Genomic DNA, 576716 nt, shown 5'->3' with positions numbered 1-576716 from the left:
AACTGGGATTTGGGGTCAGAGGCAAGTGGCCAGCTTGGAAGCCTGTCTTCTTGCTGTAAGAACTTGGGGAGGGAGTTTCAGCCCCCTGAGCCCCAGGTTCTTCGTCTGGGAAGTGGGAAAGTTATCAAACATGCTGTCACACAGGGGGATGAAGAAGGAGGTTATGCTCAGGAAGTATCTTCAGCAATAAAGCTATAGAAAGAGTTATTATCAAACCAGAGCAGAAAAAGAACAAAGGTCACGCAAATAGACATTTCAGTGACTGAAAATCCAACACCAACTCATTACGTTTTCTCTTTAATGATAACACTGAACTTTAAAGAATTGCAAAGATAACAAGATGGCATTACAATGAGTGTGTTATACGTTCAGATGATAGGCACTACTTTGCTGTTTAACTCCAAGTAAATCCTGTTAGCAGATTCCTATCCTATGAGGGGGCCATAGCTGTTACAAAAGGTTCATAAAGCAACAGTGTGTGCTTTGGGCGAGGTATTTTATTTTATTTTATTATTTTTTAAAGATTTTTAAAAATTTATTTACTTGAGAGAGAGAAACAGCGAAAGAGAGCACAAGCGGGGGGGAAGGCAGAAGCGGCCCCCTCCCTGAGCCAGGAACCGATGCGGGGCTCCATCCCAGGACTCTTGGATCGTGACCTGAGCCGAAGGCAGATGCTTAACCGATGGAGCTACTCAGGCACCCCTTGGGGTGGGTATTTTAAAGAGAAGCTCATGCTGAGGGCCAACAATGTCATTTGGGAAGCTCCACACATCCTTGTTTCTTGGCTCCTCTATTTTGATACCCAACCACCTGAATTTAATTTCCTCGGTGTCTTTCTTTCCCCAGATGGCCAGTGTTGAGTTGCCTCCAGGTGAGGCCAACATCACCCTGGTCACATGTCTCACAATCAGTGTGACGCTAGTGTGGGTCTCCTTCCAAGGGCTCTGCTTCTGCAGCCTGCAAGCTCGGTGCCTGGTTTATTAAACATGGAGGTGACCTGCCTGGTGCATGCTCTTTGAAGACTCTTCTAGTTCTTTACAACTTCTCTCCAAGCGGAGCAAAGGAGCATCAGATAAGAAGCAGAGAAGGCAGACATCTGATGGGTGGATGATGGGTGATGATGGAAAACGGGCTCACGTGCAAGCAATTCTGCCCACCCCAATGCCCGCTGACCACAGCTTCCCCAGAGACAGTGAATATTAGCCACAGAACGGAGGTCACGGCCGGTCAGGCAAGCAAATGGGATTTTTCATATGAGCGTTTCTCACCTCATCTCTGCTGGAGACTTTGCTGTTTTCTTTTCTTTTCTTCTGGAGACAAACAAAACAGAAAATGAACTTCAAAGATGTGCAAGTCATTCAGGCAAATAAAGGATCCAATTGAAACATCCTTTGTGTGAAATTCGTTCTCTAATTCATACAGTCAGACCAAATGTTGGAGAACAATTCAGTTTCCGTTGGAAGGATTCTGCCTGTCTGGCCTCCTGAGCCATACTAGGTCTGGAACTATGCTCTTTCCAAAACATCTCAACAGGGACTGTTGGATATCCCCATGAAGTAAGATTACTTACCCCAAAGGATGCCTGGCTTGTCTGAGAACTCTGGAGGTTGCTGAGAATTTGTACAAATTATGCCCAATCTGGCTTTAAAAACCAGAGGGTCTTTTATAACTTTCAGAAGATCCTCAATCAGATTGGGTAGTCTTCTCTACCTCTGAAATGCCGGTTATATTCTAAGTCCTATAGGGTGGTCAAGAAGACAAAATAGGGCCCTTCAAGGATTTGCCATCTTGTTAAAGAATCGACAGGATACTTAACATCAAATCCTCTCAGTATTCTCTTGTATTCTTCAGAGTTGCGAGAATGGAACCCATGTTGGGTAGGTTAAGCAGAAAAGGAATTTATGAGAAGATACTAGGAAACTCATAGACTCTCCCGAGATCAGAGCTTGAAGCGTCCATAGCCAGGAACTCACATGAGCTTTCCCAGCAGAGACCCCGTGTGGTCTCCTCAGGACACAGGCCATGGCTCACACTGTGAACCCACCAGGACCTCAGCCCTGTGGCCTCTGAAATCATGGTATCACTTCCTTAGACTCTACACCCTTGGCCAGCAAATGACATCTCTTCTTTTCTAAACGGGTGCACTGATTAGCCAAGTATCCGAGGCTGGACGTCAGGAGCCAAGGACACTGGGAAAGATCTCACTTGTGTTAAGGTTCCAGCTTCTACCAAGGGAAGGCAGGATTCATTCCCATGCTCCCCAAATACAGTAAACTGCTAAAGATCGTGACATCCACACAATGACAGGTGTTCACCAGTCCACTCCGATTATGCTAACCTATGCTCTCATTAGTTCAAGTCCAGCTGAACACGGTGGGCTTCTAACTGTTCTTATCTCTCTCTCTGACTCTTCTTTCCCGTTTCTTATGCCACACAATTCCTAGATCCATTTTTCTAGCCCTGCCATGCGTCCCCACTAAAATGCCAGTATTCTCAGCAGGGGTTAAGCATTAAACAATTAACACTGATTTAATCGATGTGATTAATCTGGAGAACAGGCACCAGGGCAAGAGAACGGAACACAGCACCAGTAAATTTTGCAAAGGATCCTAAAAGACCCAGAAGAAGGTCAAACCCCTAAAGCAGGGTGCCCAGCACCATGGAGAGAGCAGGGCAGGAGGAGACAGCACTGAGGAATCAGGTATTTTTGTCATCACACCTGTCCTTGGCACTGGGATGGGCTCTGGGAACACAGAGCAATGAGACACAGCCTAGCCCAGAACAGGAGCCTGGAGGGGTCAGTCCCAGTGAAGGGCAATGGATGATGAACGCTTGCTGCTAGACATCCGCTGGGTCCTAGTGCCGCTCCTCCTCAGCCCAGACCCCGAAGCTAGGCTTGGATTGACCTGGTCCATAGCCCAGGAAAAAGGAACCTGATGTTTACCGTCCAGAAAAAGGAGCGCCTGGGTGTAAAGGAAGGAACTTCATCAGGAAGGCAGACCCCACACGATTTAGCCCAGTTTCCAGCTATCTAGGCCAAGCACATTTTTTTTTTCAGGGACGGAGGAGAAACTGGTTATCACTGAGCGAGGAGGTCCTGTGTTTTCCTTTAACGACCATTTAGGGTCTCAGGGATCATCTAAATGACTCTCCAATCGATCTCATCCCTGTTTCAGTCCACCGTTTGCCGGGACCCAAGCTGTAGCTTACTATCACTGGGCTGGTTTGTATGGTTGGTTCCTCATGGCTGACACTGAGACCAGATATGCTTTTTGCCTTCCGTTCCCTTTCTTGGTCCCTCCCTTCTGCTCTCTGGGGGCTGATAGAACAAGTTATCTCGGACACACAAGGGACTCCTGCCGTGTTATTCTTCAGAGGAAGGACCCTGTGGAGAAAACAACATATGGGACATACGGGACATATGCACAGAGAGGGACAGCTGAATTGGTGACCAAACCATGAGCCTCGGGGCACTTCTCGGCCTTGGTAACCAGCACTGCAACTTCCTGTGTCTGCAAGGAAAATGAGAAGACACCCCTTTTGCCCCCCGCTTGGCTGCTCCTAAGTAGGGGCAGGAGAGATAAGAAAGACTTTCCAGAAGTTCAGCCCGTCATCTTCATTTGGGTATTCATCCATTCATTTACTCATTTATTCAGGAAACCTATCTTTACTGAACACCCCTATTTGCCAGGCACTACAGTAAATAAGGGAGTTGCAAAAATGCGTATGTTCACGGAAGAGGGAGGGGAGACTGACCCGTGGGCAAGGTGCTTGGTGGCGATCAAAGGGTGAAGTTGCCTCAGACTTCCAGGTGAATAATAGTAGTAGTAGTAGTAATAATAATAATAATAATGATAATGAACAACCCCAAATGGATATCTCTTTCCTTCCCCCAAGTAATTCTGACTATTCTCCTCCTTCCAAACTCCCAACCCTCACTGATCCACACCTTCCCACATGCACCAGCATATACCTCCTGTCTACCGCTGGGCTCGGGATTTGATGGGGGCAAGAGTCAGGGAGGGAGGGGAGGGAGGGAGGGAGAAAGGCACTCCTCAGCGTGGTGTAGGACTCAGAATGGAGGAGGAGGGGGAGCACCTGGGGCACTCTTCCCTCACATCCTCCCTTCTCATGCTCAGAAGTGACTTCTGACCTGGACGGAATCACAGACCTCCCGCCTTCACCGTGTACTGCTGCGTCTCCATCATACTCCCCGTCCAAGGCTGCAGGCTGGTGAGTCTGGATCTTCTGCTGCCCCGAAGCTGCGATGTCCTTGACTGTGTAGGGGACTGGCAGTGTGATTGGCACAAACACTCATGTATTTGGTGTGCTGCCCTTGCCTCTGTAGGAAACCCTCCCCGCTTTGGAAGAATGTTAGCGTAGTCCGACATGATGTTAGAAGAATGAGCCAGGAAAGAGCATGCACAGGGGATTCTGGAGTCCTCCAGCAACGCCTTCTAGTTTCCCCCCAAATCTTCCTCAGTGCCGAGCACATGAATTCAGGGCTCTCAAAGGAGTTTTCTAAAGCAGATCTGTCCCAAACTTTGGAATCCAGCCTGTGCTCCTGAGGGAAACAGAGCAGGGTTTTGAGCTGCTGACTGCCTGATTCTCAGGGGTGCCTACCTGGCTGGGAGGGGGAGGTAAAGATTGGGAATGTCCCATTTGTATGAAGTGCCCCCACATTCATGATTCTAGATCTTGTCCACCCCTGGCCCCTTCAGCATCCAGAAATCAGCCTCTTTCCCATCTCATCATGGCTGCTAGGAGAGCACCTTCTGGAATCATTCCCCTGCTGGGACTACCCTCCCATCCCTCAGTCTTTGTGCAGGGGAAGCTGGTGTGCTCTCTGTCTCCACCTAAGCCCCTCAGGAGCTGGGCATCCTGCAGTATTCCAGAAGTAAGGGTTATTTGGGGTAGACCAGAAGGACGGGTTATTTGGGGAAAGGCGAGGAGGGGGAAGGAGGAAGAAGTGCTGCTGCATGTGGGCATGGCTGCTCCCATCCAAGGAAGAACCCCCCCGCCTTATGTTCTGGGGTGAAGTCGCAACGAACTAACCCCGCCTCTAAATGTGCTCAGTTCTTTTTTCCTTCACGCTTCCCCTGGACACAGTTTACCTGTGATTCCTAATTTGCGATTCTGTGGATTTCAAAAGACATCTTTTCCACACAAGCCATGTTCTCTGTAGTTCAAAATGCTGATTACACTTAGCTTTCCTCTCATATTTTCTCTCCTAGCCTTGAAGTAAATGTTCATAGCATTAATTTCTATACTATGTAAAAAAAAAAAAAAACAAAACAAAACTGTCCCATAAAAGCAATAGCTACTGATCATTTAAAAAATAAACATATATCTCTCATTCCTTCACTCCAAAATACACATTTTTTTTTTTAAACACTTCAATGTTCGAGGTATTTTCAGCTTTCCTTCATTGTCTTAAACGTCTGTTTGGTTGCTTCCCTGCAGACATTTGCTAAATAATATGGTTTATTTTGGATAACTGTTGATAGGAAACCTTCTCATATATCCACCAAATGACATTTTTAATCACATCGTCTTTTCAACTTTAAAGAACCAAATGATTTCCTTATCTTGACATGATTTATAATTTGAGTATGAGCCAGGGACCTACGAGGGCATTATCTACGGAGCCTTCACATGAAGGGTTCTTATCAAGCAAGCCAAGTTTACAATCACGGCAAGAGAACATAAGGAAAACAAATGATATGGTCAATAGTTCTCCATGTACGATTTTTTCAAAGCATCTTATCTAGTAAACCTCTTTCCCAAAAGCTCACAGACGATGTGATTTTCCATTAACTGCGGAGAGATGGTAATTGATGTGGATAACATTTTGAATGTTTTCTCCTTTTACTGGCTGCCAACGAAGGCTCCATTTTTTTCTTTTTGGACGTCAGTTGGATTTCTCTTCCATGAGATCAAAGCCTTTGTTGATACAGATTTTCTCTCATTACTGAAGGTTTTGATCAGAAGGTAAAAAACTACCACGAAAAGGTCACCTCTGCACATTCTTTCTTGCTCTTAGAATTTAATGACTTGCATGTTTCAGCCAGGGGTGCATCTCAGGACAACTACTTCTACTCTCACTTCACTCCCAAATCCCCACTACCTCCTTCCCAGATCTAATTGTCAGTCGACCTTATTTCCTTCCTCACGTAGCGTGACAAACTCTCCTGGTGTGCCCAGGCCTGAGGGCTTCCTGGGTCACAGAACTTCCACTGCTGGGAAAGTTCCAGGGACGCGGACAGGGTGAGTCACTCCTGTAATTCCACACTTTGTCAACCTTTCAAGGACATCGTTCTAGCAAAACTCCTCCCTATCCTAAAACATCAGTCTCCCCCTTTGCAGTATATCCTTACTTTTAACTCATTGTTCATATTTCTCACATTCAATGATGATGACAAAATTAGCCAAACTCAGTTCTCTGATCAACCATTGGCCGTCCCCCTCCTTCCTGTTGTAGCAGAACACTGGACGGAGTTGTCTGTTTTCACTGTCTCCAGATTCTCCAGCTACTATATCTTCACCAGCAGTTGTCACCTCCACTTTGTCACTGAATCGGCTCTGGTTGAAGCCACCAAAAACCACATGCAGCTAGATCCAAGGTTGTCAGTCTTCTTCCTACTTGGCCATCAGGTTGGCTACTCCCTCCTTCTGGATAGGCTTTCCTCAGCTGGCTTTCGAGACACCACACTCCAATTCTTTCTCCTCCTTGCTCATGCCTTGGCCATGACTTACCAAGGTGCATCCTTATTTCTGCTCATCTCCTTGACATGTAATAGGGGAGGTCCTCAGAGCTCTACCCTTGTTCTTCACCCACGTTATTGACTCCTGGCTTAAGCCATCACTCTTGTATGGACTATTGTGATCTGATCCCATTTGGTCTCCCTGCTTTTATCCTTCTCCCTGCCCGCTGGCCCTGGGCTCAGGTCTGTTCATATTTTTGGCTTAGTGTAATCCAGGCAAGATACCTGAGAACCGAAAGAGTCACAGCCCCTGATTTAAATGAGCCTACAGTTTGAGGAGAGATGCAGAGTGCTCTCATGAAAAGAATAAGTAACAATTCAAGGCCATCTATGATTAGATGGCCTTGAATGGATTTTCCTACCTGTCCATTCACAAGTCACTCTAAAATGCTAAAGGATAACTCATGGAGAAGGCAAGGCTGAATTACAGAATTTTTTCAAAGGAATGCCACTATATTACTCTTACTGTACAAATTCTGACATGTGGGAAGGTAAGCAATGGACTCCATGAAAGACACATGCCCTGTCCTGCAATGGCTCTCATAGAGGTCATTAGGAATCATTTCAAGTGGGTACACTGAACTCAACCAAATCAGAAGTGGTCTTGAAGTAGATGATTGCAACGTATTTGTGAGTTCTCAGGTTGCTAGAAAAAGAAAAAGGGAAGCCTTCTCTCCTGATGTTTCTGGAGCTGCTTCTCACAGTGTACCTTTTACAACAAGAGAAATATTCAAGGGCAGCCAGGGACTTTCTGGGGATCAATAACATTCTGTAAGTATTTCTATCAACAGTTTCTTTTTGCTTTAATTCATTTATTCATTCAACAAATGTTTGCTGAGCACCTTATTTGATCTTGAAATTAATCTAGGTACTAGGTCCACAATGATGAACCAAGCAGAAACAAAATTTCCCCCATGCAACTGACACAGGAACATTACATAAAAGTTCTTTTAATGGAAGCATATTAAAACCTAGGAGCCAGGCTAGCAGAACAGAGTCCACTGAAAGCAGCTTGATTTTCCTTTGCACTGGAAAGTAAATTTGACATAATTTAATGTCTTCCATTTATGGCTTCAATGTCAAGAAACACGGGAGGAGATTTAAGCTTAGTTGCATTCTACATATTAGGAATTTTTATTAACTCCTCAATTGAAGTACAACGACATTTAGAAAAGTACAAAAATCATAAACCCAGAGCTTGATGAAGTATTGCAAGTAAATGGAACCACCTTCCAGTTCAATAAATTGAGTGTTATTGACCCCCCAAAAGCCCGTAGCTGCCCTTCCCCAAATTACCCTACATCCTGTCACTATCCTAACCTCTAACACAATAGATTGTTCAGTTTTGAACTTTATATAAATCTAATTGCATGGTATGCATTTTCTTGTGTCTGATTTCTTTTGCTCGTCATGTTTGCAATTTTTATCCAAATTGTTGCATGAAATAGTTCAGTCATTTTAGTTGCTGGATAGTATTCTATTCTATTAGTACACCTCAGTTCATCCATTCTACTGTTGATCAATGTTTGTGTTGTTTGCGGGTTTCGGTGATTACAAGTAGTGCTGTCATGAATATTCTTGTACATATTTTTTGTGTACATGTGTACATATTTCTTACAGGCCTGTATTTAAGAATGAAATGTCCAGAATACAGGCTATGTGTATAGTAAAATATAGTGTATAAAGTCAAACTTTACTAAAATGGTTGTACCTATAGATAGCCATTATGGTACCCCATACCTATATATACCTAATATATTCCCAGGTTTGTGTGAAAGATCCCATTACTTGACATCCTTGCCAATTCTTAACGTTTTCAGACTTTTAAATCTTGGCCCTTCTAGTAAGTGTGATGGCTATTCATCACGTTTTAAATTTCCCTGATTACTAATAAATCTGGGCACCTTTCATTATGTTTAGTGGCTCTTTAGATATCATTTTTTGAAGTACCTGTCCAAATGTATTGTCCATTTTACTATTGGGTATCTAACTTTTTCTTATTGACTTATATATTCTTTACATACTTAGGGATATGCGTCTTTTCAGAGATGTGTGTTGTCTATATCTCTCACTTATGACTTGATTTTTAAATGGTCTTCGTGGCGTCATTTGATCAACTGTTTATAATTTTCCTCTAGTCTAATTTTTCAGACAAATAGCTGTTAAAGCAAAAATCACTCCTTAAAGTAGATAAGAATGTTTCATAATGAAAAAATGTTCAACAAACAAATAAGACATACCATTTATTGCAACTAATAATATACTCTCAAAATATAAAAAGCAAAATAGACCAAATTGAAGGAAGAAGTAGAAAAATCTAAATCTTTTACCAGTAACTGGATAAAAGCACAAAAACTCACTCTACACTGCTTATAAAAGACACAATTTAAATATAAAGATACTGAAAATTTAAAGATAGAAAGATGAATAACGGTATATGATTCAAACACTTATCCGAAGAGAGCTGGTTTTTGAATGTTGAACCATCCTGGCAACCCCGAGATAAAATCCAGTTTGTCATGCTGCATTGTCTTTTTACAAATTGATGTATTCAACTTGCTAACATTTTGCTAAAATTTTTCACACCGATGTTTATGAGGGATATTTGTCTCTCTTCTTGTAATTATTTGGTTAGGTTTGGGTATCAGGATAACACTGGTCTCATAAAGTGAGACAGGAAGTATTTCTTTTTCTTTAATTTTTTTTCTAGACGAATTTGTGCTAAATTGATATTATTTCTTCCCTAAATGTTTGGTAGAGTTCACAAGTGATGTCATCTGGGTCTGGAGTATTCTTTGTGAAAAGGTTTTAACCAGTAATTTAATTTATTTAGTAGATAAAGAGATACTCAAGTATTTATATTTTTTCTCAAATTAGCTTTGGTAGTTTGTGTCTTTGGTAAAACTTTTAAATTTCATTTAAATCATCAATTTTATTGACACAAAGATTTTAATATTTTTAAACTATCATTGTAGTATCTGTAGGGTCTGTATGATACTCTCTTTTCTTTATGAAATTGGCAATTTTTTCTTCTATCTCTTTCTCTCTCTTCCTCATCAGTCTGTCTAGAAATTCATCAATCTTATTTATGTTTTCAGAGAACCAGATTTTATACTCATAGATTCTTTTCTGTATTGAATGTATTGAACCTGCTTTGTTCAATGTATAACTAGAAATTGAGAATACTGCTACTTTGCTCTTTGTCCAATATAGGAAGCCTAACTCTTCGATTTCTTATAGATCATGAGAGACATGAAGCTTAGTGCAAAGTCGCAACACCATTGATTGGAAAACTCAAGTTTCACTTAGTGAATAAATTAAATAACACTTGATTATAATATATAATTTCTCACTTGATCTGCCCTTGTGACACTCTATAAGTTCAGTGATATAAGGTCTAGTCCATTTAAAACATACATATCACTTTTTAAACTCCTCCAAACATTACGAGTTAATATTACTTTGCCCATTTTATGGTCAAGGAAGCAGAAAATTAGAGAGAGGTTTCTAACATAGCCATGATCAACTGTAGCAGACTGACTTGTGAGACAGTGCTCTTAAACTCTATTTTACCACCTCTAAACCCAAATCGCCTGGGGTCTTGAGTGACCCAAACAACCTATATAGGGACTCTATTCTTTGCAAGTTGTGTTCCAGTGTGAATGCAGACTGTTCTCTTTTCATTCGATCACTAATCATTTCTAATTCCCACTTTGACTTATCTCACTGCTAATTTTGCCCTCACAATCCATTTGAATTGTTTTTTCACGTGATATTTAGAAATTAGAGCCTAAAATCTTTTTACTCTGTATGCCTGTGTGTGTGTCTTTGCTGTTTATATCTGCTCTCTGTAGAAGTATAAAGGCATCTAAATGAGAACCTACCAAATGCAATAGTGTCTGAGCTTTAACAGAACTGAACCCAGCCCTCCGCAAAATCAGCATTTTCCTTTTGGACAAATTTCACTGCTCTAGTCCCACTCTCCCTTCTGTGAGATGGCACAGGAAAGCCCACCAGCACTCCTTAAGGTTGAAATAGAAGAGTCTCTATACATCCTGCTGGAGATATTCTGTAAATATTTGTCCTTGCTTTCAAGAATAGCTGTTGTTATTACAAAGCTATAGTAATCAAAACAGCATTGGATTGGCATAAAAACAGACACATAGATTCACGGAACAGAAGAGAGAGCAGAGAAAGAAACTGTGTGTGTGTGCGCGTGTGCGCGTGTGTGTGTGCGTGCGCACTTACACGTGTGTGTGTGTTTTAGTGACAAAAGGGCCAAGAATATGCAATGGGGAAAGGGCAGTCTCTTCTGTAGACAGTGCTGGGAAAAATGGACCGCCATATGCAAAAGAATGAAACCAGACCACTGTCTTACATAAAATCACAAAATCACTCAAAATGGGTTGAAGAGTTGAATGTAAGACCTGTAGTCAAACAACTCCAAGAAGAAAACATTGGTGGTTAATTCCTTGACGTGGATTTTGGGCAGGATGTTTTGGATTTGACACCAAAAACAAAGATAACAAAAGTAAAAATAAACAAATAGGGATGCAAAACTCAGCATAGCAAAGGAAATCATCATTCTGCTGAATGGGAGAAAAGGGGATTTGCAAGTCATATATGCCATGAAGGCTTCAAACCCAAAACATACAAAGAACTAATATAAATTCATACAAAAACAAATTGATGGAAAAAAATGGGCAGAGGATCTGAACAGACAATTTTCCAAAGAAGACATATAGGTGATCAGCAGGGACGTGAAAAAGTGCTCAATGTCACTCACCATCAGGAAAATACAAATCAAAACCATAGTGAGAGATCGCCTCACACCTGTTAGAATGGCTGTTATCAGAAGGCAAGAAACGACAAGGGTTAGAAAGGGTGTGGAGAAAAGAGAAGGGTTGGTGGGGATTTAAAGTGGTACAGCCACTAGAGAAAACAGTATGGAGAGTCCTCAGATAATTAAAAATAGAACTAACATATGATCCCCAATTCCATTTCTGGGTCTTTATCTTAGGGAAGACGTAAAGTAGAACATGGTGACTATAGCTAGTAACACTGTATTGCATATTGGAAAGTTGCTATGAGATTAGGTCTTAAAAGTTCTCCTAATAAGGAAAGAAAAACTATAACTACGGTGATAGATATTAACTAGATTTATCGTACGGATCATTTCCCAGTATATACAGATATCGAATCATTATGTTGTACACCTGAAAGCAATATAATACTGCATGTCAATTACATCTCAATTAAAAAAAAGAATAGCTTCTCTCTCTTCTATAAACACATCAATCTTTTCCCTTCTCTCAGATACAGTGCTACTTTTCTTTTATATTCTTCTCCTGGTAGCCACCTGACGCCATTTCTAGATAAAATATCTTGGCACATCTTCTTTTTCAAACTATATAAAAATAATCCTGAAATCAGTTTTAAGCAACTTTTGAAAATCCTCTAGGCCAATTAAAACATTACCTATCAACAAATTTCCGTACTGGTTTACTTTTGAATGTTGAATTGAACCAGATTATGATATAAATAAATCTACTAAAAGCGTATTACATTTTTCTATTTTCCAACTTTCTCTATGGACTGTAAATATATATGTGTGTGCCTGTGTGTGTGTGCGCTTGTGTGTGTGTGTGTGTGTGTATATATATATATATATTTCATATATATATATATGAAATCAATTTTGGAATACATGCTGTTAGTAAACTAAGAAAATTTTTGCAGACTTTCATTTGTTTGTTTTTCAATTTTCATATATTAGTGACTCCAGGGCAGAAGATGAAAGATATCTTAGTTATTGGTTATAATTTTATCTGTTCATTCTCTTATATTTTCCTTATATCTGATGAACATGTGGCCTGAAAATCTTTACTTTAAATTAAAGATGATAATAATCTGATTTCTAGGCATTTGGGGGATTTAAACTTTCTGTCCCCATGTGACCATGTGAAATATTTCTCTTAATTATTTTTCTTTGTTGATAGTATTTGTTAGATGGTCTTTCCCTAAATCAAGCCTCGCCTGGGGATGTGGGACTCTAAGGCGGAGGAGAAAGGCATCCTAGGAATGTAGAAGCAGCATGAAATCCAGGGATTTAATCTCTTAAGCTACTAAATACATTCCCAATTCCTCAGAGAGAATTCCATAAGCCTTTTAGCTGCTTGGCCCCAGTTGCCTTGTCCTGGGCTGTCGTCTGTTTGACCCCCATCACCACCTCTCTCACATAAGGGGTTCTGTTAAGGGCTGGCTGGTCAAACACGAAAACGGAAAAGATCTGGTCACTCCTCAGGGAAGAGGCTTCTCATTATGTCAGGCCCGTTTCCTCCCAGAAGCCCTTGTAAACAGCCAAGCCATTTTGTAGTATCAGCTCTGATACTGAGCTCGAGATGCGCCAAGGGTCCCAATCACACGTGACACAATCCAGCGGCTACACTACTTGGTGTGGCGGTTTAAAAAAGGGACTTTCCTGATTAAAACACTCCTTCTCCAGGCACCATCTGAGATGCCACCTACATATTTGGCCCGAAGGAGTCCCTGAGGGTCTGTGTCTCCTCCTTTTCCCTTCCTTTGTTAATTCCATGAAGAAAGAGTTAAGACGAGAGAGTCAGATGTTGAGATAAATTATCACATACATCAGTGTGTGTTCCCATCTGAGAATAAACGAAAGAAAAATTAACCTGTTGTTTTGCTATGCAAGTTATATTATTAATCAGTTCCCTACAATGTGTTTTAGCTGAAAAGTAATAACTCATCATTAGGACTCTGCCTGAGGGAATTAAGTTACCATGGAAATAGCCTGTAAGAAGAGACAATCTTTCATTTTTCCCTCTGAGGTACCATTTTCATCAGATGACTTAACAGAGCATTCAACATTTGGGTAGAAAAGAAATATATGTACTCACAGCTATATTCGCAGGTATGTGTGTGTGTGTGTGTGTAGCATAGTTAACAAACTGTCCCTAATAAGGTATCCATCCTTCAGATGGAATTCTCCAGACGAACTCTTCTGGCTCTTGTCTTCCAACAGCAAAGAAGCCATCATCGAACACCTCACCAAACACTCCAGTGAAGTGATTAAGACTGGTTCCACACCCAGGAAGCCGACAGATGGAGGTTCTCTGTGACTTAAAATGGAAGGGAATTCAGAAGATGCAGCCCCTCCCAGCCCCTGATCCTCTGGTATCCAGCAGCAGGAGCCCCAGACAGGAGGGCAGCTGTCGCCAGAGCCGAGGTCGGGCGGTACAGGGTGAGCAGGGCAGCGTCCTGCTTGGATCCAGGGGAAGGAGAGCGGGAGAAGGAGGTGGAGGTAGTAGGAGCCCCATGATTCCACACAGCCATTGCTTACACGAGCAGGGCCCTCCTTTGAGGCGTTACCATCCTGTTCTTTAACTGGGCAAGAGAGTAAACCTCAGATTTGCCAACTCATTGAGCAAAATCCAACCCCAGGAAGTCTGAGGCATTGTCACAAGAACACCCAAACTGGCAGATTTCCAGCAGCTGTAGGGAAGAGATCTCCCTTTTCTCAAATAGCGCTTTCATCGATCAAATATTGAGCTGGAAAAAAACAAATTGAAAGTCTTCAATCAATGCAGCAATTCCAATGTGACCTCAACTATCAGGTTCTGTGTGTGTGATTGACACCTTGAGGCAGATCTATCTGACTCACCGTTTGGTTTTCCCAAGGGTCAGGCAGGGACCTCAGAATCGAAAGTCTGGAAATTGTCTTCCAGCCCAGTCAAAATGGGGACAGGGTAGTATTCCCATCTCAAGGCTGTAGCTTAATCTAGTTTGGTGAAGGTTTTTTCTTTCTTTCTTCTTAAGATTTTATTTGTTTAGTTAGTTATTTTAGAGAGAGAGTGCAGGGTGGGGGCAGAGGGAGACAGAGAGAGCATCTCAAGCAGACTCCTCACTGAACGCAGAGCTGACACGGGATTCAATCCCATGACACTGGGATCATGACCTGAGTCAAAATCGAGAGACCATCACTCAACCAACTGAGTTAGGCGCCCCAGTGAAGGTCTTTTCTAAGCACCCAATGCAGAGCCCCATCTCGTCCTTTCTTTGTGGTCTTATGAGATTTCCGGTCATTAGCATTCATCTGACTTCATCAGAGGGGCCACCATTTGTCCCTTTTCCCTCCTTGTGTCCTGTTTTTCTTCCTGGGCAGCAAATTCCTTCAGGGCAGGCATAAGAGATAACACAGCACTTACCATGTGCCACGGACCATTCTAAGTGCTTTACTCACACTCATTCTCTAGTCCACAACAACCCATATTTGGCAGCTGGCGAGCCATTATTACTCTACATCTTACAGCTGAGAAAACTAAAGCAGAGAGAAACTAAGGGATATGACCAAAGTCACAGCTAGTAAGTAAAGGAGTCATGATTCAAGCCAGGACAGGAGACTTTTCTGCAGAGGGACTTTCCTGCTGCAGGGGACTGTCCTCCTTCCCACTGTACTGTCTCACATGGATCTCAGAATACCTAGAGCTCTCCCATGCCTACAAAGGACCCCATCTGCCATTATGTCATTGACCGCCAGTCAGAAGGAGAAATGGAGTTGAAGGAACTCATAAGGGTAAACTGGAATGAGTTGCCCATGCAAGAAAACGAGTCAAAGCATGTGCTGCATTCATGGTGATTACAGAGCATCATTGTAAGGTCTGAATCTCAGACATGATTTCCATTATTTCCACTCACTTTAAGAGCCATCCCTAGAATATTTTCTCAAGAGACCTCAAAGGGGAATCCCATTATTATCTAAAATATCAAATTCTGTTGGGTTCTGGGCAATTCCCCTGGTGCTGGGATGCACGAGATGTTGGCCAGATGGATAGACCTTTCAAAGCCTCTCCAGAGGCGTGGACGGAAGGTGGTAAATGAGACCAGCACACGCTTCGGTGGCATCATGAAAACAAGGTTGGTTTAATCCCACGCTTGTAGTGTTACTTGTGGATGTGCCTGTTAATTCAACACATATCTATTGAGCATGTGCTCTGAGCAGGCGTGGCTCCACATTCTGGGCCTTTAAGGGAGCAAAACAAATGAATTCCTTGCCTTCTTTCCAGCAGGAGAAATAAGTATTAGATAAGTAGACGATGTTTAGGGAAGACCCTTTCTGAGTCTCCTTGCCTGTGATGAGGGAAAGGAGGTAAGCAGGGTGTCATGATGCCTTCAGTGGGAGCGAGACCGGAAGAGAGACCTCCCTGTTGGAGATCTCTCTAAAGAGATGATTTTTGAGCTAGCCTGATGTAAGAGAAAGCCAACAACCCAAAAAATAGCCAAAGATGATGCTCTCGGCCGAGGACACAGAAAGAGCAGAGGCTTTGAGGTGGGAATAATCTCGGTTTCCTAGGAAACCAGGAAGCCAACATGGCCAGATAGGGCGTGGGAGGGAGATAGTGAGACAGTGGGGTCTGAAAGTGTGGGTTCCTGTGGTCTGTGGTTTGGGTTTGTTCTGAATGCAATGGGAAGTTATCAGAGAGTACAGAGTAAGAGAAAGACCAATCTGGTTTACTTTTCTGCAAGACCTCATTAAACTCTGGAAGAGACCTGTCGCCAGGACTAAACTTGTACTATCCTCTCTTGGCATCATGCCATGTTTGCCCTGCTTCTGAAGGCCTGGCTATACCAAGTGGTTGGCGTGTTCTAGAGGCAGAAACCAAGGTCAACTCAGCATTAAGAAGCACCCATTAGATCCATGGCTAGTTATGTTGACAAAATAATGAAGCAGTAATACCCAGAGTTTATATCTCACAGGAGGATCCTACCTCAGCTTTTCTTCTCTTAATTTTTTTTTATTTTGTACTTTAAGAAACATTTATGTTACAATTACCCATAGCTTTGTTGTTATCATTGTGCACTTTTTAATTAAGAGAGTATATCAAACATAAAAAGACACTGGGTCAAAACACGCAAGCCATCAGAGCTTACTTGGAATGGAAACAATTTTAATTGATGCAATTTGCTGCCATTTAAATATTTCATATTTGGTTATTAACACCGCAGGGAGAGCGGGCACTTTGCGCTGGCTGACGGGCAGAAAGGAAACTGCTGGTTTTGTCATTTTCACTCACTCAGGTCTAATTTGGTTTGGCGCTCACTGAAACTCATGGAGGTCGATGAATGTTGTTGCGTCCTCAAAGGACAGAGGATACGAAAGTGATATTTCATATTGAAACCCAGCAGTTAGCACCAGGGGGGAGAAGCAGTTGTGTCGACATAAAGCCTGCTTCCCCCTTAAGACCGTGGGGAATGTCTTTCAGCCGGAGTGCCTTGGTTTAGTGCTCAGATTTCACAATGCCCACCGTAGGAGAGGCGGGCAGATGCACTCAATCAGCTGTTTAATTAGACGACCCCGCTAACGGAGGGAGGACCCATGGAGCTGAGCATTTTCTGGTTCCATCTTCTTGTCCCTGGCTCACAGTGGAGTCTGTGTGTGGTGCCTTCTGATTTGCAGCTGTCTGAATTCTGTCTTTGGGGAAGGGAAGAGAAACATAGAAGAGGAAGAAGGAAGGAGGTATAAAAATGAATGGCTTTGTACCTGTTGACATCCACTACCAGTGAAATTTTAAAAAAGAAAGTTTAGGGGCCCCCGGGGTGGCTCAGTCTTTAAATGTCTGCCTTCAGTTCAGGTCATGATCCCAGGGTCCTGGGATGGAGCCCCGATTCAGGATCCCTGCTCGGCAGGGAGCCTGCTTCTCCCTCTCCCACTCCCCCTGCTTGTGTTCCCTCTCTTGCTCTGTCTCTTTCTGTCAAATAAATAAAAGTATTTTAAAAAGAGAAAGTTTAAGACTCACAGATATATGTTGGCTAATTGAATATAATAATTAAAAAAATGAGAAACACACAGGCAAGGACTCATTGATACAGAGAACAAAGTGGTGGTTGCCAATGGGGGAGGTGGGGGGATGGGTGAAATCAGTAAGGCAAAGGGGATTAAGAGATACAAACTCCCAGTTTCGAAATAAATACGTCATGGGGGAATGTAGCCAATATCATAATACTGGTGATGGGTATTAAGGAGGGCACGGACTGCATGGAGCGCTGGGTGTTATATGCAAACAATGAATCATGGAACACTATGTCAAAAACTAATGATGTACTGTATGGTGACTAACAAAACATAATAAAATATAATAACAATAAAAAAACTTCAAAGTGACAGAGCGTAGCTAGACCTTGAGAGGTGATCACATTGAGCTGTATAAAAATATCCGATCATGGCGCCATATACCTGAAACTAATATAATATGGTGCATCAATTACATCTCCATAAAAAAATAATGAAAGATGTCAGACAAGATGAGCTTCTGGTTTAATATGGGGGAGAAGGTGCTGACAGCTCCCATTCACAAGCTAGCCCAGTCCCAGAAGTGGAGTGTCTCTGGGCAACTTTGACATTGATCGCCTCTGCACCCCCTCTATCTGTGCAGAGATGTGAAGGAACAGGAAAATGGACAAGAAGATCCAACAGGCTTCTTTGATGGGGATTTTCAAAAGCACATTGTGTGGAAAGATTCCATCGGGCTTGCGAGAGCATAGCTCGAGCCCTGTGCCCATTTAAGTCTTTCCTAAAGCAGCCATCCTCTCCCTAGGAGGAGGGAGCACAGGCTGCCTGCCTGGAGCCAAGGCAGACAGAAGCTTCCCTATAAACACGGATTCTCATCAAAGCACAAAGGAAACGGAGGGGAGAAGCAGGATGTTGCATTTTTCATTAGACCCCAGGCATGCAAGCGCTGTTTCAGTGCTGTCCCCACTCACTGGATTCTCAAAGGCCTCGCATCGAGTTAGTTCTAACTCCATCTGGTCGGGACAGAGAGAAGTTCCCAGCACAATAAGGGTATGGCTCGTGCCTCCGCGCAGAATCCCGGGGGACTCGGACTTCCGTGTTGCCTCTGTTCCGTGCATTCTGCAGAAATGATTTTCCAAAAGCCTTTCTTCCAAATCCAATGGCTGAAGGCTTCAAGGGAGGGTGGAAATTGGAAGAAAGGCTTCGGGGTTTTGCCACTTTCTAGTAGAGAACAACAGTCCCATCTTGAACGCATATGAAAAGGGCTGCTCTCTAGAAGGTTCAGTTCCTTAACCTGCCCAGGGAGTCCCTTGAGGAATAAGCAGACACTCCCACAACCTGTAAGAAGGTGTTTCAGCTCACTAACCACCCAAAGACCCTTCTGGCTTCTCTCCTGGTGTTCACTCCAGTTTACCCAGTTAAGTAGAGGTTAGGATTTTCACAAACAAACCGCTAGCATGGCCCATCTTTAGTAGTGAACACACATTTGTCAGAACTGTGCCTGGGGGAGGTTTGTCCAAATGGGCTGCTGTATCTAGATTTCTTTTGATGAACACTTGAAGGCTGTAGATTATGGGGCACCTTCTCTTGATATCTTAATCAATTAAAGCCCAAAGAACATTTTTTTCTCTGCTTTTTAATAGCAGACTTTTCCCCACTTGTTTCATACATGCAACTGCCCACATGTGTTTTTTATATCTCTCTTTGGGGAATATATGAGAAGTCTGATTTTTTCCTCAAGTTACAGTTGCTCAACTGGGGTCATTTTCTGGAACTACCTAGAATCATTCCAAACACTTTGGGATCCTCTGACAGGGGAGCCGTCTCGATGCATCAAGTTTGACTTCGAGGGAACGTCTAGCCTCATGAAGCTGACGCACACATCCTTTTTTCAGGAACTAATGCTTACCCTACATAATCTTAAACATGGCATCATGTGGGATACAACTCTGAGTTTTGGCCTTTGGGATTTTAGAAGGTCACTTCTGCAGGACAAATAAAATGAGAACCACAATCATTGGATTATGGCCTGTTATTTAATCCTGAGGGATAAACACTGGGCTAAGACTCTGGCTAAGGTACAGGGACTCATCAAACACTTCCTGACGTACCTCTAGACCAATGCATTGCTCCCAAGTCCTAGTGAGGAAGCAAGCAGATGACAAATGTCATCATCGTTCATCTTAGTGGGTACTGCAGAACCAAAGGGTGGCCATATTGATTCACATCTAGGGTTTGTCGAGGCTGGCGGTTGAGCTGCTCCCAGATCTCCCTCATCTTCCGATTTAATTCAGTTCACTTTAGCTTAATGCAATGAGGTTGGAAGCAGAGGCATAGCACTGTGCTGGTTAGAGATGCAGGGGAGGTCCCTACATTGGGTGACTTTATGAGACGTTAAGGCAGGATAGGCGTGGGAGAGAAAGGGAGAGACTCCGAAATAACAGGAAGCATGCCATGTACGTATTTTCTCACTTTATTTCTGACTCATACAAAGTTAAATGCAATGCAGGGTGCCGGCCCATGGTGATCCAGCTTGTGGTTCCGCCATCTCAACATATAGCCCTGAACCGCGGCTGTGGCGGGAAAGGGAAGGAGCATAGAACATTCACAGCCACGCCCAGCTGCCCCCAACTGGAAATGATTTGCTTCACCTCTGCCCAGTGCATGGGCCTGGCTAGTCACGTGGTCCCAACACAAATGCAAGGAGGGATGGGAAGGTTTCCTATGTGCCCAGGAAGGAGGTAAGAACCGTGATGTGGAGAGCACAGCAAGGTGGTGTTCTTCCTGTCCAGAATGACCCATGGGCTAGGGAACGCTAGAGGTTGCTTCCCTATTCTGGGTCACTGATACATTTAGTTACTGTTGCCAAAAAATATCCTTGCTCTCCAGGTCTTAGGTCAAGTGGATAGCAGTCAAGTGAAATTGAAAGTTGACCTAAAACTCTAAATAATAAAGACCAAGAATTTTATTCTTCCCATGAAAGAGTCAGATTGAGGCAAAGTGGCAAGCATTTTGGTTCTCTGGATTATTACTTAAATTATACACTTCTTTTTAGCGTGTAGATCTGGCCTCTCCGCTTGCCAAATGACAGAGTTCATCTCTTCCACCAGGCGTCCTGGCCCACCTGCCACTGTGCTAACCGCTGGGATATAAGCTGAATCAGACACACGTTCTGTGCTCACGGTCCCTGCTGTCTAGGAGAGAAGATACAGTGAAGACACAAACTGCTATAAACAAAAAGTACGTTCAGAGGTTCTAGGAGGTCAGATTATAAAAGCGTGCGTGTTCTACGCAGGCTAGTCTAGCGTGCACGCTCGCAGGGGGTTGGAGCAGGAGTGGAGACCGGAGCCAAAATCTGCAAGTGTCATCGCACACAGCCCGGGCTGGAAAAGAGGAACGCCGCCAACGGGAAGGTACTCTTGGCAGTTCGGAACGAGAAAACTCAGACAGAGCTAACGGAAGGTCACGTCCAGCGGGAGCTGGAGTGGCCACTGTGGTCTGCGGGCAAGCTGAAGTTAGCAGCCGGGGAGCACAGAAGCTGCGAGAGAGGCAGAAGCCACAGGGTGGAGTGTACTTCTCTCTGCAGCTCAGCAAATGCCTCCCGACCTCGTTCCCACGGGACCAGCTGTTCAAGTTCATGGAAGAGCCTGCCGTACAAGCTAGGAGCGCAGCCGCTGGGATGAGACAGGTGCAAGTTCATCCTGAGGCACGGGCTGTGTGATTGTTTAAATACTTAACCTGTCTGACTCAGCCTCTGTCCCTGCATCTGTGAAATGGAGTAGAGATTTCACAGGTTTGTTCTGAAGGTCAATGGAATAAGACAGGACACACAGAAAGCAATAAACCACTATTATCAGCAGTGTTGTGATTGCCACGAGCTGTTCCCTTAACAATCTGCATGAATCTTTGTAAAAACCTGTCCCCGCCTCTGATGTGCCCTCCCGGGGGACCCGAGGGGGTCTTTTTCCTTCATGAGCCCAAAGATCTCAAATAAGCCCCTCCGTGTGGGTTAAAGTTTCTGAGAAGGCAAGGTCTGAGCTAAATCTGGGTCTAATATTCTGGTTCCTGCTCTACGGCTTATGTGAATTTTTGTCAAGTTCCTTAAACTTTTCATAAGTTAGAACGTGGGTTGCATAGATGATCTAAAGAGTGCTTCCAGGTCCAGTGTTCTACGATGGTAAAGAAACTTCTGTCAGTGTATCATCCCTGTTAAGTATGAAAAATCCTTCTTGGCAGGACCATTAAAAAGACCCCCTCTCCCCCCAGCGCAAGGAGCAAGGAGGCCATTATGCGACACTTGGTAGCTTACGAAATATCTTCTCAGGTCCGTTGGACTGCAGCCCAGCTCCTGACAATGCTACAGAGTCAGCAAGGAAGACATTATCCTCACCCCCACTCTTCAGATAAGAAAATGAGGTTTCACACCATGTCTGACGTTTCAAGAGTCAGAGGTTAAAAAGTGACGCTCCTTCAGCTCCAATCCTGGGTTTCTGATTCCCACACTCCCACTCCTGCTGCTGAATCCTGTTCTCCTGCTTCCCCTCCCCCCACCCAACGTGTGGTAAGCGGCTCTTCAGGCCCTTGGCAGGGCAGGGAGAAAGGGGCAGAGCATATGGGCCTTGGAATGACAATAGGGACACTATTAATGGGAATTCTGTGCGCTGTGAAGGGTCCCCCCCCCTTTTTTTTTTTTTGATTCTTCTTGAGCTGTACCAGGAGAGTCATACTGCAACTGTTCTAGGAAAGATGAGCCAGAGAATGACAGCGAGAGGGAGTTATTTATGGCAGCAAAGTGGGGAGGGGAAGGGGTGAGGAGAGAAGGTGTCAGTTGGGTGGTAACAAAACACCCAGCCTCCAGGGATGGTGGCTGAGAGATGGTTAACAATTGAGATTCCAAAAAATGGAACAAGTGCGTGCGCACACACACACACACACACACACACACACACGATGCCATTGAGTGTTGGCCAATGTCTGCGAACTAAGCCCTCCCACCATGGACAACTCCAAGTCCCACTCCAACGTGGCTGACTTTGGAGTAGGGCAGAGGGGGCATCAGGACACCCAGTGACAGCGTTCCATCGTCGATAAGAGACACCAAAAGAACTGCAGAGCAGAAGGAATTGTGAAATCAGGGAACAAAGACTTTTGAGCATTTATGATCTCTGTTTTTAAATGCATCTCATTTCATTGTAATTCGGTTGACAAGGGCTGCCTGTAACAACAGGCTCACAAAATTCCTGTAAACATAAGGATAAACTCTCGAGACCCCCGGGTCTCCAACACCCCAGCCGTCTGCTTTCATCCCTGCAGTGACAGGCACACAGCGTCACCCATTTCCCCTCGTCCTGTCCAGCCTGTGGGGGCTGGGACTAATGAAAAGGGGATTACAGTGATGTGACCCCTTCTTCCTGCCTGACCGCCCTCCCTCCCTCCACCCTCCTGCTCTCTGACAGGGAAGAATCCTTTTCAACCGGCCTTTTTCTTCTCCTTCAGTGTGGCCTCGGGGACCCAGCACTGAGTTCAGCTTCCGTAAACACGGGTAGTGTATTCATTGTGACACCTGGGGTAGCCCCTATTAGATCCTCGATGCTGGGAATAAATTTCCAGTCTTGCCAGGCTGGAACCATGCAGACCTCGTGAATCTAGGCTTATAAATTTTACAACACCCATGAAATACCGCTCTTGGAGTAAGAACATTACAGAGATGGTTAAACCAGACCCCTCATTCCCTCGAGCACTATTTTTATAGCTATTAATCTCAGTATCAGGCACAATTTATAGCCATAATAGCTATCTCTTTGCCAGCATATACATACATAAACAAAACCGGTATAAAAGAGAAAGTATTTAGACACAATTAAAGCAACAGATTCCTCTGCACACTTATGATGGAGAACATAGATGACTCACTTCTTTCGGAAATAATTAGCTCTTTTTAGTTTTTAGTTTGCTAAATTTTGCAGAGTGTTTTGAAAGCAGCAATCACAAATTCCCCGGAGCCAAAAGGAACGGATTCTACAATGGAGGGAGAGAGCAGTGGGCTGGGAGGGCTACGACGAGTATCTGAGAATCCCTTGAAACAGCCTGGAAGCCGGAGCCCACCCGGGTTCCTCTGCCGAGCCTGGGGGAGTTTATGTACTGCAGCTAAATAAAACATAAAATGTTATAGTGTATATTTTCTAGTATCTACATTGTTTCCCCCATATAAAAGTTTATTGATACCTTCAGGGACTCAGATAAATGTTTCAAACGCTCCCATTCTACTGGCTATGTTGGAAATGGGTTTTATTTGAAAGCTCCTAATTTTTGCAGTATTCGTTACGGGGAAAAAGATTCCCCTATCGCTGTTTGGGGACATAGGAATAATTTCACAAGCTTGTATACGAGTCAGGTTATATTGAGACCATCCTTTTTAAAAAAATAAGATGTTGCAGCGCCTCCAGTCAGTGTTTGCAAGAGCAGAGAATTCGGGAGGGGGACAGACCCACAACAGCCATAGAGAAGGCTGGTTAATTGAGGTCCTTGGTTTCCCCTCTCCTTATCACTCAGAGGCAGGGCTCTGAGATCCTTTTCCGTCTGTTTTGATTTCAAATGTGACAGTCAAGGCGGTGGCCCACAGAGGCTGTGTCTTTGCATGGATACATTTCGGAACAATGTGGCACTCCCAGAAGAAAACCAACCCTTAGCTTGTGAGCCATGCTTGAGCTGTTGTGATTTCGATTTGGACCCAGTGAGCTGAGCAGGAGAAACCTTCTATTTGCAGTCGATCTGTTTGCCTGGTGGCAGCACAAAGTGGAGCGGATGCATTTAGACAGTCCCAGCCTTAAGTGCTCCTCTCCTCTTTCCACCTGTCTTTCAAACAGCTCAGCTCTTACTCAGCCCACAGAGTTCTCCCTCCCTGAAATCTCACACGGCTTCCTCCCCACCCTGCCCAGATATCTAATCCAGGGACTGATTTCACAAAACTGCGGATTGTTCCCCTGCTACCTGTTCATAAAATATCAAGGGAGTAGACTTCCGCTTGTCCACTTACTGGCTGTGTGACTTTGAGCAAGTTTCTTAACCTCTCTGAACCTTGTTCTCACTATTAAACAGGGCTGAGAAACCACCTTGGAATCCTGTGAAGATTAAATGAGACAATGTATATAAAGGGCTCAGCACATGTTTGCCTTTTAGCAAAGGTCATCTGTTATTATGGCCGCTGCAATTTAAAAAAATTAGATGTACTCATAGAAAAGCAAATTCATCTGTGAAATCAGCACCCAGATTAAAAAAATACAGTAATACCAACACCCCCAGGAACGCTGCCTACCTTTCCCAACCACTAACCACCCTCTCCCAAATGAAATCACTCATCTGCTGTCAACATCATGGATTAGTTTTTGAACTTTGTGAACATGGAACCGAACCATATGTTCTTCTTCTCCCGCTCAGCCCCATTTGTGAGCTCTATCCACACATTAGGTGGGGTTGTGTTTTGCCCATTCTCGTTGCCATATCGTATTTTAGAATATGACATACAAAGATGCATTTATCCTCCCAAATCTGTGGATATTTGGATGACTTTCAGTTTTGGGATGTGACTGCACTCTGCCATGCATAAAGATTCCTGTCCCTGCATTTTAGTGAGCACGTGGAGAGCGTCTACTGAGAGCAGAAATGGTGGGGTCACTGGACGTCTTCCACCTCGACAAGTGTGCTGTTAATGTTTGCGGGCAAAAAATGTGCCCCATTTCTCATGCATCTCGCACTTCCAGCAATGATATCGAGCAATTATTTATAAATTGATCCAGATATTGGATAAAATATGTATTGCAGAAACGAAGGAGAGAAGCATTTTTTAAGTAGTGTAACTAAAGGTGGCACAGTTGGTTAAGCATCTGCCTTTGGCTCAGGTCTTGACTGGGAGGGTCCTAGGATCGAACCCCACATCGGGCTCCCTGCTTAGTGGGGAGTCTGCTTCTCCCTCTACCTCTGCCTGTTACCCCCACTCATGCTCTCTCGCATGCACTCGCTTATTTTCTATCAAATAAATGAATAAAACCTTCAAAAAATAGTTTAACCAGAAAAATAAAACTTTTTCTTGATACTTAATGGTAACATTGTGACTCAACTACACTTCAATTTAAAAAATTTAAAAAATTTCCTGGTAATTCATGTTTTACTGCATGAATTTTAGATGAGCCATTTTAGATGAGGAAGTAGAAAGTGGCTGGCAAACTAAGGTCTAGGGTCCCAAAGTAGCATGCTGTCTGTTTTTATAAATAAAGTTTTATTAGAACACAGTCACACCCATCCATCTATGTGGTGTCTATAGGGCTTCTAGGACTATGACAGCTAGAGTGAGTCATTGTAATAGAGATCATGTGACCCACAAAACCTAAATTACTTACTCTTTGGCTATTTAAAGAAAAAGTTTTCTGGATGCTGATGTAAAAAATTATTATATATTGAAGGGTAGGAGGAGGATACTTCTCTCCTAATGCCATGGGCAATGACCTTAATTCTATACATACTCGTTATTCTCCACTCTGCTGCAAGTGGTAGGGAGCTTTGCTTTGTCCAAAGATCTAACAATGAGCATATGCCTTTGTAGGATAAAAAAGTAAACAGAACCAAAATATTGTTATAGGAAACAACCCATGAAACATGGTAGTCCGAAGGAAGGAAGCTGACCAGTCCAAGAAGTCCAGGAAAAGGAAAATGAGAGGTTGGTGCTGACAAGGGACCTCCATCCTCACTCAGGGGAGACAGTTGGGTCCAAGAACACAGGTGGACCCTTTGCAGGTCGCATACCCATGGGGGAGAGAGAGGGTCCTGTCAGGCAGCCCCAGATCCCCCAGCATTTCAAGACATCCAAAATCTCCCTGCGTCTCAGAGTCCACATTTACAATACAAATTTTTTATTTTAATTGGTTTCCCTCTAAATGTGCCCAGAGAGCTGGAACAAAACAAACAGCAAATAGGAGTATCCAGTCGGTTTGATGGTTTTATTTCCATTATGAATGAAGATGTCGAGGCTTTGTTTTCTACAAAATCATTGTATGTTCGAACTGAGAGCTTTCCTCTTGCTCAACATTCAGTGGGCCCAGGGCCAATGAAGGACACGCAAAACATGTGCTCCTTTTCTTCTGGCCTAACCCGTCCTCTTTTATTTGTGTGCGTGTGTGTGTGTTTTTTAAGGATTTTATTTTTTTTATTTGACAGATCACAAGTAGGCAGAGAGGCAGGCAGAGAGAGAGAGGAGGAAGCAGGCTTCCCGCTGAGCAGAGAGCCCGATGCGGGTCTCGATCCAGGACCCTGAGATCATGACCCGAGCTGAAAGCAGAGGCTTTAACCCACTGAGCCACCCAGGCGCCCCCCTCTTTTATTTGTATGTTTGTTGGTGAGCGTGCTTAGGGAATGAAATGTAGACATCATCACCTTTTATTCTTCCACTGTGCCCTTCCTCCTCTTTGTCTACTCGATCTGCATCTTCAACAACCACCACATGAAGGATCTCCCTCTCTACATTCTCTTGTAGCCACTGCTATTTGGACTAAGTAAGTTGGCAGAAGTGACAGCCTCTATCCTGTAGTTAGGTTTGGGTTCCAAGTCTAGGCTGTAGCGACATGGCAGAACTCGTTCAACCTTTGGAATATCTTGGATAGACGTTATGCACAGAAAAGAAAAGAGCGAAAGTTTATTGCCTCTCAAACCTTATTAGTGGAAATGCCTTCTGTACTTTTCCGAGGAGGGTCACGTCAGTCTAGATGTGGGTGTATCACTTCTTGTTTATGCAAATAATTCAGGCCCTTGAGACCGTGTCTTAGGCCAAGTTCCTTAGTAGCAGAAGCTGAGATGGGAATTCAAAGGCCTGTGACTTGGGGAGGGGTGCCCTACCACCAGCCCGATGTCATGGGAGTACTGGAGCAGGAACTGTACCATACGCTTGGTCCCGTGTTGAGCAAGAGGGTTGGCTTTCTGTGTTCTGCTCCTCCATCAATCCATCATCACCTGTGGGATGGGGACGGTGGGGGACAAAGGCAGGGAAGAGGGAGTCTCTTAGGCTGAAGGTTCCCATTTGTCCAAGGGCCATTCTTTGGAGAAGGGACAGCTTTGAGACATTAGCAGGTATGAAAGAGGTTTCAAAATGGAGCAAGCAAGCCTCGCTAAGAGAATCTCTTTGAAAATAGGGTTTGGAAGTCATAAGGGAGGAGGGATTTATGCACAACATCATTGGACGAACCATGACCTTCTGGCCGGCTGTAAGCTCTTGGCCTAGACGTAACTTCCTCCCCATGGAGACACCGCATTGTTCACTTCCAAAGGACCCAACGCAATTTGACAAGTTTCGACCCACCATTTGCATTTTAACCCAACCAATCCCAGTTAACTTAACTTCAATCCCTCTCCTGCATAGAGGACCTAAATGAGAGCTGCATTCATGACCTTTCACCTTTACTTCTACACCCCTCCTTGTCTTCCCTGGAACAGAACTCAGGTTTCTACCTCAGTCAGGGTCTCCCTATTAGCAATCCAAGTTACCCAAATAGGTTTAAATTTTCCATGGATTCTTTCTTGGTTGACAGAGGCCACACTCGTAGCAGCTGAGGGATGAGCACACGGCCCGTAAAGGGGTCTGTGTGGGCAGACACAGGAACCATAATCCATCTGAGTGAATGTGGGTCAGAGTTTCTCTGATAACGTTTCGGGCCTCAATCTTCTATACACCGTCATACAGTACAGAATCAACAACGACAGAAGTCCTTATCTCTGAGAGGCTTTGTCTTTAGAGGAACTGAGGACTCATTGGCCACAATCTGGATCGTATGTTCAGAGTGGAAAGAATTATCTTTCAGGAAAGCAATATAAATGTGGGTATGCATGTCTACAAACATATGCATATGTGTAAAAAGCAAAACTGAAAGCAGGAAAAAAAAAATCTTTCCTTTGCCATATTTACACTTGCCAAAACAAACGTGTTCTTATTTTATTTCCAGTAAGATGTGCCCCTTGTAGACGTGAGAATTGTAGACCAAAGAATTCAATGTAGACAGCAGAATTACAATTGTGTCCCAAGTTGATCTGGATGGTGATGACACACAGAAGCTTGGGAAGAGAAGCAGCCCTCAATGCACAGCAGACATGCCCGTGGACCAGGCTCCCCTGTTTTCTAGAAGTTTCCTTAATGTTATTAAGAAAAAATATCTATGTTGATATTATGCTTACATTAAAATTTTCTCCTCTACTTCATGTCTGTAAGCATTGCAATTATAGATACATTGACGTGTGCTGCCTGCCTTGAAAGAAGACTTCTACCACCTCCATCTGCCCTCTGACTTTCGAATAGACGAAGTCCTAATTTCCAGCTTATCTCTTAATGCAGGCAGGAGAGCTGGCAGGCCAGCATCCCGTGGTGGGAACCAAAATTACCCCTTGAGCAGACAATGATCGACCTGACCTTCACGCCCAGCTGCGTGGACCCACCGACCTCTGTCTCATGTTCTCCTGACAGAAACACAGAATTATTTGCAGAGCTTGGGAGACGGTCTTTGAGGCACTGGTGCGCTGTCTTCCCGGTGTTGGTCTCGCTGGAATAAATCCCTTTCATGTTCCACAACCACTCGTCTCTGTGTGTTTGGATTTGGTCAGCGGGGAGTGGTGGGGCCTGGTCTGTTTGGGGACCCCCAAGCCAGGTGCTCTTGTGCCCAGAGCCCGGGGGACAACCACACCACATGTGGTTATTTAAATGTGTTAAAGAGCAACATTCAACAGTGGAAATGTGAAGATCTCACTGGCGTTATTAGGTGACCCATGAATAAGGCATCATTTCATCTAGCGAGTAGAGGGGAGCTCAGAGGAGCTATACAAAATGGAAGATTTTTATAGGATGGAGCGTGGGGTGAGGAAGTTCCTAGGGAAAGAAAAGGGAAGGATTGTTTCAGCCACGGTCACAAGCTCTTAGGGGAAAGAGCAGAGGTGGCCTCCCTTTGGGGCTGGGGGGCGATGGCAAAGGCCCAGGAGACAAATTACCTCATCATGGTGACCAGAAAACTCCAGACTGCCCAGGGAGGACTTACTTCAGTGACCTTAGGTATTGATTTGGTTGACTTAGCCTAAGTGACGCCATGTTGAACCTGCAGTTTTCTTTGTAACAAATTGAAATTAAAATTAATCAAAATCAAATAAAATTAAGAATTGAGGTCCTCTGTCACACAGGGCTCAAGAATCACATGTGGCCCTTGACCGGGTGTCTTGGGAGCACCCAGGCAGAATTTACCTCACGGCGGGAAACTACTGGATAGTGCCCATGTAGACATTCAAACCCTTTAGTGGATAAAGCATTTTAACGTATAAGATACATGTGGACAATCGTGCTTCCAAAGCTCTGGTCTCAGCTTATTATTATTCTTGTTGCCGCTGGCTAATGAGAGAGCTGAGTTAAGAGGAAAGATGTGTGTTTTGGAGGTGGGCACCCCTAGGTTCAGATCTACTTACCATCCGCTGACTGGGTGAGGGAGTTAACATTTCTGAGCCTCAGTTTTTACATCTCTGAAATGAGGAGAACGATATGTTCTTTGGAAGGGCTTTACGACGACTGAGTAAGTGAGTGCCTTTAAAAAGTCCAGCCTGGTGTTCGGTACACACTTGAGACCCTGTAATAGTTATTATTGTTTTTGGAAAGAAAGAAAGGAAGGAAGGAAAGGAGAGAAGGAGGGAGGTTGGGAGGGGGGGAGGGAGGGAGGGAGGAAGGAGAGGGGGAGGGAGGGAGAGAGGGATAAATAGGGAAAGAGAGAGAGGAAAGAAGGAAAGGAGAGGAGAGGAGAGGAGAGGAGAGGAGAGGAGAGGTGATGAAAGGAAAAGGGAAAGAGGTTTGCACCCTCTGCGTAAATTTTCATAAAATCTCAAGCTGATAATGTCAGAATTTCGCCCATTGATTTCAAGAAACATTTTAATTACCCTATTTGCACATGTCTGAAATTACTTTTAAGATTATTGTTTTGACACAGGCAAAGGAATTGATTTCCTCCTTCATTCTCTTTTTCTTGGTTGTTTCTAAGATGCTGCACTGAAAAGGAATTAGAGGGAATTATACTAAACTTAGTTTTTAGTTTTCGAAATTGGAAGAAACAGAAACAGTTCTAAAAGACGTGGAACGGTTATAAACCTGGACCAAAGCCTACCCCTATTATAGTGAAGAGACTAATTTCTCTCTGAGAAGGTTCTTGAGAATCATTTATAGAAGAGGCTTTTGAGATGTTTTTAAAAAAATCAGAAGAAAACTCATCCAAAAACGTGTTCGCTTAGGAGTGCCAATTAGTACCGTATTTAATCTGTATCAGACGACAAGCATTTCGTGAAGAGCCCCATCGCAGACCACGGGAAAGGACCCCCCCCCCCTCCCCAGGGCTGCCGGAGCCCCACACGAAGGGCTTCGGCTGAGTTCCTGGTTCTGCCTCCCTTGAACGCAAACTCATTAAGAGCCATTTCCTTAACTCTGAAAGGTCCCTTCGTGTAAACTCAATATGGGCAAGAGAGAAAGGCAGGTTCCACAATGCAGCCTGTCTGGAAGTTGGCCAGGAATTTACAGGCTAAGATTTAAAGAACCAAACAAAATTCTCTGGGGACACCAGGAACGCTTCGGAGACCATCCTGACCTCGCTCTCCCTCAGGAACACAGCAAAGGCAGAGCAAGCGACTCATAAGGCCGTTTCAGTCATCTTCTTGTTTTATTTCTTCTTACTATATCAGTCTGGGTTTGCCCGGACAGTGGCCTTAACCTCCGTTCTGAATGAAGAAATGAACCCTCGGAGTCCTCCAACCCACTGTTTGCCACATCCCACCTTTAAAGAGAGGAGGAGACACTCATAGCCATCAAGATTTGATCTTTTATCTTAAAAATTTGTGCCGGAGAGTGAGATGTCAGATTGGGGGGGGGGGGAGTGTATATATACATACATATATATATTCAGATAGAAGTGGGTAGCGCAGTTTTTAGCTCTCATGGACAGTGATTTCCTTTCTGACATTTGTATTTTCAGGTAGAAATCACAGTCACCTTGTCTCCAAAACCGGTCCCTAGAGAAGGAAGAGACCCTGGGCCCTCCCATCTGAGAAGGGGCCTCCCGCCACACGCCGTGGGCACAGAGGTGGCTAAGCCTGACCGGCAGGTGCACCAGGGTCCCAGACTGTGCTGCTGGGGCTGCCTGAGAACACAAGCCCTTGCCCCTGTCACGGAGGCGTGACAGCTTAGGAGAGTAGATGGGCTTCCGCTCACCTGCGGCGCCTCGTCGCAGCAAGGGGCTCTCGTACAGAAGACAGATCCTGGTCCGCTTTCCATCTCTGACCCTTATCACCATCAACTCCCACTCCGCGAATGCAAGTATTTCCACTGGGCGGGGAGCACAACGGGGCAGGGATGTTCCCAGCGGGAACTTTCCCTTCGCCGGGGAGGTCACTGGTGGGGGGCTGTTGGGAACGAGGGGTTGGCTGCAGCCCCAGGACCCTTTCCTGAGTAGCTCCGGAGGGCAGGCTGCCAGCAGGGTCCCTCTGCTCCCGGACCCTGGACCTGGCACCCTGCAGAGGCCCCGAGACGAAGGACTCAGTAAGGACTTCAAGCTGTTAGAAAATTCAAATGACAGAAACGGAGGGAAAGATGTCAAATATGGTTTTTCCCATGAGAAAGCTAACGCGGAACCAAGTGACTGAAATGACAGGTGCGAAGCTCCCAGAGAAGCCGCCTCCCATGGTGGAGTGCAGGAATTTGGGATCGCAGTCCTGGGACTAAGGAAACCATTGGTTTCAGGGACGCATTGGTTTGCAGAATTGGCTGGAGAGGGTCAAGAGAAAAGATCATTATATTCAGAGCAATCGTAGTCCTTTATGACTTAACTGCCTCCGTCTTAGTTCCCATTACTCTCTTATAAATTATTAAAACAGCCTACAAAGGGATTTCCCTGCCTGCAATCCATCTCCCTCCCTCCTTGCTTTCTTCTTTCCTTCCTTCTGTCTTTCTGTCCTTCCTTCCTTCTAATCACGCATAAGTCATTCAACATGTATCACTGAGCTCCCGTGTCAGGCCTTACTCTAGGCCCTGGGGGAAATGGCATTGATTGGAACTCATGGAGTCTGTGTTTTAGTGGGGAAGGTAGATTATAAACACGATCAAGAATATATAGATAGATAGACAGATATCTCTATCTATATGTAGATAGAGATAGAGATAGCCTGTAGCATGATGATAAAAAAGGGAGCAGGCCCGAGTGCAGGAAGAGGTCCCTTTGCACAAATTAATAGAGGTACACTGTCAGGTTCCTAGACAGACCAACGGAAACCCAGTGCCTCCTTTGCATGGGGACACAGCCTGGCCATTGTGCCCGGGGAAAGCTCCCTCCGACCTGGGGGAATCAGCCCGCACAGAACACAAGGCTCGCCTGTGGAGGGAGGGCGGGATTTCAGAACCTGATCGCTCATTCCAGCAGGTGCCCTTGGGCGGCGCAGTTGTAAGCGGGGACCGACCGACTGTGTGTGTACGTGTGCCTGCGTGCGTGCGCCTGATGGCGTGATTTCCTGGAGTGAGGCCAGGGCAGCCCTCCCTGGAGAGATGTCATTTGCATGGGGACCTGCGCGAGTGAGGCCGCATGTGATACAGGAGGGAAGGGCAGGAAGGGTCCAGTGCAGGAGGGACTGGGGGGGGGGGCACGTAGGAACCGGGCTGAGTGCGCTGTCATTAGGAGACCGTGGCGTAGAACCCGACTTCCCTCTACCAGGGTCTCCCTCCCATTTGAGGGTGGGTCCAAGCAGGACAAGGGGGACCCTCCGGAGGAACCATGAAGAAGTTATTCCAATCATCCGAGCCGGGGGTGCCCAACAGGAGGTCTTCTCTACTTCTTCGGCCGCGGCAGCCCAGGTCGTCTTCCTAAAGCTTCCTAATTCCTAATCTTCCTAATTTGATTAGCATCTTCCTGATGAAAAAAACAAAATCCCTCAGTGGCTCGGTGGGACACCGAGAAGGGACTCCCCTGCAGGGACAGTGGACTGATCCTAACAAGGTCCTCATCTCCCCTTTCAGCCCCATATCTTGGACCTTCCCTCCCCAGGGGCTCCCATCTACCAGCCCGCTCTTCCCAAACTCCCGTCAACGCTCTCAAACGGGTGGCCTAAGGACCCCCTCTGGTCTGCAGACCTGTACCTGGGGAGTCTCCGCTGACGGGTCAGGTTCAACAGACCTAGTGCCCAGGGCCACCTTTGGATGCTCTTGGGGAAACGCTTCAGACACAGAAGGAAATGCAGGCCGAGGAGGCGAGCGCTGGCCGACACTGAGAGGGCTGAGCTGACGGGTCAGGGACTCTGGGTGCGTCATGGGGTATCCACTACAGTTGGCCTGAAAAGGTCTTTTTTTTTTTTTTTTTTAGTTGGTTACCAACAACTAAAAATCAGGAAGTTATATTTTACCCACGGATCATGAAATAAAATATTTTCAATTTCACACACACACACACAAGGAATCAGGAAATTCGTTCAAAATCTGAATTGCAGCATCTTCTGAAAGATCAGAGATGAGCTCAGTCTGGGGCTGCTTTCCTGCCTGATGACAACTCACGGGAGCCGAGGGTTGGCTGTCTCCTCCACACAGGCCTTAGCCTGGAGGTTTCCCAGGGCCTCCCTCGGTGGCCCGCTCCACTCCTCCACACCGCCGGTCTGACTCACACGGCACCCACCATCGCCCAGGTGATTGCTTGCCTTTGGGAAGTGCTCCAGTCATCAGGGTGGAGCCTTTACATCAGTGGGACTGATGCCTTATAAAAGAGGGCCCACAGGAACACCCCCCCCCATCCCTTGTGCCGTGTCAGGACACAGAGAGAAGGTGCCAGCCATGACACAGGGAGAGGGGCCTCACCCAACCACTCCGGCCCTTGGTCTTAGACTATCCAGCTCCAGAATTATGAGAAATAAATTTCTGTTGCTTATAAGCTGCCTAGGTGGTGGTGGTTTGTTTTAACAGCGCAAATGGAATAAGATAAGAGGCAAAATCTACATCCTCCTGGTGGAACCTTCTGGAATATTCCAGGGCATTCCTCTTCTGGTCTGTGAGGACCCTGCAGACCAGGCTGTGTCATTCCCATTTGGTGCACAGCTTCTAGCACAATATCTGGCTCACCGTGGGGGAAACCATAAGTATCTGTATAGAGGAAACAAGTTAGTTGAATAAAAACCTTCCAGCGTTACAAAATCTAGAGAATCTCATTGAAAAGAGAGTCAAATTGCTAGACATTTTCAAGGTGTAGAAATAACCAGAAGGGACCTTGGAGCTCATTCTGCATCCATCCTTCTGTTTCTTCTCAGAGCGGGGAGGCGGCGTGTCCCCATCACACAGCTGGTGTGGGAGCAAGTGAGTTCCAACCACACGTGGCACACACAGGTGTCTTGAAAACATTCCCCAGGCAAGCTGCCCGGTTTTGATCAACACGTAAATTTATTTTTGCTACAACTCAACACACATGCTGTTTCTATAATGTCTGTCAGGGAGCTCTTGAGAGGGGAGCATCGAGTGGAAATGGGGTGGACAGTAGTGAGCTTGTTGGGAGGGAGAAGCACGGAGCTCACCGATCCCAGCCAGGGTCACAGCCAGGGAGAGTTCTCTGCCACAGGCAGTCGTGTGGCCTTGAGCCATGGGAGAGGGCTGTCAGGGAAGTCAGTGGAGAGTCTGAGAGGGACTCAGAAGAGGCTGATCCCAGGCATAGCAAGGCCATCCCTGTTTTTACAAAGATTGAGATGATTAATGGTGGCAGTGATTGACCTGTGATTACTACTGACTGTGTCGATGTTGGTTTAGCCTCTCCTCCATTAAAGTGGGACACATTTCCCGTATTTCAAAGAGGAATACCAGGCGCCTGGGGGGCTCCGTGGGTTAAGCCTCTGACTCTTGATTTTGGCTCAGGTCACGGTCTCAGGGTCGTGAGACGGAGCCCCGTGTCAGACTTGTGCTCTGCGTGGAGTCTGCTTGAGATTCTCTGTCTCTCCCTCCCTCCCTCCCTCCTTCCCCCACTCCCTCTCTCTATCTCCCTCAAATAAATAAATCGATCTTTAAAAAAAAAACAAAACAACAACCACACAAGGGGACTACAAACATAGCCAACCCCAGGGTGAATGTGTTAGCTCCTCAGAACAACACAGTATATGTACATTTATAGTCTTTTGTTTGCGAACCCTTTCCATGCATGTAACTTGGTTTGTCCCCACAGCCCCTCCCTGCTCAGAGCATGAAACGTAATGTCACGGCTCAAGGTCACATGACTAGGATGTCATTGGTTTTGAACTCATGTCTTAGGACTGCAGGACTCGTGCTCCTTGTGCGTCATTCACCAGCCAGTCAGCCCCTGACCCGGGGGGAGCTGGGACAGCCACCACACTTCTTGCCTGCACTTGGGCTCCTTGGGCTCTGCTAACAGTTGGCACACGGGCTGGTGCCGGCTGGCTGGCCCTTTGTCCAGCTCTGCTATCTGGCATCATGGCCTGCCACTCACCAACCTCTCTTCTGCACGGGTGGCTATGCCAGCTGCCCCTGTCTGGCAGGACAGAGTGGCAGCTGAGAGGGCTGGCTCTGAAGTCCTGGGCATTGGCTTCCAGTGAGGCTGTGGTGGGTCAGTCCTCCTCGTAGTATCTCCTTCTCAGCCTGTGGCCTGAGGTTGCCACAGCCCTCCTGTTGCCAACTCTACCTGCCGTTGATGAGCGTCTGATGCCAGAGGAAAAGTCTGGAGCTCTGTTCAGCTCCTGATCAGTGTTCTGTCCGGGAAACCCACTGGACCTATACTTTATGCTGCTCTGGAATCCATTTTGGAGAGGGGACTGTGTCAGTAGAAAGAGGGAGAGAGCAGGAAGAGCTGGTCACCGAAAGAAACCCCTGTCCACACACGATTTATCGTTCATGTGTCTGAGTCTCACATACTTGTCCAAAGTGAGGGAAACAGGCTCTGACTCCTGCCCCATGGAAGTCCTATAGCTGGGTCTTTCCTCAGTCTGTTGATGGCTTCATGGCGAAGAGTTGGGGGGGCTGGGAAGGGAGGCTTAGGGCCACTGGGGGCAAAGAGAGATCTTTCTTCTTATGGAGCATATGGTTTCCTGGGAGCAAAGGATGTGTGATCAAATCAGCATCAAGTGGATGCGTAAACTTGGGGGATCCTGCGCCACTTTCTTGACCTTTCTGTGCTTCTGTTTCTTCATCTGTGAAATGGAGAAAATGTGTACTTGACAAAGTTGTGAGGGTTGCATGAGTTATGTAAAATATTTATGCTGGGTGCATAGCAATTCATCAAGGATAGCCTCTTTCTATGCTGCCAGCTTTCCTTCCTAGCCTTTAATTAATTAATCACTATTGCCCTTTTTTTATTTTTCCCCAAATCTTCAACTGACCCAGACAAAAGTCAACTCACTCAATTGTTCCGAGAATTATGAATTTTCTCTGTATTTTTTTCAGACACTTAAAACATTATACTAGGCTAAGATGTTTTCTTCTGCTGATTCATTATTTAGTTAACCACCAAAGAAAGTTTTAATAATTAATTGTTCTCCTACATTGGACCAGAGGCTATCCATGCTTCACCTATCACCGGTGATGAGGTCCTCACTTTGAGCTGACCAGACGGTGATCCAGCTTTAGAATCCCATCTTAACTTTCTTAAACGACTTGTCCTAGATGCAAGCTGGGTTCTTCCTAGAAGTAAGACTCTGAGATAAAGATTAGTATGCAAAATGTTTAGGGGGAAGTGTTCTTAGGATTAATACCTACAGGCAATGTGAAGGCATCAGGACTGGACAGAGGGAGAAATTGCTCTATCATGTATCCTGGGTGTTTAGAAATGCACAACAAATCTTCATCAAGCTCCAGGCAATTTCTGAGGCTGAACGGGCTCTTTAGGAATGTCCTGAGTTGGGAGGAATGGACAGGATCGTTATATTTTTGTAGTAACATATAATTGAATGTAAGCCTCTTCAAGAAGGGAACATGACCTTAGCAAGGTGGCTCCCTTCAGCAGAGGGTCTTTATTTCCAAGGACTCTAAATTTCTAAGGACTCTGAAGAGTTTCAGCCGGTACCACTCTCAGCAGCTGAGAGAGAAATCCTTCACTACGGAACATGGATCTCAGGAGGCTAACAAGCATCCCCTACCACCAATGAGAGATTATTTGCACGAGATTTCAAAAGACGAAGAAAAATACACTATTATTCTTCCCTAACAGCTGCCATGTAGGCAAGTAAGCACTGGAAAATGGTAGATATGGGTTTGTGTCAGTGGCCCTTGGGAATTTCCTGAGAATTGCCTAGTCATTGCCACAGGTATCCGAGATCATCAGGGATGGCATCTTGGGATCGTTCCATTTCTGGATTCACAGAAAGCAAGCATGGACCTTCTTGATCTTCCATCCTCCAATATTCCAGCAGTCAGTTATACGAGCTTCTAAGTCCTTAACACTATTTGCATTCTTCTTGCCTAAAATATCTAGTATTTAAAATATCTAAAAATATTTGGTAAATATCACCTATTTTTCTGACCTAACATGTACTAGTACAGTTGCCTCATCAAGAATTATACCTAAAGTAAGAACACATGAGCATGTCTAAATGACCTCCCCAATAATTAATGAACACAGATCTTTTGAGGACCTAACCTCTTCCCAATACAGTGATGGGTCCTGAGTGCTAGGATCCGATAAGAATGCTTTGGGGAGGTTCAGAAAAGATAATTCAATAGAAGTGTAAACAGAAGGCAAGCAATGTAGGGGGTGGTAGGCTGGGGGTAGAGGTACCAGAGTCAGAGAATTACAGGGTTGGACAGCGATGCCAGCGTTCCTGCAATTGCTGAGATTTCAGATTGGCCCTGAGAGGAAAAACAGCTGACAGAAATAAAAATGTGAACATCTTTTAATGTAGCACATGGAGCATTTGCTGTTGGCCCTTTCTCATTCCTCCACCCTTTTCTTTCCACTCCTTTTCACCAGCTTGATTTTCCACTAAGACCAAGCTGCTTGCAGTTCTCCTGCGTAAGTCAAGTGTGTGTCTCATCTTTTTTTTTCTTTTCCCAAGCTGTCATCTCTGCCATAATCAATTTCCCCCTCTATTCTGTCCTTAAAATGTAGTTTGGATAGCACTGACAATGGCAGAGTACATTCCTCTGAAAATTCTCTCTTCCATAAAATAATTGAAACACTGGCAAAAATTGTAAGAATGACCATTTTCAGAGGTCAAGATTAAGTTCAAGATTAAGATTAAGATTAAATCCAGGAAGATTTTTTTTTCCCAAGAAAAATAGCAGAATCTCAGTAAGAACAGAGAGCTTTATGTTGCTGTAACTTGACCTAATGCCACCACCCCTTCCCAGGTCCACAATAGTCTTCAAACCAAAAGTCACAGTCAAGTGAAAACCAGAAACCTGGCAGCCACTGGTAGGGGAATTTTAGATATCATTAGCTTATCAGCAGATGAGACTGATGATTTAAGCAGAGACCAGATACTAAAGGACTTTATATGCTCCATTATTGATTTGGCATTTACCCTGAAAGTAATGGAGAGTCATGCAAAGATCTTGGTCTTAAAGCTCCATTTCCAGATAATTATTATTATTTGACATGTGAAGAGTTTTATACCAGAGTGGAAGTGGGATGGGAGCATTTGTTGAAAATCATCAGAGGCAATTTTTTAGTATCTTGGCTGCCTGAAGCTGTGAGTAACTATTGGGGTAAACAGTAAGTTAATAATAAGTTAAGAAAGCTTAAAAATAAATCTGGGGAATGAAATATCCATAGGGTTTTTGAGAGCTCAAACATATTCCTGAGAGTCTAATAAGGCCATGCACATGTTTAGGGATGTGTGCATGCCCAGAAAAGACCTGGCAATGTCCTACTCTCTCCCCTATGGCTGCCCTTGAGTCACTCTCCAAACAGGAAGTGAAGGCTAAGGCAGAGCTTTGAGTCACCAGGGTGAGTGTTGAAAGCACATTCCACAATACACAGAGAACTCCCCTGCAGAAAATGGAAGACTTAACAATTCATGTGTTTAAGGAAATCTCTAACCATTTATCTGACCATTAAGCTAACTGAGTAGAGACCTCAGTGGCTGCACATGACAAATACAGACTTTTCTGAATTAGCTCAGAAAAATCACTAACAGACAAAAATAAAACAACAATTCTGAGGAATGGGGAGAATCTTGTTTCCAGAGCTGTCCCCCTTTTTTTAATTTAAATTTTCCAGTTTTCTACAATAACAAAAATGCATGACATCCAGAAAAACAAGATAGTATGACCCATATACAAGTAAAAATGCAATCGATAGAACAGTTCTGAAGAACCCTAGATACTGAAATTATTAGATAAAATTTTTAAAAAGATTTAAATCACCTCTTGTAAATATGTTCAAAACACTAAAGGGACCATGTCTATTAAACTAAAGGAAAGTATGAGAATGATATCTGACCAAAAGAAGAACATTATTAATACAGAGATGGAAATTATAAAAAGGAACCAGATAGAAATTCTGGAGACAAAAATTACAATAACTGGAATGAAAAATTCCCTAGGGAGTTTCAGCAGAAAATTTGAGAAAATGTGAAAGATTCAGGAAACTTGAAGTCAGGACAATTGACATTATCCAGTCTGAAGAACAACAACAACAAAAAGAACGAAGAAAAGTGAACAAGGCATAAGGACCTGTAGGACACCATCAAGGGGACAAACATTGCATTATCACATAGTTTTTGTATGAGATAATTAAAAAAAGAACATGTGGAAATGGATAGTGGTGATGGTTGTACAAGACCATGAATGTACTTAATGTCGCTGAATCATACACTTAAAAAGAGTTAAAATGGTAGATCTCATGTCATGCGTATTTTACCACATTTTTTTAAAGGGTTGAAGTACTGATACATGATATAACATAGATGAACTTCGACAACATGATACTAAGTGAAATCCAAAGAAGACCACACTCGGTATGATTTAATTTCTAGGAAATATTCGAATAGGCAAATTCATAGAGGCAAAAGATGATTGGCAGGGGTTGGTGGGAGGGAAAAATGGGGAGTAACTGCTAATGGGTACAGTGTTTATTTGGGGGTGGTAAAAACGCTCTCAAATTAGATAGTGGTTATACATTTTTTAAGATTTTATTTATTCATTTGACAGCAAAAGAGCACAAGCAGGGGAAGCAGCAGAGGGAGGGAGAAGCAGACTCCCTGCTGAGCAGGGAGCCCGATGCAGGACTCGATCCCAGGACACCAGCATCTCGACCAGAGCTAAAGGCAGCCACTTAACAGACTGAGCCACCCAGGGGGCCTGATAGTGGTCATAGATATACAACATTGTGAATCTACCGAGACCCACTGAATTGTTAATTTTAAAGGTGTTAATATTACGGTATGTGAACTATATCTCAAAAAAATTTTTAAACGAATAAAATACTACATAATCTTATGTCTATCATCACTTTCTCCAGAAATTTTCCCTACCCTTTTCCATTTCTCCAGGATGGGTTTAAGTAACCCTCTTCTGTGATTTCATAATTTCTTATGAATGATTTGATAATTATGCATATTATTTTTTAAAAAATCTTATGCTCCATTAGAATATGACCTCTCTGAAGGCAAGACATAGTCCTTATTCATCTTGTAATTGCCCAGAAGTTAATACAGGATTGAACATTATAGGAGCTCAGTAAATAGTGGCTGCACAAATAAAGAAAATAAACTTATATTTTTAAAAAAAAATTTTAAAAAGACTTTATTTGAGATTTATTATTTGGAGATTTGCATAAAGGAAGTTTATTGGGGAGTGTTCTTAATTTGGGCAGATGTGGGGAAAGCGAAGGAAGGACAATTGTGGAGAGGTGGTTTACACTCGGCACAATCATGACCAAAGTATTAGCCAGTCTTTGGGAAATTTGATGACTTTCAGAGTTGTCTGCCTTTGGACCAGTGGACCAGTTCTTTATATCCTCCTGGTCAAGCAGCCATTGGATGTACAACGTCCTTTGGGAAAAGGCATGACCATGGGCAAAGCAGCTCTGCCTCCAACAATCTAGCAGCTCGGGGAATGAATGAATACCTAAAGAGATATCAAGGCATCATAGTTTTACTACACTGCATAGCTCTGCTATGGTTTGGCCCATGGTGCTGGATTAATACAGGATCACCTGAGGGAGGTATAGTGAGAAGCCATGCATGGGGTCAGATCATTTGATTTCCACCTTGAGTCTTCTTCTTGCTTGGATCAGAGTTTATCTTCCTTAGGTCTGTTTCTCCTTCCAGGGTGAGGCAGTATTCCTACCTAAACACTGAACAAGTTGCTGATGTCCTGGGATAACGTGGAAGTGAGGTCAAAGTTGAGTGGACTATGGTCAGGAAAGAAATCCAGTACCTGTGATTCCCCAGAAGGCCAGCTACACCATGGTTCCTCCACCTAACCCACCCAGAATCTCCCAGATTTCTGCTGAAAGAGAACGGAACAGGTCTAGTTGCCTCTCCAGGGTATGGAGAAATTAATCAACTGTGTTTTGAGTTAGTTGGACCCCAGATAAGGATTTTGCATCAGGTGGACATTTGTTCTGTTGACAATGGTCAATGAGAAATCATGTGGAAGGAAATTATGTCATTCTTCATCCTGGTATCAAATTATACATGAGTTAGTGACTTGTTAGGAAGAAAAAATGAGTCAATATTCTATAGTAAATCATAGGAGTGTTTGTGAGGAAACTCAGCACCAGAGAGGTAAGGCTCTTGAGTGATGTGCTTTCAGTCTCCACATTCAAGCAATTGGCTCTCAAAGGGGACACACTGGAGATGGGAAATTTATCAGAATTGCAGGGGAAGGTGAGGCTCATGTGGTTTGAAAAAGCACCGCATGCTTTCTCCCCATTGACAGGTATCGTACAAAATTTTTGTCTGTTGCAGATGTGCAGAAAAGAGTATGAGGGAGTGTTTGGGGGACAAAGATTGTTTTAAAAAATGGTTTTAGTAGTAGCTTTAGAAGCAAATGTCTGAAGCTAAAGCTATTGGTTATAAGTTTTTATCTCTATCAGCTATATCTGGCACAAAAATGACACACTGGTTCCTTACAAAGCCTTAAGCTAAGGAATGCAGCTACGTCCTGCTGTAAAAGAGAGTTCCAGAACCACTGGTAGACAGCCTCTCAAAACTAAGGATGGGAAAATGCTAACAGACTCTGAAGAATGTCGGAGGTTTCCTCGTAAGTTAAAATCACCTGGATTTTTTGACAAGTCCTGGGGAACTTGGGCATATCACTAAAGGAGACGAGTATCTGTCATCTCAGAGACTCCAATGATGTCCAAACTTACCTGAAATAAATGGTTCTTTCAGGACAGATTTCCCCTCAGGTAGGTAAGGAGATAGCGTTGCTCCTAAGACCATTATCTGAAGTTTCTGTGACTCAGATCCAGTCTCCACGGTGGAGTGACGGCTGTGACTGACAGCCCCCAACATGGCCAGAGCTCACATTCCAAGCTGCACGGTAAAGAGATCTGCAGATGAAAGCACTTTTACTCAAATTTCCAGCAACAGTATTTCACAAGGTTTATCAGCTTAGGAGATGAATGTAGACTATTTCCTTGGTGTCAGCAGCAGTGAGGAGTATGGATTTCAGGAGCAGTTACCAGTGTACAGGTTAACCCTTTACTTATGGACAAGGAACACGGAAACAATTTCCACTGTGGTCTATTTGGTCAACGTGTGTCTGTGGTTATATATATCATCACATACACATATATATGATGTATAGAAAACATATATATGATGTATATAAATCTCTCTTAATGTGTATATTTTCCACATCTACGAAATGTTTCCTTCTAGTTTTTTTGAAAACTACCTAAGTAGATCTCATGCTACCAAATGCACACTGAGATATTTGTAACCAATTTAATTCCTTTTTTCCTTTTTTTTTTTTTTTTTTTTTTGCCTTCTCACGGCCCGGAACAGGGGCCCACCCACACCCACGACCTGGTCTTGCATGGCCTGTGTACATTTTGAAATGGTGGGAGGAAAATCAAAAAAGAGTAATAGTTCATGACACATGAAAATCATATGAAATTCCAAATTCAGTGTCCACCCACCACCCACCACATTTTATTGGACATGCCATTTGTTGCAGCAGCGACCAGAGGGTCCATAAAGCCAATGACAGAAAAAGCTAGCAGACCCCTGGGTTAGAGCATTTCTCTATTTGTTGCTGATCGTTTTAGGGCTTCCTTAAACCCCTGCTCCACTGAAGTTAAGATTATTGCAATCAGACGGACAGCCGGAGGACACCTCTATCACTATAAGCAGACTTCACTACTTCAAGTAAGCCCCACTTTAAGGTAAGGAGCACTTGGTTGGTCGCATCTAACTACACTATTTACTTTATAAGGAGAACTACTGAATGCTCCTGGCAGGTGAATTCTCACCATCTAATTTCTTTTTAGGGACAATCAGATTTGTACACAACAGGTTTGTTTAAAGTAAGATCATAACTACTATCAGCAAAAGAAAGAGAATTTTCTTCTAAATGCTTAAAAAAAAATCCCTTAATTAGTAAGTTAGCTGTAGAAAGCAAAACAAGGAATGATACTGTTGCATTCTGCTTTAACACAAAACACTGTTGGACCCAGCAGACATTGACTGGGAGGAGTAATTAACTTACCAGTTAGCTCAGGAAAGGCACAGAACTCTAAACAACAAAATTGTATCAGATATTATCCTTCGTGTTAACTCTCTGAGATGTTTGGTGGGAGGGAGTTGGTTGCAGAAGGAGGAAAGGCAGAGGCTCTCCACCAGAGCAATGAAATGCCAAAGGCCAAATACAGAGCTCTTTTAATGTTTTGAAAAAAAGATACTCACTTAAATATGGTCAGCTCATCATTTCAATTATCCTTTTTCTTTTGAAACCATTGTAGACTCACATACAGTTGTAAGAAATAATAGAAACAATTTACACATATTATTTGCCCATTTCCCCAGTGGTAACCTCTTATAAAAGCATAGTATAATATCACAATGAGAAGATTGACATTAACATAGGGGCGCCTGGGTGGCTCAGTGGGTTAAGCCTCTGCCTTCGGCTCAGGTCATGATCTCAGAGTCCTGGGATCGAGCCCTGCATCGGGCTCTCTGCTCAACAGGGAGCCTGCTTCCCCCTTCTCTCTGCCTGCTTCTCTGCCTACTTGTGATCTCTCTCTCTGTCACATATAATAAATAAAATCTTTTTTTTTTTTAAAAAGAGAAGATTGACATTAACACAATCTCCACTTTTATTGAGATTTCCACGGTTTGGGTTGTGTGTGTGTGTGTGTCAGTGTTTACTTCTGTGCAATTTTATCATGTGTAGGTTTGTGTATCCGCAGGGCGAAATCCAGAATAGTCCAGTTCCCACAAGGATCCCTCCTCCTGCCCATTAACAATCATACCCATCTTTCTTCCTCTCCATCGCCAACATCCCTAACTCATGACAACCACTAATCTGTTCTCTACTTCTTTTTTCTGTTCTCTACTTCTAAAGCGTTGTTCTTTTTTTTTTTTTCTTTCAAGATTTTATTTATTTATTTGTCATAGAGACATCACAAGTAGGCAGAGAGGCAGGCGGGGTGGGGGGAGCAGTCTCCCCGCTGAGCAGAGAGCCCGATGTGGGGCTCGATCCCAGGACCGTGGGATCATGACCTGAGCCGAAGGCAGAGGCTTTAACCCACTGAGCCACCCAGGAGCCACTTAAAGTGTTGTTCTTTTAAGTGTTACATAAATGGCATCCTACAGTGTGTTATCTTGTGGGACAGTCATTTGTCACTGAACATAATTCTCTGGAGATCCAACTGGGTTGTTGTGTGTTCAGAGCTCATTGTTTGTTTTTGTTTGTTTGTTTGTTTGGTTGGTTGGTTTTTTTAATTGCTGAGTGCCAGTCCATGACATGGGTTTGGGAATGTTGAACCCGCCCTACTTAAATAGAATAAATCTCACTTGGTCATGGTATGATATCTTTGTCTATGTGGTTGGATTCGATTCACTAGTATTTTTTTGCGGATTTTTGCACCTATGTCCATGAGAGCTATCAGTCTGTAGTTTTAATTTTTTGTAATTTCTTTGTCTGGTTTTATTATCAGGGTAGTGCTAGCCTCATAAAACAAGTTAGAAAAATTCTCTCCTTTTCTATTTTTTGAAAGATATTGTGTGAAACGGGCACTAATTCTTCTTGATTCTTCTACCAGAGTCTTTGGAAACCATCTGGACCTGGAGGTTTCTTTTCCAGGAACTTTTTAAGTAAAAGTTGCATTTCTTTAATGGCTAGGTAACTATTCAGATTATTTGATCTCAGTTGAGGTTTGGTGGTATGTGGTTATTGAGGATGTGGAGAGTTTTTCTAAGCAGCTGGATCCATGAGTGTAGAAGGTTTGTTCAGAGCCCCCTCGTGTTTTCAATGGTTATAGGATCTGTAGTGATAGTCCTGTTTCATTCCTGATATTGGTGATGTCTGCCTTCTCTCTTCTCATTTTGTAAGTCTTACTAATGATTTGTTAATGTTATTCCTTTTTTAAAATAAACATTTAATTTCATTGAATTCTGCAACAAAAAAATTGTCATTTTTGTGGTGGTGGTGGTTTGAAATATGTTCATCTCTGCTGTTATCAACATTATTTCCTTCCTTCTGTTTCATTTGAGTTTATTTTGGTTTGCCTTTTCCCAGGTATCTTGAGGTAAGAATTTAGATTATTGATTTGAGACCTTCTTCGTTTCTAACATGAATATTTAATGCTATAAATTTCCCTCTCTGCATTTAGTTGTATCCTACAAACTTAAGCTATTGTATTTTCATTTTCATTTAACTCTCTGTATTTGTTATGTCCTTTGAGATTTCTTGCTTGGCCCATCAATTATGTAGAAATGTGCTGTTTAATTTTCACATATTTACAGATTTTTCTGTTGTCTTTCTTATGCTGATTTCTAGCTTGAATCCATTATGAACAGAGAACAACTCTATGATCTCATGCTTCTAAATGTATTGAAGTTTGTTTTATGGCCCAGATATGGACTATCTTAGTGAATATTCTATAGGCACTTACAAAAACTATGTATTTTGCTATTGTTGGATGGAGTGCTCTATATGTGTTAATGACATTCTGTTGTTTGATTAAGGTGTTCTGGTCTTCTACATTCTTGTTGATTTTCTGACTCATAAATCTATCAATTTCTGAGAGGGCAGTGAAGAACTCCCCAAGTGTAATCGTGATTTGTCTATTTCTCCTTCAGCTTCATCGATTTTTGCTGCACGTATTCTGAGAACTATGTTATTTGGAGCATATACATTTCAAGTCACTATGTCTTCCTAGTGGATTGATCCTTTTTATCATTTTCTTCCTTTTTTTCTCCAGTAACTTCTCTCTGAAATCTAATTTCTCTGGCATTAATATAGTAACACTTGCTTAATTTTTTTTCTAAAGTCAATGTTTGCCTGAGATATCTCTTTCCAGTCTTTTACTTATGACTTACCTGTGTCATTGAAGTTGAAGTAAGTTTCTTAAAAAAAAAAAAAAGGTCACTTTTCCCCCACTCACCTAATCTCTGTTGATTATCTTTTCCCACTCAGGCTGTGATTTCTTGGTTCTTACTATGATGGTTGATTTTTGACTCGACTGTATCCTGATCATTTTGGCTATTATGTTAGGAGACTCAGTCCTATCTAAATATTTCATTTTAGCAAGTGGTTGCCCTCTCTAAGTGTAGCATGCAGTTCCTGGCCTACTTTGTGGGATGGGATTCCAATGACAATTTAGTGTTCAAAGCCCCCGTGATGTTATTTTGGTGAGCTGTAGCTCCTCTTTCTGCCACTGTTGTTGTTTGAGGCTGCAATGGTCCACTTGGTGTCTCTAGGTAGGAGGTGTTTTTTTCTGGCTCATGAGGATAAGGAATTCTGCTGGCAACCCCATATGAGCCCAGTAGCACCAGCAAATAAAACCCACTAGGATCCCTGCTAAAAATAAGCATCCAACAGGTCTCACACTCCCTCACCCTGAGATACCAGACAGTAAGGGGTCAACAGCCAGGGGTTTCAGTTCTGGCACAACTGAAACCTGGCTCAGAAAGTACTTTTTGTCCTGTGAGCTTCAGACTTCCCTCCCAAAGGTACAAGCAAGGGGATCTGGTACACAAGCCCCTGGTCCAGGAAGCACTCTCTTTCCCTAGGAGCTTACACTTCTCTCTATGTACACTTAAAAGCAATTAAAAAAAAATAAATTGTCATCCCTCTGAGATACGTTCCTTCTGATTCTTAGAGAAGCTTAGAAAACATCAAGCTTAGATTTGAATCACTTCCACTTGGCCCGTTGAGCCACCCATATTCTTCCCTTTTCCTCTTTTGGTTTGCCCAAAGACCCTACTATGATCATTTATACATTTCCACATTACCCTCCCCCACAAGTGCTTCCTTCTGCTCACAGTTCTTCCTGATGAATGCCCTCCTACCCTTCACTGCTACTTGCTCCCTTAGAAGCCATTGCTTCCGTAGGCTCTGTTGTTCTTGCTCATTCCTACAGTGCCACCAACTGGAATGCTTCAGCTGTTTCTCCCCCTTCAGACTGGTCTTGCGTGGCATCTACATTCAATCTGCCCATTCTCTCTACAAGCTGCTTTGTACCTCTCACCTTTTCGATCTCTGAGAGGTGGATGACCAAGGAGCTAAGAACACATATTCCAGTGGGATACCGTGTGGTTGGTTTCGAATGCCGACTTTGCCACTTATCACCTGTCGACCCTCAAGCAGGTCACTCAACACCTCTGACCTCAGTTTCCCCATCCAGAAAGGAGGATGCAAATAATACGTTACTTTGTAGGGCTATCATGAGGATTAAATGTATCAGGGATGTGTCTGGCCCCCAGTAGGCACTATGCAAGTGTCAGCTACTATTATGATTACTCTGTCCACTTGAGCTCACTTTCTCCTTCCTCTCCTCTTCCTTCCAGTCTGGTCTGCACACATTCTCATAAGATTTCAATAACCTCTTTTAATCTCTCTTTTCTCACCACAGTATCATCCCTTAATTTCAGTTCAGTTCTGTGTTCACCTCCTGTAAGAAGGAATCCTACACATAGCAAATGGGGAGGGGTCATCCTTGCTATGAGCCTCCACTCCATTTCATATTGACCCAAGAAGTGGTCAGACTTCTGCTTTCTGAGCAGTCAGATTGGCAGGCAAAGGCCATGCCCAGGGTTTCTCTACACTTCTGGGTCTTGTCCCCTGTGGTACCAGCACACTAGCTGAACACATTCACAAGCACTGCCTTCCTCTAGGGCACATTCCACAGTCCTCTTTTGCAGATACCAGCCTAGATGGTCTGACCAATAGTTAGCACCTACCACGTGCGGGGATCTCAGCTCTGTGATCTCCATAAACGCATGATGGAATTGTAAAAAAAAAAAAAAAAAAAAAAAAAAAAAAAAGGCGGGGGGTGGGGTGGGAGGACAATGTCTATAATGAGGAATCCCGTCAAAAGAATCAATCAATCCCAGTAAATGAAACAAATCCACTTTAAGCTGGTTACCAGGGGTCCAAAATTCCAGGCCCTTTGCCAGGCCTCTTTATGGATCAAAGCTAAGTAGGGAAATTTCATAAAACTACAGCCTCGGGTGTGATTACTCTCAAAGTACAGCATTCACATAAGTTCACCAGAATTTCCCCTTTAGGCCACAATGTTTCAGTAATTTGGGTCTTTAGTAGGGGAGATAATATTTTTTGGCAGGCTATAGGTTCTTTTCTTTTTTTAGGTGGATTTTTTTTCTGCAGCCAACACCAAGCCAAGAATGTTAACAGGCCATCAATTTAACTTTGATTTCATAAAGTGTGAGTAAAGTGGTGGCAGGCTGTGGCACTTTTGCCAGGGGGCGGCAATTAAGCAAGTTGAGAAGAGCCTTGAGTAAGGCAGGGACTCGCTCTGAAATGAAATTATGGGAATTTGCTCTGTCGGAGCTCTGATTCATGCCGGGATTTGAGAGGCAAGCCTAAAGATGGCGGAAACTGCCTTCCTTTAAACCTCGGGCAAAGCAGCTAACAAGCCCTCTTTGCCTTGTTGGCAATATCAGAATTTTCCAGCCCTCCTCACAGAAGGTGTCCGTGATAAGTGCGTCTGCAATATTTCATGTTGATGAAGAACCTTCATTTTCTACTTGCCCACATATTGATTGCATACGCATATGTCCCTCAGGAACTCTCCCTGGCAGTAAATAGCAGTGGTTTCCTTAGGTCCTAACCTGGAGGAATTGCCTCAAGACAGTGCTGGACCGTAATTCAGGTGCCCCCGCAGAACTGCAGGCTTGCGGGAGGGATCACCACGTCCCCAGACTTGGGTCTCAGTTCAGAAGATAACAGAATTTAGCAGTCAAGGGGGTCCAACACTTTTTAACTTTTTAGAAAAAAATTCCATTGGGAGATCAACCCAGGAACTGATGCTGGCCATTGACCAGAGACATCACAAGTTCCATGAGACAGATAAAATTATGCACTGGAAGTCGTAGTGTGTGCAGAAAGGTGCAAATACTTGGAATTTGCTGGAGGAATATATGTTCCAACCAATGTTCTCCGAGACACACCGTGCCACAGTTACCCATTTCTGTCTCTGTCCTCCTGTTGTACTGTTACATGTCAGGCTCAAAGCCTGGGTCTCACTCAGTTTTGTGTCCCTTGTGCCTAAACCACAGTGACCATTCATTAAAGCCTTATTGAATAAATGCTGAATTAAGGAAAGAAGGATTTGTTTTTGACCTTAAGAAATAAGTCAGTTTGAGGGCAGTGCAATTATTCTGCGTGATACTGTAATGGCGGATATGTGTCATTATGGCCCATAGAATGTACAACACCACTTAATGTAACTGTGACTTCCGGGCGATCATGATGTTTCAATGTAGTTTCACCCATTGCACAAATGTCCCGCTCTGGTTGGGGAGGCTGAAATGGGGGAGGCTGTCTGGGGAGGGGGGCGGTGCAGAGGAGATACGGAAAATCCCTGCTCTTCACTCAGTTTTGCTTTGAACCTAAAACAGCTCTAAAAAATAAAGTCTGTTAAGGAAGATAAGTCAGGTTTCAACATGGAGTGAAGGTAGGCGACAGTATGTAAGGCAGAGAAAACAGCATGGGGGAGAATATTGAGTCCTGGGTGGGCTGAGGGGTTGGGAACATGGACTGTTTGGAAAATCAGTGATGATCCAGTGTGGCTTGAGGAGTGATATATGCAGGGAAGTCATAAGAGGTTGAGAACAGGAAAACAGTTTAATATACAGTTTAATATACAAAGGGTTTCAACCTAATTGATGGGAGCCATTGAAAATTTCTCAGACTAAGTTGTAGCAAGGACTAAAATTGCAATTCAGTTCTGGGCCAAATGGTCAGATTCCTTTATTCCACCTACATTAGTGATCTCCAAGTGGACCACATCAATTACCTCCTTCAGGTATAAGGAATTTGCCTAGAATCACAATGACTTGAGACCCTACATTCTTTCTCTACATTCAGTAACTTCTCAATGAAATCTTATACTCATACTAGCTCCTTCTCACTTTCTGCCCACTTTCACCTTTTTCTTCTGGCTTAAGTACAATGCCTATCCCAGCTCTCCCCGCGGAGGTGTTCAGTGGAGGAGGAGGAAAGGGGCATGGGTGGGGGGTCTGGGGTAGGGGAGGGGGTAACAGCATGATGTCCAGAAGCTCTACAGCTCTTTAAAGAACAGCAGGAAAAACACTTACCTAAAAATGTCCCCGTGCCCACCTTATAGACCCCACTCCAGGGGCATGCAGAGGGATCGAGAAGCCTCCGTCAGTTTCAAGAGGAGCTCACACTCTTTAGCTAAACTTCACCAGGGAAAACAACTCTGTGACACTTCCGTTGTGCTTAGAAGTTGTCCTTAGAAGAGTAACCCCAGGGGCCCCTGGGTGGCACAGTCGCGTAAGCATCCGACTCTTGATTTCGGCTCAGGTCGTGATCCCAGGGTCGTGCGATTAAGCCCCACGTTGGGCTCTGCAGTCAGCACGGCATCTGCTCAAGGTTCTCTCTCTTCCTCTCCCTCTGCCCCTCCCCCATTCACTCTCTCTCTCTAAAATAAATAAATAAAATCTTTCTTTTTTTTTAAAGGAGAAGAAGAAGAAAGAAAAGGAAAGAGGAAAGAGTGGCCCCTCCATTGCAGGGTCCCTGGCACAGAGCCGTGATGTGGGTGAGATTTCCTGGTGACCTGACCCTCTCACTGGGCTTCTGGAAAAGCCGGACCTATGAGGAACCCCTCCTGAGAGTGGAGCCAGCGCAGAGAATGCGAGGCTGCTACACGAGGTGGCGTATTGGGATGGCGTGGCATACTGAGCGCTAGGAAGAAAGTCGCGTGTAGTGCTGACCCGGAGACTCGGAGGCGAGATGGAGAGAGGAAGCAGGTTTGGGCAGAAAGGGCGAGTAGCTCCCCTCCCTTCTGTCCATGGGATTCTGGGATTCATGGGATGCCTGTGGGGACCAGCAGGGGAGGAGGAGTGTTAGCACACCAGTGACCAGGTCAGGAAGAGTTCTGAGGACACTCACGTTTGAAATGACGTGAACCCAAGGGCGAGAACTTGAGGAGCTCTAAGCGGGAATCCCTGTCCTAAGGGCTTTATCTGGATTACCTCTTTCGGCTTCACCTGCAAGGCAGATCCCATTCCTGGGTCCCCTTCACAGAGAGGGACACGAGACAAAAAGGGGTTATGTACGTCACCGAGGTTGCTAAGATAAGCGAATGGCAGAATCTGTCTGTGGGTTTGCCTAGCTCTCGAAGCGCTGCCAACCACTCCCGCCGAGGGAAGAGGCAGGTGGCACAGAGAGGAAAGTGTAGTGGAAAAACCTAGGCCTTCCTTCCAGACCGTGTTCGGGCAGCACCTTGGTTCCCCTCCAACATGGTTTTTCAAGACCCTTTATAGAAGAAACAAGAACGAAAACAAAAACCAAAAATTAGTCTGTTTCCCACCGGCTCCTGCTCCTGGTTCAAACGGTCCGACCCACACGCGTGTTTGTGTGTGAGGGCGCATTCCTTCCGGGCAGGGGGTACACCCTGCGTGGGTAGGCGATCTGAGCCCCCGGGTCCCAGGGGACTCTCCTGCTTGGCGTTCATTTTCGTTTAGGAAAATGTTACGTTATCTGAACTTGACCCATCATCCCCGATAAAAACCTCATCGACTGTCTTCCTCTGAATGCGGCCGGCATCTGACCGGCCAGCCCCCACCGCGGGGTGTAGAGACCCTTCCCCGGTGCAGGGGTAGGGAGGGGCGGGGCAGCGGTGAGGGGCAGCTGTGCATATGATCACACAGCTATAAATGAGGCCCCCACCTATGAGACCCACGGCATCACCGTCCCTCCTCCAATACCGCCCAGGCTCAAAGGATCTATTATGGTTTCCCTTTTTATTAAACTATCAAGAAAATCCAGTGATTTTTCAAAGGGCAAAGGAGAGAGCTCGTGGGACACGCAGCCCTTTGACCCTCGAGTTAGAGCCTCAGACTGCCCGAGACGTGGCAGAAATAAACGGTATTACTCTTGGAATCAGCCCTAACCTCACCAATAAAGGGGTTTTAAAGAACCACGAGACAAGCGGAAGAGGAAGCTAAAGGAAAACAGGCAGGTGCGTCTCCAGTCCACCGTGGGGAAGGACGGGCCGGGCGCAATGCTTGCCCCAGGACCCCCCAGGGCAGTCCCGAAGAAGACAGAGTTAGAGACCAGGTCTGGAGAAACAGAGCCGTCGGGAAGGCTTTGTCTCCACGGGGCCGCCTGTCCTACAAACACTCCGGCCATGCTGTCCATTTCGCAGTGTGCTTTCCGTGGGGGTCGGGGCGGGGGGGGGGGAGGCGGGGCAGGGGGCGTGGCCCGGGGGCGTGGGAAGCCTGGGGGAGGGAGGATGGAGGCCAGACGGAGCGCTGAGGAGATGCGGTGATACCAGCGCAGGTAGACACGGATTTGCTCAGCTGAAGTCCTGGGACGGCCCGCTCATCACCCCGCCCCCTCCGCCAGGACCGCGTGTCTGCGAGAGAGGCCCAGAACCCAGAAGGTGAGCTGCCGGACAGCTCTCTCCCCAGAACGGGGCATAACTCAGACCATCTAGATGTAAGGAAGTTAATTTATTATATGCTGGGAATGCCTCAGGCTGGGCACTGGGACTTAATTCTTCCCAGGGGAATCCCGGTGGAGAAACTGCCTTCTATTCCGACTGTCAGGAATATAAGGGATATTTATTTAAGGAAAAATCAACATTTCAAAACTCCAGGGGCCCAGCAGGGATGTTGGAGGAGGCCTTTCCAACAAAGGGTGGGGGCAGGCCTGGGGCAATGAAGACTCTTTGCAAGTTTTGTTTTGTTTTGTTTTGTTTTGATTTGATTTAGATTTTATTTCTTTATTGTCAGAGAGAGAGAGAGCACAAGCAGGGGGAGCAGCAGGCTCCCCACTGAGCAAGGGTGCGGGACTCGATCCCAGCACCCGAGGATCATGACCGAAGCCGAAGGCAGACAGTGACCCGACTGAACCACCCAAGTGCCCCTCTTTATACGGTTAGAAGGGACCAGCTCAAAGCCCTCTTCTGGGCCCCACAGAGAACCCATCACCTTTCTAAGATTCTGTGGCTGGGATTTTGCAACCTCAGGTGCCTCTGGTCCTGGGCAGCCGGTCTCAACGGAACACCTGCCATCCGCTTCCTGAAATCTTTTTTTGCGTCAACAGAAATATGTGGTTTTCCTAGATTCTTCCCTTGCATCATTCAAAGACGCTCACCCGATGCTTTTGTACAAGAAGGGAACTTACCTTGGAAGGGTTTCAGTAACAGTGATGTTAGGAACTTAAAATTAAACATTAGGCTTCAGGAATCCTAAACCAGTGCCCTCCCGGCCCCCCCTGACTGTCGGGGCAACCCACGCTCCGACATGACCATCAGGCAAGGACTCCCTTCCCACGCCAGCCACCTCCTTCCTCCTCTGGCTTCGATTAAGAATCCAGAGAAGGGGGGGGGGCACCTGGGTGGCTCAGTCATTAAGCGTCTGCCTTCAGCTCAAGTCATGATTCCAGCCTCCTGGGATCGAGCCCCATATCGACTCCCTGCTCACTGGGGAGCCTGCTTCTCCCTCTCCAGTGCCCCCGTGGTTGAGTTCCCTCTCTCACTATCTCTCTGTCATAAATAAATAAAATCTTTAAAAAAAAAAAAAGAATCCAAAGAAGGAATTTCTTTTCCCAGAACATAAGCTAGAGAACACTGTTTCCGTCTTTATCTGCCTGAAATCCAGTCGAAAATCACTTAATAATTAACAGCGCAGCATAGAAAGAGAACAGGTTGAGATTTGGAATTGTCAATCCAGTCTCTGCACTCCGTTCCAACGAGCTGGGTGACCTTGGACAAGTCACTCCGCCCTTGGTCCCTTACCTGTGGAGTACGGGTCGTGCCACACAATGTGAAGAGTGGCTACGGGGGTGAAGTTATATGTTTAAAATGACCAACACAGATCACATGTCCTAGCAGACAGCAATAAATTCTCAGAATTTTCTATGAATTCTTCAAATATCTAGCACAGAGTAGATGCATATGGAGCGTTAGCTGCCTTCCTGGGTAGATGTTGAGCGCTGAAAGGAATCGTAAACAGCAAACTGAAGTGGTGTAGGATAAAGAGCACCCCTCCTCTCCATTAGAAGCCCTCCAAAATAAAACAAGAACACGTTCCACAGAAGGGCTCAAAGACAAAACAGGTCGCCTGCATCTCCTGGTTCAGCGCAGGACGCTCCCTCGGCGTCCCTCTGACAGGCGGTGACTTCACGGCCCCAGGATCTTACCACACATCAACGTTCATAAATAGTTTGTTCAAAGAAGAGGCATTCCGGAATGCGACGAAAGCCTGGGGGGAGACCGCTGTTCCCTCCACTTCTACTCACCCCTCCCGCTTCTCCACCTCGTGCTTTCTGTCCTTTGCAAGATCTTACTTTTTGCTTAAACAACAGCGGTGCCAGTTCCTGAACCAAGAACACTGACCCTGAAATATCAACCCCATTTGGAAGCTAGATGAGAAACAATAATGTATTCTAAAAACGTGATGTCCCCGACGGGGTTTGGCTCCATCAGATTCAGACCTTAGACAAACCTGGTGAGGAGGGACCGAGACCCGGAAACTCAACACTCACTGAGCGAGACAGACCCGGGGTCAGGGGAGCACAACAGCAAGTGAGACCAGACAGGCAGAGAGCTAGAGACCCGTGGTCCCACGGGGGGCCCACCAGGCGGGCGGTCAGCACTGGGAGGCATCCCACAGGTGGTGTCACTGCACACAAGCAGAGCCTGGTGACAGGGACACCCCGCAGACAGTAGAGCTTAATGCCGAGATCTGTCCACAAGGCGCAGACCCCCCAGCCTCCAGAGAGGAGATCTAGAGGGACAGGAAGGGGTCATCCCAGCTTTGGGGAAACTGAGGAGGGGGCAGATGATCAGGGGAAGCAAAAACAAAAGCAAAACAAAACAAAACAAAAAAACAAGTATAGGAGCTAAAATGGGACCCACTTCCCAAAGCCCTGACCTCAGATGGGGCTCAGTCATAGAAACAAAACCTGAGTCCTATTGGTGAAACTACGACTCAGAACAGAATGACCCTGGACACAACATGAAGACAGGACTGAATCTCCCCCTCCCCCCGCCCCCGGTAGCTGAACCACAGCCCGGGCCCCCACATGCAGCCCGCAAAGGGCTCTGGAGGCCGGGTCCCAGCAAGCAAATCCAGGGACAGTCAGGACACACCCCGCCCAACACAGCCCCTGCCCAAGAATTTAGCAGAAAAGCCTAGACAGTGAGGAACAGGCTGCAAAGCCAAGGCTCTCCCACTCGGGACAAGCCCCCGAGTCGGCATGTGAACCCCCTTGCGTGCCTTCACGGAGGGTGTGGTCACTTCTGTCCGGCGGCTGCTCCTGCGGTCTGAGGACCAGAGAGACCATCAACTTGAACTTCAACGAGTAAACTGAATATTGGAGCTGGCGACTCTTTGGGACCTCGCTCTTGAGGACAGGGAAGACGCAGAATGACTCCCCTTATTTCTCCAAGTGCGGCCACGGGGCACGCCCCCAGCATCAGGAAATGGACATGGAACGTTCTGGGACGTGGACTGAGTTGGAAACTCTGCGGTGAGGACGGGGAGGAACATTCAAACCTGCACTTGCACCGCAAACCCTGCCTTCTGTTCCTTGGTGCAGGGCCACATCAGGGGTCTGAGAGCCACGCGTGGGGGCTGGGCGGGGGGGGGGCGGACCTTCTGTGTTTGCTCGTCCGCTTCAGCTGCCAAGCGTGAGCAGCCCGGGGACCCTGTGACGTTCCCACCTCAAACTCTGCTTCCAAGGAGGCGAAAGGAAGCAAATGATCAAAGCTTGGCTCTGCATTACGGGGCTCAGGTTATTTCCTCCAGATCCACCTGTTTCAGACAGAAGCACATAAATACATACCATTGTTGCCGCTGCCGCCTGGCTCACGTCCCCTTTTGGGGGGCCGCCGTCACAGATGTCAGAGTCGCTAGGGTGTCACCGAAGCACGAACGCGGATGTCAACCGGTTAAAGGGAAATGATTCTGTTTCCCCACTCGCTAGGAACTGAAGGAACTGAAGGGAGCATCGAGAGAAGGCGTGTGGGTGCACGCGTGTGTCGTTCCTGTGTCCTGGTGCTCGGCACCAAGGGGACGGGATGAACGTGTGCTGACGTAGGCAGGAGAGGCGGGTCTGAAACCCCAGAGCTACAACGGCAGGTCAACCTTCTGTCTCAGACCGGGACCACGTGGCCCGAGAAATGCTCCTACGGAAGGTCAGGGGACTTACCCGAGGCTGCGTGGCTGCTCACAGAACCCCAGGGCGGGGCACACAGCAGGACCCATGAGGGGCTGGATCCAGGATCTGGAGACTCCCTTCCTCCAGGGCTGCTGACCTCCCCCCGGCTCAGCTCCCCGTCCCCACTGCCTCTCATTTTCTTCACGTGTCTCTTTCTCTGCGAAGGGAAGGTCTTCATTTCTCTGTGTGTGCGTCCAACGTGGCCGCCCCGGCCTCCATGTTGAATCGCTTCCTATTTCAAGAACCCAGAGAGAATCGGGAGGGTCTCTAGGTCCTAATTCCAAATTGTAAGAAGTAGGTTGTGATACGCCATCTTCGTGAGGGTGTGAGGAGGGCCCCGTCCAATCTGGGTTCGACCAACGGCGGCCTGAGGCAGAGTCTCTTTTCTCTCTGTCCACCCAGTCGAGGTGCCAAAGACTCACTGAGAAGGGTGCGGCAGGTTTTGTGAGAAGGCGACCAGCTGTCAGAGGGGACTGCCTGCCCGGGACAGTGAACAGTGTCTCCACAAAACTCACATAGGACTGGGACTCCCAGCAGAACCTATTCTGGTCCCACCATCAGCAACACCACCCTGCGGGGGAAAGGCAGCCCGAGTCTGCACGCTCGTGTTAGGACCCCTCTTTCCTGCACCGTAGCCCTCCCCACCAGGACTGTTACCACCCTGAAGTCCGGGCATGGCCAGAGGGAAGGTCTGCGCTCATTTTTGTGCCAGTGCTTTCTCAGAGCTCCTAGAAAAACATGTTGAGGACAACGGTTTATCTGCCATTCTCTCCTTGGTTGGGACCTAAGGTCCTAATCGCATATGTCATTGTTTTGGTTTGGTTTGGTTTTTACAAAGATGCATGGAACAACATTCTAAAAATGTGACTTACAAAGTGACCCATCCACGAGCAGTGAATGCTTGCTTCTGCTAATTTCAGAATCATCGGGTCATCTCCCCTGGCTTGAGGCCACACAAACTCGAGCCCAGAAGGTACCGCCCGAGCCAGAGAAGAGTCTGGAATGAATGGGGAATGGGCTGCATCGCACGCTCCCATACACAGAACCTGCCGATGCCATTTGGTGTATGCTCGGCACCCTCGGTGTCTCAATATTTTATGAATGACCCCTTCCAAGATTTGCTGGCCCACACCGGGACCACCTGCCTCACTGACATCCTGATGTGCTCTCGGGAAGGGGCCCCGCCCACTGAGAAGGTCCAGATGGCCCTGGCCGTCCTCCATTTGCACCATTTCTTTGCCAAACTAGACGAATGCAGGTTTTTGACCTCAGGGATGTAGGATTATCGGGTTATTTTATCTCCCGGTGGAACTCTGACCTGGTCTGCCACTCAGTCAGTGTCCTGCTCAGCTCACAGAGGGCTCACTGGAGCTTCTGGGCACTGGTGTTTTCTGGGGTTCACGGGCCTTCACCAACCCCCCCACCTCTCGGCCCTCCCAGGGTGTTTCTGCAGAATAAGCATGCCTTCTAGTGGCCATCGGCGGCTCCCAAGACCTTTGAGGCCACAGAGCGTTAGAATGGCGCTGTCTCTTGCAACGGAGCAGGCACCACGGGCAATCTACAGGGTCAGCGTGTCCATCTGCCTCCCCAAATGCCTGCGTCCTCTCCTGGAGAACTTCGCATGGAAGCAAAGGACCCCGGCGTTGAAGGGTGTGTGGTGGCGATCTAGAGCACGGTCCACAGCACGGCCCCCAGAGGAGCGTGCCCGGCCCCCTAGGGGTGCACAGAACACTCTACCAAAGGGAAGGAAGAAACACAGAAATTTACTCATTTTTTCTATCTTAATATATATATAAAATGAATTATGCTTTACTGATATTGAGGTACATAGGGACCATAGCACCCATATAGAACGTATCGTAAAATGTGCTCATGGTATATTTATTTTTTCTGTTGGGATACAGGATCCATCGCATCTGGAGACTCGTGATCAGAGACAGATGCGGAGCCTGTCTGGACCGGGGAGCGGGAGCCCTCATGGGACTGGAGTGGTCCAGGGGTTCCTGCAGAGTGGGGCACATCGGCATGTGTCCCCGGTCTTCCCTCTCACTGGCTGTGTGACCTGGGCTAAGTTACTCCACCTCTCTGTTCTGGTTGGGATAATGCTAGCTTCCCTCGACCACTTACTGGGCATAATAGAAGTTTACTTTTCTTTTACACTCGCGTCCCACTGCCAGTGTCCCTGATGAGAACACAGCTTCCCTCCAGATCTGGATCTGGGGACCCTGATGTCCTCCGTGATGCTGCCCCCCTGTCCCCTTAGGGCCTCAGAGTTGTCAGCATCCCGTGAACAGATGGGGAGAGTGAGTGGAGAAGGCACACTTGAGAAATGTTGTCCCTGGCCAGGCAGCCACTTCTCAGCAGTAACCGAGAAATCCGTTAGCGAAGGAGGGAGGGCAAGGGGCACATTTTGAGGGACAGTTAGTTACTGTCCCTGCCACACTCTCGGGGCCGGTTTCTTGGGCACTAAACAGAGGAGGAGATCATACCTAGCTCATATGCATGGCGTGAGGTTGGATGGTGATCATGCAATGATTATTAGCTGCTATTGTTAACATTGGGAACTGGACCTTGCTATCATTTTCCCAAGCTGAAAGACTGCACCTTGTGGATGAATCCAGACATGGTGGGGCCTGGGTTCTGGGGTTCCAGAAGCAAGTCAGTTGCAAATTCCCTGGGAAGACACTATTTTTGAATATAGGTCTTTCATCTGGTAAGGGGGAGGACGGTCTGCTCTCCCTCCTCGTCCCCTCTGCCTGCTCAGTCTCTCTTCTGTGGAGTTCGTTCGGGAAGGAAGGATTGGGAAAAGGGCCATGGTCCCTTCCGGGTCTGGCAGGGGCTCCCTCTGGCTGGGACGGCGTGCCTGAGCGACAGGGGACAGGTGTCGCCTTTCCCATGGACACCGGAGAGTGACCCAAACCAGTGACCTGCAGCGACGGCATGGCCCGGGGAGTCCTCACCCTCTTTGCGGGAGCACCGAGGGCCTGATCTACGCCTCCTCCCTCCACCCTGCCCCATGGGCCCCAGCTCCTCTCCACCTGCTCACCTGGCCAGTCGGCTGCCTGCGCGGGCACTTACGGCTAAGGGAAGACCCATCTCCTCTTCTGCCATCCCAGCCCCGCTCACGCACCCCTCCTTTGTTAGGGAGGCAGCAGAGCACCCTGCAAGTCTCGGCTTCACAAGGAACCCGGTTAGATGAGCTCCCCCAGGGCGCGGTCACCTGTGAACTTCCTGGGCCATCCCGGAAAGGTGACGGCAGACAACGGAACTCCCGACATCCCGAGCCTCTGGGAATGCACTTGGGGTCGCCCTGCCCCCAGCTCGGTCCTAGGCTGACCTTTCCTGCCCTTCCCTGCAACCTCCCGGCCAGATTGGTGGGGCCGGCTCCAATTCCTGTCTGAAACCGGGGCCAGACAGACATGTGGACACCCTAGGCAGGCTCATCCCTTGGCACACCTTCAAGACAAAGCACTTTACATATTTGTTCAATAAAAATTCAGTAGGACCGAAGAGAAACTGACGCTCTGTTAACGGTTACAGGAAGATTTTCCCTTTCTCATTCCTCGCCACTGGCCAAAGAACTGACGTGCTAAAACAGAACAAGCCAAAAACCCAGTAAGACGCGTCTCGTCGTTGTCTGTAAATTCTCCCTTTTCAGTCTTTCCTGCAGTTTCTGAAAGGGAGTGATTTCCCGAGAGGCATACACCAGAGTTTCAAATTTAAGTAACAAAACAAAACTCGTTTTTAATTTCACGCTACGCTTTATTTATTTTCCGAATTTCGCCAGACTGTGCCTGTTAGCTTTTAGCTGACCGTGAGCGCGTGGGAATGCCTGGGTGAGCAATGTGTTTACTTCTTTTTTTGTTTTTCTTTTCTCTTTTATCCCATTTTTTTTTTTTTTGGCTGTTTTGTTTGCTTGTTTATTTTGAAATGCCAGTCCAGCTTACCCCGCTAGGGTCACAGTGAGAGCCCTTTCCAGCCACACAGTTAGGTGAGGCGGAGCTCAGAGGACCTCAGTGCGCCTGGATTTTCCTGGAGATGATTTTGTGCTCTTGGGTGCTGCTCAGCGGGTGTGTCCCCTGTTCCGGCTACCCGACGGGGCCACCACCCCCTGCTCCAGGGAGCACCTCTCCACTCTCCTGGCCCCTCTCCCAAACCCTCTCTCTAGTGCTTAGGGGGCTATGCTCAGTCAAGACACCTCACCCACAGTGAGCTACTGAAGCAAATTCTGCCACTTTAATAGCACATGCAGGGGAAAAAATGTTCGCCTGGACGCCAACTTGCCCAGCTGGAATCCAGGCCCAGCCCCTAAATTGGCAAGCAATTTAGCCTCTCAGGATGGCTGGGTGGCTCAGGCAGTGAAGCATCTGCTTTCACCTCAGGTCATGATCCCAGGGTCCTAAGATCGAGTCCCACATAGGGCCCCCTGCTCAGCGGGGAGCCTGCTTCTCCCTCTCCCTCTGCCTCTCCCCTGCTGTGCTCTGTGTGTGTGCGTGTGTGTGTGTCAAATAAATAAATGAAATCTTTTGTTAAAAAAAATTCAGCCTCTCTGAACCCAGGCTCAGTCAACTATAGGGAAGGATAAAGGCCCTGAGTGGATTATCCAGAGGATTCGGGTACCATATGCAGAGTCTGGCAGCAGGAGGCTCACAATACATAGACACTCCTCTTCTTAGGATAACTGGCCTGTGGCTGTCCTCCTGCAAAGCAGTGTCAACGTTCCTTACCCTGCATACACAGATCCCAGGCTGGTCACTTGTGTCAAAAACCGGAGGGCCACCCGCCTGTCCGCTCTGACCTCCCCTTCCATGTGTGATCCCTTTAGGTGGATGGAAGCTAAGCAGTTGTGGGGGTGTTGGTGGGGCCCCGCCCTGCACACGCCCGCCAGACCCCATCTCTTCTCACCAAGGATGATGCAACTGTCACAATCCCAAAGTTCGGATGCATACGTTCCTGGGTCCTAGACAAGGCTTAGCCCCCTACCAGTCTACGGATCTGGGGTGAATTAGAAGAGTACCATCTTTATCACCGAGTTTTGTAGGGATTAAGTGGGGTGGTGGGTCCTCCAGGCTTCTCAGCACTGGCCTGCGGAAAGGGGTGTTACGGGCCCAAGGAGGAGGTTCTGACACCCTGGAGAAAACCACGTGTCTCTCGGGCTTCTGCACTGGGAGAAACAGGAATCTCTTCTTGGGGCTGGTTCTGGGCCCCGAGGACGAGGAGGGGCTGTGAGTGCAGAAGACTGGAGTGTGGGACCCCTCCAAAGGCCTAGAGGGCTGGAGGCCTGTCATAAAGCTGGGGACCAACCCCACTCCCGGGGACAAAGGCAAGGACGACAGGAGTCAATTCTGATTTGTCCGCCGGGCTCTGCAAGGGACATCGTCCTCGGCACCTCTGCTTCCCGCTCTTTCTTTCTCTTTTCCCCATTTCCCTGTGTAATCACTTTTGACCCTTGTACAACACATGGGTTAGGGGTACCAAGCTCCCATGCAGTCAAAAATCCACAAATAACATCTGACCCCCTTAAAACCTAGCGGCTGGTAGCCTGCGGTTGACCAGAAGCCTTACTGAGAACATGAAGAGCCCATGAACATGTGTTTTGTACGTTCTGTGGATGAGACGCTGTTTCTATGATAAAGTAAGCTAGAGGAGACAAAATGTTATTGAGAAAATCATTAAGGATGAGAAAAGACAGTTATAGGACCGTACTGTATGTATGAAAAAAAAAATGTACGCATAAGTGAATCCCGGCAGTCCGAACCCACGTTATTCAAAGGTCAACTGTACTTCAGGGCAGGAATTCTCCTGTCCCTGGTGCCCCACCCAGTCTGGCCTGCTGCTGATGCGGAATTCGTTTCTTTGAACACGTTCTGTTAATCAAGTGAAGAGTCCTCTATCCCACCTCAGTTATCCCGGGACTGGAGACCGAGGCCATTACTCCTCCAAGAAGCATTCAAGGGGGCTCAGAGCCATCAGGCATCCCCATGGGGCTTGTTGATCTCAACTGAGAGGCAACTCCCTCATAACTCCCTATGCCGCCTCGGAATAGGAATGGTGACAGAGTAGAGAGACGGCCCCTGAGGGCGCACATGTTCCTGGGTGGCAGAGCTGGGCATGGTGTGCCTGTGGAAAGTCGTAAGCCACTGGAGGACCAGAACTGGGCACCTGGAAGGGACACACCCTCGAAGACATCAGTCTACATTTCTTTCACTTTGGCCTTAGAGATATCCAAAGCGAAATTGGATCCTTGTAACCAATCAGGGGTTGGAGAACACAAGAGACAAGCATCCGTTATGCTCAGATCTCGTTCATCCCAGAGTTGAAAGGAAGACCTCGCTATAAGGTCAAGGCCACCACTGAACAGGGCAGACTTCCCAGGACAACTGGCTGCCCCCAAGAGTGCAGGCGGCCTGGGGTCTTGCCACGGATTCAGCTCCCTTGCAACAGAAACAGATGAGAAGTGGGCATGTGTGTACCACATTTCTAGCAAGCAAAGAAAGCAGCCAACACCAGTGAGCGAAGACTAAGCTATCTACTGGAATAATCAAGTGTCAGAAAAATCAGTTCTACCAAGGAGATACGATGTAAAGAAGGCTGAAATGCCTGCTGCGTGTTGGGTTGAAATTCTGTACGGGTTTCCCGGTGCAGGAAATCCATGCCGGGAATTGGAGGGAGGCAGAATTATTGGGCAGGTATAATATCATGTGTGACTCGCGAAGAAGTTGTAAAGATAACACTTGTGAAAAGGAAGTAAAGAGCAGCAGGCTTTTTACCAATGCACCAGGGACAAGATACACTGACCGGAAAATGGTCCTCTCCTAACTCGGGCGGGGGGCGTGGAATCAACGAGGGGTCTGAAACGGCCAAGGAAACTGAGCCCATTCTTCAAAACCATCCTTAGCAATCGGAATGAGAAGGGGAATACAAACACCAAAGCCTTCCGGAAATAACTGCCCGCAGAAGCAGAGGCAGCACCCTTGGGGCATCCGAGGACCCCACTGAACAGGTGCAGGCAAGCTCCCGAGGGATTATGGGAATGGATCAACACCCACCAGGTCACCTATAGTGATGCCTGGGAAATGGCGTTGTTACCCTTATTATTACTTTCAGTGAACAAAGTTCGAGACAGTTCTGAAAGAAGACATCCAATATTCTTTCTCTTTAAATTTCTTTTCAGTGCTCCAGAATTCATTGTTTATGCACCACACCCAGTGCTCCACGCAATACGTGCCCTCCTTAATACCCAACCAGCAGGCTCCCCCAACCTCCCACCCCTCGACCCTCCAAAACCCTCAGTTTGTTTCTCAGAGTCCACAGTCTCTCATGGTTCAAGACGTCCAATATTCTTGGTGGAAATAATCACAGGGGAGGAAAGCAGAAGACATTTTGACCCTACATGTCAAGGCAGATGTCAGTTACTGGGGAAACTCATCAAGCACTTGGAGGGTCACAAAACGCTCCAAAGGCTAAATTCCCAGCATGCTGATCTGAATCCAGCTGCATTTAAGAATGTGGTTTCAGGGGCTCCTGGGGGGCTCAGTTGGTTAAGCACCTGACTCTCGATTTCAGCTCAGGTCATGATCTCAGGGTTGTGAGATAGAGCCCCGGTCGGGCTCCTTGCTCAGCAGGGAGCCTGCTTGATTCCCTCTCCCTCTCCCTCTGCCCCTACCCCCTGCCGCTATGTGCGCCCTTGCTCCCTCTCTAAAATAAATAAGTAAATCTTTTTCAAAATGTGGTTTTGTGCCCCCTCTCTCCTACCCAAAATGCCAAACTGGTGAAGAAAAGAGCTGCTAACTGGAGTGGCTTGCATTTTCGGGGGGTTTGTGCCTGCACGATCCACAGACGGTAGAGGAAGACCAACGCCTGCACAGCCCATACCCCCACCCCCCACACGAGCTCTGTGGGCTAGAAGGCCCATCTTGAGGTCCTACCATTACGACAGCCACCCCTGGGCCCTGCACCTGCCCCACGGCCACAGTTCTATAGGTTCTTTTCCATCTCCTTCTTTTGGCTCCCTTTCTTCTCGGACACATTTATTGCTCTCATTTGAGCCCCCCCCCCCCCCGCCCTCTGACCCCACCCCACCCCCTGCCCAGGTCCCCATACCACTCACTGCCTTGGGACATCCTTCGTATCCCTGCAGAGCCCTGGAGGCTGGGGCTTCCTCCAGGCTTATGCTCTTAGGGCCAAGCCTGCTGTGGGATGACAAACTAAATTACATTAAATAGCGAGTGGGCTAACGTATCTGTGTTAGCAAGGTCCTTCGAGAGATAAAGTCTTACTCTAGAGAAATAACTTGCAGTGCTATTCAGGCTCTGGGGTGAGGTAATGGGGATGGTTGAGGGATGACAAGCCCATTGGGAATCTCACATTAGAGATGTTGCCTATGAGTAAGGCATAAGCAGGTGCCACTTACGGTTACACCCAGGGCAAGGGGTGTGGTTCTGAAAGGGGCCACATGTATCTATATGAGGGAGGCAAAAAGGAAGTCTGACTCATCTCTCTACTAAGTCCTATTTAATATCTCAATTATCTCATTACTGGCCTTTCAAAACGGAGAGATGACAGTGAAGTAATCTCATTTGTACGAATCTCCATGTATTATCACCAAAAATGATCATGTTAGGTAATAGATTTATTTGGCTATAAATTATGGAATTAATGTTGCTAAAACATAATTAGGTGTGTGTGTGAAATCGACACATACCCTGGGGCTCACGTACTGATGAAAATTACACGTAATAGATGTACTCTTGAAAACTCATGTATAAATAGAAATACGTACCACTTTTAAACGCATTAAAGAATCTTGCTAGTTAAACAAAACCTATAATTATACCTATTTAAGAATGAGGATCCTCTACATTTAGAATATTTATGCTGTTATTTATAATATGGTCTACTTGAATGTACGTATTTACACACTGTGACTGCGTACACATGCGTGTGGGTATGTGTGCACACAGTACTATGAAATATATGGTAGCTACGTAGCCTTAAGCCAGTGGTAAATTTTCCTCCCCTGGTCTTACTTTCCTTTTTAAATTCCTGCCCTGTAAACCATCCAGGCCCTACTGAAGGCGGGTTTAGTTAGTTCATCAGCCTTCCGTTGGCAGGATGCTCCCTGGGGGTCAGGTCCTGCAAACAAATCAATCTTGCTCCCCATGGTGGGTAGTTATAAAGAAACAGGACCTAGTGGAAACTGAGTCATATTGTTCTAACAACCCCTTCCCTGCAAATTGTTTTTCTCATTTTGCTTCCAAATTTGACTGAGATTGGGGAGCCCTGAGCGGACCATTTCAGATGGAAATGTTGCTGGTTCAGCGTGGTAGGGTAAAGGAGAGCCCATAACCTCATAGATTGGACTTCAATTTCCTGCCCAGCTTCCTGAACAGGGGTTTTCAGATTCTTTTAGCGCACTTATTTATTATCTGGGCTTACTGTATCTGTAGGTCACTGGCTGTTACTTTATTGCTGTTTTTATGAGCCGGTCCAAAAACTTTCAATCTTAAAAAGGTGAAATGATTCCATCTATAATTTCGGGGCTGGCTGTAACTGCCACATAAGAATATGTTTTAGAAACTGTCTTCACAAAGAATTAAGACGTGTACTTTACAGAAAATACTACGTGACAATCACAAAGTCAGTAGAGAAAGGGAGAAAAATGGCCTAGATATTTCATTGTCTGTCTTCTCTGGCTGAGTAATAACATTTTGGCAACCCACTTTGGATTTTCTTTGGACAGGGAGTCCCTGGGTCTTGAAAGATGATCTCTTCCCACTGAATGAAATGTCTCCTGCGTGTTATTCCTTGTTGGTTGCCAGGGAGGCCTCCTTGATGTCGTCTGTTGCTCCAACCATCTTCTTGCTCGTTCTTGTCTACCTACAGATGCCGTCCATATCGGTCTTTATAACTTCGAACAGCCCACATCCTAGCCAGTGCTATGAAATCCAGGAAACTCTTGTATCATATGCCCTGATTGAAGATTTGGAAAATGTGACCACAATATTTGTAAACGAAGACGTTCAAAGACAACATGGAGGCAGAAGAGGCAGAGGCATGCCCAGGGTAGAGAGAGACAGCTACGAGGAATCATGGACAATGATGTCAGCCAGCTCTGCACCCCCATCGGCAGGCTAACCGGGAGGATGGTCCCCAAGGGCAGCTCCGACTAACTCTCTTAACCGGTGCTGGGACTGATCCTGACACCCAGAAAAATTCCCAGGGCTTCTCATATCGCGTTCCAAATACAATGGTAGAAAAGCTCATCAGATTTTTGCTCATAAGGTGTGGAGGTGGTGCATTTATTTGTACAGTAGAGATTAAATGTTAATGATATTCAAAATGGATAGCATGCAATGAATTGATAAATCACCTCATTTATATTTTATAGGCATCGAATTTGGGTCCTTTCTTTCCAGCCATCTCCCCTTGGTCCAAAAGATCTATAATGTCATAACAGTGGAGAATCCCAGCATTGCTACTGTCATTTCCTTTTTTAGACACATTTATTGATTACACTCTAATGCCTATTGCTTCCTTTAGACTACAGGTAATTCAGAAGCAATAAGACCGTTTGGCCACAACAGTGAGATTGCTCCCGCCAGATCAGCTGGGTTCTAGGACCAAAAAAGTAACTCTGCACACAGGATTTGAGAGACTCAGAAAGAAAGCTCAATGAAGAGACTAGAGTCCCGGGTTTGAATCCTGGCCCCACCACTAACTAGCTCCATGACTCTGGACAAAGTGACCTCAGTTCCCTTGTTTGGCAAAGGGAGGGATAGATTGCGTGGTCTCCAAGAGCACTCGAGGCTCTAACATTTTATGTTCCTGTGACAACGGAAGCTCTAACAATCAGACACACGGAGAAATCGGTAGTGGTCCAATGTCTCTGATTTCCTTCGGTGGGATCCGGGAGAGCTGAGGGAGAGAGCCATCTAGGCACCCTGGGAACGTCCTGAGGACATGCCGAATCAGGAAGAGACACAAATGAGGGAAACTGCAGTGATTATCAAAGGGATCCAAGGTTTTGATGAGAAAATCGGCAGAGAGCAGCACACCAGCCCTGGTGACGCCGGGCAACCCTGGGTGATGGTGTGAGCGCGTGACTTCAGGTTGAGGAATGATTCCAGGAGAACGGATCAGAACCGAGACCACGCGTGCTGGGCGTATCCTGGGGCCCCCGTTCTCAGCTGTTCCAGGCTGCTTAGCATGGCATGGACCCCCCCCCCCCGCTTCTTAATAGAACTGCTGGTGCTACACAGTAATATATTCTTTTTTGAAACTCAAAATGACAACAACAACTAGGGCTTCTGGGGACCATTTTCAGAGCGGCATTGAGCATGGGTGGACGGCGGAATCAACCTACTTATGTCACCCAGTTCTCACTGATGAAAGGCACATGGTTAGCAATTAGTCTTTGGAGGGAAAGATGGGTTATTCAATAAATGATGCTAAGATTTTGGAGAGACAAAGCTAAGCACGTAGGGGGAAAATTAGATTACTTACTTCACCTCATATGCCAAAATAAATTCCAAAAGAATTAAATATTTTAGTGGAAAAAAATGGCAAAAGGGAAAACAAATGAGTTATTTCTGGAGACAAAGTCCTTATTATATAAAACCTGCTTGTAAATAACAGAGGAGAAATTCCCTAATAAAAAAAGAAATAAAGTACAGAAACAGGCAACTCCTAAATGAAGACATAAAAATGACCCGTAAACAGATGAAAAATGTCCAACCTCATAAAGAAATCAAAGTAAACACAAATGGAAATATTTGAAATACCACTTTAGTCCAACAGAGATTTTACTTTAGGGGCGCCTGGGTCGCTCAGTCCATTAAGCATCTGTCTTTGCCTCAGGTCATGATCTCGGGGTCCTGGGATCGAGCCCCACAGCAGGCAGCCTGCTTTTCCCTCTCCTCCCCGCCTGTGCTCTCTCTCTTGCTATCTATGTCTCTCTCTAAAAAACGATTTTACTTTTTTTTTATGTTATGTGAGTCATCATTAGTTTTTGATGTAGCGTTCCATGATTCATGATTTGCATATAACCCCCCGTGCTCATTACAACACATCCATCACAGAGCAACCCCACCTTCCCGCTCCCCTCCCCTCTGAAACCCTCAGATTGTTTCCCAGAGTCCATCAACATTCATGGTTCGTCTCCCCCTCTGACCTCCCCCCTTCAGTTTTCCCTCCCTTCCCCTAATGTCCTCCGTGCTATTCCTTATGTTCCACAAGTAAGTGAAACCATATGATAATTGACTTTCTCTGCTTGACTTATCTCACTCAGCATAATCCCCTCCGGTTCCATCCATGTCGATGCAAACGGTGGGTACTCATCCTTTCTGATGGCTGAGTGATATTCCCCTGTATACATGAACCACGTAGAATAAAGAAGATTTGACTTTAAATAGTGCTGAATGTTGGTGAAGCTTTTTATTTATTTACTTATTTTCCCATTTTATTTTATTTTATTTCTTTTCAGTGTTCCAGCATTCATTGTTGATGCACCACACCCAGTGCTCCATGCAATACGTGCCCTCCGTAATACCCACCACCAGCCCCACGCTTTGAGGGAACTGGGTTGTGGCCAGAAGAGAGGCCCACCATTCTAGGCCTGCCCATAGATACCAGACCATAGATGACCCTACCATCTCTCCCTTGTCTGCTGACCAGAAGCAGAGGACGTAGCCGGGCATCCCAAGAGTCTAGGAAGCCACAAGATTAAAAAAGATTAAAAAAAAAAAAAAAGCCCTGAGTAGAACAAGCTCCCTCTCTTGACCCTTGTGCCATTTTGTTCTTCATGGACAAGTAATAAAATTCTTCTGTATTAAACCACTGGGGATGGGAATTTATTATTCTATCAGCTCGTGAGCATTACTGCAGGGACCTTTTTTTTTTTAATGGTGCCTTGAAGGCAGGTGCTTTGAAAAACTTAAATATGTGACAATGATTTAGTGGCTGAGGGACAGGTGGAGAAGATAGACATGGAGGCCAGGTGGTCTGCAAGCCGTGGTAAGTCATGGCAAATATTTGGTAAATGTGTGGCCTGGAATGTCTTGGAAGGGAGACGTCAGGCCTCCTGAGCCCTCAGCTCCAGAGAAAGGGGTGGCAGGCATTAGAGTGACCGCCTAGATCTGCGACCACCTAGATGTAGGTATATAAATACCTTTTATAAGGTATTACAGGAAAGAGATGACCTCCAGCCAGAATCACATGGTTTTCCAGCAGAGAGAGAAGGCGTGAGAAAGTCTACAGATAAAAAGTCCACAAATAAAAATTTAAAGGTAGAAGAGTCAGTGCTTCTGGACCCCAAATAATAAGAGATAAGACTAGAAAATTCTCGTCAAACTTCCCAGTTAAACAACAAAAAGATTTAAAAAAAAAAAGAGATTTGGATGGTGGCAATGATCCAGTCACCCAAGGTTGATTTTAAAGATTACATCCCGGTATTCATGAACTTGAGGAGGAGGGGGCACAGAGATAAGGCAGGCTGGAGGGCTTTGCCTAGGAAAGGCCCTCAGCTGGGCTGCTGGTCCAGGAACGGCCTGGAAAAAGACAAGAAGAAGCTACTAAAGACTTGAGGGAACTCTCCTACCATGGAAATGAGAAGTCTGGACCATAAAGGTCTTTGATTTGGGACTAAAACAGCACTTGGGTCCTCAAATTTGTTGGGTCAGGCACTACACTGGGATGGCTGAGCAGTCTGTTAGACGAAACCTGTCTTGTTCTCTGTGCTGGGATGCTGACCCTGGAAGGATTGCAGGCCCAGGGCTAATTCCTAGAGACCGGGAACAAGGAACGCAGGAGGGTGCCTTTCAAATGTAAACTAACCAGGCCAGCGCCCTCACCTCCAGCCCTGTCCTCGGCCCAGTTCTTGTTTTTTTTTTTTCTTTGTTTCCCCCAGTGTTCCAAGATTCATGGTTCATGCACCACACCTAGTGCTGCATGCAGTAGTTCCCTCCTTAATACCCACCACCAGGCTCACCCATCCCCCCACCTCCCTTCCTTCCAAAACCCTCAGTTTGTTTCTCAGAGTCCACAGTCTCTCATGGTTCATCTCCCCCTCCGATTTCCCCCAACTCCCTTCTCTTCTCCATCTCCTCATGTCCTCCATGTTATTCCTTATGCTCCAGAAGTAAGTGAAACCATATGATAATTGACTCTCTCTGCTTGACTTATTTCACTCAGCCATTGTGGCCATTGCTGCTATGAACATGGGGGTACAGATGGCCCTTCTTTTCACTACATCTGTATCTTTGGGGTGAATACCCAGTAGTGCAATTGCAGGGTCATAGGGTAGCTCTATTTTTAATTTAAGGAATCTCTATCAGGTTTTAACTCTCTAGGACACTGTGCCCCTCCCCTAATCACCCAGGGCCAGGTACCAGACAACTGGAAACAGCCCCACACCCAGAGTCTGCTGAAACCATTCGAGCTGCCCATCCTAAGCCTGCTTGCTGTGCCTCCCCTTCTCCATTTGTTCTCGTGGGAACCACAGTAAATGTCCTTGGCCACATTTCCACCGGCTCCCTCTGCCTCCTGACTGACCCTGGTGCTTCCCTGTCCTCCCCCTGATGGCACGCTCCCCTCCGCTGCGATCTGGGAGTAACTATCTTTTCAATGTCAGCGGTCTCCTGATCCATTGACCCGACTGTACTGCAAATTTTCTATCAATATACTATATTTTAGAACAACAACTAAGCGTTAATACCCATTTTAGATGTTGCCATGGAGAAAGATGCACCAAAGGGTTCCTCCCTGTCCCCACGGTGCCCTTATAATGCCTGTCTGGCCAGATTTCAAAATTGCCACGAGCAGGTAGCCACCCTGTGTTTCTTATTCTTTCCTCCTTTGAATGGGAATGTTATCATGTTACCCTGTCCCTGGTGCACAATTATATACCGGAAATGAGGAGGGGAAGACAACTTGTCTTCTGAATTCTCAGGTTTCTGGATCATGGGGACCTGTACGGGTCCGGCCTGGAGAAGAGAGTTCATGTCCCAGGGACCCTCCACTCCAAGGACTGGCGTGGAGTGGGGTGGGGGGTGTCTTCGAGTTGTTCCCCATGGAGAGGTTAAATCTGTTCCATGTGGAAAAGAAAAAGGAAAGAGATAACAAATAATCGGTCATCAGAAGGGCAGACCGGGGTCGAGACTACCAAGTTCTTTTTAAGATTCTTCCGCTGTTTCCTGGGCTCACTGCTGACCTATATTTGTGTCCCCACTGACAGCAGATACGACCACATGTTTGAGCTCAAGCAAGGCGACAACGGGGTTGAAAAGATGCACATGACTTCCAGCCCTGGCCTGGCCTCCCGTTGTCTTTCCCTCAGCCACAGGTCCGTGCCAAGGCTCTAGGACACCAGTCTATGGCCCTGGAAACACCACCAGGGGACAGAGGGATCCTCCGTCACTATATGATTCCCCTCTCCACCACCTGCCGGCCTCTGTCTTCATGAGAACACAGTTTCCCCTGAAAGTTATGTCATTGGCAGTCTTGGGGAGTACGGTTGGGAAATAGACCACCAAGCTGATCACGTGATAAATCATTTCCGTCACTGCCGAGTGGCTAAGATCACAGGCTCATACTAGCTGTGTGACCTTGACCAAGTTACTCAATCACTATGTCTCTCCTCACTCATAAGATAGGTACTCTGACAGTAACTATTCCATAGGGTTGTGGGGAAGTTTCGGTCAATTAATATTTGTAAAAGCTTTTAGAACAGAGTTGAGCTTCAAGGTACTGTACAAGTTAATTTTTATTTGAATTCGCAATTCCACTTTTAGTATCATCCTAAGGTCATAGTCTTAGATTTTATTTACTTATTCACCAGATGTTTGGGGAATTCTGACCATCTGCCAGACATTCTGATAGGCACTAAGTAAACAGTGGTGAAAAACTGATGTGGCCAAGGATTTGTAAACAAAGATTTTGCTGCTATATTATTCATGCCAAGAAAAAAAAAACAAAACAAGAATAACTTGGATGTCCCTCAATAAGAAATTATTAAAGAAATTATGTTATACCTATGGAGGGGAACAAAATCTTGACACTAAATAAATCAAACAGAAAAGCCTCAAAGTGCTTTGGAAGATATTCACAATGTAAGTACTTGCCTCAGGACCTTTGTATGTGCCCTTCTCTCTGCTTGGAAAGCTTGAAACATAGAAATTGCTCCATAAATAATTGCTGGATGAATTAATGAACTGGAAGAGACAAATTGTAAAATCATACATATCACATATCTCTGCTTTGTAAGTACTGTGCATAGTAGAGAGACTTTAAAGTTTACCAAAATATTACAATGACTAGGGTCAGTTGATAAGATTGTGGGTGATTTTGACTATCTGTATTTGGGGAATTTTCTCTAACAATCTTTTTATTATTATTATTTAAAAAGGCAATTTGTTTTTATTTTTTTTAAGATTTTATTTATTTATTTGGCAGACAGAGATCATAAGTAGGCAGAGAGGCAGGCAGACAGAGAGAGGGGGAAGCAGGCTCCCCGCCAAGCAGAGAGCCCGATGCTGGGCTCGATTGAGATCATGATCTGAGCCGAAGGCAGAGGCTTAACCCACTGAGCCACCCAGGTGCCCCGGCAACTTGTTTTTAAAGGAGAGTCTGCATATGAAGGATCAAATATAGTTCACTTCCTAACGAAAATAAGAATATAGACTTCAGAACAATAATATGAGCCAATTTTATCAAATGCTGACCACGCACCAGCCAGTGTTCTAAATGCTTCACATGCATTACTCCATTTAAACATCACCATGACCTAAGGTGGTGGCCGTGACCCTCACCCAGCAGGGTCTGACAGCAACCACCCCGAGATCCCTAGGCTGGGGTAACTTATCCACCCCAGAATGGCTCTGATCTGATAGCAGTCCTTGGCCCAGACAGTTTTTTTACTCCCTTTCTTAATTGTGGTAAAACACATCGACAGTCTAACCTCTTAGCCATTTTTTCAGTGGCATTCGGTGCTTTCATAGTCTGCGACCACCACCCCCGTCCAGCCCCAGAACGTTTTGTCTCCCCAGACTTAAACTCTGTCCCCACTCACTGCCTGTTTCTCAGTGACCTCCAGCCCCCGGCAACCACCGTTCTGTTTCCCGTCTCCACGAATTTAACTACTCTAGGCACCTCTTGTAAGTGGAATCACACAGCGTTTGTCCTTTTGTGACTGCTGTGTCTCACTTAGCATGTCTGCAATGTTCACCCACGTTGTCTCAGGTGTCAGAATTCCCTTCCTTTTTAAGGCTGAATATTCTATTGTGTGTACACACGGCTTTCTGTGTAGCCACTCATCTGCTGATGGGCACTTGAGTCGACTTCTACCTTTTGGTCACTGTGAATAATGTTGCCGTGAACACGGATGTGGGACTATGTGTCCAAGTCCCTGCTTTCAGTTCTTCTGAGTATATAGACAGAAGTGGGATCGTGGGGTCATAGGGTAATGCTGCTGTGACTGCTTTCCAGAAGGCGCTGCTTCAAAACCCAGGATGTAGAGGAAGCCAATCTGGTACCGCTCTTCTTAATGCTTTTCCTTTTTCTTTCTTTCTTTTTTTTTTTTTAAGATTTTATTTATTTGTCAGAGAGCACAAGCAGGGGGAGCAGCAGGCAGAGGGAGAAGCAGGCTCCCCACTGAGCAAGGATCCCAACGCAGAACTCGATCCCAGGACCCTGGGATCATGACCTGAGCCAAAGGCAGATGCTTAACCAACGGAACCACCAGGCGCCCCTGCACTTCTCCTTTCTGCATTGTTTTCTCAGCACTTTTTGTCTTTCACCCTGGGAGAAGGTCACAGAGGAGAAAAATGATGTAAGTAGTTTCAGGAGCTCCACGCCAGATTTAAGGTAGGACACACTTCTGTGACTCCTTTCTTCCTGCACAAGGGGACTAGGACCTTGTGGGTCCTTGAGTCGGATGAAAACAGCAGCCATGCCCCACAGATGGCTAATAGCACCCCTAAGAAAAGTCAGAAGCTCCGTTTTCCAATCCATAAAATGCCTTTTCTCTCTGGTTCTCAGAACTAGGCTCTGATTGATTACTCTAGATTTACAAAGGCCCAGACAAGAATAAAATGCTAAGCAAACTGTTTCCATTTTGGCGGAACACTGTGCTGAACAAGGAATCTCATGTCACTGGTGAGATGATGCTTTAGAACACAGGCTGCATCCATTAGGTGACAAGCGGTCAGGAACACACCCAAGACTCCTTCCCTCCTACCAGCTTTGGGGACAGGGGACCCAGGGCGCCCCAGACACATTCCCCCTTCTGCGGGAAGGCTGCCTTTCTCTGTTGCCCGTCATCAGATTTTTTATGCTTGAAAGTTAAACCTCCCAGGTGACACTTACAAAGCACCTGAATCAGAAAAACAACAGCAACACCCGAAACAGCAACAACCAAGGAACTGGGAACTGAAAAGGAACGCTGCCTTCTTTGTATCCAGTGCCCCGAAACGGATTTCTTTCTCCCTCCATGTGTCTCTTCTCTCTTCACGTCTGCAAAGAAATGAGGTTACCCGCCACCACCAGGGACAGCCCCTCCCTGTCACATGAGGGGCCCCCCAGCCTTTCTCCGTGGTCAGGGGACTAATGGATTTGGTTGAGGGCAGGGGCGGGCATCCCAAATGACCCCCAAAGGTGGACCCGGGAGATTTCCCTGCTTCTCCCTCTGCCCCAACCCCGGCCGTGAAGGTATAGAGCTTGGTTTATGATTTCTATTACAGATGTTTATTTTTCAGATTTACTCAAATTGATGTTCCCAAGGTGCAAGCCGCCTGAACTGTGAGCGCCTCCAAAGCTGGAAGGAAACCAGACAACGCCTAATCCATCACCTCGGATGTACCCTAAACCCAGACCGATCGCGCCGCAGCGGACGCCCACAGCCTTCTGTGGCAACAACGTTGCTATAATTTGATCCCTTTGCAATAAATAACATGCCCACTCTCCCCCCACCCCAGGCAGCCTTCTTTCTGCTCTAGGAACAGAGAGAGAAAGGTGGGGGGCGGGGGGGGCGGGTCTGCAGAAGATGGAAACCAATGACCTTAAACTTGGCACTTCTGCCCATCTGCCTTTGAAACTTCATCGCTGAAAACGTTTGCTGACTCCTGATTTTTGTAGACGGTGATGTCCTAATGACTGAACCTGGACTTAAGGCACTGTCCCATTTTGGTCTTAGCTTACATATTTAGCACCTCCCAAGCCCCCCACCCCACCCCGCACCGGTTTCCCATTTGACTCCATGATGAGATTCTCCAGGGGAGCGTACTCTTGTCGTACTCATCTTTCTGTTACGTGATCACCTGCCCGACAGACAGTGGTTGGGGAAAGAAGTAAGCCCCCCTCCCCCCATCATGATCTCAAATTGGGTGCACTCTGGTTTGCGGGGAGGGTCGGGAAATAGACACCCCTGTGCTCGTGAGCAGGCATTCAGCTGTACTGTACCCTGTCCAGCTGTACAGCGAGCAAGAGCCATCTCTCAGCAAGGATACTTTCACATTCACCCAGAAGAGAGGGTCTGGCTTACACCTGTTAGTGCTTTCTCCCCGCAAGTTCAGAAGCCTTTGCCAATCTTATTAAACTCAGCCTTAAGCTTCATGGCAATGAAGTCTCCCGTGTAGCAGGTGGTCTTTGCTGCAGGCACAGATGAGATGGTGCATGGAAATCCCCTTTCATTTCCTCCACCTCCTCTCCCCGAGCTCAAGGAAATGAACACTAATGTCGTTGCTATTTATGTTTTACAATGCTAATGCCACGGTATGTCACACACGTTGTAAAACAAATGCGTTTACCTGCGATAATGCATTCGTTTCATTTCGATGCTAAATGCAAAATGAATAATGTGATGAACACGATGCTAAAGGATTAAAATGAATCCATAATTTCTTGCAATTGTTCGAGAAGGAAATTACGGGAAAATACTAATGCTTTTTATAATGATTACTTCGCTTGGGGTAAGCGAAAAGCCACTGTTTCCTCCTGGGATATTATTTGTTCCAATTCAATCTAATAATTTAATTGAAGGCCCTAGTGCCATTAAAAAGAAAAAAAGTTCTTCTACCTGGTTTTAGTACGTGGGGAGTGTTTTTCGCTTTCGTGTAGATCTGTGGAGTTTTCGAATGAGCGATAACATGGAAGTCATGTGGTCAATAATGATTACAGGCAAAGAGGCAGGGGCCCCATCCATTGACTTGTCCACAGCCCTACAGGGAAGTGTCGGGAGAGCAGTGATACGGCAGGTGTTGGAAGGAAATATTAAGAGAATAGATTTCCTTCCCTGGTACGTATGTCACGAAAGGTCTTGGCAATCATAAAAGAAAATGTTTTCTCTGGGTTAATTAATCTCCGGGCAAATGAATGTCTTCAAGCGCTGATACAGAGTGCCTCCCTCTTACCTGCCTCTCCCAGGCTGATTTCTCCACACACGGTTACCAGATCTCTCTTTGATACCCCCGAGGGACTGAGGACTAAGGGTGAACTTGCAGACTCGATGGGGGGATTCATCAGGGAGGAAACCCAGTAGGTACCTAGGAGAGTGCTTCCCACCTCCTTCATGGTATGTACCATAGAAACTGCTTCCTACAGCACTCTGGGTCGTGCTGACCGGCTGCTTCTGGAAGTACACCTGCCCCAAGGTCTCCCTGGTGGCCCCAAGGGCTCAGAGGATGGATACTTCCCCACACCCTACCTCTTTCTGAAACACCACTTGGAGAGCTTGGTATAGGCAGGAAAGGTGTCCCAACAACAGAAGCCCACCTCTGCGGGGTCATCCCAAGACCCGGTTCCTTGCAGCAAACGGTCGGAGCTTACTTCCTGTTCCCTCTGTGTTCACATTTAGTGATCAGAAATTGAATTAAGGCTCAGGCGTAATCTTTACTTAACCAGAGCCGAGCAGCTGAACACCTGTGAGGTCACGTACAGAATATTATTCAGAGGCTGAGTAGATTTAAATACTTCATTATTCACAATGACCTTGGGCATGTCTCAATGACAGCCAGGTGAGAGCGAGGGAAAAAAATATTAACCCTGTAGGGGAAGAGTTGGACAAGGAGCTATCACAGAAATGTTTATTTTATTCCTTTCTTGGTTCCTTTCGGTAAGATACATCTTTAAGCGTTTTCACAGCCAAAAGAGACGTTTGGGAAAACCGACAATGTGATGCACGGCCTCTAGGAGGCGCTCCACAAAGGCAACGTCCCTGGCTTCTTTTCTGCGGTCACCTTTCTATAGTTTGGGGGTTTTTTTCTTTGTTTGTTTGTTTTTGGTTTGGGTTTTGTTTTGTTTTGGTTTGGTTTGGTTTTGGTTTTTCGTGTTTTGCTTTGTTTTTAGAAAAAAGCATCTTTTGTCTTAGAGTCTTCAATGATAGGAGGAAGGAGGTCACAGTGAAACAGGTCAGGTCAGTCAGGTAGGAAAATAGCATGTAAGAAATTCTGGAATTTGTTGCCAGCCACTACTGTAGATACTGTGCATGTTGGGCAAATATTGCAAGTTGCTGTGCTCAATATCCATTCCAACTGCGCTCTGCACGATAGGGGCCGGAAGACTAACTCCGTATTTGCCAAGCTTCCTTGCAGGCAGGGTGCTGTGTGTCACCTGGGTTCTGATTAGTGCATGCGCCAGGGTAGTCTGGGAGGCGGCTGTGAGCAAGCAGGGAAGGGTCTTGTCTGCTGGAGCAAACAGACGACACGGGGAGAACTTTCCGTGTGCCGTACGCATTGTCAAATTAGCTGAAAGGTAGGAGCTGGTGGTAGTTGTTTTCCCCTCGGTCACTCCTAGTGTCACACTGGGCGTTTTCCCTGGGCAAGGGTGGTTCTCCGGCACTCCCAGAAATACTCAGAGCTAATAAATAACTTTAATTTCTCATTTGGTTATGGGAGCTGACACGCATGCTCTTTTTTTTGTTGTTGTTCTGTTAAAAACCCTAAGCAATACCGCAGTTAGTAGCAGAAATGGCGTAAGAGTAGAGCATTGGGAAAATGGGGATCTAGGATTGATTACTCAAGGGTCCCGCTGATGTTAGGAGGTGGAGCACCGGTGGTGCGTGGGATGGAGTGGTGGAACATTTTCCTACATTATTGCCCGTGTTCATCTGAAATGAGCGACCAGTGAAGGTAAGCCTCCTGCTTTAGACCAATAGGAAGGACGGAAAGAATAGGAGAATGTGGGACAGACTGGCTACTTCTAGCTGCTTGAAATTTTAATGAGAGAAAACAGCAAGCTCAAGTTTTGAACTCTCAGTGCGAGGCATAGTGTGGTAGCCTGCCTCAGGAGTGGGCTCACTGACCCCCGTCTCCTAATATTCATATCTTGTGTGATCCCCTCCCCTTGAGTGTGGGCTGGGTTTATGGACTCATTTCTAGAGAGTGGAATATGGTGAAAGCGATGGGATGTCCCTTCTGCGGCTTCCATCTTGGGTCCACTCTTTTGCTCTCTTAGAGGGCTCACCTGGAGGGAGCCAGGTGACATATCGGGGAGGTAATGTGGGATGAGGCCCATGTGATTAGAGACCAAGGCCTGTCAACAACCACGATTAGCTTAGCTTGGACGCAGACTCCTCCCCTGCCCCCAAGCGAGTCTTCGGATGAAAGCGGAGCCCCGGACCACAGCATGACTGAAACATCATGAAAAACCTCGCACCGGAGGCACTTAGCTAAGCCGCGTGGACTCATGACCCACAGAAAATCCACGAGGTCATAAATGTTTGTTGCTCTGTGCCACCAAGTTGTGGATAATTTGTCACACGGCAATAAATAACTGATACAATTTCTTCAAAGACCAAGTCATTCCTTTGGTGGTCCTGAAAGGATCCCTTACCTGTGTTAGCTACTGGAAAGACACAGCCAAAAACTGAGCTGTGGATCTGATTTGTCAAGTGATGGAATATGAAAGTCCTCCCCTGCAGAGGATCCTTTAAAAATCAGGTGCGCAAGAGGAGTATCGGTACGTCTCTTTGCTCAGCCATGTTAGCGTTTGCTCAGTGGGTTCCTGGATGAAGTGGCCATAGAGGCAGGGACAGGGGCTCCCATGGGCTCTCAAACGGAACTTCACTTTAAGGCTTCTCTAGCTACTTCCCAGCAGAAGCCAAATTGAGTACAGCACCATGCCCCTGTGGGGACCTAGCTGACTTAGAGAGAGGTGTTGACTTTTTACCCCTTCTACTTTTGAGGAGAAGGGGGATGGATTCGTTCTAGATTTATATGTACTGTACACATGTATTCTAGATTTAAATTTGCCTGCCACGCTTCTGCAAGAAACACAGTCCCCACAGTTATTACCGATGCTAATAATAGTGTCTTACACGATATTGCTCCTGTCAAGCAACTGACTTTACGGGGAGCGAATGAAGGCAGCAAGCTGATACGGATGGTGTTTCCAAACGTAGTTTTTATTATTATTCGGGTACGGTGAGGCAGACAATTGTCAGGAGACAGTCACTACCAAAAAGATAGCCTGTTTCCTACAGTCCCCAAGAGAAGGGGTTATGCCACACCATGGGGTGGGAGTGAGGCTTGGGAGGAGGTCACGTGGGGAAGCACCAGGGTCAGTTAGGAGACAGCCGGAGCAGGGCAAAAATCATGGTTGAGGGTCTTTCTTGTGGTTTCTGCAAAAAGGAACAGGTGAGGCAGGGTGAGCAGGCTCGCTCATGATTGGCTAGTCTGAATAATTTCAGCAAGCTCTCAGGTATAGGGGTTGTCCTTAGTTGTCTGATACATGGCTCTGGGATGACCAGGGCAGGGGAAGAATGGCCTGTAATTTAAGAGCCAGATAGAGGAGTTGGGGGGAGTGTGGGCTCAAGACAAGGCCGTTTGCATATGAAAAGTACATCACAGGCCTAGTCATTTACTCTCTCCAGGAACTGGCTAATCTGGGAGGGGCAGTCTCTTCAGGGTCAGTAAGGCCTCAAAGGTCAGCCTATTGGAACACCAAAAATAAAAAGGCATGACTGTACAGATAGGAATCTCTGCTCCAGCATGCATCCTTCTCCCTAGACAGCCTTAGAGAACATAAAAATTGATGTATTAAAGATTCAGTTAATTACAATGCGTGGGAGACATCGCATGAAGTTGGAGTGTTGTCCTACAGGATATAGAATATGCTTTTTATCGCTCTATTTTCACAGCCAGAATACAAGAATCCAAAAACCAAGGGGGTAGAAGTGAGGGTGGCTTCTTGCGCTATTACAGATAATGACCCACTTGCTAGATGTTCGCTTCTGATCCCCAGGACATTAGGCACTCCTGGATTCATGTAAAGAGAAGGAATTCATTTTGGGGTCACAACGTTCATTCTGTTGATCTGGAAGTTAAGACCTCCACCAAGTTTTTTGACCTTCCTCGTGCCATGCTTTGAAAGGCAATAAATGGTAGGATAGTGTGGATCCTCATGGTTGAAGGAAAATGAGGTTGCTGCTGACGACATGGGTCAGTATGAGTAGAACCAGGCAGCCCCTAGGAAGCCTCCCTACAGTGCCCTGTTGAGTAATAAAATGTAACAGAAGGCTATAACAACCTACACCACCAAGAAAAACCAAAGGGCAAGACCACGCAGGAAGGCAAGTTTGGGTCAACGACATAAAACTCTCAGCCAATCGAGATAACAGCTGAGGGCAAAGATAAAATGGAATGAATAGTAGAAAAAGCTGTAAATTCCAACCAGAGTCTTGTGACCAGTTGCAGAAATGAGGACTATAAAAACTACCCACATTTTCTTTTCTGCTTTTCCCTCCCACTTCTATTGCCATTTCCTAATGGTATGTCAGTAGTGAATCAGTTGTCAATTTCGCCCATGTGTAAGAGATACCAAGTAGGAATCATGGCAACATTAGAAAACTAATGGATATTATCCAGTTTGGATGCAATGACTGGGAAGATATTGAGCCAGCCCTTTTTTGGCAGGAAAAGTTGGGAGATATTTTCATTCCTATTAGGAATGGCTAAGTAAGTGCCTGTTAGTCTGTAATCTTAAGTATGAGAAAAAGAGTATGAGTATTAATATTAAGAACCCAAAAGTATGGATTGTGGCAAATATTACTCATTTAGCGCTCATTATGGTCCCCTTCTAATTTATCTACATATTCTTTGAAGACAGGAAAGTTTATGAAGCACATTTTCCAGATTCCCCTGTAGCAAAAATTTCATCTGTGACCTAGTCTTCTTAGACTTGCAGGTGGAGTTGAATGATCTAACATGGGGACCGTGCATGGAGGAACTGGATCACGTGACATGCATGGTGTCAGTTATAATGGAGTTTGGGGTATCTGATCCCTAGCATACTAATGGTATTATTGTATGTGGTATGACTGGAATATTCTCTAGATATTCTGTTTTGCACTGTGTAACTTCTAAGCCTGGTTCCCTGGATCGCTCACTGAGAAATTCTTTAGAAAACCTAGTATCTTTTAATAGACCATTTTTGATGCTGCAACTCGTCACAATGGATACTTTTTTTTAAGATTGTATTTATTTGTCAGAGAGAGACAGAGACAGAGACAGAGAGAGCACAAGCAGGGGGGAATGGCAGGCAGAAGGAGAAGCAGGCACCCTGCTGAGCAGGGGGACTCGGTCCTAGGACCAACATGGGACTCGGTCCTAGGACCCTGGAATCATGATCTGAGCCCAAGGCAAATGCTTAACCGACTGAGCAACACAGGTATCCCAGAATGGATACTTTCCACAACAAAACAGCCCCACTCCATTCAAATGAATCCTCATAGTAATTCTTTGAGGAATGTTTTATTGTTATTGCTGTCATTGTATGATGAAGGAATGGAGGCACAGAGTAGCTCAAGGTCCCCGAACTTAAGCAGGAAGGCAGGATCCGAATTTAGATGATTTAACTTTGAAGCCCATATTATGGCCCTTGAAGTTGTGTTACCTCTACAAATCTAGTAGACCTGGAGTAAAAGATGAGAGAGAAGAAGAGAGGGATTAGGAAAAACAGATGCTTAAAAGATTTGTCTAGAGACCAAACTGTAAGTGATAGATACTAGGTTCAAACACAAATTTAGATTCAAATCCTATATGCTTTTCACTGCATCACACTTAAGTTATTAATCATGTTCGTTTGAAGTTCAGAGCTTAACTGAAGGTAAGGCTATGGTATAGACCAGTATAAGGACAGGAGACATCTTAGCATGGTGGGATCATCCAGCTACTTCTGATGGTGCTGGACAGCTTAATGAAAGAAAATAACAAGGTCAAGAAAATTACAAGGTTGTCAAGTCCCCATTCAAGGCAGGTTTGAGAACCAGAGAATCAAAAGAGTATCCATTCTCCATCTGGGCACCAATTTGGTAACTGATTTATTGAAGGTATATTCATCCACCTTAATAATATTAGATGCATTTAAGTTTGGGTATGTTTCTCCTAAGGATTACATAAGACTAGCTTAAATGCTAAGGGAACATTATAATGAAGATTTGTCTAAATATTTTAAGTACTTAACATAGTTTGATCAACTCATACTGCTGTAAGTATAAAATGTAAATGTCATGTCTGTTTCAACTAAATATTCAGAAGATGAGGAACATAATCTGATTTCACTCTCTTCACATCTGCTCTCACATTGCCAGGAATTTCACACAGTTTCTGGCGGACTATTGGGACTTTTTGTGTTTTCTAGAATGGTTATGTTTAATTAAAAAAAAAACCCACTACATTCTGTCATTTATTAAGGTGAACCTTAAAAAGATAGGGATATGGACGAGCTCTATCTGGCATCTTCTGCTAAAGCATCATACGTAGGTTTTTGCTAGTGCCATCAAGAAGATAAATTTCCCCAGAATACAAATATTTTCTTAAAATGCTGTGAGTTCTGAGAATATGAATCAGTGAGATATGTAATTTAAAAGCATATCTAATTACCTTTTAAAATAGAAGTTTGGACTCTTATTATGCATTATAGTCCCTTATGATTCTTTATTTTTCTTAAATGGCCCCAGATTTGACCAGTAAGAGCACCTTTGGGTTGGGTCTATGTCCTTTGGATATGTCCCCAACAGTTTTTTAGATCTTCCTTATTTTCTGTCACCTGAAGATGTTCCAGCCTTCTCTGGTACTTTCCCTCCCCTAGACCTGAATCTGAATGGGATGGAAGCTTGGTGCACTGGATGTCCTCATTGATGTTGGGGTACTATTGCGTCCAGGCCCTCTCAGGGATTGGAACTAAGAATACATGCACGATTCCATGATGATATGAATATGTAGTTGAACAAAGAAACCAATGGAGAAGGGAAAACTCTTTGTTCAGTAGATGTTCAACTAACGAACGTAGAAGAAATAAAGAGTGCAAAATCTCTGTTTGGCAAACATCATGGAGATCATTACTCCAAGCAAGAATCATCAATGGAGACTAAAATTAATGGGCAAAATTTTGAGAAACAGGAAGTTTATATCATCTCATGGTGTCTCCCCATGAGCCATTATTACTTACCACAAGAAAAATAATCTATTTGCAGTGAAGGAAGCTGGCAGACACACCACTTAGCCAAAGTCACCTCACCAGGAGTGGGACAGGCAAACTGATATTGTGTGCTCCCTCACAAGATCACTAAGAACACACATGACTTCTGTGGGGTGCCCAGAGTTCAGAATCTGAGTCTACTCACGAGAGAACAGCAGACAAACCCAAACTGAGGAATATTATCCAAAAGGACCAGCTAGGATTCTTGAAAAGTGTCAAGATCATGACAAGGGGATACCGAAGGACTATTCCAGAATAAAGACAACAGAGGACAAATGACAACAGAATGTGATCCCGATTTGGATCCCGGATGAGAGAAATCTCCAGAGACAGTTGGTGAGATCTGAAGAAGGTTTGTAGATTAGATAACAGTATGAATCAGTCTCAGCCTCCTGCTTTTGAGAATTATCTTGTGGTGAAAGAGAAATCTTAACATTTGGGGAATCAGGGTGAGGGCTATACCAAGCATTCTTTTTCTATTTGGCAACTTTTTTTCTAAATCAGAATCATTTTAAATAAAAACCGAAGAGCATCCAGGAAGAACTATCCATGAGGAACCAAATGCCTGGTAAGGAAGCGTTGCTTGTTGCCAGGTTGTTGGCCCTCCGAGACCTGGGGAGATCCAGGTGTGAACTGTGAATGGCTATGACTGACACTCACAGTTACTCTTACCTGCTACTCTTACCTACAGGTTACACATGTTAGCAGTGAAAGGCCAGACCCTGTATGATCACTACAGAATTTGGGGACTAGACTTTCCAGAAGACCAGGTAGGGGAAGATTTTTACATACCTCCCCCACCCGTCAGGAACCTAGGCGATATTTACATTACAAAAGACAGTTTGAGATGTCTTTCTGTACTCATTTGTTTGACATTTTTTCCAAGTATCATTTTGTTTGAAGGATTTTTTTATACTAAGTTTTATACTAAAAAGTTTTATCTAAAATTTTATGCTAAAAATGTGTTTTATACTAAAAAAGTGTTAATACAATCTCCAGCTACCAGAAAACCGCTCACAATATCATATGTTTTGAGGTCATTGAGATGCACGATCGATGCGACTATTTTGAGCTTTATCCGTTGTTTGTCCTTATTTTATGCAGCTTGACAGCTGTGGTCTGAGTACGGGGTAATATCTGGAGTAAGGGATATCTGCCATAGGTTGGATTTACATTATGAAGAATAAGCTTTTTTTTTTCAGCGTGAAAAAATGTTTTCTGGGTTCAAGCACTTGTATAAAATGCAAAATTAGAGGCACCTGGGTGGCTCAGTCATTAAGCATCTGCTTTCAGCTCAGGTCATGATCCCAGGTCCTGGGATCAAGCCCAGCATCTGGGCTCCCTGCTTCTCTCTCTCCAGTCCCCCTCCCCTCCCGCTGTATCTCAAGTAAATAAATAAATAAATAACAAATGCAAAATTAGTGACCCCCTAATATTTTTATCAATAACATCCCTGAGAGAAGAGACTTTCATGACTCATACTTTACCCATGATATCTTGTACAGAAACAGACTCATAATAGGTTCTCAAGTCAATTTGAAAATTATTTTGTTGCGGAAAATCTGAAGCGACGGAGGAAACTCAAGCACACGGAAATCAGGGAGAACTTAGCTTTATTATGGCCAGCGGGTTCAGCGGTATCGTTTCCCAAAGGCTGAGCACCCAACAGGGTTAGGGGTGAGTTTTTATGTAACAGGTGATGGGGGATGGTAACGGGACGTTTTCACGGTCTCTCAGGAACAACTGGCCCCCTTCATGTGGAAGTATAATCTATTGGAGGCGTCTCAGGAAAGTGCTAAGTCATCCCAGGGACTTGTGTTTTTTTCTTTTCTTAACCAAACAGGCCAGCCATTTGGTCTTTTCTTCTGCCTCAACAGGAGCAATGGAGAGCAGCGGACAGGAAAGGGCTGGGGCCAGGGGTCTTTATCCGCCTCAATTTAATATTTGTTTACCCTCAAAGTTCATTTGTTTGGGAATATATGCCTGTATACGAACTTTTTCTTTTTTTTTCTTTCTTTCTTTCTTTTTTTTTTTTTTTTTTTTTAAACCTGGGCCTTTGTTGCCTCTATGGGAATAAATAGGTAATGTATCACCAGTAGGAGTCAGTCTTCTTTGAACATTAACTTATTTTTCCATCTTAGAGTCCAATCGCGGGCCGGTGGCTTAGTCAGTTAAGAGTCCAACTCTTGATTTCAGCTCAGGTCTTGAGCTCAGAGTGGTGAGATCGAGCCCCATGTCAGGCTCATGCTCAGTGTGGAGGCTGCCTGAGATTCTCTCTCTCCCTTTGCCTCTCCTCCCATCTATGCTCTATAAATAAATAAATAAATAATAAAAGCTTTTTCAAAAAATGAGTCCAATGGTCTTGCTTTAACCCTGTTGATAATTTTCCATGATTGCAACCTCCAGGGAGGGACCCATAGTGAGGTCTTGCTTCTCTGACCTCTCCTCGAACTCTCCTGGATGGGGGCCACTGTTCTTGACATTCCGTCTTTCTCCAGTATGTCCAAACATACTCAGACTGTCTTTTTTTACCTTGTAAAAACGGGGCCCTCCGCCATGCTGGGTATACTACGTAAAGTCTGCAAGCCAGCTGTTAATCTGTAGGACACAGGGTGTTCAAGATACTGTTGCGTATCATAAACCATTACTCACGCCAATGTACACTGTGCATGGAGCTCTGGGTGTTTATATGCATACAACCAGGTATAAAGCGGGTGAAGCTTGCACGGATGGTGTAGACACTTTGCTGAAATAATGGTGTCTTAGCTGGCAATCTGAGTAGTAAAATCCCTGAGACAAAAACTTCCGTTAGAACAAATGCGTGGAACATATTTAAGAGTCTGGCAGGTTTTAACTGTTGGAGGTTGGCTCTGCAGAATAATGGACAGAATATTGCACTTGAATTTAAAATATGCAAATTCAACGCCTAGCTCTATCACGTTTTAAAGAGTCATCTGACTTTTCTGAGGCCCAGTTTTCTTTATTTATAGAATGAAGTAAATATGCCTGTTTTCCAAGTCCAAGTGTTTTGGGTTTTTTTTAAAGATTTTATTTATTTATTTGACACAGAGAGAGAGAGAGGGAACACAAGCAGCAGAGGCAGAAGGAAAGGGAGAAGCAGACTCCCCACTGAGCAGAGAGCCTGAGGCAGAGCTCGATCCCAGGACCCCGGGATCATGACCTGAGCTGAGGGCAGACGCCTAACTGACTGAGCCACCCAGGTGCCCCAGTTCAAGTCATTTAAATAGGAAATGGATGCAGCCACTTTTTGTACATATTAAATTGCTTTATTCAGTCATTCCTCACAAATGTATTAAGTGCCTCTGCATTAATGGCTGAGGACATAGCCGTGAGTAGGTGAGAAATTGTCCTGCCCGGTGGACACCTTCTGGTGGAAGGCTCACATCGAGCAAGAAGCTTTTGCCAGGTGGACCTGTACTGGTCAGGTCCAGGGATTCAGGACAAGATTTCTTGGGTTGTAGGAATAGAGAAGAAGTGGGAGGACAGAGGGGACCATTCCAGGCAAAGGAGGCAGCATGTGTAAGGGCCCAGTGCCTTGCCCTCCCCTGGCAGTGACAATGATCATGCAATAGGAAGCCATTAAGTATTGTATTGTTGCGGTTATTTTAATAGACTTTATTTTGTAAGAGCTGCTTTAGATTTACAGCAAATTTTAGCAAACATTTCAGAGTTTCCAGTTTCTTGGTGTTGTACAATCTGTGGGCTTTGACGAGCATATGGCATGTGTACCTACCATTATAGTACCATCTAGAATAGTTTCACTGTCCTAAGAGTGTTTTAATAAATGGAGAAACATGCTCAAAATTGCATTTTAACAAGATCTTTCTTTTTTTTTTTTTTTAAGATCTATTTATTTATTTGAGATAGAGAGAAAGAGAGCACAAGTAAAGGGAAGGGTAGAGGGAGAGAATCCCCAAGCAGACTCCCCATGGAGCAGGGAGCCTGATGCAGAGCTCAATCTCAGGACCCTGAGATCGTGATCCGAGCTGAATCCAAGAGTCAGATGCTTAACTGACTGAACCACCCAGATGCTCCTTAACAAGACCTTTCTAATGACAGTGTGTAGAATGGATCAAGGAAGGCCAAGAGTCAGTCCAGAAAGTTGACCTGAAATAGAGAAAATGTAGAAATAGATGTTGACAAATTGGGGGATCACCAATGATCAGGACAAATGAGGGAGGTGAGATGAAGGAGAGGAAGACAGGATCAGAGCCCAGCTTGGAGGGCAGGAGTTAGGGCCCAGGAGGAAAGCTGGCAGGAGTCCCATGGAGCTAGGTCTTCTCCTGCCTTCTGGAAAGTTCCAACCACTCTCAGCGAGTACCTTGCGTCTCCACGCCCGGCAGCATTCATGAGTTCATTGTGCCTATCAGGACTCTGTGAAAAAATCATGGCTGCTCACAAACATGCCCTCATTGTTTATTAAGGCATTTGGAAACTTCTCCATTTTCCTTAGGCTTGACTTTTCCATCTCCTCCCCAGGTCAGGAAAACTTTGAGCTTCAGCTTCCACAGAAATCAAGGTGGGATGGCGAAGTCCTACATGGAGGAAGAAGATCACATTTAACCATGGAGGGAGGGAGAGGATACCATCCCAGGATGAGAATCTTTTTCATCTCAAACTTCAGATTTTGTAAGAAAAGCTCTAAGTCAGGCAGATGGGTGTAAAGTCAACAAATATAAACCTTTTGAATAATCAGAAGAATTTCCAAATCACACACCTGCCACAGGTGTTCATTCATCTCCAGAAAAAAACACATTAAATTCGAAATATACAAAATCTGGCTTTCGGAGGAAGTCATTTGTTTGGCAAGTATTTATTGTGTTCCTACGAACGTAAGTGAGACAAACCCTTTCTTCAATTTGCCCTTAATGACATGTCCTAAACAGGAAGGAATGCCCAGGGGTCTTCCTTCTTTCCCCCCTCCCTCCCTCCCTCCCTCACTTCCTTTGGTTTTTCTCTTTTCCCATCATTTTCTCTTCTCTTGTGTCCCCCCCACCCACAAGGGCATACTGTTGTAGTATTTTTCTTACTTGAAAATATTCAACTGCTCTTTTCTTACCCCAAATATTCCAGATAAGGCCTACAAGGGATTACATCGAGAGGCCCAGAGATGAGGTAGAGAAATCGTGAAAGAGTTCCTTGGATGAATATTTCCCAGGGACCTTGACTCTATTTCTGCACTCCGCATTGCCCCACGTCACCACTGAGAGCGCTTTAACCCCACCTTGCTCTTCTTTGGCTGGAGATATTTGGAAGGGAGATGGAATCAAGGAGGTGTGTGTGTCAATTACCCTAAAGAAATCAATAAGATACAGAGGAAGGACAAAATATTTGCTTTAATTGTATGAGATACCAACTACAAAGAGGTTCTGGGGCCCAACTGCTTCATTCAAATCCTGCCTCCTTCAATTATCGATGCTATAATATCAAGTGCATCATAGAACTTCTCTGTGCCTTGTTTCTCAAGATGCTGAAAACAAGCATTTTCTGCCCCCATCTGATTACGGGGAGGGAAGCACAAGGCATGTGATAAGGAGAATTATCATCCCAGTGCCTGGAGGAGGAGACACAGCCTGACCACTTACATGAACTAGCCAAGGTAGCAAAAAGCAGAATCAGATCGAAGCTCTCCGTCCTCTCTCCAAACGCCACATTGTCCACTGCTTCTGCGTGACTGGAAGCCTCTGGGAGGGAGGCTTGGATTCAGGACTCAGTTTTCTCTGTAGCTTTACTCACACACCGGTACACGTCTCTACTTCTCTCCTTTGGACCACCTTTTCCTTATCGTGCTTTACTTTTTTGCTCCCAGAATTGAAATGTGTTCTCAACCAAAGTTCCATTCAATTAAAAATACCACACAGCACATTTTCCTGGCTTGTGAGGAGTAATTTATTCAATTCACAGAGTTAGCGAAATATGTGGTTAAGATCTTTGAATGGCTCTGTAAGCACCACTGTCTGCTCATTAGACAGGCAGATACATCACTTGTCACTCCTTCTTAATAACTCATTCATTAACTGCTAGTTCCAGCAATCTGAAATAATTATTTTTTAGTTTGAGTCTTACAAACAGTATTAGGGGGAAAGGAGAAATCGTGCTGTTGTGCTGGTGACTGTGAACATAATGGAATGCTAGACCGCCATGATGCCATCACCCGAGGTCCGTGTACCAAGGTGAAGGGTGACAAGATGCTCCGAAGAAGCAATTGGTACAATCAATTGAACCCCACATTTATCTTGTCTTGACAATTACTGAGCCATTAATCTTCTCAGTGTCAAGGCATTGCCATCATTGTACCCAATTAAATGAGTATCCATGGCAATAGAGGAGAGTACACGTGGGTGGAAACAACCTTGGCAGCAAGAAGCCCAAGTCACTTAATGAATCCACGAGAAGAGTAGAGTAAAACCTGTCTGTGAGCAGAAGTTATGGTGCCTGACCTCATGAGTTCTCCCCACCTAATCAGCTTTGATCCCTGCCTACTCTCCAGAACTACAGTATGATAAGAAAACCTCTGCTATGTAAACCACTGGGAGACTAAGCAAGTGGACAGTGACTCAAGGACACCAAAAACAGAACCAAAATGCAAGTGAGCCAATATTTTTGGAATAAAACTTGATGCAGCTTATTTAAAAAGAAAAGAAAAAAACCCAAGGTCATCAAATAGAATTACATTCAATTTCTTACACGATACATACTTTTAAAGGTTTTATTTATTTATTCAAGAGTGAAAAAGTATGAGCGAGAGAGAAAGCAAGGGAGGGGAGAGGCAGAGGGAGAAGCGGGCTCCCCGATGAGCAGGGAGCCCAATGAGGGGCTTGATCCCAGGACCCTAAGATCATGACGCTTAACCAGTTGAGCCACCAGGTGTCCCCAATTTCTAAGCAGTATATTTTAAGGACAAGTGGGGGATAGGGTGATTTGTCACCTTATTTTATGCATGTAGAACCTATGAAGACTAACCATGGCCCTAAGGAGAATGAGAAGAATGTCAGAATGAACAAAGGGGCAGAGCAATGATAACCAAGATTTGAGTGAATACTTAGGATTATGATGCCAAAAGGATATTTATGAAGGTACCAAGCAAGCATGCTGCTATGTGTTACTGTGGTGTCACATCTGATGGAAGATCCCCCATCAGATAATATTCTAGGTATCATTATAAGTTGTATCCTCTAAAGACTTAACATCTAGATACAATCATTCCATCCTCCCCTTGTAGACCCCCCCCAAAGCTGCTCATTTACCCATAGGTGTATGACATTCCTCCCTTTCCCTGCCTCCACCCAAAGGATGAATGATCTCAGGGCACACAGTCTAAAGCAGTAGACCCCCAACTTTTCTGATTGTGCAGCTCTTCTAGTAAAAACTCTTTGAGTGTGGGGTCCCTCTGTATTACTATAAATAAAAGCAAATATGTTATGTGATGTATGTTTGCTCAAAAATAGAAAATGTTGGAGATGAGGGGAGGTGGCTGCAAGGGTCCTCCATAGAGCAAGGCCCCAGAGGGGGCTGCCAAACACCTTAAAGCAGATGCATTCAACTGAATCCAGTGTCATCACAGATAATGGGGTCTGAGAAGGAGAGGCACAAAGTTTTTACAAAACTAGATCACCAAACCTATGGGAATATTTGCAGACTATTCTCCTTATACCATGAGGTGCTCCTGAAAAGCAATTTCTTTCTCACTGTTAAATTATCACCTCTATATCTTGTGTGCATGTGTGCTCCACTGTGCATGTTTCATTTTGTTTTAAAAACATCAACATCTGGGGCACCTGGGTGGCTCAGTGGGTTAAGCCTCTGCCTTTGGCTCAGGTCATGATCTCAGGGTCCTGGGATCGAGCCCCGCATCGGGCTCTCTGCTCAGCAGGGAGGCTGCTTCCCCCCCTCTCTCTGCCTAGCTCTCTGCCTACTTGTGATCTCTCTCTCTCTCTCTGTCAAATAAATAAATAAAATCTTTAAAAAAACAAAACATCACCATCTTACTGACAATGATGTCATCACCAAAGAGTCTCCAGATTTGGATCACTGGTCTTTTTGCAAATGAAAAATGTCTAATTCACCATTAAACTTCATACAGCTCCAATCTATATGCCCTGAGATTCCTTGTGAGCCTCTAAGAGGTATAAATTATTTTCACGGTCATTCCCCCATCCCATTTCAAAATCTCACAATGAGTCTCTTTTCTAGGATAATATCTATAGGACTATTGACAAAGATCCTGTCCTTGCCCAAACTCTTGCCAGCTTCCTCTGAGCCCTCTTCTCAATTAGAGCTCAGTCTGGGCCTATAAAGTCTTGAATAATCACTGTTTCTAAGAGCTCAAGGCCACATCTATAGGATGACCCTAGCTTCCCTTACAGCGCCTACGTGGGAAGTCTCAAGGTTGACAGAAAACTTCACTGTGTTCCAGCCAACACATAAGGCTCCTTCCTGTCTTCCATCCTCTGTGGGAGGGTAGGGGTCTAACTGGGTAAGTAACAATTGGCAAACCTTGATGGATTTCAGATGAGCCAACCCCTTCCCTCCAGTTCTTTGTAATCTTTCCTCTCCCTGACTCAGTCCCACTCCCATTCCCTCATTTTCCCTTTAGAACTCCCATTCACCTCTACCCGCATCCAAGTGGAGTTCAGTTCCCTATAATAATAGTATGTTATGGATTAAAATCTGTCCTCACCACTTTACCTTGTGCCCAGCTTTATCTTTGGCACTATTTAAACCAATAAGAAGGTAACTGCAGTAGATCACAATGTAGAAAAAATAAATAAACACAGCAGACATCCAGCGTCAAACCCACTGCCCCGTGGAATTTCCAGGGAAAGATAACTGTCTGATACAGACTACGTCAAGATGCCAATATCGATCTACATATTACAGAGCAGTGAAGCGTGATTTCCTTCTCATTTTCATTAGACCAAACCATACATCAAAACTGACCTGGGATTTTCCTACCGCTCGCCAGTGGACCATCTTGCCCATCCCCCCAGTGCTTTCGGGACCAGTGATCTGAAGACCAAGCTTCTGTGCAGAGAAGCCAAATTAAAATTCATGCCCCACGGGCCACACCTCATAAGAGATGGATTCCATACCGGGTGATTCAGACTTTACCCCAGTTAGCCCTGGCCCAGAAATGCCAAGCTCTTTCATGGGCATGGCATCCTTGGTACAGATGGTATCCCCATCTGACAAGCAGGGCTTTCTTGGACCCACTGGCACTCTGCCAGTAGATGAAAAACGCAAGCAGGACAGATTCAAGCCACTGTTGTCTTCTTAAAATAAGCAATTCATTTTTTAGGGAGCGCAAGCTATTTTTAATAGCATTCGTTACTTGGCAGCTGTTTCCAAAATGGCTCCCACAATTCTAAAAAGCCATGATTCATCCCTTGGCCTGGCAAGGTCCTGGGTACATGGAAATTCCAGCAGGAGTTATAAATGTCACTTTTCATGCTCAGAGCTCACAAAGTCCTCTGCAAAGTGGAGAGTGAGAGTCGGCAAATTCCCCAACAATGGCAAACAAGAGCCAGGATTTAGCTGGGGGTTGGTCAAACACTCTTGTGTTGCCCGGCGTCCTGTGGGAATCACAGACTTGAGGGACAGGAAACCACTGAAGCCTTTGAGGCCTGTCCCTGTGGTCTGGAGAGAACCATTTCCTCGTGGCTCCTCTTCAGGCAGACATTTTTTCTTCTAATTTGCTTGCATTGCTTTTTCTTCTATTTTTATTATGTAAATATATTTTATTTTAAGATTTTATTTATTTGTTTGACAGAGACAGAGAGATCACAAGTAGACAGGCAGAGAGAGAGAAAAGTAGGTTCCCTGCTGAGCAGAGAGCCCGATGTGGGGCTTGATCCCAAGACCCTGATATCACGATCTGAGCTGAAGGCGGAGGCTTAACCCTCTGAGCTACCCAGGTGCCTCCTGTGTAAATATATTTTAGAAAGTAATAAAGCATGTGTAATTGGGAGGGGGGTGGTGTTGAATGGTTTGATTGTTTTTATTTGCTTTTCATATTTAGTATAACAATTTTTAAACAATACAAAATCATGGAAAACAGGAAGTACAAGTCCTCCCACCAACAAAACCTTCCTTACTCACATTTTTCAGTTAATCACTGCTTTGATTTGTCTTTTTCACCTTTTGTGTGCGAGTCTGTTATGCCACATTGAAGAGGGATAAGGTGATCACCGACACCATCTTGCTAGATATTCTTCCAGAAATTTCCAAGCATATATATGCATGCACACATTTACATATTTATTCCATTTACATTTTTCTGTTTTTAATGGGATTATACTGTGCGTATTGACCTGCATTCTCTATTTTTCACATTTAACGTTGCCTTTCTTTCCTCATGGGCACAACCGCCTTTATAAGGATTGCACGGTGTTTCTTTTATGGAAGTGTATCATTCATTTAATGGCCTCATATTAATGGAAATTCAGGTTGTTCCGGGCATTGGCTTCGACCATGGGGGGCAGCAAGCACCCTGACACTTAGGAAGTTGGTGAATTTCGAGTCCCAGGATCATTTGCGTGTGAATGGTGAATTGACTACCACCCAAAGGCATTTGGAGTCCCACCAACCCTCATCCCTGAGAGCACTGAGAATTATGTCTAACTCACCTTTTTAAAAATTGTGGTTCAATACACATGACTTACACTTTACCATCTTAAGCATGTGTAAGTGCACAATTCAGTGACATGAAGTCCATCCAAATTGTTGATCTACCGACACCTACTCCCCATCCACAGAACTGTTTCATCTTGTGAAACTCAAGACTGTACCTGGCTAACTTCCCATCCCCTCTCCCCACAGCCCCGGGCCACCACCATTCTACTTCTGCACCTATGAATATAAGTCCTGTAGGGAGCTGGTATGAGAGGAATCAACAGTATATGTCCTTTTGTCACTGGTTATTTCACTTGGCTCCGTGTCCTCAAGCTTCCTCCATACTGTAGCAGGCATCAGAGTTTCCTTCCTTGTCAAGGCTGAGTAATATTCCGGTGGTATGGCCACGCCATTTGTGTCTCCACGGTCACCTGTTTAATGCATTTTATTTCTTTCTTTATTTTAAATTGTATGTATTTATTGTAAAGAAAGAGAACGAGTGAGCGGGGCAGGGCCGAGAGAGGGAGAAAGAATCCGAAGCAGGCTCCGCACGGCTCATGACTTGAGCCGAAGCCAACCGCTGGACGCTTAACTGACTGAGCTACTCAGAAGCCCCGAAGGCATCTGAATGCTGACTTCACAGACAATTTTCTGGTACATTAGTACTCTAAAATAGATAAATTTGAGAAAACCATACACTACGTAACCACAGGTCTATCACCGCCTCCCCTAAGCCCCGTCCTTTGCCCTTGGAAGTACCAGAGGCAAACTCCTCTCCATCAGAGAGGCCATCAGCACCTCCTCACCGAATCAAAGGATTCTCCCTTCACCCCAGGCCCACATGGTGGGCACAGTCCTTGCCACTGAGCCAAAGGAATTCATCTGGGGTAATTGTTAATACTCAAGAAGTCACTGGACAGTATTGTCTTCTGCATTTCTTTTTAAATTTCCATGAAACTTTGCAGAGAGATTGAAGAAATGTAGTCAAAGCGTCTCCAATTATATGCTAAGCCCATGGCCTGTCTTCAGAGAGATGTTGTGGGTTTAAGCTACCCCACGACTTTGTCAGCTTAGACTTGGGGAACTCATTTTGTCAAAATTCCTGTGGGATTTTGTCTGAATAAATCATATTGAGGGTTTTTTCCCCCTGAAACTTTCTCTCCCAAATAGTGACAGTTACATAACACAGAATCTTGATTCCTTCTTTCTTAGTGCCCCCAAACTCCCAACTCCACCTCACGGTCAGACTAAGAAATGGCAAAATGAGACACAACACAGATTACAAACATTCCAGCTGCTGCGAGACGGAAACAATACATCTGATTTTCAAATAAAGGAAAAAACATTGTATTTTTAGCTATAACTGAAGAGAAAGAGAGTACTAGTTAATTATATTTATTGTCCTGAAAGCTCACACTTTTCTACAGATAGCAGCTCAAAGCCTTTTTAAGAGCACCCTGAAATGGATAAGGTACACTCAGGCCGACAGAACCTTCGAGGCTTTGGACAGCACCTGGTATAGAGCGGGAAGCCACCAGATAACTATTTGCCAAAGATAAAAGTGACATGCATAACGTGTCACATTACAAACTATCGAAATTATTTATTCTGCCATTCGGTAAGAATCTCCATATTTAAAGCCACAGGCTTTCTTTCCTGCATATCCATTTTGCCCGAACAGAAGCCTTCGAAGTAGCTACATGAGTTCATTAGAAACAATATATAAAGAATGTTCCTAGAAGAGAGCCCTCCTGGCACATTAAAACCATGACTTCATATAGTTTACATACAACTGGTTTTCAGAAATGTTTCTAGTGCCCAGAGCAGTACACAATGACACCGCATTTCCTCGCAGATGGTTTCCTGTTCTTGTACAATTTTTTTCTAGTTACCATTTTAATCTCTTATTTAAAGTTTTCTTAGAAAAGCTGATGGTCTTTCTTTCAGGGAAATGAACAAAGTGTAACTTTTTTTTTTTTTTAAAGGGCACAGGACTTTCTGGTGAAATTAGAAGTATTTATTTAAATACCTGAGTAGAAAAGAAATCTGGAAATTACCATGAAAATGGTTTTCAAGGTCCTCAGGGGTTGGCCAATCTGAGTTAGGCAGAAGGCGGATAAAACTGCTGCAGAGGAACCTGCCAAACACCACAAATAAAAAAGGTGTCAACAGACAGGGTCCCCTCCCTCAGCAGGGTCGACCAGCAGGTGTGTGCGTGCGCGCGCGCGCGCGCGCACACACACACACACACACACACACACACAGAGTCCCTCTATGGCTTTGATACTAGGGATGACTTTGCAAAGTAGTTCCAAAGACTTCCACACCGAATGGAGGCAGGTGAGGGAACAGGGGCGGGATAGAGGGAACAGGGCCCGGGGTTTTGCAGAAATGATCCTGCAAGACAAGTGCTGAAGACAAAAGAACTTTGAGGGGCACCCACTTAGTAGAAAGCCCCGCCAGCTGATTTTTGATGGCAGCTGACCCCTCCACAGAGCAGTGAAAGGACAGAGGAATGAGAAGGCGCAGCCCCTTTCTATCTCCCTGTTGCAGCGACTAACATTTGCCCAAGTAAACTGTTCAAGGCCGTTACGAAAATGGACTTGAAGACTTCTGTTCTTGCCTACATCAGGGATGGATCAAGGTATTCTTATCTTAAGAGAGGGAGAGAATCCTCAGTAGGCTCCACACCCAGCATGGGGCCCAACTTGGGGTTCGATCTCACCACCCTGAGATCATGACCTGAACCGGAAATCAAGAGCCAGAAGCTTAACCCCTCGAGCCACCCAGCTGTCCCAAGGCATTCTTTAAAACAAAACGAAGACATCCAGTGAAATTAAACAGACAGGTCCTCTTTATCTCTAGAGGGACAGTCTTTGGGGAACTGTCATACACAAAGAGAACACCTTATATCCTACCAGAGGGGTCAGGCAGAGGGGCTGTCTGTGGTCAGTGGCATCCACGGCAGAGGTCACACAGTGGGTGGCATGCCCTCACCTCCCTATGTCCTCCACTGACATGGCTCTCTCTCCAGTTCTCCCAGAGTGAAGGCTTCTGCTACCTCATCTCCAGAAAGTAGAAGTATTTGTTTTCTTTTTTTTTCTTTTTTTAAAAGATTTTATTTATTTATTTGACAGACAGAGATCACAAGTAGGCAGAGAGGCAGGCAGAGAGAGGAGGAAGCAGGCTCCCTGCTGAGCAGAGAGCCAGATGTGGGGCTCGATCCCAGGACCCTGGGATCATGACCTGAGCTGAAGTCAGAGGCTTTAACCCACTGAGCCACCCAGGTGCCCCAGTATTTGTTTTCTTAAACCCTCGGGCGTCCTGTGTGTGCATGCGCCTGGGTGTGGGTCTTGCTTCCCTCCTTTCATCAGGAGCCTTTGCTTAGGATCTGTGCTCACCAGGAGCCGAGGAACAAAGGTGCTCCCCCTTCCCGGCCAGTGCAAGGACATAAACATGGCGGCACTTCCGTGTGGCCAGTGATGCCCGCCATGATCATACACTAATGGCAATTGCTGGAAGTAGTAGGTTGGGGAGGCAAGACCCGCTCCCACCACAAGTTTGAGAGCCCAGCATGGCCACCCCAGGGACAGTAATTACGGTAGAGCTCCTTGGAGGAAGAATGAGACCCATGTAAGCTGCTGGCCCAGCAAGTCATCTGCCTGCCTCCCCATCCCCCTCTTTCTCCCAGAATAATAGGACGTGATTTCATTCAGCACTGGCGACACAGCTTCCCTCGCTGGGCCTGCAGAACCTGATCTCCCAAGAGCCCTCCACCCAGGGCAGGACTCCATCTGTGGGCCTCCCTGCAGGGACGGAGGCTGTGGGGCCCTGCCACCCCAAGTCCCAGACACCAGTTCTGTGTGACGCTCAGGGGCCAAGCCAGGACAGCAGAGGCCTTCTTAATGGTGGTCACTTTTTCTTAAGAAATTTTTTTTTTTAAGATTTTGTTTATTTAGGGGCGCCTGGCTCAGTGGGTTAAAGCCTCTGCCTTCGGCTCAGGTCATGATCCCAGGGTCCTGGGATCGAGCCCCACATCGGGCTCTCTGCTCTGCAGGGAGCCTGCTTCCTCCTCTCTCTCTGCCTGCCTCTCTGTCTAGTTGTGATTTCTGTCTGTCAAATAAATAAAATATTAAAAAAAAAAGATTTTGTTTATTTATTTATTTGAGAGAGAGAGAGAGAGTGAGAGAGAGCACAAGCAGGGGGAGCAGCAGACAGAGGGAGAGGAAGAAGCAGACTGCCCGCTGAGCAGGGAGCCCGATGTGGGGCTGGATCCCAGCACCCTGAGATCATGACCTGGGCTGAAGACAGAGGCTTAACCGACTGAGCCACCGAGGTGCCCCTTGAGTTTTTATTTCAGGGTTTTATTTGCCTCTCTGGAGAATATTGTATTAACCGTGTTCTTTACTTTCTGTATTCTGATGCTCTGACATCCAGGGCCTTGCTGACCCAGGCAGGACTGTCCCTCCCGAGGTTAGGCAGTTCCTGAGGGTAGCAAACAACTGACAGGGGAGAAAGGGTTTCAAATACAAACTACCAATCCTGGTCTACACCCCATCTCCCTCCTCCACGGGGCTCTGATTTGGGGCATAATCCCCCTGCCCAAATCACCCAGGCCCACGTACCAGGCGGTGAGGGGCGGCCACATACCCAGAGCCTGCCAAAATTATCCAAACCAACCAATCCCGAGCCTGCTCGCCCTCCTGCACCCGTTCCTTCCCATGGAAGCCACAGTACAGACTCTTACCCGGGAGTCCCCCAGCTCCCTCTGCCTTCCTATGGTTCCCCATGTGCAGCGGGACCCCCTCCTCTTGGGAACCGCGGTAAACTATCTTTTCAACGGCAGTCATCTCCTGATGTGTTGGCTTTCTGAACCTCAATTTTTTTTTTATTAATACACTGTATTTTAGAACAAATATTAGCCAAAGTATGTCCCTGAGGATGGCTGACGTGTTTCTCCAAGAGCCGTCTAGTCTTGGTGTGCCCGAGGTTTAAAACCTGGGTCTCCGCACAGATGACAAAGGAAAACCACAAAAACAAAGCCCAGGGCTGAGAATCAAGGCCCAGCACCCAGAAGGGGCCCAGGGCCAGCGGATCTGCTCATCAGTGCCCGGCCCTGTGAAGGCTGCTCCGTCTCTGCGTCAGAAACGGAGAAGGGAGTTGGGGGAAATCGGAGGAGAAGAGGAAGCATGAGAGACTGTGGACTCTGAGAAACAAACTGAGGGTTTTGGAGGGGGGGGGGGTTGGGTGAGCCTGGTGGTGGGTATTACGGAGGGCACGGATTGCATGGAGCACTGGGTGTGGTGCTCAAACAATGAATTCTGGAACACGGAAAAGAAATTAAATAAATAAAGGGACCTTTTTGTTCATGGGGTCCAACCTTCTCTTGATGGTCCTGGGCTCCCAAGCAAAATATTCCAAAGGTCTTTATTATTATTATTAATAAAAAAGTGTATTATCATTATTTTCACATGGGTTTATATGAATTTGTTGCTTGGTTCACTACTGTTGCTTTGGGTGTTTATAAGTCAATTTGGGCATCCCTCTGATGTTTGCCATGGCGCTCTTAGCTTGATTTTCAGATTCCTGACCAGCACCTTAAAGGCTGCCTCCTTTCTTCTTTCTCCGTCCCCTTCTGCTTTGCTTTCTTGAGAACATTTTTCCCATTTTGAAAACCCTAAAAATGTTAGAAAAGTATAGAAAATCCCAAAACAAACTTATGAGTGGCTTCTTCCTAGATTAGCAGTTATTATTTGTCATGTTTGCTTTTTCCTTTTTTGAGATTTATATATTTATTTATTTGAGAGAGAGAGAGGAGAGGGGCAGAAAGGCAGGGAGAGAAAGAAGCTCAAACAGGCTCCACGCTGAGTGTGGGGCTCGATCTCACGACCCCGAGATCACGACCTGAGCCGAAATCAAGAGTCATACCCTTAACCAACTGAGCCACCCAGGCACCCTCGTTTCATCTTAAAAAAAAAAAAAAGAAGAAGAAGAAGAAATGAAACATTTGCCAGCAAAACTACAGATGTCTTCGTCTCCTCTTCCAGACCAGTCACTTCCCTTCTTCCTCAAACTAAGCACTGTTATCAGCTGGATGTGTTTTTCCTAGCCCAGTTTTTATTACTTCATATTGCGTACACGGGAATCCCCGATCAAGATAAGTATTGGACTATCAGCTTTTACATCAATGGTTTCAGGCTGCAAGCAGTGTTCTACAGCTTGTTCGGTTTAAAGATCTAGCCTTCTATACCATCTCTCTCCATAGTTTTGAATGATCAGGTTGTGTTCCGTTAGATGCATTGCCATATTTACTTAGACAGTCCTCCACTGATTCTGCAACAAAAACCCTTCTGCATGTCTCACAGGCAGACATGCTGGGGCTTCTCTGGCACAGTCACAGAATTTTGAGTTTGCCGGATTGGAAGTTGCCCACATTTAAAATTTCTGGGAAGCCTGTCACATTTCTCTCCAAAGGAGTTGTGCTGGTCATTTCTGCGTGCATGACATCTCTTCAAGGTAAATGTCTTTTTGAAGGAGGCTGTTAGGCCTCCAAAGTTTTTAGAAAAGAAAGAGAAAAGCAAATGAGTTTGTTAAACTTCAAAGTTTTATCAAATACTGACACAAAACACGAACAAGTTATTATTACTGGTGTTTGTTATAGAAACCTGTGTCCAGACACAGTGCCCCTAGGGTTCGAAGTTGTTCAAACACGTAGCACACTTGTCGTTCTCTCCAACTCTTACCCACAACCATGTCACTAATGGCTATCTTTCAATACTTTCTGCTTTAAGGAAAAATCCTTCTTTTTCCATTCTCGATGTTCTATGCAACATTTGCACAACCGAGTTTCACAACTATACACAGTATTGGTTGTTTTGACTCTTGGCCACTCAATGAAGTAGGCAAAATATTTGGAGTCAATCAGACAATGACTTTTTTGGCATATATGTCTACATGAATTAGATCCAACCAGAGAGCTCATATTAAAGAACAGGATCTTCATAAGAAGATCGAGAAGCTTTTGATCTATGGATCTCTCTTTCTCTTTTTAATAGTTTTCTTTTAGTGTCTTTACAAGTGGGGGGAGGGGATCAACTTTCCTGTTTTTTTTTCTGGGACTTCTTGAAGAGGTTCCCAGGACACAGGATTTTCAGTTTTAAAACTGTGAAAGTTTCAGGCAAATCAGAATGAGTTGGTTGCTCTATTTATATGATTGTAAATGCAATTAGAAAGTATCCTGCCAAAACCCAAAACAGTTCAACTGGGGGATGATGAAAGAAAGTAGGTAGTCTTAAGGCTCTCATGGGGTACTCGGGTCTGATGAGTACTGTGGTCAGCAGTCTGGTTGTAAGCCCCAAAGCAAGATCAGAAAGTTCGGAGAATGATTAGTCAAGATGGAGAGGGAATGAGAATCAAGACCAGATATGAGCCAGCTGTGCCCAAGATGTCAGCAAGAATCCCAGCATCAAAGATAACATAATACCCTTCCACATATAGGTTTTTCTTTTTCTTCTTTCTTCCCTTACCTGAGGACATGCTCTCAAATAGCTAGAGTGGGTAAGCCAGGTGGGCTCACGGCAAAGGAAGATTGCTGGGTGGGGAGGGGGATGGGTTCAATGGGTAATGGAGGTTAAGGAGGGCACTTGTGATGAGCACTGGATATTGTAATGTAAGTGGTGAAGCACTGAATTCTACACCTGAAACTAATATTACACTGTATGTTAACTAACTGGAATTTAAAGAAAAACTTGAAAAAGAAATAGGAAAAAAAGGAAGATTGCTGGGCAATAATACACCAGAGCTAGGTTGATACAGTGTATTATACTGATTCATTCTTGGAAAATGAGAATTTATTTCTTGTTGTCTCCTGCAAGACTCTGCCAAGTCTTCCAAAATCTTGGACACGTTGAGGTTAGGATGATCGAGGGCTTTAACAATTGGTAATCCTTTACATTTGCCTAATACTTTTAACTTCTCAAGATGGTTTACATCTGTCTTCTTCTATTATTTTCGCTATCACTTCAGGAAGTAGGTAGAGAATTATTAATACCTCCTTTTTGTATATGGAGCAAAAGAAGACAGAGATGATGATAAACATTATCCAAAACTCAGGACTGCAAACAGAAGTGTCATCTCTGTTTCTTAATTCCTAATCTCCTACACTGGACTATGTCTTTGGGAGAAACACAGAAAATAATTTTTTTCACCAGAAAAAAAAACATAGAGATTATTTAATTCAATGGTTTCAAACTTTAAGATTTGCAGGTTAGGTTTCAAACTTCTAAACCAGAATCATATTGTCAAATAAAATCTTACACGGGACTCAAATATGTAAAAACACCTAAAATAGAAGCATCTTAGATTGGCCTAGGCCAACTGGAACTTCCTCCAGTTCTCCTTTTCCCTCCAGGAACTTCTTCCAAACTCTTTGGAAGTCAGTTTGGAAACCACTGATGAGGTCCATCCTATTCATTTGCCAGATGAGGAAACAGCCAGAGAGAAGTCACTGGGTGGGATGTGCCTCAGGTTCCCCAGCCGGGTACGGCAAGAACTCAGATGAAACCCATGGCTCTGGGTTCTCAATCCATGTCTGTTTATTATTGCTTGCATTTTTTCATATACCTCCATACCAAAGCAACTATCACAAGTTGTGTTCTTGTTGTTTAAATTCTTTTATTTTCCTGGCTTCATTTGTGATGGTTTATTTTTCTTGTAGGGCAAAGTTGAGAAGGTAAATAAGCAAATGACTGCACACAGTTCACTCTTTACTTTGTTGATGGAACTCTTCTCAAACATTTAAGCAATCCCATGGCTAAGTTGCCATAGTGACTCAAAACATACTGGGCAATATGAGCGTATCAGTATCAATACATAGAACAGAGAAACATTTTATCAAGAAAACACCATAGAGCGTTGTCAGCAAAACGGGAGAGTAGGTGGTTCCAAGCTTGCATCCCTCTACAGAAACAGAAGAGCAAGCGGAAGTGCCAGAACCAACTTTGCCAGCACTGAACCATGTGAAGGCTGAATCAAGAAAAAGGCAATTTAGGGGCACCCGGGTGGCTCAGTTGGTTAAGTGTCTAGTCCCCCATCAGGCTCCCTGCTCGGTGGGGATCCTACTTCTGCTGCTCCCTCTGCTCGTGCTTGCTCCTTCTCTCACTATCAAATAAGGAAATAAAATCTTAAAAAAGAAAAGAAAAGAAAAAGGCAATTTTAAAATGGTGGGAAAGTTTTGTGGTTTTGTTGTTGTTTTTACCCTTATTCTACCTCCTCCCCAGCTCAGTAAACATTTCAAGTTGAAGGTAGGATGTATGCTCAGAAAAGACCTAAGGTAATCCTAAAATTCAACTTTAGTTAACATCTAGGCTCAGCGCAAGCAGGAAATGAAGGCTGATGCAGAGTTCTAAGAGTGTGGGTAAGTGTCAAAAGACTGTGTTGGCACAGAGCCATTTGCAAGACCAGAAGACGTGGGGTTGGGGGTCTTGGTTTATTTTTTGTTTTGTTAAGTTTTGGTTTGCGTTTGGTTTAGCTCCTGGTATTCAAGAAAATCTCTATAAAAACCCTAGCTGAACTCTAGCTCAAAGAACAGAAATTTCAGGGTCCATACACAACAAAGAATATAGTCTTTGTAAAAACAACTTGAAAGAATCACTAAAGAAACAAATGGCTGAAACCTCCAATAATCAAAAAGACCATATCTTGAGGAAGGGAGAAATTCTGATTTCAAAGGTTACAATATTCTACATTCAAATATTATGGTTTGGGCAAAAAATTATAAAGCATACAAAGAAACAGAAAATGCTGACCCATTTGCAGGAAAAAAACTAACAGATACAATATTTGAGGAAGCACAGTCATTGGACTTACTACACAAAGACTTTAAGTCAAGTGTCTTAATTATTTTCAAGTAGCTGTAGGAAATCATGGACTAAGAACTAGAGGAAATCAGAAAAACAATATACAAACAAAATGAGTATATCAGAAAAGGCATAGAACTTTTTAAAAGGAGCTGACAAGTAAAATGACTTTGATTTGAGAGTCTTTTTTTTTTTATTAGTGGGGGTTCTCTAGAGAAGCAGTACATATGTGTAACAACATAATGGCTCACACAATGATGGAGGCTGAGAAGTCTCGTGATTGGTGGTGTACAAGCTGGAGACTGAGAAAAGCCAGTTGTGTAGTTGAAGGCCTGAGAGCTAGAGAACTGATAGTGTAGATGCCAGGCCTGAGAATCAGGAGCACCAAAGGCAGGAGAAAAATTGACGTCCTAGCTCAACAGCCAAGGACAGGGCAATTCAAACTTTCTCACCTTTTTGTTCTTTTAATGGTGCCAACCCACACAGGGGAGAATCATCTGCTTTAATCAGTTCATCAATTCAAATGCTATTCTCTTCCAGAAACACTCTCACAGATATCTCCAGAAATAATGTCTGGTTGAATATCTGGGCATATCTTGGCCCAGTCAAGATGACACATAAAATTAATGATCACAGATTTCAAGAAGAAATTAGAGCAGGCTAAAGAAAGATTCAGCGAACTTGAAGCCAAGATAATTGAAATTATCCAGTGAAAGAAAAAATGGAGAAGAAAGTAAGCAGAACAAGATCAATGGAGACCCTTTCTATGCCTTAGGAGTGTCTCAAAATAAAAGCAAGACAGAAAGGGGCAGAAAGAATATTTGAAGAAATAATGATGAAACTTTCCTGATGAAAATTTGATGAAAGGCACGAATCTATGTACAAATACAAGAAGCTCAACAGAGTCTAAGTTAAGTAAACTCAAAGAGAACTCCATCAATGTATATTATAATCAATCTGGACCCTAAATATAGAGAGAGAATCTTGACACAAGAAAGAACCAATCTGGGGCGCCTGGGTGGCTCAGTGGGTTAAGCCTCTGCCTTCAGCTCAGGACATGATCTCAGGGTCTTGGGATTGAGTCCTGCATCAAGCTCTCTGCTCAGCAGGGAGCCTGCTTCCCTTCCTCTCTCTCTGCCTGCCTCTCTGCCTACTTGTCCTATCTCTCTCTCTCTCTCTCTCTCTCTGTCAAATAAGTAAATAAAACTTTAAAAAAATTAAAATAAAATACCTGTACTAATGTTAAAAGAGAGAGAGAACCAAACATCATGGACTAGGGACTGTCAATAAGGTCAGCTTATTGGCAGCTGATTTCTCATCAGAAGTCCTGGAGGCCAGAAGGCAGTGGGATGACATGATTAATGTACTGAAAGAACAAAATAACCCTGTCAATCAAGAATTTTATATACAGCAAAACCACCTTTCAGAAATGAAGGAGACATCAGGGCATAGTCAGATAAACAAAAGTTGAGTTTGTTTCCAGTTGACACATCCTATGAGAAAGCCTAAAAAGATTCCTGCAGGTTGAAAGAAAAAACACCAGACAGTAACTCAAAACCACATAAAGAAATGAATATCTACTGTAAGAGTTACTACACAGGTAAACATAAAACAGGTATTACATTTTTTATTTGAAATGGCTTTTTGTTTCCTGTATGACTCAAAAGACAATAGCATAAAATAGCTATAAATCTATATTGTTGGGCACACCATATATAAAGATGTAATTTGTGGCAACAACATAAAGGGAAATTGTGGTACATAGGAATGGAGTTTTTGTTTGCAATTAAAGCTAAGCTGGAATAATTTCAAGGTAGATTGTTATAAATTGAAGATATAAAAGTTGGTCACCATGATAACCATTTATATATCTACAAAAATATACACAAAAGGAAGTGAGAAGGGAGTCAAAATGGTACTTTATGAAAAAATTAGCTATATCCAAGGGAGACAATAATGGAGAAAATGAAGGACATAAAGAGGATAAGACATACAGAAAACATGTATCCAAATGACAAAGGCATATTATATTTTATCAATAACAACTTTCAATGTAAATGGATTAAATTCCTCCATCAAAAGGCAGAGACTGGTAGAATAGACTTAAAAAAATATGATTCAACTATGTTCTGTCTTTAAGAGACTCATTTTATTTTTGTTTAAAGATTTTATTTATTTATTTGACAGACAGAGATCACAACTAGGCAGAGCAGCAGGCAGAGAGAGAGAGGGGAAAGCAGGCTCCATGCTGAGCAGAGAGCCTGATGCGGGGCTCAATCCTAGGACTCTGAGATCATGACTCAAGCCAAAGGCAGAGGCTTAACCCACTGAGCCACCCAGGTGCCCCGATAAGAGACTCATTTTAGATCCCAGGACCCAAATAGGTTGCAAGTAAAGGAATAGAAAAAGATACTCCATGCAAATAGTAACCAAAGGAGAACTGAAATGGAAATTAATTTTTAAATTCTATTTATAATAGCATCAAAAAGAAGAAAATACCGAGGGATAAATTTAACCAAGGAAGTGAAAGACATACACTGAAAAGTGTAAAATACTGTTGAAAATTAAGAAACACTAAATAAAGGGAAAGACATCCTGTGTTCATGGAAGACTTAATATTTTTAAGATGTCTGTATCACCCCGAAGTAATCTGTAGAGTCAATTCAATCTTATCAAAATTTCAACTTCATTTTTTACAGAAATGGAAAAAATAATCCCCCCAATTCATATGGAATTGCAAGGGGCTTGAAATAGTCGAAATGATTTTTGGGGGAAAAAAAAGATCAAATTTAGAAAACTTATACGTCCTGGTTTTCAAACCACTACAAAACTACAGTCATCAAAAAAAGTGTGTCAATGGCATAAGGATAGACATAGAGATCAATTAAATAGGTTTGAGAGTTCAGAAATAAACCCATCTATGCCATCTGACTTTCAACAAGGGTGCCCAAACCATTCTAGGGGGAAACAATAGTCTCTTTAGCAAATGTTGTTTGCGTAAATGTTTATCCATGTGTAAGAGAGTGAATTTGAACTTCTGCCTCAGGCCATATACAAATCTTCAGCTCAAAATGGATCAGTGGCCTGCATGTAAGAGCTAGTACCATAGAACTCTTAGAAGAAGGCGTGGATCTTTGATCTTGATCTCAGGCATTGGATTCTTAAATATGACACCCAACGCACACAAGACAAAGGAAAGACTAGATAAATTGGACGTCATCAAAATAAAAAAACTTTTATGACATCAAGAAAGTGAAAAGACAACCTATAGAATGGGAGAAAATATTCACAAATGGTGTATCTGATACAAGTTTAATGTCCAGAATATCTTAAGAACTCCTACAATTCAGCTGTCAAAAGACAACCCAATTAGAAATCAAGCAATGGACATTTTTCTAAAGAAGATATACAAATACACACAAAACACACTAAAAATCATTAGTTGGATATGTGACTCAAAAACCAGTGCGGTACTACTTCACACCGACCAGGATAGCTGTAATAAATTTAAATAAACAAACAAATAAAAATAAATACACAATAAAAGTAAATACACAAATACACAGATAATGATGAAGATAGATAGATAGGTAGATAGACAGATGATACAAAACAACAAGGTTGGTAAGGGGATGGAGAATTAGAACAGTAATATATTGCTGATGGGAGTGTAAAAACAGTGCAGCTGCTGTGGAAAGAGTCTATAAAAAGAAATTAATAATTTCATGTTTAGCTGGCTAATGTGAACAGCTTGGTGGTTTCTCAAGAAGTTAAACATAGACCGCACCATTCCACTCTTAGGTCTACACCCAAAAGAATTGAAAACGGATGTTCAAGCAAGCAAAGTATCTGTACTTGCATTATCTACTTAGCTAGTGAGGACATTATCTGGTTATTTGGAGAATATATTTTTCCTGATGTTATGTGGGACCCTAGTTGACAATTTTGATGAACCAGATGACTGTGATGGTGGCTGAATCTTGCCAGTAATCAAGCATTCCCATATGTACTGGGTTTTGTGGATGTTCACAGGGATTTCATAGAGTTATTTAGATGGCAGCTGCCTCATCGTGTCTTCTATTTCTCTCACAGTCTGTCAGGTCTGGGTCAGGCTCAAGGTAAGTGTAATCTACATCTCAAAAGAATTATCCAAACCAGGCAAACTCACTAACCGTGTGCCTTTTCATTTCTGGTGAGGTCTTTTGGGAATTTAGCTATTGTTTCCATCTGTCCTCTCTAGACTTTATTGTCTAGAAATATATGTTTGCTACCTGCTATCAACAGAGACATGTCCTAAAAACTGTACTGTAACTGGTGTAACACAAAGCAGAATGACCTTGACACGTAGTTGGACTCTTGTATCTCCGGCATCTGGTCACCCCATTCTGAACCTGCTTTGCTGTGTGTGTTGAGCGTTGAGTTAATGCCATTGCCAAACAAGGCAGAAATTCGATCTTTTATTTTATTTTTTTTAAATTTTTTAAAGATTTTATTTATTTATTTGACAGAGAGAGAGATCACAAGTAGGCAGAGAGGCAGGCAGAGAGAGGGGGAAGCAGGCTCCCTGCTGAGCGGAGAGCCTGATGTGGGGCTCGATCCCAGGACCCTGGGATCATGACCTGAGCTGAGGGCAGAGGCTTAACCCACTGAGCCACCCAGGCGCCCCAGAAATTAAATCTTTTAAAATGATAACCCTTCAATTCCCTTATGAACCAACTGGTCTTCTCTAATTATTTCCCTACGAAATGTCCTAATCACATTCCAAGTAGTGGAAAAACAAAACCAAACCAAACCCTGACCTAGCATCCAAGATGCTAAGTGCAAATTGTATTATTTATGGAATGCAAGTATCATACCAGGAGTCAAGAGGATGACAGTTCGCTCAGGAAGTGGTGATGAATAAAAAATGCTCAGCGAATTACCTGGGCTCATCAACTTGGTTGGGAATATCTGCTAGGAGACGGTAGTAACAAGGATGACCACCACGTATTAAAGTCTTACTGCACGCTGGGTCCTGGGTTAAATGAGTTATTCCACATAATTCCATCTTACAGAGAAAGAAACAGAAAGGTTAAATACTTTACTTTTATGTGGCAGATTCGGGATTTGAACCCAGGTCGGTCTGGCTCCATAGTCTGAATGCTTAACTATCACCAGGTTCCAGAGCCTCCCAAACCATAACATTTCTGTTACCCCCCGAGAGGTCAGGCATGAAATGCAGTGGGATCGTCTCTTTAGCCAATTTCAGTTTCATTTAAGGAAAGATCATTAGCAACTCAAAGGGTACTTTGGGCAACTAGCTAGAACTTTCAAAATTATCTTAGAGACTCCTCACCACACTCCTGACAAGGTATGGGTAAAAGAGGAAACAAAATCTTTAACATGCTGTTAATTGAGTCTCACATTTATCAGGGGTTTGACCTTGAAATGTCCATGGGCTTTTTCAACGGGTCATGGTCTCGGGGTCCTGGGATCAAGCCCCGCATCGGGCTCTCTGCTCGGCAGGGAGCCTGCTTCCTCCTCTCTCTGCCTACTTCTCTGCCTACTTGTGATCTCCATCTGTCAAATAAATAAATAAAATCTTAAATAAATAAATAAATAAATAAATAAATATTTTATTTATTCATTTGACAGAGAGAGAGAGATCACAAGTAGGCAGAGCAGCAGGCCGAGAGAGAGGAGGAAGCAGGCTCCCCGCTGAGCAGAGAGCCCTATGCGGGGCTCGATCCCAGGACCCTGGGATCATGACCTGAGCCGAAGGCAGAGGCTTTAACCCACTGAGCCACCAGCATGCCCCTGCAGTCAATTTTGAACCATCACCTGTCAGTTTGGGGTATATGGGCCTATGATGTCTCAGTTGGTTGAAAGGAGAGAGGTTCACTTTAGTTTAAGGTTTTAGGGATAGCCAGAGGGCATCTCGATCCTTGATCTAGCTCAGGTAAGCACATGTCACTACTCTAGCATTTCCTTTATGAAACCACTGAACGGGGGGATCTAATTCTCAATGCAATTCCAATCCATTCTTATCTAATCCAATTCAGTAAATATTCAGTGTGCTTACAACAGCTTGATGTCATGTGGAACACAGACATAATAAGGAAAAAGGTCTCTGAATTCAAAGAACTCACAAGCAAGTGTTCAAGACAATGAGTCGACATGAATTCCCCTCCAGGGGGCAGAGGCTGAGACAGACGAAGGGGTACCAAGGACAGGCTGGTTGTTGATTCAACTGGAAAAAAGAAGGGATTTCCGGAGAAAGACCTCACAGAGCTGAGTTTTGTGGAATAAGTCAGTCCTCATGGATGGACAACGAGTGTACGGTCCTCGGAGGGGTGGAGGAACCTAGTGCCAAAATACAGCAGGTTGTTCAAGTAGTAGTTCCGGAAAGGATCCTATTCACAGGGTCCTAACCCATCCCTTGACTTTGAACTATACCTTCTACTGCCTCTACATCAGCAACAACCATAGTCCCTTCCTGGCAGAGTTTACCCATGGCCATTCACACCCACTCAGAGTTTAGGAATGAACTGGTAAAGACCCAGAGCTCCCAGTGTGGGGCTGGAGAGACTGGGAAAATCTTTACATTCTATTTTTTTTCTGACTGAGGGCAGATAAAAAGTCTTTCCCAGCAAGATATTATTATTATTCTTGGACAGCTTTCTATTTTTAAAATTTGGGCCAGATCATGCCTTTCGCTTTGGAGTTGGGTCAACTAAGATCATTCTACTTCCCAGACCATGTTATTTTTAAAATCTCCATCTGTACTGAACTTGAACTTGAGCAGGATCTGTTTCTGAGATTGTCTCGTCATGGTTAACGAAGCTCTGGTGCCCTCTTGCTTTATATTGGTTGGCTGATTGGGTGTACTGGCAGGTTGGAAAGCTACCTTTCCGGTCTTCTCATTTCTGCAGGTTCTTATCCCTGAAACTCAGGGCAAAAAGTCTTAAAAGTGTCCTAGAGAGAAAAAAAAATAGTTTATTCATCTCAATATGCTTAGTCTGATAGCAAATAAATATATTTGGTGGGAAGGGGGTGAGAGGAGGATTATACTGTGCACAGAAACATCATAGCCATCTGTCTGAAACTTCCAACATGATTACATCACACTGTGGTCGATGGCTGGTTGTTGATCGAAATATTTAGAGAAGGAGGTGCTACCCTCCTGGGATGTCACAGCCCATCCGCTGCCTCCTGCCTCTTGTGGCTTACTGGTTCTCTATCAACAATCAGGATTAGTAGAGAACCCAAGGCTTTCCCTGGGATAAATAGTTGCTGACTTTGTAAGTTAAATTAGCAATTGAAGAGGTCTCAAACTAGCAATCTGCAGTTTCAAGATTGCCTTCTTAAGGTAGTGGGAAACAAATTCAACCTGAAAAACACAAGGCCCAGGAAAAACTTAGAAGCGTCTTCCATGACCGCAAAGAGCCATCATTAAACGCCAGGGTTTACACGCCGCGAGCCTCAGCCCGTCTCCTCAGTTTGTTAACAATGAAATATCCTTTCCCTGCTGTCTGCCTCAAAGAAGAAAGAGTTTGAGTTTTAATCGGATAAAGTTAGGACAGGAAGAGAGCCAGACCCTCAGCTTCCCCCCTGGAATTAAAGTCACTTTCTCTGTTCACCTTCGAGAGTCTCTGTGATGCCTGCTACCTCCTGTATTGTCTACTGGGCTAAACACCCACCCTCATCGCTACCCCCACACCCCAGGAATGTGAAAGGAAAGCAAACGAGCTAAATACTCCCAGTTCCTCTGCCTCTGTAAGAATCCCCTATCTGGCCTGACCTCCTAACAGCACAGTTCAGCGGATTATCTGATCACCTTCACCTCTTTGTTGACAACTGACCTAATCTGAAATGTTTCTCCCAGGTGAAGGTCCTCGTAGTAAGTCAATGAAAGGCAGGGGGCAGAATTTCAGCCCTTTCCAAAGCTCCACTGCCCAAATCATCAGGTCACCCTGAATATCCCCTCATGCATAAACACAGGTACGGCATGGTGTGGTGTTGATGGTAAAGCATCTTTCTTTTCTCACCCTCCTTCTAGGTCTCTGGCTCTTGACCCGCAGCATTCTGCCGTAGGCTGGAGGGATTCACAGGTAGGACCTGGGGCTGCTCAGATGGCCAGGACGTGAAAAGGGAAGGGTTCCCAGATGTCCCACTGTCCACTCCACTCCTCCTTCTCCACCCCTCTGGGGTATCTTGCCCAGCACACACTCCATGGGTGATGGCAGCAGACGATAGTCACCATCACTGCAGATGGTGACCACACTGGGCGGCCACCACATGCCTGCTTGTGAGAGGGACAGCTGATTGGTGATGGTGAAAAGGATTGGTGTTCTCCCCTTAGAATGGTAGAGGACATGGTCTTGACCCCCGAGGGGAGTGATCGCAGTTATGGGTCCATCCCCTTACTCAAGCCAAGTTAGTGGTGTTGGGACGATAGTGAGTCCAATTCGGTCATGCTGTCATGTTCTTTCTTTGGTTGTGCTTTGTGCTGCTAGGTCTGAGCTGAGTATCATTCCCTTGGTCCATATGGGGTCCAGATGCACATGGTCAGAAGGAATTGTTGTTTTTGGTTTTTTTTTCTAGAGACTTTGGGGGGATCGAGAAATTGCTTCAGATTCCAGTGTATTATTTATATGCATTCTTTAGCGCTCCACAATAATGTGACGGGTGCCCTGGGATTTGTGAGTAGAGTCTGTAAAGGAGTGGAGCTGATTCAAGTCAAAGAGACGAACAGACTGACAAAAATCCTGAAGGCTCGACAGAGGGTAGACAAGGAGGAGTAAGGAAGAACAGACAGCTGAATTTGGTTGGACCCTTGGTTTGGTCAATTGTTTGTAGATCAGTTCAATGAGAAGAAGGGAAGAAAAATATTCTCACTGATTTGAAAGGACTCCATCACTCTGTAAGCTTATCCATCCGTCAGTTCCTCCCCTCCGGGGACAGTGGCAGCAACAGCAACCTACTAGTTAGAGTAAAAACTTATGTTTCCTTAGAACTACTTTCAAAGGGGTCCTTTCTTCTCGTTTCTGTAGACTTTCACCTACATTGTCTCCTTAGCATCTTCCATCCTCCGACTCCCCCACAGAGTTCCTGGAAAGACACAGAAGGGAAGAGCTGAGAATCAGAAAGACCCCAGGACAGATCTTCACTTCGTCACTTGCTACCTGGGTAATTTGGGGGTAATTACTTAATCCTGACTCTCCTGTGTTGCCTCATCTGTAAAACATGGGAGAAACAGTGTGCACTCCATGCTTTGTGGGAAGGTTTTTCTGTGTGTTGTTTTTTTAAGTAGACCCCATGCTGGGCATGGAGGGCTTGATGGCTGGGCACACCCACGGATGGGCATGAATGTGGGGCTTGAACTCACCATCCTGAGATCGAGACTTGAGGTGAGATCAAGAGTAGGATGCTTAGCTGAAGGAGCAACCCAGGTTCCCCCGTTGGGAGGTTTAAGAAGGCAATGTGTGGGCACTCACCAAATGGTAGCTATTAGTTTCTAACCCCATTTTGGGCATGAGGAAGTTTATGTAACACCCCTTATGACTCCATAGTCCAAGCCAACATTGCTCATTGAGATCTGTTGTCCCCAGGCCTGTGAATTAAAGCAAAATGTGCTCAGAGAAACACTGAAGTATAATTGGATGTTTGATGGCGTGTAGTGAGGAGACCCTGATTTGTCCAAGCTCTTGAAGTGTGTAGAGAATTGAGATAATTCACATAAAGAACTTACCAGGGCCTAAGAAGGACCTGAAACACACAGTTTCTGAGTGTTCTTATTGCACATTCTCTTGGGTAGAAATTCTGTTGATTCTACCATCTAGATAATCATATATGTGTGTGTGTATATACATATATTCATATCTCTACATGAACATATATAAAACTATACATAAATATATTCTAATCCCTTTTCACCACCCCCAGTACAATCATCTGGTCTAGATTCTCTCCTTCTCTGCCCTGTATTATTGACTATAGCCTCCTAACTGGGATTCCTCTATGTTCCCTGTCCTCCTCCTGCCTATACTTACTGGCCAGTATAACATTAAAAACATAATTCAGACTATGCCATGCCTTTATGTAGAGAATTCCAAAGGCCCCACTTCATTCAGAGTAAAACCAAAAATCTTTATCATGACCTACAAGGTCCTCCTGCTTTCCTCTCCCCTCCCCACCTGACCCTCCTCTGGTCTCTGATCCACCTCTCCCTACCTTTCCTCCACTCACTCTGCCATGGACCCTGGGCCTCCTGGCTGTTCTTTAGGTCCATTTCCCAACAGGATTCATCACTGACTGGTCCTTCTCCCTGGGTCATCTCCCACTCATATCCCCATGGCTCATTCCCACACATCCTTCATGCTCTTACACAAATGTCATCTTGTCAAGTGACCTACCCTGACCACCCTCTTCAAAATACTATCTGCCCTAGCTCATAGCACTCCTGATGGCCCTTAACCTGCTCTCCTTTCCCCATGGCACTCATCACTACCATGTGAGTGACTTACGTATGTATGTATGTATTCTGTCTCCCTACGAAAATGTCAGCTCCATAAAGGTAAAGGCTATTGTGGTCTATTGTGTTCATTGCTATGAACAGTGAAAGAGTTTCAACACACAGTAGGAGCTTCATAAATGCTTACAGGATAAACTGGTAAGTGGTCATCTTTTGAAAGTCTCAACCCTTTGAGTGTTATGAATTCTTTTTTTTTTTCTTCTGCAAATGTGATGGAGAGGGAAATAAAATGAATGACTTCCAACATTTATTTCAGCTCTGGAAGTCAGTTAAAATTTATTCACGCATTCATGGATTCATTCATTCATTCAACAAACATTTATTAAACATTGACTAAATGCTGGGAATACAAAAATGTTAATGCCATAGATTCTGTTTATCAAGAAATTCTTAGTTGAGGGGCACCTGAGTGAACTGTCTGTAGAGCATCTGACTCTTGGTTTCACCTTGGGTCATGATCTCAGGGCTGTGGCATCAAGCCTTGCATCCAACTCCACACTCCAGGCAGAGTCTGCTTTCTGCTTGGGACTCTCTCTCTCCCTCTCTGTCTGTTCTGCCCCTCCCCCACCACGTGCACACACTCTCTCTCTCTTTCTAAAATAAATAAATAAAATATTTTTTAAAAAAGAAATTCCTAGTTTAATAAGAGGCAAATTTGTAACCCAATAAATGGAGGACATTGAGGCAGGTGTTACAGAAATGGGCGTACATGGATTCAGAGAAATAAGTCCCTAATTCTTTTGGAGTGAGATATGAGAACTGAAATATGGTGGAGGGATGAAGAATCAATTTAGGAAGACTTCACAGTGGGGTGCCTAGGTTGGAGCAGACGCGCCATTGGTGAAGCCTCTGCCTTCGGCTCAGGTCATGATCCCAGGGTCCTGGAATTGAGTCCCGCATTGGGCTCCTTACTCACTAGGGAGCCTGCTTCTCCCTCTCCCTCTGCCTGCTGCTCCCCCTGCTTGTGTTTTTTCTCTCTCCCTCTCTCTGTGTCACATAAATAAAGAAAATCTTAAAAAAAAAAAAAAAGGAAGACGTCACAATGGAAATTTATCAGTGGATATTGGAAAGATGAGTAAGAGTTTGTAAGTTGACCAAGAGGAATAACATCCCAGGCAAAGGTAGAGAAGTTCCTGGAACAATGATGGGGGTGGCTAGAAAGAAGAGACTACGGGTAGAGAGGTTGCTGAGGCCACTCCGCCACTTGCGGGAACTCCTAATTCGTTTTAAGTAGGGCAGTAATGGGATCACACTTAACTTTCTGATAAGCTACCATGTCAAGAGAGGTTGGAGGTGATGGGGGATGAAGACGACAAGCTACTGCAATGTGTGTATGTGAAAGTCTTGAGACTAGTGGCCAAGAATCAGAGGCTAAATATGCTAAATATACTGTCTTTTGCTTTTCTTTCAGTTGGTCTAAGCATCCTTTTCATGTCAATAGATAGAGACAAACACCACTCTCACCCTTGATGGCTGCACTAGAGTCCATCCTCTGGTGTACCTAATACATTTAACAGGTACCCTAAATCACATCAAGATATTTTATGATTATTTAAAACATTTATACCTGTATTTTTTTTTTTTGGTTATAACTGTATTAGAGTACGATCTAAGATAGCTAAGATAGTTGAGCTAATTTTGACATACAGCAACTTGACAATAATTCCTTGAGGTAGGCACCATTTTCTTATTTAATAGACATAGCAACTAAGGTTTAGTGAATAATTCCTTTGCTTAAAGCCATGGAGTTGCAGATGACCCATCCAGATTCCAATCAACCTAACTTTCAAGCTCAGCCCATTGGATTAACATTCAGCAGAAATACTTGTGAAATTCTGTACCTGGAAAATAATTTCTAATCCCATAATTCATTCTCACCCCAACGCTCTTCATAATTATCTAAGGATTCAGACCTTGCGTACGTTGCCTTCCTTTGTGTCTTGTCCTCGTGACCAGCCTGGGGCACCTCACCCGCAGTCCGATGGGAACCCCGGCCTACAAAGTCTTCACAAAAACTCACAAATTTCCTTCAGTTTTCCTCAACGGCTCCTCTGGCGGCACAGAGATGTGCCCAAAAGTAGCACAGACCAGTGTTCTGAAGCAGAAACCAAGAATTCCACGGTATGGAGGCGTCTGGGTGGCTCAGGGTGTTAAGCGTCTGACTCTAGATTTCGGCTCGGGTCATGATCTCAGGGTGGTGGGCTGGAGCCCCGAGTCAGGCTCTGTGCTCCGCAGGAAGTCTGCTGAGATGCTCTCTCTCCCTCTCCCTTCGCCCCTCCCCACCATACACATGCACGCCTGCACATGCGCTTTCTCTCTGACATAAATGCATAAATACATAATCTTTAAGAAAAAAAGAATCAGATGTTATAGTTATAAGGAAAACCTAGTGACCGGTGAGGCCTTGATCCTTGGGCCTGGGAAGATGCCTGGGGAGTGGGGTCTTATCACGCAACCTCGCTCAGCCGGACCACTGTTCTTGCGTGTCCTTTCCAGGCACCGTTCCTGGCACACACCATCGACTCTGAGCTCCACCGTCCAACCCCCGACCACCCGCAAAGTGTCGTCAGATGAATTATTCCATCTGATCTCAGCCGGCATCACGGATTTGAAAACTAGAGCTAGATGACATCATGCCTTGAAATACGAGAGGGAAAAGTCAATTTCCATCCACTAAATGTCAAGCAAGCCGCTTGACTGATTGTTTTCGCTGACTTGACCGATCGACAGGCTGTTAGGTCGTCAGGCCGACGCTGACAGAATCGGCGCCGTTGGATTCGGAGGGAAGCAGGCAGGTAACAGTAGGCAACGTTTAAGCAGGGAACATTCGAGAGCTCGTGTGTGTTCGGCGGTCCTCCCGCCTCTTCAGATCCTCTTCCGGCCACCGCTAACGCTGTGCGGTGGGCACCCTTATCCTGCCCATCCTACACGCGAGGAATCGGAGTTTGAGAAGATACCATCTTGCCCAAGGTCATCCAGGTAGGGATTGTGCCAAATTGGAGCCCAGGGCTTAAGGGTTAGACTCAAGTGCTGTCACTAACTGCTCGGAAAAAGCGGCAGGTCCCGGCGCTTAGTGGAGACACCCGGTTCCATCCCCCCACCTGCCGGCCAGGTAAGAGCGGGGAAGGAGCCGAAGCCTTCCCTGGGTCCTCTAGCGACAAACACTGATTCATGGGTCAGACCACATTGGCTGTGCCTTTTCTTTCGTTACCTAGCGACAAAAGAGTATCCTGGAAGTCCCACACAAGTCGGAGTGGCTTTATTTATTTGGATTTTCGGTGGTTCGATGCTTTGAGGCAGGAGGTGGGGGATAGAAGAGTCGAAGCCTTGCAACACTCACTCTGCTGGACACCTCCTGGGGTGTGTAATGGTAAATACTTATTTCCTTGCCCATGTCAGAATCATTTGAGCCCCTGCGCTTTGTACTTGAAAGGAGCTTCAAAGGGCGACATCGTCTCAGAAGTTCGGACTTCAAGCTTCTTTTCGCCTGCTCTTCCTCTGGTTGCCTAACATCACGGAGGGTTTAGAAGGATCATTTTTTTTCTCTGCCCCCACCCTGTCTGGGCTCCAGCTGCTCTGGGAGACCCGGACGGGCTTTGCACCTGCTCCCGGTCAGACCGTCCCCATGTCCCGCAGGCTTCAGCGGAGGGAGAGGAAAATGATGTTGACATTTTTGAGTGAGCCACTTGAAAACTTTTATTTACCTCTTTCTTGCTCACTGTTTCTATTGCAAAGTGCAGAGACCTAATTCTGTTGACCGGCCAATTGCTCGGGGTCTCTGATGTGCTACTTCTCTCTCTTCCATCCCCTGCAAAGTTACATTCAAGGAAGACGTGAGAAAGGAGATAACCATAAAGAAACTGAGAGGACAACAATTTTTCCAGTAAGAATGGGGTTCTAGTGTTATTTCTGCTAATTAGGAAGTCCAGTGCCAGGGAAAGGGCCACAGTAGGTTACAAAAAGGACACTCCTCTGAAGTCTGGGGGGACTGCCTGGAGGAAACCTGCTTTGTTGTACTGTAATGAAAGAGGGAAAGGCCACCTGTACCAGGAACATGGCAGGATATGAAATTGCTGTCTTGCCAATGTCTTGACTGGGAATAGTGACAGGTGTGACAGCCGGGGAGGGTGAGAGGCAGTGGACTGTGGTAGGAATGGTCATGGACGAGGAGACAAAAATCCTGGATTTTAGCTGGGGCTCAGCAGTTCCTGTGTTAGTTAAATGCGTGTGCAAACAAGATCAAAGACTGTTAAGAGTTTGATAGCTGAAATCTAAATAATAGTCATCATCCCTCCTTCATGATTATTCTGTGGTTTTGCATTGCATTTTATTTGCATTCTGGGGACTCAAGTGTTGGTAGGTGGCAAGCAAACTTTTTGATGCCTAGGACACCTAGAGGTCCATCTTGCCCAAACTTTATCCTGGAATCTGCCACTATCCATGTGATTCTTGGCAACTCCATCCATCTCACCACGGCTCGGTTTTCTTCTTTGTTGTGGACCAAGGTTTCAAGGGGTCCAGGGCATGGGTGGAGGTCAGATAAGTTTGAAACTTCCAAAGTAGGGGACCCCAATTAATTTTGAAGGGGACCCCAATTAATCTCGTATGCTTCCTCCAAGAAAGATGGCTGATACTTGACTGGCTAAAAGAAGAGCCCTGTTCTAGAGGACTTCACTGAAAAAGTTTTCTTCTGAAATCTGTGAACCATTTTAACTTCAGACAGAGGCAGCTTGGTTGGAATTTGGAACCCACCAAGTCTTCAAAAGGGAAGAGAATGGACCTAACCTTAGGAACTAGTCCCAGATATCTCTTAACACCTCCAGCTGGAGAAGTGGGAATGACACTTAAATATTTCCGGTGAGAACTTCCTTGTAGGTTCAGGTCTAGAAAACAAAAGAACACTTGAAAAGAAGACACAGACCCGCAATTGAGTCTGTCAAGTATTGCTGTCCTTGTCAAAAAAAAAAAACGTCAGGGGACCTGGGTCTCCCAACACTTCCTCTAGCAGATGGGAGAGCCGCAGCTCTTGCTTACAAATGAGACAACTGATCTAGAATGTGATGGAAGAAAGTTCTCCTTCTCATGGCCTTATGGTGAAGACTTAAATCTTCATTCCTTTAAAAAATATAATTTCTAGTATCTTATACACAAAAGAAAGAAATTTATGCCAACCCTTTTGGGTTGAACCTTGATATTGAACCTTGGAGAAAAGTGACCCCCCCTCCTTCCATTTGTCAAACTAGTCAAGGAGTCCCCACAACAGTCAAGAACCCACAAAAACGATACTCAGTAAATGTTGGCTCTCCTTTTGTTATTATTTAACAAGTTAGTTGACATGAGGGAAAGCTACAACAGTTACCACGACTTGTCGTGAAATGCTTTTCCCTAAACACGGTGCGCTGTTGCAAGGGTTATAAAACCACGGACTTCCTGGGACTGCTGTCTTTTCTTACTGCCTCTCTTCAAACTGAACGCTCCGTCTTGAACACCCCATTTCCTATTTCCCAAGTATGAATTTGATCATAGCAGGGCAGGACTACCTTCTTGACTCCAGGAAATTTGTCCCCTGACTTTTCCGATCGCCCCAGACACACATGTACAACGCTTGGCAGAGAGTCCTCACAGAGCTCATGGGGAACAATTTTGGTAAATGCTACCGAAGCTAATTAGAACTTAGATACCATTCTCTGCATGATTTCATAGTTGTCTCACGTATTTGATCTTCTCTTCCTTACTGGTTTCTACGTTCCACAAAGGTAGACATTTTTCATCCTGTCTTGGGTCCGTCTTATGAAGTCCATTCTCCATACCTAACAAATGAGATGAAAGCTCTTTATCCCAATGTCCCAGACTTACCATGGAAATGCTCTTGTTCTGTCCTGGCACTTTAGAAGAGATGTCTTCGAATTTACCAGCTCACTGAAAGAATTCAACTGGCCTCGACTTTCGAAAGAAGATCAAAAGCCTTCTACCAAGCCACCCCCACTCCGTAGGTCCGTACCCCAGAAGCTGCATTTCCTTGGGGTCCGGCTTTAGCCACAGCTCCATGTGCAATAATTGTGGGCGTGTCATGGCAAAATATCAAGTGAAGAAATGGGTAAACTGAGGCAAATCAGAAGTCAGAAGCATATGTGACTTCCATCTGCACCAGGCACTTGGACTTATAGCTGTAGCCTGAGCAGAAGACTAAGAGACAGACCCTGTGCTGTAGGGAAACCTTCACTATGAAGTTGTAGGTGAGAAGCTTCTGTCCTCTTTGGAGCTGTCCCCTGCCTACACAGTACTATGAATGTAAGCAGAACTGAGGCCCCTCCATCGTGGAAATACTTACTACTGCACCAGTCCATTCTCAGCAGTTTGTCTTTATCCTTTCAAGAGTCCCACAAAGTAGGTATTGTATTTTTTTAAAGATTTTATTTTTATTTATTTGTCAGAGGGAGAGACAAGAAGGGGGAGGGGGAAGCAGGCTTCCTGCTGAGCAGAGAGCCCAATGTGGGGCTCGATCTCAGGACCCTGGGATCATGACCTGAGCCAAAGGTGGACACTTAGGTCACACTGGACTGCCGGATGCTGTCTAACGGGTTCCAGGTCACAAGGTTAGTACAGGTGGGGATGAGGATCCCACCTGAGCCTCCGTGCTCTTTCTAAAGTCTTTTCTGTCCACCTGTTAGTTATCTTCTCTGCTCAGTCAGGCATCCACTAGGCAGCTTTATGAACGGAAGGTAGAAGAAGGCATGCGTCAGTGTGTGCTCCAGGGTCACACGGGAGGGGACCCAGTCACTGACCTAAACCTTTGTTGAAACATGGTGCAGGAGAAAGGTAGCATTATAATTTAGAGGTGAAGAATGACATTTCAGGAAAGGTGCTGTGATGATTGATTATCCACATGGATTCAATAAATTTTGAATTCTACCTCACACAATGAAGTTGGAGACATATTAAAGACCAAACATGAAATATATAACTTGAGGGGCACCTGGGAGGTTCGGACAGTTAAGTGTCCAACTCTGAGTTTCAGGTCAGGTCATGATCTCAGGGTTGTGAGATCGAGCCCCGCGTTGGGCTCCGTGCTCGGCAGGGAGTCTGTTGAAGACTCTCTTTCTCTATCCCTCCACCTCCCCAAAGAAATAAATCTTTTTTTTTTTTTAAAAGGAAATATATAACTTGAAACTTCTGAAGAAAAGAAATTGGATTACAAAAGTGAGGTATTTGATCAATGCTTCTTTCTTCTTTTCCGGGTATGGTGTTGCAGATTCTGGAAAGGATGATACCTGGAGAACGCTGCCTAACCAGCCACCTCCAGGAAGACAGTAGACACCTGCATTAGGGGCTGGAATACTGAGGCCCCTCTTAACCTGTGAAGTTTGGGGGAATCGATGAGGATGCATTGGCTCCCTTGCAGGAACCCCTTCAGAGTACAGAAGCAGCATGGGAGGCATTGGACCCTCAAGATCACTGCCACATCGCCAGTTTCATGATGCTGACAGTGCTTTCTGCATGCTCCTTCTGGTTTAGTGTGTCCAAGGTCCACCATATAGGACTCAACAGGGACTCAGGGCCCCTTGAGGTGCTGGTAACACTGACTTGAAAATCCCAAGCCTTCCCCAGACATTCTTCATGTTCTCCAGACGCTTTGCTCTCAAGGCTGCGTTAGACTCTCCTTATGGCCTCGGTGAGGCATATTTTCAACTCTGATTTGGAGCCCAAGCTCCCACTCATTTCCCAGAATCAAGGCTTCTCTCTGACACTTCCAGAGTGGTCAGCGGTGAACTAGGCAAACTGAGGTTTGGGGATAAAAGAGGTTGACCTCAGAGCATCAACCCTTCGGAGGAGAAAGTTCTCTGTGCCCTGGGCCACCCATCCCTGCCCAGACTCACTCCCTCTTACTCTGTCTGTTATCCCCGTCCATCCCACAAGCCCCTCGCTCTCCAATTCCCCTCTTCTCCTCCATTTAGTTCCATTTATGTGTGTGTATATATGTATGTATAACATGGGGGGGTAATTTTTTTTTAATTTTTAATTGTTTAATTTTTTAAAAAGCATTTATCCATTTATTTGAAAGAGAGAGAGAGCACGCGCACACAGGGGGAGAGGCCAAGGGAGAGCGAGAATCTCAGGCAGGCTCCCTACTGAGTGTGGAGCCAGACACAGGGTTCGATCTCACAGCCCCGAGACCATGACCTGTGCAAAAATCAAGAATCAGGTGCTCAACTGACTGAGCCCCCCAGGTGCCCCTGAAGGGGTTTTCTTTAGGGGCGTTTTAGGTTCACAGCGAAATTCAGCAGAAAGTATAGTCACCCTATACCTCCTGCCCCACAAATGCACAGCTTCCCCCATTATCCACGTCCCCCGCCAGAGGGGACATTTGTTACCATGGATGAACCTGCACTGACACATTTTTATCACCCGAAGTCCAGAGTTTACAGCAGGGTTCACTCTTGGTGGTGTATTTCTCTGGGTTTCGATAAATAAATAATGGCACCTATCCACCACCATGGTCTCCTACAGAATAGTTCCACGGCCCTAAACATCCTCTGTGTCTTGTCTGTTCATCCCTCCCTCCCCGCAAGCCCCCGGCAACCGCTGAGCTTTTCACTATCTCCGTAGTTTTGCCTTTTCCAGAAGGCCATATCGCTGGGATCACACAGCATGTCGCCTTTTCAGATTGGCTTTTTTTACTCAGTAATACGCATTTAAGGTCCCTCTGTGTCTTTTCATGGCTTGATAGCTCATCTCGCCTTAGCGCTGGATGATATTTCATTGTGTGAATGGACCCATTCCTCTACTAAAGGACATTTTTGTCACTTTCCAAGTTTTGTCAATTATGAACAAACCTGCTCTAAACACCTCTGTTATTCAGTTCTTTGTTAGTAGAAAAACATCAAGTAATTCCCCCCTTTCCTGTGCAGAGCCCCTTCCTTTGTCCTCTGGAGCCTATGGACAGAGGTGTCTCCGGGTCTCATCCCTCTCCTCCCGTGTGGGCTTTTCAATAATCCCCCTGAAGATGCCCGGATGCCCTAGGATCCTCTTCACAGCTACATGCCTCCAAATCCCAGCTCCTGCCTCTCTGCTGGTCCGGGGAACGCCCATCCCTTCGGAGGGTCCTGTTGGCCCTGGGGAGCCTTGCCCTGCAGAGACCCAGAGGCACCTGGGAATTTTATGTCTCCCCTCCCTTCCTCGGGGCGGGGGGGGGGGCACTCAGGACTCCAGGGAAGACCTTGATGAGTTTGCAAACTAAAAGAAAAGAGAACTGACTTACCCGGTAAACGACGTCTATCAAAAACCTATTAAAGACTTCATGTGGATCTTTTGGACTTCAGAGACCAGGAAGACAGAGACCCCCTTATCACCAATTCTAATGAGCATTGTCCTTGGAGATGTGACTGTTACAGAAAAGGAGGGGAAAAATACAAAGTAAGAATAAGAAATAAAAAAGAAAAATACTATCCTTATTTTTGGGGACAATGTCTGTATATGTCATCTAAAGAAACATTAGGGGCGCCTGGGTGGCTCAGTGGGTTAAACCTCTGCCTTTGGCTTGGGTCATGATCTCAGGGTCCTCAGATCGAGCCCCGAGTCAGGCTCTCTGCTCAGCAGGGAGCCTGCTTCTCCCTCTCTCTGCCTGCCTCTCTGCCTACTTGCGATCTCTCTCTCTGTCAAATAAATAAATAAAATCTTTTAAAAAAAACATTAAATAATTCAGCCGAATTAATACAAGAGTCTGGTAACATAGTTAAATACAAAGGGTCAAATGTCACCCGGAGGGGAACCCAGAAAGTGATCTAGACACATACTGAAACACGACATAGCACAAACAACACTGTAACTTCCGGAATGAGTTTTTCTAGAAAGGTGCTGAGACGACCGACTCTCCATGGGGACTAAAATAAATTTAGATCCCCTATCTCACACCATGCAATCCTAAATATATTAAAGGCCAAATATAAAACATACAACTTTCAATTTTTGGAAAAAAAAAGGAACATTTTTGTCACTTCTGAGTAATGAAGTGTTTCTTAAAAACTTTTTTTTAAAATGAGATATTTGATAACCTTTAAAGAGTTTAAATTTATTGATAGCAAAAATCCTCCTAATTAAAATAAAAAGACAAAGTCTGTCAGAAGATATGGCAAGCTATAGAACTGGCAAAGAATTAGTATTTAAGACAAATATATACATATATATGCATGTCTGTACACACATATAACTTGATATATACATAAAATTCAAGCTATATAAGTATTTAAGACATATAAAATTAGTTTAAGATTCATGTATATAAGTGTGTACATAATAAGAAATGAACAAACCTTATTTAAAAAAAAAAAAAGGATAAAAAAAGACTTCACAGAAGAGGAATCCTGAATGCCAATGAGGATGTAGAAAACTAAGAATTGGGACGCTCAGATGGCTCAGTCAGTTAAGCACCTGCCTTCAGCTCAGGTCACAATCCCAGGTCCGGGGATCGAGCCCCACAACCGTCTCCCTCTCAGAGGAGAGCCTGCTTCTCCCTTTGCCTCTGCCTGTCGCTCCCCCTGCTTGTGCTCTCTCTCTGTCAAATAAATAAATAATCTTTAAAAAAAAAAAAAGAAAGAAAGAAAGAAAAAGAAAGGAAACTACGGCGTGTCAGGCACGTACACCAATGAATTGGTACGACGTTGCTCTGGAGAGTAATTAGGCATTCCTCTAGTGTTTCAGTCCTGGTTCTCCATAGAAACAGAACCACCAGGATACATATATGTGGAGACAGAGAAGAAGAGGGAGAGAGACTTACCACAAAGAATCGGCTTATGGGATTATGGAGGCTGGTTCACAAGGCGGACACCCAGGAGAGCGATGGTACAATTCCAGTCCAAGCCTTAAAACCAGCGTAACTGGTGGTGGGGGTTCCATCAGGAGGCAGAAGATCTGTATCTCCGCTTGAGAGAGAGAATTCTCCCTCACTCGACCTATTGGTTCAGTCAGGCCTTTGGTGGATTGGATGAGATTTGCTCACATTGAAGAAGATGAGCTGCTTTACTCTATTACTAATTTAAATGTTAATCTCATCCAGAAACATCCTCGCAGACACACCCAGAATAATGTATAACCAAACATCTGAGCACCTGTGGCCCAATTAAATTACACGCAAAACCGACCACCGCAAGTCAACCCCTTGTCAACCTGGTACCTGCTTGATCTCCAAGTAAATACCGCGACACGGTCATAATTCCATGTCCCATGATGCAACTCTCTGTACAACCGGAAATGCACAAACCCCAGCCTCAGGAGAGGAGGCAAAGTCCTTGAGAGACGTTTACTCGTGTCCCTAATACCCCATAACTTAAATACTCTGATATGAAGTGAATATATCTTAGGTTACATGATAAGGGTATAAGAGAAAGGACAAAACAAAGATAATATATTACATATAGATAATATTATATGTCATAATACAGGATACACATGTGCAAACATGTTCATAACAAAATGACCCAGCCTATATGGGTGGTTATAGAAAATGTTGGCACATATGTGCAAAGAGACATGCACAGATTTGCATTGCAACACTGTTTCTGATAGAAAACCACTAGAAACAGCCTCAGTGCTCATCTTCCAGAAATCACAGAATCATCTATGCAAACAGTAGAATCCTATTTAACCATAACAATGAATAAACGGGCTAAAAATGAATAAACAGGTTAAATGAACTCCCAAAAGTTGAGAAATGTCAAACACTGTATGATACCATTAATATAAAGTTTAAAATAAAGCAAAACATCCCAAGCTATTTTTGATAATTTCCTATGAAATAATAATATAAAAATCACATGGAAGTAACAAATAGCAAATTCTCTTGTTTCTAGGGAGCCAGATGCAGCGTGGTATCTGCAAATGGTAAACAGAGGCTTCAACTTTGTTTATGATATTTTATTACTTAAAAAAAAAACTAAAATAAATACGGCAGAAAAAGTTGGAGGGTGGATACCAGGTTTTTGTTTCATTATTTTTTATAGTTTTCTGTGTGTTTTTAACTTTTCAAAAATAAAACCAATTTTCCCACACGCTCACACAATATTCTCATGTGTCCCTGTTACGATTGCTACCAAAAAAAAAAAAAAATCATTTTGTTCTGCTCACAGATTTTGGGATCAAGAATTCAGAAAGGGCACCAAAATGATGTCTCGGCTCTGAGCCTTGATGTCTGGGATCTCCGTGAGGAAGACTGGAAGGCTGGGGTTGCCTCAGGGACGGACTGGAATCCCATGGAGGGGTCTTCACTCCCATGCCGGTAACCAGTGCTGGCGGTCGGCCATGTTCCCGGCCATGGCTTCCAACACATACACATAACCTCTCCCTGCGGCCTGAGCTCCTTCACAGCACGGTGAAATCATGGAGCAGGCAGACTTCTTACATGGTAGCTTAGGGTTTCAAAAGTGTGTGTCCCGAGGTGACTATGCAGAATCTTTGTGGGCTCTTCTGACCAGCTTCCAGTTTTGTAGCATCATTTAATCTGGTGTCCACTCTGTGCCACCTGGTTCGGCCCAGATTTACGGACAAGGGACATGGACCTCATCTCAGTGCCAAATAATTTGGAAATGTGCTTTAAAACCAGCAAAATCCACTCTCTGGACGGGAATCATTTACATTGCTCTCATGTGGCAGAGATGTTTACCCCTCTCCTGAACCTTCCAGAAAATCTCACCGATGTGGCCCAAGACTCAAGCTTGGGGTCCAAGATCTCATCATCCAAGTCAGGTCCATGGGCAGGCGAGTCTCTGCAATGTGTGCCTCCTCAGGTCGAGCCCCTCAACCTCAAGTCAGGTTCCTCTCACCCTAAACACCTGTGCACTAAGGAGACAAACCATCCCGTGGGGCCCACTCCATTCCAGGACGACCTCATCTTAACTAATAACATCTGCAACAACTCTCTTTCCAAATAAGGTCACATTCTGGGGTCCTGGGGTTAGGACTTCAGCATATAAATTTTGAGGGGGACTCGGTTCAACCGATAACAGAACCCTAGGGGAAATTACCAGAGAAGGGACAACTGGGTGGCTCAGTTGACTAAGCATCCAGCTCTTGATTTTGGCTCCGATCGTGATCTCAGGGTCCTGAGGTCGAGCCCCACATTGGGCCCCATCCTCAGCACAGAGTCTGCTTGAGATTCTCTTTTCCTCTCCCTCTGCCCCTCCCCCCACTCACACTCTCTATCTCTCTCTAAAATAAATAAATAAAACCAAAACCAAACAAACAAAATACCATTTTTTTTAAAGATTTTATTTATTTATTTGACAGACAGAGATCACAAGTAGGCAGAGAGGCAAGCGGAGAGAAAGTAGGAAGCAGGCTCCCTGCCGAGCAGAGAGCCCGATGTGGGGCTCGATCCCAGGACCCTGAGATCATGACCTGAGCCTAAGGCAGAGTCTCACCCCACTGAGCCACCCAGGTGCCCCCAAAGACTATTTCCATATGTGGTTGTGTTCTGGAGTACTAGAGGTTAGAACTTCGACATGAATTGGGGAGGGGGTGCAATTCAAGCCGTAAAACTTCCCAGGAGTGAATTTCTCCAGGTTGGGTAGTAAATCCAATTCACCTGTGTCTTCACGTTCCTCACACAGGTTGGACCCGTGGTAGATTCACAATAAATATTTGCTGAATTGACACCCGTCACTAAGATAGTTTGTATGCTTTTTCCTTGGGCCAAGTGGCGATACTTCTTTGATTCTTTCTTCCTGAATGTATCTGTAAGCATTGGGTTTCTCTGGCTCACCATCTCACTATTCATTACTTTGAGGGAAAAGATGGCAAAGCAGAAAACTAACACAGTAAAAATCACCAAATGTGCACTGTTTTGAGGGAAATACGATATTACATAAAGTATTAAATTTTACGTCAAGAGTTTTGCATGGTCAAATTCACTTAAATTTTTTCCTATAATGATTATAACTCAGCTGTAAAATGTTGTGAACCTCAAGAACTTTGTTTGAATGGAAAGTGAGAATACAGAGTAATTAACCTATCTCTGGTTTCTAAAAAATTTGTTCTCCCAATGGGCCGGTATTGTTTCTCTTAAAGGTGTAAATATCAAAAGCTGAACAAAACCTTGCTTTTGCTATCCTTAGAGTTTTAACTAGGATGTTGCCAGAATTATTTCACATCCAGGGGCACCTGGGTGGCTCAGTGGTTTAAAGCCTCTGCCTTCGGCTCAGGTCATGATCTCAGGGTCCTGGGATCGAGCCCCGCATCGGGCTCCCTGCTTGGCGGGGAGCCTGCTTCCTCCTTTCTCCCTCTCTGCCTGCCTCTCTGCCTACTTGTGATCTCTGTCAAATAAATGGGTGAAATCTTTAAAAAAAAAAAAAAAGAATTATTTCACATCCAGACATAACAACCGGTGTGGAACCACTACAAGGCAAAGTCCTACAATAGAAATGAAGACGATTAAAATGTGGTAATATCCCATTATTTCAAATCCTACTTACTGTCTACGAGATCAAGCAAAGTTAGGTTCTTTATTTTAAGATTTTATTTATTTATTTGAAAGAGAGAGAGAGAGAGATCATGAGAAGTGGGAGGGTCAGAGGGAGAAGCAGACTCCCTGCCGAGCAGGGAGCCCGATACGGGACTCGATCCCGGGACTCCAGGATCATAACCTGAGCCTAAGGCAGTCGCCCAACCAACTGAGCCACCCAGGTGTCCCACAAAACTAGGTTCTTATTGGCAGGCTAAGACTTTGATGGAGGACAGAAAAAAAGAGGGAATGTAAACTAGAAAAAAGATTGGAAATATTAAATGAAAGAATGGAGGGCAAGAGTTGGAGAGGAACGGAACAAAAGAGTAGAGACAATGAGGAGGAGAGAGGAAAGAGGAGAGAGGAGGGAGGGAGAAGCAGGTCGCTGAAAGATGATGATAAAGGAGTCAGAATTATCTGGCAGTAGGGTCTCGATCTGCATCCATGAGACAAGAATTCACTTTTCGGAATGCCCTTTGTATTAAAATTAAAACACGATCCATGTTACTGTGATGTCCCATCAGAAATATTCTCTGGAGATAACGTGTATTGGACTAGGGAAACCCACTAATCCCCTCCCATCCACAAAGCATCTGGCGAAAAATAGCCTCAAAAGACAGTCAACAATCTGATAGTCCTCCATTAGCTCCATGAAAAGGGAGTCTTTCAATTAGCGAAAGGAATTACATCTGTGTGCCCGAGGATCGTGTTCACAGCGTGGAAGTGATTACAATACAGTGTATGTCCCTTAAAGCCAAATGATCTGCTCTTTTTAGTTGCTGGTATCAGAAAAAATAGCAAGACGGTCCAACAGATAATCCCCAAATCATGACAAGTAATAAATCTGCCTGCTGAAAGATCTTTAAGAAAACTTCCTCCGGAGGAAAGGAAGGACGTGGGAGGTAAAAACCACATGTGCAGAGTAGCTGATATCAAAATTGTAATATTGCTCCCAGCTCAAACTTCATATTTCATCCTTGTTAACATAGGAGACAGGACAATGCTGTGAAGCCATCTTTATCGAACCTGAATTTGTAATGTGCTGTGGTCTGGGAACGGGACTGAAAGAGAACAGCTGGAAACCAGCACATTCTGGGCAATTTTGTTTCTAAAAAAATAGTGGAAGTAATAAGACATCAAAACGGTCTTTTAAATTTTGTCTTCAGCATGAAGCGTCCACCCTGGAGTGGGGAAATAGAAAACTCCGACAGACTTTGTTGATTAGTGGAGATTTATAATCACACAATGTCATCCCTAGGAAGGATGGGCACCGACCGTTCTGCCGACAGCAAAATGGAGGTTCGGTCGACCAGATGGAGGCAGCTTCCTGCCACTTACCTGAGCCACAGGGGATGCTCGGTTGACAGATACAAAACCACCCTTCTGTGAGTCTCCACCCTCCTGTGATTCTACCTCAACTACTTTCCGACTCAAATTTGGGGTTGGAGAGGGAACGAGGAAAGGGAACACTGTCCATTATTTGACCTTCCTGGATCATCTCAAGAATCACACGTTTCCCATGAGGTCCTACAGGTCATTCTTCTGTTTCCCCTTCTAGAACAATTCTGAATTTTTAGGTGGATGCGGAGTGTCTACAATTCCATCCACGTTAACGGATAAGTCTCAAGCTTCAAAGAAAAGAAAACTCAAACGATGATGTCTGTCCTTCACTCGCCGCCACCCCACCCTACCTCTCTCAGAAACACCCCAAAGCCGAAGGTTCTCTTCAAGTCCTCTCCTCAAACTTTCACACCATTAACCTCCTCTCTGGCTCCCTGGAGACTTCCAGAGGAGTCACTTGCCACGTCTTTGAATGTTTTTTGTCTGCACCCAGCTGAAATCATCCGCTCGTTCTTTGAGTAAAATGGAACCCCCAGGAGGACGCAGTATATCCAGGCTGCTATTTTGAATTTTCCAGATGTACTGGAATATCCACCTCGAGCCTCCATGTTGTAATTTGAAAAAAAAAAATGTAGATATAGGCAATCATGTATTCTACACACTGCTAAAAGAGACCTAGACCGAGGTGCACATGACAATAAAAATTCCCACAGTTTTCTGTAAAATTCAAGTAAATAGAAATTCCATAAGTGAGTGAAATGAAGGATCTCCAAATTTATAAATGTTTCCCAGGATGGTAGCGGGTCCAGATGCATGCCAGCAAACCCCCATTCTGAACCCCAGACACAACTGGCTTGAATGAAGAGTGTTCCTCACTGCAGGAGAACAGGAAGAAGGAATTACTTTTACTTTTACTTATTTTATTTTATTTTATTTTATAATGTTCATTTACTCCATAAGATCTATTGAGCCTCTATTTTTGCCCGGCACAAAAATTCTTGTATATCCAACAATTCTTATATTATGAGAAAAAAATGGCAAATTTACCTGAATTTGCCAATTATTTTTATACATGAGGTGAAAGGCAGAATTTAAATTAAATCCTTGAAGATGGATTTATGTATCCCCCCTTCCCTGTACACACGCATCTATTCTCTTCTAATTTTTTTCTCTTATGGGAAAAGACAGGTAGGATAAGATCCTTGAGAGATGACACGCTGATGTCAGAGATCATTCCAGCAAAAACAGTCACAGAACCGCTTGCCCTGGGGAGAAGGGAAAGGCATGTCTGCATCGCGCAGCCTTGGGCTCTGCCTGTCCCCTGGACCTTTCATTCCATGTCTCTCAGAAGATGTCCCGCCCAGATCTGAAGGGGGAAAAAAAATGAGTTTAGTTACTCTGAGGAATAGCATGAATTGTAATTCAGCCCCAGATCCTACAGACTGCATTTAAAGTCTCTTCCGTGGGTTTACTTCAACTTTCCCAGGAGTGCATGACAACAAATCAGAGGCTGCTCCGGGATCTGCTGCCAATCTGGAGGGCTAGGCACTTTGATTTTCCAGGAAACAATGGAGTTCCGTTCTTCCAAACCATTTATGATAAACTGTGCTACGAGAAACTGCCTTAACAGCAGAAGGTTTACCGGTTTGGAGCAGGCTGAAAGGGGGAAAGAAAAGCAGGAGATGAGGTGGGAGAGGAGCTCAGGGGCCGGATTATGAGGGCCATGGTCAGGACCTTGAACTTGAAGCAAAGAGAGGAGGTACGGGTCCCGAGGAGGTTGTTACTGGTTTGGAACAAGGTGGCCACCGGCGATGGGGAGAAGAGGCTGGATTGGAGAGAGTGTGTTCCTGAGCTACTGGTGGAACTGGGTAGGAAAGGGGGACAATGTCAGAAACCAGTGCCTGGCTTTGAACAGCGAATGCCCTTGAAGAGAAGGGGGAGCACAGTCTGTTAGTCTCTATGAGGCACGTAGCTTGGAATGAGATGCTTCACCTCCCCGAGTGGGAAGGGACTTGGGAGTCCGGCAGCCTTGGGCAACATCCCAACTGCCCCTCTTACCTGCCGCGTGCCTTTTTTCAATGAGTCGGACGGCCTCTCTCGGCTCGGCTTCTCTTTTGCTTAAGGACCTGGACACAGTACCCGCTGCGTGAAGTACGTGGCTGTTCGCGTGAAGTACGTGGCGGGAGCCGGAACACTGTGGCTCTCGGTCCACGGTGGTGATTGGTAGTGTTGACCCCCTTCAGGAGCTCTGCAGGGTGGGGTGTGGGGTCCCCGTTGCACAGGCAAGGATGCCGGGCGAGAGCTGTCGTCTCGGGACTGGGATTGAAGTCTTCCTCCACATGCCCTTGAACAGATCTCAGGTTAATAGGAAATTTAACCCGTGCTCGCCAACCTGCTGATGTCACGCCGGCACGGGGTCGGGGGGATGGTGGGTGGGCTGGCCCAACTCCTCCAGGACAGACCGCTCAGGAGGAACGGACCCCACTTCTCCCCTGCTTCTCAGGATGTCCCCCTCCAAGGCCTCCACCCCTCTCTCCTCTCCTTCTCTCTCTCCCTAGAAAGCCGGAACCCAGTTTCTAGAAAGCAAGTAGATCATGGCTTTGGTTCCTTCATTAGTTTGTAACAAGTCAGCTCAAAACCTCTAGTCTTTTCAGTGACTTAGCGGGTAAGTTTTGTTACACCTTTCTAGGGAGGATCCAGAATAAAGAAGGCAAGAGACTGCCTTTTGGTGCATTTCTTAGAGACTCCTAAGCAGGGCTTCTCCAAAGATTGGAAGCCCCGCGATTTTAACCCTGTGTAGCAACACTTCAGGGAAGGTGATCGTTGCTCTGCTTTAGAAGGAAAAGTAGAGTGGAGGCATCGTGGAAGATGTTCTCTCTCTTTCTCTCTCTCTTTCAAATAAATAAATAAGATCTTAAAAAAAAAAAAGAGTCTCCAAAAGACACTTCACAAAGAACACACGCCAATGGCTATTAGGCAGTTGAAAAAGTACAGGAGTTCATCTTTCATCAGGGAAACGCAAATTCAAACCGCAGTGAAATAGCACTGCACACCCATTAGATTTGCTAACAACCACCGAATGCTGACCGAAACGTGCGACAACTAGAATTTGTATAGTTTGCTGGTGGGACGGTAAAGCACTTTGACCACTCTGGAAACCGTTCTAGTAGTTACTCCTAAAGTTAAGTGTGTACTTACCCTATACCACCTTTTAGTATTTACCTAAGATAAATGAAAATATATGCTCACAAAAAGACTTGTAAAATGATATTCCTGGAAACTGTGTGCAAAATTGCTCTACACTGGAAACAATGCAAAGTTCTGCTAACAAGGAATGAGAAAATAATTGGTAGTACATCTCTCTGTAATATAATGCTACTTATCCCTAAGTGGAAACACAGTACTAATAATACACAGCAACTCAGACAAACTTACTAACGTCATTTCTTGTTATTTGCTGTAGTTATGATCTATTAAGTTGCCGTGAACAATGAATTAGCAAAAGCCAAACCAGTTTTGGGGAAAATTTAAGGTTAGGTCCCTGGGAGCCTTTGGTCACACCGTTTTCTTCCCTCTCTCAACACATAACCTTGTCTTATGTGTGCTTCTGTTTAAAGAAACCTTATTTAATATATATTGTTGATTCATTAACATTGAATTCATGCGGTGTCTGGGTGGGTCGGTCGGTTAAGTATCTGTCTTTGGCTCTGGTCATGATCTCATGGTCCTGGGATCCAGCCCTATGTAGGGCTCCCCACTCAGCAGGGAGTCTGCTTCTCCCTCTCCCTCTGCCCGCCCCCATTTCTTGTTCTCTTTCTCAAATAAATAGATAAAAATCTTTTTAAAAAATTGAACTCATGGTCAATAGCGTTGCAACTCATGAAAGAAGCTTTTCTAATACACAAATTTTCTTCATAAGCTACATCACAGCCTCCTCGCATTTAGGGGCACTAGACAGCATTTCAGCATGACTCTTGGGGACTATTTCAAACAACAAAATCACAAGTGTAAAACGCAAAGTGAAAATTAAATAAAAGGTTCTTGTTTACACTAGGAGAGCTGAAAATAGAAGGCAAGTGTTGCCTTGTTTCGTCTCAGCTGTGAACATGTGTCTTAGCTCAACTCAGATTTTTTTTGCTACTCTATATATGTCCATGAATGGCCGCAAAAGGGACACCAAAATTACAGCATTTGGGGGTTACAAACACACTCTTGAGTCAGCAAATTCACGAATACATAATCCACAAAAAGATGAGAATAGCCCACAAATGATTCTACATACACAATGTTCAAGGAGAGGCAAAGCTGATCTCTGGTAAAGGAAGCAGACAGTTGTGCTTCTGGGAGGTTGGGGACCAGACACTGGCTAGGAAGTGTCAGGAAAGATCTTTTGGGGATGGTGCGAGTATTTTATATCTTGATGAGGTTTGTGATTCAGGGGAATATGTTGTTTGTCAGAAATCATTAAGACCTGTATGTATCATCACATGTAATTAAACCCCAGTAAAATAATAAACCTACAAAAAAGGAAATTTAACACTCTCTATACAAATAGCAAACAACAAAATGACGATGTATGGAGGTTAAAGAAAAATTACAAATTAAGAAAACTACTGGCAAGCACGTAAGAGAGATAAAGAAGTCATATCCTTTATATGTAAATAGATACTCAAAGTCAATAAAAGCAAATGCTGTAAAAGAGAAAATGAGTAAAAGATATGAAAAGTCGATTTACAAAAGGGGGGATACCATATGCCTATGGTGAGGTGACTGTCTCAAGGTCACACAAGCATTTAGTGAAAGAACGAGGACTGAGATTTTGATCTCCTGAGTCATTTTCTATCATATTAAGGGGAGTGCAGCTGGCGAAGGTTGAGAACGTTTGGGGACCGGAGAAGACTAAATATGATCATAGTAACCATTCTATCCAAGTGAATCACATGGTTATGTAATATCCGTAGAATTGTCTTCTCTTCTTACAGCGCAAACAAGAAATTCTGAATTTGATCAGAAAAATCAACATGAAAGAATATGAAGACAATTGTGGAAGAAAATTGTAGGAATTGACAGAGGACAATGAGTTAGAGACACCTTACAGTGCAATTATAATGAAAGTGTGCTCGTACGAGAACGTACCGGTAAGTTCTTGGGACAGAATACATACCCTCTTTGTATACAGAATTTTAAAATAGGAAGGGGACTATTGGTTAATAAGTTGACTTTGGATAGAAAGTACATAATTTGGGGAAAAAATCAATTTAGAGTCTTGCCACACTATACACTAGTGTAAATGTTTGGTATAAATATTTTAGAGTGTAGAAAACTAGGAGAAAATAGTATCAAATATAAGCAAAATTGGGGGGGGTGTTTAACATTCTAGGCACAGAAGCAATTGAAAAAAATTCTTTACACAGCATTCCTGATTTGTTAAGATTATGATGAGTTTTTGCCGATTGCTCGTAAATTCAAAGATGAGAAGAAGATGCAGGTTTTGCCTTGGAAAGGCTTGTTTTTAAGAAGATTTTGACTTTGGGACACACCCGCGTGGCTCCGTTGGTTAAGCATCTGACTCTTGGCTTCGTCTGAGGCCACACGATCTGCTGGGACACCGGATAGAGCCCTGCACCAGTGGGGGATCTGCTGGAGATCCTCTTCCTCGGTGCTTCCCTGCTCTCTCTCAAATAAATAAATAAGTCCTTAAAAAGATTTCAACTTTAATTGAAGGGAAGTGCTTATACAGAAAGATGAGCAAATCATAAGCACACAGTTAACCTCTACTGGAAAGTAAGTGATACTCCAAGTTCTAATACCATAGATTTGGTTTGACCATTTGTTATCTTTATATACATGGAATTATATATAATTATATAAGTATATATTATATTTATATACATGGAATTATCATATGAATGACTTATTTCATCCAACACTCTGTGAAATTCTTCCGTGTTATTGTGAATAGCAGGAATTCGTTCATTTCCGTAGGTGTGTGGTATTCATTCTATGATTTGCAATTTTCCTATATTAAAAATAATGCTGCTATAAATAATGTTGTACGTGCATTTTGTGCCTATATACATTAATTTCTATCTGCATACATCTAGGGTAGAATTGCTGACTTATACAGAATATATAAGATCTGCTCACGTATAGGCACCGAACAGGGTAACAGAGTCTCATTGTTCCATACCCTCTACCTAGCATTTCTGCCATTCAAGAATTAGGTTGGGGAGTCGGGCGTGTTGTACTACGTTGTGGTTTTATTTTCCATTTTCTCAGTTAATAATGATGTCGAGCTGCTTGGTATCACCCTTTGTAAATTGTCCATTGAAGTTGAGGCCCCTTTTTAAATCAGATCTCTGCCATTTTCTTAATGATTTGTACGAGTTTTAAAAAATGCTCTGGACATGAGTTCTTTGTCACTTACAAATGTCGTATGTGTGTACAATACATGTCAGGATACATACATATCCATGTGCTCAGTGGATATCTCTTCTCACTCCCCGGTCATCTCCTTTTTTCCTCTTATCTTTTGATCAACAGATTGGGTTCTAAATTCCCACGAAGACCAACTTATCAGTCTTCGATGCTATTTTTGAATGTGTGTCCTTTAAAACCTTTGCTGTGCCCTGGGTCATGAAGTTGTTCTCCAATTTTATTTTTCTAGAAATGTGTTGTTTCACCTTGCATTTTTAGACCCACAGTTCATCTGGAACTCAGTTCTTTGTATGGTGTCAAGCAGGATTCAAGTTGGTGTGTGGGGGTACAGATACTTTTGCTAACAGCTCCCCCAACACATGTACATACATACTGAAAAGACTATCCTTTTCACTTGCGCTGCGGAAACATCTGTGTCATAAATCAAGTGTCTGTATATGTATAGGTTTTTTGAAAAGACTGAATCTGGGGCACCTGGGTGGCTCTGTCGATTAGGCATCTGCCTTTGACTCAGGTCATAATCCTGGCGTCCCAGGATGGAGTCCCGTGTCAGGCTCCCTGCTCATCGGGGAGTCTGCTTCTCCCTCTGACCATCCCCCTTCTCGTGCTCTCTCTCTCTCTCCCTCTTTCAGATAAATAAATAAAATCTTTAAAAAAAAAAAAAAGAAAGAAAGAAAAAAAAAGACTCAATCTACCCTTTAGTCCAGAGGTGGTCAGAAACCACCAGAATGAGTTTCCTACACTATCCTTAGATGTCATCTGTATTAGCGCCTATTTCTGCTTGCATTTGAATAAAAACTCTGTGTTTGAAAGTTCTAAAGGCCTGGCATTGTTCATTGTTCCAGTTTCCCAGAAATGTGAATTTATCACCTGGTCTGAAAAGAATCACTGAAGAAGTAATACTTCTTCTGGTGGGGGAAACGAACTAAGGGGTGGGGAAGCGGAGGATAGTCCAGGAGGGGAGAATCACCAATCTCTAGGTACAGTCAGAATAATAACTTCATAAAAACGTAACTTTGAATTTTCAAATATTTAGAATTGGAAGTGACTTTTTAAGTCCAGTATATCTAACAGGTGCCAATAAACGTTTCATTCCCGGGGAGATAAAATATTTTCCAATCCCTCTTCATACCCTGCATAGGCAATCTAGTCACTTGTGCCTCAGTGTCTACTGTCTAACACGATCGCTTGTTCCTTCTCTTCCCAACTGAACTGGCTGTTGACTGGCGTAAGCCCAAGACATATTTTGCCAAAGCTAAAGGTTTGGTGCTTTGGGCCCATCTGAACGCTGTTTGTATCCATTCAATTGGTCTTCTTTTCACTGGAACTTCTAGTTACCTGTCTGTTTCTACTCACTTTGTAAATTTCAAAAAAAAAGGCAAAATACAAAATAATAATAATAATGTTCATGAGCAAGATCGATGAGCAAAAGACAGCAAAGTTGCCCACACGGAACCCCTCGTGCGCAGACCGCATGCTCACACCACCACACCTCAAGGGGCCCCGTTTCCAGCCAGTGTGACCTGGGACAGTCAAGGGCATTGCTTCCAGATTGCTTGGAAGCTGATTATGCACCATTTAAAGTTTCTTTGTGAGGACGTGCGGTGCTGCCTCGTAAAACCAAGCGTCTTCGTCCGAAGTCGTACAAATAGGAGAGGCGGGGGGCGTCGCATCATAAGTCCAGGCTAAAAAAGGAGCAATTGGTAGAGAGAAGTATGTTGACGTAAAGAGGCAGGGCAAAGAACGTGCCAAGAAATGGATTCTAAGCCTCCCGAGAGGAAGGACGCCTTCAGCTCTAATTTAAAAGGAGGGAAGGGGGTGCCTGGGTGCTCAGCTAGCGAAGCGGCCGACTCTTGATTTCGACTCAGGTCATGATCTCAGGGTCGTGAGATCGAGCCCTGTGTTGGGGGATGGCTCAGCGCGGAGCCTGCTTGAGATTCTCTCTCTCCCTCTCCTGTCCCTCCTCCGTGCACACACACACACACACACACTCTCTCTCTCTCTCTCTCAAAAATAAACAAATAAACAAATAAATGGAGAGAAAATTTTTATAAACAATGTCTATATAGTTGTACATAGATACATGAAGATAAACATTTATTATGTGTATATTTATGTGTATATATACATATAAAGCATCTACATAGCTGTATATACATACATGAATATATGACTTAATTATATTATATTATAAATATAATGTATTATATATAACTTGTTTTATACCTATAACTGCAGACACATAATTGTTATATATATAAATAAATAAATTACATAGTCTATGATATTTTATATAATAATAACATATAATAACATATCTCAGAGGTATATAATAATATAGATATATTTTATATATAAAATATAAATAATATATTAATATATTTAATATATATTAAATATATTTAAACATATATGTTAAATATATTTAGATATATTAAATAATATATAAATAAAATATATATTATATATATAGATATATTTTATATATATATAAAAGATATATATATATCTCAGAGAGAGAAAAGAAACTCTTTTCTCCATAGCTTCTTTATAAGTCTATGTATCAAATCTATGTATACGTCTATGTATAAGTCTATGTATCAAAATGTTAAACAATATTCCTGGATAATAGAAATATACACGGGGTTTTTCCCTCTTGTTTTTTTTCCTTGAATTTTCTAGATTATGTACTGCGAACAGGTATGACTTTAATAAGGAGAACGCACATAATTATAAAATTATTGACCAGGAAAATGAATCTTTAGGGAGTGTTGCTGTATTTTGCATCAGGGGGACTGTGTTAAGAGTGGAGAGACTTTCTTTTGGTAGCGACCCTGGAAAAAGTCTCTACACAGAAAAGCTTGGCTATCACAGAGCACCGACAGCTGTATGTTGGCACCTTACTTAATTTTTTTTTTTTTTTCATTTTCAATCGAGTTCTGTCTGGTTGTAAGCTTTCAATTTGTCAACTTCAGTAAAAGATCCGATCTCTGCCATTTTTCAAGAACCCTTCCCTGCTTCTGGTCTCCTTGGGATTTTGTAAGACCTTCCCGGCTGACACAGCCCGGGACACTAAAAAAGGCTTTCTGGGTTTCGGGGCTCAGGCCGGCTGGGGATGTGAAGCCGGGCGGCGGGCACCTGCCGATGCCTCCCCCTCCCCCCGCCTTCCACCCTCCTGCCATCAGACTCTGCCGTGGGGACACGGGGACCTCCTCCCGCCACCAAAGGGACCATATCCAGCTGGAAGCTCAGCCGTCTCCCGAGCATGAGAGGAGAAACCGGAAACTGATGGGAAACATCTCCCCAATATTTTAAGGTTGGCAACAAATTTAACTTTTCACATGCATGCAGCCATCAATGTGCCCTGGGGGCGAGTTCAGAATCCAGAGCTCAGATCCCAGTAGCCCAGCAATCCCTCCCATAAGGATGAGGCAAACAATTCCATGATTTCTCTCTCTCTCTCTCTTTTTTTTTTTCTGCTGAGTCAAAACAGCAAAACAACAACACTACTCTTAATTTTTCAGTAACTCATCCTATTCTAAAAGGCAGAGTCTGGCTAGCTGGGAGTGTTCCAGGTGACGGGGAATGCTGGTATCATTCATCTCCGAAATGGGAGTAAAACCCTTGCCTTACAGACTTTACAAGGCTGCTGGGAGAGTCCAATGAGTTAAGAGGTGCTTAACAGCCCTCAGTATGTAAACCTACTGTACAAAATTTGGATAGAAAAGGACAGGGGACATGGGGAGAGCCGGTGAATGCCTTCCTCTCCTGCCTTTCCCTAGAGCCACGCTTCCTTCCTTCATATTTAAAATAACCCCTGGGGACAGTGAGCACCGCCTGCTCCTGTAGTGTAGCAGGAAAAGGACAGTCCCTTTCCATGTCATGTAGCTTGGAAAGAATTGCACCTACACAGACACAGACCCCAAGCTGCATTACCCAGAAAGCACAGAACAGTCCCATGGGGCAGCCCCATGCTTGGTGGATGAGGACGTAATCACGGTCAGTGCTCTCATCCGACTCGGAAGCTGGGTTGGCCAGGTATGTCCATTGTCGGGTGGAGTGCACAGGCGCAGAGACGTGTCCTTGTCCCCACCGCTCAGGTCCCGGGGGTCTCACTCAGGGAAACAAAATGGAGCTGAAGAGACGATGAAAACAGATTGTGAGTGTCATATGCACAGACACTTTGCATTTTCCTGTTCGTCTTTGTTGTTGTGCTAACATTATTTATTCATGATCGCAGGTAATTAGATTGTGTCCTTCAGGGCCGGCTCAACGGATGTGAAGAGAGGAAAATGTGATTCTGGGTGGGTGGGTGTGTGTGTGTGTGTGTGTGTGTGTGTGTGTGTATGTCTGCAAATGTGCCTAAAATATGTATGGGGGCATGCGAAAGCTTCTCAAGTCACACCAAGACTACTTCATAGGTTTTACAGAGCCTTAAAAATTTCAGAGCACTTTCTTGGGTGTCTTTTCATAAATCTCGCGTTTTGCTGAACATCGTTAAGTCGATGGGGTTGGACAAGGGGTCGCACAGGTGTTCTGAGGTCCCGGGTCACAAGCACAGGCTAACAGAGTTGAGTCTTTCTTGAAATGGCCACGTGCCCCCGAGGACTCTCGTGCTGCTTCTCCCCACAACCCATGGCAGCCCTACACCCCCTCTCTCCCCCGAAGGCATAGGCACCACACCCTGAGAAGGGCTGCCAAGGATAAGACGGTGTCTCAGAGGCTGCAAGGATGAGCAGGGCGGTCTGGAGACAGCGGGATGTCGGCAGAGGCACACAGAATGTCGCATCCCGCAAGTGCCCGGAACTGCAGGTGGCCAGGACCAGCAAATACAGACACGAACAGCTTGTTGGAAATGGGCTGATTGTGCCAGAGCATGCCTCATGCAAACCAGGTCAGCCGGAGCCATCTTCCACCCTCCTCTTCACTTTACCTCTCCCACGGACATGCCCAGACAGACATGGACACGCTCACAGATACACACACATGCAAACACGGTCAGGGCCGGTGTCTTCGCAAAGACTCACCCGGTGTGGACAGCTGGCTGGCTCTCAGGAGGGAGAGTCAGAATAGAACAGAACAGATGCTAGCCACGGGAAAATGTGGAAGGAGAAACACAGAAGGACATGCCCAACCGGAGAGGGAGGAGGAAGGAACTTTAGAAACTGCAGTAGCAATCATGGAGTGGTACCCGAATTTGGGTTAGACACCAGCTTTCTGCCAGAGAGCTCAGAGGGCTTTACCAGCATCCTCGGAGAGGGCTGTCACTCCTATTTTGGCCAGAGGGTTGCCTTAGGGAGAAGAACTAGATCCATTTGACCAGGGGCAATGAGTAATCCCCATGGGGAAAGCACCCAGGGTACTTGCCCTGAACCCTCTCCATTAAATTAGTTCAAGGGGCTAGGAGTCCCGCCTGCATGCTGGCACCGCACACCTCCCTACTCTGGACACCCTAGCGACCCAGGCTGTAGAACTTCCCCGTCCTTCAATAATGAATCACATGCCCGAGGAACGGGAGGTTTCCAGTCAAGGGCTCTGTCTGCAGAACCATCTTGCTTAACACTTCTGATAATTTTTGCAAAACAAACCAACCCGGCTATCACATTTGCAGCTTCCAAAAATTGGGGGAGAATGGCTCACATCTTGCATGACAGAATTGCATATCCCCCCCAAAAAAAGCTTTTTTAAAGCTGAAATGGTGGATCCCCAAAATAACAGAATAAGGTTTTAAAGGAATTAATGCAAAACGCTAAAGTCAGGTTCAGAATGTCAACGTCACTGGCACATGACCTAAGAAACCAATAATAGCAATCCCTATGGAAGGGGTCTTAAGTGTTCAGTTGACACCCACGGTTATAGAAAAAGTTCCAAGACAGCTAATGCAATCAAAGTCACATTTGTGGACATATATGATCGTGCAACAAAAATCACTGATGAAGGTAACTAGAAGTCACCTGACCTACCTTCATTACATGATGGGACTGAAGTCTTGAGGTTACACAGAAGCGTAGATAGAATGGATATAAGATGGGTTCCATCTTGGGTACCAGTGCTAATGAATGGGAAGTCATGGCCTAGAGAACTGCTTTTGAGAAGAATTCCAAATCCATGTCTGGGCTCAGCAGAAAGAAGGGCTGTGATGGTTGAGTGGTTCTGCCATGGTCTGGAGACGGAGCCTCAGGTCGTGCTGAGCTTCCCTGCCTCAGCCTTGGGGAGCCCACCATTCCAGTGTGTTCTCCACTGGGTCCTGCTACAGCACCTGCTTTCTCTGCCAAGCACTCCCTCCTCGTCTGCTCTGGGGCAGGCTGGAATGCTGTGGAGTGAGTCCCTCTGACAGATGAGAGCTGAAGGGTAAGTATATCCATTTCCACGCCTGTTGGGGCTGTTCCCTACTCTCCGTCCCAGAGTCAGCAGCCAGCAGGCTCAAGTCTCGGTTGCCCATGGTAGTAACCTGCTTCTAGCATGCCTCTGACGGATTCTTTCCTTGTGTGTCTCACCACTCCATCCCCTACAGGTGCCGCCTGAAATCACAACCCAGATAAACCACCTGCCCTCAGATCCTTATCTCAGGACCTGCCTCTGGGGAGCTGACCTAAGAAAACCACATGGTCCACCTCCTGATGGAACAAAGGAAATAATGTCTACTCCAGCACAGGCCCATTGACCCAACAGAGTAGAGTGCTGAGGACCAGATCACTGAGGGACCAGGACACAACCTAAGGACAGAGACCAGGATGGTGGGTCCGGTGTCCCCACCAACAAGGCAGGGCTCAGATAAAAGAAGGCGTTGAGGTTGAAAACCGAGATAGATCTTTAATGACACGGAGGTTGTTTAGCCCTGAGGTCTTAAACACTGGCTTTGGTTTCACAGTTCTCGGCCACCTCCTAGCTGTGTGATCTTAGATGAGTTTTTAAAATTTGTTTAAGCTCTATGAACTTTATTATTTTTATATTTTAAACTTTAACATCTCGCTACCTTTCCTCTGGCCCCTTCTGTCAGCTCTCTCCCCGACTTCCCTTCCAAGGCCCTAGTGTGTTTCAAATCTCCAGGGACTCCTTTGTTTTCCTTCCTTATAAGCTTATTTCTTGCAAACACTAATCTCAAGAGGCTAATTTGGTGCCATCTGGAAACAGCACTTCCGTCCTCCCCAGCCCTCCACCTTGGAGACGTGTTCGAAAGGAGCCCCAGGCAGGAAGCTCGGCAGCACGGTTCCAGGGGAACATATGGTTGAGGGAAGCCACCCACGGGCTCCTCGAGAGAATCTGAGAGAGGACTTCCTTTCTCCACTGATCTGCTTGTGAACAAAAGGTTGAAGAACAACTCGTGCGGCACGCTTGGACAGAACTAGTGTTGGGCCGTCGCCCCAGCGTGAGACCCAGCCCGTCGGGACTGGGCAGCTGGAACTGGCCATACCAGCAGCAGGAAGTCACCCCCCTTCCTCCACGCAGTCTGCCTTCATCTCTCCCCTCCCCCCGCACCCGTGTAAGGCCATCGCGTTGTTAGACTGTGTAGAGCAAGCCCCCACCCAACAAGCTGCTACTTCATCAAACGATCTGAAATACGAAAAAACCAAAACAAAACAGGCTTCGTATCACACACAAGATACTCCCAACCACGTCAAAATTAGCAAACATGTATTCACATGGCATTGTGTCGATCCCGTTACACAGTTATCTCTCATAAAAATAGACTGGAGAATATCGAGCTTTACAAGTTCCTGGTAGACCCAAGGATGCTGGACGAAACACAGCCGACCTTACACCAAAGACATTACCTCCAGTCAGCCACGCTTCTGGCCAACGAGCTCTCTGGACGGTCTGCACACAAGCATTGTTTTAGGTGCTAGAGATTCAACCTTGAACAACACAGACCAACTCCTTGCCTCCACGAAGAAATTCTTTCAAACATAAAATAACATTCAGTGTGGGGTAGAGTTGCTGAACGATGTGGGTGAAGTCTATTTTGAATCAGAGTGTCTGAGCCCACGGAAGTCTGGACACACCAGCCTTGAGCACTGTCTTGGCCACCTTGCATGTCGTTGGCTCCCGACTGAGGAGTGGTGGTGGTGCGTGTTTCATCCAGCAGACGGCCCCCGGAGGGGCGCAGGCAGAGTGAGACATGGGGACACCTCGGAGCAGATGAGACACCTCATCTGGAGGTGGGGCTGAGCTTGGAGAAAGCCCCAGCTTTTCCTGAAAGTCTTGCCACCCTACTCACCCCCCATGGTAGTATCTTCACCGAGGAGTGCAGAGTGTGGGAATAGTTCGGATTATTGGCCCTGGTGGTAAGAGGTGCTAGAATCCTAACCCTATGAGAAGGTAGTGGGGATTTCTCCAAAAGAAGGATACAATTTTTATTACTTACAATAGAGGACAGTGGTCCTATTTCTGGGGAACGAGGGCAGATTTCAATAAGGAGGCACACCCCTCCCCCCCAAACATGTTAACTTCTTTATCTTCTCTCTGAGTTGCCAGGAACAGTCAGATTTAGCATCCAGGGTAACTTTGAGCTCCCGCTGCCATTCGATTCCCCTAACCCTATGCTCCCACACACACGGGCTGGCACAGGGACTGATAGAAGGTCGCTGTGTCCCTCCCTCCTCACGCCGTGCAGAGTCAGTCTCTGGGACGAGTTCTGGTGATGTCTTTACATCGGAGAACAGAGTAGGCTTTCCAGTTTTTTAATTCTATCTTCAGGTTTTTCAAGAGTGCTTTCAAGTTGTTCTCACACAGGTCTTACACATCTCTTACTAAAATACACCTAAGTATTTTACATGTCTTATTATTGTAGATAAAGTTTCTAAACTGTATCTTCTAATTGGTGTCTTACTTGTATTCCATTCTATTCCATTCTATTCTATTCCTCTCTGTGTATCCCACTTCTGTATATAAAGACTATTAAATTTCAGTATGTCAAATTGTTGTCTAAAACCCCAAACACAATGTGAAATAGTAGTGACTTAATGCTTCTGACTTTGGCAGGAATGTCCATGTTTCCTCATCTAATACGATGCATAAGATGCCAGTTTGGGGGCTGAGGTATTGAGATACTTGTATACTTTTTAATGTGTAGGGAGCATCGGACTTCTATTTATGTCATGGTTTCGAATCATAAATTTTACGCACGAATTTTTCAAACACCTTTTCAATACCTACAGAAAAGGTTCTATGATTTTTTCCCTCTCAGATCTAGTAATATGTTAAGTTAAATTAGTGGATTTAAAGATATTTAACCATCCTTTCGTTACTGGAGTGAGCCCTACTGGTCACAACAGATCATTATGTATTCTTGAAACTATTCCATGGTCATATATTTTTCTAGGAACAAACATGAAGAAGGGTCTTACTGTGTGAATTTATCCATAATACTGAAATAAAACGAAATAAAGAGGGGCACCTGGGTGGCCAGTGGGATAAGACATTGCCTTCGGCTTGGGTCATGGTCTCGGGGTCCTGGGATCGAGCCCCATATCGGGCTCTCTGCTCAGCGGGGAGTCTGCTTCCTCCTCTCTCTCTGCATGACTCTCTGCCTGCTTCTGATCTCTGTCTGTCAAATAAATAAATAAAATCTTAAAAAAAAAAGAAAAAAAGAATTAAACTATAATTCACAATATTTTTCATCCTTTACATGCTAGTCCTTTACCGTTGTCCAAAGATTACTTCTGGGAGTTCTTGGAAAACTGCTGCTGGCCCCTTGAACAACCTAGGATGTAAATCATTGGGTCTTACAGATTTGAGGATATTCAATGAACCCGAGCAATTTTTAACAATATTCTTTCCTGATTCATTGTATATGGAAGCAATACAGTCATTTTTGACACTACTTAGGTTACTGATAACAAAGCGGGTCTTTGGAAAACTTCTATATTTTCGGCCCCCACAAATCCTTTCCTTTTTAGTTAAGAAAAGTCTTTCCTTTTAATCTTTTCATGAGTCTAATGCATAAACTGATGTATTTCTATTTTATGCCTCTTGGACAATGCTTTTCACTTTTCAATTTTATTATTTATGTTGCTTCTTGGGTTAGTTTCTCTCCCTACCCTCCTCTTCTTTCTTCTTCATAAGCTCTTGCAGGAGATTATTTTATTTTTTCCAAATATTGATCTCCCCCTTCGCTATACTGCCCACCCTCTAGGACTTCTGTGCCTCCCGTGTGTTGGACTTGGCTATGCGGTGTGCTTGGATCAACGGGTTGTAAGCAGAAGTGACATATGCCACGTTTGCGCAGAAACTCTCAGAGTCATTACAAGTTCCGTAATTTATACAACCACCAAAGCGGTACTGACTCTGTGGGAAGCTTTTTACTTTTTCTAGCGAGGCTGCTTTAATGCAAAGCGTTTTTCAAACTTCTCTTTCTGGAATTACCTCCAGAGTCACTTTTGAACATCTTCGAGTCAGAGCTTCGTTTTGCTGATGGCACATTTACTCTTTGAGAACCACCTAAAGTCAGTGACGGCCGAGGACGTCGGAACGGGGAAGAGCGAGCGTTTAGGGTAGGGCAAACCCGTGTTCAAATCACAGCTCTGCCCTTTTGTGTCTGTTGCCGCTTACTCAGTGGGAGCCACAACAGTGCCAGCTGTTTCTGGTAACTGGCGTTCATTGCCACTCGCTTGCAGTCCCTATACTGTATCACAGGAAAGAACGCCACTTCCCAGTCTACTTTGCCTGCAGGCACCTGAATGGAATGACATATTCTCATGTGAAATTTGGACAGGGAGGCAGAATCTGTGTTACCTCCCTGGTTGTGGGCGCGGTGCACAGACGTGTGCCCCAGATCTGTGAGGCTCTGGGAGAGTCTCCAGGTCCTCCCCTCCTCACCCACTCCCCTGCATGCTGTAGGTTGACTGTGATATTGGTGGAAATCCTCTGTAGTATCCTAATGTGGGCTGTAGCAGCGACCTCCTGATTCCCTGAACTGTAGTGGGGGAACCTGAAAGCTAGTGGTGACCTCCCATAACTTCTTCTCCACTAGCTCTCCTAATGGCTCATCCCTTATATTAAAGCACAAACTGCTTGGAATACTTAGCAGGGGACTGTTTTTCTGACTGAACCCTAACTGATTTGTCATAGGATTGCTGAGTATACTAAATGATCCAATGTACTTAAAATGCTAAAGATGCTGCCACAAAATATCCCGTAGATATTGTTACTGTTAGGAAAGCAGTCGGGGCACCTGGCTGGCTCACTCAGAAGGACACGAGACTCTGGGTCTCGGGGTCATGAGTTCGAGCCCCACGTTGCACATAGAGATTACTTAAATAAACAAAAACTTTTTTGAAAAGAAGGTGATCAAAACTTTCCCTGCCACTGTCCACGTTATCCTAGAAATACCCTTTGCTACCCTCCGCCTGTCTAGGCTTTAAGATCTTATTTAGGTCCTGACTCCGTTGTGATGTTCATACTCCAGCTCCCACCCTGCCCTGTGTTAACCCAACAGTCAGCTCGACTCGGTGTTGCCCTTGACTCTTCCCACCTGTACCGATCTGGCCTGTTGAACAAACTCTAAGTACCTGTCTTACTTTGTTCGCTTTGCTGGAACAAAAATACCATAGACTGGGAGCTTAAGCAGAAAATATTTGTTTCTCACAGTTCTGGCAGCTACAAGAAGAAGGAGGAGGAGGAGGAAGAGGAGGAGGAGGAGGAGATCAAAATGGGAAATATACATTAAGTCAAAAAAGAAGTGTATCTAGATGAGATTTGTATTCACGCGTGGTATAGAAATTGGATCTGAAGACAATTTCAGCTGGTGCAATTAAGCTCACTAAAGTCAGACCACCTATCATCTCCTAGAAACCCTATCTTTTAAAGAATAATAGTCACTTTTATGGACCAGTTTTGCTAAACTGATTGCTATACAATCCATTACGTTTTCATCATGCTTTGAATTATTCTGCTCAGATCTCCCGTCTGTGCTGGAGGACATACAGATTGTCAGGCAGGGGAAGGTAGGTATTTCCTCCCACCCCATCCCTCTCCCTTTCCTCCTCCTCCTCAAGCCCCAGGCACTGGGAAGAACTGAAACGACCAGTATCTTCTTCTATTTTCTGCAATTATTGACTTCAAACTCAACAGCACCAGACAAAAGATCCAACCACCACTCGCACCTGGAAAGGGATTTACCTGATTCATATTTGATGCGTGTACGCAGGCTCCCCAGTCAATGAGGAAGGGGTTTGGGGAGCAGAGTCAGCATCATTAAGGGGCCGATTAGGCTATCAAGTATCTAGAAATGTGGGGCATCAGAGAAGTCTGGTTGAACCAAGGACTGAGTACTTGGGTTGAGGAACGGAAGTAACAAAAAGGAGAGAAAATAACACGGAGGAAAGAAGAGGGGCCCTAAGTTTAAACTTTGAGGGAGCTGTAATCTTATCAGAGATGGGCTCTGCCTCCAAGTACCCACACAACTGTTTGCCGGCTGACAGGGGGGCCCTCATGAGCTCCTATTGTCATTATCATTTGGGCAACAGCAAATCACTGAGGGGTCTTGAGACTGATCTGACCCCTGGCTTAGGAAAATCACTTTGATCATGAATTTAACTAATGAGAAATTACAGACAGAGAAAACAATTATAAATCTATCACAGGAGTTCAAGTTCGTATGGCAAGAATCTGAGCTAGATAGTCGGTAGAGAAGGAGAGAGAGAAAATTCTCAATGCTAAAAGCAGAAAGACTCGCAGATGAAATTGCCCAGCAAGAAAGGAGATCTGAGGACAGGGCCTTGGCGTGTCCCTTTTGTAAGCCAGAAAGAGGACTATCATGCAAGAGGACTGATGTAGGATGAGACCACTGGGGAATGGGGTGTCATGGAACCCAAGAGAGAAGGGAGGTTTGACGAGGAAGAGATTTGCTTCAACACCGGACGTGGTTACCAAAATGAAGAGTAGGATGAGGGCAGAGGAGATGCTGTTGGATTTGGCAGATCACGCGCCGGAAGATGTTCAGTGAACTGACGGGAACAGGAGCCCCACCGCAGGGGCTGAGACGTGAGTGTGGGATGGGAGAGCCCCGTGATACCCTGTAGTCCCGAGTCCTGTAAACGACAGTGGATATCTCCATAGCGGAGCATCGTGGTTGTCTGGTAACATTAATAAATCTTCTAGTCCCTCGGTCCATGCATATAACCCTTTGTTATGAGCATGTGAACTATGCCAGTTATGACTGTTCGCTCCAGCTCTCCATCACGGTTCAAAACCAAAGCGTGAATTTCACCCCAACAGCCTTGTGTGGCTGAGCTGGGGACTCACGTGTCTGCCCCAGGAAATGTCTGGGGGATAAAAGCCTCCACTTCATGTGCCTTTGTAAATGTTTCTCCTCATTTAGAAAGCCTTTCAGCAGCTTGAGAAAAATCCTTTCCTCCACGGGACGGAGAGATCTCTTTATGACTGAGAAAAAAACCATCCTGGTAAAGTGAGCCGTGTTCTCCCGATAACATAAGAGAGTGAAAAGTAAGAACTAAGCAGGTTGAGAGAGATTCTAGTAATCTTCTTAGTGGCTGTGCCGTCACAAACGAAAAGGTGACTTAACAAGAAAGAGGTTTAACAAGAAAGGGAGAATGGCGATGGGGGTGGGGTGGGGAGAGGTTGGCCCCTAACCCGCCCAGCCGAGACACTTGGAATTCCCCACGAGGTGACTCCTGTATCACCCTGGGGTCCTTACTTCAGGCCAGTCCTCCCACTGGCCTGTCCCTGCCTTTAGAATTCTTCCCTGTTCTCCTGACATAGCGGAGGCCCCGAGGGCAGGGACCAGCCGGACCTGACGCCTCTACGAGGCCCAGCCCAACAGCTCGCTCCTCTCGGGGGATGGGGGTAGGTGGGTGGGCGGTCACAAACACAAAAGGACACTGACCACCAAAAAGCAACTTCCCTGGGATTTTGTGGACCGGCTGAACCTCTCCCTTACAGCTGAGACAAGCCTGTGGTGCACCTGTCTCGGTAGGTGAAAGGATTTAGGATCTTCCTAGCATCAAATACCCAGACGCCTTTCCTCAGTTCGGGGCCCCTCGGAGCTAAGCGTCTCGCTGGTAATTGCCAGCTCCCGGGGCCAGGAAGAGACGCCTTTGCACACTTGCTCTTAAAAGTCAAAGCCGCGCTTAACGCGACAGCGCTTGGCGCAAGCCTTCAGCGTTTCGGAACCCGGCTGCATAGCCACGCATCAGAGATCGTCGCCTGCGCGTCGCATGGCCCGTGCCACTGCACAAAGGACTGCAACATGTCCTTTGCCGTCTCTGGCCTCGTGCATACTCTCTTACTCTCTCTCCCCTCCCTCGAAAGAGCTCAGGGTTCTTCTGTCCCCTTCATGTTCTGGCACATCTTTCTCGGAGCCCAGAGTGTTCATTAGCAACTTCTCTCCGGTTCCCTGGCTCCTCGGTCAGGCGGCTCTTATCCGTTCTACTTGTAAAGGACAGAACTCTCCGGGCCCGCACAAAGCATCAGACACTTCCATCCTGGCCAAGAGAGCCCCGGGGCGTGGGCCTTTTATTGATTGATCAGCTTGCAGGAAAGCCTCGCGAAGTCTCCGTGCCGGCGTCCCCAGCTGTGTGGCTGTTACAGATGTTCCCGTCCTGCTGAGAGCTGGAGCCCCGCCGCCACCGCGGAGCTGAACGCCGGCTTCGATGTTAGCAAATGAAGAGGGTGCTTTAGAATCACGGGGAGCTCGCCCTGGAGCTCTCGAGTAATCAGAAACTGCCACTTTTCGTTTCCCTTCTAAAGAGGAAATGCAAATAAAGGAGGTAAGAAAAAGAGATTGAAGTCATAAAAACACCAAGTGGGAAGTATTGGTGAAAATGAGGACAAGGGGCCATTGATGTTGGGCGCAGGTAAAAGGGACCAGGCAATCGAGGGGTCCGGTACTGAACGGCGCCTGTGGCAAGGAGACCAAGCTCTGGGGTAACCCGCAGGGGCCCAGGGTCTGCATTCTTATGTGCTCCAGGGCCAAGGACAAGAGGTGGGGGGAGCTGGGCTGGGACGGAGTGCACCGGCTAAGACCATCCAGAGTCGAGCTCAGGTTGGCACGCGATGCTGCACGTGGGGGGAGGACGCTTTAGGAAAAGAAACACTTTGCAGGGCTGAGTAGGTGAAGCGAAAGTTACCCAAAGCAACTTCCCGTTGAACATGTCATGTTCTCCCGAGTGTCAGAGAGCACCAGGGGAGTGTGGGGCTGGAGGGAGGGAGGGCAGCCAGAGCCACAAATCCAAGACACTCTTTTTTTCACACTAACAACCACCACCACCAGCTGAAGCCAAGTACATGCCAGGGGGTACTTTGGGATGGGCACCGTGGTCTGGACTGGGGGGCGTCCCCCTTCCGTTCCTCCTGCTCACTGCCCTGCTAGAAATTCTCCTCGTTTTCAAATGCCTGTATACGTCGCTTTACGCTTCAACCATCTTTGCACCCGCGGGAGCAGGACGGGAAAGGGTCAGCGACATACAGCTGCAGACAGAGTCAGCGCTGCTCATTTTATGTTTTCTTTTTTAATTTAAATTCAATTAATTCACATAGAGTGTATTAATCGTTTCAGAGGTAGAGGAGAGTGGTTCATCAGTCTCATAAAATGAGCACCGGGTGTTAGGTTAACACCGCTCATCTACAAGTGGTGGGAACTGTCCGACTGCTTGATGGGTTATTGTGGACACATTCGTGATGAGAGGGAGCTCCACAAAATCAATTAAGCCGATCGATACCGGGTTGGGAATTCCCAGGACGAGATGCCCGCGGGGCCGTTTATCATTCTGAGTTCACTCCCCAGTGGAAACTTCAAGTAAGGCGCTCCTTCCTACTTGTCTTGTCTCCTCACTCCTGGGAATTTTTCCTACAGGCATCATTCAAAGGCAAGAAAAAGCTATATGCATGAAGACGTCATTGCAGCTTTATTTATCACAGCAAAATATTGGAAAGATTTAATGCCCAGTTACACAGGAGTATCTAAGTTATGGTCGATCGATGGGAGAGACTATTATACAGCAATAAACACAACGATTATAACGATCATGTAGCAAAATGGGAAACACCATAACAGTAAACATAAGCGGAATAAAAAATATGCTGCCTATAGTTTGGGGAAATGTGTTTTTTATGGACATAGATTGGAAAAATGAAGATAATGGCTTATGCATGAATCTTTTTAAATAATTTCTTCTAAATGTTGTTTTTACAAATAAAAAATCATACAGGAAACAGAAGATAATAAAGAACTATTGTTCAAAATTAACTGACCCGCTATTGAGTGTGTGTGTGTGTTTCTGTGTGTGTGTGTGTGTCTGTCTGTGTGTGTGTTTGTGTGTGTATATGTGTGTGTGTGTGTGTCTATGTGTGTATGTGTGTGGTCTAATCATTTATTTATGTAGATTTAAAACCAAGGGTCCTACGAATCAACACTCAACCCATTTTCAATACTTGCTGGATGATTTTCACTAACAGTTTTAACCCCTTGTAGTTGTAAATTCAGTTTACAGGCAGAGCAGTATTTGTAGTAGGCGTCCCATGAGTGTTTCTGGAGTGAATGAACACACACATCGTGGGAGAAACGATAGACATGAGGTTTGTTTCTAGCGGATGCTTTTCAAACTCTTGGAAAAGAGAGCTGCAGTGTTGAGACGTTCTTTTGCGTTACTGGAATAATGAAAGGAGGTAAAGGGCTTCTCCGGACTGTACCTCACTCTGGTGTCTGTCATAGCTTCCTTTCTACAGTAGGAATGTGTTTTATACTCAAAAGCACACCTATTTAAACAAAACACTGATTGTGCGAGCAGCTTCCCCAAAGGGACAATGGGGGCAGATGTGACTGCGTTTCCCCGCTCCCCACTCTGCTCACACAACCAGCCCACAGGGCTCTTAGGTCTAGTATTCAGAGGAAGGAGGCTTTACCGAACTCCCTGACTCAGGACAAGAACTAGGGTCCCAGAGGGGGGCGGAGATTTTGGTAACAAACCACTGACCATAGAGAGTTGTTCAAGAAAATGCCAAAATAAAATTCATCTCTTGTCTTTAAAATGATAATAACTACAATGATCATGGCAATGACTTTCCTTTCAATCGTCGGATCACAGGTCATAGTTGTCCTCTTATGCTGGGCTCACGGTGGGTGCTGAACAGGGAGGGGATGAACCTTACATCAGCAACAGGGAGACCTGGGCCTGTGTGACCCGGTCTCCCTTAAGGTCTGCACGCAGTCTCCATGATTTATGGTGTTTTCTTAAAGAAATTATTTTATTTTTCAAATACGTAAATATAACTTATTTTGCAAATAAGTAAATACATCTGTTAGTTCTCTTAGGTTTTCAAGCTTACAATTACATCACCTGTAAAAACTAATGTTGTGGAGCGCCTGGGGGCTCAGTCGTTAAGCGTCTGCCTTCGGCTCAGGTCATGATCCCAGGGTCCAGGGATCAAGTCCCACATCGGGCTCCCTGCTCAGCAGGGAGTTACCCTTTCCCTCTCCCTCTGCCACTCCCCTTGCTCGTGCTCTCTGTCAATAAATAAAATCTTTAAAACAACAACAACAATTAATGTTGTATTTCTTCCTTCCCAGAACATACCCCTCATTTGTTTGTCTTGCCTTACAGAATTAAGCAGGGTCTCCAGTCAAATTTTTCAATTTGTGGTACACAAATTTTTAAAGCAAAGCAGTATATAAGAAACCGTAAGTCTCCTTGCCATCCCTTTCCTCCAAGTCACCTGGGTCCTTTTCCAGTGGTATCTCTATAGATACAAGCATATGCACATAGAAAGACTTTGGGGGACGCCTGGGTGGCTCAGTCAGTTAAGCGTCTGACTCTTGATTTCGGCTCAGCTCGTGATCTCAGGGTCGTGGGATCGAGCCCAACATTGGGCTCCACGATCAGCTTGTCCCTCTGCCTCCTCCCCATGCTTATACTTTCTCTTCCTTTTCTCTCTCTCTCTCCCTTTCTCTCTCTCTCAAATAAATAAGTAAATAAATAAATAAAATCTTTTAAAAAAGGGAAAGAGATTTTTTAAAAACAACGTCAAAGGATTCCATAGTACAGATTTATCTTTATTTAAACAATTTATTATTGATTCAAAGTTCGGTTGTTTCTCATCGTGGCTCTCACACACGGTGGTACTGTTAAAAAATAACCTGAGGCATATTAAAACATTTCAAGAGTTTGAGTAAAAATCCTTTCAAATCAAGCAGCCCCAGAATGGACATGGTAAGTAGATGGGATCTCTGGGAGAGACATTTTTTAAATTAATACATAACGTATTATTTGCCCCAGGGGTACAGGTCTGTGGATTATCAGGCTTACACAATTCACAGCACTCACCATAGCACATACCCTCCCCAATGTCCCTCCCCCAGCCACCCCATCCCTCCCATTTCCCTCCCCTCCAGCAACCCTCAGTTTGTTTCCTGAGATTACGAGTCTCTTATGGTTTGTCTCCCTCCTGATCTCATCATATATATATATATATATATATATATATATATATACACACACACACACACACACACACGTATATATACATGTATATATATATATATATGTGTGTGTGTGTGTGTGTGTGTATAAAGAAGTGTGTATATATATAAAGAAGATGTGGATCTTCTTTATCCATTCAACTGTTGATGGACATTTATAGAGAAAAGCCAGGGGGCGCCTGGGTGGCTCAGTCGGTTAAGCATCAGACTCTTGATTTCAGCTCAAGCCATGATCTCAGGGTCGTGAGATCAAGCTCCCTTGGTCCCCAAGAACCCCACAGTTGGCACAGAGCCCGCTTGAGATTGTCTCTCTCCTTTTCCTCCATTCCTCCTGCCCTTTCTTTCTAAAAAAAACAAAGATGGAAACAGCTTAAAGGCTAATTTCATGATTGACTGTCCTCAGGTTTCAATGTCATAACCTTGAAACATTTTCAGGTCTAGATCTTGGTCTGTTTCTGTTGCCTCCATGGTACATGGGCCACATCCGTCTAATGGCCTCCTTACTTTATCCATTAACACTGTAATCCCTTCTGCACAGGTATAAGCATATCTGAAGCTAGAGTACCTAGATGAGGAAACTTCTAGAAGGGATGGAGCAGAGTGGATATTGGGGGGGGGGTATCTAGGTGTCTATGATTCAACTGAGATCAGGTAATATCAATGAACAAATTTACAGAGATTCGACAGTTTCTGATAACTTCCTGTCCAGAGGTTCATGTGTCTGTGTATTTGGGTCTTCTCTGTCTCCTTCGTCTTCAAATTTCCTTCATCTAAGACTTACACATTTCTTACTTAATTTGATTTCTGGCTGTTTTCTCTTTATTTCTGTTCCTGTTAAAAATGTGGTCTCTTGGGAGGCCTGGTCAAGATGGCGGAGAAGTAGCAGGCTGAGACGACATCGGGTAGCAGGAGATCAGCTAGATAGCTTATCTAACCATTGTGAACACCTATAAATCCAACGGGAAATCGAAGAGAAGAAGAGCAACAATCCCAGAAACAGAAAATCGATCACTTTCTGAAAGGTAGGACCTGCGGAGAAGTGAATCCAAAGCGACGGGAAGATAGACCCCGGGGGGAGGGGCCGGCACCCGGCAAGCGGCGGAGCGACGGAGCACAAAATCGGGACTTTTAAAAGTCGGCTCCACTGGGAGACATCGCTCCAGAGGCTAAACTGGGGGGAAACCCAGGCGGGGTCAGCATAATCCCAGGACCCGCAGGGTCACAGAAGGACTGGGGATGTCTGAGTGCCGCAGAGCTCGCAGGTATTAGAGCGGGGAAGCCGGCTATAGCGACAAAGCCGAGGAGTGAGCTCTAAGCCCGGGGTTACCTTGTGCCGGTCGCAGGCTGGGTGGGCTCGGAGCGCGGCCGGAGGCCACGGAGACAAAAGCGACCCGGCGCTTTTCTCCAGCTCCAACAATTGACTGCTTTCCTCGAGGCACGACCGCAAGCCAGGGAGGCGGGGCTATTGGGCGCTTTGCTCTGAGAGCGCACTGAGGAGCGGAACCCCAAGCTCTCGGCTCCTCTGGGCTGAGAGATTGGGAGGCCGCCATCTTCATTCCCGTCCTCCGGACTCTACGGAAAGCGCTCAGGGAACAAAAGCTCCCGAAAGCGAACCCGAGCGGATTACTTAGCCCGGCCCCTGGCAAGGGCGGTGCAATTCCGCCTGCGGCAAAGACACTTGAGAATCACTACAACAGGCCCCTCCCCCAGAAGATCAACAAGAAACCATCCAAAACCAACTTCAGTCACCAAGAACAGCGGAATTCCACAGCAGGAGAAAGCAAATCCTACCTGGACAAAATGACAAGGCGGAAAAACTCACCTCAAAAAAAAGAACAAGAGGCCGTACCGAAGGCTGGAGACCTAATCAATACAGACATAGGTAGCATGACAGATCTAGAGTTCAGAATGACAATTCTCAAGGTTCTAGCCGGGCTCGAAAAAGGCATAGAAGATATTAGAGAAACCCTCTCCGGAGAGATAAAAGCCCTTTCTGGAGAAATAAAAGAACTAAAATCTAACCAAGTTGAAATCAAAAAAGCTATTCATGAGGTGCAATCAAAAATGGAAGCTCTCACTGCCAGGATAAATGAGGCAGAAGAAAGAATTAGTGACATAGAAGACCAAATGACAGAGAATAAAGAAGCTGAGCAAAAGAGAGACAAACAACTACTGGAACACGAGGAGAGGATTCGAGAGATAAGTGACACCATAAGACGACACAACATTAGAATAATTGGGATTCCAGAAGAAGAAGAAAGAGAGAGGGGAGCAGAAGGTATATTGGAGACAATTATTGGAGAGAATTTCCCTAATATGGCAAAGGGAACAAACATCAAAATCCAGGAGATGCTGAGAACGCCCCTCAAAATCAATAAAAATAGGTCCACACCTCGTCACCTGATAGTAAAATTTACAAGTCTTAGCGACAAAGAGAAAATCCTGAAAGCAGCCCGGGAAAAGAAGTCTGTAACATACAAGGGTAAAAACATTAGATTGGCAGCGGACCTATCCACAGAGACCTGGCAGGCCAGAAAGAACTGGCATGATATATTCAGAGCACTAAACGAGAAAAACATGCAGCCAAGAATACTATATCCGGCTAGGCTATCATTGAAAATAGAAGGAGAGATAAAGAGCTTCCAGGACAAACAAAAGCTGAAAGAATTTGCAAACACCAAACCAGCTCTACAGGAAATATTGAAAGGGGTCCTCTAAGCAAAGAGAGACCCTAAAAGTAGTAGATCAGAAAGAAACAGAAACAATATACAGTAACAATCATCTTACAGGCAATACAATGGCACTAAATTCATATCTCTCAATAGTTACCCTGAATGTTAATGGGCTAAATGCCCCAATCAAAAGACACAGGGTATCAGAATGGATAAAAAAACAAAACCCATCCATATGCTGCCTCCAAGAAACTCATTTTAGACCCGAAGACACCTCCAGATTTAAAGTGAGGGGGTGGAAAACAATGTACCATGCTAATGGACATCAGAAGAAAGCTGGGGTGGCAATCCTTATATCAGATCAATTAGATTTTAAGCCAAAGACTATAATAAGAGATGAGGAAGGACACTATATCATACTCAAAGGGTCTGTCCAACAAGAAGATCTAACAATCTTAAATATCTATGCCCCTAACATGGGAGCAGCCAACTATATAAACCAATTAATAACAAAATCAAAGAAATACATTGACAGTAATACAATAATAGCAGGGGACTTTAACACTCCCCTCACTGAAATGGACAGATCATCTAAGCAAAAGATCAACAAGGAAATAAAGGCCTTAAATGACACACTGGACCAGATGGACATCACAGATATATTCAGAACATTCCATCCCAAAGCAACAGAATATACATTCTTCTCTAGTGCACATGGAACATTCTCCAGAATAGACCACATCCTGGGTCATAAATCAGGTCTCAATCGGTACCAAAAGATCGAGATCATTCCCTGCATATTTTCAGACCACAATGCTCTGAAGCTCGAACTCAATCACAAGAGGAAATTTGGAAAGAACGCAAATACATGGAGACTAAACAGCATCCTTCTAAAAAATGAATGGGTCAACCAGGAAATTAAAGAAGAATTGGAAAAATTCATGGAAACAAATGATAATGAAAACACAACAGTTCAAAATCTGTGGGACACAACAAAGGCAGTCCTGAGAGGAAAATATATAGCAGTGCAAGCCTTTCTCAAGAAACAAGAAAGGTCTCAAATACACAACCTAACCCTACACCTAAAGGAGCTGGAGAGAGAACAACAAAGAAAGCCTAAACCCAGCAGGAGAAGAGAAATCATAAAGATCAGAGCAGAAATCAATGAAATAGAAACTAAAAAAACAATAGAACAAATCAACAAAACTAGGAGCTGGTTCTTTGAAAGAATTAATAAGATTGATAAGCCCCTGGCCAGACTTATCAAAAAGAAAAGAGAAAGGACGCAAATAAATAAAATCATGAATGAAAGAGGAGAGATCACAACCAACACCAAAGAAATACAAACAATTATAAGAACATACTACGAGCAACTCTATGGCAACAAATTTGACAACCTGGAAGAAATGGATACATTTCTAGAGATGTATAAACTACCACAACTGAACCAGGAAGAAATAGATAACCTGAACAGACCCATAACCAGTAAGGAGATTGAAACAGTCATCAAAAATCTCCAAACAAACAAAAGTCCAGGACCAGACGGCTTCCCAGGGGAATTCTACCAAACATTTAAAGAAGAATTAATTCCTATTCTCCTGAAACTGTTCCAAAAAATAGAAATGGAAGGAAAACTTCCAAACTCATTCTATGAGGCCAGCATCACCTTGATCCCAAAACCAGACAAGGATCCCACCAAAAAAGAGAATTACAGACCAATATCCTTGATGAACACAGATGCGAAAATTCTCACCAAAATACTGGCCAATAGGATCCAACAGTACATTAAAAGGATTATTCACCACGACCAAGTGGGATTTATTCCAGGGCTGCAAGGTTGGTTCAACATCCGCAAATCCATCAATGTGATACAATACATTAATAAAAGAAAGAGTAAGAACCATATGATACTCTCAATAGATGCTGAAAAAGCGTTTGACAAAGTGCAGCATCCCTTCCTGATTAAAACTCTTCAAAGTGTAGGGATAGAAGGCACATACCTCAACATTATCAAAGCCATCTATGAAAAACCCACCGCAAATATCATTCTCAATGGAGAAAAACTGAAAGCTTTTCCGCTAAGGTCAGGAACACGGCAGGGATGTCCGTTATCACCACTGCTGTTCAATATAGTCCTAGAAGTCCTAGCCTCAGCAATCAGACAACAAAAAGAAATTAAAGGCATCCAAATCGGCAAAGAAGAAGTCAAACTATCACTCTTTGCAGATGATATGATACTATATGTGGAAAACCCAAAAGGCTCCACTCCAAAACTGCTAGAACTTATACAGGAATTCAGTAAAGTGTCAGGATATAAAGTCAATGCACAGAAATCAGTCGCATTTCTTTACACTAACAACAAGACAGAAGAAAGAGAAATTGAGGAGTCAGTCCCATTTACAATCGTACCCAAAACCATAAGATACCTAGGAATAAATCTAACCAAAGAGGCAAAGAATCTATACTCAGAAAACTATAAAGTACTCATGAAAGAAATTGAGGAAGACACAAAGAAATGGAAAAATATTCCATGCTCATGGATTGGAAGAACAAATATTGTGAAAATGTCTATTCTACCTAAAGCAATCTACACATTTAATGCAATCCCTATCAAAATCCCATCCATTTTTTTTAAAGAAATAGAACAAATAATCCTAAAATTTATATGGAACCAGAAAAGACCTCGAATAGCCAAAGGAATATTGAAAAAGAAAGCCAAAGTCGGTGGTATCACAATTCCAGACTTCAAGCTCTATTACAAAGCTGTCATCATCAAGACAGTATGGTACTGGCACAAAAACAGACATATAGACCAATGGAACAGAATAGAGAGCCCAGAAATAGACCCTCAACTCTATGGTCAACTAATCTTCGACAAAGCAGGAAAGAATATCCAATGGAAAAAAGACAGCCTCTTCAACAAATGGTGCTGGGAAAATTGGACAGCCACATGCAGAAAAATGAAATTGGACTATTTCCTTACACCACACACGAAAATAGACTCAAAGTGGATGAAGGACCTCAATGTGCGAAAGGAATCTATCAAAATCCTTGAGGACAATGCAGGCAGCAACCTCTTTGACCTCCACCGCAGCAACTTCTTCCTAGGAACATCGCCAAAGGCAACAGAAGCAAGGGCAAAAATGAACTATTGGGATTTCATCAAGATCAAAAGCTTTTGCACAGCAAAGGAAACAGTTAACAAAACCAAAAGACAACTGACAGAATGGGAGAAGATATTTGCAAACGACATATCAGATAAAGGGCCCGTATCCAAAATCTATAAAGAGCTTATCAAACTCAATACCCAAAGAACAAATAATCCAGTCAAGAAATGGACAGAAGACATGAACAGACATTTCTGCAAGGAAGACATCCAGATGGCCAACAGACACATGAAAAAATGCTCCACATCACTCGGCATCAGGGAAATACAAATCAAAACCACAATGAGATACCACCTCACACCAGTCAGAATGGCTAAAATTAACAAGTCAAGAAATGACAGATGCTGGCGAGGATGCGGAGAGAGGGGAACCCTCCTACACTGTTGGTGGGAATGCAAGCTGGTGCAACCACTCTGGAAAACAGTGTGGAGGTTCCTCAAAAAACTGAAAATAGAGCTACCCTACGACCCAGCAATTGCACTCCTGGGTATATATCCTAAAGATACAAACGTGGTGCTCCGAAGGGGCACGTGCACCCGAATGTTTATAGCAGCAATGTCCACAATAGCCAAACTGTGGAAAGCGCCTAGATGTCCATCAACAGATGAATGGATAAAGAAGATGTGGTATATATACACAATGGAATACTATGCAGCCATCAAAAGACATGAAATCTTGCCATTTGCGACGACGTGGATGGAACTAGAGGGTATCATGCTTAGCGAAATAAGTCAATCGGAGAAAGACAACTATCATATGATCTCTTTGATATGAGGAAGTGGAGATGCAAGGTGGGGGGGTTTGGGGGGAGGTAGGAAAAGAAAAAATGAAAAGATGGTATTGGGAGGGAGACAAACCATAAAAGACTCAATCTCAAGAAACAGACTGAGGGTTGCGGGGGGGAAGGGGGATGGGAGAGGGTGGTGGGGAAATGGACATTGGGGAGGGTATGTGCTATGATGAGTGCTGTGAAATGTGTAAACCAGACGATTCACAGACCTGTACCCCTGGGGATAAAAATACATTATATGTTTATTAAAATAAAAAAATTAAAAAAAAAAAAAAAAAAAAAAAAAAAAAATGTGGTCTCTTCTTTATACTCTATCTTCTGGTTATTGTTTGTATATGCAAAGTGCATTGACTTTGATGTGTTCATTATTTTTTTTTAAAGATTTTATTTATTTGACACACAGAGAGAGAGATCACAAGTAGGCAGAGAGAGGGGGAAGGCTTTAACCCACTGAGCCACCCAGGCCCCCCTGATGTGTTAATTATTTAAAAACGTTTCTGTTAGTTCTCTTAGGTTTTCAAGCTTACAATTACATCATCTGCGGAAACTAATGTTGTGGAGCGCCTGGGGGCTCAGTCGTTAAGCATCTGCCTTCAGCTCGGGCCATGATCCCAGGGTCCAGGGATCAAGTCCCACATTGGGCTCCCTGCTCAGCGAGGAATCACCCTTTCCCTCTCCCTCTGCCACTCCACCTGCTTGTGCTCTCTGTCAAATAAATAAAATCTTCAAAACAACAACAACAATTAATGTTGTATTTCTTCCTTCCCACAGCACACCCCTCATTTGTTTTTCTTGCCTCACAGAATTAAGCAGGGTCTCCAGTCAAATTTTTCAAGTGGGCACCCTTGTCTTGTTCCCCCACTTTAGTGGTAATATTATTTTCAATCTCCTCAATCTAGTCTGGAATAGAAAATTCCATTGTTTTCTGACTTGGTGAAACCAAAAGTAAACACATACACACTTTAAAGCATTGCTTTATTAGATGTTTTGTGTGATGTAAGTGTACAATCAATCATCCTATAACAAAAAGATGAAATGGATATACCCAAAAAATTTTTCTATCATCTATACTCAAGGCCAAAAGAAAAAAAAAAAGTTAAAGGTGCTCCATGGTTTGGATATCAGCTTTAATTTCATGTAACAAAAGTAAAATTTATGAAGCAATAAATTATATGACAAAATCCAAAGATGAGATAAGGTGCGGATATTAAAAATAAAAGTACTGAACCACTTCTACAAGCAGGCATTGACCAAGGGGTGCCATGTTGCTTTGTCGATGTTTTCTGAAAAAAAACCAATCGAATGGGGATTTTCAAGAAAATCTGCCCATTGCCAGGCAGTAAGAGGCCGCTCCTGGCACGGCATTTCGTGGTAGATGAATGGTCAGTTAAGACAGCATGCACGTTGGTCGTGGGGGGGTGAAGGGGTGTCTGTTGGAACCTGTCCCCGCTGAGCTAGACGTCATGTCTGCTGCACAGAGGGGCTTAGGTGGGAGTGTGGGAAGCCGAGGTTTCCCCCGCACGATCCCCAAGGTGACCACGTATCCTTAGGTGAATGAGCTTTGTGGCTCGAAGTCTCAGAAAGACCCTGAAGACCCTTTAGGAAGAGGAGTGGTTGGATGCCTTCATTCCACCTGTGTCTGACCCCTACTGTCACGCCACTCCTTCCCAGCTCTGCACCTTGAGGAAAGTTCACTGGTCTCCTAAGGCTCTGTTTTGTCATCTACAGACACCTACCACATACAGCCGATATGAGAATTCAGTGAGATGATGATTATAAGGTCTTAGGACAGTCCCGGTGCACACAGGGGAGCCCTACCATGCTTCTGGGCTGGGGAAACCCTCCTTACCACAGAGGAGGACAGGTTTGCAGTATTACATACTAACTTGATCTGAGGGAAGATCATTTTGATCTTGAAATTTCAGGAAGTTGGAAGGCATAGGATGGTTACTGACCAAGAACACGCCCTACCCCAAGCTGGTGGAAGATGAATGGGCAGCCATTTGAATGCCAGGCTGGGGCACCTGGGAGGCTCAGTCGGTTAAGCATCTGCCTTTGGCTCAGATCATGATCCGAGTCCTGGGATCGAGCCCCGCATCAGACTCCCTGCTCGGCGAGAAGCCTGCTCTCCCTCTCCCCCTCCCCACTGCTTGTGTTCCCTCTCACTGTGTCTTTCTCTGTCAAATAAATAAATAAAATCTTTGAACGCCAGCCTCTCCACCCAGTGGGCAGTGTCATCCACAATTCATCCTCTCACACTGTGTCACGATGAAATCAGACTCCACATCGCCATTTTCAGTCGGCACATTGGCTTGTGGTCTTGACTGTCTCCATAAAAGCTTCAATTTGTATTGTGGTTTGGTCGCTTTTAAATTCAAGCCCTGACAAAAACTGCCCCATATTCTAGTTTGGGATCCACGGTCCTGGGTTTTCTGAGGTCACAGTGTCTCAAGAGGGGACTTGCCCTGAGGAGGCTGTGTGGCCAGATGATACGTCCTGGCCTTTATCAGGCTTCCTGGCCGACTCTGATGCCAGCATAGACCAGGGAGGGGTGGTAGCACGTGGTTAAAGCATCATTCACCTACCCCGATACTTAGACCTGTTCAGGCATCACAACAAGGAAACAAACACACTGCCCAGCCAAAGGTACCAGAGAACTCTTACACGGCATATACCTACAATTCTTGTTAGCTTCCAGAATGTTCCAATACATCATGACCTCAAAGAAGTATTCATATGGTGTGTGAGTCACACGAAACACTGGGTTAGTGACCGTTCAGATGTCTTGTGTCCGGGGGCCTTTTAAAAATGGTGTATGTCGAAGTAGACATTCGTCATTGCTGATACGGTCAATCCTGACTCTTGCCAAGTTTGGCTCCATTGGAATTAATCCAAGGATTCGAAGATTCCAAGTGCCACGTGACTAGTTTGTAATATTTTTGAGACATGATTATAAATAATTCACTAATTTGGTCCATTATTAAAAAAACAAGAATTCCTAGAAATCAACTACACTTATTATTAAAATATATACAGTATATATATATTTTTTAATGCTCAAGATAAAACTGATGAAACACAGGCAGCAAATTCACATACTGTGCTTTTGCTTTGTTCCCTGGATGCTGGCCAGTTGCCGGCTGAAGCAGGGCATCTCTCTGAGGACAGAAGTACTGCCCAGCCCGGGAGGCTCAGCAAAGCACCAGCTGCCTTCCGGAAACAACAGCGTGACTCCAGGAAATGACAAGAACTGTCCGGGGTCCAAAGATCCTAATGAAAGCAGGACCATCACTATTCTTATAAGGATAAATGAGACAGAAACAACAAAACCCAATAAATCAATTAGCAGCACAAACAGTAACGTAGTTATTAAGCTCGACACTGTGCAAAAGCTCGAGTCTGGTTGCTGTCACACATGGGCACATGATGGAAATCTGTATTTGGACCATTACTTCCCCAGAGAAGGCCGGGCTGCACCACACAAGATTGGTGGGATATTCATAGGACTTACATAAAATCTATGATGCATTGAACTTGGGAAGCCTGGGTTAGATTGAAAAAAAAAAAAAATCAAGTGGGTTTCTTTACTGGGCTCCACCCCAGTCTAGTAGGCTAACAGGCACTGTGACAACCTGGCCAGGAACTATGGCGTGCCAGGTTTCCCTAACGTGTTTGACCGAGGGAGACCCGGTCACTGGTGAGCATCTCCTGGAGGCTGCCTTCCTCAGCCCAACTCGGGAAGCGCTGCCTAATTGAACACGGGCTGTTCTCCAGCTGCCTTGGTAGGGAGGGGCCTGCAATGCCCACACTACTGAGTACACACTGCCGTCCTGGGTACTGCACTGTCCTCCTGAGTACTCTACTGCCTTCCTGAGTACCCGCTGCCTTCCTGAGTATGTGTTGCCTTCCTGAGTACGGGCTGCCATCCTGAGTATGTGTTGCCTTCCTGAGTACGGGCTGCCATCCTGAGTATGCACTGCCGTCCTGAGTACTGCACTGTCCTCCTGAGTACTACACTGCCGTCCTGAGTACCGCAGTGGACGGAATGAAGGTTTCCACATCCACGTCCTGCCGGGCACTGAGCGAAACATGTTAGGCAGGAAGGAAGGAGAGGCCCCGCGGTTTGAACTTGTCATCTGATCCCTTTACGCCCCTGCTCCCATCCCACTGTCATTGTGGGCAAATTTCGGGATCTCCTGGCGAAACACCAGGGCCCCTTTCAGTAGAAACAGGAGTTGCCGTAATAGGACGATCAGAAGACTGCACCTCACTGACAGGTTGCTACTTTAAAGCAACGTCTTTTGGAATTTTTCCTCTGCATTCTTCTGAGATTATAGTGACTCACAGGAGAAGGTGAAAAGCTGTTAATTCCAGATCCTGGGGTTAATGAGCTCCCTTAGATCACGCGCCTGTAGGAAAGTATAACAGGTACGGTGAGAGACACTTACGTTCAGTTTCCTCTTAACAAGTTCTTAAATCAGGAGATATTTTAATTGCGGCAGAAAGCAAGACGGTACAGGAAAAGAGACATTTTGCTAGCAGAATTCAACCCCAACTTCTGTCTAATGGGAGCTGAGACGAGAAGACTTTCGAGTCCGATGCAGGATCTCCCACGAACGACACGGGAAAGGTGCCCCTGGCTGACCCGTGGAAGGCAGTCCGGCGGATGGCCCCCCCAAAGTTCATCGTGCTGTCTCCCCACTCTCAGCCCCAGGGGAGAAAAGAGGGACCACTTCTCTACGGGGAGTCCTTGGGGCCCTGTGTCCGTAACAGAGTCAGGCACGTTGGTCAGGCAGGGGAGGTGACAGAGGCCTCCCGTGCATCCATATCGATGACGATGACGTGGCCACGCGCCCTCCCCGCCCCCCATCCTGTCCCACCTCAGGCCTGCACCTCCCGGACGCCAGCTGTCACACAGGAAGCCGCAGCCTCTCTCTCTCCCGCCTCCTTTGCCGGCTGGAGCCGCAGGCTCATGGCCTGCAGAGTCTCCTTCACCATCTGGAGCTCCCTCCTGAGAGACTGTGCACACATGGTTAAGGAACACACGCGAAGGTGAAGGGCGGACCTCGGCAGCCTCCGAGGGAGCTAATAAGTGCACGCGCGCCGGCGGGAAGCAGATGGGCACTGGCATCTAATTGCAGTTTCAAGTTCTTCCAAATTGTAGGAATTAAATATTAATACAAATTTTACACTTCTCGTAAGAGTGATCTCCAGCTCCATGAGGCCCGAGGTTATGAACTCTCAAGTTAGGTTTCGAAAAGGAAAAGGAAGGGTCGGCTGGTAGACCGAGACACATGGCCAACTGGGAGGCACCATGATAGAGGGTCAGTGTGACTGGGATTCCCGGGGGCGGCTCGACAGCCACAACCCAGTGCCCAGACGGCCCAGAGGGCAGAGGGCTGGACATAAGAGCTTCCTCAAGAATCCCAGTATTGGGGGCCACCATAGGTCCGGACTTGGAGTTGTGAGGGACCAGAGTCCCTGCTGGCCATGAGCCAGCCTTGTCACCTTGTGCAAATCACTTTGAACCTCCGTTTTCTGTGAAACAAGGATCTCTAAACTCCTGTAGGTTCTAATCTGCTGTCCTATGTTATTAGACTTCCCAGGGACTTGTAAAATAGCCAGGCAGGGTGCTCAACATTTGACGGAGCTCAGGGAGCTTGCCCTTTCTGGGCAGGCTGGTTGGTTTTTCTTTAAATAGTTGGGTTCTTACATCCCTCGCCTTTAAAGTTATTTCTTACCTAAAGAAAACCATCACAGAGAACTTGGCAAATAATCATAGGAGATCTATAAGGCTGTCATCTTCTCAAGAAATGAGCCCTTTTCTGAGATTCCATTTAACAAATGGTGCTTTTTCTATCCATGGTCAGATCCCTGTTTCCTTGTGTACCTATAGTCAGAACAACTCAAAGATAAACAGGACGAGAGACAGATTGAATTCTTTGAGTTTCATAAGCAAATTAATGTCACTTCATCCAAGAGCAATGAAGGGGAAGTATGGAAATATGGTACTTAGACATCACGTAAATACTGTTAAATCATCACATCAGGTCAGACCACTTAAACATTCGTAGATCAGATACGGAGAAAACAGGAAGAGAGAGGGCTTTGGGAAAAGCAGCTTGTGGAGATCTTACCACTCACAGACCGTCAACACTACAATGTTGTTTTATTTAAGTACAATGTCAATGCAATGTCAAGGGAAAAAGATACCCCCGGGTTACGACTGTAGAAAGCTTTCTCTTTCTTTTTTAAATAAAGAACTCCAGAGGATCCTGGGAATTATGCAAATGAACTTCTCCCAAGCAAAATTGCTGAACCACCCTGAAAAGCTTTTGGCAGCTTTTCATCTCGAAGCTTCACCGGACTTCATCATTTGTGTAATTTACATTCATTGACTAGGATGGTTCACTCCTTGCACTTGAACCTGAGGGGAATGAGGGTGGGAATGAGTGGGTGCAAGGAAGGAAAAAAATCTCGTATTTACCTTTTTGTTTTTTCCTTAAAGAAAAAAAAGTCTTCATTTTCCTCCATTTCTCTGGACAACTCTGCTAATCGTTAGTGAAAACACATACGACTTTATAGGAGTAAAAGCAAACGGGGTCCCAGACTACACACCAAGCTGCAATTTAATCACAAAGTTATGTTACATTTATAAAGAGTAAGCGTAGAGCTTAAGTAGTTTATGAATCCTGACAAACTCCTAAGATTTAATTACCTTTGACGTGCAGCCTGGGACTACACTCCCCTATTTGTAATAATTATTGCTAAAAGATGACACAGGTTTTTAGAGAGAGGATCGAGCCAAAAAAAGATGCTTCTTAAAGAACTTGTGCAATTCCTGACCCTCACAGAACACACTGAAAGGTTTTTAAAAAGAGACCCAGAGAGATGCCACAAAGGAAAAAGACTAAGTTACATAATTAAGCGAACGCATCAGCCCTTCATAGAACATTCTGCAACACCCCACGGAGGCATCAGAAGACAGGGGTTGAAGCAAACGATCACCAGCGAGGGAAAAGTGGCAACCCCTTGATGCTTTCACTGTCTCCCTTGGAAAATGCGTATTTTCAGGAGCTTTGCCTCCACTAGCTAGAAGGGACGCCGCCCCATTCATGAACTGTTTCATAAAACCAATTAGACCTTCAAACGCGTAAAATAAAAATAGAAAATAAAAATAAATAAAGTGCATATTCTCATACCTTCTTCCCAAGGCTAGAGTCAAAAGAAATATTTCTTTGCTGTCAGCATGTAGGGTCTTTTGTGAGGCGCTATGAGACTTAAGGTTTATTCCCTAATTTTTTACTATTACTGGAGCCAACAGCCTAGGTTCTGCCTAAGCCGGACTAGACATCGGAAATCCTGGAAACCTCGTTTGGTGAGCCTAAAGTAACAATCAGCAAAATGATTAAAATCATGTTTTTATTACAAGTGTTGACGAGGATGTGGAGAAGAAAGGAAGCTTCGTGCACTGTGGGTGGGAATGCAAATTGGTGAGCCACAGTGGAAAACAGCACGGAGGTTCCTCAAAAAATTAAAAATAGACCTATCCTATGATCCAGTCATTCTACTACTGGGCATTTACACAAAGAATATGAAGACACTAATTAGAAAAGATACATGCATCCCTGTTTATTGCATCATTACTGACAACAGACAAATTATGGAAGGAGTGTGAAGTGTCCACGGATAGATAAACAGACAAAGAAAAAGTGGTGTGTATATATTATTTATATATATAATATATATGTTATATTATATTATATAAAATGGAATGCTACTATATAATATATGTAATAGCATTCCATTTTATATAATATAATATAACATATATATTATATATAAATAATACATGTAGTAGCATTCCATTATATAGATAGAAAGAATATAATGCTAAGTGACATAAGTCAGTTAGAGAAGGTTAGAGAAAGACAAATACCATATGATTTCATTCATATGTAGAATTGAAGAAACCAAACAAACAAAAAATACTTTTTTTTTTTTTTTTAAGACTCTTAATATAGAGAACAAACTGCTGGTCACCAGAGGGGAGGTGGCGGGGATGGGTGAAACCGGTGATGGGGTTAAGATCACATTTATCATGATGAGCTCTGGGTGATGTATGGAACGGCTGAATCACTATTTTGCGCACCTGAAACTAGCATAACACTGTACATTAACTACACTGTAATTTTTTTAAAAAACTGGAAAAGATCATGCTTTTATTTACAAAATCTCTCTCTCTAACCAACCTGTCTGTAGGATGCCTTACGAATGTAAGTTCCAAAACACTTTGAATGTGCTGGGATGGGAGAGAATCCAGGATAAAATACGCAGTGGGGGTGGGGAGGACAAGGCTGCAGAACAATGTATATGGAATGAAAAACCTATAGACAGAGTGATTTCTGCTAGAAAAGTGCCTTAGAAGGACACAGTGCTTCCAGGTATGGGTCCTGGGAGGAATAGGCAGCCTTTTTTTTTTTTTTTCATACTTCTCGAATATTCAAATGGGCATGCACACTTCTATATTTAGATCAATATATTTATAAAAGAAATCACTGGAAACATTTCACCGTTAAGCAGTTGGGGAAATAAAAGAATAGAAAGAAACCCTCGATCTTTCCTTCACACCTTCAGATATTTGAACATTTCCTGAGCTCCCACTGTGTTCTAAGAAAGGTTCCGAAAAAAGAAAAGCAAAAAAAAAAAGAGAGAGAGAGAAAAAGAAAGAGAAAGAGAAAAAGAAGAAGAAAAAGAAAAAGAAGAGAAAAAGAAAGGTTCTGGATGTAGGACGCACAGAAGTGAACAAACAAAGTCACGGCCATCCTGGCACGGAGCGTCCGCGAGGGGAACAGGAAGTAAACTCACACGGGCATGTATGCAGACTGCTAGATGGGGGTGATGGAGGGTTTGGAGCAGGGGAGTGACTGATTACTCTGGCCACTTTCATCACTGGAAGGTTCAAGGAAGGGGGCCAAGGAAGAAGCAGGGAGAAGAGAAGAGGTGGTTGCCATAATCCAATAATGCAGGGAAGAAAAGATCACGTACTGAACCCGGCTAGGGGCCGTGGAGGTGAGAGGTGACCAGATTCTGCATATGTCCTGAAGGTCAAGCCAAGGGCATACGGTGATAGACCAGATGTAGAATGTGAAAGAAGGAAGAGGCATTGAGAATGACTCCCAGATTTTTTTATCTAAGCAAAGAACTTGCAGTCTATCAAGGAGAAGACTGAGCACGAGTTGGATTTTTTTGAGGATGGGGAGGAATTTTTGGAAAAGTCCATTTGTCAGCAGAGGGGAGACCTTGAGTGAGGACCAGACAGGAGTGTGAGGTTTGGGGTGAGATCTGGCCTGCTGATATGTACTTGGAGGTTATATCAAAGAATATATTTAAAAAAAAAAAACTTCATACTTTCTCAGTTTATTGCATTTGCCAGAGCTAACCAAGATCTTACAGTAGGTCTAGAATCAGTGCTTGTGATTGTTAGTCCAATGAACTCAACGTGGAAGCCCGCTGACATATCTGACCTTGGTTTTTATCAAAGCACTGAGCAAATAAAGTACAACTCCAGCACTGGATTTTAGGTAGATATGACAGAGGTGCTCACTGCATCTAAATATAAGAGTAGGTCTCAAAGAGCTGAGTGATTCTGGTGATGCCTGGGCCATTGAGACCTCTCGAGCTAATTATAAAGTTCCCCTGTAACAGATATGCCACCAGATATCTGTGGCGTCTAAGAAAATGAGCACATTAATTATAATGATGGCACAAGGATTGACACGCCAACATCTTTAAAAACAGCCCAAGACCATTCTTTACCACCTTGGGGCAGACTAGTCACATACTAAGCAAGTGTATAACTTCTCGCTAATAAAATTATGCAAGCTGGGTTTGCAATCAGTAAAGGGGTAAGACAGTAAGACAACTTCCCCAGATGTCATCCAGGCATACAAAAAGACAACATCGTCATTTCGGGCAGCCATTGGCAAAGACCCTCAAATTCTTTCAAGGAGGACTTTTGTTTATGTATAAAAACCACGGAGTGTTTGTCCGTTGGGTTTCTTAGCAATCCTGTGGGTAATTTAGTCAAAGGTAGATCAGCTCATCGGGTCCGGTTTGGTTCAAAAAGAAACAACAGTGTGCCTTTGAAAGGGCTTCTCGTTTGCTAAAGTGTTTCTTCGTATCAACAGCGATGCCTTCGCAGGCAGGGAGAGGACGTTTTCCTTCTGGAAAAAGCTGAAGGTGAAGAACACAGCTGTTGGAGAGCAAGGAGGAAAGCCTCATGCACGCACGTGACCTGCTTGAATGCCTCTGATGCCATCCTTGGGATGCCCACCTAGTGCCGAGTTTGCATGGTGCCAAGCCAGCAGCAGGACAGTCCGGGATCCACACCGCCTCCCAGGCTTCCCCTCCCCAGCCCACTCCCTTTGGCAGGAGCCAATGGAAAAAATCCTGGCCACCATATTTGCCTCAGCCCAGCACACGCAATGCTTTCAACAACCACCTCTCCCGGTCTGTTTTCTTCTCTTTAAGATTCGCAAGTCGAGTTCTGTGATCCTCGCGGCCTCCCTTCCAGCTCTTTAGCTCGAGAGTGGAAAACGTGTCCAAGAAGGCACAGCAGCCACCCCAGACCGCTGCTACCTCTGTCTGCTCAAGCCACACGCTGGGAAGTTGAACCAGACAAGGGATCTTAAGGGGATGTGATGTTCGTGCCTGTGCCTGGATGCATTCATATTTTCATGTCATCCAGCACTACCACAACTAATCGATTGGCCGCCGTGCATTCCAAATAAGCAGAGAGAACAGAATTCCACGAAGGTCTCCCGGACACGGTTGCGAGTAGAACCACGAATAGAAGCAGTTCGCCCCCATCTGCTCTGCGACTCCGAGGTGGGCAGAACCGTCCTGCAGGCTTTGAAATATGCCCAACGCGTCCAAATCTTACTTTTTCCCCCTCTTTGAAAGCACCTTGTGGAAGTTGAAGGAGAGAAAAAAAAAAAAAATGAGAAGAAACCTGCTTAAAAATCCACCTCACCTGGATGGTTTTCAGTTGACGCATTTGAACAGGGAAGAACCATTCAAAACGGTTTTCGAAACACGACTGCTAATTAGGACCCAAATGACTGTGAAATTGTGCGAGAGCCTCAGACTGATGCTCTTGGAAACCCCGGCTTGACTGGCCGGGAAGTCACACCTCCTGTCCTCCCCTCAGACAGCAGGCGCAAGTCGGCCCTCGGACGCCGGGGCTTCCAATTAATGGCTGGGACTTCTCTCAGACACTTGCCACCACGGCAGCTGATGGGTTTGTGTCATCCTTCGGTCATGCTACATGTAATTGAGTGAGTGTGTCGGGACGATGAAGAGACACGGGCTGTTTTCTGCTGCATCTTGGATCTGTCAATCCGGTGTCTTCTTCGTAAGAGGCAGGACACTCTCCGCAGGCTGCCCGTAGCCCCGGTATCCAGTCAGGAAGCCCAGAGGTTCAGTTTGGAAGCTCCTCTCCACCCCTGGATGAGTGGTCCACCCCTCGCTGATGGCCCGCTGGCGACACTTCCGCCCACGCGTGCGTGGCTCACGCAGAAGCTCGGTGCCTTCCGCACGACGCGTGAGCATCTGTAGCCGCCGAGGTTTGAATCTTCTGGCCTGGATGTTCGCTGCGGACTCACGTTCATCGTGCTCATGCTACATCACAGGCACTGTGGGCTCTGGCAGAGCGCTTAACGGAATCAAACAAAAATGCGACACTCGCTGTGTAACTCTTTTGTGTTGTCGATGGCAAGCTGTTTCTTTCAACCGTACACAGCTTTGTATCTTTGATCAAGAATGGAAACACAAACCAGTCAGTTTGGCTGGAGGATTCAACAGCCTCTTTGAAGCGCTAGATAAGCTCTAATTTGAAACAAGGGCTTTGGTTTGTGTAGGGAGGGAGCCTCCCAGAGTCTTGTAACTATGTCTTTCTATCTTAGGACGCCACGTTCCACTCAAATCTAAGTGCTGTTCTGTAGGAGTTCAAAGACTCGCTTCAGTGTCTTTGCTCTCAATCAGGGACACAGAACAAAGCCTGGGATTCAGAGGAAAGTTTGGGTTGAAATCCATATTGCGGGGCAGATTTGCTTGGAGGGGAGGAGGGAGACTTCCGTACCTCGTGTTTTCCAGCCCCGGTCTGACATACCCCCAGTATGTCTCCGCTTAGCTCAGCAAGGATCAGCCAAATTCTCAAAAACAGAACTTCAATAGGCTACTTCTATTATAGCTTAAAAATTTTAGAATAACTGTACACTTCACACAACAGGCCTGTCCACTTGCTTGTAGGCAAAGCTGCTTCCCAATGGGGCCCACAAGGACCACAGAGCTCGCCACTCATCAGAAATGACCCTGGACCAGTCACTTAATTTCAGTTTTCTCAACTATATCAAGTAGAAAGAATAATCCCTGTCTATCTATAGCTGTTTTGTTAGACTTAAATGACTTTTCTACATGGGCCACTGTGGGGTTACAGATGGACTCATTGAAGCATCTATTACAAAATAATTGAATAAATCTGTCTAAATGGGATGTGGCTGGAGCTTTTGACACACACGGTGAAAATGTTGAGGCAAATGGGCTTGGAGAATGTAATTTCTACCTCAAACCAACATCTACCATGTACAAGCCTGTTAAAGAATTTTCTAGAATACAGCCTCATGTAAACGTTATGAAGACGTTACAGACCCATGTCACTGTCCACTGTTGCTGAGGAGGAAGCCGAAGGATGAAGAGCCTCTCAACTGTCCACGGTCCTGCTGCTCCTGAATCGTGGACTGGCTGTGGGGCCACTAAAAGGGGCTTGTCTACGCACAGCTCTGTCCCCTGTCAGCCTCCTCCCTGCCACTCACCCCTATTAAGAAGAAAACCCAATTCCCTAGAACCAAACTTGACTATAAAATTTAGAAAACTGAGGTCCAGAGACCAGCACAGACCCTGCCTGCAGCACAGACCCCACAACCTGACTCCAAGGTGGTCTGAAGTATGTCCCACTGGGGAGAGCCCCTGCTTGCTGGGCTGGGGAACCAGGAACCCCTCTGCATTGCATCGCTCCCAGATGCCCATGTCCAGACAGCCGCTTGCCCGTTTGCTGGAGCCCCAGGTCCTCAAATCTAGGTGATTCATGAACATGGAAAAAACAAAATACAAGCCAAGAATGCTTCTGCTGTTTCTATGGCCCACTTTGTAGCAAGAGTTTAAACACCAGTTTTGTAAGGGGCAGAAAATTATGAAGAACAGAATGTCTGCTTTTTAAAATCTACCTTGAGCAATGTGAAAGGAATTGCTGATTAAGCTGAAGAAATTTCCTGCTACGTTTAATAACCGAGGTCTAAGATTTAAGGTTATAATGAGGAAGGAACAGTGCTGAATCCATCATTAAACTACTGTGGATCTGAATACCTATGATTAAGATTAGTCCTTGGCCATTCAAAGCTGCTTACACACACACACACACACACACACACACACACACACACACAGTCAATCAGGATTAAGTGTAAAAAGAAACGGAATTCTGAAAAGTAAGACAGCGATGAGAAGCAAAGACCAAAAGAGCTGCATTTCCCACCAGCTCCTCTAGTAAGAGTCACACCACTAAATAGAAAGGATGAATGAACGGATACGTGTTTTTATCCAGAGACACGTCCACATCTGATTGAATAACTGAAAAGATACAGGCCCGGGCTCCATACGCCTTCATCCGTGTGCACACCCATCCACTTGCCCTTGAAAGAACTAACCAGAACCGAGTACATCCACAGATTTGCACTGGATATGGACGTGTACCACAGGAAACATGTTCTCGGGCCATCTTGCTCAGTGGCGGTTGGGGTTGAGGAAGACATCTGCAGGTGTGACACCAAGTTTATGGAGTCTTACAAGAAGAATTTGAAAAGGAATGACCTGAAGTCCTATTAGTTATGATACTCCACTGCTCCTTCCAGGGTAGAATTGTATGGTTAAAACAGAGAGAGAGAAAGAGAGAGAGAAGCCCCTAGTAAAACTGAGTTAACCAGACCCACAACCATCTGTGCCCCACAAACCCAGCTTCACGCCACCTTGAAAACTGCATTTTGTTTTGGCCTTCTATGCATGTCTGAACTTCATGGTTCATTTTTAGTGGTCAGGCTTAATAATCAAAAATGCTGGATTACTTACCAAAAGCTAGAGAGAAAACACTACATACAGCATAATCTCAGAGATCGAAGGTGTGCTATGCTATAGAAAACAGCAGTATCTATTTGTTTCCATCTGATAGGGCATGGAAAAATTGAGTATATTTTTAAGACTTGCTCTTACAAAACAACTAGCAAGTACTTAACCTGCGGGATGAAAAGGATATGAATGAGATCTTCATCGTGGCTGTGGATGGCTGCGTGAAGCTGATCTTCCAAGTACAGTAACTTCTTGTCTATGGCTTCACATTTTTCTCCAAGTTCCTCAGAGAGGAGGCAAGATTCCTGGCCAGAGAAAAAGAAAAAGACCGCTTGTAAGCTATCGGCTTTTTCAGGACCATGAGCACATCTGTACTGTACCCAGTGGTACCCAGAGGGAAGATTAACCAACAGAGACCTCCCAGCTTCTGCATGCCAGGGGCATCATGCCAGAACCTTAGTCTTCCCTGGAGGTCATTCTTGAGAAGACATGAACAAATTTCAGGTTATTACGGAATGACGAGCTCCACGGGTGACCTCCCTGATCCGGTCATTTCAAAGTGCTATTTCCAGGATGTCAACTCCTAACATCAAATGATCAAAGGGGAAGCCTGAGTGTCCCAGCTGCCTCCGTGGGCAGACTCACAATGTAATAGGAATTCGAAACGAAGTCGGGCTGGGGGGAATCATGGGAGCAACCCGGTCGAACCTACAAGAACAGAGCTGTTCCTTTAAGGGCACAGGAACCCAATAGGGCAGCGGGCATGTCTTCACACAGTAGTCACAGTGCCTGAAAGTCAGAAAATTAAGGAGACTTTAAGTGCCATGAGATGGGCTTTATATATACAGATGTCATTGCCACTACCACGGGTGTTAAGCTTCTCTCCCTCTCACCACAGCAGAAGCCCCAGAAGAGCAGGACTGCTCTTAAGAGACAAGACCCCATAAGAGCAAGATGGACGGTGGTCTGCTCGCTGTGGGGTCCAGAGCCCCTGACACATTGCAGGCACGGGGTACTCATTGGTTCCATGAATGAACATCCAAGACTTGGAGTTCCTTCCTTCTCAGATGCTCCTCCTTCCAACTTATATCCCACACATGAACCCCAAAAGTGGCCTATCCCACTTTCCAGGACAAAACCACTCTCAGAGCAGGGTCCAAACCCAGCCCCTCACAACCAGCCAAGGGGCTCACACCCGTTGTGTCCCCTCTCACATGCAACCTAATTTTGGCCAACAGGATGGACCCATTGCCTTCGGTCACACTATTCCTCCAGCCATTCTGATGTGCGTTAGGTTTTCACGAGTGGTGGTAAAACCCCTAAAGGCATGGGCTATCCATTCATCCTGTACCCTCAAGCACAGTAACTGGCATTTAGAAGCTGTGGACTTGGAAAAGAAAAGAATAAACAAGGTAAAAAAAAAAAAAAAAAAAGAAAGAAAGAAAAGAAAAAGAGGCAAGGAAATAGGGAATCTTAGAACAAAGGGAAAGGGAAAAAGCAGCATTATTCTTAGTGAGATCAGCCAGCCAGAGAAAGACAAATATTGCATGGTATCACTTCTAGGCGGAAGCTAAAAAAGCCCAATTTGTTGAAGCAGAGCCTTGAATGGTGGGTATCAGGGGCTTGGGGCGTAGGGGTGGGGAGATGTTGTTAAAAGAGACAAACTTGCACCTAGAAGAGGAATGAAGTCCTGGTTATCTAATGCACAGCACAGTGATTATAGTCAACAACACTATAGTATAAACTTCAAAAATGCGAACAGACTAGATAGTGACCGTTCTCACCACAACAAAGAAATGATAATTATGTGATGTGATAGAGGTGTTAGCTAACACCAGGACGGTGATCGTATTATGATATATAAATGTCTCAAGGCACCACACTATACATCTTTTGAGAGAGAGACAGAGACAGAGAGAGACAGAGACAGAACATGCACGTGGGCAGGAGTGCAGGTTGGGGGATGCAGAGGGAGGGGGAGAGACAGAATCTGAAGCAGACTCCACTACCAGCATGGAACCCGACATAGGGCTTGATCTCACGCCCCTGAGATCATGAGCTGAGCCAAAATCAAGAGTCTGACACTTAACTGACTGAGCCACCCACGCGCCCCAACACGTTGTACATCTTAAACTTACACCCTGTTCTATGTCAATTATATTTCAGTAAAAAACCATAATAAAAAGATAGATAAATGAGCAGCAAAAAGCAACTCATTAAAATTTACCCAAAAAATTTTTAAAAAATTTTAAAAATAAAAATAAATAAATAAATACACATATACATACATACAATTTAACCAAATGTAAAAGCAATATTTTCTCAACCCGGAGTGAAAGGCTTAGAAGGTATACCAAAAGTCATTTTGTATAAGGGAAAGAATTAAGATATATATTTAGATTAAATTGCAGGGTTACTACTAAAAGCCGCAATTAAGACCCAAAAGTACAACAAAGTGCCCAGGTGTGGTGATCTTTTCTGTTAAAGAGGCCCTAGAGATCACGAGTTATGTAATATGATAATTGGAGGCCAAGAATAATCATTAAATCCAGATATGTAATTTAATATTCATTATATTAACTCCAAAATTCTTTTGAGTTTATATCCCAATTGGTCAACTCTATTAGAATAGAACCAAGCTAAGGGGAACTATAAGTAACTATTGCAAATATTGGAGAAGCCTCTTCTATTGCAGGTAAATGTATATACAGAAGAAAAACATTCACTGACAACATCAAACCATTTCAGGGACAAAGGAACACAAACAAATAGCCTGGGAAGCGCACAGTGATGGTCTGCCCGTCGTTGACCACAGCGGTGATGATGAGAAGACGGCGAGTATATAAAAGTCACCTATGTATCCTTACTGTACGGATCCTAAAAGCAATCCTGCACTCAAAGAGGCGGACAAATCCCACGGAAGCGGAGAGAGTGGGCAGTGGGCATCGCCACCGACATGCGGGAAGCAAACGAGACGCTTCGAAGGAAAACATCTGTAGGCAAGTGATTGGCGGCCGTGAGACCGACCACGAGTGGTACATGGAGGAGAAAAGCAGTGTGTTGGGGGCGGGGGGCTGGAATGCAAACATCTGAAAATACTCTCGAAGAGAGGAAAAACACAGGCTCGGAAAGCAGAACCAAGGAACTGAAAGCACTTAAGATACAGGCAAATGACTTAATCCTCCCAGTCATGCTAAAACAAATAGAAATCAGAGCTGAATTAAGTTCATTTAAAATATGGCTTTACATTTGCCCCCTAAACTGATAAGCCCCACCTGTTTGCCTTGTAGAATGATGTACAGCTCGCTGGTGATTGTGTGAATTTGGGAAAGCGATTTCAGGCCATGTAGCAAAAACTAAATTGTTCATAGCCTGGGATCCAAGACTCCCATTTCCTGGAATCTATCACAGAGAAATGAATTTTATTTAGATTTAAATAATTTTAATAAAACTTTTAAATGAGTATGGAAAATGTTACTTACATATGTTAAATAAAAATGCATCTTAATAATGCAAAAGTAGCTACACGAAAAGCATGGGAAAGAAGAAATAAAATGTCCAACAATAAAAGGGGTGATTAAAATAAATTCTGGTATATTTAATTCATATTTAGCCATTAAAATATCTTAAGGCAGGTATATACAATGGAAAAAGCACTAAAATATTGACTATGACTATTTCGAGGGCTGGTGTTATTGAAGATTTTTATTTTCTTCTCCATACTTGGTTGTATTTTCCACCTCTCTAAAATATAAGAAAGAAAAAATTTACCAAGGACACTGATTCAAGCCATAATGGATGTATGGAAAAAATACACCCGGATATTGTTTTAAAACGATTTTACAGATTAAAAAGACTTAAAGAGGCAAAAAGAAACAAACTCAAAGAACTCATGGTTCCGTGACCACTAATGGGAGACCTGACTGGCCCTCTGCCCCCGGGCTGTTTCCCTAAGTCATAGAATTTCTACGAGGCTCCCGAACAAACCACAAACTAGATTTCTCTTGGTGGCCGGACAGACTCCGCTCCTGAACCGGTCCCACGTGCGACCCAGGCGGCCGTTATTTGAAGAATTCATGGGATCTTGGGAAACGAACTCATTTAAGCCCTCGCCTGAGCAGTGACAGCCGCTGAAGTTCAGATTTATGTATTTCTACCAACCTGCTGAAAAATTCCGCTCTGTCCAAAGGAATCCTAGGTGTCCACAGAGGCCAAGGTGGGACCAGAGTCATGGGTATAAAGTGAACACAGTTGCGGAGGTCCTGCCTGTTAACCTTAAACTTGAGGGACTTGGCAGAACCTCTTTGTGTTTTTCATGCTATGCCCAGGTATGGCAGAGTGTATGTGTAGCCACAGCAATACAGCCTTCCAGAACCCTATCCCTCTGCTGTTTGTTTCTCCTCCTCTTGAACCTGGATGGGCTGTTGGGAATCCTTCAACGAGCAGAACACGGCAAAGGTGACATGCCTGACTTCCATAATAGATGGTATGTCTTTTCCGATCACTTGCCCTTAAACCTGGCCTAAGCCCAGAGCCCACAGGCAAGCCACGTGTGGGTGTCTTGTTGACCTGCTGAAAGCCGGACACGGTTGGGACTTAGTCTTCAGATGATTCCAAGCTCCACGTTCAAGTCATCCTGCTAATAGCCAAACACCATGGGGGCAGAGACAGCCCTCCCTGCAGTGTCCCATCTGAATTCCCGACCCACAGATCCATGCATATAGTAAATGGTTGTTCTAAATCACTAAGCTGGGATGATCTGTTGTACAGTCACAGTAGCTAACACAGCAGGCAGACAGGTCGTACCCTACAGAGGGTCCTGCGTGGGTAGATAGGACTGGTGCAGAACGCTAGCAGGAAGTGCTCTCTCACTGGTCCCCAGCTAAAAAACCACCAAGACGGACTAGATCTCGAAGAGAAACAACACGCTAACGCCCGGGCTTGTCTCGGACGGGAAGGCCCCCGCCGTGCTGGGCACCGTGGCTCTGAGCTGAAGTGCGCAAGAAGGAGACTTCCATCAGCCGCCACGGCCACCAGTTCCTGGTCCCCAGATCCCTGGCCCCTGGCCAGAGGTGCAGGCAGGGCTACGAAACAGTGCAGACGCATATTCTGCGATACACTTCTACTTGCAATGTATGTATTTGCAATAAGACCAGCAGGGCCCAACCTCCTTCCACCTTTGGGAGAAATGACTCTTTCTTTAGCAGACAGCACGGCAAGGTGCTTCCGCCACAAGAGGCAGGAGGAACAGGCCGGTGGGTTTCTGTGTCTCACACTCGCCTGGGGGCACACTCACCTCAGGGGATAAAGGACCCTACGGCTGCTCTAGGTAAATGGCCACGTCCTCTGCGAACGTGAGTGCGCGCTCGCTCCAGTCACAGAGGACGGCAGAGTCTCTGCGGGGAGCATCAAGAGAGCTTTCTCTCTTGCTTTGGGGACCCCTTCCTGAGAGTGTACTTTTAAGCCAGCAAGTTTTAGGCTCTCCTCCGCAGAGATGTCCCTGGCAGGAAGGCAGGGGGCTTGTCGCTCAACTATACCCCAATTTCTGATTTTATCCATTTTCTTTGACTAAGCCTTGATGGAAAGCTCAAAACAAGTAAAGGAACAGGAGCTATTAAAGGGCTTTTGTTTGCTTGCTTGTCTTAAAACAAAGGAACCTTCTTTCAAAGCAATTGTCCTTCCGTGAAAGCTTTGGCGGCTCTGGCATTTCGGTTAAGTGAACTGTAAGTCAGCTATGCTGGTCAGGCGTCCCCGGCTTGAGACGTGCATGAAAACGAAGCCTCTCCTTTGACACCCACCTTGTTTCCCAGGACATCAAATGCAAGCTTTTATAAAAGGCCACCTCAGGGAGGGCCACTAAGGATGTCACGAACCCTTCCCCGAGGATCTTAATACCTAGAAGCAGAGAGAATTAGAGCTGGCGGGGAGCTCGGGAATGATCTGGCTCAGGTCTTCCTTTTAAACACACAGAAAGCCTCTCAAAGAGTCCTGTGTCTTGCTGAAGGTCACACACTGAGAAAGTGGCGGGCTGGGGTCGGCGACACAGGTCTCCCATACCGAGCGGGCTCTTCCCTCCAGATCGGACTCAGCCACGCCGAGGGGAAACACAGAAAGGGACTTTTGTTGGGCTGGCCCAGGGTGGGGGTGGGGGGTCTACACACTGATGACGGAAACAAATCCGAGAAGCAAGGGGTGCCTGAAGATCTCGCCTCTTTCCTCCCTGCCACCCTCGGGACTCTGCGAAGTCTGCTCTGATTCCTGGAGGGCTCCGCGTCGTTAAGGGGCGTATCCTCCATGATTCAGGTAGATGAGTGTCTACTGGAGGGGCGGTGATGGGCACCAGGACCATCCAACTGCCATGGGGAGCTGGGGACCTTTGGTCCAATTGTCCATAAAACAGAAGGCTGGAAGCCGAGGAAAGCAGGTGAGTCTCGAGGGAAGGAAGCGAGTTTCTCCTTCCTGAATCAGAATAGGAGAGCCTTGACCTCTCGTCTCTTTTATCACCTTGGCAGATGCCAGGCTGAACGCTTCAGGCCCCGAGCTCCTCTTCGTTTGAAATCTGTAACATCTGCTTTTTTATTATTAAATTAAATGTGGCGAAAAGAAAAAAAAACACAAAAAACAACAACAACAAAAAAAACCCTCCAAAACCCAAAAAGCACCATACCAAAAAAACCATAAACCCCACATGAGCACATGACTGACACTTGGTAATAAAATAACACCCACTACAAAGTCTCCGGGTGTTCCTAGCTGAAATGGAATTTTGTAGGATCTGCAATTCTGAACAGATAAAGTACAGGTTGTTTGGCATTTCAAAGTGGCTTTGAAAACTCTCCAGGAATTTGTCCCATCAGGCAGTCGCTTCAGCAATTCGAATTATGACTTTTGCTTTCTGCACCTCCGTCCCCTCATTTAGCTCTAGGAGTATCTTCCCTCTGGGTCAGAATGAAAGAAACCTCACCAGGTAAATGGCCCCATGGCGGAACGTTCCCCTTCTCTGCCCGACCAATATCATCTCTCTCTCTTCAAAACCCCTCAGGCTCCACTTCTTCCAGGAACGCTTCTGGATTACCTGAAGCTCCTGGACCACCGGGGCTGTTAGGGCTCAAGCACGGTCCTTCTTCACTGGGCACATACCTGCCAGTCTCCGCCACCAGGAGGTGACATAATGGCACCGTGCCATTCCTCTAGCCAAGTGACACTGCCCCCGGGGAAGCTACGCTGTTTCTCAGGTTGCATTCCCCGTGGCATCATCATAGCCAAAGTGTGAAGAGTCACACTTCGTGGGGATCCAGGGCTGGGAGCCGGTCCTCTGTGCCCACCACAGCGTTTCCATACAAGAGCATCCTTCCTGGCCCTCAGAAAAAGCCCCACATCTTCCCTACTGTCCCTCCACATGGGTACGGTCTGGGAGCACTAACTTGGCCGGGCAGTATTTCAAATATAATTTGCGTACCTCACCTTAGGATCAAAACCTGGAGACCTGAATGTTTGGGCAGAAATTTTCCCATTAAAATGAGTTCGACAACACTCACTGGCAACCGTTGATTCTCCGACCCAAACGCGCATTCGGGGGCTCGCCCAGACGGATGCCTGAAGCTGAGAGTCTGGTGACAAACCGGGGTCCCGCGCTCCCCCACGCTCCATGGCCAGGATCTCCAAGACTCTTTTCCTTAGTGATATTTCCCATAAACAAGGCTAAGACCTCGCCTGTGACATTTGCAGAATAACGACGTTTTTAAAACTAGAGTCCATACCCAAAGGGGAGGGAATGGATTACATCAGAGTAATTGTTTGGAAATGAGCAAGGATCCGATAACAATATCCCTCAGGCTATCCTTGGAGCGATCAGGAAATCGTATTGGTTATTTTTATGAACAGAAAATACCCACGGAACAGAGAGCCCTGTAGGTTAACTTGCCAGTTACCAGATAACGCTGCCAACTTTATTTATGAAAGCCTCTCACACCTCACAGAACAAGCATTTCCGGAAGTGTGGGTCGTCACTGGTGATCTGCACACATGTGAGCAGGTGGGCTACACCTTGGGATGAGTCAGTGGATTGAGAAATCTAAATACCTGACTTTTTAAAAATGCTGTCAACAGGCGTTTCCAAGAGAGGGGCGGTGTGATGTCTGAAATGCAAAAACCTCATAACTGAACAAAGAATTAGTGCTATGATTTTACAATGAACCCGATATGATCAACAAGGACTCTTTAGGTCTATATTTCAGGTGGGCAATGCATTGCACTGGGTGCTCTATATACTTTGAAGTCATCAACGGCTTCGCCCCTTGCTGGGGAATGAGATCCACGGTCAGAGGCAAGCAGCTTCCACCTTGGAGACCCTATGTCGTTGCTCTAACTCAACCAGCTTACTTACATCCCTGTTTTCCTTGGCCATGTAATAAGGCATCGGCAATAGTTGCCTATCTATAAAAATATTTAATTCCTGCAGTAAAACTCACAGGCCACATAAGAATGGACAGGTGACGGAGAAGTCTCCCCTTATAGTTGGCAAGCCATCTGCATTTACAGATTACTTACACCATGGCAATATTTACTTTTAAAAAAAATTCAACCCTGCACCGCACATATGCATACCGACAAAAAAAAAAAAATGGGACTTGAGCCTCATGATGTTGTTCCGCTGTTAAGTTTCATTCCCTCTCCTACAGCTTGAGGTAAACCAGATGTGATTACCACCATCCATGAGCTGAGCCGATGCATTAAAGCATTTCCTTAGTTCGGTATTAAAATCACAGCCTTAAGTCTGTTCCTTTGGGCTGTTTTCCAAAATATTTGCTTGGCAAATACATTCCCGGAATGCTATATGGTTTTCTTTCTCTTTTTTTATTTATGGTCCACATAAAGACGATTTACCTATGACAAACTCCTGTCCACACCACAAATAATACCTTGCACGTCTATCTGAAGTAGACTTCATAAGCACTTGTCTTTGCACATAAACACTCATTCTCTAGTCATTAATGTCAACGAGCAGAGAGGCACGGATGAAGACACGAAAGACATATCTTTACTCCCCCGTGATATACAAGTATTCCTCCAAACTCCCAAGTTAAATGGCTACGCCCTGAGTAAGTGGGTATTTCTTTTAAAAGCATCCAGATGTTGTGAGTGGTAAGGAAAGCATGTGAAATATTTAGATGTCTCAGGGTCAGAGTGAGCAGTAAATTGTCTTCACGTATCTGCCCACTTACTACAGAGGAGGCGCTGGGAAACACGGTCTACACGGAATCATTTAACAGAACAGAACAATGGATAAAAGAAAGAAGTGGCCGAGTTCTAATAGGTATAGGCTAATTGGCCTATGGTCTCCAGCTCATATGAAGGGCAATCTTCGAAATGCTCTATTTTATATCACACGATCGCTCAAGAGACCTAGGGTTGTTTTCTTTTCGGCACGCACCAGTTGAACATCAAAGTCATGTAAGGCCAAACTCTATTAGAAACTCCAAGGAAAAATCTATGTGTCACTAACAGTCACATCCACTAGCAGGTACTTAAATAAGCTCTATTTAACATAAGCATTCAGATTTGGGGGATAGCGACGTCAAATCACAAGACCCTTTTGTAATAAGAAAAATGAGAACGGAACACAGCTGGGGGAGTTCCACATAAGGAGAATGGGCTCTGCAAGCTGTCGGTGGCTAAGAAATGCTGAACCACAAAAAGGAAACCAGGAGAACGGAATCAAACGCCAACTTGCATCTGTGCTCACTTTAGGCGGAAAGAAAAATTTTGGCGTTTGTAAATATTTTTTGTAAGCTATGCAACTATGAGACTACCAGAATTCTTGTTTTTATTTTTATTTTTTTTAAGAATTTATTTATTATTTGACAGAGAGAGAGACACAGGGAGAGAGGGAACGCAATCAGGGGGAGTGGGAGAGGGAGAAGCAGGCTTCCCACTGAGCAGGGAGCCTGACATGGGGCTCCATCCCAGGACCTTGGGATCATGACTTGAGCTGAAGGCAGATGCTTAATGACTGAGCCACCCAGGCGCCCCCAGAATTATTGTTTTTAAATGCCAGGGTTTCGTCCTGCTTCTGGATTTTTACCTTTCACAAGGACAGCATGCTTTACGCTCTAAACAGATCCAGGCTCTCTACCAGTTCGAGCTAAAATGGGGAGGAAGTGCTGGCAGCCAGCTTGTGGGGTACAAGGACGTTCCCGACTCTAACTGCCCCAGCCCCCAACAGGTGAGAGCATCAGATGACAAGGGGGCAGAGGGTTCATTCGTTTTTCCAGAAACGTGAAACCCTGGATTTTAAAAATCCCTCGGCTACTGGGAAGAAACGCCCGCGTAGCCATCAGATAAGCCTCCCGTGTTATAAATGGCCTAAGTGACTCCTTGCCAGCTCTGCGGTGATGATTCTGTATTGATCCCTCAGTGTTCATCAGTGAATGACAAGGAATTTCCAAGGTGAAAGTGTCTCCAAGAGCCCCTGGGTGGGATTGCTCGGAAGCACTGACCTATTTTTAATTAGGGAAAGAAATGCCACTGTTAGGTCCTGGAGCGCGGAAAGTGGTTCCATAATTTTCAAAAAGTAGGGAAAGCAGGGGGATGGCGGCGGGGAAGGGTCCACTTCCTTTCCTTGGGCAGGTGAAGGAGGCTGACAAGCTGACAGCGTTAATTAACTGAGAGAAGCAGCAGGAGGCCGCTCACTGAGCACAGAAGGCCGCCTCCTCCCTCCCTTCCAGCTCGCCCTGTGGCTCTGTGGCCTCCCTCCACCAGGGCCAGGGCCGGGGCCAAGGCCAGGACGGAGCCCCAGGGAGCCTGCACACGTCTGCTCCTATACGGCTGTGTTGTGCCTCTGGGTTGAGTTGTGTTTGTTTCTAATCCTGTGCATGCCCGGTTGTACCTGAAATTCTAATGACGTGATTTAAACAAATGCCACGGAAAGCCCCGAAACGTTCGCATGAAAGAGACTCCCTGTCTCCATGTACACCACGTTGAAAATCCCGAGGAAACTCAATAATATTTGAAGGAGAGAAGACAGGACCCGGGGGAGCATCGTTTTTTCAGATGCTCTTTGCGTTTCGGGTACACTTTAAAGAAACCCGCAGTGGCAGGTGCGGGAAATGTGCGGTTGCTGAGGGTTCTGCAAGATGGGCCCCGTGAAAAGGAACGGGGTTTGAGAGAGACCTGTACCCTGGAACAAAGCTGCACCGTCTGCTCGAGGCTCGTTGGCGAACGTCTTTCAGGGCAGACAGCACAGGCTTTTCCGATGCTGCACGAGATCGCTCAGAGCTCTGGCCCTTTTTTTGGCTATTTGAAGCCTCTTTGGTGGCAGCTACTGGCTTGGAAAGGAAGCAGCTGGAGTTAGGGGAGAGTGATCCTGTCCAGGGAACTCCACGGGAGGGGAGCCCACTTTGCAGGAAAAACAGAAAGCACCCCAGCAGGGACAGGCTGCAGACAGGAAGGAGAGAATTACGCAGGAATTAGGGCCAGAACGGCGAGTACAAAAGGGCAACTTCACCGCAGAGGAAGCGGGCTCACTGACTTCCCCAGCTCCTGTCTGGCCCCCGTGCAATTACTGCACCGTCCATAAACCCCGGCCAACAGCAGCTGATTGTTTCCAGAGTCCGCAGAAAAGCACAGAGTTCCTACGCTCCGAGCTAGCTCCTGCTAAAACTGGGCCTGAGCCCCGTTGCCGACTTCCTCCCCGGCCAAGTCCCAAGCCAAAATGACTCTGCCTCCAAGGGCCCAGCTGTAAAACGGGGGACACGGCGCAGGGCGGTCCGGGAGACCATCCACACAGCAAAAGCTTTAATGAATGACCGCTCATAGCGACGATGCGCCGCGGAAACGCACAGAACCACGTGGGCCACTCCCCAACCCAGTGAAGGCTCCGAGAAGCCGTCTCCCTGGGGACCTCCTGAAGGAGTCAGCAATTTCTCGTGAAGATTTGGGTTATAAAGAAACTGCCTGCCTTCCAATAGAGAAACCAGTGTGGGACGGCCAGCCCTGGCAGGGAGTTCCCAAGCAAAACCAACTCCCAGCTGCAAAGCAAAGAGACGCTTTGCTTTGGATAAACACGCAAGTAACCAGACTTCAAGGACTCCCCGGCAGATCGAGGCAGCAAAACGAAGACACCTTCTAATGAGACCCTTGATTATGGTTTCTCTGTCTTTGGTTGTCAAAAATCCTCCATCTAAATAAGAACCAGATTCTTTTCTTTATTAAGCCTTTCTTGTCTGGGATTATCTCCCACTAATTCATTGCTGGCTTCTGCTTCTTGATAAGGAAAGCCAGGCATAATCTTTTTTAAAAGGTCTTAGACGTCCTTGTGATTGTCAAAAAGAGTGATAACACCCCCCCCAAAAAAATATGAACCCAATTTTTCAAGCCTGTACTATGTATTTTCTTAAACCTCTAACTCACTTTTAGATGCATTATTTTATTTAAAACCTTATAACCTCATCAGATCGATTTTATTGTCCTCATGTGGGGGCCCGGGGCGGGGAGGGGTGCTTAGCAGAAGAGTAAACACAGCCTTCAAGTGTCCTAACTAGGATCTGAGCTCCAGGCTCCTTTCGCCACACTATACCGCCTCCCCACATAGCCCTGAGCCAAGAACCACTGATTCCAACATCTATGGCCTCGTTCTTAAATAGGTGGGTGTTATTTTTAAAATTGTAGTCACCTTTGTAAAGCAGTAAATAAAATTCATTCTGGTGTAAAGTTACAGATCTATGCACACAGTCGTGTAACTACCACCGAAATCAAGATATGGGATGCTTCTATCTCACACACACACACACCCCCACATGCCTTCACATCGCTTTTTGTGAACAATCTCTTCCCTCACCCCAATTCGGGCAACGACTGATCTGTTTTCTGCTCCCATGATTTTTCCCTTTCCAGACAGTATCGGCCATCTGAACCCTTCCACCGGTGATGAACTCGAAGGGCGTTCACCCTTCTAGAAACCCAGAAAAGCATCACAGGAACAGTAAGTGGGCTGAGGCCTGGCACAGGACACAAGACAGCACCGAAAGCCAGCAAAAGCTTCAAAATACCCTCTGGCTCTCCCACCCCGAAGGAAGCAGCAAAAAATTGTGGGAAAGCTTCAGGATTTCAGTAGGTGGAGAGGAGGTGGGAGTTGGGGGCAGGGAGGCCCCGGAGCTTAGAGAAGGAGCCACTGTTGCTCTACTACTCCCTGGGGTTACAGTCTGGGCCTCCTCCTCACCAGAAAATTCAAGTATCATTCTGTGATAAAGTTTCTACGTTATTCACCCTTGACTTTGCATTGCCTACTTCATAGCTCTGTTTTCCTATAGTCAGATGGGCAGGTGCTCGTAATTGTGTGGGAGAAGAAGAATCCTCTTAGAGCTGGGAATGTCATCCGCCAGAGAGCCTGGAGGGACAACGGGCACGGAAGGGAGGGAGGGAGGGAGGGAGGCTCCCCCAACAGGTGGAATTTGCTGAATCAGTCCTGACCCATGTCCCAGGGGACCCTATCCCACGCCTGGCTTGGCTCCTGTCTTGTCTCCTGGCCGTCCCGGGTACTGAATTTCTGGGAGCCCATCGTAGACAGTCAACCCTACTTTCAAAGGCTCAGACCCAGGGCCTGCAGTATTTTCAGCCCAGAGCTGTGACCCCCTGGCTTAGGTGGCACTTCCCCTCCGCACCAGAATCTTCTTTCCCGCTGGCAGACTGCAACAGGCGGTGAGTTTTCAACAACTCCACCAACAGGGCTGGTAGCCACCTGCAGTGCCCAGCTAACGAAGGACTTGCGACCATCGAGAGCCCAATTTAAAGCCTAACTTAGGAGGCCAGCAGGATTCCAGGGAGTGACAACAGTCCTCTTTCTCCTAAGGTTATTCAATTCAAATATGGGATCAAGTACCAATTTCCCAAACAGTCCAGAAGGCAGTGATTGCGGCCCACATTGTCAGTGAGTGTCTGGTCCTACAGATAGGACAGGCAGGCCTGCCTGGAGGAGTTGGGTGGGGTGGGGGGGGCGGGGGGGGGGGTAAAAGTCCAGGGAGGAGGGGCACGTCTAACGTCACATGTGAGCCGTGAACGTGAAGTGACATGTTCCTTCAGCCTCACCAGGATTTTGTTTCCTTTTAATTCAGAACACCTGAGTGCCTGGTCAGAAAAGAGCTCGAAAGCGTCCTGGTGTGGTACTGAAATTAGGGGGGGGAAAAAGTTGCCTAGAGAACGTTCATTGAAAAGTGTCTTATTAGGGTTGGAGGGAAAGCGGTGGGGGGAGAGATGGACCAGGGAGAGAAGGGGAGGGGAGAGTGGGGAAAGAGGGGAGCAGAGGGGGGTGGGGGAGGGAGGGGAGAGGAGCTCTTCTCTGTTAATCTAGGTCGCCTTGGAGTAAAATGGTAATTAAATAAATCCACATTTTAATTATATATATGATATACACATATGTATATATCATAAGCCAAGTATCAGGGTTTTTTTAAAAAAATGCAAAGAGTATATTACAAATAGCCATTATGACATTGTTTGGGCCAAAACAAAGGGATGCAAACATATATTTTGAATGTTTGATTCTAATCAATACTAATGTATAGAGAGATATTCTAATAAATACTGATATATAGATTCTAAACATATAATTAAATACACACGTGACACATATAACAGTATACACAACAATATGTTCTATACGGCATATATGCTGAATGCTATATATATTAATTATATACCAGATTTATATTCTAACTCTAGCCATTAAATTAGAACATAGAACTAAATATGCCACAAGTGATTCTTTTTGCTCTTTTATATTTTAAACTTCCACAAAAACTCGACATTATTTTGTAATCGTATTCCAGGATTATTAAAACCTTCAAAAGTTTGCACAGTTTGATGGGTCGCCCTCCCAATATTTACTGTTCCCATCTGCAGTGTGGCCCCAAATACCCCTCTGGGTGGGGCCCCAGTGAGGCTATAGAGATGGACAGACCTCTTTCTGTTCGCTGCCAGCAAAGTACAGAGATGGACTCGGGTGAGCCTTCCAGTCTTCGAAGGCCTGCAAAGGGGTCTTCCTCCCAACTTCAGAGTGGAGCCTGGGGGAGATGGCAAGAGTGGGTGGACAGACAGATCCCACTAAGTCATCTGTCTGATTCTCGTCTTCCGCAGACAGTGTGCCTGTGGCCTCCTGGAGCTGTAGGCTCTGGATAAGCAACCGACAAGCTTCCAAGTCAGCTCCCCACACTTTTCCAAGGAGTGGACACTTGCAGCTGAAACAGAGGGGAAACAAAGGCAGGAAGACTTATTCAGTGATGTTTCGTTGACGCTAAAAGTTAGTGCGTCATCTTACACCTAACAACTTAATTTCATATACTGGTGGATTGTTTCAACCAGAAGGTAGAGAGGGGTCAAATCTGTATACCATCAAGTAACAGTGAAATAACCAGTGGTCCTTCCTAGCTCCTGGTTCTGCAAGGACATCCAAGATCTGGTGTATTTTTCCAGACTCAGCGGTCCAGTATAACACAGCCCCTGCTCCTGCCTGTGCTCCAGCCCAGCTGGTTTCCTTTGAGCCCCTAGACTTTTCCAACTCTCCCAGCTAAGTGCTTTTTCATGTGCTATTTCACATCACATGCCTAGGCTGTCCCTCCCCACCATGCCTACCTACCAGTACCTACTCACCCAAGTAACTGAGTGCAGCAGCGCTTGGGTAATACAAACCATAGCACCAGACCAGCAGCTTCAGTGGCAGAAAACAACAGAGCAGAGTGGACTCTGGCTAGTAAGAAGAACATACCCATCTACAGGGAGCCCTTCGTCAGCTCAGGCCAACTACAGTTTTAATTCCAACTAAAGGAATACAGGTTTGATGTTCACAAAAAAAAAATTGATTTTTCATGAAAAGTAAAAAATCTGAGATTTTACAGGAAAATATACATTTTTCTCCCATCCACTCAACTTCTGGCTGGATATTTTCTAGACATCTATCTTCCTTTTAAAAACCCTTCCTTCTACTATGTCTAATCTGCTGTTCAATTATCTATTGTGTTCTCAATTTTAGTTACTTTGCTTTTCAGTTCTATAATTTTTATTTCATTTTTTTCTACATTTCAGTTCTATGGTGGAATTAATTATCATCATGCCCTCTAGCTACTTAAACATATTAATCATGATTCATTTAAAGCCTGTATTTATAAATGATGAATTCAGGAGGGAAAAGAATGAGACAGAAACATTATTGAGATATGAACTGAGGATGTTAAGATATTGACAAGGGAAATCAAACTACACATTCAGAAAACACTACAGTTTTAAAACAGGGGGAAAAAATCAAAGGAAAAAAAAAAAGAAATGCACCTGGGTCATCCTAGTGAAACTGCTGAACACCAAAGAAGCAGGCAGATGAAAGAAGGCATTAACTTCAGAGGAACAATAATATGAGTGATAGAAGCCAAGAGACAATAAAACAGCATCTTTAAAATGTTGTGAGAAAATAACTGTCAATCTATAAATTATACAATCATTTTCAATTTCCTTCAAAAGTAAAATAAAGATATTTGCAGATAAATAAGAACTGAAAGAATTCCTTGACAACACATCCAGAATAAAGGAAAATGATCCTAGCTGAAAGCAAGGACAGGCATAAGGAAATGTAAAACAATGGGAAGAGTAAACATGTGGATAAATCTAAGTAAATGTGGATGTAAGAAACAGCAGTAATTTCTTTTGCAGTCTAAAATATGTGTCAGATTAAAATACATGACAACCAGCGCAAAAAGAAAGAGGGTCCTTGTGTTGTCCAGAAAGCAAAAGAGTGCTCATTTATATCAGACTTTAAAAAGTCAAAGATTCATAAGTAATCCTCTATGGTAATTATAAAACAGAGAGGTTAAAAGAATGTATAACTGACAAGCTAATATGAGGGAACATTTTAAAAATTAAACATACTTAATTATGTAAGTATTACTTTAATCAAAGCAATAAAGGAGACAGGAATGAATATGATACAGATGGGGAAAATGGTAAAAGTAGAAATATTTATGCCCAAATATATTAAGATTTACATTAAATATAAATAGACAAACATTGTATTTAAAAGGCATAGTTTTTAGACTATAATTAAACATCAAAATGTAATTATATGTTGCTTACAAAAGGAATACATTAAATATAAGGATACAAACTGATCACAAGTAAAAGGGTAAGAATGATACATTATGAAAGCATTATTAAAGACAATAATTGTCTTTTGTGGGAAAAGGACAGTCTTTTCAATATATTGTACTTATGTCAATGAATATCATTACAGGAAAAAAATCATGATAACTGGCTCACATTATACAAACATCAATTTCAGGGGGCGTCTGGGTAGCTCAGTGGGTTAAAGCCTCTACCTTCGGCTCAGGTCATGATCCCAGGATCCTGGGATCGAGCCTCGCATGGGGCTCTCTGCTCGGAGGGGAGTCGGCTTCCCCCCCCCGCCCCCGCTTCCCTCTCTGCCTACTTGTGATCTCTGTCTGTCAAATAAATAAAATCTTTAAAAAAAACCACATCAATTTCAGGTAGATTGTAGATCAAAATATGAAAGTTAAAACATTAAAACCTCTAGAAGATAATGTAGGATAATATCCTTATGACTTCATCGTAAGCAAAGATCTTTTAAAAAAGATATAAAAAGGACAAACCTTAAAGAAAACAAATGATAAGTTTGACTTCAGTTATATCATGAACTTATATATTCATGAATAAACACCACTGAGAGAATGAAACTCTAAGCATGGTAAGCTCATAAACATAAGGCTGGGCAAAAACAAAAGACAAAGAGGAGGCACAATGATTCCATTTACTTTGTATCTGAGAATATGCAAAACTAATTCATGGTGTTAGAGATCAGGATGGCTACTTTGGAGATACGGGGGGTGATGACAGGGAGAGGCACAAGGAGGGTTGCTAGTGTCCTGAAAGTGGTTTATTTCTCCATAGTGGTGATTTATACGAGAGCACTCGTTCTGTGAAAATTCATCAAGCATACACGCACGATGTGCGTACTGTCTACTTAGTGTCATATGGCTATCTAAAATAATAAAAAGAGAAGACAGATTTTCTGAGCCATGTTCTGCAGCAAAAGAACTGGAGTGGAGTCTCATCCACACCAGAAGCGACAGTCTTTAGTGAGGCACGCCAGACTCATTTCCTACCTTCCTCATTGTAGCCAATCTGACAGGTGTAAAGTGGCCTCTTGTTCAAGGTTGCAACTCTCCACTGGGATCGGTTTGCGGCCCACTCAGATCGTCTCCTGTGAATTGTCCTTTCATACCTCTTTGCCTGCTTATTCTTTTCTTGAGTTCCCCATGCTTTTTCTGAGGCCTTTATTGAAAGACGTGTTTTATTACCATTTCAATGTCTTTATTTTTATACTCCACCTAAAATTTTTATTTCTTCTCGGGTCCAATTTAACCCCTTATCTCCTTTATAGAAATCAACCCATTTTCTAATGGATTTCCTATATATTAGAATGTTTGTTCCTGATTTTTAAAATGATTTTTAAAGCAACTTGTCTTCATGCGTAAAGGCAATTCTCCTTTTCATTTTGTTTTATGTAGTATTCTTCTTGATTTATCTTGTGCAGTCTTATCAGAGGTTTGCTATCTTATTAATCTTTTCAAAGAACTACCTTTTGTTTTGTTAATCCTTGATATTGATTTTTGTTCTCTATTTCCTTGATTTCTAATCTTATCTCTCTATATCTTTGGATTTATTATCTTTTTATTAGCTTCCCTTGTTCAAGCTTAACTTGTTTGTTTCCTTTTATTTTTTATCTTCCTCTCTTGCCACTTTAATTTTCTAGTAAATATATTCAAATCTCTAAATTTTTGTCTGAGTCCTACTTTAACCATGCCTAAAATATGTTTAAGTTTTAAAACTATTAAACATTTTAAATGTGCAGAGAAATACGGGAAATAATTTAACAAACATTTCTAGGCCTACTGTCAAACTTATTGATTTTTAATATTTTCCTGTAATTGCACCTGATTGACTTCTGGAATTTACAACATTATTGTCCCGCAAATTTTACATTTAGACTTTCATTGTCTTTCCTCATGATTCCTTTAAATCCAATGACCATTAAATAGTATGTTTTTCAATTTCTAGAGAGACGAGGTTTTTTCCAGCTCCCATTTCTATTAGGCTGATATCTAATTGTATCACATAATGGTCAAGAATAAACTTTATAAAATTAGTCAAGGTTCCCTCTATCACCTGCCACTTGATCACTCTTTGTAACTGTCCCACATGTATCCAAAAGAAATGAGTGTTCTGCTGCATCTAAAGTTAAGGCACATTATTAAAATTTTTTATACATTTGCTTTTTTTCTTCTCTGTTTCATCTACCAGTTTCTGAGACAAGTGTTTTAAATTTCCAACTGTAATTCTCGATTCATTTATTTCTTCCCACCATTCTACTGATTGGTTTATGTATTTAGGATTATGATGTTGGACATATATGTTCCAATCATTACATTTTCTGCTGCTTCTTTTTAGTTTATGATGATCTTTGTTAGTATAATATTTTAGCCTTAGAATCTGCTTACTTTGCTATTATAATTGTTACTCCAACTTTCTTTTAGTTCAATTTTTTTCTGGCTTAGATATTTTCCACCTTTATCATCTATCTATCTATCTATCTATCATCTATCTATCTTTTTTTTTTTTTTTTTCCAAAAATGAATCCAGGGATGCCTGGATGACTCAGTCAGTTAGGTATCCAACTCTTGGTTTTGGCTCAGATCATGATCTCAGATTCATGAGATCAAGCCCTGAGTCAGGCTCCATGCTCAGTAGAAAGTCTGCTTGGGATTGTCTCTCTCTCTCCCTCTGTCCCTCCTCTGTTTGCATGCATGCTCTCTCTCTCTCTCTCTAAAATAAATCAATAAGGGGCACCTGGATGGCTCAGTTGATTAAGCCACTGCCTTCGGCTCGGGTCATGATCCCAGGGTCCTGGGATCGAGTCCTGCATCAGGCTCCTGGTCCAGCAGGGATCCTGCTTCTCTCTCTGCCTCTGCCTGCCACTCTGCCTGCTTGTGCTCTCTCTCTGACAAATAAATAAATAAAATCTTAAAAAAAATAAGTCAATAAATCTAAAAAAAAAAAGAATCCAATACAAAAACATCTTGCTGAATTTTATAAAAATCCTTTCTGGGGGAACCTGGGTGGCTCAGTGGGTTAAAGCCTCTGCTTTCGGCTCGGGTCGTGATCCCAGGGTCCTGGGATCGAGTCCCGCATCGGGCTCTCTGCTCGGCGGAGAGCCTGCTTCCTCCTCTCTCTCTGCCTGCCTCTCTGCCTGCTTGTGATCTCTGTCTGTCAAATAAATAAATAAAATCTTAAAAAAAAAAAATAAAAATAAAAATAAAAATAAAAAAAAATCCTTTCTGGGATTTTATTTTGGGATTGGTGCCATTATTGTGTAATTGTTGTTATTTTTCTTATTAATTACAACCAAGATTCTTGATCTTTAGAAAGTTTTATATCTTTCTTTTTTTCCTACCTTTTTCTTTTTATTTAGTTCACATACAGTCATGAAAAAAATACAGAGATCTCATGTACTTTTTATCAAGTTTCCTGCAATGATAACAGGTTGCAAAACTATAGTACAATATCACAACCAGGGAACAGACATTGATCCAATCCACTGATCTTAATCAGCCTTCCTCTCATTTGTGTGTGTGTGTGTCTATAGTTCTGTACAATTTTGTCACTTGTGTAAGTTTATGCATCCATCACCACATTCAAGATACAGAGCAATTCCACCACCAGGAGGATCCCTATGCCTCATTTTATAACCATACTCCCCTGTTCCACCTTGCCCCCCATCCCTAGACTCTGGAAACCACTATCTGTGCTCCATTCCTAAAAATTGTTTTCACTTCAAAAGTGCTATATAAAGCTATATAAATGGAATCATAGAGTGTGCAGCCTTTGGGACTGGATTTTTCATTCCGCATAGTTCCCTGGAGATTCATGCACTCCTTTTCATTGGTGAGTAGTACTCCATGATATGTTTATGCCACAGTTCTTTTAACTGTTGACCTGCCAAAAGACACCTATGATGTTCCCAATTTGGGGATTTTATGAATAAAACTTCTATGAGCATTTGTATATGGGTTTTTGTATGAAGTTAAATTTTGATTTCTCTGAAATGACCAAGAGTACAATTGTTGGGTTGTATGGTAATTATGTATTTCACTTTTAAAAAACTGCCACATCGTTTTCCAGAGGGACCATACCACTTTACATTCCCTCCTGCAATGTATGAGTGATCTAGTTTCTTTGTGTGGTCACTAATTTTGGGGGCTATTATTTTTTCTGCTATTATATAGTGATAGTTCAGCGTGGTTTTAAGTTTCATCCTTCTCATGTAAAACGATGTTGAATCATCAATTCAAGTGCTTATTTGCCACCTGTATATCCTCTTTAGGGAGATGTCTATTCATGTATTTTGCCTATTTTCTAGCTGTATTGACATTTTTTACCATTTAGTTTTAAGAATATATTCTCCCTTTATCCTAGACACTAGTCTTTTGTCAGATATGTGGTTTGCAAATATTTTTTCACAGTCCGTAGCTTGCTTTTCCATCCTCTTCACACAGGATTTGAATGAAGTCCAGTTTATCAATGTTTCCTTTTAATGAATCATGCTCTTAGTGTCAAGTCTTCGACATCTAGCCTAACACTCCTATATTTTCCCAAAAGTCTTATACTTTTATAATATACATGTAAGTCCATGATCAATTTTTTATATAAAGTATGAGATTTAGGTTGAAGTTCATTTTTCGCCCTGTGGATACAGAATTCGGGGCTGATTGTTTTCTTTCATCATTTGAAAAATGTGCCACTTCTTTTTGGTTTTTATGGTTTCAGGTGAGGAATCTGCCATTATCCAAATCAACGTACCCCTGCAAGTAATACATCATTTCTGTCTGGCTGTTTCAAGGTTATTTCTCGGTCTTCTAAGTTTTCAGAAATTTAATTCTGATGTGTTTGGTGTGTATTTTTTTTTTAATTTATTCCAAAAAAGGATGTTCTTAGCTCTTGAATCTGTAGGTTTGTGTCTTTCACAAAATTTTGGAAGTATATAGCCATTATTTCTTCAAATAATGAATTATTTTTTCACTCTTCTCTTTCTTGGATCCAATGATATGTGTTGGATATTTTGTTATTGTCCCACAGGTCTCTCGCGCTCTAACTTTTTTCAGTTCATTTTCTTTTGTTCATATCAGGTTAATTCAGTTGTTCTGTTCTCAAGTTTGCTGACTTTATCCTCTGTCATCTTCACTCTACGATTGCATCTTTCCACTGAGATGTTCTGTTTCATATTTCCAGTTCTATAATTTCCACTTGATTCTTTTTTGTAACTTCTCTACCTTTGCTGACATTTTCCTTTTTTGCACTTATTTCAGTAGAATTTGTAATTGCTTATGGAACTTTTTTTTAAAGTTTTTTTACTTATTTGAGAGAGAAGGGGGAGAGAGAAAACATGCATGTGTGAGCAGGGGAGTGGGGCCACAGGGAGGGGGAGAGAGAGAATCCTCAAGCAGGCTCCCCGCTGAGAAAGGAGCCCAACATGAGGCTCAATCCCAGGGCCCTGAGAGCATGTCCTGAGTTGAAATCGATAGTCAGACACTCAACTGACTGAGCCACCCACATGCCCCGGAACATTTTTCATGATGGCTGCTTTAAAATCCACATCACACGATTCTAACATCTGATTCATCACCATGTTGAGCTCAGTTATTGTCTTTTCTCATTCGAGCTGTGATTTCCTTTGCTTTTATATTACGAGGGATTGTCAATTGTATTCTGAAAATTTGGGCCATTAGGATATTGTGAGTCCTATTTAAATCCCTTTCTGAATAAACTTAAATTTATTTTAGAAGGCAATAATCCTGTTAGGTTTATCACACAGGTCCTATCCTCTTTTTATGGGCTATGGTTAGTATTACATTTTCTAGATATTTTGAGGCTATATTTGAGGCTAGATTTTTTTACTAAAACCTGTTCATTTTTTTCATAAGTTTTCTATTTCATCAACAGTAAAATTTACTAAGGTTTTTTTTCAAGCCTTCTCTCACGTATCTCATACTGTCCTCCTGGACTTATTTTTCATCTTGTTAAAACACTTCATCTAAGAATGTTTCAAAGAATATTGGGTATGGCAAACCTTTTAAAGACTTCCGGTCTGAGAACACTTTTATTTCACACTGAAACATTAAATAATAATACAGCTTAATATTCTGGATTCAACACTCTGAAAATATCACTCCATAGCCTTCTTGCAGACTATGTTGCTATGGAAAAGCCTGAGTCTAACTCTTATTCCTCTATTAAAGATTCTATTTGTTCATTTGAGAGAGAGAGCACGTGCGCAACAGAGAGAGCACAAGCAAAGGAGAGGGGCAGAAGGAGAGGGAGAGAGAGGAGCAGAATCCCCACTGAGCAGGATGCCCGACACAGAGCTCATGCGAGGACCCTGAGATCATGACCCGAGCTGAAAGCAGACACTGAACCAACTGAGCCACCCAGGTGCCCCTAATTTGTTTTCTTTTATAGTTGATCTTCTCTTAGGATTTTCTCCTTGTCTTTGTTATATATAATTTTTAACTACAACCTATCGATGGTCTACCTCTCACCCTTTTCCATCCTATCTGTCTATTTGTTTGATACTCTGTTAAGCTCATCTGCCTAAAGCTTTATATCCTTTCCTTCTTCTGGCCAACTTTCAGTGCCTGGTCTCTCAAATACTTCCTCCCTCTCCTCTACTGCTTTCTTTCCTTCTGGGATTCTTTTCATAGGAATGTTGATCAAATACCTCTATTCTGTCTATTGCTTAATTTATCTTTTTATTATTTTCCTTCTCTCTGTCCCTGATACCATCCAAATGCCTTCTGATAGCCGCTGGCTCACTAATTCATTCTTAAGCTGAATTCATTAGACTGCTCAACTCACTTACTAGGACTTTTTCTTTTCAATTTTTATATTTTGCCTTCTCCAAGTCGCCCATTGGGTTTCTCCTTGACTTCTTGTTTTACTTCGTGTCTCCAATATCCTCCCTTATCTTTGGAAAATACTTAATATGTTAACTGAACATTATGCACCATCAGGGATAAGTCCTTCTGTTGTTCTTTTAAAGGAATTACTCTCCTAAGAAGTCCCATTTATTTTCCACGTAAGTTCATATTTCCTTGGACACATTAACTACATTGGTTGGTGAGGAGTCTTTGGAGAAGAGGATAATGTCAGTGTGCTGATTTCTGCCCATCCTCTTAAGGGTAGGTGGCAGGTGGGCGGGACACCATCTCAGGGAAAAGGTCCTCTCGTGGAACATTCTATACTCCTGTACTTGCAGAAATCCATACTCCCTCCATTTTAATTATCCACCCCTCAGGGAACAGGGAGGGCTAGGGGAATTTTCAAGATCCAAACTATCTGTCTGATGCCCTCCCAAGGCAGTGCTTCTCTGATGCTGGTTTTCCAGTCCTTTCTCCCTGCCTCACCAGCTGGCAGGTGCTTGTCTGTTTCTAGAAGTGATGGGGTAGGCACCGGCCTTCCCAGGCAATGCGTCTGGAAGAAAAGGGCATGTCTGAAAGCCTCTTCTCCACTTTATCATGTTTCTTCCCCACATGGGGCCCAAATCACCTTCAGCTGCCTGACGGGTTCTCAGTAATTTTTTATTGTTAACTTGACAGATCCATCAGCATCTTTCTGACTTCCAGTGGTGAGGCCAGGGCTGCATTCAAGGGACAGATCCAGTAGCCCAGTTCTCATAACTAAGGAAAAAAGTTTGCTGCTTCAATCAACTGTTTCCTACATTATAACAATTTGCATATGGTAAGTTCGTATCCATTTGCTATTTGGAAAACTATATTTTGTGTAACTTTTGAGTGAAAATGGGCTCAGCCTGAAATATCTCTGAGAATGCACACATCAAAGTGTCAAAGTCCACAAGCCAATTTTAGAGACTCCTGCTGAATGGTGAGTAAATCATGTAGATGTAAAATTTCAGGGCTTTCTTATGGCCCCTATAATAATTTCATCAAGCTTTAGATTTTTAAAATATCTTTTTATTGATTTCATTTGCACTAAAGAGAATAATGGTTGATTTCTAAGTCTTGGGATGCTTTGCCATTCCTGCTCAGGAGAGTAATTAGGTCATTAATAATAATTCCTTAAGTGAATGACTCACAGCTACTTGAGCTATGTGAGATCTTTGGTGATGTTTTACAACCAGTAATGAGGTAATTTAAAGATACAATTTCAGTGTTTGGGGGGAAAGTTCTTGAATAGAGAATTAAGATTCATCATTTCTGTTCCTCCTGCCAGTTGGAAGTAAAACGAGGTCTAAGAGAGCATCCGATCGTGGCTTGAATCTTTATGGAACCAAAGCATGTGTGTGTCATTTATGGCAAATAATAGTAAGAGAGAAGACAGACGGGAAGTTTGCAGGCAAGCTTCTACCCATTTTCAGAATGGAAATATTGCATTCTAACATAGACACCAATGGTTTCAGCTCTTGGCACCAAACTTTCTTTCTTGACTTATTAATATTTTCACTTCAAGGATATTAGCATTTTAACCTAATTCTTTGGAAACTTTAAGGATAACCAAGTCTTCTTACAAAGCCATAATGGAATAAAATATCAAACAAGTATGTGAATACCCTGTAGTACTAAACTGTCACTGCAAATTGTTTAAACACTTCTAGTCCTCATGCTTCTGAAATCTTTTCATTCCCTGGGCAACAATGACTTAATCTCTAATCTTAAAAAATTGTTGTTATTAGAAATATGTCAATTTTGCAGGGAGAAGACAGCATGGTAGAGAAGTAGGAGGTGCTGTTTCAACCGGTCCCCTGACATGAGCTGATTATCTACCAAAGAACTCTGATCACCCATGAAATCAGCCCAAGATTAGAATTATACACTTCTGGATCTCTACGGGGACAGAAGACGCCAGTGGACAGAAGCAATCCAGGGTGCACCTTGCCTGCACCATGGGTGATACGTTCAGCAACACATCCCTTCAACCACCTCTCACCAAAATGATTAGGAGGAATGCCCAACAGAGGAAAAATTCAGAGACTGTGCCCTCTCCATCAGAGCTATTGGATATGGACATAAACACTATGTCAGAAAGGGAATTCAGGCTAACAATTATCCAGGCAATGACTAGGTTGGAGAAAACCTTTAATGATAAAATGAAATTGATTAGGACAGAAGTGAAAGACACCAGGGAAGATGTTAACAATGCTTTAAATGAGTTCCAATCTAATCTAAATTCTCTAACAGCTAGGGTAACTGAGACAGAAGATAGAATTAGTGATCTAGAGGACAAACTGATAGAGAAAAAGGATCAGGAGGAGGCCTGGAACAAACAGCTTAGAAGCCATGAAAACAGAATTAGGGAAATAAATGATGCCATGAAATGTTCCAACATCAGAATTATTGGAATCCCTGAGGTGGGGGGGAGAGAAAGAAAGAAGACCAGAGGATATAGTTGAACAAATTCTCCATGAAAATTTTCCCAATCTGGCAAATGGAACCAGCGTTTGTGTCCTAGAGGCAGAAAGGTCTCCCCCCATGATCATAGAATCTAGAAAGACCTCAAGACACCTGATTGTGAAAATGATGAATCATAATTTTAGACAGGAGCTCTTGAAAGCAGCTAGGGGGAAGAGATTCCTTACGTACGGAGGAAGGCCCATCAGAATAACCTCAGACCTGTCCACAGAAACCTGGCAAGCCAGAAGGGGCTGGCAAGATGTATTCAGGGCACTAAATGAGAAGAACATGCAGCCAAGAATACTTCATCCAGCAAGACTGACATTCAAAATGGATGGAGAGATAAAGAGCTTCCAAGACCGGCAAGGTTTAAAAGAATATGTGACCACCAAGCTGACACTGCAGGAAATATTAAGGGGGGTTCTATAAAAGAGAAGGTTTATTAAAGAAGGTTTATTCTATAAACCCAAGAATATCATTGGACAGAAATTTATGGAGACAATCTATAGAAACAAAGACTCCATAGGTAACACAATGTCAATAAAAACATATCTCTCAATAATCACTCTCAACGTGAATGGCCTAAATGTGCCCATAAAATGGCACAGGGTTGCAGATTGGATAAAACGACAGGACCCATCCATATGTTGTCTACAAGAGACCCATGTTGAACCTAAGGATACACCCAGACTGAAAGTGAAGGGATGGAGAAGCATCTTTCATGCCAATGGGCCTCAAAAGAAGGCCAGGGTAGTGATTCTCATATCAGATAAATTAGATTTTAAAGTAAAGACGGTAGTCAGAGATACAGAAGGACACTAAATCATTCTTAAAGCATCTATCCACCAAGAGGACCTAACAATTGTAAATATTTATGCCCCCAATATGGGAGCAGCCAATTACATAAGAAAACTGTTAATCAAGATAAAGAGTCATATTGATATGAATACATTAATAGTAGGGGATCTTAACACACCACTCTCAGTAATAGACAGATCATCCAAGCAGAAAATCAATAAAGAAACAAGAGCATTGAATAACACATTGGACCAGATGGACCTCATAGATATATACAGAACATTCCACCCTAAAACAACAGAATATTCATTCTTCTCGAGTGCACATGGAACCTTCTCCAGAATAGACCACATATTTGGTCACAAATCAGGGCTCAACTGATACCACAAGATTGAGATTATTCCCTGCATATTCTCAGATCACAATGCTTTGAAACTGGAGCTCAAACACCTGGAATTCAAACACCTGGAAGCTAAAGACCATCTTGCTTAAGAATTCTTGGATCAAACAAGAAATCAAAGAAGAACTTAAACAATTCCTGGAAACCAATGAGAATGAAGACACTTCAGTCCAAAACCTATGGGATACAGCAAAGGCAGTCCTAAGGGGGAAATATATAGCCATCCAGACCTCCCTCAAAAAAACTGAAAAATCCAGAATACACCAGCTGTCTTCACACCTTAAAGAATTGGAGAATCAACAACAAATTAAGCCAACTCCACACACAAGAAGGGAAATAATCAAGATTAGAGCAGAGACCAATGAGATAGAAACTAGAGATACAGTAGAACGCATCAATGAAACTAGAAGCTGGTTTTTTTGAAAGAATCGGTAAGATCAATAAACCACTGGCCAAACTAATCCAAAAGAAAAGAGTGAAGACCCAAATTAATAAAATTATGAATTGAAAGGGAGAGATCACAACTAACACCAAGGAGATAGAAACAATCATCAGAAATTATTATCAACAGTTATATGCCAATAAGTTAAGCAACCTAGATGAAATAGATGCATTCCTGGAAAACTATAAACTTCCAAAACTGAATCAGGAAGAAACTGACAACCTGAAAAGGCCAATATCTAGTAACGAGATCGAAGCAGTGATCAAAAACCTCCCATAAAACAAGACCTGACGGATTCCCTGAAGAATTCTAACAAACTTTCAAAGAAGAAATAATACCTATTCTCCTGAAGGTGTTTCTAAAAACTGAAGCAGAAGGAAAACTTCCAGACTCTTTTTATTAAGCCAGTATTACCCTGATCTCCAAACCAGGCAAAGACCCCACCGAAAAGGAGAATTTCAGACCAATGTCCCTGATGAATACGGATGCCAAGATTCTCAACAAGATCCTAGCTAATAGGACCCAACAGTGCGTTAAAAAGATTATCCACCATGACCAGGTGGGATTAAACCCTGGGTTGCAAGGTTGGTTCAACATTTGCAAATCAATCAATGTGATAGAACAAATCGATAAGAGAAGAGAGAAGAACCACATGGTCCTCTCAGTTGATGCAGAAAAAGCATTTGACAAAATCCAGCATCCGTTCCTGATTAAAATGCTTCAAAGTATAGGGATAGAGGGAACATTCCTCAACTTCATAAAATCTATCTATGAAAAACCCACAGCGAATATCATCCTTTTTCCAATGGGGAAAAGCTGATAGCCTTCCCTTTGAGATCAGGAACATGACAAGGAGGAACAGGAACATGACAATCAGGAACATGCCCACTCTCACCACTCTTGTTCAACATAGTACCAGAAGTCCTAGCAACAGCAATCAGACAACAAAGAGAAATAAAATGTATTCAAATTGGCAATGAAGAAGTCAAACTCTCTCTCTTCGCAGATGACATGATACTTTATATGAAAAACCCAAAAGACTCCACCCCCAAACTGCTAGAACTCATTCAGCAATTCAGTAATGTGGCAGGATACAAAGTCAATGTACAGAAATCAGTGGCTTTCTTATACACTAACAATGAAAATACAGAGAGGGAAATTAGAAAATCGATACCATTCACTATAGCACCAAGAACCATAAGATACCTGGGAATAAACCTAACCAAGGAGGTAAAGGATCTGTACTCGAGGAACTACAGAACACTCATGAAAGGGATTGAAGAAGCCACAAAAAGATGGAAGACCATTCCATGCTCTTGAATCAGAAGAATAAACATTGTTAAAATGTCTATACTGCCTAGAGCAATCTATACTTTCAATACCATTCCGATCAAAATTCCACTGGCATTTTTCAAAGAGCTGGAGCAAATAATCCTAAAATTTGTATGGAAACAGAAGAGACCCTGAATTGCTAAGGAAATGTTGAAAAAGAAAAACAAAACTGAGGGCATCATGTTGTCTGATTTCAAGCTTTACTACAAAGCTGTGATCACCAAGACAGCATGGTACTGGCATAAAAACAGACACATAGACCAGTGGAACAGAGTAGAGAGCCCAGATATGGACCCTCAACTCCATGGTCAAATAATCTTCGACAAAGCAGGAAAAAATATACAGTGGAAAAAAGACCATCTCTTCAATAAATGGTGCTGGGAAAATTGGACAGCTATGTGTAGAAGAATGAAACTCGACCATTCTCTTACACCATACACAAAGATAAACTCGAAATGGATAACAGACCTCAACGTGAGACAGGAATCCATCAGAATCCTAGAGGAGAACATAGGCAGTAACCTCTTCAACAACGGCCAGAGCAACTTCTTTCAAGATATGTCTCCAAAGGCAAAGGAGACAAAAGTGAAAATGAATTTTGGGGACTTCATCAAGATCAAAAGCTTCTGCACAGCAAAGGAAACAGTCAACAAAACAAAGAGGTAACCCACAGAATGGGAGAAGATATTTGCAACTGACACTACAGACAAAGGGCTGATATCCAGGATCTATAAAGAACTCCTCAAACTCAACACACACAAAACAAATAATCACTTCAAAAAATGGGCAGAAGACATGAACAGACACTTCTCCAGTGAAGACATACAAATGGCTAACAGACACATGAAAAAATGTTCATCATCACTAGCCATCAGGGAGATTCAAATCAAAACCACATTGAGATACCACCTTACACCAGTCAGAATGGCCAAAATTAACAAGACAGTAAACAACATGTGTTGACGAGGATGTGGAGAAAGGGGAACCCTCTCACACTGTTGGTGGGAATGCAAGTTGATGCAGCCACTTTGGAAAACAGTGTGGAGATTCCTTAAGAAATTAAAAATAGAGCCTCCCTATGACCCTGCAATTGCACTGCTGGGTATTTACCCCAAAGATACAGATGTAGTGAAAAGAAGGGCCATCTGTACCCGCAGTGTTCATAGCAGCAATGGCCACAGTTGCCAAGCTGTGGAAAGAACCAAGATGCCCTTCAAGGGACGAATGGATAAGGAAGATATATACTATCGAGTATTATGCCTCCATCAGAAAGGATGAATACCCAACTTTTGTATCAACATGGATGGGACTGGAAGAGATTATGCTGAGTGAAATAAGTCAAGCACAGAGAGTCAATTATCATATGGTTTCGCTTATTTGTGGAACATAAGGAATAACACGGAGGACACAGGGAGATGTAGAGGAGAAGGGAGTTGGGGGAAATTGGAGGGGGACATGAACTATGAGAGACTGTGGACTCTGAAAAACAATCTGAGGGGTGGGGGTTAGGTGAGCCTGGTGGTGGGTATTATGGAGGGCACGTATTGCATGGAGCACTGGGTGTGCTGCATAAAAATGAATTCTGGAACACTAAAAAGAAATTTAAAAAATAAATAAAAAATTTTTAAAAAGAAATATGTAAATTTCATTCTTTGGTCTTCTAGTTTCCAAAAAAGAAAAATTAACATAATTTTTCCCCAAACAAAGATATTTGGACATTTTAGTCTTCTTCCCAAAATGCAATATGACAAAAGCAAATGTAATATACAAATGAGCATTTGTCTAGGAAACTGTAGTAGACACTGCTGTTTGCTAAGCCAACATCCCTTCTTATTTTCATCCTTCCTAACAGAACTCAGGTAGTATTCAGGTAAGAACCCTCTCCCCTTAGATCATCTTAGATGGTGACCCCTCCCTAGATCTTCAAACAGAGTGTAATTAGATGAAAGCAATCAACCTATGACATTCTACCAGACAAGCCTTTATAGTCTAGAGGCTGGTAACACAGATGGCTGAGCTGAACTCAATCTAACCATGTCTTGTCATCCATGCTGGGATGGTGGTCAGTGGGGAGTAGATTTTCATTCCCTCTCCCAACAGCAATGAATAAAGAAACCACCGCATCTATCTTGTGACTCTAATGGAGCCAGCCTCTAGACAAAGCTACTGCATTATGAATGGAAATGGTTAAAAAGATAAATGGAAAAAATCTGGTTTTAAGTCTGAACTGCTGAATCATCCAACCCAAATGCCCATCCTACTCTTGTTTAAGCCAATCAGAGCTGACGTTCCTATTAATTGTGACCAAATACATAGCCGATTCAACCAAAGTCACATGATTCTGACCGGAGTTTAGCCTCTGCTACAAAGTTTGGTGACCTTTGGGAAATGCTTTATCTCCATTTGAACTTCTACATTTGTAATATAACATCTCATGCCTCTCTCAGAGGACAGATTATAAAAAGAAAGCTGCAAATTACACATGCCACCTATAAAAGATGAGTAGTAGTAGAAAAAGCACATAACTCCTCAAAACCTTGAGTCGTAGAGACACTAATGCAATGAAAATCACTTTAAAATGTGCATGGTATATGGTGGCCAAGATGTAGCCACTGTGGTCCTTACTAGTTTATGATTCTTCTATTACTATGTTAAAAATAAAGACTGGATGAGAACAATGATTAATTCCACCCAAGATTCAACCCGCCAACAATAATAAAAGATATTTTGCAGAAGGGTGATGCAATGACTCATCACCATCAACATTGTCTTCGTCACCACCACTACTGCCACCACCACTGTCATTAATAGTTATTGCTCAGGAGCTTTTCTAAGGATTGTTAATCCTCAAAACAGCCTTATGAGGTAGGTAGCACTGCTACGTTGTAGAAGTTTAAACACATAATTCAAATTCTTTGACATTCCCATAGTCCGGAGGTTGAGTCTACACGCTCTCCTTTTGAATCTGGTCTGGCCTTACCGACTTTCTTGTTATCAATGGATCGTAGAAAGAGCAATGCCAACAACTTCTGAGGCTAGGTCAGAAAAGGCCATATAGCCTTCACTACATGTTTTGGGACCCTTGCTCTGAGGGAAGCCGAATGTCATGCAAGAAGTCGACCCACTCTGAAATCGCCACATAGGAAAGACTGTAGTCAGTCACCTGGTCAATGGCATTGGGCGAGATCTCAGCTGAGGCCTGCTATCAGCTGCCAGCCACGGGAGTGGGCCACCTTGCCTGTCCACAGCAGAGCTCACAGAACTGCCACATCAGCCTCACGTCGCAACCCCGAGCGAGGACCGCCTAATCAAGCCCTACCCGAGTTATGACCCACACAATGGTGAACAAAGGAAAACTGTGCTGGGACAGAGCTCTGTTTTGCCAGGTGAGAAAATTACGGCAACTTCAGAAAGCAAAGAGCTCTTCTGACCACCAGCCTCACCAGCTTCCTTTTCGTATTGTGGATGCATCCAACAGCCATGGATTCTAGAGGCTAAAATCCACCTCTGCTGCCTATTTAAAACTCTAGGTAACAAGTTACTTTTTTTCCCCTGCATCCCTCAGTAGTAAACACCGGGTAAGGGAGGAACGAGAACACCACCAGAAATAACTAGAGAGATAATTATCTGGAACAACTACCGAACACTCAGTTTTAAGACCTGAAGTCAAAGTCATCAGGGATCCCCATCACACCACTCCTCCTCTTATATTCACATTTTCTATTTCTGTCCCACCACCTGCTCTGCTCGGGGTGGCTCACAGAGTATGACACACACTGGGCCCTCATGTGTTAGAAGAGTAAGTTGAATGGAGGCCAGAAAGCACGGTCACTTTCTATATGTTTCTTTTATTCAACGCCCATGTCCAACCACAGACTCTATGTTGAGAATATTGTTTGGGTCTACATTTCGCCTTCATGACTGCTACCCCAAATTAAGCATTTCATTTCTTCACCCCCAGGAAAGTTGCAAATAGTGATGAGCTTTTCCACCTTCAGATATTTCACTCTTCCAACCTGTTCCTTCTCCTATCGCTCCAGAAATGTCAGTGGTTCCCATTGCTTGCTAAATGGAAAGTAAAGTCTTTCGAGTTCTTTCCCTTGACCTCAGGCCCGCCCTGGGCTCCTTCCCCGTTGTTCTCCTCTGCGTTCCCAGATGTCAGCAGAGTGGACCACTTGCTCTGGCTGGGACAAATGTACAAGTTTCACATTACAGATGACCATTTTTCATGCCTTTCTTCAGAATCTTCACCCATTAAAAGCCAATCAGTTCATCAAGGCCCATCTCAAATGTCACTTTATTTTTTTTAAAGATTTTGTTTATTTATTTGACAGACAGAGATCACAAGCAGGCAGAGAGGCAGGCAGAGAGAGAGAGGAGGAAGCAGGCTCCCTGCTGAGCAGAGAGCCCGATGCGGGGCTCGATCCCAGGACCCTGAGATCATGACCTGAGCTGAAGTCAGAGGCTTTAACCCACTGAGCCACCCAGGCGCCCCATCAAATGTCACTTTAATAAAGAACTCTTCCCTGATCCCCACACTGTATGTAGTCTCCTCTCTCTCAATCCCCATGGTATTTTGCCGTACTTGTAAGACCCTCATTACCCCATGCCTTCATGTCTGGGTTGTGTGTACAGATACCTTCTACTGTGCATACTTACCGAGGTTTCAGAATATTGCAGACTCATTTTTTTAATCCTGTGAAACATCTAGTTTAGCAAGGTATTAACCACAATAGGAACTCAGTAAGTACTTAATCAACTGAATGAACTTTTAGGGAAGTTACATTTAAAGGACTGCTCCAATTTGGAGCAAAGAAAACAATTAGGTTTTTTTAAAAAATCCATCCTAATGAAGGTTAACAGAGGGAAAGCTTTCTCTGATAAGTGATCCCTGGACTGATTACATGAAAAATTAAAGTCTCGGGGTAGGTCTCAATATGCCACTGTGTTTGGCCAGAGTGACACTGGCTTCTAAGTTGTTCAGTAACTGAATGGAAATTTTAAATTATTTGACTACATTGAAGTGGGGAAAAGACTTTCTAAGCAAGACACAAAACCTTGAAGTCAAAAAGGGAAAAAAAAAAAAAGGTGATAAACCTGAAACCATATATATTTCAACTTCTACTTGGCAAAAATCCCATAAATGAAAGTCAAACTACAAATGGCCTATTAGGAAAAAAGTATTTCTGGCACATGTGGCATAGTCCAAGAGCCAAATTCTTTAACCTTTAAAGGGTTTTGAAAATCAGTAAGAGAAAAAGCAAACATCCCAAGAGAAAACAGGAAGACTGGGCAGAAGAGAAACACAAGGGGCCAAGAAACACATGACAAGGTGACTGGCCACATTCAGAGCAGACATGTACCACCTGGGAAACAAGAGTCTCCGCATGGTACGATCTGCTCTTTTCGGGGTAGGGGACAAATCAGTACCCTTTTTTAAGGAAAGTAATTTGGTAATATTTATCAAAATTAAAAGTGCACTTGGTCTTTGAGCTGGCTCTTCCACTTCTCAGCATTTATCTTACAAATATATTCAGACATAAGAGAGAGAGAGAGAGAACAGTAATTGCATCAAGAGAAATGATGGGAAAACGAATGGAAAAAACTAGAATTGACCACATTCACTGTCGCATACCATGCGACCGTTGACAACAGAAGGCCAAGCTCTATCTCTTACAATGGAAAGATTTCCAAGAAAAAATTAAGGGGAAATAAAGCACAGAACAAATAGTATTCTGTTGTGATCCCATTTGAACTTCTTAAAAGTCACAAAAGGCAGGCATATGTATCCAAACAAGCTTATGCGTGCATGAGTGAGGTATTTCTGGAGGAATATACTTATTTCCTCACGATTGGGGTAGGGACAAGGAGTTTTTACTTCATATTTTACCCCTTTCTGTTGTATTTTTTTTTCTTTCAAAGAAACCACAGGAATCCTTTACTTTCATAACAAGAAATAAATGTTAAACTTTAAAAAAATTATCCACTTCTTGGGGGCACCAAGTATCCATTTCTTGGGCGGCTCAGTCGGTTAAGCAACTGACTCCTGATTTCGGCTCAGGTCATGACCTGAGGGTTCTGAGATCCAGCCCGGGGCCTGGGGTTCCATGCTCTTTGGGGCGTCTGCTTGAGATTCTCTCTCTTTTTCTCTCTGCCCTTCCCCCCAACTCACACACTCTCTCTTCCTCTCTCTAAAATAAATAAATAAATCTTTTTTAAAAAATCATGCACTTCTTTCCCTTCTGCCATTTTGCCAAATTTGGCACAGTCCTTAGCCTTGATGCTAAACTTCTCCCAGTTTGCAGAACCCCTGTCATGGACTGTGCGGCCCTGATTTGATCCGCGCAAGCTGGAAGTCAGGGGCGTGGCTTCCTAATCAGAGCCTCTGTGAACCCCGGGGGCCGGGCCGCATTCAGGCCCGAGAGCTACAGGCTAAATTGGAAGCACACGCCCGCACTGTGGGCAGCCAAGGAATTTTAAAGGGAAACAGGAGCGAGACAAGAAGGAGAGAGCACGCCTTGTAAATCACCTCTCCATGCATCCCCTGGGTCCCTTCCAGGAGTGCAACTCGGAAGGAAAAGGGACTGGTCTGACCAGACCCGACACTGTAGGTGAAATATCTTACCCTTCCTACCTCTCAGAACATGCCACTCTCCAAAGAGAGCTCATCGTAAAGGTGAGCAGAGCGGATGGAAGACGGACCTGCTGGAGAGCTCACGCCCCAGGTATTTGACCTGACGGGTGTGCAGGCCAAAGCACTAAGGAAGGGAGGATTCTGTGCAGCTGAGCAGACGCGTCTATCTAGCTGCTGGGAAAAGAAAATACAGAAATGTCCCCAAACTATCTCGTGTTCTACACAGAAGGGGCTCGCATGCTGCTCTGCGGTCGTGAACCAGCCTGGCCAGGCTGACAGCACCGGGTTGAATGGCAGGGGCGGGGGCCGGGGGAAAGCCCCTGGGCTATCGTCTTATTTCCAGCTTCATAGTCGTGCTTTTACTGGTGCCTAGCCAGAGACAGCAAGGTGGTACCGTTCCCTCCAAACAGACAGTAATCACAGCTCAGGAGACAATGGACAGCCTGCAAGGGACGGAGCCTCGTTTCTGACTTTGACAAAGGATCCGCAGCCAGTGATCTTCAATGCACCCCAAAATGAAGATGGGACCAGCGTCCACTTCCGGCCGAGGGAGCTCAAACATAGCTTCCGCACAAGAGACGGGCAGGCTGCAGGTGCGAGAAGCAAAGGGCAGGAGGGAGACACTGGGGCTCCAGCTGCCAGCATGTGCACACAGGTGGCCGGGCAGGGAGAGGACCGTGACGTCGAGGAGCAGGTGCACACCACCCACATCGGCCTTGCTCCCAAGCAGTCTTGCCTTGAGTGCCTTCCTTCCACCCCACCGCAGGATTCCTGTAGCACCAACACCAGTCCCAGCCCGGGCTGGACCCGGCAGGGGGCACGGTGCATCGTCATCTGTCAAGGACCTCACTGTCACCTGCCAGGGTGGCCCGGGCTCTCTCCCCTGCAGCGGCGTGGCAGGCTCCTCCGAAACAGAAGGGGAATGCCTCGTGCGGGGTGTGATCAGATTCCCGAACAGAACCACCAGACAGCCCAGAGAAGTACCCGTTTCTCTTTCCCCCACAGCTCATCAGTCCTACACACACACGTGTGTCTATCCCACGCGGACACACGGTGATTGGGGCCGGCTGTTGCACTGATGCCATGAGAACAGTTGCAAAGACAGAGGTGCCGGGGGAGGGGGCCAAGCCAGGGGGTTCCGTCCCAGGCCAGTGCTGGCTGCAGGCCTCTCAGCCAGGTAAAGGGGCGCTCTTTGCAGGGGAGACCAGGGCAGGAGCCCCTGGGTGGGTTAGAAACCCACCACAGGCAGCCCTGAAACCTTAAACAAGCTCCTTAACCTTGCTGTGCACATTTCCTCATCCACCAAGGATGATGGGACGGCAAGGACAAAAGTTCTGGGCCTGTCCCATTGCACACGGCGGCGACGTGCGAGCTCTTCTACCCGCTTTCTCGCTGCTGATCACGTGACTTCCTCAACTTGCTATTCCCAGCTCTGGTTTCTAACAGTGACCCGTCCCACAGCCCGGGTCTCAGGCACTGTCCTCTTCATCCCGTGAATCCCAGCTCATCTCCACACCTCTATATTGACACACGTCATAGGGTGTAAGCATCCCCATATATTTACTCCCTCCCAAAGCAAGGACTCTTCAAGGTCAGAGCATACCATTGACAAATAAGTCAGTGAGCGAACAGAATTCTCACAGGGTTTCACCACCAGGGATTAGAGGAAATCAGCGCCCACGGCAGGACTGGAGATGAGCACGGCATTCGGGGTCTCCACCAGCTGTGCCCTCCAGTTCCCCCGTGTGAAGGATCTTACTGAAGTCCGTGGAAACTGCACTTGCTGGAATTAGATGCGAGAGCACGCATTTCGGTGCACTTTTACAGACACGGGTCCTACAGATTGTATGAGATTCTGAAAAAGGCTTGTGATTTAAAAGAAAAAAAGAAAAGAAAAGAAAAAAATGATTAATGCGCAGATGACGCCCTCGGGGAGCTTGTTAAAAGGCAAGTCCTTGTTCCCAAGCCAGAGCGGGGCATGAGGCTTTGGGCTCTAACCTCATTCACGTGATGTCCGTGAGGCTGGTCAGCAGCCCTCACCTCCTGCAGGCACAGCCAAGGTAGGAGCCCTTCCCCCTAAAGCCTCTGCATTCCCAAGCCACATGCAACCACAGAATTCAGTGTGACACAAACTGATCTGATTTTAGCCCATGTGACAAGATACACAAGCTGCAGGACAAGCTCAGGCAGGTATTACTGGCACTTTTTAAGATCCCTTTGGAGTTCAGGACCAGCTCATTACAGTTCGGGTGAACTATGAGATTGCCTTCCATCCCCGCCGCAGAAAAGGAAAACCAGGAGTCCCTGGCGTCTGAGCCGAGATTCAGCAAAGAAAGAGTTTTCCCGCTTCTGGCTTTCACCTACCACCTCTGGGAAACTGTCTAGACAAGCAAGGATGGTCAGGAGAACTCACTGTCTTTAAGGAGCATTTGTGGGACACTGAATATTTATGCATCTAAACATCAGAGTAAACCTTCGCAGGCAAATTGAAGACTTGGTGGCGGCTGGCAGCCGATTCCACTGAGCACGACTTAGCCCTCTGGGTCCGGCCAGGCTTGAGCCACCAACGGGGACAGTGTGACGGAGTGCTGCTAAGGTCTGATCCGGAAAAGGAAGGCTGCGAGGGGCGGCAGAAAGCGGGGCGTCTTGCAGCTGAATTGTGCATCAACAGCTCTATCCCCAGCACACAAAGTATCATAAAGGCTGAAATCCAAATTGAAGTCTAAAAATAGCACAATAAAATTATTTCCTTCTTTCACTCCACCAGAGAGCCAAGCGGCTGACACCAATATCCGCAGGGCACAACTGACTTCTTAGCGTTCACGTGGAAGGAACGATTACACAACTGCCCTTTCTCACCAGCAGACCGACTGCCCCAGAAAATAAGGGAGGGGAAGCAATTACCCTGTTGCCGAAAACCAATAATGGATATTTGATTATGATTATTAATGGAGAGAAAGGGAGACAGACCGCTGAGCAGAGACCAGGCACTCAGTGAATCTGCATGAGATTCCAAGAGGGGGAGTTAATTTTTTGTTTTCTTTTCACCTCTCATCCCGTCATTTGGATGTGACACCAAACTTTAAGCATGGCCTGTCACATCCTTATCCATATTCAATACCACTGCACTATGGCCACATTATCTCCCCTGGAACCCAAGTGACAGGCTCCTTGCTGCGGGGGATGGTTTTCCCTTTGCCTCTAAATGTGGGGCGGATGTACCAGGGAACTGACTTGTCAGATACAGGAAATTAACTAATTTTCAAGACACCAGAAAGACATTTTGTAGCAAATATTTACTTCTCTGTTTCTTCCCCACTGATACTGAACATACATTATCTAATCTGGAGGATGCTGGATTTACAGTCTCTGTGAACAAAGGGATGTTATGGCTCATCGTAAAGGAAACAGCGTCATCAATTCCCTCAGCCCCGCGTGAGAACACTAGTGCAGCACGAGGTACATTTGCCACGGAAGAATAAAAGAAACAAGCGAACAAACAACAGCAAAGATAAAAACAGATTCACAAATATAAAGAACAAACAGGTAGTCGCCAAAGAGGAGAGGAATGAGGGGACGGATGAAATGGGTGAAGGGGATTGAGAAGTACGAGCTTCCAGTTATAAAATAAGGAAGTTGTGAGGATGAAAAGCAGCACAGGGAATGCAGTCAAGAGCACCGTAACACACTCACGGGGAGCACTTTACAGTGCTACACCTGCTGAATCGCTATGTGGTACACCTGAAACTAATTTAGTATTATATATCAGCTATAATTAAAAATAAGATTTTATTTATGTATTTGACAGACAGATCACAAGGAGGCAGAGAGGCAGGCAGAGAGAGAGAGAGGAGGAAGCAGGCTCCCTGCCGAGCAGAGAGCCCGATGTGGGGCTCGATCCCAGGACCCTGAGATCATGACCTGAGCCGAAGGCAGAGGCTCAACCCACTGAGCCACCCAGGCACCCCAAGATTTTTAAAGATCAGAAGTGACCTTGAGGGTTGTAGGGAGGGAGGGAAGTAAGCAATTTCTCTGACTTGATACCACACCCTGAAAACCAATTCCCCTAGGTTGCCTTACCCACCCATTGAATTTCCCGTTACTATCTGCCTCAAGGTCCATATAAACATGATCGCTTTATCCCAATTTGGCCACTGGCAATTCAAGATCCCTGCAGGGGAAGGCTGGGAGCAGGGAGGGCTGAATTAGAAGATGCTGGTGAGGTAACAGATGTGGATCACCCTCTCTGTGCCTTGCAGGGTTCTAGGCACTTTTCACGGGTGCTTTGTACCGTACAGTTTCACTTGAGGTGAGTATGGTTATGACGATGATCTCAACCTTACAGATCAGGACACAGGCTCAGAAGAATCTGGTGTGTGCTCAGTTACCTACCTAGCTAGTCCACGGAGCTCAGCTTGCCTCCCACCCCGATGACAAAAAAACCTATGATCGGATGGCACCAGATTTTCACTCATCTTAGGAGAAATATTTAGTCTCTTTGCCACCTGGAAACACAATTTCCTAATGTATATTGAAACCAAACAAAACACTTAGAAGAGAGTAGGTGACTGATAGCAAACACACAGCCTGAGACCCACAAAGCCACCATCACCTGATTATTTTTTCGTGGTAGATCTCAGTCATTCTTGTGCAAATGTAGGAACATTTCTCTCGTGACTGCGAAAACGCCAATAGTTGTTGTAAACAGGAACAAACAAAATAGGCATTCATTATTATGCGCAAAATTGAACATTTCCCTATGCTGCCTGTTACCAAAACAAAGGTTTCAACTGGAAACTATTTCAGAATTCTACATGTACACACATACACACACACACACACAAGCAAATGTACAGCATGACACAGTGTATGTCTAATCCTTATTATTCTTCCCAGGACTCTAATCTTCAGCCTCTTCCAATAATATAGAAATAAAAAATATTATTATTAATTATTATGTATCTTAGTCTAATAGGAATAAAATAGTACACTACTGTAAATAATAATGATGATGATGTCATCAAACACAAGCCTGTGCCTTTATTGGTGAGAACACACTCTACATATCTCATTTAATCCGCATAAAAGCCTGGAAAGGAGGGGACTATTTTATTTCCTTTCATAGACAGGAAAACTGAAACTCAGGTTAAATAACTTGCCCAAGGTCACAAAACTAAGAAGTAGAGAGGAGGCCACAGATTCGATAATCTGACCCCGATCCCATCATTCTTGGTCTCATATTATCCTTTTTCCCCAACTTCCTATGGGTCCGGGTCCCCTCCAGGCACTGGCTTGTACTGGCCCTGAACCAACAGGGTCCCCCTTTCTCCTGCCGTCTTGGCCAGCTCCTCATCTGACTCAAACGCTTCCTTTTCTTGGCACTGTCCCCTGACCTCTTCCGTGGGCAGAACTAGTTGCTGTTAGTGGCAGCCATAAGGCAACAAGGTCCTTGAGAGGCCACCACGCTACCCAGCACAGTGCGTGGTGCACGGTAAAGTCTCCACATAGACTTGCCTAGAAGCCTATCCACTGGGTGCATGTTTCCGCCGCCCCCCCTTCCCACCCACCAGCCCTGAAGAACATTTAATCAAGATCTTCTGAAAGTCCTCTCTCCACACCCACGACCATGCGTCTCGAACTTGCCCCTCCTCTGTTTTTGTGAAGCTACAGGAGCCCAAAGTCCCCGAAACCACAAAGTATCATTTCCTAGTATTCTCATCACGTCAATTATCCAATCTTTCCACCTTTCCCTAGGCTACTTAATGTTTCCTGGTGCATTTGTTCCTTGCTTTAAAAGTAATTAAGATCTCTGAATGTATAAATACCGAAAATAGAGGAAGCTGGTCTGATCACAAGGGAGCTGACTGCAAAGCCCTTCTAGGTACTTCTCTTTCCCGATATGTTTCTGTGTCTGTTCAAGGATCGGTAGTGACTTGAGAGTCTGGCGGGCAGATCTGGGGTCGGACTGCTCTGTGGGAATCCTGCCTCCCCCCTCGCTAGCCTGTGTCTGAGGGCAGGGGACTTCGCCTCTCTGCGTCTCGGTTACGTCACCTGTACGTGGGGATGGTGACAGTATCGACCTCACTGGGTTACGATTATAAACGGAGTTAAAATATGCAGAGCACCAAGAACAGCACCTGGACGTGACAGATACCACCCAGCACTCCTGCCATCACCACCCTCACCGCCACGACCAGGGCCCTGATCACTGGGTCAGGCCCGTTTCGAGGTTATTTCCTCTGGGCTCCACATTGATCCCTCATCGCCTGCTCTGCCAAAATCTAGCTGGACCCTTGAAATAGTCCTCGTTTGCCAACTGGCCCAGGACTCAGTTCTGTCAGTGGAGGAAGCTGGAGGGACATGGCCAAAGGAAGGGGGGGGTCCTTCCCGGCTCCTGGAAAGGGGCTGGCGTCTCGCGGGTTTCCTCGTGCGCGCTCCTGCGGCACAGATGGTTCCGCCAGCGTTCGTCTTGTGCAGGATGGGGCTCGCCCAGGGTCTGGCTCCTGCTGTGCGGGCAGCTTCTCCAGCACAAGCCTCTGCGCCATGCACAGCCGGGCCGGCACCTGAATGTCAGCGGCTCCCAGACGCCAACACTGTCCCCCAACACCCCCTCAAGCAGTTTCTTAGAAGACTGCCTCTGGTGAGACAACTCCCTATGAACAGTCTTGTTTGGCACCGTGGGAAGTGGATTCCAGAAAGTTCCAGACAGAGGACGTCCAGCGAGGTACACAGGTTTGCACACTAAGCAACTTTTGGCCTCTCCTGCAGCTGGGGTGCCCTCTCTCAGCCCGGTGGGTGGTGGCTGCTGCTTATACCTGTGCTCCTGGACTCCTTACGGGTGATTTCCTCATTATTCCAATCCTCCGTCATCATGAAGAGTCCTTTGTATTATATGGTCTCTGTTCAAATTACTGTGTGGGCTCTGTCTCCTGATCAGACCTTGCCTGAAGCAGTCTCTACCCTCACCTCTTTGCCCTTAGTAGGAGCCCTCCAGGACCCTCGGCCTTCTACGTGCTCTTCACACACTCCAAGTCAATTCTTATCTTAGGATATTTGTGGGATTTTTTTTCTGCCCAGAAATGCCATCACATCTTCTTACGGCTCGTTCCTTGGACACTTCTTCTGAGACACTCTCCCAAATTTCTAATCAGAAGTAGTCCCATCCAGTATCTATGACCTCAATCACCACTTAGCCCTGTTTTACTTCCTTCAAAGCATGTATCACTACATGAATTACCTCGTTCCTTCCTCCCCCTCCCTCCCTCATTAAATGCAGGTTCTATGAGAGCAGAGACTGTGCTGGATTGTTTGCCACTGAAGCTACGGAGAATTGTCAAATGTGAAAGCGCTCGATCGACAGTCATAGAAAGAATTGAGAAGAAAAAGAAGAAACGTAGTAAGAAGGAGGGAGGGAGGCAGAGAAGGAGGAGGGAATCCCTCCTATCATCTCCTTTCATTCTAACCTAGAACCCAATCCTAGTGCCCCCGATGCAACAGCTCCTTTAATGAAAGTAATCTCCCAACCGCTGATGCTCAAAACACCGCACTCACCACTCTCAGTTACATTCCACACTTACCACAAAGACCCACAGAGTTTCCTCTAAATTCCTCCTTATTTTTCTCTCTCTTCTCCAATGGTTCCATTGTTCTCCATAGACATCAGTCCTGTCTCCATGAATCATGACTCACCCACCTGAACAGCCTCCCTGCTGGCCTCTCTCATCTCATCTCTTTCCCCCTTTTTAATCTGCTCTGAATAATGCTGCCAACCAATCCTTCTAAAACACTGCTTTTTCATCAAACTCTTCCCCACTTCTTTACACACTCTTGTTCCCCGTTTCATCAGCCCCAATGCATCTGTCCACCTTCTAAGGCCTTCCTACCTAGGCCGCCTGCTTTCTAACAAGCAGTACTGTCCATAACCCTCAACAACCCATGAATGAGCCGAACCATCCCCGCCCAGGGCTCTTCACTCACAGGAGCTCTCTCCCTCCCGATACTCTGGAAGGGGGCTGTTCCCACAAAGTCCCCACTGGCATCCCCAGTCCCATGGATCAGCTTCTTCTCTCAACTCCCATGCTCCAGAAAACAGCTGGATTTCTTTTATACATGTACATTGTCTCTTCCTCAACTCATCAAGAGAAATGTGTATGCTCCGTAGTTCTCTGCGGGTTCAGGTCTGGTGCTGAACAAGCAGGGGGAGATGACATGATAAGCAATGGCCAGCCTCCTGGAGAAGGATCAAAATGAGCTCTAGGACCTGGAGGACCTGTCTTGTGGCGGTCTAAGGTCCTGTTCCACCAGAATTCTCTAAGACCATCATCTGGCCCAAATCACCATCTTTCTCATTATTCATATACTAAATCTGATATTGACATATTTTGCATGTATCTTATATGGAAATTTTACTTTAGAGAAAAAAAGAGAAATGAGAATTTTTCACAAAAATTTTTAAGATTTTACCTATCTATTTGCCAGAGAGAGAGACAGAGTGCATGAGCAGGGGGAAGGAAAGAGAGGACAGGAAGAAGCAGGCTCCCCGCTGAGCAGGAAACCCGATGCAGGACTCGATCCCAGGACCCCAGGCTCATGACTTGGACTGAAGACAGATGCCTAACCGACTGGGCTACCCAGGGGCCCCAGGTGTTTGTTTATTAAAAGGGCCTCCTCCCGGCTATCTTCATCCCTTGTACTTCCCATATTTTCTTTCTCTTGAAATCATTAAGGAAAAAAAAAAAAAAGACTTTCTTTACAATTAAGTGAATTATAACATATACACTCACTGGAACATTAATCACTACTAAAATTATGGTTATAAATATCTTACGGTAACATAGGAAAAGTATTTTTTGGCACACCGCCTGCTTGAAAAAAGCAATATTTCCAAACTCAGTACATACAATTAATTATAAGTGTCGTCAGGCCTGAGAGATCTTAGAGAGGTATACTCAAAGTTTGGGGAGTAAAATACAAATGTCAGCACAGACTGGGTCACAGAGTTCTGCAAAAGCAAACTCTAATCTAAATCCAAAGTGGATTCTGGCTCCCAGTTCTTTAGGACATGACACTGATGGGCTTACAACGAGAAGGTGACATGATGGGTTCTGGTTCCTATGCCTAGAAAGGTTTACATTCAGAGGTCATAGTGCCAGGTGCAGAACAGTGTTTTCAGGACTGCACCTTTCATCTAAGGGGGGATCGGGAGTATATATGGCTAGGTTATTAAAAAGCAGTGAAAGGATAAACCCTAATCGAATGAAAATATTTTCCTGTAGAGGAGAGAGGAAAGGACAGCCATACATCTCTGAAGGTACCTTGCTTTGCACGTTTGACTTTGAACCATAAAATCCGTGTTACATATTTCTAGGAATAGCAACCACTGAAACAGAGGGCCAAATAAAACAGATAATAAATGTGCATTGAGCTAACCATGCATTGAGTGGACAGATACACTTTACCAAGGGAAATTCAAGTGATTTTAAAACTATAATTTAGCTTGCATCCTTACAAGCAGGAAGAACTGCAAAGAAGTTCTAAGTTGATCTTACTTATTACATTATTAGTAATACTATCAATATAATTATTCTGAAACTATTTATATATATATATAATATGGATATATCAAATAGACGATTATATATAAACATACTGTATACATATACTGTACATATACCATACATCCCATGATATATGTAGTCAAATATACTCTTCTATATATACATATAGATAGATAACTGGCCGATTAAATAATAATAATATAGTAATATTAGAAACCAAAACTTTCAGTGTATGAGAAAAGAAATACGAATATTAAATTAAAGAAGTTAAGTGAAGCCATGTAATCCTAAATTTGGACTGGAAATAACAGTATGAATCTGTGATACAATTTCTTTGTCTAAAAATATCCTGTGTCTACTGAAGAGGTTCAGAAATAATAACCAACCCAGTAGCTATGAGCACTCCCAGGGCCCAGACCGTGGTCTCTAAATATTATTTCCTACTGAAAGTAACAAGGACCCCTTGCAGAAAATGCTGATTCCAGATCTGGGGCAGGAAATGTATATGATGGACCTGAAGCATCTTGTTAACATCAAAAAAACAAGGATGTTAAAATATTCAGGAGTCAGTTGGAAAGGGCTCTCAGCCAAAGACGGGTCCATTTGAAAAAGAAAGATTTCTGCAAAGAACTGAAACATAACAAATATGTTCAAAATCCATGACCTTGTAATGATACACACACACACACACACACACTTTTTGCTCACCTTTGGAGCATGCTAGAAAACCAAGTATTATTCTGAAAATTGGTGCATCAAGAGAAAAAAATCAAATATTTATCTTGTCTTTCTTTCACAAACTGTTCCTCAGGACAATCAACTGGAGGTTGAAACAAAACTTTTTTTTTTTTTTTTAATTTTGAGACATGTATCTACTTTCCCTCATCACCTGTCATGGGTCACTGTGAGTGAACTGTGTGGTGGCCATGCCTAGAAGGAACAGGAAAACAGCACTTGTTGAGTTCTGAGGCATCCCATACAGAACTGCAGTCTTTGGTCTTTGGTCTTTGGTCACAGTCTTAGAGCTCCTGGTTTCCCAGCCCCACAAGCTGCCTTTCAAATGATCTAAAGAGTTTTCTTCTTTTATAGAAGAATTCTAGCTAAAGAAAATAATGAGGACAGTGATAGAACCAGAATATTACGGTTCTGAAACCCACTGGTGAAATAACAAATCCAATCAGTAATCACCAGTGAAGGGAAAAGCTGACAGGGAACTTGATACAGAGGGTAGGACTCCAGACACCTGAAACCAAGAATCAAGCTTACCGCCTCATGAGAGCGACCGCAGTTAGTACTGGCTTCCCTACATGATTCAGCACAAAGTTACAACACTATCAGTGAAGGTCACTTGACAATAAAATCAAATCTCAGTAAAATCAAATCTCTAGATTAAACGACCGGGTTATGGGAAATAACATGGAAAAAAACATGACAATGACCATAGACACAATCAGACAAATTCTGCAGGGTAGAAAACTTGGTTTCTTCAACAACAATAAAAACAGTCAATGAAAGTAAAAGGAGAGAGAAACTGCAGATTAAGAGAAACCTAAAACACATTTCTTAATTTGAATAGATCACCTGCTAAAATAAAATCATGAGAAAATTCAGGGACATTGGAACACTGACTGGGTATCTGGTGATAATAAGAAAGTCTTGTCAATATTTTTAGGTATGATAAGGGTGTCACAGTTACTTTTAAAAGTCTTTTTCTTGGGGCACCTGGGTGGCTCAGTGGGTTAAGCCTCTGCCTTCGGCTCAGGTCATGATCCCAGGGTCCTGGGATAGAGCCCCACATCGGGCTCTCTGCTCGGCAGGGAGCCTGCTTCTCCCTTCCTATCTGCCTGCCTCTCTGCCTACTTGTGATTTCTCTCTCTGTCAAATAAAGAAATAAATAATCTTAAAAAAAAAAAAAGTCTTTTTCTTGTTGAAGATAGAACTGACATATTTATAGATCAAATAAAATGTCTGAGATCTGCTTCAAAATATTCTTATTGGGGACCGGTGGGTGTGGTAGGTGGAGCAATGACTCCCCCAAGATGTCCGTGTTTTCATCTTCAGAACCTCGGAAGGGAACTCTGTGGATGTGATTAAATTAAGGGCTTCAGGATGGGGACATTATCCTGGGTAATCTGGTTTGGCCCAATGATGTCTCCACTCTGGTCCTCCCTCATAAGGGAGAGGCAGAAGGATCGGAATCATAGGAGAAGGAGGCATCATGAGAAGCAGAAGATGCATGAAGGGGCCACTAGCAGCTGACACAGATAATAAAACCGATTCTCCCCTTGGAGCTTCCAGTAGGAAGGAGCCTAGCCCACCCCTTGAGGTTAGCCCCGTGAAACCAACAATGGATGTCTGAAAGAGAGTAAGTTTGTTTCAAGGTACTTTGTTTCAGCAGCAATAAGAAACTAACAGGGTGGGAGAGGGGATGGAGGTAAGGCTCAAATCAGTTTGGCCACATGTTGAAAATCGTTGAATGCGTGTGATACGTACATGGGGGCTCATTATCCTTGTTCATTACATAATTTCTCTGATTTTGTATAAGTTTGAAATTTTTCATAGTAATGAGGGTTTTTTTTTTAAGTCTTACTAAGGGAATTTAAACCAAAAAGTCTATTTTTAAGATACTGCTTTCAAGTCTTACACATGTGGGTCATACCCAAGTCCAGAATCTTGTGCCAACATCAGTCGTGAAGAGTGGAGGCTCTCAGGGAGGTTGGAACAGACAGACCCTGTTACCCAAACGATATTGCCCGTGGGACCTGGGCAAGTTGCTTTTCCTCCCTGAGCCTCAGCTGCCGCATATATTTCGGTTAATAACCGAGCTTCCATCTCATTGGGTTACTAGGAGGCTTAAGTACAATAAATCATTTAAAGGATTTCGTGGATTATCTGACACAGTATCTCTTCATAAAGGTTAACTCCCTATTATCATGGCATGTCATTTCCAGCTTCCCAACAAACATCTGAAAAATGTCTCCATCTGTCTCCATCATCATTACCGCGGCCCTCTCAAATGTGTCGGTGACATAAGTGTTTAGAGCCCATTTGAATCACCCGAATTCCATTTTCAAAGCTCTTGTCTTGGTCTGACGGTTCTGCTCGGATAGTCTCCCGAGATAATGAGCAACCCGGAGCCAGGGGTACCAAGGGAAGCCCAACAGGGAGGCTATAAAGAAATCTCTATCCTGGGAAAATAACCAGGCAGCCTCGCAGGTTCCAAACACTCTCTAATCCTTTCCCGCGGGATGAATGCCTCTGCTCCCCGGGTTATTCTTCAACATAGAAGTAGGAATCGGAACTCTCATTATCCTGCCTAAACGGAAGGGAGAGCTTCCTTTTCCTGTCCCAAAGTTCTCTCTTCCTCTGAAGCAGCTGCAAGAAAGGTCCGACAAGCTCTTTTAGGAACAAGTTTGCACCTGCTGCTCTGAGCCCAGCCCCTTCTCACGACGTCTTCTGCTCACTGGTGGCAGCACGGTCCTCGCGGGGCTGCGAGCTGGATCCTATAGGCTGAGGCCCAGAGGCTAGGAAATAACCAGCATTTTTTAAAAACACCCCTTTTCCCTGTACACTGTGATGTCTCAAGCTCACTGAAGTCCCTGGAGTCACACACACAGATGGAGACGCGACTCACAAGCCCATTCAACACATGTGCACCAGAATAGTTGGGATGTTGCTCCCCGGAAGCGGTGGACAGGGGCAGGCTGAGAGGCACCTGCAACCTGGCCTCCTCGCCTGTCACAGAAGCCGCAGCACTTCGGAGGGATGAGCACTGACCAGGGAGGGTCGTCTAGACACGCCATAAGTACACTGATGAGCAAAGGCTCCAGTATTTTTCTTTTTTTTTTTAATATTTTATATATTTATTTCACAGAAAGATCACAAGTAGGCAGAGATGCAGGCAGAGAGAGAGGAGGAAGCAGGCTCCCCACTGAGCAGAGAGCCCGATGCGGGGCTCGATCCCAGGACACTGAGATCATGACCTGAGCCGAAGGCAGAGCTTAACTCTCTGAGCCACCCAGGGGCCCCAAGGTTCCAGTATTTTTCAAATTACCTGATACGCTTTTGAATTTCTTGAAGAAAAGGACAATGTAGATTGGTATGACCCGTTCATTTTATTATAATCCTAAACTGGACCAAAAAGAGCCATCAAAAAAATAAAACAAAACAAAACAAAAAAACCTACTGGGCGACCAGGCGAAGTGTGGCTGCCACTCTTCTCCTAGTATCGCCCAGTCTGCCTTGGGCTTCTTGTTACGGGACGTAAGACAGAAGCAGCCACCAAACTGTGGACACGAGTTTTCCTTAAAATCCACGCAGACTTGGCAGCAATGTCTGCTCCCAAGTTTTCATTTGGCTCATTTTTCACACTTTCTGAGGGCCTCGACATAGGGCATGATATTTATGTCCCCAACGTAAGAAAAAAAGACCAACAAAATGGTCTAATAGGAAAATGACCAAAAACGTTGATTTTACAGGTTGTTGACCTCATTTTATGTGGCTGTCGTGGCTGGAGTGTCCATTTTGTTGTTGGTCGATGAAGCTCAAAGTCGAAGGCAATGCAGAGACCAAACCTACAGGGGGGAGGCTGGCCTGTGTGACTATGAGACCATGGGAAGGCCGGCCGAGCGCACACAAACATGCAGCTTCCCATCCCGCCCTACAGACCCGGAGTCCTGCTGTCACTGCACTAGACTCTGCATGGCTGTGAGCCCTGAAGATGCCGCCAGGGTCTACAGCTGCAGGAAATACCATTTTGCAGACATAAACATCTACATCTGTAAGGGGGACAGGCCATTACTAACTCAGAACCACCAAAGCAGTCATAGCTTCAGAGAAAGAAAAATGTTTAGGTTGGGATGGGAGTAAGCAGGGTCCTCCAAGTGGTAACTTGCCTGCCAGTGATTAAGCAGCTGGCTTGTCTAGCGTTTGACCTGCGGAGCCCTGAAAATACAGAATACTGTCTAGAGGGTCTCTTTGTTATTGTTATTAATACAACTATATGGCCAAACAGATGCTTGGCTTCCAATCTGAGTCTCACGGTCTCCGTTGGTGAGGAAATGCTAACTCCACAGTTTGGGGCACGGAGGAGAGCAGTTGTAGGACGGGAAAGAGGCATGTGCCTACATGTGATTAATACAGATCTGAATTCAGGGTTTCAAGAGGCAAGAGAAGCCGACCGTTGTTGATGTCGAAGCGGGTTGTTGACGATGATTATAAATCATGTCCCCAAAGCTGCCCATTCTCCTGTGTGGAAACCAGATCGGCAGTGTCCATGATCTACGCGATGTGGTAGACTTGAAGGACCCTGGAAAAGGCTACCATGACTGAAATCACTCCCAGACCACCCATCCCTGGCCCCAGGAACTCCTGCTTTTAGACCTTTGAATAAAGCGGTGGCTGGAGACGCCTGGGTGGCTCAGTCGTTAAACATCTACCTTCGGCTCAGATCGTGAGCCCAGGGTCCCAGGATCGAGCCCCCGCATCGGGCTCCCTGCTCAGTGGGGAGCCTGCTTCTCCCTCTCCCACTCCCCCTGCTTGTGTTCCCTTGCTCGTTGTCTCTCTGTCAAATAAATAAATAAAATCTTTTTAAAAAATAGTTATTTATTCTTCCCTAAAAGAGTAGGACGGTGACTTGGGTGTCCCCACAGTCTGTAGTTACAATTGACTAGGATCCATCCCATGAGGGGCGTGGTGGTGGGTTGTTGAGGGGGCTGGAGAGGTGTGTGAGGAAGAGACAGAGCCCAGTACCACAGCCTCACATTGGAACTAGGGCCCACATGCCTCGAAGTAGCATATGGCCACTGGCCCCTGAGAAGTTTGTCTGCTTTTCCCTAAATCTTACAGCCAGACTATTCTCTGACTCTTGGGCTCAGGTGGTGAGCGTTGCCTGTGACAGCAACTGGCTGGTACGTCAGTCACCATTTTCCTTATCCACCTCCCAAATCCTCATGTCCTGAGGTCCTGTGGCTGTTATCAGCAGTCACAGGGAGGGACAGAGACCAAAGCCAAATGAGTGGCCAATTTGCTCTCGCAAGACCATTCCTCAGGGTGTGAATCTGTCTGTGGGTACTGCCCCACCGACTCTTAGAGAAGACTCCTTCCTCCCAGATAGACTAAAGCAGCCTGGGACGAAGCCATGCTCCCATCGCGCAGCTCCTCTAGAAGGGTCTAAATGCTGACAACCTGGAAAACAAAGTGGGACCAAATTCATTCTGAAGCATACAGTTACACTTGACTAAACCCTTCTAGTGCAGAGCATTCACAGACACTTCCAGAATCAGGTAACGCATACCTCCCACCAGGCCCTGCCCCTCCCACAAGCAGAGGGGCAAGGCAAACCTACAGAAACACATTCCCCTTTCGTGCTCCGATAACCCACATGAAGCACCACTCTAGAACAATTTCCATCCTGTAACTACAAGAGCAGACAAACGCTATCATCGAAACGAAAGTAAACTACACTGCATGGCGATACGCCGAGAACATTCTAGAGACAGAGCGTCAACCAAAAGAGACAGGCTTGAGTTCACCGACAGAATAGAGAGGTGTAGCCTGTGACCCATCTACACCAGCACAACGCATCTAACCAAGCAGGGCGTTTCGCTTATTTTTCCGTTTCTAGAATAATAGAGGAAATCACTCTGTCAAATTGCTTTTGTAACTGCCACAAGTCATCATCTCGGTGATTCTCTTCACCTCCGTAGGCCAAGGAATAATTTCACAATTTCTTCAGGGTTTTTTGTTTTTGTTTTGTTTTTTTTTTTCAGAAGCATAATGAAAAGACCCCATTTTTGTGATGAATGGGAGCTAGAGAATTATCTTCTGAGGCTTAGCACACAATACCGTCACAATAAAATTCTCCCGGCTCAAGAAATGTCATCTTTACATCAGCAGCAACAGAGGGGGAAAAAAAAACAAAAAAAAACCCCTGCTTTCCGCCTGAGGCAGTTGTGATAAGGGATTTAGAGCCGGTCCTGGTGTGAGCTCCCGGAGATAATGAGAGGCAGCGAGCCCCGAAAAGTGTCTGCCGCTTGCGGCTTTCCAGCTGACGCGTGCACACAGCTGTTGCATGACTGCGGCTGGCTGGGGGGTGGCCGGCTGGGGAGGGACAGGGAGCAAAATAGGTCACAGAAAACGCTGTGTGTCGTATTTTGTCTCACCTACGCTTGCCAGGTCTGCTGCAGACCCAGCATCTCGCGCTCTCCGCGGGATAAGGACACGGAGCGGAGTCTTAGAGATGCCTGCGCGCTGGATGGGAGCGTCAGAAAAATTCCACGAGGAGTTTCGCTTGTATTAATCATACGGCTGAAGCTAACAGGTTCATACCGTGTTAGCAAATTAAACTATCGTACGATCTTGACAACGCTTCCCTGAATCCTTGAAAGTCTTCTCGTTTTAATTAATGACAAATTGGATATCTACCTACTGGGGTTTCCATTGATACAGCAATTAATTTTTCTTTAAGCTTTCTCAACTCCCTGACAAAAGGCATCAAAAACACTCAAGCTCTAATGGTTTCTCTTGAGTTCGCAAAAATCCTCTTAGCGTGGACATTCCCTATTGATTCATTATAATCGCCTTTTTAGAAATGTGACAGGCGGTCTGGAAGCGCACACACCCTGAAGCCTGCGGGCCCATCTGGGGGGCCAGTGGGCACACAGGCTCACGGAGCCTGGTGGACATCACCTCTGTCCAGTGTCCCCTCGTGATCACAAGTCATGCCTCTCGGCCACCTACGCCTAACAGAGGCAAGAAACAGGAATCACTGGGCATCCGGCCAAGCCTTGAGCCTCCTTGAAAATTGGTTGATTTCTTAATTGATCTCAGTGGACAGAGTGATGCTATCACATGCTGAAAGCAGAAGAACTTTGGCTTGAGCTGTGCAAACCACCGGAGAATCTGCTGGCAGGACCTTCTGTTTGAAATTATAATCAATCTCCTATCTGTTCTCCATTCTATTAGTCAAAATCACGGTCGTCCCTTTGTTGGTTTGTTTTTTCAGGCCACCTTTGAAACAGCGCTATGTCCAATGAAGCCTGGACGCATCAGAGACAAAGATGGGGCTGACAGGTGTCTGTGACCTCCTCGCAGGTATGCCTGTGTTCTTTGAGCTCCGTGCTGGCCATCAAAAACCTGTCTTCTCGTGTACCTCGTCGCTCTGCTCCCCAGAGTCATCCTGCCGCACTGAGAAGTGAAAAGACCCCCACCCCCCTCCGGAGCCCCTCACTGGACAGGCCCAGAGGGCTTCTGTTCATCCTTTCTCTTCTTCCCTCCTGCCACCCCCTTCTCTAGTGCAACGTTTTTGCTCGCTCGACGGAAAATGTCAGAGGGAGAGAAGCAAGTATATCGGAATTGCTTTTCTCAAAAAACGCTATCCCTGAGGTGACTGTAGCATGAGGTCCACAGAGGGTCAAGGCAAGGTGCCTCGTCGCTCCATGAATCAAAGAAGGGATGGTAAGTTCCTCCCAGCTTGAGCTCTGGAGCCCGGGAGCTCAGACCTTTCTCGGTCTCAAAAACCCCACAGCCAGAGTCAGAAGTTTGCTCCAGGATCCTAGCTACTTGGTCGCAGAAACCATGGGAGACTCTAAACCTTTGTCACGGCCATTAACAAGAACACAGTCACCTCATTGCTTTCCCTCCCCACCCCCTCCGGGAGGTGCTAGCAGCTGCGTAAGGGGTAAGCGGCAGAAAACAGCTGTGTCTGGGTGATCGGCAAAGGTTGGTGGACCCTTGGTGGAGGCTATTAACTACAAGCCAACATCTCCCTTCTCTGCATAATTTTACCAGGAAGATAACGGACTCTCTTCTGGCTTCATAAAATAAGGCTGTTTTCGTTTATTTGTGTAGAGATAGAGCATGAGCAGAGGGGGAAGGGGGAGGTGCCGAGGGAGAGGGAGAATCTCGAGCAGGCTCCATACCCAGTGCAGAGCCCGACACAGGGCTCGATCGCGTGACCCTGAGATCATGACCTGAGCTGAAATCAAGAGTCCAATGCTTAACTGACTGAGCCCCCCAGGCACCCCTAAAATAATTTTTTAATGTAGATTTTTTTGGTTTCATACTTTTTATGGTGCCCTGGCTGCTACTAAGCTAATAATAACTAGCATTTATTAAGCCCTTACTGTATATAAGCAACATTCTTTATCTTTCTCTACTACTGGTCCATTTTAATAACAGAAAATTGGATCTTGAAGAGATTCCTTAGGAAAAAAAAAAGAGAGAGAGAGAGAGAGATTCCTTGACCTAGTGGCAGCCCACAGCTCAAAAGTAACTGTGCTCAAGCCCAGATAATAGGGTTGCAGAGCCCACACGACCTTATGACCCAGCAATCACACGGCGGGGTATTCACCCAAAGAATACAAAACACCGGTTCAAAGGGGTACAGGCACCTCTATGTTTCTAGCAGCGTTATTTACAGCAGCCAAGATACGGGAGCAGCCCAGATGCCCACCAATTAATGAATGGATAAAGAAGACATGGTGTGTATAAACAATGGAATATTATTCAGCCGTCAACAAGAAGGCAGTCTTGCCGTGGATGGAGCTAGAGCGTATGAGGCAAAGGGGAAGTAAGTCAGAGGAAGACAAATACTGTAGGATTTCATTCAGATGTGGAATTTAAGAAACAAAACAAACAAGCGAAGGGGAAAAAATAAGAGAGACAGACAAGTCGAGAAACAGACTCAACTACAGAGAACAAAACAAATGCATGGTTCCCAGAGGGGAGAGGAGTGGGGGGGGGTGAAACAAGTGATGGGGATTAGGGCGCACACTTGGCCATGACAAGCACTAGGTGCTGTGTGGAAGTGTTAGGTCACTATATTGCATGCCTGAAGCTAGTGTTACACGGTTAACTATGTTGCAGTTAAAGTAAAAATTTTGAGAAATTTTTAAAAATTGAAATGTCTCAGGTTATTTATATAATCATCAAGAGAGAGAATGTTTGAGGATTGTTTTTACGGTCTCCGGGGCAGGGAGACCCTCTGTGTTAATTCTGGCTTCCGGGCGCTGCTGGTCAGTACACGTAGGAGGAAAGAGTGGGTTCCGGTCCCACTCCATGGACCGGGTGGAGTGGCCAGATGGGACTCAGGTGGTGGCAGCTTTTCTTCTAGCCCCAAAGAAAAGACACCAGATTGGAGGACCCGGGTTTCTAGAGGCAAGAGCTCTGCTCTCTCTTCCTGAAGAACTGTGTGCGGGCCTTTCGCAATTGATCTGAGTGCTCGGGAAACTAACCTCATCATAACAACATTTCCGGGGAAAAGGTTTTTCTGAGCAAGAATTCATTACTAGAGTTCTCCGCAGCTGGAAAGTACGGTAGTGACTTGTAAGGCAGGTGTAGACCCACCAGGTTTATTATAAATTATATCATTTACAGATACTTATAAAAACGTGACTTCATTTTAAAGACACATCAGTCTTCCTCAGTTTAATTTCTAAAATAGTAAACTAGGTTGCTGTAGACTCTAATCCCATATAAATTTAACCAGTAGTTTCCCTATCCTTGTTTTTCCATCTTTTTTGGCCTGCTCTTCCCAAATTCATGCCATCTTATTATATCCTGTGTATTATTTTTTCTGTATGTGTGTGTCTTTATGTATTTAAGAATTATTATTTTAAATATATTTAAGGTTTTTCTGGTATAAGAGGAAGTAAGGCTAAAAATTAAGTGTAAATAATCAGTGATTACCTATTAGGTCGATCAGGGATCTTTGCTTCCCTTGGAAAGTGAGACAATAGGCCAAATTGCTCCAAAATTTAAAAGTAGGTGAATCCAATAATGAATTATTTTTATAACAGTTTTCATGTACAGTCGACCCTTGAATAATGCACAGCTGAAAATCCATGTAGGACTTCTGACTTCCCAAAAACATAACTACTGATAGCCCACTGTTGCCTGAAAGCCTTTGTGATAACAAAAGCAGTCAATATGGGGCGTCTGGGTGGCTCAGTCGTTAAGCCTCTGCCTTCAGCTCACATCATGATCTCAGGGTCCTGGGATCGAGCCCCACATCCGTGGGAGGCCTGCTTCTCCCTCTCCCACTGCCCCTGCTTGTGTTTCTGCTTTTGCTATCTCTCTCTCTGTCAAATAAATAAATAAAATCTTTAAAAAAAAAAAAGCAGTCAATAAACATGAATTTTGTACGTTATGTGTATTTGATACCATATTCTTACAATACAGTCTGCATCCCGGAGGGGTTGGTAACAGCCATATAAAGAATGCTTTTGCATTTGTCATGAATGTGTTCATGAGGACTTTCCAGTATATTCTCAGAAAAACTACCTTTATGGGGTGCCTGGGTGGCTCAGTCAGTTAAGCATCAGACTCTGGATTCCAGCTCAGGTCTTGATCTCAGGGTTGTGAGTTTAAGCCCCACGTTGGAGGGGGGAAACAGCACTAAGAAAATCTTAAGGAGGGATGCCTGCATGGCTCAGCTGGTGAAGCAGCTGCCTTCAGCTCAGGCCATGATCACAGGGTCCTGGGACTGAGTCTACATCGGGCTCCCTGCTCCAGCAGAGAGCCTGCTTCTTCCTCTCCCTCTGTAGGCCATTCTGTCTACTTGTGCTCTTTCTCTATCTCTCTGACAAATAAATAAATAAAATATTTTTAAAAAAGAAAATCATAAGGAAGATAAAATAGATTTATAGTACTCTACTGGATTTATTAAAAAAAAAATCCACATATAAGTGAACTTGCACAGTTCAAGCCTGTGTTGTTCAAGGGTCAGCTGTGTAGGTGTGTAGGACCCATTTGTCTGTTCTTGGAAGGGACATGTGAGCTTGCTACAAATGTATCAACTGATGGGCGAAGTCCTGAGTGTTTCCTGAGCAGGCCATGGAGGTGAGAAGGCAGGACACACACAGTTAAAAGGAAAACTCTTGGGGCTCCTGGGTGGCTCAGTGGGTTAAGCCTCTGCCTTCGGCTCAGGTCATGATCTCAGGGTCCTGGGATTGAGCCCCGCGTCGGGCTCTCTGCTCAGCGTGGAGCCTGCTTCCTCCCCTCTCTCTCTGCCTGCCTCTCTGCCTACTTGTGATCTCTGTCTGTCTGTCAAATAAATAAAATCTTAAAAAAAAAGAAAAAGGAAAACTCCCGTCCCCAGGCAGTGTGATCAAAGAGCAGGCAGGAGAAGCCAGAAGCCGAGAAAGGAGCCAGAAGAGGGAGAAACTGCTGTGGGCCACGTCTACACCAAGAAAATCAGAAAGGACAGACACGGGTCAACCCAGCAGAGAGCCTGTTCATCAGGCAGGGATGAAGTCTCCTGCTAACGAGAGAGACCGAGCTGATACTCACAGCCCCCAGCGAGGAATGGAGGTGGATGCAGGAGGGTCACGCCTAATCAGGGGAGGGGGAGGGAAGAAGCTGAGCCTCTCCGTCTTTCTGAGACAGCAGAGGCAAAGCAAGGCCATGTGCAGAAGCAAGGAGAAAGGCACCGAGCTCGCCATGAGGAAGTGAGGATCGTGGAGACCTCCTCTGATGTGTGCCCGTTAGGAAAGAGAGGGGGAAGGCGTATGTCAGCCACAGAATGAGAAAGTATGAAAAAAAACAAATGGCGGTGTCCACGTGGGGTCTGCTTTTCTTTCCTTTGGACCGAGATGGGGGTCCTACCGGCTGCTATTTCTTACACTCATTTCCCTTAACAGCTTTTGAAATAAGTTCAATATGGTTGAAAATGGATTGTCCCAGGTGCACAGGAACTTCAAAATTACCTTGCATAATTTGGCATAAAGGGCATTCTATGTGGGATCTCAAAGAATTCCATTCATTGTTCAGGGCGCCCAGCTGCCACGCCTCCCGTGCGAGCTAGCGGCACTCCCTGGGGTTTGGAACACATCCCTAGGATAAGCGGGCTCGGGCTTTTCGCTCTTCTGCCGCTAAGGGCCAGGCACCTGAATCAGGCTCAGGAATTCTCGCCTGACGTCCCCACGCGCTGCCACCACATTTTAGATTCCCGCTTCTCTGCATATACTGACCCTTCCTTCTCAGTCTCCATGCCCTGCTTTCATGGTCTCTGGGAAGCCTCAGTGCTGACCCCTTTTCTTGTAGAATTAACTCCCTTTCTCCTTTGTGGATGGAGGGGGTGGACGTCTACCCAATGTGACCTCTGGGAGTGGGGGGAATGGGTGAGCCTGATGGTGGGTATTAAGGAGGGCACGTGTTGCATGGAGCACTGGGTGTGGTGCATAAACAGTGAATCTTGGAACACTGGAAAAAAAATAAAATTAAATTTAAAAAAATAATAGAAGTAAAGGAATATTATTTTGGGCCCTGTCTCTGATACTTCATATAATGCAAGCATGAGCAGGCACTATAGTATTTGTTTCAGAACTTGTATACACATAGCACTACGTACATATAAAACAGTCCAAGGACAAGACTGCTTTCAAAGACAAAAGTTAAGTGGGTAAAATGAAAACGTAAAATCGAGTTCTAAAACGTGCTTCCCACACCCAAGTGGATGCTTGTGTGTGCAGTGGGTAGAAACAAGGGCCCCGTCTTCAGCTGGGATTCCCATCCTCATTGGATTGTGGGCAGTCGGTCGGTCATCAGCTCTTGCCCTTGGCCATGACAGACAGGCTCTGGCAGCCGTGGGTGGGGGAACAGACCTTGGTCTCTGAGGCACGCCTGAGAGCATCTTCCGCACGCTGCCTTACACAGAAGGTCAGTGCCATTTTGCCAGACGGGTACTCCCAACTCCAGGGAGCTGTCTGACTCAAAGCTTCTCCTGACTTCTGACGTGAAACCGAAGCCGTCCACACAAGCAAGCTGAGAGGTCGTCAGGGGTCCAGATAGGAAACCAACAGGACTTCTCCCTCCCTGCTCACCTCTGGCTTTTTGTTAGCAGACAGAGTTCTCCCAGCCACCACTTCCCATCAAGCCGTCCATATAGAATATTCAAGATAATTAGAAACTAATCACTAATTTTTTTTAAAGATTTTATTTATTTGACAGACAGAGATCACAAGTAGGCAGAGAGGCAGGCATAGAGAGAGGGAAGCAGGCTCCCTGCTGAGCAGAGAGCCTGATGTGGGGCTCGATCCCAGGACCCTGGGACCATGACCTGAGCCGAAAGCAGAGGCTTTAACCCACTGAGCCACCCAGGTGCCCCCTAATCACTAATTTTTTAAAAAAGAAGCAGATGGCCTTGTGTAAAACCAGTCTCTAAATTTCAAAATACATTTCAGATGAAACCAGTGTGTGTCTGACAGTCCTTCCTAAAACTGAGAAAGCCTTCCAAGACGTAGCTAACAATTTCTACATTCAAAACAAATTTCAATGGTTTTTCTGTTTTCTGATTACAAAAGTATGATACATACTCCAAAGGGGGGGAGCATTTAAGAAAAAATATGGAAGAGCACGAGGAAACAAAAGTAACCGATAATCCCGGGAACCATACTGACAAAGTTTTCATAGTCAACTGCAGGGGAAAAAAAAAAAAAGTAGCAAAAGAACCCGAAGAGGCTAGAAGAAAGAGGCAGTTTCCCATTAGTCATGCATACGAGAGATTCCACGAGGTTAAATGGAACCACTGTGCCGCAGCCATAGGGCGGAGGGCTTGGTGTACACCAGCCAGGGACACAGGTTTGCCATTGGACAACAATGACTTTCTCCGGCACAAAGCTTAGAGAGAGAACATATGGTCGGTAAAAGATGCGACCCATCTATACAACTTTTGAATATTTCTTTTGAGTCTTTGGGTAAGACAGCTAACAGAGAAGATGTAATAATGGAGACAAAGGAAATTAAAGCAAGATTTGGCCACAAGGGAAAATCGGCCAGCCTAAAATAGCACCCTTAACTCTCAACCTCTGGAGACAATAACCCCGAGGGAGTAAGGAAAAGTGAGGAAAGCTCTTGGAGAGTAGATCTGTTGTTGTTGTTCTATTCTGGTATATACCATTAAGATCTGATGGCAAGACAAAAGGATTTCTGGGGCATTGTACCTCCTTAGGCTGCCTTGACTTTTTGCATCTAATAGTTGAAAATAAAGTATCAAGATACAATTGCTATTTAGCCATTCATTCCTGCACCCACTGTAATTTTCCTGGATGTTTACCACATGCCACACAGCGTGCCAGCCCCTTGGAATACAGAACACGTACGGCACGGAAGCCATTCTCCAGGACCTCACAGTCTAATAGAATCAGACAGAAACCGTTGTAACGAATTGTCCTAAGTTGCTCCCACTGCGGGTGCCAAGAAGGAAGCAGGAGGAGGCCATAAAGCTTTAGAGAGAAGGAGTATCGTGCTGAGCCGCGAGGAGAAAGGTGCACCCAGGGGCTGGGGAGGGAGGGCTCCCGAGTCGGAGGCGGTGGCCGTGGGAACGGAGAAGAAAGCCGTAAGGGACTGGGCCTGGCCCTGTGATCCTGGGGGCAGCCACCCTCCTGCCCGTCCTGCAAAGAGAAGGAAGGAGGAACGTCCTGGGAAAAGCTGAGCAAGGAAAAATCCTCAAGTAGTGTCTTGTCTGGAGAAGGAGAAACAGGGACATACATGTATCCGACTTATAACTCAGACTATTATTTATTTATTTTTTTTTACTCAGTTCGTTTTCTTCTGGGGAACAAGGTGTATTTGCCAGAGGTGTTAGTGTCTCTGCCTTTCGCGGACATAGAGAAGTGGTCAGCCATATTCTCCCCAGCACCTGCGTCATCCCGATAGGAAGGTTAGATATTAAAGGCGAGAACGTGACCTTCCTCTGGGTCATAGACTTCCAGTCAATGCATTGTCGCTAAAGGAGAATTTTCAAAATAAATAGAAAAACTAAGAAATGTGTTTATTTTTCCATTGCAAATTTGTGTGTTTACATATGTGTGTGTACATGTTCATGTATATTTATATATATGTCTATATTATGCTCATGTGTGTTAAATGAAATGGAGTTTATGGGTGTCATTTACAGATACATGATTTTACTACTTATCTGTTGACAATTACACTCGACTGACTAGGTATCTTAAAGGTGTAAAACAACATAATGATTTAAGCGCCTTCACTATTTTCCAGCTTTAACATAGTTACAGAGCAAATAAAACCACGATCAAAAAACAAGTTTTGAAAAAAAACTTTGTGAATTTTTATAAACATTCAAATTCAGAAGAGAATTTCTTTTCTCCTTTTTTTTTTTTAATTGAACTCAGACTGTTAAAAGGCAAATCTTTGTTTAAATAGAGACTAAAAGCCCGTGTTGAATGTTTGCCTGCTCTGTTTTGTCCCGTGCTGGTATCCCCGCACTGCTGATAGGATCAGATGCTTCCCAACTTCCTAATTCACTTGGCTTTCTTGATGGAGAGTGGGACGTTGAGTCCACCGGCCTGTCTCAGTGTGCGCTGAGATAGTAACAAAGATACTGCCGTCCCTTAGATTTGTCTCCCAAATCATGACCGGCCCGATCCAAATCTCGCTAAAGCACGGATCATAAATTGTGTCCTCCGTACACTCAAAGGGGGAAATGAACATTCTTTTCAGTTCTCAGACACTTCCTTTGAAATCCCCGGAAGACCGAGAGAGGCCACAGACGGTGCGAGTAAGCAACAAAGACTTCCACCGGCCTCTCGCCTTGCTCTGGTCAATATCCCGCAGTATTCACTGAGCCCCCAGCGTGATGCAAACTCTTCGGTGCAAAAAAACAGGGTTTGTGTTTTAAGATGTTGGTTCTCGTGGAAGAACAGGGACTGTGATGGGATCACGCAACCCTTGCTCCCTGGGCCAGTAGGGAGGACGGTTCTATCGTGGGTGGCGGGGGCGGGGGGGGGGGCCTGACTGTTTCCATCCTTCCCATGGCATCCAGTCTGGCCTCCCGCTCTGAGGCAGCGGTAAAGCTCCCTGCACACACCTTAAGGCTCACCTAGCCTCTGTCTGCAACTCTGTCTCCCGTCCACTGCCTTCCCTCCTACCCCAGTGTTTCTACCACACCAGTTCAAGCACATCTGCACCAGATCTCTTACAGCTTCAAAGAGCAAAGGAAACTGCCCTCAGGAAGTCGGCTGTAGGGTGGGTCAGCCGCCACTCTGGTCATTTGAGGATGTTGGCGGACCCTGAGTGATGAATGTATGCGACTCAAGCAGCCGCATGACCAGAAGGGCAGGGAGGGAGGCAGAAGATGATGCAAGAAGGGACTGGAGTGGGGGGCTATGAATTAGTTGCATTCACTCGACCATGAACTCACCGTTTGTTGGATACCCTTACACTGCTCTGTACCATCAAATCAAGAGGATACACGCTGCACAAGACAGACATGACCAGTATCTCTCATTCTGCATTTTGAAAGTGAAAAGAATTCAGAGCAAGCACATTTCTCAGTCTTGGGGAGTCATGGGAGGCTCCGAAGAGGGGGCAGCTATAGCATGAAGGGTGAAAAGACAGAGACAGATGTGGGGCCATTGGGGGCGGAGCCGGGAGCGGCCACTGGGGCACATGCAAGGGGGAATGGCGAGAGGGAGTGTGCCACCGGGAGGACACAGCCAGGCTCCGGCCAGAGCATCTGACCCTCCCGAAGTGACTCCAAATCCCTAAATATTGGGTTGAGCCACAGGAAACCGCCATCTCTCCAGGTCAACGTGATCTACTGTCAGTCATTTTCCATGGCTCACCTGGATACTTCCCCGGGTAACAACCCTTGACCACTCCCCTGTCTCCACTAGGCTCTCCACAGGAAAAAACACACAGTGGCGTTGGGAAATATAAGAAAATCAGCACAAGTGAGTAGGAGGGTGGCAGGGTGATGACAGGTGACACTGAAGGACACACAGAGGCCACATGGAAGAGTGCAGGAGCCACGGTAAGGCGTTTGGGCTTTATCCGTAGGACGATGGGGATGACCAAATTTGTACTTTACGGGGCTCACTCAAGACCACCCGGAGAGTGGAGTGGAAGGGTGACACAAGACAGAAAAACACAAAAATCTGCTCTTATGGTGGTTCAGCGAGAGAGGAGAGAGACCCGCAGGGGCAGGGGCAGGTGGGAGGGCTCAAGGGCACCCAAGAGGCCAGCCTGGCAGGACTCGGTGACCCAGAGCAGGAGGCGAGGGCTGGGGGAGGGGAGCTTATGTGCCACCCGGGCAGCCAGGTGCAAGGGCCCGTCCAGGCGGGTGATGGACCGTTCTCTGCGCTGGGTACCCAGCAGGAGGGGCTGGCGTGGAGGGAAATGAATGAGTCCTGGGCAGGACCGTTCACGCCGTCCGACGAAGAGGAGATCGAAGACCAGAAGCAGCAGGAAGCGAAGGGAACAAGTGTTTGCTGACTGCCCACTAGGTAGGGGATTTACCTCTGTGCTTAATAAAATCCACACCCTGACTCCAGGGGGGGGTACCCCTCCTTCAGCTCTACTGCTAAGGAGGCAGACGGCGAATGTTTACTGGAAGTCAGGTAGTGGGATAAGCTGTAGAGCCGCGTTCTCAAGGGGCGTCTTTCCACGGATGCCCAAGTTCCTTTACCTCCGAACTGCCGACCAGCACCCCAGTGGGACATGTGGTGTGTGCGGTGCTCGCGGCTAAAAATGTTAGCTGGATAAGGTCAACAGGGAGATGCTGAAACCTGCCCGAGCACCCACGGGAGAAGGGGAGGACGGACTCGGAGCAGAGCACCTGACCCAGATGAGTGTCCTACTTTCTAAGGAGGGGAAACATTTCTTTGGAGGGTGCTCCTTCCTGCACGCCCTCCTTACCCCACACTCTCTACGGCCCACCTTTCTCATGGTTCCTCCCTGTGTCTACGGCACCGGAGGCAGGGAAATAGGCAGTAAATGGTTGGAAGAACTTGCTTTGCAAGCTTTAGAACAAATCCCACAGTCCCTTCCCTGCCCCGCAGAGCAGAACTCGGCAAAGCATCCCATCTCCGTATCTCTTAAAGGACAAGCATTTTAGCCAATGGCATCATCTGAGCCCATAAAGGTTAAAGGCATAGGCTAGTTAAATTGTTATTTAACGATTCCAGAAGAGTAGCAAAGACAGTCCATAAAGCTCAATGACTCCCGGGGAAGAACGTACACATTACATTCTCATACTTGTTTCCTTAATTAGGAACAGATCCTGGTGGCTGGGATTTATTTTCATGAGCACACATCCACAAAAATGAGAAACATCTTGACATGCTACAACATCCGTAATGTTTCTCCAATCTGAATTCCTAATTGGGTTAAAAAAGAAAAAAAAAAAGGCAACCGCGAATTTTCACGCTGGTTTTGATTTGGGATTCAAAACAGAACCTAAGATGTGCAATTTTTTTATATTGTTCCAAAACACGTACAAGCTGGGTCAAAATCCGTAAGACCCACTTCAGACTTTAAAAAGAAAAAAGGAAAAAACAGACCAAGGCATGAATTCGGAATTTAACAGGGCAAAGAAGATTCGTCTTATGGAACATGAAAACTAACTTGTGATCTCACCCAGACACTTCTCAACATCGTCACCTTCTAAAAAGAGGAGAAAAGAATGGGGGGGGGGGGACGGAGGGTGTTTATATGGCACCTGCATGAATCCTGTCACGGAATTCAAAGGACTCCTTTTTGTGTGTTTTTCTTTGTTCACGTATTACAGAAACTGGCTAGTCTTTCTCTCTGCGTTCACTAAATTCTGTTCCAGTCAAGAACCCAGGCACACGGCGGCGCTGGTCGCGAAGACGTTCTGGTCCTTACCTACGCAGCTTATCCTCGAGCATCTCCATGTACTTCAGAGCACTCTCCTTCACTCTCATTTCTGCAAAAACAAAAATCCAAAGTTGATGCAAAGACGGAACAAAACCCAGGAGTGCTCCACGACAAGCCAAACACCAAAGGATCGCAGTCGGACCGGTAGTAAGGATCGCCTCCCCGGTGTGGAAAGCAGGCGAGTTCACGGGGCAGGGCGGGGTGGGGGCTGCCTGGAGGAAGGTGCTGGAAAAGCTGTGAGGCCCCCCAGCACCTCCGTCCGGGCACTGTGCTTCCAAAGGAAGTTCCCTGGGTGTTAGGCGTGGAAGCCGCTGCTCTCTGTGCCTTCCATGTTTCCCATCTGGTAGCCAAGAGCTTGGTGGCAGAGGATGAAAAAAAAGATCCGAGTGGGATGCAACTCCCATCCTAGGGATGAACCAGAAGCTCACCGGTACAGGAGCAGGGAACCGCAGACCCTTCCACGGACACCCACATGGAAATGGGATCCCGACAGGACTTGAGTTCAGTTGAATTCAGTGACTCAGTTTCCAAAGCTGGGAGGTCCGCAGCCCCTAGCAATGAACTCAAGGCCTCATAATCACGAAATGTTGGAGGAATAAATGATTTGTTGTGCCCCCGTGGATCAGAGAGGCACTTTACTCATAAAAAGACATTTGGTCTTTTGTACATGAAGAAAATGTTGATTTTTTTTTCCATCCTCTTAATAGGTTAAAAAAAAAAAATCAAAAATTTGGGCACCTGGGTGGCTCAGTGGGTTAAGCATCTGCCTTCGGCTCAGGTCGTGATCCCAGGATCGGCGGGGAGCCTGCTTCTCCCTCTGCCTCTCTCTCTCTGTCTGTCTCACATGAATAAATAAATAAAATCTTTAAAAAATCTTAAAATCTTAAAAATCTTTAAAAAAATCTTTAAAAAAATCAAAATGTTGATTTGACATTGTCACTTTTTTTTAAAATAAAGGGAATAAGAGGGGGAACTCATGCTGTTTTACTATATAAATATTTTTACGTTAAAGAGAGAGAGAGAGATTTGGTGCATTCTGGACAAGTTCTGATGGCCTCTGTTTCCTCCTCTGGAAAAAGAAAGTGCCACCCTCTCAAGGCGATCACTGACTGAGAGGGGACTGTGACGTGCCCTGGAGAGCAGGTGGCATCAGAGCGGTCCCCAACAGACGGTGGCTGTAATTAGCGTTGTTGCCATTTCTATCCTGACTACTATTATCACCACCATGGAGTTTATTAGTGTTTTTATTCTGACCTGTATTCTCAGAGCCATTTCATGCATTGAAGTTGGGGTGTGTGGAGGGCACGCTGTTTGACTCACTGCCCTGAGCCTCCGCCGAGAGTGCTCTCAGGACCCTGTTTTGTCACCGTGTGCATGTTAGGGTAAGGGACGGGGCGGTATAGTTGGAACTGGAAAAAGGACCTTGAAATTCCTCATAAAGAAACCAAATATGGATGCAGAAATTAAAACAGAAGTTCTGGTTCATCAGTTCATAACAGATAAAAACAGAAATATACCCAGTGAAAGCAACTCTTTCAGTGGGTCCCTTAATCTAGTTGACTTGGGTCAACCTCCTTTACAAGTGAAGTTGTGCTAATTTTTTTTTCTCCAAATGTGTATTTTCAGCACCTACAGTGCATTGGGTACGGCGCTAGCATGGGGAGTAAGGTGTGGGGACATGGCTCCGTGCCGCTGAGACCTGTTCCCTGGTTTATCTGGACCGAGGACTACACATTCAGAATGTCCCAACCGGAAGTGCTCTGTTTCACACCCAGAACATATTTTTATAAGCCGCACACCTTGATAAGCCCTTGGGATAAACCTACAAACAGAAGCAATAAAGATGCCTGCCTTTGTAAAGCTTCATTCTGGTAGGGACAGGTAGTAACAAATAAACGTAAGAGTCCCATAGAGTACCAGGAGGTTGTAAGTGCTACAAAGCGAGAGAAGGGGATCAGAATGGGGCTGTGGAGGGGTCGGGCGTCATTGGGAAGGTGACATCTGAGTAAAAGCATGAAGAGGGCGGGGAGGGGGGAGCACAGAACAGCCTTCCTGGGAAGAGCAGGGCGGGTAGAAGGACCGAGCACACCTAAAGGTCCTGGGTCAGCGGCGCACCTGACTACTCCAGCAACATCTGGAGGAGACGTTCTCTGGGGAAAGAGATGAGGCAGAGAAACAGCCCAGCCCCCATCATGCAGGCCACTGTGGTAAACTGTATTTCCAAAACTCGGCCACAGTCATATTCTGGGTCCCACACGCTGTTCCAGAACTTGGCCATTTTCCATCAAGCAGTGAATTCTATTTCTTTCCTCTTGAATCTAAACAGGCTAGGCTATTACAACCAACAGAGAATGACGGGAAAGATGCTTTTTAATTTCTGAGGCTGGGGTCCAGCTTCTGCCTGGCTGTTTCTACTGGGAACTGTGTTTGAGGAAGCCCCAGCCACATGGAAAAACCATGGATAGATGTTCTGGCCCAAGTGCCAGGTGCAGCTCTCAGCCAACAGACAGATATGGGGGTGAGCAAGCCTTCGGATGGTGTGAACCACGGAGTCCAAGGGGCCCAGACACCAGGAGACAGAGACAAGCCATCCCGGCTTCTCTGGGCCTGAATGCCTGATTCACAGAATGGGCACACATGACAGACAGCTGTAAGTCGTTGGGTTTGAGAACGATTTGTTACAAAGATGTAGTTCCTGGAAAGCCACGCCAGGGTTTTGAGTGCTCCGAGAGAAACGGGAAAACACTGGAGAAAAAAGGCAACAAACTGGGTTTGTCTGTCAAACGGTCGCTCTGTTGGACTGGACTCTAGGAAGACACGAGAGACATAGAGAGAAGCAGGAAGGTTAGAGTCATCCTCCAGGATGAGGTAGTGGGGACCGAGACCACATTGTCACAGGAGTGGGGGATAGGAGGAAGATTTTAGATCTATTTTTATTATTTATTTTTTTAAGATTTTATTTATTTATTTAACAGAGAAAGAGAGATGACAAGTAGGCAGAGAGGCAGGCAGAGAGAGAGGAGGAAGCAGGGTCCCCCGCGGAGCAGAGCGCCTGATGCGGGGCTCAATCCCAGGACTCTGAGACCATGACCTGAGCCGAAGGCAGAGGCTTAACCCACTGAGCCACCCAGGTGCTCCTAGATCTACTTTAAAGATAGGGACTACAGGGGTTCCTGACGGATTGAATTCAGGTGTGTGAGAAAGAGACCCAGAAAGAACGACTACAAGGGTTTTGCCCTGAGCCACCGGAAAACAGAGTTGCCATCAACGAACGGGGATGGGAAGAATGCATGTGAAACCAGTCTGGGGAGACGAGCAAGTGTTCAGTCTAAGACTGGAATTTGCTAAGAGAGTAGAACTTCAATGTTCTCACTAAAAAAAAAAAAAAAGGCAAACGTGTGTGGTGATGGATGTGTGAATTAACCGATGAACGGGGAGGTAGCTCTTTCAAAACACGCTCATGTATCAAATCGTCACATTGTAGACTTTAAATACCTTACAATTTCATTCATCAATTATACCTCCAAAAACTGGAAAAAAATAAAAGCGGTTGAGAAGCTTCCAAAGTGTTCAAGTTTGGATCTGACAACCTGGAATTTAGGAGCCGCCCGGGGGGACGTCCAGGACGAAGCTGGGCCCGTGAGTCAAGAGGAGGTCTGGGTGCAGATGGGCAGTTGGAAGACGCTGGCGTGTGGCACGAGGAGACACGATGGTGTCTCTCAGGGAGCAGGGGTAAGGGAAGGAGCCCGTGGTGATCGTATGTCCCTACAATTCTATCACGATGGCATCTTTCATCCAAAGGACGAAAATGCACCGCACCTCCCTTGAGGATGAAAACCATATCCGTATGTTTAAAAGTAATCCAGATAGATTCCATATTAATGATTTTGCTCAGAAATCACTACACACTTGTCTCATCTAAGCATCCGAGGCTCTGGGTAGTGACACGCTTGGCGCCGCACAGGGGCATCCAGGCAGCCTCCCGGGCTTCTCCGTTCGCCTGGAGGCTGCCGTCCGACACGGACACTGCCCTGAAATCCTGCCTTCCCTAGATCCTGACCTCTCTCCCAGCCAGGCAGCCTGAAATGCCTTGCACACCTATGAACTAGGTTGACTCACAACCTTCCGGAGAGGCCGGGGCCATAGACAGGGAGTTTACGTTTTCATCTTCCTAAATAATATGCCCAAGTGGGGGCGCCTGAGTGGTTCGGCTGGTGGAGCATCCGACTCTTGATTTCAGCTCAAGTCACGATCTCGGGGTTAGGAGATTGAGCCCCATGTCAGGCTCCGCTCTGGGCGTGGAGCCTGCTTAAGATTCTCTCTCTCCTTCTGCCCCCACTCACCTCCCTCTCTCTGAAGAAAAAAGAAACGCCCAAGATGCACTGAGAAGAGAGCTCATCTTTTCTTCCCTCCTCATCGTCCCTCTGCTCGTTCCTTTCCTAAGCTGATGTTAGCGTGGACACCGAGAGAACGGTAGTGGCACTGAGGCAAACGTCCAAGAACTGAAAACGTTGCTGGAGAAAGCTGATTACCCCAGGTCGGCCGGCCTCCTGACCGGCAAAATGCAGAAGCACCTCCTCTCCTCTCCATCTGCTAAGGGAATCTGACATCCAGAGTCGGGCAATATTATCAGAATGGAATTCATATGATGAACTTCGTGAATCTAATTAAGCAAAAACTGATTGATAATTAAATGCAGTAAACTGTGAAAACATTAAGGAGAGTGCGTGGTGCAAACACAAATCAAAGTTACAGGAATTTAACCCGGGCCCTACTTCGTGCCAGGCACTCTATGAGGCACTATTTAAATTTAAGAGACATGGCTTCTAGGGTCACAGAGAGAGCTGCGGGGCCACCCTCTAATTTTGATGTCTCCTTGGAGCACCTGGCAACATTTGCCATAAATCTTCATGATAACTGATAATCCACAAATGGCCCAATGTGCCTGATGAAAAAACACTACCAATTTACCCAGCAATACCCTTTTCAGCATAAACAAGGAAGGTATAAGAACACTGAGTGGGAAACAGGGCTGACTAGGTTTTAGTGCATTATATCCTTGGTTTGCATCATAAAAGGACAAATAAAAGGCAGTATTTGTCATGATAATCGTACAGGAAATGAGTCACACCCATGCAGAGTTGCAGTCAGATTAAATGAAGCAGTGACTACAAAGAGATTCAGCCCCAGCATCTTCTATGGATAAGGACAGCATCACGGGATCATTACAGTACCACCTCAAATTCCACAATGGATGCCAAAGGGATCCCATCAATCTAGCATCAATCACAGATTTTGTCTCACACTGGCCATTTTCTTGGAACGTTCCAGTAACATAGTAATCCTAGTAACATAAGGCTTGGCCTCACTTTACAAAAACAAGTCATCGGCTTTCAAAGATCATTATTCAAGGATCAATTTCGACCCAATTAACTCCCATTAGTAAAATCCTCCCAAAGGAAGATGTGAAAGACAGAGGAGAAATTGCAGAATTCTGAGAAATTTTCGAACATCTAAAGTATTATTCTTCTACTGCAGCGAATGAAAGAATTTCTGTTTATTTGAGTCATTAAACCATGCATGGGGACACGCAGGGAAGTCAACAACACAGGAAAATGAACTTGTGATTTGCTTGTCTTGATACGTGGGATGGACCGGTATTGTCTAAGACCTTGAAAGATGGTGGAATCCATGAAACGATGCACTACACAAGTCAACTTTTGTACCAGAGGGCAAGACGGAAACACCAGCCATGAGTCTCTGCTGGTACCACAGTGAACCTGTCACATCGGAAATTCACGATGAGAAAACCTGAGACCAAGTTAATGCTATCGGGGAGATTTCCTTGATCCCTTCCTGTGTGTCAGGTACTGTTCTAAACACCTTGTTCTAAATGCTGAACAGTGATAATGCCCATGAAGCCGCTCTATTATTATCCTCATTTTGCCCGGGTGACACAGAGGGGCAGCAAAGACCAAAGTCACGAAGCCAGTGAGAGATCATCCCAGAGCTCACTGTTATGGAACCCATGACTCCCATTTTCAATAACCCAGGGGTTCAGGAAGTGCACATTGAATAAATGCATGTGAAATTTTAGCCACCAACAACATGAAGCTGGAGTTCACAGAGAGAGTAAATTAAGGAGAGACCAAAGACTTCTGTAGAAAGTCAGAGTTGCAAAGAGCATGGACAATTGCAAAGAACAGTGCCATTAACAAATGGAAACTCGACTGTATGTCAATTGTAGGGAAGAGTGCTGCTAAAATAAATTACCATTGTGTAATATACACACGTGTGTGTGTGTGTGTGTGTGTGTGTAAAGGGCAAAGGGCCAAGGTGATTTCATAGCAGGTTGCACGAGAAGATGATTAATAATTCTCTGAGGCTCATATTCATGCTGGTTCACTCCTAATAAGAAGACACCAGCTTCATGTAGTTTTACAAGCAGATTTTTACCCGCATGTGTATGTTTGTTTATTTACATCATTTCCTGTCACCACTATGCGTGGTAGTCATTTGAATAGAGTCTCAAGCCGGGTTCCTGAGTTAAGCAGGAGACAATCCTTGCAGGGCTTTAGACTGGCCATTGTCCATTCCCTAGGGTTGGAACCGAAGAAACACACCATCCCTAAACTAGCAACGGCTTCGCGTGCCGCTGGCGGGTCGTCATTCAGTGTGGCGTTGTTAATCTCTCTCTCCTTCCCTCTGACGTCGGTAAGAGATTTGCAGAGAGAAGACGAATGGCCAGATACGGATCTGACAGAATTAATAAACGGTACCAGAGAGCAGGATTCTCTTCAGGGGGTGCCTGCTTCTCATTCGTACATCCATCTCGCGTCTCTTAAACGCCTACCGTGTGCCCGATTGCGTGTTGAGCACTGGGGCTGCAGACAGGAGTCAGATGCCGCCCGTAGCCTGGAGAACACCGGGTTTGGGGACAGAAGACGGTCACATAAACGCGTGAGGAATAAAAGCAAGGAGCGGGGTTCCGTGCTTGGAACTTAAAGCAGCAGTCTCTTCTGGGACCGTCGCAGGAGAGCCTCCGCCCGGCTCGAGGGGCTTGAAAATGGACTTCCTGAGGAAGTGAACGGAGTAGCCGTCTTAAAGGATTTTCCACGCTGGCTAAAGCCCGAGGAGGCATGGGTAATCCAAAACAGCAGCTGCACATAAAATAAGATTCATGTTTCTGAAAATCAGGCATTTAATGTCATATTACTTTACCCTCTCAGTAATTTCTGAATCATTTTTTTCCCCCTCAGCTTACATTAAGATGAGTGGATGTGGGCCGGGATCCCACAGCAAAGCAAGGCAGGGTGACTGCAGGACACGGGCCGGTCCCAAAGCCCCGGCTCTGAGCCGCCACAGCCACACCTGGAACTGGACATCCAGATGTCCTCCTCGGGGCTTTGGGGGATCCGAGTGAGAATGCTGTGTTGTAATAACTTCACACCAGCAGAGGCACCCAAAGGTCAGAGGGCGGAAAGGCTTTTTTGGAACTGGAGCATCGTCATGACTCCGTCGTCCGCAAAGAAAGTAAAACTAATTATTCTGAACTATGTTTATGCTTTGCTTGCGCCGTTTTGCCCCAAGTGCTGGTGTGCGGCGATGGCTGTCCCACGTGGTGCCGCGTGGCTGCCCCAGGGAGCCCCGGCCCATTGCCCTTGAACCCAGAGTGCATCTCAGGGCCTTGTCCATCCTGATACTCGTGTCTGTAGGAGCCACACCTGAGTGGATGGGTAGAGATGGTGGGCAGGTGGGAAGGAAGGAGGAAGGAGGACGTAAACGCCACTAGGTTTAAAAATGTTTCATATACAGTGAGAGATTCCAGTCCATAAATGATAAAGCCCGAGTTCCAATTTCACCTGCTGTGCTTGTCACCAGTTAATTGGGTATCATCTGATACAGTAATTCTCACCTTCCCAGTTCAGACCTGCTCCAACATGCACTCTCCCCGTGCCCTTGACGCACACGGCCTAATAAATCAGCACAATCCAATGACTAGAAGAAAAACCGAGTACACGTGGTATGGAAAGCAGGTCGGGAAAAAAGATAGGTGGGGACGCTATCAGTCCCGAGCAGCCTCACGCCACAGTCCCAACACATGTGCCCTCGCCTGCTAAATGTTTCTATCAATGGAAAGGCAAGCGCCTCTCCCCAGCTCTCCCTGCAGACAGCAGCCGGCTCAGGTCTACCTTCTTACCTGCCAGCGCGTGTAACCGAAACACTTGAGGGGCGCCTGGGTGGCTCAGTCAGTTGAGTATCAGGCTCTCTTGGTTTTGCCTCAGGTCACGGTCTCAGCTCAGGTCGTGGGCTCAGGGTTGTGAGAGCAAGCCCAGCATCAGCCCCCTGCTCGGAGGGAAGTCTACTGTCTCCCACTCTCTCCACCCCTCCCCCTGCTCATGTGTGCGCTCTCTAAAATAAATAAATCTTAAAAAAATAATAATAAAACTGGAGGAGAGGTGACCTGGAGATCCATTTACAACATTTTGAAAACTGCTTAAAATATCTACTTACTTACATTGCCTCGTACTGTCCATTTGACACACACTTTTATACCTTACCTCTCTCCTTACTCCCCTCCAACATGTGCACACCCGCGCACAGACACACGTGGGTGCACATGGGACTCACTTCTCTTCTTATTGACAGAACAAGGAATGGAACGTGGAGCTTGGTTTTTTAAAATGGAATACTGCTTTGTTAAATAATATGTATTTAAAAAAAAAAGCCGAAATCCACATTTGATCTTTGTAAGCGAAGGAAAAGGAGCTCACAGGGTGTCAGCATGATGCACGCATGTGGGTGCCTTATCTCATGTACAGTAACTCCCTAAATTCTTTTTGAGGGTACGGAGACTGAGGTTGAGAGGAGACCCAGTTCAGTTTTACGACAAAGTCGATGTGTTCCCAAATACATAATCCTGCTGCGCAATTGTCATGAAACGTAACTGATGAATTTCACTCAAGGCACGGTAGGTTTCACAGAAGGAAGGGAGTCCCTTCTCCCTTAACTGTTAAAGGTTTGAATCTGACATCTCTCTGTTGGACACAAGAGCACTTGAGGTCTGATCTGAGTTCTTGCCCTTGGAAGAGAGATCCTGGGATGCTGGCCAGACAGCTCTGAATATCCCCCAGGGCAAGGAAGGGGAACCGTCCGAAGGTGGTCAGATCCCCAGCTCTCCACGTTGGATGTCCCCTCGGAGCCGTCTGGGGAAGTGACTAAGCAGGCAGCCAGGCTCCGGCCTGCTCCCTGCACCTAGCAGATTTCGGCAGGGTGGTGCTGGGGATACAGAGGGGAAGATTTTAACATCACCAACTACTCTGCTTCTCAGTCCTATGGGAGAGCGACCCCTGTTCACCACCTCCAGCAGAGGGACTCTCTCTAATCACCCTTTGGAGGTGCTAATCACCCTCCTCCCAGCCCCTGGCTAGCACAGCCTAGTCTTCTTGGCTGAGTCTTTCCCCGAAGGAGAAGACAGTCGTACGAGCCAGTTGGCTCCTCGCTCCAGAGTTTTCAAACACGCAGGAACTGAGGGGGACCTTCCCTCTCCAGTGCCAGCGCTGACAAACGGCTGAGAGCGGCCTGCAGCCACAGTTCGGTCCCCGTGTGAGGACGAAGCTGAGACAGGTTCACAGAGAAGAGGCAGCTTCCGAGCCTGTGGGCCCAGCATCCCGCTGCCCTCCCCCCACCACCTCCGCGGTGGCGACTCGAGCCAATACAGTGCCTCTTCTGACTCCTGACGCTCGTACCTCTGCTCTGATGTTTCCTCTGCCCCGAATATCCTCCCGAAATGTTCTCTGCTCTCCTACCCACCAAGATGCTGTCTGGGCTACAAGACCCTGCTTTCTTGCCATACGTCCCCTCTTCCCATGGTACTCTCACCTCTTCTGGGCTTCTGCAGACCCTTCAGACCTTCCTATAGCCATCAAGTTCATAGCTATCAAGTTCATAGCCATCAAGTTCACGTAGGACATGGCTGATCCTCTCTGCTCAAGTTCTATCTTCTTTGAACCCTTAGCGCCTGGCGCAATCCTGGGCTCGGGGAAGGTGCCCGGTATGTCCTGTGACACCAGCTCTAGGCCAGGTACTGTGCCAGCCACCAGGGAAGCTTCCATGAAGACCACATGGTTTCCGTTCCCAAGGGATTGACACCCCGATAAGGACATGGAAATCAGAACGGAAGATCGGGTGCCAAGTGCCTGAGGTCATCAAAGAAAGACTCGATGGATGCAGGAGAGACACAAATGCAACCCAGGCTGAGGGGAGAGGCACGGCCCTGGGGGCTCCCTGGAGAAGAGGACCTGCGAACCGAGAAGGAAATGAACCCACGGACATGCTTCAGTTTCTATTACAAACAAAACAAAGCACACGGAAGACGAGAGGGGGAGGTACAATGGGGAATGAAATAAAGACAGAAGGTTGCAAAACTCCCGCCTTTAGACGCCAAGTCCTCAACCAGGAGTCCTGCAACACAGAGGCGTCAACCTCCTGCTCATCCATGTTCCTCAAGCTACTTGGTGGGCGCTCAAACAGCACCAGTCCCCGATGAACCTGGGTTACGTGGGGACTCCACAGATGATCCCAACCTCTTACAGGCTATGACAATGTCCAAAAGTGAACTGGCCTTTTTTTTTTTTTTTTCAAATAAAATTCATTTAACAGCCACCTCCAAACAAAGGGCATGCCTTTACCAAGCAGGAGACATGACCTCCCTCCAAGGCAGGAGATATGACTTCTCTCCAAGGCAGGAGAACAGCACACTTAGCCCAGAAGACCCAGCTCACAACATCCCCAGCCTCCCCCACACCGTGCACTGAAAGGAGCAAGTAGATGCTGGCATAACAATAAGACATCCCCAAGAAGACAAAATACCTGTGAATCGAAAATCTAAGATCCTACCTATAGTTGTCTCATTGATGTATTTTCTCAAGCCTTATACAGAAGGGGGGGGGGGGAAGGCCAGATGAGTCACACTGAGGCACCGAGTCAGATGGGAACAATTTTCCATTTGGGGACAATTTCACAAACGTATGAGTTCAGCTGGCTATGAGGTTCCTTCCTCCTACTGACAACCCCCCAACAAACGCACGCACGTACACATGCACGCAGCGTCCACATCCAGGCACTCACTGTCACCTGCATGTGGCCCCATGACCAGGCCACACAGGACCAGGCACCTGCTGCTTGTGGACCAAGTCCTCAAGAGGCCAAATGTAGACCAGTGTGCCTCCCTCTCCTTTCACACACGGCCCACGCAGGCACGGGTCACCGAGTCAGGATGTTGAAAAAACTAACAGAGGAAAAATTATGAATAGTTTGCATACCGGCTTCATCAGGACAAACGTGCTCCAGGCGGGACAAACCACACAGTATACAATTTGAATGCTGCAAGCCTCAGTGCTAAATGGTGGACAGAGGTTGGACATGCCAGCTAGGGCGTCCATAGGCTTATATGTGGGGCACTTACGATGAGGAATGACGGAGATGGCAAAGAAGGGAGGCCGCCCTTGAGGGGGGCTAGGGGCCATTGCCAACCGCTCTGCAGAAGATCCTGGCACAGAATCCGAGGAATCCAAGAATTCTCGATCCGTACCTAGTCTCCAACCATTAAGAAGTTAAATTTGCCAAGCGTATGAATCATGTTTTTACTTTCTATTTTATTTTTTGTGTTTGTGGCTACTTATGTATTTAATTGATTTATTAATTAATTTCTTAATGGAAGTACAGTTGACATACAATGTTATGTAAGTTTCAGGTATACGACACAGTGGTTCGACAATTCTGTACGTCATGACCCTTGCTGATCCTAGAAGGACTGACTGCCCCTCCCAGGGCTAGCCAGTTCCTAGAGATAGTCAACACCTCGCCTGAGAGTAAGACTTTCCTATGAAAACCAACTGACCCAGAGCCTACCTCCTTCACCCAGCTCTCCCTCTGAACCATGATCCCCCCGCCCTTCTCACCCACGGCCAGGTACCAGACAACTAGAGGCAGCCTATGCCCCAGAACCCTGAAATTATTCGAACCAGCCAGTTCTCATCCTGCACACCTGCCACACCTCTTCCCGCTCCCTTGCCCACATTTCCTGCTTGATCCCTCTGCCTCCTGACAGCCCGGCACTTTCCTGTGTGGCCCCCTCCATGGTGTGGCACGTCTCCCCAAGCCCGGGACCTGTGAGCTACCAACTCTTTCCAAGGGCAGTCGTCTCCTGCTCTGTTGGCCTTACCATGCCTGAATAATAGTAAAACCTATACTTGAACACCTCGACTATGGACAACAGAACCTGCTACATTCAGCCATCGACCGGCTGGATTTATGACTCTAAATATTCAGACACATGGTATCTATGCCTCGTGCTGTACCTCTGCCCCAGCCCCATGGGTATTAGAGACTTGCCTGCTCTCACCAACACGTGCCACTAATTCTATAACGGACAAGGGAAAAGAAAGAGACAAGCCTTATCAGCAATGAACACGGCATTATGAAAGAGCTGAATTCCAGCCTTATCAAAGCAGCCACCAGGGAACAGAATCCTTGCTTTTCCACAGCCCAGGCAGCCGTGTGCGGTAGGAGGCTCCCGGGGCAGCCCCGGGCCGGGAGAGGCATCGGGGACGCAGGCCGGGTGGGTGCTCCTCACGGGGGTGCGAGGGCCAAGAGCGCCCACCCCGGCTGCCCTTCTGGGGGTCCACCGTGATGCCCAATGGCACATCTGGCCATTGTATTTTTCTACTTCCACTCCGCAGAGGAGACTAGCTGCGGAACTCGGTGGAAACCCTCAGTACCGTCCTCGCTGGCCCCTCCGCTGGGCCCCGCGCAGGGGAGGGGCCTGATTCCCAACCTTTCTACAGTCGCCTTCTCCCGGAGAGAGGCCAGAAAACCTTACTTAACACCCTGTGTTGGCTTCCCTTCGCCCTTGGAACCAAACCGAAACCTCTCCGCGAATTCTGCAGGTGCGACAGGGTCAGTCCCCCATCTCCCCATCCACACCTCACCCCCCGGCACCCTGGCCTGGCCTCGTCCCCTCCACACCAGGCTCTTTGCCCACCCCTCCGCCTGGTGCCCCTCCCCCACTCCCCGGCCAGAGGCCGCTTTCTGGTCCTTCAGCTTCAATGCTAACCCTTAAAGGGCGTTTCCCACCCCAATTATTTTCTCTCTGATCCTTGATTGTTGCCTTCATAGGCCTTACAACATCTGGTGCTTATTTTATTTATGGGTTCATTTCCCTCGTGGTGGTGGTGGTGGTGTTTTTTTCCGTTTTTATTTTTCTGTCCCGCCCACAAGTTTCAGGAGAGAATGCCCCGGCCCCACCCCGCCCCACGGGGGTTCTCCTATGCCTCTGTTAGATGATCTGTTAGCTCTGTTACAACGTGCGTCTGATTTCACGTTCCGGGCGCTGCTGCCGAGTCTCACTGTGGCGTCATAAAGCAGAGAATGGCACACGGGGAAACACCCCGACCATGGGCACGGGCACTGGGCATTCTGGCATCCCTGGGGAAAGGGAAGGCCAGCCGTGGGCCATGCGGTAGGAGGCATAAGGGGTCGCTGGTGCCTTATAGGCTCAAGTTCAGTGGGAACGCTCAGCACCAGGCCCTTGCAAAGCATCTCCAACTCCCACCCTAGGGGTATAGAGCAGCTTGATATAGGAAAACGTGAGAGCAGGTTGTGTGCCAACTCCGGATGTGAGAATGGGGATTTGGGATATTGGTGAAGGGCGCACCTAAGCCCACCTGTTCTCATGGGTGCCTAGGAGAGTGCAGGGTATGTAAGTCAGGAGGTCTGTACCCACTGCTAATGCCAGCATCTTAATCAGCTCCCACCTGCTGTCTGCAGTGGGCATGGCGGAGACAGGGGAATGTGTTGGCTGGAAAGCAGAAGAAAGAATGCTGGAACTCCCCACTGTGACTCACAGCGCAAGCTGGCCCTCACTGCAGTTGGGAACGTAGTGCAGCAAACGTTGCGGCGGAATCTCATTTTCTGTCTTTGACTTTGGAAATTGTATTTGGGGTAATGCTAATGTGAAAACTGAGTGTATTAAAACAAAGTACAATAATAACATGGGGGCATTTCTAACAGCTTACAACAAACACCCTCCTCCCTTCCTCCCTCCCTCTCTCCCTCCCTCCCACCTTCCCTCCCTCCTTCCCCCTCAAACACACCCTAAAGAGCACAAGATCCATGAGAATTTAAAAATAGCCTAACATGGATTTCAAGTAGAGTAAACTAAATGAGTCCAATTTTCTATGCCTTTCATTTTAAATTATGCGCTAAATGTCTAGAAGCATGAGATGTAAGTGAGGAGGATGGGACATTTAAAATCTAATTTTCAAAAATTGGGTCCTAAGGCAGAACAGTGAAAATGCATTTACACATATAATTGTGCCTGCAAATCAATACTGGCAGAACGAGTGCCCCTTTGGCTGGTGAGATCGCCTGGCCTGGGTTCATCAAGCCCCAGGAAGCCAAGTCACCATTTTGCCGGGTACGCGCCGAGCCCCTGCTAGGTACCAGCTGGTGTGTGCCAGGTGCTGAAGGAGATCACGTGCTCCAGCCCAGGGGCCTCAAGACCTTTGTGAACTAGCGAGGGAGTGACAAGGGTAAAGAGGTCTTTACCACACAGCAGGGGAGGGAAGGAGAGAGGTCATGATGGCATAAGCTAGTGAGCACGGGCACTTCCCATGGTGGAGATGGATGGTGGTCAGGGAGGTGTCCTGGGAGAGAGCCAGTCACCAGAAATCCAAACATGCTGCAAGGACCAGAGCAGGCAGCACGGCAGAGCAACCAAGGGCGAGGACCCATGGGGCCAGCCAGCTTGGAAGTCAAGGGAGAAAGGGCCCATTGGAGAAACTGTTCGGGGTGGCTGAAGATTAATGTGTGAGGAGGGAGGGAGGGGGTGGGGATGTGGCGAGAAAGGAGGGCCGAGAGAGGAAGCAGAGGCATGTCAGGAAGGGCCTCCTATGTCCCTGTGGGCATATGGGCTTCATCCTACAAAGAGGAGCCATTCAGGGTTCTACAGAGGAGCGTGACGGGGCGGGTTCCTTGTCCGTGAAAACAATGTGACTACACTGCAGAGCGGGTCGTAGGGGAGAGGACTACACGTCGGAGGGTCTCCTGAATGCTACTGCGGTAATGCGAGAGGACTGGACTCAGGATGCGTTCACGGGTTGGACGGAGGGGGCTGATCTAAGGACAGTAGGGAAATAAGATCAGCAGGAATTAGCTTCAGGTTGAATTCATTCATTCATTCTCTCAGCAACTACATACGAGCAACTTCCATGGGCTGGGCGCTAGTCTAGAAGCCAGAAATACCACAGTGGAAACAAGAGTGTTTAATAAGTGGGTAGTTGTACAACGGCTCAGAGAGGTGCTTGACGTTTGGGAACCACTGGATTACTGCTTGTTCGATAGAACGACTACAACAAAACAGACGCGGAGCCCACGTTCCAAGCGGAGAGAGAAAGAAGCAAAGAAGTGAGTATAATACACCAGGTGTTGATACGCACAAAACAACGTGGGGGGCGCCCGGGCACCGCAGTTGGCTAGGCGTCCGACTCTTGGTCTCGGCTCAGGTTGTGATCTTGGGGTCATGAGATCGAGCCCCATGTCGGGCTCCACCCTCAACATGGAGTCGGCTTGGGATTCTCTCCCTCCCGATCCTTCTGCCCCTCCCCCCACTTTTTTTCTCTCTGTCTCTCAAGTAAATAATCTTTTTTTAAAAAAATTATTTATTTGACAGAGAAAGAGCACAAGTAGGGGGAGCAGCAGGTAGAGGGAGGGGGGAAGCAGGCTCCCTGCTAAGCGGGAAGCCCAACGTGGGGCTCGATCCCAGGACCCCCAGATCATGACCTGAGCCGGAGGCAGACGCTTAACCACTGAGACACCCAGGCGTCCATAAATAAATCTTTAGAAAAAGAAAAAAGACAGTGTATGTATCAGGGAAGGGCTGCCATCCTCAACAGGGTGATCAGGGGAGCCCTCCTTCAGAGCGTTCAACAAGGACCCGATGGAGGTGAGACCACACAAGCAGCAAAACAGAAAGAATCCAGCCTAATGTCAGGTCTCTGGGTTTGTGGATTGGCAATGGAGAAGCCCAGAGAAAGAAAGAAAAAAGATTTGGGAGGGAAGAAAATGAGTTCACTTTCTAACAGGTAGGGTCGGGCATGTCTTTAAGAGAGCCAAGTAGAGTTGCCCAACAGAAGGCGGTCCTGAGGGGAAGGAATTCAGCAAGGGGGAGAACTGGGATCTGCTCTCCTTTACCCGCTGAATCAAAGCTCGGAGAGCAGACATGACAATTCAGGCCGGATGTGCTCCTCTCCTAGGGCTGCTGCAACAAATTGCTACAAAGTTAGCAGCCGAAAGCAACAAAGAGGTATTATCTCACGGTTCTGCCGCCAGAAAGTCTAGCACAGACAGCAGGGCCGGCTGGTTCTCGGCTCAGAGCCTCACAGGATGAAATCAAGGTTGTCAGCAGAATCCAGATCCGTGGGACTCAGGTCCCCACCTCCTTGCTGGCTGTCAGCTAGGAGCACTTCTCAGCTCCCGGAGGTTGCCCACATTCCCCCGCGGCTGCCTGCCCCCCATCCTCAAGCCAGCGGTCACTCTGCTTTTCAAAGCTCTTGTGATTAGCTTGGGCCCTCGTTTTTAATCTGGGATGTTCTCCTCATCTCAAGATCTTTGACCTTAGTTAGTCACATCTGCACAGTCCCTTTGGCCAGGAACATCACATACTCGCCGGTTCTGGGGATTAGGATGTGAAGACGTTGAAGGTCATTATTCTTCTAACACACTAGCCACGGCGCATAGAAAGAAAAGGTGGCTGGAGACAGAATTCCGAGGAATAAAACCTTGGGAAGATGGACAGGGAAGGAGGAGATGGCAAAGGTAAGAGTGGGAGAAGAAGCAGGACCTAAGAAGGGTCGGGTCTATAGAAGCAAATGAAAAGTACCATGTTTCCGAAGCGGTCAGCAGGAGTGGACGCTACCGAAAGGGCTGGAAAAGATCCGTGGGTTTGGCAATGAAAGGGTTATTAGTGATCTACAACTGCCTATACACACACACACACACACACACACACACACACACACTCTCACCAACCACAGCCGGGACATCCCAGGACTGGGCCAGCAGAGCTGCACGGAGGGGACAAGGTTTCCATGTTGTCCCACTGGCTGGGTGCCAGGACCTCATCAGTCAAACAGACACAAGCCTGGTTCAGAAAGAGCCAGCCTGACTTCCATCCCACACGCACATTCTCCCTCCCGTGGAACAAAATGAGAGCTCCCTGGCCGGCAGAGACCGGAGCCCCCTCCTCGCCCATCTGCAGAGACCGATCCCCTGACATGCAGAAGACGCTAAATGCCGACAGAAAAATCTATTCTCCAATCCCCACAGTGTCCTGGTATTTGTTTTAAGTATTTAAAAGGCATTAGGCTTGACACGAAAATGGTTAATAAGTTAATGTCCTAGATGTTTAGGAGGAGGTAGGTATAAAATTATTGGCTTAAAATGATCCCAGGGAAACCATTTCTTCTGACAAGATCATAAAATGCACTTTCCCAGTGAGTCATACATAACTGACTCACGTCTGTAATAAAATGGGGATTTGGGTTTAATGGAAGGCAGAACCTGCTAGACTGTGGATTAAAGGGTAATTTTTTTTCCCACGTGGCCGTACAGCGGAGGGAGCGATCGCGGTCCCTTCTTCCGGGTACTCTTCCTGTCATCGGCCTCAGAGATAAGCGAGCAGCCTCTCCTTATCACAGGCCACGTTATAAATACGTGAGCTGGACGGTGACCCCCTGACCAAAATGGAAAAGAAAAAAATGGGAAGGCTAAGCTTTATTTTTGATTTTACGGATAACTTCAGGAAGGCCCTCAGAATCCCATGAGGCCTTTACCGGGGAGTTAGTGTTCAGGGATTGTGAAAATAAGTTCGTTTTGTTGAAATATCAGAAGATAATGTGGCTGGAACTCCTGTCCGCGGACAGGTGCGGGCATCCAGAGCCACGAAGGCAAGGGGCCTCGGGTCCTGGTACAGACACGGCTGCCGGATCTTTTGAGACAGGTCTGGCCAGGCTTCGCGTGATCCCAGGCCTGGGGGGTTTCTCGACTGTACCACTGGCCCTGTGCAAGTCTTGGAGTCCCCTGCCTCCCACCAGGGAACACAGGAGAGAAGTCCCCGCAATGAAAAATGCAATGCTGTCATCTCACCGCGGTCCACGACACAAGGGAAGGGAGGACGGAGGGAGAAGACTGACCCCACGGAGCCGCGTTTGGCCCCGTGGGGCCCAGAAACGAGTCGCCGGACTCCTGGACAGAGCGAACAGCTCACCCTGCAGCGGCGTCCCCACCTCCGCTCCCTGTCAGCTGGGGGAGGGGCAACAGCCTAAGTGTCCGCTGGGGAGGGGGGGCGGGGGGGAGGCACTAGTGTGTGTGGAGGAAGTGGAGCAGAGCGGGCTGGGCTGGGAGCCCGAGGGGACAGTCACAGCTCCCATACAGGCAACTAGGGGTGCTCTCTATTTATCCAATACTGGAAAATTATGCTTCTAATTATGAATTATATTATTATTATATATCATTCCACTAAGTGTTGTACACTCATACACACTCAAATTAGTGAAAAGATCCATGTATATACACACACATATACATGACATATATATATAACCTTGTGTACTGCATTTTATGGGTAATGTAAGAGCTATCCAAGAAACATTTTAAATGCGCTTAATTTTCACCTTAAACTTTACCTCTGGAAGCCAACCCCATAAAGGCAAAAGTCCCTCTACTTCCCAACTGGCTCTCTACGGCTGCCTGGTTAACCCCGGGATTGCACAGGGGTGCAAGTTGTTTGAAAGGTGTTTTCATGACTTCCCTCATCACAGGCGTCACACTCATTCCGTTCTCTGAAACCCGCTGCCGCGGAGCGATGCTGTATTGCGTGTGAAGAACAATGTGTGCATTTTGAGACATTCCCAACCTTCATTGAAACTTTCCTGCTTTAGAAAATTCGGGATCTGAATTTTGAGAACCACTTTAATAAAATGGAATGCTTCCCCCTCCCTTTTGTGGATTTACTTCTTTTGTGTTCATGAGGTTGTTAAAAAAAAAACAAAACTGTGTTAAAAAAGGGGGGGGCCCACCCAGCATTGTTCCCAAGTGGCGTGGCTTCTCCTGGTTGATGCCACTTGCACACTAAACCCTCAGGATAAGCCACGGTCCCCTGAGGCTCGGCTCAGCACTCCCCATAAAGCCCAGGGAACAGACTGGATCACCCTGCTTTATTAAGATGTCCCGAACCCTCTTTAACACAATCCTTCCTTGTCCCGTTTTGGCAAGAGCTCCCCCTGAATGTGAGCACCCGGGGGCTGTGTCATTTATCTCTCTGGCTCAGAGCCAAGCACAAGTTAATCCCCGCAGGCTGTTCAAACGAGAGCAGGAAACTCCAAGATAAACCCCTTGCTCTGGTTTCACCAAACCTCTCTCTAAACCAGCTCCCGTGAAAGCGGCACATCTCCCAGCAACTGCTGCACCTCGTCGGGGGCAGGCGCGGGGACCCCTCCACCGCCAGGAAGGAGATCACCTCTCAGAGGTGGAAGTCGAGCCTCAATCATGAAACTGAACAGTTTCCTATCTGATCAAAGTAAGGGACTCCACATCTTCTGTACTTTCGTCAGGCAGGTGATTTATTTAACGATTGATTCAGCAGCTTTTCATCCAATTGGCCGCTAATACATAAAATGCACCTTTTCCAGCTGAAAGCAGTGTACATTTAAGAAAAATCAACACTCAAAAAATTTGACTTATACGTTTACTATTTCTACGGGGATTTGTGTTCCTTAAAAAAAAAAAAAAAAATTCCCTTAATCTTGCATCTATCTGTGTATGCGGGACCCACGAAAACTCAGCACAGACATGCTAAGCGCCCCGGTGCCCAACTGCAAAGACCCTGTCTCCACTAGCAGAGCCTGCAGGCGTTGGGCATCCACGCTGAAAACCACTCCCAGGAAACATAATCTAGCCGAGTGGCTACACTGCCGCCACGTTTTTAAGGTAGTTTATTTTACTCTTTAAGCAACCAAGGTAGAAGTAGAGGCTGGACCAAGGAGAGGAAGAGGAGGGAGACACAAATGGTGCCCCAGACCAGAGAGTGTGCCTAACTGATGCTGCGTGGCCCTCACAGCCGCTGTTCTATACCGTTGTTCCTCCTTTCTCTCTCGGTCTCCCATTTGCTTTGCCGTCTCTTTCCTCCATCTTTCCTTCCAGAAGTACCGTGAGATGAACTTCAGGCATGTTGAAGGTTGACAAAACGGGTTGACCTTGGCTGCCCTGCCTTCTGTATCTTTGTCCGGCGTCATTTCCAACCACTGGAGCTTTGTAGGGTCTGGGGTGTGGAACCTCCAGGAGGGAGGTGGGTTGGCTCTTCCAAATGGTGCACGTCCGGTAAAGACGTTCTCGGCAACCCACACTCATTCGGATTTCAAGAGGGTGGGAGGCCAGGAGGCTGGCTGTTGAGGGGACTGCTGGATTTGGGGCTGGATTTGGGGCTGTAACTATATCCCTACTTAATTTATGACACCAAGTCTCCCCCACTGTCTTAGTCTCTTTGGGCCGCTGTAACAAAAATACCATAATTGGGACGGTTCATAAACAAAAGAAATTTGTTTCTCACAGTTCTAGAGGCTGGGAAGTCTATGAGCAAGGTGTGATCAGGTTCAGTGGCTGGTGAATATCGGCTTCCTGGTCTTTTCATTGTGTCCTCACACGGTGGAAGGGACAGGAGACTTCCCTGGGGTCTCTTTTAGAAAGTCACTAATACCATTCATGATGGCTTCACACTCATGGTCTAATCATCTCCCAACACCACCATCACATCGAACATTAGGACTGACCACATGAATTCTGGAAGGAGGCAGACATTCAGCCTATAGTGCCCATCAATAATATGCTTGATAAAAATACATTTAGTTTTAAAGGAAGCCCGGTGAAAATGAGACTAAAGAATTTTTTTCTAGACATTCATGAATTACTTTATGAAAATCTGAGATGCCAGGCAATGTCACAAAACCAGGTATAAGAATGAATGTTTTGGGGTGCCTGGGTGGCTCAGTTGGTTAAGCGACTGCCTTCAGCTCAGGTCATGATCTTGGAGTTCCAGGATTAAGTCCCACATCGGGCTCCCTGCTCAGCAGGGAGTCTGCTTCTCTGACCCTCCCCCCTCTCAGACTCTCTCTCTCTCATTCTCTCTCTCTCTCAAATAAATAAATAAAATCTTTTTTTTTTAAATGAATGTTTTTAAGAAGATCAGCTGGTGTGCCATAATCGAAAGGACAGACCCAGAATTGTGTGAGAGGTGGCAATAAATGACTAGATTTATTTCGTGCAGGATCATTTTTAGAATCGTTACTACAGCTACTTACTCGTGTTTGCTTTCAAAGCAAGAACCCAAAGCTCTTCTTAAATCTGAAAGATACTAGAGACTAAATGGTTAAGAGCAAGCCTGTGAACCGAGGCTAACCTGGGTGAGCTCTGCACCCCACCAGCTCAGTCAACTCGGGCAAGCTAATTCGTGTCTCTACACATCATTTCCTCATCTGACGGTTGGGACAACACTTGTACTTCCCTCCTAAGGTGGCCATCAGGAATCCAGGGAATAATGGGGACTCAGTAACTCTTACCTTCCATCATTCCCTGCCTTTGCGATCATCATCAGTTTCACCATCAACATTACCGATGGTGCTGTTGGGGTGGTCCAGGGCCATTCCTTTCCCTTTCCCATATCATTACTTTTGGTTTTTCTTCTTCTCCAGTTTTATTAAGAAGCCATTGACATACACCCCTGTGTAAGTGTAAGGCATACCGCATGACGCTTTGAGTTACTTACGTTGTAAAATTATCACAATGGGTTTAGCTAGCAACCAACATTTTCTGTAGATACAATTATTAAAAAGAAAAAAAATTCTCCTTGAGATGAGAACCCTTAGGATCTACTCTCTCAACAAGTTTCCTGTGCCTCACCAGGCAGTACGAGCCACAGTCACCGTGCAGCACAGGACAGCCCTAGGGCTTGTCTATCTTTAGAACGGGAAGTTTGTACCTCTCGACCCCTTCCTCCAACTTCCCCACTGCTCACCCTCCTGCCTCTGCTAACCACAAACTTGATCTCTCTTTCTATGAGTTTAAGGTCTTTTTTTTAAAATTAGATTCCATGCATAAGTGAGATTACACAGATATTTGTCTTTCCTTTCCTGGCTTGCTTCACTTAGCGTAATGCCCTCAAGGTCCGCCCAGGTTGTCACAAATGGTAGAATGTCTTTCATTTTTTCGTTTTCACACACTTCATGTGTGAAGTGAAATAACTTCTCTGTTTATTCATCCATTGATGGACACTTAGGCTGTTTCCATTCTTGGCTATTGTAATTAATGTAATGTAACGTAATCGTAAATAATGCCGCCCTGAACATGGGGGGTGGGGTGGTGTGTAGGTACAAATCTCTTTTCAAAGTGAGTGTTTTTGTTTCTTTTGGATGTAGTCCCAGAAGTGGAATCCCTAGGTCATATGATATTGTGATTTTTAATTTTTCAAGGAGCTTCCATACTGTTTTCCGCAGTGGCTGTACCAGTTTACATTCCCACCAGCTGTGCATGAGGGTTCTCTTTTCTCCACATCCTCGCCAGCATTCGGAATCTCTTGTCTTTTCGATACGGCCACTCTGACAAGGCATAAGCTGATATCTCACTGTAGTTTTAGTATGCATTGCCCTAATGACTAACAATGTTGAGCATCTTTTCATGTATCGCTTGGCCATTCATGGAAAAATGTCTACTTAGGTCCTTCACCCATTTTTAAGTTGGATTATTTGCTTTTTTGCTATTGAATTTTATGACTTCTTCACACATTTTGGATGTTAAGCCCTTATCAGATATGCGGTTTGCAAATAGTTTTCCCCATTCTGTAGAGTGTCTTTTTACTTTGTTGAATTTTTTTTTCTGTGCAGAAGCCTTTTAGTTTGATGTAGTTCCACTTGCTTATTTTTAATTTTGTTGCTGGTTCTTTAAACATGCTTTCCTAAAAATCATTTCCGAGACCCATATCAAGGAACTTTACGCCTACATTTTCTTCGAGGAGTTTCATGGTGTCAGGACTTATACTTAAGTACTTGACTCCGTTTGAGTTCATTTTTAGGAGTGGTGTAAGAGAGAGGTCAAGTTTCATTCTTTTACATGTGAATAGCCAGTTTTCTCAGCATTGTTTATCAAAGAGACTGTCTTTTCCCCATGGAATATTCTTGACCGCCTTGTCAAATATTAGTTAACATCTAAGCTTGACTTTATTTCTTGGCTCTCTCTTCTGTTCCATTGTCTAGATATCTGTTGCTATGCCATACTGTTTGGATTACTGCAATTTTTATAGCAAAGCTTGGAATCAGGCATTGGGATGTCTTCTGGTCTGTTCTTCATTCTTAGGATTTCTTTAGCTACCCAGGGTCTTTTGAGGTTCCCCGTAAATTTTTTTCCCACTTATACAAAAATGCCATTGGGGTCCTGATAGAATTCCACTGAATCTGTAGGCGGCTTTTAGCAGTATTGACATTTAATGATATTAATTCTTCCAATCCATGAACACAGGATATCTTTCAATTTATTTAGATCTTCTCTGATTTCTTTCATCAGTGTCTCACAGTACTCAGAGTGGAGATCTTTTACCTCCTTGGTTAATGATTTATTTTATTGGTTTGATGCTTTGTAAATGAGATCAGTTTTTATCTTTCAGATAATTCATTGCTAGTGTATAGAAATGCTACTGATTTTTATATGTTAATTTTATATTCTGCAACGTGACTGAATTCATTGATTAGTTCTTAAAGTGTTTTGGTTGAGTCTTTAAAGTACTTTGTACATAAAAATCCTGTCATCTGCACATAGAGACAATTTCACTTCTCCCTTTCCAGTTCTGAAGCCTTGTATTTCTTTTTCTTACCTGATCGCTCTAGCTAGACATTCCAGCACTATTTTCAATAGGAGTGGTGAGAGTGGACACCCTTGTCTTAGTCTCGATCTTACAGAAAAAGTTTTCAGTCTGAGTATAATGTTGGCTATGGGCTTGTCATATACAACCCTTGTTACGTTGAGAGATGTTTCTACTCTGCCTAATTTGTTAAGAGTTTCTATGGTGAATGGTTGCCAAATTTTGTAGACTGCTTCATTTGTGTCTACTGAGATGATCATATGATCCTTTTCTTTCATTCTATTAATATGATGTAACACATTGATTTGCATATGTTGAACCACCCTTCTATTCCAGGGATAAGTCTCACTTGATCATGAAGAATGATCCTTTTAATGTGCTGCTGAATCCAGTTTGCTAACATTTTGTTGAGAAGATTTTTTTCTATTATGAGTATTAATTTATAGAGCAGCTTTAAAACTTGATCAGTGCTCTCCAGGGCTGAGAATCAGAAGCATAATAGGATTTCTCACAAGTTGTGAGAAGAACAGAAATTTTGAACTGTGGTGTCTTAATGCGAGATAAATGTTCAATACATCCAGTAGAGATAAATGATGCTCCATTTCAGAATTATTTCTAGCCTCAATCACCCATTGGGCTTAGGATACCGAACAGACATGACACGGGCTCCTGGAGAGGCAATGGGGCACAGGAGAAAGAAGACAGCTTCATGTTTCACAATTTGAAAAGCACCGCACGTATGAACTATAGCGGGAATGGTGTCCCTGGATTTGGTGGTGCCACTGAGGTTCAGAGAAACAGCATAGTTTTTGAGGTCAGATAAAATGGGATTCAAGCCCAGTCCCATATATGAGGGCAGGCATGTTACCGAAATTCAGATCCACTTCCTAACATAAAGTGAGAAAGATTATTCCTATATGTTAGGTTACCTGAGAATTAGAAATAATAACTATGTTGGGCATGGCATGTGTGCAACAGGTGCTCGATACAGAGCAGCTATTAACATTATCATAACTCATCACTTCTATCATTCTATTTAGTTCTAATATTAAATGTGGGACAAATATCTGGGTCTAGATCAGTAGTTTGCAAGTATTTCCTGTAAGCATCTTTCCTCTAACCATTTAATTAGATGGTCCTGCCCGATTGTACAGTGCTAAGAGAAGACAAGAGGCTCAATGTCATTTGGTAGTCTGGTACATCCCCAGGTGGGGTTACCACTCTGCATAACTCCAAGGGCGCCAATCTCATGGAATCCCAGGCCCTGGTACTACCACGGCACACTGCACTGTGCTTGTAATTTAAGACATTGCCACCAGGGGTCGGTGCTGAGCAATAACCACAGGGTACAGACAAACTGTATCTTCACAGCCAGAAGCCGTAGATAATACAGGTTAATGCTGAAACTGAGCCAGACAGCGGGTCGGTTAATCATGAGTCGGTACAGTACAGACATCCTACTACTCTGGAAATACTTCTTCGCCAACTTTGTTTCACTCATTTACCTACTGAATCAACAAATATTTACTAACCCTGCCAGGAACTGCTGCGTCAAATTAAAGTTTTATAAGCAAATTTTCTCCTGGTGGCTGTGTCATAAGCAAGTCCCCAAGGCATCTTGTGTAGGTTTGCACCCCAACACAAATGCATCAGGACAGAGAGGCGCTGTTGGGACTCAAGCCTCCAGCTGACCCGAGGATGAATCATCTTGAGGAAGATGAATCATCTTGAGGAACCCGGGCTGGTTTTGGCTTCTCGCGTGCAATGGACAGCCAGGAAATCAGGATGACCTTAGAGCAGGCGGGAATGGTCTGGCTCTACTCTGAGCGACGGAGAACTGCCTTGTCCTGGGGATCCTCCCGGAACAAAACATGAACCCAGGATTCAGGGAAAGTAAGTCTCTGGGGCACTGCCTCGTTTGAGAACTGATATTAGAAGTGGACCCAAAGCGGATACCTAAAGGGGAAGCAGCTTGCCCAGCCCTGAGTTTATCAAGGGAGGGACAGAAGGGGGATGGGAGGCTATTCAAGCCACAGGTAGGGAACTAATAGTAAATTCGAGTGACGGCCAGGTTTCTGGACCTCCGCCCAGACTTCTGCTCACCAGCGGACCCGAAACCAGACTTGTATCTGGCCTGTGATCTCCTACATTTAGTTCCCCAGCCATCAGCACTACATATGATGTCATTCTGTTCTTCCTCCGCCAAACGAGCTCCCGTGGCCCCTCGGCGCCCGCCTGTGTGGGTGGGTGCCTTCTCTCTCGCTATCTGGAACACACATTTCCCTAGGGGTGCGATGTTATAAACGGCGGTTAGGATCTCAGACAAGCCACCACAACCTGTTTAAGGCTGAGCAGGCCACGTGGGGTGGCAGCCCACGGCAAGGCCCCTGAGGCTCACGTCCCGGCTCTTGGACTCTGGGCAGCAGACCCAACCTCAGGCCCACTGTGGATCAAAGTGATGACAGCAGCCTCCCACCAGCGTGGCAAAGATCACATGTGTTCACATGTGCAAATCGCTCAGAGCCACGCCTGGTGCACACAAACCCTCAGACTGTGTTAGAGAGAAAGCCTTGGAGCCGCCACCGGAAGGACAGGAGCGGCCCTGGGCTCCCGGCAAACCTGAACCTGAAACTGCCACTGAATTTCTCGGACCTCACAGCTCTTATATGTAAGTCAGAACGGTTAAATTACAAGATCTCTGAGGTCCTCCCAGTTCAAAAACCAAAGAAAGACAACAATGGGAATGTTTTGCCAATGTGTTTTCTGAAATTCCTTATTTTAAAAAAATCTCTTTTCTTTTCACTTTCTTTTCAGTGATGCTGAGAGTGAGAGAGCCTGGTTGATCTCAAAGTCCCCGGGGTGTAACGAGTCCCAGTGGCTTCGAGGCACCCTCTCACTCCAGGCTCCATGCCCAGAGCCCACCGTGGGCCCACGGGCCCCTTTGTCACCCAGACGCCTGGCACCATATTGGCAGTCAGGTGTGATCAGCCGCTTCCCCTCCCCCGCCAGCCCCTTGTCCAAAGCCCTACAGAATACAAGATGAGGGGAAAATCAGAAGTAGTTCTTCAAAAAAAAAAAAAAAAAGGTGGAGTGTCCTCGTTGAGAACAACTTTCTCCCGCCAGTCTCAAGAGAAAACCAGCCTTACCCTTCATTGCTTCTTTTTTACCATCTGGGTTTTAAGCCATTGAGCCACACTGGGCTACATGAACCAGATCGGCTACAGAACGGCCTGCAAACACACATCTGTTTGCTTGTCCTGAGCGGCCTCTCTGTCGCGCGCCCGAGGAAGCCTGACGACTTGCACACTTGGAGAGCCGGCCCGTCTTTGCCTGAAGCCGGTGCTGTGCTCGCTGCCACGGGGGCTCATGAAGCCTGGGAAAAATCACAACACAGCGGCAGACTAACAGACGACAGCGTGAATGATTTAAGCCATTTTCGAAGTCTCAGGGTTAAAAATACATTCTCTTGGCTGTGAGATGGCGTATTGTGATCAAGACTGCTTGGGGACAGGATTTCCATACTTTGTCAGGAGTAGGGGAGGCGAGCAAGAGAGGAAGGATGAAGAGAACAATAATGTGACTCGAGGTTAGCTCTGTGAAAGACCAGCCCGTCGCGAACAGGAGGGCACAGCCTTCCTCCCTTCGGAAACAAACAAACCGTCATCCCCAAACGCCGCTGTCCTTTGCGCGACACCACGTACATCCTTGACCTGTATCCTGAGAAGCTTCGTGTAACCATATCATCCCTACCTTGGCTTGGGACTGCTTCTCTAGTTTTTTTGTTTTGTTTTTTAGATTTTATTTATTTACTTGACAGACAGAGATCACAACTAGGCAGAGGGGCAGGCAGAGAGAGGAAGGGAAGCAGGCTCCCTGCTGAGCAGTGAGCCCGATGCGGGGCTCGATCCCAGGACCCTGGGATCATGACCCAAGCCAAAGGCAGAGGCTTTAACCCACTGAGCCACCTAGGCGTCCAGAGAGAGGGGAAGCAGGCTCCCCGCTGAGCAGAGAGCCCGATGTGAGGCTTGATCCCAGAACCCTGGGATCATGACCTGAGCTGAAGGCAGAGGCTTTAACCCAATGAGCCACCCAGGCGCCCCTTCTCTAGTTTTAATATCCTAAGAGTAGGTGTCTTCCCTTAATAGGTGCTTTCCCTAACTTAAATGAATAAATGCAAGAATGGAATGTTAGACAGGTATTACAATCTCCTCTCAAGAAAAAAAAAAAAAAAAGAAAGAAACCGTTTCCTAACTCAGAGCCCATACTCCTGTGCCAAGTGGCTTGGATAGAGACCTATGAGACAATGACTGAAGGGAGTTCGAGTAGGCAAGGCGGGTTCCGGCGTGGGACTGTAAAGGCTGGAGTGGCCTGGAAGGGACAGGAGCTACACCCCCAGATTTCAGGGAGACCATTACAGGCATTGAAGGAACATGAGTCCCCTCAACAGGGCCCATTACCAAAGGGATCTGGGTTTTAGAAACCAGCCCCTACACTGCTTGCCTATCTTCTCTGTTCCCACAGAAATCCACCTACCTAGTTGTTACCACATTTTAGGAGGGCCATGCGTTTATGTGTATGTTTTCTCTCCGTCACTCGCCTCCTTGCGTCCTGAACGTCTGGCTCAGGTCTTAGTCCGGAATGGCTCCGCTCCGTAAGCTGGGGGCGGGGAATGCTGGTGAGGCCTGCAGCGGGTGGGGAGTTTCCAGGAAGCCTGGCTCCCACAGAGGGCCAGAGCTCTAACACGGGAGAGCGATAAAGCGAGAATGATACAGCTTTCCTAATTCTTGGGACACCAGACATGTTACCAAGACAGGATTCGATATCCAGAACATGACAAGGTCCCAACCACTTCAGCTCCCGTGGGTAAAAAGGAGGTCTTAGGAAGCCGAAGCATCAGATCACGCAGAGATCTACCAATAGTGGAACACGACCTGACTAGCACGAGTTATAATGTTCCTAACCTAGAAGTGTACACACATGCCTCGTGCTTTGGATCGAGTATTGACTTGGACTTATAGGCTAATAAAGAGCTATCCTCGGAGATCACGTGGCCCCAGCTGCAGCCGAGGGAAATCCAAGCAGGGAATACGGATGCTGAATTTTTCCCTCCTCTCTGTCTCAAAGGAAAGGGCACTCCCCTTCGTAGCTGGAGAACATCGAGTTGGAAGGACAATCAGTAAGCTATCACCATCCCCAACGGATTTGTGATTTGCTTACAGGAACACACTGCAACGAAAACATTGGCCATTGACATTATTGGGGAAAAAACACGGCCTTAAAAACGTATTGTTGGACTATCTGGAATTCTAAGTAAAAATTCCAGGAAACCAATGGGCTTCTGAGAAAAGTGCATGAAGCGATGAAGACAATGTATCATCCCCTTGGGAAAGCCTCGTTCCTCAAAGCTGGCCTTCCTCAAACGAGGTCACGAAAGGAGCATGAGAACTGAATTCCCATCTGAACCCCGTCTCCAGCAGGCTTTCGGTCCTCAGATTTACTGGAGGATACGTCTCTGCCCCTGCCTTGAAATCCAAAGAGCTTCCTTTCCCTTTTGTTCCCCTTGGCTTTTCTCCTACCGTGTGTAAAAGTGGTCTCACTCCCTCAGCTCTCTCTGTGGTCTGATCTCCGAACATTCAGACTCAAAGGTAACCACTGAAACTGGGTCAGGTACAGACATGAGGGCCTGCGACCGATCACCAAGTTTAGAAAAATTGTGAGTCGCAACAGCTCCATCTCCAGACCCAGCTGATCCGCACCATGACACAGAAGCTGCTGGAACCAAGGGACGCGTGGTGAAGACAGACTTCCGGTAACAGCCCTTGTGCCCCACCCAGCACCGTACCAGATGTTGTAACACTTGATCTGGCATTCTGAATTTGACTATCCTGAATTTATTTTTTTTTAAGGTTTTATTTATTGATTTGTCAGAGAGAGAGCATGAGCAGGGGAACGACAGGCAGAAAAAGAAGCAGCCTCCCCACCAAGCAAGGAGCCTGATGCAGGACTCGATCCCAGGACGCTGAGATCATGACCTGAGCTGAAGGCAGACGCTTCACCGACTGAGCCATCCGGGCGTCCCGTGGATTTCACATTCTGGACTTCACAGGGACAACACACTGGTGCTTTTTATGGGTTTGGAATGTAGAGACATTCTACAACCCCAAAGGTATTAATTTGCTCATCCCAAAAGGAACACATCCTGTTCTCCTAAGTCCTTCCACGAGCTGGGTTTGTAGAAGAGCTTTTACCCTCAGTAAGTCAACTGACAACAACAACGCAGGGTTGGGAATGTTCTTGGAAGGGGGATCATGGATTCCCTGCAGAACACACAGACCCGGTGGGGCCAGTCCCTGCAGCAGCAGCTGGCACAGCCAGCCGTCACTGCCGGCTTCTCGGGGGTCAGGGATCGCATCCGCTTCCCAAGGCTGCCGGAACAGTGTACCACAAGGGCCACTGAAAACAACAGAAACGTGCTGTCTCACAGTTCCAGCAGCCGGACGTTCCAACTCATGGTGTGGTGGGATGGGTTCCTCCTGGAGGCCCTGCACGAGAGCCCGTCCCCCGCCTCTCTCCTGGCTCCTGGCAGTTGCCAGCAACCCTTGGTTTACAAATGCATCACACCAGTCCACTAACTGCAGCCTGCCCCTCTGGGTGTCTGTGGGCCTCCAAGTCTCCCTCTCCTTTCTCTTATAAGAGTCCCAGTCACTGGATCGCTCAGGGGCTCCCCTAAATCCAAGACAATCCCATCTCCAGATACTTAAATTAATGACGTCGTCAAAGACCCAGTTTGCAAATAAGTTCACTTTCACAGGTACCAGGGATTAAAATCTGGAAATACCTTTGCAGGGCCCGGGGGGGGGAGGCACTTTGCATTGTGTTATCTCACGATGGGGGAAACCTTTGGGGTCATCTTGTCCCACAACCCATGAACATTCTCGGCACTCAGCCGGCCACCAACCGTTCAGCGGCAGTTTGACCATCTCCTGAGGAAGGGAACTCTCAACTCTGGTGGCAGCCGTGCCGGCTTCAGACGGCTCTAGTGCTCCAAAGATCTTCCTAGATGCCCCGTCTCACCGCTGAGTCGCTAATTCTGTAAGAAACGAGGCCAGAGCGGTACGTGACCTGGGTAAGGTCGTGCAAAGAGTGAGCTGGGGTCTAGGCCCCGCACCTTCCTACCTGGAGGCGAAGCTGCCAGACAAGTTCCCCATAAAGACGAACCTTGAAGTCCGGAATAACCTTGCCGTATGATGCCATCCCTACCTCACCTTCTCCATAAGACAAATGTTGAACCACCTGGTGCCACAGCCCAGTCATCAGAGCAGAAGAATCATTAAAAACAAAACAAACGGGACAAAAAACGCTGTTGCAAAAGTTGTTAGATCCACAGAGCGGTTGCTTTTTCCTTCTGTTTGGCCGTGGACATCCTCATGCGCGTCCCCATAAGGAAAATGAGGATTCCCACTGTCACCCCTTCTCTTCCTCCCTCGGACTGTTCACATTATTCTCCTCGTGTCACCCACACACGCTGCTGCACATCACACAAACGTTTGCCGTCGATTTTCCAGGGGAGATATTTTTGTTCCAGAGCTGCGGGGCTGGCACACGCCGTCGTTGGAACAAAATATCCCATCCCCTTTCTGGCTCCCACACGTGAACAAACCCGCAGCCTCGCCAGTGTGCACAGCTGCGTGTGCTCCGCCGTGAAGGGTCCAGGCACGCCACGAGTGGGCATTCCCTGCGGGAACAGATGGCCCCGCGGGAACTAGGCCTTCCCTCTGTTTCTTCTCCTGGTGCTTTCCATTTTTTTTTTTAAAGATTTTATTTATTTATTTGACAGAGAGAGATCACAAGTAAGCAGAGAGATGGGGGGGCGGGGGGGCGGGAAGCAGGCGCCCTGCCAAGCAGAGAGCCCGATGCGGGGGCTCGATCCCAGGACCCTGAGATCATGACCTGAGCCGAAGGCAGAGGCTTAACCCACTGAGCCACCCGGGCACCCCGGGGCTTTCCTTTGATTGACTGCTGCCCTTCCTCACCCGGGGGGGGGGGGGAGAAAGGCCACCTTTGTTGCTTTCCATGCATTTACATGACAAGCTCCTTAAATTCTGTGACTGAATTGTTATTGAGCTTTCAGAGAAAATAAAGAGACAGCAAAGGAAGAAACGCTTCAGCTCAGAATACAGGAGAGAACAGGTAAAGGGACACCGGCAGGACTTGTCCAATGACTACCAGTGAACGCTCAGATCTAGAACTTCAGAAACCAAACACCTACCCCCTCAGCTCCCATCGAGCCTGCTCTCGTGGGAACGGTGCCCTTGGTGCAAAGACAAAGCCACACAGAGCAGAATTCTCATTCCTAGCTCCTGGGCTGGCCCGGTTTGCACCTTCTGACACCCTGTCTGAAGTCATCGTAGGAAGACCTCGTAAGCCAAAGCCAACGGCCAACATCCTTTCCACACCGACGCAGTGCCGGAAACACATCCTGACCCAAGCCACACCCGCCCCAGAGATGCTCTCTTGGGTGCAAGCCCAAAAACAGCCCGAACAGGTACTCCATGGGGCGAGTCTGGAAGGGTGCGGGGAGTTGGTGCAAAGCTGGTCACTGAAGAGAAACATACCAGGTGAGGTGATGTCTGCAGCGGTCACTGCTAAGGGCTCCTTCCAAGGCCCCAAAGCAAAACACTGCAGGAGGAAAGAAACATGAGGCCAAATTTTCAATCAGAAGTTGGAACTGCCAACGCCCTTGAACACCTGGTGTCCGAGGGTGGGGAAGAAGGGGCCCCGGGAAACCAGAGTTCAGGAGCGCCATGAGGTCACCTGCTGACTTCATAGTGGAGGCAGTGTAGGTAGATGAATACCACCTTGGCTTTTGTAAAAAAAATAAATTAAAAAATACTGCATTTCCTCAAGCTGGGAGTTGGTGGCTTGAGGCCTGGGTGCCACTCAGGTGATGTTTTGTGAGCTGTTTTTCTGAGGAGGCTGGAAGCACGAAAGGTGTTCTGGAAAACGCATCCCAGCGGAGGGCTGGGCTCAGGGGGCCTGAAAGGCATCTCCGCGGAAATTCTGAAGGGAGGGACCTCCAGGGTTGTCCCAGCTGTCCCGGGGTCCCCTCCTGCCTCCGTTCCCCGCATGTGCGTCACTTCTAGACCCTGTGTTCTTTCCAGAAGCATCATCTCACAGGCTGACGTGTGGCTGTGTGTCAGGAGGGCTACTGAGTCTGGAATCAGGACGTCCTGAGGCCAACCCTAGCTCTGCCCAGACTAGACTCACTTCCGGGTAAACTGAGCCTCTGTGCTTCCCATGCCTCACCTGTGAGAATGGATCATAGTGAAACAGGCCTCCTGGGCTCAGTGTAAGGGTTAAAGGCAACCCTACACGGGAAAACTTGAGGCTTGTGCACAAAACACAGTAAGCGCTTAATGAACGTCGGTAATTGTTGCTATCCTTGGGCCACCAAAGCCGCCCCCCGGCTCCACAGCGAAATCTAGCTGAGGACCCGCCCTGGGCTAGGTGTCCCCACAACGGGAGCTGTAGCTCCTTCCTCCTTCACCTCTTTAGGTGACCCCCATTGAAGAAGAGGTCAAAAGACAAAATTCTTTTATCATAGAGAAGGAAACTGAAGTTGAGGTTACGTCAGTGCTTTGCCCAAAGTGGGTGGCAAAGCCAGGGTTCACCCAAGTTCCTGTGCCTCAGACACAAACTTCTAGGTGGCCACACTCAACTGTCCTCGATCAGGTAAGAAAAATCTATCAAGTGGCTTTCTCTGGGTGGGTGGCAGGAAATGCAAGAGAGGTCATTGGAAATGGAGACAAGGAGCCGGTGAGGATCCCAACTTGTTTCTTTAACTTGACCCTTCGAAGAATCCAATCATGCTATTATTTTCTCTGCAAACACCTTAATAAACATTAATGTACCAGATAAAGTGGGGGAGAAGCAAATCAAAAAGAAAAGTCAACAGTGGCACGGCCCTTCCCCCACTGAGAGCCAATGGTTGTTGACTCACAGAGTCGGAGGAAGCAACTGCAACGGTACCCGCATTGTTCTGAACAGTGTTCTGCACATGCTGCACTGTGCTCAAAGTCACCGAACAGCCAGGATGTCCATACGCACGTTGTATGTGGCAATCCCAAGTTCAACTGCTGTCCATGCCGCCCCAAGCTAAGGCCCAAGAAAGGAAGGTTGTGCCCAGGCCGTGGTTTTCAACAGGTAGAATTACCCGATAAAATAAAAGGCAGGGTGCCCAGTTAATTTGATATCAGATGAACAATGAATAATTTTTAATATAAGTCCATTTCAAAATTGCATGGTATATACTTATCCTAAAAAAATCATCCCTAGGCAATAGGGTTCACAGCAGCATCATACACAACAGGCAAAAGGGATAAACAACCCTACAGGTAAATGGATAAACGAACCGTGGTCTATCCTTACAATGGAATATTATTCAGCCTGAAAAAGAAAGGAAGTTCTGATCCAGGCTACAACACGGATGACCCTCGAGGACATAATGGTGAGGGAAATAAGCCAGTCCTAAAAGGACAAATACTGGGAGCGCCTGGGTGGCTCAGTGGGTTAAGCCTCTGCCTTCAGCTCAGGTCATGATCCCAGGGTCCTGGGATCGAGCCCCGCATTGGGCTCTCTGCTCAGCGGGGAGCCTGCTTCCCTTCCTCTCTCTCTGCCTGCCTCTCTGCCTACTTGGGATCTCTGTCTGTCAAATAAATAAATAAAATCTTAAAAAAAAAAAAAAAGACAAATACTATAGGATTTCACTTACACGGGGCTCCTAGGGGAGTCAAATTCATAGAGACAGAACGTGGAATGGTGGTTGCCAGGAGCCAGGGAGGTAGAGATGGGAAGGAAGGGGAATGCACTCTTTCATGGGCGCAGAGTTTCAGTCTAAGAAGATGAAAAACTTCTAGGGATGGATGGTGGTGACGGTTGCCCGACAAGGGAGTGTACTCAATGCCACCGAACTGTACCCCTAAAAATGGTGAAAAATAGCAAATTTTATGTCATGTGTATTTAACCACAATAAAAAAAATGTACAGTTGACTTGAAATTCAAGGGCGTGGTGCATGAACAATGAGTCTTGGAACAGTGAAAAAATAAAATAAAATTTTAAAAACAGTAACCATCCCCCCAAAATTAACTAATTAAATTTAATTTAATTTAAAAATATTTAAATTCAAATTTAACTGGGCGTCCTGTGTTTGTGTTTGCTAACTCTGGCAGCCCTACCCCTAGGGGACATTTGGCAAGGGACGTTTTTGATCGTCACGACTGTGGAGAGGATGCTACTGGCATTTAATAGAGGCCAGCGATGCGGCTCAACATCCTACGGGGCTAGATGGCCCCAGACGGCAGGAATGATTTGGTGAGGAAGGTCCACAGTGCGAGGCTAAGAAATTCTGCCCCCGAAGGAGACGCAGGGAAACCCTCACAGATCTTGTCCCAGGGCCTGGAAACGTCAACCCCAGCCACATCCCGAACAACAGACGGCCTCGGGAAAACAAAAGTACTCCTGTCCTATCTGCAGTGAGGCCTACCTAAAAATGATTTGTGATCACTTTGCACATCATTTTCATACACGAAAGTCTGTTTGCAACAGAGACTGCGATCGGTCTCGTGCATTTTCAAAAAGAGACCTCCTTACAGAGTTCATCCTGACTCATTCCGATGAAGGTGAAGAGGTCTCTCTGCCCAGTATCAGCATCCAAAAGTTTGGCGAGGCACTTTAGCCACAAAAACAAAATTAGGAGGTGAGCTGAGGAAGAACTCAGAGCAAAGCCCCATCGCAAAGTTCCAAGCCTGGGCTAGAAGACGGTCACGTAGCCCACTGCGACAAAAACACCCAAGTGCACAGCCTGCGAGCCGGACAGAAGCTTGGCTCTCCCCATTTAACCCGAAATTGACTTGCTAACCCTTTCAAGCATACAAAGAACAGGAAATCCACCAAGAACTTGAAAACAAGCACGGCAGAGTCTCAAGCACATTTTTCACTACCATTGATGAGAACACGAAAGGATGGTGTTGTATTAATGCTGAATTAAGAATCAAAGACAAAGTAGCAGCTCATTGTCAGAGCTGTCTTAAGAACAACAACAAAACAAGATGAGTACCACTGAGCTGTGTGAAAATTACACTCAGGATCCGTCAAGAAAATCAACCAGTGAGGGGGGGAGCAATGGTACTTCCTGCTTCTTGAAAACCATCAAGATTCATCCATCAACAAAGACTTTCAGCGCAACCAAAGGGGAACTAAACTAAATGTCATATAAGGTAAACACTAGGATGAGAAGATCTTTAACACTGAGGGGCTTTAGGGAAAGTTATACCAGGAAAAAAACCTGCCCAGAGAACGGAATGTAGAAAACATATAAATAAGAAAGGAAATCTATAACCCAAATTAGTCACAATGGTACAGCTGTGACTGAGGTTTCCGGAGGAGGAGCCGGGGCACACCGCCTCCTGGGTATGGAACTTGTCTTTTGTCTCCTCGCTGCTTCTCTTTTTCCTTCCCTCCCCGAATGTCTCCTCCTTCCTGCTGACCTAGGGTCTCACAGACCTTGCAAGCATTCAAAGAGCCATTAAACTATTTCTATATCAAGGAAGCCTCGGACCCAATGAGAGAGATTTCTCCTAACTGAGGGTCCTGCAGGATAATTACAGGTGAAATACCAGCGTGGGTTTTCCAGATGCTGTATTCCAAAATAACACCAGCTCTGTACCACTCCCTTACAAATGCACGTGTAACACAGACGTGCATGCATAGAGGCACGGTGAGGGCTATGAGCTCACTTAATTGGAACGCAACCCTCAACCAGCTCCCGGGACCTGGCACCCAACCCAGAAGGAGGAACCGGTCCCTCTGGAACCAACCAGGGAGGTCAGAGTTTCTGCGAACGTTGCTGGCGGGCTAGCACTCAGCATTTTTTTCTTGCCACACATAAAGATATAAACCATCTTGCTCCTCTCATTTCTAAGGTCCTAACGGATGAAAACAAGCAGATTAAAAAGGAAAGAGCTGAAATAGACAGGAACATTGCTTGCACAAATATAGCTGGTAGCCTGGATGGGGGAGAGAGGGGAGCAGAAGAAAAATGACAAAGAGAAGATACAACTCAAAATTCAATGGCAGTCCCCTGGCCGTGGAATGACAGGGCCCGAGGCCATGCACCACTCCACAGACCCTGAGGCTGTGCGGACAGTCATGATTTGGAGTCCCGTGTTCCAGTTCCAGTTCTAATTTTTGCTGTTGGAAGTACGAGCACAAAGACCTTCACCTCTTTGAATCTTAGCTTCTTGGATCATAAAGTGGAGATGATCACATCGCCCTTCCTGATCTTTTAAATATGAACACAGTCTGAGAATTAAAGTGTGATTATATATTCAATTGAGGATTATTTCACTAATAATAAGGAAACATAATATTAACCCTAAGGCATCAAGAAGAGGTTAAATTGCTGTCCGCGTCTGGAAATCAAATGCTCTTTTATAGCCATGCAGGAAGGCTGAAGGGGAGGCTTATCTCTCTGGGGTCAGCCACCGTGCCCTCCACCCTCCCTCTCCCACCCCAACTCCTGTCCCATCCCCAGCTTCCTTAGCTAGCAGCATGCTGGAGCAGAAAACCTTCAAGACCAGCAGTAGGAGGAAGCACATTCATCCCTGGTGTTCCCTCTTCTTGCATAATCTCAGGAAAGGAAACAAAAATTCTTTATCTCAATTTTCCTCGTTATAAAAATGCCTGCCAGGGCACCTGGGTGCCTCATGAGTTGAGCGTCTGACTTCAGCTCAGGTCATGATCTCAGGGTCCTGGGATGGGCCCCCCACTCAGCGGGGTATCTGCTTGTCCCTCTGCTCCTCCCCCAGCTCGTGGCCCTCTCTCTCTCTGTCAAATAAATAAATAAAAATCTTAAAAAACAAAACAAAGGGGGAGCCTGGGTGGCTCAGTGGATTAAAGCCTCTGCCTTCGGCTCAGGTCATGATCCCAGGGTTCTGGGATTGAGCCCCACATCGGGCTCTCTGCTCGGCAGGGAGCCTGCTTCCCTTCTTCTCTCTCTGCCTGCCTCTCTGCCTACTTGGGATCTCTGTCTGTCAAATAAATAAATAAAATCTTTAAAAAACAAAACAAAACAAAAACACTTGCTTATGTGATTCTTAATTGTACTTTATACTATTCTGGAGCCCACAATACTAAATGCAGCATCTGGGAAGCTCTACACTTCCCCAAATGTGAGAGCGAGCACTGTAATTTGCACTACCCAAAGCACAAGGCAGGAACACATACCTGGCTTTCTTTATGGAAAGTAAGATATATTGCATTCAGTGAGAATGACATATTCTCCTATTCAAGTTCGACTTCATCTCTGTAGAAGAGAAGCCTCTCGAACAATTAGACGTTCGGTACAGCTTCAGGAAAAAGATGGGGTGATTGTTTACCAGGCCTATTAGAGAGACGTGTCCTTTGTGGCATGGAAGGATGATGTGAACCTTGATACTTCCAACCCTTGACGTTTGGGGGTTTTTTAAATCTTTGTTTTTAAATGACAAAATGTTTGCATTTTACCCTTATAATAATTTCCTATAGCTTTTCCATCCCAACAGAAGATATGAATTAATCCCTGAGAAAAGACCTTTCTGGCACAACAGAATCAATATGAAAAGACAAATCACGTGAGGACCCCAGTGGGATCCACACTCTTGCACAGCAGGAAGGCTCTCCAGAAACTTACCTGCCAGGCAAGTGCTCACCCAATAGGTGTCCCCTGGTCATCCACTTGTCCAAAAATATTCACCCACCAGAGCCAAAGTGAATTTATCTTCTCATGGAGAATAAGGTCAATGGCCACGGTATTTGCAACATTAACAAGAGCAATGGATGAAACAAGGCTCTGACAACTTTCCTAGACGTGGCTAAAGACTGTGTTTATCCAAAGAAAAGAAAATTGTAGCGCCCAAGGAGAGGCTGGGCCTAGCTGCCATGTGCTGGCATAAGTCACAGGAGACGTGCTGCACTGTGCAAATACGACACAGGAGACATGGCAGACCTGTGAGCTCTAAGAGCTAAGCACCCTTCTCAGAAACCGCAACCTGTCGATGCTACGATGTCCCCTGAGAATCCAGCTGGGTAACTTCCATTTGAAATCAGTCTACTGCTCTTGTCTGCTTCCGCTAAAGATCAGTGTACCTTCCTACCACGGCGGAGATTTTGAGTTGCACGCGGACAAGAGCTCTTCTTCTCACCTTGTAAAAGCAGCTGCTGAAGCCCCACCCCCTCCCCAGGCTGCCTTTTCAGAGGCACAGTCCACCCCTTGAAGGAAATGTCCTTGGGCAGCTGGGAGGGGCAAGTTCAGATCTATGCCAACCAGGTCTCCCCCCGCCCCCCAGGGCCCATGGCTGGGTAATCCCTACGGTGACCCTCAGACAGAGCAGCTCAGAAGAGGACAATGCCTGGAAAGAGTCTGCTAAGTGCCTCCTCAGGGTCTGTTCTCTCTACCCTCAGAATAAGAATTTGGGCTGGGCCTCCCTTGCAGCTAGATGTGATCAAGAGATTAAGACCCAGAAAACTGGAAATATCCTTGGGCAGCTTCTGGGATCCTTCCCTAAGGGAGACAATGCATAGGCACCACATGCTGTGTCCCTGCTCCCACCCTTTTGCCTCCATCACCACATTTTTACGGGCCACAAGGTCGAAGCCACACGTGAAGAAGCAAGAAAGCAGCAGTGTGCTGTGGGTGAAACCGTGAGGCGCCATGACAGGGCTGGACTGCCAACCTGGACATAATGTGAGAAAACCAACAACAAGTCAGGCCTATTGGAAGAACTACAATTAATGATTATTTGGGATTTTCTGTCTAGTTGAACCTAATGCCAACTCACGCAAGGTCAGAAACAAGTGCGAGAGAAGAGACAGCTTGAGGTGGGTATTTCGTCAAGGTAACAACACTTCCTCTTTAGAGAGAAGAAGCTACAGAATCTTACTAGAGAAACAGAAATGTTTTTCAGCCACCAGCCCCTTGGTGCCTTATCAGTGCCATTCCTCTCTCCCCTCTTCTGCAGTCAAGCCGGCCTCCCGACAGCCACCAAAATCCTATGCACAGTTCTCACGCTCCACCTTCTCTCCCCCTTGACAGGCCTCTCCTTTTGCCCTTGGCCATATCTGCTTCTTTGGAAACCTGACACAGAGATACAGGGAGCCTGTAGCAGCGACCCCTTCTCCTCTGCTGTCCTGCTTTCAAGAAGCCACCCCATCCCCCCACGGTAAGGTGAGGACAAGATGAATAGCTCGTGTCCCCTGTAATCACGGGCAGGTGTACCGCCCAAGACAACCAGAGCCCTCCTGAGACTGACATGCAGGAACTGGAAGGAAAAAGGTTCCTCTCTGTGGCGGGAACCCTAAGGCAGGGGCTGTAAGTCGGGCCAAAGGCGGCCCTGACAGCCATTTTCCTTGTCACGTGGTACGACACGGCTGAGGCAAAGCAGAGCTGTGACAAGACCGCCCGTGACCCACCCAATAGCTATTCTCCCACCATAACTAAGCTCTTACTGGGGACAGCAATGTCCTTGGCTAAAATCAAATAAACTAAAAACAAAAAACACAACACAGCACAAGAACAACTCTATTTCAGATTCTCTTGCAGATTGAACTACTGAAGAACACAGTCGTGACCAGTGGGATATAAGAAATGAGCCACTGGTTAGGCCTACAAGAAAGCTATTCGCTAGAGAAATAGACTTACTGGGTTTACACCTCTTGCCCACTATCTTCTCTCTGCCCAGAACACAGAGCTGATGCTAGAAGATGGGCAGCCGTACTGTGAATACCAGGAGACAAGCCAGGCTAAAGACGCCTGAGGGCAAACATAGAAAGATCCAGGGTCTCAGGAAATCTCCACGCTGACTCTGGGCTCCAAGCTTCTTGCTGCAAGAGGAAAGTAAATCCTCAAATTTTTTAAAGCCAGGATGGGGAGGCTATTGTCACTTACAGCCGTAGGAACTTTCTAACTGATACAGAAATGGTTCCCTAGAAGTAAGATGTTACAAGAAACAAACTCAAAATGGGAAATTGGTAGAGTAGAAAGGTGGAGCTTTGGGTATGTGGCGGGAAATCCTGTATCTTGAGTGGTGAGAATGAGACGAGCTATCATCTGGCGTATCTTGGAAATGCTACCTGTCCAAAGAAGTGGTGTTGAGGAACACAACAGGAAGAATTGAGAGTATAGGCATCCGCTGGCTCTTTCTTGACACACAAAAGGGGGATAAACTCACATGATTGCCAGTGCCTAGGACACACTTAAGAAGGTGCCAACCCTTGGGTGCTGACCCCGTACCTGCACAGCCCTGAGAGTGATGTCCCCTTAAATTCTATGTTCTAGCAGCTTCCGTGCCCCGCACTTGTCCCAGCCCTGCCCTGCTGCAAGCAGAGATGCAAATGTAGCTCTTCCAGAAAAAGCCCGCTGTCCAAAGCTTGCAAGGCAAGATAATCAGGAGTTCCATAATTCGAAGCCATTCAGGGCTGAAAAGCCAATTTCTTCTCTACCCCAAAGTAAAGTATTAATAAACGTTAGCCACAAAAGGACAGCCTTAGCAAGAGATAATGCTGGTGCCCCACCAACCATAGGGGGCAAGCTTCCTACCAAAAATGGGAGGTTAAATGTTGGCTTGGGGGACTGACAAAGCACAGAAGTAAAAGACAAGATCCTTCAGGCACAAGAAACTACTTCCAGATAAAACGTTTAAATACAGTTGTTCACTCATGGGATTGACTGGAAGGAAATAAAACAGAAGCCCAACATTTTTTTTTTCTATTTGTGCTTCCTGTTTTCTTCCCAAATACATATACAGCTCCTGTTTTCCTTCGGGGAGCCAAATATAGTTAATAAACATGACCACGATATCTGCCAAAAAGCATGGTGGAAAAATAACACCAAGGCACCATCTACCTCGACGAGCTCTAGAGACCTGGCTTATCCATTGCAAAGCTCGAGGACGTACATCTCTATCACCACGGCTCAGCTCAGACCAAAGTCAGTGGTTATTTTGTTTTGCTTTGTTTTTGTCCTTGTGTTTCACGTCCCACCATCCTGAGGGAGGGCCCACATTCATCTTGACCTCACCCCATATTTCAAGTGGAGGAAGCACCAGGACCCTGGAATATTTTGAGATTTCCAAACCCACACACACATGAGAGCATTTAGTAGCGATAGGGATGCTAACCTCAAGAACAGGCCAAATAATTAAGCATGGTACCTGCGTTTCTTTTACTGATTCATGGATCAAAATTCATGCCCTCCGTGAATTTATTTTAAACAAACACAAGTTTCAGGAAAGTCGCAAATACAATACGAAGAATTTTTTTTTTTTTTTTTTTTTGTCCTGAGCAATCTGAGAATTGTCACGGCTGACCAGAGGCCCCAAGTTTCCTGACTAGTTTGGTGGTATTTTCCTACAAACAAGGATGTGACTTATATAACTACAAGACAACTACCAAAATTAGGAAATTAACACTGGTAGATTACTATCATCGATTCTCAAGCTTCAGCAACATTTTACCAATTGTCCCAATAAGTTTTTGTTTTTGTTTTTGTTTTTGTTTTTTGGTGACAAAAGCCTTCCTTAACCCCTTGGGTAGCACAGCACAGGGTTCTGATGTCTCTTTAGCCTCCTTCAGTATGAAACGGCTCTTCAGTCTCCCCTTGACTTTCATGACCTTGGCACTTCTGAGGACTGTAGGCCAGTTATTCTGCAGAATGTCACTCTGTTTGATTTTGTCTGGTCTCCTTGTGAGTAGCTTCTGGTCTGCATTTTGAGTAGGAATATCAGATTTGAGGCCACGTTCTTCTCATTGCTTCCTATCAAGCGGCACAAGACTTAGGAGTTTTCTGATGATGTTAACTGTGATCACTTGAACAAGATGGTGCCTGCCAGACTTTTCCACTCTAAAGCCATTCTTTTCATCTTTGTATTTAATAAGTATTCAAAGGGAATATCATTGAAACTATGGAAATATCCCATTCCTCCAGAAACTTTTCAGTGTATTTATTTGTCTATATGTGGACTCACTGTTTTCCATTTTATCCTTGGGTTTGGTCCACTGGTACCATCTTCATTTATACTGATGCTCAAATTGTGGTCTGTTTGGCTGGAGGTAGCAGGAGCAGGGAGTATGCAAAGTGAATTCTGGGACCTTTTGTCCCACCACTGGTTTTCTACTGAAATCCCTGAGATTTCCCATCTTAATCAGAAAGGTTATAACATCCTATTCTATAGTCCTATGTGATCTGTCCCTTCTTTCCTCCCTGTCCTCACCTCCCACCATCCTCCCCACTGAGTTTCTTCCACACAGGTCTCCCGGCAACTTCTCAGATGCCCAGCGTGCTCAGACCCCAAGGTGTTGGCTGTTTCCTCTGCCTGGAAAATCCCTCCCCAGAATCCAGACTGTTGTTCTATTCCTTTAATTTGGGTCTCTAATCCACTATCACCTTATCAGAAAGGCCTTCCCTAATCAAACACTGTAAAATAGAAACACACACACACACACACACCCCACTCCTGTGCCTTGAGGTTGGTTTTGCTTCTTAGTAATTAACATCACTCATATATTAGATAATTATTGTTTATCTATCTTCCTCCACCTCAAGCTATTATACTGTAGGCCTCATGAGTGTAACTGGCTGAGCTGTGTGCCCAAAAAGATATGTTGAAGTCCTGACCCCAGGATCCATGAGGATGACCTCATTTGAAAATAAGGTTTCTGTACGTATAATTAGTTAAGTTACAGTGAGTCCATACTAGATCAGCGTGGGCCCTGAATCCAACGACCTATGTCCTGATCAGGGGGAGGGGTGCCTGGGTGGCTCAGTCAGTTAAGCATCTGCCTTCAGCTCGGGTCATGATCTCAGGGTCCTGGGATCCAATCCCGCATCAGGTTTCCTGCTTCTCTTTCTCCCTCTGTCCCTCCCCCACCCATGCATGTACTCTCTCGCTCTCAAACAAATTAATTTACAAAAAAAGAAGAGGAAGGGACACACAAAGACACACAGATACACAGGGAAGAAGACCATGTAGAAACAGAGACAGAGATTAAAGTGGCATCCATCAGCCAAAGAATGCCAAGGATTGCCTACAACCACCAGAAACTAGGACGAGGCAGGGAAAGTTTTCATCCTAGAGCCTTCAGAGAGAACAAGGCCCCGCTGACACCTTGATTTCAGACTTCTAGCCTCCAGAACTATGCGAGAATAAATTTCTCTTTCTGGTAATTTGTTAAGACAACTCTAGGAATCTAGGGTAACTGTATTTGATCATCATTGTGTCTCCAACTGCTTAGAACAGTGCCTGGTACATACAAGGCACGAAGAAAGTAACTGCTGTATGAAGAAGCGAACAACTTTCAAAACCGCCCTGTCACTCATCAATTTCATCGACTCCTCCGGGACCACCGCTAACCTAGGTGGTGCCTACATCTAGCATTTGTGCCAAACAGAAAGAGGTGTCCTTCTTCAAGACACTTCACTTCTTTTGTTGAAAAGTTTCCATAACGTACTGGCTTTATCAGGACAAGACCTAATACACATAATACATGGAATATGATTAATTACAATAACATGATAAGGGTAATAAATAGTCAGTGTGCCCAGTATTGCATGAGATGTGGGGCTCTTGTTCACTGGAAAGCCCGAACAGCCATACACAGTAGCCCTGATTTAGGTCAATCACACTTCTGTCAGTTACTTAGGGTGGAAGTAGAATTCAAACAGAACATACAGGAAGTAGAATTCAAATAGAACATACAGCCACACCCTCTCTTCTCTTTTATCGGTGAGACAAAACAAACATGGGATAAACTATGAATAGTATTAAAGCAACATACTGTGGGATTAAATACATGATACAGTTTGGAAAATAAATGCACAGGTGAGCCAGAATAAAAGGATCAGGCGACGGCATCATCGCCCTGGGGTCAGAGGAAGAAAAAAACACGATTCATCAGTGTCCACCGTGTGCCAGACAAACCTGATTCCATTCAAGGATCACGGAGCTCAACGAGCTAAAGGTTTACAACACTGGCACCAGTGTTCTTGCCGGCGAAAAGCAGTAAGGCTTAGTAACTTGCCCCAAATCAGGTAGCTAGGAAGTAGCAAACACTGAGATATGAATCTGGATCCAACTGGCTACAAAGCCTGCACTTGTCGTACATCCAGCCCCCATCTTTGAGCAAGTTTTAGGAAATTATGAACAAGCAAAATCAGTGAAATGGGAGTTTTTCCAAATTAAGTCTACACAACTTTCAGTTCTGAATAAGTACAATACATTGACAAATGAATTCATAAGGAACTATCCTTATACACACACAGGAATATTATATTATATTCCTTATATATTATATCCTTAACACACACAGGAATATTACTCAGCCATCAAATACGAAATCTGTCATTTGCAATGATGTGGATGGAACGAGACAGTATTATGCTAAGCAAAATAAGTCAATCAGAGCAAGAAAATTATATGCTTTCACTCACATGTGGAAGTTAAGAAACAAGATAGAGGTTCATAGGAAAGGGAGAGCAGAAGAAGATAAGATGAAACCAGAGAGGGAGACGAACCAGAAGAGACTCTCAGCCACAGGAACCAAACTGAGGGTTGCTGGAGGGGAGAAGGATGGAAGGATGGGGTAACTGGTTGATGGGCATTAAGCAGGGGACTTGATGGAATGAGTACTGGGTGTGACATACAAGTGATGAATCACTCAACTCCATCTCTGAAAATAATAATACACCGTATGTTAATTAATTGAATTTAAATTAATGGATACATATGTGGGAAAATAAATAAGAATAATAATGTATAGATAGGCTTTTCTGTGCGCTAATTATCTTCATATACTGTATCTAAGTAAATTTGCAAATTAGTTTTTACCTGATAGCCAGCATGAAGACAGCCGGCTATCTGCAGAGGGATGGGTTCTCGGCATGGCTTAATGCACACCGTTGTAAATAATACAATTTGAGAACAATTTTGGCATTTGCTACCAGTTGGTTCACTCAAAACCACTCCAGTCCCCACCAAACACATTTTCCTCTGCAACAGAGAGTTAAAGAAAAGGACAATTCCCATAAACCCTCATCAGGAAGGTTCTGCCAGCGGTTGACTTCCGCCCACAGTCACACCCATGGGACCAGGAAGTGACGAGGCATATCCCGAGGCCGCAGTCCCAGGCTCTTCTAGCAGCACGGTCAGAGGTGTCTAGCAGTCCTGAAGAGCTTGGGCATAATACTCTCTGCCCAACGTGCGGCTCTGCAAGGTTCAAGCAGCAGCGGGCAGTGGCACGTTGCACCGGCCCTTCTGCGTGGTGAGGCTGCACAGAGTCCCCGGCCATATCACCTCTGGGTGTGAAGCATCCAAGTTTGGTTCTCCGGACCTCATCAGAATTTCACAGCAAACTAACATCCTCTAAGAAATCTTTCTTAATGAGCCGGAGTACACTGTGTTGCCTGCGTCTAAGAAAATGTATCTATTTTTAAAATTCTTCCACTTACATACTTGGATAAATGAAAGAAGAATGGCTCTGAATTTCATCGGGAATTACCGTAGGCCTAGAAAACCACTTTTCTAGGTTTGTCTCGTTGTCTGTCCACCCTGCCCTTCAACTCTCACCCCAAATGACCAGCAATAACATCCATGAACAAAATAAACTCATCTGGCATGCACAGTCTTTCCCACTTTTGCAGAAGTGACTCTCTGCAAGTCTTTACGAATAAGCCATTGATTCCGTCCCTAAGAAAGGAACAAAAGAATGTGGCTGTAGAGGAAGAGAATGGATCCCAAAGCCATAATTCTTTACCTGGTCCTATTACCAGGTGATGCTGGGTAAGTCATTTAGCAAACGAATGCTTCCAAGGCACACCCCTTGTCTTATTTCTGAAAGACATAAATGAAAGATCTTCTATTACTGAAGCCAATGGAGGCCAATGAGAAGTATTAATTCTAGCCTTCTCTCAGTTATCTGACTGCACACACTGGTACTGGATATAAGACTTGTTTCCAGCAGACCAGCAGTGGTGTTTTCCCCTGAGTGGCAGATGTGTGCTAGCCTGCCCATGGACAATGTGAACGTGAGCTAGCATTTTTAGGAGGTTCGGTGTTAGCTGCTAATGACCATCTCCCATCGTGGGGCAAGGAGGAAGACAAAGATTTACCATAGTCCCTGATGAAAACAGATGAAAAAGGCAGCCTGGGCAAGAGACACTTAAATCCCAAACACAGGCTGGACTATTTGGAGGAACGTATCTTACGTTAATGCTGTAATAAATTTTTAAAAATTTATTTTCATTGCAGAGCTTCAGAAGCTTTCACCCTGGGAATAAAATCTTTATCCTGGAGACACTAAAATCACTTACATTCCTGTATAAATCATGAAAATCCAATAAATCTAGTCTTATATATAATGTGTCTATTTGGGGAAGCAGGAGAGGAGTAGGAAGTACAAAATAACACAGAATGGGAAGTCTCTACATTTGGCCACTGTAGACAAACTTATTTGGTACAAAAAGTACTTTTCTCTTTTATGGGAAATTACTGGAACATATGACAAACTCAACAGAAAACAATAATCAAATGTTCATGCTTAGATGCTAAAAATACACCAGGGTGATTGTGATTTTTTTAATCTCTAATTTCAGCACTAATGATGATGATTATTAAAATATATGTATAAAGAAATCAAAACTCAGGCTCTGAAAGGGCAGGGAGCAAAGATCTAACCAAATACTTCCTCCTATAAGAGTAATTCTGTCTTCAAAATTAATCAGACCACCCAGATGCAGCATTTTAATTAGGTAAAACCTACAGCCATGTTGAATAACGAAAGGAAAGGCATAGATCAGCATAGATCAAGGGGTAGACAAGATCCCCATACACGGTTCCATTTTCCCAAAGTTCTATCACTACTGATGAGAGTCAAGGGCGTCAACGCAGGAACCTGGAAGTAGGTCAGGGGCCACATCACCTAAAAGCGGTGGTTCTCAAAATGTGGTCCCAGACCAGCAGCATCAACATCTCCTGGGACTTTCTTAGAGACATACATCTTCGTATATCTGTGGGGTCAGAAACTCTGAGGACCCAGCAATGTGCATCTAACAAGCCCACCAGGTGATTCTGACGCACACTATGGTTTAAGAACCACTGCCCAAGAGCTTCAGCTCTCTGAAAAATGCCGGTGGAATTTTGATCGGGATGGCATTGAAAGTATAGATTGTTCTAGGCAGTATAGACATTTTAACAATGTTTATTCTTCCGATCCATGAGCATGGAATGTTTTTCCATCTCTTTGTGTCTTCTTCAATCCCTTTCATGAGTGTTCTGTAGTTTCTTGAGTACAGATAGATCCTTTACCTCTTTGGTTAGATTTATTCCCAGGCGTCTTATGGTTCTTGGTGCTATAGTAAATGGAACTGATTCTCTAATCTCCTTTTCTGTATTTTCATTGTTAGTGTATAAGAAAGCAACGGATTTCTGTACATGGACTTTGTATCCTGCCACGTAACTGAATTGCTGTCTGAGTTCTAGTAGTTTGGGGGTGGAGTCTTTTGGGTTTTCCACATAAAGTATCATGTCATCTGGGAAGAGAGAGAGTTTGACTTCTTCTTTGCCCATTTGGATACCTTTTATTTCTCTTTGTTGTCTGTTGCTAGGACTTCTAATACCGTGTTGGATAACAGTGGTGAGAGTAGGTTGTCGTGTTCCCAATCTCAAAGGGAAGGCTGTCAGCTTTTCCCCATTGAGGATGATATTCACTGTGGGTTTTTCATAGATAGATTTTATTAAGTTGAGGAATGTTCCCTCTATCCCTATACTTTGAAGAGTTTTAATCAGGAACGGATGCTGGATTTTGTCAAATGCTTTTTCTGCATCAATTGAGAGGACCATGTGGTTCTTCTCTCTTCTCTTATTGATTCGTTCTATCACACTGATTGATTGGCGAATGTTGAACCACCCTTGCATCCCAGGGATAAATCCCACCTGGTCATGGTAGATAATCTTTTTAATGTGCTGTTGGATCCTATTAGCTAGGATTTTCTTGAGAATCTTAGCATCCATATTCCTCAGGGATATTGGTCTGAAATTCTCCTTTTTGGTGTGGTCTTTGCCTGGTTTGGGGATCAGGGTAATGCTGGCTTTATAAAAAGAGTCTGGAAGTTTTCCTTCTCCTTCAATTTTTTGAAACAGCTTCCGGAGAATAGGTATTATTTCTTCTTTGAAAATTTGGTAGAATTCCCCAGGGAATCCGTCAGGTCCTGGGCTCTTATTTTTTGGGAGGTTTTTGATCACTGCTTCAATCTGGTTACCAGATATTGGTCTATTCAGGTTGTCAATTTCTTCCTGATTCAGTTTTGGAAGTTTATAGTTTGCCCAAGAGCTTCAAACAGGGAGCGTAAAGCAAAATTCTATCCTTTCGCTGACTCCTTAGAAATGAGTCTGAAAAATCCACAGGACACAAGCAGTTTGTGGAGGAACGGTGGGGAAAATCCACACTGCTTAGCCAGTGTTCGAATTTTCTGGTAATATTTGTCACCTGGTCCTTCCATCTGGTCTAGTTATTTATTGATGTCGAACCGTCAGCAACTATTTCCAACTTTCCTTGTTGACTTTCAACATCAGGTCCCAAATTACATTTTGTTTTGCTGTGTTCTATTTACTCCAAAACTTTCCATGGTGAAGGAGTGAAAAGCCAGGTTTTCCTCCTCTTTCCCTTCCTTGCAATGGAGTTAAAGAAAATCTTTATTCAGTCAAAACATCCCTCGCCCTGCCCAGCATGAACCCCAGCCCTTCCTGGCCAACCCAACAATTTCTCCAGTTGAATGACTGCAGGTTCCCCTCCCCATGAAAACATTGGGAAAACAAGAAAATGCCATTTTTTTCTTTCTGAAATCTAAAATATAATTTTTTTTAGATCTTAAGGACATAGATATGTCTGTGGTTGGATTATTATGTGTGATTGTGAGCAATTTTATCATTGCCATTATTTAACCTTTACTGGGGATCAAAGTCATGACTGACCTAAATTGAGTATGTATAGATTCAACCCTTTCTCTGCTCGCACTTGTGAGTACACTTTATAGTGCTTTAACTCACTTGATGACATCTTGCTATTTTATCTAATGTGTATGTATATTTCCCAATGATTCTATTTTAAGTCCCTTGAGGGCGGCAGCCACGCCTCCTGCTTCTCATGAAGTAGAGGAGCACTTGCAATGAGAGTCAACAACTCACTCTATAAATTTAATCAAGTGTCCCCTCCCCCACCCCCAGTCCCAGGAATAAGCTGCTGAAACGCTACTTTGGTGGTTTACCACTTGGAACTCAATTTTCGATGATTTGGGGGGGGGGGGGTATTAGAACACCCTTGGCTTAAGCTAACCCTAAAGGTACAACTGACAGATGAGACTCTACCCACTCCCAAATAAGCCGGCGATTGGGTGTGATGTAAACACCATATTATAATGCGCCAGGGGGCCTGGTTAACATACCGGGACATGGTCACCAGCTCAAAATCAGCCACATAGCTTTGCTTTCAAGCACGGACAGCAGCCCAAGGCAGCGGACTGCACAATAAATGACTGCCAAATGTCCCTGCCAGAAAGTTTCTCCGATGCTTCAAATAGGCTGAAGGTTGTCACAGGAAGAGGAAAGGACAGGACAGTGTATCCAGCGCCATATATTGGAAAGAAATATATTGGCCTTGTCCCATAAATGATAACTGAAATACTGGTCAGTTTATCAGAGGAAAACAAAACAATCTGCTGCTGTAACCCAGAGAGGAGAAAAAATAAGGATAAAAGATGAAAAAGCTCCATTCATTTCAAAGAAAAGACACAGTGACAAAGAATCTAGAGCAGGGCTGACTATTAGTTCAAGACCCCTGGGGACCCTGGCAGAAGCACGTGCACGTCAGTTCACCACGGTCTGGCCGCAGGATGCCCGCCCTCCCCGGTGAGCGTCCTGCCCCACATCCGCCCCCCACCGTCTGATGAAAGTCCACTCTTCCTTCAAGATTTGCGAAACGCTGCCGGGCAAAATGAATCCCTTGCCCCTCCCCGCTCCCACTGCCCTCCTGATGCTGCGCTGTGATTCTGGATCCCAGTCAGTGATGCCAGAAGGCTGGAGACCACTGCTCAGTCTCCTTTGCTTCTCTCACGGGACCGGACAAAAGGCCTGGCACCCGGAAAGTCAATCCTTCAGGAATCTCTTGAATCATTGGACAGAATGATCGACAATACTTCAATTCCCGGTGGCGGGAACTTTATCTGACGTGTGTTACAGGCATAGCATTTATTGAACAATTCCGTGTGGGACACGATGTTGGTGCTTTACCTCCTGTGGTCTTTAATCCCCCATGTCCATCCTACAAGGAAAGTGGTGCTCAGGAAGAGGAAACCAGGATGCTGAGACCAGGACACTGAGACCCAAACCAAGCCTGACACAGGACCCATTTTGCATCTCTGTTCCACTACACGATCATGCGTGCCCCAGGCCACTGACACAACCTCTGTAAGCCTCCAAGTCCTCCTCCATAAAACTGGGATGATTCCGTTATAGTGCTCTGGCCCACTTTCTACAAGGGCATGAGGAAGACCAATGAAGTCCCACCATTTATTGAAGACGGGAAAACAGTGAAGAAGATACACTAAAATGGAAACAAAAACCATGCCTTTAACATAGTTATTTTCCGAAAGTTTTGGAAATGGCACGTCACCCGCATCTCCTGAAGGCCTAGCTCTCAGTAGAAGCTGGACCTCAGAGGTGCCGTTGCCTCTGCGAAGACACAGCTTTAAAACGGGCAGATTTTTAGACCAAATATTTAAACATTTTATCCCTCTTGTAAAAGTCTGCTCTGGATCCCAACTTCAGGAAAAATGCAGAGAGTGTTAGGTCGCTGCATTTGCAATGCCATACGCATGACCATTCCCTAAATGTTTCCCATCTAACTAGACCTCAAATCACAACACACAGGAAACCGCATGAGAAATGGCGTGGGGAGCTGGCTGTTAACAGACACTACTGCGAAACTGAAGCACTACAGGAGGTGGGAACAGGGTGGTAGAAAAGCTGCCGTGGCCCAATACCAGCCAGTGCCAGTGGTCACGTGACAGCACTGCAGCTTGCATAATGCGAGGGAAACCCTCGAAAGGAAATAATCACTAAGTTGCTAAAATGAGCCATGAACTATTTCACGTTTTAGGCAAGGGATGTGTATTTTAGAAAAATCACCGCACGGTGGCACATGGACTTGGAGGTAGAGGTATATGATAAGATGAGAGTAAAGGGGTAAAAAAACAGCTCTCAGGCTACTGCACTAGTCTGGGTACAGTAGGATGGTTCCCAAAGAATATAAAAGGATGGACATCTTCCCAGTCATGTCATGAGACTGGTATAATCTTGATACCAAGAATGGAAAAAGCTAGCATAAAGATACAAAATTATAGTTAATTTCACTTATTAATACAGATGAAAAATGCTTTAAAAATTAGTAAAACTCCAGCACTGTATTAAAAATAATAATTTATCCTAGGAAAGAGAACAACAATTTAATTTTAAAGCCCTTACTGATTAGGGTTTATAACATATGTAAAAGAAAAAGAATAACAATAGCTACATATAAGTTGTATATATTATTATATATAAATATAAATATATAATAATACACATTTATTAATATATATATTTTATATATACATATATATGTATATATACACATAACATGGTATAATACTGTTTGAATTAAGACTACTAAAGGTGCATTGTATAAACACCCTAGAGCAACCAGCAAGGAAAATAAAACGAAGTTGGATAATAATAATCCAAGAGCAGAGCTCAAATAGAATGCTAAAAATAATACTCAATTCTAAAGGAAGACAGAGATAAAAAAAAAATTACATACGGGAAAAATAGAAAACAATAGCATGACAGTAGACTTACTTATACTCAAACATATTAGTAACTGCATTGAATGTAAGTGAATTAAAGAGTCCAGTTAAAGAAGGAGATTATCAGCCCAGATAAAAAAGCAATATCAAACTATAGTATGTTTCCAGGAAACCCACTTGAAACATAAAAGACATAGATAGGTTAAAATGAATGGGAAAGAAGCTATACCATGCCAGCAGTAATCATAAGAAACCTGAAGTAACTGTATTTCTACCAGACAAAGTAGACTTCAGGAAAAAAAGAGTATTGACATAAATAAAGAGGAATATTTTATAACGATAAAGTGGGTATGTAGACAATCCTAAATGTGTGTGCTTCTGATAGAGCACGAAAATACCTGAAGTATCAAAATAGTTAAATAATAGAGCATCAAAATATATTACTTGATGGAACTGCGAAGAGAAACATGTATCTATTAAAGAAATAGAAGTCGCAATTTAAAACCTACTTTCAAGAACTCCACAGTAAAGTGGCTTCACTATTAAATATTACCAAACATTTAAGGAAGAAAAAATATCAGTTTTACGCAAACTTTCAGGAGAAAGGAATACTTCTCGAATGATTTTATGAGGGCAGCATAAGATTGATCTAAAACACAGAACAATTTCTCTCGTTAATACTTCACCAAATAGTAAGTAAATCAAATCCAGCAATTTGTAAAAAGTATATTTCATGATCAGCTATGGTCTATGCAGGAAAAAAATGTTACTTAACATTTGAAAATCATCAGCGTAATTAACCACATTAACACAATAAAGGACGAAAACAGATCAAACAGACTTCATCAGAATTAGAAACTTTAACTCATCAAAAGACACCATTATGAAAATGAGCAGGAGAGGCCAAGCAGGTGCGAACCTTGGTGCTGCTGCTGGGTCTGGGTAGCATCTGTCAATCACTCACTGCAGAAGCGATTTTCCGAAAACTTGTAACTGACCCAAATGTTTTCAATAAATGGAAGGTAGACAGTGCCACAACATCCAAGCATGAAACAGAAAACCCTCCTGATTATCAAAGGCACAATGGCATGAAGGGGCATGGTAGTGCCATGAACCACATTGTCCAGGCAGGTGACCAAGAAGACTTTGCTACATTTGATTATATACTATGTATGGATGAAAGCAATCTGAAAGATTTGAATAGAAAAAGGAAGCAAGTTAAAAATGGCAAAGCTAAAATTGAACTACTTGGAGCTATTATCCGTGAAAGCGACATATCATTGAAGATCCCTATTGTGAGAGTGACTCCAGCTTCAAGACTATCTACCAGCAATGTATAAGGTGCGTAGAGCGTTCCTGGAGAAGGTATGCTGACACTGCATCCATTCCTTGAAGCAGCCAACGGGGCTAGCCTCTGCATCCCCACTCCATGTGTCAAAGTGCTAGAACATTCCACAGCTCAAGCCCACAGCTGTTTCTTTGGTTGACTTGCTCTTTCTTAAAAAATAATTAAAGATGAAACTCAGGTGCTGTGTTTTGCAAAAGAACAAATAAAAATTTTTGATTTTTTTTATTGCAATCCCAGCCTCTGCATCTCCCACTCCATGTGTCAAAGTGCTAGAACATTCCACAGCTCAAGCCCACAGCTGTTTCTTTGGTTGACTTGCCCATTCTTAAAAAATAATTAAAGATGAAACTCAGGTGCTGTGTTTTGCAAAAGAACAAATAAAAATTTTTGGTGTAGACCATGTACGGGCTACATAAAGTCTTCTTAGACTAGTCGAACCTCCTACTTTGCTCGAGTTACAGAACATGTGGAACCAACAAAATAGGACATGATGAAATGATTAAGACCGAGTTCAACATCTGAGCCCACTGAGGCTGATAAGTCTTCTGCTCTACCTCTACCCTAAGTTTATGGACAACTTGGTAAGGATGAATGCCCCCTGTTCCCCTGTACTACTTCCTTATACCAGGGCCTTTTACCATGCATGGGAGCTCACAACCTAGACAAAAAGTGTTAATCCACACATATTCACAGTGCACACCTGCGTCTGTGGAATTAATCTTAGCACCTTTTTTTATACCACCTTACACCAGTTAGAACGGCCAAAATCTTAGCGCTTTTAATACTCCCTAGCTTTTGTTTATTTGGTTTACTTTATAAGGAAATATGCTTATTTGCTCCCATTTGAACCCCTTTGCCCCAGGAAATTTAATCCCATCCAGAAAAGACACCTGAATGCTGGTTTATCTCCTGGTCAGTTTGCAGAACGTGTCTCCTTTTAGTTGTATATATAACCCAAATGTCAAAAATAAATAAGCTTAGGAGGGGAAAATAATTAAAAAGTTAGCAAAAAGTTCTTTTACATTAGAATACCTAAATATTGATATGTGAATAAGCACTCATCAGTGCTTAATTTATAGGTGCATATAGGTCATTGCTGTGTACTGTGAGTTAATTAATCTAAAATTCATTTGAATGCATGTCAGAAAAGATTGTTCTCAAAATAAACTGGAGAAATTACAAAAATATAATTTTTTAAAAAAAGAAATGAAGTCTTCCAAGTAGGAGAAAATATAGTAGGAATAATAATATATACCTGACAGAAGACTTGATTTCAAAATATATAAATAGCTCCCCTACAACTTAATAGTTAAAAGACAATCCAACAACAACAACAAAAAAAAATGGGCAAAATACCTGAACAGGAACTTCACAAAGGAAAAATACGTAAATGACTATTTTTTCATGTGAAAAAAAGTACTTAAAAATGAAGTGGAAAAAGTACTTAACCATTAGTCACCCATTCATAGCCACTAGAATGGCTAAAATAAAAAGGACAGACAACATCTAATGTTGATAAAGATATAGAAAAATTGGGATTCTCCAACAGTGTGGGTAGCAATAATAAATGGTACAGTTTGGGAGTTTCTCATAAAGTTAAACATATGCCTGCACTACAATCTAATAATTATACTTTCAGATATGAACCCAAGTAAAATGAAAACACAGAAAGACTTATGACAAGAATGTTCATAAAAGCTTAGGTCATATTAGTCAAAAACCAGAAACAACCCCAATGTCCATTAAGAGGAAAATGAATGAACATATTATAGTACATTTATGTAATGAAATATTACTTGGTAATAAAAAAGAAATAAACTGCTGATGCCCACAACAACATGCTGAATAGAGGATGACAGACAGAAAAGAATGTCTACGGTATAATTCCATCTTTCTAGGGTTTCTAGAATAGGCAGTATTTACCTATATGGATAGAAATCAGACTGATATTCGTCTGGCCAGGGAATGGAGAAGAATTAACTGCAAAGGATATTCTGGATGGAAGACATTCCACAGCTTTACAGGGTGTAAATTACATGGATATATACATTTCTCAAAACTCATCAAACTGTACATTTCAAATTTGTGCATTTCACTGTGTGTGGATTGTATATGGTCCTATAAAACAGAATTTTAACTGTGACTTTAATTTACCATTTCTATGTGTTAAATGAAATATATGTAAGTATATGTATAGATAAATACATATACAATTAAAAAATTGTTTTTTAAAGATTTTATTTATTTATTTATTTATTTATTTGACACACAGAGAGAGATCACAAGTAGGCAGAGAGAGAGGGGGAAGCAGGCTCCCTGCTGAGCAGAGAGCCCGATGTGGGGCTCGATCCCAGGACCCTGAGATCATGACCTGAGCCAAAGGCAGAGGCTTTAACCCACTGAGCCACCCAGGTGCCCCCCAAAATAGTTTTACTCTAATAATGTATCTATCAGAATTATAAACATCATGCATAACAGTCTAACCTTAGAATTTTACCTTTTAATATCAGATAAAACCCAAGGACATCAGGTATCAGTGCATCTACGCAAAATAAGACAAGGCGGGGAAGCAATGAGAAGAATAAGAAATTGAAGAGAACAAAATGGCATTATTTACAAAAGACATAATTCCTCTATTTAAAAAAAAAATCAAAGAGAAGCTATAAAAAACTTAGACAATTCCAGCAAAGTTGCTGGAAACACGATCATATAAAACACAGTGTAAGGCAACAAAAACTGATAGGGAGAGGGTTTATTTTTTGGTTTTGGTTTTGGGGGTTTGGTTGTTTTTTTTTTTAGTTAGTTAGCATTTGTAATAGAAAAAAGATTCTGAACTGTACACAGGATAAATTTAAGAACAACAACAAAACTGATAAATTATTAACACTCCACAAATGTAGTCATAGGAAAATGTTCATGCAAGCGAAGGTCAGTAACATAAATTTGGCCGTACTCTCAAATACTTTATGTATAAATTCAATGCAATCCAGTTAAAATCTGACCAGATGCTCCTAAAGGACCATGCATAGCCATGACAACTTTGAAGACAAAGGATGATTAGTCCTACGTGGGGAGAGAAGGAGCAGGCAGAGGAGAGGAGGGGGTTAAGTCCTAACACATATGAAAATGTACCATAAACCATAAAGCCAGAGCAATGGAAAAGTGTGGTATTAGCGCAGCAGACAAACAGATCAATGGAACAGTAGAACAACCTATAAAAGAAGATGCAGGTGCGTGCACGCGCGTGCGCACACACACACACACACACGTGGCACACAGATCAATGGAGATCATGATGCCATTGGATATTCGTATGTAAAAAGACAAAATTAGGACCCTACTTTAGGCCGAACACAACAATAAATCCCAGCTGGTAATTTTAAAAATGTATTTTAAAAAATAATAATAAAGGTAGAGAGCAAAACTTTAAAACTTAGAAGAAAAAAACACAGAAAATACTTAGACGACCTGGAGTAAGAAAGAAGGTATTAAACAAAAAATAGAAAGAAAGAACAATCAAGGACAAGATAAAGTCATCTCATTTAAAATTTAAAACTCTGTGTGACCGAAGGGGCAAAACAAACAGACCCTCCCCAGTGTGGGATGTGGGACACCGGTGTATAATCAAATGTGGTAAAATTTTGCCTGGGGTCCCAGTATGCGTGTGACATCTCTATGGACGACAGCAAGGCTCGGCGTTCCCCACTCTCCCTCTGTGTCCTGACTGACCCTGGAGCGTCCGTGGGTGGCCTCAAGGCATGGCGTGCCCCCGGGATCTGTGAGTCACAAAGTATGTTCTCAACGGCTGTTGTGTCGTGGTCCGTCGCCCTGACTCTACCTCCCCTTTTCTGTGACTACACTGTACTTGAAGACAGCGGAAGGCAGGTCTCCCCTGAGCCGGTGGGCAAGGAGGCGGCAGCAGAGAGACGCCCTTCAGCTTCCAGAAGGCTTCAGAGGAGCTGTCAAGCAGATGGCGGCAGACGAATGCACCCCACTTAATTCCTCCCTTTGTCACAGGAGGAAACGTGACATAGCTTTAGCTATTACAAAAAATTAAAAATCTTCACCCAAGGGAGAAGAATAAAGACTGTGTTCATTATGGAGAGAGAATGCATTCTCAGGTGGGATTCTCAGTAAACAGATTTGTCTGAACATCAGCAGGATAGAGTGTCCTTTCTAATTTTTTTTTATTGGGGTAAAATGTACAACATAAAATTGATCATATTACCCATTTTTAAGTGTACAGTTCAGTGGCATTAAGTACATTCACACTGTTGTGTAACGATCATCACCAAATGTCTCCAAACTCTTCATCTTCCCAAATTGAAACTCTGTACCCATCAAACACAAACCCCTTCCTCCCCTTCTCTCCAGCCCCTGGGAACCCTTGGGAACCACCATTCCACTCCTATCTCCATGAAACTGACTATTCTAGTTTCCTCATAAAGGAGGACTTGTTACAGTGTTTCATTTTTAAGGAATTCCACATACTCTGTGTTATTGGTTAAAAATTTTAAAAAGCACAACTGGTGTGCCTTCTTTCATTAACTTTGACTTCTGCCTCGTGAAGCTGGATTGGTTCGTGCCTGATAAATGCTAATACAGACAATGCTGCATTGCGTATGCTCAGTCCTGAATTTCATAGGGACTCTACTGAAAAAGAACTTTCCATCGCTATGTTGCAGCAGTCGCTATGCCTCTCGCTCACAGGAGATCAGAGCCGTCTGAGGCACAGATATCACTCCTGTGGACAGTTAAAATATGCATGGTTTGTATTAAAGCTCCGTGCTGTGAAGGCAACCGTACGACTTAACGGGACTTCTTGAGAAATCCATGAGAGGAAATCAAATTCTTAGCAAATCAAAGAGAAAAGCACTCCCTAAGCAAATGCTGGAATCTGGGAGAAACAATTTCTTATAACAACAGTTCCAAAAACCAAAAGTACTAGAATAATAACTATGGAACAAACCACAGCTCCCTTTAGCATTAGCCAATTTCATTCAGTCTTTTAAGCACAACCTGGATTATGGACGACATGCGACATCCTCTTCTAAAAAGCTTCAGGGAAGGTAATTTTCAGAAGGAGCTCCTGGTAACATCTTCTATTACAGCCCCTCCTTGCTTTACAGACTCACTAAGGGCCATAGACGGGAAGGAAGATGGAAGAAAGAAGAAAGACGGCACAGAATGGAGCAGGCGCGTGTACGGTGGGGGACCTCGAGGCTGAGCGCTGGAAATCCAATGGTTTGCTGCAGCACTATCGTTTCCCCACGCGCTCAGCCAAGCCTTCCACCTTGCAGGGTCTCACCTACAGAGCAGGGAAGGGCGCTCCTTGAGCTTCCAGGGGCAGGATGGCCTTCCTACTGGGCAGTAGGAAGATGCCCATATCATCCACATGCCCATATCATCCCACCTTGCACGCGAGGACGCGGAGTCTGGTGAAGGCCAAACAGCCATCACAGGCAGACCCAGAACTCTGGGCCCTTGCAGACAACCCACGTGCTTTCCAGCAGGAGCCTGGAAGCCTCGACTCACTGAAGTCCACAGAATTTGCCACCCGAGCCGTCCTCCTACTACTGCAGGGAGAGTACTCAGGACACCAGCAACGTGGCCCTGGGGCTCTGGCAGCCAGGGTGAGAGATGGGGGCTGCCCAGCCTCCCCCAAGGACCCCACGCAGGAGCGGAAGGCTACAGGCTGCGGCAAGCTGGCCTTAGCTGGAAATCTGTTTTCTAAAGCACAACTCATCACACAGGTTGGGCCAGGGAAGGAGAAAACAATGTCTAGGCTCCTGAGAGAGCTGCCCAGGTGAGGGGCACAGCAGCTCAACAGGGGTGGGGGACCGGGGACAACACTCTTCTCCAAGCTCCCTGGGCCAAGGCAAAGCTGCCTGTGTGTGGACTGTGAGCTCCCCAGGACAGAGAGACTTCCTGGCATCTCCCATCTCCTTCCTCCACCAGGAAGCTGCCCCCCCTGCCCCCTGTTCAAGCACCCACACCTTCCCCATCCACGGCCACCTCCCTGTGCCTGGGAGCCTAGGGCTGGCACACCCAGACTTGGCGGGTGCTCTTCTCTTCTTGACTCACAAATGCATCCGTGTGCACTCTCAGACCTTGTCCACTGCCATGGTTTTTCTCTTCTTTAAACGTGTGATGCAACACTGACCATATACAAGGAATAAAGACTGGAGGATAAACACCACAGACTGGTCATCCGGTTTATAAAAGAAAAACTTTACTGATCCTGTCAAAGACCCTCAGATCCCACTGTGCCCACTGCCTGCCCCAGAGGTGATGTTTTTTAGATGGTTATTACTCCCATCCACCCACGTATCCTTCCCCTTGCTATGTACGCCTCCTTGAAACGCAGAATGATGTTTGGCATGTCTTTAAGGCAATAGCTGGTATCGCACTGTACACCCTCTTCTGGGACTTGCTGGTCTCGCTGAGCTTTATCCACGTTGATATGTGTAGCTATGGCCCACTCACTTTCACCACTGGATAGTATTTTGTTATGTACGTGACGTATTTGTGTTCTTGTGAAAGAACATACTGTGTATTTGTGAAAAAAATCCTCCAACCGTAAAGCAAGGGGTAGTTCACCCCTTGTACTGGGTCCTCGAATAAAAACGGAGCAGATACTAGTCGCCAATCCCTGATTTGTTTCCCGCCCCCCCCCCACTCCTTCACATGGATTTGATACCCACGATTAATTTAAATGCAAAGAAAATTCAGTTACGTCCATCTCTAGAGTGATGACCTGCGAATAATCCCATGTTTTAAACAACAGAATGAGGTGTTTGTGTTACAAACACAAACAGAAGCCAGACCAGTGGCCAGGTCACACCTGGTACTGTAGATTTCACGGCATGACTCACAACATACAAGTCTGAGAGAGAAGCCTGGTGAGCAGGGCTACACACCCAGCTGAAGGATGCCCCAGAACTCAGATACTCCGCAAAAGGAACTCTTTACATGAATGGAGCAAATCCATCTGTCAATGAATGCAGTCACCCAGTCTGGCACCTTATGTTCATCTCTCCATCATCAAGTGGGAAAGAAACAGTCAACTCTAGATATCTGCTTGGTGCCAAGGAGAACACAGGTTGGCAAGGGAAGAAAAGGAGGCACTAAGAGAAATGGGGGGAAATGGCAGCCATAGGAGAAGCCAATACTTTGGGCAATGGTTGGCCCATCTGTCTTCAAGAGTTGCTTCAAGAAGGAACCAGCTGTCTGATACTGGGGGGGAAGGAGAATAAGAACTTGTATTTAAAATAAAATCATATTAGAAAGCAGGCAGTTCTGTTCCATTTTGCTTGTTTCCAAATCACGACCAAAATCTTCATTCCGCTTTATTGGCTTCTGGAGCTGAGCACTGGGTATTTTAGATCATTTTGCAAAATTTAGCTAAGGAGAATAAATTGCCAAAAAAAAAAAAAACTTGAGAAATCTATATTATTTGTATTCCATAAGACACATGTCTGGAAATACACACGCAAACTTGGACGGACTCTGCTGCCATATTTAGCGCCTGGAGGAAGAAAGAGAAAGAAAAGGACATTTTGGTTGCCTCCGTGTTTGTATTCTTTTCTTGAAAACTCGGACACACCTTGCCTTCATGAAAGTCCTTTCCTTCAAGACTAACCTCACCTGGAACACCAAGCTCACAGAAACCACCCAAGGGTTCCGAAGGCTTGACACACGCAACTTACAACGAGGGAGTCTTGCCAATGTTGTTTAAGGAGTACAGTCACCGCGAGGGCATTGCTCGTTGCGCTGAGGGTAACAGTCATTTGACTCACAGTCTAGGTTCCTCTGACTTCACACAAGCTCCCCACAGTTCCTTCCCCTCCTCTTTCCTCTTCCTTTTGCACCAAAAGAGAGATAAACCCTCAGAGGCTCATTTATGTGTATATTGACGCATTTGAAGATCCAGGTCCTCAAGAAAGATCCAGAAGACGGTGAGACAGCCCAGGTGCATAATCCCAGGCCATCCGCATGCATGAGAAGGCCCTCTTTGAAGCTTCTGAAAGAAGGGGAGCCCAGAATAATCCTGTGTTTGCAGCTGAGGCTTTGCTTCCCCGCCCGCTTGCTCTGAACCGGCTACACCAGGCTTGGGTTTTCAGACAAACAAAAACGATCCCTGGAAGATGGCAGGAACGTACTCTCCCCCTGTGCTCCTTCCCCCCGGTTTTCATTCAATGGTTCAAATGCTAAAAATATAAACCATGACTCAGCTTTTAAAACTTCTGTGGTCCTGTCATCGTAAGAGCGGGCCAGACGTGAGAGGGCAAGAGAGAAAATCCAATTAATCCTACCCCCAGGGGCAAACAACCTTATCAGACGTTTTACTCTAGCCGCAGCCGAAGTTTTGCATGAAGGATCCCACCTGTCAGTTTTTCCTTTGTTTCAGCACAAAATCTCTGAGGCAGCATTTTTAACTAGGAGGCGAGTTTTATTAAAAATGCCTGTTCCAGCCAGCTGGTGTCAACCCGTTGGTTTGCTCAGCCGGCATCGACTGAAGAGGCTACAGTTCTCTGTTTCACGAAGATGAGAGCTGCAAACTGTTAATACCAGCTTCCAGAGCTGGTCTGCCGTGGGCCCGGCGAACCAGGGAAGGTGGGGAATTCTGGAGGAAAGCGAGGGGAGCCTCCCCTTCCACTCCCTCTCAAGTCACAAATTTTGGTCTTGAATGCACTCTTTCCCCGCTCCTGGACTGGTTCCTTCTGCAAAGGAACCGTGCAAAGCCACATCCCAGGATGACACTCCGGCTTTCCGGTGGTCGTATTTGTTCCATTAGCGTAACATATGCTATCAAGCACCAACAACATACGTGTCAGACGCAGAAATGGCCTGGAAGGGCTCAGGTCCTCCACGCTGGGAGGGTTTGCACAGAGCAGGAACAGCAGACCTGGAGAACCCCTCAACCCAGACCTCGGCGTCCTCGGTGGGCGGTGGGGACAGCGGGTGTGGAGCGCAGCCTCCCCGCCCCAGAGGAGACCATGTTGGTCACCCGTCGAAACTGGGATATTGAATCCAGAACAGCCCTTCCCCTGCCACACTCAGACAAGGGACAAGGGACCTTCAGAATCACACACGTTTGGTCTCCTGGTGTTGTCATTTATTTGGTTGGCCGTCAGCCATTGGCATTCCTGAGGCTGTTTTAGGACAGGAGGACTGGGCTGGTGTCACTGACAATTCCAGTCCCAAGACTCAGATGGCCCTGGTACTGGTACTGACCAAGTGGATGTCGTGGAAGAGCACTAGACCCAGAGTCATTAATCCGGGCTGGAGTCCCGGCTCTCCATACACTGTTTTTTTAACATTCATGAGACTCAGTTTCCTCTCCTTGCAATGCAGGTGTTAACAGTGAGTCCCCGGCAGGCTGACGACATTTAATGTTTTTGACTGAACACACTGAAAGCCAGCTTCCGCAAACCCCCGATGCCCTCTGGTTTGGGTTCATGCTTCCTTGGTGGTAAAAAGGCCATCCTACTTCTAGCGCTCACAGGGGAAGCCGGCAGAATTCTGGAATTCACAAGCAAAGTCCCGAACCTGCACTTGTCACATTTTGCGGGAACTGACACTCTTCCTCTATTCTCCTCCTCCGTCACCGAGTGGAAGGCTGGGAAGTGGGAGTCATGCTGGAATTCTCTTTCTTACCCTCGCCGCTCCCAGGGATCCATCACAGAGTCTCATGCATCCTCCTTCCCTGGCATTCGCTGCCAGTGTCCACACTGGCCTCTCCCCGCCCTACCTAAGGCTTATGTCCTGAGGGGGCTCCCTGCCCACACCCTGACGGTTCTACCCCGCACACAGCTCTCAAGTGCTCTGAGTCTGAAAATGAGACACCCACCCCCGACCCTGAAATCAGTAGAAGCTCTTCACAACCTTCAGCAAAATATTCACATTCCCTGGCTTGGCACACAGACTCCTCTTTTGGGACTTGGCACCTGCCTCCCCTTTGACCCACTCCGTACCCACTCGCACCAAGTTCACTACGGTCCCTGTGTTGTGGCCCGTGCTGTCCCTGCACCAGGCCAACCCTTTCCCACCTGGCTGTCTGGCTCCCACTTACCTACAAGGATGCGAGCTCCCCAAGGGGCAGGGGATGGAGTGGGCACGTTGCGGGGCAGGGGCTGGTTCATTGTTCTATTTCCTGAACCCAGCACCAAGTCTGATACCCAGGAGCAGAAACCTAGTGAACACTTGACTGATGAATGGTTATTCAAGACTCAGAGGAAGCATCCTTTTCTCGTGGGAGCATTTCGTGGTTCCTCTTCAACAACCATGGGTAATCCTGCATTTGAGTGACTCTTTCGGCCTCGGCCCCTGTGGTTCCTGTCTCACAACTTCTGCCGCTCAGTGCCGACGGCTCAGCTCCCTGTGTGTGCTCGGCACTGCGTCCCACGCCTTGTGAGAGAAGAATTGTCTTACGTCGGCTCTTGTGTTCTCTCTGTCTCTCCCCGCTCTTTGCCTCTTACCCGGTTCTCTCCTGTCCTGTGTGTCTGATCCAAACAACCAGGACGCAGGCCGTGCCCCCCGGGCATTGGCATCTCGGCAAGCCCATCATTCGGCTCAGTGACAAACGCATAACTGGCCACCCTTCCATTTTAGACCATTCCATATTCAGCCAGAGAAGGACTTGTTTATCCTGGCTAATCCACAGGCCCAATGTTACCAAGGACATGGTCAAATACACGCCAGCCGTTCGGTTCCACGGTGCACCTCTGATGGGAGACAATGACTGCGCCTTTCCTGGCCAGAAACGGAAAACCACCTCACTGTGTAGACAACCAACAGCGCACAGATTACAACACACGAGTACCACAGTGAGACAGGACACGACAAACCACACTTCCTATTCAGCACATTTGTTTGTTTGAGCGATGTCTGAAGGGTTTGTGTGGGGAGAGAGAGACAGACACACTGAGGAGGTCAACGGGAAGCAGCTGCTGTAGGATATAGATCAGGAAAATAAATCCAGACCCAAATCCAATTCCCGTCGAGTCTGCCTCTCTTCGTTTCATGAAACAATACAACAGGACTGGGGAGTTTCTGGAGATCACTCAGTTTGAGAGGGGGGGACCATCACCTTGTGCTTCGTTATCCCGTCCTTTCTCGGGGCTTGGGAATGTTTACAGATCGTCTCTTTCCCAGCTGTAGGGACCCTGACTTACGAGCTCTGCAAATAAGTCAGCCTGAGTTGGGGAGAAGAGTACATTCACCCAAAAGGCAACAATTAACGACTGTTGTGCCAATATTTGCTCTGTCCAGCTAAATTGTATTTGTAGAATCTGAGAGGAGAGCAAAGTCCCCTGTGTCCTCCGTGGCCTGAGACTGCAGCAGGAAGGACGAGAAGGAGCCGCGGGCGTAGGCGCCGGTGCTGAGTCTCCACCGACACAGCGTGTGGCCCGAGGCCCAGCTGCCTCATCACCCCAACACGCAGGGGAATAACACCTTCCTCACAGGACAGTTGTGAGGGCTCAGTGTGAATTTGTGAGGATCTGAGGAAAAGAACCCAGTCCGCGGTGAATGGGGTGATTATTATTATCATGGTTTTGCTTCCATTAAAATGAGGTCATGAGGGTGTCCCTAATCCAATGCAACTGAGGTCCTTCTAAGAAGAGGAGGTTAGGACACAGACACGCATAGAGGGAAGACCCGTGGAAACACACGGAGAAGGTGGCCGTCTACACACCAAGGAGAGAGGCGTCTGAGAGGACCAACCCTGCCAACACCTTGACCTCAGACTTCTGGCCTTCAGAACCGGGAGACGAGAGATTTCTATTGTTGGAGCCTCCCGGTCTGTGACAGTCCCAGGGAACTCCCGCAGAGGACAAACGGATACCCCTACCAGAGAAACACCACCCTGGGCCACTGTGGTGTTTCACAGAAAACACGACATGTCTCCCGGATCTCCCCCACCTACGACATGGTATCACCACCTCTAGCCTCCCGAATAAGCCATTACTTCATCATCTTCCACTTGAATGAAATTCAAGTTTTTTTGAATTTTATAATTCAAATTATAAATTTTGCAAATGTTCAAAGATTTCATCTGGAAAACTGCTCTGAAACTAAGAAATCATAGCACTGATTTGGATCTTCTCACTCTTCTCACCCCAGGCACCTTTCCTCCCCAAGGCTGCCGCGAGGACACTGCGTTACTTGTCCACTAGACTCTCCTGGGTCCAGGCCTCCATGTCTAATTGCCACCCTGATTCCCACGTGGACGTCCCTAATGCACTTCAAATCAACATGTCCCAAACCAGAATTAGGACCCACCCCTCCCCATCCCTGGTCCATTGTTCAGACAAACAGCACCGTCTAACCAGCTATGCAAGGCAACCATGTACAGTGTTTCTTGTCACCTCTCCTGTCTCCTTCACCCCTGGTGGATGCCTGAAAGCACAGACAGTACTGAACTCTATACACACTTACGTATGATAAAGTTCATTCATAAATTAGTGGCAGTAAGAGATGAACAACAACAGTTAATGATAAAATACAATTAGAGCAACATACTGTAACAAATGTTCTGTGAATGTGGTCTCTCTGTACTCACCCTTCCCGCGATGACATGAGATGAAAAAATGCCTCCATGACGAGATGAAGTGAGGGGAATGACAGAGACATAGTGATGTAGCATTAGGGCACTACTGACCTTCTGATGGCAGGTCAGGAGGAGGATCCTCTGCTCCTAGTGGACCACAAGTAACTGAAACCATGGGAAGCTAAACCATGAATGGGGGATACGGTACAACCCCTGAAACCATCGACTTCTCCCCCACTACTGTCTCCTGAATCTGTGTACTTCTTTCCATCTGAGCTGACTTCACCCTCTCCCTATCTGCCCCGACCCACCGTAACAGTCCCCCACAGATCTTCCCAGGAACTCCTGCCTCTCCAGTCCATTCTCCTCATAGCAGCCCATGTGGTCTTTGAAAAGCCCAGATCTGGTCATGTCACTGTCTGCAGAAAATCTGTGAGAAAGCTCACACACTGTGGCGGGGGTGCAAATCAGAACAGCCGCATTAGAGAACGGCTCAGTGTGATCCATGAAAGTTAACCTTACGTATATCTGGAGTCCCGGAAACTCCACTGTGAAAACACCCAACAGAACAGGAAACTAGAACACCAAGTAGTTCATAGTACTACTATTCTAAAAATAGCAAAACACAGGAAACTACCCAATTGTCCGTCAACAGCAGAACTGATAAATAAGTTACGTTATATTCACAGCAAACCACTACTACAAGGAGCAAATGGCGTCTCACGGTGTTAAGTGTAGGAAGCCGAGCAAAAAACACAAGGGTATGACTCCATTTATGTAAAGTTCGGAAATAGTCAAAATTGCTCTACGGTCCTATGAGTTAAAAAAGGGGTCACCATGGGAGCATGCTAGTGACTGGGACGAGATCCAGAGGAGTTCTCAGTTGTCAATAATGCTGTGTCTCTTGAGCTGGGTGCTGGGGACCAGTCCTAAGCTGACCCACATGGGCACTGGTCCGTATGCACAGGCTTGGACTAAATATTCGTGTCCCTTCCAAATTCATGTGTTGAAACTTTACCCCCCGATGTGATGGTATTAGGAGTTGGGGGCCTTTGGGAGGTAATTAAGACTAGGTGAGGGCATGACAGCAGCCTCATGAATGGAAACAGTGCCCTTGTAAGAGGTGAGAGGGCACTTGCTGAGGCTATGTGAGGACTTGACAAGAAGTCAGTCGTCTACAAACAAGACCTTGACCTTGAGAACAGGTGCCCCACACCAACCCTTCCCTTTACCCACACGCTGGGCACCCTGACCTTGACCTGGTCTCACCAGACCTTGACCGCATCAGCACCGTGATCTCGTACTTCCAGCCTCAAGAGCTGCATTTCTGTTGCTTATAAGCCACCCAGTCTGTGGTATTTTGTTACAGCGGCCCAGATGGACTAAGACAGCATGTTATACATAGTAAAAAAAAAAAATTAAAAAATAAAAAATAAACAACACAGACAACTTTTCATCCCTCTTTATATAAAGACCAAAATCCTAACTTGCTTCAAGAACCATCCTGGCTTGGTTCCTGCCTACATTTGAAGCCAGGACAACCACTCCCTTCTCCCCATCTCTGAGCTCTGCCTCACAGATCTCTCTGTCCCTCAAAGCCACCAGCTCCCTCTGGCCTTGGGGGTCTTTGCACAGGCTGTTTGCTCAGCCCCCCCTTCTCCCCTGCAATTTTCTACTTATCCTTCCAATCTCAACTCACACTTCACTTCTTTGAAGCGATTGGCCCCTGGCTGCCGGTTGCAGACAGATCAGGTGTGCGTGTTACACTCTCGTACATTCCTTCGTGGCACTTGTCACAGATTATGAAATGTTTGCGTCTTTGATCAATGTCTGTCTCCCCCACTAGACTTAAGGTCTGTACAGTCAGGGTCTCTGCCTGCCTGTTCACCTGCATACCTGTCCCACCAAGCACAGCCCCTGCCCAGTGTATAAGCTCAATAAATATTTATGGGCTGAAAGAGTGAGCCATCCTAGGACATCAGTGTCATTTCTCTGCATCAAACATCTCAAAAGAGCACTTCCAACTTCTGAAGCTTCCTTCCTAGTGTCTAATTCCTTTCTGCTGCAATTTGAGTTCATTTATCTTCCTCTTGCCCTCGGCGAATATGAATGGAAATACTTACCACTAAATCTCCATTCGCCATACACGCTTTTTACATCTTTGAAGTTAGCTGTTCAGTCACTTTTGATTTTCATCTGTTCAGTCAAAATAAGCTGATCCATGCATATCATTCCTTCCTATTCTCTCCAAGTGCTTTTGCTTGAATGTACACTCAGTCCCGCGGAGTTACGTGGAGGGAAAAAAAATGGATCTAAACATGGATGTTTCGCAAAGAACAGTGGACATTTGCATCACATAAACTCACCGGGCGTATCCAAAACAAGAGTGACACGGACACCGAACACCAAGCAAATAAAGATGAAACTCAGGGCACTCCAAGAATATTCATGGGAAGTAGGTCAGCTACTGAGATCCAGAGGCAAGACCAGGAGACAAGCAGCCTAGCCTACGCACCTCACCTTTGCTCGGTGAGAATACAGTAACACTTCTAATTTTCTCCCTACCAATAAAGGAGCTATACAAATGCAGAACTTTGAATCACTGCATCTTGACTTTTCTTTAAACAGTGATGGAGATAAGTGACAGTCCCAGAGTCCATCAGATTTAGTCATTAAATTTAGGATGATTCACTGAGTAGAACACGATCTTATCCCCTTCGTGCCCAGAGCCATAACATAACTTGTCTATAACCTAGATCGTAAATACGATCTAGGATGGAAAAGACACCTGGGGCTCTCCCATGGATCCTCCCCGTTGTAGGAGTGTTGGCTCTGCCATCAGAACTGTCCCTCGGAATAGCAGGTGTTACAGATCTCTTTTTTTATTTTTATTTTTATTTTTATGTCAGCATAGTGAACATACAGTGGCATATCAGTTTCAGGAGACCAATACAGTGATTCACCAATTTCATACATGACTCGGCGCTCATCCAGGTGAGTGTCACAGACCTCTTGATGAGAAAGGGCACTGTCCCACTAAACTAAGTGCCCACGCCCTTCTCATTTTTAGTTTATCACCTGTGGGGAAGATTTCCATGTGACTGTTTGACTTTCCGCTGGATCGCGTAACCTCCAGTCCACTCTCCCTCCAGAGGGGTCCTTTCGCTGGGTATAAAAGCAGCCCCTGTCCCATGGCTCCCACTGGCACTATTCTCCATCCACACGGGACCAACCCCCTCAGCTGGCGACACCCTGTGCACACCTCCTCCGTTTCTCTAAGTCTTCACACTTCACCATTAACAATGGGGGGAACAAAGAGAGGTGGAGAGATCAAAGAAGTTCACACCCCAGCTCCTGAGATAGCATCAAACAGAAAAGAAGCACAGAGCCATGACTCACCACAGTTGCCCGTGTACCTGTCTGGCTTCAGAAACAACCTGCTATGGCCCCTGAAAACCACAGGCCCTCGAGACACTCATTCACTACACACAATTCTGGATTCTGGAATGCCAAAACCAGTGCAAATGTTCAGACACAGAGCTTTAAAACCCAGACAGCAGCTGCTGTAGGTCAGTGACACCCATACCATTCCTGCAAAAGGCATGTTTGCCTTTCATGGTTGCAAGGACAGCTGAGGGTCACAAGTACTGGCACACAGAGTTCGGAGCCCAAGACGCTAAAAGATATACAAGGTAAGAGAAGGTCCTTCAGGGTACTCTCCAACACACCAGGGCTCTCAGGCCAGTCAGGGACCAGTGACGCAGCCATTTACGTACCTTCCGGAGTTGCTTGCTCTATTATTTTCCCCTTTGGTTCTATTTATCTGTGGTCCTGCTTCTAAACCCAACTAGACTGGGGAATGACGAATTGTCTAGATTCTCCAACATAGACCTTAAGAGGAAGGTAAAAGGAAGAAGACTAGCACGTGCTATTGCGATAGAAGAGAGAAAAAAATGAGCACGGGGTCTTCACCCTTATGTATGGAGTGAGAACAGTTGAGTTACACCAAAACATTATGTTTAGATAATGACAGATCCAGGTGAGCTACGGGAGAATGAGCGCATCATCTCAGCCATTCTACTCATTTACAAATGGGAAAAGAACAAGATCGAGACCACGAAATTGCCCACGAGCCCTCAAGTGGTCAGTTCTGTTCACAGTATCAAAGCTGCAGCCTTGGAAGGCAGCTGGCCATCACCAAGTAGGCAGACATCCAGCCGGTGCCCCCAGGCTCCAGTACGAGGTGTCTCCGGTGGCCAACGATCAACGGCAGGTGGCCTTCAGTCATCAAGGCCCACAGCTGGCTGGTGGCTTGCTTCCCCACAGACTTAGCTGCAGCAATTTCTTTCCCGACCACTAAGAGCACCCTGGACCATCTCCTCCAAATATTAGAGCTATATGGCTTTATCACAGCCTTAATGAAAATTCAGCTTGCCACCACACAGGGCAGACTGATTTCTTTATGTGTCTATACCCAGGCACTAGAGAAGTTTGAAGTCAAAGTGAGGCCAGAGAGAACCAGTCTCCTGTGGTCCCATCAGATGATGCTTTGAATGGGCCTTGGGAGTGCTGCCCCCTAGATTCTGATAGAAACTGTTTTAGGGCCTTCCTTTGTATGTCATTTAAAACTCTATCCTTAGGGGCACCTGGCTAGCTCAGTTGGTAGAGCATGATACTCTTTTTTTTTTTTTAAGATTTTATTTATTTATTTGACAGACAGAGATCACAAGTAGGCAGAGAGGCAGGCAGAGGGAGAGGAGGAAGCAGGCTCCCTGCTGAGCAGAGAGGCCAATGCGGGACTCGATCCCAGGACCCTGGGATCATGACCTGAGCCGAAAGCAGAGGCTTTAACCCACTGAGCCACCCAGGTTCCCGAGCATGATACTCTTAGTTTAAGGGTTGTGAGTTCAAGCCCCACACTGGGTGTAGAGTTTACTTCAAAATAAAATAAAATAAAAATTTCTTAAAATTTAAAGAATACGGAAAACTATATCCTTAACAATTCAGATGATTACTAAAGGGATGAACTGTGGGTGTGTGTGTGTGTGTGTGTGTGTGTGTGTGTGTTTAATTGGAGGGTTATGGAAAAAAAGGTTTTGAGTGGGAGAAATAAAACCACACAAGTTATTTACTAAATGAGTTACTCACTAAGTCCTCAGCTGGGCCATAGAAAATGATGCTCAAAGCCTCAGTGTTTGAGATTACTTAAGATGCTCTCTTCCAGTTGTAGAAATTGGAATTTTGGCATTTCAGTTACATTTCCTCGTAGAACCCTCCTGTGACATTTGATTCCAAGAGCCCGTCTCCCATGAAGAGAGGACCATTGCCTTTTCCAGTCTGGCTCTGCAGGAAAGATCCGCCGTGAGGTTGAACCAATATTCCCTGATAGTCTGAAATTTATTATTTGAATTTTCCTTAATGGGTCTCTTAACATGCTTCTGTAAAACTCGCCCTTGTAATTCTAAACACTTCTAGTTCTGTTCCTTACATGAGCGCTCCATGAAATCCCATGAGTCTCTACTCCCTTTAGTTTTCAATCCACTAAGGGACTATCACACAAGACCTGACCTGTGGGGCTGGCAGAGGGACCATTGTGGGGTGCTGGGAAAGGGGCACCACCACAAGGTGCTGGGACACCAGCCCTTGGATGGCTCACCATCCAGAAGCAAAATTCAGTTTGCTTCTGACCTAGAGCCCTATTATAAATTGCTTACCTGTTCTTGGACTTAAAATCATAACCAATGGTGCACCTGGGTGGCTCAGTTGGTTAAGCGACTGACTTCTTCGTTTCAGCTCAGGTCATGATCTCAGGGTCTTGAGATCGAGCCCCATGTCAGACTTCAGGCTCAGGAGGCAGTCTGCCTAAGGCTCCCTCTCTCTGTCTCTCTGTCTCCTTCTCTCTTTCTGTCCTTCTCTCCCTCTAAAATAAATAAGTAAATCTTTAAAAATAAAATAAAAAAGATAACCAGTGTATGTGTCAATGATATTTCATTTTTTTTAATGGTTAAAATGAGTTTTAAAAAATCAGCAGCAGCAGCCATAGCCGAGCATCCTTCCCCTCTCTCTTCAGGTCCTGATGAGAAAGGACGCCCAAATCTTAAATCTTTCCTGGTGACCTGACATTGGATAATGAGTTTTGGCTCCTTAGGGCTCTTTAAAATGGCAATTTACGGCGGATCTGGCCAGGATCCGGAGCAGAGAGGGTTCCTGTGGGATGGGGCTCTGGGCGTGAAGTCCTTTCCATGGACACATGTTAAGGATGTCAGGGGCCCTCCCCCAGTCAGTCTTTTTCCATAACCATCTCTGTGTGAAATAAACCGGACTTCGTGCGGGGACACCTGGAATGCGTCTTTATGTGCGGTAGTGGGAAATTACGTGCAACAGGAGATTATTTTAGAATGTAAAAGGAAATATTAAAACCGAAAGCACATGTCAAAACCAATTTCTTCAATAACTGCTTATCTGGGGTACAAGGACCCTGCCTCAGAAATGTGCCCTTATCTTGAAATGTGCAGTAACACCAACAATAGGTCGTCTATGGAAAAGGAGTTGAGTAGGTGAGTAATTTACCAAGAATTTTCTTCCACTGGTTTCCAAAGCGTCGTCAAGACTGCGCTCCTGTCATCTGGATTGGTTTAAAATAAAACTCAGTTGGTTTTTTTTTTTTTTTTTTTTTCCCAAGAACAGATGGAAAGAGGGACACAAAGACGAGCAGTGTGCAAACAACAGCAGAATTTCAAACAGTAGTGGGTAAAGGAATGGGAAATAAACATACGTCTAGGAAACGGCTACAGCTTCCGTCCTAGGAAAGTGCTTTCTGACCTGGTGTGTAGTCGCTTTCAAGACGAGGACTTGTCACTCTGCCTTCAGTCGACACATCAGACTGCAGGCGGGTCAGGAAACTGGGGTCCTCGGGGCCCGACACGCGGGAACCGGCAGACCAGAGCCAGACTTCCAGAAGGTTTTCGTATAGTTAAATCAATAAGGGGAGCGGAGAGCGATAAGGGAGAGAATTTTCAAGCAAATGGAGAGAAATCACCTCACGACAAGAACCTGCATGACACACACATTTTTTTTCATTACGAGGATGAGAATTTTTTCTTTTTAAAGTGTGAAAGCAAGCCAACGTTAAAGGGAGCAAGATGCCTACGTAATTCAGGAGAGTCGATGGTCAAGGACCGAAGCAGAATTCTCATTTTTGAGACATCAGGAGTGATCTGCCCAGACAATAGCATCTGCATGTACCCCATCTATCAGGAAAGTGGGGTCCGGGGAAGGCTTCCCATGTACCACCACCCCCACCCCGCCACAGAGCCACACCACGACTCCGGGGAGGGCCTCGCATGGCCCAGCCCCACGGGAAAACCAGAGGAAACCCAGGTTGTCCTTTTAGTCATGGATCTTTTCAAACAATCGGGGGCTGTCCTTTTCCATAGCGGGGAATGGGGAGACCACAACGAGCAGGCAGCAGCTACCACGGGCAGGGTTTGGCCCTGAGGCCGCCAAGGGCCCCGGCCGCAATTCCGAATTGCTCACATACCACACACATGCACCACGCGCACATACGTGTACGCAACGTACACAGCAACACACACGTGTGCAGGCACACACCACACCTAGGCACATACACATGTGTGCACACCCTACACGACACACACATGCACGTAGACACACACATCCCATGGGGCACACATACACTGCATACCCCTTGAGATACCACCGCAACCGTTACCTACAACACGGGGGCATCCGCCCCTGTCTAGACGCCCTGCTCTGCCGGAAGACAAAACGCCCCAGGGGCACTCTGGCTATACTAACGAGATGACGTTTAAGTTAGTTACGAAGGGAAGGCTCATTAAGACCAGCCCGGCTGTTCAGATAGACGGAAGATGGTCGTGGACGATACAGAAATCTTGTAAGGGATTGCTCAGATGTTCTACGTTCATATAGTTGATACTGTAAAAAGATACCTTTCAGGAAGAGAGTGGTGTAAGAGGGACATCTGGTCCCCTCCGCTAGCCTTTGTGACTCTGTCACAATTGTTACTTCCCGAGTGAATGCTGAATTGAGGCCGGGGTGGGGTGAAGGCGGGCGGCAGGTGCAGATCCCCTGGCAGTCCCAGATTTCAAGTTGAGGAGGCCACCATGACTGGATCATTCCTAGCCAGCAAAGCCAGGATCCACCTGGATGGTAACTGATCTCATGAGAGCAGGGCTGGCCACAGCAGCACACGTGTGTTCAGCCACGTTGCTTAGGGTACGGAGTCACGGGTCAAACAGCTCCGGGCGGCTGGGAATCCGAAGAGTCAGTCCTTGGAGAAAGGTTCTAGCAAGAACCACGTGAGGAGCTGTGTTCAGGGCAAGACAAATGCCACCCCAAGGGTCAAGGCTGGCAGAGCCAATGGCAGAGTCAAGCAAAGGCAGTGGGAAGGCAGAATGCGGGCTGCATTTAGTCCTCGCTCAGCCGTAATCAGCCGGGACCATGCTGCGGGACATTCCTTGTTCAGGAGACTCAGCCTCACACGAAGGCTTGCCCACCCCCCAGCAGGCTTGCAGTGGGGCCCCCCCAAACAAAAGAGACAGACAGAAGAACCATTCTGACACAGCAAGAGACTGGCAGTCTGTGAGTCAGTGCTAATTTAGGCATCAGGGGTTAGTTCAAGCACAAAGACCCCAGAAATAAGACTATCTCAGATGCTACCCCAAAATGGGGAAAAAGTGCCAGGCCAATTCTCCTTGTCTCGGAAGCTGGGCCAGAACAGAAGTGCAGGAGCTCGGCCGATGTGGGCAGGTGGGGATCAAGTCATCACCCAGGGAACACCGGGCTCACCAGCTGCCGAGGGGGTAAGCAACTTCAAGAACAAAGCATTCAGAAATGAAAGAAGAAAGCTAGGGTGTCATCAGGGAGGCCGCCAGGAGGAGGAGGGTATGGTCCTGGTGAGACAACAGCACGCGGTATCCTCCAGCTGGGCGAACGAATGTGGGGCCCAGAAGCCTGTTAACAGCCTGGCAAGAGAAAGAGACCATCAGCAAGCAGAAATCAAAATGAAGTCTGAAGGTGCGGATCCCCTCGGACATGAGATGTGAAGGACACAGTGAACGCAGTTTCAAACCTTATGGCAGACCCAGAGACTGTGGAAAGTGACACCCGCAGCAGACAGGTCGGCCTACAAAGGCTGCAATTTTGGGTCGACAACCATCAGGCAAAGAGGGGAGATGAAAGCACAGGCGGCTAACCATGGTAGAACCCCACAACAGGAAGGGACCACCAGCCACAAGTCATTTAGATTCAACGGCAGTGGACCCTCGAGCAACATGAGGGTGAGGGGCACCGAGCCCCTGGGCACTCGAAAATCCAGGAGTGACTTTTGACTTTCCAAAACTTTCACTACTCCTAGCCTACTGTTGACCAGAAGCCTTACCGATCACACAAACATGTATATTCTATGTTGTATCCTTGCAATAAAGCTGAATAAAATAGTACCAATAAAATCACAAGGAAAAAATACAGTTGGGGCACCTGGGCGGCTCAGTCAGTTAAGCATCTGCCTTCGGTTCAAGGTCATGAGTCCGGGATTCTGGGATCGAGCCCTGCATTGGGCTCCCTGCTCAGTGGGGAGTCTGCTTCCCCCTCTCCCCCAGCCACTCCCTTGCTTGTTCTCTCTCTCTCTCTAAGAAATAAAGAAAATCTTAAAAAAAAAAAAAAGAAAGAAAGAAAGCATACATTTATAGGACTGTACTGTATTTATCAAAAAAAAAAAAAAATCTGTGGTAATTGGACCCACACAATTCAAACTCATGCTGTTGAAAGGGCAACTGAACACTTCGGCACAAATGGCCTGATTCTGGCTAGAGAGAGAACCACCTCACAACCACCTCCCAACTGTGGGCAGAAGGGCTGTTAACCACTGGCACGTCCTGAGGAAATACGAGAGGCAGGACGGGGTGATTGCGTTCCCCCTGGGAACCGCTTCCGTAGCCATCTCCCTCTCCCCGACTGGGTCTCCTTTAAAGACCCAGAACTTTCTATTCTTCTCTTACCCCTGCCAAGTCCTGCCCTCGGAACCTACCAAAACTCTGAGGAAAAAAGTGACAACCCATCAGCAGCCCTGTGCAAAGCAAGTCCAGCCCAATCCGAAGGGAATCCGAGACTCCGGACTCTCAGGGAAGCTGGCAAGGCTCTGGGCTGGCTGCACCACGTGGGGAGTCAGCCCTGAAGCTCCCCTGGGGAGGCAGGCCCGACCCCCACCCACCCCCAGCACCCAGCAGAAGAGAAAAGTCGGATACGCATCACGAAACTTGAGATTCAGGTATTCTCAGAAACTCGATTACTAGAGCTAAATTAAAGCCACAAAATGCTCAAAATAAGATAACTCTGAGGAAAATACTTATTCTTTAAAATGTAATCCAGGGACGCCTGGGTGGCTCAGTGGGTTGGGCCTCTGCCTTCAGCTCAGTCAGGATCTCAGGGTCCTGGGATCGAGCCCCCCATCGGGCTCTCTGCTCAGTGGGGAGCCTGCTTCCTCCCCTCTCTCTGCCTGCTGCTCTGCTTACTTGTGATCTCTCTCTCTGTCAAATAAATAAATAAAATCTTCAAAAAAAATCTTTAAAAATGCAATCCAAATCACTTTTTAAAAAATCAGTCCTTTCACCGCTTAAAAAGACCACCAGGCACATCTCAAGTTTATGGAGGAAGGACAACGGCATGATAATCTAGGGGGGGAAAGACATCAATTGCTAATCTTTAAAATCAGAGTTTGCAATAAATGAATGTGACAGCAGAAGTGAAAACACGTCCATCATTCTTGTTTGTCCTCTTTAACGAGTGTGTGTAGCCCTTTCGGTGCCGCTGACTTCCCGAGCTCCTGACCGGAGACAAGTCCATGCTGCTACTGAGCAAGCTGGAGCTCTGTGGGGCCTGGGGGAGCCACAACCGGCCAACACCCCCTGGTCCGGCAGTGTTCCCAGCATGGGTTCAAGGTCAACAGACAGCTCTGGCCCTCAGAAGAGCAGGTTGCAGAAGACCAGCCCAAGCTGGCCAGCTGCTGAGCACAAGCTGGTTAGACACAGGGCAGGACCATTACCCACGGGATCAGGCGCATTGTAGGGAAAAGAAGGAAAGATGGGTGTCTGTAACTAGAACTTTCTGCCCTGCTGAAAGACTAGGACTAAGAAGGGACTTTCAGATGGCAATGGTTGGTCAATGTTTTATTCTGACCATGACGTTGGATGTCTACGGAGCCCCATATCTGTGGAGCACCATGTCTACGGAGCCCCATTTTTCAGGCTGGCTCTTGCCACTAGGAGGAGGAGAGACGGTCCTGCCGCTTTAGTGATTAGAGCTCGTGTCTTTGACACCGTGGAGTCCCACCTTGGGAATGATGTTCCCACAGCAAAATGGTGGCTGGGCGTTCAGACGTCTCCTGTGTCTTCCTCACATTCCTTCTCTTCTTCCCACCCCCTGGCAGAAACACACCCATGCCCAGACTCCCGGAACCTCTGGGCCTCCTACACCTACCCTGTATGACTTGTGTAGTATCCCCTAGAGGCTGTTCCTTTTCTAACTTTTTCCTTTTCGAAAGTCAGCCTTGCGTTCAGCTTGTCAGAGGTGAGCTCTCCTCCAGGAAGCAAGGACACAGTACGGATTTCACCCAGGAAATGTGGTGACAGCTGCATAAGGTGGGACCCCTCTTGGGAACAAAGGCCTAAACCATTTCATCTCAAGATCTTTATGAAAAGACTCAAACACTGAAAATGTCCAGGCCTCTGGTTTACACAGCTCTTCTCTGGGGCATTTTGGACCTTTATCACTCCGTACTGGAGAAAACTAGCAATCCTGCTTCTGAGTTAACAAGTGTCTACGAAAATGAAGATACTCCCCGTGGTCATACACGTTGCAGACAGGTGATCCACTCAGGCCCAACCATCTGCCTCCTTCACTACTTGTCAGTCACTCCCTCCCTCATTCATCCCACCAACCTGATACCCTGAGTATTTGGCTTCCTAGATCCTTCTAGATCCTTCAAGATCAACACTCTCCCTACTAACCTAAAGGACGTCCCGTCACGAATCCAACGCTACTGCTTCCTCTTTCCCATTAGGGAAGGGGTGGGGAAGGCAGTACACACCTCGGCTCTTGTCCTAATTATTTACCAGCCCCCATAGTGTTTCCCATTACTGGTTCCAAAAATGCATGACTGCTTGCCCTTCTAAAGGCCCTGGATGTGGTTTCATGTTATGATCTTCTCCCCTCTCTCGCAAAGTTCGATTAGGCTAACAGGTGCCGCGAGGCTGCTCGGCGGCGAGGGGCTGACCTCGGCCTGGCCAGGAGCTGGGGACACCGGGGAGGGCTAGCCTTGCAGCTCCCATCAGAAAAAGGAGGAGAAAAGAGGTAAACGTGCAGGAGACGGGACAAGGAATCAGAGCAGTAGGGTCTGCAGAGAGGAGAGTGCTGTGCGGTGGGGGTGGGGGCAGGTGCTCACCGGGGTTCCTGCGCCCACCTCGGAGAGCCAGACTGCATATACCTGGCTTTTTCAAAAGACAGAGATTCTTCCAGAGATGAATCTCCTCTGGGTTTATTTGTTTTTGTTTTCGGTTTTTTTCCTGCCTGTCAGCCAGCAAAGCAAAAGCTTTAAAGCTCACTCAGTACCAAACCCCACTCATTGTCAAACAAATGGAGCGTCTGCAGTATTCGCCCAGGAATGCTAAGGGGAGGGTGGGGGCTTGCTTCTCTGCCGTCCCCAGAGGGGGGTTTCCGCACATTCTGCTCACTTTCTAGAGACGACCTTCACCCCAGAGAGGACTCCAGGCTCAGTGGGTTAAAAGGAGCTCGTGTCCTTGGATGCAGCCCGACACAGCCTTCTGACTGTTTCCTAACCAGCGCTCCCAGGTCATCAATTTCTGTTCATTTACAAGGACTTCACGTCTCGTTCCTAAACAAACAGAAGTGTATGGAAAGATCTGGTCTCCGTACCAGCACCCCAGGAGACAAAAGCAGCCGACTGATGGGGACAGACAATACCCCATGGGCCACGGGGCTGGGTGCCAGAGCCTCGTCTTCTCACAAGGCTTGAGAATCATTCCTGCTGTCCCGCAGGCCGCGGACGGTTCCCCAGCAGCCTGACGCATCAAAAGCATCTCTCCCTCTGACGGGGACGCTCCTGGGTCCTGCAGAGGAGCTCGCTGCTTCTCCTGCGCACCCTGCTACTCCCTCTATTATTATCTTTTTAAACGAATGTGGTTTGGGCTTGGAGCCGCGAGCGCCTTCTACAGAGCAGCCCAGCCACTCCGCACCGCCCGTCCTTATCTGAAGCAGAATGGGAACATCCGTCGAGTATTAAACAATCGCTTTCTTTAAATCTCTCCCTTCCCGTCACATGGAGCGGCGGTGTGATAGCTAACCACACATATGAATAAGCAATGAAAGATAAAAACGCGGATTTAAATAAAATACCCTTCACGACGTGCTGCCTTCTGTCCAGGGCTAAGAGACAGCGGAGACAGCCGCGCGGAGCATCCCAGCGAGGCGGGCTTGAGGGGCGCAGCGCTCCCTGCCGCAGTAGGGAGCCAGAGGCTGGAAGGCAGGCCGGGAGGACGGGGGAGGGCCATCACAGAGGAGCATGACTGCGTTGATTTATCTGCTATTTTTACCCTGAACGTTACAGGAATGATGTCCGGTTCACCCAAGTTGGTAAATGGAGTCTCAGATAGGCCGTATTTCTTCGGAAGTTCGTCGGGCAGCCGTGCCCTCCTCGGGCAGAGGACGCGCAGACCGTAAGCTTTGCCACAGCGCCCTCTTGTGTCCCAAGGACCACAACGACGCTCTTCCGTAACCACCGCCCCCCCCCCCCGCCCCGAAACCCTATTATTACTTTAATTACAGATTAATTACACCCTTTCATCAAGGTTAGAAAAAGATTCCACACAAAGCATGACGGCTGGAGAGTCGAAGACATGCTTTGTGCTTTTTTTCTTCTTATTGCGACATCATTTCTTTTCAATGCTCTTTCGGGTGAGCGGTTGAGAAGTGGGCTGTGGGGTCAGACGCTCTGTGTTCAAGCCACCGATCTCTGGCTTACAGGCTGTCCTTGGACAAGTTAGCAACGTCTCTGTGTCCAGTACCTACCTCCTTGAGCAGCTACCACGGTGAAGGCAAAAGACTTTGAAAGTGCCTGGAAACTTACCAAAAAAAGGCTAGCTAGTGAGTTACTGTTGTCATTATTTATAAACAAATCAGAGAATTATGTTTGTGCTTCAAGTGACTTTGGAGATAAGTAAGTCCAGTCTCCTCATTTTGCAGGTGAGAAATCTCCAGTTTGCAGGAGCAAAGTGACCTACCACAGACACCTACCCATCTTACAGCAGAGCTGGGACAAGAATTCAGGCTTCTGTTTCTAAAAGATCAGAGTCCTTGGTCTCCCCATAGAATGCCTCCTTACAAAGTGCTCCCTTTGCTCTGAGTGTGCAGGGCACGCACTGCTGGAGCAGGGTCCTAGGGGCACATGGGACCATAGGACCAGTACCGAGCCTCACTCAAATACCAGGCAGGAGTAATGGGTAATCCCTATCCACCTTCTATGAAGATGGTATCAGGGTGCTGAGGTCTATTATCAGATATGGAGAAAACTGTGAACTACAGTTTACCCGGGAGTACTGGCCTCACATACTTTCAGGGAGCCTAGTACTAGATTCCCAATCCTCCACATCTTCTAAGAGAGGATCTGACTCCAGTGGGGAAGGTCCCAGAGAGCCTTGTACGAATGTGGAACAGAGAAGCATGTTGGCTGTGGAACTCACTTCTCTCAGTGAAAGTTTCTCTTCATTTTGTTCTTAAAGAAGACACTATACCACAAAAGGACAAACGTAGGATTCCATTCATATGTGGTACCTAGAACAAGCAGATTCACAGAGACAGACAGTGGGACAGAGTTGGCCAGAAGCTGGGGACAGGGGAATAGGGAGATAATGTTTAATGTCTATGGCCAATATTGCCAAGGAAATATAAGCCAACCTGCAGACTGGTTAGTTCTTAGCCTTTTAAATCACAACCTGATGTTTATTTTACAGGGGTAAAGATTCCTGTATCGTGGATTAAGACCTATAATACCACAAAGACTTAATGAGGCAACACAACCTCCCCTCAAGTGATCCTTTCTGATTTCTTAACTCCCCTTTGATTTTCTAACAGACCTAATGCTGATGTATAATCACAGGTGTAAACACAATTACTGGTCGATGTGTTTGGCAGTTTGGGGCAAACATGAAGAGTGGCCGTTAACGAAAGTTACCAGAAAACTCTCTTCCGACGCAAAGATGTGTGAACTCCAAATTTCAAGTATTAGTCTATACCCATTACCAGATACAGCAAGTCAGCATGTTTGTAGGAAAAGACGAATTGAGGTGGGAAGACCAGGGTGCTGGCCCAGCTCACCCACTCACTAGCAGTAGGGACTGGGCAAGGAGCATGACTACCCTGGGCCTCACCTTGCTCCTCTCGATGACAGACTTGCTGCGTGATCTCTAAAGGCTTTCAAGTCATCGTCCTGTGATCTGGGCCAAAAACTGGTCTTGAGGTTTCTGTGGCCATGGTGCAGAGTACTCTCCACAGCTCCATATTTGAGAAACTTCCAGAAAAGATCCAACCATACTAAGGTTACAGTACCATGCATCAACTTAAAAAAAAATTCTTCCTCCTCTTAATGGAATAATCCCCAGAAAGAAAGATGGAATATAGGATTTCACAGATCAAAACAGCAAGAAAGTTGGAGGAACAATGTACAAGATTTTTTTTTTAAGATTTTTATTTATTTATTTGACAGAGAGTGACACAGGGAGAGAGGGGACACAAGCAGGGAGAGTGGAAGAGGGAGAAGCAGGCTTCCCGCTGAGCAGGGAGCCCAATGTGGGACTCGATCCCAGGACTCCGGGATCATGACCTGAGCCGAAGGCAGATGCTTAACACCTGAGCCACCCAGGCGCCCCTGTACAAGATTTTTGTTTGAGATACTCTCCTTAACAACCCCCGTTCTTTCTAAACACTCATGCATGCAGTCCAGTGCCACAAAAAACAGCGCTGCATCCCCTCGGGTTTTTGGACAGTAGCAATATGCAGAAAATAAAGGCAACTCTGGCGAGCCACATAAATGAAAAACCAAGACTTTCACAAAATCCAGACCAGAAAGCAAGAGCATGATGCAGGGGGAAAGAATGAACGATGCTAAAGTTTCTATCTGCTTTCATCTGAAATTTCCCCCTCAGAAATCAGATTAATGGGGGCACCTGGGTGGCTTAGTTGGTTAAGTATCTGACTCTTGATTTTGGCTCAGGTCATGATCTCAGGGTCGTGGGATCGAGCCCCACATCGGACTCTGTGCTGGGTGTGGAGTCTGCTTGGGATTCTCTCTCTCCCTCTGCCCCAGCCAGCCAGCTCTCTCTCTCTCTCACACACACACACACACACACACACACACACTCTCTCTCTCTCTCTAAAAAAATTAAAAAACAAAATAGATTTAAAAAAAAAGAAATCAGGATAATGAAAAATTATGAGGATCATTTTGGAAGCATGGTGAGTTGCGTTCATTTTGTATGACGAAACCTACGTTTGAGCTCAGATGTTCCTATCTTGCTGGCTGGTTATGCTCTGCCAACAGATGCATGAAAAAGGATCTTCATTTTAAAAATCTACAGAATAAGCCATCACAGCCCTTTTGTATGGACAGGCACCAAAGCCAGAATTCCCCTACACAAGAGCGGGGGCGGCCTTCTCTTTGGGGTACAGTGATTTCCCCAAGGAAAGGGAAGAACTGAATCCCCCCTTTGATTCCGAGTCTGCTCTCATGGATTTCTGATTCAGAGCAGTAATTTCCCTCCCCACCATGCCTCAGGGGACTGGAAGTACACTCGGCACTGGCAGCAGCTTCCTTTTCTTCTCACAGAGAGCAGAGACAAGGGACTCATTACCCTACTTTCTTAAAAAGTTCAGGACAAAGAAACAAATGAACTCGTCTAAGGATTCTGGTATTGGAAAGAAGTTGTGATCTGTCTCCTGACAGTTTTATGAGTTTAATCTATGCAGAGGGTCTGAAGGAAACCGTACCGCCTTATTAAAACGTAGTGGTTCAAATCTATCTGAAATCCACCTGAAACTATACGTCTGTTGAAAGAATTTGTATGAACTATGTCAATCACAACTGAATTTTTTTATAACTTAATTTTTATTAGTCCGATATTTCCGTGTCAATGAAGTTGCAGGCCCCGAGGAGACATCATCCCCAACTTTGTACAAGCTGCTCCTTGACGTTTCTTTACAAGCTAATGAGGATATGTCTGTCATTTGTTATCCCTTATCAAAACGGGGTGACAAACTTTGTCATATGGAAACCACACGCGTCTTTTGGAGTCAGGCAAAGCCGGTTCAAACGCTAGTTCTGTCACTCACGAACACGGGCACGTCGTACCCACACAGACCTCGGCTGCAGCAAACCGCATACATTAGTGTCCGTCTTCAAGGAGAAGCAAACGAAATGCTGTGCACACAGGACTCCCGGCTGGGCCTGGCACACAAGTCCCCAGTAAGTGGCAGTTGCTGCCATCCTCTTCCCACACTGCAAGTCATTCTGAGATGATCCCATCCGTGTTAGGAAAATACTGCCCGGCGAGGTGTTTTTTCCAAATGCAATGAAAACGTCCAGATGTTTCCCAGGTCACACAAAGTGACTCAGGGACATGTATTAAGTCCTCTACAAGGAAACAGGAATGATGAAGTCCCTGGTTCTGCTTCTACAGCATTAAGGAAGGGTTGCCTGAACGCTGCCTTCAAGTAGTAAAATAGTATCGGACAATCAGACCCAAAACACTCGATGTGAAGACAAAAATGAGGTCTAAAGACCAGAGAGGGAAAAATTCACCAAGCTTTTTTATAGGCAGGCTATGATTTGTCAAGGGTACTCTCAAATAGCTAAAACCCAATAATTTACTAAAGCAATGGAACACTAAATAATCATTTCTAAGTCATTTCTAAGAGGTGCACCTCTTTAGAGTTCAAACACGACGCCATGAAGGGATCTTCACAAGGGGAAGCAGTTGCCATGAGGGACAAAGGCGCCGCCAGGAAGGCTCAGCTCAAAGGCAGAATCCCATTCCCGCTCTGCCTGCTGACAGCCACCAGCCCTCCTTCCAGTCAGTCCTTCCTCCCGTCGACGGTACTCACACAAGGTTATCTTGTAAATCAGAAATGAAATCATGATCATAAAGCATGATTATCTGTAAAGTTATAGAACTTTATTAATAAAGTTATTAATCATTGTGTTTTAGAGCCTACTCATACTACCCAGTGATAAATCTTCAAGAATTTTTTCTTAAAGATTTTACTCATTTATTTGACAGACAGAGATCACAAGTAGGCAGAGAGGCAGGCAGAGAGAGAGGAAGGGAAGCAGGGTCCCAGCTGAGCAGCGAGCCCAATGCGGGGCTTGATCCCAGGACCCTGGGATCATGATATGAGCCGAAGGCAGAGGCTTTAACCCACTGAGCCACCCAGGTGCCCAAATCTTCAAGAATTTTTAAAGCTAATTATTAAACCATGGGTAGCTTAAAGTCAGCCACAATCAGAGCATTTATACTGTGGAAATGGTAGATGTTGCAAATCAATGTTTTGTTTTGTTTCATTTTTTCTAGTGAGCTGGTTATTAAACATTTACCAACACACCACGGGTTCTAGTTAATATTATAAACACAGGAACTTTCCTAAGCCAATAGATGAGTGAGCAGAAGTCCAGGAAAAAGGAACCTACTGTGAGGTGATTAAATGTCGATCAGATCCGTAAAGAAGCACTGCATCAGAGAGAATGGACATGGGGTAACCCACGACTAGACATGTTAAATCAAAAGGTGAGAAAAAATATTCACTTTATAAGAAATGCAAGTAATATGAGAACATGCTGCAAGATAAAAATGGAAAAATAACACAAGTTACTACAATCTTTCATACCTCTTATGGTCTGAATTTGATTTTTTACATTCTTTTGGAATATTACACTGCCATCAGAAAGGATGAATACCCAACTTTTGCATCAACATGGACGGTACTGGAGGAGATTATGCTGCGTGAAATTAGCCAAACAGCGAAAGTCAATGATCATACGGTTTCACTTACTTGTGGAGCATAAGGAATAACACAGAGGACATTAGGAAAAGGAAAAGTGAATTGGGGGAAATCGGGGGCGGGGGAGAAAAACCATGAGAGACTGTGGACTCTGAGAAACAAACTGAGGGTTTTAGAGGGGAGGCGGTGGGGGGCTGGGTGAGCCTGGTGGTGGGTATTAAGGAGGGCACATACTGCACAGAGCACTGAGTGTGGTGCATAAATAATGAATCTTGGAACACTCAAAGAAAATTAAATTAAAATGTTACAAAAAAGATTTTATTCTTTAAGTGATCTCTACACCCAACATGGGGCCTGAACTCACAACCCCCAGATCAAGAGTCACACGATGTACAGACTGAGCCAGCCAGGCGCCCTGGTCTGAAGTCGATTTTGAGTGGCATCATCAAGTTGCATCATCATTAAAGATCTACCAAAATGTAAGACAAGTTGAAAAAAAAAATAGACAAATGTTACACAAGACTTAGAGCCTGCTGCTGTGAAACCGGGGACTGGGGAATACAAAGAAGTAAATACATACTAGGCTTTGAGAACGACTCAGTAGGGATGCCCTTTCTGGAAAAGGAGCTTCCAAAGCAACAACAAAAAACTTGTCAAAAACAATGTCAAGAAAGTCTCTTAAAGACACCAAAAATGTAAGAAACCTTTCACCTGAAGGACAATCACATCATGGATCTTCGTCGGACAGATGACTGTCTACACCCTGAAGGATCGCCTTTCCTACAAGGTCTGCCCCAGAGAGCCCGAACAAAACCCCTAGTGCTAATGTCGGGGGTTAGCACTTACATGTGCGGACACGAGGAGGAACAGAGGAAATACAGGTGTGACTTTCGGAACGTACAAAACGCAGGAGAAAGACTGTTTTCACTACTATCATTCAGAGACAAAAGTGCCCTTTGGAAAATGCTGACGAGGTGCAGACCATCTTCAGAGGCTTGGTCCGAGAAGACCGTCTGGATTTCTGACAGACTCATGCCGCATCGTGCCGTCTGCCCTGTCGGGGGGCCAGACTTGGCGCAGGTGACTCCGCATCTATGTCGTGCGGCAGGGACTGTCTACACTCGGAAAGGTTTGCCCGATTCAAGGAATGGACAGGTGAGAAATAACTCTCACTCGAGTCAGACTTCAGTTTTTATAAGTACTCCCAAAGACCACAAAAATGAGGGAGGAGAGGAACATAAAATGCCGGGTAGTGATAAGTCTGAGGAGAGAAGTGAGTTTACTGCCTTCGGTGGGCCAAAATGGAATGACTTGGGAGCAAAGACAAGAAAGAAATGTGTACTTTTCGTATCTGCTCGAGTCCGAGGAGGTTTTTAACATGCCTCTATCTGTCTCTCACACACACATCACAGACAGACACACACACACACATGCACACACACCCCACAGAGATATTACTACCCCCTAAAAAAATCATTTTTTGGCTCTATCATTATGTTGAGTGTGTCTTCGGGTGAGAGTACTATACATTCTTAATAAACTAGAAAAATCAATCAGATGTCAGAGTCCTTAAAGTTTTAGTAGTCTTATGGATTAACTTGCAATAAAAACGTAAACTATTTACAACCCATTTAGTTTGTAAACATGAAATAGTCAGGAAGGAAAAAGAAACCCACTACCTTTCTTAATGTAAGCACTTACATTCGGGTTCTCTAAAAATCTTTTCTGTCATTGTTTTCGACAATTTCTTAAAGACACCACTACACTGTACCCTTGATTGCCAGATTTCGGTGGCACGGATAGAACACGGCTCCCTAAATCCAGGTGAAAGCACAAAACACAACTTCCTTCAAGACCAAGTCTTTTACATAGACCAGTGGAACAGAGTAGAGCGCCCAGCTATGGACCCTGAACTCCATGGTCAAATCATCTTTGACAAAGCAAGAAAAAATATACAGTGGAAAAAAGACAGTCTTTTCAATAAATGGTGCTGGGAAAATTGGACAGCTATATGTAGAAGAATGAAACTCAACCATTCTCTTACACCGTACACAAAGATAAACTCGAAATGGATAACAGACCTCAACGTGAGACAGGAATCCATCAGAATCCTAGAGGAGAACATAGGTAGTAACCACTTTGATATCACCCACAGCAACTTCTTCCAAGATATGTCTCCAAAGGCAAAGGAAACAAAAGCGAAAATGAACTTTTGGGACTTCATCAAGATCAAAAGCTTCTGCACCGCAAAGGAAACAGTCAACAAAACAAAGAGGCAACCCACGGAATGGGAGAAGATATTCGCAAATGACACTACAGACAAAGGGCTGATATCCAGGATCTATAAAGAACTTCTCAAACTCAACACACACAAAACAGATAATCATATCAAAAAATGGGCAGAAGATATGAACAGACACTTCTCCAATGAAGACATACAAATGGCTATCAGACACATGAAAAAATGTTCATCATCACTAGCCATCAGGGAGATTCAAATTAAAACCACATTGAGATACCACCTTACACCAGTCAGAATGGCCAAAATTAGCAAGACAGGAAACAACATGTGTTGGAGAGGATGTGGAGAAAGGGGTACCCTCTTACGCTGTTGGCGGGAATGCAAGTTGGTGCAGCCACTTTGGAGAACAGTGTGGAGATTCCTTAAGAAATTAAAAATAGAGATTCCCTATGACCCAACAATTGCACTCCTGGGTATTTACCCCAAAGATACAAATGTAGTGAAAAGAAGGGCCATCTGTACCCCAATGTTTACAGCAGCAATGGCCACCGTCGCCAAACTATGGAAAGAACCAAGATGCCCTTCAACGGACGAATGGATAAGGAAGATGGGATCCATATACACTATGGAGTATTATGCCTCCATCAGAAAGGATGAATACCCAACTGCTGTATCAACATGGACGGGACTGGAAGAGATTATGCTGAGTAAAATAAGTCAAGCAGAGAGAGTCAATTATCATATGGTTTCACTTATTTGCAGAGCATAACGAATTACATGGAGGACATGGGGAGATGGAGAGGAGAAGGGAGTTGAGGGAAATTGGAAGGGGAGGTGAACCATGAGAGACTATGGACTCTGAAAAACAACCTGAGGGTTTTGAAGGGGTGGGGGGTGGGAGGTTGGGGGAGCCTGGTGGTGGGTATTATGGAGGGCACATATTGCATGGAGCACTGGGTGTGGTGCAAAAACAATGAATTCTGTTACGCTGAAAAGAAATAAAAAATAAAAAAATTTTTAAAAAAGACCAAGTCTTTTATAGCTGACAAAAGCAGGGGGTCACCTTGCCATAGGTCCCACATGCCCTCTGACTGAAGTTGGGGGGCTAGATGATGAGATAGAGGGAGGATCCCCAGCTCATGGCCCTTCTGGATCCCCAGACTTTGCCTAACTCAGAATTGGCAGGAGAGCCCCTGCTTCCTGCCTCCCCAGGACTCAGAGAGCCCCACCATCTGATGGTGCTTCTTAAGAAGAAGAAGAAGAAAAAAAAAAAAACTCAATCAAATGCAAAAGAACAAATAAATAAGAGGTAGTACGCAGAGATCTGCTTTTCGAGCAAGCCAGAAGAGATTTTAATGCAACAAAAGATTTTGAAGTCAGCATAACATGGAGAAACACAGAAATACAGCAGGGTAAACAGACTTAGGGAATTGATAAAGAAACAAGCAGAAATATTCACATAGACACAGGGAGCTACGCAAAACTCTTGGGCAAAAGAACTGTAAACAGAAGGTTGTTTTCAAGCTGAAATTTCTGAAGAATGCTGGTCTCCAGAATGGGTCTGGTAAAGAGATGCGGCTTGCAGAGATGAGACAGTGAGCTCAGACACCGTTCCCCAGGGTCACTCGGGAGTGGGTTACAAGAGTTACAGAATGTGTTTTAAAATAGAAAGTGACTTCTGGACTTTGAAGGCTTTTCCTGAAAACCACTGACGGATCAATGCCATGCGTCAAGGTCACCCCGCAGCCCCTCAGTGTCTTATATCCAGGACTCCCTTGCAGACATTTCCACTTTCTCCAGATACCCGGCAGGAGAACACGCAAGGAACCGCGCAGGAGGCAAGGCCAGGGGCGTGAGAGTCAGGCAGCGCCTGCTGTTTTCCCCGGAGAACTTGATCATGAGGAGGAAACTCAGACTTTGAAGCACTTTTTTTTTTTAAATAAATGAAAAAAAGAGAAATGACAGGACTCAGCTCCGAATTCTAGCCTCGGCTGAACAACAAAAAAGCCATGTGACACGGCGACTGAGTGGAATGGGAAGTAGGGAGGCTGGGAACGAACAGAGAGGAGGCAGGGAGGCCAGAACCAAACAGCCAAGCTCGAGGATGGGACTCGGCCAACAGCTCTGCACAGAAATCGGGACGCGGCTTCCCCAGACTTAACAGTCAAATAGAGCCCCAAGGGAAGTAGCCAGATTTACCCAGCTGAGGTTTGGTGATCAGCTATAAATTAATTGTCAACGAGCTAGACCTCAGAGTCACCTGGCGAGCTCTGACAAAAGTGCCAAGTCCCATCGCCAGCCTGGAGCACAGTGCCCGAGGGGGTTGGGATACACGCCGAGGGCACAGGGCACTGGCCCCGATGCCCCAGAACCAGACAGGAGCGTCCAGCAGGCGCTATGTTACAGGGCAATCAAATCACTGATTGTTCGTAAAAACCTGAGCTCTTTTCATTCTTTGTCGAGACAGCCGAGTCGGCACAGACCGTTGTTTGTTTTGAGGTTCTGCAGGCTCAGTGTAAAGGCGCCGAGTGCACAGACCGCGGGAACGCACTTCTCCCCCTGGGGTCTGACCTGGGCGCATAGCTGAACCAGCCTCAATGGCCCGCAGGAAGAATTTGACTTCAAGAGGGGGTGCAGCAGGTGCCGGGCACGGAGGCTCCTCTCCATCCACCTTTTAGAGAGCACTTGGAAGCTACAAGCTCAGAAACAGAGCAGCGTTCTTGGACATGAGGGGCACCTGCCCAGCGGCCGGGTCTCTGCCTCCCCGTGGACCATGAGAAACCGCTTCTGCCCTTGGGCTGTGCCCATTCCAGAAGAGAGGAAACGGACTCCAGTCGCCTCCAGGTTCCAGCTCAAAGTTCTAGGTTACTGATGGCCCATGTGAGCCATAAACTCACAGCATCACCACATACCACTGCCCAGGTCCTTGTGGAAGATCTGGCCCAAACCCTCACTTTTGCTGTGAGAAGACCTAGGTCCAGAGGTTGAAACTCCATGGCAAGTGCTGCCTGGCTGGTTAGGGGTTTAGGGGAGCAGAGCAAGACCCACATGTCGTGGCTCCCCTCCCTCCTCCCTTCCCTGTGGCCCCTCTACATCCTGGGGGGCGCGGGGATTGCCACCATGCGCTCCCCTTTTCAGTAGTGGATTCAGTGACAATCATCCGGGTAATCAAATATAAAATTTTAAAATCAATTAAATAAACCACGGTTTTCCCATGTTGGACGGGCCATGAGGCTAGCCTCACTCATCTGGTCAGCAAATGACTCTCAGAAAACTGTAGAATAGTAAGAGCAGTTTTCATTTCTAAGTCGGACTATGCTTGAAAGGTTGTGGCTGAACGTGGAGACCCTGGGTCACGGATCACCACTCGGTGAGGACATATGAAAGGAAATACCCTGTCTTCAGCTCCCCGCCGAGCAGAGCTGGGCACCTCTAGCACAGCCTGGTCAGCACGTGGGCAGCTCCCCGGGGTCGCGTCTACTCGAAGACCCTGCAGCCTCTGTGGACTGGTGTCCAGCCAGAAGTTCTTGCCTCCAAGCACAAGGGAATGAACCCACAGCAGGAACACAGGAGGAAATCAATGTGTGGGAACTAACCAGGCATGCACTAACTAAAAGAACATATGAGTAAACCATTACTGACATAATGAAGAAAGATGTCCACTGAGTTGTTTGAAACACTGGTTCTGAAACAGCCTCTGCGTTATCCACGGCACTGGACTCAGTAACCCAGAGAAACAGGGGGCAGGCACGGTGAGAAGGATGCTGAAGGGTCCCCACGCTCCCAGAATCGCCACCGTCTTCTTCCCTCCCTATTCACAGCCCCGAGTTTCCCTCCCGCCTTTTCCCCTCCCACGGGACAGGACTCATAGAATTTCAATACACTGTGGCCCATAAATATGGGATCCAGCTAAAAGTGCATAAAGGTCACCCTCCAAATGGAGCAACCCACCTCCCGCCCGATCATTCTAGCAGCTAATGAACCGTTTAGGCTCACACAAGCTCGACAAACATTTGTATGAATTTAGGTCCTCCGAAGCCTTCACGTGCACGTCGAGCCAAAAACAAAGCTGTAAGTGTGGTAGCTGGATAATTCCAAGGAGAGTTACGGCCTAGGTTTGCGACGCTCACATTCTAAGGGCAAGTTCAGGACTGGAATATAAACAGGAGGGTGGCTGTTTGATTTGGATATTGCATCAAACTAATGGCTGACCTAGAGAGGAGGATCTCTTTCAAGATTGTGTGCATGAGGGGCGCCTGGGTGGCTCAGTGGGTTAAAGCCTCTGCCTTCGGCTCGGGTCATGATCCCAGGGTCCTGGGATCAAGCCCCGCATCGGGCTCTCTGCTTCACAGGGAGCCTGCTTCCTCCTCTCTCTCTGTCTGCCTCTCTGCCTACTTGTGATCTCTGTCAAATAAATAAACAAAATATTTTTTTAAAAATGGGTGCGTGAACGTGTCCAGAGAAAAAAGATGCAGCCTGGGTTTTTCAGACTTTGCACCAAGTTCCCAACCTGGGAACTTGTGTGGTCTGTGAAATGGATCAATCAGAGAAAAAGAAGGAAAAGAGGCACATTTCTTTGGATATGATCATCCATAAGATAATCTCATAGCTTGCAAAAGAAATCATAGTTAGGAAATAGAGAGCATATAAGAGTTTTGGCTTAAGGACATGAATCACACCTCAATTTTACTCATATTCCTGACCCCTGCCTTCTAGGACATATGGCTTAAGGGTTACATTCTGAATACAAGAGGGAGTGCTTAATGAAGAGGAGGCAGAAGGATAAGGGGAATTTCAAGTTTGGTGGGGGGAGATCATTCTCACGAAAATCAAGTTTAATTGCTTGTATCAAATGGGGAACATTTTATCACTATGGTTGAAATCACTCAAGCTCATTTATAGAAAAGCACTATTTAAATATGACTTTCTTCTGTGATTCTTTACACTCCAGTACAAAATTAATGAAGAAGCCTAGAATAAGGTATAAGGTTTCAGAAGTGTCATTCACCAGTTGAAGAATTTGCAAAAAAAAAATTAAAAATAGAGCTTCCCTATGACCCTGCAACTGCACTACTGGGTATTTACCCCAAAGATACAGATGTAGTAAAAAGAAGGGCCATCTGTACCCCAATGTACAATGTACAAAATGGCAATGGCCACGGTCGCCAAACTGTGGAAAGAGCTGAGATGCCCTTCAACAGAGGAATGGATAAGGAGGATGTGGTCCATATACACTATGGAGTATTCTGCCTCCATCAAAAAGGATGAATACCCAACTTTTGTATCAACATGGACGGGACTGGAGGAGATTATGCTGAGTGAAATAAGTCAAGAAGAGAGAGTCAATTATCATATGGTTTCACTTATTTGTGGAGCATAAGGAATAACACAGAGGACATGGGGAGATGGAGAGGAGAAGGGAGTTGAGGGAAATTGGAAGGGGAGGTGAACCATGAGAGACTATGGACTCTGAGAAACAAACTGAGGGTTTTGGAGGGGAGGGGTGTGGTGGTTGGGTGAGGCTGGTGGTGGGTATTGAGGAGGGCACATATTGCATGGAGCACTGGGTGTGGTACATAAACAATGAATCTTGGAACACTGAAAAAATAAAATTAAAAAAATAAATACTAAAAAAATCTAACACGTGACAAATGAACATTGCAAATTAGAACTAAAAAAAAGAAAGAAAGAAAAGGAAAGAAGCTGCCTTGACGTTGAAACCGTAATTGTCCCCAACGTTAAAAAAAAGAAAAACCCACTCAGGAAATGCCTTTCCCCATCTAGAAAATTTCTTAGATTCTTCTGTCACATACACCAAGTATGTGACATACCCTACACGACATGGAATTACAGAAACAACTTTGAAGTCCAGGACTCGAAGCTGAACGTAAGAAAATAGAAGACGGTCCTGCAAAGATTCACGAAAGGATGAAAAGCCAAGAGCAGGTGGGATACACAAAAATCCGTAATTGCAGCCAGGTGTTTTATTGGGAGTTTCACACGTGTTCGTCTGCATGTTACATAAGAGAAGGACATATATGTAGTAGTGTGACATCACATACATGCAGTTGAACATGTAATACGGGTAGCAGTGGGTACGTATGGGAGGAGTTACACACAGAATTCACAATCGAACAGGCAATCTCTCAAAAGTTTTACACATTTTACAGTATCCTACCTAGTATAGCCTATATTCTCGTCTATACCGCCTCAGTTACTCCTCTCAATGACCACGCCAGACCCGCCTTCAGTCTATCGGTGCGGGATCTGAGGGTCAGAGAGGAGGAAGTCGGATGACGAGACGCCATCGAATGACCAGCGGGAGGCCAGCCCGGATCAAAGCTCACTCAAGTCCGGCAGGCAACGAAGCCCGTGGGGAAGCTGACCTCCTGCACTGCCTATTTCTTAGTTCGTGGGCTGCTGGTCCGCCCAGGGCAATGATCCCCCTGGAGGCTCCGTGCGACCCCACGTCCAGCACTGCCCCCACCACCACGAGGCTTGCCATGCCAAACACACGCATCGGTAGCATGGCCCCTTCTCCGGGGTGCTGCTACACTCCTCCCAACCCTCTGCATTAGATGGCAGATTATTATTGTCCAGTGAGCTGTAAGGGAGGTAGTGAAGGGAGGCCTCTCTAGGCTCATCAGAGCACTGGGCTCCCCAAACTTCAAGCTCTACCACAAAAATCAGGGACCCAGGCAAGGAAGACACGGAGCCACCCCCCAGCCAGGACAGGGGAGCTCACCTTCAGCCCACCAGCTCTCCATGATCGGTCCCTCGTCACTCGACCACCTTTAAAATAAGGAGCTGGTGTCTGTTCCCTCCTCACCCTCTGAGCTCAGAGGCATTTCAATACTAGTGTTTGATTATTTTGTCTCTGACAAATATTCTTCTCACCCATCCTTTTCCCAAGGACAGCAGCATTTTATTAGAGAAGTCTCAACACCCCCAGAAATCATGCTAAAGGAAAATATCAGCCAAGATGTCTAGCATGGCTTTCGTGCATCCCCAAACTGCGTTACTCTTAAAAGCAGAAAGGAGTGGAATTAATCCGGCTCTGTTTAAAGATCAAATCCGGAGGGCATTCTCCAGTGAACTACCGTCTCATCTCTCAGAGTTGCTATAAGGTCAAATATTGGGCCCAAATCCAAAACTATCTGGTACAATCCCTTGTCATTTAAGACGGGATTTGCACAGTGGAGAAACTTAAATTTAGTTACAATTCAATTTCCCTTTCACGTTAAAAAAAAAAAAGTCCCTGTGTTCTTCCCACTCATTGTGATCTGTAGTCTGCAAATGCATGCGTCCCATTACTCCTGACCACCCCAGATGGGAGACAGGACAGGCGGCTGTCTTTATTATGACCAAGCTGACGGCTAAATGCAGCCCCGGATGCTAACGCCAGATGAGGACAAGAGGAACCTAAACCGAAAAACAAATATGGCTGACGTTCAAGTTGAAGTCTGAAGCCCGAGACTTAGAATGAGCCCCTCCTGTCCATCCGACCCCTGACTTCAACAAGACCAGGAGCGCATCACTGCCCCAAACGTCAGAATGTGAATGCCTTGCAATGTTTTAGAAAAATTCATAATGACGCTGACATTTTTTTGTTGTTGTTAAAGCGAATGCGTATAAGGAAGATGCCTAGAAAAGTTGCGTATGTTCTTACATCCTGAACCCTTGCTATATCCATCTCTATGACTGGTGCTACGTTCTCTTCACTTATGCAGAGAGAAGTGAAACCAATCAATAGATTTTTAGCGCCTTCTAAATCCAAAACCTCAGCTAAATAAAGCTCAGAAATCAGGATTCAGAACAATTGAGTAAATGACCGATCCCAGAGGTAACCTCCAGATATTGTGAAATGGGATGTCCCTGGTCTATTCCAGAAGAAAGGTAAAATAATCTGAATTTTTTTTTTGCCGGTCAAAAAAAGGTTCTACCCTTTCCCAGCTGTCAGACCTTCAGCAGCCTCCCTAAGCCTTGTTTTCTCACTACTGTAAGCAGGAGTAAGATCGTGCCTTTCTCATCCCGCTGCTGCTACCACACCAGTAGAATGCCCTGGGCAGACCGCATACCCTAGAGGAAAGGGTCTCTTCCCAAGCATCCTTTCTAACATAGGAGGGCATGGTGGGCCCCTGGGAATCACTTCATTTTTTCCTCCACAACTGCCCTTAATCAGCCTTTTCCCGGGTTACACTGTGTTTCTCCCTCTTCTAACACAATAACCTGATTTTATATTCTAAGCCTTAGAATATATATGGGGGTTCAGAAGATCAGGGGACGCCACTCTCCCCAGCTGCTGGTCCGAAGGAGCACGCGTCCCTCCGCCGCACCCTGCTCCCCCTCTCAGCCTGGCCGGTGTTGAGTGCTCCTCTTCTCGCGCTCTCCCTCTTCCCACGTCCTTCAAAACCTATAAAACAGGCCTAACTGGGTTGGGGCAGACCTTTCTTCTTACCGGTTTGCAACTCCACTGGAGGTATGACCGTTTTCTACCGGTCATGTTCCTGCCCACTTCGAAGATGGGTGATGTCTCCCCAGCCTGGGTTTGGCGACATGAGGGGGGACAAGGCTCCGTCACCTGCTACTTGGGGATGATCCCATTTTATGCCAGGCTTCGTAGCACACTCAGCTCCCTAGGGGTGAGGAAGGGTGTTTCTCTGTATATTCCCGGCGATCCAAGGACACCGAGTCCGGAGAAAGAAGTGCACTGGCCGCTCAGAAGACTTGTGAGTGTAAAAGCAGAAAGCACCGCAGAGAGAGCTGTCTTAGAAAGATGCTATTCAGGGGCGCTTGCGTGGCTCAGTTGAGCAGCGGGCTCTTGGTTTCAGCTCAGGTCATGATCTCAGGGTCGTGAGATTGAGCCCCACGTCGGGCTCTGTCCTCAGCAGGGGATAGAGGGGGAGCATTCTGCTAGGGATTCTCTCCTTCTCCCTCTGCCCTTCCCCCTGCTCGTGTGCCCACTCTCTCTCTAAAATAAATAAATAAATCTTAAAAAAAAATACTATTCACAAACATACTCAGAGGCTCTTGTGATCCAAAATACCATCGCCGCATAGAATATTTAGGTAACAACTACAAGATGAAACCCAAAAACACAGGGAAAGGCAAAATCAGCACCCAGGAGTCTTGTCCTGTGAAAAACAGGGCCCCTTGCAAAGCTGGGGGACACGCAGACCTCACCGGACATTCTGTCGGGAAGCAGTGTTTGCCCTTGTGTGACCTTCGCACACCATCGTGCCGGTTTCCCTGCAAGGATGCCTGGGGTGCCGAGGGGACAGTGGGAGCCTAAGGAAATCTAAAATTAAAACAATGAGCTATTTGTGGCTCCCCCTCCTACCGACGACTGACTGAAGTGGAGCGAAAAGCCAGGGCCTCAAATTCTTCCACAAGGAAAGGACATCAGAACAATCCAGAATAAAAAATAAACCGAACTTGCCCCTTTGAAACAGAAGTTTCCCTACTTTCACTGTATTTAAAACAATTCTGGGATATTCCTCTTTTACAACTTCATAAAAGAGAGAGGAAGCTCTTTTTTTTTTTCTTTTTTTAATGAGTGACAGTGAGCTTTTTATCCGAACAGTACCAATATCGCTACTATTTATTTCGGTCCCCATGTCACCATCCACAGTCACGTCAGCCTATTCCCCGCTAGGGTCAAAGCAAAGGTTCTCTTTTGTTTCTGCACAGCCCCGGAAGGTTTTCATCACCCCAAAGACACAGGAGAGAAATTTATGACTCGCTGGAATTTTAAACAACGCAAGTCTGAACTTGCTCGGGACGTGCATTTCGCAGACGGGCAGGTCTTTCAAAAGGCAACAGATTTAGTTGATGGCAAACGATGGCATCCTTCCTGACTCCCTAAGGACTGTCTGTCATAGGATACTACCTAATGCCTCCGTCTGTCCCTTGATTTAGCCATCAGTGATGCCAGTGGGGACAGAATAAACCCGGCAGCAGGGAACGCACCTCCACTGCCTTGAAGCACCTGATGATTAGCATCCCTGGACCCCCCCCCCCCGCCCCCGCCGCCTCTGTGCCCTGCCTAGAACACACAGCGCGCACCAACAGCTCTCGTTCTCCGCAAGCTGCCACAGTCTGATGTGGGGCCTGGCCCTCCCACCGGCACTTACCCTTTCGTAGAAAAACACCATAAATCAAAATTAATCAAGACAGAGAAACCTCCGGCACCCGGAGTTCTGTTGATCTTCGACCCCTTACTGAGCGCTGGGGGAGGAAGGTCTTCGGGTACAGAGGCTGCCCCCGTGCTTCCCCAATTCCATCTCACTCGAACCACACGGAAGCCACGATTGAGCACCGCAGGGACTAGGACGGAAAATGAAACCCAGGCCTAGCTCTTAAACAGCCTGCGTCCCATTAGAAGAAAACTGCATGCGCGCCCACGAGAACGTGAACTTAGTAGCTGAAGAGAAGACGGATGGGCTGCAGTGGTTAAAAGGCACCGTTATATTAGGGACCAAAGAAGGATCTGGAGCCCTGTGCAAGCTTGTAGTTAAGAGCCCGGCCAGCTGTGGGTGCGGGACAGGTGGTATCCGTGCCCATCTAGACCAGGGTCCTCAGGAGCAGCCCCTGAAGGTCAGGAGGGGTTATCACCTGTTAGAAGCTGCATATGTCACTTGGGGACAAACTGGTACATAAACCCAGGTCTTTCGACGACAGGCCGGTGCGGGGGACTATTTCTGATCCTGCACAAAGACCATCGGGCCCACACACCGGAGCCCCACAATGCAAAGGGAGGGTGCGAGGGCCGGCAACAGCAGGATGGCCTGGAAGCTGCTAGAAAGGCAGGCGCTCGGGCTTCCTACACCCTCGTGATCTGGAATCAGCATTTTAATCATTCGCCCCATGACTGACACACGTTAAAGTTCGAGAAGCACCGCCTTAGGGGATCTTCAAGAGACTGTCTGTCCTTATCATTTAACTAGTTACTCATTTATTCATTGTTTCTCTCTGCAAACATTTACAGCGAGCCTGCTGTATGTGCCAGACATTGCAGGGTAGGAAAACAATCCAGTCTCTGCATCACAGAATACAGACGAGCACCCGTAGCTTAATGCTGCCCAGAATTTAAAGGAAGGCATGATATGAAAGGGGGTGCGGGAGAACCGGGACATTCGTACACATCTCCGAGCCACACGTGTACAAAAAGTGTCATTTGCTGGTTAAAATAATCGTGGTCACAGAAGGCAAATCACCTAAGTCAGACCAGCCCCAGGGCTATCTCTCCCAGGATTGGGAACTTGGCCAAGTTGCCCACCCAAGATGGGTCTCATCCGAAAAAAGCGTATTCAGACTTTAAGAACTCCTAGATTCAGCCCAGCTTTCTTAGTTTTTTCCTGACTTATCTGATTTTATTTGTCTTTTCAGCACATACCTAAGTGATACCATCTTCCGGGGACAGCGTGGGTGCTGGGAACACAGTGGTGACAAGGTAAATGAGGTCCTATAAGATGTTGGTAAGGGTTATGGCACCAGCAGAAGCAGGTAGTGAGATCGTGTGCCGCTGGGAGGCTGCTCCAGCGGGCGAGCCAGTCAGGGAGGCTTCCTGGAGGAGGAGGAGTTAAGCCTAGACCTGAATTGTGAAAACACAGACCTGTGTACAACTAAGGGGGAACCAGTTCTGGACAATGGAACAAACCCTGAACATGCAAACAGGCTCAGTGCATCCAGGCCTGTAAGAGCGAAGAAGGTTCTGGGTGGGGAGGGCAGAGAAGGGAGAAGCATGGGGTGCAGCCTAACAGCCAGGGAGGGATCCCCGGCTGTCCGAGTCTGGGCAGCCAAGGTAAGGAGCTGGCTTATTTCCTGTGTGTGATCGGAAGCCCAGGGGAGTATAGGCAGTGATCTGATTTTAAATTCTCTTACTACAAAATGTGGAACGGAGTCACCTGTTATGACCTGGATTGTGCACCCTCTCCCCCCAGATTCATATGTCGAAGTCCTAACCTCCCACACCCCAGCATGTGACTGTATTTAGAGACAGGGCCTTTAAAGAGGTCATTAAAAATAAATAAGGTCATTGGGGTGGGCCCTGATCCAGTAGGACTGGCGTTTGTATAAGAAAAGACACAGAGACACACAGAGGGATGACCCTATGAGGCCACCTGCCCAGCAAGGAGAGATGCTTCGGGAGGAGCCAACTGCCGACATCTCAATCTCAGACTTCCAGCCTCCAGGAGCAGAGGAAAATACATTTCTGTTCATTCAGCCCCCCACCCCGAGCTGGGGTACTTGCTACACCAGCCCCCTGAAGACTAACACACACACAGTGTAAATTTAAGAACCACCGTCTTTACAATGACACAAAGGAAGCCACACATTCTCCTGCCTCATTCTGTGACTTTGAAGTTGGCCACCAAGTCCTCAGACCAATGATCTAAACTCCTGGCTCTAATTCCCAAGAGTCCTTTTCTAGCAACTCCCAGACTAATCACGGCGAATGTGCGAATTTGCCTCTCAAGTTTTCCTACCTCAGTTTCTCCCAGCTAAAACAGAAAAAACAAAACCGCAGATCTTTCCCTCTGGTTTTAGTTAAAAGAGTCTCATCATTTCAGTTACCATTGCCTAAATTCTAAGATACACTCTTTTAAAAGATTGATTTATTTTAGAGAGAGAGAGGCAGGGGCAGGGGACATGCACAATGACGGAAGGGCAGAGGGAGAGAGAGAATCTCAAGCAGGCACCCCACTGAGCAGAGAGCCCGACGCGGGGCTCAATCTCATGACCTGAGATCATGACCTGAGCCGAAGGCAGATGCTTAACTGACTGAGCCACCCAGATGTCCCTACGATACACCTTTTTTTTCCTTCCCAAAAAATCAAGAGGCCATCTAGAATGAAAGTGAACATCAGACTTAGTGTCTGTCCCCCTGAAAGCCACCATCAAGTCCGTGGGGCATCTTACAGCTGCCGGCATCACAGTCATGAAAGAACGCAGAGACCGTCTGTTTCTTTCATAAAAGTCAGTGAAAAGCCGGGACAGAAGCCACTCCTGGCAATTCTTCTGTATCCCACTACAGGTATACCCCATCTCCAAAGTGACCACTGCAAACCTCCCCTCATCTCAACCCTCCACCCCCGTGGCTTTCCTCCTCTTTCATTCCCTTGCTCATGCATTCATTCCAAAATGACCATGGAGCTGATGCTGAGCCCAGCCTGGTGCCGGCACAGGACCCCTGCTCAGCCAGAAATCTCCTTTCTCTGCCGTCTCCCCGTCCCCTCCACTGGCTCGCTGTCACTAATATCTGAATGTTCCCAAACCACAGCATCTGAAAAAAAGACAGACAGAGAGAGAGAGAGAGAAGGAAGAGAGGGAGGGAAGGTGGGGACAGAAAAGGAGGGAAAGAGAGAAGAAATTCCTTACCCCATTCCCTCTTCCCCATTTCCTTTTTCTTTCCCTTCACAATTAACTCAAAGAACTAGTTTTCCACTCGCTGCCTCTTCTGCCTTTCCTCCTCACTCGCCCACCCCGTGGATCGGATTCTATCCTGTGCCTCTCCCTGGACCTGCATGTTTCTGCAGCCCGTGGACATACCCAGGCCCCATGCACCTTCTTCCTCTGAAGTATTTGCCATCACCGTCCTCCTTTTTTTTTTTTTTAATTTATTTATTTGACAGACAGAGATCACAAGTAGGCAGAGAGGCAGGCAGAGAGAGAGGAGAAAGCAGGCTCCCCGCTGAGCAGAGAGCCCGATGCGGGGCTCGATCCCAGGACCCTGGGATCATGACCTGAGTCGAAGGCAGAGACTTTAACCCACTGAGCCACCCAGGTGCCCCACTGTCCTCCTTTTCTTAAATAATATCTTCCTTTCGCTTCTCTATTAGTCAGAATTCTTTCATTGCGGTGTGGAACGCTGAAAAAGAAATATCACAGCCCAGCTCGAACCTACTGAAGCAAAAATGGATCTACTGGCATTCATACTGGGAAGGATAATAGGGTCATTCCAGGGCCAGAGGCAGGAAAAGGTTTAAGGGCCCAGATTAGTGGCTAAAAGGAGCCAGAGCTTTGCGACTGCAAGGACGTCGTACCTCCCCACCTACCTCTCATCTCTGCTTGTCTCTTCATGGCTTCATTTTGCATGGGACCTTCCCATGTGGCGGGAAAATGACCCCCCATGAGCCCCAGGTTCTCATCCTCCCAGCTTCCCTTACTCTGGCCGGGAGAGGGAGGCCAGGTTCCGACGCACCCTGCTCGGGTCCCATTTCCACCGCTTGGACAATCCTCGCTGCCGGTGAGTGATCTGTGGTTGCCCACGCTGGGCCACGTGCCACAGCCATGGACACAGTATTGATCACTACGGTCGCGGTCATGCAGGAAATGGGAGGAGTGAGTCCTTAATAAAAGGGAACCAGACAAGCAAAAATAACCTGTGCTCCTCACAGCTTGTAGGATGTGCCACCCCTGCCTGTCCTCCCTCTCGTCTGACCACAGTCCTTCATGCTTCCTTGTGGTTCCCCTTCCTCTGCCTGTCACAAAATGTTAGAGCTCCTTAGCCTCCTCCCTTATGTTTCCTTTTCTCTGCACTTGTTTTTCCTGTGCCCTCTCCTCTATCCGCACGGCTGTGTCAGCCATATGCCGATAACAACCCCAACCCCACGGTCAGCCCAGCTCTCCTTCCTCAGCTCACAACCAGCTGTCTGTTGAGCATCTCTACTTGGATGTCACATAAGATGTGCAAAGTCAACTAGCTAAAAGGAAATGTATGATCTCTTCCCAGTCTTGTGCAGTCAAATGCTCTAACACTGCGCTATACCCCCTCAGTCTTCTGTTCTTATAGCCTTGATTCCAATGAATATGGCCCACCCGTGAGACAGGCCAGGAACCTGACCTTCAAGGCCAACTCCCCCTTGTCATCATCCTGCCACTCCCATCTCTAAATATCCAATACCACCCCCTTGTTGGTTCCAACTGCTAACCATCTCTGCCCTCTACCGACTCCTCACAGTCCTCACAGCCACTGTCTTGTTTTCAGCCACCTTCCCCCAACCCCTCTCCAGGATACAGCCCCCCATGCATCTCCCTGGGGAGGAGGGCCCTCATGCCCAGTGTGGATCCCCTCTGCAGTCTGCAGCCAGACCTACTGTGGGTTTTATTTTTCATTGTTTTTCTTTCAGTGCAGATCTAATGAAATCACCCCCTACTTAAATCTATTCAGTCATTCCATCTTGCTCTTCCGATCATTCCCAAGCTCCTTCAATGGTACGGGAGCCCACCTGGCCTTCCTTAATTCCAAAACCTAAGCCCTCTCCCCTCCTCCATCGCATTAAATGAGTTCAAGCATGCTGAACTTCCTACCCTCCTTAATGCCTTCAACCTCCATGCCCTGCTCTTTCTTCTGCCTCAAATGTGCTTTCCGTATTTTTCTCCGTTTTAACCTTTCCATACCCTAAGTCACAGCTTAAACATCATTTATCCCAGCCACCTTGCCCTGGCACCGCAAGCTGGCCCATCAGAGCACTTGTCACGCTGCAATGCAGTTTGTCTGTTTCCTGCTGGACCCTCCCGGCAGTTCTTCCATCTCTGGGGCTGGGCACCTAGAGGCCCACAGAAAAGTCAGTTGGAAGCCAGGACAGATTTACCAGAAATCTAATAACACATATGCCTCAGGGCCACTCACCCTCATGGGTCCCTTCCAAGCCCTATAACTAATTTTGATTCAGAACTGTATGTGCTTTTCCTTACCTAAGACCTACCTCCAAATTGCAATAGCTTCGGGGCCTATAAACTGTGGATCCACCATTGGTTACGTGAGTAAATTGGACAGAAAATGAGACTCGAGGGAGTCAAGCACCTACCCCATGCCATGTCCCACTTCATGACATGGCGCTCCGTGGATCTGCATTTGCGTGGGTCTGACCGCACAGCTCTCCTCTGTCTGGTGTGCAGACTGAGAAGTGCAGCTCATCCCTCCTGGCCTCAGTTTCCTCCTTCAGGAAGGGGGATATATGCTTCATAGGATTTTGAAAGTAATAATTCACATAGTATGTCTAAAAACACCTACACAAGACTTGGCACATGGGTGGTTCTGAACACAGGGCTGTTAGAAGAATAATACTTTGTAATACGGCACATCACAAATTCCACTCAGCTCTCCAATTCAGGGTCCATCTAATTCGGCAAGCCTTTTCTAAGCCCTTACTCTACATGCAAAGCACAGATGGGGGCGGGGGGATACAGAAGATGAATGATCTCAAGAAGCTGTCAAAGTGGTTGGGGAAATAGATATTTAAACAAATAAGTATAAAATATGCAAAAAGAATTAAATTTCTTCCATCTTTCTTACTGTTTCTCTTTATTTAATATCTTGCTCTTTTTCTCTCTAAGGAGTCATCTCCTACCCTGTGGTCTAAGGTTGAGTATGTTAGTTAATTAACAGCTCTACTCAGCCACAGAGCTGCCTTGGGTTACAACCTGAACGATATTTAAGGAGACTAAGTTGAAGCTGTGAAGGGAACAAAAATTGAACAAGGTTTTCACGGGTGTCACCATTCAAAGGCCCTCTGGGGAGGTAGTAGTTCCTTGAAATGAAGCCAAATTTAACTTAGCCAACAGTACCGGTTAAGAAGTTGGGGATAAAATATGCAATCGTGAACTTCCTTCTGAGACTAAGCATATAGAAAAATCGTTTACAACCTTTGCCCATTTGTAAAATTTGAACCACAGGACACACAGAGCCATGGACATTGACGGATCAGCTGGGGATCTGGGTCACTGGGGAGCAGCCTGGCCCAGAGGCCGGGACAAGTGGCTCCCACCCCCACTCCCAGCTCCTTGAGGGGTGGCGTGCAATCCTGTGGGCATGAAAGTGACACACGCCTGGCTTGTGCCAGGCTCTGCAACCTTGCACCAAACCTTGTGAAATGTCAACATAGTCAATAAAAACAATAGTGGATAATGTAACACTAGAGAAAAGTAGTACCATTAACCTTGGAGGGCTAGTGGAGGCTTAAATGAGATCTAACAGGTAATGCATGCAAGATCTGAGCTATAAATTTCAGAGTTCTTTAAACTCTTTCTTCTTCATATACATAGAATAAAATTTACTTTTCTTTTTTTCTTTCTTTCTTTTTTTTTTTTTTTTTTTTTTTTTTTGGTGTATAGCTCTATGGGTTTTAATACCATGGATGGATTTTTGTAACCATCATCACAAACAGGATACAGAACTGTCTCAACGCCCCCCCCCCCAAGGAATTCCCTCCTGCTGCCCCTTTCTAGTCAGACCCTCCCCCAACCCTCTCGCCATGTCCCTAGGGGTCCGCCTTTTCTACAGTGTTAATTGAATTGAATCACACAGGATCAAGCCTTTTGTGTCTGTCTTCTTTGATTCAGCACAATGCACTGGAGATGCATCCAAGTTGTGCGTATTAATAATCGATCCTTTTCATTGCCGCGTACTATTCCACTCCGTGGGTGTCCGACCACTTGCTCTTCCCATCACCCACTGAAGGACACGGGGCTTCCCCAGTTTTAGGTGATTATGAATCGTGCTGCTATAAACATTCATTACACATTTCTGTGTGGGCAAAATTATTTCTCTAGGATAAATAAATATCTAGGAATGGAATCGCTGGTCCCCATGGCAACTGCATGTTTAAGTTTATGAGAAACTGACAAACTGTTCTCTAGAATGGCTCTGCCGTTTACACCCACCAGCAACGGAGGAGCAATCCTGTCCCACCTTCTCCGCAACACTTGACATCGTCAGTATTTTTTACCCAGCCTTAATAGGCACATAATGTTAGTCACAGTTTTTAAGAGAGAAACATTGATCCATGGATGTAAGATTGTAGGTAGTCATCTATTTTATAAAGTAAGAATATTCAGGGGCTTCTGATCCTCCCAGGTGGATTAAGCCTCTGCCTTCGGCTCAGGTCATGTCTCAGGGTCCTGGGATCGAGCCCCGCATCGGGCTCTCTGCTCAGCAGGGAGCCTGCTTCCCCCTCTCTCTGCCTGCCTCTCTGCCTACTTGTGATCTCTGTCTGTCAAATAAATAAATAAATAAAAGTAAGAATTTCAGGGTAGGTTAAGGTCACAGGAACCAGGTTTCTTCAATGACTAACCACCACCTTCAAAAAACCTTGACAACCCCAGCACGGCAAAGAGGCCTCTCGTGGTCTGGCTCTTCCCCACTTCTTCAGCCTCCCCCTCTACCCTTCCCACTCTCGGACCCTTATTATTGGACCTATTATCGGACCTACTATTGGCCAGATCAATAATAATGTTAATTGACATTAACTGAGTCCTTATTACAAGCCACGGGCCAAGCCACATCTGTGTCATGTGTTATCTCATTTCATCCTCTCACAGCTCTGTGTAATTACAGGAAGGTGGCCACATTCCTGTGAGAAGAGAGGGGACACTGGTGCCCAGAGAGATCGGAAGCCTTATCCAAAGTCATGCAGCAGCTTTGTGGCAGGGCTGGGATCTGGTCCCTGGTCTCACCATGCCCCAAACGTGCCTACTCCCCTGACCTCGGAGCCACGCTCTCCTCTAGCCCGGAGGCCTCCAGCATCTCTGCCCTCATCCACCTCCAAGCCACAGCCTGCCCCTTACCCTCTCTGTGAAGCGGTCCCAGGGTCTTTCAGGGCACACTTAGCTGTCCTCCTCTCTGTGCTCTCTTCACCTTTGTTTCTTTATTTCATCCCTCCCCCCACAGAGTTCTGTTCGCTACACACCTCCCCCACCCATGACCGCCTCCCCCACCCATGACCGCAAGCTTCTCCAGACAGGATCCAGATCTTTCCATCCTTCCTTCCCGGTGCCTGGCACCTAGATGGTGCTCAACACCCGCTGAAGCACTGAGTGCCAGGTAAGGACTCGGGGCAAGAGACCAGGCAGGTCCTGCGAGAACCAGTGTTTCCCCTGAGCCGACGTGTCCTGCAAACACCTCCGTGTAAGGGCATCTTAGACGGAGTCAAATGCACACTCAAAAGAAGGCCTCTACACAGACCCACACGCAACTCCTGACATGGACTCCGACAGCCGTCCCTATCAGCATCAAACAGCACGTGGGTTGTAATATGAAATGACAACAGGGACACACACCCAATGTTAACAGCTTTAGGCCCAAGAGGAAAATTGGAGTGGATATTCATGCTACCATTTTTTTCCTTGTTTACATAAGCACCGTGATTTTTTTTTCCTTCACCTACGTGTAACGGGACTATTAAAACTGTTTACCCCTCTCTTTCTAGCACTCTCAGTTAACAATGATTGTTTTTAATAGTAAAAATAAAATCAATTCATTCACCTGGAAAGCACCTTGAGGGATGTAGACTAATTCTGTGCCTCTGGCAAATCTGACCCAAACTCTTCCAGATAGATGGTGTGCAGCCAGCAGAGCTCAAACCCAAAGTCTGGGAAGAGGCATCTCTCCAAACTGTTGGCAATCCATAAATATATGTTCAATCAATCGATTAATTTTTAAAGCTGAGGCATTCAATAGTATTAGATGGCAATAATCAGATGTTTCATGAGCCACAGGATCTTCTCCAGTATCGTCCCAAGTAAGAGATTTGAAAACTATGGAGACCATAGGCGTGTGTTAATGAATCCAAGATGTTCTTACCTGCTATTCCTACCTATTGATAAATGTTTGTAAATCCTAAAGGCTTGAATACAGAAGTTTAGCCTGTCACAATTCAGGCAAAGAAACTTGGGGAAAAAGAAAGAAAGAAGGAAGGAAGGAGGGAGGGAGGGAGGGAGGGAAATGAAGGGGGATTTATACATAGAAATATATTAATATTTCAACTACGGCAACCTAGTTTGCTATTCCCAAGCCAGATTAAGAGCCACCGTCCTCCAGCATCGGCTCCCAAGACCCTCTCCTCCAAGGATCACCTGCTTCAACGCTAACACAGATTTAGCCTTCTACAAGCTCCGCAAGAAACCTGCTCCCCTGACTCGTGTCCACCTCCTCACCTTCTTCCTAGTCTTTCATCAAAGTTCAGATGTAGAAAACGAAATACGATATTGTTCCCATATATTAATGCAAATAAATAATTTTTTAAGCAAGGCAGAAAAAAAGATCATAAAGAAGCCAGTGTCTTTATGGCAAATTTCTCTAACCCATGTTTTAGGGGACCCATCACAGCATGCTTAATGGATGGGGGTTAAAAAAAAAACTCACATGATTTAAGCACTGAGAACACAGAGGAGAATTTGCTTTGGAAGTCTCCATTTCTATGTCCATATGTGATGTAAAGTCAAAAGAATAGTGTGTTCCATGTTTGGTAATTAGATGTAAACGGCTACACTTTGGGATAAGAGGAATCATGTCTTCCCCTTGTATTTGCACACAAGTGCCCTCGTACATCTCGCCCTGACAGCCAGGAGCTGCTTTATATATCTAACAGAACCTGGCAAGACAAGATGACCTTTCTAATTGTCGTTATGAGAAGCACAATTGCAAGTAACTTTGAAACATATGGTAAACTTCATTATGCTAAAACAGAATAGCTTCTACTTTGGGGCTCATGATGAATATTAATGTCAGAGCTCCTGAGAAAAATGTGCTCTAAATCTTATATTGTATAAACCCCTTTCAAGACCAGAGAGAGTGTTTATTTATAGTCTTCACGCTTCTTCATAGATGCTATTAAATATTCCACTCAACGTGGCAAAACGGAATGAATAATCACAGAACGTTAAGGGAAAGATAATGATCACCTTCGCCATCTCAGGCTAAGCTCCAGGCAGGGGGAGAACAAAATGGCGCAAGGGGGACACGGAATGTACGTATGGGAGGGTCCGTGGGTTCTGCGGCAAGAGGAGTCGAGACACAGATGTCACGGGGAGCGGTTCTGGGGAGATGGTGGGGCGGAGTCACATACTTCATCGGGAGCACACGGAGAGACCGAGGGAAGTTCAGAGGGTCAGGGGGAGCGACAAGGTGAACTTAGAAGCAATGTAGGGAGTGGGCGCATGGGTGGGTAAGGGCATGGGATATTCCAGAGGTGGAGGGAAGAAACCCGAAAAGCATGGGGAAGCCCACGGGGAGCAGCAGAAAGCGGTGGGAAGACGTGGCCTGAGAGGCGGGAGCCGCTGATGCCCCATAGCTCCGACAGGCAAGAAGCTGCCTTCCCGAAGCCCAGATCATAGTAATTTACACATCATCCCCGGAAAAGGATCTGTGACTTAATACCCAACGCCGCCTATTGTCTCGGGAGAGAAGGGGAGGGAGCCCTGGCCAACGCAACAGCTCTCTACGAAAAGCTGGTGACAATGTAAAAGGTCATCCCATCTGGCATTTTTCCAGGACAGGGAGGCCCTTTTTCTGCCACGTCCTTTCCCTCTCTCCCTCAAACTGTCCTTTAGCAGCCACAGACGCTCTCCCTCAGTCTGTGAATTAGCAGCGTGCTTTGGAGGGAAAAATCCCTACAGTTAGAAACTATTTTTCTAATGGATCAATTTAAGAAAACAGAAAATTAAAAAAAAAAAAAAAAACACAGGGGGTGCCTGGGTGGTGCACTCAGTAAAGCATCAGACTCTTGGTTTCCGCTCAGGCTGTGATCTCGAAGTCATGAGATCGAGCCCCGTGTCAGGCTCTTTGCTCAGCACAGGTTCTGCTTGGAATTCTCTCTCCCTCTCTCTCTCTCTGCCCCTCCCCCAGCTCATGCACGCACTCTCTCTCTCTCTCTCTCTCTCCCCCCCTCTCTCTCTCTCTGCCCCTCCCCCAGCTCGTGCACACGCGCTCTCTCTCTCTCTCTCTCTCTCCCTCTCTCTCAAATAAATAAATAAATCTTAAAAAAAAAAAAAAGTCAAAGACAGTGAGGTACTACACATCAGCTGCGTCACAAAGGAAAAGGAAGAAGGTGGGGAGGAAGCCGGACCCCTCTCTCAGTTTGTGTATTTTAATGGATGCAAACATGGAAAACAATGCTTCCCCCAGATGCATTGTAAAAAGTGAAGCCGGTTCATTACGGTCCCAATTGCAGCAGTTCCCTAAATGTCGCCTGAGTTTTAAAGGCCAGGCCCGATGAATATTAATGCGCAGAGTGGAGACAGACAGCCTTTCCTGGGGAAGACCTGTCTCTGTCGCTGTTTGTGACATTATTTGTACCCGGATGCCTTAAGAAGCTTCAGAATTTATCAGCTCAACATGGTATCACTGTTTGCAAAAATTTCTTCCCTTGCTCTGTTACTAATTATGATAAGGGGTTAATTTCACACATGTGCATACACACAAAGAAAAAATTAAAATAACCATATTATATAAAGATGAGGAAACCATCGAGTTCCCTTCCCTATCCCCCAAGAATGGACAAAGTGCATGGACAAGAAACTGTGAAAAAAATTACAAAGGCACAAAAAGAAGCGAGGTCAGCCTTGCCAATGGTCAAATGTATGCAGAAACGAGGCATGAACTAAATACTCTCTAGTTATTGTTGTTACACTAATAATCTTTTAAGAAATGACAGCAAGTATGGGAACAGATGCATTGGTAGCATCAAGTAAACCAGTATAATTCTTCTGAGAGTCAGTTTGCAACATGTCCTCTGCCATGAAGCAAATCATATTCTTTGGTCCAGTAATCCTGAACTGGCACTTCATCTTTAGAAAGGAATTCATAAAAATGATCACGAAACACATCAAGATAAGGACTAAGCAAATCATGGTATATTGAGTCTTGGGATGTTATAAAGACCATAAATAAGAAACTGGCAGGCTATGTCGCAGCAGGGAAATGTGTGTGATGAGGAGCCCGGCTCTGGAGCCGGAAGGTCTGAGTCCGAGTCCCACCCTACAACCCCCTTAGCTCACTGGGCCTCAGTGTCAGCATCTGGAGAATGGGGTTGACAAATTCATTGCAACATATGGTTGCGAGGCTTGAGTGACGTGAATGCTTTCATTACTGCCATAGAAGGTGAATGGCAGGGAGTGAATTCGCAGTGTGTAAAAGGGGTGCACATGCTTCAGACATTGGGGTGACACTAAAAATGAAACCAGGAGCTCCGTTATGGACGCTGTGTGATGGACATTTTCTGTTCGGCTTTGAATATGTGTTTTATGCTTATGCTGTTTCGTGGAATCAATTTTTAAAAAAATTTAAACCACTAGAGTAACCCCAAGATTGTGATAAGCTTCACCTTCAGAGGATTCTTACATAATGCACAGGGGAAATCACTTTGCCTCCAAAGGCTGATGCGCTGCTGGGATTCCAGAGCACTAGGGAATTTCAGTGTTTGGTGACTGTCTCGGGGCAGACATGGAACCTGGTATTCAGCCCCTGTTGCTTCTCAGTGACTGCGGGGGGTGGGGGGTGGGGGGAATGGGGTTCAGTAAAAGGCAAGCAGACATTTGCCAAATTCTAATTTCCTGTCTTGCCAATACAATTGGGACACACGGACGAAAGTCAAATGCTGGGTCCCATGCAGAGTTAAAGAAAAGAAGCTCAAGACTGCAGTTCCCTTGCGGAGCAAGACCAGGTTTCTCTCATTAAGGACACCCTGAAATCATAGTCTATTTACATTAGGTTCTTTGTTAGGGAAGGGCGAGATAACATTTGGGGATACACGAAGTGTAAGCCAGCCACAGTGACACATACAAAAAGGGAGATCTTCAAAACAGGCTAAAATAACCAAAAGTTAAGCATCATTTGGATAAATAAAAGGAGAATTAAAGGGGTACCTGGGTGGCTCAGTGGGTTAAAGCCTCTGCCTTAGGCTCAGGTCATGATCCCAGAGTCCTGGGATCAAGCCCCGATTCGGGCTCTCTGCTCAGTGGGGAGCCTGCTTCCCCCTCTCTCTCTGCCTGCCTCTCTGCCTACCTGTGATCTCTGTCAAATAAATAAATAAAATCTTAAAAAAAAAAAAAAGGAGATTTAAAAAAGGTTGGTTATAATTAAATCTCAAAGCAAAGTTTGCAACCAGTTGTTAATGAGTTATGAAGACTTTGGAAAGTATAATGTCAGGACAGAAACACAATTACATTCTGTAACTATGGGGGGCATGAAAAATACAAGCATATCAGGTTTATAAATTTTTGATGTTGTCAAGTCAGTAGATCTTTAAGCAACTCTTGATGGTTTCTGCCATGCTATAAATATTAAACCGGCGCATTAGCTTAGGGTTATCCATGGTGATCCAGCCCTCCCCAATTGTCTAAAAACCTGAGGGAAAGCAGATGAGACAGGATGTCTATCCCCAAATACAAACGTGTGGTGGGCCCCAGGCAGTCGACAGCAGGACAACAGAGCAATCGGGGAAACACTGACGAGCACACCTCCTCTCTTTTACAAGAGCTACGAAAACCCGAAAAATCAAATTAACAACAAATAATGGTCTCTCAAAAAAAGTATTCCCTCTTGGGTTGCTAAACATATGGCAGCTTCAAAGAAGAGGAAGTAGCCGGGGAAAATGGCAGGAGGCCATGACTCATGGCAATGTCGAGGAGGAAAAGAAGAGATTTCATACAAATTTAATCACTGGGGAAAACTGTGACAGCATAAAACATGTCACAGCACCAATAAAACTGAATTCCAGAAAACCTCGCAAAATTGGACTCAGCTGAAGAGAAAAAAAAAAAAAACAAAAAACAGTCCTAGTTCCTCAAAGCCCTGAATTACAGAATAGGTTAAACATTTTACTTCAAGTGCAAAAACTCACTCAAAGAAGCTTAGGAAGAAAACCATCACATTCTGCAAGGTGGATTCCTTGGGATCAACAGGCTGGCATAGCAGTAAATTCCTAGCAAACAGGGCTTATGGTAGAGTCCTCTACCAGAAACCCTGGAGAGTATGTCCACCTACTTATGAAGGCCTGTACTTACAAAAACACAGAGGAAAACACTGACATTTAAGCATTTTAGAACAGGAAGTGGAACGATCACTGGTTCTTTCAAAACATATCAAAACGTGGTTTGGAGTTGACCAATGTGTACCCAACTAAAGTGTGATAGTTCAACTTTTTTTTCCCTATTTTTGTAGAATGCAAGACCCCTTCCACGACAAAGGATTTCAGTTTTAATACAAAATATGTTGTCATCATAACGGTGATAACCTCTAGGGCCTCCTACCGAGTGAAATGACCCATCTGGTATCAGGACGTTGCAGAGAGCAGGTCACTGTTTCAGGTAGGAAATACAGACAGCATACTTAGAAATTTCAAAAGTGGGAAAAAAAAAAAAAAACCCAACAACAAATCACCTCTCTTTTCAGGGTATGCAACATCCTCAAGAGACGGTTTCCAGCAGGCTTTGTTTTCATGGTTATGACCAGGAGGGCAGGATTTACGTGGGGTGGTGAGGCTGAGGGATGCATAGAGAAGTTCATGCTACAAGTCAAGTTCACGAGGATCATGCAACTGCAGACAAAAAGGAATCAAATCCTGGCTCCTACCCCTCCCGTCCACATGCCCCTGGACAAAGCCTCAGCATCTTCATCTGTAAAACAGAGACGGGGCTGGAGCTGGCCACACGCTGTCCGGAGGATTAGGCAGCTGTGTAGGCATCACGACTCGGCTCGGGGCCTGGCACAGAGGAAGGGCTTGAGAGCAAAAAGAAAAGGAATCCACATCTGTTACTGAAGAGAATGTGACAACATACAGGGGATCACTCCCTCCTCTGCGAGTACGTGGTAGACCCACAGCAGCCAGAGTTAATCTGTGCGTGCAGCATGGGGTGCGTTAAGTACACGGTGGACGTCTACAATGGAAGAGCAGAGGGAGGAGGCTTACGAGGACTCATTGTTAAGCCTCTAAGGATCTTTATGAAGTCACAGGAATGCCTCCATGAACACCTTCACATTGAGTCCTACGACCACCTAGCTCTAATAATCGTAATAAGAACGATATGTTTTCAAGTCCTAACATAATGCTGAAGTCGTTCAGTTAACTGAGGGGGCCACTGCTCCCACCCAGGGATGTTTAAAAATGGGGGTGGGAGGAAGAGTCACACAAAAGACAATGACCCACATGTGATGCACTCTGCCGTCCACGGTAGGGCCTCACGCAACAGATCAGCCCTCACCCAACCACAGCCAACAGACGCTCCTCCGGGATCATGGCCTTCCCACTAACCACCATCCTTGGCTTAATCTTCAGGAGGGAGCGTGTGAGCATGAGTTTATGTGTGTGTGTGTGTGTGTGTGTCCGTTCACAGGCAAGAGTGAACCAATGTCATCGAAAGCCCAGAATCCAGATGAAATCAAGAAAGACTAGGAAGGACGCTGTTTCCAAGAATGATCCACGAAAACCTGAGTCACACGCACCCCCCCATCACACAGAACCCTGTTCCCCACTCCAAACAAATCAGCATATCAAAAAACTGTGTGCAGCAGCTGGGTAGGAAATACAATTAAAATCATCGCTGCGTTCCCACCTAGGGGTCATGTGACTGAAGTGTTGGGAACGGAGTATAGGAAGCAAACGGGGAGACAGGCGGAAAAGAAAGTAACAAGGAAGGAATTCCCAAGTTCGCACGGAAACGGTAGAGAGCAAGGGAATGGACAAAGTGCGGGGGCAACTGCGGGAACGCGAGACCAGAGGGACAAGTAAATGGGGACTTTGGTGGCCTCAGGGACTGTCTGATTCACTCTGGGCCACAAAGGCCTCACACAGAGGCTGGCATACTGTAAGTGCTCAATAAATGCTCAGAGAAATGATGCATGGATAGAGGCAAGTGCTGCATTGTACATGAGGCGACTGAGGAGCACGGAAGATACAGTGCCTTGCTCAAGGTCAGTCATTCATCAAGCCCCACGTGGTGACGGCTCTCCATGCCAGGAGCTGCACAGAGGACGAACAAGCAACCGACCCGAGAGGAAACGAAGGCCTCCTGTGTCTGAGCACAGGCTTTTTACACTGCTGGGGAGTGGCCTCCCAAAGGATATCCCAATTTTTTGATAAAAGAGGGAGGAAGTTCACTGCCGATGTCAAGTGCAGAAATTCACAGGCATAACGGGTGGCAGAGAAATAACCACACTGACAGAGAGGCAAGGATATAACCAGAAAAGAAAAAAAAAAAAAGAGAGAGAGAGAAATTTAAAATGCAAATATATATTTAACTGATAATAATAGTAATAATAATTTTATCAGTAAGATTCATCAGTGATAAATAGAGATGTAAAAGTTCAGTCCATGGAAAAACCCGAGAAAGATTATGGCATTTTTTTAAAAGAAGTTCTTCTTCCCTAGTTCATATTGTCTATGTTCTTAAAATTAAACAAAGATTTCTAATTTAAGAAAAGCAGATGCAAATGGCATATTCCCCATGTAACAATCTAAGTTCTGCCACATACAGAACCCGCAACACCCCTCCGGTTCCAAAACAAACAGCCTGGTCCTCGTTCGTCAAGAGCTCCATCGCTGTTCTGGTCCCGAGAGAGCAAAGTCTCCTACGGCGCAGACCTTCCTCAAAGCTCCGAGGGAAGAAGAGACCTTCGGTGAACATTCCACAGATGTGATCTCTGGCCGGTCTCCTACACCTCTAGTCTCAGGTTTGAATTATGTCAGATCACTGGAAGTTTCCATACAAACATAATTAGCCCGAGCCCTTACTAATTCATCCCCATGGTATTATTATCATTTCATGTGTTTCTCAAAAATTGGGGAGATTTTAGAATGGCTCTTTTCCAAATCCTTTTTGCCGAAACACTGGATCAAAATTTTTGTGGAAAAATACGTACACACCCACACATCTAAGATATGTATACATTTCAGTCTCCCCATGAACTCCTGCTTGGAAGGCACCCCCTTTCCAGGCAGGGAAACATGGAGAGTGTTTGTGCATCTGTTATGAATCTGTCTGTGAGGACTTCCCAGAATGCTCTCAAAAAAAAAAAAAAAAAAGCCTTCAAGGAGCGTCTGGGTGGCTCAGTTAAGCATCTGACTCTCGATTTCCGCTCGGGTCATGATTTCAGGGTCGTGAGATCGAGCCCTGCATCTGGGACTTGAGATTCTTTTTCTCTCCCTCCCCTCCGACGGCCCCCTCCCCCATTCACACACGCTTGCTCTCTCTCTCTCTCTCAAAAAAAAAAAAAAAAATGCCTTTAAGAATTTAACACCACTCCGCATTCCTGAAAACTCTGTGCTTTTAGCTGCTTTTGAGGAAGATGGATGACCCTTCAGTTGTCTTTTCGCTCTGGTTCCTGGGAAACTCACTGTCACATCATATTCTCAGCCACAATAATCAACGCCTGTCATTGGCTTTTCTTCCATCTCAACTTCCAAATTCTATTTTTGTTTGTAAATTGTGTTGTTTACATCTCCATTTCCTCCCCATACACACACACACACACGTCATGCAAACAGTACTCTTCTGTTCTAATTTTTCTTGAAAGTTACTTCTAAATACATCTGATAAATGTGGAACAGGAATTGTTGCCTACACGTGCAGACCGTGCAAAGCACAGGATCTCTAAACTGAAGGTCTTTTCGTGGTTGGGGGGAGGGTCACCTGTGAACTTTCAGAGTTAAAGGAACGCATGTCTCACTAGAGAATGTCCTACTTCTTTTCATCGGCTCTTTCAAGCTCCAAAGTTAGGGGGTAGCCCGAAAGTCAAGGTCAGGATGGCATCAGCGTGGGCCTATGGCCTTTCTAATCTAAAGCAAAAGGCAGGTATAGCAGTTTTCTCTTATGCACAGAGGATGCTTCCAAGACCCTCATGGATGCCTGAAACCACAGAGTACTGAACCCTATGTATTCTGTGTTCTTTATCATACATATATACCTAAGACAAAGTTTAACTTTCAGATTAGGCAGAGTAAGGGATGAACAACAATCACCGGTGATAAAATACAACAATTATACTGCGAGAAAACTTTCGTGAAGCTGGTCTTGCTCCGTCTTTCAAAATACCTTGTACTATACTCGCCCCTCTTGTGAGGGTGTGAGAGGGTACAATGCCCACTTGATGGGATGAAGTGAGGTGAGTGACAGGCGTTGTGACGCGGCGTCAGGCTGCGAGTGACCTTTACAGGATTCAGCGGGGACCATCCTTCCGACGGGGGTCGATGGTGGGCAACCGAGACTGTAGAAAGCAAACTGTGGATAATGGGGAAGTACCAAACTAGCCCCAAACCATAACTGAAAAATGGACTCCCTCCAACTTTATTACACTTAAAAACTGCTCCTCGTCTGCCCTGTTCTTATTCATTGAAAGGCAAATGAGTTAAAGCTGAACACAGGCAGCCATCATGCCCAGGAAAAATGAAATCCTGCCATTTGAAAGCCGCACAGAGAATCCCTTTACGTACATTACGGAGCCTCTATACGAATTCCTGACAGCTCAGTGGGCCACAGACCCTGCCAGATTTTTGAGCTACATCTGCAGTATCTTTTCTGCTCAGGCAGCTGGCATAAAGTGGGAAACTTCATTAACATGCTAATGATGTCCTATTTAAAATTCTAGCCCTGATTATTCTGTGATTAAATCTCTCCCCTTGACGTCTGCTTCCTTTATAGCTGAGTTATAGTGCGAAATCAACAATATTAATAAAGTACAATACAGATTACCAACGTATACACAAGAGATGGAAGAAGTTATATATTTCTCAGGGTTGTCTTTTTGCTGAAAAGCAGATGTAGCAAACTAAAAAAGTTACGGGTTGTTGGTGTTTTTTTTAATTCCAGCCCCCCTTAAAAAAAAAATTGAAATCCACAATAATTAAAGGTTTATAGTTAATCTCCATAATTCGGGGGTTGAAAGCCTTTCATTCTATTTCACTGTGCTTAAAGTTGCTCAATTCCAGCGTGTCCCCCTGAAGTCTTACGGAGAGCTGATACAGGTCGAAACACCCCCACTTCTTGCCTCTTCACGGAGACTGTGTGTCACTGTGACAAAGTCAATGGATTCAGTGATGATTTCTGTCTTCCTCTGCCCTTGATTACTCTGGCACATTTCAGGACTTTTTCATCATTTTGTTCTGTCTGCTGACACCCCAATACGAATATCCCACTCAGACGACTCAAGCATCTTCCACAAAAGATAATCAAACTCACCTCTGGTCTCACGAAATTAGAAAATGAATTTGAAGAATTAAAAAAGAAGAAGAAGATCCAAGGTCTGGGTCTGTAATTCAAAGTAGAGGAGTAGAGGAACAATATGGAAATAAAGGAATGTTTCGTTTTTAACATCTGGTCCCAGATGTTATATTTGCTATTTTCAAAGACACCATGCTGGACACTGTGACAAAACAAACGAAACATAAGGACAGTGCTGTTCCTTGATCTCAATTGAGCCAGCCACAGAAGAGGTAATAATGCTGTAAATGATCAACAAAGCACTTCCCATTGGTAAGAATTCTCTGTATAAGAGATACTGCTAACTGCTCCCCAAAACTGCAAATCTCTCCTTCCACTATAGAACCAGAACCCCTGGCTGGACTTGGACATACGTGTGGCTGGGTCCGCCATCTTGGACCAAATGTCACCTGTGGAAGGACACAGATGAACAAGGGAGAAGAGGGTGGGTCGCTGTCCATCATGGAGTTGCCTGCCCATTCCCAAATTACCTTCTTCCTGTGTGCCACATTCTGCAACTATTGCTAGAAACCAAAATCTGGGGTTTTTTTAATAATTTTTATTTATTTTTTTTATTTCTTTTCAGGTTCCAGAATTCATTGTTTATGCACCACAGATGAAATGGATGCATTCCTGGAAACCTATAAACTTCCAAAACTGAAACAGGAAGAAATTGACAACCTGAAAAGGCCAATATCTAGTAACAAGATTGAAGCAGTGATCAAAAACCTCCCAAAAAACAAGAGCCCAGGACCTGACGGATTCCCTGGGGAATTCTACCAAACTTTCAAAGAAGAAATAACACCTATTCTCCTGAAGCTGTTTCTAAAAATTGAAGCAGAAGGAAAACTTCCAGACTCTTTTTATAAAGCCAGCATTACCCTGATCCCCAAACCAGGCAAAGACCCCACCAAAAAGGAGAATTTCAGACCAGTATCCCTGTTGAATATGGATGCCAAGATTCTCAATAAGATCCTAGCTAATAGGATCCAACAGTACATTAAAAAGATTATCCCCCATGACCAGGTGGGATTTATCCCTGGAATGCAAGGGTGGTTCAACATTCGCAAATCAATCAATGTGATAGAACAAGTCAATAAGAGAAGAGAGAAGAACCACATGGTCCTTTCAATTGATGCAGAAAAACCATCTGACAAGATACAGCATCTGTTCCTGATTAAAACTCTTCAAAGTATAGGGATAGAGGGAACATTCCTCAGCTTCATAAAATCCGTCTATGAAAAACCCACAGTGAATATCAGTCTCAAGGGGGAAAAGCTGACAGCCTTCCCTCTGAGATCAGGAACACGACAAGGATGCCCACTCTCGCCACTCTTGTTCAGCATAGTACTAGAAGTCCTAGCAACAACAATCAGACAACACAGAGAAATAAAAGGTATTCAAATTGGCAGTGAAGAAGTCAAACTCTCTCTCTTTGCAGATGACATGATACTTTATGTGGAAAACCCAAAAGACTCCACCCCCAAACTACTAGAACTCAGACAGCAATTCAGTAATGTGGCTGGATAAAAAATCAATGCACAGAAATCAATTGCTTTCTTATGCACTAACAAAATCTGTTTGTTTGTTTTTTAAGAATTCTACATACTGCTTATTTCTTAAAGTTTTATTTCAAAACATTTTATTTAAGAACAAGAAGAGTCAGCTCATGGCACATACATGTGTGGACACACTATTCCTTTGTATTTGGTCTACGTTTAAAGCTCTACATTTAGAGCTCCCTCTAAATCTTTAACTCTCAAAAGCCAACAAATGACAGACTATGGACTTTGGCCTAGTTTTACTGCATTTCAAAAGATAAAAAGCTTCAATCTACTAAGGAATTCATTATTTATTTATTTATTTATTTACATACTTATTTATTTACCTCCCATTACTCTCATCAACCCAAGATTATTAACTTGGTTGACCTGAGGCCAAGTCACCTCAGATTGGTTAAGAATTACCTTCAGCTTAAAGCACAGGAAAAAGGGTAGCTGATCCAGCAAAATCCACGTCTAAAACATAAAGAATGCACTCGCCACAGTAACGAGCCATCTGCAGCTTACAATCATTGATGGTAACAATCTCTCATCCCATTTGTTTATGTTTTATTCATCATTTTGGAAATACTTAGTAAAGTTACAAGGATGAGATTCAAAAAAATACTACATGGCTCTTTTTTTTTTCTTTTTAAGAGATATTTATGGCTTTCAAGAGCTCAACTGTAGATGGACTAAATTTGCTGGACTAAATTTGTCCAAACTGGTTGACATCTTCTTTATTCTTAGATACTACGGATTCCCCCATATTGAGCCAAAAGTTATGTCGTGAAAACAAGAGAAATTTCATAGTGTTTATTGTTTATACATTTTAAAAGTCTATAGCTAAAATTCATTTAAAATATCCAATGATTTTTGCTATCATGACTTCATAAAGCACAGCATCCCACCTTAGGAAAAAGTGTTGTTATCCCTGAATACCCTCGTTACATAGTCAGACTCAAATGTACAGTCTCTACATATTTGGCAAAAAAGAAGCCTTGACCTACAGAAGGGGGGGGAGAAAGATAAGGAGCTCTCGGTTGTCTAGCCAGGTTAGGCCTGCCCATTGCGAAGGAGACGCAACTGTTCGTAACGTTTCGAACCATTCGAAACAACCAAACATCCCATCTGTGATTCAAATAACTGAAACCTCTTTTTCCAACTGAGTAAGCCTTTCAAACAAAATTTATTCATAGTGAAAAGACACCTAATTTCTGCTAACTAATTTCATATTTCTTTATTTGGTTTTGAATACTAATCTTCCTTTACTCCAATCTGTGGGGTATTTTCAAATAGCCGTATTTCAACTGTGGCTACCTAACAACCCATTCTTTTCTTATTTCTTTTTAAATAAGAATGCTTTGTAAATATAATTATTTATTAGTAGATAGGTCTTTCATTTTCCTAGTAAACAGCATTTATTATGGACCATGATATTCTAGGTATGACCTCTAGCCTCCAGCAGCTTCTACTTCTGGAAGAAATGCAAGAAAGCAGACACACACACGTGCACACACACCTTAAAAATCTTTATAAGTCACCGCATTTACTCTGTATCACTCAATCAGCCTATGAGCTGGATATTCTTCTCATTTCACCAGTTTAAAAAAAAACGGGTTCTAGCATCTAACATATCTTAAGTCTGCATTTATTTCTCAGGATTGCATTCTTCAGATTAGAAACTGAATCACTGTAAATTCTTTATACTTTTTTTTAAAAGAAATAAGTTTTCACTTTATCAGTTGAGACTGAACAAGCATCTTCTAAGACTTGTCGCTCAGGGAGCAAACGTCAAGGTGACCCCAGTTACAACGGGAACGGAAGAGAACGCAAGAGGACGGTAACCGCTCCGACAGGCTGAGACCTCGGTCAAGGCAGCATTGGCCTCTCCTACGTCGTTCTTCCTGGAGAAAGAAGCTGTCGGGAAAAGCTCACACACAGAAGAGCCACTTCATGGATTCAGTTTTCTGAGTCAGCCGGCTCTCGTCTGTGATTGTGCAAGCCAGAAGACGGAGCCAAGGAACAAAAGGAACATAACTGTCAAATAGAAAATTCTCAAGACCCGTGCCAAAGGAGAGATCGCTCTAAATGATCACAAGGCTATTAGCAAATGGATGGTAGAGGAGGGGGAGGAAAGACAACAAAGACATCGCATGCGAATAGCAAAACAAAAGCTGACAAGTAATTCTACCCCATTTGCCAAGGCTCTTGCCAAAAACCAAAATCCTCCAGGAAGAGTGTCCCGTGCTCCAGGATGCCCTTCACAGGGATGCTCCCATGGGGCACAGAACATCCCGCCGGGCCACACAGGACCATCAACAGCGTGAATATTTCACCAGGCCACGGTGGTGCACCAGGCCACGGTGGTGACTGCTTACCGTAGGCGGCCTCGCCCTTGTCCAGCTCTCTTCTCAGTCTGCTGTACTCTTCCTTCACGCCGCCCAGCTTCTGGACATTCCTGGAACTCAGTGCCCGAAGCTTGTCCAGGAGTCCCTCCAGCGCTTCCCTTTCTGATGTTACTGATCTAATCTCCTCGGTGAGCTCCTTGGCCGTAGAGAAATGGTTTCCTGGAGCACATTGAGAGAGAGAAGGAGAGGAAACAAGTTTGACAGCATCCCCCACGCGGAAGTTAGCAGCAGCCAGTGCGCACCGCCAATATGGAGAAAGAGGGCTGAGCTTTGCAAAGGCATCCAACTGCACGGACAGTGTCCCGTGGGAAAAAAACACTGACTGTCCCCCAGTGTCTCTTTATCACCTTATTTTGGTAAGGTCTGTTTCAAAGCTTCCATGAGCCAGTTCATGTCCTTGTGAAACACAATGACACAAAAATGTCCAAGTGAAATCCAGGGAAACACACGGTACGACTCCATTCAAATATCCAAATGTCAAGGAAGTGGGGACTAGCCATCGGAGTCGGGCTAGACCCAAATTCAAATCCCAGCCCTCCTATTACTCAACCCACACGACCTTGAGCAAAGAAATTAACATATGTAATTCCAGGGCAAACTTCTTAAAAAATACGGTTGTACTAATACCTGCATCACAGGTGCCTTCAAGAATAACACGAAATTCCGTAAAGCGCTAAGCAAAATATGTCATGCGTTGCGTCTAGCAAGGTTGTAGGATACAAGGGCGATATACAAAAAGCAATTGTATTTCTAAATATCAACAACAAATAAGTAGAAGATGACTTTTTAAAATACCATTTACAAGATACTTTAAAGCTCAAAATACTTAGAGATAAATTTAAAGAACCACGTGCAAGGCCTCCACACACCAAACCATTTTAAAAACTTCTGAGGGAAATTTTTAAAGACTTAAGTAATCAGAAAGACAGAATACTATATATACATATATTGGAAAACTGAATATTTTTAACATTTCTATCTTCCTCAAATTCATCTATTCATTCAATACAATTCCAATCAACATCTCATGACGGTCTTTTGGAGAAACCAACAAGCTTATTCTAAAATATAAAAGGAAATGCACAAGGTCTAGATCAGCCAAAAAAAAAAAAAAAAAAAAGCCTTGTAAGGTAGAATGAAGAGAACATATCTTACTTGATTTCAAACTAATGCAGAAGGTATAGGTCAAGATAGAATGACACCGGCATTAGACAAATAGATAAACAGATCAATGGAGTAGAACAGATGGTCCAGGAGTGGCCCACACTCACACAGTCAATTGATTTTCAACCAAAGTGCCAAAGCAGGTCGAGGAGGAAAGAGAGCACAACTGACCCTTGAACACCATGGGTTTGAATGATGCATGTCCATGTGTATGTGGATTTTTTTTTTAATAAATACACTATAGTACTGTAAATGTGTTTTCTCTTCATTATGATTTTCTTAATATTTTCTCTTTTTTTAAAGATTTTATTTATTTATTTGACAGACAGAGATCACAAGTAGGCAGAGAGGCAGACAGAGAGAGAGGGGGAAGCAGGCTCCCTGCTGAGCAGAGAGCCCGATTTGGGACTCAATCCCAGGACCCTGGGATCATGACCTGAGCTGAAGGCAGAGGCTTTAACCCACTGAGCCACCCTAGTGCCCTGATTTTCTTAATATTTTCTTTTCTCTACCTTGCTTTATTATAAAAATACAGTAGGTGAACCATGCAACCACAAAATATGCATTAATCAACCCCCGTGTTATTGGTAAGGCTTCTGGTCAACAGTAGGTTACTAGCAGCTCCATCAAGGGAGAGTCAAAAGTTAAACTCAGATTTTTCACAGTGTGGGGGGCTGGCACTCCTGACCCCCACATTGTTCATGGATCGACTATATTTTCAACAAATGGTAATGGAACAACTACCTACAGAAATGGGGAAATTTTAGCTTTGATCCATACTTCAAACCCTACACAAAGTTTAATTAGAGATGGATCACAGAATTACACATAGTAGCAAGAACTATAAAGCTTGTAGAAGAAAGTATAGAAGACTTTTCTAACTTTGGAATAAGCAAAACTTTGGTTAGAACCCAGAAAACACTAACAACAACAAAAAATAGATAAGTGGACTTCATCACCATTAAAAACCTCTATTCATCAAAAAATACCACTAAGGAAATGAAAAGGCAAGCCACAGACTGGGAGAAAATATTTATAATACATAAATCTGACAAAGGAGTCAAATCTTATAACCCAATAATTAAAACCCTAATGACCCCGTTGAAAAATGGGCAACTGATTTAACAGGCATTTTACAGTGTAAGATATGCAAATGGCTGGTGATCGTATGAAAACCGGTTGGTGGTTATTAGTTGCCAGAAGAATACGAATTAAAGCCATAGAGATTCCATGACAAAACCCTTCCAAAGCCTCAAATGAGCAGACCACCCCGTCCGGCTGGCAAGGACGCAGAGCTGCGGAGCTCTTGTACACAACGGGAGCGTCGATGGCAAAACCACCCGGAGAAGACTTCTCTCTGTTTCTCCTCAAGTTAAATACACACCTGTCCGTGTATTTCCAGGTATTCATCTGGGAAGAAATGAAAACATGTAACCAAAAAATAGTTGTACTCAAATGTCCATAGTGGCTTTACTCGTGATAGCCCAAATGAAATCTAATGTCCACCAAGGGGAGAAAAGCAGACACATGGACACAATGGAAGACAATTCTACCACAAAAGCGCACCAGCTCTGCATATACACAGTGACATGGGGGAGCTCAAAGAAAAAAAAAAAAGACATAGAAGAATGCATACCACGTGAATCCACTGATGCTAAGATCTAGCACAGGCAAAACTGATCCATGGTGAAAGAGACCAGAACGGAGGCTGGCTGGGGAAGGGGGGCGATGACTGGGAAGGGGCACCAGCGTGATGTTTCTGGAGACATGAAAATATCTTGATAGGGTCGCAGACCAAAGGTGTCAAAATTCATACTATTCATACTAAACGCACTTAAGATCTGTGCGTTTCATTGAATAGAAATCATACCTCAATAAAAAAGGAAAAATATATTAGGGGAAATTTTAATATGGAAGTTACACCATAAATGAATAAGCTTATCACAGTAATGAGTGCTCCATAAATAATAGTTATTGTTATCGGGGGCTCCATGATGTTTCCGCGAGAACAGCTATGAAACCTTTCTCCTCTACCTTACCACCATCCTAGGAGGAAGCTATGCCCTCTGTTACCTATTCTGAGATGCACCCCTTTTCCCCCATGTTAACCTCTCTGAGATGGCGATGTGTCTTGCGATCGCCATCAGCCGGGAGGTAGTCAGGATGAAGCTGTTACTATGTGACTGTCATTCCCGGTGGCTTGGTGGACCGTCGGCAAGCCCCTGGTATTTCAAAGTAAAAACCATTTCAGGATGATTGGGGACCTGGCCCTTTTCTGAAAACCCTCTGTCGTGATGGTTTTGTAAGATCAAGAAAGCACCATCAGTTAAGACTTGAAGAACTGTGTTGCGGTTTGGCAGAAACTGCAGAAAACAGTAGTTCATTCTCCGAGGGGGAAAAAAAGTTGCGTCACCAACAGTTTCGCTGATGCCGAGGATGATAATGGGTGAAAAAACGTGAGTTCCGACTACTGTGAGTCACAATGTGTTTCAGACACTCGGACTCCAAATACGAAGACATTTTAGGAAACCCTTGAGTGATTAAGTCTCCTTTCAAAGAGGATTTTTCAAAGGCCCAAACACATCTAAAAGAATTACTTCAGGGGGGCCTGGGTGGCTCAGTGGGTTAAAGCCTCTGCCTTTGGCTCAGGTCATGATCCCAGGGTCCTGGGATCGAGCCCCACATCGGGCTCTCTGCTGAGCGGGGAGCCTGCTTTCCCTCTCTTTCTCTGCCTGCCTCTCTGCCTACTTGTGATCTCTGTCTGTCAAATAAATAAATAAAATCTTAAAAAAATAAAAAATAAAAAAAAATAAAAGAACTACTTCAGTAAGTGTAAAATAAAAATTCTCAGCCACAGAAAGCATATCATTGTTTAATTGACAGCTATTTTTCTTTCTTTGCAGCGTATACAATAATGGTGCCTTTTATGTTCACTGAAATACATGTTGTTATTTCTGCTTTATAGTGGAGAAAACTGAAACCTAGAGAGAAAAACATCTTGCTGGGGTTACATAGCAATAACATGGAAGGCAGGTTTCCACCTCAACCAGAACTCCTGAATCCTTCTTAGGTTCTAAACTACTATTTACTTCTTCATTATTATTATTAAAAAGGCAGATTTCAACCCGGGATCAGTGGGAGAAATATGACAAAATATTTTCCCACATTAAAGGCGTTCTGGACACCTAGCACATAACATTTCTGCCACTGAGATGCACAGTCCCCAATTCCGTGCCTGGATAAATATCTCTTGAGATCCTGTTGATTGTCTGTCACTCCAGTGGGCAAATACAGGGGAGAACAAGTCGCTACCCTGCTCTCCGGGAAGCCACCGTCAAATAAAGAAGAGAAGACGTGATCTAAGAAATGGGCAAATACGCTCTAGGAGACCTCAGAGAAGGAAGGGTTTTCCAGAAGGGGACACAGAGGCAGGTGTCATGAGGAAAGAATGCAAGGTTTCCAAAAGAAGAAACGGAAACCTGGTTAGAGAACAAAGGGCTTGTCTTCAGTGGGAGGCAGGCATGTGGCCGAGGTGGAGACGAGGCCCACGAAGAAGGTGGATCCAAACAGCAGGGGGTCCAAGACGCCAAGGTGATGGGCTTGACCCATTTCGGAAAAGCCAAGTCCAGAGAAGGAGAGCGGACTGGACTTCCACAAGCTTTGAGCTATAAATAGCATCGCAACTAAAACATTTCCTGGATCCATGGTTCCTTTCTTGAACAATAACCAAGTCAGGGCTGCTGGGGATGGAGCCCCCGTGGAGGGCCACCAAGAACCTCAAGTTTGATGGGTTCAGGGTTCCCGTTTGGGAAGAGGAGAAAGGTTCTAGAGGTGGATGGCGGTGATGGTTGCATGGAAATGTGGATGTACTCGACAGCACTGAGCTATACACTTAGAAATGGCTACAAGGGTAAATTTAATGTGTCTATATATTTCATCACAATAAAAAGATGTCCCTTAAAAAAAAAAGGAATTTCAAGGGACATACCCTGTGCCCAGGATGGTTTGGGGAAGACCAGCTCAGAGGTGTGACTGCCTCTAGACAGGGCACCCACGGGCACAACGTGATGCCTTCAAATGTCCTTTCCCCGCCGGGCTCAGGGAGTCCCAGCCTTTCTGCTGGACCGTATTTTCAAGCAGGAGAGGTGATCCCAAGTGAGGTGGGCACCAACGGTGTCCCCAGGAACACAAGGCAGACTACACCACAGTGTACAATCCCTTCTACAAACATTTCGGAGAGAAAAGACCTCTAAAAACAAATCAGAGGGGTGCCTGGGTGGCTCAGTCAGCGAAGCAGCTGCCTTCGGCTGAGGTCATGATCCAGGGTCCTGGGATCGAGCCCCGCATCGGGCTCCCTGCTCAGCGGGAGTCTGCTTCTCCCTCTGACCCTTCCCCATCTCGTGCTCACTCTCTCTCTCTTTCTCTCAAATAAATGAATAAAATCTTTTTTTAAAAAAAATTAGAAAAGACTACCTAGGCAGGGCAAGTGCCTACACAGAAGGTTTGCTGGGATGGCGGGAAACACATTCTCAGATGCCCTGCAACTCGCAGCAAGCTCTCGAGGCCAGGGCCCTTAATAAAACATAAGAGAGATCATGAATTAAAACCTGGGTCCCTTCCTTGATCCTTAGGGAAAATGCATAGTGAGAGACGTGTACGTTTTATATATGCAGAAAGAGTGCAAATTCCCCAAGAGACAGTTACTACCACAACCGAAGCCATGATAAAATGCTACACTGCGCCCGGTTACTATTTCATAAGCATTTTGGGCTCCAATCCAAGCCCATGAGGTAAATCCGGCTTGATTTAGTCCTCCCTGATTACTGAAATTGGCCAAGAGCTCTGTGATGAAAATACAGAAAAGTAAACACTGATCCCTGAAGGAAGTCCCATCAGTGACACCGTGACCCCAATCTCTGTGACTCTAATGGGCCCCTTCCTAAATGCCACGGGAGGATTTGTGCAGATGACTGTCCTGCCTTTGCCATCATCCCGCACGTCCGCCTGCCTGCTCTCCAGCAAGAGAACCCTACCTGATCCTGCACGGAGGCTCTTTAAAACACCTGTCAAAATATTTTATTTCACAAAGGCCACCATTAAAACCCTCCAGCTAAATTCTAAAGCCAAAACTGATTTTATCCACTCTGTTCCTTCTAATTTTATCCTTCATCCTGAACTTAAATCTCTCCGTCCTCTACTTCACAATGTCTGGGCTTCCTTTTCTGAGGTCATTATTTGAGAGTCTGATTCGGTTGATAATGGAGCTCTAGTTAGAGCAAGGTCTCACTTGGCCCTTCCGACAAGCCAGGATGGGGATCTTATAATGATTGTCCCTGATTTCCAAGAAGAAACTAAGACCCAGAGAGTCACCCTCCCAAGGTGACAAAGTTTTGGAGTTCTAAGATCCCACATGAGGTTACTGAACTTGAACTGGGTTTTTCCAACCTCGTGTTAGGTGCTATTCTACCAAATACAGCTCAGGAAGTGACTTGTCACCCATAAAGGGAGGGAGCACGAAGGGGGTTGGGGAATGAATCCTGCACCTAGGTAGGGAGTGTCACCCATCAGTCTCCAGCACTCACTATGACTTTCATCTAGGGGGACATGCCACAAATATGCACATGCGCACACACATGCACACACACGCACACACACACACACACACGGTGTACTGCAGAGGTCCACAGACATTTCCGTCTGTAACAATCCTCCTAAAATCACTCACGTTTACATCCCCAAATTTGAGCTAACCTTCTTTACTGGAAAAAAAAAAAAAAAAGAAGAAGAAAAAAGAAAGAAAGCCAGTACTGAAAATCATCAAACTCCAAAAATAACAGAGTCCTGCCTCTTTTTTCTGGCACAACACCGTATCTTTTGAGGAACTCCAAGCTCCAGTACATGTGGTTAGGCAAGACCTCACGCTCTATCACTCAAAGCCTCCCCCTCGGCCGTGTCAAGGCTCTGCGCTAGGAGCTTGTACCAGCAGAACAAACACAACCGACCAGCCCCTGGGCCAGCAGTCCCCCCACCACGCCGCCACTTTGCCACAGAAGCTCCTCTGTCTGGAATTGGCCATTTTCTGTCTGTTTTGTTGCTTTCTTCCCATCACTATGATTTCCTGAGAGAGCAAAAAGCATTTTCTGTGAGCAGAGCCCTTTTGAACATCAGACATTTTAGATGGCCACATACTTCACAGAGAAGACGGGGAACATAACACCCAAACACACGGGATTTTACGTAAAACACAGACTGCCTCTAACAGTGTGAGAAAGTGTGGTACCTAGTGAGAGATAAATGTACAAACAGACAATGGCCAGATCATCTCTACAAACAGCACTCTGACCAGCAACCTAACGCAATCCTCCTGGGGGACATGAACCCCCACATCTACAAGAACCAGTCCAGGAAGCCAGCCTGCCCCAAGGCAGTCCGTAGGAAGACAGATTGTTATTCTAGTAATAATCCAGGAAACTGAACAATCACTTCTGTAATAATTGGCCCAAAATGGCCAGGATTTTATTAATAACTGACAGCTTCCCTAATTTTTGTCCCTGCTTCCAACTTAGGACCAGCCAGAAAAAGCCAAATACATTCTCTGAAACGATCACACGGGATGCTCTCTAATTAGCCTGCCTCTGGCTTCCCCAGCCTCCCGTCAGAACATACCTGAAGCCTTCCCCTTCTTTTACTGCAAAGCTTTCCCCTTTCCTGCCTGCCTTTGAGTCTCTGCCAAAACACGGGTAATGGTGGCTGACTCCCTTGCCATACATAGTACGTTCTGAAACAGCTTTCACGTCTTCTCATTTGGTGGGTCTCCTTTATTTCCACACTGGACAGACATCATCTTTGAAAAATCTTTGCTGGGCGTCTCATCTCCTCCAGCCATTGATGTAAATTTTTTAGAGAGAGGGAGACATTCTGAGCTTATCTAGAAAACTTTGTTTGTGCCTAGATAGGCTTCTATGTAGACACTAAGGTATTTGAATTGCGGCTGATTTTTATTCTCTGTAAAGAAAAGTCAAATTGGATAGAACCATCATTTAAAAAAAAAAAAGAAGAAATTGGCTTGGAGTACCTGAGACATCTTGGTATGCTACTTAGGAATAAATGATGATCTGAACTGTTTGTTCCTTAGAAACAAATGACAGGACGCAGGTGGGCAAGGAAATATACCACAAACTGAGGGATGACCCAAAGGAGGTATGAAAATAACAGATTCTAGGGATCAGCAATGAACAAATGAGGTGCAATTTTTCTTAACATAATTACTCTTATTGACTGTCTTCTGAGTGCCCGGCAAAGCCCAAGGGAAAAACAGCAGAGTGACTCAACAGATGGACGGCATCGACAACGGTGGGTGACCCAAGCAGGGAAAGGCAGGAGCCGGAGATGCAGGCACCATGTCAGTATCAGGGCGAGATCAGAAGCTGGGCATCAGGGAGCCAGGCTTGGAGCCTAAGGGACGGGAAACGGTCAGAGCGAGGGCAAGCTGCCTGCAGATGAAGACTGGGACACTCATCAGGTTACAGAGCCTGGGTGGCTCGGGCAGTTAAGCGTCTGCCTTTGGCTCAGGAGATGATCCCAGGGTTCTGGGATCGAGCCCCATTTCAGGCTCCCAGCTCAGCGGGAAGTCTGCTTCTCCCTCTGCCTCTGCCCCTGCCCCCGCTCCCCAACTCATGCTCTCTCTCTCTCTCTCTCTCTCTCTGCTATCTCTCTCAAATAAATAAACAAAATCTTAAAAAAAAGAACTCACTGTTAAACATAAATGAGCTAGGACTTCGTGAATCTGATTATAAAACCATCTCTTATTCCCAGTCTCTGCAGATAGCAAAGCATTCTTACATTAAGAGAAGGTCTCAGTCTATAAACCAAATCAAGGAGTGAAGTGAAGAAACGTTCAGAAAAAAGAAAAAAGATTCCCTCTGGGAATCTTAAAGGAACCCCCTAAGACCCTCTTCGATCAAGAGGGCATCCAACCATCCTGAGCGCAATACCCCTCAGCGTTTTCACAGGCTGACCAAATGGAAAAAGGCTTCTTTCTCTTGGAGAGGCTTGTCATGGCTTTTGTCTAACACAGTGACGGTTTGCCATTCCGAACGCACGGAGATAGGTCTGTCAAGACCCGACAGGAAGTGCCTTTTCCCTGCTCAGACCCTCCCTGCTGCGGAGCTCAGCTCAAAAGCAAACAGAATGCACAATATGGACGGAATGATACCCACTCTGGCACTGGCACGGCCCATGGGGACAGCCTGTGACTGGAAAGCCTGTTTGCCAACAGCCTACAAAGTAATCAGGAACTAGCAAGGTCAAGGGGGGAGTTCCCATCCCAGCTAATTCAGGTCACCCCTCCTCCAATCAGGCCTCGCTGGTGCTCTCTGCGGATCAAAGAACTAAACATGAAACCCAGACCCCATATGCAATGTACCACCAGAAGAATTTTCCCTGGGATTCTTTTTTTTTTTTTAATTTTGTTTATTTATTTGACAGACAGAGATCACAAGCAGGCAGAGCAGCAGGCAGAGAAAGAGGGGGAAGCAAGCTCCCCGCCGTGCAGAGAGCCCGATATGGGGCTCGATCCCAGGACCCTGAGATCATGACCCGAGCCGAAGGCGGAGGCCCAACCCACTGAGCCACCCACGCGCCCCTTCCCTGGGATTCTAAAAGGAGATTATTCACATTTGAGAGAGGGTTCTCTGTGCTGCCTGCGTGATCCAGCTCCTCCCTTGGGTTTAACAGAGACCCACCCACCTGTGTTCCTCAGGAAGATAAATGGATTAAGAAAGGCAAAAACACTAACTCAGGAGCAAGATTGCGTTCAATCTTCTTTTTTTTCTCGTAGCAAATGGGGCCATAATTTCAAGTAAATGGCATGTGAAGCTGTTGAGAGCCAAGCCCTACACTTGCATTTCGATGTCGCTCCGGTTGTAAATAATATGCCCGACTGCACCGGGAACCAAATTGCTCGTTAGCTGCCAACATTAGTTGTTTAATGATCTGGAGAGCAGAAGCTGCCAATTATTGTATTCCTTCTTAAAATGCCATTTAAAACCCATACATGTAATTATTATACCTTTTCGTTAAATATTTTATGATGCTTCTGAAGCCGATGAGCTGTAGGGTCACTCAACCTATCGAAGTCAGGGAATCCTTGGAGGCTGTCACGACACAGCTGCATTAAGAAGCTACGAACTGGGGGTCCCTGGGTGGCTCAGTTGGTTAAAGCCTCTGCCTTCGGCTCAGGTCATGATCCCAGGGTCCTGGGATCGAGCTCAATCAGGCTCTCTGCTCAGCGGAGAGTCTGCTCCCTTCCTCTCTCTCTGCCTGTCTCTCTGCCTACTTGTGATCTCTGTCTGTCAAATAAATAAATAAAATCTTCAAAAAAAAAAAAAAAGAAGAAGAAGCAGCAGCTACGAATCACACCTGAACGCGAACCCTTGCTCTGCCACCACTTAGCTAACTGAGTGAACTTAACCAAAGGACACATCCCAGGGACTCGATCTCCTAATCTGTTCACTGGGACTCCCCATCTCTCTCTCCTACCTAACACAGCTGTTATGAAAATGAAATAAAATAACAGCACAGGGGAAGGCTTGAAAGCACCCTTCAAACGATAGGGTATAATGCTATGTTCAGAGACCTACTAACGAATGGGAAAATGTATCCCTAAGAACTACCAGATGACGGAGCGATGATGATATACTGAGAATCCTCCAGGAATCCACCGACTCCGACTGGAATGGTAAATTCCGTGTATTACTTTAGATCGCGCTACTCTCTCTCCCTATAGGAAGGGGCGACCACACCCAACAACCTCCTTGAGCCTCTACAGACACACCTGGCAACTACGTAAACATCTGAAACGTCTGCTGGGATTACAAGGCCTCCAGAGCTCCTCTCCTGTGTTCAAGAAACAGAAACCGGAAGTCCAAAATAGGACGCAGATAACTTCCTGTTTCATCACATGTGCATCACATGTGCAGTTTTAAGAGTCTCACAAGGAGGCCATGCTGCTCATTCAGTCCGCAAGTTTTAGGGAGCCTTCCCACAAACGCTCTGAAGCATCCAAGTATGACCTAAGCAACAGGTAGAACATTACTCGAGGTCGAAACCTGGAGGCGGAGGCGGCCGGCACTATGCCCCTCACCGTTTCAGGGTCCCCCACCCCCCTCCACAGCCACTTACCTGAGACAGCCAGCATTTTGGCTTCAAGCAACGCCGGGAGTTGAGCTTCAATGTTGTTCACTTTTTCCCTGAGAGTGCTGCAAAGTCTTTCGCTCATACACACCTAGGGGGAGAGAAAGAGCCAGGGCGCGTCATTTGGTCAGGTAAAAACCAGGAGGCGATGGAGCGGCCCGTCAGGATTTCTGGGTTTATAAGCAATTGAGGGGGTGATAAAGAGTAACGGAGGGGAGTTATTTAAAAGCAGACAAGGAAGGAAGGAAGGAAGGAAGGAAGGAAGGAAGGAAAAAGGAAAGAAAGAAAGAGGGAGGGAGAGGGAGGAAGGAAAGGAGGGAGGGAGGGAGGGAGGGAGCGGAGCACTGGCACACTCCAAGCCTCAGGTCCCACACCTTCACCACACCCACCCACAAAAACGACAAGAGCTAACACACCAGAGCACAACCACAAACCAGAAAAACCTCACCACCCTGCCTACTCCCTCCCCAGGGTTACTCCCTCCTGAAACATTCTTGCCCCAAGTGGCTTAGCCCACTCACACCTTTCAGGGCTCTGCTCAGACATCACCTCGGAAGAAAGGCCTGGCTGATTACCCATATAAAATAGCAGGCCCCTCAACCCTCCCTCCCCTTTCACCTTCCCCCCTGAGGGGCCTTTTCCCACCGTGTCTTCCCCAGCGGACACTATCTGTTTTATTCTCGTTCTCCTAGCATCTCTCTCCACGAGGATGCAAGCTCTGTGTGAGCAGGGACTTTGCTCTATTCCTGGCAAGTCAGACTTGAAAAACAGACAAGGAGACCTCAGTGAGGTTTACAAGTTTTATCATGTATTTTTACAGGACACCCAAACACTTCCTACATTTTTCTTCGCTCTTTCAAAAATAGCAAAAGTCTGAAATCCCACTTTCCTTTTCCAGATGTCTTGGGTCATCTTTTATTTTGTTTGAAACCAAAACATCACATTTTTTTCTTTTGTTTAAAGCGAAAACCTCATATTCGATTGCTATCTACACCCTCACTAGCGAGCTACCTAAAAAAACATCCAGTTCAACAAAAGCACACAGCTCAGTTGAATACCAACAAACGTGTGTATGGAGACTTTTGGGGTGGTCCCCAAAGGATCCCTCTTTTCTTCCTAAAAATCTGATTCCATTCAAAAACTAAAATTAACCCAGTTGGGTTCCTAGAACCCAGAGAAAATGTAAAATTCAATTTCCCCAGAAGAATCTAGATCTTAATAGATACCATCAAGTAGAATTGTTTTGCTTATCACAGACTGAAAATGAAATTATTTTTGGAATCCAAGCAGACCTCACCCATCCTGCCTAAAATGTTATGCTATTTCTTTCATGGCCTTAAATATGTTCTTTTCCATCAAGCAGCTGTAACTTCCCAGATCACAAAACTCATTCTCTGGGTCAAGGCCACAGTGTGATGGCCTCCACGCCTAAGCTAACATCAGCAGCGATGAGTATTCCCCTGCCCCAAGTGAGAATTCCGAGACCCTCTAAAGGGTCCTGAGATTTGTCGGGAGTCAGAAGACCCACATTTGGGTGTTAAAAAGAAGAGGCTCTGGAAACTTCCCCATACCACTGAGTCTTGGGATGGCCCAGTGCCCGATGGCAGGTCCATCCCTCTCCCTCCATCTAAGAATGTCACTGGACATCTGGGAACACTTCTGCTAAGTCCATAACACCCGCCATAATTCTTATGTCTCATCCAATGTATGTTCGGTCTTCCTGATTTTAGTTAACAGCTTCTGTTAATCATAATTGGGTCAGTTTCTCCTTTGTTGAGCAAATCTATCCTTCAAGCTGTCACTATTAATAGGAGACTGTCTTTCTAAATCTTATTAAATTGCAATGTACATTCTTTCAAGCACTGCTGGATGTAATCCAGTATCAACCAATCTCCAGATACTCCGTTTACTTCCAACTATTTCTTCCATCTCATTTATCCCTTAATTACCTGGTTTGGGGAACCATAAGCGTCAAAGAAATGTAATGAATGAAGGAGGGTTCCATCTCTCTTTGAGGGAAGAATCAAAAAGTATCGGATCTATGTATCTAAGGTCACGAGTCATGAGTCAGTCGAGTCCACAGTATAAAATTGTTTCTGTGTGACTGGGCAGTCGTAATTCTGTGTGGACTAATAAATGTCCCCAAACACACACACGCGTGCGCGCGTGCAAGCACACACACACTCATGTCTGTACGGACATACATACACACCCACTTATACACACACGTACACACCCCCCGAAAATCTGCATCTCCTTTTTATTTCCAGGTAAAATGGGACCCTGAGGAACTCATTATCAAATGAAACGTTTAGATTTACATTTTAAAATCTTAGCTATGAATTCCTTAATCTTCTGGAAAAGCAAGGGAATTAGGAGTTATTCATAAGTGCGTTAGAGAAGGTATGCAAACAAAGCCAATCACTTTTGGCATTTGGGCAAATCCAAGAGCTTTAGCAGTAGCTGGAGATTATCAACAAATCCCACTATCGTGTGCATATGTTAACATGTGTGTGTGCATAATATAAAATGTCCTAGAAAACACACTCCCATATCAACACCATGTGCGTTCTGTACGAGGCACCCCTGCCTGCTCACTGCTGGGGCAGGGACTCGTTCAGATCACACACAGCGTGTTCTCACACTCAACAAACCCACACCCCAGAGTACTTCCACCTGTTAATTCTGTGTAGCAATTGGGATGCATCAGATAAATGGCACATATTTACACCAGAAAATACAGGAGAAAGAATACTCCTGCCCCACCCCCCCGTAGGAAGCTTTGGTCTCTCCTCCCCTCTCCAGGGGCTCCGCCTGAAGGTCACGTGGCAGACAGCCACAAAACATGAGTACTAGTTGGTGACATCATTCAAACATACAGAACAGAAATTCCAGTATGCCCTCTAGCGCTTCCCCTCCTGCTTCACACGACAGAAGGGGTAAACCAAGTCAGTGTCTTGAGCAGGGAAGGTCTCTTAAGCCCTGTGCAGCAGGAGAACCCACGACAAAAGCCCTTTGCTGGAGCCCTGCCTGGGGATTCTGCTCCTTGCGCCGCTCTGAAGAAAGCCACACGTTGGATCTCATCTTGCTCGTCTTCGGGCAAGTCTTCAGGCGGGACATCACTGCCTCTCAAACTGCCACCGTGTGAGTTTGTAGCACAATCATTTAATGTTTTGTTTTGTTTTGTTTTTCAGAAAATGGACACAAACATTGAAAAAAAGGGCCAGGAAGAACTGTGGACACTTTTGCCAACAACACAGCCTCAGTCTCGGCCCAGCTGTGGTGACGTGCAAGCCCACTGGCAGCTCTCCCTGATCTCGCTCCTGGGCACTGGGGGAGGGCAAGAGAACATTCCTTCCAGGCCAGTGGACTCTCGCCTGCTTTGCTCTCCACTCAGACACCTGTTCTTTGGTACATCCTGACCATCCTATAACCAGCCCTGGCTCCCAGACCTAATGCAAATAATTAGCGATTCATCCCAGTTCTCTGCTGCCCATTTGGTGATTCACAGAGTAACTGATCCTACCTCTCAGTGTGTCAATAACTCACTCACACAGCACTATCTCTGCAGGGAAGGATTTTGTTTTGTAAACTGTGCTTATCCTAACTAACCATGACATTGGCTATTTAATTGAATTGGCTGTGTGCTCCCAGGGAATAATGCAGGAGTGCACTATCTGTATACAATCCAAGGTCCTGGCATGACGTATAAATGACAGAGAATATAGGCAAAATGATTCTGAAGTCAGCTTAAAACGTTTATAAAAACTCCTGCTATGCCTTTTCCAAAACCTGTTTGTGAGGATCCCAGGAACCTGTCCTCCTGGAAGAAAAGCAATTAATTTTTCAGATTACTCCCATCCGCAAAGCCTTTTCATGCAAAGGCATTTGCTGGTACCCGAAAGCACTCATTTTCCATTCCCTAACACTGGCAGCTCCTGGGAGGCAAAGGCCGGACCAGTCAATTCCTGGGGGACCAGAAGCCAGGACCTCCACCAGGACAACAGCCCTCCTTCCCAGCTCTCTGGGCTCATTGCCTGGCCTGTCGAATGGCTCCACAGCGTCCTCACTTCTTTCACAGCCATGAGCTAGCCTGAAATTTCACGCGAGCTAGACATGATATTAAGTCAAAAGAAAACTTCAGAGACTTTAGAAAACGGGCATATAGACGTACTTACCTTAGCAGTGATTTCCTTAAGGGACAAGTTGAGGGATTTTATCTGTTCCTGGAGGCTAGAAGAATGAGAAAGAGGACATTGGTCTCCTTGCAGTCATAGCTCCATACCACCACATACAGAAACACTGCGAAACGGTGAACTTTCCATCAGCCCAAAGGCTGAGGAACGGTGGGAAAGACGATGCCAAATTGGTTCCATTTGACTTCAGAATTAGCACGTTGCTAGGTAGGAGATTTCCCCTTCCTAATTATGCTCCACTTAGGCTAGTACTTAAATCTGTTCTTTCCATAGTGAACATCTCCATAGCCCATAGATAGGTGAAAGGAACAACTCAGATGTCCCGGCAGCAAAGGGTGAAAATTTTACGTTCCTATAACCACCTTCCAAGAAGGATGGTCTACACAGAGTAGCATTTCACGGACAGTAATCAGACATTATCTATCTGGGTACACTGTTTAATCCAACAAATGTGCACTGAGCGCCTTCCAGATTTAGCAGTGAAGTAGAGCATATAGGAGATACATATAGTTGAAGTATAGAATATCCTCACTCTCTTTAGGCTTATCCCTTCTTCCTTTTTCTCCTTAGCTCTATTCACCTTGACACGTTCATTTATTCAGGTAATTTCTCTCTACCCCAGTGGAATATAAGTTCCATCACTGCAGCAACCATCAGTTGGGTTCACTCTTGTATCCCCACTGCTTAAGACAATTCCTGCAGCTTATAAGGAGCCATTCAGTCAAGACCTACAGAATGGATGGATGGACAGATGGATGGACATATGGATGAAACTAAGAACCAGATCTTATTCTCAGCGTTGTTACCTAAAAGAGAGGAAGTACACACAAACAATCAAGTACAATACAACGTAAGATGAAAAAATTACTATCGAGGATAGGAACCCAGTGTTAGAATCAAACTGCTTCCAAAAAATTGTCACAGGCAGGGGCATCTGGCTGGCTCGGTCAGTTAAACGTCCAGCTCTTGGTTTTAGCTTAGGTTATGATCTCGGGGTTGTGGGATCGAGTCCCACATCAGGCTCCACACTCAGTGCAGAGTCTGCTTGAGATTCTCCACCCCCCTTCTCCTCCCCTGTTCACGTATGAGCTCTCTCTTTCTCTCTCTCTCTCTCGAAAATAAATAAATGAAATCTTAAAAAAAAAAAAAACTATCACAGGCAGATACTGTCTCCAAGGGCACAGGAAAGACAGTAAGGTGGGTAACAATTTAGAAAACTACGGTACTAGTGGGAGGGCTTCCTGGAAGAGGTGGAAAGTGAACTGGGCCTCAAGGGAAAAGAAGGAATAATGAAAGTCCAGAGAAAAGATGAGTCCAACTGGCCCATATGGTTCACAGAGGTGAACTGTGATGGATAAGACAGGGAAGGATTGTTTCTAATGGGAGTGGGGAACTGGGGACAGAAGGGAGAAATCTGTCCACATCTGCAATGTGTGCAGGGCTGGGCTAAGGCGTTCTGAGCTTTATCCCACAGGCAAGGGGAAATCACTCTAGTTTTGTGCAGGAAAGCAATAGGAAAGAAATGGGTATTTCTGGAAAATTACTTGGTCAGCACTATGGGAGGTGACATGGAGGAATCAGGCAGGTACCTTCAGCAGAAACCCAACTGTGAGGCCCAAGGGCAGGCACAGAGGGACAGAAGTCAGAAAGGAATGGAAGGTGGTGATCCTTTCATTATATTGATGCTGAGAAACAGTGGAAACATATGCTCTGGATCTTTTCATTCATTCATTCATTCATTCATTCTTCACAAACTCATTAATTCTTTCAATATTTCCTGGGCACCTAGTAAACTGGGAACTCAGAGCATAAGACCTGGTTCTTGCCCTCAACATCTCACTACTTCAAACAGTAGCCCAAAAGAAAAACATCAAAAAAAAAAAAAAAAGGTATACGTACTAGAAGAGAAAAGGTTACTTAGCAAAATGGTGAGCTGCAAATGCAGGGAAGGTCAGATTTTCTGGGATCTTGTGGGGAGGGAGGTCAGGAAACGTTTCTTTGGCAGGGGTAACAAAGTTTCCGAGGGAGGTGGCCAATTAGCCCATTGCTGCTGTTCTTCAGCTGTAAGAACTGGTTTTGAACATCATCACCTCCACCAACCTATGACTTCTGAGTACAAGCAAATTCATTTCCATTGCAAACGCCCTGAAGCTACGGCTGGTCCCTTCTATTTTTTTTAACATTGTAATTTCTCTTTAATTTTCTTTTTAATTATAAAACATCACGGATATCCAGACAAAGGGCTAGTATCCCAAATCTATCAAGAACTTATCAAACTCGACACCCAAAGAACAAATAATCCAATCAAGAAATGGGCAGAAGACATGAACAGACATTTCAGCAAAGAATACACCCAAATAGCCAACAGACACATGAAAAAGTGCTCCACATCACTCGGTATCAGGGAAATACAAATCAAAACCACAATGAGATACCACCTCCCACCAGTCAGAATGGCTAAAATTAATAAGTCAGGAAACAACAGATGTTGGCAAGGATGTGGACAAAGGGGACAAAGGGGACCCCTCCTACACTGTGGGTGGGAATGCAAGCTGGTGCAACCACTCTGGAAAACAGCATAGAGGTTCCTCAAAAAGTTGAAAACAGAGCTACCCTATGACCCAGCAATTGTATTACTGGGTATTTACCCCAAAGATACATATGTAGTGATATGAAGGGGCATCTGCACCCAACTGTTTATAGCAGCAATGTCCACAATAGCCAAACTATGGAAAGAACCTAGATGTCCATCAACAGATGAATGGATAAAGAAAATGTGATATATATATCTTCTATATATGTGTGTGTGTGTATATATATATATATATTCCATTCCATATATTCCATTGTATGTATGTATGTATGTATGTGTATATATATACACATACATAAAATGGAATACTATGCAGCCATCAAAAGAAATGAAATCTTGCCATTTGCAACGACGTGGATGGAACTAGAGGGTATTACGCTAAGTGAAATAAGTCAATCAGAGAAAGAAAATTATCATATGATCTCTCTCATATGAGGAATTTGTGAGGCAGGGTGGGAGGTCATGGGGGGTAGGGAAGGAAAAAATGAAACAAGATGGGATTGGGAGGGAAACAAACCATAAGAGACTCTTAATCTCAGGAAACAAACTGAGGGTTGCTGGAGAGGGGAGGGGAGGGATAGGGTGGCTGGGTTAAGGACATTGGGGAGGGTATGTGCTATGGTGAGTGCTGTGAAACGTGTAAGACTGACGATTCACAGACCTGTACCCCTGAAGCAAATAATACATTATATGTTAATAAAAAATAAATAGACAAATAAATAAATTTAAAAACTGCAGATATGTAGAATAAAAATAAATATAAGTATAAGAGAGTCCTGTGTACTCAGCATATGGATTTCACAGATGTTAGTATTTGCTTTCTTTTTTTTTTAAATTACATTAGTCACCACAGAGTGCATCATTAGTTTTTGATGCAGAGTTCCAAGTCCCTTCTAAACAAGTCATCCCCACTTTAGATGGACATTCAGCGGAAGAGGAGCACCCCGTCGAGCTGACAAAGAGCAGGGCACGCGGCAGCAGGATGTTCTGGATTAAGGAGTCACAATAGGACCAACCTGAGTGTGCTCGGTGGGAGTGGTGGGAATGCACATACGGAATCCTGCCTGGAGAATTCTAGCCGGTGGGATGCAGGCCGGGTCTTTTGAGAGGAGGTAAATTTGAGCGCATGCTAACATGGAGAGCAGGGAGTGGACCCAGCCATTCGAGATGCTGGGGAGAGAAGGGCAGAAGGTGTCAAAGAGGCACCGGAACCGGTTCTGCCTCTGATTCCGGAAGCAGCACTAGCTTCATGCTGCTAAGGTCCGCCGCCCACGCTTCAGAGTCCCCGCAGTTCTGCAGAAAGGCACCTTCCCTTGCCAGGCTGATGGGAGTCCCTGCAACTCACTACTTTTCAGGAAACAGTTCACCACAAAACCAGTCCTACATGATGAGCACTGAATAGTGTTTTATGAGTAGGTGTGTGCGGCCACACACAAAGACTAGTTCGGGCGTGAACGATGAAGAGAGATGGATGGTGGGTCCACTTACGGCCCCGGAAAACTCAGCGGACCAAACAGCTATGCCTTTAACTCATGCTCCATAGGTCAAGAACCAGCCTCCCAGGGGTTGACACAATTCACTGGTCTTGGCTGGGCTCTGGTCCTGACCCAGAAAGAAAACGAGTCTCCTCTCCAATATCCATGTTAGAGCAGGGAAGCAGTGATGCAGATAATTGAATGCATTGTTTCATATTTGATTTGATTTATATTTAATTTATTTAATTTATGCGGTATTACTTTTTGCAGTAGATTTACCTTCTTAATTATGTTTTGCTCAGGCTAATATTAACATTAGTTGCATCCCTGGGGTATACACGGAATGAAAACAACGGGGGGCAGAAAGATATGAATAATGTTCATCGTAGGCTAGTGGTTTTCAAGCTATTTTTAGCAGCACAACTCTTCCAGACAAGTTTCACTTGGAACTGCAACCCATATATAAAATCCGTGACAAGGGGGTCCACTCTGACTGAGGGTGGGTGTCCGGCGTGGGGTACCAGAGATGTCACACTGAGCCCACACACTTAGTTCCCCACCAATCACCCTATGGCCCATGAACCAGAATTCCAGGAGCAGAAATTCAAATTGAAAACCACAGAATTAGGTAAGTTAAATGTTTATTAAAAAAGAGAGAGAGAGAAAAGAGCTACACGCACTTCAATGATTAAAACTAATCCCCGTGTTTCCTTTAAGCTTGTGTATTATTGATGACAAATGGGACCTGTCTTCTCAGATCAAATACACCGACGCAGGAAAACACATACACGGTCTCCACAGATAATATTTTAACAAACAGATCAGCCCTAATTTACCCAAATTGAGTATTTTTGTGCAAAGCGGCCATCCTAGGAATAGCAGTGTAAAACATTTATTGAGCACTTACTGGGTACCAAACCCTCTTCTATATTCCTAATGTACATGAGCATTTGATAGTCTCACAACTCTGTGAGGTAGGTATTGTCATCTCTACATTTTCAGACACGAAAACTTAGTCAACGACAGTTTTAAGTAACTGCCCCAGGGTTACCCAGCTGGTAATGGGGTAAATGAGGACCCAGGCGGTCCTGCTGTCCGTTTTCCTAACCACTCACCGGTACTGCCTCTCCTGGCGGCTTTGTCCTTATTCAAAACATGCTCTCCCTGTCCAGCCTGCCTTCTAGAATCCTATTTTAGTATTACGTTAAATGTACAGTGCAATCACTATCAGTATTTGTGAAAGCCCACTATTCCTTACTCACAAACTGGTGTTTAAATCATACAACCGACATGCACCTTCAACAAACGAAGCCTTAGGAAAATCAAGACCACTGACCAGAACGTGCAGCCGAGAAAGCACATCGGGGCAGGGGGGCCTGGAGCTGGTGGGCACAAAAGGACTTGAGGGCAAAGGGGTCACCTCTGAGTTGGTTGTGTCCCTCTCCCCCGGATTCATGACGTTGGTGTCCCAATCGTGGGACCTTATTTGGCAACAGAGTCTTTCCCAAGCCGATCAGGTTATAAAGCAAAGGCATGGTGGGAAACCCTAATCCGACATGGCTGGTGACCTTATGGGAAAGGGAAATCCAGGTACAGACACACACACACATCGAGGGAAGACCACGTGAGGACACAGGGGCAGACAGCCCTCACTAAGCCAGGGAGAGGGGCTCCAGAGGAGCTAAAGCGGTCAGCGCCGCCTTGCCCTTGGACTTCGAGCTTCCAGAATGCGAGCAGCAGATTTCTGTTACTGAAGCTGCCCAGCCTGCGGCACCTTCTACACCGCCCAGCGACCCAACCCATGGGGGGAGCTTTTCAATTTTCAACTGAAACTAACATGCAATTAATCATATGTGCTATTAAGATCCTATATACTGGTACTCTAGGGTCCAACCCCCCCCAAATAAAAGTCACTTCTCCATAGCAGCAGGTGGACAAAGGACAACACGACAGCTCCTTTGTTCGCCTCAGACTCACAGACGGTTCCGTGCGCAACCCACCCACGCGGCCGACGGAGAGGCTACCACGGACATGTGCAGAATGGCAAACGCTCTTACTGGTAGCGTGGGGGCTGCGGATTCGAGGGGCGGCTCTAAGAAAAGTTTGCATAAGTGGGTGGCTCAGTCCATTAAGCGTCCAATTCAGGATTTTGGCTCAGGTCATGATCTAAGGGCTCTGAGATAGAGGCCCGCGTCGGGCTCCATGCTCAGTGCGGAGGCCGCTTGAGGTTCTCTCCTTCTCCCTCTGCCCCCCACCCCCAGCTCACACTCTGTAAGTAAACTAAATAAATAAATAAAATCCCTTAAAAAAAAAAAAAACAAAGAAAAGTTTACATAAGAATGTCTTTGATTTAAAAAACATTTTGAAATGAGTGTGGGACCCCTGGTTTCGTATAGGAGCTCACAAAGGCCCAAACTTCGGGTCAGGAACAAGAAGGGATCTCTGAAACAGCCCCGCAGTACGGCAAGAACGCTACACTGCTGTCAAAAATACCAATAATAAAACATTCAGCTTGGGGAGGGACAGACTGCTTTTCAGCACTAACGAGAAGGGAAGGTGGGGTGGAAATCAATCACGGTAACGAACCTGGTCCAGGGCCAGAAGGAGACGTGCACCAACAATACCCTCGCTTCGCCCTCACCACCACTCAGCTCAGATTCGGCTCCAGCACCCGCGGGGAAAGACGACGAGCAGCGCGGCCCACCTGCCATCCCACCTGCCATCACGTCTCTGGCCGCCCCTCCCACAAGGCCCCTTCTTCCTGGCTCTGCCCTGCCACAGAGGCCTCCTGACAGCGCCTCCAATCTGCCTTAGGGGCACAGGCCCCTCTGCCTGGGTGCTCCCCCTGCCCCTGAGACATGCACCAGGCCAGCCAACCCCCGTTCAAGTCCTTGCTCTAATCTTACCCTCTCAGGCAGCCCAGCCTGACTGCCCCGTTTAAATCTGCACGTTCATATCCTCTCCTGTTCTGTCCCCACAGTGTTCACTACCTACTAACCTACTATGTGACCAACTTGGTTATTACATATATTGTTTTCTTCTGCCTCCTCCCCCCAGACAGAAAGCTGTCAATGGCAATGATCATTCATGGAGAAGTTGCCAGCACATAGTAGGTACTTAATTAATATTTGTTTCTTGTCTTCTTCCTAAAGAATACAGTAGTCCCTGCCTCATTTGTAGTTCACTTTCCATGGTTCCACGGTGTCAGTTACCCGCAGTCAACCAGTCTGGAAGCAGATGATGTCCCGAGCTGTCATCAGAAAGTCAGTTGTCACCTAACGCTATGTCATATGCCTCCCTCATTCACCTCACTTCATCTCATCCCGTGGGCGTTTATCCTCTCACATCATCCCAAGAAGGGTGAGTGTGGTGCCATGAGATTTTTTGAGAGAGAGAGACCATATTCATGTAACTTTTATTATAATACGTTGTTATAATCGTTCTATTTTATCATTAGTTATTGTTGCTAATCTCTTACTGTGCCTAATTCCTAACTCGAACTTTATACTGAGTGTATTTATGGAAGAGCACAGTATAGGTGAGGCTTGGTACTTACTCCCTGTGGTCTCAGGTGTCCACTGCAAGTCTTGGAACATTCCTCATGGATAAGAGGGACCTGCTTTAGGTGAAGCATGGTGCCTCACCTCTATCGGAGGCACGCTCAAACCACAGGATGGTGGGAGGCACCGTCTCTGTCCCCACCTCCCACTACTGTCCCAGCACCAGTGAAAATTAAAGGCCATGACTGCTCTTGACCATCTTGCTGTAGGCGGAGTTTTAGATGAGGAAGAAGAGATTAAAAACTTTGAGTCTACTCAGTAAGATCTCCACTCCTCTTCCTAAGTCCCATCTCTTAGAACTCTGGCTCTCTTTGACATCTCTTTTGGCTGGCTTCTCTTTATAGACTCTTTATTGGCTGAATTGTATTCCCCCAAAGTTTGTCCTAACCACCTCACACCCTGCATCTCAGAATGGGACTGATTTGCAAATAGGGTCATTGCAAATGTAGTTAGTTAGGAAGAGCCTATAAAGGTGGGCCCTACTCCAACATAACTGGTGTCTTTATAAAAGGAAAATTTTGATTCAGAAACACACATAAAAGGAGGGAGACAGTGCGAAGGGACACAGGGAGAAGATTGTCACCTATAAGCCAAGGAGGAAAGACTTGGAACAGATCATCTCCTTCAAGGTCTTCAGAGGGGCCAGCCCTGCCCCTACCTTGATCTTGGACACCTAAACATGACAAATGTCTGTATTTAAGCCACGCACCCGCAGTACCTCGTTACGGCAGCCCTAACAAACTAATGCAGACTGCATGGGGAGGGGGAGCCAGAAGGTCAGAAGTAAAGACCAGGACTGTGCAAAGGGCACCCACAGGTTTCAGCCTGGAGCCTGTCTCCAGCCAGTGAGAATGAGTCCTCACTGCTGCCAAACGGCCAAGGCCAGAGGGTCACTCTGTAAGATCCGGAGTGACAGTGCTTAGAGTATCTTGCTAATCTTCCTCAATGACCTACCACTGCATTAGGTATCTATTTATTTGAAGACCCCTACACCCCAGTCAAATAGCAACCGACCACTAGTCATTCCCTATTTCTCCAGACTCAGAGAAGCATAACTCAAAATCTTCATAAGAAACTTGACTCTGTATCCTCTCTTAGTAATTCTTTCAACAGTTCCCATAGGTCCAGGGCCCTCTGATGTCCTATCCTCTCTACTCTTGGAGTGAAGCATCCACCGGGCCAAAGACACATGCTCATCCCGATCTGGACCAGGCCCACGACAAGACTGCCTTCCCAAAGAGACAAGAGATTGCTTCTGGACAGGGCTCCTCGCCAGGTGTTCCCCTCCAGGGTGGAACTCCCTGCAGTGGACATGCCTACAGGCCCGAGCACTGGTCAAACAGTAGCTACTCTGAAGGTGTAGATATTTCTTGGACATGCAGGCCAGGTGTCCACATGGAAAGCCCATCAGAATCCCAGGGCAGGAAGGACAGATGCCAGGGTGGGAAGACAAGGTCAGGCAGGGATTCCACTCCCTCTGGGCCACAGATGTCAGGTGGGCCTGAGCTGACTCCTTTGTGTTCGTGTCCTAGAGAAACTATCTCTCGCTCTATGTGATCTTCCTTCATCCTTTATGCTTCCTTCTGCCACCACCACCCTTGGCGCCAGCCCTGGCCCAGCACATTAGTCCACACCCAGGATGCCAACCACACACCTGCCCCAAAGACGAGCCTTTGAAGAACAAATTGAGTCCCTGCTCTCATCTGACCTTTGCTGAACACGAGAATATTAATGACTCTGAGATTCCACCACCCCAGCAACTGTCTGCAAGACTCTGAACAAGTCACTTCTCTCTGGAGCTCTATTTCCTGACCCACAAAGTGAGGCAGTTGAGCCAAGTTATTTCTAAGAAACTTAAAATCCTACCATCCAAAGTTCTTTTACTATTCTGCCATTCGAGATTCTCTTGCCAATATTATTTTATCTGCAGAGAGCTAGAGAGGCTAAAAGACACATAGGTTATATAAAGTGCCAGGTGATGTTGGTGATAGAAGCAGAAATAGAAGCCAGAAATCTGTCATTCTTCTAAGCAAGGCACAATTTTTCATCCCTCAGAACAGAGTTGTGCAGAAAGTCTACTGTCTATTGGCAGCTGCCTGACCATCTCCTACCTGTGTATATGTGGCCTGATGCTCGAGTCCCACTTTAGCAAAAAGCTCTGAAAAAGGAGGAGGAATATCAATTTCATCTCCAAACAATCTTCTCCCTGCTCCTCTGTCTCTCTCCCCATTTGTAGTTCCATCCCGTGTCTTGTTTAGTAAAAATAAGTTTAAGAATGAGAGATTGCCAGGGCGCCTGTGTGGCTCAGTGGTTAAGCCTCTGCCTTCAGCTCAGGTCACGATCCCAGGGTCCTGGGATCGAGTCCCACATCGGGCTCTCTGCTCGGCAGGAGAGCTCTCTGAGAGCAGAGAGCTCTCTGCTCTCTGCCTGCCTCTGCCTACTTATGATCTCTGTCAAGTAAATAAATAAAAAATCTAAAAAAAAAAAAAAAAAGAATGAGAGATTGCCGTTGAAGCAAGTTAGAAAGGACATAATGGGCAAAATGACAGCCACCCTGGCACAGGTATTACTTGGCTCTTGAATTAAAAAAAAAAAATACAGGAATCCGTTGACATTAACAACCTTGCCAATTATGCTTAGTCCTGTAACCTTCGGTCAGGGGCAAGTGGTTAAGAAAATGACAGCAAAAGTGAAATAAGTCAGAGAAAGACAATTATCATATGATCTCTCTGATATGAGGAATTTGAGAGGCAGGGCAGGGGGGTCGTGGGGGGCAGGCAGGGAAAAAAATGAAACAAGATGGGATCAGGAGGGAGATAAACCACAAGAGACTCTTAATCTCAGGAAAGAAATTGAGGGCTACTGGAGGGTAGGGGGGAGGGATGGGGTGGCTGTGTGATGGACACTGGGGAGGGTATGTGCTATGGTGAGTGCTGTGAATTGTGTAAGACTGAGGATTCACAGACCTGTACCCCTGGGCCTAATAATACATTATATGTTAATAAAATTGACAGCAAAAATAGCTTCAGGAAACACAGGATTTCATCTTCTTGGCCTTTTTCCTTCTTTGGACCCTTCTTGGCACACAGATGACAATGTCACATGCCACCGGTGGGACATGCACAGGGCACAGACAACAAAAATGCCAAGAACACCTCCGGACTTCGGATGATCTCTCGAGGAGACACAATAGGGCACAAAGACTCATCAGGGGCAAGCCGTTCTATATGGCCGGAAAAGTTCTCGAGCTGACTACCTGAGACATTGGCTCTTGGGGAAGTCTGCATAGTGCAATGGGGAGAGATTTGTACCAAAAACCCAGAGCCCTGGCACCCCGTGGCCATCCTTGCCACGAGCGTGATGCAGTGTCTGCTCATGTAACAGACACTCATATTCATCCTGGGGATCTTGGGTGGAATGATGTAAAAAAAAGGCTTTTAATAAAGCATTCATACAAATAACCATGACTGTATCAGAATGAGAAAGTAGTTTTGAGTAATCTGACAGAAACCAAGCACATGGGTTTTTAACTAGGGTAAATATAGGTGATGATTCCCTCTCTGCCCCAAGCCACAGAGATTAAATGAAAGAAATAGGGGGAAATAGGCCAGAGAAATACTCAGACTTTCAGCCCTTTGATTTATTCTCTGGATACGGATGGATCACATTAGTGACTCATCTCCTTACTGAGGCTTTCTCTGAATTTCAGGGATCCTGTGTCTGAACTCTGACTAAAATACTACATTCAGCTACTCCAGAGTTTGGTGGTGAAGTCCTACTCCTCCAACTAACTCAGCACACTGAGATTGAGATGTCACATTTTGGAAGACTATGAATTCCTCTTAATAAAATACATCCACTGGCCTGTATAAGTACTCCCAAAGGGGATAGCGGAAAGAGAACGAGTGAGAGTGTGTGAGGATTTCCAGCTTCCTAGGAAAGACTTCCTGTGGTCGGGGCACTGATGTGGGAATGTGGGGCAGAGGGAGTGAGTTCTAGTACCGAATGGACTGGATGTGCAGTCTTCCAAACTTGATACGGATAAGACAGAGCGCACGTGCACGCACACGCACGTGCCCACACACATACACCATCACCCTGCTGTCTCTTGCCAGTTCCCACCCCCACTGGGAGACTGCCTGACATCACATACCTTGCCTCTGAGGCCAGCTCTATTAAAAATCACAGCTTTATTTTCAACTGATTAACTTGGTATTTGGCTTGCCCAAATATTCCAAGTGTTAATTCCAGCAGACATCTCAGTGTCTCTCAAACCATCTTACTCCAAACTGTAACTGTAATTCATATGCCCGAAGCGTTCAACTTGCAGGCATTTGTCTGTGAGGGATTTTAAGCTGTCCGATGAAGAGGAAATGAGAGTAAGAGTCAAAAGTATCAACAGCCTCACGTTCAGATCGTAAGTACTCTGCTCTCTACCCTTTCCTTGCAAGTTTTTCAGGGATACGTATCCACATACAATGGGGAAACAAATTCCTGGCCTCTTCTTTTTCAAAGACTGGTAACCAAGTGGGCTCCAGATTTTCAACTACTATTATAACCCAGATGTATTTAAGTATTCAAAAAGATTTCAATTCTGGGCTATAGAGCTTTTCTCCACCGAACTCCTGTGAGTCTAATCCCTAAAACCCTACAATCTGACCCGAGGGGAAAATGAGGCTGCCTTTAGGTATTACTCTGTTAAGTGATCCAAAGGCAATTTCAGATTTCCATGTCAATCACTAATTCTATTTAATAATAAGTAATATCCCGCTAGCCCAGAATATTTTAAAGAACTACCCTGAACTGCTTGCATTTCCTCTTAATAATCCAGTATTTTTTAAATGTATGTTATTGTCCTAAATGTATAAACATGTATACTTTCCATAACTATGAGGTTTGCCCAAAAGGTTATACTTTCTGCTTTGGGTCTATGATGCTTTTCTGAGTCATCTTTAATTATTTATTATCTGCTTAAGAACAAGTACAGCAAAACCTACACAAACAGTTTAAACCTTACATTTCTCTCAGGCTCTTTCAAAACCTGCTGACAAAGCAACAGTTCAGTAGGATTCTTGAAGCTGGAGAATATTATATATTGCATTTCCTAAAATGCTTCAGTGAGTAAACTAAAGATTTACACATTTTGCTGGAGAAAGACTGCAAAAATAGACCAAAGCTGAACAAAATGAATGAACAGCGGGGGGGGGGGGAATCTAGTTGTCTACACAAGTAACTGAATAAAAAAATCAAACACCAACATCAATACAACTCAAAGAGGAAGCTGAAGAAATTTGCCCAAAAGGGTGTACCAAATAGCAATGATATGTCAGCCAAGATGAACAAATTAAGAAAAATGTCCCCAGTGTATACGGCACAGCACCCTTCCCACCCCCGCAAGCATCGACGGAAACCTGAAGGTTCTGGCTCGGTCATCCCAGCAGCCTAGGAATCAGCACAAGATGATTGATAATCACCCTTTAGAGGCGTGGGACAGAAGTGTTCTTAACTAACTAAATTCCCACTGAGCAATGAACTGGCATTTCCAGCCTGGGGACAGTCCCTGCAGTCACTTGAAAAGGTTCTGTCCAAGCAGAACTGAATTACCTTTCCCTGGAGGAGCTCTCAACCTCTGGCTCAAGGTCTGGAGAAGAGTCTAGTGGTTTTCAATGAACACTGAAGAGTTAGAGCCGGGAATAGGGACACACAACCTACAAACAGGGAAACGTTCTTGGAACCCGTCAGGGAGAAGAGAATTTGGTGACAAGGAATAGAAGAATGTAGAAGACACCCAAATGATGCAGCACTGAGGTACGGAACGGTTCTCAAGGTGATAATTATGGACAGTAAAAAACTGAAACTGACTAGAGGAACAACTTTTAAAATAAGCCACATGCATTCACGGGTGCCGAGAATTGCTCACAGCCGCAGTCTTAGAGGAGCTGGCTGCAGTCAGTTTAAGATGATTATGTCCCATCGTGAAGAAAGCCTGGGGCTCTAGCTGAAAACAGTTCATCCGATCCCCAAATTATAAAAGAGGAATGGGTGAGTCTACAAATTACAAGCCTTCCAAGAAGAACCTACCTAAAGGATCACAGACCCAAGTTGGAAACTCCTTGAAGGAAACAAAACACAGAGAATTTGGAGATCATAGTAAACTCAATCTAGCACAAAATGACATTTTTTTTTTAAATCGGGAAGGAAGGGGAGGGTCCTTCATTAGCACTGCCTCGCTGAGAGAAGACAGGACTTGAGCGCCATGCCCCGCGGATGGTCACGGTCTGCCCAGAGACCTTGGCTGGGGAATGCATCTGGTGGCTATCAGGAATGGAATGACTGTGTTTTCAAGCAATGTCTTTTAACTGATTTCACAAAATCTGAAAGTGCAAAGTGTTCCAGATCTGGAAGGAACCTTCAACATCGTCTGGCCCAACCTTTTGTTTTATAAGCCAGACCTCCAGTCCCCACAGCGCCAGGCCTGGCTTTCTTGCCATCTCCCCTTCCTCCTACATCCTTTCTTCGGAATTCCCCCTACACACCTGTCTGACCCGAAGCAGCTGGCTGCCTGGGTATAGAGTCCTGTTTGCTCTGAGCCCTGTCAGGTGACCCCAGGGGATCTGTGGGGCACAGAGACAACCATCGCTGGCCTGGAATGACACCCATTCTCTTCTGCTTGGACCCAAAGACCCCTGCCCTGACTAGAGGAACTTCTTTCCATTCCCTGCCTGGGCATTGGGTTTGAAGTCCTAGTCTCTCCTGGGCCGTCAGCCTTAACCATCTCTCCCCCCGCACGGACACCCCCAGATCAAAAATTGGCCAAAGATGTCAGAACACCACTGCTGTGTGACTTGGGGCCCTCAGCAGCCTCATCTGCAAAATGGGCATAAAACCAATATATGTCCAGGATAACTCATAGGATGATGGTGAGCAAAATTAAGCAATTTAAACAATAGGAAGGTTAAAATTAATATGTGGTTGTTAATACAAATCTCAGTAAGAAAGAAAGCCATGATCAACGTGAGACTTGGGAGGCACACCTGCCGAGCGGTCCCCAGGACCGCGGACAGGCCTAACAAGGGGCTCTGCCTAACACGGCTGCAGGCACACATAGACCTGCGCATGGGGACACACAGCTGCCTCTCTGCACAGACTGATGTGAGGGCCCGTATCCCGATGCAGACCTCGCTGCGTTCATTCACGGTGCCCCCTCACTTCGTAAGATATGGATCTGAGGGCAGAGTGGGACTCCTGAGTTTGCTCCAGTCAATGGCGAACTGCTGAATTTCATTATTTCACCTCTGTCTTGAAGGGAGCCGTGGTATCGGCCTGGGCTGCTCCCTGTGGGCTGAAGACACCTGTGACGGGCACGGCTGAGCTCCTGAACAGTCCGTCGCACTCCCTGGGGTGCCCCCAGCCGTACGCAGTGGGGAGCAAGGAGCAGCCCCGGCTGGCTGCCCGTGCTGCTCGGTCGTGCTGAGAGCAGTCCCGGACGCAGTGCAGCCAGCCTCCCTGTAACCTTGGGTGGGTTTCACAGTTTGTGCCAACGGTTTGTAAAGCGATGTGACACGTCCCTTCCAAATGCACATTTCCCGTGAGGCATGAAAGATTCCAAGAGCTGAGGGATGCCGAGGTCAACCACAGGCTAATGATACGAGCCCATCACTGGCGTCTGAAGAATGTTACGGAGGACCGTCCGCAGCCCCCATCTCTGTTGTCACGACCGGGATTACGCCCGTCTCACTTCACAGTTGGCCACGTGCTGCTGGACAGGGTCCAGCCCGGCCGGCCCCTGGTGTTCAGAGGGCGGGGAAGCCGAGCCAACAGCACTGGAGAGGGATGAGCTGCGAGTCACACCCTCCTCGATTGATGACATGTAGATGGAAACTCACACCCCACAAGCAGGGATGTGGCCCAAAGAAAACCCCAGAACCCATCACACCCTTCCTCTCTGTGTCCCATCCTTCCCCCCACCCCTCACACCCAGTCCCATTACCGGAGCGGAGTCAGTATGGGATGGAATGAGAAGATTGGGTTAATGTGGAGGGAGGATCACGCTCACTGGATAAAAGCATCCATCCAGACCTCTCCCGTTACAAGAAAATTTGCGAGAGGAAACAAGGAGTTTGTTTTAAGGCTGAAGGACTGGGATCCCAGGGATAAAGGAAATTCGAATGAATACATCTTTCCAGTGGCCCCTGTCCTTTCTATGTCCCTGCCCTGTCAGCTCCCACACTGTGGAGTTCCAAAAATGGTCTCTTGGTCATTGGAAGAAAACCATTTCTGTTGGCTCTGTCAAGGGCAGCTATGAGATCTCTGAACAGGCAGCTCTTCATTCCATCCTGCTAAGATAATTGATCCAAAACAGACATCAGAAAATTCAAACTGCTCCTTTGGTTTCTACTATCATGTCCAAATAAAAAGCCATTGGCTCTCTCCAGCCCAGCGTACCACCTCGTGCCTCCAGCCACTCTCCAACACCCACCAGATGATTTCCAGCGAGCTACGGTCAGAAATGATGGTGCCGTGTAAGCACAGAAAGTCTCCACCAGTGATCTGCTGAGAGGTGCCGAGTGCTATTAGGAAGTTCCTTTTCAAACTGAAGAGTTTATCCAGGGAAAGAGGCATATCCTTCCCTTTGAACGTGCACACTACCAAGTTGAGTAAATCAGAAACACCTTCTCCTGAGACAGCACCCTGAGCTTAGAGCTGGTCTCTAGGAAGAATCTTTACGGGTGACGATGATAATATTCATGATGCTGAGTGGTCTGTTTCTCCACGTATTTGTAACAACACCGGTCTCTACAACCTCTCTTCATAAGGCTTCCAGATTTGCCAATTTCATTATTTGTCAGAATCTCTCCACCCAGCCTAAGAAGAAAACCACTCCTGCAAACAACAAAGGTGTGTCTTCCTTCTTAAACGGAAAGCCCACATAATAATAGTGATTTTTCCAGCTCATATTCATGGTCAGGAACGGCATGAAGCCCCATCTCCCTAGGGTAGAAGAAAGGCAGCGGAGCTGTCAAAGCCTGCACCTACACACCCCAAACTTCCCCAAAGCCGGGAGGTGCCTGCCTGCATCCCTGAGTAAATAAAGGAGATGCCAACGGCCACCTGTTGCGGGGTCACTCGGATTGTGAGATGTCCCGGGGTGGTGACTCTCTCAGCAATACAAGACTCCGCTCCGTGCTGTTAGTGCTCTGCTCACCCTAACATCCCCAGCTGAGAACGTCGGCAGGATAACAGACTGGAGGTGAGAGGATCCAAGTTCAAGGGCCCTGCTCCCTCAGCCTACCACACCGCGGAGATCCTTGATTTAGACTAAGAGAAAAACTTCCTCGGATCTCCCGAAAGAAACTACTTTCTGTGAGTTCAGACCCAAAGGCAGCTGTGGATGCATACGAGAAGGCCTCTTCGTAGCTGCTTCGCCAGGAAACCTTCCTGAGTTTTTGTCTCCTCCTCTGTAAGACGCGGACGAGGAGACCGGCCCGCCTGCCGCCCCGGGCTGCTCCGAATGCCATGAGCTGGTGTATGAGAAAGCCTGGCTTCTCCGCAGAGCCCAGGGCCCACCTGCAGGGGTACTGCCCAGGAATCCTGTTCAAAACCCAGAGGATTTGTGAAACACTACAGTGGATTCTACGTTAAGCATGCCCTAGCTTTTCCCCCAGCAAAGAGCCGTCACCTGGAGCGAGAGACGAGAGGCGTGGAACAGATCTCTGTGTGGTGAAAAGCAGAAGGAAAAATAAGTAGAACACATCTGGATGGCAGGACGCAAAAGGGATCGTTTTAAGCCTCAAATGTAAATACACGTATCTGTAAACATAATAATAAAGTCACGTGTATGTTTCATCTTAGGTATTCCACGCCGTACGTATATAAAAATACAATACACGTTACACGGGCATGTGTATAATCCTGTATGACAAAGTCTGCGAGGCACAGCCTATGTACCTCTGTACGTGTGGGTACCTGGGTAGCTGGGTGCATGGGTGCGTGGGTGCGAGGGTGCGAGGGTGCATGTGTGCATGGGTGCATGGATGTGAGGATGTGAGGGTGTGAGGGTGCGAGGGTGCGAGGGTGCATGGGTGCGTGGGTGCATGGATGCGAGGGTGTGAGGGTGCGAGGGTGCGTGGGTGCACATACAGCCATAGAATGACTTCCACGGGCCAGCCCAGGACGCAGGAGTGGGAAGGAGCCTCAGAGGCAGAGGCAACAGTATAAGGACACGTCATAAGGCACTGCAGGAGGGCACAAGTCATATCCAACGGTCAGTTTCCTCGGCTGAAATCTGGCAACAATCCAGATCTCTTCTCCTTCCCCCGGGCATGAGCCACGGGATTAGATCGAGGTCAGGGCTAGAGGGGCATGGGAGGAAGTCCTAAGCACCTCCTTAGCCCAGCCTCCATCCGTGGCTTGCTTTTCATGGCTGGATAGGACGTGCTACGTGGCTAAGAGGGGACATATTCACTCAGTGGTCTAAGACACATCAGGACAGGCAGTCTGGAGGCCTCAGGAGACTGGAATCCCATGAGAAAAATGACAGGCAGCAAGCAGAGCAAAGTACTTACTACCAGCCTGGGATTTGTGTGTGTATATATATATATATATATATATATATATATATATATATGTATATTTATGTATATTAACCGCTGATCCACGTAACAGCCCTATTAGCATCATTCCCTCCCCCACATAATAAGTAGTTCCCAGCTGTTCTGTGGTTGAGTGAGGACTCGCCCCCGAGCAAATCAGGTGGCAGAGCCCACGTCCACAACCACTGCAGGTGGGAAGTGTTGTGAAGTACTGTCTTCGGCACATAACGAAGCAGAACGTGAATCCCTCCCACAGTCCCTACGACCCATCTGCGTGTTCATTCTGTCACTCCACAGCTTTTTAGCTAACGTGCACACATGTGTTCTGTCTTTCACCCAAGTAGGACCATGAGCTCCCGGAGAGCAAGACACAGAAGTGTTTCCTGTGGATATTCCACAACACAGAGCATCGGGGAGCTTCTCACTCCGCAGTCAGTAGGTAAGAAACTAGGCTGAGAAGTAACGAACGGGCATTTAAGTATCAATTTTGCCTCTTATTGGGACGGTGGGCAAATTACGAACCTTCTTGAACTTTCTTTTCCTCATCTATAAGATAAATATAAGAGAAGCAACTCATAAGGCTTAGCGCAGTGCCTGGCAAAGAGCAAGCACTCAAAAAATGCACGCTATTCTTAATAATCGTTCACTCTTCCTGATGGAAACACGGTGACTGAGTACCCCCTCGATGGCTCAGCCCCCCCATCCGTGAGAGGTGGTTCCCCTGTCCCCAGACGGTGGTCCTCAGCAAGGCTGGCGTCAGAAACTCTAGCCGATGGAGCTGCAATAGATCTCAAAGGGAGAGAAGGTGCCCCTGGTCGGGGGGGGTGGGGACTGGAAATGGGGGGATGCATAGCAGAATGGAGAGCTGTACTGGCATTGAGTAGGCTGGGTGGCCAGGGTGTAATATATCTCCCAACGCTCAGGACTGCCCCACCCAAGGACGAACTTTCCGGCTCAAAATAACGATGGCACTTCCACTGAGACACCAGAGCCCTGCTGGGAAAATGTTTGTGGCCGAGGGACAGCCAGGATACATCAGTCCCGTGAACCGGTCAAAGAGGTGAGCGATCCCAACTCAATACCTCGTGAGAGTTTCAGGCGGTTCTGCACGGAGGGGAATCTGGCTGGCTAAGGCCAGCGTGTCCCGCAAGGCCTCGCTGACCTCCCGCAGCTCCCCTGGGGACAGGCCGCACACTAGGGCGGGCAGGTCGCAGTCCTCCCATCGGAGGAGGAGCTCCTGCTCTTCTATGTCCCTCCTCAGCTGCTGGTCTTTTGCTTCCAGCATGGACATTCTTGCTTGGAGAGCTTCGATCTCTTTCTGCAGAGAACAGAGAAACCAGGTTACATAAAGGAACCCTCCTCGTAGCAGACCGCTCTGCCGGTAATGAGCCCTTTCAGTGAGAGCCAGCCACGTGCACGAGCGCCATGAGGTTCCCTTCGGAGGTGGGCAGATTTTTGGAGGTTTGCTGGAGTGGAAAAACCACGCCAGCTTTGTATTTCTGATGAGCTGGCATAAGGAAAAACGTTCCCTCCCAAGTAGTAAATAATAACTAGGGGGGGTGAGCCAGGGATCTGACTTGGGAGAACCAAGCAAATACATAAATGACTTACTTCGTTTGCAGGCAGAAGACCTGGACCATAGGGAGAAAACACCCTGTGCTCGGGGCACGAGCCAAGCAGGGAACGCAGGTCATGAGCCCACAAAGAAAAGCAAACAATCCTCGGTGGGTCTGTCCCCAAACGTGAAAATGCAGTGTGTAGAGAAAGACGAAAATCACAGTTTCCTAAGTCTACAAGATTGGAAGAGCAGTGGGACGCGGCAGACCGTGTCGTGCCGTCTACAGCTCATAAAAATATTAAATAAATTCCATTTCCACTAATCCAGCAAACCAAAAGCTGAAGAATGTATAGAGTATCGTCCAGTCTTGAGGCCGGAGAATAAAACAAGCGGCAGGTCAGTGATCGCCCATTGTGTGCGCGGTGTTGGAGCAGATAATCATCTCACTGCCTGTAGCATTCTGAATTTAAAACGAGACTCTCTCAATCCCCACACTCCCGAGTCCCGTGCATTGGTTTCTGGCTGGCAAGAGCAGAGCTCAATCCCGGGGGTCTCCCCATCTCTTATCTACGGGCTCTCAAACCCAAGGTACAGATCACCTCCAACTTCTACCTCCTGACCCTGCTTCCATAGGGGGTGGGGGATAGAGACTGAGAAGAGGCTGTAGATGCAGCCCTGAGACACTCCAAGAAGAAGATAATAGGTCTCCCATTGGTCCAACATTACGATATCATTGGCACTGTTTCCCAACACACCTCCCCACCTCCACCTCTGCCCACACCCCATTCTCTCCTTTTTTTCTTTATAACTGTGGCGAATACACATAACACAAAATTCACCGTCTTTTTTTTTTTTTTTTTTTTGGACAGAAAGAGATCACAGGTAGGCAGAGAGGCAGGCAGAGAGAGGAGGAAGCAGGCTCCCTGCTGAGCAGAGAGCCCGACGCGGGGCTCGATCCCAGGACCCTGAGATCATGACCCGAGCCGAAGGCAGAGGCTTAACCCACTGAGCCACCCAGGCGCCCCCAAAATTCACCATCTTAACCATTCGTAAGGCCGGTTCCATGGCATTAAGCACACCCACACTGCCACACAACCACCACCACCAACAACAACCATCCAAGACCTCTCCATCCTATAAACCAAACCTCTGTCCCCGTGAAACTCCAGCTCCTCGGGGCCCCTCCTTTCCCCAAGCCCTGGCAACTGCCCTTCCACTTTGTGTCTCTAGGAATCTCTAGGAACCTCATGTCAACGGAACCATAGTATTTGCCCTTCTGTGTCTGGCTTATTTCGCTCAGCACAGTGTTCTCAAGGTTCATCCACGTTGCACCATCTGTCACAACTGCCTTCCGTATTACGTCGGTGTAATACACCATTGTGTGGATGGACCACATGTGGTTCATCCATTCATCTACAGATGGACATGTGGGTTGCTTCCACCTTTTGGCTCTTGTGAATAATGCTGCTCTGAACATCTCTCTGAGGGCTTGATCTCAGTTCCTTTAGGCATATACCCAGAAGTGGAATTGCTTGATGGCGTGGTCATTCTATTTTTAATGTTGTGAAGACCCACCGTGCTTTTCTCTTCCACCGGGGCCCTACATCCTATTCTTAACACAGAAGTCAAAATGAGTCTTTAAAATGTGGTCAGATCATGCTACTTCACTGCCTAACAGCTTCCAATGGTGCCACAGCCCGGGCACAGAGAAGCCCAAGTTTTTACTAACGTGTGCAAGGCCCTCCAAGACCCCTTTTCTCCCTGACCTTCCCCTCAACTATTCTCCCCCACCCTGGCCTGCCGGATGCCCTCCGAATGCGTGAGGCACATCCCCACTGCAGGCCTTTCGTGGCTCTTCCTTCGGCTTCCATCTCGCTGCACAAAGAGTTGATCTGAGCCTATGCCTTTGGCTCCTACCACCCTACAACACAGGAAGGCGATAATTTAGGTATTAATTATGTTTGCCATTTCTCATCTAGCTCCCCACGCCCACCCCTACTAGAACATCAACTTCACAGAAATCATCAGCCTTTTAAACAGTATCTGGCACAGGGGAGGCATTCAAACACCTGCTGAATAATGAATATCCACCTTCCCCCGGAGTTCTGCCAAGAACATCCCCCTCAAACACGAAGGATCCCAGGCTGGAATTATTTTCTGTCCACTCTGACATCATCGGGAATGATGCGGACCTTTAACTGGCAAATATCGTTCAAAACCAAAACCAGACTTCCCATTGTCAGCTACCCAAACTGATGTGGAGAACAAAAGCAAAAGAAATGTAGAAAAAATAATCAAATTTCCTTTGCAGCTCACTGACAAGTACTTGAGACAGGCAGGGTCACCTTCCTCCAGGAATTCAACTTCTTCAGTGTGAATACTTTGCTGGAGGCAAAAGGCAACCTTAGCTTGACATTAGCCCAACTTCCAGGATCCTGCAAGTCTTTAACCCAGAAAAATCCCTTTGGAAACTTTATCTCTCTACCCACACCGCCCCCCAAGATACATGTTAGCAATCATCTTTGAAACATATGGCCCGCTGATACACCTCTGAAGCGTCTCCTAAGAGTTTAGTAGACACTAGTAAATGACCTCTCAAGGTCCTGGAAACCTTGCTTCCCAATTCCTTAGAGACTTACACTATCCCTAAGCCCCTTCCAACTTGAAAGTATATAATCAGTCCCTCTTCAAACCCAGTGCACCTCCTTCTGCCCACAGATCCTGTCCCGGTGCTTAAATAAAACCATCTTTTTTGCATTGCAGATGTCTCAAGAATTCTTTCTTGACCATTCACTCCCAAAAGCCATACGTCACATCACAAACTTTTATGGTGATACTCACTGAATACGTAAGTGTTCAGTTTACTGGAGAATATTTTCCAATTGTGATTACTTGCTGTTGTGGGGACTTGGGTGGGCAAACTCAGATAATAAAATACTCTGCACAAGGAAGTAAGGATGGGAGGGCAGCCCAGCAACTCGTCCAAGCCCCATAAACCAGTCTAAACACATTTCATTGTTTAGAATCTAAACCAACATTTTCGCTCGAGTGTTCTGGAAATCACGTTGCCTTCAATCGATGCTCCCTTGTTGTTCCCCATTCCTGCTCCCAAGCCTCCAGGCTCCAGCTGGTGTGGCCCCAGCTTCAAGGATCCCTGCCTCTGGGGGAGGGGCCCCCCCTCAACTTCCAGAGCACCCGATGGCCTCCTGCCTTTAACTCGGTGCTGCACCTAGACTTCCAGCCCCTGACCGGTTCCCAACCAACTTTCACCCGCTGATCTGGGCCAACCTGGAGCTCCCAGGAGATGCCTACCAGTTTTTCCCAGACCCGCGAGGCTTGCCCAGTCCATACTTACAACTCTGCCCCTAACAACTGCTCCTTACACTTCAACTCGGTGCAATCTTCCATTAAGGATTTTCACGGCACAGATTTCTTCCTGCCTTTCCAAAGAACCTCGTAAAAGGTCAAAATGATAAGAGGTGACAAATTGGCCTGGCAGACAAGGAAAGCATATTCAAAAGGTAATGAGGAATATCCAAAACAGGCACAGCGTTGAGCTCTCAACCCTGTGTGTAATGAGATTCCTACAAGCCCTCCAGCCAACTCCACCCAGCTCCCCCTTTTGTACTTCACGGGTGGACGGCCAAAGCTCTAATTGTTACACTCGAGCCGAGCAAAGCCCCCTCCCCTGCTGCCTTTGGCTTCCACGGGTAAGAAAACCGCTGGCCTAGTTCCTGAAGGTTCTTCACCCGCTCACCTGCAGCTGCTGCTTCTCCTGAAGAAGCCAGTCTCGTCTGGTGACGGACACACGCAGGCTGTCCTGAGCGCTGGGTTCCAACAGCTTCGGCTCCCCCCTGGGTGGGGCGTGGGGGTCCTCAGCGCAGGCCCTTAAAGTAAAACGTGAATATGGGTACAGATGTGGAGAAACTGAAGTCCTCAGAGCTACGAAAATGTTAAGAGAAGAATGCCTGGGTGGCCTGCGGAGTCCCAGGTTCGAGCCCCAGGTCGGGCTCCCTGCTCAGCAGGGACTCTGCTTCTCCCTCTACCTCTCCCCCTCCCCACCCCACTCCTGCTTGGCTCACGCGCTCTCTCTCTCTCTCAAATAAAGAAATAAAATCTTTTTAAAAAATGTTAAGAGAGGGGCACCTGGGTGGCTCAGTTGGTTAAGCAACTGCCTTTGGCTCAGGTCATGATCCTGGAGTCCCAGGATCGAGTCCCACATCATGCTCCCTGCTCAGCAGGAAGTCTGCTTCTCCTGCAGACCTCTCTCCTCATGCTGTCTCTCTCTCTCATTAATAAATAAATAAATAAAATCTTTAAACAAACAAACTTAAAAAAAAATAAATGCAAAGCACTTCACACAGTGATTGGCACATAGTAAGCAGCTGTTAAATATTAACTTTAGAAAAAAAATGTTAAGAGAAAGAAATTTCACAAAGTGGCCACCAGCTGTTCTCATCCTCAGGCGGGTCGTACGGATGAGGTCTCTAACTTACGTTTCTGTTTTAATTAAGATCTGTTGGAGCTTTCGCTTCTCCGCAAAGCCAGACTGCTATTTATAGGCCTGTGCTGTCCAGCCCCGTGGCCCGTAGCCACATGTGCTCTAGATGTGCTGAAAGTGCAAGATACACACCAGATTTTTAAGACATCGTATGAAAACAAAGAGCATAAAATATCTCAGTATTTTTTATGTCCATTACATGTTGGAATGATAATATTTCTGATGTATTGGGTTGCATTAAATAGACTTGCAAAATTAATTGCACCTGTTTCTTCTTCCCTCTATTTAGTGCGGCTACTGGATAATTTGAAATCATGTCTGTGGTTTGCACCGTATTTTACTGGACAGCGTTGCCTTGATCACCCAGACACAACCAAATGCCAGGGGCTGATCTTGGCTGTGGAGATCAAAAAGAGGTCATGACTGATTCACAGATGCTTGGGTCACAGCTTCTCGGAAAGCGTTTGCTAAAAGACTGTCAAAACCCACTTAAGATCTGGCTGTGTCTTATTCTTGCAGGAGTCGGCACATTTGGTCAAAGCAATGCTGGGGAAATGCAGCCCAGGCTCGAGGCTTTGCAGGGGTCTTGTAGACATTTACCCTTAAAGGATGACAAATTTGTCCTTAAAGATGGACACAGAGGTTAGCTACAAAAATACCACATTTTTTTTTTAGTAGCCCCAAACTGAAAACACGCAAGTGTGGTCCCAAATGAGGACCAGAGCAGTAAACCATGGCACAGCCACACAGAGGAAGGCTATGCGACCACTAAAATCAGGTCACCAAAGATGTAGCCACTGATCTCTATTGTTATTCTCTATTGCTTAGTGACCCCTATTGCTATTTTTTCAACCAGCTATGACAATAATGGGTATACTCTGAAACAACTATTGTAAAAAAATTATATTGGATATAAAAAATTTTGAGGGATCAAAATGTTACCAGCTCTTCCTTCTGGGTGGTAGAATTACTTCTTTTGGCGAATCTCTGATTTTTGAAGTCTTCTTAGTGAGCATATATTATTTCTAATATTACAATGGAAATGCTTTCTGCCGTCTACACTAGGTAGCTATACTTTTCAGTTAAATAAGTTCACACTGCCGAACTACCGTAGCCCTTGGATACAACAGGCATGTCTGCGTTTGAAACAAATCACATATCATACGTTAATGGTCCACGGCAAAGCAGGTGTCTGTAGCTTCTGGCCCGTCCCCTCCCCCGCCACCGGGATCTCCTCGCAGATAGCTGGAACCGGGCTGCCGCGCGCACGGACGTCGGGGCTCATCAGACCGGAGCGTGAAGCTGCGTGTTCTTATTTGTACGTTCACATAGGGTCTCACTCCCTCCACGTTTCTCAGAAAAGGAAATGGGCAACTCACTTTTTTTTAGATTCCGTTTATGAGTGGAATTGTACAGTATTTGTCTTTCTTGACTTTCTTTCTTGTTAGACTTGAAACGAGTCTAACTTGTTTCATTTAGCATAATACCCTCCATGTCCACATACTGTCCCAAATGGCACAATGCCATTCTTTTTTATGGTTGTCTAATATTCCTCTGCGTGCGTGTGTGTGTGTGTGTGTGCGCGCGCGCGCACGCGCACACGCGCATGCGCACTTGCACGCTCATGTGTACCACATTTTCTTATCCATTTGTCTATTTATGGACACTTAGGTTGCTTGGCAATTGTAAATAATGCCGTAATAAACATGGGGGGACATATATCTTTCCGAGTTAAGAGTTCTCGTTTTCTCTGGGTAAATACTCAGTGAATGAATAAACCAAAAGCAGCATCAGACCTATAAATAGAAAGAATGAACTGATGGTTGCCAGAGGGGAGGCTGGGGTGTTGGGCAACGTGGACAAAGGAGAGATGGAGGAACAGGCCCCCGGGGATGGAATAAGTAAGTCACAGAATAAAAAGCACAGCATAAAGAACACGGTCGAGGATATCGTACCAGCCATCTGACAGGACAGATGGGAACTACACTGTGGTGAACACAGCCTAATGTACAAATTTGCCAAATCACTGGGTTGTACACCTGAAAGTAACATGACGTTGTGTGTCTGCTATCGTCAGGATTCTGGAAGAAGGAAGGAAGGGAGCGAGAGAAGGAGAGAGGGAGAGACGGAGGGAGGGAGGGAGGACGGACTAGAGGCAGGACGGATGGGAGGGAGGCAGGCAGACAGGGAGGAAGGGAGGGAGGGAGGAAGTGAGTAACTGATCTTAACACGTGTTTGTGCTCTGTTCATCTCCTTTCACTTGTACCCCATTTCATTGATTCATTTAGAAAAAGAAAACACTATTACGCCCACCTACTATGTGCCATGGATCGTGCCCGCTGCTAGGGACCCAGCAGTAAACAAGGCTCAGTTCCTGCACAGAGCGGGGAGGGGCCAAATACACCACAAGGAAAATACAAGGCAAAGGACAAACACTCAAGCCGAGGCTCAAAGCAATTATTACCGGAGTTCCAAGGTGGGAGTGAGTCTCCCACTTCCTAAATCTTAACGTGGCATTTACAACTGAGCGAGCCAACCAAGCACGGCAGGGAAGCGGCCCAACTAGATTTAGAAACAGCGGTAGAAACTATGTGCCCTCAGCTCTTCTTAGCTGGAAAGCAGCCCCTACAGGAAAGGGAAGCTCACTTGTGTTCCTGGGCCTGACACAGATTCCGATTCTCTGAATAATCTTGAAAACCACTTACTTATTATAACAGACCATGCAATTTAGACATTTATTTTAAGACCTGTTACTCTCTGATTCGTGTGCATAACGGCAAATCCCAGTAGGAGTTGTAATAAAAATGCTTAAACTGATGATAATAAACTAGGATGAATGGAGAATTTTCTGTGCACCAGACAGGATCATTTTTAGCACGCTCGCTTCTCAAAGCAGACCTAAGAGGCCCATATTATTATGACAGTTTTGTCACTGAGGAAGCAGTGGCCAGGAGATTCAGGGACTTGCTCTCGGTCACCCAGAGAACCAGCAGCAGAGCTGAGATCAGGGGTGTGTCCCGCAGATCCTCCCTTCCCCACCCTTTCCTGGCCACCCTACGCCATTTGGACTTCCAGCAAGATTATAGACTTGTTTCCTCCTGTCTTCTAGTTCCGTGCCACCCACAGCCACGGATTAAAGCCCCTTGCTCCCTATGGAGCAGAGCCAGCAGGGAATGACAGGGAGGGGTCAGCGCGGGGAGGGAGGTGACCATGGTTTGGGCTCCATCCCTGCCTTTCTCTAGCTACGTGTCCTTGGACTTCATAACACTCTCTGAACTTACCTTCCTCATTTTTAAAAAGAGGAAGGATACTGATGCCTTCCCTGTATGGCTGATGGCGGGGGGGGGGGGGTCATTACCAGTTTATTTGACAAATGAGCATGGCACATCTACTGTGTGCCCCCCCGGCCCCAAGTATGAGGGACCCTCTGACCTCTAGGGCTCGCTGTTTGTCACCCCTCGTGTGTCTGTGTTTGCATCAGGAACGTGAGCTCTGTGTGCACGTCCAGTGGACACGACGTCCTACCCAGGGTAATGATGACTAAAGAGGAAACGTCTCTGGGGATCTTCACACGTATGAGAAGAGGAAGCGTCTGGAACACAACCAGCATCGTCTATGGCCGTCAGTCAGAATGGAACGTCCTTCCCCCTCTGGGCTCCAGAGCCTCGGCCTGTCACACAGACACTCTCTGCAGACTGAGAGCCTTGGGAAGGGAGAGACTGAATTCTGCACTGAGTAGGGGCTTAGCCCATATTTGTTGAATGATTAAATGAGTCCGTGGCCTAGAAAATCTGGAAGTCGTCTACATTCAGCTTTCTGTTGCATTGGATCATTTCTTTGCACTAATTTATTTCCCCATTTGCTTTGCTTATGCAAATATTAAGAGTTTCCTGAATTTCCTAAATAGATACCATCTGGGTCGGGTTGGGAGTCATTGAAGGAAATCAACACGGAATTGGAAATTAGCTACAGAGGAGCTACAGGTGGGGAACTGGGAATTCTCCATATTATTGTTAATCACATTCATTACTTAATCCATAAGAAAAGCCCCAGTGATTAACCAAAACTCTTCTCGCCGTCTCGCACACTGTGACTCCGGGTGTAGAAAGCCATCCACAGATGGCTGAGTGGCGGCCCCAGGACACGCCGCGGCTCAGTAATGAAGCAGGGGACAGGTTTCCGTCGCTCTGTCCTCTGAGTCATGCTCCCTCTTCCTCCTGCCATGCTGTTTGCTGTTCCCTTTATATTTAATAATTCTCGGTGTGTAATCCCTAATGTCAGTACAAATTAGCATTGCTGCTATAAACTAATCAGTATGTAAAACGAGCAAATCCCTCAGGGGCCAGAATTAAAAACACGAGGGTTGGAATGTTAGAACAGCCCTGGGTGCCCGCGGGGACTTGGAGCCTCGAACACACTGCCCTCCGCCTCCCGGTCTCACGCAGGCCCCCGTCTCGGGTGGCACAGTGCTGGAAATACCCTGGCCTTTATACTTTTGTCTTTTCCCCCAACCACAGAAAGAGGGAAAAATCTGTAAAATGGGATCCCACAGCACTGAAAGCCCCAAGAACACTTCTCATCCCAGGGACCCCGCACACTATGGGACTTTTGTGAGCGCGCAGTTCAGCAATACTGGGAAAAGAATGGAATGCCCTCTGGGCATCGACGTTTCCAGAGCCAAGCGGTTGATGAGTGTGTGCCTGAGATGAACCCACAGGGCCGCCTAGCAACACCCGGGTCCCCAGGGCCCTCCAGCGCCCTTCTCCCGCTCGAGAGGGGCCTGCAAAAGCGCGTGGAGTGAGAACTCGACAGCACCCAGGAGACGCCAGACAGTGCCCCGTCTTGGGAAGATGGTGAGAAAGAAGTGGTTTGGGCCCATCACAGGATTGCTGAAGTGTGGCTTAAGTCTAGAAATAGCTCCCTCATCCAACAAAGTGTCTTCAATGATCAAGGCCACCGTGATAGGACAAGTACTGTAAAAATGCCGGGCATAATCCAGATGACTTCACGGTTCTGCCTTTGTACCTGTCTGTGATGTGGGTCGGGAGAGTAGGGGACTGGAGCAGAGGTCATGTTCCCTAGGAAACGAAGCAGGATTGTTTTATAGAGTCTTATGCCACTCAGAGAAATGACTGCCCCCCAAGAGGGGCACGTGAATATTTCCTTGGGTTTTAATGTCAGTTATAAACATTTATATTTCTATATACATAAACACGTATACATTTACTTGGGTTACAATGTCGGTTATAAGCAGCGATGCCCGGCACAACCAGCTTCAGGACAGACTTCAGTGAAATTTGAGCCAAGAGGACGGCACGGGAGAACTTTCTGTGGAAGAGGTCACTCATAGTCCACTAATTCTAGAACAACCTCTGAGTCCTCCTCTATGGCCCACCCCACCTGCTTTTCTGCTCTGTTCCCATCTTGAGGTGAGCACGAGGGGTCAGCTGTGGGTCTCCTGGGAGGGCAGCACATGCCATCCTACTAACACCTGGCTCCTGACCTTGACCCTGGATTCAGGCTCAGAAACACGCCCTGCTGTGTTTCGGTGACAACCACCATTGTTACAGCCTACCACGGTGTAGGCACCTCGCGTTCTACCTCCAGTTAAAATGGGTTAAACAGTCACTTTCTCATCTTATGCAGTGTCTCTCCGTGCCAGGCTGTGAACATAGAGCTGGCTGTCTCTGAATTCCATGGTGGGAGGGTCCCGACATGACAACTAAATGACAATAAAGAATCACGGGGTTCAAAGGGACCAGAGGAAGAGCTGGCTGGAGGAAAAATGACTCAGTCCAGAAGCATCACCGACGGCAAACACTGACCCCCTCTGCTCCCACCTGAAAGGAAGTAAGTGAGCAGGAAATATTTGGACAGGCCAGCCACAGCTCTGCCTTGATAAGCTTCATGGAAAACCATTGTCTATCTCTGTTTTTAAACATTGTTGTATTTTGTCTACTTGTGTTTTAAGTTATCATTGGGCAAAAGTCTTTGATAAAGGACATTTTGCACACACACACCCCCCTCCGCCCCACATACACACATTTTAAGGTGTAAGTATGACCAATTTTAAGCTGCATATTGGTGAAGGTCCAGTGGGAAAATACATGGGATTGGGGCGCCTGGGTGGCTCAGTGGGTTAAGCCTCTGCCTTCAGCTCAGGTCATGATCTCAGGGTCCTGGGATCGAGCCCCGTGTCGGGCTCTCTGCTCAGCGGGGAGACTGCTTCCCCCCCCCCCCGCCTGCTACTCTACCTACTTGTGATCTCCCTCTCTGTCAAATAAGTAAATAAAATCTTAAAAAAAAAAGAAAAGAAAATACATAGGATATATAATCAGAGAAATGCAAGCTATTTATGAGAAAATGACCAGTCGTCTGTGTGGTAGTCAGCCAAACCTCTCTCTTAGGAGAAAGACAAAAATAACTCTCTTATTTTAATACAAAGTCTGAGACAAGAATCTGAGTTTGGGCTGTTTTCTGGAGAAGTGACCCAAGAAACTAAGTGAGGGAGTTAGAAGCAGGAAAGGTCAATAAAGGGCACATTATTGAGCGAATCACCACTGCGGCAACTGGGGCCTAAGCCTGGCAGGAACCATCTGGAAAAAAAAAAAAAAAACAGGTGGAACGTACCTCAGCACTGCCCCTGAGAGGCTGGGCAGGCACATTCAGCCTCCAACTCCCACCCCAGGGCGTGACCGTGGCCTTCAGGGGCATCACCCACTTCTGGTTCTCACAAGCTCCGGAGAAAGCCCCGTGGTACATACACCTGTTGGGTGCCTGAGGCGGACAGAAATGTCCATGGCTGGAGCAGAAATCGGGGAGAGGCCAAGGGACTGGGACGCGGGGCATCAAGTATCTGTTGCAATAGACCTTCGGATGGACGAGGAGGCCCTCAGCAGGGACAAAGAAGCTGGAGAGCCACGGCAAGGCAGGGAGGGTCTGCAAAGGGGCGGCCTGAGCGCCCGCCATTCAGTGTGACAGAAATAGCTGAACTTGCCACGAATCGGGCAGTTAAGTTCCCAAAAAGTGTGCCCGTGGGGCAAGAGGGCCTACAGAAAGAGGCGGAGTCAGATCTGAAAAGGGGTGGTTGCGTTTCACATCGGGATCGGGGCAGCGTGGAGGGCCTGGGCTGTCGTCTGGAGAACCCACACGTGAGTGCCACAGACAACGGGCACACCAGCGCCCATGCGCATGGTGGCGACGACCAAGAAGAAGAAGGTTACAGACACTGGACGGGGAGAGATCAGAAACGGATCTATAATGGAAGTTTTAAATTGGACCGGGGCTGGACGAACATCAGGAACTGAAAATGACCCAGACTTGCGTCTTATCCACCCAAGATAGCATTAAACACTGGGAAGATGTATTCACAGAGCACAACAGAGGCTGGAGAAGAGTAAAACCACAGTGTGTTTGCACCTCCATGGATGACAGACACCCCAAGAACCAGTTGTCTTCCTGATCCTGAATCAGTATCTTCTCTATGCTGAGCGGCCCCACGGGACCCACAGCCGAGGCAGGGCACCACACCACATGAGGGCTGGTGCCCGCCGTTAGAAAAGCCTGCTTAGCCCAGGAAGGTAGCAGCTGAGACTCTCTGGGCTGCAGGAGAGACCCGAGAAACTCAGTGTGACTCTCGGTGGCATTCTACACAAGACTCCCAGAGCCATGCCCGATCTTAGCCCAAAGGCCAAGAAACGATGAGACTCAGAGAATTACACAGTGGTTTTTAAAAAAAGTTGAACGGCACAGATTATTAAGAACAAAATGACAGTAAAAACTAAAAATGAAGTATCGTACCTGATTGTACTTGGGTATTTACATTTCCTTAAATCTTACTCTAAACCACTTTCTTAACCTGAGATCCAAAGACCCACCCCCCAAGAAGCCAAAGAGCCTCCCAAAGAGTGAACGGACGAGCCTCAGAAGACTGTGAGTCTCTTGAAACCATGTGCAAGCCTTCACGTGGTCGTACACAGTGCTTATAGGGATCCCCAAGGGGCACTCATTTGTATTATTCATTAGTACTGGAAATTTCCCATGTCAGTATAACTATTTCACTTCTGTAGGAAAAGTATCATTCTTTGGAACGTATCCCTGTTTCCTCCTTGACTCAGAGAGAGCCTCCGGCCTGCGAGAAACTTTTGGGCCGCGAGAGCTTTAGCCCCGACCCGTGGCCCCCTGGTGGCCTCTGTGAGAACTGCAGCCGCAGCCACAGCCCTCGGTTTGGGGGGAACCCATGAGTCCAGTGACCCCGCTGATGACAGGCTAGATGGGCAGCTGGCACACTGAAAGGCAACTTTCTGAAGATTACTATGAACTACATAATTCTGTTCGTATGCATTAGAAAAATTTAAGAAGTTGATTTTGAGTCACTATTGTCTAATTGCATCAAGAATAGGACAGGTATTTTGGCAAAGAAAAGCCACAATTACACATACATCACTGAAGTTTGGAAAATAGTGATCTCATTCAAACCCCTCATTTTCTGATGAGGAGAGTGAAGTGTGGAGAAGTTAGGAAACTATACCAGGTCCTACATAGCTGGTTAGTAGAGAAATCGGACCAGAACTCAGGCCTCCCGACCTGTAACCCGCGGTTCTATCAAGATACTGTAGAAGTCCTTGCCGGAGGCGTCAGAAAAAAGGCTGAAGGAGCATTTTCTCTAGGGAAACTGAGCCACATTTGAGTGCAGGTTCTCTTTCTCTCTCTCTCTCTCAATAGACATCACATATACCTTCCACATACGACCATACTCATTCATTCAGTGAATATTTATGGAATACCTATTTGGGATCACTGTTCTAGTCCCCAGGAATAAAAGGGTAAATACAAACACGGTCTTGTCCTTGAGCTCACCGTCGGAAGAGCAGACCGACAGTCCAGGACACAGACTGATTTATCGGAGACCAAGGCAGGGGTGAGGTAATTGAAGGTGCTCTAGTCATTCAAGGGGGGAGATGGTGTGATTTCAGGACAAGGTTTCACAAGGACAACAGCTGAGCTGAGTCTCGAACAATGAGCAAGAGGCAGTCACAGTGGGCCATGTACAAGATCACAGAATTCAGACACATTACAGCATGTGGGTGACTTCTAATATTTCAGTGTGTAGGGACTGCAGGGGTTGGTGATGGCTGCTCAGATTCTGGGCTATTGAGAAGCAGGGCAGGAGCTGGACTGGAAAAGCTTTGAACGTCATGCTAAGTAATCAGCACAGATCTCATCTGGAAGATGCTGAGAGCCATTGGACATGCACAATTATTACCATCTGTGGTGCTGAAGAGGGTGAGAGAGATTGATACTGGAATCAGGAACACCAGCAAGGGGACCATGGCAGTAATCCAGATGAGAAAATCGGAGGAGCCCCTGGTGGCTCCGTTGGCTGAGCACCCAACTCTTGATTTCAGCTCAAGTCATGATCCCAGGTTTGCGAGATCAAGCCCCACGTTGGGCTCCATGCTGAGCGTGGAGACTGTCTAAGGTTCTCTCTCCCCATCTACCCCACCCCCCCAACACTTGTACCTGTGCCACACTCTCTCTTTCCAGAGAGAAACAAACAAACTCTGAGTGACATGAGTGAGCAAAGTGAGTGGGAATGAGATAAGGTCAGACAGTAAGATGAAGAATGAAGTTGGAAGTAAGGCCAAAGGAGGGGTCGTGTATGTCTCAGAGTTTCCACCTCGGTAACTGGGTCAGTGACATAAGTCACGGAGATCGGAGATATATTAGAAGGGGCTGACTGGGGAGAAGGACAGTAAATCTAATAAATAGTTTGAAGACAAATTTAGTAAAGGCAAGGATAAAAAGATAGGACATTTTTAGGATAAAATAAAGATAAGGAATTAGTAAACCTGTCAATTTTAGGGAGATGTTCAATTAAAACCCAAACGGTAGGTTGGAAGTTGGAACTCTGGGTAGGGATCAGGGCTAAGGACAGAAATGTGAGGGAAATTAGAATGTTAACGGTACCTGAAGCATGGGAGTATTTCATGTCACTATCTAAAGTGAGAGACAGGACCGGCTAGAACAGAAGACAGAGGAACATGTATATCAAGGAGACGGGGAGAGGAAAGAGAGCTCACAAGAGGTTGAGAAGAACGGCCAGCAAGATAGCGAGAAGACCAGGAAAGGATGAGTCATGAAAGCGCAGGGGAGAGAGAGTCTTAGGAGGGAATGTGATTGATTAAAAATTCCAGACCATGCAGTGATACAGAGCAGAAGAAGAATTGAAAAATGCCCTTTAAATCTAACAGAAAATCACTGCTGACTGCAAGCAGTGATAGAGATGGAAATCAGAGGACAGATAAAAGTCAGGTCAGAAATCAGATCATAGAGGTCAGATCCCATTCACCCCAAAAGTGGACAAGAACTTAAAAGTACAGCATGCAGGTAACCCTTGGGGAAAATGACAAGGGGATAACAGTTAACAAGGGAAGCCGACAGCTTATATCGGCTTAATAAATGGTTAACAAAGGTCTATACTTTTATTTAAAATTGAACTCTATGAAGTTGCCTTCTTTGTAAGACACAGTCAGATAGAAGGAACGTCAGATGGTATAACCTGAGCGACAATGGGTGATACTCTGGTTCCCTGCGTTCTGTGAGACACTCAGCCAAGATCATCACTAAAGCATCGCTCTCCATTCAAATCACATGCAGGCTAAAGAGACAGTCATTGAAAAGCCTTTGCCAGCTCTGACTCAGGCAGCTCAGCAAGCGAGTTCCAAGCCGGGACTCCCGCCAGACCACCAGCCCTGTGTCCGGGCTTGGCACCCACCTGCTGGGGGTTCTGCATGAGCCCCTTAACCTCTCCTGGACCGAGTACAAATATAAATACAGATGACAATGATGGTGACCTCCATATAGATTAGATATATATGTGTGTGTATATATATACACACATATATATATATGTACATATATATGTGTGTGTGTGTGTGTGTGTGTGTATAAAGTACTTCTACCTCCTAGAATTGTCTTGAGGATTAAATGAGTTCCTTCCTGGCCATCGTAGGAAGAACAGGTAAGCAAAATGTGGTCCCTCCTCACAATGAAATAGTACTCAGCCTTCTGAAGGAAGAAAATTCTGACCCCTGGCACGATGTGGATGGAACTTGGGGACATTATGGTCAGTGAAATAAGGACAAATACTGTGTGATTCCATTTATATGAGATCCCTAGAAGAGTCAAAATCAAAGGGACAGAATGTAGAATGGTGGTGGCCCAGGGCTGGGGACAGGATGGCAATGGGGAGCGCATGTGTAGTAAGGACAGAATGTCCGTTTGGGAAGACGACGAGAGTTCTAAAGATGGATTGTGTGATAGCGGCACAACAATGGACGTGTGTCTCCAACCTGTACGCTTAAAAATGGTTGAAATGGCAAATGATATGTTACATATACTTTATCACAATAAAAATGAAAAAAAAAAAGTCGTTCGTTTCTAAAGCCCTTGGTAACCATTATGTGAACATTGGTAAATAAATAGAAACACATTTATTGTGTTTTAAATAATTAAAACACCTTTATTTATTTTGTAACACAATACATTGGCAGATGCTAACCATGACCCAAGACGGGAGTGAAGGACAAGAAAGAACCCCAAAGAAAGGAGAAAGAGAGAATTCAGTAGAAAGTCAAGTTTGGAAAAACTCCATGCGAGAAATGGAGAAGAAATGAGGAAATACCTCAATGTCGGATTTAAAAATGAATAGAAACAGAGAGGTGCAATCCTCCGGCCCTTTAAGAAGCCCAGAAGAAGTTCACTCAGCAAACATTTCTAAGGAAGCACCTGCCGGGGGCCCAGCACTCAGCTACCAGCAAACCGCAGGGCGAGAATATACAAAAACAATTGGCGTCACTGTTAAGACAGGCTGTAAGGAAGCACCAAGGTAGACTGAAGGAATGATGCCGTGCACGCTTAAGAGGAATAAGCCAGACAATCAATCTTGCGATTTTCGGGGTTCAGAGGAAGTTGGAAATAAAATATAATTGCTGTGGCCGTGCTTACACCTAAGCAGAAGCAGGCCTGACCTGTGACGAGGCTGCTGGCATGGGTCACCAACGCGTTCTCTTGCAAGCCTTTACCCGGGAGAGAGGCAACAAGCAGGTGGATGAGAGCAGGGTCCCCAGACTTTCCAGACGTGCCAGCGACTGGGACCCACCCCCAGAGAGCCTGATCTGGTCAGTGTGGGTGGAAGTTGGACACGTAAAACCTCTCCAGGTGACTCAAACAAGCAGCCAGGATTGAGAGCCACTGCATTAGAGAGCACGGTCGTGCCCTGCAAACCAGCAGTCCCGGGGGACCCCTGTGTAGCAGAAACAGCCGACACTGATCTGAAGCAGCAAGCGAGTCAGGAGGAGGAAGTGCTCTTGGCCTTCAGGCAGGGACGACCACCTGCGGCTCCCGCAGGCTTCCCAGGCGGCTCCTAACAAGAGCGAATGCACCCCACCTTCTGAGAAGCTCGGCTTCCCAGGGCAAGCTTAGCACCCCGACCCTCCGGGAGGGTCTCTCCCTGTCCATGAGCAGAAACGGCTTCACAGGGGAGCGGGACCCACACCAGGCGCTCGCTCAGGAAGGAGCCCCCACCTGCCCAAGCAACCAACCAAAGGGCACATCCCAGGAAAAAGCGGCTGGGGGTCTCCCTGGCTGTGCCACGCCCGCTCTTCACCACGTGGGAGCCAGGAGAGGAACGAGGGGGCGAGTGTGAGTACTCACGGCGGAGCGGCCCTGCCTTGCGCGGCGGCTTGGGCCTGGGCGTGCAGGTGGCCCAGCAGGCTGCAGAGCACCGGCTGCCTCGACGGGAGCTGGAAGTGCAGGCTGCTCTTCTCGGTGTCCAGCTCCTCCAGCCGCTGTCTTAGCGCCTCGGCTGGAAACCCAGAACGTGAGAGAGAGGAGTCAAGAGCTGTGACACTTGAGACGGGGAACCCGGCATCCCAGAGCCGCGCCCCCCACCAGCGTTCAACCTAATGACCTAACACGACAGCCCTGCATTCACAGCCGCCACGTCTGTCTCTGAGCTGGTGCTTTGAAGAGTCTTCTTGGTGAGGGCACAGCCTCCCTGCTTTTTATTCTTCCTGGCGTTAGAATGCACAGCTTATTGACTGTTTCTGATGTCGAAGAGGTTCCTGCCTATGGTCTCCTCTCAGATGTTGATGGATTCCCGTTGCACACTGAGGTCTTTCATCCATTTAGAGTTTACCTTTGTGTGTGGCGTGAGAGAATGAGCCAGTTGCACTCTTTTGTATACAGCTGTCCAATTCCCCCCGCACCGTTTATTGAAGGGACTGTTTTCCATTGGCTATTTTTTCCTGTTTTGTCAAAGATTAGTTGGCCCAAACCAAAAGGCAACCCACAGAACGGGAGAAGATATTTGCAAATGACATTACAGATAAAGGGCTGGTATCCAAGGTCTATAAAGTCTTCTCAAACTCAACACCCAAAAAATAAATAATCAAGTCAAAAAAATGGGCAGAAGACATGAACAGACACTTCTCCAAAGAAGACATACAAATAGTTAACAGACCCATGAAAAAAATGTTCAATATCATTAGCCATCAGGGAAATTCAAATCAAAACCACATGGAGATACCACATTATACCAGTTAGAATGGCTAAAATTAACAAGGCAGGAAACAACAAGTGTTGGGGAGGATCTGGAGAAAGGGGAACCCTCTTACACTGTTGGTGGGAATGCAAGTTGGTGCAGCCACTTTGGAGAACAGTGTGGAGATTCCTTAAGAAATTAAAAATAGAGCTTCCCTATGACCCTGCAATTGCACTACTGGGTATTTACCCCAAAGATACAGATGTAGTGAAAAGAAGGGCCATCTGTACCCCAATGATCATAGCAGCAATGGCCACAGTCGCCAAACTGGAAAGAGCCAAGATGCCTTTCAACAGACCAATGGATAAAGATGTTGTGGTTCATGTATACAATGGAATATTACTCAGCCATCAGAAAGGATGAGTACCCACATTTGCATCAACATGGATGGAACTGGAGGGGATTATGCTAAGTGAAATAAGTCAAGCAGAGAAAGATAATTATCACATGGTTTCACCTATTTGTGGAACATAAGGAATAGCATGGAGGACATTAGGAGAAGGAAGAGGAAAATGAAGGAGGTGGAAATCAGAGGGGGAGATGAACCATGGGAGACTATGACTCCAGGAATCAAACAGAGGGTTTCAGAGAGGTTGGGGGGCGGATAGGGGGTTGGGTGAGCCTCGTGGTAGGTATTAAGGAGGGCACATATTGCAAGGAGCACTGAGTGTTATACACAAATAATGAATCATGGAGCACTACATCAAAAGCTAATGAAGTACTGTATGGTCACTAACATTATATTGTAAAAAAATATACAGTTTATGTATTCATATTGTGGTCTGTAAGAGGATATATATTAATTATTTTTAAAATCATGATCTTCACTTGGGAGAAAAGTTACTAATTTTGATGAGTTTCATGTCTTCGGTTGAAAAATGTCAGTGCCCAAGCTTGGATTTTAAGAACATGTCCTTAGAAACTGCCCATCAAGATAAAACCAGTTGCAATTATTAAAATCATAAAGGCAATGTTCCAGTTCTATGTTATAGATGATCATATACCCACCTCTGTTACGGGTCCTATTATTTTTTTAATGAACTTAAGCTTCCCTAGGATGAGGTACAAACACAGAATCACTGTAAAACAATTCTCTAATAAAGTAAACTTCGGAAATTGGAATCCCCTCAAATAAGAATTTATCTTCATAACCAAACACCTAAAGAATGGGAAAGTCTCCCATAAAACTATTTTTGCAGAAATATAAGGACTGGGTTTAAAAATATCATTCATCAGACCTTCCCTCCTACTGGTCCTAGGCGAGGGGCAGAAATTTCGATGGGCTCCACATTTGAGCAGTAGGTGGGCCTTGGGGTCCCCCAAGATCTCAGGCAGCCACCCTGGGCATGAACGCCTACCGCCTACCCTGGTGTACGATGCAAATGTTATCCTCTGTGTGTGCGCTGGTGAGAAGATATTTGGAAGCTCTACCCTAGATCACACTCCTGTATGTTTCTATGCCCTACAGACCATTTTCCAAGTATGCCTTTTCTATAAGACCTAATTTTAAATTAAAACACTGTTTCCAACAGGCTTGTTATTTTTTTTTAAGATTTATTTATTTGAGAGAGAGAGCATGCATGCATGTGCATGAGAGAGAGAGATGGAGAGAGCACACAAGGAGAGGGGCAGAGGGAGAGTGAGAGAGAATCCCAAGCAGACTCTGTGCTGAGCACAGAGCTAGACACGGGGCTCCATCCCAGGACCCCGAGATCATGACCTGAGCCGAAATCAAGAGTCAGATGCTCAACTGACTGAGCCACCAAGTGCCCCAAGAAGCTTGTCATTTTTAAAACACTTTGGAGGGATGCCTGGGTGGCTCAGATGCTTAACCATCTGTCTTCAGCTCAGGTCATGATCTGGGAGTCTGAGATCGAGTCCCGCATTCGGCTCTCTACTCAGCGGGGAGCCTGCTTCTCCCTCTCTCTGCCTACTGCTCTGCCTACTCGTGCTCTCTCTCTCTCTCTTTCTCTATAAAATAAATAAAATCTTTTTTTTAAAAACACTTTGGACAAAACGTTTTGTGGTACACCAGCAGAGGTCAATGCTAATGACTGTGTAGCCCTCGACGTGAGAGTTCCCTCCTGTTGGCCTCCTCCCATGACACATAGCCTCGGGCCTGGTGGGCAGCAACCACCCTCTCCATTAACTTGCCATATTCACTGGAACCAACAACCAGGAACACGCCAAGAGAATTTGCCAAGGATTCATTCTTATAGCACCAGAAAGGGTCATTTACTGACTTGAAGACCAAGTCACAGGTAACGGCCAAGGGCTCTCAGTCTGTGCCACCTTCATCAGAGTGACAGCTAGCGCTAATCCAGACACACACCTACAACACACGGTGAAGTCTGGTCTGGCAGTTGTTCCAGAATAACGCCAAAACACACCTCTTCCCGTACACCAAGCTTCAAACATCTTTTTAAAAAATATTTTATTTCATTTTAGTTCATTTTTAAAAATTTAACCAATTAATTTTACTACCTAGTTATTTACTTAATCCGTGCTCCATAAAATCAAACTGCCGTGAAAAGCCATACATTCTTACATCATGTGCTTTAGAGTAACATCTTCGTGCTTTCAGAACGGGTGGTAAAGCGTGTCGGGACACTGTTACGCAGGAATGGGGACAACGCCCGCGTCTGCGTCTCTGCCCTGTGGCTCCTAGCTGAGCTTCCGGCTACTTAACCTTTCTACAGGTTAGTTTGCTAATCTGTGGAATCAGGGCTAATAATAATATCTGCGTCCCAAGGTTTCCTGAGGATTAAAGGAGATAATCTACTGCAAAGCGTGTAGTGCCGGACCCCGCAAACATCATGTGTCCGAAGGGTTGGCTAATGTTAGCAGTGCCTGGAGGTCGTGGCCTTGGAGTGTTGGCGAGGCCGCTGGACACCAGCCTGGCCTCCCTCTGCCCCCCCGCCAGATTCTAAACAGGACCCTTCCAGGGCCCGGGGAAAAGCCCTCGGGCACCGCAAGCCCACCCAGCAAACCAAACCCCGGAAACAGTCAATTGGCTGCGGAACATCACATTCACAATGAGTTTTGGGGGAAATACAAATTATCCCAGGAAATGTTTGTGATTCACTGTGCTCTGCATCGCCACTCACCCTTGAAAGGGTGACCTCAAAAGTTATTTCCGTTTTAGGACTGGAAAGGTGCACCAGGACAGTCACCACGCATGTGAGGCTTATTGTCCCCAATCTCTAAATGGCCTCCTATCCCAGCTCCTCAAATGGCTCTCAGCTACCTGGGGTTTCACCTCACACGCTGACATCACCTCTGCCCAGCATGAGGGTGCGTTCTCCTAGTTCCTCCAACGTGCGCCCCTGTTCACTAATTCAATATTGCAGGCAGAGGGCGCTCCCAACCAGGGCAAAGGCCCTGAGGCAGCGAGCGAAGGTGGGTGGGGGTTGGAGTGGGTTTGGTCATCACTAAGGACGGTCTGTTGACCTGGTGGGTGAGGGGAGACCCTGGAGGGTTTTGAGCAGCAGAGTGACAAGAATGACTCTTGCTTAACAGGCTAAGCTGGGGGCTCCCCTTGGGAAGAGACCACCGAGAGCAGAAGGCCCGAGACCAGCTGCACGATTACTGCAGTTCCCCGGACCTACAAGTGAAACGAGGCTGGTGGGAGGTGACAGGATTTCAGATATTCTCTGACAGATGGGACATCGGGAATGGACAAAGACAGAGATCCAAGTGACCCCAGTCTTGGTGGCCCGTACAACCAGGACAAGGTGACCATGAGCTGAGCTGGAGGAATCTGCTGTTCCTTCTGCCAGAAACACCCTTCCCTGCAGCAGCCCAGGCAAGCCCTACTCCCCGCTCCGACCTCAGCATCCTCAGGAGGGCTGTCCGGCGTCCACGGCGCCTCAGCTCACGCAGGCTCCCACGTGCGCAAGAGCCTCGCACTCGTCTCCCCTCGTGCAAGGCCTCCCGTGTCCATGAGAGAGGGACCACGTCCCCGCGCCTGTCACTGTGTAAACCACACAGGGCCGCTGCCTGGCTCAGAGTGAGCACACGCCAAAAAGCGTCCGGCTAAACTCGATATTAGGTCCCCTCGTGGTGTTTCTTGTTTGGTGAGTTTTCTGAAGCCACTTAATTCATTTTCGTTAGCCCCTAAATGAGCACAAAGACGAAAAACTCGTCACATCTCAAATGAAATCCACCGACTGCTTTGCAAGATTTCACTCTTGCTGCCAGAGGCCCTGAGGGATCCCTGTGGGTCAGGCTAGGGCTTTGGGTTCTCGGATTCGTCACCCCCCGTGCCTCCACCTCCTGTTGGTGTCCGCCACACTCCCGGCGCCGTCCCCATTTGCACCGCCTCCAGGCAGCCCATGTCACCCTCGCTTCGGCAGGGCGAGTCACCTCCCTGCCTGACAGCCCGCGTTCCTCCAGCGGCCGCAGAGCACCCTTCCTCCCGCTCAGCTGTGTGCAAGCCCACGAACCAGTGAACACACCGAGGATGGCAGAGACGCCGGCTGTGTGCCCGAAACCGTGCCGAGCACCCTCATGCCTGCACCACAGAATGTTCTGGAGGCTCGCCCGGCCGCCAGAACAAAGGCCTGATGCCTGTGGCTGGCATTCAGGATGCCCCGGCGAGCTTGCTCTGCCTCGCTCTCTCCTCCCCCACAGACACGCTGCGCCTGAGTCACCTGGGGGGGGACACGTCCCTGGAAAGAACACGGAACCTCAGCGTCCCTGAGAATCAGGACACCCCGATTCTCTCTCCGGCTTCAGCGCCGAGTACACATTCGACGAATCACTTCCCCGTTTATACTTCAAAGCCTCACCGGCTCACGGGGACTAACATCTCCACAAGGTGTTTCACGAAACCATGGATGGTATCAAACAGCAAAGGGTTGGACTGGAAACGACCTTGTCTTCGCCAGCTCGGGCTGCTGGAACGGAGTCCCACAGACGGGGCGCACACCTGACAAACACTTCTTTCTCACAGTTCGGGGCCCGGAAGGCTGAGATCAGAGCCAGCATGGCCAGGCTCTCGGGAAAGCCCAACCTTCAGGTGGCGGACGACCAACTTCTTGCTATGGCCCCATGGGATAAATAGAGTGGGCGGCCTCTTCTTAGAGGGGCATGAATCCCACTCACGGGAGCCCCGCTCTCATGATCTAATCACGTGCCAAAGGCCCCACCTCCCAACACCGTCCCGCTGCGATTAGGCTTCAACATACAGGTCTGGGGGGACACAAACATTCAGTCCAAAGGGGGAAGGGACAAGCTTCAGCCAAAGTGGCCCACTTTGTCCATTAACATGGGTGGTGTGTAAAAATGTTTTCTCTGGGGGAAAGGAGTGTCTGGGAATGTTTGCAAATAGTATTTCTCACCTCCTAACTGCCAGGCTTATTTACTTCGTGTACTCACTCAATTAACCAATACTTCTGATAACTCGATATTGTTAGGCTGTAGGGCTACAAAGATGAACCAGACACACTCCGGGTTCTTAAGAAACTCAGTGACTGGGGACAGGGGTCGAAATGATCAACAGGCCTTTTCTTGTCTTCCTGTGCAGAAAGGGTGGCAGGAATCTGCCCCACTGGTAGAAGGGGGCCATAAAGGAGCACAGAGATGGTATGGCCACCAGCACCCAGGGTGCGGGGGGCCAAGGGGCCTCTGGAAGCCACACAGAGGCAGGCATGCTCGGTGCGGTGCCCAGCAGTACCTGAGGATGGGGGACACTGAAGGGAAAGGGGGAGCAGGTGGGGACCGCCAGAAGCGTAGGAGATAGGTTACACTAAGAAATAAACAAACTGATAGCGCAACTAAGTAAACACATGGAGGATGGAGAGAGCCAGGTTCCTCAGCACCAGAGACCATACTTACAGTGATGGGAACGGGTAAGGGCAGAAAGTGCTAGGTGGGTTGTATTAGAATTGGAAGTACTGGCGTGATCTAATGGTTTTCAGCACAGACGCTCACAGACACAGGTGAAAAGAGTTATCGATGCATCTGTGTTTGAACTTACATCTATTTTCTGTCTTTACCCACCAAGAAAACCTGGAAGCAATGACCCCCAGTGGCAGTGAGCACACCCAGCACACAGATCTGATTTCCAAACACCATCCTCTGTGAAAGGAATCAGAGCCACTTGGAGAAAGAGCTGATTATAGGCCTGAAGATGGGCCAGACTCTGAATATCTTGTGCCCAAAAACGGGGACATGCTCAAGCACTGACAGAGACATGGTCATTGAATACAAGTCCATAAAATAAAAGGAGCTCCCACGGGTGCAATCTTGGATCATCTGAGAATCAAAAGAGTCATCCTATTAATGAAGTGTAACCCACTGAATAGAATACGAACCCATAATCCACGCTAATAAAACGCCAACCAATAAAAAGGAATGGAGGGAGGCAGGCAGTGGATGGGCTAAATGGGTAATGGGCATTAAGGAACGCATTTGTGATGAGAACTGGGTGTTGTATACAAGTGTGAATCACTAAATTCTACTCCTGAAACCAATATTACACTATATGTTAACTGACTAGAATTCAAATAAAAATTTGAAGGAAAAAAAAAAGGAATGGAGCTTTGGTAAGGTGCAGTGGAATCTTAGATTATCTCCCCCACAAGATGCTAATCAATTTCCAAAGGACAAATGGTAATTTTGTGGTGGAGAGACTGGGAAAACACCAGCACAACCAGACGGTCAAGGCTACCATCAGCAGGGGCGGCATGACGCGTCTACCTTGTATGATACCGAGCGAGATACACCAAGAAGTACACAGTTTGATTTCAATATCATTCTTGTCAGGGCAGCATGACCTGGATCTCATCACGAGGAGACATCGGCGGATGTGGGTTGAAGGTCACCTGACAAAACGGAAGGTCTGCACTCCTTACGACTTCCAAGGACAGAAAAGACTTGGGTGTTGAGAATCACTCCAAACTGGAGGACACCAAAAAAGACATACCTGCATGCGGTGTGGGAACATTTCCTGAACCAGAAAGAAGAAAAGAACAACGGTGGCAACACTGGCAAAATGAGCGCAGGGTCTGTAGACCCGATGGGAGCAGTGCATCAGTGCTGCCGCTTGGTGGCCTGTGATTGTCCTTCTTTGGGGAGATTGCCAAATGGATACGCGACCCTGAGAGGGCATCATATCTGCAGCTTAGGCTCAGTGGCTCGAAAGGGGAGAGTGACAATGGCTCTGTGGTATCTGGTTGGGGAATCAGAGCGAGGGAGATATTCGACTTCTTTGTACCGGACTCACAACTTTTCTATAAGTGGAAAAATATTGTATTATTTTTAAATTTGTGTTTTTAGGGGTGCCTGGGTGGCTCAGTCGGTTAAGCGTCTGCCTTCGGCTCAGGTCATGATCCCTGCGTCATGGGATGGAGCCCGACATCAGGCTCCCTGCTCGTCGGGGAGCCTGCTTCTCCCTCTCCCACTCCCCCTGCTTGTGTTCCCTCTCTCACTGTGTCTCTCTGTCAAATAAATAAATAAATATATTTTTAAGTTGTATTTTTAATAATTTTTTTAATTGTTTAAATATTTATTTTTGAATTATTATTTTAAAATATAAAGGGGTGGGTGCCTGAGTGGCTCAGTCAGTTGGGTGTCTGACTCTTGGTTTCCACTCGGGTCATGGTCTGAGGGTGGTGAGATCGAGTTCCGTGCCAGGCTCTGCACTCAGCAGGGAGTCTGCCTGAGACTCTCTCTTCCTCTACCCCTGCCACTCCCCGGCTCACGTGCTCACTCTCTCTCATAAATAAATAAATAAATCTTTATTAAAATATGTATAGATAGATAAATAGATAACCACGGCATTACTAAATGCTGTGTTTGTCACTATCATATCCCTTTATTCAAATGAATCCTGCTGGGTGTTTAAGAAGATCTCTCCTATCATTCTATGTGGCCCCCTGGTTGAGGAAACACAACTCACTTTCTTGGTCTTTTCTCTCTTTTAAACCTCTGCGAGCTTCCTGACCACATTGCTCATCTGATTTCGGTTTGCAGCTCGGGATTTGAAGCCAGAGCACAGCAGGTGCTGAACAAAGGCAGGCTGCTGACCCTCTGACTGATAGAGCAGCGATCGTTCTAGAAATTTCGGTGGCATTTTGTAAATACAGCTGAATAGTAAAAACAAACAAACGCAAAGTTGACCGCAGAAGACACTATCACGTGCTAAGCAAAATGAGACATTAAATGATAGGTCCTAATTGATCCAATGTATTCAATTTACAGATCTAACATGCCTTACTTGTAGGACCTCCGCAATAAAAATGCTAACCATCATCTCATTCCATTTTGGATCAAGTAAATGCATTTTTTTGATACCAATACAACATATTTATTAATGTTTAATTGAAGGTCAGTGTTCATCTGTCTTCCTTAGCACATCAGTACTAAATGCCTGTTACTTTGGGGCTATAATTTGGAAACAGAATGAAAGAAAAGTACTTTGTGCATCTATGAATAAATAAGCAAATAAGCATTCACCGAGCAGCAAGAAATCTTCACCCATAAAGACATCCTGCTAATAGATTCAATTTCCGCTGCCCCGCTCTGTCTGAGGGATGACAAAATATATGGTGTGAGCCATATTCTTGGCTGAACGGCCATTCTACATTCTGAGGAGGCCCTTTAAAGCAAAGAAGCAATCAGTGTCTCCATAAGTCATTTTTCCTTGGTTTTTACATAATGGCCAAGAAATGCTATTCATTGAGAGCTGAATATTCTAATATTCCCACATTACCATACACATCATGAGCAGATGACCAGCTTACAAAGGAATCGACTGTAGTAAAGCGTCTTTCAGACTAACCTGAGCACAACCGAGACAGTCTCTGACATTTCGTGACTCTGGACTTTGTCGGATTCATTATCATAAAAATCAGCCCCTGTTGGGCACTGAAGACTTCAGGCATAATCGCTTCCGCACATCTGCTGCACACCCCGCGCTCTGTATACGTTATTTCTGAGCCTCCCAACAACTTGTAGAGCAGGAATGCAAATGCAGGAACTAAACCGCAGAGAACTGGAGGAACGTGCCCAAGGCCTCAGAATGAGTTAGTTCAAAATCAGAATTTGAACCTTGATCTTGTCTGTGCCGAACTCCAGGCTTTTTCTGTTCTACTGCCTGGGAGCCGTCCTTGAAGCAGCACCTGCTCCTACAGCTTCCCCAGTCACACAGGGGTCCTGTCTGTCTGTTCATCTGTCGGGGTTCCTGGAGGCCAGGGGACCCACAGAGCAGGGTCTGAGCCTCATTCAGCTCTGCCTCGCCAATATCTAGAGTTCAGTGCTAGGCACACAACAGGTACTGCGTAAATACGGAGTAAATAAACGACCTGTTTCTTCTTGGAAGAAGAACAGGGGAGACACGGAAGAACGGCGACCATCTTACGAGCACTGCTGTGTACCAAGCACCAACCATTTCATCTTCACAATGACGTCACGAGGGAGGCAGGGTTGTTCCCACTCAGCAGATCAAAAGGCTGAGGCTCGTGGAAAGTTCATGAAATTTTTCTAGATTAGTCATATAGCTCTGCAGATCCAGAAATAAAGCCAATATCTGCTGACTCCAAAACCTGTGTTTTTTTTTTTAAGATTTTATTTATTTATTTGACAGAGAGATCACAAGTAGGCAAAGAGGCAGGCAGAGAGAGAGAAGAGGAAGCAGGCTCCCCGCTGAGCAGAGAGCCTTGATCCCAGGATCCCGGAATCCCGGGATCATGACCTGAGCCGAAGGCAGAGGGCCACCCAGGCACCCCCAAAACCTGTGTTCTTAACTGCTGTGTCCTTCGGGCCAGATCACATTCTGTCGTGTGCACCATACCCTCAAACACACTCCTGAGTGCGGCTGCGAACTCGTCCGTCAACTCACCGGCTGCTTCATCCCCCACTTTTTCACAGGAAGCTGTCAGTTGCCGAAACAAGCGAACACACCAGCAAAAGTGGAAAGCAGCCTCAGATCCAATTTAAGGCATGTGGTTAAACAAGTAAGTGCCTATAGGCTCAGGGAATGGTACGTAGCAAGTCAAAAACTTGGGGGAAATATTTGCACAGTACAAGAGAAAAGCAAGATACAAAACTGTACGTAGAGATGATCTGGACGTTATGATTACCAATATGTTTTAGAACAAACAAGCTTGGGTGAGACTGAGTCTGGCCCATCAGTCAGTGTGGCTGTGGGTGACTTTCTTTCCATTTCTTTTCTTACAAAATCAGCTCTGAAATCTCCAGGTATTTATTATTTAGAAAAGTGCTGTATTTTTTAAGTAGCCTACTGCTTCCTTATTCTACCCTTTGATTTCTGCTTAAAAATAGAGATTTGGTTTCTCAAATCCTTAATGCTAAACTGCTTAAGGTAAGCTTGGTTTCCCGGGGTCTTCGATCTTTTCGGTGTACGCCAAAGAGGATTTCTAGAAATGTTGTATTTTAAGCCAGCCCATATGAAAAAGATGGAGAAATCACCCTGGTTGTGGGATAAAAGGAAAAACAAACATGCCGGGGAGGTAGAGAAATTTTGGAAGACAAGCAGTAATTTCACTGCAGATACTAACGACTCAGCCCTTAGCCTGTCACCTTGTTCTTAATACACATTTTTTTATTTGCTCTGAAATATTTCAGTTGAACATTTGTTTTGAAGCATCTGTTCTTCCCCAGCAAGAATTTACCAAGCAAAATAAACTGTGTGTGATCAAAATAACAAAAGTTATGAAAGTTCCAGTTCTGCGTGTCTCATACGACCAGCAAGCTGAGTGTGTGTGTATGAGTGTGTTCGAGTGTGCACACGCGCTGTCAACAGCCTTCAAAACAGGGCTTAAAGTGCAGTATTCACACGCATCAGAAAACACACAAAATTACCCAGGATCCGGAGTTTCTGAAAGGATGAGTGGTTATGGATCATTCCAAAATACTGTCTGCATCAGCTCCCAGAACTAAAATCATAGAAAATGTTTGTTTCATCTGTCACCAAATGTCCTAGGGAAATAACTGACCGACTGAATTTTGGTTAATTTTTATACAGGCTTCCTATTTTTAGAACTAGAAAACCTTCTCTAAAGTATGCTTCCACAGGTATTGTGGGAAATCGCCATATACACGGGGTCCGTGCTCACTGTTCCAAAGCTGGAGTGGCTGACTCTCCACTGGCAGTAGTCAGTCGTCTACTTCTTTTTAAGTGTCATAGAATGTGCCCCACCAACCCGTCTACCACTGCCAACATTACTCCCACCTCCTCCTCCTCCTCCACCGTGACCTCCTCCCCCACCAACTCCTACCACGTAGCCATCATCTCTGCTGATTATATTAGGAGGGAGAGCCACCCAACTTTCCAGTTGCTTGTTAGGAGAAAGGAGTGGAAAGCGCTTACCCAAGAAGAAGGAACATTCTTTGGATCATTTCTAAATAGCTACGAAGCAGAGAACCCGAAAGAAAGGACAAGAGAGGAAAAGCCACTGAGCAGCACAGTGAAAAATGCCAGAAAGGACATACGCCGAAATAGTAACTGTGGCCATATCTGTGCCATGAAAAGAAAGATGATTTTTATTCTTCCATTTGTATTTCTGAACTTTCTAAATGCTTTTACAGTGATCACGTATTGCTTTAATAATTGGTAAAAAATAGGGGCGCCTGGGTGGCTCAGTGGATTAAAGCCTCTGTCTTCGGCTCAGGTCATGATCCCAGGGTCCTGGGATCGAGCCCCGCATCGGGCTCTCTGCTCAGCAGGGAGCCTGCTTCCTCCTCTCTCTCTCTGCCTGCCTCTTTGCCTACTTGTGATCTCTGTCTGTCAGATAAATAAATAAATAAAAATCTTTAAAAAAAATTTATAAAAAAAATAATAATTGGTAAAAAATACCTATTTTTAGAAAAAAAAAGCAATCATCAGCTAACGCACTGAGGGAAAAGCAAGTGGGGTTCCTACCTGGAGTCAACATGGGTTAGGAAGTCAGACCCTCGGATATGATTTTTTTTCAGCCACGTCAAAATGTGTAAATTCTGAAAGAGAAACTCTTATTTAAAATGAAATGGCAGATCCCGCCACATGAAACAATTTTTTTATGCCATGTTCTTTATTTGAATTGAATTTAGATACATGATCAGTCATTACCAAAATGGGTTAATCACTTAAACAATTACTAACTCACTTAGCAATCAGGATGCACAGCTGTTAGCTGAACCAACCCTGTTCACTAAATATTGAAGTTTATTAGGTACAGTCAAGAGAGAAATGAAAATAATTCTCTTATAGCAGACTGACTATGCCAACGAGGCCAAAGAAAATTTCTGGCAAGCTAGAATACAACTTAAAGATCTGGCCAATGATTCTTGGGCCTTTTCCACATCAACCATAAACTTGTAAAATGACACCACTGAACACCCAAATGGTCACTTGAGTTTCTCTTTCAAGGACTCCTTTCTCCTTCTCCACGTTACATTAAAGGGCCTTGGACCATTTAATAGACTGACGTGCCTCTCAGACATGAGGACATACTATTGGCACGGAGGCTATTTTTAGGAGTCATACAAACGGAAGACTTCAACTGCCTATTCATTATTTCTCTCTCCTGGTTTTGGCCACACTCAGTTTTCACTATTAAACTGGACATGGCATTCAATTAGCTCCTATGAATAGACTTTTCGTGAGTGATTTGCTCCGCTAGTGTTTTCATAAAAAATTAGCTGGACACATCTGTTTGTCAGTGCTCAAAAACCACAGGCTCTCTTGCCTTTGAATGGTAATCATCACAACCTGCTATCTTTTAAGACTTAATTGTTCTTTGTAAAACATCTCTTAACACGTTTATCTTTAATAGAATTCACGACATTAGGGGTTCACTGTTGAGCAACTGCTATCATCATTATTTTAAAAAATGTAACGCAAACCGCACTGATGTGCACGCTGTCAGCAACAGACAAATGGAACACACCAGTGTCGCGATGCTCGGCACCAAGAGGATTGTCCTGCATTGATCTCCAACAACATGGCAACACAAACAGCTTAAATTCTCTGAGTGGCATAAAGGGATCTAGGTAAAATGGCATATTCCAAAAGAAAACTAAGAAGATTAAATAAATTATTTCCACCAGCTGAAGCCATTCCAATTAGGATGAAATCCAATCAGAAGGAATAAAGCACGCTGAGTATTAGTTCCTTGGCACAAAGTAGAATTAGGCTGTTTTCTTTGGGCGGGAGAACCACAATACAAATAAAATAGTGACCTTCCGTTCAAAAGCGATGTTAATAGAGAGAAATCACTAGACGGCAGCCAAAGATAAGAATGACTAATAAAGAGCCTGCTTTTAGCATGCTGTGAAGCTGCATAGGGACTGGTCTCAAGCAACGTTTCTATAAATAGGAAGAAGCTAAAAAAAAAAAAAGAGAAGAAGAAGAAATCAGAAGGCTCTGCAGGACGAGTTTTAAAAGTATCTTCCCAGAGTCCTCAAATACGATGCAGATACTAGAAATAAAACTGGTGTTGGTGGGAACACCTTCCCAGAGCAGGAATGGAGGAGTAACAGAAACTCCTCAGGTCCTCTACAGAACCAACTGAATTCCCCATGTGGTTCCAGATGGCTTGAAGTCATGGTCCCCGGCCACTGGGATCTTCACTGGTTAGGCATGTAACTCCGAAGACAGAGCTCCCAAACCGCTGAACTACAGAAATAAGAGGAGCTGACAGCTCAGTGACCCTCACCTGCATTGGGTAGAAAAGTCTAACTCCTGGACCCAGATGGGAATGGGTGACATGTGCCATCCCATAGCAGGAAGACTGTGTTAGAGGCTCCTGAAGGCAGAAGACGATGTTGTCTTGTTGACGGCGGTCTCCCCAGTACCTGACACAGTGTGTGCTACAAAAGGCACTTAATCTGTATTTATTGGAATGAGCGAAGAGTGCTATATGCAGGCTGTCAAAGTAAATCTTGGCTTTATAATCGTGAAAACTAGAATCTTTTTTTTTTTTAAGATTTATTTATTTATTTATTTGACAGAGAGAGATCACAAGTAGGCAGAGAGGCAGGCAGAGAGAGAGGAGGAAGCAGGCTTCCTGCTGAGCAGAGAGCCCGATGTGGGGCTCGATCCCAGGACCCTGGGATCATGACCTGAGCCGAAGGCAGAAGCTTTAACCCACTGAGCCACCCAGGCACCCTGAAAACTAGAATCTTAAAGATAAACATCATAGATTGCATAAGATGGTATCCTAAAGATAAATATCTAAAAACGTGTAGAAAATCACATAAATAACATAAAGGGACGTCTTGTAATTCTTCTTTCTGTGTATAAGAGCCTCTAGAGTAGGAAGAAAATCAACATTTTAAAGCAACTTATTTGCTTAGGGATCGGGAGATCCAGATTTTAGTCCTTGATTCAGAGGGACCAACTTTGTAACCTAGAGGTCATTTCGCTCCCTTCAGACTCCGTTTTCTCATCCTACCTATGAGAATCCTAGTCCAATTGGTGCTACCAAATCATTGTAAAGAAAAGAATGCCTGGGAACTGTCTTGAAAACTACAAGCGGCAGACTTGCGGCAAAAATTAACGTAACTCGGGGCGCTTGGGTGGCTCAGTGGGTTAAAGCCTGTGCCTTTGTCTCAGGTCATGATCCCAGGGTCCTGGGATCGAGCCCCGCATCGGGCTCTCTGCTCAGCAAGAAGCCTGCTTCTCCCTCTCTCTCTCTCTGCCTGCCTCTCTGCCTGCTTGTGATCTCTGTCAAATAAATAAATAAAATCTTTTTAAAAATAAATAAATAAATAAATGTAACTCAAGGAAATTGCTGGGACAGCCCTACTTGTCGACTCAGATTTAACTCAAGTCAAATGGCGTCGCTTTAAAATTCCGCACGCGTTCGATGGGGCCCGCACCTGGAGGACCGTCAGATCCAGAGGTGTTTCCAGCCAGTCTCGCTCTGTGCTTCCTTTCTCAGACTGTAAAATGCACAACAGCGTCCTGTCCCTCCTCCTGGCTCCCGCCCAGTCCTCCATCCACACACGTCAGCAGCACAGGCGACCTTTAGCTTCCTGGATGCAAGTGTTTCTGAACCACCCAGGGGCCACAAAACCTTTTGAGGGAGGCCATGATCCACTGATACACTCAATTCCATCGTACGCATAGCAACAGCACCAGAGACAGAAATACCTGGAGGTGGTAACGTACAATTACAGGGAGGAGCACAGGTATCTACAAAGAAAAGAGACAAAATCTTTAAGACTGGGGCATGAGGAAGAGCTTCTGAGTTTTCCATGATAATTTTGTGTATGTGCTCATCACTGTATCATCTTGCAGACACCAGCAAAAAAGTGGTAGCAGGCACCGATGCACGGGTGTTTCAATAAAAAATTATAAGATCATTAACTACGAAGTACTGACGGCCTTAAAGGTTGGCTCTACTCCTAGGTTGATTCTGTTAAGGTTGAAAGTCCTCTCTCAATTAGCAACCCTATATAGCTGCACACCAAATTCTTGCAAGGAGGGCAAGAGCTCCCTGTTGACCCTGATCCATCAAAGGCTAAGAAACGAGATCTCTCTGATATTCCCAGAAGGATTGTGCGGTCCTTCCCTTTCCCTTCTCTTGGTGGTGTACCACCTCCTGAATGAGGACACAGCCGCAGAGTGACAACACTTGAGACCATGTGATACAGAATTACCACCAAGAGAATCGTTTGGGCCAAAATGCATTTTAGAGCGATGCCAGCCACCTACAAGCACTGGCCCCCTGCTGTGTAGACTGCTTTGGGGATGTCACCTTTCACGTTATGCAGGGAGCCCTCCCTCCTCCTGGGTATCCATGACGGGGGTTTGCTTTGCTGGCCCGTCCCTCACACCTGCCCAGGCAGAGGAGTAAGTCTCCTGGTCGGTGAGTCTGGGAGCAAGACGGAACAGACGTAGCTCAGCCCCTCTCCCTCTCCTTTTTTGTTGGAGGCCAGGTGACCTTGCAAAGCACTCATTCTGCTCTGCTCCTCCAAGAACTCAGGTTCACCAGAGGAGACCCCCAGTGGAAAGGAGGCTGCAGCTGGGTGGGTTTGGTATTCGGAGGCCCCTTGTTGCCCCAGACCGAAATTCTACACATTCTGCAGGATCCATTTAGAGCTGATATTCGGATCTCCATCTGCTTTACCCCCTTCTGTTATCTCTCAATTGGCTCATAACGTGGGAAACCAAGATGTCACCGGAGCGCTGTGCCAGTCATTAAGCTACTGTCTCACTGCCACCCAGCTCCCATCTTTTACCTTCTGCTCGGTGCTGGGCCGGGGCCTCTGCAGACCAACCCCACTTCTGCCTTTGCCGCTGGCCCTGTCAGCCTCTGCCAGTAAAGGCCGCTAGAGAGAGGTGACAGGCTGGCAGAGGGAGGCACTTGCTCCTTTCCATCTGCTCCCTGCTGTCGCCTTCCTCTTCCTGACTGTGACACGTTAGCAACTCTAGACTACAGCGTTTCTGTCCAGTAGCTCTGGGGAGCAATCTTCCCAGTGATCACAGGACCAGCCTCATCCCCTTGAAGACAACAGCCCCCACGGGCCAGTGCCAGCCCCCCAGCCGTCTGTGCACAGGAACCCTTAGCCAGCTCAGGCAGCGCCAGCGTGGCTTTTCCCAGCGCACTGGGAAAACATCGCCATTACCCTAGGATGTATTTTGTGGATGTAAAAATGTGAGGATTACTGGAGTCAATACTCGAGGGAAAGCCTCGGTTGCCTGTGACTGTGGCCTCTCCATGCAGCCTGGTCACAGGGGACTTCATTGTGCTCAGCGCAGCCCTGGGGAACTCCCCAGGCCCGTTTCTGCATCGCTGTAGCCCTGTCTGAGGTCGCCCAGGGGCAAGACCCACGGCAACACGGGCGGAGGGCCTAGTGCCAAAATTGGCCATTAGGGACATGACTCACTGCTTCAAGAAACACACAGTGACCCCAGAGGCAGTAAGAATCATGGTGAAGTGGACAAGGAAGAACACTAATGGATGGGAACCAAATTCTGTACAGAAAACGAAGTGGCATCTGGTTTTGCAGCAGCTGGCCATTGGGTTTATAAGAACAAAGCAATGCTGGGTGCTTGGCACTCAGAGTCAGCTCGGTGACTAGACCAACCAAGCAAGAGCGAGACTCAGAGTGAGTGTCAGACGATTATCATCAAGAACCTTTCCTTCCCGGGGAGAGGTGGAACTGTTCCAAAGAACGTCAGATCACATCGGAGGTAGGCCACAGTTAAGAACAAAAGAGATGCGGAGCCTCATCTTTAAGGCCAGACTCTGGAGCCACCGATCCCACCACAGACCTAGGAGAAGGAATTCCAGAATGTCTGCCCCTAAGTCCGTACACCGAAGACTAAAGCCAGGAAGTTGGGAGAACAGATTACCTTTGGCAGAAGCACAGAACTCGAGGCTTCCCGGGGACGCGTGTCCTCTCGTCTACCCGGCAGGAGGCATCACACGATGTTTGTCTCCCCAAGGTCAAGAGCCTCAAGGAACCCGACGGCAAGATGGGATGTCTGAAAGAAGGGTCAACTGCATCTTGTTCAGCGATGAATATTTGCCAGGTTCTAGAACCCACAGGCCATTCTGTGAGAAGTCTTCAGGGTGAAAGAAAGGAGCGCGGGTCGGGAAAAGGCAAAAGTTTCTTCTGGAGCCCTGCCCTTCCTGAAAAGCCAGGAGTTTCTGGATCTCCCAGGGCGCTGAGGCACCCCGGCATTCTAGGAGACAGCCCAGAGCGGCAGCACTGCCCCGGTCCCAGGCAGCGTGTGTGCCCGCCGAGCATTCAAACTCATCGGGAGCACCAAAGCGGTTCTCTTCCAAATGCTGGTCCAACTCATGAGGGGTGGAAATGTCGACTTAAAGGCTGGAGACCAGCACTCACTATTCCTGAACTAGGGCAGAATGAATACAGAGTCACACTGGGCTGTGTTTTCATTCCGGGTCCATATAGGATCACGGTGTATTTCTCAGTGTGGGTCACTGTCAAAACTGTGAAAGCCACTGATTTACAGAATTCATCGTGGAAACGTCAGCACTGGGTAGACAAACTTGCCAAGAGGCACTAGAAGTTCCTCGGGTCAGGGGATCCAGCCCTCCCCACCCCACTCCCAGAGCCCCCAGAAGAGGGAGCAGAAAGGGAGGGAAAGGATGAAACACCAGTTCTTGTCCTTCCTCCCCGGGGTCTCTGAGCGCCAAGAGCCCAGCATAGCTTTGCTCTTGCAAACAAAATGGCCAGCTGCCGCTGAATCGGCCACGGTTGGTTTTCTGTACAGACCACGCAGAACTCTCTCTGTCGGGGGAAGAAATGAGGGGAGGGAGGAAGCCTGCGTTTCCTGGGTTTGAGAATAACACTGAACAATGACTGAGGGTATAAAATAACCTGACTGATGGGACAAAAATCATCAGAGCCAATTACACATAATAAAATTATGAGCCAGAATGAGACCTTTTCTTGAATGTCTGCTCTGGGCCAACTCTCAGAGCAGTCCGATGTCACAGACATGTTAAAAAGAAATGTGACCTCCGCTGGAAGTGTCCGAGTGCACAGAAGCAAAGTCTCTCACTTCGGCTGGACCAGAAAGAAGTTCCATAAAAACAGTTGAGACCACGGCCAGTGATCTGACGTCACAGCAACAATTCTGGAAGGGAGGGACAAAGCCTATCATCACGTTGCAGACCTGAGTTTGCAGGCCAGGTGACTTCTTGCCCAGATTAGTACATACGGTCACCAAGGGGAAATGGGTGCTTGGTTATGGCCCAAAAGGCCCCAAGAGTTGCATTTCCATGACTGACATCGGTCATGGAATATTTTCCCACTCACTTTAGGGTGGGGCTTTTTCCCTACAAAAATCTAACTGTTCAAACACAGACATTGAACAACAGCGTTTCTCGTGCCGTGAGAGAGGACGGGGACATTAATGAGACAGGCCTTAGGGTGGGCAGAAATGCCTAAGTGACTTTTCTCCAGCTCATGACCGGCATCCAAACAACTGTTATCCTGGAAGAAAAAGAGAGAGCGAGAGAGCACTAGAGAGAGCGAGATGCCTCCTTACCTCCAAGAGCATTTCCCCCACCTGAATCCTCCTTTTCTTTTCATGATGTCCAAAGACCTAGTAGCTGGCTCCGTGTTGCTGTCTGTTTTGTTACTGTTGTACTACATTTAAATTTTGTTTTATTTTACTTATTTAAATTAAAAAAAATATTTATTGTTTTATTTAAATTTAGGGAGTTGGGTTAGTAGTTCAGGTCGTTGAGGTTCCCGTGGTGGAGCCAAAGCGATCGGTTCCAGTTGCCAAGAAGAAAATGAAGGCCTCCGAGTGGACACAGGATAACGGCCCTGACTGGGACTTACAGTGTGTGAAGCACACGGCGGCTCCTGCTGGAAAACCACGCTCGCGGGAGCAGATCAGAGCGCTCGCTCCAGTGGGGCTAACTGGAAGATCTGCTTCAGAGCCAAGCCCGCTGGACAACCCCGCCGGACAAGCCCGCCCTCCCGGTCTGGGACTGGTTAGAGGCAAACACCATCGTCCTTCTAGGCCGTGCACTTCTAGTGTACTGCGTGGTTTGGGTCACCCGAAAGTCAACCTTCCAGTCAACAGCTCCAGAATCTTCCTCCTTCTCCATACAGTTTCAGAGTTGCTGAGGTCTCATGTTCAAGTCTGATGGCAATACTTTCCAAGTACTTGTCTTTGGTTGTTTTTGTCTTGCTCGAACCCTTTTAAAGACGCAGTCTTACTGAGTACTAACAACCAAGCCAAGACACTTGGATACTTGGGATCGTACTCCCTTCCAGCTCCCCGAAAGGTCCCTGTGACCCCTCAGAACAGAGTCTGGAAATCAGTCTGCCAGTATTCTGAAAAAATACACAGATTCAAAACTGTTGAGGAGCTCTACATACAGCCGAACCCCAGCTGCCAACTGTCCGTTGCCGTCCCAAGTTCATCTGACGGAGTGAACATTTCACTGTGTAAGGTCTTCAGGAAAAATAAAAGATTTGTATTTTCATCCTGTGTTTTGACAGGGACAGGCTCCAATTTCCAAGATGCGAGTGAATTTCTGATTCCAAAGACAGGCCTAAAATGTGAGATTTTAAAATCTCGGTGAGATTTACTTCGTCAGAGCATGAGGCCAAATCCTCAGCTGTGGGACTGAAGGCTTTATGAGATTTCTGACTTTCCAAAGCTTGCTGTTTTTTATGTATGTATTTCCTTGTAATTTTTCCTATTTTTTAAAATCTTTTTAGTTTTCTTTTTTTCGTGTGTAGTATGGGAACGCCTAAGCAACAGAAAGCATTATCCATAGCTCCCCAGCCAAAGGCAGGCCTTCCTGTCAGCAGAGTTGGCAGAGTTCTTTCAATCAGGACACTTTTCCTATTTAACATTTCCTTTGTTTCTCAGATGAGCCCAGCAAGGCGGACAGGGCAGACATTACTGTACCCACTTAGCAGATGAGGACAGGATCTGTCACATCACGGCAGATCCGGCTCTGGGAAAAGCTCCAGAATGGCATGCCCACTTTCTACTTGTAATTTTCATGATAAGGACTAACAGTTTCCATGTACTGCAAATAGAAAATGGAATCCTTCTGGGGCACCTGGGTGGCTCAGTCGGGTAAGCATCTGTCTTCAGCTCAGGTCGTGATCCCAGAGTCCGGAGATCGAGCCCTGCATCGGGCTCCCTGCTCTGTGGGGAGCCTGCTTCTCCGTCTGCCTCTGCCTCTCTCTCTCATAAATAAAATAAAAATAAAATCTTTTAAAAAAAAATAGAATCCTTCCTCGAACTTCCTAAAGAGGAGAAGCAAATTACCCGTGATTATCCATGCACTTAGTATCAGAACTAAGGCTACAACCCGGGTCAGCGGATCCTCAGAACCGATCTCCTCAACCAAACCTGCAAGGCTGAACAGCAACACATTCTTCTCCGTTTCCCCGAAAATACTTCTGCACCCACCACTACCTAGGAAAAGGAGCAAACTCACAAAATTCACATTTTAAAACTCACAGAGAAAAACCTCAAGGGAAAATACCCACAGCAGAAAACCAACGGGAGGTAGTAAAGTTTACGGAAAGGCAGTCATGAAGCAATAGGAGAAATTGGCAGAAATAGGAAAATTGGCAGAAAACATCCTGCGCGGTTTGGGCCAGGAAGAGAGAAAGAGAACTAACGAAGACAGGAAAGGCGAAAGAATATGGTCTGGCCCGTGTGGGGTAATCAAGTCCGTGGCAATAAAGATTCATTATGAACAAATCTCATTTAAAAACAAACTCCCAGAGGAACTAATTACACTAAATGTTCTGGCAGTGACTTAGGGAGCGCTCACTTCTAAGCCACCCTTGGGGATGGGAAAGTCACCACGTTCCGCAGCACACGGGGCCGCCGGAGTGCCTCTCTCCCGCCAAACAATAAGCTTCTGTTAGGTCCGTGTTCTATCAAGCCTGTCACTTGTAACTTACTTTGTGTCAGGAGATGAGCTGGCACGTTGTAGAAAGGTCAAGTGGAAAACTGTCCCTTCTGCTACATCACTGTCATCAGCCCATAAAGGTCATTCCACTCAATACATCGCCATGACGGAAAATAACTATGTTTGTCTACTGTGAAATATTTAAAAAGTCCCCTGCGGTGGGCTCTCCGGTGTCTCTCTGCTCTCAGAAGGTATTAACCTAAGCGCTCCAAGGTACCCCTCCGCTGCTCTGACAACTTGTTTGCAAACAAACAGGAACAGAAAAGCACAAAGACAGCAGATCCCAAAGACTATAGAGACTCATAATATTTAAACAGTTCACTGGTGATTGTAATTGGAGCAATCACATTCAGCATAATATACAACCCAGATACTCAGCGTGTACCATCGCGTTAAATCACAAAACGGCTCTGATATCCCATTTCACAGGTTGGAGAGATTGAAGCTTGGCAAGATCCTACGATTTGTCCAAGCTTATGCAGCTAGTGAATGGCGGAACCTAACTTTGTTGTCAGGTTCTTACCGACGTTGACCTGGACGGCACTCACACCTTACGACCCTATTGTTCGTAGAGTTATCGACTACTAATAACAAGATAACAATGACAATCACCACTTGCAGATAAGATTCGTTTTGAACGTTCCTTTGTTCATTGAGCAACCATTTCTTTTTTTTGTTTGGTTGTTTTGTTAAAGATTTTATTTATTTATTTATTTGACAGACAGAGATCACAAGTAGGCAGAGAGGCAGGCAGAGAGAGAAGGGGAAGCAGGCTCCCCGCTGAGCAGAGAGCCCGATGCGGGGCTCCATCCCAGGACCGTAGGATCACGACCTGAGCCGAAGGCAGAGGTTTAACCCATTGAGCCACCCAGGCGCCCCTCAACAATCATTTCTTAACAGCTGACTTTGACCAGGCATGATGCTAGGTGCTGGAGATAAAAAAGTTAAAATTAGACAAGGTCTTGTTCTCTCCCCACCGGGACAGCTTACCGTCCAGCCAAGAGGACATCCAGCAGCTATATGAGAACATAGTACAGATGGGGCTAGGGGAAAGTGCACAGAAGCCGAAAGAAGGGACACTGAAACCAGGACTTGACGGTCTAACAGGATCTAAGGAGGAGACGGCGGGAGCGAGTGCGGACAAAGGTAAAGAACAATCCAGAACAGATGCACCGCCTTCAGGAACTACTGAAGCACGGGAGAGGATGTTACCGGCAGTGGGAAGGGAGTGGCGAGAAAAGAAATTAGCAAGCTGGGCAAGGGGCAGGGTGAGATGGGATGCCTGCAGGCTACGTTTACCAGTTATCCTGAAAGTGGCAGCACAGAGAGAAGTGAAGCGGGAGCACCATCCTGCAAGCATCTGAGAAAGAAGACTCGCTACGAGGTGAGATGGACGGGAGCCGGGGAAGGACGGAAGCAGGCACCCTGTACGGGGCGCGTGTGTCAATCCAGGCAAAACCCAGATGGAAGGAGGAGATACCTGGGGGTGAAATCCACAAGATGCAGTGGTCAAAGTCCAGGGGGAGGGGAGTGCCCGGCACAACTCCCAGTTTTTCTCACTCGGCGCCATTCAGTGCAGCAGGAACCACGGCAAGGGGGCTGGGCTGTGCCAGAGATCAAGAACTTTGAGAGGAAGGGATGTATCTTAGGTTCTACACAATGATATTGGGGGGGGGGGTGATGTGATGAATGCAAGTCCTTTCCCTTATTAATGGAGAGATCTGACTTTAAGGAAACAAAGGCACCCTGAAAACCATTCTCAGGCTACAAGGAGCAGGCAAACAAAGCATGGCGGTGGCAGAACTGCTCACAGAACACACAACGTTTTGTGTTGTGACACTACTCACTCCCCACACTCAGTACGTGCGCTGCCACTCTGTCCTACCTGGCCTTGTCATCCCTTGTCCAAACAAGCCCCAAAGGCCAAGGCATGATCTCACAGTAATGGCTTGGGGAGGCAGAGGGAGCAGAGGGAGCTGGTTCAAAACTGTGTCGAGGATCCACGTGGGTCCTGGTCACGACCCACGGCCACCAGCACCACAGTCGAGGTGAACAATCGCCGCTAGATCACATCCCAGAATGCCTGGGACGGCCTTTGCTTCTCCGGGGTTGTCTGCCTCCTTCCCACTGCAGACTGTGCAAGGTAAACAAAGATTTTCATTTCCAGGTCTTAAGAGGAAACTTATTCAAATCTTCCTATATAACTTTCTTAAAAAGTGGGTCACGATTCCTCTCGAAAAGGCAGGGCCTCCAGAGCCGCTGACCGATCCACACCGCCCTTCCAGACCTTGCTGATTTGGAAGCAGGAGCAACAGTCAGGGAGCTCCGCGGAAGACAGACCACAGAGCTTGTTAACTCTGGAGGGAACAGTCATTCAAGGTTCTCTTCGGGTGTGACTGTCTGTCGTCCAGAATGCTGGCAGTATATTCGTTGTCAGTTTCTTATTAGGCAGGATGTAAGGTTTCATTAAATGCCCGGACAATTTATAAAAACTGAATAACTGTTCCACGAGAAATCACCAGCGCAAAGAGCCCCAAGTAGGGGCGGGGGCACCGTAACATTGCCATTATGCAGAGGAAAGGGTCGCCGTGATTGTAAACGACCGTTCCAAATGGACGGATTAAGTAGTTGTCGGGAAATGGAAACTTAACCCTGGACCACGAGGCTACAGGTCACAAGGCAGCAGAGACCCACGGAAAAGTGGCCGGAGCGCAGAATCGATCTCTCTTCACTCTCGCCCTGCGCCCTCCATTTGTCTCAATTTCCTCCTCTTCCACGTTTTTCCCACCCACCCTCAAGAGCAGGACACCCAATTTTCTCCAAGCCCAAGTAGAGTCTCAATCTCATTTTCTCAATGTCATCCAATGTCACGCCACAGAGAATGAGGCAGAGAACGAGATTCAAGGTCACGAAACTTGCTGCCGAGAGGAAGAATAGTTTGCCGCGGAAGACGTGAAGAGTAGTCAAGGCTTAAATGCCTCATTATCATTTGCATGTTTTAATATGTATTGCTTTACCTCATTTCCGAATTTTTTGCAGCTGGAAAGAAACCAGGCTATGTGCAAATAAGCTTCTTTCTGCCAAATAGAAAATAAGAAGCCAAATCATCCTATCCTATTTCTTTGCTGCGTACTGCTGCTAACTCCGGGCAGAGACTGCTCAGAAGAAGCCACCCTCTGCACGGCGTTTTCAAACCTGTGCACCAAGCTCATCCCAGACACATTATCACCTCGAGCTTCCCGCCCACACAGCATTCCTGTTCCTAGTTTATCCAGGAGCCAACTGGCGCTCAAGGACAGATTACAGGACAAAGGAGTCCGCCACACTGATACGGAGTCTCCTCTACCCCGTCCTGGGACTTTGCACTCCTTCTGCTGAGCTGCCCTCACGCAGAGGGACAGAAGAGGTCATTGTTAACCATTTCACAGCTCCTTGTAGGTAAACTCTATCGCAACTAAATACATACAGAAAATTAAAACTAAATATGTAAATAAACACTTGTTAAATCTTGCACAGCTCCCAAAGGTGTTTCTAAGCCCTGACTATCCCAGGTTGAATAAGACCTAATTATTTCTAACTGCTACTTTGTGTAGAAATAGAAGGGTTAATCCTGCCTGTTGAATTCATCCATCAGTCGATTCCGTGACAGGACGTGGGCCAATCAGCCCCGTAATAACCGACCGAAGGATTGAACGTTTCCCTAATCTAACACAAAGACCCCCCGGACTCTGCCACAGTCAGACACAAATCAAAGGTTACTTGGCTCCCTAGGGAGGATTAGGACAAAAGTCCCTGGAAAAATCTCTAAACAAGAGGCAGCCTCCCAACTAATCGGGGACAGCCGTTTTGGGACTGGGAAGGACTGTATTAATTCAGCACAGTTTCCCAGTGCCCAGCAGAGTGCCCGGACACAGCAGGCATTAGGTAAGTGTTTCCTGACTAAATGAATGAACGCGTACAGCGTGTTTCCGTGTTCATCTTCTCGGATATTTTTAACATCCCTCATTTTGAAATTCATATGTCGCTCTCAACCATTCTTAATGACTTCGTGTGTGTGTGTCTCACGAAGCAATCAGTGAACTAGGTTAATGTGTTTACCTGCTTGCCACCAAATCCCTCATCTCCTCAGGCCCGACGTGCCCACCTTGTCACAGAGGCAGGCAGGGGAACACGCTTGCCTCAGGACAACACTGCCTCACCCCTCCAGCTACAGCACCTGGTCCCAGGAGCTGGGGCCTGGCCCCAGGCACACCCTGAAAGTTTTCATACTGGAGCGACGGAGCGAAGTCCCCTTTCTTTCTCGAGTCATGGGTACTGTGAGTATAAAAGTCTTGAATTGCCACGTGGGATAAGGTGATGTGATCGTTTTTAAAACATTCCTCTGTCAAAAAGTGGTCTATTTCTTCTCCGCTTGAAGACGGGCTAACTTTGGTGACTTGCTTCAAATGCAGCACATGGTGGAATGAGCACTACATAGTTCTTTAGATAAAGTCATAGAGGACAACAGATTGTCCTCTGCCTCCCTCCCTCTCCCTCCCCGACCCCAGTACAGTCACCATCATGCTGTAGGGAAGCCAGAAGGCCACAAATGGGCATGCCCGCCACACTCCCGGCCGACAGGCAGTATCAACTGCCCGACACAGAGCAGCCCCCAGATGATCGCAGCCCTCCTCGTTCCAGGAGCAGCCCAAGTTATAGCCCAACGGAGCAAAGAACAGCTGCCTGTGCTGAGATTCCCCCAAACTCTAGATTTTGGGGGCACAACAGATGTTGTCATTTTGATAAGCCCGTAAGATGGGAGGTCATTTGGGGCACCTAGGTGGCTCAGAGCGTTAAGCACCTGCCTTTGACTCAGGTCATGATCTCAGGGTCCTGGGATCGAGACCCGCATCGGGCTCTCTGCTCAGCAGGGAGCCGGCTTCCCTTCCTCTCTCTCTGCCTGCCTCTCTGCCTAATTGTGATTTCTGTCTGTCAAGTAAATAAGTAAAATCTTTAAAAAAAAAAAAAAGTCCTGCAATGGTCCATCAGCAGGGAGCCTGTTTTCTCCTTCTCCCGCTCCCCCTGCTTGCGTGCTCCCTCTCTCTCTCTCTCTCTCTCTCTCTGTCAAATAAATAAATAATAATAAAAAAAAAGATTTTAAGATGTAGGGGCTATTTGTGACATAACATAGATAGTAGGAACAGATCTGAGTGCCGTCGTGGGGTTCTCCCGTAACAAAGCCCAAAACATGGGCCACAGGCTTGGGACTGGGCAGTCCACGGAAGCTGGAAGGGGCCTAAAGACACGGGAGAAGCACGACTGCTGACGACTTCCAGGAGAGAGAGGAAAATGTCGTCCACAGCTGGAACAAAGGAGGAAAGTTTGAAAACTCTCCCCCAAGGTGACATGGCAGATCCAGACGGTACCTACTGAGCTGGGTCGTCTGGCTAAGGAGAGTCAGTCCCAGGCAGAGGGCTGAAGGAACCACCTGGCTTCTCCTTACTGGCCACAGTGCAAAGTAAGAAGAGAGAAAGAAGCTAAGGAAATGACTTTCTATAGAGAACCCAGGACTCGGGTTGAAATTAACCTGGGCTTGAATTTAAATCTGAAATCAAGCTGGGCTTGAAATGAACACTGTTCCTTATCTCCAGCCTCTTCGGATGACTAACGGTGCTAACTTCAGATGACTTTGGCTTCCAGGCAAAGCTCCAAGCCAGAGTGCTGCCTGGAAAATGTGGCCAACGATGAGGCCAAGGCCGTAGACCATAAAACCCTTCCTCAGACCTCGGGAAGGTCACAGACCCTTTCAAACAGTCAAAAACAGCCCCGTGAAGAATTTTAGGAGCATTGTTTCCACCCTACCCGCTGCAGACTGAACAGAGTGCCTGGAAAAGAGGCACAGCTTTTGTCTGATGCAGTAGATTAGAAAACGATTTGTATGAAACCCGAAACGTTTTGGAAAGAATTATGTCAAGTTGGAAAGAACGCAGACAGTACAAGGCGTTTAGACTCCCAAACTTGTAGGGGCGGAAAGCAGGTTGAGAAACTACTTGGCTCCAATTCATGCTGCTGCTTATGGACAGAGAAGGATGACTGCAGAGTGCAGAGCCAGGAGCCCACAGGTCAGAGCTGAGGGCCATGAAAAATCACTCGCAGGCGGTAGGGATAAACCCTAATGGAGGAACTGACGACAGGGGCCCAGCTGCGTTATCAGAACTGTCCGGACCCGTGGCTGCCGTGGGCCTCCCACTTCCCCCCTTTCTGAACAAGTACCTATAGCAGAGATCCTACACCTGTCCCACCATCACGTGTTGGGACCGTGGGGGTCGACAAGCTGGATCTTCAGTGCACAAGCGCTCCAATCGGTCATCGAGAGAAACTACCCACCAGGCTGTGCTCAGAGAATCCCACCCGAGAAGCCCCACCTGCAGCAGCACCTGAGTTAGACCTGGAGCTCTGGGACCTCAAGCTTAAATGTGGCTCCATAGCGTGTGATGCTGTTGGGGGGTCTGAGAGCGGATGCAAAAAAGAATTTTGCAAGTGGAAAGAATGTAAAAACACACAAGAAAAAGGGGCAGTCTGTGGTGGATTCAAAAGATGCTGACAAATTCTTTAGCCACTCTTCCCACCAACAGAGGGACGATTACCCTGCCCTCAAGTATGGGTCCCATCACCCACAGGGACCTACTTCTAAAGAGAAAATGCGGCAGTGGTAGAGCTGCCTGACCTCCAGCGTCAGCCCGCGATAAGGAATCATTCTATCCAGCTCTCCCAGGATGTCCTCACCATACTCTGAGGAAGCCAAGTAGCCACGGGCTATAGGTGTCCCAGCCCGGCCTCAGCCACGTACCCCCAGTCAGCATCAACCAGCAGCCACAAGTGACCCACAGTGCAGGTGATTCCAAGCCCCAGACTTCCGGCTGCCCTGGTCGACGCCGGCCGTGCAGATGAACAGCACCCACTCAGCCCTCCCCAAAATGCAGACCCATGAGCAAACTAAATACTGTAGTTGTTTTTCTTAAACAACGTTGTCAAGTGTAATTCACTTTCCATACAATTCACTCATTTAAAGCATACAATTCGATGGGTTTGGGTACATTGTATTAATTTTTTTAATTGTAGTAAAATATGTATAATGCAAAATTTGCCATTTTAACCATTTTTGAGTCTATAATTCAGTGGCATTAAGTACATCCACAATGTTGTGCAACCATCGCCATTTACCGTTTCTAAAGCTTTTTCTCATGTCCAACAGAAGCTGTGCAACCATTAAGCAGTAACTCCCCAGTCCCTTCCCCCAGTCCCTGTTTAACTCTCATCTACTTTGTTTCTGAATTTGCCTATTGTAGGCATTTCATGTATGTAGAATCATACAGTATCTGTCCTTTTGTGTCTGGGTTATTTCACTGAACATCATGTTTTAAGATTCATCTATGCTGGGGCGCCTGGGTGGCTCAGTGGGTTAAAGCCTCTGCCTTCCGCTCAGGTCATGATCCCAGGCTCCCGGGATCGAGCCCCACATCAGGCTTTCTGCTCAGCAGAGAGCCTGCTTCCCCCTCTCTCTGCCTGCCTGTCTGCCTACTTGTGATCTCTGTCTGTCAAATAAATAAATAAAATCTTAAAAAAAAAAAAAAGATTCATCTACACTGTAGCGTGTATCAGGACTTTATTCCTTCTCGTAGCTGAAAAATATTCTATTATATGTATATTCATAATTTGTTTATCCACTCATCTACTGATGGACATTTGGGTGTGTTGCTATCGTGAGTGATGCTGTGTGAACATTAGCGTACAATTATCTGTGTCAGTCCCTGCTTTCAATTCCTTTTGGGAACATACTTAGGAGTAGGATTTCTTGATCATGAGATAATTCCATGTTTTAGTTTCTAAAGGAACTACCACACTGTTTTCCATAGCACTGCACCATTTTACATTCCTACATCGATGTATGAACGCACCAGTTTCTCCACATCCTCACCAACACTTGCCATCGTCCATTTTTTTGGACAGTAGCCATCCTAGTGGGTGTGGTTTGGGTTCACATCTACACCTCAGCCTTGTTGAGGACGTTGGCATCTCTATTTATAAGTGATATTGATCCGCAATTTTCTTCCTTGTGATGTCTTCACCTGGCTTTGGTATCAGGATAATGCTAGCCTCAGAGAATGAAGTAGGAAGTGTTCTCTCCTCTTCTGCTTCACAGGAGTTAGAGAAGGATTAGTGTTAAATTCCCTGAAATCGCTGGCAGAATTAACCAGGAAAGCCATCTGGTCCTGGACCTTTCTCTGTTGAGAGGTTTTTGATTACTAATTCCATCTCTTGACTCATTCTTGAGTCAGTGTGGGTAATTTGTGCTTTTCTAAGAATTGGGCCATTTGATACAGGCTATCCAATTTGTTGGCATACAGATGTTCATAGCATTCCTCTCATATTCATTTTTATTTCATATATTCGGTAGAAACATTCTCATTTTCATTTATAATTTTAGTTATTTCCATCTTCTTTTTTTCTTCCACAATTTTGTTGCTATTTTCAAAGAACTAAATTTGGGTTTTATTGATTCTCTCTATTGGTTTTCTATTTTATTTATCTCTGCTCTAATCTTTATTTCCTCCTGCTAGCTTTGGATTTAGTTTTCTCTTTGTTTCTGCCTCATCAGTGTGTAAAGTTACTGATTTTGAGATCTTCCTCCTTTTTTAAAAATAGGTACTTACAGGAGTATATCTGGCTGGCTCAGCTGGTTAAGCATCCAACTTTTGATTTCGGCTCAGGTCATGATCTCAAGATCGTGAGATTAAGATTCTCCCTCTCCCTCTCCCTCTGCCTCTCATCCCACTCTCTCCCTCTCTAAAAAAATAAAATTAAAATAAAATAAAATGAAACAAAATAAAATACGTATTTACAGCTATAAATTTTCCTCTGATCTCTGCCTTAGTTGCATCCCAGAAGTTCTGAGGTGTTGGGATTTCCTTTTCATTCATTTCTAAATGTTTTCTCATTTCTTTTGAGATTTCTTTTTTACCCATTAGTTCTCTAAGAGTCTGCTTCCTAGTTTCTATATATTTTGTACATTTTCCAATTGTCCTTTGGTTTTCATTTCTAGCTTCATTGCATTGTGTTTGGAGATGATTCTCTGTATGATTACAATCTTTTAAATTTATTGAGATTTCCTTTGCAGCCTAATACGTGGTCTATCTTGGAGAATGTTCCATGTACACTTGATAAAAATGTATGCTGCTGGGGCACCTGGGTGGCTTAGTGGGTTAAAGCCTCTGCCTTCGGCTCAGGTCATGGTCCCAGGGTCCTGGGATCAAGCCCCACATCGGGCTCTCTGCTCAGCGGGGAGCCTGCTTCCCTTCCTCTCTCTCTTCTGCCTCTCTGCCTACTTGTGATCTCTGTCAAATAAATAAATAAAATCTTTAAAAAAATGTATTCTGCTGTTGGGTGGGGTTGTTCTATGTCTGTAGGTCTAGTAGGTTAGTCAAGCCTATACATCCTTCTTGATTATCTGTCTAGATGTTCTTGCATTATTAAAAGTGGTGTATTAAAGGCTCCAACTATAATGGAGAACATTTCTCCATTCTATTCTGTCATTTGTTTCATATGTTTTTTCATTCTGTAATTTGTTTTACATATTTTGGGGCTCTGTTGTTTGGGGCATATATGTTTAAAATTATTACATTTCCTGATAAATTGATGCTTTTATCAATCTATAATGTCTCTTTTGTCTCATAACAATTTTTTACTTGAAGTCTACTTTCTCTAACAGCATAAATACCCCAGATTTCTTTTGGTTACTATTTACATGAAATATCTTTTTCCATCCTTTCACCTCAATCTATTTGTGTCTTTCTGTCTGAAATGAGTCTCTTGCAGATAGTATACAGTTAGATCATTTTTTTAATCCATTCTACCAGTTTCTACTTTTTGATTACAAGGTTTAATCCATTTAGATTTAAAGTAATTACTGATAAAGAAAGACTTAGTTCTGTCATTTTGTTATTCATTTTCTGTATGTCTTTTTTTTTTTTAGAGAGATTTTATTTATTTATTTGACAGAGAGATCAAGAGTAGAGAGGCAGGCAGAGGGGGAGGGGGAAGCAGGCTTCCTGCTGAGTAGAGAGCCCAATTCGGGGCTCAATCCCAGGACCCTGAGATTATGACCTGAGCCAGAGGCAGAGGCTTAACCCACTGAGCCACCCAGGCATCCTGTATGTCTTTTTTTGGGGGGGAGGCGGGGACATCATTGTCTCCATTATTACCTTCTTTTGTGTTTAATCAATTCTTCTTGTACTGAACTGTACTCCTTTCATGAATATTTTATTGACATTTCCTTTGTGGTTGCCATGGGGACTACATCTGCCATTCTAAAGTTATGACAATCCAGTTTGAATCGATACCAATTTAACTTCAATAGAATATTTTAAAAACCCTGCTCCTATACAGTTCCTTTGTTATTGCCATCACAAATTAAATCTTTTTACCCTGTGCACTCAAGGAACATAAGTTCATAATTTATAAATTATAAATCTCATGCATTTGTCTTTTCAATCATTTAAAAAATGAAAAGTACAATTATAAACCAAAAATAGAATAATGTTGGCCTTTATATTTGTTCATCTATTTACCATTACAGAATTATTTCTTCATATGGCTTCAAGTTACTCTCTAATGTCCATTCATTTCAACCTGAAGGACACCCATTAACATTTTTTATAGAGCAGGTCTAATGGTAATGAACCCCTTTATCTTTTGTTATCTGGGAATTTCTACTATTTCCCTCGTTTTTTGAAGGGCAGTTTTGCTGGGTATAGAATTCCTGATCAATAACTTTTTTTTTCTTTCCACACTTTAAATATACCTGCCTTCTGCCTTCTGGTCTCCGTGGTTTTTGATGAGAAAATAGCTGTTAATCTTACTGAGGATCCCTTGTATGAATGTAATGAGTTGCTTCTCTCTTGCTGCTTTCAAGAGTCTCTGTCTTCGACTTTTGACAATTTGATTGTGTTTCCCTGTGGGTCCCTTTGAGTTTACCTTACTAGCAGTTCATTGAGCTCTTGAATTTGTAGATTCATGTCTTTCACCAAATTTAGGACACATTCAGTCATTCTTTCTTCAAATGTTCTCCTGCTGTTCTCTCTCTCTTCTCCTTTTGGAACTCCCCTAGGTATATGACGGTCTTCTGGATAATGTCCCACTGGCCTCTGAGGCTATCTTCAATTTTCTTCATTCTTTTTTCTTTCTTCTCGTCAGACTAAATTATTTCAATTGTCGTATCTTAAGTCTGCTGATTGTTTTTCTGCCTGCTCAGATCTACTGTTGAGCCCTTCTAGTGGATGTTTTATTTTAGTTATAATTTTCAGCTCCAGAATTTGATTACTTGTTATAATTTCTATTTCTTTATTGATACTCTCATTTTGTGCATACATTGCTTTTCTGATTTCCTTTAGTTATACATCCCTGTTTTCTTTAACTATTTGGACATCATTAAGACAGTTGTTCTAAAGTCTTTAATAAATCTCATGTCTGCGGGGCGCCTGGGTGGCTCAGAGGGTTAAAGCCTCTGCCTTCAGCTCAGGTCATGATCCCAGGGTCCTGGGATCGAGCCCCGCATCAGGGTCTCTGCTCATCGGAGAGCCTGCTTCCCCCTCTCTCTGCCTGCCTCTCTGCCTACCTGTGATCTCTGTCTGTCCAATAAATAAATAAAATCTATTTTAAAAAAAAAATCTCATGTCTGGGTTTCTCCAGGGATGGTTTCCGTCCATTTGTTTTTCCTCACTCAATGGGTCATGTGTTTCTGTTTCTCTGTATGCCTTGTGATACTTTGTTGAAAACCGGACATTTAAATATGATAATGTGGTGACTCCAGAAATCAGATTCTCTAAATCCCCCAGTCTGCTGGCTTTTCTGTTGTTTTGTTGTTGTTTTCATCATTGTTGAAGGCTGTAGTAGTCCATCTGTTTGGTACTTTTCCAAAGTATTTTTGCAAAGACTGTATTCCTTAAGGAGTGTGGTCACTGGAGTCTCTGTTCTTTTAATTTATGTTCACCCTGGGTTTAGACATAGATTTCCTCTGATGCTGGGAGAAAAAGAAAAAACAGAAAAGAAAACATGGGCAGGGGGTGGGTAGCAAAAAGGAAGAAACACACAGAGAGACACAAAAAACAAATTCCTCTCCCAGTCTCTGCAGTGCTGGGGCATTCCTTCAGCTTCCTCAGGATTAGCCTAAGCTGAAAGTCTTCTCTGTTCTCTTCTGAGTATGTATCTTGTCCTGAAGAAATGGTTTCTAAATTTCTCTTTATACACAGGTGCTTTTGCATTTCCCACAGATCTCCCCCAGCTATTGCTCCTGGGCATTAGACAGCCTGTTGTATCTTTCAACCAGTAACTTCTGTCCCAGGTGTCTGCAGTTTGTTCGTTTACCCTGTCATGGTTTCAAGCAATGCCTGCCATTTTCCCAGCCTGTCCTGAGTTAGCCAAAAGAAAGACAAGCACTTGATGTCAGTCCTTTAGGTAACCCCAGACAGGTTAGAATAGACTCACGCAATAATTTTCACATACAGTCTGCTCTGTTCTCCCCTGGAATCAGGGCCAGGAGTCCCACACCAGGAATGTGAGCTGTCATCTCCAAGGTCACTGCTATACTGGGAAGGAGTAGGACAAGGGCAAGTAAAAATATCACTATTTTCAAGTTGCCTTTTTCTTGGCTCAATGTTTGCTTGGTTGCTCTGAACTTTAGACTAGTTTCCAGAGTTCTGAAAATATTCGTTCTGACAGTTTCTACTTCTCTTTTGGTGTTTCTGTGGGGGAATGAGTGCTTGGAGTTGCTTGCTCTACTACTTTACTGAAGTCACTCCCTGACATTGTTCTAAGTACTAAGGTTTATGATTGTTTGTTACACAATATATTAGTTTTCTATGGCTACTGTAGCAAATAACCACAAACTTTGTAGCTTAAAACAACAGAAATTCATTCTTTCACAGTTTTGGAGGCATAAGTCTGAAATCAGTTTTATGAGGCTGAAATCAAATTGTTTTCAGAGCTGTACTCCCTCCAGAGGCTCTCAGGAAGAAACCATTCCTTGCCTCTTCCAATTCCAGTTGGCTGCCAGATTCCATGTCTTGTGGCCAGGTTTCTTTGTGGACAGGAAAGGAATAGTCAGCCCACTCATGTCACAGAAGTCTGCTTTTTTTTTTTAAATCTTTTCTATTAAATGTCTGCATATGACAACAGAGTAGTCAAACCACATTATTCACACTCTTACAGAAACACCTGGATGTCTTTAGTATTTAGCTCTGCCCTGAGCCCATTAGGCTCTTGTTATGGGCTGATTGTGTCCCCTCAAAATTCCCATGTTGAAGTCCTAAACCCCAGTACCTCATAAAGTGACTGTACCTGGAGACAGAGTCTTTAAAGAGTTATTAAATTAACGTGAAGTCATTGGGGGTGGGCCCTAAGCCAAAATGACTTGTGTCCTTCTAAGAAGAGGGGATCAGGACACAGACATACAGAGAGATGACCATTTGAGGATAAAGAGAGAAGATGGCTATCTACAAGGCAACGAGAGAGGCCTCAGATGGAGCCAACCCTAGGGGCGCCTGGGTGGCTCAGTGGGTTAAAGCCTCTGCCTTTGGCGCAGGTCATGATCTCAGGGTCCTGGGATCGAGCCCCGCATCGGGCTCTCTGCTCAGCAGGGAGCCTGCTTCCTCCTCTCTCTCTGCCTGCCTCTCTGCCTACTTGTGATCTCTGTCTGTCAAATAAATAAATAAAATCTTTTAAAAAAAGAAGAAGAAGAGGAGCCAACCCTGCCGACACCTTGATCTTGGACTGCCAGCTTCCCAGAACTGAGGAAATAAATTTTTATTTTCCAAGCCACCAGTCTGCCATACTTTGTTATAATAGCCTGAATGACTAACACCCTGCATCTCCCTTTAAGGGGAAATCAACCATCTGTACCAAAAACTGAGACTCTTTGGACCCAAAATGATTGTGGTGGGAAGATTCAGTCACGTTTAGGCTTTTGTCCCTGATCCCAGGCACGCCCCTTCCAGTTCTGTTATCCATTTCTCTGTCTGTAGAACAAGGGGAAGCAATCCTCAAAAATGTCTGATAAACGAAAAGAAATTGTTGACATTTCTGAAGTCCTACGTGCCTTCACAGAAAAGGTGATCACTCTATCCCATCGAGCCAGCCCCAGACAATCTCAGTCACTGCTTGGTCCTGTCTGGCTACCTGAAGAGCAGCTGAGTTCCTTGGGCCCAGAAGGAACATTCCCCCCAGGTGAACTTGCTCTCCTGGGAGCCCAGCCGGCCTCTCAGCACTCGAGGAGGGTGTCAGGAGCACAGAAAACCTGTGGGAGCCGCTTCAATATCAGTCTTTTAAGCGGGACTCCTGCCCAACTTCCTGCTCCATCCACCAGACCCTATAGCTTGAGAAATTGTGCCACCAGTAGAGTCTCCTAGAAAGAGAGTAAGATGCTGTGTCCACTATTTGCACAACTACCTGCTAACACTCATTAAAAATGTGCTACAGCTTAGCCAGCAGGAAAGTATGTCCAAGCTCCAGCTAAGTACCTAATGAGGGGAAGGGGGTAGAGAAAAAGAGATTTTTTTGTTTGTCCCGGTGTTTTGTGTTGGGCGGTAAGTCTAGGCTTGGCCATCAGATTTCATCGTGAATAATGTGCTACATTATTGTACACACACGGAGTGTGGCAATTACACTCCGTGTAATCCCTGCAGGACAGACCGACTTCTTCGGAGCCAGGAAAGGCAAGGCAGAGGCCCATCGATGTGAGGAATGCACTGTGATGCGGCCACCAACAGAGAACACCCAGTCCCCTGTGCTTCCACCTCCAAAGTTCTGGAAGGTCTAATACATCCCATACCTTGACACCGCGAGGGAGGAGTGTGTCGAGCGTGCACCCAGCCAGAACACCATGGAGAAAAGGCGTCACACTGAAATCACATTCTGGGCTACCAATGAAAGGGAAGTTTGTCGTATGCAAATCAGCTAGCGGGGTCTGTGCATAAAGCTCACGTCTGAAGTAGGTGTCACAGGATGTGGTACACGCATGAAAAATGCCAACACACGAACTGCAAATACAAACAACGACCCGAAAGCCAGCACTGGCTGAGCTCTTGGACCTTCACTTACAGAATCAAACTCTCCTGTAAACAGGAAAAGAAGCTAAGACAATGCAGCTGAGTGATGTAAATGGTGTTGGTCCACGTTCTCTTTCTACGGTGTTTGTTTTCATGGATAGCTCATGTCTTGATTCTTAAGTTTTTACTTAAAATAAGAGGAAGCAGACACACAAGCTTTTGCTCTTGTGAGAATAACGTGGAAGGTTAACATCGAGATACTCCAAGTGCGAATTTCCTAATAGCCTACGGCTTTAGATAAAATCATGGAAAGTCTTCCTGGCGCATCCCAGTGTGGAGCCCTCCTCGGTCCCTTCCCTAGGTGTCCTGTAAAGAATTTCCAGAATCCAGACACTCCCTAGCTAGGTTTGGTCCCTACAACTCCAAAGCTCAGTTTTCCACATTGGGATATAAAATGTCTGTAGACCCAGCGAGGATGGGAGGCAAAGCAGAGGGGCGGCCAGAGCACACAGCCGGCACCCTCTGACCAGCTTCTGTGGCCTCACCAGAGAAACTGGGGCAGTACCAGCTCCTCCCACGGTGATCCCGGGATGTGATCCTGATGTGTGGGCAAGTGCCCAGCAGGGAACAGATGTGCAACAGCGTGACATTAACATACACACCACACACAAACGTCCCCTAGACAAAGAACGCATGCCAAACGCCACATACTTCACTTGGGTGCGTTGCCTTAGCTTTTTTCCCTGGTACTAACTGCAAGCACCCCTTGGAGCGGGGAGGGAGACCCCGGTAGATAGCAGGACGCAGTGATGATGTTTCCAAACCCTGCGGTGCGGGGAGAAAAGGAAGTGTACGAGCGGGAGGACTGCAGACAGAAAACTGCACCACCATTCATATCTGTGCTCAGTGTGGCTCTTTTTTTTTAAGATTTTATTTATTTATTTGTAAAAGAAAAGGAGAAATAGAGAGAGAGAGAGCACAAGCAGGGGGAGCAGCAGGCAGGGGGAAAAGCAGGCTCCCTGCTGAGCAAGAAGCCCGATGCGGGACTCAATCCCAAGACCCTGGGATCATGACCTGAGCCAAAGGCAGATGCTTAATGGACTGAGCCACTCAGGAGTCCCAGTGTAGCTGTTTTCTCCATAAATATCTCAAGGACCAGTCATGTGTCTCTGAGCAGACACCAACTGCTGCCTACGCTTTCAGTAGGAACACAAAACAATACAGGCTGCCAAGACTGGCATTTCTGCTCTGTGGACCCCAAATGGCACCTGGCTCCCATCTTTTTTTTTTTTTTTTTTTAAGATTTTATTCATTCATTTGACAGAGAGAGCGAGAGAGCTCCAGCAGGGGGAGCAGGACAGGGAGAGGGAGAAGCAGGCTCCCCAGTGAGCACAGAGCCCAATGTGGGACTCGATCCCAAGACCCTGAGAACATGACCTGCGCCAAAGGCAGATGCCCAACCATCTGAGCCACCCAGGTGCCTTCGACTCCCATTTTGCAAGGGCTCTGTCACATCCGCGGTTATGAGAAGGGGAAGCAAAAGCAAAACTTCTGGCTCTAACCCTGTGACTCCAGGAAGCCACTCAGACACCAGACCCTAAAAGAGATAGAGAGTGGGGTCCCCTCGGAAAGATAGGGCTGTCAGCTTGGATGACTTGGACGCTATCACCAAAGAGTAACTGTGGACAGACCAACCTCACTAAAGAAAGAAAAATGAAGATTATGGCAACTTAGGCAAGAGCTGGTCAGTCTCTAGACTGGTTTTATACTTGGCCTCTGCCATCATCATTCCTCCTTCCAGTGCCTCACATCATACTCGCGTTTTGTCATAATGGATATTGGTTAAGACAAAGGATAAAGGAACCAATTCAGGGCTGGCCACTGTTTGCACCGAGAAAGAAATCCTCAACCAGCAGGGGCAAGCCAGCTGTGCTACATATCCCAGTGATGTCACTGACATGGTGAATTCCGGAAATCTTTCTCCTTCTTCCCCATAACGTCACTCCATTTGCTTCAGAAGTGAGCTGTGGCCATGGTCATAGGCGGGGGGACGTTCTAGGCCACACGCCAGTGCAGGGACAGGGAAACAGCAACCACATTGGACATCATTGCCCGCGCCGTCCTTCTCTCCCTCCCATCACAGACCCTGACCCCCCCCCCCGCCCCCGTCTTCCATTTCTGGACGGCAGCCTCTCCTGCTGCAGGACTCTGAGGTCCCACCCTCGCCCCTCGGCTGACCACAGACACGGGACAAGTACTATCGGGATGAAACCAGCATTTTGAGCCTCTGCAGAAAAACTCTAAGCCAGCACCAAATGGTATTACTGTTTTCCTGCCAAGCTCTCCCAGCTCTGTGCGAGAATATAAGGAATTATTAACTTGACTTCCCAGGCGAGGGAGAGATGTAATTAGAGCCCTGAGGTTTCCCCACAAGGCATGAGCGAGTAAATCTGCCAGCACGTTGATGAGATAAAACCTGGAACTTTCTATTCTGTGGCAATTGCTCCTTTGTCGGGAATACAACGTCGCTTTTATGCATGAAACTAGAACGAAAGAGAGAAAAGTAACAAAACCAAGGGAGAGCCCTCCAGACTCTAGTGGCAAAGCTCGTGGGCTCCAGCAGCCACCTTCCCCGAGACAGAGCACGGCCCCACAGCTGCTGCGAGCACCGACGCAGAAGTGAGTCCACCCGGAGACCGTGAGGGCTGGGCATAAAGAAAAGTCCCCGTCCTTGAAGCTGTCACTAGTAACCCTGGGTAAACCAAGTGACAAAGGAAATGGTACCCAAATCCGGTTTCGACAAACCTCATTACAATGAATGCTCCACCTCGACATGGACCAAGCCTCCCTAATGACGCGGCCATCGGTTCACGAGAATTTAGGGATCAGCCGCTGTGGGTCAGTCCCCATTTCAGACAACGGCCAACTCCACATCCCATGTCGAGACAAGCACGTCATGGGACGGTGGCTTTCACACCTCTCCGCGTTCTCTCAAGGGCCCTTTTAGATGCATCTCCTCGCCCTCGGAGGCCCAGGTCCGTTACCCCCTCCTCCACAGGGCTTCCATCCTCCCCCACCCCCGCTCTCGCAGAAGCAGTTCCTCCAGGGGCCCCTGGGCGGCTCGGTCAGGGAAGCGCCTGCCTTCGCCTCAGCTCATGATCCTGGGGTCCTGGGATTGATGGGGCCCCACTGAGCAGGGAGCCTGTTTCTCCCTCTCCATCTACCCCTCCACCCTGCTTGTGCTCTCTCTCTCCCAAATAAATAAATAAAATCTTTAAAAAAAAAAAAAAGGTAGTTTCTCCTCTTCTGGAACTTTCTTCTTTATAATCTAAGGGACGTGTTATGTGTAACTTCACTACCATCGTTCTATACTGTGCGACCGCCCCTCCCTGGTCAGAAACTCCCTGAGAAGAAAATCCTAAGGACAGTGCTCGGTGTGTCTTTTAAAATGGCCTTGTGTCAGGGCACCTGGGTGGCTCAGTCAGTGAAGCGTCAAACTCCTGCTTTTGGCTCAGGTCATGATCTCAGGGTCGTGAGATCAAGCCCCACGTCAGGCTTCATGCTCAGTGGGGAGCCTGCTTCAGATTCTCTCTCTCCCTCTCCCTCGGCCCTTCCTTTCATTCATGCTAAATAAATGTGTGTGTGTGTGTGTGTGTGTGTGTACACACACATAAATAAATGAAATCTTTTTTTTTTAATTTGACAGACAGAGATCACAAGCAGGCAGAGAGGCAGGCAGAGAGAGAGAGGAAGTAGGCTCCCCGCCGAGAAGAGAGCCCGATGCGGGGCTCGATCCCAGAACCCTGAGATCATGACCTGAGCCGAAGGCAGAGGCTTTAACCCACTGAGCCACCCAGGTGCCCCAAATGAAATCTTTAAAAAAAAAAAAACAAAAAAAAACAAGTAAATAAAATGGCCTGTGTCTGCCTTGTATCCCCCCAGCTCTCCGAGGGCCGTTCTCCAGACAGCTGCTGGAGTGTCCTATGGGACCTTATTGGAAACGGAGAGTCTCGCCCCAGCCCAGACCTACAGGGTCAGAATATGCATTCACCACGTCAGTGGTAGGTAGCACTCAGCAGCAAGCACCTTCTTGTCCATCACAAAATGCTGACCGCCCGCCTGCCTCCTACGGGCCAGGACCTCCGCACGTTTCACCAGAACCTTTACCTCTCAACATCCTGAACCGGGTTTGCAGGTTTGGGAGTTTAAACAGACTCTGTGTTAAGTGACTCCCAGGGTGCTTGTCCCCTCCACAGGCTCCAGGTGGCTCTGGGTGGTCAGGAGGGACAGAGCCCTGGACCGGCTCCTCACCCCCGTCCGCCCCCCCCCACCCCCACCCCAGGACTCAGCTGCCAGGTCCTCCGGGGAGTAAAGCCCTGCGTCAGTGTTTTCTCACAGCCCAGCACATCTCCCGACCGCTGGAGGCTTGTGAAACGCACTGCACGGCCTGCCCCCGAGCTTCTCAACCAGGAGACATTCTCATGCCTGACACAGAAACAAGAGAAAGGAACTCAGACAGAAACACTAAATAAAGGTGTCTTTCATCCTTTGGCTTCCCTGACGGGGAGTATCTTATCCAACCTTGTTCTCTTGTGTGTCTCAGAGATATCTGGAGAAAAGACTAAAGAAGTGAGGCCTTTGTTCAATGAAGCCCACTGAGAAAACCAAGTCCAGAAAGTTCCCCAGGCCTCGATCAAAAAAAGAGGGCCTGATTTTCCACCTGTGTCTTCAGCTTACATGTGTCAAAGGACCGAGCCAGAGAAAATTAATCTGGGCAGCGAAGGGGAACCTCAAACCTAGGCTCGGTCGTCCTTCACAGACAAAAGTCAGCATTGCTCATTTGCTCTCTGCCTACAGCTGCGCCCCTTCACGGAGCACCCCTTGCCTCACACTCGCCTCCTCTCACACGCCTCCGCCTCCACCCAGTGCAGAGAAAGAGTGGGAGAGCTTAGAGTTCCACCTCCGTTCCCAAATTCCTCTCCTTCCTCCCACCCAGTCATGCTCTAACCCCCACATCACCTAGTGGTCAGTGAAATCACAACACTACACAGCACCAGCTCCGGGCGTTTCTAGAAGAGGATTTGCAGCCTCCTTCTGGAAATCACTCACCCCACTCCAGTAGTGCCCAGTGCCAACAGCCTGTGAGTATTCACTGGGAATAAGAAAATGTGGGTGAGTAAGGCTGAAGACCCGAGCCTCAAGGCTAACCAGCTTCCAGAAGAATCCTTACGTCTACATCCTATTTCCAGACCCATTCTGAGTGTGCTAAACCTCATTATTACCAGGACTATCTATCAAGTTCATTCGTGTCTGGGGGAAGCTGGAAGTTATTTTAAGCCCTCTCTCTCCCCCACATCTAGTAGAAACGGGTGTGACATGTGACAATCAGCATCCAAAGTCCCGAAGACTCTTCCCAGGCCAACCACACGTGCAAGCCTTCCTTTGACCCCGTCTGCCCTGGGTCCACTCAGCTGCCGTTTTGGTCCTTGTCTGCCACCCTGCCCAGCACATAGTAGGCAGACGACAAAATATTTTCAATGAATGAATAAATGATAGATATATCACACGTTAGGCAGGAAGGTGGTAAGTTAATGCAACTCTCATTGTGCAAAATCTTGGAGTATTTCTGGGTAATCAACAAATGCATAACCCAAATGATTAATGTCCATAAAGTGCTTTGAAATCCACAAAATAACGGAGCCGTGAAACCGTTCATTGTTACCGAGTGCAGGTGACCAGAGGAACAGAACACACAACTCATTTGGGGTGTAGAAAATAGACATGAATGAGGGTAAAACAGAAATGGAACATTGCAGGGAAAAGAGGAAATAATCAGTAAGCAAAATAAAACTCACCCTTATCATAATCATCATCCTCAACTGCCTTTTCTTGAAGTTTCTGAAGCTTTATTCTTAGGGATTTTACCTATGTCGGTTTGAAGGGGAAGAAAATGAGAGCCAAATTAGGATAGCATTCAAGAAAACTTATTTTTTTAAAGCTAAAAACATTTAGAAATGATTTCAAAACTGAAGTTCTTTATTCTCCTTTAAAAAAAGAACCACAAATGTACATTTTTCCAATGCCAGATGCATTAGTTTCTCAAAAAAAAGTTATATAAAGAGAAAGTGTAATTTGAGCATAAAATCCACAAAAAGAGCTAGAAAGTTATTTTAAACAAAAACATCACATTGTACCCTTATCTGCATAAAAAATGCATAATAAAAGGAACGCAAACTTCCTGACCTGACCAAATGGTCTCCGTTCCCAAAATCACATTAAATTATGAAGAAAAACACACTAAGACTGGAAGAGAAGCCAAGAGAAGAGCGTGAACTTAAACGCGGCAGGGTGTCAGCCAGCTGGGTGAGATTGACAAGAAGGACCTCACAAAACCCTTCTAGAAAAGGGCATCACCCTATTTAACCCACATATGGACATAATGATCTCACTGTTTGTCGAAGAGTTGCCAGTACTCATTTTTAATTATTTTCCTTCTTGACAGGAAGCCCGAGATTTTCTGAAGATAGATTCTTGGCCTATCCGTGAATGGATGTGGGCTTTCTCTCGGAAACACACCTTCCTCCCATCCTTTGCCTGGCTTACACCCCCATGTCCTTCAACACCCAGCTCAGGGGCCATCCCCTCCAGTCTGTGTTAAATATCCTTCCTCTGTACTGCCATGTGACCTGTGCGTGTTCCTATTCATGTGACCCATTTAACAAATATTTACTGAGTCTCCTCAGTGTCAGGCACCATCTGAGGTGTTGAGGATACAGCACAAAATTCTTAGCTCTCTCTCTCGATGACATTCTTGAGTAGGAAGACAGAAAATTAATATAATAAGTACACTTTATGGAACCTTAGAAAGTGATCGGTTTTGTTTTGTTTTGTTTTTTAAAATTTTCCTGATTTATTTATTTGACAGAGAGAGACACAGCGAGAGAGCGAACACAAGCAGGGGGAGTGGGAGAGGGAGAAGCAGGCTTCCTGCAGAGCAGGGAGCCCGACACAGGGCCCAATCCCAGGACCCCCGGATCATGACCCGAGCCGAAGGCAGACGCTTAACGACTGAGCCACCCAGGCGCCCCAAAAGTGATCAGTGTTAAGAAGAAAAGCCACAGAACCCAGTAAGGGGCATCAGGAGTGCTGGTAGGAGGTAGGGCTGTGGTTTTAAATAAGATCTCACTGACATCTGAGGAAAGATTTGACGGGGAACCCTGAGGCTCCTGAAAAAAACATTTCAACAAGAGAAGAGTCAGCGCAGAGGCTCTGGGCAGAGGCGTTGCTGGTGTTGCCAAGTAAAAGCAGGAGGTCACAGGGCCTGGGGAGGTTTGATTAAGGGGGGATTGCAGATGATGAGGTCAGAGAGGTGATAAGGAATGCACCACAAAGACACATGAAGAGGACTGTGGGTGATAGTGGGCAGTCAGAGGGTTTTGAGCACAAGAGTTCATGATCTGATTGAGGTCCAAGCAGCTCCATTCTGACCACTGTGGACAAGGGCAGAAGTCAGATGGCAGGGGAGGCCATGGAAATCGCCCAGGACGGAGATGACCATAGCCTGGATGATCCTGGGCACAGTGAAGATGGTGAGAAGACAATCCGATCCTGGGCACATTCTGAAAATGGCGTTGAAGGTAGAACCAACAGGATCTGCTCATAGATTGCAGGTGGGGGGTGAGAAAGTCAGCATGATGCTGGAGTTTTGGATTGAGCTGCTGGAAATACAGAACTGCAAGAAATTGTAGTACTTGCAACGCCATGTTACAGCTATTGTTTTGTTTTGTTATTTTTTGTGCACTCCATTCACACTTGTGTATCTTGAGGGCAAGAACTCTATTCTACTCGTGTAGAAAATGACAGGGCGCACCCTTACTTGGCTCCCCACTGCTCTGGGCACACAGAAGGATGACACTTCCCTCTCCACCTTGCTGTGGGTCATGGGGGTTAGGGTGCAAGAGTTAGCGGTCACTTCTGCACTGAGCATTTCATTGCTCTTGTAGGATCCCTTACTGTTTTCCTCCCTTGTCCCCTTGACTGAGGGGCCGTTTGCTCTGGTGCTATAGGCAGGGCTCCTGAGTGACCCTGTGGAGCAGATCCCTCAACCACCTCCATGGAACTCGAAGCATTCATCAAGAAACAAGACCTTGCAGGCGCTTGGGTGGCTCAGTCGGTTAAGCAGTTGCCTTCAGCTCAGGTCACGACCCCAGGGTCCTGGAATCGAGTCCCGCATTGGGCTCCCTGCTCAGTGGGGAGGCTGCCACTCCCCCTGTTTGTGTGCTCTCTCTCTCTCTGTCAAACAAATAATATCTTAGGGGGAAAAAAAAAGAAAGAAAAGACAGAAACACAACCTTGTCCTTTAAAGGCTGTGATATTATGTCACTGTCTGTTACCTCTTCTTTTTTTTTAATTTATTTTTTAATCTTTTTTTTAAAGATTTTATTTATTTATTTGAGAGAGAGACAGAGGGAGAGAGAGAACGAGAGGGGTGAAGGTCAGAGGGAGAAGCAGACTCCCCATGGAGCTGGTAACCCAATGAGGGACTCGATCCCGGGACTCCAGGATCATGACCTGAGCGGAAGACAGTCGCTTAACCAACGAAGCCATCAGGCCCCTGTCTGTTACCTCTTCTAATACAATCTCCAAAGCCAGGCACAAGTCGTGCATAAATACTTTCTGAAGGAATGAATGTTTACATTAGCCCCTTTATCCTTGAGGTTGCTCCATATTACAGGTGCAAACTGTACCGGGAACCTAGCTCTACATACTAGGGACAGAAGAAAGTCTATATGGGTGGGTCATTGCTATCGCCATCATCACACTGGAGCTTACCAGAGCTGAAGCAGAAGAACTACAGGAAAGAAGGTCACAGAAAACTTCATGTAGAGCCAGCAGCTACCTCACCTTCTCCCCCTCATCCAACGATCCCTCTAGGTCCCTGAAGTGATGCCCCAGATGTCTGAATGTCCATCTGTGCTGGAAGCAGAGCCACTGATGGTCATGACCTATCCAGTGACACAACCGTGTGAGGCAGGCAATCTCCCTCCTTCTCCTGCAGGTTCCACAAGCTTGCAAGGTTCTCCCACTTCCCTCCTCTGTGTACCCAGTCAGCATTTCCTTCCATCACGACTGTCTCAGCCCCATGCAGTCCCTGGCAATGTCCCTGGATGGCTATTTCTAAAGAGCTTAAAATGCCCTTTCCGTCGATTCTCATCCGTGGCAGTTATGTTCTAGAAAGTCACTGGAAATGCTCAGTTAGCAAACACTAAACCATTGCTTCCAGGGAAAACAAGCGTTTCCTATCTCTCATTCAGAGATGGGTATGTGATTCTTTGGTTCTTTTCCCACCAATAAAATTTATGGAGTTTCTTCCTATCTCTCATTCCTATCGAAACAAAATCTTCCTTTCTATAAATCCCATGCTCCGGACAGAGTCCCTCCCATCTCTCCTACAACACAAAATAAAGCTGATTCCTCTTCTACACAACAGACATTCCAATCATCAAAAATAGCATCGTGTTTTTTGCTGTCCGGGTGTTAGTTTACCATAAACAAAGGTACTTAAACTACAAATAAATGGTGTCCAGATCCTATCACTTGAGACAGGATATGAGTTTAATTTGAACCACAGGGAGAAGGGTGAATTTGGTGTTTATGACCCAAATTCACTTCTTCTGAGCTCGTTCTCCGATGATGATAATGACCAACATTCCGGGCACTTGCTCGGTGCCAGACCCTGCCTGAAGCTCCCGGCAAGTGTTGAGACATTTCATCCTCATGAGACTCTAATGAGACTCTAATGAGGTGGGTACCGTGGTTTATCTCCATCTTCTAACAATAACATCTTGAGGTACAAAATGATTAAGCAAATCACCTAAGGTCACTCAGCCGGGAGAGGAAAATGCCAGGCTAGCACCCAGGCAGTCCCACAGACCTGCCAGACTGCAGGGCATTGTGGGATCACAGGCACACACACACACACCCCAGCGGGTGCACACAGGCAGCAGAGCTGACCGCCTCCAGAATGCCCAGGGTGAACCGGCAGCCACCTGCATCTGGGTGATAAAGGTGAAAGGAAGAGATGTATCTGGGTTGGTTATTTTTTAAAACTAAAGATCCAGAAAACCAAAAGGTAAGTCAGGGTGGCTTTCTCCAGCCAGAGCCCCTGGAATGCTAAACTTCAGACCCTGTGATGACCTGGTGGCTGGGGGAGCTGGCAAGGTGAGCCCGAGGTGTGGGTGAGCCCAAGGCGTGACTGGACCCCAAGAGACACAACTGCTTGGGGGTTCACAGACTCCAGTTTGTTAAAAACATGATTCTCAGGAGGCTGTGAGTTCCCTGCAGGAAACCCAGGGAACAGAATCATGGGGACTGCACACGGATCACTGCCAAGGTAGTTTCTGTTTGGCTGTTTGGGAGGGAGAGCCGCTGGTCATTAGAACAGCATTCTACTTTTGCTTCACGTGCGTCAAAACTTGAATTTTTGAGATGGAGAAATACAGATCTGTGGTCAAGATTTTTTTAAAAGAGATCTTGGAAATGAAGTGTTGAACACTGGTATTTACAGTTGGAAAAGGATGACACAACACTCTACTTAGTGCCTAGGACCTTGTGACTCATAATAAGAAATACGTATTTGGTCTTTGTTCATTTCTGACACAGAGAGCCTAAAACCCTAGAAATTTCCTGTGAAGAGGGCTAGAAAGGTGTCTTTTGTTATGTTAATAAGGTGACTCTTGGAAGACACCTAAGGATGAGGGCTGGTTGCCAGGGGAACCGACCACGTGATTAGAGGACGAGAAACTTTCAACCCCATCCCCCCACCTCCAGGGAGGATACAGGGGCTGGAGGTTGAATCAATCCCAAATGGCCAATGATTTAATCAGCCTCACCTACGTAATAAAGCCTCCATAAAAACCCGAAGGGCCAGGTTGGTACACATCTTGCCCGATGCATCTCTTCCATTGGCTGTTCCTCAGTTCTATCCTTCTATAATAAACGCGTAATGTGTTAAGTAAAATGTTTCTCTGAGTTCTGTGAGTCACTGTAACAAATTAATCGAACCCAAGAGAGGGTTTCTGTTGGCACCTCTGATCTAGAGCCAGTGGGTCAGAAGCGCAGGGGATGGCCGGGACCTGCAGGCAGGCAGTCTTGGGGGGCTGAGCCCCTCTGCTGTGGGAGCTGACACTATCTCTGGAGAGACGGGGTCGGAACTGCCTTGAGTTACGGGACAGCCAGGCAGCACTGGAGAAATTGCTGGTGCGGACAAACACCTCTTCAAGGCTAGAATTGGTGACAAGAACCCCTTCACACTTTGCACATCTGCCTCTCTGACTCTCTTCTTATGCCTTAGCCCGCCAGTCCAAGAAAGCCGTCAACTAGGGATCTGGGGTCCCTCTTCATAAGATGAATCATCGCACAAAAACCAAAAACGATCAAGCCACAGCAGAGAGCCAGGATGGATGCGAGACATCAGGCATCCAAAACCGTCTAAGAGACGTGACCTCTCGTTATAGAGCTCATGGTCGAGTACAGAACTCGGACCCGCAAACAAATGATTATTACATGTGACAAATGTTACCACGGACCATGTCCAGAGTACTACGAGAGCAACATGGAAGGAGAGATTCATCTGGACCAGAGGGGGCAGAGGATGTCTCACAAGGAAGTAGCTTCAGACCCATACCGGAGGGATTACAGGAGCTTGGCAGGTGGAAACGTAGGAAGGTCATTCTAGGCAGAGGGAGAATGTAAGCAAAGGCCCGAGGCACAGCTTTCCCTGGCGTCTTCAGGAACAGGAAGCAGCACCAGATGGCTGGGTCGGCAGGAGTAAGGCACTGGGGCAGGCTGCAGCAGGCTGGGAAAAGCCTCCATTATCAGGATAAGGAACTTGGATACCATCCCGAGAAGAGCAAAAGGTTTCAAGCCAAGGAGTAACACCACCCCACCAGCGTTCTGGAAGGTAACTCTGCTGGTCATCCAGGGGACGAACTGGAGAAGAGAGACACTGGAGGAAGGTAAGTAAGTGGAGAATCTCTTACAAAACCCAGGTTAAAAATAACCAGGGTTTGAACCAGGGCAGAGGCCGTGGCCATGAGAGGCAGGTTAGCTGCAGGACTAGGAGGGCCGACCAGATGTTGGGAGTGAGGATGGGGGAGGGGTTGAAGACGCCTGCACTTTCTCTAAAGAACTAAATGGATACTATTAATTAAAATCAACAAATAGGTATGAAGACCAAGGTCCTTTAGAACAGGTTTGGTGGGGGAGCGCCGGGGTGGCTCAGTCGTTAAGTGTCTGCCTTCAGCTCAGGTCATGATCCCAGGGTCCCGGGATCGAGCTCCACACTGGGCTCCCTGGTTGGTGGGAAGCCTGCTTTTCCCTCCCTCCTTCCCTGCTTGTGTTCCCTCTCTCACTGTATCTATTTCTCTGTCAAATAAATAAACTCTTTAAAAAAAAAAAAAAAAAGAGGGGCACCTGGGTGGCTCAGTGTGTTAAAGCCTCTGCCTTCGGCTCAGGTCATGATCCCAGGGTCCTGGGATCGAGCCCCCCATTGGGCTCTCTGCTCAGCGGGGAGCCTGCTTCCCCCCTCTCTCTCTGTCTGCCTCTCTGCCTACTTGTGATCTCTGTCTGCCAAATAAATAAATAAAAATCTTTAAAAAAAAAAATGAACAGGTTTAGTGGGGAAGACAATGACGTCAGCTTTGAACACATCTAATTCCAGGGTTCTGTGCATCACCTGGGAACAAGGAGATCGTGAGATAGAAATCACATAGCTGGGCTGAGGTCCCCAAGGGCTGGAACAGGGAGAACAGGGCCAGGGCCAGGAACATGAGGCCACGTGTAAAGAACAGAAAATAAATGAGCCCAACTGCTGGGAATGAACATGACCTTCACGTTTTCAGGTACTTCTACCAGATGTCTGATGAGTGGGTGTTCTACTTCCTTGTGTACATGTACACATGTATGCACGCATACACACATGTGCACACTTATACACGTACAGACACATCATATGCACACACCCCAGAAGGAAAACACAGCCTTTCCGTAGGATGAGCCACACAGCCCAATGGGGTCAGCCACAGAGCACCTCTGCCTGGGTTTCTCTGGGAACTTTTTGCAGGTAGAACAACACTGCCTACTCATGGTTGTACCCATCTCTCAGGTAACTGGGTGGACAGCACCCTCATGACGCCAGGGCTCACATGAATGCAACCCTCCTAGCTTCTCACTGCAGCCACAGAACAATCCCAAGCAGGGCTTCCGTCTAAGTAAGGAAACTGAGGGGCGCCTGGGTGGCTCAGTGGGTTAAGGCCTCTGCCTTCAGCTCAGGTCATGATCTCGGGGTCCTGGGATCAAGCCCCAAGTCAGGCTCTCTGCTCAACGGGGAGCCTGCTTCCCCCTCTCTCTCTGCCTGCCTCTCTGCCTACTTCTGATCTCCGTCTGTCAACTAAATAAATAAAATCTTTGAAAGAAATAAAATAAAAAATAAGTAAGGAAACTGAGAGCCCCAGAGATGGAACGACCAGAAAGGAAGTCTCCTGGCTGTGTCAGGCAGTGTCCCCTGAGCAGGATGACAGGCAAGGGGTACAGTAAATGCAAATGAAACTGAGCATCACCCCAACAGGGGCATCGCTGACTTCACACCCCCCCAACCGCACACCAGCCAGCTCCAGCTCCCCTGCCCCCAGTTTCCTGTTGCTGAGCAGAGCTGGGCAGAGCTAACCACAGGTCACTTAGGGCAGGAACCGCAGAGGAGCCTGCGGCCCGAGGGAGAGCAAATCCGAGCATCGAAGTGACAGAGAAGAGGAGAACGGGGACAGATCCGCATTCACCCTTTGAGAGAAGAAACAGAAGTGCAGGGACATGGTTTTGCTGCAGCTACAAAAGGAGCTGCTGTAGCTTCCAGGGGGATGTCGGTGGCCCGCCCAGAACTCGTTTCCTGCCCTCTGCCCGAAGCGGATCTGAGCCCGTGATAATCATGGGCCCCAGAGGCTGGGGACACCGACCTCCAGCCGCCTCTGGTCGCTCAGCAGGCAGTCCAGCAGCACGGGCTCGCACCTCCGGACCAGTGTCTCCCAGCGCTGAGCGTCCCCCAAGCTGCTGCCCTCAGATCCAGAGGGGCCCGGGGAGAAGCAGGAGGCGGTGTCCACGTCCAACAAAGTCGGCGTCTCCCTCTCCAGCCTGTGGCTGCCCCCTGCGGTCTGGGCAGAGTCTGCCAGGCGCTGAGTAGTCTTGAGATAGAAGTGCGGAGAGAGAAGTCGAGGGTGTTCGTGGGGCCTGTCCAGGCCGGCAGCCTTGGCTTCCGTGTCCTCGGGGCTCTGACAAGGGGCCTCGGGCTCTCTGGAGGGCGGGCAGCCTTCCGCTTCTCCCCGTTCCCCCGCAGAGCCAAGCGAGAGCCGTATGAAGCTAAAGCTTGAGGTAAAGGTGTCCTGAGAGCTGCCCGGGGCTGTGGGGACCCTGGGGTCACTCCCGAGGCCGCAGCTGTCGTCATTCACCTCCTCTGGGAACAGACGGCCTTTTGTCCAGGTGTCTTTTGCTCTTTCAACGCCGCCAGCATCCCAGCCAGTGCCGGGGGCCTCAGAACTGTCCATGGAGGGGAGCTCACCCTGCCACCCCGCGTCCCCAGGGCCACACGACCTGGCCGGCCTGGCAGGCACTGTGGCACCAACTTGGAACTGAATCCCAAAGAGCCCTGAGTGTCTTCTCGCAGGGGTCCGCGCCAGGCCCCCGTACCCCACAGGGGGCCGAGCCGAGGCTGCTGTGCTCCGAGGAACAGGGCTCCCCACCGAGGGCCCTCGCCACTGGCCTCCAGGATCAAGGCCACCCCGTCCGGCCCTGGACTCAGACTGGTGGGACTCCTCACCGCACGCCCCTCCCTGGGCCCGGAGCGGAGTGGCCGCTGCTGGGTAGAGGAACCCAAACCCGGGCCCCGCTGTGCTTCTCATGTAGCCCGGCCTCCGCGCCAGCCGCCGCCGCCGCCAGGACGCCGCAGGTGGTAAGCAATCCCGGCCGCCTGGGAGGAAGAGAGAACATAGCACCGTAAGCGTGTCGCTCAGCGGCTCCGCGGAACTGCATCTGGAGAGCATCCTGGACTAGAGGTCACCGCTCCGCGCATCTGTCAGAAACAGAGGCCAGCTCAGGTGTCACGGACCCAACCCGGCACAGAGATCCGGACGGTCCTGTCCAAGTGCTGGCCTCGAACGCGTGGCAGCAGCTCAGCGTCTCCGCTCCTCTGCTCAGCACAGCAGCCGCGGGGCTGAGTTACACCAACACATCCCAGGCCCGTTGGAGACACAGCCTCGGTGGCCCCTTCGGCACCCCCTGGCATCTTGTCAGTGGGGCTCCTGGGCACATCGGCACGCGTCTCCCAGACTGGGCCTAGAGAGCGAGCAACTGGAAGGCAAAGCCAGCACCCTCCTCCGAACGAGAGCCACTCACTCATTCCAGAGACCTACTGGATGATACGCGAGTTTCCATTATCCGAGCTATCCCTGTCCCCCGCACACGTCCAGACCCTGGAGGGCCGGCCGGGGCACAGCTTACGTCCATCAGCTCCTCTCACACAGTGGCCCACGGGAGGCCCCGTCTGATGTGCTCTACAAACCAGGGGCTCTGTCCCCCGCCCAGCTACGCAACGGGAATAGAAACAACAAAAAATGCGGATAGCCCTCGGGCAGGCTTGTACAACGGCTGAGAGCAGGGTCTGGCGCCTCACGGCCGGGTTCAAGCCCTGGCTGCCCCATGGCTGACTGTGACCTTCCACACGTTACCTGACCTCTCTGTGCCTCGGTGTGCTGATCGGGAAAATGGAGACATGACCAGTACCTCTCGCCCAGGGTGGTTGTACACATTGAGCCAAATGAGTCATGACGTGTAGGCAGCCTAGGACAGTGCCTGGCACTCATGATCCGTGTGCCAAAGGTGTGAGTGCTTATTTCTCTGTGTCACAGCAGATTGTTACTCAGAATATGTGCATAACCTATGCTCATTTCACGTGCTCGCTGCCAAAACCATGGGAATCGCCCAGACCAGGAACTGTAAGTTTCCTTCTACAGTTAAGGAAACTGAGGCTCAGGGAAATTGACATTCCAGAAACCCCTGCCCGTGACTGAGTGACCAGGTCTCCTGACTCTCCTGGCCCACACGGCGCTCTCACAGCAGTGCTCTGCCACACCATGAATCAGATGAGATGCAAAGCGTGCAAGTAAGACCAGGCAGCACTGAACGTGGCCACAGGTACACTACAGCCTCTGGTGAGGAGTGGAACAAAGCTTCATGCCAGGGCCACACATCCCGCTCTGTCCCCAGAACATGAAGGGGCCCAGGATCTTTGTCACCGTAAGTGGAAAGCACTTGGTGTCTGGGGGCCCCCTATGTTATGATCATGGCACACAGCAGTCTTCAGAATGGGCGTCCGTGGTAATGCCTGGGGAATGAGCACAATGACCCATGAGCCACCCGTTCCCTGAACTTGAGCGTCTAAGGACAAAAGAGCCCCAAGACAGGTTCACCCAGTGACCTTCTCTTGCCAGCTGGGCATGCCAACTGCCCGGTGCCAGGAAAGGGTTAATAGCACCGATGAACATAGAATTCCAGAAGCTGGCAGTGGAGGGAAGAGTGAAAGTAAGGGGTATCAGCGGGTGGGAGAGGAAGTCAGGGTAAAGAAAGGAAGGGAGGTATACAACATACAACCCTAGGAACTTGTTACCATTTCCACTTCACAAATAATAAAACTAAAGCCCAGAAGGTTTTAGTTTACCCAGAACTCCCAGATTATAGCTTACCAAAGCCTGTTTTGGTAAGCTCATAGCTTACCAAAGCTCATTTCAGGACAATAAACCAGCATAATGTCCTCCTGTGCCCCCTAAGTGGCTTGATAAATGATATATGAATGGATGCATGGATGAATGAGGGACGGATGGATGAACCAAGGCCTATCGATTCCAAAACATATGCTCTTCCTGTACCCTTTGCCTCCAAGTGTATCCCTTAGGAAGATAACTTGAAATGACAGGAAGTCAGAAGAAAGATTGATTTGTCTTATTTCTTAATGACACAGGCCATGCAAAGCTGGAATCAGTAGAAAAGGACAGAATAAAAAAATGTACAGAAGGAATTAATTAGTTAGTAGTCCAAATTGGACCACACATTTAGACGGTTACTATCAAAAAAAAAAAAAAACAAAACCCCAGCAGTGATTAAGGAGTGCACTTGTGATGAGCACTGGGTTGGAAGTGTTGTATGAAAGTATTGTACACCAGGAACTGATGTTACATTGTATGTGAACTAACTGCAATTTATTTTTTTTTAAGATTTTATTTATTTATTTGACAGAGATCACAAGTAGGCAGAGAGATAGGCAGAGAGAGAGGGAGGAAGCAGGCTCCCTGCTGAGCAGAGAGCCTGATGTGGGGCTCGATCCCAGGACCCTGAGATCATGACCTGAGCCAAAGGCAGAGGCTTAATCAACTGAGCCACCCAGTGCCCCACTAACTGGAATTTAAATAAAAACTTAAAAAAAAATTAAGACATTGAAAAAAACTTTTTTAAACAGAAAATAACAAGTGTGGATTAGAAATGCAGAAAAATTGAAACTAGTATGCACTCTTGATGGGTATGTAAAATGTCTTCAGAGTAGCTGAAGAGAGTACAGTAGTTCCTCAAAAAGTTAAAAACAGAATTATTACATGGTCCAACAATTCCACTTCTCATTACATACCCAGAAGTATTAAAAGCAGAAAAAATATCTCTTTGAGATAATTGTGCGCCTGTGCACAATCACAGCAGCGTGATTCACAACAGTCAACGGTACAAGCAACCCAAGTATCCGTCAGTGGGTGAATGGATAAACAAAATGTGGTAAAGTCATACAACGGAATATTATTCAGCCTTAAAAAGGAAAGAAATTCTAACACAGAACACAACGTGGATAAACCCTGAGGACTTCATGCTCAATGAAACAAGCCAGTCAGAAAAGGACGAGTATTGTATTTATATACATGTATACATTTATATAAGGTATCTAGAAGAGGCAAATTCACAGAACCAGAAGGGAGACTGGTGATAGGCAGGAATGGGGTAGTTGATGTTTAATGGGGACAAAGTTTCAGTTTCAGAAGTTGAAAAAGTGCTGGAAGTAGATGGGGGTAATAGTTGTACAATAATGTGGATATACTTAATAACACTGAATTGTATCCTTAAAAATGGTTAAGAGGGTAAATTTTATGTTATATGTACTTGTCCCAATTAAGATTTTTTTAAATCTTTAAAAAGGTCAGATTGGGTCACCGTGCTATGTGGTCTGAAGGACTCTGCCCCATCCTTTCCCTCAGGGGTTTCACTATCCGAGGGTGTCTCTGATCTCAAGGTCCTGACCACAAAGAGAACCCGAGTTCCTACTGGGCTTCTGGGAAGATGTCATTGGGCCACAGTGCCGCTGAGCAACAAGCTCAGAAGACCAGACATGAGAAAAACGTTCACCAAATGTGGGGATGAGAGAGAAGGGTCAGCTGTGTGGATGGCCCAGCTCCTGCACCCACCAGACCCGTCACACGTCCCATCCCCTGGCGTGGGCCTTCCTAGAAGGCAGCCCAAGGGGCAGAGGCAATCACACATTATTAATTCTAACCCTCAGGAGAGGGCAGAACTGACAGCCAGATCTGGACGGCACTTCTGGAATGAGCTGGAAGGATTAGAAGAAACCCATACTGGGCAGATGGCAGCTCGGAAATCTCTAGAAAGACCCCCAGGTCCCTATACCCCCAATCCCCTTTTATCAATTTTTTTTAATTTTTATTTTTTAAGGAAACTTATGATAACCCTTCTGACCAGAAATCAATTATCACTATCTATCCTGCCTGAAATCCTACCTCTGAGACTGGTCAGACCCCGGCCTGCCGCCGTGCCCTGCAGTTAAGGAGGCGTTAGGATGCACTCCGACCTCAGAGGGCAACACTCCTTCCTGACACCTACATTCAGGTTGAGTGCGCAGGAAGTACAACATGGCGAGTTTTCGAGATTTGAGAGCTGACCGGGAAACCAGCTGTGCCTTCTGTTCCTTGTAAAACTCCGATCCGAGATGGTTTCATTCTGCCCATCTGGCCCTGGAGAGGCTGAGGACGGAGGCGTGCCTCACGCAGCCTTCTCCATCCCCTACAGCCTCCGGCTCCGGAACAGACTCTAGGGAGAGGAGCGCAGACCTGCTGGTCATGTAGGATCCCCACCTCCACCGCCATCCAGCCCAGTGAGCTCCGGGATGGCAAAGGGAGTGAAAGACAAGAGCTTAGAATAGACCCAGATGACAAAAGACCTCTACACGCAGTCCAGATAAGGTGCCCAGAAACATGTGATCACACTTACACTGTATATGAGCTTCCTGACACCCTCATCATTTTCCAAAAATCCTAGTATACAGGGAAAGCATTCCAATACAGTAATATTTATTTTTAAATGGGAAATCTAAAATCTAAATCTAAAATATGCAATTTTTGGGTCTGAGAAGAGGGCGGGGAAGTAGGAGGAGGCGCCTTTTCAACCTGTACCCTAAAGTGAGCTGATTACCTACCAAAGAACTCCGATCACCCATGAAATCAGCCTGAGATCAGAATTATACACGTCTGGATCTCTACGGGGGCCAGAAGACGCCAGTGGGCAGGTAAAGTGGAGTGGGAACGTCGGACTGATATTGGAAGATAAACAAAAGGGGGAGGGAACCACCAGAGGCGACCGATTGGAAAATAATACCCCAATATGAGAGTGCCCTGCATCTGGGGACCAGCATTAACTTGGAGTCTTATTGAAAGCACTCAAAAGAGCAAAGGATCGCTCGGGGAAATTGTGGGAATCGGGGCGGCTAGGGACAGGGGCTTAAGTCCCCAGACCCAGGACAGCCTCCCCTGGCGCTGAGCCAGGGAGAGTACAGCGGAGAAACCTGGTCTTTGTCCCTGAGCCGCCAGTGCGCCCGAGAACGGGTGGAGTCCGGCTCCCGTGAGGGGCTGGGAGCCACACCAGACGGCAGAACGCGCACCTTACTGGAGATCCGCAAGTGCCTCACCCTCCCCTGAGAGAGGTGCACGAACGCCCAGCCTGGTGTTCTCGGACCCACGCGGCGATAGAGCCGATAGAGCTGGAGGCGCCGCGCCCCAAACCATCCCCTGGGAGAGGTGCGCGCAAGCACTGAGCTCTCAGCCCCAGCCAGCGGGAAAATCTCAGTGTGCGATCGCTGCTTGGAACCTCTCTGGCGGTCTGGAGCTGCCCAGACAGCCACAGCTGCCTTGGTTTTGCGTACAAGCAGGAGATCCTGCGTCCCCAGGGACCGCGACTCAGAACCTGCTCTGCCAGCGGCCCAGCGGCTGCAGTACCTGCAGGGGAGCAGACTGAGGCTTCTCTCTGAGAGGGAGGTTGGGGTGCAGTTTTCTTTCCTCTAAACCTCCAAAAACCATCAAAAGCTGTCAAGGCGAGAGAAAAGAAATGAACAAACATAAAAACCTCCAGAGAACAAAATCCTGAAAAAACTGTTTTTCTCAGAGCCCACCCCCTTGAGGGGGTCGGGAGGACTTAACTCAGGGAACATCATTGACTGAAAACCCACGTGGCAGCCCCCTCCCCCAGAAAACAAATCAGGAAAGAAAAAAAAAAAAAAAAGACTACAAGAGAACAACCACCACTACTTCATAGATACAACTTTTATTTTTAATTCTTTCCCACTATTCTGGTTCATTTTTTTTTCTTTTTTTATATAGATAATTTTTTAACCTATTTACCATCACAGTGAGATGTCCAGTACATCAAATTCCATGATAAACTTCTAACCTGAATTTTTTGATACATACACATGTGTTTTTCTTTTGCTTTTCTATTTTCTTAATTTTTAAAAAAATTTTTAATTTAGTTTAGTCCAGTTTATTCCTTTTTTATTTTTATTTTCTAATATTCATATAGAGTTAAACTTCAAGGTAACCCCCTTTCTCCAAGCAATGCTACCCCTATAGGTGAACCAATTTTTAATCCCCCTTTTTCTTAGGAAAGTTGAGTCCTTTAACAAAGATATCAAGATACATCCAGGAAGAATCAAAATAACCTTCCTCGCCCACACCAAGAATCTATAACCATGCTCCCATCTTTTTCTTCTGCCAGTGTCTCTGTGTATTTATGTTTGTCCTGATAGTATATAAATCTTATACTTGGGGTCCTTCTTGACAAGGCTCCTCCTTTTTTTGCTTATATATATATATTTTTCTCTCGTCATATACTTTTATCAGTCTTTTTGTTTGTATACGTCATAAATCTTACCCTGGGGCCCATTTGGGCTGAACCTTCACTTTTATCTTCCCTTTTTTTCCTGTCTCTCTCTCTCCCTCTTTTTTCTTTTTCTTTTCTTTTTTCTCTCGTTTGGGTGGGGAATCCTGAGTGCTCAGAAGCATTCCAGGGTGCACCTTGACTGCACCACGGTCGATACATCCAGCTACATCTGTCCAGTCATCTCTCACCAAAATGACTAGGAGGAGGACTCCCCAACAGAAGAAAAATACAGAGGATGGGCCTTCTGCAACAGAGCTAACGGCTATCAACATAGACAATATGTCAGAAAGAGAATTCAGGCTAACAATTATCCAGGCAATAGCTAGGTTGGAGAAAGCCATGGATGACCAAACGGAATTGATTAGGGCAGAATTGAAAGCGACTAGGGAGGATGTTAATAATGTTAGGGCAGAGCTGAAGGCCACCAGGGATGAGGTTCACAACGCTCTCAATGAGTTCCAATCTAATCTAAATTCTCTAAAAGCTAGGGTAACTGAGACAGAAGATAGAATTAGTGATCTGGAGGACAAACAAATAGAGAGAAAGGATCAGGAGGAAGCCTGGAACAAACAGCTTAGAAGCCACGAAAACAGAATCAGGGAAATAAATGATGCCATGAAACGTTCCAATGTCAGAATTATTGGAATCCCTGAAGGGGAGGAGAAAGAAAGAAGTCTAGAAGATATAGTGGAACAAGTTTTTCATGAAAATTTTCCCAATCTTGCGAATGGAACAAGTGTTCATGTACTAGAAGTAGAAAGGTCCCCCCCCAAGATTATAAATTCAAAAAAAACATCCAGGCACCTCATAGTAAAATTGAGGAATCATAATTGTAGATACAATCTCTTGAAAGCCACTAGGACAAAGAAGCTCCTTACATACAGAGGAAAGCCCATCAGAATAACGTCAGACCTGTCCACAGAGACCTGGCAAGCCAGAAAGGGCTGGCAAGATATATTCAGGGCACTAAATGAGAAGAACATGCAGCCAAGAATACTTTATCCAGCAAGACTGACATTCAAAATGGATGGAGAGATAAAGAGTTTCCAAGACCGGCAAGGCTTGAAAGACTATGCAACCACCAAGCCGACACTGCAGGAAATATTAAGGGGGGTTCTATAAAAGAGGAAAAATCCTAAGAATAGCATTGAACAGAAATATAGAGACAATCGACAGAAAGAAAGACTTCAAAGATAACACAATGTCAATAAAAACGTATCTCTCAATAATCACTCTCAATGTGAATGGCCTAAATGCACCCATAAAACGACACAGGGTTGCAGATTGGATAAAACGACAGGACCCATCCATATGTTGTCTACAAGAGACCCATTTTGAACCTAAAGATACACCCAGACTGAAAGTGAAGGGATGGAGAAGCATCTTTCACGCCAACGGGCCTCAAAAGAAGGCCGGGGTAGCGATTCTCATATCAGATAAATTAGATTTTAAACTAAAGACGGTAGTCAGAGATACAGAAGGACACTACATCATTCTTAAAGGGACTATCCACCAAGATGATCTAACAATTGTAAATATCTATGCCCCCAATATGGGAGCAGCCAATTACATAAGAAAACTATTAATCAAGATAAAGAGTCATATTGATATGAATACATTAATAGTAGGAGATCTTAACACGCCTCTCTCAGAAATAGACAGATCATTGAAGCAGAAAATCAATAAAGAAATAAGAGCATTGAATGACACATTGGACCAGATGGACCTCATAGATATATACAGAACATTCCACCCTAAAACAACAGAATACTCATTCTTCTCAAGTGCACATGGAACCTTCTCCAGAATAGACCACACACTGGGTCACAAATCAGGGCTCAACCGATACCAAAAGACTGAGATTATTCCCTGCATATTCTCAGATCACAATGCTTTGAAACTGGAGCTCAATCACGAGGAAAAGTTCAGAAGGAACTCAAATACCTGGAAGCTAAAGACCACCTTGCTTAAGAATGCTTGGATCAACCAGGAGATCAAAGAAGAACTTAAACAATTTATGGAAACCAATGAGAACGAAGACACTTCACTCCAAAACCTATGGGATACAGCAAAGGCGGTCCTAAGGGGGAAATTCATAGCCATCCAAGCCTCCCTCAAAAAAATTGAAAAATCCAGAATACACCAGCTGTCTCTACACCTTAAAGAACTAGAGAATCAACAACAAATCAAACCAACTCCACACGTAAGAAGGGAAATAATCAAGATTAGAGCAGAGATCAACGAGGTAGAAACCAGAGATACAGTAGAACGTATCAACGAAACTAGAAGCTGGTTTTTTGAAAGAATCAATAAGATCGATAAACCATTGGCCACACTAATCCAAAAGAAAAGAGAGAAAGCCCAAATTAATAAAATTATGAATGAAAAGGGAGAGATCACAACTAACACCAAGGAAGTAGAAACAATCATCAGAAGCTATTATCAACAGTTATATGCCAATAAGCTAAGCAACCTAGATGAAATGGATGCATTCCTGGAAAACTATAAACTCCCAAAATTGAACCAGGAAGAAATTGACAACCTGAATAGACCGATATCTAGTAACGAGATTGAAGCAGTGATCAAAAACCTCCCAAAAAACAAGAGCCCAGGACCTGACGGATTCCCTGGGGAATTCTATCAAACTTTCAAAGAAGAAATAATACCTATTCTCCTGAAGCTGTTTCAAAAAATTGAAGCAGAAGGAAAACTTCCAGACTCTTTTTATGAAGCCAGCATTACCCTGATCCCCAAACCAGGCAAAGACCCTACCAAAAAGGAGAATTTCAGACCGATATCACTGATGAATATGGATGCTAAGATTCTCAACAAGATCCTAGCAAACAGGATCCAACAGCACATTAAAAAGATTATCCACCATGACCAGGTGGGATTCATCCCTGGGTTACAAGGATGGTTCAACATTCGCAAATCAACCAATGTCATAGAACAAATAAATAAGAGAAGAGAGAAGAACCACATGATCCTCTCAATTGATGCAGAAAAAGCTTTTGACAAAATCCAGCATCCGTTCCTGATTAAAACGCTTCAAAGTACAGGGATAGAGGGAACATTCCTGAACTTCATCAAATCTATCTATGAAAAACCCACAGCAAATATCATCCTCAATGGGAAAAAGCTTGCAGCCTTCCCATTGAGATCAGGAACACGACAAGGATGCCCACTCTCACCACTCTTGTTCAACATAGTATTAGAAGTCCTAGCAACAGCAATCAGACAACAAAGAGAAATAAAAGGTATCCAAATTGGCAAGGAAGAAGTCAAACTCTCTCTCTTCGCAGATGACATGATTCTTTATATGGAAAACCCGAAAGACTCCACCCCGAAACTACTAGAACTCATACAGCAATTCAGTAATGTAGCAGGATACAAAGTCAATGTCCAGAAATCAGTGGCTTTCTTATACACTAACAATGAAAATACAGAAAGGCAAATTAGAGAATCGATTCCATTTACTATAGCACCAAAAACCATTAGATACCTCGGAATAAACCTAACCAAAGAGGTTAAAGATCTGTACTCGAGGAACTACAGAACACTCCTAAAAGAAATTGAAGAAGACACAAAAAGATGGAAGACCATTCCATGCTCTTGGATCGGAAGAATAAACATCGTTAAAATGTCTATACTGCCCAGAGCAATCTATACTTTTAATGCCATTCCAATCAAAATTCCACCAGTATTTTTCAAAGAGCTGGAGCAAATAATACTAAAATTTGTATGGAATCAGAAGAGACCCCGAATTGCTAAGGAAATGTTGAAAAACAAAAATAAAACTGGTGGCATCACGTTACCTGATTTCAAGCTTTACTACAAAGCTGTGATCACCAAGACAGCATGGTACTGGCATAAAAACAGACACATGGACCAGTGGAACAGAGTAGAGAGCCCAGATATGGACCCTCAACTCTATGGTCAAATAATCTTTGACAAAACAGGAAAAAATATCCAGTGGAAAAAAGACAGTCTCTTCAATAAATCGTGCTGGGAAAACTGGACAGCTATATGTAGAAGAATGAAACTTGACCATTCTCTTACACCGTACACAAAGATAAACTCGAAATGGATAAAAGACCTCAACGTGAGACAGGAATCCATCAGAATCCTCGAGGAGAACATAGGGAGTAACCTCTTTGATATCAGCCACAGCAACTTCTTTCAAGATATGTCTCCAAAGGCAAAGGAAACAAAGGCAAAGATGAACTTTTGGGATTTCATCAAGATCAAAAGCTTCTGCATAGCAAAAGAAACAGTCATCAAAACAAAGAGGCAACCCACGGAATGGGAGAAGATATTTGCAAATGACAGTACAGATAAAAGGTTGATATCCAGGATCTATAAAGAACTCCTCAAACTCAACACACACAAAACAGATAATCATATTAAAAAATGGGCAGAAGATATGAACAGACACTTCTCCAATGAAGACATACAAATGGCTACCAGACACATGAAAAAATGTTCATCATCACTAGCCATCAGGGAGATTCAAATCAAAACCACATTGAGATACCACCTTACACCAGTTAGAATGGCCAAAATTAGCAAGACAGGAAACAACGTGTGTTGGAGAGGATGTGGAGAAAGGGGAACCCTCTTACACTGTTGGTGGGAATGCAAACTGGTGCAGCCACTTTGGAGAACAGTGTGGAGATTCCTCAGGAAATTAAAAATAGAGCTTCCCTATGACCCTGCAATTGCACTGCTGGGTATTTACCCCAAAGATACAGATGTAGTGAAAAGAAGGGCCATCTGTACCCCAATGTTTATAGCAGCAATGGCCACGGTCGCCAAACTGTGGAAAGAACCAAGATGCCCTTCAACGGATGAATGGATAAGGAAGATGTGGTCCATATACACTATGGAGTATTATGCCTCCATCAGAAAGGACGAATACCCAACTTTTGTAGCAACATGGACAGGACTGGAAGAGATTATGCTGAGTGAAATAAGTCAAACAGAGAAAGTCAAGTATCATATGGTTTCACTTATTGGTGGAGCATAACAAATAATATAGAGGACAAGGGTAGATGGAGAGGAGAAGGGAGTTGAGGGAAATTGGAAGGGGAGGTGAACCATGAGAGACTATGGACTGAAAAACAACCTGAGGGTTTTGAAGGGGCGGGGTGGGAGGGTGGGGGAACCAGGTGGTGGGTATTAGGGAGGGCACAGATTGCATGGAGCACTGGGTGTGGTGAAAAAACAATGAATACTGTTACGCTGAAAATAAATTAAAAATTTAATTTAAAAAAAAAATAAATAAATAAAATATGCAATTTTTAAAAACATGATACACATGAATCTACTTGCAAGAGCTTAAAACCAAGACCCCAAGTTCAAATCTACATGAAATGCCCATGTGGGCTGGGGAAGTCACCTGGCCACACGGCTCCTCAGTGACTCATTTGGGGAATGACTCACGTGGGGAGAGCATGTCTGTCTCCCTCAGGGCCACTGCTGAGAACACAGAATAGTCAGGAAAGAACAAGCATGTAAGACTTTGCAGAGCACGACTTGGATATCAATGTATAGAGAAAGCATAAATGAATGTATTCTTTTCATGGAAGGAATTTTAATCCTATTTGTCATGGTCGGGGCATAAGTCTTTTCTAAAACATTCAGGTTAACCAAAGATCCTGAATCGTAAGGAAACCGCACATCCCTGTGGATTAACTTGTTTTTAAAGAATCAGGATCCAGTCGTACTCATACGAAGCACAAACGCCGTACTGAGCACGAGGTCCTCTTTCTCTGACAGTTCACAGAGGGCACATGAGGTTCAGAAGTGGCTCAGGTCATTGTCATAAGCATCGAGCAAGCAAGGCGAGTGCTCGTGAGGAATAAATCAACATTTATTGTGTTTCCCCTTTAATGCGCCATCCGTTTTAATAAAACGACTCCTTACTGAACGCTAGCTGCTCCGTGGGATGCAGACACGAGGTAGACACTGCACCTTCCCCCAGTGGCTCGGGATCTGGGAGGGGACACACGACGGCGCGCACACAAAAACCGTCAGAGGGCAGAATGGGCTGCTTGAATCACAGAGGAGGAGAACTCGATTTGAAATTAAATGAATGGGGTGTTCTAGTTGGCTCTATTGGTTTACCTCACAGTTCTTTGCCCTTCGGCAAAGCGCAGACTCCATGAGCCCCAGAATACTCCCGAATTTAGGTCACTCCAAAAACGCGCCTCTTGGGATTGAAGGGAAGAAGGGTGACAAGACGGGCCTGTTTTGTGCGACCCGGGACGACTCTAACAAGTCAAGTCTTCACTGTGGTCAGAGGCCTCCTTCCTCCCATCTCGCTGGCCGCTCCCCTGCCTTGTCCTGCTCCCCTCCTTTATCCTGCCCGGGCATCCCCCTCAACCAGCCTCTTGCCTGTGTCACTCCGCGTCTGCCCCTCAGAGAACCCCAACCGTGTCCTAGACAGAGTACAGCCAGCAAGCACAGGTGGCCTGCCCGAGAGGGGTCTGCCGTCGCTGGGGGAGCAGAGAGAGGACGGAAGCAGGCACGCAGGGAGTCCTGCCCGGGGGGTGAAGGACAGGCGCGTGGGGCCGGACCACACAGGGCAGGGTGTGTCTGGCGGGGCTTTGTCTGGCGGGGTCTGGCTGAGCTGCACAGCCGAGCGAGAGTTCGAGAGGTCCCCAGGGAGGCTGCAGGAAGGAGCCTTAGAGGAGGGAAGGAGGCCTGCTGGGGGAGCGGCCTGGAGGACACCGCTGATGGGCTGGGCCAGGATGGAGCCAGGATGGAGTATGGGCGGCACCAAGCCGGGATCTTTGCCCAGAGCCGGACAGATGAGGCCCTTAAAGGACAGGAAGCAGAGGTGGGGCGAGAGCGGATGGGCATGTTTTAAGAGCTCACTCCGCGGAGAACAGACCCCACGGGAGGGAGAGAGGACGCCAGGACAACAGTTAGAAGGCACCGAACGGAGGCAAAAATGAGGGAAGCACGCCTGCCTCGCGCACAGTCAGCCTGGTCCTTTCCCGGCTGAGGTCACGGGGCCAGGAGGGTGTCCCATGGCTCGGGCCATCTGTGTCTGTCCTCTGCTGCACACCTCGCGCTGACTCCGGGTCTCTTATGTGACGAAGGGCAAGCAGCAGTTCTCTGTAGCATTCTGGGCAGCCTCCTGCCCCCACCACCCTCCCGCAGGCTGCATTTAAACACACAAAGATCTGGGGCCAAACGAGTGATATTCTCAGAGTCTCTCGGCCAACTAGTCACCACAGGCTTGCGGACGTGTCATCTTCATAAACGGACACTCTCTGTCCCTTTGAGAGGCAGATCGTTCTCCTAAACATGACTGGTCACCATGGGCCTGGGTGACCAGAGCCACTTCCTCCAGATCTCGCATTTCTATAATCTCCAAAGCCACACGCCCCCTGGGTGTAGCCGCCCACAGGTCTGCAGAGCACGGCCCTCTCGGCCAACCACGGGCAGTCCCGTGAGAGCAAAGCTCTGTGGTTTCTATCACTGTCCTGGTCACCGAAATGCAGGGCTCTGACTCCCGGGCTGCAGACCTCACTTCCTCGAACAGCCTCTCCGTTGGAAGGGACGAGCCCCACGCCGAACTGGGGCTTCACTGGCTGGAGTGTCAGCCCCGAGTCAGGGTAACCGGAAAGACTATTCTGCCTAGAAACACAAGACATGTATGGGCTAAAGGTACGAAGAAAAGAGAAAAAAAATAAATAAACAGCACAAGCTGGTTAGGGGAGGAGATGTGGTTGGTGAAGGAGGTCAAGGGTACCGGTCATCACTCAAGTGGCTAGCAGCTACATGGCGCTGATAGTCTCTGCAACCTGTGTATCGGACGACTTTTGTAACTGGGAGATAGTCTGTAAGGAGTTTTCAAAGCCGTGGGCCCTGCCCTCAAGGAGCTCACAGCAGTGGGAAAGGGAGACGCATCCGGAGCCGATCCCGCCGCCGAACCCAGAGGTAGAGGCTACAAGGCCACAACGGAGGGGAGGTCCCTGTCCGTGGAGGACGAGCAAGTACACAGCAATGGAGGTGACAGCTCGAAGAGGTTCATACATCCGTGGCCCAGGCCGGCTGGGCCCCTGCGGATCATGCAGCAGACAGTGGGCCGTGCAGAAGCCCAGGAGGCTGGCGGGGAGTGGAGGGACGGCGTAGGGTGCAGGCAGAGGCAGGGCCCTGCACTGGAGAGAAGACGGCTGGAAACACAGCTGGCAGGCGGAGATCCTGAAGAGCCCAGGATGCCCTCGGCGGCGGAGGAACTCTGGAGGGGGAGGAGGCTGGGGAAAGAAGTGACCGAAACAACCCGGATAATCACGTGCGCTTCCCGGAGGTGTCGGCTGTGGGATATCGGCCTCGTGACATGCAGCCCGAAGCGTCCAGCGCCATTCGTGGGGTGCGGTCCCTTGTCACCTGCTGTCCTCCGTGTTCACGTTCCAACGGCAACACTGAGTGGTTCCCAATCGTGGCTGCCCGGCAGTCACCGGGGTCTCTTTTCAAAATGAGGAACTCGCCATGCTGGGCGGTGGGACTCAGCACTCCCAAGGTGATCCCAGGGGGAAGCCAGGGTTGGGAACGTCTGCTCCAGGTTAGAGTCCCACTGAAGCTCCTGCTGTGCTCGGAATCCGAGCGCATCACACACGACACTCACCACGCTGCTGAGGCTGCTGCTTTGCAGAACCTTCTCTTTCCCCTAAACTTTTTTGTTTCTTGAAATGTGGCTTTTCACAGAGAACCTCTAGGCGTGGACAGAGTGTGGCCTGTATCTACAATGTGTCCCCATACATCTGTTCTGAATCTTCTAGCCCGCATAAGGTTTCCGCTTTTGGTCAGGATCGAGTCCCACATCAGGCTCCTTGCTTGGCGGGGAGCCTGCTTCTCCCTCTGCCTCTGCCTGTGCTTGCTCTCTCTCCCTCTCTCTCTCTGACAAATAAATAAATAATATCTTTAAAAAAAAAAAAAAGGGACGCCTGGGTGGCTCAGTTGGTTAAGCAGCTGCCTTCGGCTCAGGTCATGATCCCAGCGTCCTGGGATCGAGTCCCACATTGGGCTCCTTGCTTGGCGGGGAGCCTGCTTCTCCCTCTGCCTCTGCCTGTGCTCGCGCTCTCTCTCTCTCCCTCTCTCTCTCTGACAAATAAATAAATAAAATCTTTAAAAAAAAAAAAAGCAGGACCCCCTGGGGGGTGGGGGGCCAGGGGGAGCCAGGAGACAGACCGCTGCTGGGCACAGTCTCACTGCCCTAACCTGTACGGAGAGGAACGGGGGCCAAACCGCCGGCCAGCATTCAGCACCCTTGGGAGTTTAAGAGTCAAAACCTGTGTGTGGAACAGGTAACTGGGTCCTATAACAAAGAAAGACTATTGGTGGAAAACCTGGTAAAATCCAGGTAAGATCTCTAGTTTAGTTCATTGTGCCAATGTTCGTTTCTGAGTTGTCATAACTGTACCATGATTACAGAAGCTGTTCGCGGGAGGGGATGTGGCAGGGTGGGTGGGGGAAGGAACGCTGCCACATCTTTGCCACTTTCTATGAATCTGGAAGTATTTCAAAATAAAAGGCTTATTAAAAAAACAGGTACCGGGGCGCCTGGGTGGCTCAGTGGGTTAAAAGCCTCTGCCTTCGGCTCAGGTCATGATCTCAGTGTCTTGGGATTGAGCCCCGCATCGGGCTCTCTGCTCAGTGGGGAGCCTGCTTCCCTTCCTCTCTCTGCCTACTTGTGATCTCTGTCAAATAAATAAATAAAATCTTAAAAAAAAAAAAAAACAGGTACATGGGGCACCTGGGTGGCTCAGTCAGTTAGGCATCTGACTCTTGGTTTCAGCTCAGGTCACGATCTCAGGGTCGTGGGATCGAGACCCATGTCAGGCTCCACGCTCAGCATGCAGTCTGCTTGGGATTCTCTCCCTCTCCCTCTGCCCCTCCTCCTGCTCTCTTGCTCACTCACTATCCCTCTCAGTTTAAAAAAAAAAAAATCTTAAAACAAAAGCACGTGCCTGTGTGCTCCCACGATTTGTGGACCTGTACTTTGTACCAGAGAAGGGTGTGGACTCTGGAGACGGATTCCCTGAACCTGACACTCGGCTCTGCCTCTCCCTAGTGACTGCTGCTGAGCTCCCTGCGTCTCTGCTTGCCTTGTCTGTTACAGGGGACTCGGGTTCATAGAAGTGCTGGAAAGACAGGTCAGAGTATGAATTTCACGGCCCTATACCATGCCTGGCACAGAGTACTACCACTCGAAAACAATTTTATTCTCAATTCAGGGATAAAGGCAAGGATATCATCCTGAAGCAAAGACACCTGCACACAGGCACCCGGAGGCAGAGTTCAAGGCAAAGCTTAACCAAAGCAGCCTCAGGTCTGACTCTGAGCTTTTTCCTGTACTAATAAGACTCCTGGAGGCCAGTAGGGATCTATTCTCTCTCTGACCCTCTCTCTCTGACTCTCTCGGTCTTACTCTCTGACTCTCTCTCTCTCTCTCTGCTTCTCTCTCTGTCTCTCTGTCTCTGACTCTCTCTGACTCTCTCCCTCTCTGCCACTCTGCCTGTCTCTCTCTGTGTCTCTCTCTAATTCTCTGTCTCTCTCTCTCTCTCTGACTCTGTCTTTCTCTAACTCTCTGTCTCTCTCTCTCTGACTCTCTCCCTCTCTGCCTCTCTGTCTGTCTCTCCCTCTCGGTGTCTCTCTCCTTCTGCCTCTCTCTCTCACACACACACACACACCCCGTCCAGCACAGCATCACGGAGACAACCTATACTCTCTTACCAACCCAACCCTTCCCATCTCTCTAATCCAGTTTTCCGTGTTCTGTTTTCTTTCCTTTCTATGCCTGTATCGACCCCCTGCTGAAGCAGGTCATTGAGGAATTCAGCAGAAAGAGATTCACAGACCACGTGGAAGTGTCTGCTCTGAAATCACTGGACAGCCTCTCTCCGTGGTGCTATTAATTCTCATAAACGATTGTCTTTTTCTTTTCATGTAAAGTGCTACTCAAAACTCTGATCGCCATCTGAACCCCCCTCAGAGTGCTGCTAGCTACAGATGGGTGTCTCTAATGAATTTTTTAACTGCTGCCCTAATAAAATATGGATGAACCAGAAGGAGCCCTCTCTCTAGCTGTTATTTCCAAATAACCAAACAACTTAAGTTCCTGCTCTTATTTTAGCAGCAAAGAGCCGTAAGCGCTCACGTCCACCCTAACAAAAGACAGCTTTTCTCATGCCAGTCCATCTGCAAAGTTCACAGTTACCTTTTCTAATGCCATATTTTATGCATGGGCTTCTTTTCATGGCTTTCTAAATGCCCCACTTCGTGTGCCAAATGCGAGATGTGTTTATTAAAAAGTGATCCCAAATTGTCAGCACTTCACACAGAAGTAGTACCCTCGAGACGGCAGCGTCTTTCAAGAAAGTCCCTGCTTTGCACTAAAATTTTATAATACTCAGGATTTAAGCCCACATCAAAGGTTTGTGCCACCTTAAATACCTGACCTTAAAAATGATACAGTGAGAGCATCGCAAATGTACTGCTCCATGGCCCTATTAGAAACCAGGAGGAAATTCAGTATTTTCTCCCCCCGAACTTTAGTATGGAAACCTGGTGCACTGGTCCGAGGGAATAAGAAAGAAATCAGCATCATATGCCTCCTGTGTGAGAAAGATCCGGACCCCGTGACACCATACGCACGTGGACAGGAGGTCAGGGGACCCATACGTCACCTGGATGTGAGATGGAAGGGGACATCTTCCAACAGACCACGACTGTCTTCTGTCTATACTCAAGGACCCCCCATTCGTACAACTCCTCTACCCTCACTGTCTATTGAGGTATAACATATGAATCCCGGTTTTAAGAGGCCACGACTGTACCCAGAAAGCTCGAGTCTCTGACCGATTCAAACCCAGCTGGCATCTGGAGTTGATGACACGAGGCAGGGGTGAAGCGGAGGTAAACTTCGTGACCGACCGACACAGGCTTTGTCTCAACAGTAATCCTTTCCCGAAGATTCCCTCGGGGAATACTTGGGGTATTTAAGAGAACAAACTTTTTTCAAGGATCCATTTACATTCATACAGTGAAAATTAATTATAAGGAATTCCTGTCTCTTCTTGCTCTCATAGTGCCTCCTCACTGTGGAATGATCTCGAACAAAGCGATACATTTCACTGTTAGGAATAGGCCCCCGCAGCAGCTCTGATGCGTGAGTATCTGAAGTGGCTTTGCTTATAGCAATATGTTTCCACACGATGCAAAGCAACTCATCGCCCTCACTAAACTCCTTCTGAAAGCTTTTGTTCCCAAAGTGACATGTTTTATGATTTTTAAATTATTAAAATGAGATGCTAGCGTCTCCAGCAGCCACTACTCTCGGACAGACATCACACCCACACCCAGATCGGGGCCATCTGCCAGAGGAGGCCAAGAGCGGGAGGGCTTGGCCGCTCCCCTGGGGCTGGAATTCGGAATCCGGGGAGGACGCACTCGAAGGTGTATCACTGCCGGGCTCTGGGCCAAAAACCATGCGAGAGAGAAATCGCTCGTGCCCTCCCTCGGAGGCCCTGCTTGCCGGGAGGTGGGTGTGCGTCAGCGAGGAACGGATGCCCAGCAGAGCACACCTGCACCGGTAAGCTCCGAGCGCCTCGCTCTGTGAAGTCAAGTCCCTCGTGGGACCTGGGGTCCACAATCAACTATCCCCCAGAAAAGAAGCGACTGCCGTGCCTCCCAGGGTGATATTTGTGATGTCCCCAAGAGCGTTGTGCAGTTGGACTGGGTTTCAACTCTGACCCTCTGACCCTCCCGGCCTCGCCCAAGTATACCTTCCCCGAGCCTCAGCATTCTCATCTGGAAACGTTCCTCATCCCTTCCCTGCAAGGAATGAGCCACTTGTCCACACCACCTTCTCTGGGCATCGCCACGATCTCACTGCTGCTGGCATCAACCATGCAGACAGAGGACTGCCTACTGGTTCTCACCTCCCTCCCAGGCCAAGCAGGGCGGAAACGACACCTTCTTCCTCTTCGCCCTGCTGTCCCCGGCTCCATCCCGACCAGCCCCCTCTGGCAGTGCTCCTTCTTCAGATAAGACCACTACAGTGTTTTCTAGGTCAGTTTTCCTATTTACAATCTCACTCCAGGGCTGCCTGGAGATCACACCAAAGCCACCCAGGAGCAGAGGACGTATACAGACAAGCCCCAAGTTACCGCCAGAGATGACTCATTTTGACTGCTACGTATGAGGTTTAACAGTTTAATATTCTGAGAGGGGGTCCGGTGGCTCGAAGGAAAGCTGGATCTTGATTCTGTCATCTCCTATCTGGGTGATGCTGAGCAAGTGACTTAGCCCACTGTGCCTCAGTGTACTCATGTGTTCAATGGGCATAATCCCCACACCCTGAAGGAATGTTCTGGGGATACAATAAAGTCACTAACCTGTATTTGCAAAAGCGCATTGTAGCTTGTGGCAAGTGGCAATCCAAGCTCAGTAAATTTTAGTTTCTTTCTCCAAGTTCTTCTGGGTATCTGAAGTCATTGCTGAATCCTGATAACATCTTGGAATTTCCCTGGACAGTCTTTAAAAGGAGGGAAGAGCTATCAATTTTCTCCCTTACCTGCCTTTATATACATGTGGGGGTTTTTTGGGGGGGGAGGGGTGGAATTTTTTAATTGGTTCTGGTAATGTTCTTCAACAGTCTGCTTGAGAGTTAGTTTTGTTTGGGGTATTTTTTTTTTTTACCTTTCTAAGAGGGTAGAAGACAGAGAAAATAAATGGGTGAGCATAAAGGCATAAAAGTTCATGGGGAAAATAAGTCCAAACTATAAAAAAAAAATACCAGACAATCTTTAAGCAATTTCTGACAAATAAAAGAAACTTATTAAAATTTTAGCAGATCTATATTTTTCCCTAGAGCTACAGAAATCCTCTACATGTACATTCCTTGACCAAATGCTACTTTGAACATTTCCTCAGTTTCCTTTAGGGAACAGTTAAGGGGAAAAGTGACATTTCACACACTCTAAACACTCAAAATCGGGAGGTTTTTTTCCCCTCTCTTTGTTTACCTTTCCAGTCTCTGGAAACAACAACATCCAAAGAACTATTTCTTTTTTTAAAAAAGGGTTTTTAACAGCTAACACAAACTAGATAAGTCTGGGTTGTTTTTTTTTTTTTTTTCCTAGAATGGGCTTTAAAACTTGAGTTAGCTCTCGCTAAGGGAATAGAACTTCCTTTGTACGTAGCCTATTTTGAAATAAATGAGGCAATCCTGAGTAATAAATTGGCTTTAATTCACTTATGTTGGAGGGAGGTGAAAACGAGACTGGGAAATTGCCATGGTGGTCTCTGAGGGACCCAGGATGATAGAGATATGTCAGCAAACGATACATATGACTAAACTCCCAGGTTCTAAAAAGGGAACTAGGTCCTTCCTGCAAACTGTGGTCCAGTGGTTGTAAACCAATGAGCATGACACAGACACCTGAGAAGTTTCTGAAGATTAATAACAGGACATTTTGTGGGCTCTTACAAATGAAAAGGGTCTTCGTGGGTTTATGCAAAATGGATCATGTCAAACTAACTGTATTTTATTTAACCAGGAAATGAGAAAGAAGAAAAAACAATAGCATTTACTGAGAACTCTACTATATGTCAGGCCTTGTAAGCCGGGGGGAGGGTGGGAGACGTAAGTATCTGGACCCAGAGGATCTGGGAAGGCCTCTGCCACCTGTCCTGTGTCCCAGCAGAGGCACGTCTGGCAGGACAGGCAGGTGGATTCACAGCTGGTGAATGACGATTCCAGGCCGAAAGGCTCTGGAGCCTGAATGGAAGACTGGCCAGAAGGAGGGTCACGGGCAGGGCTCTTTCCTGTCCCCTTGGCTGACAGTAGCAGCTAGACCTAAAAATGTCCCCGAAAGGATGACTCATACTCATACACAACTGTTACAATTGATGAGAAGGGAGACGTCATTCAACTAAACAATTAGAGAAAAGGGGAGGGAACTATGATACACAACTAGCAGGGAAGGGGTTCTAGCTCATGGGGAATGATGTCACAAGGGGGCAAGGGACCAGAAAAGGGTCCTTAAGATGGAAAACAAAATGAAGACCAAGTAAATGCTCAACCAGTGGCCTCGGAAGGAGGCAGCCAATAGCACGCACAGACCTCTCTGCTGGTCTCCTTCACGGCAGCCTCATTAGGGAGGCAGGTGATGGCACACAGCCACCTTGAGAGACCCACTAGCCGGGGAAATTTTAAGAGTAAGTATGTGTGTGAAGGAAAGATTTATAAAGAGCGTATATGTCTGATTATAAAAGGAACTGTTTTCTTGGGGTCAAAAATCAACCTACAACTGTCTTCCCATGAAATCCTCCTCTTGTCTAGTTCCCTGCCTTTGAGAATGAGCGTTAACAACCACAGAAGCGCCAGAGCAAGTCTACAGTGGAAGTGTACTTGCGCGGGGCGGGCGGTGGGAGGAAGGGGCATGGGGAGGACCTCAGGGCCCGGCGATCATCCAAGGGGAAACAGATGTGTCATTTTTGCAAGATACACCAAGGCGGTGCCACGCTTTACGGTCAGGAGTAGCCAATAAGCGGGATGCACAGAGATGCACAGGATTCCACAGAACCTCCCCCACCCCGCCCCGCCGCCGCCAAGCTGTATGCGAGCCTCCGGGTTCTCAGCTTTTCATTATCAATATCTTTTAAGATTATTTATTTACTTATTTATTTGACAGAGAGAGATCACAAGTAGGCAGAGAGGCAGGCAGAGAGAGAGAGAGGGAAGCAGGCTCCCCGCTGAGCAGAGAGCCCGATGTGGGGCTCGATCCCAGGACCCTGAGATCATGACCTGAGCCGCAGGCAGCAGCTTAACCCACTGAGCCACCCAGGCGCCCTATCAATATCTTTTAGAGAGATTGTTTTCACCTGCTTACAGTCGGAACTCTCTGATCAGCTTTGTGTTAAATCCACTGATCCAGAAATTATGTCTGTGAGCATTTTTTCAATTATACATCGAATCTTGACAGAGAGCCAGTCAGCATTAAAATGAGGGGGTGAGTTTGGATGGGGGTAGGGGCAGGGTGAAAATAAAAGGGCATTGGGGACACCATACAAATCCTCACCCTCTAGAAGGTGAGTTTCAAGGTTAGTTTTGGAATGTTTGAGGTCATCAGGTTTTGTCATTATACTGGCTATAAATTCATGTAACTATGTTCTTAAGCAGAACTAAATACACATGGCCACAAAAGTTCAAAGCTCTTTTTTTTATAACTGCCTTTGGTGCTTAGCATAGTACTAGACACTCTATGTACCCAACAGGGGCTCTAATACCCCACAAAAAGCTGTCTGATGGCATTCCAGAGCACCAATCTGATTCTGCATTCCAGGGTCAGACCCAGCCTAATGAGGGAACATAGAGAAAATTAGTAGTTTCTCTGCACTGCGGTTTTTCTGTATGTATAAATGAGATAGGACATGAGAAAACACATAAATGCTACAGAAATGAAAAATCTTATTAAGGCCGATAGGCCAGTCTTATCCCAGTAGTTTATGGGTCCAATATTGTTACTCTAACAGCCCAATTACTACCCACACTACCTTCCCCCCACATTACAAGGCTTTATGATAAACCCAACAGATGTGATCTAGAAAGCAACTCAGAAAGCAAAGATTTGAAAATAAACATCAAAACCTAGCTTGATGAATTCGACACAACTGATGTTCATTTATTCATCCAAAATTCATTGAGCATCTACTAAGTGCCAGGCACACTCTAAGCTCTTAACACATTTTTTATGTCATTGAATCCTCACCAGAACCTAAAAGGTAAGGATTATCATACCCTGTTTCTATCATAAGATTGTTGAGGCTTATGGAAGAGAAGTTAATTTGTCCAAAGTCACACAGTTGGCTGGTGCTGGAGCCAAGACTAGAGCCCAGGACGACTAGCCTTCCTCTCAGCCTCAACCCTTTCCTAAAGGCAATAGATACTGACTTTTCTGTATGAAAGTCTGGCATAAGGAGAGATCTCTGAGAGCTTGGGCCTTAATTCCCAAGGAACCTATATGACCTGTTTTCACATTTGTTGAATTTCAGATATAATTCCCCCAAAGGATAACTGTTCCCTGGTGTTTACTGGTTATCTATAAAATATTCCAGAAAAAGTACTAGGAACTCTAAGAGGAACACGGCACAGCAAGAATGTCCAAACTTAACTACCTTACGAAGCTCTTTATGCAAAAGCTTTCCAAACTAAAAATGTACTGAAGCCAATTTGGTCTCAAGCAGAGGCTCATTATGAAAGATCTTCCCCGGTGAACGGCACCAGATTTAATCTGACAGCCACACAACATGGATCCATCACATGAAAGGGAAGGAAACCTCTGGAGAAAGTGACCAAGTCAAGCTAGAGTTAGAAATCGCACCCCCCCCCCAAAAAAGGTCTGGGGTTAGTCGTTCTTACCATCAGGAAACAGCACACCAGAGATAAGCTGAAGTAGGAATAAAGCGCTAAAGCTGTGAGTCATTTAATTTGTTATAATTAGAACAGATTCAAGTTCGCACTTAATGCTATGTTACTCTCATTCAGTTATCTTTCCTCAACAGAAAAAGGGGGGACAGAATTAAAGCTGGCAAGCCAAGGACATGTGGCTGACCCTGGGGTGGCCCTGGGAGAACCCTGTGTTCACTAGCACCCTAACTGAAGCCATGAGTGAGGAGAAAGTTCAGAAGCTTCTGTTTCAGACTAGCTGGGTTTGAGAGTGGTCTTGGGATCATATGCAGCAAAAGCACCCAAGAGGTCTATGAAAACGCAGATTTCTGAGCCTTTTCCCAGCCCTCCCAAACCAGAATCCCAAGCACAGGAATTAGAGGAACATATGTTTTTGACAAGTGCCCAAGCACTGAATATGCTCGCACAATAACCCCAAGGCAGGCAGAGTGGGTAAGGTAGCTCCAAGTACTTCCCAGACTGCAAGGGAAGCTGTCTGAAAGGTAGAATGTTCCAAGGGCATGTGGAAAGATGAACAGAAGGGAGAGTTCCTGGGAAGACGGCAGAGTAGGAAGACCCTGAATGCCCCTGTCCCATGGATACTAGGTAACACTCACATCATGCAAATAACCCAGAACATGACCTAAAGCCTGGCAGAACAAACGGCACAACTAAATGTAGAGAAGAGGCCACACTGGAGAGGTTGGAAGGACAGAACACAGTGGGAAGCTGAACACCACAGGTCTGGCCTCCAAAGGGAGGGAGCCGTTGGTGTGGAGAGGGGTGAGAGACTGACTATCACACCAGAAAGCCTGTACAGAGAAGACAAATCCCCATAGTATCTGGCTTTGAAAATCTGAAAGGCCAAACTTCATGAGTTCTTTTTTTTTTGAAGTCTTATTATTTTACTTGTTTCTGTCACCTAACATTAAATAAATGGACCTCTCTCACCTAAACAATAAATCCTGGACATCTGTCTTGGTCAATTCAAACTTTGTCCAGTGGCTTTTGCTCTCCCAACACATTCAAGTCTTCATGACATAAGACCCCTGACCAATGCCCATGCACACTTTAAATTTTAATAGCCTCTGTCAAATTACATTATAAAGAGTTATAATACTAAAACGCATGCAACTCTTTAACCGCACTCTCGTTAGCATGAATTTCTCATTGGAAGATGAATGCTTTAAAAATAATGTGATTGCTTCATTACAAAACAATAGGAGCTCATTGCTAAAAATCTCTAGATTCTCAGTAGCCTAAGGTGGTCAGATCAGCATCTGTTTTGATATTTCTTTAGGGCCACTGACACATGTGCCAATACTCTTGAGTGGTATCACATTAAAATAGCTATTTTTAACCTGCTTTTAAAACTCAGTGCTGTGTTGTGAACCTCTTTCTGGGTCAACAAATGGAGATTTGCACCATCAATGTACTGGTGCAACGGGGGTACATGTATTCTTCCTCCCCTCACTTTCTGTGTACGTGCGTTATTTCCCACCCTCACTTTCTGCGACACATGTGTTCATACCTATCCCCATTTCCAGCTACTGGAGGTACTCTGTTTTAGGTTTCTTTTTTCACAGATTAAAAATAATTACATTTGAAAATATCTAAAAGTATTTGCTCTTCTTTGAAGATGTGAACTACTGTTAAAGCAAGTATTTATTTTTTATTTTTTTAAAGATTTTACTTATTTATTTGACAGACAAAGATCATGAGTAGGCAGAGAGGCAGGCAGAGAGAGAGAGGAGGAAGCAGGCTCCCCACTGAGCAGAGAGCCCGATGCGGGGCTCGATCCCAGAACCCTGGGATCATGACCTGAGCTGAAGGCAGAGGCTTTAACCCACAGAGCCACCCAGGCACCCCTAAAGCAAGTATTTAGATCTTTGAATTATTCACTTTGTAAAAAAGATTTTATTTGTTTATTTGAAAAAGAACAAGCAAGCAAGAGCAGGAGGGACAGAGGGAGAGGGAGGGAGAAAGCCAAAGAGACTCCATGCTGAGCATGGAGCCCCATGTGGGGTCCGATTTCAGGACCCTGAGATCAGATCTGAGCAGAAACCAAGAATCAGACATTTACCTGACTGTGCCACTCATGCACTCTTTAATTATTCATTTATTAAATGGAGCTTCTGTTGTGCTTTATTGATTTCCCCTTAGTTTTTAGGTTTGCAACATGTCCTATGTTCATTTTTTTAATTTGGAAGGCATAGGATTTTTTTGGTAACAGTCAAAAAAACAAAGAGGCAACCCACAGAATGGGAGAAGATATTCACAAATGACTGTACAGACAAAGGGTTGATATCCAAGATTTATAAAGAACTCCTCAAACTGAACAGCCAAAAAATAGATAATCATGTATGTCAAAAAATAGGCAGAAGACATGGACAGACACTTCTCCAAAGAAAATATACAAATGGCTAAGAGACACATGAAAAAATGTTCATCATCACTAGCCATCAGGGAGATTCAAATCAAAACCACATTGAGATACCACATTATACCAGTTAGAATGGCTAAAATTAACAGGACAGGAAACAACAAGTGTTGGAGAGGATGTGGAGAAAGAGGAACCATATTACACTGTCGGTGGGAATCCAAGTTGGTGCAGCCACTTTGGAAAACAGTGTGGAGATTCCTCAAAAAATTAAAAACAGAGCTACCCTATGACCCTGCCATTGCACTACTGGGTATTTACCCCCAAAGATACAGATGTAGTGAAAAGAAGGGCCATCTGTACCCCAATGTTCATAGCACCAGTGTCCACAATTGCCAAACTGTGGAAAGAGCTGGGATGCCCTTCAACAGACGAATGGATAAAGAAGATGTGGTCCATATATACAATGGAATATTATACAGCCATCAGAAAGGATGAATACCCAACTTTTGTATCAACATGGATGGGACTGGAAGATATTATGCTTAGTGAAATAAGTCAAGCAGAGAAAGTCAATTATCATATGGTTTCACTTACTTGTGGAGCATAAGGAATAACACAGAGGACATTAGGAGATGGGGAGAAGTGAGCTGGGGGAAATCAGAAGGAGAGACAAACCATAAGAGACTGGATTCTGAGAAACAAACTGAGGGTTTTGGAGGGGAGGGGGTTGGGGGTTGGGTGAGCCTGGTGGTGGGTATTAAGGAGGGCATGTATTTCATGGAGCACTGGGCGTGGTGCATAACCAATAAATCTTGGAACATGAGAAAAATAAAATAAAATTAAGATGTTAAAAAAAGAATTCTATTAAAAATTTTAAAGGTAGATTTAAGGTTATTACTTACTATTATAAAGGTAGAACCAAATTTCATGAGTTCTTAAAACCAGCAGGATGTTAAGCCGGAAACTCTAAAAATCAGCATCTCTGGGAGAGCCTGGAGGATGACAGGAAGCTGAGCCCCCACCCTTAAAGAAAAAGCACAACAAACAGCCCATGAAGATACAGCTTAGAAGCAGCTGTTTGAAAAATGCCTGGGGCATACAGGAGAGAGAGTTAGTTACTAGTCTCAGAATTCCTTGAAGAACTTCTCCAGGAACAAAGGAGGTGGCAGGTTAATTTTCCTCTCCTGCCTCAATCACAGGCCTGTCTCAGTCCTGGCACTGCGGATCCCCTCCCCAAACCTTGCCAACACTGCACCTCCCAACCTCCTGCAGAGGATGCACACATCTTCTTAAAGCTGCAGCCCCCCATCCATGCACACTTTGCAGAGCAACCTCAGCTATCCCTGGTCTACACAGCAGCTGCACATCCCCTCTGGAAGATGACCACTGCCATCTTGTTAAAATTGCATGTCCCACCCACTACTTTCAAGGGCAAGACACGTAGCTGACTTTCATAACACACAGAAACAGACACAGTTAGGTAAAATGAGGAGACAGAGGAATATGTCCCAGTGAAAGAATGGAGGGGAAAATTACAGCAAGAGACCTAAGCAAAACAATAATATGCCTGATAGAGAAGTTAAAGTAATAATTATAAATCATAAATCATAAAGATATTCACTGGGCTTGAGACATTTAAAAAAATCAGAGATAAAGAACACAATAATTGAAGTTTAAAATACTCTTGATGGAATAAATAGAAGGCTAGAAGAATCAGAGGAACAAATTAATGACCTAGAAGACAGAGTAATGGAAAGCAATCAAGCTGAGCAAGTGGGAAAAGAAAATTATATAAAATGAGACTAGATTTAGGGAACTCACTGATTCCATCATGCATAATAACATTCACATTATAGGGATCCCAGAAGAAGAGAGAGAAATGGAGCCATGAAAATTTCCTTGAAGAAATAATACCTGAAAAATTCCCTAATCTGGGGAAGGAAACAAATATCCAGATCCAGGAGGCACCAAGATCCTCCAACAAAGTCAACCCAAGGAGATCCACACCAACATACATACTAATTAATGTGCCAAATAGTAGTGATAAAGAAAAAAATTTTAAAGCAGGAAGAGAAAAGAAGACAGCTACATACAAGGGAAACCCCCTAAGGCTATGAGCTGATTTTTCACCAGAAATTTTGTGGGACAGAAAGGATCAGTGTGATATGTTCAAAGTACTGAAAGGGACAAATCTGTAGCCAATAATATTCTATCCAGCAAGGCTACTACTCAGAATAAAAAAGGAGATAAATAGTTTCTCAGACAAATAAAAACTAAAGGAGTCCATAACCACCAAGCCAACTCTACAAGAAATGTTAAAGGGATACTTTGAGTGGAAAGATCATAAGTAAGAGTATGAAAAGTAGGAAATACAGAAGTAGTAAAAAAAGTATATCTGTAAAAATTAGTCAAGGGATTCACAAAATAAAATGATATAAAATATGATACCATACTCCCAAAATGTAGGGGCAGAGGAGTAAAGAATGGCTTCAAACCTAAACAACCATCAACTTCATAAAGACTGCTATATATATGTTATATACAAACCTAATGGTAACAACAAATCAAAAACCAGTAATAGATACGAAAAGAATAAAGAAAAAATAATCCAAGAATGTCATTAAAGAAAGCCATGGGCACCTGGGTGCAGTAAGTTGAGTGTCTGACTCTTGGTTTTGGCTCAGGTTGTGATCTCGGGGTCGTGAGATTGAGCCCTGCACTGGGCTCCATGTTCAGTGCAGTCTGCTTGGGATTCTCTCTCCCTCTCCCCTCCCTCTCCTCCACATGCATTCTCTCTCTTTAAAATAAATAAATAAATAAATCTAAGGAGGGAAGGAGGGAGGGAGGGGGAAGGGGAAGGAAGGAATGAAGGGAGGGAGGGAGAGAGGAAAAGGAAAGAAGGGAGGAAGGGGAAGGAATGAAGGAAGTGAGGAAGGAAGGGATGGAGGGAGGGAGGGAGGAAGGGGGAGGAAGAGAGGGAGGGAGGGAGGGGGAGGAAGGGGAAGGAAGGGAGGGAGGAAGGGAGGAAGAAAGCCAACAAACCATGAAAGAGAGCAAGAGAGGACAGAATCATGGGAAAACTACAAAAACAACCACAAAACAGTAACAAAATTGTAATAAATTCATATCTATCAAAAATTACTTTTGATATAAATATACTAAAAATGCTCCAAGAGACATAGGGTAACAAAATGGATTTAAAAAAAAAAGATTCATCTATAAACTGCCTACAAAACTTATTTCAAGCCTAAAGACACCTGTAGATTGAAAGTGGGGAGATGGAAAAGCTCTTATCATGAAAATGGTTGCCGAAAGAAAGATGAGGTACCAATACTTATATCAGACAAAATAGATTTTAAAACAAAGACTGTAACAAGAGACAAAAAAAAAGAACATCATATGCTAATAAAGGGGACAATCCAACCAGAAGATATAACAATTTTAAATATGTATGCACCCAACATGGGAGTACTTAAACACATAAAACAGTAACAAACCTAAAAGAACTAATCCATAGTAATAGAGTAATAGCAGGGGACATTAACACCCCACTTACATCAATGGATAGATCATCCAAAATTAAAATCAAGAAGAAAATAGTGGCTTTGAATGACACACTGGAACAGATGGATTTAAAGACATGTTGAGAACATTTCATCCTAAAATAGCATAATACACATTGTTTTCAAGTGCACATGGAACATTCTCCAGAATAAATAACCTATTAGGCCTATTAGGCCACAAAATAAGCCTTCACAAATTTGAAAAGATCAAAGTCATACCATACATCTTTTCTGACTATAATACCTTGAAAGTAGAAATCAACCACAAGGAAAAAAACTCGAAAGAGGGGTGCCTGGTTGGCTCAGTCGTTCAGCATCTGCCTTCAGCTCAGGTCATGATCCCAGGGTCCTGGGATTGAGCCCCGAATCAGGCTCCCTGCTCGGTGGAAGCCTGCTTCTCCCTCTCCCACTCCCCCTGCTTGTGTTCCCTCTCTCGCTGTGTCTCTGTCAAATAAATAATAAAATCTTTGGGAAAAAAAATTAGAAATAGCACAAATACATAGAGGTTTAATAACATGCTACTAAACAAGAATGGGTCAACCAAGAAATAAAAAAAGAAATAAAAAATTACATGGAGACAAATGAAAATGAAAACACAATGGTCCAAAATCTTTGGGATGTAGTAAAAATGCTTCTAAGAGGGAAGAGTATAGCAGTACAGGTCTACCTCAAGAAGCAAGAAAAGTCTCAGGGGCACCCGGGTGGCTCAGTCAGTTAAGCGTCTGCATGATCCCAGGGTCCTGGGATCGAGCCCCACATCAGGCTCCCTGCTCAGCAGGGAGTCTGCTTTTCCCTCTGTCTGACCTTCTGCCTGCTTGTGTGTGTGAGCTCTCTCTCTCTGTCAAACAAATAAATAAAATTAAAAAAAAAAAGCAAGAAAAATCTCAAATAAACAACCTAACCTTACATCTAAAGGAGCTATAAAAAAAAAAGAACAATCAAAATCCAAAACCGACAGAATGAAGGAAATAATAAACATTATAGCAGAAATAAATGATCTAGAAACTAAAAAGACAATAGAACAGATCAATGAAACCAGGAGCTGGTTCTTTGAAAACATCAACAAAATTGATAAACCTCTTTCAAGACTCATAAAAAAAAAAAAAAAACAGAGAGGACTCAACCAAATAAAGTCACAAATGATAAAAGGAAAAATAACAACCAACACCATGAAAATAAAAACAATTGTAAGAGAATATTATCAAAAACTATATGCCAACAGGGGTGTCTAGCTGGCTCAGTTGGTTTAGCATGTGACTCTTGATCTTGGGGTCACAAATTCAAGCCTCATGTCAGGCATAGAACCCACCTAAGGGGGAAAAATATGTATATATACACATACACACGTGTGTGTGTGTATACAGAAAAACCTAGAAGAAATGGATAAATTCCTAGAAACATACAGCCTACCAAAACTGAAGCAGGAAGAAACAGAAAATTTGAACAGACCAATTACCAGCAATGAAATTGAATCAGTAATCAAAAAACTCCCAACAAACAAAGTCCAGGACCATATGGCTTCACAGGTGAATTCTACCAAACATTTAAAGAGTTAATACCTATTCTTCTCAAGCTATTCCAAAAAATAGAAAAGGAAGGAAAACTTCCAAATTTATTCTATGAGGCTAACATTACCCTGATACCAAAACCGGATAAAGACACTACAAAAAAAAAAAAGACTACAGGCCAATATCCCTAATGAACAGAGATGCAAAAATTTTCAACAAAGAATTAGCTTGTTGAATTAGCTTGAAGAATTACCTTCAAAAGGAAAAGCTTCTAAGTACATCAAAGGAAACAACCAACAAAACTAAAGGGCAACCTATGGAATGGAAAAAGATATTTTCAAATGTATAGCCAACAAAGGGTTAGTATCTTAAATATATAAAGAATATATACAACTCAACACCAAAAACTAATAATAATAATAATCCAATTTAAAAATGGGCACAAATACAGACATTTCTCCAAAGGAGACATACAGGTGACCCACAAACACATGAAAAGATGCCCAACATTACTCATCATCAGGAAAATGCAAATCAAAACTACCATGAAATATCACCTCACACCTGTCAGGATGGCTAAAATCAAAAACACAAGAAACATCAAGTATTGGCAAGGATGTGGAGAAAAAGGAATGCTCATGCACTCTTGGTGGGAATCCAACTGGGATAGCCACTGTGAAAAACAGTATGGAAGTTCCTCGAAAAGTTAAAAATAGAACTACCGTATAACCCAGTAATCACACTACTGGGTATTTATCCCAAAAATACAAAAACACTAATTCAAAGGGATGAATACACTCCTATGTTTATCAAAGCATTGTTTACAATAGCCAAATTATGGAAGCAGCCCAAGTGCCCTTCAATTGGATTGGTAATTGGATTATTGGATTGATAATTGGATTGCCCTTCAAATGGATTGATAAAGAATATGTGTTTTATATATACACAATGGAATATTATTCAGCCATCAACAAGAATGAAATTTTGCCATTTGCGACAACATGGGTGGAGCTAGAGAGTATAATGCTAAGTGAAATAAGTCAAACACAGACAACTACTATATGATTTCACTCAAATGTGGAATTTAAGAAACAAAACAAGGGGAAGACAGAGACAGAGACAAACCAAGGAACAGACTCTTAACTACAGAGAACAAACTAATGGTTACCAGAGGGAAAGTGGGTGGGGGAATGGGTGAAATAGGTGATAGGGATTAAGAGTACAGTTATCAAGATGAGCACTGAATAATGTATGGAATTGCTGAATCACTATATCATGCCCCTGAAACTAACATAACATCGTATGTTAACTATACTGGAATTTAAAAACTTAATTTAAAAAAGATAAGCAGGAGGGGCACCTGGGTGGCGCAGTTGGTTAAGTGATTGCCTTTGGCTCAGGTCATGATCCTGAAGGCCCCAGGATCAAGTCCCACATGAGGCTCCCTGCTTAGCAGGGAGTCGGCTTCTCCCTCTGACCCCTCCCCCCTTATGCTTTCTCTTTCTCTCTCTCTCTTATATAAATAAACAAAATCTTTAAAAAATAAAAATAAAAAAGATAAGCATGAAAAAAAGATAAGCATAAAGGAAATAACAAGGAATAAGGGGTCACAAAGTGGATGAGGAAAAAATCAAAAGTACTGAAGATCAGAATGAGTTACACCTTCTATAAATATGGTAAGAACAGTGAAGGGGTTCAGAACAGGTGTCCCCAAAATATGCCAATTTAGCATATGGATTATTTTGAGCTGAAGGCAATCAAGACCCAACAGAGTCAAGAAAAATTTTAACCTCTCCCTTAACTGCCTAAAAGAATTTAGACAGTGGGCCTGGTCCAGGAAGAGAACTATCACCAGAGGTAACTACAGAGAATTAGGGCTTGGTTGTGGTAAGCTGGTGGGAAACTGGGCAGAGCCTGGAGATCAAGTACTTCCCTGTGTCCCATTGATTCTGCATGGCAACCTGTGAATGTGTCTTCCGCCCCTTTGTGGTCCCAGACCCCCATCCCTTTCCCCTTAGCTCAGAATGGCATATAAGCTTCAATTGCCTGATTGCCTGTGGGTCTCATATTCTCATGTGGCCCCCATACATACATAATTAAATTTGCTTTTCTCCTGTTAATCTGTCCTATGTTAATTTGATTATTAGATCAGCCAAAGAACCAAGAAGAGTAGAGGAAAAAGCACCCCTATGCTCACAAGAGCAAAAATTTTTGTTTCAAATGAAAAAACAAAACCTGGGAAAGAAAGATAAGCAGGCAGGGACAGGCTCCCAAATTAGGGCAAAGGTAACAGATAAGAGAGAAGACAGGGCAGAATTACACAGCTCAAATGTTCAGCCCTCACTTCTATTAAAGAAAATGATCTCCAGATTAGAAAAGATAGTGGTAGCATAAATTAGGAGGAACTGAAGCCCACAAGAGGCAAAAAGATGGAAAGAGAACACCTAGCCACCTCAAATGAGTTCATGTCCCCAAATGAGGTCAGATAAATTATGATCCAGTACTAACGGAACTCATGGACATAATCACAGAAATATGTACAGTGGATTTTGAGAAATCATGGCCCTACTAAGGACCAAAGATTGGTAAGTGCTCTGGTTTCAAGAAAGGAAAAAGTGGAATCTAAGAGCTATAGATCAGTCAGCCAGACACATATCCTGGATACAATTCTAAAGGAATGTTCGAACAAACATGTTATGACCAAACAAACCAGGCAACCTCTGGAGCAAGAGAATGGAATAAAGGCAAGTTAATCACACTTCTGTGAAGCCCACTAATATTTTAGTGAGAAGTTGGGATGAAAACTTTATTGACAATACATGGTGACATGGTGTATTCATTTAGTGGGCCCTTATAAGATGCCTATTTAACATCTGTGCCAGGAACTGTTATCAACATCTTACAAATATTAATTCATTTCATTCTCATACCAGCCCTATGAGTAGCCTCCTTCTACAGAAAAGCAGGCAATCGGGAGGTTAAGTAAACTTGCCCAAGCTCACATAGCTAGTGACTGGCAGAGCAGGAATTAAAACCCAGACAGTGTACTCCAGAATCATGTTTTAACACTAGGCTGCTTCTCAAAACTATGAGGAATATCTGCCAAATGCTGCAAAATTTAGATGAAATTAATAGCAGACACCGAGATCAATACATTCCTCTCCAGTTCTTGAGAAGGAGAAGTATTTTTCCAAGTTACTGTACTCAGAAAAATGAAGAGCGCAGGCATGCGTTTGTAAGAAAGCAGCTGCTGTCCAACTGTTAATTTGAGAAACATGAACATTTTTAGAAAACAATAACCTAAGAAGATTTCCCACTGGCCAGCTGATGCCTGCCTGGGTGTTCTGTTCAGTTCATTCATAAAACAAAGCCATCTCAGCAGAAACAAGAAGTGCAGCTCCATTTGAAAATTGAGTCAATAACTTGGAATATCAGCTTGAGAAAATGACAAAATGCAAAGGAAAAGGGAAAGATAAAAATAATTAAAGAGAAGACATTATACATACAGGGCAACAAGCGTGTGGATGGTAGGTGTCCCTCAAGAAGACAAAACAAATAGGGAACCAAAAATATAATCAAAGAAAACATCAAGGAATTAAAAAACAAATAAGCAAACAAACAAACAAAAAACCAACTAACTGTGCAGATAAAAGGTATACACAGCACACAAGGGGGGAAAAATGGAATGTGATGACCAACACCAAGATATCTTGGTAAAATCACTGGACTTCAAAGAAAAACAACAAACCCTATGTGAATCTCAGAAAATTCAAGTCACATATATAAAAGGCAAAACTCAAGCCAGTTTCCAAAGTAACACTCAATACTGAGTGACACTGTTGATATAGTTTGGGGGCACGGGTGGGGGCACTCAAGAATTTTATACCCAGCCAAGTTGTCAAACATTATAAAGACGATGAAAAGTCATTGTTCAGTTGGCATAGGTTTGGATACAGTAACCACTATGGGCTTTCCTGATAAAGATCTCCAGATGGTGAAATCCAGACAACCAAGCAATAAATCAAGGTACAGGACTCAGAAAATGGTAAGGCCTTTCTATGAAATACTGGGGGCCAGAGCCTGGGGGGGGGGGGCGATCACCAGAGTCCTTTAAATAAAGCACTAAAGACTAGACAACTATGAGAAGTATTTTTCAAAAGATTTTATGTATTTATGTGACAGACAGAGAGAGATCACAAGTAGGCAGAGAAAGAGGGGGAGGCAGGCTCCCTGCTGAGCAGAGAGCCTGACGCAGGGCTGGATCTCAGGACCCTGAGATCATGACCTGAGCCGAAGGCAGAGGCTTAACCCACTGAGCCACCCAGGTGCCCCCTATGAGAAGTATTAATGCAGAATAGAATATAAATGTTACAATGGTGACAATATCAATTAATAATAGATCTAATGCATAAACAACCATTTCTGATATTTGCAAAGCACTTTTGACTTATCAAAGCCTTTCCCATGTAACCCCTCATTTAATCAACTGAACAGTCTTAGAGATGAGAAACTTTCAAGTTCAGAGAATTGAGCCGCAAAGACACTCCTGCAGACTTTCCAACCCAAATCACCACCTGATATGAGTATTTCAATTTCATTCTGCTTACAAGCCCTATTTTGTGCACCGATACAAAGACACCTGAGGATACAGATAGCCCTCCTGCATCTCTACCCAGTTGTTCCTCCTAACAGTTCACAGACATCTCCTTCACTGTGAATCTTCTTTCTGTGTCATTGCTATCAGTCTCCTTTGAGCCCTGGTCTCCCTTTGTCATCTCATTTGAGGAACTGCTCCCTTCATTCAGAACAAGGACTGCTTGAAGAAGGAGAAGGAGGAGGAAGAGGAGGAGGAGGAGGAGGAGGAGGAGGAGGAAGAGGAGGAGGAGGAGGAGGAGGAAGAAGAAGAAGAAGAAGAAGAATCATCATCATCATCATCATCATCATCAGGACTGTTTCTATACACTCTACACTCTCCCAAAGAGAGAAACGGACAGACTCATGCACACCTAGGTTGGGGGCAACATACATGGAACATGGAAGAATTGGAAGAGGGAACTCTTTCCTAGGGAAGGAAACATGAGTACAGTCTTCAAATCCATAAGACTGCCACATGATACAGAGTAAAACTTGTGTTGTGTGTATCAAGGGTAGCACTTGGATCAATGGCTCATCTCTCAGGCACCACGGAGAGCCATGTGTCCCAAACATCACCCAGTCTACACTGCTTCATGGTGCTTGTTACGGCAGAACACCACCTATGCAACTGATGAACCACTAAATGCTACCCCTGAAACTAATAATACACTACCTGTTAGCTAAATTTAATTTAAACAAAAAGTTTAAAAAGAGAAAAGAACACCACCTATAATAATATTTCCTTATACTTGTGCTTAAACTGACTCATTTCTTTTGCTTAAACAGATGTACTGTAAAGAATATTTTTATGGCATCGCCCATAAATGGGATATGAACAACCGCTTGCCATAATTAGAAGGTAAGCATACAAATACAGGCAGTGGAAAAACTCCACTTTTTCATTGTTGGCCGAGGATTCTGGGGACAGAAGCCCACTCAGCTCCATCTGTATTACAAGGGAAATAGGGAAATTAGTTTTAGAGAAGGTTAAAGACACACTAGCTGCAAACAGACTTTCTCCTTGGCAGAAGGAAAATGTGACTGTGAGTTAACGCTAGTCCATGTCACGTCCTGTGACTCTGAAAATCATCTCTTGTACCTTTGGGGGACACATCCCTTACCTGTACAGGAACGAGTTGCGTGAGGTGAGAAATGTCACTAAATGATTTATGAAATTATTCATTCTAACTTATATTCACAAAAAGCAAGCTAGGAGCTCAATACGAAAACACGTGTTATAATAAGCTGGCAACAATGGAAGAAGCATCTTTATAAGTGCTAGTAATAGTTAATATTTGTTGAATGTTCCACAATTTATAAAACTCTTTCATTTACATTACGCATAATCTACTTAAACTACCGACTATTCTATCCCCAGAAGAGCTCAACAAAGCATCGTTCAGGACAGATGACAGCTAAGACCCCTGCCAACAACCATAGGCCCAGAATCCGGGCTGCCTTACCAACCTGGCCCATTTGAATTGCTAATTTTTAAAAGAAGAGGAATTTTAAATTAAAACTTTAACCTATGGTCAGTTTGAAATCTGAATTGGATTTACCGAGGAAGAAAGCAATTTGATCTTAACTCAGCAAGGATAAAGCACATCCAAGCGAAGTCTGAATGGCAATTATTCTGTGTGTGTTAATATGACAACAGATCATACAAGCAGAATAACTTCCCTGAAGCTTATCAGGGACGGGAGGGCTGAGGGAAGGTCACCGACGGTCAGGAAGCACTGAAGCCTGATTCCGCCATTTAAGGAGAGGTAAACTCCAAAGTGGACAGCCAGACTGCAAAACTCAAGTGTACAAATTAAAATTTTCTCCCTCCATCCCTTGGCAACCTTTGGACTGCCCCAAATTTATCTAAACCAGAGAGAATAAGACCTCCGTGGCCCTCTTGGGTACCTTGAAGTTAATGGAAATAATCTTGCCAATTGCTTTCCTCCTTCTTTTAGGAGGCACTAAATCCCAGTTGTTCTGTAAGGACATCCTTCAGGATATGGGCTCCTGTCTTCGCTCAACCAGACTGTGCAAGGCGACCATGCAGGGGAGCCAACTGGTTCACCTACTTTGGAGGTACTGTATCTTAGCTACACTGTTTGACATATTTGCACAGGAATACATAAACATTTAAACACAAATTCTGGGAAGCCCAGAGGGTTTGGGCACAGCTGTTTTGAATTTTAAAGGAAAGAACTGTTCCCTCTTTGAAATTCTCAATAACCTCAGCCCCCTCCTTTGCTGAAGTTAATCCTGAATTCCCCTCTCCAGATTCTCAGGTTCCCAGGCATCCTCTGGGCCCCTGACGACTGGGCAGGGATGAAAGCCTTCTCTTTTCCCTGAGAGCATTTCCCTTTACCCTTCAAGCTGGCAATGTCACAAACGTTTCACGGAGTGAAATGGCTGGGAGGTCCTATGTCCCTTAAAGAGCATGTGGGGAGCGGGTGGCAGAGGATAGGCAGCTCCTGTGTCTGGGCGGATCTACCCGTCTCTCTGATTCTCTCAGCTTCTTTTATATCATACCACTATTTGTTTAAAAATAATAATAACAATAATAACATTTCCATGCAATACTAAAAAATGAGATTCGATTTTTGCTGAGGGTTTCTTAGCTGACACTGATTGTCATATTTTATTTATGCACCAAAGCGAAGTGCCCACCGCCCTTTAATTGGCTTAGCTCTAGATTTGCCCTCTTTCTTTCAGAATTCCATCTGCCTCTCCTTAGTAGTCCCACCTTTAAATCTTTCCCTGGGGAGATTAATTCTGTATATTTTTTCCTTCCTTGAGCCAAAAGCTACATGAGTCAGGGTGGGAGACAGTCTACAAGACGCAAAAACAATTCATAATGTCTCCTGTTTTAATATGATGTGGAAAAACAGAAGGGTTGTAGTGAACAGTAAACTCCACCCGAGTGGCCAGTGTGATGTGATGTGAGCTTCAAAATAAGCATTGTCTTGGGGCGCCTGGGTGGCTCAGTGGGTTAAAGCCTCTGCCTTCAGCTCAGGTCATGATCCCAGGGTCCTGGGACCGAGCCCCACATCGGGCTCTCTGCTGGGCGGGGGGCCTGCTTCCCCCTCTCTCTCTGCCTGCCTCTCTGCCTCTTGTAATCTCTGTCTGACTTATGATCTCTTTCTGTGAAATAAATAAAATAAAAAAAAAAAAGTGTTCAAGGAGGAAGGGGGCTTAATTTAAAAAAAATAAATAAATAAGCATTGTCTTGGCTTGCACTGAAGGGACCTAATATTCAGGTTAAGGAGCCAGGAGACTACTGCTCCCTGTGCTGCTAAGAACACATATGGACTATTCTCTCCCTCTCTGGGCACCACCTTTTAACAGAAAATAGCCAGAAAGATCACAAGCACTGCACGGCCTTAAGTAAGAACCTTACCCCATTCCAGAGAGTGGTAACCCAGTGGTGACACAGGGCTCTGGAATGTGACTTGGAATGATGGCAGAGGGAGGGAGAGATGTGAAGGGAGAGGGAATTTTGGAGAATTAGTTCAGAAATCTTCCAGAGAGCAGGGAAAGCAGAAAAACAACTGTATTAGTCTCCTATTGGTGCTGTAACAAGTTACCGCAGACTTACTAGCTCAAAGTAACACAGATGTGTTCTCTTACGGTTCTGGAGGTCAGAAGTCAAAAATGGGAGTCACTGGGCTAAAATCAAGGTGTCAACAGGGTTACTTTCCTTATGGAGGCTCTAGGGAAGAATCTGTTTTCTGGACTTTTCCAGCTTCTAGAAGCTCCCTGAATTCCTTGGTTTATGGCCTCTTCTTCCATCTTCAAAACTAGGAGTTGAGCATCTTCAGATCTTCCTCCCATTTTCCTCCCATCCTTCCTCCCACTTTCACTTAAAAGGACCCAGTGATTACACTGGGCCCACTTGGATAACCCAAAATAGTGCCCTCACCTCAAGATCCTTCACTGAAACACATCTCCAGTCTCTTGCCATGGAAGGTAACGTATTCACAGGTTCCCCAGATTCCTAGGCAGAGATCTTTGAGGGGCCATTATTCTCCCTACCTCACCATAATGGGGGAGGGGGAGAAGTAATGAAGGGCGTGAACTTAGATCACAAGCAAGATAAGAACTTAAAGGACTGAACGTAAGTATTTGTGGATCTTTAAAATAATAATAAGCAAAGAGTCAGGGAGATGTGGGTTCAAATTCTAGCTCTCCCATTTACGGAATGCATAACTTTGGCAAGTTACTCAGCGTCTCTGGGCCTCAGTTTTCTCATCTGAAAAATGGGGATAAGAACAGTACCTCCTCTTTAGGTTGTTATGATGGTTATGTGAGAGCCTTCACACATGGCCTGACAAACATGATAGAGACACAATAAAATAGACCCCAGATCTAAAAATTAGGAAACTGGGGCTCACAAGCTTCAGTAGCTTAGCTATGCTGCCTGACTTAATATCTGTGATGCTTCCATTAGCTAATGCTTAGGGTTAAGATCACTGTTTGGGCCTAATTTAAAGAGATATCTGTTGATTCAGTTAAAAAAAAAAATTCTGCATCCAGGTTATGGTGTTAAGTGCCAGGGACTTAAAAAAAAAAAAAAAAAGCATTAGCCCCCATGGAACTGAAGATTTGTTTGGGGAGACCAACAAATAGACAACATATAAATTCAAGTGTCAAATATCGAATGTAACCTGCTAAATGGGTGACAGAGACAATGTGGACAATAGGCCAAGGGCAAGTGATCCAGGTCATTAATCTGGGCTCATTCAAAAGGCTTGCTGAAGGGGTTTGGAGGAAAGAGAGGCCTCTGGACAGGAGGGTGGGAAGTGAGTGATACACCAACGTGGGGATGCTCATCACCATGTCATAGGGGCAGCACATCTGAGGTCAGAACTCACACCAAGTACAGGGACTTGAAAGATGGTGGATATGGGAATCATGAAGGAGGCTGCCCTAAGTCGCTTGCTGCGTCACCCAGGCATTCCACTCCAAAGCTACTTCTCCCTTCCATTCTGTCCATGTTTGCTTCCTGTGTTTCGGAAGTAGCATATAACTATGCTACTTCTTGGTGAATGGAGCCTTCTATCAATATCTAATGTCCTTCTCTGTTTCCTACAACACTTTTTTACTTAAAGTCTATCTTGTCTAATATTAGTTTCAGCTCTCTTTCGATCACTATTTTCGTGGAAGATGTATCTTTCTCTACCTTTCTACTTTCAACATGTGTGTCCTTAGAGCTAAAGTGTCTGTAGCCAGCATGTAGTTGGATCATGGGAGGTTTTTTTTTTTTTTTAATCCATTCTGCCAATTTCTGCCTTTTGCTGAGTTAATCTATTCACGTGGAAAGCAATTACTGATAAGGAAGGGCTCACTTCTGCCATCTTACGATTTGATGTCTTCATGTCTTACAGTTTGTTTTTCCCTCATTTCCTCCTTCACTGACTTCCTTTGAGTCTAGTTGACTTTTTATAGTGACATATTTTGATTTCCTTCCTGGTTCCTTTTGCGTGTACTCTATAGACGTCTTCTTTGTGGCCACCATGAGGATCGCACACAATATTCTAAAGTTATAATAATCTAATTTGAATTGATACCAACTAAACTTCAATACAAAAACCCTGCTTCTACACAGCTCTGTCCCCCCTCTATGTTACTGATGTCACAAATCACATCTTTATACACTGTCTACTCATTAACACAACTTATAATGATTTTTTTTTGTGCATTTACTGTTTAAATTCCACAGAACCATTTTCAGTGTGGCTTTTTCTTAACTGGGCATTCGCTTAGTTGCTGTAGACCTCTAACTATTCTCCAGAGCTTCTGTGAAGTTATTTTAGCCAGTCTCTGATTGGTTTTGTCTTTTTGAACATCTCTGTGGGAGAGCAAGGGCCTGGAGCTTTCTACTCCACCATTTTGCAGACATCACCCCACTCAGACATTCTAGGTCCTGTAAAGGAGGGAGGGACCCACGTTCCCTTCCTCTACCCACCCCCCACCCAGTTCTCCACTCTGAAAATGCCTATTAGGGAACCCCGAATCACAGGCATAAATTCAGATTGGAGCACTGTGAGGGCAGGATTAATGCCGCCACAAATTTTTCCTGTTTTCCTGTTAATTTGTACAATCTCATAGTCTTCTAAAGTATTTGTAATTTTTATATTTTTACTATCATTTATCATTTTCTGTTTTTAGTTTTGTTCAACCTTTTTTGCATTTGGTGTTGGGGAAACTTCTACAGGCACACCTCTAAGACCTTGCAGGCCCAGTTCCAGACCACCACAGTAAAGCAAGTATCACAATAAAGCGAGTCCAGTGAATTTTCTGATTTCCCAGTGCATACAAAAGTTACACCACACAATACTACAGTCTGTTAAGTGTGCCTTATGTCTAAAAAAACAATGTACATACTTTAATTTTAAAAGTACTTTAGCGCGAAAAAATGCTAATCATTATCTGAGTTTTCAACACATCTTAATCACTGATCACAGATCTCCATAACAAAACAACGAGAAAGTTTGAAACATACTTAGAATTACCAAAATGTGACATAGAGACATAAAGACAGCAAATGCTGTTGGAAAAACAGTGCCCACGGACTCACTTATTGCAGGATTGCCACAAACCTCCAATTTCTTAAAAACGAAATGAACTAAGAAAAAAAAACCGTATATGCAAAGCACAATAAAATAAGGTGTCACTGTATTTTCTTGGTTTTGAGCCATAAATGTATTATGACTTACTGAATATTGAGTCTTGAGTCTCCTTTACCTTTCTTAATATTTTTATTTTCACTTGCTTAACTCTCATTTTCACTTACTTAACATTTTTTTTCTTTGTAATATTATACTACTTTTTCATTTTCCTCTGGGGATGCTTTATCTCAATTTACATGTATTTTATAAACAACTTTTTCTTTTTTCTCCAATTTTTTATTTAAATTCTAGTTAGTTAACATATAGTGTAATATTGGATTTACATGTAGAATTTCGTGGTTCATCACTCACATACAACACCTTATGCTCATCACAAGTGCCTTCCTTAATGCCCATCCCCCATCTAGCCCATCCCCCACCCACCTCCCTCCATCAACCCTCAGTTTGTTCTCTATCAATAAGAGTCTGTTTCTTGCAGGTGCCTTGGTGGCTCAGTCATTAAGCATCTGCCTTCAGCTCAGGTCATGATCCCACGGTCCTTAGATAAGGCCCACATGGGGCTCTGCTCAGTGGGAAGCCTACTTCTCCCTCTCCCACTCCCCCTGCTTGTGTTCCCCCTCTCACTGCCTCTCTCTCTCTGTCAAATAAATAAATAAAATCTTTAAAAATAAATAAACAAGAGTCTGTAGCTTGATTTGCTTCTCTCTTTTCCCCCATGTTAATTAGTTTTGTTTCTTAAATTCCACGTAAGAGTGAAATCATATGCTATTTGTCTTTCTCTGAATGACTTATTTCACTTAGCATAATGCTCTCTAGCTCCATCCGTGTCTTTGCAAATGGCATGATTTTATTCTTTTTGATGGCTGAAAAATATTCCATTGTATATATACACATCATATCTTCTTAAACCGTTCATCACTTGAGGGACACTGGGCTCTTTCCATAATTTGGCTACTGTAGATAATGCTGCTATAAACATTGGGGTGCATGTGTCCCTTTGAATTATTACTTTTGTATTCTCTAGTAAAATACCTAGTAGCGCCATTGCTGGGTCTTGGGAAACTCTATTTTTAACTTTTTGAGGAAACTCCATACTGTTTCTACAGTGGCTGCACCAGTTTGCATTCCCACCAACATATAAACACTTTTCCCTTCATTTCTACTTTCTTTAATCTTTCTCCATTATGTCTCATCTATAGCATCATATCCTTATATGACATTGAAGGATGTGTATCATTCTTTTAAGTTTGTATCTCTGCTTCTCAATTAGTTAGTTCTCTTTATTTTATGTAGCTTTTGAATTTATCACTTCTAAATCTCACTTTTTAACCTTTGAATCTGTGATTTTCACCTTTATCATTTTTATATTTCACTTTTATGTTTCAACGGTATTCTAATTTTATCAGTATAGAGTAGTGAATAGGGCTGCAGGCCCCGAGCTGAGGGCCTCCTGACTCTACCGCTAGTAGCTTTGTAGGCTTTGGGGAGCTTTTTAACCTCCCAGTGCCTCAGTTTCCCATCTCTAAAATGAGAATACCAACAATCTCTACCACAAAGAATTAAAGGAGTTCATATATGTAAGGCTCTTAGAAGAGCCTCTGCCACCTAGGTACCTAAGCAGAAACAGAAACCTGCTCACCAGCCCATTTCCCTTTTCTCCTGGACACATGGTTGGACTACATTTCCCATTTCCCTAAAATTATGTGTAGCTATGAGTGTGAGTGAAAGTGGAGAATAAAAGTAATGTCTTCCATTATCAGGCCCGGCCTGGGAACACCTCCTTTGCAGTTGTTCCACACTCTTTTTCCCTGTGTCTACTGATTAGATGTTGACCCTCTGGGTGACTTTGGAAGCCATGTGTTGAAAACAGAGGAGACCTGGTCCACCTGAAACCCTGAGTGAATAAATAGAGTGAAACCCCTACCCTCTACCATCACCAACAACAACTTGGCTTCAAAGTGTAATTTATATGAGTAAGATACAAACTCTAAAGGTTACATGCCACTGAGAACTGGGGTTTTACCTTACAATAGCAGGTGCCTTACACTAGGGTACTATCTAAAATGAGTGGACTGGCTTAGTAATCAGGCAGTGGACAGCAAGGAAACTGATCTTAGAGGTTGGAAAGATGGAGGCCCAAGTTATGCAGTGGCAAAATATTTGGTAAAATCATCACCTGCAGTAACTAAAAAAGCAGACCTATTTCCACCACGCTTGTAGCTCTAGGGAAAGAGTTGGTAAGTAGAACATTAGTAATAAAATCAAAGAAATAGTAAATATTATAGTAATATTTTTTAAAAGAGATATGCTCCGTCAAGAATTTATTTGCAGGGCACCTGGGTGGCTCAGTCAGGTTAAGCAGCTGCCTTCAGCTCAAGTCATGATTCCAGGGTCTGGAGACTGAGTCCCACATCAGGCTCCCTGCTCAGGGTGGCATCTGCTTCTCCTTCTGCCTCTGCTCCTCCCCCTCCCCCCCCCCACTCATCCTCACACTTTCTCTCTCACACTCTTGCTCTCTCTCAAATAAATAAATAAAATTGTTTAAAAAAAATGTGTTTGTAAGCATAAATGAAACAGGATAAAATGCAGAAACGTGTGTGCTTAAAGTGCTGGAAAGGGCTGGAAGCTGGCTGCTTCTTAATCTCAAACGTAAGAAATAAGACTGAAAAAACTTGAGTGTCAAAGGCCCAAAGCCTCAGCGTTGCATTCCCATCGGAGCTTGAGGGTCTCAAAGTAAACACCATTTAGTTGAGAAAGAAGGGCATGGGGTGATAAAGTAATGCAATAAATCGAGCTTGATAATAAACCCTAGGGAAAAAAACCTCTGGGATTAGCTCTTGGTATAAGGAATTGAATGGAAGAAAACAGAAGAGAACCCTACCAAGTTTTTGACAGAAACGTATAGCCTGAGAAACCATGAGCTTGAACTTAAAAAAATTAAAAAGTCTGTAAGAGCCTGAAAAGACCTCAGGGCATCAAATAGGGCAGCAAAAGCTATGCAGTCCCTCATGAAGATGGCAGACTCCCCAGCAACTGCTTCAAATGTTGCCATGGAGAATAAAAGAAAAGAGGAACTTGGCAGGACAGACCATGGAGACCAATCAATAGAGATTTCCTCTCAGAAAGCAGAATCAAGGTCTAATGGAGAAAGTTCTCCCACCCCCTGGTGAGGGGGCCTCCACCTGGCCTACCCAATGGCTTTCATGATCGCTTTGTACCCATGGCTACTGTGCATACCCTATTTTATATTTACCCTGTTCCAAGCGGGAGTTTTGGGTGCTTTTATGCTGTCTCTGCCCCACCACCGAAAGCTGAGAGAGGCTGGAAGAAGGCAAGTATTTTTCTTGTTTAATTCGCAAGTCACAGAAACACGAGGACCCTCATTTCGATGCGGAGAAGACGGGGCATCCGCCAGAGATCCTGAAGGGTGATCCAGACGCAATGACTGCGTGGGACCTCCGGCGTCTCCATCAGGGAGGGTGAGTCGAAATGTCAGGGAAGAGTGAAACAGGAGTTTGGTGACCAGCAGGGAAAGCTATAGCTGGGACTGGCCACTGTTCACCAAACCTACTTCCCTCGTCTCCCGCATCCACAGCTAAGAGACATTTCCCAGCCTCCCTTGCAGCTGGGTGTGGCCACATGACTGACCCTGGCCAATGGAATCTGGGCGGAAGCAACGCCCGCCACTTCCGGTTCTGATCCGTAAAAACCTGCCATGAGCGCTTCTGCTCTCTTTTCCACTCTGTGCTAGCTGGGTGGCAAAGGCTCGGACAGCTTGGGAAGCCTTATGCTGAAGGCGGTGGGGCCTCTGTCAGGCCGAGTCCCCGAATGGCCGTGGAAGGCAGGGCAGCCCCTCCAGCCGAGCCTGGTGCCCGACCCCGGTAAACGGAGGGAGCATCTGCACTTTACCTCAAGAGAGAGACACGTCCGATGTCTTCGGGTGCCAGTGTCTCAGAATACGTTATGGCACGAGCACGCCTTAAATACAAGAACTTAGTAAGAGTTCGTATGTTCTAAAGGGTGACAACTGTAAACATTCCAATTTCATGCAACCGGATGAGCAAATCATGCTACAAACAGGCAGTTACCGTGTAGCCGTTCAAAATGACGACGCAAAGCCACATTTGTTGACGTGAAATCGTTTCTGTGCTATACTCATAAGTGGGAGTAAAACCGGGTTAAACGAGATGCAGCAGGATCCCATTTCTATAAAACTATATGTGTATATGACAGAGGCTCTGTGAACCTTCTAGAAGGATGTTCATTAAAGAATTAAGTGAGGAAGGTGGGACTCCAGTGATCATTTCTTGATGTATTTTTCAGGCTTGTTTGATTTTCTTCTTTACAATGCCTGTGTTTTGTTTTTTATGTAGAAACAATACAGCTACGTTTGAACATGAACTGTATTATTTTTCTTCTGGGTGACCCTATAGTGTCCTGTTCATTTCTTTTAAGAGGAAGGAGAACAGACCAGGCTTTGAAATCTTCCTCACACCCGTGTGACTACTGGTGTGTCTGTCACTGAGCTAACTGCCTTCTTCCCAGGCAGGGTGAAGGAAAGACCCTCTGACCACCGCGACCTCTCCTCTACCAGGATTGCACAAGAGGTGTCCCTGGTAATGATTCCCACCACTGGGGTCTACGTCACAGGTGACTACATCTTTGCTAAATGGCTGCCATAAAAATTGCAGGGTTTTGAGCAGAGGAGCGAGTCAGGTAACTAGAGTTTTAGGAAAATTAATCTGACCAGAATGTCCACTGTGATTAGGAAGAGGCTAGAGGCTGAAAACCTATTGTAAAGGCCAACATAGTAATCCTGACGTGTGACGAAGATGGAAACAGAGGAAGGGTCCATGTGCTCTGAGATCCTAGGGAATGTACCAGCCCCTGATCACCCCACAGATTTAGATCCACAGAAGCCATATGTTGAGTAGGAAAACTGAAGCCACTCCAAGTACACTAAACAGAGGACTTTTTTTTTTTTTAAGATCTTATTTATTTACCTGACAGAGATCACAAGTAGGCAGAGAGTCAGGCAGAGAGAGAGAAGAGAGCTGAGCAGAGAGCCCGATGTGGGGCTCGATTCCAGGACCCCGAAACCATGACTCGAGCCAAAGGCAGAGTCTTTAACTCACTGAGCCACCCAGGGACCCCCAAACAGAGGACTTTTAATCTAGAGTGCTGGACACAAAGGTGTGGAAAGAACTGGAAGAGAACGAAGGAGAAGGAAAGGCAGGAGCAAGGAGGAGGAAGGACAGTAGTTCGAGATGGGAGGCGGATGCTCCCGGGCTGTGTTCCGGAGCCTGCCCAGTCTGCGGCAGTGGAAGGGGAAACGTGTATTGGCTCTGGAGCCTGGGAAGAAAGGCCCCTTGGCAGGGCTTCAGGAAACCCGAATCCCCCAGCCTTGCCACGGCTCCAGCTCATGTCTGCAGCAGCCCCACTGGAAAACCCAGAATCCAGAAGCTTTTCTCTTCCTCCTGCCTCTGGTGTCCCACAAGGGCCTCTTACTGGCAGAATTTAACAGGAAGGGAGCCGGCAAGGGAGCAAGAGATGTGCCCTTTTCAGACTCCCAGCCTCGGCAGTAAAGAGCAAAGCACAGAATGGGTGGGAAAGGGGCCAAGAGTCAACAACCAGCACCCAGCCTACACTCCTACCTATTCTTTCAACCTGTGTTAACAAGTGTCCATTCCGAAGGACACGAGCAGGGCAGTGGCGAGGAAGGGGGCCTTGGAAGACAGGGGAACGATTGCCCTTGGCCTCAAGGAAAATTCTAGGGAAAATTTAGAATTGGGGAAATGGAAAAATTATTGCTCTGGCCATGGTAACCATCACTGAAGTTACAGTGAAGTGAGCAAGACAGAGCCAGGTAAAGCATGCCACACACTCCTTCCAGAAGGCCCTGTCTGCTACACTGGTAATAGCACCTTGCTCTTGTCAACAGGGCCACTGCTGGCACATAGGGTACCACTGGACCAGTTTTTTAAAAGGCACCTCCTTGGGGGTGACGAACTATAAAAAGACATCCCCTCTGGGAAACTAAATTAGTAAAAGGTAGTCCCTCTGAGCTGATGAGTTGGGAAAAGACGAGCCTTCCTTGCACAGGGGCCCAGCCTGGATGTTGGCCCCACTCACCCCCACCACCAGGATGATGGCCAGGACATCACCTGACCACCTGAAGGCTGCAGCCGCTCTAGTTTAGTTTGCCACTGTTTCCCTAAGCCCTTTGCACATATTATCTCACGGAATGCTCAGAAAGGCCCTGCGAAACAAGCATCATCACCGCCCAGCTTATGGATGAAGGGAATACACAGAGTAAGTGACAGAACTGCTGTTAGAGATTTGAAATCTAGTAAGAGCCCATCAATAATAATAGTAGTAATAATAATGGAGGTGCCCACGATGAGACAGACACTGTAGCCAGATCTTTACTCATATGACCACAGTCAATTCTCATCACAGCAAGATGTGGCTATTGTCCCCTTCAATTCACTAGCCGAGAGCTCACTGCTAAAAGAGCCTGGGCACCAGGGTCTAAGGCGAGTGTCTGACCTGTGTGCTAGTGCACACGGCAAGTGCACTTAACCCCCAGCATCCTTTCATTTATTTATTTTTTGTACGAGTCACTGCCTTCCTCGGAGGAAGCCCAAGCACAGTGCGATCTGAGCGAACAATGAGACTGCACAGGAATCCCTGAAGCTGGGATTTCCTGTGGGTTTTTCTGTTGGTAAAACAAAAGCCCCTTTGACTCTGGCTCTTTGGGGGTTCCAGGGAACAAGCTGGCATTATCTTTGCACTGAAGGGCCTTTGACTCCCACACTCACTGCAGAAAATGCTGAAAGGACACCCAAAGGACCAGCCAACCGCCCTGCCCAGTCCCCAGCCTCACAGAAGTTCTCCCTCCACGAAAACAGCTCCCAGGGATGGCTCTACAAATGCGCAGGGGGGCAGCGAGGCTTGGTGGGGACGCAAGCAGCCAGGTCCCGCTCCGTCCCCATGTGCACCTGGGTTCCTTTGGCTTCCATAATGGTTTTATTAAATAAACGTGAACCGTGACTATTTCTTCCCTGGAGCCAAAACACCTGAGAAGCCAAGGGAATGAGCAAACTCCGAGTTTAGAGAGAAAGGCGATGGCAGGCGCTGAGCTGAACTTCTTTTAAGGTTAGAATGCCCTCTTTGGGTATGAAATGATATCAGCAGGAGCGGGAAATTTTCTGCAGCAGGAGAGGCAAACCTTCAGAGAAGAAACCAAAACGCAGTGTCGTAAAGGAGAATCTTAGCTTAAATTTCATGCAGATGAAAACTTTATAAAGACAAAACCAAAATTAAATTACACCTTGAAAAAAGCAAAGATTGATGGGGTCAGGACCAGCATTCCCTTTGTGGAGCTAGCCCAACATGCCCTGTCAAGCAGCCTTCACTCTCCGTGATACGTTTGGTATTAATCACCCACAGGAAGCCTTATCACAAGCAGCTCTAGTGTGCTCGGAGCCCAAGACAGCGTTGCACATGCCGAAGGACCCCTCCCCTTGATTTCAGGTGGTGGGGATTTCAGGCGGCACCTTGACAGTTTCAACTCTCTCCCCAGCAGTCCTGTCAATGACAGTGGTGGTCCCGTGCTCCCGCCAAGACCAGCAGAGTCTCTGGAGCCCGGGGAAGCATACGGCCTAAGGTATCCTTTGCCCCTGGGCTGCAAAATGTGGCAATAAAGGATTCACCCAGGAGGCAGCCTGAAAAGAGGAATCAAAACTAGTGCAAGGCAGTCTACACAGCCTGGTGGTCCCAAACTGCTAGGCGAAGCACAAGAACCCAAGTGTCAGACCAAGGCCAAGGAGGCGTGGAGCGCACGGTGTGGGAAGCTGAGTACGGGAACCTCCCCACCCACCAGAGCAGACTGCCAGTGCTCCCTTGATGAGGAGCCATCTGCCCTCCTGCTCCGGAAACGTGCTCAAGCCGGACTAAACAAGACACCCTCCGAACGATCTTATTCCTGTCCTCCCTGCGACACCTCTCGCATCCCTCTGCCCACCCCTTGGGCAGCACTCGGCTTGGTGACCACTTATCAGCAGCCCATCTGAGAAACAGCAGAAACCACCCAATGGGCCAGGAATTGGAAAGGGAGGAGAAAGGAGGGGGCAGGGGGAGACGAAGACAAGCTACAATAACTATTAAGTACAAGTTCGTGATGCGTGATCTAGAATTCCAAAACCCGGGAGTCTCTGTCTGAGAACTACAGGCTTTCTCTCTGCGTTGCAGCCGTCTAATCTGACGGAACTCATACAGTGGCAAACCTCGTGTGCACAGACGCAAAACGGTCAAGGGTCTTTATTTATTCCACTTAGTTCTGGGAACAAACATCTACTTGGCCACAGAAACACTGATGTGATTCAGTTAAGGGATCCGGGACCCAGATGAGGGTGCGAGGAACAAGCTACAAGGTGAACGGAGATCACAGGTAGGACCGATGTTAGGAACAGTTTCAGCAAGTTTACAACAAAAGCAATTCTATACACACACATATTACAGATTGTGATGAGCTCTTCGAGAAATGATTTGACCACAATTCTGCACTGAGGGCCTGATCTCATTCCCCCCAATTTCCAGAAGGGAGGATACTGAGATCCAGAGAGATTAAGGGACTGGCCCAGCGTCTGACCCCTAGCCGAGAGCCCTTTCCATCTGGCCGCCTGACCAATCATGGCTGGACATCACTGTATGCACAGCAACAAGTAACGTGAAGTGTTCTGATCACGGCTTAAATGAACTTTGCCTTGGCAATGCACTCCGCGCACCCATTTGATGTTTCAGGAATTCACGGAAAACAAGAGACAATATCGTGACAAGGGCAAGGGTTGGCTTCAGGGATGCTGCAGCACGTCCCCACCCCTGCACCCATTTCTTACCGTCTCCTAAGACCACTCCAAGTTACAGTCGTGGCGATGTGCTTTGATATGGGCTGCTGACATTTTTCTCTTATGAAATGTGTGAATGGAGGCACCTTTAGAGGTTTTTATCACTTGTATTGACATAGAGTTGTGCCTGCATGTAAAAGCAACTTTAATTCTTTTTTAAAAATATTTATTTATTTGAGAGAGAGAGAGAGAGAGACAGCGCATGCAGGGGGAAGGGGCAGAGGGAGAGGGAGGGAGAAACTTTAGCAGACTCCCCGCTGAGCACAGAGCCTGACCCGAGGCATGACTTGGGGCTTTACCCGGGGCTCGATCCCATGACCCTGACATCATAACCAGAGCCGAAACCAAGAGTCGGAGGCTTAACTGACTGTGCCCCCCGGTGCCCCCATGTAAAACCAACTTTAAAACAAATGCCCTACCCTCTTCTTGCTAATGCAGCCCTGGTTAGGAAGCAGTTCTCCTGCCATGGAGGCTAGAGTGCACATGGTACTTTAAACCAGTGCCAGTCAGGAAGTCCCTGTTCCTACCTCAGGTCTAACAGAAGTGATAAAAAGATAAATAAGACTAGGCCTGCCCTCAAGAAACAGCCCAGATGAATGCAAAGGCATACCCAAAAGAGTGTATTTCTCTATAGTAAATTCGTGGTTGACTCACCCCTTCCCCAGGTCTGTAATGATTAATAATTGTTCATTTTATTGGAAAAGGCAGTCTCCAGATTTGAATAGAATACTGTTTAAAGGTGGTGGTTGGGGCGGGGGGGTGGTGGTCATTTGTTCGTTAAAAAGCAGGATGCCAAATTTAAGAGCAGTGTCACTATAAATTCATCCCAAGATTAGCCTAAGATAAGGCAACCCCCTTGGAACATCTCACTTTATTTCCACTGAGCCCTGTTCTACCTCAGCGAAATGGGAGGAAACAGAGACAATATCAATGCCTTTTCTTATAGATCATGTTATGCTTTTCAAAAAAGTTTCTAAAACAATTAATATTTGAATAAATGTGCTAGATAATCCCAAATCAAAGAGCTAAGAAAATATAACAGTTGGATTAGAATTATAGAATTTGTCCATTTTTCCATTCACGTTACTACTGAAGTCATGTAAAGAAAGACGCACAAAAGCCACAATGTGGGGAAATAGCTCAGAACTCATCCTACGATCCCCAAGGCCAACTGGCTTTCCGGGTAGAGGGTGAGATCATGTGGGCTGCATCAGTGTGAGACTGCGTGAGACGGTCTCCAGACAGCTGGGGGCCTCCCCCCGCTTGGGAAGTGTGTGTCCTCAACCACAGAGCTGCCTGAGAAGAGAACATCGACGAAATTCAGCAAACACAACACCACAGCCAGGAAATGAATGCAGTTTCTACAGATGGAGAACTGTATGTCTCTTCCTATGGGAGGGGCAGCACATTTTCTATATAAGCGTGAGAAGCAATACTTTCATAAGTTATCTTCAAAATTATTATACCTACAAGTAAACACTACAATTGATAAATTATGAATTAAAGGATTCCTCTTTTCTTCCTCCCCCCATCCATCCATCCACTCTATATACTATTCATTGGGCATCTACTAGGTGCTAATTTCTTCTTTTTTTTTTTTTTTTAAGATTTTATTTATTTGACAGACAGAGATCACAAGTAGGCAGAGAGACAGAGAGGGAAGCAGGCTTCCTGCTGAGCAGAGAGCCCGATGTGGGGCTGGATCCCAGGACCCTGGGATCATGACCTGAGCCGAAGGCAGAGGCTTTAACCCACTGAGCCATCCAGGTACCCAGGTGCTAATTTCTTCTTAATGATTCTCGTGCCTCCCAATGTGCCCAATCGTTCTGATGAAACAGCATCCAGAAACTTCACAAGAATCAACTCTTTTTTCTCCACTGAGCTATATGGACCTATTCTACATTTTTTCTTACCTTAAATTGCTACCACCGAATCTGGCAATGTGGTTTGTGCATCTCAATAAACATTTGAACCGAACAGAACTTCTAAAACTCTTGATTGCTTTTGGAAGACACAAAAATAACAGAGACGGTTAATCTACAGACTGAATGAGTCTGTCTAAAATATACTAAAGAGTTTAATTCAATTCAGGGAGGTGGGGTAAACCGTAAGCATACTACACAGATGAGGGGGTAAGGCTATAAACCAGACTAGATCCTCTCAAATCAAAGAGTTAAGAAAATATAGCAGTTGGATTAAGATGACAGAATTTGTCCATTTTTTCCATTTTCCCAAACTCCAAGGAGTTTATAGCTGAGTCAGAAAAGCAGGTTAGGGGCGCCTGGGTGGCTCAGTGGGTTAAAGCCTCTACCTTCGGCTCAGGTCATGATCCCAGGGTCCTGGGATCGAGCCCCACATCGGGCTCTCTTCCTCCTCTCTCTCTGCCTGCCTCTCTGCCTACTTGTGATCTCTGTCTGCCAAATAAATAAATAAAAATCTTTAAAAAAAGAAAAGAAAAGAAAAGCAGGTTAAACACATAACCAACTATAAAAGAAGAAGAGGGATGAAGGAGTGGATGATGCTAGAAGACCACGGAAGGCTGAGAAGTTTTACAGGCTAGATCTTAAATGAGGGATAATGTTTTGATGTGTAGAGATCGGGGGAATAACAAGAGGCTGGATTCCATAATATTCTTGGGACGCAGAATAACATGTGCAATAAAAGAGTCAGAATGTCCGTTTCAGGGATTCAGGGGCCAGTTTATGGAAGACGTGGCAAGGAATGCTAAAAATTTGCTTGTGGGACAATAAGTCTTTGCACAGAGTAACAGTAACCGAATTATATCTGTGCTTTGGGAAGATTATCATGCAACAGCGTGAGGCTAACTGGAAGGACTTGCGGAGCAGAGAAATCCTGATACAATCAGCGTCAAGACTGGGAAGACAGGAGTGCCTGGGTAGCTCAGTGGTTAAGCGTCTGCCTTTGGCTCAGGTCATGATTCTGGGGTCCTAGGATGAGCCCCGCATCCGGCTCCCTGCTCCGCAGGAGGCCTGCTTCTCCCTCTTCCACTACCCCTGCTTGTGTTCCTGCTCTCACTGTCTGTCAAATAAACAAATAAAATCTTAAAAAAAAAGACTGCGAAGACAGAGGGAAGCCCTGAGATGCCCTCCAAAGAAGCCTATTAGTGGCTGCTAAGCCCTAAGCATTGTCTTCCATCACTTGGAAAGAACCCCAGGCTTTTCTACATCTTCCCTCTAGACTGGATGGTCCATGAGGACAATCTAATACATCTTTAAGCACTATGCTGTGCACGACACCGTGCCATGTGCAGAGTACATAAAATAAACATTCTTGAGTTAACAAACAAATGGATAAGCTAATGTCTCTAGAAGAGAACTCTGTAAGCAGACAAGAGGAAACAGAAGGATTGATAGTCAAGGTAGATCTTAAAAGATCTTAAAAGTAGATCCTAAAAGTTCTCATCACAAGAAAAAAATGTTGTAACTGCGTGGCGAGGGATGTTAACTAGACTTATGTGGCGATCGTTTCATAGTACATACAAATATCAAATCATTATGTTCTACATCTGAAATTAATGTAGGTCAATTCTATCTCCCAAAAAAAGTCAAGGTAATTTAAGGCCTCCAGATCTATTATTTGAACTGAATGCAGATTGTCTCTGCCCAAGCACAGCTGTTTCATATTTCACTCTGCCTGGCCTGTGGCTATAAAGAAAAGCATTAAGAAAATACCAAGACTCATGCTGAAATACACAAACCTTTCTCCATCAGAGGATTTGGAATTACAAAACAGCTTTTCCAATTCTAACTGTCCAGTTTATTAGAAACTGGAGAACCCCAATTTATCTCCATATTTACATCTTTTCTCATTTGACCCCTGTAAAGTGGTCCTCCTTTTCCCATCAGTGCTCGAGTAAGATGAGGTAAGTGTTCACTTGTAAACGCCAAAAACATGCATTCTCCTGTGTCATAAAACAAGCCTAATACTCATGTCAAATCATCTTATCAATCCACTCACAAATTAAGAGACAACAACTGTGAAAAAGAAGTTAGGTTGGTGTGCATGTCACAAAACTAAATTTAACCTCAGGTTCCACATTCAGGACACAATTCACTCATTAAATTTGAGATAGTTCACCTTTCAACCTAAGAAAGCAATTAGTCTCCATGTAGGGCCACCTGTGAAATGCATGTTTCTAATCCTGGTCGACTTGTATGCCTGGATGAACACGATCATGTTAACGATTAATATCAATCCTTGATATGCGCAACCCTGGGGAGTTAAAGTAAGTATTGCATTCGGGCAGCTAACCGCAGGGAGCTGTCTAGACCTCTTGAAATGGAATCACCTGGGGGATTGGGGGGCTCAGAATATGCAATTTCAATGAGCAGGGAATAGGAAACTCACACTGTAGCTCAAATCCTCTAGGACAAAAATCACAGAGTCCTAGAGCTATGAGGGTTCCCACAAGTCACCCAATCCAACCTTCCTCCCCACAGACAGACTCCCCCACTGCATTCAACCACAGAAACACCCAACACCAACTTAAATGCTTCTGATGACCAAAAAAAAAAAAAAAAGACAAACAAAACTCAGTGCTTTCCAAGGCAGCCTATTCCAAAATACATAAATCAATAAGGATTTAATTTGGTTCACTCAATATTTGTAAGCAGTGATGAATTATGCCAAACTATGGAATGAAGCAAAGCTTAATGAAAAGCTCTCAGTAAGGGAAGACCCAGATTCTAATACTCACTCTCCTGCCATTCCTCGCCTTTTCCACTGCAATCTAAAGCAGGCCTGACTCTGTAACCTCTATTTCCACTCAATGTCAGGGGGCTCTGATGTATGACTTACCCTCTGAGATTGCTATCTCGTACCTCCAGGAGGTTACTGTCTTAACTGCACTCCTCTGAGAGTTCAGACAGATCTGCAAATAAAGGGGGAAAGTCCTCCCATGACAGGCAAATGTTAAGAGTTGAACGGGAAGAATTTTGTCCATGTATTTTAAGTGGATGAGCACAATGCCACGTGGCTGGGACACTAACCTGAAGCTGAAAAGTGACAGATAATCTTTGCGACCAGGTCTCCTGCACCCATGACTACCATCCTACTGACCAAATATATACTTTTCAGCATTTGCACTTGCTAAATGCACCTCAGCGTCTCACCTGCCAGAACCCAAGAGGTTTAACCCATTAATCATCGGAAACTTCATCCAGCAATAAGCTCTGTGATTCTGTTTTTAACACCTGATGACCAGGGACCCTAGTGCTCAGAGGAAGCCCTATGATCTCTGCCAACCATTTCTGATGGTGTGAGCCGCTCAGCACAGCATGTGGGCTCCCCACTGCCTTCCAAAGCCAACTGTCTCTGACAGTCATTGGTCAGCCACAGGTCTTCCCCGCTTCCACCTGCTGCGAAAACTTGGAAAACTGACTGCAAAGTCTGCCCAAATAAGCAGCTGGTAAACTGATTTCAAAAAAGAAAAAAAAAATGGATTCAGGATGGTCAGAGCATCTGTGGCAGGCGTTTTAAAAATTGCATGATGGTTGCACAAAAGACATTCACTAAGGAATTTTCCCCACAAAGACATAAACGTCAAGAACGAACACTGTAAGTCTCCCTAAGGCTAAAAGTCTTACATTCCTAAATGGTGCTGGCTGAAAAATGACTGCCCACAAGTGGCCCAGGCTGTGCCAGAGGGGACGGTCCCCACCCAAAGGCATCTCTGGAAGCAGGGCCCTCTGCTTGCTTTGCAAGAACCCAGCGCATAAACTGAATTCTTACCATCATTATCAAAACAATGATTCGAATAACTCCAGTCTAAAATGTTACCTATTTTTATACTCAGAATCTTTGTTCTATGCTGGATTTTAGATATTATTTCAAGATCACTACTATATCCTCTCTTGCTTCTAAAGTTCTTTCATCGAACTTTGGCCAAAACCACACTCAAACAACAGCAACTTAATTTCCAATCCTTTTCCAATCAAAATTTTCAGATTTCCTTTAAAGGAAAAGTTTTAATGCGCCTAATACATTTTGGCTTCTTTCTCAATTTGATGTCTGGATGCTTGAGCATTGAGCAAGTATTATTTTTGTCATTCAACAAAATAATAATAGTTTGCATCCCATTTTTAAAATAGATACAGATTGATGAACACAGCACAGAAACGGTTTACAAGAACAGAGATGTGAAGCTATTTGCCCGTACTGATGGGATTACAGTGATTTTTTAATGTTCTTTTTCTTGTCTGTTGTTTTCTGTGCTTCCTGTAATGAGCATGCTTTGCTCTTGGAAGAAGAAAAAAAACCAGAAGAACTTCATTTAGGAAATAAAGGAATTTGGGATTCTTTCTGCAGCAGAGAGACGTGGGATTCACTCTCCCTCCGGTGCACAGACTTTCTCAAAAGGCCTGTTTCCCTCTGGGGTTATCGCAGGTGAGCAGTGAAGTCCCTGCAGAAATATGGGGGGGGGGTGTCCGAGCCCTGCACGATCCCCGTGACACGGAAAGCCGCAATGCCAGTTTACACCTCCTGTACCACCCTAAGAGTTCCGGCAAACTTAAAGCATTAAAATAAAACACGACTTCAGATTTCATATAGTCTGAGATTTGCCAGGAATCCTTGGGATACGTCCTGTCAAGATTTTAATACCTTTTCTCTCTGCAAATTTTCACTGTTTATTTGTGCAAGAAAATAGTTTAAATGGGATTTTAAAACAGGGATTAAAAAAATTAGATTATGTCAAAGTCTCATCTGCCAGGGCTAACAATTCACTCATACACACACACACACACAATGTTTTTTAAAGTAATCTCCATGCCCAATGTGGGATTTGAACTCACAACCCTGAGATCAAGAGTCATATGTTCTACTGACTGAGCCAGCCAGGGGCCCTCTCTCGTATTTTAGAATCTGTGAATATGTTAGGATGTACGAGCCCCTATAATCTAACCCAGGTCTACCCTGAGCCACGGCTCGTCTCCATGGCTTCAGCTGGGCCAGTGGTTGAGAACACACTTGTGAGAGGCACCCACACGAGGGCTCTCACCCCGGCTTTACCTTAACTGCCACGTGACCCTGGGAAAGAGACAGGCTAGCCCTGCATCTCAGCTTTGTACCGGGAAAGCAAAGTTTCAAAATACCCACCTCGCGAAGGTTTAGGGCGGATGGCATCAAAGGGATTCCTAAGACAGTGCCTGGTACAGGGCAGACTCTGAAAAACGGCAGACGTTATTATTCCCTGCTGGTAGCCGTGATGTCTTACGTTTACGGAGCGACTCGGGCTCTTCACGGCTCTCTCAGATCTTTTGCCTCGTTTGATCTTCAGGCGGCTCTATCAGTACAAAAAGCAGTAATTACTGCCCCCACTTTTCTTGTCTTTGGTCTTTTTTTGTAAAGAGACGGGGAGGAAACTGAGGCCCAAGTTTACAGAGCTCAGAAAGCAGATCCAGGCTCTCTTTGAACAGCAGCATAGGTTCACGACTAAACCTCTGAAGGGTTCAGGAGCCGTGCCTGAATATAACAAAATTAAGTTTCTTTTAAGATACTCCATCACTGGGGCGCCTGGGTGGCTCAGTGGGTTAAAGCCTCTGCCTTCGGATCAGGTCATGATCCCAGAGTCCTGGGATCGAGCCCCACATCGGGAGCCTGCTTCCCCCCTTCTCTCTGCCTGCCTCTCTGCCTACTTGTGATCTCTGTCTGTCAAATAAATAAATAAAATCTTGAAAAAAAAAAAAAAAGATACTCCATCACTGCGGCGCCTGCGTGGCTCGGTCAGTTAAGCATCTGACTCTTGATTTCAGCTTCAGGTCATGATCTCGGGGTAGCGAGATGGGGCACCTGTTCAGCAGGGCATTTACCTGAGATTCTCTCCCTCTCCCCCTTCCTCTACCCCCTATTATTTTAGAAAAAACAAATAAATTAAAAATTTTATATAAATAAAGTACTCCTCTATTTATACCTTAATCAACACAAACTGGTATTTCCACATCACTCCAAATTATTGAGGTTTTGCTTAGTAAAAACAGGAACTAAGCTTACTTAAAGCTTACTGTCTATCTCAGGCACTGGACTGTGCTTCAGACCCACTGCCCCACTGAAACCCCATAACAACCCTACGCGGTAGGCACTGACACCGTCCCCACTTTACAAACGGGGAAACTGAGGGATGACTAAGTCCAAGACTGAGATGCAGGCCGGCTGTCTCCAACTCCCAGCTCCTAGGACTCTGATATTATCCAAACTTCACGTCTTAACTGAGCACACACTAAGCGTCCCCTTTCACATTTGCGGAAACCAAGGTTCCAAGCTGTTAAGGGATGTGTCTAAAGTCACGGGCCCTCTTCTGGCGCAGCCACGACACAACCCGGCCCCCAGACTCCAAATCCCATCCCCTCCCCAAAGTCTCAAATTCTTCTACATATGTCTGAACAGTGAGCCGGGAGGCGAAGCCCTGTCATGCTTGCAGAACAACAATCCACTTAAAGCCCTCGGTGTCCACAGAGTTGACAGCGTGACCCGCGCGCAGGGAGGTGGAAACGGAGCGGTCTCTCCAGAGCCGGGCTGTGGGCGTCGCCGTCGCCAAGTCGGAAGTGGGAGGTGAAATTGTTCGCAGAGCGGCCCCTTGGAGAGGTGCCAGCACTGTGCTCCCTATCCCATCCCCAACCTCCTCCCTCCAGGTCGCTGGTGGGGTGGAGCCCGAGCTTCAGCTGAACCTCGGGACGAGGGCGAGTGTGAGGGTCCCCGCACCCAGCCAAAGCCCGAGCCCTTGACGCCTTCGTCCGCCGCCAGGACCCGCGGAGCGCGGCCGGTCGGACGAGCGCAGTTTCGGGAAACTGCCGCTTGCCGGGTCCCGGCTCAGCCCTAGAGCAGGGATCCGGCAGCCCCAGACCCACTCCTCTGTTACCCCGGCACGCCACGCTCCCTGCCTCGGTCTCCTTCGCCTCGAAATGGGTGCACTGAACCCAGGATGGGAACAGAGGCACAACCCCGGACCTACACGATTTCCAGGGGGCAGAGCGCGCCCTCCCCGCCTGGATTCCTCCACCCGCCACCCGAGCCCCGGCCCCGCCGGCTATCGTGTCAGCGTCCCTACCTGCACCGTGGCCCCCGCCGCCACCGGCCAGGGCGCCTTGGGGTCCCCCGCCCAGCATGCGCCCCACCGGCTCCTCCAGCTCCTCGGCGGTGGGCAGGCTCCGTGCGCCCGGAGGCCGGCGGAGGGGGGAAGCGACAGCGAGCTGGACGGGAAGTGGGGAGGGGGGCGACGAGGAAGGGGGAGGCTCCTTCCTTCTCCGCGAGGCGGCCGGTTTCCTTTCCAGCCTCGGCCCCTTACACACTCAGAGGCGCGCGCGCGCGCGCACCCACCCACACACACACACACCCACACACGCCCGCGCGCGGCTGGGAAGGGCAGCGCACAGCCTGCCTCCAGGACCTCTGAAAGTTTGCAGTTCGCCCTCCGGTTCATTGCTGAGCGCACCCGAGAGGGGAAGTGGCGGAGGAACGGGTGTACAGGAAAGGAGACTGGCAGCCCACTGGGGTGGGGTCTGCGAGGCGCCTCCCAGACGCGTGATTAGGGAAGTGACCAGAGAGTTGATGGAAGAGATTGGGAGGGGGGGGATGAGAGGGTGGGGAGAAGGTGGGAAGAGGACCCCGGCCACACCAGGAAAGAGATGCCCAGAGCAATCGCTCAAAAATGAAACAGGAATCCAACTTTCTGAAGCTTCTGGCAGCAGTGGACGCTCCCAGAGCCCCTCCCCACGCTGGGCAGCCGGCCCAGGAGGCAGACTGTGGTCCATGCGGAGCTCTTGGGCCCCCCCTGACTGACCTCCTTCACCCCTTCTGTTTGGTTCAATCAAGGAGGCTACTGAAGCACCTCCCCACCCCCACCTGGAAATGCACCTGCCAGAAATGATTATTGTTCTAAAGAGCTCACCATCAGCTGGGAACAGGAAACAAGTAACAACATACATGCCGAGAACCAGGGCTTGGCGTAAAAAAAAAAAGTGTTGCAGAATTTGGGGGGTAAGAGAGTATTTAAAGAAGTGTCAGGAAGCCTGTCTGGAGGAAAGGGAAGGATCTGGCTACAAATAGAGGGCCGAGGTGCTTCAAAAGAAAAGACCCTTATGGGTGCAAACACATAAATGTGCTTGAAAGTCAGTGTGTTTGGGGACAGAATGAATGTGAGCATGGATATTAAGGATGAGGGAAAACAGTGGAAGAAACATAAAGTTGGATCAGGCTGAATTTAATGATATGGAAACCACTAGGGTGCCTGGGTGGCTCAGTCGTTAAGCATCTGCCTTCGGCTCAGGTCATGATCCCAGGGTCCTAGGATCGAACCCTGCATCAGGCCCCCTGCTCAGCGGGAAGCCTGCTTCTCCCTCTCCCACTCCCCCTGCTTGTGTTCCCTCTCTCGCTATCTCTGTCAAATAAATATATAAAATATTTTTAAAAAGAAAGAAAGAAAGAAAAAGAAACCACTAAACCAGGATCTGAATTCAGTGATTTAGTTCAAGAGATTAGAAAAGACCCTCAGAGTTAGTTGGGTTAGTTGACTGAAACATGGACCAAGAGGTGACCTACACTAAATGCTAGAAGTGGCAAGGCCAGACTTGTCTTGGGACACAGTAAAGGAACTACCCAAAGGCTTAGGGAAATTGGAATACTGGAGTAAAATTATCATATAAGACCTGTCACCCTCTGGGAGGGTCATGAGGACACAGCTTTCACCATGACTCTGGTAAACAGCTTTGTGACCCAGCATCCTTGGTCACTCTTCTCTGTGGGTCAGGAATTACAGTGGACCCTGCAACTACTGAATTGGGACCCTTCAGTGCAATGGGGATGACTGATCCCAGGGTGACGGGGCAAATGGCAATGAATCACCAAAGGTAAGGGGGTGGGGAGTTGATCATGGTATTCCTAGAAGCCAAACAGATGGGAAGTCTACTAAATTCTTACTTGATCTGGATAAGCAGAAAAGTTCTAGTGCAAGTAAACAAAAGCTTATCTCGCTTTCAAGTTAAAGCAGAGAGACTCAGGCCTTCAATCAATTCCTAGACTTGAGCCAGTTTACAGAAGCAGAACTCCTCCAATGAAGGAGGAAAGACCTGGAACAGCGCTAAAAATCTCTCCTGGTAATCTTTCTTCTAGCCTTCCCCAAAGGGACATATGGCCTTTTACCAGAGTGAACCTACATTGAGGAAAAGGAAGTCACAGGTCCTTTCAGGAGTGACTGGACACTGGCTCTGAGCCAACAATAATTTTGGAGAGCCCAAGCCATCGCTGGATTCCACCAATCACAGTAGGGGTTATGGAGGTCAGGTGGCCAGAATTTTAGACACCCCTCTCACAGCAGTGTCTGCACCCATCCTGTGGTCATGTCTTCAGTTCTAGAATGCATGATCAGGACAGATATACTCAGCAACGGGCAGCATCCCCACACTGGCTCCTTGGCCTGTTGTAGTGAGGGCTCTTGCGGTCAGAAAGGCCAAGAGGAAGTCACCACAACTGCCCCTGTCTAGGAAAAGAGTCAGCCCAAGCAATGCTACATTGCCAGAGGGGCTGCAGAGATCGGTGCCACCATCGAGGACCCGAAGGAGGCAGGGTGGTACTTCCCAACACACCCCCAGTCAACTTGCCTGTGTGGCGTGAGCAGAACACAGATGATTCTGTGAGAATGACGGTGGATTCTCAGAAACGTAACCAGGTGGCAATGCCAACTGCGGCTGCCATGCCGGATGTGGTTTCATCGTTTGAGCAAATGAACACACCTCCCAGCTCCTGGTATATGCAGCTATTGATCTGGCTTTTTTTCTCCATACCTGTGAGTAAAGACCACCAAAGGCAACTTGCTTCCAGCTGGCAAGATCGGCGATACACCTCATTGCTCCGTCTCGGGGGTATATCACCTCTCCAGCCCGACAGGAGACTTCAGTCAAGCAGGGACCTTCATTGCCTTCCCTGCCCCAAGACTTCATGCTGGTCCCGTGCATCGATGACACGATGCTAGCTAGACCTAGCGAGGAGAAGTAACAACTCTAGACTTATTGGAGAGACATTTGCGTGTCAGACAGTGAAAAATAAATCTGCCAAGACTTTAGGGGCCTTCCGTCTCAGTGAGTTTTCTACAGATCCACTGGTGTGGGCATCCCTTCTTAGGTAAAGGGGAAGCTGTATTCGGCCTTTCCTACAACAATAGCAGCAACAACGAAAGGGCACAACGCCTCATGGTCCTCTTTGGGCTTGGGAAGCACCACACCCCTCAGCTGAGTGGGCTCCTCAAGCCCGTTGGCCAAGCTGCTAGCTCTGAGTGGAGCTCGGAAGACGAGAAGGCTCTACAAGAGGTCAAGGCTGCTCTGACTCTTGGGCCAGAATCAAGCAGATTCAATGAGTATCCAGTGGATTCAATGATGCTTGAAGTGTCAGTGGTAACAGAGAAGCAGACGGAGGCTTTGTCAGGCCCCTACAGGTGAGCAACACCACAGACCTTTATTTTGGAGGAACACCCTGCCATCTCCCCGGATAACTACTCTCATTTTGAGAAACAGCTTCTGACTCACTGCGGGGCCTTCACAGACACTTAGCCTTTAACCATGGGCCACCATGTTACCATGCAACTTGAGCCACTCATCATGAACTAGGTGTGGTCTGACCAACAAGCCGTAAATTTGGGCATGCACGGCAGCATCCCATCATCAAATCCAAGCGGTATATATGATACTGGGCTCAAGCCGACACCGAAGTCACAAGTAAGTCCCATGAGGAAGTGGCCCAAACATCCACGGTCCTCACTCCTGCCACATCACCTTCTCTCCCCCAGCCTGTGCCTGTGGCCTTATGGCGAGTTCCCTGTGATCAACTGACTGAGGAAGAGAAAATTCAGGCCTGGTTTACAGATGGTCCTGCACAATAGTCAGGCACTACCCAAAAGTAGACAGCTGCAACGCTATAGCTCCTTTCTGGAACATTCCTGAAAGAGAGCGGGAAAGGAAAATCCTTCCAGTGGGCAGAACTTCGAGGATCAATGAACCTTGTCATTCAGTTCACTTTAAAGGAGAAATGGCCAGAGATACAAGTGGATGCCAACTCATGGACTGTGGTCAGTGGTTGGACTGGGTGGCCAGAGATTTGAAAGGAGCATGACTAGAAAATTGGTGACTGGGAGGTCTAAGGAAGAGGGATGTGGATAGTCTTCTCTGAGTGGGCAAAAAGACTTAAGATATCTGTGTTTCAGGTAAATGCTCATCAAAAGGTGATCTCAGCAGAGGATTTCAATCATCATGCAGGTAGGATGACCCATTCTGTGAATGCCAGTCAGCCTCTTTCCCAGACACGCTTAACATTGCCCAGTGGGCTCATGAACAAAGTGCCCATGGTGGTAGGGGATGAGAGTTCTGTGTGGACTCAGAAACACAGACTTCCACTCACCAAGGCCAAGCTCATTATGGCCAGTGCTGAGTGTCCACCCTGCCAGGGACAAATGATGGCACCATTCCCCATGGTGACCAGCCAGTTTGCTGTTTGGTGGCAGGCTGATCACACTTGACCCCTTCCATCACGGAAGGGGCAGCATTTTGCTCTTACTGGAACAGAGACTTACACTGAAAATAGATTTCCCTTTCCTGCTTCTGCCAAGACTTCTATCAGAATTCCTACCATCCTGAAGTGGCTGGCTTGACAGAACAATGGAACGGCCTTCCAAACGCAATTACAGTTCAAGCTCAGTGGCAATCCCTTGCAAGGGCTCAGACAAGGTTCTGCAGGATGCTGTCTGTGTATGTTCTGAATCACTGTCCAATAAAGGGTACTGTTTCTCCCATAGCTGCGATGCATGGGTCCAGGAATCAAGAGATAGGTATGAGAGTGGCACCTCTCATTAGCCCTAGTGATCCACTAGCAAAAAATTTGCTTCCTGTTCCCTAACAGTAAGCTCTGCTGGCCTAGAGGAATCCAAAGGGAGGAATGCTTCCACCAAGAGATGCAACAATTCCATTTAATGGGAAGTTAAGACTGCCACCTGACAACTTTGGGCTCCTTGTGTCTCCGAATTGATAGGCAAAGAAAGGAGTTACAGTGCTGGCTGGGTGGCTGATCCTGGGGGACACTGGACTGCTCATCCGCAGTGGAGGTAAGGCAGAGTATGCCTTCAATACAGGAAATCTCTAGAGGCATCTTTTAGCATTACCATGCCCTGTGATCGAGGTCAATGCAAAACTATACCAACCCAACTCGGGCGGGGCTACTAATGGCCCAGAGTCTCCAAGAAGAAAAGTTTGGGTTACCTACCATGCAAAGAACCATGACCAAATGAGATGCTTTCTGAGGGCAAAGGGAAAGGGGTAGTTTAAGAGAAGAGTTACAAACACCAACTATGACCAGTTGGAGAACCAAGGACTATAACCGTCATGAAAATTTCTTTCTTGTTTTGTAGTGACTATGTTTATTTTTGTTTGTTTGGGAAATAATCATTTCAATCTACACAAACTTAATTCATACCCAAGTTTCTTAAGTTCTGCCAAAGTTTTGGCCTCCATGACGTTTCTTAATTTCAGTTTTCTTGGTGAGCTCTGCACTGCCTCGAAAAGTAAACTATCCTTTAATGGGTTCAATTAGCATAAATAATCTAAGTTTGTGATACAAACTTATCTAATGAAGTACAATTTATAATCAACATTGTATCACCTAGAATTGTCAAACTGTTCATGAAAGCCTTAAAAAAAAATCCAAAAGAATCAAGCTATTTTGGGGTGCCTGGGTGGCTCAGTGGGTTAAGCATCTGCCTTCGGCTCAGGTCATGATCTCAGGTTCCTGGGATCGAGCCCCGCATTGGGATCCCTGCTCAGTGGGGAGCCTGCTTCCCTCTCTCTCTCTGCCTGCCTCTCTGCCTGCTTGTGATCGCTCTCTCTCTGTCAAATAAATAAATAAAATCTTTAAAAAAAAAGAATTAAGCTATTTTATTAAACATGTAACAGATATTTCTCATAATGCAAAGCTTAAATATTTAGTTTTTGGATACCCTAATGTATTTCCATAAGTCTCTAAGTCTACAGTTTTATAGATACAGTTTTCTACCCGGAAGCCATAAACATATAAATATAGATAGATAGATATTTTTTTCTCTTCACATGCGACTAATTAAAGATTTTAAGAGGATGTTGTAATGACTATGTGTAATATGGATTAAGGAAGGAAAGAAAACAAAGATATTTGACATATTGTTTTATACTTTATCTTTGTTTTCTCCCCTTCCTTATCTACTTATCCTGTAACAAAAGATGCATTAATAGTAACCAAATGTACAATACACTCTTGAAGTTATAGTTTATGAAGAAGAGTGAGTATCACCTCAGGATTAGGCATCTTCTTCCAGGGAAAGGATAGTGCATTTTTGGTTGTACTCGTCATGTTAAGTGGAAGTGTTTTATTAGTGTCTTCACTCAGAAACTAATAATGGTTTAAGGAGATGTGAATGGGTATTAAGTTGAAAAGACGTGGATTGTGATGTATGTCTTGTGTGTTAACATTGCTGGGCTATAACAGCCAGCCATCTAATCAAACACTAATTTAGGTGTTTCTGTGAAGGTATTTTGGTAGATGTCATTAACATCTACAGTCAGCTGACTTTAAGTAAAAAGGACTACCCTCAATAATGGAGGTGTGTCTCATCCAATCCTTCGAAGTCCTCAAGAGTGAAAACTAAGAAAAAATTCTGTCTCAAGATGAAAGCCTCAAACCCTGCCTGAGTTTCCAGCCTTCCAAACTGCCCTACAGATTTCAGACTTGCCAGCCCCAACAACTGCATGAACTGCTTCCTTAAACTTTGTCTTTCCTCCCATCTATCTATCTACTTATCATCTATCTATTCCTGACCTCCCCCCACTTGCCTACTCCTTCCTTTGGGATTCCTTCCTGGGCTTCCCCCCACCTCCCCACCCCTTATGTTAATCTTCCCGGACTGCATCCTTGGCCTTCTTTTCATCTTAAGCAGACCTCACACTTGACCTAGCCCATCCACTTCCAAGGGTTGGACTCCCCTGATGCAACTTCAATCACATGTCTGACTGCAACCTCTCTTCCAAACTCCAGATTCAAATGTCCAGCCTAGACACTCCACTGGTCTCTGAAATTTGATCCCTTCAAAAGGATTCTGTCTTTGCCCACATCCTATCTGTGTTGACCATTTTTCTCAGGTAGCTCTACCCTCCCCTTTCTCCTTCCCCGAGGGCTAGACCCCTGAGAGACAAGGTCACATACTTCTTCATCTCATCCTTCTGCATTCAGTCACTAAACCCTGCCCGTTCTAACTCAGAATTGCCTTTTGTGTCCATGCTTCCTCTCTATACCCACGACCCCTGAACTACCCTGCGCCCCAATGTATTTTCAACTGCTACCTGAACATCACTAGCTAGTTGTCTAAAAAGCCACTCAAATCAGCCAAGTTCAAAGCCATTACCATCAACTCCCCCTCAACCCCGTACTTCCAAGTTTGTTCCCCGTCTCACCTGTTGGTCCTACTATCCGTCTAATCAACCCACAGTACAGTTCAGAAGGCATCCCAGCACACGGTTAGTTAGGAGCATAAGCCCTGCACATCTGAGCTCCACTACTTCCTAGATGTGAACTTTGGGAGGTTATTTAATCTTGTTAATCCTCAACTTGCTTATTTTCATAGAAGAATTAATAATAGCAGGTACCACATAAGGCTGTTGTACATGGTCTGATACATGGTCTGGGTGGGGCACAGGCACTGGGGTTTTTGAAGGCCCGTCGGTGATGTGAAAGTGCACTCAGGGTCAAGGCCACTGACCTAGTGGGTATTATGGATGCGTCTGTGGTAGATTCAGAAAGACCATTTCGAAAAGAGGCAACAGTCCAGGTAAGAGCATTTGTAATGAGGATAGAGAAGAGGGGATCACATTCAAGAGATACTTTAAGAAACAAAATGATTTAGGGACCCCTGGGTGGCTCAATGGGTTAAACCTCTGCCTTCCGCTCAGGTCACGATCCCAGGCTCCTGGGATCGAGCCCCACATCGGGCTCTCTGCTCAGCGGGGAGCCTGCTTCCCCCTCTCTCTCTGTCTGCCTCTCTGCCTGCTGTGATCTCTGTCTGTCAAATAAATAAATAAAATCTTTAAAAAAAAAAAAAAAGAAACAAAATGATATAAAACTTGGCAACTGGGCGTTTAGGGTGAGGAAGAGAAAACCATCTAAGATGACTCTGGTTTTCACCTTGACGAGGCTCAGTGGATGGTGATGCCTTAAAGCTCTGCTTCCCAAACACGTGGGTGCACTGTACTCACTAGGGGCATTTTTTGATATTTTCCTAGTCTTTCATCTGACTTATTGGGCTAGATTATATATCCCTGGTCTATCAAAGACTGGAGCACCAGGGGCACCTGGGTGGCTCAGTGGGTTAAAGCCTCTGCCTTCAGCTCAGGTCATGATCCCAGGGTCCTGGGATCAAGCCTCACATCAGGCTCTCTGCTCAGCAGGGAGCCTGCTTCCCTTCCTCTCTCTCTGCCTGCCTCTCTGCCTACCTGTGATCTCTGTCTGTCAAATAAATAAATAAAATCTTAAAAAAAAAATTAAAAAAAAAAAAACAACAAAGACCGGAGCACGGGACTGTTCCATTGTCAACTTGATTACTCTGGGAATTCTATATCGCGGTATCCTCCTCCTGGATAGTTTCTAGCTGCACTTAGCCAAAAGCACGCTGTCTGGGAAGCGGCAGTGAAGGAGTAGCCATCTGGCTTGAAAGGTCACCGTTGGTTAGAAGCAATGGAGATAGATCCAGACGTGCTGGTGGGCTCCGGGGTATCCTTTCTCTTCCCTGCGCAATGCCTGGGTATCCTCCCCAACGACTAATCCTGCTAACTAAAAGCAACCCCAGGCTCACCACCAGATGCTTCTCCACACACTCACAGAGGCAGTGTATGTAAGATCCGTCAACCTTCCACAGACTGCTGTGTCGGGCCCGAGCACCATCCCAGCTTAACAGCCGGACACGCATCGCTTCCAGGCTCCTGGCAAGCTCCGACTCATTTACCCAGGCTGGCCCTGCTTAAACACTTGTCTCAGATGTCCCAGCTCCACCCCCACCCCTTTTTTTTAGACCACTGCTTCACCAGCAGCAACCACAATTGTGTAAGCTCGAACTTCTACGGATTCCTTATTCCACGATATTCACAGAGCTTTTGCTTCTCCAGCTGAACCTTCACTTGGAGGACTTCTGATTCCAAATCTCTGGTCTGGATATTTACGGAAGTCTCCCTCTAGTCATGATGACAGCGTTCTCATTCCAACACAATGCAGTGTTAATTAAGACTTCGAATTGCGGGGTGCCTGGGTGACTCAGTGTGTTAGGACTCTGCCTTCGGCTCAGGACATGATCTCAGGGTCCTGGGATCGAGCCCCGCATCGGGCTCTCTGCTCGGCAGGGAGCCTGCTTCCCCCTCTCTCTCCACCTGCCTCTCTGCCTACTTGTGATCTCTCTCTCTCTCTCTGTCAAATAAATAAATAAAATCTTTAAAAAAAAAAAAAAAAAGACTTCGAATTGCAACTAAACCAAAACCAATATGCTCTGACTCCAGGAATAAGAATTTTCACGAGGATACAGGAACATTTCACAGAGTCCAAAGGCATAATGAAGTTGGTCCTCTGGAAAGACCAGAGTCCGCTTCTGGGAAACCAGCAGGACCCTGGCGGTCTCGCTCCTCCGTGCCCTGCACACCTGCTTCCCACTGCTCCCAAGTTCACACATTTCTAAGTCAGCCCCATGGAAGGCCTTGAGCCTCATGGATCCAATTCTAAACCTCTAGGAATGAGATGTTCATTGATCCAGACTAGGTCATGCCATCTCTCATGCCACCAAGAATAACCAAGGAAGTGGCACCATATAGGAAGAGATGACAGGCACCCCCTGCAACCACCCTGAACGACCGGCAGGGGACCATTGTGAGCAGGACAACCAACCCAAATCGTGTCATGGTGAGGGTCAGGCCCCAAGAATTCTGTGATTGTCAATTGACACCTTTAGTTTCCCTCTGCTTTTAACATAATTTCCACCGTGGCTTTTACCTCGTAGTGTTGGCCATGAAGGTAAGGTGTTGTTTTGTTTTTTGAGTAGCCTCCATGCCCAGTGTGGGGCTTGATCTCGTGACCCTGAGAACAAGAGATGGACGCTCTAACCCCTGAGCCACCGGGGCACCCCTGCTGTGGATGTAAGTTCTGAATACTGAGGTGTGGGAAGGACGTCTACAGGAAAAATAACTGAGAGCAAATAATGAAGGGATAATTGTTCTGTTGATCTTTTTGGATTTAAAATTTTGGAAAGCTTTCCTTCGTGAATACTACCGAAATCTTCCTAAGAGCAGAAGCGGAGTAACATCACAGATGCCAGTACAATCCGAGGTCGCAGCCTTGAACTTCCTGCATCCTTAACAGAGCTGGCAGCCTTCCTGTTATATCGACATGACGCACATCGACAGGTAGCGCTCACAGAGCCGACGAACACTGAATCCTCTAGGTGTAAATTTACAGCAAGCAGCCAGGAGCTCAGGGAGAAAAAACGTACAACTCTTTTGCCAGGACAGTGAATTTCAAAAATTGTGTTTAAGGATATGGGAATGTGGGGCACCTGGGTGGCTCAGTGGGTTAAAGCCTCTGCTTTCGGCTCAGGACATATCTCTGGGTCCTGGGATCGAGCCCCACATCAGGCTCTCTGCCCGGGAGAGAGCCTGCTTCCCCCCACCCCTCACCTGCCTCTCTGCCTACTTGTGATCTCTCTGTCAAGCAAATTAATAAAATCTTTAAAAAAAAAAAAAAAGGATATGGGAATGTCTTAGGAGTTTGGCACTTATGACATGCCAGACACTGGTATACACAGTTTAAACTTGTTAAATTTATTTCACCTTTGCAACCACCCAATTATTATACCCATTTTCAGACCAGATCACTGAGGCACAGAGAAGTTAGAACTTGCCCAAGATCATGAACACCGTAAGTGGCAGAGGAGGGATTTGAACCAGCAATCCGGCTAGAGAGTCCACATTCCTAACCACCATGATATACTGTCTCTCACTAGATAAAAATGGTATTCTCCAGTGCCTGAGCACAAATTATCACTCTCCCTTCATATAATGAGTCTTATATTTAGGTAATCATTCATTCTGCTGCACTTTCATGTATAGTTATCTTCCCTCCACCTACACACACACACACACACACACACTTTCCCTTAGGCTCATTCCCAACAGTCAGTGAGAGGAGAGAAGGTAAGCTAGAACAATCCTGCCTTCTATATAAATAATGTGTCTTTTTATCTCCCCTTCTAAAGTGCAAGTTCTTTGAGGGCAAATGTCATGCCTGATTCATCTTTGCATCCTCTGGCCAGAAGACTTACCAGAATGAATGTTCTAAATTGGGATTCTGCTACAGGCTAACTGAGTTATTTCCTAGGTCTCCTGCAAATCCTCCCAGTATGGCAATGATAGATACGCATGAGAATTCCCATCAAGTTACACAGCTAGAGTTCAATAGGAAATACTCTCATTGAGAACAGTAACAGTGCTTAAACAATTCTGGGAAATTTAATTGTCTAAAGGAGATCTTTTCTTTAGAAAAATAATAAACTTGAATGAATTGGAGAAAAGAAATCTGTCTTAAACTCAGGAAATAACTTTAGACAACATGAAGACTCTCGTTTGTTAAAGCCTGGAAATAGGAAGTTGGTTCAGTTTCAAATACCATCAGATAATGGCCATGCCAAAGGATGTTATCATAGTTTTAGGCTAAATATATAATATAAAGAACCTTCCTTTTGCAGCCCATATTGTCTAAAAGCTATAATACTGAGATACTACATGGGAAAGCGTAGGCTCTCCTTTTAGACATGGGATCCTGAGACCAACCCCCCTCCCAGCCAGTGGCACATTTTTATCTCCCAGTGATTAGTCTCTGCTAGAGAGTCGGCATTCAAAATGGGTTTGGATGAGCCATGAGAAAGGGCGCCTTCATTTTGTTCCACATAAGATCCACCGCTCAAGGTTCTCTACCTGTTCTTGCTTTGGTTTACCGTATCCAATGTAGGCACAGCTAATACTGCTGACAATCTCTCCAGATACTTATTCATAATTATAGTTCATTGTGGGAGAGCCAAAGGGTGGTCCTCTCCTTGCCACTCTCTGCTTTGAATAAGTAGATTTTGCTCTGTATTAGAAATTCAGGATCTACCCTTTTTCCAAGTTTCACCAAGAGCCACTATCCCTCTCACAGACTCTCATTAGTCTTCAGTTTAACCCTGTGCCATGTCACCATCTCTTCCATGAAATAGGTGGCACTTCCCCCCCACCCACCCTCTTTCCATCTGACAGATAACTCTGTGGCTCTCACAGTTCTCATTCAAAATGGACAACATTAATCCCCATAATAATACACGGGCAACCTCTCTGTCATCAAAATGCTCAATGAGAGGTGCCTGGGTGGCTCAGCGGGTTAAGCCGCTGCCTTCGGCTCAGGTCTTGATCCCAGGGTCCTGGGATCGAGCCCCACATCGGGCTCTCTGCTCAGCGGGGAGCCTGCTTCTCCCCCCCCCCCCGCCCCCTCTGCCTGCCTCTCTGCCTACTTGTGATCCCTGCCTGTCAAATAAATAAATAAAATCTTAAAAAAATAAACAAAATGCTCAATGACCTCAAGGTTTCTTCTCTGATTTTCAATCTTGCCTCTCGGTGATGAAGAAAACTTCGGCCAACCTGCTTCATTGCATTACCGCTCTAATTCTCTCACAGTTGATTTTGTGATCTGCATCCATTCCTGGCTTTCTTTGGAAGAAATGTGACCCCCCTCAGCGGATGCCCCCTACAACCATGAGGAGTCTGTAAATACCCCAGTTCAACAAAGTTACATTTCGTACAGAACAGTTTGGCAAGTTTTAGGAAGTGAAAAAGACGGGCCCAGCATGGACCCACTTATGTAGACAACAGTCCAAAGTCACGAGACAGTCTCCTTAGTAAAGGGAAGCTACCCACAAAGTGTTTTCCGGTTGGCTCTTTCTTTCCATACGTTTCATGGTGAGTAAAGCAAATGTGTTCTTTCCTCTTCTCTGGCAAACACTGTCAATGGCCAGGTCTCTACAGAGATGTTTCTGGGGAATAACGTTCACACCATTCAGCCAACTTGAAAATTGAATCCAAAAATCCACTGAGAATACTTTTTGCAATTAGATGCGTGTGTTTGGGGGGTAAACTGTTTTATTTCCTAGTTTTCGTCTTTGAAAACAAGAGGGAACCAAATGAATGGTTTTTAGACTATCAGATTTCCCAGGTGGTTATTTAAAAAATGTTTTTAATTAAAGAGTCAGATATAGAATATTACTAATACTTTATTTTGCCAAGGAAGTTTATTTTTTTTTAAGTCTACTAACTTCCATTACCACTATTTTGTTAAGAAAAGACTTTTTTCTTTTTTTGGATTTTATCTATTTATTTAACAGAGGGAGAGAGAAAGGGCACAAGCAGAGGGAGCGGCAGGCAGAGGGAGAGGGAGAAGCAGGCTCCCCGGTGAGCAGGGAATCTGACGTGAGACTCAATCCCAGGACCCTGGGATCACGACCTGAGCCAAAGGCAGACACTGAACCAACTGAGCCACCTAGGCGCCTCTAAAGAAAAGCCTTTGTAAATTCAAAAAAAAAATAAATAAATAAAGATGTGATATCAGAATTAAGGGCATTCTCTAAAATGCAGTAATTTTTTCCTTTATTACCTTATTCTAGGTTTGTTTTTTCCCTCTCTCACTCTTTCTCATTTTGCCTTGATCCAATGATGCTTCCACTGTAGGAACAGCCTCCACGTGGACTCTTAGGGGCCACTTAACAAGTCCGCCTCTGAGCCCAAGAACCTAGAGAGCCTCTCTCTGATGTACGATGCACAGTTTTACAACAAAGCCACGAATATAACCAGTCTTTATGTTATGAAACTGCTCGCCTATTTGTCAGGGGCAAACCTGCTCATAAGGTTTTGATCTTTGGAACCGGGCATTCCAAGGACAACGCTGGCACACAAGGATGGGAACTGGAGCTCAGCTACTAGTCACCGTAGTGGCGTTCACCAGATATTTCTGAGTTGCCGTCTTCCACACCCATGCTGGGACTACCCCTCCCAGTATGCCCAGAATACCCTCCCCACGAAGCTGCCTCTGGCCACGTGATTGCTCTGGTCAGTGGGGTCTGAGTGAGCGCGGCAGACGGGCGCCACATCTGGGTCGAAGTTTTAGAAGCCAAAGCTTGATTCGTGGCCCTTTTCTGCGATACCGCTCTGAGATAGTGGAAGCGTGCCTGGAGATGAAGCTTCGTCAGCCTTGATCCCTAAGTGATTCTCTTACTAGAGATCCCCCCTCTCCTGAAGTTCTATGTAGGTATGAAGTTCTCCCTGAACATGTGGCCTGAACAAGAAAGAAAAAAAAAAAAAAAACTTAGTGAATTAAGCTACTGAGATTTGGCTGTCACGGGATAGCTGAGCTCTCTCTGACTCGTATACCACGGTGCTCTCAATCCTGAAAGCCCTATGACCCGGATACCAATGTGATGTCTCGGATCATGGGTTTTAGAACCGGAATCCACCTTCGAATTGTCAGCAACAATACTCATATTCTGCAGTTGTGTGGATTTTCCCCACGTTCTAACGAAACTGGTTCTAGTGTATGGCAAGGTATGCGCCCAGGCATGGAAGGTAGATCTTGGCCATGGCAAGAACACGGAAGAACGGTCCCACGACGACAGTGGGAGGTAGGGGGTGCACAGCGGAGAACCCCCGTGGGGGACCTCCTTGCCCTGTGTTGGGTTGACATGAAAAGGTTAAAAGAATCTGATATGACAGTGTTTTATGGGACTTTGAGCAAATCCCCTAAAAAGGGAAAGGAAGCCCTTCTTTCTTTTATCCATCCCACATCCTTAAATACGGATGTGATGGCTGGAGCCTAGGAATGGCAAAGCAGAGAAATGGAATTGGTCTGGTTCCCCGACTACTTCGTGGAGTTGACATTTCATCCCTGCATTGTCTTCCTTCAGATTTCCTTTATGTGACAGAGGGAAAATGTTACCTTGTTTATGCTACCATTAGTCTGATTTTTTTTCTTGGAGATACCATAACATTTTAAATTATTTGAAATTCACTTTATTTGAAATTCTTTGAAAAATATTACATATTTCATTTTTTAATTTGTTTTTAGGATTTTTATTATTTAAAAATAATGTATATAATTTATTTTAAAAGAAATACAAATTGGGGTGCCTGGGCGGCTCAGTCGGTTAAGCGTCTGCCTTCAGCTCAGGTCATGATCCCTGGGATCAAGCCCTGCATTGGACTCCTGGGGAGACTCCTTTTCCCTCGGCCACACTCCCTACTCATTCCCTCTCTCACTCTCTCTCAAATAAATAAATAAAATCTTCTTTAAAAAATAAAATAACAAAAAAGAACGAATTTGTTAGGGAGTTGTATTCCTCTCATTAATGGGTGAACAGCTGGCGCTTGGAACCCGTGATGTGGCAACCAGAGCGTGAGGAGTCACCTAGGTTCCAGACTGTTCTTCTGCAGGTGCCAGAGGCACAGCTCTCTCCTGAACAGGGTTGGGCGAGGGTGCCTGCGGAACTTCAGCTCTGATCATCCTGGTTATTACCCGACCCTCTCTTCTCAGTGGATTGGCATCTCGTAGTCTCTGGCCTGAAACCTCAGAGGAACTGAACCCCATTTCCCTCCCCGCAGGGACGACAGAGAAAAGGCAACCTCTGGTTCTCTTGCTCTGACTCTAATTAGCCTTTTGTGTTTTCTCAAAGACCAATTAGTCATTAAAGTTCAACTGGCCTTCTAGACATCTAGAGTTTTTTTTTTTTTCTTTAAAGATTTTATTTATTTATCTATTTGACAGAGGAAGAGAGACAGCGAGAGAAGGAACACGAGCAAGGGGAGAGAGAGAGGGAGAAGCAGGCTTCCCGCCAACCAGAGAGCCCAAACCGGGGCTCAATCCCAAGACCCTGGGATCACGATCTGAGCCGAAGGCAGATGCCCAACGACTGAGCCACCCAGGTGCCCCTAAACATCCAGAGCTTAAACTGAAGTGTGCATAGTATGCGTGTGTAGCAGATAAGGACGCTTAGAGCTCTGGAAAGATCTTATTTTAAATTAATAAAACCTTGAGGCAATATTAAGCAACTTCCCGTTCTCATACTTTGGGATCTATTTAGCCTCTAGACTCTAACCCCTTTGAAATATAATTTAATGAGCAATCACAGCTTCGCAAGGACCATGGAAGTGAGCAGGGACTACCCTGTTGGAAAGGCTGAGAAGGGGCTCTGAGGCCATGTTACAGAGGGAGAGTCCTGAGAATCCGCGGTGTAGACAAGGCGCTCAGGAGGATAAGGGAGACTAGAGACCCAGTGATGGTCACAGAGGAACAGCTTCCGATGTCATCGAACATTTTCCCTGCTCCTAGGTCACCTTCCACCAGCCACCTGCTGGGGTTTGCTTAGAGACTGACAGTGGACATTATTACCAGCCTTGTTCACATGGAATCAGTAACTCAACAGCTGCCCACCACCCGTGGAAACAACTGAACATGAACTCTACAGCCAAGGAGACATTTTCCAAGACTATCTGCATAAAAGATTCCTTCCACTCACACGTCTGTGCAAGAACAGATTCCAATGACAGAAATTATCTGGAGCACGCGGCGCATGGTAGCCAGCGATCACTGCTGGTTCCTACCTTCCTGTTGCCTGGGGGGCTGTCGCTCATTCTCCAAACCTAACCCAGAAATAAGAGAGTCCAGCAGAACTTCACATGAAGTATTAGAAAACGACTGCCATCTTATCAGCAACACATCCCAATCCATTCCTTCTTCCAAGAAAGTCATCCTGAAAAATCAAAATCATCCATTTTCTTTAACTGCCTTACCAGGAAATGACACTGAGTTAGTGCTACTGGGGGACTGTTGCCAGATTTCACTGCTGCTTTAGAAAGAGGCTTAAAGCATCCGCCGGAAGCCACTCAAGGGTCCCCCTGCACCTACTAAAGCCCTTGCTGAATAAAGTGTGTGCTCATTGACACTCCAGGGGCTCCCCTGGGCCATGGCCAAGGCCAGGAGCTCATTTGACTGGTGTCTTCACTGGGCCCTTGAAATAGTGAAGCAGCAGACCACAAGCAAACCACAGCCCTTCCCAGGAGATGCTGACTACAGCACTTTACTTCTCAAGAAGATTTTGTCCTAATCCACACCTTGCTCATAAAAAACTGCCTGAGAACATCCTATGATCTGCTAGAGACTGTGGTTCCAGAAGCAATGCCCAAGCACACGAGGAGTGTGTATTGCTATCCAGACAGATATTAAATCCGTGGTTTCATCCCCTTGGTTACTGTTACTATCAAACACCCCACACTTACATAATTAGCGCCTTTGGGATGCACAGCCCAATACTAGGCACTGTGGCCGGACACAAAAAGTAACAGGCTGCCGAGGGGGAAGGTGGGGGTGGAAATAGGGATGAGTAGGTGAGACCCTGGCAGTGAAATTCTAGGGCAGTGAAAGTACTCTGTATGACACAGTAATGACGGATACCTGGCCTTATGCATTTGGCAAACAGAATATACAGCACAAAGAGTGAACGCTAAAGGGACTCTGAAGTCTATGAACTTCAATTAATTATAGTGTATTAATATTGGCTCGCCAGTTACTACAAACATACAGCACCAATACAAGGAAGTAATAATAGGGAACCTGTTCAGAGAGGGGGAGGGAAGAGTATACAGAAACTTTACTTTCTGTACAATTTTTCTGCAATCCTAAAACTCCAAAAGATGAAGTCCATCCATTTAAAAACGTTAACAGACTGCTTGAACAGACAAGCAAAACAAACAGGACAGGCAATAAGGCCTTACGCACACAGGTATGTAGTGACAAGGTTCAGGCCCTAAGGGGAACATTGTTTCCACTTCTTGGGATTCTTTGTAATTCTTTGAATTTTCAATTCTAGGACTATGAGCTTTACAGCAGCGAGGACCAACTAAGAATAAGCCTGCAAAACTGGCCCACGAGCTGTCAAACACAGCACCTAGGTAAATAAAGTTAACTCAGTATGTCATTTTTAATCCTAACTTGGGGGAAATGGACAGGAGCAAGTGACAGCCAGGACAGAGAGGCAAAAGGCAAACACATCCACCAGTCTGAGAAAAACCCTCAACAATAGAGACCATTTGGCAGCGGTGGCAAATGGGGTGAAGCAGAGACTGATTATCTGCATCCCATGGGGGCCTCTGATAGCAAGAGAAAACATGTGAGGGTGTAGCGTGCCTCATGGGGCCACACAGCAAAGAGAACCATCCTGTAGGACATGTGTCCAAGATCCTCAGGTTCATGGCGTGGGTCCGGTATGTGTTGTTAGCTGAGAAACAGAGCCGCGTCCTTGAGCATAAGCCAGACGCCGCAACAGATGGCAAGAAGCTGTTCTCCCGGGCACCCAGTCATCGGAGCAGAGCAGCAGAAGGAGCCGGGCTCCCTGTGCCCAGCTGGTAATCTTCTTATGTCCTGGGGCTTAAGGAGTGATAGCTCTTTGCGACTGTTCTTGCCAAGCAAAGCTTAAAGCTGGGCAAGTCTGCTTTAGACCTGTTTATAGGAAGAAAGAGACAAGGATCCACTGACAAGGAAGGGACTGAGGAGTCATCTGAAATGATAACCGACAGCTGACATTTGTATATATCCCTGAGGTTTCAAAGCATTTTCTTATACTTTAGCTCTTTTAATTATTACAACAGCCATATGAGAAAGCAGGAAGGGATCGTTCCAGTGGTATTTAAAAGAAAGAAAGAAAGAAAGAAAAAGAGAGAGAGAGAGAAAAGGAAACTGCCAAGCAGAGAGCTGTCCACCACTGTTGTGAGGAAATGGTGGTACATTCGGGAGTCCTGTATTGTCCAAAACACTTTCTGCAACCAGGTAAGATCTAGGTTCTGTTTGCAGGGGTCTTAGCTTTTTGGACACCCTATACACAGACACACACACACACACACACACACAGAGAAAAAAAAAATAAAGAAAAGAAAAAGAACGTGATTTAGCAGTTCAGGGAGGCAGAAAAGCACCGTGGGCTCAGATGGCTGGAAAGTGTTAAGACAGGACCATTGTAGTCCCCTAAAAGGGGAGGGGACCAGCGGGGAGGGAGGGCTTCCCAGGCACAGGGAAGAGAGTGAGAGCAAAGAGGGGCAGCTCGCTTGCCAGAGAACCACCCACCTGGAGCTCATGTGGGTGAGGATCTGGAGTCAGTAACTTCAGACATGGAAGTTAAGGCCACATGATGAAGAGCCTTGAATGCCAGGCCAGGGGCTTTTTTTTGTACCCCACCCCACCCCCCCACCCCCCCGTCAGCAAGAAGGCACCGTTAAAGATTTTGGAGCAGAGAGTGATCTGCACAAAGCAGATTTGGGGGGGAAAGATGGACCTGAGGTTCAAAAGAGGCAGCAGAGTGGGGAGCATGGGCAGGAGGCAGAGGGGCTGAAGTCACGGAGCTGAGGGGGACGGAAGGCATCGAAAGGAAAGACCGAGCGCTCAGACAGGTGAAGGAATAACGCCACCCTGACATTAAGTTGCAGATGGATGGGGACATGGCTGGAAGCCCCTAGCAAGTGATAAGAGATGAAGGAGAAAGGCTAAGGGAGAGTTACCTGCACCGGGATGATAACTAAGCATTAGGAGTGAAGAGAAGGCAGAATGGGAACAGAACACTGAAACGGGTTCTACCTCTTTTAAGGAGTGGGATCAGGAAGGAGAGCAAGAAAAAAGGTGTAAGAAGAGGGGCGCCCGGGTGGCTCAGTCAGTTAAGAGTCCAACTCTCGGTTTCGGCTCAGGTCAGGATCTCAGGGTTGTGAGATCGAGCCCCGCATCGGGCTCCGTGCCCAGAAGGGAGTCTGCTTAAGATTCTCTCCCTCCCTTGACCCCTCCCCCAACACAGACATGCGCCCATGATATCTCTCTCTCTGTATCTCTCAAATGAAATAAATAAATAAAATCTTTAAAAAGCGAAAAGGTGTAAGATGGGAAGAGACGCAGAATGGAGTGAAGGGGTCACTCCCAGGGAGCCTTCCCAATCAGGCCCCTGGCTCCAAAGGCACCAGCAGTTCCTCTCCTAACACGGACCTGCCCCCGCACAACCCTAAGAGGGGTGCCCCCGCCCCAGGCACAGAGTCAGAACTAGGAGACCCTCTGCGCCCGCTGGGCGCACTGACCAGACCGTGGCAATCCAGAGCGAGGTCATCCAAGTCAGAAAAAGAGAGTTTCAGAAAGCAGGACCCGAGCAATGGGGGAGGGGGGGGGTGGGCCACAGAGACGCGAGGGAGCATGAAGACACAGAAGGACTGGCGGGAGGGAGCGAGTCCGAGGACAGCTGCAGAGGCAGGACCGAAACGGGAAGGAGCGCAGGAAGGGGCGGATGGCACCGAAACCCAAGCCCAGCGTGCAGCCTCCTCTCTCAAGAAGTTTGCAGAGAAGAAAGGAAAATTTAGGCGGGAAATCTTCAGTGGGGTGTGGGCAAAAGAGAAGGTTCTTTCAGCATCCGGTGAACATGCTCATAACCAGGCAGAGACGGAAGAGAGAAAACAGCGGCGGCCCGGGGAAGAGGGACGAGGCGGGGGAAACAGAGGCGAGGCACAAAGAGAGGGGCCGTGGAAGGGGGCGGGGAGGGGTGGGCAGGAAAGACCCGAGCACCCTGGAGCCCAGCAAAGCTGTGCAGGCTGGGAGCTGCGCTGTCCTCTGCTGGAGTCCTCCCTCACAGTGTGGGGACGAGGTGGAGGGGGAGCGAGGTGACATTAGTCATCCGCCTGTCCTTTCTCAGGAACGCCGCAGGGGTAGCCCAGTTAACTGCACTCATCCGGACAGGCACACGGACAGGATCGTCCTCTTACAATTAGAGAGCTGGAGAGCAACAGGGACAGGGAGCACATAAAAAGAGTAAGAAAAACTGATAGATGTGAAAAACGTATGCTCATGCTAAGGGCTTTACTTTGACCATTTTATTCAGTCCTTATAGCACTGCTCTATGTTTTACAAATGGGGAAACTGAGGGTATAAATAAATACCATGCCCATGCCCAGGACGTGGGCAATGGAGCTGGACACTGTGGGACTCCGGAACCACGATCCCACCTGCTGTGTTTGGGATGGTTTACTGCCTCACAGGTGGGCTGGAGTGACGAGAGAGACTGGAACCAGACAGGTCAGTCCAGAAGCATTCCTTGAAAGTGGGGAGTTCAGCACATGCAGTGTTTTGATTCAAAAGGAGGACAGATTTCAGGGAAGAGGGCATGGGAGGGTATCTCATCAAAGGGGGGGTCACATGTACAACAGTGTTGAGGCTGGAGGAGACTCAGTATGAACATACAAGACCCTGACTGGCTGAATGGCACTTTGATCCAATATAGAAAACTCCTAGATTCTGCTATAGTTGCCTCCCAGTTTAAGAAAATCTCAGATTCTGGGGCACCTGACTGGCTCAACTGGTTAACCGTCTGCCTTTGGCTCAGGTCACGATCCCGGGGTCCTGGGATCAAGCCCCACGTTGGGCTCTGCACTCAGTGGTGAGTCTGCTTCTCCCTCTCCCTCTATGACCTCTCTTGCTTTTGCTCTCTCTCAAATAAAGAAAGAAAGAAAGAAAACCTTTTAAAAAATAAATTCTGGTTAGTTACCATACAATGTAGTATTAGTTTCAGGGGTAGAATTTAGTGATTCATCACTTACAAAAATTACCTTGTGCTCATCACAAGTGCCCTCCTTAATCCCCAAAACCAATTTCATCCATCCCCCTACCACCTCCCTGCCAGCAGCCCTCAGTCTGTTCTCTATAGCTAAGGGTCTGCTCCTTAGTTTACCTCTCTCTCTCTTTATTCCCCTATGTTCATTTGTTTTGTTTCTTAAATTCCACAGAGCAGTTTTAGGTTCATGAAAACAAGGTACAGGGGGGCGCCTGGGTGGCTCAGTGGGTTGGGGCCTCTGCCTTCAGCTCGGGTCGTGGTCCTGGGGTCCAGCCCCGCATCGGGCTTTCTGCCTGGCGGGGAGCCTGCTTCCCCCCACCCCTCTCTCTGCCTACCTCTCTACCTACTTGTGATCTCTGTTAAATAAATAAATAAAATATTTAAAAAAATATATATACATACAGGGATTCCCATATGCCCCCTAACCCCACACATACACAGCCTCCCCCATTATCAACACCCTCACTGGCATGTTATGTTTCTTTTTTTTTAATAAAAGATTTTGTTTGTTTGACAGAGATCACAAGTAGGCAGAGAGGCTGGCAGAGAGAGAGGAGGAAGCAGGCTCCCTGCTGAGCAGAGAGCCCAATGTGGGGCTTGATCTCAGGACCCTGAGATCATGACCTGAGCAGAAAGCAGAGGCTTAACCCACTGAGCCACCTAGGCCCCACCCCCGGGTGCTACATTTCTTACAACGGATGAACTTACACTTCCTCATCATAATCACAGAATCCGTAGTTTGCATTCTTGGTGCTGCACATTCTATAGGTTTGGACAAATATGTAATGATGTATATCTGTCACTACAGTGTCAGGCACCATATTTTGTTTGCCTTAAAAATCCTCTGCCTATCCGTCACTCCTCCCCCTCCATCCATCTCCTGGCAATCACTGATCTTTTCACTGTCTCCCTAGTTTTGCTTTTTCCAGAAAGTCATACAGTTGTAATCACAGACCATGTAGCCTTTTCAGATTCATTTCTGGCATTTGGTAATATGTGTTGAAGTTTCCTCAGTGTCTTTTCATGCCTTGACAGCTCACTTTTTTTAGCACTGAATAATATTCCGCTGTCTGGACGGACCACCGTCTGTTAACTATTCACTTACTGAAGGGCATCTCGGTTGCTTCCAAGTTTAGGCAATTGTGAGTAAAGCTGCTATAAACAATCATGTCAGTTTTCGTGTGAACATAGTTTTCATCTCCTCTGCATAAATACCAAGAAATGGAATTGCTGCATCATGTGGTAAGAGTACACACAAGTGGTTTCATAATAAACCCCTGAGCTGTGTTCCAAAGCGGCTGTACCATTCTGCACTCCCTCAAGCAATGGTGAGAGTTCTCATAGGTCCCCATCTCCGCTGGCATTTGGTGTCGTCAGAGTTCTGAAATTTGCCCATTCTGATAGATGTGTATCTTGTTGCTTTAATTTGCATTTCCCTGATGATCTATTATGGGAATCATCTTTTATATCCTTGTTTGCATGTGAGTATCTTCTTTGGTGAGGTGTCTTTTAAGGTCTTTGGCCCATTTTTTAATTGGGTTATTTGCTTCCTGATTGTTGAGCTCTCCTATTTGGATTTTTTTTTTAAGATTTTATTTATTTATTTGACAGAGAGAGAGATCACAAGTAGGCAGAGAGGCAGGCAGAGAGAGAGGAGGAAGCAGGCTCCCCGCTGAGCAGAGAGCCCGATGCGGGACTCAATTCCAGGACGCTGGGATCATGACCTGAACCGAAGGCAGAGGCTTTAACCCACTGAGCCACCCAGGCGCCCCTCCTATTTGGATTTTTAATAAGACTTTTTTCAACTTCAAAACTTCAAACACATATTACAAAAGTATTATACACACATGATAATAAAAAGCCAAACAGTATAGATGGGAACAAGCCAAATAGACATGTGACTGCCCCGATTCCCCTCTTTGAGCACCTCTCATTTTGGGGGCTCGCAGTGGTTACTCCCCTTTGTGACACAGTGCTATTTTGCTCTTAATATCCTTAAAGAAAACAGGGATTGAGAGTTACAAATGTCTGCCTACATGAAAATACTTTTAAAAACAAACAAAAGGGAAAAGAGCTTCTCAGAAACGGCCACTAGGTGGCAGAAGCCAACTAAAACATGCAACACTTCAAGCGATGCTCCAGGTAACTTTCTCCTTTAGGAAGGGGTTCATCCCAGCAAGACAGGATTCTTCCAAGGTCTTGACAGACCGCCTGACAGATCCAACAGGCCCTCCCCCAGACTGCCTGTGGCCATTTCAGACTGTGCAGGAGTGGAGACAGACCAGCATCTCACCTTCCCTGAAAGGAGGTCGAGGCTATAAAGGCAGCTCTTTCAAAGTGAAACAAGGCAGGTACGCCCTGTCACATTCAGGGTATCCAGATGTCTCTGTGCCTCCGTATCAATGATGGCCTTCCCCTCTGTTTCAGCTTCCGCATCCCACCCTCCCATGCTACCAAGGGAAAGGTGCCGCTAGTGGGAGACTAGGTCTTAATGCAGACCCACGTCTGGCAGGACCAAAGGAGGAAACTTCTGAACAGCCTCTGGCCTAGGGAAGAGTGACTTAGCTCAAGGCAATATCTCTAGAATCTTTTTTGCGTTTTTGGTCTATGTTCACTGCACATAGTAAATGCTCAGTAAGACCTAGAGTTTTGACTTGATCTCAAAACTACATTCCTAAAACACTGAAGGAGTAAATTTCCATTCATTAGATGTCCCTTTAGTTAACACAAGTGCTTAAAAGGCTTTACAGATTTCAGAACATTCTCTATACTTTTCTTTATGACCAAAATATTTCATGATTTTGAAAAACTGAGAACAAAATAGCCAAGCAAGTAAAAGGGAGTGGGAAGTTTAAATAAGTAAATATGAACAATAGTTTAATTCAAGAATTTTACTCCCAGAAATTTATCCTAAGAAAATATTTCAAGAAAGGCATAAAACTGCAAACAGAAAAGGAAAAAGTAGAACTACAAACTTCAATATCCAATGACTAATAGTTAATTAGAACATATTAATTTACTAGATCATTATCTATAGTGAAAGTCATTTTGAAAAGTGATAAGGTCATGCATTATAGGCTTGCACTTTTCTTAGACATGAATATAATTAGGCTCACTAAAGGCAAAGCAGACTAAGCAAGAAAATGTTTCTCCATCACAATAGGCCAACAGTGAGACTCAGAGGTTGACCAAAGCACTGTGTTTTCCTAACAATTACCAAAAACTCAATCTCTGAATCCCAGTCTCATGTTACCTACAAAGGTGATGTAATGTCACAGTATTATTATCTATTTATTGCCTTTGTGTTTTAGATTTGCCATAGTAGTAAAATTCATTTTAATAAAATTATTAAATTTTCTTTACTTATTAAAGTATATTTTATTCATTTCGAAACCATAGCAAGATAAATTTACTCTCAACTATGTTACTACAGTGTTCACATCCTGCTTCAAATTGTCAGTCCGTAATAAAGCACCTATAAACATATAAATGTCCTTCCCACACAAGATAAAAGGCTGGTTTACCCACAGAAGGGTCCAGGTTCTTTTGGCAGCCATAGGATAGAGCATGATCCCAAGGAGAAAAGAAGCTATTTATGCCAGTGTTTATATGAGGGAATGAGTGACCCTCAAATTCATACTTAAAAAAAAAAAAAGCAAAAAGGGACAACTCCTCTATCTAGGGATATTTCACATGGATTTTGGCAAGGAAACCGAGCCTTCCTTGGACTGGGTCCAGAACCTGCAATCCCAGGACCTCCACAAAGACCAAAGGGCAGCAAAGGTTGATGAAGCCCCACAGAGAGATCTATTTCCTGGCTGGCTCGCAGTCAAGAGTTTCTGAGCACGCAGTCTCCCAGCACATGCGCAGTCGGGAGACTAGACAAGTTTTGCTGCTTAGAAGAAATGGGCCGACAATCCTAAGGGGTCCTCTGTGCCTTTCCTGCACAGCAGAGGACTGACAGGGATCATCGTTAGATTAGGAAATGAAAGGAGACAGAGATCCCATATCTTTTCACTCAACTCTGTTCATTTTACCCTAAAACCTTTTGCTCTAAAACAAAGAGACAGAATGCGTGTGGGCCAGTGGCTTCCTATATATATATGTGTGTGTGTGTGTGTGTGTATACATACACACACACACACAAAAACACATAACATATATATAATATATATAATGTATATGTAAATACATAGTTCTCAAATATGTGTGTGTGTATTTGTAATGAGATCGCCCATCAGAAGCTTTGTGATTATCACTGAATGAGGTGGAATTGAGTCAAATTTTGGTCTTCCAAGATAATGGACCATCACTGATCATCTTAAACGCTCATTTTAAATTTTTTGTGTGTGTGTCTTGTGTGCAACTGATGGATCGCTGAACTCCACCTCTGAAAGTAATAATACGCTCTGTGCTAATTAACTGAATTTACATAAAAAATTTTTAAAAAGAAAAAAAGCTCATTTTAAATTATTAATTTTTCATCTTCACCTGTATCAAAAGAACGTGATTTTAAATACAATGAAAAAGGAGTATAGAAAAGTATGTGGATGTGTAGTAAAATTCTGGGAACTGGGCAGAAACTTAGAGTTTTGTGTTTTGTTTTGTTTTTTAAGATTTTATGTATTTATTTGACAGAGATCACAAGTAGGCAGAGAGGCAGGCAGAGAGAGAGGAAGAAGCAGGCTCCCTGCAGAGCAGAGAGCCCGATGCAGGGCTCGATCCCAGGACCCTGGGATCATGACCTGAGCTGAAGGCAGAGGCTTTAACCCACTGAGCCACCCAGGCACCCCTGAAACTTAAGAGTTTTTAAGGATAATGCATTAATTTGGGGAAAAAAATAAATTTAAAAATGTGTTATTTTAACACATTTCCTCTTATAACACCTACAAATTTAACATGAAAGGGGTATTTAGTACAGTACTTTACAGCTTATTTGAGCCAGCAGATCTTTGCAAATGCGAATCAGAAGCCAGGTGCCTATTCCAGGAAAGAGATTTCTGTATTGAGAAACAAAACAAAACAAAACAAAAACAAAAACAAAGGACTTATGTGCAAATAAATGATCACCCATGTTAAACCAAGGGGTCAAAAGCCAGTTTGGCGGCTGGAACAAAGACAAATTTGTCATCGCGACTCTTTGGCCCTTCTTTCCTAAAGTAAATTTGGAGCTAATTAGCTTTCAAGACTTTTCCGGGATTTTTTTCCACAGTGACAAGACAAAGAAACACACTCAAGACAAAAAACAGATGTTGAAGTTTACTGGTCATTTGTCCATGTACATTATATATCTCCATGTCACTGTGAACGCTGTGGTTTGGCCAAGGTCCAAGCGTATTCAGTGAAACGGACACTGTGGACCTTACTCTGCTTCATGTGTAGATACCACAGCCCAGCACGGCCGGACACGACCTGGGCTGAGACCCAGTCCCTGACATGTTGGACGTTCTTTATCTCAGTTGCCTTTGGGTATTGCGTAAAGATTTTCAAAAATCTCAAGGACTACAGGACTGACGTGGGGTTTCTTACATGGATATGGGGCCCAACCACATTCATCACACCATCCCCTTCTTGTCAAATCGAGAATTTTGGTTACTCAATACCCGGCTCCAAGAATACAGTAAGAAAATAACAGCGATAATTTCCCCACACGATGTCAAGAGAAAACCCAACAAAAAGAGAAAGGAGAAGATAAGCAAAATATACCTACATTTCTTAAGGACCTATATACAATTTCTTCAGGTTTCTGAACCTGTGTTTACCTTTGGTTGGTAAATAATGAAGTTTACACTCCCTGACAACAAACAAATGCATTAAAATATATGGTCTCTATGCAGCTAAGAGCTCTGGTCAGCAGCTGAGTTAAGATCCCAAAATACTAGAGGTCCTTGAGGAGTTGTGGACTAGAAGGAAAGGATAGAAATAGAGTGTTTCTAAATAAAAAGGTACTGGAGGGGCGCCTGGGTGGCTGTCATTAACCATCTGCATTCGGCTCAGGTCATGATCCTGGGGTCCTGGGATCGAGTCCCACATGGGGCTCCCTGCTCAACGGGGAGCCTGCTTCTCCCTCTCCCTCTCCCCCAGCTTGTGCTCTGTCAAATAAATAAATAAAATCTTTAAAAATAAAAAAAGGGTACTTGAATAAATGAATTTGTATCTGAATAAATATATTCATTATACAGGCCCTAGACCTGCCCTTACTCAACACTTTAGACGAGGGGCAACGACAAGGCACTACAGGACAGTCTCCTCCTAAGCCACCGAGTTACAGACAAGCGGTTCCTCCCTTCAGACACCGATCGGGCTCCTGAGTGTTTCTGAGGAACAACAGGGAACCCCACAGAATTTCACTTGCGTGTCATGGAGTCATCAAAAACAGAGAGATTATTCCGTTTTTATTTTCTTGTCCAGTTCTCTGTCTTCTCATAGGAATCTGTCCAGAGTTCCAAAATACACCAGGTCGGCAAAATTAAACGTGGTCGGCTCTGCGGGCATCCGTCTTCCTTACCGTCTCCGGAGAAAAGATTCCGCGATTTCCTTCTGCGGTTTCCCCGGACGCCGCCGGACACTCATGGGCAGCGCACTCGAGAGCACACCCGAGGCTTTAGGTGACAACCCATCCGCAGGGGGTGCGGCCCAAGCCCCCCGGTGGACGCCCGGAACCGCGGCCCCCGCGGATACTGGGGTTAGCCCTACACATGCGTATGACGAAGTCTGACCTATGAATTAGGCAGCGCGCGAGATCAACAGCAAGAATTAAGAATAAAGCAGGACAATTACGACACTGTACCGTAGCAAAAGTCACCCGAAGCTGGCCTCGTGCTCGAAACCTCCAGTTGCTCCGAACTCACGCCTCTCGGGAGGCAGCGGGCGATGACGTGCCTCCTGGCGAGCTGGACGGAGGGGAGTGACGCACACCTTGACGTAGCGAGTGACGTGGCGTCAGGCTGCCATTGACTTCCGGCAGATTCGGCGGAAGGAGAAGCATCTGCTTCCGGGTGGCCGTGGCCCGCGCCTCGTGGAGACCGCAGATGAAGGAAGGCCGCTGTGCTCAACGTTCACATTTATGTTGGCATTTTATGCCCATTTTATGCCCATTAAGTTTGTGCGTCAATCGGAATTTAGACAGGAAGAAACCCATCTTCACATTCTGCTAGACTAACACCCAAAGATAACCTCAGGCCCTAAGTTCCTGTGATTTTAATTACACCAGGAGATCTTGAATCTCAGAGTTTTCCCCCAGACACTCCTGACTTCATTTCCTAGTGAAGGTTTCAATACAGACTGGTCCAAGTAAGCACCTTAAAAATGTAATCCAAATGTTGACACAGAGTGAACACATGACCCAGGAATTGAACTCTTTTAAGTATAAATCTGGGAGGAAAGAAAACACCTCCACACAAAAACCTATAGACAAGTGTTCATACCAGCGTTATTTGGAATAGTTGAAAATTAGAAACAACCCAATTGTCTGTCAACTGATGAACGGATGAACAAAATGTAGTATATCCAATCCATGAACTACTACTCAGCAATAAAAACAAGGAAGTAGTGATACAAGCTATAATAAAGATGGACAACAAAAGCACAGTAAGCAAAAGACGACTGATGAAAAAGCCGACATGTTGTACGATTGCATTTATATGAAATGTCTAGAAAAAGGCAAATCCGTAGAGTGAGAGAGTAAATTAGTGGTTGCCGGGCTAGGCGGTGGGAACAGGGACTGACCGCAGATAGAACAGAAGTCTTCTTTCTGGGGTGATGAGAATGTCCTAAAATTAGATTGTGGTGATGACTGCATAATTCTGTAATTTCACGAAGAACCATCTACTTAAAATGGGTGAATTTTGTGATATATCAATGATACCTCAATAAAGCTGTTTTTAAAAATGTGATTCAAATATTTAACAAATATAGTTCATAACATAATCAAAACACAATCTTAATTAATTATTGCATAGAACTAAAGGCTGGAAATTTCTAAGGCAAGATGTTTATAGTGACTCTCTGACCATCCGACTACAGAATTCTTTGCTTTTGCTTATGTATCTTTTAAGCTTTTTTCATTCAATAATTCAGACTTGTGACTTTCCTAACAACAAAAGTTGTGTGTAGATTTTAAATTAAAAGCATGGGTAGAGGCACCTGGCTGGCTCGGTCAGTCGAGCATGCAACTAACTCTTGCTCTCAGGGTCATGAGTTCAAGCCCTACATTGGGGGGTAGAGATTAAAAAATTAAAAAAATCTTTTTAAAAATTTAAAAGCATGATAGAATTTGTGTATTTACTCTTTTACTTACTTACCGCATTGGAGGAGGCTTTTCATACAAGCCCCTGTTGTCCAGCATCCACGTCCCCCGTGCAAACCTGCACCTGCGCTCGGACGTTGGTGGCAAGCGTGGGCTCTGCGCACGCGCAGGGAGGACCGCCAGGGAGCTGCCTTTGCACGGGAGCCCCGGGCGCGAGGGGCTTAGGGGGCTTCGCCCGGTCCCTCACCTGGTCGCTTAGAAGTTCCTTTTTCCTCTCTTGGATTGATTTGCCGGTCCGTGTCAGAATGTCTTACCCACGCCCACTCCCCAACGCGTACCTCCTGATAGAAGTAAAAAACAGGTGCGGAGACGGCGGGGCCCTTTTACTTTGCCTGCGTCCCAAAGTGAGCAGGTGTCGCTTTTGTTATAAAAACCGTTTAAAACGACTGATCTAGGCCTATCCTTACGACGGCATGCTGTCCGTCTACTGGAGTCTAAGGAATTCCCAGCCAGGGTGAGCGTGGAACTTCTCTCCACGCACAGAACAGAAGAAGGGGGAACGCAAGGGTGACAGGTGGGGCGCCTTTTCTGGCGTGGCTGCACCTTTCTTGGGAGGCAGGGTTGGGGCTGAGGGGCCTGAAGAAGGGACAGCGAGGGGCAGGAAAGACGAAGGAGGACAGCGGGGCTGTGCGTGCTCTGGGGTCCGAAGTATATTGTGGCCGTGTCTCTTTGAGCAATCTTTATAGAATTCTCCATGTGTCTGCTGTCATCCCGCTGATTTGTCATTTTCTCATGCGGCGTCAATAGGCGCATTTACCAAGGAAGCCAGAACAGGTGTGGTGGCGCGGCCTCTGGTGCCAGGCACTGGATAGCAGCAGTGTGACTTTGCAGTCAGACCCTCACCTCCAGAAGGGCCCGGGGAGGGAGACGTTCACCCCATCTGCTTGGGGCCCTAGTGGCTTAAGCGTCTCAAACAGTATCACTGCGTTGCTCTTCTATCAGAGTTCTGACTCATGCGAGGAAGGAGGGAAAAAAAAACTTTGCTAAATTCTACTTAGGCTTCATTAGGCTACTCTTGCAGAGGCTCCTATGGGTAGACTTGACTCCTGCAAGCATTACCTGGGGGGTCTCCCCTCTGGACTCTGCCTTGGCTGTGCCCTCCCGAGCAGCCTTTGCTTCTACAGAGGGTGAGTGCTCTGCAGTTCAGCTCTGGGAACCCCGGTTTACTCAGGATGGAGCGTGTATACAAAGGAGGGGGACTGGGGCACAAAGAGAGGAAACGGGTCCCCATTCTTCAGCTTGCTCCCCATTCTCACTTCCTTTTAACACAAAGTCAGGTGGTGCTGGCAGACGTTGGAGGGGATGTACTGAGGTCTTCTTCACCTTCTCGATTCCAGGTTGAACGCTGTGCAGCCTTTATTGGGGTTTGTCCAACCTCCTGTGCTCATCTTTTGACCTGATGCTTGCCCTTGTCTTTTGTGGGTCCCCCCTGCATTATCCCCAGGCCTGGTCATGCCTCCTCCTCAGTCACCTTCCAGAGGCTCTCCTGTGGGCTACTGTATGCCCACAATGTCTGTCCCTATAGAATCTTTTGACATTTCAACTGTCACCATCTCAGTTAAACCCCCCTTGAATGTTACACCACCACCCTTGGGACGTAACAATCCAAACAATCGGGCTTCTTTGGAGGGTCACCACCAAATCCTGACATCCTATAGCTCCAGAAAATCTATGCTTTCCCACTGTTTGTTGTTAGTAAAAACCTAACCTGTTGGAGAATTCAAAACAAGACTAGCGTGATTCTTGCTTTCAAGATGACACACAACAACTAGAGAATAATTCAGAATGACCTTTTAGGGCAAGATTTTTTAGTTATTTTTAAAATACGATAAATGGTAATTAAACAACCATGTTTAAAATGAAGACGATTGTGGTACATCTTAGCTAAAAACTGGCCAGAAACATAGACCATTAAAGGACTGGGTCTCCAATGAACAGGGGTTCAAAGATGCCACCAGCACTGGAAGCACTAGAGCGTGACCATCGGTGTGAACGATGGCCGGCTGCCATGTTCAAGTTTCCATGGGACCCAAGAGTTTTTTGGGTTTTTTTTAAGATTTTTTTTATTTGACAGAGATCACAAGTAGGCGGAGAGGCAGGCAGAGAGAGAGGAGGAAACAGGCTTCTTGTTGAGCAGAGAGCCCGATGCAGGGCTCAATCTCAGGACCCTGAGATCATGACCTGAGCCGAAAGCAGAGGCTTAACCCACTGAGCCACCCAGGTGCCCCGGGACCGAAGAGTTTATAGACCAGTGGTTCACAGGTCGCTGTGGCTCTGGCCAGGATAGTTTGTTGAACTTCGTGACTGAATGAGATCTCCTGCCCTGGAAGAGAACGACGAGAAATTTTCTCTGGGAGTAAGCATGACCAAGAGTCAGGGAAAGATTCCTTCCTGGGATTTTTGAGAGTGTCTTGTGCAGTGAGGGTCTCCAGGAAAAGTCCACTTTCCTTATGGTGCTTTCTTGCTCACAATCACTGGCTTCTCATTGCCTAAAGCAGCATTTCCAAAGTGGGTTCCACAGAATGACTACTCTATTCCATGAAGAGTTTCCATAGGTTAAACCAGCAGTTCTCAAACTTTAATGTGTTTATCAGCCACGTTGGGATCTCGGTAAACGAAGGTTCTGAGTCTGGGACGGAGCCTGAGAGTCTGGGTTCTAAACCACCTCCCTGAGGTGCTGATGCTCCGGGTCTTCCAACCACATGGAAAGCATCAGAACTTGTTACGTAGATACATTTTTTATAAGGAACTTTGATGCCTCTAATGGGTTTATGCGCCCTGCCAATCTCTAAGAGGAGTACACGGAATCGAATGTTCCCTAAACAAATTTGCTCTTGGGATCCTTTTTTCGTGGAACATCTGAGGAACACATACTTGGAAATGCTAATCGAAATGACAGAGTCCATTTCTGGCCTACCAGGTGCGCACGTGCTGCTCCCTGCCTGCCCTGTTCTCCGTCCCTGCGGACGCCCAGTTCCTAACTAAAGGCTTGGAAGTGGTCTTTCTTACATCACTCATCCCTGCCTGCATGTCCCTTTTCCCCTTCCTCCCTCCCAGTACGACTCCCCATCCTCTCCTATACTCCTACACTCCACTATGTGTAAGAATTCCCCCAGAGCTCGTGTAATGCAGATTCCTCGGCCCCAGGGCCAGAACCCCTGATTTAGTAAGTTGAGAGTGGAGCCTACACTTCCAACAGGCTCCCAGGTGACACTGATGCTGCCGGCCGACGACCTCACTCTGCTGAGCGCGGCCTTAGAGGAAGAATCGGCCTCTGCAAAGAAGCTTCCTTTCCACTCACCTTGGACTTTTCCAATACAGGCACTGGATGGTCATCTGCTTTTTCTCGAATATGTTCTATTTCCCCGTGAATCTGTAAGCGTCTGAGAGAAGGAACAATGGCTTGTTCTTTTTTTCCTGGTTGTCCAGTTGAGCATTTTGACTAAATGAACAGCCAGTGAAGGCTGTCTCCTCTGAGACAGGCGCCTGAGTGCCAGGGCTGGCGGTCGTGGCTGTCTGGGGCTGTGCAACCCTGCGACCCCGGCTCCAGCCCACTTCTCCTTCTCCCTCCAAGGGGGGCCTAGACAGGCTGCACTTACGGATCCACTCCTGGCCTTCACGATGATGCAAGCTCCCTGAGAAAAGGCAGCGGCCTGGTACATCATCAAATTAGCTTCTTTCGCTTTGGACACCTGTACTCGTGTTGCCCAGACAGACCCCTGGCCTGGGCAAAGACCTTTGCGGAGGTATTTTGCCCCCTTGCCATATATCCTGGACACTGATGCTTGGTCTTGTTTTCCTGCTTACGTCCTCCCTGCAACTCCTGTAGGATCTCTGTCCTCTGGACACAAGCATTATATTAGGTTTTGGAATGTTCTTGTAATTCTAACCCTCCTAATCACTTTTTGGGTGGCATCTTTCTGATGCCCTGACATTAGGCTACCTATTCAGTCACTAACACAGAGTCTTCCCTGATCTTTTCTTTTTTCTAAGATTTTATTTATTTATTTGAGAGAAAGAGCGATAATGAGAAGGAGAAGCAGGGTCCCCGCTGAGCAGGGAGCCCTGATGTGGGGCTCGATCCCAGGACCCTGAGATCATGACCCAAGATAAAGGCAGACGCTTAACTGACTGGGCCACCCAGGTGACCCTTCCCTGGCTTTCTGATAGCCGTACTTTTTCATTCTCATTCTATCTACCCTCCCCCCCCCCAGCACACACACACACTCTCTCTCTCCCCCAGCCATACCTCACCCCTAGCTGACTCCATGAAGTAGACTAACACAGCCCCGGTTCTCAACCTGATTTCAAACCCCAATCACTTTGTCCTGATTCCTACAATGTATACAAACTCAACTATATGCAGACACTTCCCTAGAAAAAGTCTGGATTCGCCTCCATTTTAATAAAATTCTGCCTCTTGCCATTTGGAGTGTATAGCCTAACCTGGGTGCCAGAGGTAAGCATAGTGAAAAATACGCAAGACCCCTCACAAACATCTCCCTATCCTCTGTGCTTGGCACTACAGGTTATATGAAGAATGAGTCAGCCTTCAAAGACCTTACAGTTTAGGAGAGGCAAGACAGATAACCACAAAGAACGTGATATATTCCATGGACAAAACTGTACAAGTAAGCAGTGAAAAAATTCGAAAGAAGGAATTTTATGGATTGAAGTCTTGTTCCTCCCCAACTCTGCCCCCAGCAAGATTGGTATGTTGAAATTCTACACCCTAGTACCTCAGAGTACGACCTGATTTAGAAATGGGGTCTTTGCAGATGTAATTAATTAAGATGACGTCATACTGGAGTAGGGTGGGCTCTAGTCCCATAGGACCATTGTCCTTATAAAAAGGGGGAATTTGCAGACGGACATCCATGAGAGGAGAAGGCCATCAGAAGATGAAAGCAGAGGCTTGGGGTGATGCTTCCACCTGCGAGAAACACCAGAGTTTGCCAGGTCATCATCAGGAGCCAGAAGAAAGGCATGGAACAGATTTTTCCTCACAGCCCTCAGAACCAACCGTCCTGACCGCTTGATCTCGGACTTGTCCAGTGAATCTCAGTTGTTGAAGCCTCTTGGTTTGTGGTACGTTATGGCAAACCAGGAAACAGGGAGATTTCTTGTCGGGGGCTATGAAGGAAGATTTCCTTAGCAATGAAGATGATGAAATGTGAGCTCAGCCTTAAAGAAGGGCATTCAAGGAGAAGGAAAGAGCATTCGGAACAACAGAAGGCAGCAAAGCGTTGAGGGTACTTGGAAACTTGAGATTGGCTCAGAGCCTTCAGAGCGTCAAGGGGAGCAGGCAGAGAGATGGTAGAGAAAGAGGATGAGAGCCATTTGTCAGAGATGAGTATAGCACGTTTGGAAAAATATATTTTGAGTCAGGAAATTGTTTCTGAAATTCTATATATAAGGCAGCCAGCTGTGCATGCCTTGTAAATAAAATCTTTATAAAATCTTACTTCTGGTACAGAATAGAACATAGCTGCTGAACCCAGAGGTAAGTCTTTTACTACTGAATTCCAAACCTGAACAGTCACAACTTTAGAGCCACTGAATAGAATTTGTGATACCAGAATTAAGATTTAGACCTTAAAATATAAAAATGAGATCCCTGCAGAACAGTTTCCCTACTCACCTGTCAGTGATATTTACAACTTTTAATTCTGTCTTATGGGTTAACATCCGAAAACACAACAGGAGGGGCACCTGGGTGGTGCCATGGGATTAGTGCCCAATTCTTGGTTTCAGCTCAGCTCCTAATCTCAGGGTCACGATCTCAGGGTCGTGAGATAAGAGCCCTACATCCAGCCCTGCGTCGAGCCCGCGCGGAGTGTGGAGTCTGCTTATCCCTCTCCCTCTGCTCCTCCTCTCGCTCGCTCTCCCTCTCATAATTTTTTTTTTAAGTCTTTAAAAAAGAAAACACATCAGGAAGAGTTCTGGGATGGATGTCAAAGGGCCTGGATTCAAGTTAAGAGATCGCTTCAGGTGGTTCTAAAAGTGGCAAAACCACTTACCCACGGCCTCCCACCCCAGTGACTCCATTTCATACATGGAGTCATATAGAGAGCAACATCTCTGGCTTTTTTATGATTCAAAAATGTGGTGAGGGTCCATGAGATGAGATAAAAAGATGCCCAGGCACAGAAACACATGTTTTACGCAAGTTCCTTGCAGCAGAATGAAACAGACAGACTACACGAGCTCTAATACCCCTTCCAGTCTTAACATCCTGATTAACACAAGTGAAGAATCGAAACCCAGACACAGGCTTAAGAGCAGTGGAAAGTGTGTGTGTGTGCATGTGTGTGTGCGCGCGCGTGTGGCGTCTATGTACATGCACATACATATCTCTATCTACAGTTGTGCCATTAGATGGCAGCAGGAAGCTAACTCGTAACAATAACAAAGTTGGCTTCAGCCAAGTTTCTTCCTCTATCAGACAAATTTCCCTTGGCTTTTCCTTTTAAACTCCAAGTCTCCACAGGGTTCTGTCTCTCTCTCTCTCTCTCTCTCCCCCTGCCCCCACCCCTAACGTAAAGACCACCTTTTTATTAAATTATGAAATATGTCAAGTGTTCACAAATCCATCATACACAAATCCGGCAAGTTTTGCCGTACTTCCTGTAACTGTCCACCCACCCTTCTCTCTCCTCCTCCTTCTCCACTGAATTTTAAAGCAAATCCCAGACGTCATGTTGTTTCACTGCTTATTCTTACAAGTACACATTTAAAAAAAAAATAGGTGCTTACTCTTACCTAATCATAATGCCATTATGAAACTTAAAATTAATTTCTTGGACTCGTGCCATGTCTCTTTTCAGTGTTTTTAAGCAAGAATAATGGCAATATTTTACATAATCTACAACTTAATAAAACATGATACTTGAATAATAAGCCAATTCCATTTTAGAGGTTTCTGATATTACACTGTTCTAAAAATGGCCTTAGGAAGGTATCGCCATTATAATTGTTATACTTGGAAGCTGGAAGGTCTGAGGACTATTTTCCCATAAATTTTATTCCATCTCAGCACTGCTCTACGCTTCAGTTCCAAGAACCCCAGAACGATGCTGTTACCTGAAGCAGTGCTCTCCTGGAGATTAAGGAAGCAGCACCCGTTAATCTCATTAAGTTCACTGAGGCAGGATGAAGCTGGGTGCCGGTAAATGGAGCAGATAAATGTGAGGCATATACACATTTTTTTTCATGTTGAAAAGTAATCATAGAGAGCCCTGTCTCCTTCAGCGCACGTACCGATACTTCAGAGCACGTGTGACACATGGAAATCCTATTAAGCGTGAGAGGGTGGAGTTAGGTAGGAAGGTCATGCCAGAAACCACCTCTTAGGAACCTTGGGAGAAGCCTGTGATAGGATGCCTACAGCTCTGGGAAGAGATACATAAATATATGGCCATATCATTTCGATCTTCGAAATCTGGGGAACAAGGATTTAGAAAAAAGAGTGGGGTTGACAATTATTCCAGAAGAAAACAACTCAATTTGTCAGTAAATAGCAAAAACACTCATATTAGTCAGCTACCTCTACTTTGAAGTTTCATTGCATTCCTGTCCTTGTGTGGTATTGAAATCCATGCTCCTGGTGTTATTACCTCTTGCTGGGTCCTCCCTATACTGTATCTGCAACAATGAGCATCGTCAGTTCACGTGCATGTTTATTTCTTTGGGATAAATTGCTGAAAGTAGAGTAGCTGACTAATCAATGGGGAAAAGATAAGGTTTTCAATCCATATAAAAAACTAAGGTAACTTTTGGGCGCCTGGGTGGCTCAGTGGGTTAAGCCGCTGCCTTCGGCTCAGATCATGATCTCAGGGTCCTGGGATCAAGTCCCGCATGGGGCTCTCTGCTCAGCGGGGAGCCTGCTTCCCTCTCTCTCTCTGCCTGCCTCTCTGCCTGCTTGTGATTTCTCTCTGTCAAATAAATAAATAAAATCTTTAAAAAAAAAACCAAAAAACTAATAACTTTTCTTCTCCATACTACATACTACACATCGTACACTGGAATGCCAAAAAAAAGTAAGAGTAAACATAAAAATAGATCCAGATTTATTCCAAACCTAAAAAGAAAAAACAAAACTTTAAACTTCTAAAAACTTTTAGACAAAAATACAGGATAATATATTTATGACCTCATGGACGAACTTCTTAAATAAGACAAAAAAAAAAAAAGACAAATCATGCAGGACCACTAAATTTGAAGGCATTAAAATAAAACATTTTTGTGTGAGGAAAACAACATATTCCCAACCACAGACCAGCAGGAGGTATTTATAAAGAACAACAAAAAGAGGGAGAGATTACAGGGCATTTAGGGAGACAACCTAACAGAAAAATATAAAAAAATATATGAACAAGTAATTTACAAAAGAAGAAATATGAATGGTACAGAGTTTAAATTGTACAAATATTCACTGTTAGATTAAACCACATCAAATTACCAATATTTACTAGTTTTTGGCAAAAATGCAATTTCATATAGGTAAAACTATCAGTGAAAGGTCTACAAAAATTAAGAGATACCGTTTAAAACCTGATTGGTCATCAGGATTAGCAAAATTAATGGAAACACAAACTTCTACACAGTTGCAAAAGAAAGTATAGATCGATCCAAGCACTTTGGTAATATCTAATAAAATGGAACGGGCATATGCCCCAAGACTGAGCAATTTCACTTCTACATAAACTACCTAGATAAATTCTCACACATGCTCAGAAGAAGATAACCTAAGAATATTATATTCAGGTTCTACAGAGGAAAAAGAGCCAATCGGGTATGTGATGGGGGAGGGTATATGTGCGTATAAGGAGATTTATTAGAAGTAATTGGCTCGTGCAGTTATAGAGGCTGAGAAATCTCAGAATAGACAGTCAGCTAGCTGAAGACGCAGGACAGCCGATGTGCAGTTCCAATCAAGTCTGAGGGCCCGAGAACCAGGAGAGCCCATGGTGCAAGTTCTAGTTCAAAAGCCAGCAGACTCGAGAACCAGGAAAAACCAGTGTTTCAGTCTTGCGTCTGAAGGCTGGAAAAGACCCACACCTCAATCTTTTGGGCAGGAGGAATTCCCTCCTGTTTCCATTTAAGTCCTCAGTTCGTTGGATGAGGTCCACATTAGAGAGGGTGATCTGCTTTACTCGGTCTACCAATTCAAATATTAATCTCATCCGAAAACACCCTCACAGACATACCCATTATAACGCCTGATCACCTGTCTAGGCTTTCCACAGCCCAGTCAAGTTGACAGGTCAATTAACTATCACCGATAGTCATTACAGTATTATCTGTAATAGCAAACTTGAAAATAATCTATTTATTCTACAAATATTCACTTAGTACCCACTGTGTGCCATGGATTACTCAAGATGTTTGCGTCTAGCAATGAGCCGAAGAGACAAACATTCCTCTTATTGAGGAGCTTACTTACTAGTTAAAGGAAATAAATAATAATACGTGAGTTATAATTACTCAGGTAATAAGGGAATGCTACTTTCCACACCTTCAAGACAACATTCATATCAGAGTCTATGAAATGCCACCTTCTGAAAATGTGTAAGGCAACAGTACTGAGTTGGGAGTCGGTGGCCAATGACGATCTAAATTAGATAAAGGTGAGCCCCATTATGAAGGTGACATAGTAGCACAAGTTTAAAAGTGATGAGGGAATTAACAAGCAGGGGAAAACGAGCAACCAGGCAGAAGAAACAGACCTTGTAAAGATCCATAACCTGGAGGGCAGTCAGTCAAAGGGAAAAAATTTAATTAAAATGAAGGGCGCGGGGCACCTGGGTGGCTCAGTGCGTTAAAGCCTCTGCCTTCGGCCCAGGTCATGATCCCAGGGTCCTGGGATCAAGCCCCACGTCGGACTCTCTGCTCGACGGGGAGCCTGCTCCCCCCTCTCTCTCTGCCTGCCTCTCTACCTACTTGTGATCCCTCTCTCCCTCTGTGAAATAGATAAAAAATCTTTTTTAAAAAAATAAATAAAGTGAAGGGCAGGAGAGTGGGCGCGGACAGATTGCGTAGACTCCTGTGGGCCACTGCAAGGACTTGCATGTTTTAGTCTGAACGAACTGGTAGCCACTGCTGGGATTTTAACAGAGAAGCAAAGTGATCTGACTGCATGTTAAAAAAAAAATCACTCTGACTTCAAAAGGGCAGAAAGCAAAAGCTTTTCATAATCCAGGTATGAGAGGGTGATGGCTTGGACCAGGATGATAAAAAATGTTAGATTCTGCATACATTTTAAACGCAGAGCCTACAGAATTCCTGACAGATCGGGTGTGGAATGTGAGTCTAAGAGAGGAGTCAAGGATGAGTATTACTATACCTCATGAACTAGAAGGATAAAGTCACTATCAGCTGAGAATCCGCAGAGAACGTGTAGAGCAGGTTTGAGCCGAGACCAGCTGAGCTCTGGACATGTTAACTTGGACACGTGTATTAGATATTCAAGTGGAAACGCTGAAGTGGGAGTTAGACATATGCACTGGGAGTTCAAAAGGGAAGTCTGGGCGGGAATCGTCAGCGTACAGAGAGTATTTAAATCCAGAGGCTCGCATAAGACCATGAAGGGGGTAGAGTAGTTCGAGAAGAGGCTCAAAGATGGTGCCTTGGGTGGTCCAATGACAGCAGGTTGAGGGGATGAGAAGGACCCAGCGAAGGAGACTGAGGAGCAGCTAGTGAAACGGGAGGAAGACCGAGAGCGCGATGGCTGGAAGCAAGTAGAAAACCCGGACCAAGGAGCCGAGAATGATCACCTCTGTTGGATGCTGCTGACGGGCGGAGTAAGAGGAGGACAGAAAGGTCACACGCTGAACCACACAGCAGGAGGGACGCCTGGAGAAGAGCGGTTCTGTGAGATGCCGGGGACGAAGGTCTGAGGACGGTCAAGACAGGAGACGAGGGGAGGATCTGGATTCAGAAAGTACATACGTGTCTTTCGGAAAGCGGGGATAAAGAGGGTTTGTTTTGGTTTTTTGAAGATTTTACTTACTTACTTATTTGACAGAGAGAGGTCACAAGTAGGCAGAGAGGGAGGGGGAAGCAGGCTCCCTGCTGAGCAGAGAGCCCGATGCGGGGCTCGAACCCAGGACCCTGGGACCATGACCTGAGCCGAAGGCAGAGGCTTTAACCCACTGAGCCACCCAGATGCCCCAAGAGGACTTTTGTTGTTGTTGTTGTTGTTAAGATATGCACAATAAAAGCACATGTGCATGCTGGTGGGAAGCTCCAGTAGGAAGGCAAAAATCAGTGTTTCAGGATAGAGGCGAGAATTGCCGGAGCCGTCCTTGCACGGGTGAGAGGGAACCCACTACCCAAGAGGGAGCTGACCCTAGAGGAAGACCAGACAGCAGGAGGCAGGAAGGCAGTGCATGCGAACGTGCGTGCTGGCTGAGAAATGACGAGCCTGTGCAAACCCTCCTGCTTGCTTCCATTTTCGTCGCCCCTGGCCAAGCGGGAGGGCAAGGAGGTGATATGGGAGTTAAAGGAAGGAAGGGACATTGTCAAATAGTCATCCATGAGAGAGGAAGAATGAAGGGCATAAGAAACCCAGTAGGACTGCCACGCAGTATAAGACCCACATGAAACTCACGGTCATAAACTTGAAATGAGCCGCCAGTGTGGTAGTCTGTCTTTCCTGTATTCTTTTCAGTGTCATAAAGGTAGGTATGAAGTAGTCAGAGACGGATCTAATCTGGATTTCAGTTTTGCCAACGAGTATGAGGAAGTAAGAGAGGAACAAGAGAGCTGACATTGTATGCAGGGGAGCAGTAACAATTCACAGTGAAACTTGAGGTGGGAAATAAAGGAAAAGGGGCTACGAAGCGGTTCGTGAGCATTGGAAAGTTAGCTGGATTGATGGATTGAAGGTCCCAGGGGTGTGTAACAATTGTTGAAGTTGGGATACTTAGAAACAGACAAACTGATAAAAAGGACAGGCGGTAGGCAGCCGCTGGGATGCAGACAATTGAGAACACGAGTTAATAAGGACACATGGTGGGAAGGTCCTGGCGTAACCACGGGAGTGGACATCATCAGATGCACAGCGGAGGAAACAAAACCGGAAGAAAGAAATTCAAATATGTGAGACGCTAGTATATTAAAAGAGTTATCTTTATGTATCTTAAACTTGCCATTGGATTAAAAAAAAATGGGCCTAACATTAAAGAGGATGAGAGTATACCAGGACCTAAACTCATTAAGAAACGAGGAGGAGTGGGCTGGTGTACAGCAGATTATAACAGAAGGGAAATGAAATGGATAACTGGTTTATCCTGAAAAGTATAATACCAGGTACCAGCTAAAATGAACTAGAATTACAGGTACCGCTGTACATAAATTTCAAAACCCTAATGTAAATGAAAAAATTCTAGCTGCAAAAAGATACACACACTATGACACCGTTGGCATAAATTAAAAAAAAAAAAAAGTTTATGGATCTATATATATATATGGTAAAAACATAAAAATACATATCATAAGAATATATATATCAGTCTTGTGGTTGGCAGTTATTTTGGGGATGGAGAGATGGAGGAAAATTCTGTAACATTTTAATTCTTTAAAAATAGCCTGAAAAAATAAATAAAAATAGCCTGGAGCAGGGGTACCTGGGTGGCTCAGTCAGTTAAGCAATCAAACATGGTTTTTGTTCTTCTTTTTTTTTTTTTTTTTTTTTGGCTGGGGGCAGAGGGAGGCGGGGAGAGAGAAGCTTAAGCAGCCTCCATGCCCAGCGCGGAGCCCCAGGCGGGGCTCAATTCCACACCCGAGATCATGACCTGAGTTGAAACCAAGCGTTGACATTGAATTGACTGAGCCAGGCAGGTGCCCCAACAAATGTGGTTTTGTTTTTTGTTTTTTTTATGTTTTATCATTTATTTATTAATTACAAACATGGTTTTAAAGACTGTAAATCAGGGATGCCTGGATGGCTGTGGGTAGAGCCTGTAACCCTCAGTCTCAGGGTCGTGAGTTCAAGCCCCACACTGGGCAGGGAGCCTACTTAAAAAAAATAAAAACAAAAAGTGTAAATCAACTAGTTGTGGAAACTCAGGAAACAGGGCTTCCCGTATCATCTCTCTGACTCAGGACCAAAAAGTGATTCTAGCGGCTATTCTCAGTTTACCCAAAACAAAGTTTCTGGCTCCTCTGGTCTACTTTTTGCAAACCACATCTTTTTACATCTCAAATCTTCCTTAGAGAAAACTGAAACAAACTTAATAAAAATAATAATACCAACATTACCCTTGGTTTTGAGCTCTTTATGCAATCAAGCCTATAAATGGCCACTATTTTTTTTCAGCCTTGCTCACTACTTCCTGTGTGAAAGGTGGGCACCCAGCAAACGCTGTTGTCACGTTGTGTGTATTTTTTAGGGTGTTCTGTGCATCGATGAAAACATATACACATATTCTTTTCACTCTTCCCACAATAATGGCATATTTACATTCTGCTATTATCAGTTCCTTCCCAGTACCTGCCAAACTGCCTCCTCCTTAATGGCTTTATGGCACTTAATTGTATAATTGTACTGTAATTTATTTTAACTTGGCCTCCATAAAAGAACACTCATATTTCAAACATTTTTCTATTAAACAATGCTGGAATGAGTATTTTTTGAACATGTAATTTCATAAATGTAAGAATAAACTTGATGGGGGCACCTGGGTGGCTCAGTGGGTTAAAGCCTCTGCCTTCAGCTCAGGTCATGATCTCATAGTCCTGGGATCGAGCCCCACATCGGGCTCTCTGCTCAGTGGGGAGCCTGCTTCCCCCTCTCTCTCTGCCTGCCTCTCTGCCTGCTTGTGATCTCTGTCTGCCAAATAAATAAATAAAATCTTTAAAAAAAAAGAAAGAATAAACTTGATGGACATTGCCTCAACACCCCTCAGTGATACCGATCACTGATCAATATCAATTTCCATTTTTCACAGCAGCAGGAGTACCTACTCTCGCACAACCACAGTGTTACCCATCTCAAATCTTAGCCATTCTGGTAAGTAAAAAGTGGTAAGTGGTAGATTCAATTTGCATTTCTCTTATGAGAGCTCAGGTATCTCTCCTATGATTGAGAACCATCTGTATTTCAAATCCAAAAACTGTCTCTGTGAGTCAGCACTCTCTGGCCAGGAGAACAAAAAGCACTCGAGGTATTATAGGCAGGAAAGGATTTAATACAGGTGCTTCCAAAACCTTGGAAGGGCTGGGTGAAAGGGAGGTCAGGGAAAGCTGCCAGCGAATTCAGGAAATCCACAAGTCACAGGAATTGCAGGAAACCAGGGCTGATGATCTCAGCGGCCTGCTGCGGAGAAGCAGATGATTAACAGAATGCAGAAGCTCCTGCGAAACCTCACGTCTGCCAGCTGAAGGAGTCCCCGACCTGCCCCAATGCTGAGGGAACAAGGCTGTTGGTTCTCTTTTGTTTTTCAGATGTTACTTGAGCCTCTCCTTGGTGGACTGCAAATAAAACCCTCTTAGCAAGAGAATCACGGAAATGTGGTTTCCAGGCCTCAACCCTTACAATTCAGAGTGGGCTTTTAGAAGGCAGGTCTAGCGCCAACAGGTGATGCCCCGGCACAGTCCACTCTGTCGGTCACCCGGCACGCACGCACACCCTGCTTGCTAGGTTTCAACTTCCAGACACCAGCATGCTTCCAGCTAACGTGAAGCAACCATCCCCCAGGCAGTTAAGGTGTCCTCACCGCGTTCCTTCATCTCTCCGATGAAGTTCGATCACTCACTGTCCGACTCCGAGGCTCTTTCCTCTTTTAGTTTAATACCAATCCTTTGCCATCCTGTAATTTGAAAGCTAAAGTAAAAGATGAACCACCAGGGGCTCCTGGGTGGCTCAGTGGGTTAGAGCCTCCGCCTTCGGCTCGGGTCATGATCCCAGGGTCCTGGGATCGAGCCCCACATCGGGCTCTCTGCCCACCGGGGAGCCTGCTTCCTCCTCTCTCTCTCTCTGCCTGCCTCTCTGCCTGCTTGTGATCTCTGTCTGTCAAATAAATAAAATCTTTAAAAAAAAAAAAAAGATGAACCACCGACAACAGACCCTCTATAAAATAATGAGGGAAAAGGAGAGGAAGGAAAAAAGAACACAACCGATTGATAGTATCAAACACAAGAAGCAAGGTGAAAACATGCAGCGTCACTGAAGTCCTTGTTCCTGCCACTGCTCTTGAGGTAATCATTCATATTTGTATTTTCTTCTTCTACTCATCCGATGTTCCCTGTGTCTTTGGCCAAAACCTCAATTAACGGAGATTCTCTACCTGGTGGGTGACCCGAATCTTCATTCCTAAAGAACCTGTGGCATTAGGGTTCTGCCTATTTGATGCTGCTGTCACCTTCTATCCATTTTGCCTCCACATGCAAGTACTAAGAGGTGTTCGAGAAACTACTGTGGGGTTGTGTTTGCATGTGTGCATTATACTAGACAGGCAGTTTGGGAGGCTTTCATTTGCGTTATGAGTATGGAAAAAAGTTCTGGACTTTGAGTCCCGTGTTCCTGTACTGCCTAGATACTATTCCGTCATGGTTCCTGAAGCAACACTTGTGATCTGGCCTATGTAACTGCATATACTATTCAAAAGATCATCAAGATGGATTACAAACATGGTGTTTCCAGAAAAAGTAGACCAGTAAAAATAAATGCTTTTGATAGCAAAAGCACAAGTAACAAAAGCAAAAAGAAATGAATGGGACGACATCAAACTAAAAACTATTGAAAAGAATCAACTAAACAAGAAGGCAACCTACTGAATGGAAGAAAATGTTTGTAAATCATGTATCTGATAAGGGATTAATATATAAAGATCTCATACAACTCAAAAGCAAAAACACAACTTCTTAAAATGGCAGAATGGAATGGTTTTCTAAAGAAAACATCCACATGGCCAACAGGCACATGAGAAGATGCTCAACATCACTAGTCATCAGGGAAAAGCAAATCAAAATCATAATGAGTTACCACCTCATACCTGTCAGAATGGATAGCATCAAAAAGACAAAAAATAATAAGTGTTAGTGAAGGTGTAGAGAAAGGGGAATCCTAGTGTATTATTGGTAGGCATGGAAACTGGTGTAGCCACAATGGAAAACAGCATGGAGATTCCTCAAAAATATTAAAGAACTACCATATGATCTAGAAATCTCACTTCAAGGTATACATCCAAAGAAAATGAAAACTGGATACTGAAAATACCTGCGCTCCTATGCTCACTACGGCATTCACAAGAGCCAAAATATGGAAATAACCTAAGTGTCCATCAATCAGTGTACGGATATAGATGCGATGTACACACACACACGAGTGCATGTGCACGCACACACACACACACAATATAGTATTATTCAGCCATGAGAAAAAAGGAAATCCTGCCATTTGCAACAACTTGGAAAGACCTTGAGGGGCATTATGTTAAGTGAAGTAAGTCGGATAGAGAAAGACAAATACCATATGATATCACCTTTTTGATAATCTAAAAAGGACAAAGAGAATAAAGTGGTGATTGAGGAGTGGGAGAAACAGGGAGATTGCTAAGAGAG

General features: G+C 45.7%; 1 protein-coding gene across 1 annotated transcript; it reads right to left on the bottom strand.

Moving 5' to 3' along the window:
* Positions 1 to 167706: 167706 nt before the first annotated feature.
* On the bottom strand, positions 167707 to 530210 carry DISC1 (DISC1 scaffold protein; the record flags this gene model as incomplete). The annotated part of the gene is made up of 13 exons (XM_080822819.1): positions 167707 to 168245; positions 177575 to 177712; positions 192364 to 192640; positions 242719 to 242779; positions 364766 to 364954; positions 376142 to 376244; positions 380332 to 380386; positions 399652 to 399887; positions 403885 to 404014; positions 417346 to 417496; positions 460553 to 460622; positions 468707 to 469713; positions 530153 to 530210. The coding sequence occupies 13 exons, from the start codon at positions 530208 to 530210 to the stop codon at positions 168108 to 168110; spliced, it is 2613 nt and encodes an 870-aa protein (XP_080678945.1). The 3' UTR covers positions 167707 to 168107.
* Between the last annotated feature and the right edge of the window lie 46506 nt (positions 530211 to 576716).

Source organism: Martes martes (assembly GCF_963455335.1).
Source record: "Martes martes genome assembly, chromosome: 14".
NCBI classification, from domain to species: domain Eukaryota; kingdom Metazoa; phylum Chordata; class Mammalia; order Carnivora; family Mustelidae; genus Martes; species Martes martes.
The sequence above is the reverse complement of the archived record's forward strand: the minus strand, read 5'-3'. Positions and strand labels throughout refer to the sequence as shown.